This window comes from Drosophila ananassae, unplaced genomic scaffold, assembly GCF_017639315.1.
Source record: "Drosophila ananassae strain 14024-0371.13 unplaced genomic scaffold, ASM1763931v2 tig00000128, whole genome shotgun sequence".
In the NCBI taxonomy this organism is placed as follows: domain Eukaryota; kingdom Metazoa; phylum Arthropoda; class Insecta; order Diptera; family Drosophilidae; genus Drosophila; species Drosophila ananassae.
This window is the reverse complement of record NW_025319124.1, coordinates 1-405026: the sequence shown is the minus strand read 5'-3', so window position 1 is coordinate 405026 and position 405026 is coordinate 1. Positions and strand designations below refer to the sequence as shown.

At 41.6% G+C, this 405026-nt stretch overlaps 3 protein-coding genes and 1 long non-coding RNA gene across 4 annotated transcripts; 2 read left to right on the top strand and 2 right to left on the bottom strand.

The window, feature by feature from the left end:
- Window positions 1-3419: 3419 nt before the first annotated feature.
- LOC123258306 lies at window positions 3420-13629 on the top strand (the record flags this gene model as incomplete). The annotated part of the gene is made up of 3 exons (XM_044718177.1): window positions 3420-8507; window positions 12708-12958; window positions 13567-13629. Coding segments are annotated over 3 exons (5402 nt in total), but the record flags the coding sequence as incomplete, so codon positions are not given.
- Window positions 13630-32357: 18728 nt separating this feature from the next.
- Window positions 32358-34126, top strand: LOC123258305. The gene is made up of 2 exons (XM_044718176.1): window positions 32358-33561; window positions 33654-34126. The coding sequence occupies exons 1-2, from the start codon at window positions 32358-32360 to the stop codon at window positions 34124-34126; spliced, it is 1677 nt and encodes a 558-aa protein (XP_044574111.1).
- A 7998-nt stretch (window positions 34127-42124) lies between these two features.
- Window positions 42125-42720, bottom strand: LOC116655453. The gene is made up of 2 exons (XR_004310526.2): window positions 42597-42720; window positions 42125-42347 (listed from the first exon to the last, which is right to left on the bottom strand). It is a non-coding gene; the product is annotated as an uncharacterized LOC116655453 (long non-coding RNA).
- Window positions 42721-64826: 22106 nt separating this feature from the next.
- Window positions 64827-381392, bottom strand: LOC6503350 (dynein beta chain, ciliary). The gene is made up of 15 exons (XM_044718175.1): window positions 380873-381392; window positions 380707-380819; window positions 380357-380648; window positions 380151-380304; window positions 379262-380089; window positions 378753-379204; window positions 375897-378704; window positions 279896-281568; window positions 247271-247490; window positions 245178-247216; window positions 137014-137152; window positions 107263-107429; window positions 104451-107213; window positions 103927-104121; window positions 64827-64917 (listed from the first exon to the last, which is right to left on the bottom strand). The coding sequence occupies exons 1-15, from the start codon at window positions 381323-381325 to the stop codon at window positions 64827-64829; spliced, it is 12387 nt and encodes a 4128-aa protein (XP_044574110.1). The 5' UTR covers window positions 381326-381392.
- Between the last annotated feature and the right edge of the window lie 23634 nt (window positions 381393-405026).

The window sequence follows — 405026 nt, the reverse complement described above, 5'->3', positions numbered from 1 at the left end:
GAGAAACAAAGAATATGGTACAGCTGATAACGGGCAATTAGTGGACCGCTGCGGCTAGTTACACTGGGAGAATTAAATTGAAATAATTATGTTATTTGATGCTAACACAAGTCGCAACATACATATATATTAGAAAAGAGAAAAAAATGGAAAAATATATATGGTTCAAAATTATATATGAGGGAGAAAATATACATGTACTTACAACAATAGGGAAATGGAAGGGGAACGACCCTAGCATCACCCGAAGAAGGGGGAAGTGGATAAGGGTATCCACACACAAATTATGCACACACAAGGGGCAGAAAAAAAAACCAACAAAACAAAAACAAACATGAAGCTGGAACCACGAAGCTTCTGTCGTTTCCGAAGAAGGGGGGAAGTGTGAGGAGATTAGATCTCCCACACGCCGAGACAGGTAGCAAGAGGGGCAGCAGCGGGGGGAACAAGCAAGTCAGCACTGCAGCGTCGGATGGGCCGGCGCGGCTGTGTTTATAAATACGGAAGAAGAGACGGCATGCGGCGGCAGCAGCGGGGGCGGGAGAGCTGGCACGGCGGCGCGCACAGAAGAATGCGAAAGAGGAATCACCGTGGAACATAACGGTACCGGCCGGGCCTCCGCGGCCGCGCTCGAAGGTCATAGGAAACAGCGGGGACGGCGGGGAACGAAGCGGCTATGTTTAGAAAATGCACAAAACACAGAAATGCATTTGGAATGACCAGGGGGGGAAATGACGAAGTCCGTTGACCGGCACAAAAACAATGCGGATCGGAGGCCCAAGCAGGGCAATCTATGGGGGGGGGGGACCAATAAAGAAAGCCCGCCGAAAGAAAGACGGCGGAATTGGAGAAAGTTAACGGAGAGAAACGGAGGACGAAGGATTAACGGCAGGAGGTAGATTTGTGAGGATTAACGGGCGCCTCTGGCACTATATAAGGAGGGCCCCTGGAGCAAATCGGGGCCGAGTCTTCTAAGGAAGCTGGAAGAGTTGAGTGAAAGACACCCAGTGGGTAAGTCTGACATTCGAGTAGGAAAGTTTGGGGTAAGTCCGACAGTCTTAAGTGCAGGCTTTAAAGCGAGTGAGCAAGGATCTTCGATCAATAGCTTAAGGACCCCATGAGGGTAAGTCCGGCGGCGGTACTCGAGTCAAGCAAGGAGCAAGGGGAAAGGATCAAGGATCCGCGGCAAAACTGAGGGCCAAGGGTAAACGGCAACAACGGATCAGCCTGGCGTACGCCTTGCCTGCTCCTGTCCGTTCGAACCAGGTGTGATCCTGTAACGCGAGGTATAGCCAGCTCGGGAACTCAAGCCCAGAAGTAAAACCACGCAGGGACACCCCGGGAAAGTCAGTAGAATCCTGATCCAGGCGCTGGAGCGTATGCACAGCGTTTCACCTGGAGTTAAAGGAGACGCGAGGCCCAAACCTCTGGCCTACCATAGATCCTGCGGAGCGTAGGCACGCAGGTGTTTGGAGGCAAGTGGCGAATCCTGTGCGGTGTACCGAGGGCGTATCCTGTGCGGTAGGTAGGCCCTTCGTGCCCTGATCCGGCGGCTAAGCAGCGAGGTGCATATCCTGCCCGGCGTATGCCTGGGAGGTGAGCCACTCGGTCTGTTAACACGGATTAGGTGCCGGCCACGGCGAAAGGGCAATTACAGCGAGCCAAAGATTCCAAAGGTCCACGGCACCCCGCGGAGGACAGCGGCAACAACACAGGCCCCGCAACTAGAGTCCGTGAGTCCGAACGAAGGGAACCGTGAGCCGTTTCGGTGCCAGGCACCAAGAGCACACGACCTGCCGGGCGCAAGGTTTGGGAGGGCGTGTGTATTGGCACCAACCCGGAGCGGGGATCGGAGATCGACGGAAGGGCGAGCTATAAATTCGGTGGAACGTACCCTCAACCTCTGTGAGCTAGTCGCTGCATTTGCAAAATATAGCAAAAACAGTTCGTTACACTCTGTTAACCATTCGCTTCTTATAAGTAAACTTAGTCGTTTGGGATTCCCAACTGATCTTCTTATCTGGATTTCGAGCTACTTATCTGGGATTACCCAACGTGTCTTCTTTAACGATGTTACCTCTGGGGTGCCCCAAGAAAGCCATCTTGGACCCCTACTTTTTACACTGTTCATTAACCTCTACTGTTTATTAACGACTTGCCTTATGACTTGTACTTATGTACGCTGATGACGTTAAGCTATGCCTTCAGTATAAATTCACTAGCGATTTGGATAAACTTCAAAATTGGTGTTTAGTAAATAATCTAAAGTTTAATGGATCGTAATGTAAACTCAAGTCTTTTAACCGATCTCGTTAGGGTGTCCTATTAGATTTAAGTTTTAAATTTACCGACCATATTTCTACCATGGTTAATAAAGCTATGGGTGTGCTTTGATTTATTTAAAAATGGTCAAAAGGATTTAATGACCCGTACATAACTAAAACGTTATATACATCATTGGTCCGACCGATTCTTGAGTATGGATCGTGTGTCTGGAGTCCAAGACACACGAAGATCACATAGATTTTGTACAAAAAACTTCCTGACTTTGGGATGCAAATCTTTACCTCCCCCCTATCGTAGCTACCATCATTACTTCCCATTACTAACTTACCATCATTAACAAACCGTATAACGACGCTGGGTGTCATGTTTCTATATAATCTTATTTATGGAAATGTAGACAGCCAGCATCTACTAACACGCGTAAATTTTAACGTTCCTAGTAGAAGTACTAAAAACTTTCGTCCTCTACTCCTCAGCCATTCTAGAAAATTGCCAATGGAACATTTGCCAATCTAGAGAAAGCTATAGTCAATCCAGAGAAAGCTATAGTCATTCTCTCTGAAAAGAGTTATTTTTAAACCGAATCGTAACCGCGTGAAACGAATGAATTATTGTTTGTTGAAAAGGATGTTATGAGATAATGAACTTTTTTCGAGTTCAATTTGGTGAAAACCGGACGTTAAGTCAAGGTGTTGATGAACGGTCACTGTAAATCTAAAAACTGCATTCATTAACAATTCAATTTTGGAAACTGGGCACACAATAAGTTTATCTAGAGAAGAAGAAGGCACTAGAAGCGTCGATTGCAAGTTCGGCGTATGAGTTTTGCTTTGCTTTGTTAGACAGATGGCGAAATCAAGCGATTGAGCCAGCTCTTATATTTCAATAAATAAAGTTAATCATCATAAGGAAGTTTGGTGCTTCAGAGCCAGATTCGTTATTGTTAGTAAAGTAAAGCACCATTGCGATGGAACAACTCAAACGGCTAAAGGGAGTGAGGGGCCGTCTCAAATCCAGCCTCACCAAACTGCTACACACAGCAGAAAACTCTTGCGCATCAATCGGCGTTGACGCCGTGGAGGTACTGCTAGTCAGGCTCGACAAGGTTTGGAATGATTTCTAACTTGCCGGAGATGATCTGAGCGTGCTTGACGACGTCGAGGGCTGGGTTGATCCTGCGGATGACTACGACGAGTATGAGGCGAAGTACATAAAAGCCCGTGCGCTTTTGTTTTCCCTCAAGCGCTCACAGGAGCCGACAACAACAACGAGACATGCAGAAGGAGATTCAATAGCTAACAACGACGCTATTTCTCGCTTAGTGCAGCAACAACAAGAGTTTTTCGAACGCCTAGGAGCAACTTCAACACCAACCCAGGCTGACGCCGCGGCGCCAGTAAGGGAGACAGAATTACCGAAGATACACATAAAACCGTTTGGTGGCATTTACAAGGAGTGGCCAGCCTTCAAAGCACTGTACATAAGCACTGTACATAGCAAGCAACATCTGGGTAAGATACAAAAGTACCACTATCTAAAATCGTTCCTCGTGGACGAGGCTGCAAGTTTGGTACGCCATTTGCCGATTTCTGAGACGGCATATGACAACGCTTGGAAGCGCCTCAACGAGAGATACGATCGACCACGGCAAATTATTCACAACCTGTTGGACACCTTTATGGAGCTACCATCGACTAACAATGGAGAGGTATCCATATTGCGTAGCATATCAGATGGTGCAAATGAGGTCATCCGTGCATTGGACTCAATTGGCCATATGGACCGAGACTGCTGGGTTATCCATTTATTGCTGAACAAAATCGATCCAGAGTCACGCCGCAAATGGGTAGATGCAAGCCGTGCTTCAAATTCACCAAAAGTCGAAGAGTTCTTCAAGTTCCTGGACGCACGATGTGAAGAATTTGAGCTGTGTCAAAGCGATCCTGTACCGAGACAGGGTGGTAACAACAAGAAGACAAGCAGAGCCATGGTAACTGCTGCGCTGACAAAATGCGTGAATTGTAATACGGATGGGCATCAACTGTCTAAGTGTCCTCAATTCATTGGTTTGTCTATCGACCAACGCCGTTCTTTTGTAAGGCACAAATCTCTCTGCTTTAACTGTCTCAAACCAGGTCACAGGTCATCAAACTGTAGCTCAAAGTACAACTGTCAGCAGTGTGGCAGCAGACACCACACACTCATACACACGCATGCTATGCAGACCAACGAGGGTCAAATCACATCCACGTCTTTAAGCGATCACAAGGATCCAGACACGACATCGGTGACTGCGAGTCACATGTCACAGGCACTACTCACGCCAACCCTATTGTCACATGGGCAAGTAGGACGAACATGTACTTTGCCAACTGCATTGGTACACATCCGCAACTCTCAAGGCCCATACACAAACTGCCGGGTGCTACTCGACACGGGCTCGGAGTTATCATATGTATCGGAACGCTGTATTAAGGCACTGGGTCTTAGTCGGTTTCCTGGGCGGATTCTCATTTCCGGCATTTCTTCAATCAAGGCCGATACCACGAGGGGATTCAGCATACTCACGATCAAGTCTCGAGTTTCTGATCACTCGCTACAAGTAAAAGCTCATATTCTAGGAAAAATCACATCTACGCTGGCAAGGGAAAACATTGATGCATCTGCCCTTGAGATCTTCAATGGGATTCCGCTTGCAGACACGGAATTCAACTCGGCATCGCCTATGGACGTTCTACTAGGCACCGATTCTGTATGGGCTATTTTAACCGGCAACAGGAAGCTGGATGCGCAAGGCAACATAATAGCTATTTCAACAATCTTTGGATGGGTTATCACATCGATTGCGTATCAAAATCCATCAATCACCACGTCATTTTTGTCTACAGTCGATATCCATGCTACTCTACAAAGGTTTTGGGAAATCGAGGACTCCCAAATCACCACTCACCATGATCCTGAAAATGTTAAGGTTGAAGAGCATTTTCAAACCACGCACTCACGCGACTCCAAGGGAAGATACACCGTAGAGCTTCCATTCAAGGATGCAGATCCACAATTCACTGACACTCTGCAGGGAGCAACCCAACGCTTTGCTTCTGTGGAGCGCCGTCTACATAGAGACGCAGATTTGCACTTACGGTATGTAAAATTCATGCAAGAGTATATTTCTCTAGGCCACATGCGCCAAATGAACCCTGACGAAATTCTCACCAACGATGGAAGGGTATTCTACATGCCACATCACCCGGTACTTGGAAAGAAACTACGAGTAGTTTTTGACGGTTCATTCCAAGATTCTTCTGGTCAATCTTTAAACGACACCCTGAACGTTGGGCCGAGCATTCAACGAAACCTGTTCGATGTATGCGTACGCTTTCGCCTACATAAATACTTTTTTTCTGCGGACATCATCAAGATGTTCAGGCAAATTTGGATCAACAAGCATCACCGCAACTATCAACGTATCGTTTGGAGAGAACATCCTTCAGCTCCACTTCTACATTACCAACTCTGCACTGTAACCTATGGCACTGCGTGTGCACCATTTCTGGCTGTACGGGTTCTTGAGCAACTGGCCAGAGACTACCAACATTTGTATCCAACTGCTGCGCGCATTCTTCTTGAAGATTTCTACGTTGACGACGTTTTAACAGGAGCTGACACCGAGGAAAAGCTTCTACAATATAAACAAGAACTAATTCAACTAATGTCATGTGCTCAACTCGAACTTGGAAAATGGATTTCCAACAGCAACCGCGTTGTCGATCCTGAGACAACAATCACAAACAACACATCATACAGTCCACTCGAAACTACGAACAAGGTTTTGGGAATTCATTGGCAACCGCACACGGACACATTGGCATACAAGGTATCTTTGCCCAGCGAGGGAAAGATTACAAAACGGCAAGTTTTATCAGACGTGTCTCGTATTTTAGACCCACTTGGATTGCTGGCTCCAGTGGTTATTCAATTCAAAATCCTGTTCCAAGAACTTTGGGTTCTCAACTTAGACTGGGACAGCCCGCTACCGCTCAGCCTGGAAGATTGGTATCTCAAATGCAAGAACGATATCAACACGCTCAATGAACTTGAGGTTCCACGCTACATTGGCAACTCTACTGACACAATTGAATTGCACGCCTTCTCGGACGCATCTATAAAAGCCTACGCCGCTGCCGTTTACAGTAGAGTCACTCTCCCTGATGGTAACATACAGGTTACTCTTATTGCTGCAAAGACTCGTGTTGCACCGCTCAAAACACAATCACTTCCACGCCTGGAATTGTGCGGCGCACTGCTACTAAGTCGACTCATCAACTCAGTCAAAGCTGCACTGAAAAACTACAACGTCACTGTTTACGCCTGGTGCGACTCTACCATTGTTTTGGCTTGGCTCTCGCACATACCTGCCAAACTAAAGACTTTCGTCGCAAACCGCACTGCCGAAATCCTCGGCATTATTCCACGAGATCACTGGCAACATGTCAAATCAGATGACAACCCTGCTGACTGCGCTTCAAGGGGCATGCTAGCTGCTGACTTAGTAAACCACAACCTATGGTGGAAGGGCCCACACTGGCTATACTCAACCGAAGCTGAATGGGTAAAAACACCTAGCACTCCTCATTCTAGTTTCATTTCAGATGAACAAGTCCAGGCTGAAGTAAAAGGCTCCGCTTTCACGACAATGAGAACATACAACACTGAAACCTCACTATTGGATGAACTGATCGACCGTGTCTCCTCGTGGCCGAAGCTACTTCGTATTCTCGCCTACGTTCTCAAGTTCATCCGACGCACTCGCAGAAAATCCAACACCGCTACGCTGACACTTGAGGAGATCCATGACGCACGGATCCTGTACCTGCGCCATGCCCAAGACGAATTCCAAGCTGACTACAAGCGACTCCTCAACCAGCAAGATTTGGGAAACAAATCAAAATTGCGCACCCTCTCACGGCAAATCGACAAACATGGACTCCTGCGAGTGGGTGGCCGCTTAGGTAACTCAGAACTGCCAGCGGATGTGCAGCATCCAATATTTATGCCCAAATCTCATCGCATAACGAAACTCATTCTGGAACATGAGCACCGGATTCACTTACATCCTGGAGTATCGGCGTTATTCGTGATCGCACGCCAACGCTACTGGGTGTTTGGCGCATGCAACCTCATTCGAAAGATCACGCATGACTGTCTAAAATGCTTTAGACAACGGCAACACACATCTCACCAATTCATGTCAGATCTGCCGTCTGTCCGGGTTCGGCAGGCATTTCCGTTTGCAAACACTGGCTGCGACTACGCCGGGCCAATCACCCTCAAGGTCCACAAGGGACGAAATCCACGCAAGGAGAAGGGTTACATCTGCCTATTTGTATGCCTAGCCACTTCTGCCTTGCATTTGGAATTGGCGACAGATCTTACAACCGACACATTCTTGGCGGCACTCAGACGATTCATCTCTCGCCGCGGAAAATGCTCGCAAATGTATAGCGACAACGGGAGAAACTTCGTCGGGGCAAAAAGGGTATTAAACGAAATGCAAACTCTTCTGAAATCAGACGAACACAACAACACTGTACTGAAGGCCCTGGCAGACGAAGGAATCAACTGGAATTTCATTCCCCCCCATGCACCACACTGGGGTGGCAAATGGGAATCAGCTGTGCGCTCTGTCAAACTGCATCTTCATAGAGTCATTGGCAAGAATGTCCTCACCTTTGAGAAAATGCACACACTTCTCGCCCAAATAGAAGCTGTGGTCAACTCACGTCCACTATTCTCAACTTCGGACACTGAGGTCATCTATCTTTCGCCAGCACACTTCCTCATTGGTCGTCCCTACACGACAGTACCAGAAGGCGATCTATCAACTGTACCAATCAACCGTTTGGATTATTGGCAAAAGACTCAAGCTATGCTGCAAGGCTTCTGGAAACAATGGCACATGGAATATCTTACATCACTCCAGCATCGGCCAAAGTGGATGAACAAATCGGTCAACATGGCCAAAGATGACATCGTGCTCCTTAAGGATTCTCACACCCCGCCAGCAGCATGGCCTCTCGGAAGAGTCATCGAAACGTATCCAGGGAAGGATGGAATGGTCCGCGCTGTACGACTTAGGACTCCAACTGGAGAAACCACCCGTCCAATTGTCAAGATCGCCCTATTACCAAATTCTGAAACCGTGTTTCAGGGGAGGCCGGGATGTTGATGAACGGTCACTGTAAATCTAAAAACTGCATTAATTAACAATTCAATTTTGGAAACTGGGCACACAATAAGTTTATCTAGAGAAGAAGAAGGCACTAGAAGCGTCGATTGCAAGTTCGGCGTGTGAGTTTTGCTTTGCTTTGTTAGACTGATGGCGAAATCAAGCGATTGAGCCAGCTCTTATATCCGAATATTCCGAATTTGGGAGTGACTTTTTTGGTACTAGCAAATCGGGCTAATATAAGGAGATACAGAGGGTTCCACTATTTTATCGTTTATGAGTTTTTGGACTTGTTTTTGAATTTCGTCTTGTCGACTATGAGGATTTCTATAATTTTATATATATATATTGCGTATTTTTTTGCGTGGTTCCCACTGCATACGTACAGCCCACCTCCCGTCCCGGCTCGAATCGCGGGAATAGATCCGAGATAGTTTAAGCGAAGAGTAGGAGAAAGATATCACGAGGAAGAGTGTTGCACAGCGGTTTAAGATTGTTAGTGGAGCAAAGTGAAGCATTTCTTTATTTGGATGACTTAATAGTCATCGGTTGCTCCGAAAAACACATGCTCAAGAACTTAACTGAGGTTTTCGAGAAATGTAGGCAAAACAACCTAAAGTTACTTTCTGAAAATTTTCATTTTTCATGCATGAAGTTAGTTTCCTCGGCCATAAATGCACAAATAAAGGAATCTTGCCCGACGGCGTCGAATCTGTACAAAAAAACTTCAAGACTTTCGCTCTTAGGGGACTTAATTGGGATGCAAATCTTTATCTCCCCTCTTATCGTAGTAGACTTTTACTAATCAACTTACCATCATTAACAAACCGTAGAACGATGCTGGGTGCCATGTTCCCATTTAATCTTATTTATGGAAATGTAGACAGCCAGCATCTACTAACAAGCGTTAATTTTAACGTTCCTAGTAGAAGTACTAGAAACTTTCGTCCTCTACTCCTCAGCCATTGTAGCTCGACATATGCCCAACACGATCCTTTCAGGGTATTATGTTCGGACTACAATGGTCTCTACCACATCTTGTAACTTTGCTCCACTAACAATCTTAAGTCGCTTATATTAACAGCCTTATCTATGCAACACTCTTCCTCGTGATATCTTTCTCCTATTCTTCGCTTAAACTATCTCGGATTGATTCCTGCGATTCGAGCCTTACGTTACGCGGCAGCGTCCCTTGGTCGGTTGGACGGGAGGTGGACTGTAAGTATGCAGTGGGAACCGCACAAGCTGGAGCTGTAATTCCACTAAATGGGATTTATGGTTTAAAAAAAAAGGACGAAACGCTCTAAAGAACCATTTTGGAAATTTGGCCCAACAATCAGTATATCAAATACAAAATAAAACAAAATGGCAGACGAGGTAGCTGCTCAAAGGGCATATATAAAAGACTTTTCAAATGCCATTCCTGAATTTAACGTCCAAAAAAGACCTCTACAAAGGTTTATCACAGCTCTAAAACATAACAAAAGGACCATACGAAAATATTGCTGTTCAGATAATAAAATCCAAAATAGTTGGATCAACAGTCTAGAAAATTCAGAGTGAAGATAAAATGAAATAGTAAAAAAATTACAACAAAAAAATGTCGGTGAAATATCCAACGTAATGAAAGCTAAAATGGCAAGCACATCCCAGAAAAGAAAGACCGCAGAAAGATTCACTGCGGAAATCGACAATTTTTGAATGCTCCTAGAAGCGGCATATATAGACGAAGGCTTACCTTTCGAACATGCTGATAGGTTAAGTACTAAGGAAGCTATAAACACAATGATTAAAAATTGTGAGCATGGCAAACTTAAAACTATCTTAAAAACAGCCAATTTCAGTAAAATGAATGATGCCGTAAGTAAATGTATATATTGCATCACAGTTACAACTGGAAGTGCTAACATTGTATTTTATTACAATAATACAACTGGCTTTCCCGACCCCGCATTCCGATGTCGTCGACGCTGCTCCTGTCTCCGTTTATGCCCTTCCGCCGTGGCCGGCACCTAATCCGTGTTAGCAGATTAGGATAGGCGCATCTCCCAGGCACACGCTGGGCAGGATACGCTTTTTGGTGCCTGGCGGCCGGATCAGGGCACGATGTACCTAGCTACCCCCTAGGATGTAATGGGGTTTTTTGAAGAAAAATTCTACTCCATAAAATCGACAATTACAACCCAAAGCCAGCTGATGTAGATACTGATTTAATGAAACACTGGAAAGGACAGCAATATATACTTCGTTCACGATAGATCGAGAGATGACAGCGTGTGTGGGTGCAATCTTTCCTTAATGATGTGTATCAATTTCGGATCCCAGATGACTGTTGACACTTTGAGAGCGTTGAGAGTGGTGACCGTTCCGAGCACGGTATCATGCAAGCTGCACAGCTGGTTCGCTGATCCATTAGTTCTGGGATTTACGAAAAGCTCTTGAAATGTGGACTTAATAAACAGCCGTTCATTATGATATCGATTTTTTAGCCGTTGTTAGGCATCCTGGTAACTGCCCTTTCCGCCAATTGATGTTAAGATTAGGTTTTTGGCTTCACCTGTTATATGATTCTCTAGATTCCGGAATTTTACTGCGTTGCTATTGTCTTTATTGTGGATGAATTCCATGAAAATTTCGTTGAATGGAATGAAATTTCGAACAATGAACCCGAATTGCCGGTAATCTCCGTCAAATTTTGGGAGGTCGACTGATGGTATTGCAACCGAAGATGTGCTAGTGGGCTTTTGCGTTGATACTGAGTTTGGTTGGGATTCTTCGGCCAGAAATGAAAAATATTCTGCTCGTACAAACATAAATGTAGCATCAGTGCGTCCATCATTTGGTTCCAGGTTTATGAGGTAATGGTATTCCGTGACGATTTCCATCCACAGCTCTACATTGTAACGGATAACCTAGAGCAGATGCTAGTCCTGACTGAGCGTTGCACGCATTTGTAGTCCTGCTCTGTCTCGTCGTCAAGTGTAGTGGTGTTCGATGAGCTGCAGACTTGGGGTGCTCTTAGAATCTTAAATATTCGAAATATGCGTGAGAAATAAGTTTGCCATTCTGGCCGGAAAAAGAGTGATAAGCTCAACACAGAAAAATGGAGAGGGTTAAGAGACATATGAAGAACCAAAATAACAAATAATCTTACACCCCCAGGTTACATTGGGTCGTTTTTGTGCCACCCTACCATGGCCTATCATATTTGCTAGGCCCCATTTTTATGCAAGCTTCTATGGCGGCTTCTCGATCAGCATGGAGAACAGTGTTTATTATTCATACATTATAAAATATGGTTTATTAATAACACAGGCCAACAGCAAAAAATCTCCATGCATAATTTCACATGCTCTATAACCTTTAAGCTCCCCTGAACCGAAGTCTAGAACAAACATAGGTTCTATCACCCACAATTTCCGCGGTACACCTAAGAGAAGAAATCGATCAAATTTTACCATATATTGAATTATTATATATGAAAGCGCTTAGATGAGGGTTGTAGCTGAAAACTTAGGCATAAGGGAATAGCACAAAAACAAATCTTAAGGTTATCTTGCTTATACAATATGCACTCGCCGTTTACATTATTTTTAGCGGCCTTCATCTACTATTTCTCTTCTACGATATCCGTGAGAAATATTATTTTATTGATCAAAGAAAATTTGTAACTTGTATTGATATCTATTCGAAATTTGTTTCAATTATAGAAACTCATACCACAGATTGGATCCAAAGTAAACAAGCATGACTTAAAATATTTAATATGTTAGGTAAACCAAAAACAATAAAAATGGATCAAGATCCCGGATTAGTGTGAAAATCATTACAAAATTGGTTAAAAATGTTAAAGATAAATGTTTCAAATTCAAAAATACCCGCCAAGTCAGAGGCCGCTTTTAATATCATTAAACGATTGTATCGAATCAAAACAAAAACACATAACCTAAAAGCTGTCGAAGAGAGTAAATAAACAAGAGTTTGATTTTCAAGAAATATCGTTTATTTACTGGCCTAAATAACTAAAGAAGTAAAAGTAATAATAGTTTATGGGCCCAGGAACGTTTTGTTCAGTTTAAAGTAAAAGAAAAAGGTAAATTTCGCTCGATTACGATGGATTTGGCGAAGCACGTCACGAAGCTCTAAGGCGCGACCGATTGGCCGATTTGGAAAAGAAAAATAAGGGACCTGATAGATTATCACGACGGTGCTCTCGACGCGTTGGACGGAAAGATCGTCAAACCGGATCCATTGTCAGAAGGTGCCTCAACAGCAGATGAAAAGAAGCACAAGGAGAAGAGAGACTTTTTTCGTAAGGCCAACAGCTATGCAAAATCCATGATTACCACTGCGGTCACGGACTCGGGGTACCAGAAGATCATGGACAAGGAGACAGCACACGATACGTGGGAAGCCCTGAAAAATCAGTTTGAAGCGAAGGTCCAGGTATTCAGGATATGCAACGAGTTTTTCGCTTTCTCTTGGAATCCAGGTAACGATGTATCAACCCACATAGCAAAATTGCGTAGTCTATGGAACGATTTAAATCAGGCTTTAAAGGTCATAAATGAATCTGAGCTGCCAGATTTAATACTTGTTTGTAAAACGCTACATATTTTGCCAAAAACCTTTGAAACGTTCCGTCAAAGTTGGATGCTCTTGACAAAAGAAGAAGAAAAGACTTTCGACGAATTAACTAATCAAGTTGTCATGTTTGAGAGAAATTTTAGAACAAAAGAAAATGACGAAAAGGAAAGTCAGGAGGCTTTTTCTACCATAGCATAGCATAGCAGGAGCATCTGGTCGGAGATTCGATACCTGCCGCTATTGCAAGAAAAAGGGGCACTGGGTGAGGAACTGCATAAAATGGAAGAAGGATGGACGTCCGAAGCCGAGCTACCAGAATCCTGAACAAGGAAATTGTGCAGAACCAACGGTAACTCTCGTCTCAGTCCACAATGGCGTGTTTGCAGCAGAGGCAAACTCAGAGGTCGACTGGTGGATAGACAACGGTGCAACAAAACACGTTGTCAATTCTCCAACTCTACCACGAGAGATGGGGACATCAGGACAAGAACCACATCAAGGACATGCTCAAAAGAGAAATGGGCATTTAAGACAATCTTGAGAGTAGCTTTTGCGAGCCTTGCATCCTTGGAAAGGCGCATCGATTGCCATTTGGAACGAGGAAACCAGCGACGAAGCCAGAAGAATTGATGTCAGGCGATGTTTGCGGCCCATTTGAGGATTCTTTCCAGAAGAAGAGGTATTTGGTAGTTTTTAAGGATCATTTCACCAGGTTTCGATATGGGTACATCGTCAAGCAAAAATCAGAGGTCAAGTCGTGCTACGACACATGGTTTCTCACGCCCAGCAACAAGCACGCCCAACATTCGAGAATTCATGAGCGACAATTGAGGAGAATTCGACTGTGCAGGAGTGTGAGAAACTCTTCAGGAAGCTGGTATAACTTTTCGACTCACCGCTCCGTATACTCCAGAACAAAACGGTGGTGTCGAGAGAGGGAATCGAACGATAGTCGAAATGGCTAGAACATTCAAGTGCTGGGCCGAGTTGGTCAGCACAGCAGTCTACGTTCTCAATAGGACGGGCAAATCTTCGTTGAAGGGTCTGAGCCCTTACCAACTTTGGCTGGGCAAGAAACCAAAAATCAAACATCTTCGAATCATCCTCCACATTCCATGCCAAAAAAGGAAGAAGATGGACGAAAAAGCTGAAAAGGGGTACCTGGTGGGTTACGACGGCGATGAGAGGTATCGTATTTACTTACCAGAGAAGCACAAAGTAGTCGTGTCGAGGGATGTAAAATTTCAAGAGAAATTCAGCAAATGTGAACCAGGCGGCAACCTACCTTTCCAAGATTTTGGATCCAAGGACGTCGTAGAAGAGCATCTGGATGACTACGTAGCAGCAGCCGAGAATTCCTTCCATAAAGCCATCAACAGCAACGTCGAGTGGAAAAAGGCAATGATTGATTACGACCAAACTTTTAGCTCTGTCGCAAGAATGTAAAAAATCCGCTCAGTGTTGAGCGTTGCAGCCAAAAATGATTTGTTTTTGTTCCTGTTTGACGTCTTGACGGCTTTTCTATACGGTGAATTTGACGACAAGGAAATTTACATGCAACAACCTGAGGGATACGAGCAAGGACAGGGGCTTGTTTGCAGATTGAAGAAGGGTCTCTACGGGCTTAAGCAAGGGCCGAGATGTTGGCAAGAACGCTTCGGAGGTTTCCTGCGGAAACACAATTTCAAAGTCAGCGAGGCAGACCCATGTCTCTACGTCAGGGAAAGAAATGGCAAAAAGATTCTACTCAGCAACAGATACGCAAGATTTGGAAGAATTTTTGGATGAGTTAAAATTAGAGTTCAAAATTGTCTCTATCAAGGCTGAGTGCTTCTTGGGACTCGAAATCAAGAAACAAGAAAATGGACTAAAAATTAGCCAACAAGGATATGCCACAAGGATTTTGGAGCGATTCAGATTCTCGGATTGCAAAGCTGTTTCAACCCCACTTCTCAGGAATTTGGAAATTACGACAGCAGGGAAAGAATCAGAGACGACTGCGTTCCCTTATCGCCAAGCCATCGGAGCTCTCATGTACCTCATGCTTGGAACTAGGCCAGACTTGGCTTTCAGCATCGGATTTCTTTCAAGAACGCTTGAAAATATTTCCGGAACAATCCACGTTGGGATAGTCTATCGGAAACAGAAGAAAGGAATCCTCGAATGCTACAGCGATGCTGACTTTGGTGGCTGCACGAAGACTGGGAGATCTACATCAGGGATCATCATCATGTTTGCCTCAGGAGCAATTTCATGGAAAAGTCAAAGGCAAGCCATGGTGGCCATTTCTACTACAGAGGCTGAGATCGTAAAGCCAATGAAGCTGCAAAAGAAATAATTTGGCTTAAAAGAATGTTTCAGGAAATCGATAGATTGGACCGAGCCCCAATTCTCCAGGTCGTTAATACTGCTGCCATGAGGCTGGCCCAAAACCCCGATTCCATCGCAGGACCAAGCACATAGCCAACAAGCATTTCTTCATCAGGGAAAGAATTGCTAAGGGAGAATTTGGAATCGAACAAATCCCGACTGAAGAACAATTCGCAGATATGATGACAAAGCCGATTCTCAATACTCGTCTCCGGATTCTTTGCAACAAGATTGGACTCTTCTGAAGGAGAAAAACACCATTTATTTTGCTTTATATAAAGTCATAAAAATTTTCAAGTTTGTCAATTGAATTGTTATTTTTAAATTCTCACACAGGAAAGTGTTAAAGATAAATGTTTCAAATTCAAAAATACCCGCCAAGTCAGAGGGCGCTTTTAATCAATCAAAACAATCAATCAAACAAATCAAAACAAAAACACATAACCTAAAAGCTGTCGAAGAGAGTAAATGAACAAGAGTTTGATTTTCAAGAAATATCGTTTATTTACTGGCCTAAATAACTAAAGAAGTAAAAGTAATAATAGTTTATGGGCCCAGGAACGTTTTGTACAGTTTAAAGTAAAAGAAAAAGGTAAATTTCGCTCGATTACGATGGATTTGGCGAAGCACGTCACGAAGCTCTAAGGCGCGACCGATTGGCCGATTTGGAAAAGAAAAATAAGGGACCTGATAGATTATCACGACGGTGCTCTCGACGCGTTGGACGGAAAGATCGTCAAACCTAAAAGCTGTCGAAGAGAGTAAATAAACAAGAGTTTGATTTTCAAGAAATATCACTTATTTACTGGCCTAAATAACTAAAGAAGTAAAAGTTATAATAAAAAAAATAAATTATTGAGATCGAAATTACTAGAAGCATGAATGGTATAGCTGATATAGAAAGAGTTCACAAAACAATTAATGAAAAATTACGAATCATAAATACACTTAATGATGCTAAAGACAAGCTCATGAATATCGAAAAAGCGACATATGTTTATAATCATGACACAAATAACACATGATATTACAGGTAGAACCCCTGCTGAAACATTTATTTTTGGTATGGAACCTAATAAAAATATCAAAAAAATAAAAGAATCAAAAATTGATAAAATTAATGAAAAACGGGAAGATTATGAGGTAGATTTAAATTATGCAAAAGTTGAAAAAGATATGAAACGTAAGCCGAAACTTGTTAATCCATTTAAGAAAACAGGAAAAATTATATAAAAAGATGAGAAACACTGGCAGGAAATAGGGGTCACAAAGTAATAAAACACAAAAGTAAATTTAATAAACTTAAAAAACCATTTTTCTCGTTATTTCAGAAATGTTGAAAGTTCTGACTCTGATATTGAAAGTGATGATAATAGTACCATGGGCAACGTTAACATTAATAACGCCTCAACAAATTAGTATTGTCCCAATTACTTAAAAAAATGTCTATTTACTATTGAATACAGGAACTATAAAAATACATCTTAATTACAAAAACCACATGATAGAAATAAATAAAACAAATATAAAATACATACCAATATTACCAATATTAAATACATACCATTAATTTATAAATTATGAAAATTTATTTAAAATAATTCCTAATATAGCATCGACATTTAAACAAACAAAACATAAAATAAAAGGGATTACCCCATCAAATAGACGGGGATTAATCAATATTGTAGGATCAGCTCAAAAATATTTGTTTGGTACACTAACAGAAGAAGATAAAAAAGAGTTAGCAATAAAAAAAAATATGAAAACAAAATCAGAATTTATGATATGAAATTCAGTTTATTATTTGGAAAATGCCATTACATTTCCTTTAGTAAATGTAATGGATCAAAAATATTTAGTAACTGACAAATGTACTTCAAACATCCTTTCAAATCAATTAGCATTTTGTGAACACACTTATATTTCAGAAAAAGAATTTTTAAAATACATTGAACCAAATATTGTAATAATATACAAATAACCAAATTAACCAAAATTGTGAATTATTTAATGAAACAATTGAAGGAAATATTTCACAATTAAGCCAATGTACACTTGAAATAAGAAATATCAAATTCACTACTTCAAAGAATATAAATGAATATAAAATATTATTGTCAAGTACCAATGTAACTCTACATGAACCAAAACCAATTATAAAACTTAAAGAATCATTAATCAATCAACAAAAACAAGATATTGTCTACAAATGTATTGTATTTATAAGCCTAATACTTATATATATTTTTTGTCTTAAAACCTGCTCGTAAAAGTGACCCTCACAAAGCGTTTAGACAACCACAAGGAAATTGTTGTTGAATTCAACACGGATGTTAAAATTAAAAAAAAATATATTTTTATTTGAGTTTCGGTTTTGATACAGTGTGATTCAGTGAACTACTGCTTAGAATTTTAGAATTTTCGAACTAACTTAACTTTGGGGCTCTTAGTCCTTTTTATAGCTACCATTGCTGAAGCTTTTTGCAGATCAAAGCTCGAAAGAAGCTTTTCTCTCTGAGAGGCTTTGTTTTCTGAAGAGAATTAATTGAGTCGGAACCTCTTACTTGAGGTATCAGTTGACGTGGACGGCTTTTGGGTCTCAATTAATCGAGGTGACAAGAAAATGTGAATTTTCCTGTGAAGTGGGTTCCCATTTAAGAATGGTATGATCTCTTTAGTTTTAATTCACTTAAAAGGAGTGAGAAAGATTTTAGTCGGGATTCTATTTACCAAAATATGGTTTTGGTTTTCAATCTGAAGTGACTCTTAGAAATTGGAAATCTGAAATGAGGCTGTTTTCAGACGAATTGGAATAATTAAAAGTTTGTTTTTTTACAAATATTGGAATGAGGCTATTTGCAGCTGGATTACGAATTTCAATACAAAAGGCTTCAGCTTCGGTTTACAAAATTTACTGATATACACCTAAAGAAATTTTGTTGATATGTTACTATATAAATATATGTACATATATACTCTGCAGATTTTGATAAGTCATGTTATCGATAGTCTGCATACGAATTCTAACTACCTATGGGTGATTCGTAACCACCCTATGGCAATACTAGAGTGGTTGATCTATCCCCCGCTAGATGGCTTATTCACAAATCCCTTCTTTTCAAACCTAGCCGTTACAACACCCCCACTAAAATCTGACTTGGGGGTAAATTCACCAAGGCAGATCCCGCTATAGTTACTGGCGCAAATCATTTGCATGATAGGGTCCGACTAATTTTCCTTGGAGATCTTCTCCGAGTGCTGCTTAAATTTGCGTCCCAGTCTTTTTTTTTTTTTTTTTTTCGCGCGGTTCCCACTGCATACGTACAGCCCACCTCCCGCCCAACCGACCGAGGGGCGCCTGCCGCATAACGTACGGCTCGAATCGCGGGAATAAATTCGAGTTAGTATAATGAGTATAGTATATAAGTTTAAATAGAAGGATTATAAAGAAAACGAGGAAGAATTAGTATGTTCTTGTAGGTAATTTAAAATGCAGGTTTTCAAATTTGACAGGGAAGAAAGAGAAATAATATTATACAGACCATTGTAGTTCGAACATAAAATCCTAAGGGGATCATGCTGTGCATATGTCGATCTACAATGGCTTAAGAATAAAGGACTAAAATTTCTGGTCCTTCTATTCGGAACGTTAAACTGTAAGCGTGTTAGTAAGTGCTGGCTATCTACATCACCATTAATAAGGTTGTGTAGGAAAACGACACCCAGCATTGTTCTACGATTTTTTAAGGAGGGTAAGTTTATTAGTAGGAGTCTACTATTATACGAAGGTAGGTGAAGATTTGCGTCCCAGTTAAGTCCCCTAAGAGCAAATAATAAGAAGTTTTTTTGTACGGATTCTATGCGGTCTTGATGAACACCGTATTGGGGACACCAGACACATGAACCGTACTCCAGTATCGGGCGGACCAAGGATATAAATAAGCTTTTAGTAATGTAAGGGTCGTTAAATTCCTTAGCCCATCTTTTAATAAAACCGACAACACCTTTAGCCTTATTAACCATTGAAGAAATATGGTCGGAAAATTTAAGATTTATATCTAAGAGGACACCAAGATCATTAACCTGAGTTAATTTTTCTAAGGCAATCCCAGAGAGATTGTACGAAGCCTGGTGAGGACTAGTACGATAAAAAGACATAAGTTTGCATTTTGATCCGTTAAGTACTAAGTCATTAGCTAAACACCATTTTTGAAAATTGTCAAGATCCGACTGGAGTCTGTTTTGGGCAGACGGGAACTTATATTGCAGACAAAGCTTAACATCGTCTGCGTACATTAGTACCAGCGCGTTCGTTATGGATGGGGGCAAGTCATTTATAAAAAGAGTGAATAGTAATGGGCCAAGATGGCTTCCTTGAGGGACACCAGATGTGGCACGGACTAAGCGGGAGTATTGATTTTTAAATAAGACTCTCTGTGTTCTTCCATTTAAATAGCTGGAGATCCACGTAATGAGGTCGGTTGAGAATCCCAAATGATTTAGTTTACTCAACAAGAGTGAGTGATTAACTGAATCAAATGCTTTACTAAAGTCATCATAACATCAGTTTTGGAAGCCATCTACAACAAAGGATGTCAACTCCAATTAAATTTTGAGATGCCTCTGTAGTTGGCAGCATCGGATTTTTTCCCCTTTTTGTGCAGAGGAATTATGAAAGATTCCTTCCATTTAAAGGGGAAAATCGAAGACTCCAAAGATAAGTTAAATAGTTTTTGAAGAGGTTTGCACAGAGCCCTAGCACAGTATTTTAGCACACAGGCTGGTACTCCGTCGGGGCCTGGCGAATAAACTGGTTTTACCTTTTGAAGATCCAATAGTATATTGTTTTCAGAAAGAAATGGAACAAATATACTATTAGTTGGTTGAATGTTGTAAGCGTATGGCTGATCTGAAGTGTTAGGAGGTAAATAAGTTGTTTGGAAAAATTTTGCGAATAAATCCGCAATGGCCTGATCCGAAGTCGCTGATAAATTTTGATACGTAAGTAGGGAAGGAAAAGATACATGTTTACGCTTCGTGTTTACTAAGTTATAAAACTGCTTTGGATCCTGAGTGAACTGAATCCGACAGCGGCGAATATAATTTTTATAACATTCAGCGTTATGCACGGTGAAATTTAGCCGAGCTATTAAGTATCTTAAGAAATCTATGCTGCTACAGGTTCTTTTATATTTAAAAGCCTGTCTTTATATGTTTTTAATTTTGTTAGGCACCTTGTAAACCAAGGGGGATTATTTGTAGCGGACGGATATTTCCACGGCACGCTTAAGTCAAAAAATGAATTTAATGTCAAATAAAATTTATCTAGGATGATATTTATATCAGTGCATGCCAGAATATCGGACCAGTCAAAAGTATCAATTAATAAATTAAGTTTACGAAAATCAGCCTTACGAAAACAACGAATCTTCTTTGATACGCAGGAAGGCTTCTGATTGACACCAGAATTGGTTTCAATTGAAACTTCAAGCGTTGGATGGTATGGATCTTCAGGGGTTGAGAGGGGCAACGCTCTGGAAAGTGTGGTACTATCTGGATCCGATACAAATCATAAGTCAAGAAGCCGACCTAACGAATTTCTAACATGGTTGATCTGGCCTAGGGACAGGTCAAAGATGCCCGCCGTGAAATCGTGATGGGTGGAAAGTGATAAGAAAGTTAAATTTTCAGAAATTGACCAATTGAGTTCTGGTAAATTAAAGTCGCCAAGAACTATCAGAAGGTCAATATCTGACATAAGATTGGTAACAGCCTGTATAGCCGACAAGTGATGCCAGTATGTAGGCGGCTCGGAAGATGGTGGAATGTAAGAACATGTAATAAACAACGATTGAGCAGACAATATGACTTTAACGCAAATAAATTCGAAATCACCAAACTCTGGTAACTTTACCTCTTCAGAAACAAAATTGGAGTCAATAGAAATTAAGACTCCTCCTCCTCTTCGCAGAGGTCGGTCACGTCTAAAAGTGGTGTACCTACTTGGAAAAACTTCGGAGCAAAAGATCTCCGGCTTTAACCAAGTTTCAGTAAAGACTATAATATGGGACGCAAAGGAAAGACTATCAGAATAAAGTCTAGGGAGCTTGCTACGTAGGCCCCGACAGTTCTGATAGGTAAGATTGATAGAACGTGTTAGTTTTTTGAAGAGTCGGATTGGACAGATGTTGGGAGCTTGACTCCAGCAGGCTTCGAATTTTTATTCTTTACCTTACTCGGCTGATGCTCTTGTACAAATATGTCCTCTGGCCAGAAGGCAGGCGAACATATTGTCACAAACATCGGCACTGGCACACGTATCATGAAGGATGACATGCGCCTCGAGTAGGAGTATTTAAATTTCCTAATGTCTTCTTGGCTGATATCAACATAATCGGTTAACGATCGGTTAACGAGTTCTGCCGCATTTGCTTGTGGCGAATGGATTGCAGTCAGCTTGTGGGTAATCCTATGTTCCCTCAGAAGCTTTTAAAATTGTTCTGATGTGAACTGTGAACCATTATCAGATACAACTGTTTTTGGAACCCCGCCGAGGTGAAACAACTCTTCTTTTAGATACTTAATCACGACTGCTGCTTCCAATTTCTTAACGGCTTTGACAAATACAAACTTTGAAAAGTGGTCTAAGACTATAAAGATAGCTATATTTCCACTCCTTGAACGAGGCTATGGACCCAGGAAATCAAAATAAATCCGCTGAAAGAATCTTTCAGGAGCCTTACCCATCGGAGGTCTTAAGGGACTGTTGGGTCCCTTACATTCCCCATTCACACCCGCCAATATACGCCTTACCGTCTCCCACCAAGACGGGCCAGTAATAATAGCGTCTTACTCGCTCAAGCGTCTTGTGAACTCCGACGTGAGATGCAAGCGGATGATCATGCGCGTTCTTCAAAACATCACGTACCAGTTGTACGGGTACCCACAGCTTCCAAATGTATACGTCGTGGAGCGTCTCTCCTGTTGCATGTTCTATTGGATTTCGCACTATCAGACTCATATACTCGGGACTTCTAAAATGTTCCGAGGCGGTATCTACTAACAACCCATGAGAGGACTCTATGCTTGCAAATTCGTCCTCATGTACTCTCGAAAGGGCATCCGGAACGACATTCAGCGACCCTTTACAATGCTCAATCGTGAACCTAAACGCCTGTAACTTGAGGACCAATCTCACTAAACGGGAATGCAGATCCGTTTGACTCTTCGACCCCTTGAGAGATGCGTGATCGGTTATGATAGTGAAGTTATGGCCTTCTACAGAGGCCAGTTACAGAGTAATTTCGCTGGGCTCTGTTAAGCTTTTTACACACATAAGCGATTGGGTACTCATCTCATCAGCTGTGTTTAGAAAATGCACAAAACACAGAAATGCATTTGGAATGACCAAGGGGGATCGCGGGGTATCTGGACGAAGTCCGATGACCGGCACAAAAACAATGCGGATCGGAGGCCCAAGCAGGGCAATCGGGGGAGGGACAATAAAGAAAGCCCCCCGATAGAACGACGGCGGGTTTGGAGAAAGCTAACGGAGAAAGTAAATGAGCAGAGGATTAACGGCAGGAAGTAGATTTGCAAGGATTAACGGGCGCCTCTAGCACTATATAAGGAGGGCGCCTGGAGCAAATCGGGACCTAGTCTTCTAGGGAAGCTGGAAGAGTTGAGTGAAAGACCCCCCAAATCCAAAGAAAGAGTGGATAAGTCTGACATTCAAGTAGGAAAGTTTGTTGATATTTTGGTCAACAGCCAGATAAAGTGGTAGTCGGTTATTAAGAATGAAAAGGAATATAAAGTGCAGTTTATTAAATTGTTGATAATATGATCGCGTCCCTTACATTGGACTTTCGTGCTTTACGTTTGAGTTAGAACTGAACTTGAACAAAAGAACTTAAGAACTAATACATATTGGAACAGGGTTGCCAAGTTGCTGCTTTGATACAAATATATGCGTATATTAGAACACGCCCCCTCAAAGTAGCAATTTATAACTTTAATTATTCAACTTAATTAAATACAGTGATGCCCAATGATGATATGCTGTCACGATGTTTGCTGCTGCTTAATCCCTCCGTCAGGACGTCGGCTGGCACCTGCTCCGTCGGCATGTATTCAATTTCGATGTCGCCACTCTTATGTTTTTCCTGGATGAAGTGGTGGCGCACGTCGATATGCTTTGTGCGGGGATGAAAACCAAAGCCTTTAACCAGTTTTTGCGCGCTTTGGTTGTCATGGTAGATGCGTATAGGTCTGCCTTTTCTGCCGATCCTCTCCAGAAGACTCTTTAGGTATAAAGCCTCCTTTACTGCCTCGGACATGGCTAAGTACTCGGACTCAGTACTGGATAGAGCCACAGTCCGCTGTTTTCGCGCCTCCCAGCTTATGGTAGCGCCGGCAAGTATAAACGCTTGCCCCGAATATGAGCGCCGATCTTTCATGTTGGCGCCCCAGTCTGCATCGACCACACCGTATAGGTCTTCTTCATTTTTGCTGTAAAGAAGACCTAGCTCCTTTGATCCGTTTAGGTAGCGCAGTACACGTTTTGCCGCTCTTCAGTGTTCTTCATTGTAGCTAGAGTTGAACTGGCTCAAAAAATTCAATGCATATGCAATATCTGGACGAGTTGTCACTGCAAGAAACATTAAAGTACCAATTAAACTCTGGTAAGGATACCTTTTCATCTCGATCTCGTCGAATGCCTCTGGTCGCTTCAGGTTGCTTTTTGCTTCAATTAATGTCAATGCAGGTTTGCATTCTGTCATACCAAATCTCTTCAATATGGTATCGATGTACTTCGCTTGTGAGATGAATACGCAATGTTTTTGTAGATCTTGTTGGAATTCCATTCCCAAACACATCTTCACTCGGCCGATATCTTTCATCTGGAACTCTGCGCTGAGATGCAATTTGATTGATGCAGCCATTTCGGATTATTTGAAGTTAATAGCAAATCATCCACGTAAATCGTCACCAGTAGAATTTTCTTCTCCTCCTTTTTTATAAACATGCATGGGTCCTGCTCGGTAGGCTCAAGTCCAATTTCCTTAAGTTTTGTAGTCAGCTTCTGATACCAAAGAAAGCCTGATTGTCGCAATCCATAAAAGGCCTTATTGATTAAGCAGACTGGATTTTTCATCCGCTTTACTGCCTGAATCCACTGCTTGGCTGTTTTGACGTATTTCGCTTCTGGATTCTTCTGATTGGAACCAATTGGAACTCTTGATGCCAATTCTGCCATAAATTCGTTGAAACCTTCTGGGATGTTCATGTACACGTCTCCCTCCAGTTCACCTTTTAGGTATGCCGTTACTACGTCCATTTTGTGGATCTCCATATCAGACTGTGCCGCTAAGGCTGCCAATAGTCTAACTGATGTGAATCGTGCAACGGGGGAGTACGATTCATAGAAGTCTTCGCCTGGTTTTTGTGCGTAGCCCTTTGCCACTAGCCTCACCTTCTTCTTACCCTTGGATGTGCCATTGTCTTTGGTTCGGAAAACCATTTTGTTGCCAATTATTTGTCGGTTGGTTCAACGTTCAACAACTTGCCAAGTGTTGTTGAGAACCTGCGCCAAAAATTCGTCTTCAGCTGCCCTTATCCAGCCGATCCCATCTTTTCGCAACGTCGATTGTCGTTGGATCGTCTGCGTCCATCGCAAATGCCACCTCAAACTCCTCGAACGTTTCTTGAGAGGATGAGCCCATGCTATCTTCTTGACTGCTCTCGTTGCCCTCTTTTGCTGCTTGTTGGTATATTTTGCGTGGTCTTCCACGCTGGCCGGTCCTCACTGATCTGGGACGCCCTTTACCAAAACGTTGGGGCTGGGGTTGATCTTCAGATTCTGTATCGCTGGATGACCCACTTTCTTGCTGCTGTTGTAGCTCAATGCCTGCTATTCCTGTTCCTTTTCTTTTGCGCTTAGTTACCTTTTTGCGGTTAGTTTTTCACTTAAGCAAATTTCACATTGTGAGAGTTTTTCTTCGCGATTTAATTTCATACCGTGGACTTTCCCTTTTATGGCCATGCCTTTTAAGTCATTTTCGTTTAAGTGTCCCATACGATAATGCCACAAATCGATTTCTTTAACGTTAGAATTCACCAAATTCGCCTGTTGTTTTTCGGTATTCAAATAATATAAGTTTCCATACCGTTTCGCGCTTAACCACACTTTATTATTTTTCATAATAATTGCCTCATTTTTTAAACTGACAATAAATTTTGGCGCAACTCAGACACATGAATCATATTTCTTTCTTTTGTTGTTTGTTTCTGACTTCAATATTAATGTCGCCAATACCGTTTACCCTAGTTGTATTATTATTTGCCAAATGCAAAGTCTTTTCGACCTTTGTTACACTCTCAAACATATTTTTGTTTGAACTCATATGTGCCGTACAACCGCTATCTAGGCACCACATTTCGTTTTGCATTTCCACTGAATAACCATATTCGCAAATATTTAGCGCTTCTTTCTTATTTTCCGTTTTATTCGCGCGATTCTCGCTATTTTCATTTTTCTGTCTATTCTTGCAGTTTCTTGCTAAGTGTCCCTGCTTATTACACTTATAGCAAGTTCTCGTTTCTTTCTTCTCTACTTTGCCTTTTCGGCGGTTAGGAAATAATGCGTTTTGTTCGTCACAATCACTTTTTGTCTTTCACGCATCTGTCTCTTCTAATATTTTTACGCGTAACACTTCTGGCCCTGGCAAATCGTCTCTTGTTTCCATGGCACACCTAAATGTTTCGTAGGAACCCGGCAGACTATATAAGAGAAGGATAGCAAGCAAATCGTCGCCTATTGCTACGTTGATTTCTTTTAGCTTTTTCACTGCGTCGAAAAATTCGTTGACGACATGTTGCCTTATGTCGTTACCTTCTTGCAATCTCGATAATGCCACATGTTTCAGCAGACTCGCTTTTCGCGCTGGTCCCGTTGATTGAAACGTTTCTTGTAACCGTATCCAGCAATCTCTGGATGTCGCGCAACTTTCGATTATATTTAATTCCGATGTACTAATCGATATATCCGCGCGCGCCTTTTCATCTTGCATTTTCCATGCATCCCGATCTTCAATTTTTTTTTGGACAAATGTTTGTACCATCTACGTACTGCCATAGTTCGCTTTTCACGAGCACTGCACGCATTTTCAATTTCCATGTGTCATAATTCTCCGCGCTTAGCGGTTCAATTTTTATAAAAGCACTCGCCATTTTTCATAGCTTGCCTATTTCACAATTTACCCTTTTTCTCAGAACTCTTCGTTCAGCATTTCATTCTCTTAACTATCGCGATCTGGGCCCATAACCTGTTGATATTTTGGTCAACAGCCAGATAAAGTGGTAGTCGGTTATTAAGAATGAAAAGGAATATAAAGTGCAGTTTATTAAATTGTTGATAATATGATCGCGTCCCTTACATTGGACTTTCGTGCTTTACGTTTGAGTTAGAACTGAACTTGAACAAAAGAACTTAAGAACTAATACATATTGGTACAGGGTTGCCAAGTTACCAAGTTGCTGCTTTGATACAAATATATGCGTATATTACAACAAGGTTTCCTTAGAAGGATTAGGAGTGCAGGCTGAAGGACCCCCCGTGGGTAAGTCCGACAGTCTTAAGTGCGGGCTTTTAAGCGAGTGAGCAAGGATCTTCGATTAATAGCTTAAGGACCCCCTGTGGGTAAGTCCGGCGGCGGTACGCGAGTCAAGCAAGGAGTAAGGGGAAAGGATCAAGGATCCGCGGCAAACTGAGGCCCAAGGGTAAACGAGTCGGGTGGAGTTATTCCCGGACACAACAGGTATCCTGGTGTAGTAGCGGCAACGACGGATCAGCCTGGCGTACGCCTTGCCTGCTCCTGACCGTTCGATCCAGGTGTGATCCTGTAACGCGAGGGATAGCCAGCTCGGGAACTCAAGCCCAACAGTAAAACCACGCAGGGAGTCAAAGGAGACGCGACGCCCAAACCTCTGGCCTACCATAGATCCTGCGGAGCGTAGACACGCAGGTGTTTGGAGGCGAGTGGCGAACTCGACCGGGGGCGTGACTGTGCGGTAGGTAGGCCCTTCGTGCCCTGATCCGGCCGCTAAGCAGCGAGGGGCATATCCTGCCCGGCGTATGCCTGGGAGGTGAGCCACTCGGCCTGTTAACACAGATTAGGTGCCGGCCACGGCGAAAGGGCAAGTGCAGCGAGCCAAAGATTCTGAAGGTCCACGGCACCCATAAAGGAGGAGCAGCAACAGCAGAGGCGACGACGAGGGAGCGACGGCGACAACGAAGAAACAGCAGCATTGACGAGGGAGCATCAGCGTCAGAGGAGCAGCGACGACGAGGGAGCGGCGGAGACGGGAGCAGCGGCAGCAGAAGACCAGCGCAGAAGACGGCAGCGACAACACAGGCCCCGCAACCAGAGTCCGTGAGTCCGAACGAGGACCACACGACCTGCCGGGCGCAAGCTTTGGGAGGGCGTGTGTATTGGCACCAACCCGGAGCGGGGATCGGGGATCGACGGAAGGGCGAGCGGTCGGTCGGCTGAGCCAAACAGCCGGTGAGATCCTCTTATTTTGTAAAGTAAAGACAATAAGGGGGTTTCATTGAAACTCGGGCAATCACGTCGAATCTATAAATTCGGTGGAACGTACCCTCAACCTCTGTGAGCTAGTCGCGGCATTTGTTGCGAACAAAATATAGCAAAAACAGTTCGTTACACTGAACTCTATAAATGAAATTATCAATTTTTATGCCTCCATCGGCACCACTAAAACGCCACTTCCACCCACTCATTACATGGGATACCTTGACAGGTCTTTGTAAAAGGTTAAAGTTGTTCGACGTGGGTGGTAAGTTAAAGTTCATCGGGGTTCGAAATTCATTTGTTGCCCTGCATCTATACATAGCAATTGGTCGAAAGACGGTCTTGCGTTAGCCACTCCTTGCAATGATGCTTTTTGGGTCGTGGCTGCCAAATTTAACTGAATTAAAAGAGTCATTTTTTCTGTCAACAGTGTGAGCAACTCATTTTGCATACCCTTTATGCAAAATGCTTTCTATGTTTTCTTGACCACTCGATTGTTCTCGACTTGTATTCTCCATATACGCCACCCTCTTCTCTACGTTCTCTACCTGTGAACTGGCGAACCTCTGCCTCGTGTGATGTGCGACACTTTCTGTTCTTCCTACTGGTTCCCCTTGGCAGGATGTTTTACAGATCGGGCAATTCTTTTCTTTTGTAAAGTGAAAAGTGAAAGCAAAATTCGGATGAGCCACTGGCCTCCTCATGTATCAGAGTGATCAATACCCATCATACTCCTAATAACTCCTACATATACCTGAGATTGACTAGCTTACTCTATTAGCTCTCTGAAATTCACCTAAGGAAATTTAATATTTAATGTAATCTGTTTCGCAAATTTTACGTTATCCAAAAAACATTTCTTACGAAAATCAAGGTGTTATTTAAAAATTCTCATCGAGGTTGAGTGCAAAATAGTGACTAGTTATTTATGAGATATTCAATATGCCAACATAGCAAAATATATAAGTGTGCGAAAAGATAAGATAATAAAATTGATTTACTCCATGCTTTATCGAAAGCTCACCTTTGAAGCTCTGCTTTTGTAATTTTTAGAGATTGATGATTAAAAGATTCTTGAGAGTGATAGGTGTGTGAAAGAGAATATGAAAAAGAGGAACAAAACTATTGTAGCTTGTGGCCAACCGACCTACTTGACAGTAAATTCTGGTTGTTATCCAAGCAAACCACCCTTCCTTAGTTTTAGCTTTTGTGCAGTTTTTTTTGGATTTCGCCTTTTCCTGAATCGGCCAAATAAATGTCTCTGAAGTTGATATCTGTAATCCTCCTGGGAGAGCGAGTCCTAGGAAGTAGACTTATGTCACCATCCACTAATAATGCGCGGTCAGATACTCTTTCATGAGTTTATATTTTCTGTATATAGTATACAGAAAAGTAGTATGTTGAGGAACGGAAAGCATTTGGGCAACTTTGTATCTATTCATGTTGCTGAGATTTAGGCAACATGAATCTTATTTCCCCTTAAGAATATTGTTAGAAATTCTATATACAAATAACCATGGCAACGCTGATCGACGCGTCGCCATTTTCTTATATACTTAATAATTTCCCTTTCTCACACATAAATCTATGTATGTATACCTAAGGCATCATTGCGCTGCGTCGCATTTAGTTTATTCAGTTATTTCTTAACCGTCAATCAATAATCACCACAGAATTCATATACAGTCCACTGAGAAGCAGTTTCATTTCCGACCATAGTAACGTTTGGTCATTCGACCGGATTGACTGGAGGAATAATTCACCACTACACGGAATATTGCCTTAAATGGAGGAATACAAGTTGCTGGTTGTAGGCCGCCGCAGACTGAAGGGTACGATCACGAGGATCGTGTCCTTAGCTGAGCGTTTACCTGCAACACAAACGAAGGATGGAATCGATGTCTTGTTGGATCGACTGCGAATTCGAGAAGATTGGCGACAAGATATCGCTTCACGATGCGGTCGATGGGTACGTAGATCCAGCCAACGACTACGAGGAGTACGAAGAAAGGAACCTGAGGGCAAGGGAGTTACTTGTCTCAGGAAAGCGCTCACTGGAGCCACAAACCAGCGCTCAAAGCAATAAGTCAATGCCGGGTAATGGAGATGCACTTTTCCGGTTACTACAACAACAACAACAGATGCTAGAACGAATGGCTGTTTCTGAAGCAGCAAGCACACCTATTTCACAAGATGACGCAATGAACGCGGTAGCAACGCATAATGAACTACCGAAAAATCAAATCAAACGTTTTTCGGGAGACTACAAGGAATGGCCGGCATTTTGGGATATCTATAAAAGCACTATCCATAAGAAGCGACAACTATCAGATACACAGAAGTTTCACTATTTGAAATCACTATTGACCGATGAAGCAGCGAATCTATTTGCACATTTGCCAATTACTGACAGCGCATATGAAACAGCAGTGTCGCGTTTAAACGAGAGGTACGACAGACCACGCCATATTGAGTTTTCATTATTAGAACAGTTCACAAAGCTACCGGATACAACAAAGATTGATGTATCAGTGCTAAGGAAAGTGACGGATGGAGCAAACGAAATAGTTCGTGCATTGGACGCAATTGGGGAAAACACACGTGATTGCTGGATCATTTTTCTAATTTTGCAAAAAATGGATGCAGAAACACGTCGCAAATGGATCAAGGAAAGCAGCGATCTAAAATCACCAACAACCAAGAATTTGTTCAAGTTCCTGGATACACGCTGTGAGGAGTTTGAACTCAGTCAACGACAAAGCATCGGGGATGGCAAGATCAAGCAAGTTGAAAAGGCGAGAAAACCTATGCAAATTATGATGGCTGTCGAGAGAAGCAATGGCGTCAAGGGCAACATGAACGGACCCGATCTGGCACAATCTGCGGATTTTCTGGCGCTAAGTTGTGAACAACGAAGAGCAACGGCAAACGAGAAATCGGTATGTTTCAACTGTTTGAAGCCTGGACACTTTACCAGGCAGTGTGAATCCAAATTTAACTGTAGGTTATGCCATGCTCGGCATCATACTTTATTGCATGTACAACCGGTTGCAAACGCGCAAGGCTTTGCAGCAACCACGATCAGTTCGCAGAATACGGCACAGACTGTGTCAACAGGAAGGGAGGACCAGCGTAATCAGGACGCTCCCCACAATACATCGGTGACAGTGAGTCACATCGCCCGAGCATACGGCCCACAATCGGCTGCAGACGCACAAGGCTCTGTAGCAATTCCAAACAATTATGGGCGTCGCCAAAGCACGCTGCCGACTGCATTGGTATATGTCCAAAACGCAAATGGGATATATACAAGCTGCCGGCTACTATTCGACAGTGGATCTGAATTGTCATACATTTCGGAACGTTGCATCAACGCACTTGGGCTAGCACGTTCATCATCACGAATTCTAGTGTCAGGAATTTCTGCCATCAAGGCTGAGGCAACCAGAGGGGTCACTCAGATGCATCTCAAATCTAGAGTTTCGGACAACACGCTTAAGATTACCACACACGTTCTAAGTAAGATCACATCTTCACTGCAGAGACACAATGTCGATCCATCATCGCTCAATGTGTTCAATGGATTCCTGATGGCGGATACCAACTTCGCATCAGTGGCCCCGATAGACATTTTATTGGGGAGCGACTACGTTTGGCCCATCCTAACCGGCCAAAAGATGCACAACATGGGCAATCTTATTGCCATATCTTCAATATTTGGATGGGTCATCACAACGGTTGGAGTTAATCAGTCTCCAACAACTACAACTCTATTCTCCACATGCAACATTGACACTACACTACAACGATTTTGGGAGATAAAAGAAGTAAGCTACGCACACAAGGATCCCGACGAAGACTAGGTGGAAAAACATTTCCTCGAAACTCACAAAAGGGATGACGCTGGAAGTCGAGGTACCTTTTAAAATAGCAAACCCGAAATTTGCAGACAATTTCCAGGGAGCGCAATCCCAGTTCATGGCTGTAGAAAGACAACTACAGCGCAATCAGGATTTACGAGAAAGGTACATCAAGTTTATGCAGGAATACATCATTCTTGGCCATATGCACGAAATCAGAACACCAAGCTTCGATTCACGCAATTTCTTCTATTGCCGCATCATCCTATAGTTGGGCGAAAACTTAGGGTCGTATTCGACGGGTCATTTAAGGACGCCAACGGAGTTGCCCTAAATGACGTATTACACATTGGGCCTAGTATTCAACGCAATCTCTTTTCCGTATGCCTACGCTTCAGAATGTATAGATACGTATTCTCTGCAGATATCGTCAAAATGTTTCGCCAAATTGGGGTAATCCCGGATCATCAAAACTATCAACGTATTGTTTGGCGAGAGCATCCATCAGCGCCTCTTAAGCCCTATCAATTAGGCACTGTAACTTATGGAACCGCTTGTGCACCATACCTGGCTGTACGAGTGTTAGAACAACGGGCCTATGATCACAAGGAGCAATATCCTACTGCATCGAAAATCCTTTTGGAGGACTTCTACGTAGACGATTTACTTACTGGATCGAACAACGAGAATGAGCTAATAGCTATTAGGAAAGAGTTATTAGAACTCATGTCACACGCCAAGATGTACAATTCATTATCAGAATTTGACGAACTAGTCCACCGCGCCTCATCCTGGCAAAGGCTGGTACATACCGTGGGCTATGTTTTACGTTTTATTCAAAGACTGAAAGAGCCACGAAAACGAGTCGAATCCACGATACTGTCTTTTGAAGAAATCAAGGCAGCACAAATAGTATGCCTGCGGAACGCACATGCGTGCTTTGGAGATGACAGAAGGCTTATACAAAAGGATCAACCACTGCGAAACAGGTCGCAGTTATTCAAGCTAACCCCGTGCATTGGACAGGATGGTCTGCTACGAGTTGGAGGCCGTTTGAGGCCATCTCAATTACCAGAAGAAGTCAAACACCCGATATTACTCCCTAAGGCACCCCACATTACGAAGCTAATCCTGGAACACGAGCACTGGGTAAACTTACACCCAGGCACATCTGCACTGTTTGTAATAGTTCGCCAACGATATTGGATAATTGGAGCACGCAACCTGATAAGAAAGGTCACCCACAACTGTATCAGATGCTTTCGTCAAAGACACCATACTACGCATCAACTCATGTCCGACTTGCCAAGTATCAGAATCACACAATCACTTCCCTTTGTCAATTCTGGATGTGATTACGCTGGACCAATTACTCTCAAGGATCGAAAGGGTCGCAACGCTAAGAAGTCAAAGGGATGCATATGCCTCTTCGTGTGCCTCGTCACCTCGGCACTACACCTGGAACTAGTCACTGATCTCAGCACGGAGACATTTCTGGCAGCTCTGAGAAGATTCATGTCGCTCAAATGCAACAACTCCTGGCATCTTCACAGCATAAGGATCGAGTCTCGCAGACATTGGCAGATGAAGGCATTAAATGGGTCTTCATTCCACCGTAAGCACCTCACTGGGGAGGAAAGTGGGAGTCTTCCGTAAGATCAGTCAACCTTCACCTGCGCCGCGTCATTGGCAACACTATCCTAACGTTTGAACAGATGCACACCCTATTAGCACAAATAAGTGCAGTGGTAAACTCAAGACCACTGTACTATACACCGGACACCGACGTCACATATCTGTCTCCAGCACACCTGTTGATAGGCAGATCATTCACAACAATTCCCGAAGGCGACATGAGCCACATACAGGAAAATCGACTGGACTACTGGCAGGAAGTTCAAGCACTATACCAAGGATTCTGGAAGCGCTGGCACCAGGAATACCTAACTACGCTACAGCATCGCCCCAAGTGGGGAACCCCGCAACCCAATGTGGAATTGGGATCAGTTGTTCTCATCAAGGATTCGAATACTCCGCCAGCAGCCTGGCCTCTTGCAAGGGTCATGTCAACTCACACAGGAACAGATGGTAGAGTTCGTGCTGTCAAATTGAAAACTGCTTCCGGAGAAGCAACTCGCGCTATAACCAAGATCGCAGTTCTACCAAATTCAGAAACGATGTTTCAGGGCGGGCCGGGATGTTGAGGAACGGAATGCATTTGGGCAACTTTGTATCTATTCATGTTGCTGAGATTTAGGCAACATGAATCTTATTTCCCCTTAAGAACATTGTTAGGAATTCTATATACAAATAACCAAGGCAACGCTGATCGACGCGTCGCCATTTTCTTATATACTTAATAATTTCCCTTTCTCACACATAAATCTATGTATGCATACTGTTGAGATTAGTTTATATCGTCGCGAAAAAACTTAAGCCTAGCTTATCTAGTGCGGCGAAGCGGGGCGAATTCATGGGAGAGCGCAAGTGAGAGCTTTACTTGCGCTCCCGCTCCGCCCTAAACTAACTTATACTAGACTTCATACATTCCACTTAATTATCTACATTCATGCGCTGCCCACCGCTCGTAGGAGTAGGTGCTTTGCAGACTTCACACCTGCCTCCCATAGTCCGCCCATGTGCGGAGCCCGCGGCGGTATGAACGCAAATACGCATCCTTTTTTTGATGCGTATTGCCGCAGCTCGTCCGCTTCGCTCTCGATCTGGTGCCGCAGTGCCGCGAAGTGGCGACTCGCTCCGACGAAGTTCGTCGCGTTGTCGCAGTGCACGATCTGCGGACATCTTCAGCGCCCAACGAACCTTTGAAAAGCCAATAGAAAGGAATCAGTTGACAAATCGGAAACTACTTCTAAATGCTTTAGACGAAAAACAAACAAACAGGGCAATGTAGGACTTGTATGGTGGCCTACCACGAATTTTCAAGGTCGTCTCAATAGGGCCACAGAAATCCACGCCACATATGGAAAATGGGCGGAGAGCAAGAACTCGACCTAAGGGTAAATCTCCCATGATTTGAGTCATCAGATGAGGCTTGCATTTAAAACAGCGTATGCATGACTGCACTATCTGACTGCAGACTTCCTGAGCGTTTACTATCCAAACGCGCTGTCGCAAGAGACTCACTAGTGCTCGTGGACCCACATGAAAATTCGACTCGTGCAAGTATCGGACGTAGCTCTGAACAAATTGAGAGCGCTTCGTCAACAATACTGGAAACTTGGCATCGTACGAAATAGGAGCATTAGCTAGTCGCCCCCCGACCCGCAACAACGAAAAGGTAAGCCCAGCCTGAGAGGTTTCATGGACAAACGGACTTAGCTTCTGTAGGCTTGGGCTAACAATAAGATTTTTTTTAACATTTTTTATTTCCTCTTGATACTCGTGCTCTTGGACTGTCTGGACAATTTAATAAAAGCGTCTTGATATTCGACAGGTGAAGGTACATTATCAGAAGTAACTACTAATTTTTTACACTTCTTTATAAAGCCGACCATGTAAACGAACACTCGCAGCAGTTTTAAGTGAGAGGAAAATACTTCTATCACTTCCAACAAATATGAGGTAGAGACCATTGCAGTCAGTCCGACCGCACTCTTCTTTGCTTCCATCTGCAAAATCTCTGGTGACGGATCAAACCGAGGGCTCGTTGGCCACTTATCTTCCGGCTCCGTTAAAAACGATGGACCTGTGACCAAATTGATTCTATCGTTTCCTTTACGTCTCCACCTCTTGACACAATATCTGCCGGGTTCTGTTTAGTTGGTACATGCCGCCACGTGCTATCCTCTGACCACTCTTGAATCTCAGCAACTTTATTTGATACGAACGTTGACAACGACGATGGATGGGAACGAATCCAATGAAGACAAACCTCCGAATCTGACCAATATACACTTCGTTCGATCGGTGCTTTGATAAGAGGTTTTATTTTGCGACAGAGGGCCGCGAGAAGGTGAGGGGCACTTAACTCAAGACGGGGGAGCGTCTTTGTCTTGAAATAAGTTTGGTTTTGTTTTGTATTGAAATATGTTTGGAGTTTATTTATTGGAGCAGCAATGGTGCCGCTCCAACGACCGAAAGGTCTCTGCTCTTTTACAATATTCTTTAAGTCTAACTAAGGCTAAGTCTCATAGCTGCGCTGCTCGCAGGCAGCGGCAGAGAGACGGCTACGTATCTATATACTTATGTATATTGCTATGCGCTCTCAAGTGTAAGCGCGAGAGGTATGTATATGCTGTCCGTTCGTTGCAATTATGCCGACGCTAGCATTTACCGTGTGTGGGCTAATCCATAACGATCGGATCATATTTCGGCCACTTAGGAGTTATGACCGGGATTTTGAAATATGTAAACACTGCAACAAAGTGTTACAGTGTGTACCCTTTAAGTATCTTCGGTACAGTGGGTATTCAATATATGTGCATACTACATCTCCCTCCTTTTGAAAAATAACGTAATATAATGAAGTTATTTTTATAATAAAAATTTCTAATTAATACATTCCCTTTTTTTTTTTTTTATTTTATTAGAATTGAAGAAAATGAAATTATTAAAAAAAATATATGTTTATTTATTTATATAGGTGTGTCTTTGTATGGCCATACTAAGTACAATTTATGAAATAAAGATTTTTAACCTATCCTTATGAACTGTTTGTTTCCTATGTTTATTATTTGTTATTATAATGTTGTCTCTATCTCCTATTTCCGTTACTATATACGGACCTGTATATTTAGGATCTAACTTATGACCTGTCTCGTTTTTTAATAAAACTTGGTCACCTACTGATATATCTATATCCCTTACTTTATGATCATATAGAATTTTATTTCTATTCTTATTTGTTTCTAACATAACTCTAGCTCTTTTATAGGCTACTTCTAATCTATACTTACTCTCCTTAGCATAGTCATCTATATTATATAGTGCTTCTATACTATCTATGCTATTAAAATGTTTCGGTAAATTACTTGTTTTACCGAATACTAGCTCATATGGACAATAAGTGTGTGCCATAGATGGGGTCGTGTTGAAACAAAAGACAAAATATTGAAGCCATACGTCCCAATCAGTTTTATCAACCGATATGTAAGATCGTATGTACTCATTGAAAGTTCTATGACTTCTTTCTATTGTTCCAACTGTCTGGTGGTGGTGTGCTGTGGATGTAATATTTTCAATCTTTAAATATTTGCATAAATCGTCTATAATTGAATTCTTATATTCTGTTCCCATGTCCGTAATGAACGTCTTCATTGGACCGTACTTCAGAATAAAAGATTCAAATATTGCTTTAGCGACAGTATTAGCATTTTTATTTGGAACAGGTATTGCAACTAAATACTTAGTTAAATCACATATTAAAGTGACTGCATACTCATTGCCATTTTCTGATTTTGGCAATGGACCAATGGTGTCCACTATCACTCTGTCGAAAGCGTTTATTGGTGTGTCTGTAATTGTTAAAGGAGTCTTTATATGTTTAGTTATTTTGGCTTTCTGGCATTTTTGACATTTTCTTACGTACTCAGTTATATCTTTAGACATGCCTTTCCAGTAATAGTGTCTATTTACTTTGGCCAAAGTTTTTGATATGCTAGTATGACCTCCTTGAATTGGATCATCATGAAATGTAGACAAAATTGCTTCTTTTCTTTTAAATTTGTTATTTTGGTCACCGGGTTGAGTAGCGCTACTCTTAATGTTTTCAAGATTTTATTGCCCATTAATTTAAAATTATCTACTGAAGTATATTCAAAGATATTTTCCCACGGTGCCACTTTGAGTTGGCTGATTTTATGTATACCGGCTTGCATTTCAAGCCTTTGGAAAAATTGATCTAAGTCAATAACTCCATTAGTATATAAATCGCTAACATCATATCTTGCAGTAATTTTTCTGCCTTGTTTAAATAAACATAACGAATTTTTTATCTGCAAGGTCACTACTTTACGTACTTCATCATTGTTTATGACGTCGTATACGTTGGGCTTAGAAGCTTTATTTAAAGATTGCATAGGCAATTCTTGTTTTTGATTTTCCGCGCGGAATTTTTGTCTACTTTGATATCTGGTAGTGACTTTCAATATATTTCTAGTTATATTTTGTAGATCTTTGATGGTTATCCTTGATAAAGCATCAGCTACATAATTATCTTTTCCCTTTAAATATTCGACTGTAAAATCGTATTCTTCTAGTTCGAGCCTCATACGTGTCAGTTTAGAACTGGGATTGATCATTCAGAAGAGGTATATTAAAGGTCTGTGGTCTGTTTTTATTAAGAAATGTTTTCCATATATATATGGTCTGAAATGTAATATCGCCCAATGAATTGCAGCCAATTCCTGCTCAGTAGTACATTTGTTACTTTCACCTTTTGTAAATGCTCTTGATGCGTATGCAATGGGAAGTTGGAGTCCATTATGGTTTTGAGTTAAAACCGCTCCACATGCTTGCTTACTTGCATCTGTTATTATACAGAATTCTTTAGTGAAATCTGGATATTGTAGCAAGGTAGGTTCCATAAGTTTTGTTTTTAAGTATTGAAATGCATTTTCACACTCATCCGTCCATTTAAAAGGAACATTCTTTTTACATAATCTTGTTATGTGCCGTGAATAGTCGGCGAAATTTTTTATAAAACGTCTATAATAGTTACAAAATGCTACGAAACGTCTAGCACTGTCCGCGTCGTGCGGAACTGGGTAGTTCATAATGACATCGTATTTCTTGTCATCTGGAAGTATTCCTTTATCAGTGCATTTATGACCTAGAAAAGTCACTTCATGCATAAAAAATGAACATTTTTCTGGATGTCACTTTAGGTTGTATCTTCTACATTTCTCAAAAACATCTGTTAAGTTCTTAAGCATATGCTTTTCGGAACAGCCAATTACTATTAAGTCATCCATATAAAGGAATGCTTGAGAAGGTTCTAGACCAGAGAACGCAATAGTCATCATTCTTTGAAACGAATTAGGGGCTATTTTTAATCCAAAAGGTAATCGCGTGAAACGATATGAGCCGTTGCTCGTTGAAAAGGACGTTATATCTCTTGAGCCTTTTTCGAGTTCAATTTGATGGAATCCTGACATTAAGTCAAGACATGAAAAGTATTTTGCTCGACCTAGTTGATCTAAAATGTCATCAATTCTAGGTAATGGGAATTTATCAGATAGTAATTTTTTATTTATCTAGCGGTAGTCAATTACTAATCGCCATTTCTTAACATTTGACCCGGGGGATGATTTCTTAGGAACAAGTAACAATGGGCTATTGTATTCAGATACTGACGGTTCGACAATCCCGTCAGAGATTAATTTACCTACTTGCTTTTGAATTTCGTTCACCTGACTATGTGGGCTTCGATAGTTTTTTATATATACGGGTTCATCATCTTTTAATCTCAATTTCTGTTTATAAAAATTATTGGTGGTTATTGATTCGGTTTCCAATCCGAATATATCGCTATACTGGGTGCATAAGCTAGAAAGCTGTGACTTAAACTGTGGAGGGAAGTTTTTTGAAAGTTGTGATAGTACGGATTTTTTCCTATTGTCTGAATTTGTATTGACTACATCGTAGTTCGAAAGTGGTTCATATGTTAGGTTATCAGTACTGACTACTTGGTTGGTATTTGTTGTGTTTAGTAGTCTTATGAAGGCATTATTAGATGTTGCTATGGTATTTGCAATATAAATGCCATGCTGAATTTCCTGATTTGGAATAAATACACTGTCTTCTTTTAAGTTAAGCTCAATTTTCCGAATAACTTGGGATCTTGCTGGCAGAAGTATTGAATTATTGCCAGAACTATGAGTTATTGGTACATTAATTGGAAATTTTAAGTTATTGGGTCTAATTATAAGCCAATCTTCAGATGGCTTGAAGTCTAATTGACAGTTGAATTTTTTTATAAAGTCGATGCCTATTATTCCATCGCATGGAATTGGGAAATGTGAATTTAGAATATGAAAATCGTGTGGAATTATGTATTTAGTTGTCTGTATTTCCAAAGAAACTAAACCTTTGGATTTGGTTATTTCTTGACTTATGCCTTTTATGTCTATGATGTGATCATCTTGGATGTTTTGGAAGGTATCCGAAGTTTCTTTTAAAATGGAAATGTCTGCACCTGTATCTATTAAAAAGATAAGCTCTTTTCCAGTAGCTACATTGAAAAATGAAACGAATATATTTTGACTGAGATTAATGGTGTGAACTCTGACTTCTTTTACTATTGAGTATTTAAAGGGCTTTGGGAGTTTCCCGAAGTGTTTTGGTCAGTATTTTGTGCAATTGGTACGAGTTTCCACCGCCTCTATAGTTTCCTCTATATTGGCCTCGTCCTCCCCTGTTGTTTTGGTTGTTGTAGTTATTGTTGTTATTTTGGTAATTGTTGTTGTAGTTATTGTAATTACCACGAGAATTACCTCTATAATTTCCACGTCCGCGATATGAGCCGCGCTGTGGATAATTCTTGAAATATAGGACAGTATTTGACTGTCCAGTTGCTTCGGTGCAACTATTGACAAATTTGGAAACAGCATCGTTCATAGTACTAAAGGTGCCAGCTTGCATGATAAGTTTCACCTTATCGATTGTGCAATTTTTAGTCATTGCTTTGACCGCATGCTGCGTGGAATAACTTCTGGCTAGCTCTAAAGGTAAACCATCCGTTATAAATGCACCTTCTAATGCTTTCGTCATCTGCTCAATTTCTTGGGTATATTGGTTAGCAGTTTTATTGCGCTGCTGTAGGTTCATCAGTTTCGCCCTTGACGTTGCCTCTTAGTTTAGGAATCACTTCAGTAATTGTTGTCTCATTACCGATTAGATTTCTGGCGACACCTTTTAGCTTTGTTTTTATTATGGAGACAGCTAATTCTTCGTGCTCGCCTTTTATCGATTCTATTATTTGTAAAGCATCAATGAAACTCGTTAAATTTTCAGCCTTACCATCAAAAACTGGTATAAGCTTGGATGCTGTATTAATAAAATCAATATTTGATTGTGCCATTGTTACAAAGTTAATTATTTTGTTTTCTATTACACTAGAGGTATCTGAATCTGCTGAATTGTCCAGATCAGTGTATACCGCTGGAATAGTAAGATTATTCAAATCTTCATCCTCTATTTTGAGGTTTACTTTGGGAATCTCTTCTGACTCTGATTCATTCGCTTCTGTTGATTCTGAGTCAGGTGCAGTGTCAACTGCTATTGGGGTGTTTAGAACGGTTGGTATCGATATTTCTAAACTGTACTTTTGTTTAACAAATATTAAATTAGATCGTAGTCGGATCAAAAGTTTCGATACCTGCGACCAATGATCTTGATTTAACCTTTCCCTGTGTTTATGTATTAGCATTCGTGCTTCATTAAAGCATTCTACTAATATTTCAACATGCTTCCTAACAGTGTTCGTTTGGATAGGTCTATTCTGGGTTAGTGACTTATATGATCTGTCAAAATTAGTTTTAATGTTTGATAATTCTGTGTATAATTTGTTCCATTCCATGCCTTTAGTTTGGCCGTACTTTGTGAGAGGAATATATTGACATATTTTATATTTATTATTTTATTTTATTTTTTTTTTTTTTATTTCATTTTCTTAGATTTTTAGGTGTTAACATTTATGTGTAATCTGTTGTTTGTGCTATATATATATTTTTCCTTATTTTTATTTATTTGCTGCTTATATTTTATCCAGGTCATTTCCCCGGCTCATATACCTTTTTTTCAGACAATTATTATGCAGCTTGTAAATCTTATAAAAAACAGCGGCGCACATAATAACGACAATGATTACTAAAAGTACATGTACCCAATATAGATCAACGTTGGTAGATTCTACCTTGTTGATGACATTGGCAGTGGAATCCACTGTTTTTAGGTCCAACGTCATTTTGGTGGGTTTTGCATATACTTTTATTTGTGTTTCATTAAAATTATAAAGATCTTCTGTTGGAAATTTACTTATCGCATTACTGCGCATTTAAGTTAACAGCTTCCTACCTAGTTTTTTGCGTAGCTTTACAGGCTACACGTCTAATCGAGCAGAAAAGGTTCCGCTCAATTTTACAAAATATTATATTATGAATATAAAAAAAATATGCATCGCAGTGCAATCAAAAAAAATATGCAGCGCAGTGCATGAAAAAAATTTTTTTTCCCAGGCTTGGTGGTCCTTCCTTCCACGTCAGCTGGTCGTCGCCGGTTTGGCTGCGCTGACGCTCCCTCGAGGGCGCAGGTGGCGGTCGTGCCTCCCACGCTTGCTATTTGCTGCTATTGTTTTGGGTTGGTCTTCGCTTTATTCTTCGGCTTCACGCATGTGCAATTGCATGCTGCAGAGTTGAGAGGTCCGGGGCAGTCGGTCGGGCAGACCTGTGGTCGTTTTGGCAGAGGCTTGGAAATATTTTGTGTCGATATTAGTTTTTGGTTTATAACTTTAATTTGATTTTCCGAGCGAGTTGTGCTCTGTGGTACTTTGTTTTGGAGGGTTTCTCTTAAGAATTCAAGCTCGTTGTATAGCTTTTGCGCCGTCGTCCATTCGGGCGGTGTTGATTGAGCAAATAGTAGCCACTTTATGCGGGCTATTCTTTTGTTGATTTTTTTCTTTAGACCTCCACGTACCATTGTGCACACTCTACTCACTCAGACGTTTTTCTCGTATGATGTATTTTTCCTTTTGCATTTTCAATCCTTTGGTTCCTTTTAGCCTTGGTTCCGAATATCTTCCTAAGTCCTCCAGGACTCATGTCACGGTCGCCATGAAACAGGTTTGGTTTTGTTTTGTATTGAAATATGTTTGGAGTTTATTTATTGGAGCAGCAATGGTGCCGCTCCAACGACCGAAAGGTCTCTGCTCTTTTACAATATTCTTTAAGTCTAACTAAGGCTAAGTCTCATAGCTGCGCTGCTCGCAGGCAGCGGCAGAGAGACGGCTACGTATCTATATACTTATGTATATTGCTATGCGCTCTCAAGTGTAAGCGCGAGAGGTATGTATATGCTGTCCGTTCGTTGCAATTATGCCGACGCTAGCATTTACCGTGTGTGGGCTAATCCATAACGATCGGATCATATTTCGGCCACTTAGGAGTTATGAGCGGGATTTTGAAATATGTAAACACTGCAACAAAGTGTTACAGTGTGTACCCTTTAAGTATCTTCGGTACAGTGGGTATTCAATATATGTGCATACTACAGTCTTGAGCGGCGCTACTTTCGACTTTGCAGTCAACAATGAGACTTTACTACCTTCTGCAGACTTGCAACGGATATAGACGCAGGCTTCATAGGCTCTCATCGATGCGTCAGAGAAGGCATGAATTTCAATTGGTGACGTTGGCTCACTCATCACAAATCTCGGTATTGAGATCTCTTCTAACTGTGACAAGGCAAGCTGAATTTTGTTCCACCCGGTTTCCAAGTGCAGTGGAATGGACTCATCCCAATCTAGCTTATAAGGCCAAAGTTCCTTTCAAACAGGATCTTTCCTTTAATAAGGATCAGGCTTAATAAGCCAAGGGGGTCGAAAAGCTTTGATGTCACCGAAAGAATATTCCGCTTAGTCGCCCTTTGACCCAAGACTGACATATCAATTTCGAATTTAAACACGTTATCTTTAGGAACCCAAACCATTCCCATTGTTTTTGTCAGCTCTGAGTCCGAAAGTGTTATTGTCTTAACCGTGCTCTCGGATGCAGTAACTTCAGGCGAGTTTGAAAACCACTTACTCAATTCAAACCCAGCGTTTTGAAGAACCTGAGTTACTTCAGACTTAATTGTCTTTAGCTCCCACGCAACCAGCACCCGTTAACATGTCGTCGACGTAAAAGTCAGACCCAATAACTTTAGCAGCTCGAGGGAATGTATTTTTCGCGGATTCACTCAACCTCTTCAAACACCTTATGGCCAGGAATGGTGCAGTGCCACAAGTAACGGTGTTGAGCTTGCACAATTTCAAGGACTCAGACGGGTCTTTTCTCCACACTATCAACTGGTATTGTCGATCTGCTTCATTTACCATCACTTGACGATACATCTTTTTTATGTCGGCTACCAGAGCGAATTTGTTTAGCCGAAATCTAAGAAGAGTTGAGTAAAGCTCTTCCTGAATTGTTGGACCCACCATCAACAACTCATTTAAACACTTTTGTGTGGATGTCTTGCAGGACGCATCGAAAACGACTCGTAGTTTGGTCGTTGTACTTTGCGGCCGCAAGGCACACTGGTGGGGTATGACGTAGTGTGGAGAAGCAAGAACGTCATTGCTTGCAGGGGACATATGGCCTAGGGATTCGTATTCTTCCATAAATTCCAAATACATTTTCTTTAAGTTCGGATCTCGAGATAATCTTCGGATCTCTCGAGCGACAGGAATCGGCGTTTGGCTATCTCGAATGAATTGCCCAAAACGCTTGGATCCGACTTAAATGGAAGTTTAACTTCAAATCGACCTGAAGGCAGTATTCTTGTAGTCTTCCGATAATGTTCCTCACATAGCTCTTGTTCTGGCGACAACATCTTTTTAGAAGAAGGAACTTCTTCCAACGACCAGAAATTTTTCAAGTTTTTGTCATTGACTCTAATATTTCCTCTTGGCAATTCAGACTAGAGACCGGCTGTGGAGGAGTTGAGGAATTTGCCAGATATTTTCCCGACACTATCCACCCAAGGAGAGTTTTTTGAAGGATGGGATGGTTCGGACCTTGTTTTATTTGGCCAACGGACAACAATTCGAAAAATGACTCAGCTCCAATTAGCATATCTATCCGCTGAGGTTTGTAAAAATATGGGTCTGATAACGGCAAGTTCTTTGGTAGGGTCCAATCTTTCACGTTCACTGACTGGTCAGGGTGATAGCCTGAAATGGTTTTCAAAACCCAAAAGTCGAACGGAAACTCGCTACCATTGACTCTCGACTTCACCACGGTGTGTATCTTTTTCTTGACTTGTGAATTAGTTTGACCAATTTCAAGCAAGTTGATGCACGATTCCTCTCTACGGATCTGTAAGCGTTGAGCAAGATTTCTGTAATAAAATTCATTTGTGACCCTGAGTCAAGTAATGCTCGGGCCAAGATGTGCTCACCATTTTTTGTGCGAACGCTTACGATCGACGTTGCTAACAAAACCTTTTCTGCAGACGACGCATGCAAAGCATGTGAAGTAGAAGGGCCATCATTCGTTAACTCTGGAGGAGGATTTTGTGTGGGTGGTGGTAATGCTAAACTATTTTCGGTCACTGTAAATCGGTGCAGAAGTTTATGGTGCGATCTTGAACAGATTTGGCACCTGGCCGATTTACAATTCGCTACCGTGTGACCTTTCTAACGAACAACGTCTGAGCTGGTGGTCTTGCAATCTGTAAATCCCGCACGCGTTGAAATCCGGCTATATCTCGTCGGCAATTGTCGTGGTGTTATTTGGAGGATTCAGATAACGGGCGCTCATTTGTATCTTTGATAATTAAAATCTATCGCGTGCGAATAGGTAACGAGCCTGAATCGGCCGGAAAAGAGATAGCATAAAAAATCGGACAGGCGGTTAAGAAAATGAAACAGTACTTCTCACTAGACATGCCACGCCCCTAGATGTTAACGGGGTGTTATCAGCCCTCCCTACCATGGCCAATGCTCGTCCGACAAAGCTATGCATTAGGCCCCTTTTAGTATCTTGAACTTACGACGGCTCTTGGGTCAGCATGGAGTTAAAAGTGGGTATTTACTCAGACATTATAATATTTGTTTATTCATAAAATACAGGGAGAGATAGGATATTCATTTTTAGTAATCATAAAATATTCTAATGAAAATAAAAAGTAACAGTAAATCTTTCTAAAAAAGATTGTGGGTTAAAGTATGCAAAAAGATATGTGATATAATTATTTAAAAGTAACTTCGTTATATTCTTCATTCCAACGCAATTCAATTCAATGTTTTTCAAATATATTTTTTTTTTTATTTTTAAGGAAAATTATTTGTTTATACTCATTTATATTCGTTCGTGAAACAAAATTTCGGTAGAAAAGGAATCAAAGTTGGTTTATTGCCAAATAGTAAATAAAGCTCACCTTAACTTCCTCCAATGACGAAAGCGCTTCCATTCGTTGGCGGTGGTGCTGTGAAATTCTAGCAGGCAAACACAATAAAAAAAACTAACAACAACAAAAAAGATTCGGTAAATGCACAATATTTAGTGCATGTCTTTAGCGACCGAAATTTGCATGCACGAAAACTTTAACTTTTTTTTTCAATTCCTCCTTCGCATAATTTTTCTCCAAGATCTTCCTACTGATAAGTGATTTTATATCTTCTTTTGCATATTTTTTTTCTCTTTCCGTAGCCCTATAATTCACTTTTTATATCCACATTTTTTTTTTTTTAACTTTTACATATTTAAACTTTACAAATCCTTACCAATCTTGTTATTCATTATATTTGACTTTAACTTACATTTTTAAACTTTAGAAATTTTAACCTAAGATATTACTTAGTATTACCTATAACGGGGTTTTTTCTCCATATATTACATTTTTGCGCGTAATGCATTTATGCTGTTTGGGCCATTTCTGAATTATTTAAACGAGAAAGGATCTTAGAGGTCCCAAACCGGTAAGAAACACCTTTAGACCTTTTTTGGGGTTTTAGGGGAGTTTTCCCCTCCTCGCCGCACTCGGACTTCTGAACACGCCGAACTGTATAGAAACCGTGCCGAAAATAGACTGAGCTTCTTGAAGCGGGGATCAATTTTGCCCTGCTTGCTGCTTCTGTCTCCGTGACAGAGGTAAACGGCGATTATTCAAAGCCACCGTTCCCTACCCTGAGATAAAAATGTTTGTGTGAGAGCATATTCATTCGCTTTGCTCTGCAGCTCTTCGAACTTACCCTTAGGGGCCTGGGAAAACAATGTTTAATATGACCACAATCTGGCCAGAACGCTTCTACTATCCACTTTACACTTTAAATCCCTGTAGCTAGTAAATCTCGACTTGGATCGGGGCAAGATCGGATTGCGACTTAAGCGGATCCAACTTCTATCTTCCTTCTTGGACAGCCTTGAACAGCTACTTTTTAATCAACCTTTCAGGTCAAGATGCGGTTTGGGAAAGAAAGCATGGTGCGTTTAGCAGTAGCTTCCTGCCGGCGCTAGAGCTGGGATTAGTGGGAGACTTAACGTTAACGCAAATGCAGTCTTGCAGATTGCCGATAAACTATAGATTATAATGTTGCCACTTGCAACGGCTACTGCCCGATAGGTGGCGCTAGTACCCGTTGATCCTGTAGTTCTAAGCTCCGCTACACCTTTTCGCAGACAATTCAAACATAGGGAGGCTGCCTTAACAAACTCAAACCTTTGCATTACAGCAAGTCGAGCGAACGGACTACACTGGGCCAAAAAATGGTTGTTCGCGTTACAATAACTGCAAGCTGGTTTTGCGTTGGTAGAAGAACAAGCCAACGAAGTTCTATTTAGATGCTTGCCGAACCCAGTTCTTTCTTGTTTTGGTTTGCCAGTCTCTTCAGCGGACAGATGCTGGTATCTACGATTTAGTATTTTTTCGAAATCGGACCACAGCGGCAATTCCTCATAATCCAGTGACTCTTCCCATTTTTGCTTGGTCACTGGATCCACTCTACTCAAAACTAAATGAATAATCATTGAGTTTGCAATTTTAGAATCATCTCCTATGGATAATAGTGATCCATAAATTGATGATACAGTGTCGATGAGACCCCTCAACGACGACGCAGACGGCTGGGAAATTTTCGGAAGGCTGAACAGTTGACGTATTTGGTTCGCAAAGATGAGACATTCGTTATCATAAACTCTCTTTAGACTAGCGATAGCTTTGTCGTAATTACTCTCGGTGACCTGGAATGCCTTGACAGCTCCTAAGGCTTCACCAGAGAGGCAAGAAATTAAATGATTAAATTTCTCGATAACTGGAATGTTCACATCTTTGTCAACTAATGTCTCGAAAAGACTTATGAAATTTTGAAATCCGAATAATTTCCACTGAATTTTGGCAATGCCAAACTAGGAAGTCGAGCTCGAGTTGGGGCTGCAGAAATTGCAGTAGCTGAACGGGAGTCTTCAGCTGAATTAAAGGCATTACATAAGGACATGATCCTTGCCTTGGTAGTTATTCCTAATTCTTCCAACTCGGCTCCGAAATCATCCAAATCATCTATTTGCTCGATCTGGTCTTGCAACTCATTTGCTTTAGAAATTGCCTCATCTAAAACCTGAAGCCTGCACTCTAGCTCGGTTTTATTTAGAGGAAGTGATCCATCTTCCAAACGTTCCTCCAACCGGCGAATGCTTTTAACTTTGACATTTAATCTTCTTTTTAAGTCAATAAGAGTCGTGGAATTAAGTTTTTGTTTAGTACTTTCCATTTTAAAAAATTTGTTTTTTCAATACAAAAACGAAAACGATGCAAATTTGAGATTTAATAATTTATTTAAATTTTTTATTAATTTTAAAATATTAAAATTAAAAATTTATTAATAAATAAATTTTTAGAAATTTTTTTAAAATTTTATTGAATTTAATTCAACAACAAGAAAATGCGAAAACGAAAATAATTAATTAATCTTATTTAAATATAATAAATAATTTATTAAATTTAACCAAATCTAAATTGATTAATTAATTGATAGCGAATTATTGATAGTCGAGGCACAGAGTATCCAAAAAATAGTTGGTCGCCAATGACACCGAAACCAATATGCTCGACCAAATTGTAGGGGAGCGCGTCACTTGGCGGACCGGTAAACTATACGCGCCAAAAAGTGCATATACATACATACATACAGCAGCGGATAACGGTGGGAAACGAAAACGAGAATATTATCGCTGCATCTATTTGTATGTATGTAAACCAAATATATATGCACCTTTATTTTATCTGTAATAAAAAAAATAATTTTTGGCTGCACTTTAGTATTTATTTGGAAGATTTGTAAATTCGAGAACTAGGGGTAGGGGGCGACAGTGATTGCAAATAATATAAATATTCTCTTTTTTATTTTATCCACAGGCAGTACATTTAGGTTAGCACATATATTTATAATTAAAATTTTAGAATTTTTATATATGTTGTTATTTATTTTTGCTCTACTATTTTTTCTACGTACGTATGCGCCAAGAATTGAAAGGATGGTGCAATATTGTCTTATCTCAACTTTCAATTTTTTGCACAAATACCTGGCGTTCTGCTTTCGGATCCTTTAATCCTGCGGCCACTTTCCTTTCACAATTGATGCAGGTGCAGGGCATGGGGACGAATCCTTCCAGTAGCAGCTATGTAGTTGATTGGAGACGTTTCGCGACGCGGAGAATTCTTTAATTTGTATTTTGAATTCACTGGCGCAACCGTCGCGAGCAACTCTTTTATTTTGTTTTGAATGTATATATGTTACATATATTGTTTATATATGTTATGTGTCACTGTCAATATTTTTTGTTGCTTTTTTTTTTTATTTAATTATACTACAGTCCACCCGGGGGCGCCAAAATGTTTATTGAGATTATTTTATCTCGTCGCGAAAACAAAAGGAGAAATAGGTGGCTGTAGAAATTAAATTAAATTGCGAAAAAAACGAACGAAAACGAAAATGCGTGCACTCTTCGACGTTATAAATTCGATTATATTCAATCAGCAACAACTTAAGCCTAGCTTATCTAATGCGGCGAAGCGGGGCGAATTCATGGGAGAGCGCAAGTGAGAGTTTCACTTGCGCTCCCGCTCCGCCCTAAATTAACTTATACTAGACTTCATACAATTCCACTTATTATCTACATTAATTATACAGAGTTTAACAAGCGGTTTTCACAGTGCCTCGGCGCAGTACTTCAGAATACAGCCTGGTACTCCATCAGGGCCAGGCGAATACACGGGCTTAACCTTAAGAAGATCCGATAACACAGCACTTTGATCGAAAGATGGGCAAAATATAAGGTTGGTGAATAGGTAGTTTTAAAAAACTGTGCAAAGAGATTTGCCATTGCCTGATCAGTGTTCGCATAAGAGTTCTCAAACGTAAGCAGTGGGGGAAAAGATACATGTTTACGCTTAGTGTTTACAAAGTTATAACACTGCTTCGGATCCTGAGTAAACTGAATCCTGCAGCGGCGAATATAACTCCTATAACATTTTGCGTTATGCACGGTGAAATTGGACCGAGCTACTAAGTATCTTGAATAACTAACTGTACAGCCAGATAATCTATGTTTGTTTAAAAGTCTACTCATAATTTTCTTTAAATTTATAAGGTGCCTTGTATACCAAGGCGGATTCGTTGAAGCGGACGGATATTTCCACGGCACGCAAGCGTCGAAAAATATGTTCAAAGTGTAATAAAATTTTTGTAATGCGATGTTTGTATCCTCGCATGCCAGTAAATCAGACCAATCAAATTCCAAAATTAACTTATTTAATTTCATAAAGTCAGCCTTACGAAAGAAACGAACTTTCTGAGATTTAACTGTAGACTTAAGGTCTATAAAGTAATTATTTTCGATTGAAACCTCAAGAGTGGGATGATATGGATCCTCAGGGTTAGAAAGGGGCAAAGTTCTGGAAAGAGTAATTCCATCAGGATCAGAAACGAAACATAAGTCTAACAGCCGACCTAAAGAATTTCTAACGTGGTTAATTTGCCCGAGTGACATGTCGAACATGCCCTCAGGGAAGTCAAGGTGGGAGTTAAGCTGTAAAGACGGTGAATTATCAACATTTGACCACATAAGTTCTGGGATATTAAAGTCACCCAGAGCTATCAGCTGGTCACCATCAGACAGACGATCGAAAACCAAACGAATAGCGGACAAATGTTGCCAGCATGTTGGCGGTTCGGACGAAGGTGGTATGTACGAACAGGTAACATACAAAGATTGATCGGACAAAGTGATTTTGATGCAAAAAAATTCAATGTCACCAAACTCTTGTGGTTTTACCTCTTCAGAAGCGAATTTGGAGTCTACAGAAATTAGCACTCCTCCTCCCCTTCGCAAAGTTCTATCACATCTAAAAGTGGTGTACCTACTAGGAAAAACTTCGGAGCTTAAGATCTCCGGCTTTAACCAAGTTTCTGTAAATACAATAATGTGGGATGCAAAAAAAGAACTATCAGAATACAGTTTGGGAATTTTACTACGTAACCCTCTTATATTATATCATAATAGTGTAACTGTTAATGAAGCGTAAGTGTTAATGAAGACATTAGTTTTTTGAAATTGAGGAAGATGAGGTGGAAGGTTGATTAGTGGCCATGTGGGAGTTTTACACCCACAGGTTTGTTTATCTTTTTTTTCACCGTACTTGGCTGATGTTCTTGGACGAAAATGTTCTCTGGCCAAAAGCTGGCGGAACAGATTGTCTTGAACATCTGCAAGGGCACACGTATTTTGAAAGATGACGTGTGCCTGGTGTAAGAATATTTGAATTTTGTAATATCCACCACCTTTATGTCGGCTTTTGCTTTGGCTTTGATGTACGCCGAGATATCAATCTCCGAAGTATCCCCTGATACTTGCCCCTGCAAGCCGGGAAACAAAAATGTGTTTCGATAGTGGGATCACCTGCAAGGGTTTTGGTGCCGCCGTAACTAACACTGCGGCATCAGTGCGTACCGGGGGTCCGGACGGTTTTTTACCCTGTTTGGTGACTGTTACAGGAGTTTGAATTATTGGGTCTGGGATCACTTGAAGCGATGCCACAGAGGACATATCGGACAATTGAAGCCGAATTTTTCTCAGGTCCGGCCCTTGGTGTGGCCTGAGATATAAGCGGCTGCATAGTTGTCGGCTGAGCAGGCTGAAGATTATTCGACCCGAGCACATCACTAAAAGCGGATTTCTTACGCTTTGGAGACTCATTTAGTATTTGAAGACTACTATTGGTTTTGTTAATAAATAAGTAATACAATTAAGTATTAACCAGAAACCCTCAATGCATAAATAAAACACACAATAAAGATTTTATAAACCACACGCTCTCGATGCCAGAAACGAAGTGAAGTAAAATGTCAAGAGGACAAGATATCAACAAATAGGCGAGAAACAAGGGACACATTTTTAGTGTGTATACACTTGCTACATCCTTACATTCAAGTGAATATATAGCATAACTGTCTATGTTACTTTTGCATATTTGAATACGAAAATTTCAATACGCCGCCTCAAAAGTTACATTGATTATCACTACGATTCTTGACATGAGTTTGTGCTTTAATTTTAATTAGTATCTTCATTTCTTTCAAATCTTCATATTTTCATTTAATTCTGGGGATACATTAGGTCCAGCATTTGCTGCAAGAGTTGGGGAAACCCAGTAAAAACCCAACTAGACCAAAAAAAAATATTAACATAAGCAACATAATTTTAGATAACAAAATTCCAAACAGTTCCATAAGTTCGGAACTAATAACAAAAAAAAAACTTTAAAACTAATTAATTCGCCGACAGCGGCGAATATAATTTTTATAACATTCGGCGTTATGCACGGTGAAATTTAGCCGAGCTATTAAGTATCTTGAGAAATCTATGCTGCTACAGGTTCTTTTATATTTATTTAAAAGCCTGTCTTTATATGTTTTTAATTTTGTTAGGCACCTTGTAAACCAAGGAGGATTATTTGTAGCGGACGGATATTTCCACGGCACACTTAAGTGTAAAAATGAATTTAATGTCAAATAAAATTTATCTAGGATGATATTTATATCAGTGCATGCCAGAATATCGGACCAGTCAAAAGTATCAATTAATAAATTAAGTTTACGAAAATCAGCCTTACGAAAACAACGAATCTTCTTTGATACGCAGAAAGGCTTCTAATTGACACCAGAATTGGTTTCAATTGAAACTTCAAGCGTAGGGTGGTATGGATCTTCAGGGGTTGAGAGGGGCAATGCTCTGGAACGTGTGGTACTATCTGGATCAGATACAAAACATAAGTCAAGAAGCCGACCTAACGAATTTCTAAAATGGTTGATCTGGCCTAGGTACAAGTCAAAGATGCCCGCCGTGAAATCATGATGGGTGGAAAGTGATAAGAAAGTTAAGTTTTCAGTAATTGACCAATTGAATTCTGGTAAATTAAAGTCGCCAAGAACTACCAGGAGCTTGCTACGTAGGCCCCGACAGTTCTGATAGGTAAGATTGATAGAACATGTTAGTTTTTTGAAGAGTCGGATTGGACAGATGTTGGAAGCTTGACTCCAGCAGGCTTCGAATTTTTTTTCTTTACCTTACTCGGCTGATGCTCTTGTACAAATATGTCCTCTGGCCAGAAGCCAGGCGAACATATTGTCACAAACATCGGCACTGGCACACGTATCATGAAGGATGACATGCGCCTCGAGTAGGAGTATTTAAATTTCCTAATGTCTTCCACTCTAATAACGGCCTTGGTTTTGGCTTTGATATAAGCCGAGATATCAATCTCCGAGGTATCGGGGGCTAGCCGTGAGACAAATATTTGTCTAACAGGTGGTATTACCTGTAATGGTTTTGGTGCCACGGTCGGTAATACCGCGGCATCAGTCCGTTCCGGGGGTCCGGGCGGCGGGTTACCATTTCTAGTGGAAGCTATGGGGGTTAATTCAAGGGTATTCCTGGGAATCACTTGGAGTGATGCCATGGAGCACAAAGCAGACAAATTATGCTCTGCTACGGTAAATTCGGGTGCTGACTTTTCATTTAGCATCCGAGAGAGATGCAGTAAGGCCAGCACATTTGGCATGTAAGACACTTTCGCACAGCCAACAATAGATGTTGGCCTGGGACGAAGATATCGGCTTATTGCACGATTTTAATGAGCAGACAACATTGTATTCCATTTTTAAAAAATTACATATTAGCAAAAATGAATTTATAATTTTTAAAATTTTTTATTATTATTTTTTTTTTTTTAATTTTTATTTTTTTTTTATTTTAAGCAAATAAGCCTTCAACCACTGTTCCATCTAAGGTTAATAAAATGTAGGTAGAGGAGGGAGTTAGTGAAGAGAGCTACGGGAGAGCGCAAGTGTAAAGAAATGCGCGCAAAAAAGATAAGAGCAGAATTAACTGCAAAAATTAAAAAGGCAGAGAGTAAAAAAGAAGCAGAGCTATATTTGGATTGCGACTTTTTAATTTTATTAAATGCTCACCCAAATATGGTACTGCACAAGCGCGTAGCGATACGGGTATAACTTTAATATTAAGACACAATATTAGTAATGAAAACCAAGTGTTTAAATTAAGGTTTCAAACCCGCGTTTGGCAAAAATAGAATTTATCGCAAGCGCAAAAAATAATCATGACCGTTCGCTATGAAGTGAAGGAAGAGAGTGCAATTGAAAATGAGATCTAAGTTCATCCTGTATAGCATTTTCCCAGAAAGATCTATCCTCACGAAACTTAATCTCATCAAAGGTATTAGGAATATCATCTAAGCATGTTTGAGTATTCATAAGACATCTTTCTAAAAATCGATTCACCATTCAACTCTGGAGTATGAGGAACCGTTAAATGATAGCTGATGCCTTTTTCAACACAGAAATCACGCATTTTACCAGAAAGATATTCCCTTCCATTATCGATATACAAATTCACAATTTTTAAATTGAAGTGAGCCTCGCTCTTCGCTACAAAGTCCTTGAAACAGAACAGCACATCCGACTTATAAGTTATTAAATAGGTTACACAGTAATGTGTATACTGATCAATAAAAACTACATAGTAGTTCTTATTATCAATGGTAGTTGGTGTTATTGGGCCACAAACATCGGAATGGACAACAAACAAAGGTCGTGTAATATTTTCCTTATTTTTAAATTTTTGAAACTTTAATCTAGATTGCTTGCCATTTATACAAGCCTTGCATAATTCATGACTTAAATCAATATTGCTTAAAATATTAGTATCTTCAAAAAGACTATTTCGCTTTATTTCTAAACGTTTTTGCAAGGTGATTTGGTTTCCGCAGCTGGTAATATTGACAACTCCTTTGGCTGTAGCGTAGATAAACTCTCCGCGTTTGGCAATCTCGATGGGCACATTTGATTGCAAATCGTCATATTTGGAGAACAATGCTGTGTCATTTATTAGGTGGTCTGATGCTCCTGAGTCTAGTATAAACTCAGCCTCGTTTGTATTTGAATTGGAAGTTGCATTTCTCAACATGAAGGCAAAACTACGCTCTGGTTGGGTTGCTGCTGCTGTTGCCATCTGAGCCTGCCCTTCCTTTCTTTTGTTTACGTTAGAATTCTGATTTGGCTGTCTTTTCAAAATGAAACAATCCTTCTTTAAATGTAGTGGCTTACCACAATGAATACATTTTAGTTTCGGTTTGAAACTTGGCTTGAACAATTTTTTCTTAAACTTTTGCATTGGATTATTGTTAAATTTTGCATCTTTGATCTCCTTGTTACCTAATGCTTGCAAGACTTTAATACTCGTATCCTTACTAATATTCCGAAGCTTTATTTCTTGGTCAAGAAGTCGTGTTTTTACAAAAGCCAATGTCAAGTTATCTTCTGAAATAGTCTCTATTGCCATTATAACACCATCATAACTGGGTGGAAGAGTTAGAAGAAAAAGGGAAATTTTATCCATATCATCTAATTTTGCTCCTGATGCGATAAGTTCGGTAATGAGGTCATCAAATGAATTAAAATGATTCAGGAGTGAATGGTCGACTTTTAACTCCATGGCTAAAAGTTTTTTTCGCAGAGATAGTTGTGATGACAAGCTTCTTCTCTCGTAAATTGCATCTAAATTTGCAAAAATCTGCTTAGCAGTGTTAGTGAAAGATAGAAATCCATCACTTAGGTATTCAATTAAAAGTTGCTCTTCCAGCAACGCTCTCATTCTAAACTTCCATATTGAATATTTCTCACCGTCAAACGGTTTGATATTTCTTTTACCTTTATCCATTGTAAGATTCTATCACACAAATTTCACAGCCACAATTTCCAGCAACTTCTTACAGCAATAACGTTTCTCAACAGTAGCACTATCTTGTAACACCGTCCTGCCGCTACGTGGTGATTTGCGGCTAATTTGTCAAAGCGTTTCCAGAAAAAAAACTCGCGAATTGATTAAATGTATATATGTATGCTTTACTTATTCACTGTAGCTGTAGTTTTGTTAATAAATAAGTAATACAATAAAGTATTAACCAGAAACTCTCAATGAATAAATAAAACACACAATAAAGATTTTATAATCCACACGCTCTCGATGCCAGAAACGAAGTGAAGTAAAATGTCAAGAGGACAAGATATCAACAAATAGGCGAGAAACAAGGAACACATTTTTAGTGTGTATACACTTGCTACATCCTTACATTCAAGTGAATATATAGCATAACTGTCTATGTTACTTTTGCATATTTGAATACGCAAATTTCAATAACTACTAAACTGTGTATCGAGCGCACAGAGTTGGTCATTGATTTTTCGAAAACCACTAATCAACTCCTTGAAACCGCTTTTAGTCTGCCTCATGAACGACCTCATTTCGTCCTGAACAGCACGACAACCGTTACAGCAAAAGTGGAGACCAGACCTACGTGAGATTGCATCCGAAACTGAGGCCGTGAACCCGGCACACTTAGCGTGTAAAACGTTTTCACAGAGCCAGCAATGGATGGTAGGCTGGGAAGACGAGATTGTCTTATTACAAGACTTCAACGCACAGACCAATTTAAAATCCATAATTATTAAAAATTTAAATAATTAATATTAAAAAATTAATTAAAAAATTAATAATTAATTTAATAATATTATTTGATTTTATTAATGAGGAACCTTTTACTAGTATTTTTGGCATCGATTTGAGCGGCTGCGTTTCTAGGAATTAATTGAAACCCGAATAAAAAATTGAAAATCTGAACTCAAACTCGTCTTTTTATTTGGCTGCTTTTAAAAACCTTTAATAGCGAAATATTTTGGTGATTCCGACAAGATTTCATTCCAGTTGATTATTGTAATCAGCATTAAAGGTGCTACGAATCAGGCCCGGCAGGAGTAGTGGGTTGAGTGGGTAGCTAGTGGGTAGCTAGACCCACTCGAGAAATCCCGAGTAGTAAAATTACCCACTCGAAATAATCGAACGAATAACGAAGTCGTTAGTACGATCTCAGCCAAAGCTTCTGGGTTTTACGATTACATAGAGTCTTTTGAGTGCGTATTTTATTTGACAATGATGATTGAAATTTTCGATCGCATTGAAGTATTGAACATAGAACTGCAGAAGCCGAGCCTTGTGTTATTGAATCGCATGAAAAAGTAAAAGCAGTTGCTGATGTGTTAAAAGCGTCTTGTGAATCAAAATTTGAACAAATTTGGGAAAAAAGCGTTAAAGCTGTAATTGATTTTGAACTCAGAGAACCTCAAATTCCTCGTCAGCGTAAAATTCCCAAACGTTTTGATCAAGGTAGAAGTATTATTTTAGACAATCTTACTGTGAAGTTTGACCAGTTGATTGGATCGTTGAAAAGTCAATTCGATACAAAGGCAGCGAAATCGAGTTTCTGGAGCGATTCGCTATCGGTCAGACCGCTGATGTTGACAAGATAGTCGATTTCCAAAAAGACGATTTTGACAAAGCGAGGTTGTTGAGCGACCGTGACATATTTTTGCAGCTTTTACGCAGGCAAAATGAGCAATAATTTGGGGAGGTTGTAAATTTATTGAAAAAATTCGAATAGGCTAGAGGGCTCATCCTAGATTTGGTTCGTTTTGTTCATCTGTTGATAACAATTCCAGTGTCATCCTGTTCAAATGAGAGAAGTTTTTCGTACATATTTAAGGTCGACAATGTGACAAAATCGGCTGAATAACGTCGCTCATCTATTTATTTATTTAAATATGACCGACGAGCTCGATCTGGAAAAACTCGTAAATGAGTTTATTCCGCGTAATTCAAAGCGTACTAGTGTTTTTGCTTTGCGCAAATAATTTTGTTTTGGGAAAATGACACGATTTTCATGTTTTTTCCCCCTTGGCCAACGAACAACAATTCGAAAAATCTATCCGCTGAGGCTTGTAAAAATATGGGTCTGCTAACGGCAAGTTCTTTGGTAGGGTCCAATCTTTTACGTTCACTGACTGGTCAGGGTGATAGCCTGAAATGGTTTTCAAAACACAAAAGTCGAAAGGAAACTCACTACCATTGACTCTCGACTTCACCACGGTGTGTATCTTTTTCTTAACTTGTGAATTAGTTTGACCAATTCCAAGCAAGTTGATGCACGATTCCTCCCTACGGATCTGTAACCGTTGAGCAAGATCTTCTTCACAAAATTCATTTGTGACCCTGAGTCAAGTAGAGGAGGATTCTGTGCGGGTGGTGGTAATGCTAAGTTATTTTCGGTCACTCTAAATCGGTGCAGAAGTTTATGGTGCGATCTTGAACAGATTTGACACCTGGTCGATTTACAATTCGCTACCGTGTGACCTTTTCGCAAACAATTGAAACATAGGGAGAGGCTGACTTAACAAACTCAAACCTTTGCATTACAGCAAGGCGAGCGAACGGACTGCACTGGGCCAAAAATGGTTGTTAGCGTTACAATAACTGCAAGCTGGTTTGGCGTTGGTAGAAGAACAAGCCAACGAAGTTCTATTCAGTTGCTTGCTGAACCCAGTTCTTTCTTGTTTTGGTTTTCCAGTCTCTTCAGCGGACAGATGCTGGTATCTACGATTTAGTATTTTTTCGAAATCGGACCACAGCGGCAATTCCTCATAATCCAGTGACTCTTCTCATTTTTGCTTGGTCACTGGATCCACTCTACTCAAAACTAAATGAATAATCATTGAGTTTGCAATTTTAGTATCATCTCCTATGAATAATAGTGATCCATATATTGATGACACAGTGTCGATGAGACCCCTTAACGACGACGCAGACGGCTGAGAATTAAAGGCATTACATAAGGACATGATCCTTGCCTTGGTAGTTCTTCCTAATTCTAGGACTCTAGCTCGGTTTTGTTTAGAGGGAGTGATCCATCTTCCAAACGTTCCTCCAACCGGCGAATGCTTTTAACTTAGACATTTAATCTTTTTTTAGTCAATAAGAGTCGAGGAATTAAGTTTTTGTTTAGTACTTTCCATTATAAAAAATTTGTTTTTTCAATACAAAAACGAAAACAATGCAAATTTAAGATTTAATAATTTATTTAAATTTTTTGTTAAAGAAATTTTATTAATTTATTTAAATTTTAAATTAATTTTAAAATATTAATATTAAAAATTTATTAAAAAATAAATAAATTTTAGAAATTTATTTAAAAATTTATTGAATTTAATTCAACAACAAGAAAATGCGAAAACGAAAATAATTAATTAATCTTATTTAAATATAATATATAATTTATTAAATTTAACCAAAAAAAAATCTAAATTGATTAATTAATTGATAACGAATTATTGATAGTCGAGGCACAGAGTATCCAAAAAAAATAGTTGGTCGCCAATGACACCGAAACCAATATGCACGACCAAATTGTAGGGAAGCGCGTCACTTGGCGGACCGTTAAACTATAGGCGCCAAAAAGTGCGTATACATACATACAGCAGCGGATAACGGTGGAAAACGAAAACGAGAATATTATCGCTGCATATATATGTATGTATACCAAATATATATGCCCCTTTATTTATCTGTAATAAATAAATAATTTTTGGCTGCACTTTAGTATTTATTTGGAAGATTTGTAATTTCGAGAACGAGGGGTAGGGGGCGACAGTGATTGCAAATAACATAAATATTTTCTTTTTTATTTTATCCACAGGCAGTACATTTAGGTTAGCACATATATTTATAATTAAATTTTTAGAACTAATTATTTATTTTTGCTCTACTATTTTTTCTACGTACGTATGCGTGGAGGAGGGTGCAATATTCCAGCACAAGACGGATTTTGATTTGTCTTATCTCAACTTTCAATTATTTGCACAAATACCTATGGTTCTGCTTTTGGATCCTTTAATCCTGCGGCCACTTTCCTTTGACAATCGATGCAGGTGCAGGGCATGGGGACGACAAATCCTTCCAGTAGCAGCTCGATTGGAGAAGTTTGTTTCGCGACGCGGAGAATTCTTTAATTTTTATACCCTTGCAGAGGGTATTATAATTTTGGTCAAAAGTGTGCAACGCAGTGAAGGAGACCTCTCCGACCCTATAAAGTATATATATTCTTGATCAGGATCACCTCCTGAGTCGATATGAGCATGTCCGTCTGTCCGTCTGTCCATCTGTCAGTTTCTACGCAAACTAGCCTCTCAGTTTTAAAGCTATCGAGTTGAAACTTTGCACACACCCTTCTTTCCTTTGCAGGCAGTATATAAGTCGGAACGGCCGGGATCGGTCGACTATATCCTATAGCTGCCATATAACTGATTGATCGAAAATGCCATAACTTTGGTGTTTTTTAAGTTAGAGGGTTGGGAGTTTCTACACATGTTAAGTTAGCTTTTTGATATGGGGGGGGGGGGGGATATGACTCAGAATAATATCCTGTTTTTTTATAAGTTTTATTTTACACTGCGATAATAATCCGCAATCTGCGATAATAATAATAATAATGCTGTACTGCACAGTCATCGCGTAAAAATGTGTTTCTTTTTAAATTTTGAGATTATATCATCTTATAATTCTCAGACCCAAGGGGGGGATTGATCCCCCCCTATCTACGCTACTGAGTTCACTAAGTTTAATTGCCCCAGAACCGAAAAAAAATGCGTGATACTAAAAACAGCAAAAAAAAAACATTTCTTGGTTTTCGATTTGCATTACTCGCGCTGGAAATTTACGATGTCTGGTCTGGATGTGAAACCATTGGATCTGCTGCCACAAGCCGGGACAGGATGCTGCAGAGAAGAGCAGGGGTGACCTGTAAGGAGATGGAGGCGCTGCCTCAGAAGGTGAAGGCTGCAGCGCGGAATGAGGAGGCACCATTGTGGCGCTGCAGAGCGCTTCAAGAAGAGTTGGAGGAGCTTAATTTCAGCGAGATCGAGAGTGAGCTGTATTGGAGATTCTCGCAGTTGGCGACTGATGTGGAAGTGGATATTCGACTATATCCTATAGCTGCCATATAACTGATTGATCGAAAATGCCATAACTTTGGTGTTTTTTAAGTTAGAGGGTTGGGAGTTTCTACACATGTTATATTTGACCAAAATATCTTATGTACAAAATTTCGTAAGGATCGGCCAACTATATCCTATAGCTGTCATAGAACGATCGAAATTGGCATAACTTTGGTGTTTTTTAAGTTAGAAAGATGGGATTTGGTAGAGATTCTATTTTGGGAAAAACAATCTGATTTGTCGAATTTCATAAGGATCGGCCAACTATATCCTATAGCTGCCATATAACTGATTGATCGGAAATGCTATAACTTCGTTGTTTTTCAAGTTAGAAGGATGGGACTTTCTGTGCATTCTAATTTGGCCAACTTATATTTGGCCAACTTATATGATCTGCTAAATGTCATCAGGATCGGCCGTCTATATCCTATAGCTGTCATATAACTGATTGATCGGAAATGCTATAACTTCGTTGTTTTTCAAGTTAGAAGGATGGGAGTTTCAATGGATTCCTCTTTTGGCAAAATAATTCGATTTGCCAAGTTTCATAAGGATCGGCCAACTATATACGATCCGCTATATATCTAATAATATAAGATGCGTGGCGCCACCTAGCGGACTGCGACTCAACTGCAAGGGTATATAAACTTCGGCTCCGACCGAAGTTAGCTTTCCTTTCTTGTTTTTTAATATATATATGTTATATATACATTGTTTATATATGTATTGTGTCACTGACACCATTTTTTGTTGCTTTTTTATTTAATTATATTCAATACAGTCCACCCGGGGGCGCCAAGTTTTAAATTGAGATTATTTTATCTCGTTGCGAAAAAAAAACGAAAGGAAAAAAGGTGGCTGTAAAATTAAATTCAATTATTGCAACGACGAAAACGAAAATGCGTGCACTCTTTTCAACGTTATAAATTCGAATCTCTATTCATATCAACAAAAACTTAAGCCTAGCTTATCTAGTGCGGCGAAGCGGGGCGAATTCATGGGAGAGCGCAAGTGAGAGCTTTACTTGCGCTCCCGCTCCGCCCTAAACTACTTTATACTAGACTTCATACATTCCACTTAATTATCTACATTCATTATACATATACCTAAGGCATCATTGCGCTGCATTTAGTTTATTCAGTTATTTCCTAACCGTCAATCAATAAAAACCACAGAATTCAAATACAGTCCACTAAGAAGCAGTTTCATTTCTGACCATAGTATATATATTATATACTACAGTAAATTCTGGTTGTTATCCAAGCAAACCACCCTTCATTAGTTTTAGCTTTTGTGTAGTTTTTTTCGGGTTTCGCCTTTTCCTGAATCGGGCAGATAAATGTCTCTGAAGCTGATATTTGTAATCCTCCTGGGAGAGCGAGTCCTAGGAAGTAGACTTATGTCACCATCCACTAATAATGCGCGGTCAGATACATCCACTAATAATGCGCGGTCAGATTGCGCGTAATTAGCTCTCAATAGATTATAAATCGGAATTGAAATTTTTTTATTCGGCTCAGTCGTGCCGCGCCCGAAGTTCAATCAGTGGCGTAGATAGCTTTTTGATATGGGGGGGGGGGATATGACTCAGAATAATATCCTGTTTTTTTATAAGTTTTATTTTACACTGCGATAATAATCCGCAATCTGCGATAATAATAATAATAATGCTGTACTGCACAGTCATCGCGTAAAAATGTGTTTCTTTTTAAATTTTGAGATTATATCATCTTATAATTCTCAGACCCAAGGGGGGGATTGATCCCCCCCTATCTACGCTACTGAGTTCAATAAGTTTAATTGCCCCAGAACCGAAAAAAAATGCGTGATACTAAAAACAGCAAAAAAAAAACATTTCTTGGTTTTCGATTTGCATTACTCGCGCTGGAAATTTACGATGTCTGGTCTGGATGTGAAACCATTGGATCTGCTGCCACAAGCCGGGACAGGATGCTGCAGAGAAGAGCAGGGGTGACCTGTAAGGAGATGGAGGCGCTGCCTCAGAAGGTGAAGGCTGCAGCGCGGAATGAGGAGGCACCATTGTGGCGCTGCAGAGCGCTTCAAGAAGAGTTGGAGGAGCTTAATTTCAGCGAGATCGAGAGTGAGCTGTATTGGAAATTCTCGCAGTTGGCGACTGATGTGGAAGTGGATATTCAGGTGGAGGTTGCCAAGCGCTCCATGAGAATCGCTGCCCACTCCACACTTTTCGACGGTGCCGGTGTCTCACCCATGCCGTACAAGCCAGCCCCCTCCTTGCCACCGGTGCCGATGCCAACATTCAGTGGCGACTATGTCGACTGCCCGGATTTCTGCGCCCTTTTTAAGGCCACGATTGACAGCCATTCTCACCTAACAAAAATGGAAAAGCTCCGGTGGCTCATTTCATGCCTGCGGAAGTCAGCCTTGGATACGGTGAGAGCGTTAAAAATTACTGACGCGAACTACGATGTGGCCCTTAACCTATTGCGCCAACGTTTTAGTAATCGGCGCTTAATTTTCCAGTCTCCCATCAATGAGATCCTGCAGCTTCGTGTGGTCGACCCAGGGTCTATTGCTACTTTACAGGAGCTCTATCGGATTGGTTCAATGGGCATATGCGGGCTCTCAGGAGTTCCGGATTACCTTTCGAGATCCAAGGATGCTTGCTCATCCAGATTGTCCTTCAGAAGTTGGATCCTGCCACAAAAGCCAAGTGGGAATAAACTCTCACCGAAAACAATGACAGCCTTCCATCTTGGGAGTTCATGGCACGATTCTTGGAGCAAAGGTGCCGGACCCTTGAATGCGTCGACTTTTCTTTGGCTGCATATCCACCAGCTAACCACGTGGGCCGAGGCAGATCTTCCAATAACCGATCTTCGTGCATGGTTATTAACGCCCGTCCATGCGCCCATGCGCAGCTGTCCAGCCCTAATAATTCCCCACCAGTGCGAGGCTTGGTTTCCAACGCTGGTGTTGCCGTTGCTATCCAACCTTCCCAGTCAATCAACACCCTATTGACTCAGGGTCGCCAAAATGAAGTGCTTCTGCCAACCAACATCCTCATCCGTGGTCGATCATGCGCCTTCCTGCCTTGCAGAGTGTTATTGGACTCTGTTTCACAAGTTTACCCTATTTCATTCATACCCCTTCAGCTTCGTCGCACCAAATGCTGTGAAGCGGTCTCCGGTCTCGGCGGCACTGAGATTGCTAAGGATGGATCCTCCGTTAATGTGTGAAGTCTCGACTAACCACATATTGTGCGAACCTAGAGGCGCTTATAGTGTCTCATATTGCGGACAGTCAGCTCACCCTTAAAATTGATATTTCGAAATGGAAGATTCCTCACGACGTAGCTCTGGCTGATCCCAACTTCCACAGACCGCAGGGTGTGGACCTGCTAAGTGGAGCCAGCCTGTTCTGCAACCTTTTTTCAGTTGTCCAAATCCAATTAGGTCATTGCCCTCCAATCGCCCATTATGTTGTAGTTATAAATCGATGCAGTTACGATGCTGCCTGTCCCGACAGATTTACTTTGAAAGTTATTTTAAAGATTGGGAAAAAATGAGTAGCGGGTATCATATAGTCGTGATACTCGACTAGAATCGTCCTCTATTGTTATATTTGATATTAGTTTGTAAATGCAATAACACAAATGAATATAAATGAAAATGATAAAAATCATCATTTACAAGCTGAAGTTGCAATTGCACTAAATGGGATTTATTAATTACAAAAAAAAAAAAAACGAATCGCACTAAAGAAGCAAATAATATTTGGAAATAAGTCCGCCCAGCTTGACATTTATGTTTTCAATAATCGGCCACTCCGACTAACGTCCATTTACTAGCTTTTTCCTTTCTCTTTAAAACCAATTTCCAAACAAAAGTAGGTCCTCGAAGTCTTTAAGAAAAGAAATCAATTTTTTATTAATATTTAATATTGAAAAGAATAGTTAAAAGATTCACGGGATACTGACAAACACGGGAGATTTCGAATAGGTAAGTCACACTGGCGATCCGTTTCACAGGAGCAACACACGACGTAGAGTAAGTATAAGTACCACAAGATGGTATGGAGATTACGAGAAATTTCGTATAAGTGCTCCTGGCGGTCCGTTTCACGGCAGCATCACCCTAAGTAGGTTAGATTTAAGTACCATGAGATGATTCTGAGTAACGAACCGATTTACTCTGTATTCGAAACTGTCTAGGACCAGATGATCTTTTATACGATCAGAGAATTACATATTTTGTGGCTTAACTATGGTTAGCCGGTCAATATTAATGTAAGTGCGTACACTAAGGTCAATGTTAAAGAATGTATGTGCTATAATGTTAATGTTAAAGAATGTAAGTGTTAGGTACTAGTTCTGGGTCTGCCGACTCAGATCGCTTGGTATTGGGTTTTTGCCCAGCTCGCTGGTTTGGTTTACTCCGGTCAGTCGGTCATTCTTAGCGCCGATATTGCAGATTTCTGTTTCTGGCGCAGTCTACTAGAGCTGGGTTATTAGGTCTTGGCACTAGGTGTCAACATTTTTATATATATTTATTGGATTTTATATAGTTGGGCGATTTCTATGAGAATTTCACCATCAAATCAAGTTTTTAAAATAATGTTTAAAACAACATAAAAATGTTGCAAGGTTGTGCCATTTCTGATCGTTCAGTTAAATGGCAGCTATAGGATGTAGTGGGCCGATCCTCATGAAATTTTATATTAGTTTGTAACACAAATTAATATAAATGAAAATGCTTAAAATTATCATTTACAAGCTAGAGCTGTAATTGGACTAAATGGGATTTATTAATTAAAACAAAAAACGAAAAGCACTAAAGAAGCATTTTAGAAATAAATCCGACCAGCTTGACATTTATGTTTGCAATAATAAGCACACTCCGGCTAACGTCCATTTACTAGCTTTTTCTTTGCTCTTTAAATTAAATGTCCAAACAAAAGTAGGTCCTCGAAGTCTGTAAGAAAAGAAAACAATTTTTTATTAAAATTAAATATTGAAATATTTAATAATAAATGTTTTAAAATAAATTCATTCTAACAAAGAATATTTTCTTTCTCTCAATGTAAGAATTTGCAAACGCTTCATTATAACGGCTACAATAAATGCTGATAGCAATCGCAACCAATATTATGATTATTTTTAAATGGTACTGCATACGTACAGCCCACCTCCCGTCCATCCGACCGAGGGACGCTGACGTACGGTCGAATCGCCGGAATAGATCCGATATAGTTAAGCGGAAAGTAGGAGAAAGATATCACGAGGAAGAGTGTTGCACAGATAAGCTGGTTAATATAAGAGTTTTAAGATTGTTAGTAGGGCAAAGTGGCAAGGTGTGGTAGAGACCATTGTAGTCCGAACATAATACCCTGAACGGATCGTGTTGGGCATATGTCGAACTACAATGGCTGAGGAGTAGAGGACGAAAGTTTCTGGTCCTTCTACTAGGAACGTTAAAATTTAAGTGTGTTAGTAAATGCTGGCTGTCTATATTTCCATAAATAAGATTATATAGAAACATGACACCCACCATCGTTCTACGGTTTGTTAATGATGGTAAGTTGATTAGTAAAAGATACACAACGATAAGATTGGAGGTAAAGATTTGCATCCCAATTAAGTCCCCTAAGAGCAAAAGTAAAGAAATTTTTTTGTACAGATTTAATGTGATCTTGGTGTACTCCATATTGTGGACTCCAAAAATACGAACACTCAAGAATCGGACGGACCAGTGATGTATATAACGTTTTAGTGATGTACGGGTCATTGAATTCTTTTGATCATCTTTTAAAAAAACCAAGCACACTTATAGCTTTATTAACCATGGTAGATATATGGTCGGTAAATTTATGTCTCAAATCTAATAGAACACCTAGATCAATAACCTGAGTTAATCGTTCTAAGGCGTTCCCATAGAGAAAGAACATAGCCTGGTGAGGACTAGATCGGTAAAAAGACATGAGCTTACATTTCGATCCATTAAGCTTTAGGTAATTTGCTAAACATACATTTTGAATTTTTTCCAAATCGGTTTAAAGTCTAGACTGGGCGCTAGTGAATTTATACTGAAGTTTAACGTCATCAGCGTACATAAGTGCAAGTGAATTCGTTAATAAGCAGTGTAAAAAGTAGGGGTCCATGATGGCTTCCTTGGGGCACCCCAGATGTGGCGCGGGTTCTCCCAGATAATTAGCTCAAAATCCAGATAAGATCAGTTGGGAATCCCAAAAGACTGAGTTTACTTATAAGAAGCGAATGGTTAATAGAGTCAAATGCTTACAGAAGTCAGTGTATATGACGTCTGTTTGTAAGCCATTCTGGAAGCCACCCGTGATAAAAGTAGTGGTGGAGCGGAGCTTCATGAAGCCATGCTCGGAGTATGGCTCGCAGGCACGGAGTTATTATTGAACTACATAGGTGTTGCAAATGTGGAGTGAAAAGTTTTTCAAAAAGCTTTGGATTTGCTGACAATTTAGAGATGTCACTAATTTGCCACGTCGGATTTTTTTCCTCTTTTATGCAACGGAATAACGAAGGATTCCTTCCACAGAAGGGGAAAAATCGAAGTTTCCAGCGATAGATTAAAGAGTTTAAGAAGCGGTTTGCACAGAGCCTCGGCGCAGTTCTTCAGAACACAGCCTGGTACTCCATCAGGGCCTGGCGAATACACGGGCTTGACCTTAAGAAAATCCGATAACACACCACTTTGATCGAAAGATGGGCGAAATATAAGATTGGCTGTTTGGATATTATAAGTGTAAAACTGAGCTGTACTACTGCTAGGTGAATACGTAGTTTGAAAAAACTACGTTAAACGTAAGCAGTATGGGAAATATGTTAAAAATAAGCAGATATATGTTTACGCATAGTGTTTACAAAGTTATAAAACTGCTGTATAATTAATGTAGATAATTAAGTGGAATTTTATGAAGTCTAGTATAAGTTAGTTTAGGGCGGAGCGGGAGCGCAAGTAAAGCTCTCACTTGCGCTCTCCCATGAATTCGCCCCGCTTCGCCGCACTAGATAAGCTAGGCTTAAGTTTTTGTTGATATGAATAGAGATTCGAATTTATAACGTTGAAAAGAGTGCACGCATTTTCGTTTTCGTCGTTTGAAATAATTTAATTTAATTTTACAGCCACCTTTTTTCCTTTCGTATTTTTTCGCGACGAGATAAAATAATCTCAATTAACAACTGCTTCGGATCCTGAGTAAACTAAATCCTGCAACGGCGAATATAACTCCTATATCATTCTGCGTTATGCACAGTGAAATTGGACCGAGCTACTAAGTATCTTGAATAACTATCTGTACAGCAGGGTAATCTATGTTTATTCAAAAGTCTACTCATACTATTCTTTAAATTTAAAGGTGCTTTGTATACCAAGGAAGATTCTTTGAAGCGGACAAGCATCGAAAAATGAGTTTAAAGAGTGAGTGAAATAAAATTTTTGTAATACGATGTTTATATCCTCACATGCCTGTAAATCCAACCAATCAAATTCCGAGATGAACTTATTTATTTTCATAAAATCAGCCTTACGGAAGAAAGAACATTATGAGATTTAAGTGTAGACTTAAGGTCAATTAAGGAGGTGTTTTTGATTGAAAGCTCAAAAGTGGGATGATATGGATCCTCATGGTCAGAAAGGGGCAAAGTTCTTGAAAGAGTAATTCCATCAGGATCAGAACGAAACATAAGTCCAACAGCAGACCTAAAGAATTTCTAACGTGGTTAATTTGCCAGAGTGACATGTCAAATATGCCCGCAGGGAAGTCGTGGTGGGAGTTAAGCTGTAAAGACGGTGAATTTTCAACATTTTACCACATAAGTTGTGGGATGTTAAAGTCACCCAGAGCTATGAGCTGGTCACCATCAGACAGACGATCGAAAACCAAACGAAAAGCGGAAAAATTTAACCAGTATGTTGGCGGTTCGGACGAAGGTGGTACGTAAGAACAGGTAACTTACAAAGATTGATCGGACAAAGTGATTTTAATGCAAAGGAATTCAATGTCACCAAACTCTTGTGATTTTACCTCTTCAGAAGCGAGTTTGGAGTCTACAGAGATTTGTAATATGCACATATATGCACTATTAATATTATATATATATATCGACCACCCACTGTACCAAGAGTACTTAAAGGGTACACACTGTAACACTTTGTCGCAGTGTTTATGTTGTCCAAGGTCTCGGTCATAAACCTAAGTGCACCGAAATATGAATCGCCCGCTGTGCCTTTGCTGCACGCCGAAAAGTGCATATGTCCGCATATACGTAACACGAGTGGACCTTATGCATGTCCACATACCTCCGCCTAAGCGAACATAACATAAATATATATTCATATATAAATATTTAAGAAATACATAAACGTCTCTCCGCTGCCGCTTTGGGCAGCGCAGCTACGAGACTTTAGACTTCCTTTAACTCATAAGTATAATTGTAAATCCAGAAACTCCCATGAGCTCGGAGCGGCAACAACGGCTGCTCCGAATAACTAGAAGACATTGAATAAAGTTATACTAAACAACCTAAACCCAACTGATGTAGTTAATACTTACGACAACACAACAAAAAATCTGGGGAGCCTTTCGATGGAATACAACATGGCGACCGTGACAGGACTCTAAAGGACATCAAAGGATCCCCAACCGTTATTTCTCAACTGGACATCAAATCAACACAACTCGGATCAACAACTGGAAAAAAAACATCAACGAAAAAAAAACATCAACACACACAGCAGCAGCCACTCTTAAATGGAATTCCTACGAAAAAAAAAAACAGAATATCGCAGTAAGTAGAGTGTGATGTGTGCTAAACGTGGTGGCGTGGTTAAACGTTTGAAAGCCAGAAAGGCTGAATTACTGAAGCTACTAAATAGCGGAAGTAGATTAGAGTGCAACAACTCGGTGAAAATACACGCCGAAGTTGAACACATAAAAAACCTATTAACGCAAAGAAATACTAAAACCACAGCCACTCACACATCCACCTACACTGCAATAACGAATATATGCAAAGACAAGATAATACTTAGTCCACCACCGAAACAGGAATTACCGAAATTAAAGAGAAAATGCCCCAATGACTGCAGAGGACCCCTGGAATCACCGTTCTGCGAGCAAACCTGTGCCAGCACCGGTGCCCCAACAACCAACTAAGAAGGAAAGCCTGTGCAGCCAGCACCGGCCCCGCTTAGCGCTCCAAGCTAAGCCCGGATCAGTGAACCGACAGCGCTACCAAGAGCGCAATATTTTTTTTCCCATGCACTGCGTTGCATATTTTTTTGTATTGCACTGCGATGCATATTTTTTTTTAGTATAAAGAATCATTTGTAAAATTGAGCGACATTAAAGTTGCCCGATTAGCGTGTGGCCTGAAAACCATACAAAAAATAGGCAGGTTTTTATGTAAAAAAAAAAAAAAAATAATGAACAACCAAGAAAAACAACTAATATATATATAAAAAAATTATAGGCAGGTTTTATAAAAAAAAAAAAAATATAAATAAACGCAATATGCATATAGCCAAATAAGACAAGTCTTTAAATGAGCCAAATTGAATGGCAAATAAATAATAAATTAAATCATACAATTTACAAAAAAAATTTATATACCAATTCAAGAGAAAATACCCAAAATGGGTTTAGTAGATGTAAAACAAGTGGACTCCACAGCAAATGTAATAAATAAAATTGAGTCCAGCACTACTAACACCGAATTGACAAATATCCTTTTATCAATTATTGTATTTATTTTGATTGCATTCATTTTGTATAAAGCATACATTTTTCACAATAAATGTATAGCAAAAAGAGCGATTAATAAAAGCCAGGCTACCGATCTGGACAAAATATAAAAAAAAAAATAACGAAAAATAAAAATTAATTTTTATACAATTAAAAAAAAAAAAAATAATAAAAACGCTCCATGCCAAATGCTGATATATTAAGAATGCACCTATGATATATACAAAAAAAAAAAAAGATTTCATATGTTCATGAATAATCCTATCTTTACGTACAATGAAAATAAAAAAAAAATAAATAAAATAAAGAAAGTTTAAAAAGAAAATAATTCAAGTATGAGTACTCAGAGAGCCATAGAAAAAACATATGAAAAGGACCCCTATTTCAAAGAAAGGATCAGGCAGTTAGTATCGACAAACCCAGTTAGTGTGTATGAGCTAGAAATACTTTATATAGAAACATTTAACTGCCATGTTTCACCATTGTTTCACTGCACGGCAACCCAAAAAGGAATAGTATTAACAACAGTTCCGGGTGTGCTAGTGAAATCAAGAACAGACGAGCATCTACTTTTAGGTAGAACAATTGTGATGATGGTTTCAAAAAGATAATCCACACCCATAATATAATGGAATGGAATAAATTATCAAAGGAACTATCAACCATTAAAGCAGAATTTGACAAATCTCATAAGTCACTAACCCAAAATAGACCGATACAAAAAACAACGGTCAATAAACACGTAGAAATATTAGTTAAATGCTTTAATGAAGCTCGAATATTAATATATGAACACAGAGAAAAGTTAAATCCGGATCACTGGTCTCGAGTATCAAAGTTTTTGATCAGACTAAGATCTAATCTAACTTCTGTTAAAGAAAGGTTCAAGCTCGATATTTCAATACCTACTATTCTAAATACTTCAATAACAATTGAAGCTGGTGACGAACCAGAATCAAAAGAAGTTATTGACCAACAAGAAATAGAAGAAAGCGATATTAACAACCTTACGGTTCCGGCAGTCCTTATTCAATCTGAATTATCAGACCAGGACTTGTCCGACTCTGAATTTAACGACAGCATTGTAGAATTAAAACCAACCACAATGGCTGACGAGAGCATTGCCCAAAGGGCATACATTAGAGAAATATCGAATGCCATCCCTGAATTTAACGGGCAAAGATTACACCTTCAAAGATTTATAACAGCTTTGAGGTTAGTTAACCTAACGAAAGGCACATTCGAGAATTTGGCTGTAGAAGTAATTAAATCCAAAATAATTGGATCAACTTTATACAGAGTCCAAAATGAAACAACAATAGAAGCAATAATCAGAAAACAACAAGACACCATAGTCGGAGAAACCTCTGACATATTTAAGGGGGCAGGATGGTTTGAGACTTCAAAAAAAATTTTTTTTCAGAAATTTTTTATATAATAGAACATTATCTTAGGAATATCCTGTGAAAGTTTCATGTCGATCGGACTAAAACTTGCTGAGATACCGATTTTCTAGTTTCTTTCTCTCCATATACTTTCCATTGCTTTTAAAACTTTAGACACGTTTTTCTCAAAACAGCATTTTCCAAGTCGGTGCGTAACATAACTCAAAAAGTAATGCTCGGATCTTAATAAAATTTTGTACACATCTTTAATACAATAAATACTTGCGGATGAACGAACGCTTTTTTTTTAAAAAAAATTTTTTTACTTTTTTTAGGGGCAAAAATGGGCGGATTTTTATGTAAAAATGACACTTTTGACTTTGAAACCGCGCCAAAAATCCAAAATTGCATATTTTTCAAAATGGTTTCGTTCATCCGCACAAGAAACAAATATTTTAAGTAAATCAATTCAATTTTTTGATTTTAGATAACACTGTAAGGCCAGACTTTACGCACCGCAAGAGACCAATTTTTTGAAGCGACTCCGGCCGACTGCCGTCACGGAATAAATAATAATTATTTCTTAATAAAAAATATTCTTAAATACTCTACAAATATAGCCATTTATCGTGTAAAAAAATTGGATCATTTCATTCACTCAGAAATGAGAAAAAAAATCGCAAAAATGTGCTTTTTTTCAGCCCCTGAAACCATCCTGCCCCCTTAAAGCCAAAATGGCGAAAACAACCCAGAAAGGCAAAACTGCAGAAAAATTCACGACGGAAATAGACAACCTAAGAAAGCTCCTAGAAGCTTCGTACATTGACGAAGGCCTATCGGCCGAACACGCTGACAAATTCAGTACCAAGGAGGCCATAACCACAATGGTTAAAAACTGTGAGCATGGCCGCAAACAATATTGGAAGCAGGCACTTTCATAACTATGAATGAAGCCGTCACAAAGTACATACAATGCAGTACTGAAATGACAGGTAATGCCAATTCAATATTATACACCCAACGAGGAAATAATTATCGCGGTAATAATTTCAGAAACAATTATCGCGGTAGAGGTAATAATCGAGGTTATTATAATAATACCAGATATTACCAGAATAACGGTTATAATCAAAACAATGGCTACTACAGAAATAACGGTAACCAGAATAACAGTTATTACACAAACAACAACCGCGGCGGAAATATCCGTGGTGGAAACAACCGCGGCGGAAATAGCCGTGGGGGAAACAACAATAATAATAATAATAATAATAACAACCAAAATAACAATATGAGGATAGCCCAAACGAATTCGGAAAACTCCCAAACACCTTTAGATACACGTCAGTAAAAAATAAAAAGATTCACACTATAAATCTCAGTCAAAGTACATTCGTTAGTTTCATAAACGCAGCAACAGGAAAAGAATTAATTTTTCTACTAGATACAGGTGCGGAAAATTCTGATAATTTTCAAAACATTCAAGATGATCATATCATAAACATACAGGGTATAAGCCAAGAGGTTACAAAATCAAAAGGCATAACCTTTATTGAAATTCAGACTTCTAAATACATCATCCCACATGATTTCCATATAGTAAATGTGCAATTCGCTATTCCTTGTGATGGGATACTGGGAATAGATTTTATCAAAAGGTACAATTGTCAATTGGACTTCAAGCCTTCTGAAGACTGGCTTATAATTAGACCAAATAATCTCAAATATCCAATTTATGTTCCGATAACATACAGTTCTGGTAACAACTCCCTAATTCTGCCAGCAAGATCCCAAGTCATCCGAAAAATTAAGATAAACTCCGAAGAAAATAGTGTACTGATTCCGAATCAAGAGATTCATAAAGGTATCTATATAGCAAATACCATAGCAACAGTCCAGAATGCATATGTAAGACTACTAAATACCACAAATATAGATCAGGTAGTCGATATTAAAAATATTCATCATGAACCACTTTCAAATCAAACCACTTACGATGTAGTAAAAACAGACCCCGAAAACCGTAAAAAAACTGTATTATCCCAACTTACAAAAACTTTCCACCTCAATTCAATGATCAACTTACAAAATTGTGCACCCAGTATAGTGATGTATTCGGACTAGAAACCGAAGCGATCACTACAAATAATTTCTACAAAGTGAGATTAAGTGATGATGAACCAGTATATACAAAAAATTACAGAAACCCTCATAGTCAACAAGACGAAATTCAAAGACAAGTTCAAAAACTCATTAATGATAAAATAGTAGAACCCTCTGTATCACCTTATAATAGCCCACTTTTGCTAGTACCCAAAAAGTCACTCCCAAATTCAGAAAATAAAAAATGGCGATTAGTAATAGATTATCGTCAAATTAATAAAAAACTCTTATCTGATAAATTTCCACTCCCTAGAATTGATGACATTTTAGATCAACTAGGTAGAGTCTCGACTTAATGTCCGGTTTTCACCAAATTGAACTCGAAAAAAATTCACGAGATATAACATCCTTTTCAACGAACAATGGTTCATATCGTTTCACGCGATTACCATTCGGTTTAAAAATAGCACCAAACTCCTTTCAAAGAATGATGACTATAGCTTTCTCTGGATTGGAGCCTTCCCAAGCATTTCTTTACATGGATGACTTAATAGTCATAGGTTGTTCCGAAAACCACATGCTCAAGAACCTAACTGATGTTTTCGAGAAATGTAGGAAACACAACCTAAAGTTACATCCCGAAAAATGTTCATTTTTCATGCATGAAGTCACCTTCCTAGGACATAAATGCACAAATAAAGGAATCTTGCCCAATGACAAAAAATACGACGTCATTCAAAATTACCCAGTCCCACATGATGTGGACAGCGCTAGAAGATTCGTTGCATTTTGCAATTATTACAGACGTTTCATAAAGAATTTTGCAGAATACTCCCGTCACATAACAAGGTTATGTAAGAAAAATGTAAAATTCGAATGGACAACAGAATGTCAAAACGCTTTCGAACATCTTAAATCAGCATTAATAAACCCAACTCTATTGCAATACCCAGATTTTAGCAAAGAATTTTGCATAATTACAGATGCTAGCAAATACGCTTGTGGAGCAGTACTAACTCAAAATAAAAATGGATTACAGCTTCCAGTTGCATACGCATCAAGATCCTTTACTAAAGGTGAAAGCAACAAGAGTACTACAGAACAAGAATTAGCAGCTATTAATTGGGCAATAACATACTTCAGACCATATATTTATGGTAGACATTTCACTGTCAAAACAGACCACAGAGCACTTACCTATTTATTTTCAATGATAAATCCCAGTTCCAAACTAACACGAATGAGACTTGAATTAGAGGAATATAATTTTACAGTAGAGTATCTAAAGGGTAAAGATAATTATGTAGCCGATGCGCTGTCTAAAATAACAATCACAGACTTGAAAAACATACATTTAAATATTAAAATTCTGAAAGTCACTACCAGAAACCAAAGTAGACAAAAATCCTGCGCAGGAAAAGAAAAAATAGAATTGCATAAGCAATCCATAGAAAAAGCTTCAAAGCCCAACGTATATGAAGTCATTAATAATGATGAAGTACGTAAAGTAGTGACCTTGCATGTAAATGACAATATGTGTTTATTTAAGCACGGAAGGAAAATTACAGCAAGATATAATGTTAGCGATTTGTATACTAATGGAACCCTTGACTTAGGTCAATTCTTTCAAAGGCTTGAAAAGCAAGCCGGTATGCACAAAATCTGCCAACTTAAGGTGGCACCGTGGGAAAATATCTTTGAACATGTTTCAATTGATAATTTTAAAAATATGGGCAATTATACATTGAAATCATTAAGAGTAGCGCTACTCAACCCGGTGACCGTAATAAAAAATAATAAAGAAAAAGAAGCTATATTGTCTACATTTCACGATGATCCAATACAAGGTGGTCATACAGGCATTACTAAAACCTTGGCCAAGGTCCAGAGGCACTATTACTGAAAAAATATGTCCAAATACATAAAAGAGTACATAAAGAAATGTCTTAAATGCCAAAAGTCAAAAACAACTAAACACACTAAGACCCCATTAACTATAACTGAAACTCCACAAAGAGCTTTCGATAGAGTAATTGTGGATACGGTTGGTCCACTACCAAAGTCAAACAATGGAAACGAGTATGCAGTAACACTCATATGCGATTTAACCAAATACCTGGTAGCGATACCAATACCAAATAAAAGTGCAAATACTGTAGCAAAAGCTATATTTGAAGATTTTATTCTAAAGTACGGTCCAATGAAGACGTTCATTACGGACATGGGAACGGAATATAAAAATTCAATTATTGAAGGTCTATGTAAAAATTTAAATATTGAAAACATAACTTCTACTGCACATCATCACCAAACTGTAGGTACCGTGGAGCGAAGCCACAGAACACTCAATGAGTACATTCGTTCATACATCTCAGTTGACAAAACAGATTGGGATGTATGGCTACAATACTTCGTCTATTGCTTTAATACGACCCCCTCGATGGCACATGACTATTGTCCATACGAGCTAGTTTTTGGTAAAACTTCAAATTTACCTAAGCATTTTAATAGCATAGAAAACATAAAACCTCTTTATAATATAGAAGATTATGCTAAGGAATCAAAATTCAGATTAGAACAGGCATTTAAGAGAGCCAGACTAATGCTAGAAGCTCATAAAATAAAACAAAAAATTATTTACGACAAAACTAGTTTAGATTTTGAGTTAAAAATAGGAGATAAAGTCTTATTAAAAAATGAAACTGGACATAAGCTAGATTTTAAATATACAGGCCCCTATAAGGTAGAGCAAATAGGAGATAGGGATAATATAACTATATTAGACAACAAAAATAAAAAACAAATAGTACATAAAGATAGATTAAAACTTTTTATTTCATAATCAATCAACATTCTATAAATATATCACGTATGGCCATACATAAAAAAAAAAATAAAATAAAATAAAACAAATAAAAACAAAAAAAAAAAAAAGAGAAAAATAAGCATACCAAATATAACACCAAAAAAATATTATTGTTAACATCATTTCTTAAAGTTTGTACAATCTATGTTAGAAAATAACTTCATTATAATACGTTATTTTTCAAAAGGAGGGAGATGTAATATGCACATATATGCACTATTAATATTATATATATATATCGACCACCCACTGTACCAAGAGTAGTTAAAGGGTACACACTGTAACATTTTGTCGCAGTGTTTATGTTGTCCAAGGTCTCGGTCATAAACCTAAGTGCACCGAAATATGAATCGCCCGCTGTGCCTTTGCTGCACGCCGAAAAGTGCATATGTCCGCATATACGTAACACGAGTGGACCTTATGCATGTCCACATACCTCCGCCTAAGCGAACATAACATAAATATATATTCATATATAAATATTTAAGAAATACATAAACGTCTCTCCGCTGCCGCTTTGGGCAGCGCAGCTACGAGACTTTAGACTTCCTTTAACTCATAAGTATAATTGTAAATCCAGAAACTCCCATGAGCTCGGAGCGGCAACAACGGCTGCTCCGAATAACTAGAAGACATTGAATAAAGTTATACTAAACAACCTAAACCCAACTGATGTAGTTAATACTTACGACAACACAACAACAAATCTGGGGAGTCTTTCGATGGAATACAATACTCCTCCTCCCCTTCGCAGAGTTCTTTCACATCCAAAAGTGGTGTACCTACTTGGAAAAACTTCGGAGCTTAAGATCTCCGGCGTTAACCAAGTTTCTGTAAATACAATAATGTGAGATGCAAAGAATGAACTATCAGAATACAGTTTGGGAAGTTTACTACGTAACCCTCTTGTATTCTGATAAGTAATACTTGACTGTATTAGAGGAAGATGAGGTGGAAGGTTGGTCAATGGCCGTAACATGTGGGAGTTTTACACCCACAGGTTTGGTTATTTTTTTTTTCACCTGCATCATATTCTCTGGCCAAAAACTGGTGAAACAAATCGTCTTGGACATCTGCAAGAGCACACGTATTTTGAAAGTTATAAAAGTAGAAACGGACAGACGGACAGACCGACATGCTCATATCGACTCAGGAGGTGATCCTGATCAAGAATATATATACTTTATAGGGTCGGAGATGTCTCCTTCACTGCGTTGCACACTTTTGACCAAAATTATAATACCCTCTGCAAGGGTATAAAAAAGATATCTAGCATTTACCATATCTGTTTATGAAAACGCAGTGCGCACAAAAAAACACACTACAATAATACAACTGGCTTGCCTGCCTCCGCTGCTGCCCCCTCTTGCGGGAGATTTATTTTTCTCAGGAACTGGGATATCAGACATTCAAGCAGAAAAGTTTTCTTGGATGTATTAATTTTATTGTATAATTCAAACTAAATATTAAAAATTTTACCTAAAGCTAAATATATTAATTTTTATCAAAAATATGATATTCTTTTATGAAGCTTTTTCCTTCTATTAATTAAAAAAAAAAAAAGTACATACAGGGTTGCCCATATTGCCCAAAGAAAAAAATAAAAATTTGGCGGTTGGCAATCTAAATCATTTAATTTGTTCCAAGTAGATTTGTTTAAATCAATTTTTGAATATGATATCTTTCAAATGGCCGCCTCTGGCGTTGATGGCGTATTGTACCCTTTTTGCAGCATTTTCCATCGTTTTCGCCAACATTTCGGCCGGAATAGCGGCTATTTCTTCACGAATGTTGTCCTTGAGCTCTTCTAGGGTCCTTGGCTTGTTAACGTAAACCTTTGACTTCAAATATCCCCACAAGAAGAAGTCAGGCGGCGTCAAATCGGGCGAACGCGGTGGCCAGTCCAAATCACCACTTTTCGACATCAAACGGCCCGGAAACAATTTCTTCAGAAAATCGATTGTTATGCGACTTGCGGTGGAGCGCCGTCTTGTTGAAACCAGAACTGCCTCATACGCTTTCGACGAATAATTGGCATCACAAAATTGGCCATCATGTCGCGATAACGCTCCTGGTTGATGGTAACAGCATGGCCATTTTCATTTTGGAAGAAAAACGGCCCAATGACCGTTTTCTAACTAACGCCGCACCAAACTGTGACTTTTTCGTCGTGAAGAGGCACTTCTTGAATCTTCTCAGGATTTTCAGTGGCGTAAATACGGCAATTTTGCTTATTTACGGTCCCATTAAATGTGAAATGGGCTTCATCGGACATGATAATTTTGTTCCAAAATTGATCGTCATCTTCGGCCATTTCGATGACTCTTTGGGCCCATTCCAATCGACGAGGCTTGTCCGTAAGCAACAATCTTTGCGTCAATTGAATTTTGTACTGGAACAAATGCAAATCCGTTGTAAAGTGGACCGAGCCATGCCCAACTGCTGAGAACGGCGTTTTTGGGATGTTCTTGGGGACCTCTCAGCACTGGCTCGTACGGCAGCGATATTCTCGTCCGATCGCCTTGGTCGACTTTTATTTGGCCTCTTCGGATTAGAAAGAGCCTCACCAGTCGTAAATTTTTCGTATAAACGCTTAATGGTGTTCTTAGAAGGCGCACTTTTCACACTTTTTAATTTTTTAAAAGCACGTTGAGTTTTCACAATTGACTTGTTCTGTTGAATGTAAATTTGAACTATTTCAGAGCGCTCGCGTGGCGTGTATTGTTCCATGGTAAAAATCTGTTTGGACTGACGCTTCAAACACGGTATGTCATTAAGCGATCTGCCATCTCTGTCAAAAGTTATGGCGTCGTCAGATGGGTCCGTCGAATATGGGCAACCCTGTATTTTATATACAAGACAACAATGAGTAGCTGTCAAACAATGTATCACGTACCGGCGCCTTCTATTATTGTAGTCTCCATTTTATTTAGAAAACGTTTGTATGGGAAATAGAAAAATGCTGTTTGAGTTTTTTTCCGGCAATTATTCGATTTTTTCACACATTTTAAGCCTTCCCTAGACCTCCACCAATAATTCAAGATCAAGATAAGATAAATCCGTTCAGCCGTTCTTGAGTTTTAGCGAGACTAAGGAACAGCAATTCATTTTTATATATATAGAAGAATAATTATAAATTTCATTACTTTCATAGAATTTACTTATCCTTTTTTGAAAATTTATATGCGATACAATTTTTGTTTCCTTTTTTAAAATTTTTTGCTTAAAAATAAAAGGAAAAATTGTTTTTTTTTATTTTGATTGTGGACGGTATTATAATTTTGGTCAAAAGTGTGCAGCGCAGTGAAGTAGACATCTCCAACCCTATAGACTATATTGATTCTTGATCAGGATAACCTCCTGAGTCGGTATGAGCATATCCGTCTGTTCGCCTGTCTGTCTGTTTGTCTGTTTCTAAGCAAACTTGTCTCTCACTTTTAAAGCTATCAAGTTGAAACTTTGCACACACCCTTCTTTCCTTTTCAAGCAGTAAATAAGTCGGAACGGCCGGGATCGGTCGACTATATTCTACAGCTGTCGTATAACTGATTGATCGGAAATGCCATAACTTGGTTGTTTTTCAAAACAGAAGGATGGGACTTTCTATTTGGGCAAACTTATCCGATCTGCCAAATTTCATTAGGATCGGCCGTCTATATCCTATAGCTACCATATAACTGATTGATCGGAAATGCCAAAACTTGGTTGTTTTCAAGTTAGAAGGATGGGAGTATCAATGGGTTCCTCTTTGGGCAAAATAATTCGATACGCCAAATTTCATAAGGATCGGCTGACTATATGCGATCCGCTATATATCTAATAATATAAGATCATATAAAAAACCTCTTATCGAGGTAAAGTAACGATGACGAACCTTCATGCGAAATCCATGCATGGAGATTAATAAAGCTATGGGTGTGCTTGGTTTTATTAAAAGATGGTCAAAAGAATTTAATGACCCGTACATAACTAAAACGTTATATACATCACTGGTCCGTTTCACGGTAGCAACACTCGAAGTAGGTTGGGTAACGCAGGGTCTACATGAGGTCCGTTTCACGTGAGCAACACTCGAAGTAGACTTTTATGCCGCGGGTTCTACTTTTTGTCCGTTTCACGGTAGCAACACTCGAAGTAGAGTAGATAACGAAGCCTTACTTATGGTCTGTTTACACTGGAGCGAAGTAGATAGCTTTAAGACAGTCCTACTTGTGAACCGTTTTACACAGGTTGCCCGTTCATTCGAAGTAGGTTCATTTTAAGTGCCGTAGTTCAGACACTGAGTAACGAGACGATTCACTCTGATTTCGCAACTATGTTTATTTCAGAAGAACAATTTGTATATAAGATGCTAAATTATACATAATTAAATTTAACCCTCTAGTGCCCAAATTTTTTTTTCCAAGAAAAAAATTATTTTTGGATTCAGTATGTATCAAAATTAAATGTTTGTTTTAAAAAAAAATTTATTTTTGCTCGGATCGAGTTTTATATGACTATATCCTTGGACCGCCTAGAGGCGGCTTTGGGATGATAGGCCAACAAAAAATTAGGTAATCAATTCTTTTGTTGCACACATTTGTTCGTCCACAGATAAGCGTTGGCGCAGCGGAACTTATTGATACTTGTCATTGAAATGAGTCGCGAGCGGTCGTATTTTGTATAAAGGATCGTGGTCGGCAGAATCCTTGGAGGGCAACTTACTGTTGTCATTAAAATGCAAATTTCTAAATTTTTTGTGGAAAACGAAGTATTGGATCCTTTTGGACAGCATACAAATTTGTTTGCTAAGTGATATGTTCAATAATAGTATAATAAAACAAGAAAGGAAAGCTAACTTCGGGCGGAGCCGAAGTTGATATACCCTTGCAGTTGAGTCGCAGTCCGCTAGGTGGCGCCACGCATCTTATATTATTAGATATATAGCGGATCGTATATAGTCGGCCGATCCTTATGAAATTTGGCATATCGAATTATTTTGCCCAAAGAGGAACCCCCATTGAAACTCCCATCCTTTTAACTTGAAAAACAACGAAGTTATAGCATTTCCGATCAATCAGTTATATGGCAGCTATAGGATATAGTCGGCCGATCCTTATGAAATTCGACAAATCAGATTGTTTTTACCCTCTAACTTAAAAAACACCAAAGTTATGGCATTTCCGATCAATCAGTTATATGGCAGCTATAGGATATAGTCGACCGATCCCGGCCGTTCCGACTTATATACTGCCTGCAAAGGAAAGAAGGGTGTGTGCAAAGTTTCAACTCGATAGCTTTAAAACTGAAAGACTAGTTTACGTAGAAACAGACAGACGGACAGACGGGCCGACGGACAGACGGACAGACAGACATGCTCATATCGACTCAGGAGGTGATCCTGATCAAGAATATATATACTTTATAGGGTCGGAGATGTCTCCTTTACTGCGTTGCACACTTTTGACCAAAATTATAATACCCTCTGCAAGGGGATACAAATTGAAAACACTTGAATGGCGTATACAGATTTTAAAGTTCTTCGAGGTCAGGCTCATTAAAGGATATTGCAGATATATCCATGAATAGGTTCATTTGGTACCACAACATCTTTTTGAAAAGCGGTGCTTTTGGATCCATAGTCCAAACAGATCCACATTCAGCTATTGTGCTTTCTTTAACATGAGCAGTATTATGATCAGCAGGCGCTTTACGTTTGCGTTTCTATGCTTGAGGTGAATTGGACGCAATCGAACTTGAGGGTGACAACCATTTTGCAAAAGGAGTAGGACTTCCGCTTGAAGTTACACAAATCTCTCCACCCAACATAGACCAATGTCATGGTATCAATGCCAAAATCAATAGAATTTAATAATTTTTTAATCTCCACGTCGGAAAGAGCTGATAACTTATTAACATTATTCAATTAATTCATTATTCAAGCAGTTATTCGTACTTAAATATGTCATAAGTTACTTCCCTTTCTAAATCACTTTATAAATTTTTGTTCTCGAATTGTCCCAAGACCGCATCTAGACTGGATATTTTATAAATGCAATAAAAAGCTAACGAAAGCTTATTTTTAGTGTGGGTTTCGAATTTTGCGTCCTTGAGACTATCAACAACACGGTACAATTTTTTATTCCACCGGCAAACTATTTATAATATTTAAAAAAAATTTTTACATTTTGCACTTTTTACAAAATAATTACTTCATTCGATTTTCACAAATTTTCTGCTTCAAATGAATACAGCAGCTTGCGCAAGCTCTAGTATGTATTCCAAAGGCAACAAACTTAATTTTTGGACTTTCCCAAATTAGAAACAATTCAAAACCGAGTCAAAAGGATTGAAAAGAATAAAATAACGGTATTTTTAACATTACACGTCTAGAGGCGGTCTTGGGCACTAGAGGGTTAAGAAAGGTCAATGTTATGGACGTGCTAAAACTAATGTTAATACCAGGGTCTTTTTAATGATTCCATTTATTTATCATTTTGTACTTTATATACTGTTGATCCTTGAATTTTTTATTTTTGTTGGGCCAAGCAGCCAAAAAAAAATGAATTTAAAATAATCATAAAAGGCTTAGCTGCAGCTGTTGTTATCAGCATGTATTCTTCTCTGTTTTGTCTCCAAGTTTCGCATGCGCTCTATTGTTATTTATAGCACTTTGGGAGCTTTGGTGGAGCTTCTGCGCAAGCTCTTAGGTTTTAGGCACTTGTTTTTCGGCATTGTTTTGACCCATAATAAATTGAATATTAAAATTGAACCTCGTCTTGTTAATTCGGCCGCTATCAAAACGCTGATAGCTCAACATTTGGTGACCCCGACCTTATTTCATCCCGGTTGATTATTGTGATCCGCATTAAAAGAGCCAAGAAAATGCCTGTTGAGCTATCAGCGTTTTGATAGCGGCCGAATTAATAGCCCAGGTTCAATTTTACAAATCAATTTATTATGGGTCAATTTAACCCCAAAACAAATTCCGCGGCCGGTCCAAAACAATGCCGAATTACAAGTCATAAAACCTAAGAGCTTGCGCAGAAGCTCCACCAAAGCTCCCAAAGTGCATGCGCTACAAAAGTACAACAAAGCGCATGCGAATCTGGGAGAAACAAAGAATATAGTACAGCTGATAACGGGCAATTAGAGGACCGCTGCGGCTAGTTACACTGGGAGAATTAAATTGCAATAATTATGTTGTTTGATGCTGGCACAAGTCCCAACATCCTCCCCCCGTTGAATTCCATCTTTCAACAAAAAATCCTTAGGGGCATGGGACAGCTTCATCACATAATATTTCTGATCAAGGTCCATAATTCTCAGTTGCAGGCTGCCGTGTCCATCCAGATCCAGAGAACGCTCGAACCAGGATCAATCGCAGACAACTGCCAGATGCGACGTTGAAATAGCGACCACGGGGGGAGCGGTGGATAGCAGGGGCACTGATGAGACGAAATGGCCCACGTCCTGGCTATCGTGATCGTTGTTCAAGGTTTGTTCCACCTTCAAATCCCGAGAACCCGATTGGATGTCGCGGTCCAGCGGGTAATCCTGACTGCATGAGCGACGATTTTCCAACGGACCATCCTGCACCTTCACCACCGCTATGGTTGGTTCTGCTATGGACGAAGCAGGACCATTGGTGCCGTCGAGACGAGTGGAGTGTGCAGGTACCCTCATGGAGTGCTTTGCCATTCCCACCTGAATGTCAAAGCGCACATCGGCGGCAAGCTGGGAGAACTTCCAGCATAATTCACTCCCAATTTCAACTGAGCTCAATCGCTCTAACTCATCCTGGAGTGCGGTGAATTTCTTGCGCAACGCAATTTCCAACGGCTCCAGTACCATGATGGTCAAATCTCCCTTCTGCACTGCAGCCTTGACCTTATTATGCAGGGCTTCCATCTCCTGGCAGGTCACTTCTGCCCTTCGCCGCAATATCCTTTCCCTGCTTGCAGGAACCGAGGCACTAAATAAGTCTCCAGACTCCATTATGTAATTTGTTTTTGTGCAAGGTGCAATGTAATGGAAACAATAGCAACAAGTTTTCCTTTACAAGGTTTCCCTTATGCACTTTAATGATCACAAATCAAACCGGACGCGATAACGTCGGGGTCACCAATGTTGAGCTATCAGCGTTTTGATAGCGGCCGAATTAATAGACCAGGTTCAATTTTACAAATCAATTTATTATGGGTCAATTTAACCCCAAAACAAATTAGTGGATTAGTGGACCGCTGCGGCTAGTTACACTGGGAGAATTAAATTGCAATAATTATGTTGTTTGATGCTGGCACAAGTCCCAACAATGCCCTTGTTGTTGTTGTTACAAGTTGCAAGACCACGAATGACAGCCATCCTCACCTAACGAAAATGGAAAAGCTCCGGTGGCTCATTTCATGCCTGCGCGAGTCATCCTTGGTTACGGGGAGAGCTTTGGAAATTAATGATGCGAACTACGATGTGGCCCTTGACCTATTGAACAATCGTTTTAGTAATCGGCGTTTAATATTTCAGTCTCACATTAATGAGATCCTTCAGCTTCGTGTGGTCGAGCCAGGGTCTGTTGCTACTTTGAGGGAGCTATTGGATCGGTTCAATGGGCATATGTGTGCTTTTATTACCTCCGGTACTGCTGCCGAGATCCAAGTATGCTTGCTTATCCAGATTATCCTGCAGAAGTTGGATCCTGCCATAAATGCCAAAAGGGAAGACACTCTCGCCGGAAACAACGGCAGCCTTCCGTCTCGGGAGTCCATGGCACGATTCTTGGAGCAATCTTTGCTGGACTCTTGAATGCGTCGAGTTTTCTTTGGCGGCGTCTCCACCAGCTAACCAAGTGGGCCGAGGTAGATCTTCGAATAACCGATCTTCGTGCATGGTTATTAACGCCCGTCCTGCTCTATGCGCCCTGTGTGGTATTTCGGTGCACGAGCTTCCTTCTTGTTAGAAGTTTAGTGCTTTGCCAATTGAGGAGTGGTACGACAAAGTGCGGCGTCTGGCTCGCTGTTTTGTTTGTCTGGAGGATGACCATTCGGCTCGCGGATGCTCAGCTTCCCGCTGCTCGACGTGCAATCACCGTCATCATATTTTGTTGCACCCTCGCGGGCAGATTTCTTTCGTCCCATAGGTTCTGTTGCTGTTGCGAACCCATCCCGCTCAATCAACCCTGTTATGAACCAGGATCCCAATGCTGAGCTAGTGCTCCTGCCAACAGCCAGTGTACTCGTTCGTGGTCGATCTGGAGCCTTCTTGCCTTGCTGAGTTTTATTGGATTCCGGCATTGGATTTGGCTGGGTGTTTTCTGGACGCGGTGAACTGTCACGGGATGACAAGACAACCCACGGAAAAACCAATGCAATGATGTGACTGCTGCCCCTTCCAAAAGTGTTATTGAAGGCCCACCCTTCAATGGGGGAAGGATGTTGGGCCAAGCAGCCACCAAAAAATGAATTTAAAATAATACAAATGCTTAGCTGCAGCTGTTGTTATCAGCATGTATTCTTCTCTGTTTTGTCTCTTTTGTCTGATATGCCAAATTTCATAAGGATCATCCGCCTATATTCGATCCGCTATATATCTAATAATAAAAGATGCGTGGCGCCACCTAGCGGACTGTGACTCAACTGCAAGGATATATTAACTTCGTCTCCGCCCGAAGTTAGCTTTCCTTTCTTGTTTCTATTTCTATTCTATCAGAATCTGAATGTTTTGCCTCTACTGGTAGTTCTTGCGAACCTAATTCTTCCCCAAGTTCTACTGTTAAAGAGTATTCAAATAGTTGGCACTGATTTATCATATCTATTTAGTCATATCTATCTTTTATGTTTATTAAGTTCGTTCGCAATCTGTTAAGGAACTTTGACACTTGTGACCAATGGTTTTTATCTAATTGATCTCCATTTCATTTTTATTATTAATATGGAGAATTATTTTCTGAATTCTACCATAATCAGGGTTCTGCCTAATGTTTTATGTTCTTCTACTAGGGATTTTACTTGGACACCAGGAATTGTGCTTAATACAATCGCCTTTTTTATTTTTGAGCAACGAGGATGAGGAAGTCCGAAGATCGCGGCATTCCGGCAATGCGGCAAATCGATGACAAAGCTCACGAACTGCGACAATACTCACCAAAAAGGGATACGTATTTGCGTTCAGGTGGCACAGACCGCAGAGGACCGCAGGTGTGACCGCAGAGGAGCTGCAGACCGTTTAATTTGATATTTTTCTGAGTCGTCGTTTACTAAATGAAAATGATGAAAGGGGATTATAAATTTTATCTGATTGTGTTTCTACCAAAGTTAAACCTTATGTTGAAGAGTACCTTCTCCTATCCCAGACATTGTTAAGGTTTTTATTTAATCTATTTCATCAACTTGATCTTTTTTGTTTTTAATATTAATGTCTGACCGTGTATTTATAAAATGTGTAAAAGGGGTTTTTTTCTGAGATAATATTTAATATTTACATAAAAGAAAACATTAAGAGTTTTTTTATAACCATTATTTTCACCGCGGTTATTAGCTCTACAATTTCCACGACCTCTATAGTTAAATGGGTGGTTATTATTATAGTTCTGGTTGTTTTTTGCGCGGTTGCCACTGCAAACGTAGAGCCCACCTCCCGTCCAACCGAACGAAGGACGCGGCCGCGTAACGTACGGATCGAATCGCTGGAATAGATCCGAGATAGTTTAAGCGAGGAGTAGGTGTTGCACAGAGGCGTTTAATATAAGCGATTTAAGATTGTTAGTGGAGCAAAGTGACAAGATGTGGTAGAGTACCATTGAAGTCCGAACATAATACCCTGAACGGATAGTATTGTGCATATGTCCAACTACAATGACTAAGGAGTAGAGGACGAAAGTTTCTAGTCCTTCTACTGGAAACGTTAAACTTTTGCGCGTGTTAGTAAATGCTGGCTGTCAACATTTCCTTAAATAAGATTATATAGAAACATGACACCCAGCATCGTTCTACGGTTTGTTAATGATGGTAAGTTGATCTTAGTTTTGGTAAGTTGATAATAGTTATGTGATCTTAGTGTACTCCGTATTGAGGACTCCAGACACACGATCCATACTCAAGAATCGGACGGACCAATGATGTATGTAACGTTTTAGTTATGTACGGGTCATTAAATTCTTTTGACCATCTTTTAATAAAACCAAGCACACCCATAGCTTTATTAACCATTAAGCTTTAGGTTATTTGCTAAACACCAATTTTGGTCGAAAAATTTAAGTCTCTAATCTAATAGGACACCTAGATCGTTAACCTGAGTTAATCGTTCTAAGGCGTTCCCATAGAGAAAGTACAAAGCAGCCTGGTGAGGACTAGATCGCTAAAAAGACATGAGTTTACATTTCGATCCATTAAGCTTTAGGTTATTTGTTAATCTCCAATTTTGAAGTTTATCCAAATCGGATTGAAGTCTAGACTGGGCGCTAGTGAATTTATACTGACGGCATAGCTTAACGTCATCAGCGTACATAAATACATGAGAATTTATTAAGGCAAGGGGCAAGCCCTAATAAAAAGTGTACAAAGTAAGGGTCCAAGATGGCTTCCTTGGGGCACCCCAGATGTGGCGCGTACTAACCGCGTGGTAACATCTTTAAAGAAGACACGTTGGGTTCTCCCATATAAGTAGCTCGAAATCCAGATAAGATCAGTTGGGAATCCAAAAAGATTTAGTTTACTTATAAGAAGCGAATGGTTAACAGAGTCAAATGCTTTACTGAAGTCAGTGTAAATGACGTCTCTTTGTAAGCCATTCCGGAACCGATCCGTGATAAAAGATGTTAGCTCCAATAAGTTGGTAGTAGTGGAGCGGCGCTTCATGAAGCCATGCTGGCACGGAGTTATTATTGAACTACAAAAGTGTTGCAAGTGTGGAGAGATAGATTAAGCTTAAATCTTTATGAGATTTAAGTGTAGACTTAAGGTGAATTAGTAATTGTTTTCGATTGAAACCTCAAGAGTGGGACGATGATGGGGCAAAATTCTGGAAAGAGTAATTCCATCAGGCTCAGATACAAAACATAAGTCCAACAGCCGACCTAAAGAATTTCTAACGTGGTTAATTTACCCGAGTGACATGTCGAACATGCCCGCGGGTAAGTCGTGGTGGGAGTTATACTGTAAAGACGGTGAATTTTCAACATTTGACCACATAAGTTCTGGGAAATAAAAGTCAGACAGAAAAGTCAGTAACATATAAAGATTGATCGGAGAAAGTGATTTTTATGCAAAGGAATTCAATGTCACCAAACTCTTGTGATTTTACCTCTTCAGAAGGATTTTGAAGTCTACAGAAATTAACACTCCAGTTAATATAGAAAATATTTATGATTTAATAATGCACTCTACATTTGGGGACTGGTCTTTACCAAAGTGTGTTAAAAGTAACTGCAGTGAAAAAGTGAACAAAAAAGCATTAGAGTTTCGGGAAAAAGTTGAAGTAGGCCTTTCAGCTAAAAGTCGTGGTTAGAGGAAGACGTGGTGAAGGCCGAGTTCTGATTAATTTTTATCACGAAAAACTCTTTGCGCCATTGCAGGGCTTCAAAAAAGCCACAAATTTGAGCAGTTGAGATTCTGTTGACAAGAGAAAGAAAGCCAGAGAGTATGAAGCGAACAAGGAGATCAGAAAGAGATCGTGAGAGAGATCGAAATGCCGCTTAGCTTAGAAAGCGTCGAAGATATTGTTGTAAATAAACCCTATGGACACTCCGTTCTAATTCCTACACATTCAAAGTGGCATTCAAAGTGCTTCAGTTGCAATTATGATGGATGTACTCGCATAGCTGTCCTTGCAGAGTGGGAGCTATGCAACAAAAACATACAATATAAATGGTGGGTTATGCATAAGCATAAAAAGCTTATTATTGGAAAATTATTAGTACTAATAGCTTAAATTACACAGGCCAACAGCAAAAATCTCATCGCATAATTTCACCTGCTCCATAACCTTAAAGCTCCCCCGAACCAAAGTCCAGAACAAACAAAGGTTCTATCACCCACAGTTTCCGCGGTAAACCTAAGAAAATAAATTGATCGAATTTTACCATATATTGAATTATGTAGGCCGTGTAATGGCGATGACCATCATTGTTTCTAGTACATATTATTTTTGACATATATGTGTACCAACTAAAATTAAAAAATGGTATCTAGCAGTTACCATGTCTTTGGAATACTCATCCAAAGTTAAAATCTCAGATTTTCTACATTAATTTTTGGTCTTCTATGATTTTTCCCAAAACATTTTTCTATGGAATATTTTTTATTTTCTTATTGAAATCAGTAGATCATAGTTTTCAATCAGTAGTTTTAATTTTGGATTTAAGGGAAAACTCGAAATAATTTTATTCAATTTATTATAGGTGGTTTAACAAGATTTTCGTCAATTTATGTGGAGTTTTTAATCTCATATTTTCAAAAATGGTCATGGCTATCTAAAACTTCTGTAAAGCTTTACTAAGCAAGCTGAACCTGCAATGGATACGTTTAGAACATAGAAACCGAGAAAATCTCCAACACTTCCAATAACGGGACAATTCCTGATCTACGTTTGCTTCTGTCTCTCCGCGCTCCCGCATGCGTATGCCAGAAAGAGAGCGTACCATGTGCCAGAGCGGGACGATTATATTGCCCTTTTCGTCTTTACGCTCTGCACCCTACATTTCGGATTCGGCATTTCCGATTATTCTTCGTAAAAGCTGATAAAAAATAATTTCTTGGTTCTCTACCGTTTCGACCCCCATAAACATTAGACCTTTTAGCCAGTCTCTATCAAATGCTTGTATCTAAAGCATGTGATATCCACTTCGCAGAGTTCTATCACATCTAAATGTGGTGTACCTACTAGGAAAAACTTCGGAGCTTAAGGTTTCCGGCTTTAACCATGTTTCTGTAAATACAATAATGTGAGATGCAAAGAAAGAACTATAAGAATACAATTTAGGAAGTTTCCTACTTACCCTCTTGTATTCTGATAGGTAAGTGTTAGAGAAGACATTAGTTTTTTAAAACTGAGGAAGATGATGTGGAAGGTTAATCAGTAGCCGTAACATGTGGGAGTTTTACACCCACAGGTTGGGAAAATATTCTCTGGCCAAAAACTGGCGGAACAAATCGTCTTGAACATCTGCAAGGGCACATGTAATTTTGAAAGATGACGTGTGCCTGGTGTATGAATATTTAAATTTTGATATAATATGTGTTGGAGAGGAGGTAATTAAGTCTCTCGTTAGACATTAGACTTTAAGGTGTGATGAGGACTTAGTTTGCGAACTAAGGCCGTGTGTGGCTTCGTTGTGTTGCTAGATCTGGTCCTCCTTTTCTTTCTCATCTCTGCTTCGTATTGAGCTAGACGTGTGGACTTTACTGCTAACATTATTTGACAAAAGATGAGCAACAAAGGCAACGAGGACTCGCTGCATCAGCCAGAATATGGCATAGAACACCACCAGGGGAACGAACAAAGAAATCCCGAGACCCCGCGAGGAGAAGGCTTAACTTATCCGACATCAGAAGTGGGATACGGCCCTAACCAAACTACTTCTAGAGACGTATTCTCTCTGTTAGAACAACAAAATTGGAACTTTGTGGAACTGGTTAAGAGGCTACAGATGCCGGCGAGTGAGTTGCAACCGACTAGCGAGATTTGCCTGCCGAAATATAATCCGGACGTTGCTGGTGTGGATGCCACGCAGGGGTGCGCTACGGTCGACATCATCTTACGAGAAAAATCAATAAGTGACAGCGCTCTTATATTTGCGTTAAGTAAAGCTTTGGAAGGCACAGCGGCGCAATGGTTATCTTAATTATGTTACCCGGGAATAACTTGGCAACAGTTCCGGCAATTGATTGAGCAGCGATACAAGACTTCAGAGACGCCGGCCGCCGTCATTTTAAATCTTCTTAATAGCCGTCCAGGCAAGGGCGAAAGCCTGCCTGTTTTTGCAAGTCGCTGTGTGACGTCACTGTGCACAAAACTTCGCAATTTGAGTTCAGAACAAATTCCCATCGCGTTGGTTCTTGGGCTCATGGCTAATTTCGACCGGCGTTTGCAGCGAATGATACACACAACGCATGTTAGCAATCGACGAGAACTTCAAGCGGTGTTGCAAGTATTCTCAGCGCTAAGAGAGCGCCCTAATGCAACGAACTGGGAACCAGAGACGAAGCGAGCTAAAACTGCGGAAATCAAATGTTACCAGTGTGGAAAACTAGGCCACAAAAAGCAAGACTGTATATCCGGATCCCAGGTTTCGACAACTGGAAAGGAGTGGCGGTCAGCGCAGCCCCGTCATGGAAGCACTATCGTAACGTGCTACAGATGTCAGGAGCCGGGACACATAGTCACTAGGATTGGGAGTCAGAACAGAAAAAAGAGTGGAGCTATGCGCTATAGTGGAGCCTCAATCGAGTATGCTAGTCAATGGTGAGAGATTTCCAATTACATTTGATTCGGGAGCTGAGTGCTCATTAATTAAGAAAAGCGTTTCTAATAAGTTAGCTGGTAAGAGAATTCATAACGTTATTTCTTTAAAGGGGATAGTAATGCCAATACCTATAGTACCTCACAAGTTGAATCAAACACCATGACCAGACGAACGTATGAAAAATAATATTGTAATTGGCAGAGAAATATTGGCTCAAGGGTTTACAGTAGAAGTCTCCTATGATAATTTTAAAATTGTTCAATCTAAAGTTGTAGACATTTGTGAAACCATTCAACCTACTAATTTTGATAATATTGAAATGGAAATGGTCGAAAATGAAAAAGAAATTTTAATGTCATTGCTAAAGCAACATTCCCTATCTTTTATTAAAGGCACTCGGCAGTATTGCTCATTCGTTTGTAATTGTTTATATGGATGACATATTAATTGTTTCAGAAACGAAGGAAGAAGCGTATGAACGTTTGAAACTTGTATTAGACGTTTTAGTGAAGGCAGGATTCACTTTTAACATTTCAAAGTGCTTTTTCTTGAGAACTTCAGTGCGCTACCTGGGCTATGAGATAGGGTTTTCTCAACTGATGAAGCCTTTATATTTTCTCACATCTGAAAAAATTACATTTGATTTGCAAACTCAACATGAACAAATTCGCAGTAAAATCATAAGTGTGTTAACAAATAAGCCTGTTTTGATTATTTTTGAGCCCCAATTTCTCATAAAACGGCATACCGACACCAGCTTTATCGGGTATGGTGCCATCCTTTTGCACCGCATAAACTCTAAACCCCATGTGGTTGAATACTTTAGCAGAGGAACAAGCTCCTGCGAGTCCAGATATACATCATATTAATTGGAAACGTTGGCCGTTGTGAATGCAGTAAAACATTTTCGTCACTATCTACATGGGAGAAAATTCGTAATTTTTACTGACTGCAACTCAATCAAATCTTCTTAAAATGAAGTCGAGTTGTCACCTAGGATTTATCGTTGGTGGGAGTTCCTACTAACATTTGAATTCGAAATTGAATACAGGGACGGTAAACGTATGGCACACGTTGACTTTTTATCTAGGAACCCGGTGTGTCAAAAAAAAAAAAAATAAGTCAGTACCAAATAAAGTAGAAGAAAAAGGAATTGACTTAATAGAAATATCGGAGAACTGGATACTGGTGGAATAACAAAAGGATCCAGAAATATCAGAAATCTTAACTTAGTTGAAGAATGACGATTTACCATTAGCATTAGTTGCCACTATGGGAAATTAGATCAAATTTTTTGTATAGAAAGATTCAAAGGAATTCAAGAACTCGTTGTTTACCTGTAGTTCCTCGTACTTTTCGCTGGTCAGTTATAAATCAGGTGCTTGAGTCTATCATGCATTTAGGTTGGGAGAAAACACTTGTTAAAGTGTATGATCATTACTGGTTTCCAGGTATGGCAAAATATGTTCGAAGATTCGTGGAAAACTGCATTACGTTAGTACGTCAGGAAAACCTCAAATGGAATTACACCCAATTCAAAAAATAAGCATTTCTTGGTACACTATTCACAAAGATATATCGGGTAAATTGAGCGGAAAAAGCGATCGTAAGGAATATATTATTGTACAAATCGACGCTTTTACAAAATACGTATCTATATCACTCCTTTTCCTTGGATGCTAATACTTGTATAAACGCAATGAAATCTTTGATTGCCATTTTTGGCGTACCAACACGTTTAATTGCCGATCAGGGGCGCAGTTTCATGGGCACAAAGTTTGTGCAATTTTGTTCTAGCCAAAAAATACAATTACATCTAATTGAAACGGGCGCAAGTCGAGCCAACGGTCAAGTTGAAAGGATCATGAGTACACTGAACAATCTTTTGACGGCTGTTGAGACAAGCTCTAGATCGTGGGAGGATGCTTTAGGGGATGTACAGTTAGCTCTTAACTGTACAGTTAATCGTAGCACAAAGTGTAGTCCTTTAGAACTTTTGATTGGTAAAGTTGGGCGACCACTAGGGTTGATACCTATTAGTGATACCGAAGATGAAATTGACAAGATTAAATCAAGGGAGTTGGCCACTAAGAACATGGAGGACGCCGCTAGATATGAGAAGATAAAATTTGATAAAAATAAGGCTTAAGTAACAAGGTTCTGTGTGGAGAACTTTGTGCTGCTTAAAAACAGCGAGAGACAGCAAACTAAATTAGATCCTAAGTTCAGAGGACCCTTTTTGGTGGTCGAGGTATTGGACGGAGACCGATACGTTTTAAAGTCTACACAGAACATTAGGCGTAACAAGTATTTACACGAAAGTTTGCGAAAGTTACCGGTAGTGCAAATTCCAGAAGAGCTTGATGTAAATTACAAAGAACAATATCAGTTGGAAAAGTCTGTTGAAAAAGAAAGTGTTCGTGAAGCCATGTGATTGGCGATGGCCGAGAGTTGCTTTAGAAATGTGTTTGATGAATTCGTGAAGCCATGTGATTGGTGATGGACGAGAGTTGCTTTAGAAATATGTTTGATGAATTCGTGAAGCCATGTGATTGGTGATGGACGAGAGTTGCATTAGAAATATGTTTGATGAATTCGTGAAGCCAACTGTTGGGCGATGGACGAGAAATGAGATTGATGAATTCATGAAGCCAACTGTTGGGCGATGGACGAGAAATGAGATTGATGAATTCATGAAGCCAACTGTTGGGCGATGGACGAGTAATGAGATTAATGAATTTGTGAAGCCGTGTTCTTGGGCGATGGAAAATTTAATTTGTTTGAAAATGTGTGAAGCCAATGTGTTTGGCGAAGAATTTAAAAATCGGCTTTTAAAAGTTTAGTTATGTATTTTGGATTACGAAGTAACCATTATAACTGATTAATGTAGTGTTTGGAAACGATTTATTGATCTTTTGTATGGAAATGGTTTATTAGAGAACATAAGAGATATGTTAAAAATAGAAGTTTAGTTATGTTATTAGTAACATTATATGAAGTTAAGATTATGTGATTAAGTTCTTTGAAAGCATTTAATAAAATTATAAAGTGGAATGAAATTCAGATGTTGATTATAGACACGAGGGCGTGTATATGTCAGGATGGCCGTGTCGGAGAGGAGGTAATTAAGTCTCTCGTTAGACATTAGACTAACTAAGGTGTGACCATTGGTCGTGCCGGAATATATCAGTCCTGGTATGATGAGGACTTAGTTTGCGAACTAAGGCGGTGTGTGGCTTCGTTGTGTTGCTAGATCTGGTCCTTCTTTTCTTTTTCATCTCTGCTTCGTATTGAGCTAGACGTGTGGACTGTGTGCATCCGAAACTGAGGCCGTGAACCCGGCACACTTAGCGTGAAAAACGTTTACACAAAGCCAGCAGTGGATGGCAGGCTGGGAAGACCAGATTGTCTTATTACAAGACTTCAACGCACAGACCAATTTAAATTCCATAATTATTAAAAATTTAAATAATTAATTTATCAACAATTATTAAAAATTCAATAATTAATTTAGTAAAAGGCAAAGAATAGAGATAAGAATCTCTATTGAGCGAGAAATAGGAGCAATATTATAGAAGCAACACCGTAAGAGATGAAGAAGCAGAGCAGGGCTATGTTTGGAAGAAAAATTAATAAAATTATTAATTTACCTCCAAATATATCACTGCACGCGATGCGATACGGATCTATGAATTGCAATTTGTTTATTATTTCTATTTTTTTATGTGAATAGAAATAAACACCGACTGTTTAAGTAAAGCTAATAAGGAAATTTTATAAAAACGCAGTGCTGATGGGGGAGTTGAAGAGATGGGAATAATTGAACATTTAAGTAAAAAGTGAGTGAAACAGAGATAAAAGAAAAAAATTTTGTGTTGTGAATTTTTTTTTGTTTTGGAAAACCAATTTTTATATATCTAAACCAGTGGTTCCCAAAGTGGTCCAGGTGGACCCCTAGGGGTCTACGGGAGACTCGACGGGGGTCTACGTTGGGTGTAACAAAAAATGGGGGTCTACACTTTGTAAGCGGGGGTGCATGAAAATTAATTTGGTTTCGATAGTGAAGAACTAAGATATTGGCTTGACTTCTCCTATCAATATAGGCAGATAATATTTTGAGAAGCTCAGCAACTGTTAATTGTAAAACCCTGTAAAATTGTAAAAATTTGTTCCATATTCAGTACAACGCGTCGAGACTTGTCGTCGACGCGCCGCTGCCGGCAACCGTCCTGTCCGCAATAATTGTTCAAACGTGCAAATGAATTCATAATCAATTTTAAAGCAGACGTCGCCTATTTGACAGATTTGTTTAAAAAATTTAATGACCTCAACTTACAATTACAAGGGGACAGCCTTAATTTAATAAAAACAAAGAGTGTAATTTCAGCTTTTATTGGTAAATTGAAGTTTATGAAGGGAAATATTGGTCGGCGCGAATTTTCACAGTTTTCAAACTTATCGCAGGTAGAATGCCTTGATGAAGATATTCAGACATACATTCAACATATGATTGCCCTGCATGGTGATTTTTAAACTAGATTTGAAGACATTCTGTCGATGGAAATACCACCATAGATCATAAATCCATTTGATGAAACAGAAGTTGTTAAGAGGAGCCCCTTAAATAATGGTGTTACTCCAATGAGTTCCGTTTAAAAACTGTTTTTATTTCTTACAATTCTCTTACAAGAAACATACAAGAAACATGAAAATCTTAAATCTATTTAAAACTACTTATCAACGGACTGCTCGCTGACATGCTATGTGACCCTTTCTTAAGTGCTTCAAGTGCACCACATAAATATTTGGTTAGACAGCAGGAGATCGTCTTTCAAACCATGCTGTTAATCACTTATTCACATGGGTCCGATCTCCTACATTCTATGTTTGGAATTCTTATCGTGTTCAATGCTTGAACAGAAGTGGAGAATGTGATATTACAAGAGGAGCTACTCGAGCTCAGCACTAATGAGGAGCTGAAAGTGACATTTAAAAAAAGGTATCAGAAATTTTGGTTGCAGGCAGAAATACCTAAAAAATTTCCTGGACTGTGGGCAATCACGCAAAAGCTTCTCATAGCGTTTCCCTCATCATATCTCGTCGAAAAAAGTTTTAGTGCCGTTACAAACTTATTAACAAAACAAGTTTATATACCCTTGCAGTTCAGTCCGCTAGGTGGCGCCACCCATCTTATTTTATTAGATATATAGCGGATCGTTTATAGTCGGCCGATATAGAATCTGTACCAAAGTCCCATCTTTCTAACTTAAAAAACCCCAAAGTTATGCCAATTCCGATCGTTGTATGACAGCTATAGGATATAGTCGGCCGATCCTTATGAAATTTTGTACTTAAGATATGTTGGTCAAATATAACATGTGTGGAAAGTCCCAACCCTCTATCTTAAAAAACACCAAAGTTATGACATTTCCGATCAATCAGTTATATGGCAGCTATAGGATATAGTCGACCGATCCCGGCCGTTCCGACTTATATACTGCCTGCAAAGGAAAGAAGGGTGTGTGCAAAGTTTAAACTCGATAGCTTAAAAACTGAGAGATTAGTTTGCGTAGAAACGGACAGACGGACAGACGGACATGCTCATATCGACTCAGGAGGTGATCCTGATCAAGAATATATATACTTTATAGGGTCGGAGATGTCTCCTTCACTGCGTTGCACACTTTTGACCAAAATTATAATACCCTCTGCAAGGGTATAAATAAGGAGCAGATTGAATATCACAGAACGGGGAGATTTGCGGTTATTTCTTACAAAACTCAAGCCAAATATTGATAATTTGCTAACCATACATCAAGCACATCCATCTCATTAAAATTATATATATTTTTCTTAATTACCATTGTAGAAGTTACATTACGTTATAAGTGTTCAATTTTGATAACATTACGACTGTTATAACAATAATAATTATTAGTGTAATAATTTTAATATTTGAATAAATATCTACAACACAAGGATATACCTACTTCTTTTTGCAACTTAGTTTTGACGTTTTTCAATTAAAATTTGTAAAAATTGATTGGTACTTGTGCTATGAGCTACTTTTTCGATTGGCCAACTCTTCTTTTTTGACATGCGTTCGCAGCACAATCAATTAAAATTTAAAATTTTTTCAGTCGACTTTATTATCAAATGATTAAAACCCTATCAAGCAATAAATTTTAAGCTTTTTTTCCAAAACTGTTGATTTGTCGTTGATTACGAAAATTGATAGTTATTTAGCTGCAGGGGGTCCACCGGATTCAGCAAAGTTTTGAAAGTGGTCTATGAGAGAAAAGAGTTTGGGAGACACTGATCTAAACCATTCTTATTCCACATGTAATTTTTCCTTATTACTTAATTTTGCTCAAAATCCAAGATGTAAAGAAACAAACAAAACCGAGAAAATTTTAAAATTTCCATTTTAGTATTAATAAACTATTTTATAATGTTTGCGTAAAATTCTAATTTTCTGATTTCCTAAGCCCGCCTCAGTAGCGCTTGCCAACAAAGGGATCGTGGAAATTTTTTAGTTAACTCGGAAAAACCATGATCAAGGAAGGGTGGGCATCGTTAGCTCATAGAACAACAAGGAGTGGTATATTGACCGATCCTACGAATTTGGATCGGTCTTCTTCTTTTCTATCCATTTTTGTTGTAATTTGCACAGTTGTCAGTCATAGCTCATCCGGTGGCTTATTTCGTCATTTTTGTTCGCACGTTTATTAAAATTAAATATCAATAAGTCCTGATAAGGCACCCGTGATTGGCCAAACCCCCTAACACCACGCCACCGACGAGCCAGAGCCGGAACGTGCGAGCCATAGCGGGAGTTCACCATCCAGCCTGCTTATTCCTTTCCTATTACATCACCCAGTAATTTTTCCAGGAGCCATCCGATAACGCGAAGAATAATCCATAGCTTTCATGAGCACAATCTGAAAGCGATCGTTATTGTCGATTATACGTTCTCAGTATTGGCAGATTGGTGGGAGAAAAACTGTTCTCTCATTTGTTTCACGACAAAGGTCGTCCATTTAGAGCTGGTGAGGGATCTGTCCACCGCCGCCTTTCTGCATGCACTGTGGACGTTTATTTCTATCAGCAAGAAGCCTCGAAAGATCTGGTCCGACAGCGCCACCAATTTCTTTGGAGCCAAAAATCAGTTGACCGAATTAAAGAGACTATTTTTAAGCGACGAGCACCCGAGAGCAGTCTTGGATTTTTGCCTTCCAGAGTTCATTGAATGGAAGTTAATCCCTCCCTCTTCTCCCCACTTTGGCGGCTTATGGGAAGCTGCTGTTAAGACCGACAAGTATCATTTTTACAGGGTCATGGGCTCGGCTTTACTAAAGGCCAACGATTTGCAGACGCTGGTGTACAATATTGCTGCTGTGATTAATTCGAGGCCATTAGTCCGTCTCTCTGAAAACCCCGCTGATCTGGATGCCCTCATTTTCTGCACGGAGAGCCTCCTTCTAGTTTCAGTGAACTAGACCTAAAAAAACTCAACTTAAATCGGCTAGCGGCTTCGATCTAAGGGTAAATCTCGCATGATTTGAGCCATGGAAATTCGCCACTGAACATTCGAGCTCTGAACAAATTGAGAGCGCTTCGTCAACAATATTGGAAACTTTGCATCGTACTATATAGGAGCCTTAGCTAGTCGCCCCCCGACCCGCAACAACGAAAAGGCAAGCCCAGCCTGAGAAGCTTCATGGACAAATGGATTTAGCTTCGGTAGACTTGGACTAACAACAAGTTTTTTTTCGAATATTTTTAATTTCTTCTTGACCCTCGTGCTCTTTTACTATCTGGACAATTTTATTAAAATCTTCTTGATATTCGACAGCTAAAGGTACACTAACAAAAGGAACTACTTATTTTGACACTTCTTTATAAAGCGGAACATGTATACCAACACTCTCAGCAGTTTTAAATGAGAGGAAAATCCTTCTATCACTTACAATAAATATGAAGTAGAGATCATTTCGGTTAATCCGACCGCATTCTTTTTTACTTCCATCTGCAAATGCTCTGGTTACGGATCAAGCCGGGGACTCATTGGCCACTTATCTTCCGGCTCCGTTAAAAACGATGGACCTGTAACCAGATCGATTCCACCGTCTCCTTTACGTCTCCACCTCTTGACACGATATCTGCCGGGTTCTGTTTAGTTGGTACATGCCCCAACGTGGTATTCTCTGACCACTTTTCAATCTCAGCAACTCTATATAGTCGGCCGATCCTTATGAAATTTGGCATATCGAATTAATTTGCCAAAGACTAATCCATTGAAACTCCCATCCTTCTAACTTGAAAAACAACCAAGTTATAGAATTTCCGATCAATCAGTTATATGTTAGCTATAGGATATAGACGGCCGATCCTTATGAAATTTGGCAGATCGGATAAGTTTGCCTAAATTAAAATGCATGGCTAAGTAAATTCCATTTTACCAAAGAGGAATCCATTGAAACTTCCATCCTTCTAATTTGAAAAACAAAGAAGTTATGGAATTTTCGATCCATCAGTTATATGGCAGCTATAGGATATTGTCGACCGATCCCGGCCGTTCCGACTTATATACTGCCTGAAAAGGAAAGAAGGGTGTGTGCAAAGTTTCAACTCGATGCATACTTTTGACCAAAATCATGATACCCTCTGCAAGGGTATAAAAACATATTATGTAGGAGAAATCATATACGTGGAAAAAATTGAGAAAGAAATAAACTAAAACAAAGATTCAAAAAACAAGTAGTTACAGAATACCAAAAAAATAAAGTTATAATAAATAACAGGAATATAATAATTCACAAAGATAATAAGTTTTAAAATCTTTTTTAACTTACAGGTAACAATGCTTTTTGCACTACAACTATTTCTGATCATAGTATCAACAACATCAGAAATAATAAATTATTAAAATCTCGACTTCTTCCTTTAGAAAGATAGTAAAGATGTTCTGACCTTTGACTCTTATCCTGAAATATTTCATGTCACAAACATTAGTTTTTATAAAGAAATTATTTATAAAGAATAGAGCCATTTAGAGAATACTAACAATGATAAATTATATTATGAAATCTCTTACAAATTAAAAACTATTAAATTAATTTTATCACAATTACTTCCAAAAAGAACTAGAAGAGGTAGTAATGAATTAGGAACTGTTTTAAAATGGTTAGCTGCCACCCCATCATCAAGATGATGTAGTAACAATAGAACACAAATTTAACGATCTAATTGAAAATAATGATGCAGTTCTGTTCAGTTCTGTTCAGTATTCGGGAGCTTTATTTTTGTGTTCTAAATATGGCTTTAATAAAAACAGGCAATTTTTTTTGGGTTTCTACAAATGATATATGTACATATGTGACTGCGAAGCTTTGAAGACTGAATTAGAATAATGACGCGGGAGCTCGGCTCAACGCTTGATGCTAGGGAGCGACCGGTCCCTAGCACCGGTCTCAATTTGTTCAGAGCTCGAATGTTCAGAGGCGAATTTCCATGACTCAAATCATGGGAGATTTACCCTTAGATCGAATCGGTGCCCTCCGCCCATTCTCCATATGTTGCGTGGATTTCTGTGGCCCTATTGAGACGATATTGAAAATTCGTGGTAGGCCACCCTACAAGTCCTACATTGCCTTTTTTGGTTTGTTTTGCGTCCAAGGAAGTTCATTTAGAAGTAGTGTCTGATTTATCAACTGATTCCTTTTTATTGGCATTTCAAAGGATCGTTGGGCGCCGAACTTTGTCGGAGCGAGTCGCCAATTCGAGACTGCAAGTTGGTTGAAGTCGGATGGAATTCTCAAGAGTCGCTCTCTTGAGAATTTGCAACGCTTCGCCGCAATAGATAAGCTTTTTGTTGTTTTCGAAAGTTTTTTTACGCAGCCACCTTTTTTTGTTAATTATTTCGTTGAGATAAAATAGTTTCATTTAACAGGCAGCTGTTCTTTTATGTGTTGTTATACGACGGTTTCTTCATCACATATGACCGTTCACTGCAGTGGATCCCATATCTGTACGATTGATTAACAATTAAGTAGTCTTTATCTTTTTATCAGTTAAGTAGTCTTTATCTGGAATATGAGTCTTCAAAGCATAAGAAGCACTATTGTGCTATTAATAGTTTTTAATAGCAGCCGAATAAACACGCGTTTCAAATCAGTGTTTCAATATATTTATTTTGGGTTTAATTTAACACTAATCTATGCGGCTCCAATCAACTCCAAATCACAACAAACGCAAAACCAAGAGCTTACGCAGAAGCTCAACCAAAGCTCCCCAAAGCCCATACGCTACAAATAACAATAAAGCGCATGCGAAACTGGGAGACAAAACAGAGACGAATGCATGCTGATAACAACATCAGCCTGCTCAGCCGGAAAATTCAGCCTCTGACCGGATAACAATTGACGGTCGTATTGTAAGTTTATGTATTTATTAAATTTAATAAAGAAAACTATTAATAAGACAAAATGTTTTTCAGCCACTGATTTAAAAATGTACACACATATTGTAACGCTGTTAGCTTTTTGATAGCGGCAGAATTAAAAAAATACAATTTCGATTTCAATATTTAATAGGGATCAATTATAATTATAATAATTTTTAAGTATGATTTGGCACGGCGAACATGATTTACCCCTGTTCTCTCAAAACCATACTCTTAGTTGTGGAATGTATATATATGAATGTACATGCGCGGCGAATCCACTTTCTAAGTAGCGAACCGGATATAAATTGACGGTCGCATTGTCGCTACATATATCAATAAAGAAAACAATTTATAATGTAGATTCATATGTTTTAACACTGCGCAAAACTGAACTAAATATATTCCCACTGGTATTATGGGTCAATTTAACCCCAAAACAAACGCAGCGGCCTGTCCAATCAATGCCGAATATACAAGTGCATAACTAAGAGCTTACGCAGAAGCTCTACCAAAGCTCCCAAAGTGCATGCGCTTCAAAATAAGAACCAGGCGGATACGAATCTGGGAGAATCAAAGAATAAGGAACTGCTGATAACGGGCAATCGCTATGGCTAGTTGCACTGAGAGAACTAAATGAATGTATTTGAAATGGAGAGAGATAAAGTAAACCGAATTTATGATGAGTATGCACTGATATAAGAGGCGGAAATGAGAGCCCACCTTAGAACTTAAACACACAGCGAAGACTCGCTAGCATAATGCAAAAGATAAAGCCCGATGGGCGGCCGAGAAGAGTCTGGTTGCAACCAACAATAGAGTTAGGATAAAAAAAAGACAATCATAAATAAATTCATTATAAAGTAAAACTCAAATAAAATAGACCAGGAATTAAACATACCGTATTTTATAAACTGGGCATTCATAAATATTTTTTACGTCTTGTTTGTCCTGAGTGACTGCCTTAATAAATACCACTGGCATGGCGGGAAACAGTTCCTTATTAAAAGCATCTGCAATAGTTCCCATTTTTATATCCCATCGTGCTCCTTCCATAAAAAGGCCGTTAATATAGGCTCCTTCACGGGGTGCAGAGCTATATAATAATGTAAAAAATTAATTGTAATTATACCTTAAACAAGAAATGAAAGCTAACTTCGGCGGAGCCAGAGTTGTTAAGTATCAGCTTATATTATTATATATATATCGTATTGTATATATTTGGCCAATCCTTTAATTTAATTTTGTCGTAAAAATGTTGGCAACAGCCCAAATTTTTTAGTTACATGTTATAGCTGTAGGGTACAGTTGGCCGAACCTTCGGCAGATCGAACAAGTTTTACCAAAATAAAATTTCTATAAATTCACATTCTTATCACTTACTTCTTAAACACCAATGTTATAATCGAATATTTTTTCACTTACGTAAATTCTTCCTTCCACTTTTTCGTTACGTCGCAGTTTAAACACATCCTATCTAAAGGCCACTCATTTTTACGGGCTGTCTGCTGCATAATGGCTGTGAGTAAAGATTGTGGGTTAAAAAATCCTGCTAACCAAATAGAAGAAGGCATGCGAAAATCGGCTACCCAGCCCTCTAGTTCCCGCAATCTGAGCATCAAATCGGAAAACCATGATTGCAGGCCTAACATACTGGGATACGCTAATTTGGTCCACTGTTCGGGAACTTGATCCATATACAAGCAAAGCATTAGATCCTCCATAATGGACGAGATTGTCAATTCGCCCTTGAGGCCAAGATCCAATTCATTTAAAGATCGCCGCAACTCGGCCATAAGCATATTCATTCGTTCGCATTCCTGAAAAGCTACGATTATGTATGGATTACGGTCTTCGACACGACCCATAAGTTCCAGAATATTGAAGGGCGTTGGAATTTTATCAAGAAGATCTTCTATAATACCCTTTATAATATCCTCTTGGGAAACAGATTCACCTCCGCCACTTGATCCACCAGCCATTCGTGGCTGAAGTTCAAAAACAATTCGAAAAAGCCGCTCCGAAACAGTCGTCAGAAACCCTATTTCTGCATTAGAGTGCAGACCATAAAGTGCTGGGCTCTCAGACGGCAGGTTATCGTCAATATATTGATGATACCCAGCGTATTTAAGAATTCCTGGAGCTGGGAAACCTTGGCAGTACTCTAGTTCACCATCAATCAATTCTGGTTGCATAAACTCTTCTAAATAGGTACGACATAAGCGCCGATCCCAATCATCTGTAATATGACCCCCGTACATTATCTCTCCAAAAAGGTACCGTAAGTCTTCCCATGGAACACGCGTATTGGCTTCTAAATAGTTGTACAATACATAAACAGATATTGTAAGATCCCCCACATTGAATGGGTAGCCTCGGTTCCAACCTTGAGGACCAAATTTACGGCGCTCAGCAACAACAGCATGAAAATAACACAAGGAAAATAGTATAGCTTTGAATTCAGTTTCTTTTGAGCACATTTCGAGCGTTTCGTCGCTAAAGTTATCTAGGGCTTTATGTATGTTTGCCATCATTCCAGTGGGTGGTTCATTGGTGATTTTTATTGCCGACTCTAAAATGCCCTGTGGTAAGATATGAGCTGATGGATCTCCAGCAGGTTCTGCGCTAAGGAAAAGCCTATAGTTTGAATTTGCGTTACTTAAAGATGACTCCATCTTTTTTTCTAAGCTTGGTAGCCAGCGAGCGACCAAATGAATATTTTGAAGGATGACCCAATGACCTTGCTGAGATGCAACTTCAATAGCACTTTCTGCCACAATTTCTTGACCTTGACCAAGTGATACACTATGAAAATTTTCATGATCGAAACTGAATCCCAATACTTTACCCAGCTTTTCCACATCTTTAAGTGGGTCAACTCCAGGAGATAATACAAAAAATAAATGTGTTTCGGGACTTGATTCCTCAAAAGTTCTAGCGAATTCCATTGAACGGGCATCAATATATTTTGAACCAAGTTTTTCCTCTATAAACGACCTCATAGCATAAGACATTCGATCTGGTCGAATGCACCGCATTATGCAGAGTCTCTGTATTGGCGATTTTCCCTTCCACTCTCCAGGAAATTTCTCATTTTCCGGGCTTTCGGAATCTACAAACTTTTTCCAGCGTTTATGGGATCCTTCTATATCCTTTTCCAGACCTTTAAATGCCACCTGGTTATTAAGAGCTCTTATGCCACCCCATCCGACATGAGTAAGCCAGGAAAAATTGGACGTTTGATTGGGCATATAGGGAAAACGCAACAAAAAATCTAATTCGCTGGGCTCCACCTCTCCTGCATTAACAAGAATCTGAATGCACATTTGGGTCAGAAATATAAGCTTGTCTTGCTCAAATAAGCCGCGTGACGTATACACAAAGCTGCAAAACGTTATAGAATCAATTAAGTTTTCCACCCGGTCTTTTAGTTTTTCAGCTGGAGTAGCTTTTAGCATGGCATTGTTGAATACTACTGTAAAAGCTTTTAGAGAAAATTGATAAATGGGATTTATTTTAAATAAGTCATTAAGAATAAAATATATAATAGAAGCACGTTCTGCTGCAGGTCGATAGGCTTCTCGGGCTGAGTCTATTTGAACACCTGTTATTTTTGCCTCAGCAACCTTTACTTCAATTTCGTCTGCGGTTTTTTTTGTCTTTTCTAAGTTCATTACAAGAGTTACATCTTCTAAAACATTGTCTCCCGCAGATGACAAACGAGCTAGGAGATCATCTTCCAAAAACTTCAAAGTAATTTTAAAATGATTCTGTTGCTGAGTAAGTCGCGTCCGCATGGCCTCCAGGTCGGGCCGTTCTACTTTCACAACCTCAGCTAAAAGTTGGTCTTCAAGTCCATCCCGAGTTACTGTAAAATTTATTAATGTGGTCTGAGCTTGCATTTCAGGTTTGTAATGTGGATTTGCCAGCTTAGTATGCAGTATTAGTCTAAACTTTGCATTGAAATCAATCTCGCGGTCTCCTATTTTCAAAATGGTGCCCTTTTTAATTAACTGTCGGCCGAGTAGGGGATTAAGCACCGGATCAACGTTTTCTCCAATATTCTCGATAAGCAAAACATTGCCGTTGCTGACAGCACGTTCTACTTGATCAAGGTAATTACGTTGGGAAAGACGTAAAACAACAAGACCAGATCCATACTTTGTCTTCACCCATTTTATACCTTGGCTGCAAAAAAAATTGTCATTTTTTCTATTTAGAAAATAAAAACACTTACAGTTGTGGATCGATCATGAGAGGGTACCGTTCTGACTGCACCAATATAGCAGCATTCTCAGCTGACATTCGATCACTTGGTAGCCCTTGATTATTCCATTCGGCTATCTGAGCATCGTCACAAATCATGTCAAAGGGATCGACTCCATCAGTCGAAGGAATAGGAGGCTTATAAAAGGAATCAAAAAAGGGATATTATTTTTAAATTTATTTATATATTATATATATATTATATATATAAAAGAACATCGTGTTTTATGTTACACCACTTATAAATCAAGAACGGAAGAACAGATTTGAGTGAAAATTGGTAGGGAGGTAGCTTGGAGCCAGGAGAAGGACATAGGATACTTTTTGTCCCGTTCGACAGCGTTCCTCCCTGGCCCATACTTTTTTATTTAGGCAGACAGCTAAGAAGAAAATGTCAAATGTCAAAATGTCAGTTACAAACGAAGTCAAATTCATAGTCAGGCTCTCAAATTTAACAACGAACCAAAAAGATTGTGTTGCGCTGAAATCAATATTAAAACTATTTCTATTAAATAAATAATTAACAAGTGGATTGAAGTGAAGTGAAGTTTAATTAATAATGCCGCGACCAAGACGGTCGAATCTTTCCCGACAAAGCCGTAATGCAAGAAGAATACATCACAAATGAAGATGAAGCCACCAACTATCCAATTGAATTTTTAAACTCTTTGGACGTGCCTGGCTTACCACCGCACAATTTACGCCTAAAGGTTGGCTCCGTAGTAATCATGCTTCGAAACATAAACCAACCAAAACTGTGCAACGGTACGCGTTTGGTGGTTAGTAAATTGATGAACAATGTAATTTACGCTACGATAATGATAGGAAAATTCAAAGGTGAGGAAGTTCTCATTCCGAGGATCCCGATGATCCCAACCGATATGCCGTTTGAATTTAAAAGACTTCAATTTCCGATACGTCTTGCATTTGCCATGACAATCAACAAATCACAAGGCCAATCCTTAAAAGTTTGTGGTTTAAATCTAGAACATTCATGTTTTTCCCATGGTCAATTATACGTGGCATGTTCACGGGTCGGAAGACCATCTGCGTTGTTTGTTTTTGCGCCTGATAATAAAACAAAAAATGTCGTGTATCACAAGGTGCTTAAGTGAAGAGCAACCTATGTACTAAAATACAGAAATAATAATGAATGATTAAGGAGGAGAAACAAAGAATATTGTATACCCACAAGTATTACAGAATTTAATTAATTTGAAAATTATTCTTTTTTGTTTGACTTATTTTTTATGCGTGCAACAACAATATGCCACAGCGAAACGTGGCAGGGTACTGCTAGTATATTATATATTAGATATATAAAGAATCGAATTTACATTTCATATATAGTTTTCTAATATGGTTATTTTCTAGGGTGGTACGGTTCAACGTTGGTTGGTTAAACGCATGCTAATGCAAAAATATATGATGAATGAATACATTTTTAACAACTTTGGATTTATAGATATTCTCCAGAAACGAGCTGAAAAATACGAGGTTTACTTATTGCATCTTATGGCACCTTAAAACAATGAATATTATCTTTGATAGTCATGCATTGGGCTACAATGGCTACAAGGCCACATAAGTATAAGAAAAAAGATAATGTTTAATTAATGAATTTAATCGACTCTTTCTCTTTATAATGAACAAAGGGGATCGCTGTGAAGGAAGGAGACGCCTTAATCTATCGTGGTGACTTTAATCTTCCGAAACTCGCTTGGTAAAGTAGTGAAAGCTGACCAAGCTTGCCTGATTTTTCATGATTTTACTGCGGACGTGAATAGGTCCGTCTTTAGGTCAAATTAACCACGTTCGGTATTCTTTTTGATCGTCTACTTACCTTATATTTTGTATCTGATCCTAATTTTGTATCTCCCATTTCAGAGCTTTCCAGAGTAGAGAATAATTTCATTTGTCGACCATATCTATAAATGTGAGGAAAATAAAATTGCCTTGCTCAAATAAGCAAGAAGGGTTTCCATAAATCACTTAACTTCCTCCCTCCGCTTAAATTTTAGCTAATTTGCATTGATATTCGAGGATTGAATCGAGGCTTTTCTTCTTTTTATACCCTTGCAGAGGGTATTATAATTTTGGTCAAAAGTGTGCAACGCAGTGAAGGAGACATCTCCGACCCTATAAAGTATATTATTCTTGATCAGGATCACCTCCTGAGTCGATATGAGCATGTCCGTCTGTCCGTCTGTCTGTCGGTTTCTACGCAAACTAGTCTCTCAGTTTTAGAGCTATCGAGTTGAAACTTTGCACACATCCTTCTTTTCCTTGCAGGTAGTGCATAAGTCGGAACGGCCGGGATCGGTCGACTATATCCTATAGCTGCCATATAGCTGCCACTGATTGATCGGAAATGCCATAACTTCGTTGTTTTTTAAGATAGAGGGTTGGGACTTTCCACACATGTTATATTTGACCAACATATCTTAAGTACAAAATTTCATAAGGATCGGCCGACTATATCCTATAGCTGTCATACAACGATCGGAATTGGCATAACTTTGGTGTTTTTTAAGTTAGAAAGATGGGACTTTGTACAGATTCTATTTTGGACAAAATAATCTGATTTGCCAAATTTCATAAGGATCGGCCGACTATATACGATCTTCTATATATCTAATAATATAAGATGCGTGGCGCCACCTAGCGGACTGCGACTGAACTGCAAGGGTATATTAACTTCGGCTCCGCCCGAAGTTAGCTTTCCTTTCTTGTTTTGAATATTTCTTTATATAATTTTCTGCAATTATCTATTTGCACTTATCTTTTAAAGTTTGTGCTCTTCTGTACGTCACTCGCTTTCTGCGCTGGATTCTCAATTTAATAGACTTCAGCTTTTGAGTCTCCTAAGCATAGAAAATCCGTAATTATATCAAAGCCAAATCAAAGGCAGTTATAAGAGTAAGAGATATTCAAAAATTTCAAAATTCTTACTCGAGGCTCACGTCATCCTTCAAGATGTGAGTGCCAGTGCCGATGTTTGAGTCGATTTTTTCGTCTCTGATAAACAATTTTTAGGCAGCGGAGCCGCGAGCATCGAATGGATGACAGACCTGAAGAAATATGCAAACAAATAAAGACCATAAAGGTTTTTCCATCGCCCTAAAACACAATTCCAAAGACATTATTATATTCGAATTAAAACCAACTAAATAACGACTAACGTAATTATTACATACAATTCCAAAGACATTATTATATTCGAATTAAAACCAACTAAATAACGACTAACGTAATTATTACATAGTTATTTGCAGTCTTCGGATAGGTGGGAAATAAATTTCTGTTGATGGAGATCCGCAGTGAAAAAAAAATATATAATGGAAGTTGTGAAAAAAACAACATTAATGTATAATAAAAACAAAAACCTTACTCAACAACTGCACTTTAAAGAAAAGTATGTGTAAAGAAAAGTTAAAGTACAAAAAAAAACCTGTTGGGCCCAGCAGCCACCAAAGAGTGCATATAAAATAATAATAATATGCTAAGCTGCAGCTATTGTTATCAGCATGTTTCGTCTCTGTTTTGTCCCCAGTTTCGCATGCGCTTTGTTGTTATTTGTAGCGTATGGGCTTTGGGGAGCTTTGGTTGAGCTTCTGCGCAAGCTCTTGGTTTGGCGTTTGTTGTGATTTGGAGTTGATTGGAGCCGCATATATTAGGGTTAAATTGAACCCAAAATAAATATATTGAAAATATAATTTGAAACGTGAAGTTATTCGGCTGCTATTAAAAACTATTAATAGCTCAACATTTGGTGACCCCGACGTGATTTCATCCTGGTTGATTATTGTGATCAACATTAAAAGTGCCAAGAAAACGCCCTTGTTGTTGTTACAAGTTGCATTTTAATCGAATAATGGAGTCTGGAGTTGAGACTATTGGAGCTGCTGCCGCAAACAGGGAAAGGATGCTGCGAAGAAGAGCAGACGTGACCTGCCAGGAGGTGGAGGCGCTGCATCATAAAGTGAAGGCTGCGGCGCGGACTGAGGATTGTACAATTATGGCGCTGGAGTCAGTGGAGAAGCGCTTCAAGAAGAATTGGAGGAGCGAGAATAATTTTAGCGAGATCGGGAGTGATCTGTATTGGAGATTCTCGCAGCTGGCGACTGATGTGCAAGTGGAAATTCAGGTGGAGGTTGCCAAGCGCTCCATGAGAATCGCTGCCCACTCCAAACTTCTCGATGGTGCCAGTGTATCGCCAATGACATACAAGGCAGCCCCCTCCTTGCCACCGTTGCCGATGCCAACATTCAGCGGCGGCTATGCCGAGTGGCCGGATTTCTGCGCCCTATTTAGGACAACCATCGACAGTCACCCGCATTTGACCAAGATGGAGAAGCTCAGGTGGCTCATTTCCTGCCTGCGGGACTCAGCCCTGGAGACTGTGAGGGCGCTTGAGATTACCGACGCTAACTATGATGTTGCCCTTGACCTTTTGCGCAACCGATTCAGCAACCGTCGGTTAATCTTCCAGGCTCACATCAACGAGATCCTGCAGCTAAGGGTGGTTGAGCCGGGATCCGTTGCTACTCTTCGGGAGTTATCCGACCGATTCAATGGACATATGCGGGCCCTTATGAGTTGCGGGACGTCGGCCGTCCCGGAATTTCAAGGGTGCCTCCTCATCCAGATCATCTTCCAAAAGCTGGACCCTGCTACAAAGGCCAAATGGGAAGACTCTCTAGCAGGAAGCACTGATGACAGCCTTCCATCTTGGGAGTCTATGGCACGATTCTTAGAGCAAAGGTGCCGGACTCTCGAAAGCGTTGACTTTTCTTTGGCGTATTCACCAGTTAACCAAGTAGGCCGAGGTAGATCGTCCAATAACCGATCCTCGTGCATGGTTATTAACGCCCGTCCTGCTCTATGCGCCCTGTGTGGAGTTTCGGCGCACGAGCTTGCTGCTTGTCCAAAGTTCAGTGCTATGCCAATTGAGAAAAGGTACGATAAAGTGCGGCGTCTGGCTCGCTGTTTTGTTTGTCTGGAGGATGGCCATCTCGCTCGCGGATGCTCAGCTTCCCGCTGCTCGACGTGCAATCACCGTCATCATATTCTGTTGCACCCTCGCGGGCAGGTTTCACCCGCACGAGTCTAACGTCCCATCGGTGCAGTTGCTGGTGCGAACCCATCCCGCTCAATTAACACTGTTGTGACCCAGGATCGCAATGCTGAGCTAGTGCTCCTGCCAACAGCCAATGTACTCGTTTGTGGTCGATCTGGAGACTTCCTGCCTTGCCGAGTTTTTTTGGATTCCGGTTCACAAGTGCATCTTATCTAATCGCGGCTGGCGAATGAACTTCAGCTTGGCCACTCCAAATGCTCCACAACGGTGGCCGGTTTCGGCGGCGCTGGATTTGAAACAGATGGAGCATCCGTTAATGTGTGCTTGAAGTCCCGCCTTAGCACATATTCAGTGGAAATTGACGCTGTTGTAGCTTCACATATAACGGACTATCAACCTAGCCAGGACATAGATGTTTCGGGCTGGAAGATTCCTGGCAATATGGATCTAGCTGACCCCAACTTCCACATAACGCAGCGAGTGGACCTGCTGATTGGAGCCGGCTTATTGTTTGACCTGTTGTCGGATGGCCAAATCCAGTTAGGTCACGGGCTGCCAATTGCTCAGAACCCTCGATTTGGCTGGGTGTTTTCTGGCCACGGTGGACTATCACGGGATGTGTCGGCGCTCTGTGGTAGGGAGGACAACCCATGGAATAACCTCTGCAATAATAACCTCTTTGGTTGAGCTTCTGCGCAAGCTATTGGTTTGGCGTTTGTTGTGATTTGGAGTTGATTGGAGCCGCATATATTAGGGTTAAATTGAACCCAAAATAAATGTATTGAAAATTTAATTTGAAACGTGTAGTTATTCGGCTGCTAACAAAAACTATTAATAGCTCAACAAAACCTTCAATTTTTTTTTCTTCAATTTTATTTATACATCATTAATTCTTATGCAATAGTTTTTTCTTTTTAATAGGAAAATGAACTGTTGCTTAATGAACAGATTTTCCTAAGTTGGCGTAAAATACAGAATTTTAAAAAAATTCCCCAACATGGGTTTGATGAAGACGAAAACGGCGACCTTTATAAACAAAATAGAATAAGAAAAAATAGATATGGAAACAGATACCATATTATTAATAATAATAATCGTTGTATTAGCAAATTTTTTATAAAATTATAGAGCTTCATAACAAATTCCTGCATTAAACTTGGTTCCAAAATCAAGCCAACGACTTGAACAAAATCGAAACACTTAAAAAAAAATTTGTTCGCATTATTGCGGTAAAGATACTATTATCGGTGAAACATCTGGTGTATTTAAAGCAAAAATGTTTAAAACTAGCCAGAAGGGCAAAACGGCTTAAAAATTCACAACCGAATCCGAATCCGGATTTTCTGCAGCAACGGTAGGCCAGCAGTGAGCTGGATTTGCCCAACACACAGCAGAGAAAACTATGCTGGAGGTATGTGATGTTAGCGACGACAGCGTTGATAAGGGCCGAGTATTTGGAGGAATAAAACATGTGGGTAACGTAACGTAAATATATAAAATTTTCAATCTTTGTGGTCTAAGTGATTTACTTGTTAACTTGAGGTTTTAAAAAACGAGTTCAAGCTGATATTTTAGTAACGTGACAAGCCATACCAAAAATAAATTTTCCTAAAAAAAAATTTAATGGGAAAATAGTTCAACAGCCTTCCCGAGAATAGTTTCGATGTAATTGGAAATGGTTCAAATATCCATTCATCCAATTTTTTTAAAAAATACACAGGGCAACAAATACCAGATGAGAAATCCTCAACTACATCGGGATTTAAAATTTATAAAATCGAATTTTAATTGAATTGCCGAAATAATATCTTCATAAATAAAAAAACTATTAATAATAATCAAACAAATAATAATCAAGCTTTTATTAGATATTTTGATTTTAATAATCATATCTTTTTTTTTTAGTATCCTTTGCATGTATTTAGCATATTTTGCATATATTTTGCATATTCTGCATATATTTTGCATTTTTTTTGCATATGCATTTTATGCAAATATGCACAAAAAACAAATATATGCCGATCATTTTTAACTATCTATTCATTGAAATGAATTTTGATTTTTTCAGAATTCAAATAACTTAAACCGTTAAAAACATGCAAATTCCGAGGTCTAATATAACGTATATTTATGAACAATAGTGAAAAGATAAATAAAGACAATAAAAGTTACTTATATACTTATTATATTTTAGTAATCTAATCTATGCCGTGGCTGCTGCCTGACACGACAAAATGGTTTTTAAGAAAAAATTGGGAAAAGTAAGAGAAGTTTTCACGTTCAAAAAAACAGATATATATTAAGCCAAAATATGCAATAAAACCATTTATTCGAGTACGTGTAATAATAAATAATTTGTAATCAATATATATAGAAATTAATAATTAATATTTAGTAGCTACAACAGCATAAGATAGACAGAGAAAAGCTTAAAAGCTTATTGTTGTGCTATTAATAGTTATTAATAGCAGCCAAATGAATTAAAATTCCAGAGTTCAATTTCAATCCAACTTCAGGCTTTATTTTCGAGTGTTCAACTCTAACCCAACTTGCAGTCGCTCAAATCAATAACAAAATTACAAGTGGCAAAGCTTAGCAATATGAATTTAGCAATATGAACGCACACAAATGCAAGATTTGCTAGTGTGCAGCAGCTTTACAAAAAAGCTCCCCAAAGCGCATGCGCTACAAATACCAGCAAAGCGCATGCGCTACAAATACCAGCAAAGCGCATGCGAACGGGGGAGAAGTAAACAAAACCAGAACTGCCGATAACCCGCCCCCGCTACGCAGATTTATAATATATGTAACTTATTTTACGCAGCTTCGCCCTTTTCTGCTTTGCTCAACATCCTCCTCCCGTTGAAGGCTCGCCAAGGAACCTGCTCCAGTATCCTGGCCAGAGGCCACCTCATTGGGGGTAGATTTTCATCCTTCACCAGGACTATGTCTCCAACAGCAATTACAGGGTCAGGGGTGCGACATTTGGAACGCTGCTGCAACAGCGTGAGGTACTCCTCTTTCCAACGAGCCCAGAAAACTTGTTGTAAGCAGGAGACTCTCTGTCACCCATCAACGCGATTGAAGTTAAGGGCAGTAAAGTCCGGTTCGATGAACGTTGAAGGCGGCCCGCCATTTAGAAAATGAGCCGGAGTTAGCACATCTAGATCCACAGGATTTTCTGAAATCGACACAAGGGGTCTAGAATTAATGATTGAGGCTATGCGGCACAACAAAGTCCTCAATTCCTCAAAGCCAAGAACTGCCAGACTAACTGTACGATAAAGGTGGTGCTATGCCGTCTTTACTGCTGCTTCCCACAGACCGCCAAAATGGGGGAGCGTGGAGGAATAAACCGCCACTCGATAGACTCCGACAGACAAAAATCGTGAAGAGAAGCCTGGTGATCCTGGCTGAGGAATCTTCGCTTTAACTCGATAAGCTCATTCTTCGCACCCACAAAATTGGTGGCATCCGACCATATCTGCCTGGGTTTACGTCGCGTACCAATAAACCGTTGGAGGGCGCTCAGGAATGAAGCGGTGGAAAGGTCCTTAACTAACTTCAAATCCTCCTGTTTTAAAAACCCTTACCCAGGCATCGCGGATGTTCGCCCGCGTGGACCGTCCCTTCTCCGCATATCGTAGGACCACAAATGGGAAAAATTACGCAGAACATAAACGAAGAGTCAATTACGAGTGAGTCTGGTCGAATCGAAAACGGTGCAGATGGCGAGCGAGCCCACCGTGTGGGCCCCGCCCCAAACTAGCGGTGACTATCTGTAACTAATTCAGTGACCATAAAGGTATATAAATCGGACTCGAACGAAACAAGCCACAACTCAGGAGGAACTAACCTCAAATATCCAGGACGGCTACAGCGAATCATATCATAGATGAAGATATCTCTGACGATAAAGAGGCGGAGATCACAATGGTGGAGGGTGAATTGTCCTTACGGATTCTGCAGATAAACCTCCACCTTTGTAAGGCCACAAGCTACCCTGCTGCTCTATCTAACTGAGGATGAAGCCGATAGTCCTAGTCGGGGAACCATGGATAGCAGGAGGTAGGGTTTCTGGACTAGTGACCAAGGAGTACAAGCTAATAGTAACTAACACTAAAGGTAAAATTAGAGCCTGCATTTTAGCTAAAAATCACCTTAACATATTTTTTCTCCATAATTACAGCATCAAAGACAACGCGGCAGCAACCGTGAAATCACAAACGACTCCAATCCGGCTACTGTCGTCCTACATGGCCGCTCTCATAAGTTCCGGATCAGCTGCCGAGATCCAAGGATGCTTGTTTATCCAGATTATCCTCCAGAAAATGGGTGCTGCCACAAAAGCCAAGTGGGAAGACACTCTCGCCGAAAACAAAGGCAGCTTTTCATTTTGGGAATCCATGGCACGATTCTTATAGTAAAGATGCCGGACTCTCGAAAGCGTTGACTTTTCTTTGGCTGCGTTTTTATCAGCTAACCAAGATACAGTAGAACTCCAATTATCCGAATTAAAGGGGACCGGGACCCATTCGGATAATCAAATATTCGGATAATGGGATTTTCGTTTTCTTTTCGAAGCCATGGTATATAAACAATACAGTATTGTACACGCACAAGCAAAAGTAAGCCATAGCGAAAGAGTAGCGTCCTCGAGCAAGTGAATATCACACTTTTTAATCAAAACAAACAATCGCGGGGGGAAGTCAGTGTAGGCACAACGGCAAGTTAAGGCAAGTCAAGTCAAGACTTGTGATTCGGATAATCGGCGATTCGGATAGTCGGAGTTCGGATAATTGGAGTTCTACTGTAGTCCAAAAATCGATCTTCGTGCATGATGGACGCCCTGCTCTATCCGTCCTGTGTGGTGTTTCGGCGCACGAGCTTCCTTTTTATCCAAAGTTCAGTGTTTTGCCAATTGAGAAACGGGACGACAAAGTGCGGCGCCTGACTCGCTATTTTTTTTGCCTAGGGGATGGGCTTTTCGCTCGGTTTTATGGTTTTGAAAAAAACTCTGGTTCTGTGATACTGAAGTTAAGGGATGTTTCTATGTACCTGTGTGTGGTCGGAGAAAGAGTGTTTCTCCACTACTTTCCAAAGGGTTACATGGCTAAGTGTCTGTTTCGATAGAATCCATAGTTTCCCCGCGATTTGCAATAATGAAGGTGTTGTTATCTCCCTTGTTGCAGAGAAAAAGGTTTGACCTAAGAATAAAGTGGAAAAGAGCCTAACCGCGGTCGTTTATTTTTGAGCTCGCTCATTGTGGGTGTTGATCTCTCCGCGCGGCCTTCATCATTGGTCGCAAAATCTATTTAAAGCTGCAATTACAATTGTAATAAAATATATATAAACAAAAAACTGAATTATTCTCTAATCTACTGTTGCCTGAGTCGTGGTAGTGCCATGTTGTAACTGTCTGGCAGTCTAATCTCGTCATCCTTCCATAGCAGCTCAGTCTGGTATCGTTGGCCTAACCGTTTAGTCGTCCATTTTTGAAGCCGTACAGCAACGCAGCGCCAAGGATCCTTATTGGACTGGATCACGCGCACCTAGGAATACCTCTGCAGACCAGAAGCTTCGGTACTGGAGGACCATACGCAGCAGCTACCAAACTAGGATGGGTAGTATATGGACCAGTGAGGCATCAAGCGACCCCACTGATGGAGAGATCGTGCCTTCTAGCCGTTACTCAGGATGACGCTCTGGAGAAGATAGTCAGCGATTATTTCGAAGTAGAGAACTTTGGAGTGAGGTCAGCGCCACCGGTCACAGCCAGCGACGATGAACGGGCACTGGGCATCAAGGAGACAGGATTCTCGGTCTGGGGGCGTCGGACTTCAGGCTGTACACAGCCGATATAACAGGTAAAAAGCGAGCATGCATACTCGCAAAGAAAAGCCTTAATACCTTCTTGCTACCAAATTTCAGCAATGAAGATCACGTAGCCGCATCGATAGAGGGCCCAGACGGCCATCTAAGAATATGCTCGGCATATATGGGTCACGACCACCTAGGACCTCCACCCCATTGGCTACTCAGGCGGCTTGTGGAAGACAGCGAAAGGAAGGACATCGGCCTAATAATAGGATGCGATGCCAACGCTCATCACAATCAGTGGGGAAGCACTGACACAAACGAGAGGGGTGAATCAATCTTCGATTTTATCCTCAGCTCTAAGCTTCTAGTGGGTAACAGAGGTTCAGAACCCACCTTCTTGGGTTCTTCTTGGGTAACAGAGGTTCTTGATGTCACATTATTCTCGCACTCCCTGGCTGATGCAATCACCAGCTGGAGAGTCCTTGACAAACACTCATTTTCAGACCATCGCTATATTGAGATAGTAGTAAATTTTGAAAACTTCACCAAGCAAGCAGTACGAAATCCTAGAAAGGCAAACTGGGAGCTCTATAAAAATATACTAGATAGATCCTTAGGCGAACCGCCTTCAGAGACCATCGAGACCTATGAGGGGCTCAACGCCATGGTAGACAAGCTTATTGCGACTAGTGCAAAAGCTTACCACAAGGCCTGCCCCAAGAAAAGAATAGGTAGCAACAGATCGAAGAAGCCTCCGTGGTGGACCTCGTCTTTAGCCCCCTACAAAAAAAATGCACGTAGGGCCTTCAACCACGCGCACCGTACCAACACAGACGAGGCGTGGGAAACCTATAAAGCTGAACTTAGGCAATATAACAAAGAACTGCGCAAGGCACAGAGGGTTGCCTGGGCCAATTTCTGCACCAACATTCAGGAGACATCAGAGGCCGCCCGCCTAAGAAAGATTCTCTCTACTACAGCCCCCATCGCAGGTTACATTAAGAACACGGAGGGGTGCTGGACAACCTCAAGCCTGGAAACCCTGGATACCCTTATCAACGGACACTTCCCGGGTTGCTCATCGGAAGGAACAGCCCAGGTGATGCGTAGCCAGGGTCACCAGGGCTCGCTCAACTACCTACTTAGTGACAGAAACCTTAAATGGGCAATAGACAGTTTTAAACCCTTCAAATCTCCGGGACCGGACGGTATTCTACCAGCTCAGTTATCCAGAGCCGGTATTAACCTAAGGAAATGTATTAAGAAAATCTTCAGCACTGTCTTCACTACTGGTATGATACCAAAGGCATGGCTGTGCACGAAGGTTGTATTCATACCCGAGGCGGGGAAACCATCCCACTGCACCCCCAAGGACTTCAGACCTATAAGACTGTCTTCCTTTCTCCTTAAGACTATGGAAAGACTCTTAAGTCTCCATCTACAACTTAACATTAACCCAAATGACATCTCATGCTCTCAGCATGCTTACAAAAGGGGCCGATTAACTGAAACAGCCCTGCACGATATCACTATGATCGCCGAACGAGCGATTAATTTCAAGGAATATGCACTTGCGGCTTTTCTAGATATAGAAGGCGCCTTCAACAACATCTGGCCGTGCTCAATAATTGATGCACTGACGGGACTTGGAATAGACGACCGATCAATTCACCTAATAAGGCAGATCCTGGTCAACAGGAGTTTCGAGGCTATTCTTGGAGGTTCGACTATTCGTCAAGAGGGGCACCCCGTAAGGAGGGTCCTCTTGACCTCTAAGGATACTACGATCCTTAGAGGGTGGCGGCTGTAAGATCATTGCGTACGCGGACGATGTTGCTATTGCCTTCGTAGGGAAATTCCCACAAACGCTATGCGACCTAATGATAGGGAAGCTTGAAGTTCTGTCGGCCTGGGCGCAAAGGAAAGGGCTGGGAGTCAATCCGTCCAAGACAGAGCTCGTGCTGTTCACCTGGAAGTACAAGATACCTAACCAAAGACTTCCGAAGCTCCTAGGAGAAACACTAGTTCTTAGTGATAGTGCGAAGTACCTAGGTATCACTCTAGACAGGAAACTGGACTGGAAGCTGAACACCGCTGATAGGACTAAGAAAGCGGCAATAGCACTCTATACCTGCCGCAAGGCGGTAAGCCTGAAATGGGGAATGTCTCCGAAGATGGTCAGATGGTTATACACAGCGATCATCAGACCAATTCTATTCTATGGTGTCGTTGTCTGGTGGCCCGCCCTGGACAACTCCACATGCAGGGAAAAGTTCTGGAAGACGCAGCGCATGGCGGAAGTCTGTATAACAGGCAGTCTACGCACTACGCCTAGTGATGCCCTTGACACTATACTTGACCTACTACCAGTTGAACTGATGAGGGTAAAGACAGCCACTCTGGCCGCAATAAGACTGCGGGAGGCAAATCTATGGAGCAAAAATAGTTTCGGTCATACCAGACTGGACCTACATCACTTCATGCCTGAGGGGGGTACGGATTACTGTGTGCCCGTCGACCAACCCACCACTAACTACAAAGTCTTAATCCCCTCGAGGGAGGAATGGTATGCCCGGATACCGCGATCGGAGGGCTCCATTCATATCTACACAGATGGATCAAAACATAACGGCCAGGTGGGAGGCGGTTACTTTTGTGAGCCTAAAGGAGTCCTTCAGACTCCCCGACCACTGCAGTGTTTTCCAGGCTGAAGTAGTAGCCATTAAGGAAGCACTGGAATCCCCAGCTCTAAGGGGCAATCGGGTTACAATATGTATCTTCTCAGATAGTCAAGCAGCGCTCAAGGCACTTGACGGATTCTCATCCAACTCCAGGACAGTCAATGACTGTCGCAGATCTCTCAACGAGATGGCTGAACAGCATGACATCTACCTCATCTGGGTTCCCGGTCACAGGGACCACGAGGGAAACTGTGCTGCAGATGAACTAGCTAGGGCAGGGACTACCAACACTCTCCTACCGGAGAAAGAACTTGTAGGCATACCCTTGGCTACTTGCAGGCTAAAGTGCAGGGAGTTTTTCGACCTGGCAGCCAATAGGAAATAGAGTAATCTCCAGACCTGTAGGACATCACGTCTGATCTGGCCGACACGCTCTCAGAAAAGATCGGCGAGACTTATTGCTCTGACTAGACCGGAATGCAGCCTAGCGATTGGGGCAATCACTGGGCACTGGCTGATAGGCGAACACGCGGCCAGGCTTGCCGGCACCTCGGTGAAACCCTTGCTCCAGCGGCAGCACAAGGAGCCCTAGCGGCTCAAGTGGAAGCGAGGGGGTATTCTATGTCCCCCTTGCATCACCGCCCTAACCTAACCTAACATATCTCCCTCGTTGCAGAGGAAAAGGTTTGACCTAAGAATAAAGTGGAAAAGAGCCTCACCGCGGTCGTTTATTTTTGGGCTCGCTCATTGTGGGTGTTGAGCGTTGGATTCGCATCCCATATCTGTGGCATCCTTTTCTGACCAAAGGATCTATTAAACTGACGGACCTCGGCGATTTCACAGAGATCTCTCCGCGCGGCCTTCATCATTGGTCGCGTTGTCACTTTAGATTTTAGATGGCAGTCCAAGCGGTCCGCAAAATCTATTTAAAGCTGCAATTACAATTGTAATAAAATATATAAAAAAAAAATGAATTATTCCCTACTGTTGTCGCGTAGGAATATTCTTTCACCGACTTCGAAGACTCGGTTCTGTCTGGAGGGATTAACTCTGTCCAGATTAGATTGTTAAGCTTTGTCAGTTTTGGCTTTAATTGCCAGTTTGATCTCGGCGTTGCTGGAGTGGATAACCTACACTGGCCTAAATTCTGTGCCCGAATGTAGCGACCTATTGTATTCTACAGAAGACCGCAATGATAGTTCCACAGTATCCACAGACAGTACATACATTATTATTCATAATTATATTATTAGTATTATTCATAATTATTAGCAGACCTCGGAATTTGCATGTTTTCTCATTTTTTATTCATTTGATGCCAAATTTTGTATTTAGACATTACATTTCTCAAATATTAGAATTTTAAATATATATTTAAAGCATGCTAAATATCACTGTGGACGGAAGTCTACGAGGTGACGACCTGCATGCCTAGGCGTGCACGAGGAAACTCTATATATAGCCGAATAATTAAAAATTTTCTGTAGGCAACCGATCTAAATGAATGATATACCAATCAAAAGGTTATTGTAAGTGCAATAAATATGCAAAAATTATTCAAAAAATATGCAAAAAATTATATTATATTCTAATATTTTTTCAAATATTAGAATTTTAAATACATTTTAAAAGTATGCTATTTATGCTATTTATTCAAATAATATGAAACGTAAATATATAAAATTAGCGGTTTAAGTGATTTACGTGTTCACTTGTGGTTTAAAAAAAACGAGTTCAAGCTTATATTTAAGTAACGTATCGAGTCATGCCAAAAATAAATATTCATATGGAATTACCCCCTGAACCCATAATAACCAGATGGGTTGCGTGGTTAAACACGCCATCATATTATGCAAATAACATGCAGAGGTTCTTAATATACTAAACACAGAAGACGCTGAATCCATAGAGCAGGCAAAAGATCTCATGAAAAATCCTCAACTACATCGGGATTTTATATTCATATTAATAGAATTGCCGAAATAATAACTTCCTTGGAAGCGAGGGGCCTTCCATTGTCAAGAGCAATGGAACTGTTTGAAAATGAAATTTGGGAAACCAGATTATTTTGCCCAAAATAGAAACTGTACAAAGTGCCATCTTTCTAACTTAAAAAACACAGTTATACAAATTCTGATCGTTCTATGACAGCTATAGGATTTAGTTGGCCGATCCTTATGAAATTTTGTACACAAGATATTTTGGTCAAATATAACCCTCTAAAAAGTTTTAACCCTCTAAATTAAAAACACCAAAGTTATGGCATTCCCGATCAATCAGTTATATGGCAGCTATAGGATATAGCCAACCGATCTCGGCCGTTCCGACTTAAGTACTACCTGCAAGGAAAAGAAGGATGTGTGCAAAGTTTCAACTCGATAGAAACCGACAGACAGACGGACAGACTCAGACTATATCGACTCAGGAAGTGATCCTGATCAAGAATATATACACTTTATAGGGTCGGAGATGTCACCTTCACTGCGTTACACACTTTTGACCAAAATTATAATACCCTCTGCAAGGGTATAGTAACTATCAATAATAATCAATCAAATATTAATCTATTGCGTCTCTATGAATAGCTTTTAATAAATATTTTTATTTCAATAATCATATATTTTTTTATATCCTTTGCATGTATTTAGCATATTTTGCATATTTTTCATATGATTTGCATATTTTGCATACATTTTGCATATTTTTTGCATATGCATTTTATGCAAATATGCACAAAAAAAATATGACGATCATTTTTAACTATATATTCAATGAAATGAATTTTAATGTTTTCAGAATTCAAATAACTTAAACCGTTAAAAATATGCAAATATGCAAATTCCGAGGTCTAATTATTCCGAGGCAATACTAAATAACAAATACATAAATACACAAAAAAAATATATATATATTATATATAATATATTAGCGATATATATAGAAAAAATTGTATTGTATTATTCGAACTAAATATAAAACATTTAACTTAAAACTAAATATAATGAATTTAAAAAAAATATGAATATTATTATTTTTCTTTTCCTCTTTATGCAAAAAAAAATTGAAAGTCTGTACAGACTGTCCTCAGACTGTACATATTTAGTGCAAGCGTCCGCATTTCCATCCATTCATTTACATTTCCTTATGCATATACTTTCCCGATTACACATACATACATACATGCCCGGCTTCATGGGCAGCGCAGCTACTAGACTCTAATAAAATATAGAATAAGAGTGTTGGTACCTAGTGCCAAGACCTACTATTCTATATTCACACTTAGTAATTTGATCCAATCAATATGCATCAGCATGTCGCAATATACAAACCCACAAATAATTAGCAATAATCATAAACAATATCCAACCTAATAACCCAGCACTAGTAGACGGCGCCAGAAGCTGAAATCAGCATTATCAGCTGGAAGAATGACCGAAGCAAACAAAACCAAGTCAAAACAAGCAATCAAGCAATACAACATAAGTTTTAGCACGTCCATAACATTGACCTTTCTTAGATTTAATTATGTATAATTTAGCATCTTATATAAGAATTGTTCTTCCGAAATAAAGATATTTGCGAAAACATAGTAAATAAGTTCGTTACTCAGTGTCAAGGTACGGCACTTAAAACCAACCTACTTCGAGTGATCCTGTAAAAAACAGACCATAAGTAGAACTTTCATCATCGAACCTACTTCGAGTGGATCCTGTGCAAACGGACCACAAGTAGAGCTTCGTTATCTAATCTACTTCGGGTGTTGCTCCCGAGAAACGGACCACAAGTACAACCCGCGGTACCCAACCTACTTCGAGTGTTGCTACCGTGAAACGGACCACAAGTAGGACCGGCCGATAAGGAATCAGCCGATCCACCATACCATCTGTACTTGAGGAGAACCAGCCCAGGACTTCAAGTATCCCACATCATCTCCAGCCTGATCACAGCAAGCGCCTGAGCAGCCCCATCAGTACCTTGCAGAATCTTGCGGTACCTTTAGTCAGACCCTTTATACGTTCATTTGACTACGACTACGGGATCTACGGTTGTGCCCGCGAGTTCGAATTCGACGTAGTGGGCGCACAACGCTCTACGGACGAACAAAGAGATTTTTTATGAAAAACGCTGATGAGCAACCACTCATGCGGGAGCGCGGAGAGACAGATGCAAACGAGATCAGGAATTGTCCCGTTATTGGAAGTTTTGGAGATTTTCAATGTTGCATAGCAACGAAGTTAGCTTATTGTCAGGTCGTTCATTTTAGTTTGCGATAGGAAGAGCACCAGACGTAAAATAACTGACCTGCTTAAATTGAACGACGGCAGCAACCACGTGCTAAAGCAGCTTGGGAATTTAAAAAATTTCCAACATCTCTAAAATCAGTATTGGGAACATCTCTTGCATCAGTTGGGAATACTAAGATTGCTGAAATATAGTGGATAGATAGTGAACAGCTCAGTGAGAAAAATTTGTGTTACAGTGAGAAAGCAACCTGTAGTGGGATCTCCACCGGCCAATTAGCCTCGCCCACGTCGCATAGCGTGTTCGCGCTTTTCACCAATGTGGCACATTGCCACTGGCAGAAACAAAGGCAACCGGTTGGAAAGTGGAAAGAGATCGAGGTAAGAGGCCGAGTACACGTGGCAACCTAACCTCGAACTGATGACGTAACAGAGCCATAAGCAGAGTCGGCTAAAGCAGCAGTTTACCAAGCAGCCAAACTTGGGACTCACTTATCCTTGCACCAGTGCGGTATGAACTCGTAATCCACTTGATCTCGCAGATTCACCGATCCTATTTTTCCACTCCGCCTCCCCCGCAGCGACTCGAATTCAGCAAAAGACCAAAGATTGCAAAGAGAAAAGCTTTGGTTATTTAGGGTAATTTCTAATTTTATTTAGTTTAAAGGTAACTGCACATGCACCACACAACTGCGACTTGCCTACACTTGCAATGGTAGAAACAAAATTTTTACAAGAATCTGCATCTTTGATTGGCCCAACGAACCGGCATCGCCCATAACGAGCGTAAGTCAGTAAGAAGAAAATATTTATCTATATATATATAAATGTAATATAATATTGAATGCGATGACAATTGGTACATATGACAGATGGGATAAAGTAAAGTAAGATGAATTAGTTTTATCTGGGTCTGGGGCTTATGGTGATGCAGTTTTCACATTACTCTAAGGATACCAAATAGATACACATCGAGGTATCAAAGAAGGGAGGGTAGAGACCAGGGGAGCGTACAACATCTCAGCCACCCTGATCAACGGAAAGTTTTCCTGATCCTCAATACAACCCGTATCCGTCCGTTTCCTACAGGTCTCAATTCAAATATTTTCCCGATCATTGACGAACAGTGAAGTGCACTTAAATAATTATTAGAGTAGAGTGGTGTTATGTAGGAAGCTAGGAAGAACCCACACCGTTCCGACGAGCTTAGAACCGAGCAACGCGAGAAGTGCACGCCCTCGAAATCTCCTAGGCACCGTGGGTAAAGAAGACCCGCCGATTCCAGGGTGAATACCGATAGTAAACCCCTTCGTAACAAGGTTTTCCTTAACGATGTGGTAAAGCGAAAAGGAACAGCAGCGTACGACTACAAAGTGTATAGTCCAGGTTTCCCCTAATATGATAAAAGCTTTATAAACACATAGCTTGTAAGAGTTTCTTATTTATGTAATTTAGATATATTAATAGTTATTTAACAAGATAAAGAGGTCTAAGGTTTTTTCTCAGAAGGCATAGAGGCATCCTACAGTTCATTATCAAAAGTACCCATAGACGCAGAACCACTGTCACCGGAAAAATTGTCTACACTATCCCAAGCCGACTGTCGGATCTGACGTTACTCGGCGAGATGATTGGTACTGGACAACAAACTTTTCACGGGTCCTCCATACCAATGGAAGCAGGCGTCCCGTAACGAGGCAAGATGCGACACAATACGAAAAATAGACGTCCGAAGAGTTTGATTCAGACATATGTTTAACAGGTAGGTAGCAGCCCAAACGGCATACATTAAAGAAATACCAGATACCAGGATGACTGGCAACGACTAAAGAATCGATACCAAAATGAACAGCTGCTCAGCTTACATACCATGCTCCGAACGGTCGCCACTCTCAACACACTTAAAGTGTCAAGAGTAACTGGGAGCCAATCTTAATACACATCATTGAGAAAAGATTGTATTCACACACGCTGTTATCTCTAGAACTAGCCTTCACCGATTCAACCAATCGACAATCTCTGAAGGACATGTTAGAAAACCTTAAGCGTCAGGCAACTAGTCAAGTAACAATGCAGAAAAATACGTCGACCGCTCCACTTTGATCCAGTTCATCACGAGTGGTGTGTTCAGCCACAGCCACAGTCACATGTTGTATTAATAACGTTGTTGGGACTTGTGTCAGCATCGAATAGCGTAATTATTACTAATTAATTGTCTCAGTGTAACTAGGAGAAGCGGTCCACCAATTTACCGTTATCAGCTGTTCCATATTCTTCTCCATAATCTCAGATGCAATCTCTGAAGGAGATGTTAGAAAACCTTCAGCGTCAGGCAACCAGTCAAGTAACAATGCAGAAAAATACGTCGACCGCTGCACTTCGATCCAGTTCATCACGAGTGGTGTGTTCAACCGTAGCCCTGCTTACAGATAAGCCCACCGTTCTGTTACCAATCGCCCAAGTGGCAATACATGGACCAGCCGGACCCTCTTAGCAATGCCCTAGATTCTGGATCACAGTTTAACATATTCGCCAGAAGGATGGCTGACACAATTGAACTACAATTAGCCAATAATATCCATGTAATAGCCATGAATATCGCTGCACTGGGAGGAACAACTAAAAGATCACGAAAAAGGGCTGTGGTGACCCTATCAATATTAACCACTGACATCGAAGATCAAATCAACGTCCTTGTACTACCGGAAATAATGCCCAATCAACCATCCCACCCTATTCAAGCGCCAAGAAATATCTTACCCCAGTTGCGCTTAGCCGATTCTGAATTTACGCAGCCCTAGAATATTGAGCTGTTATTGGGCGCCAAAATCGTGTCCCAGCTTATGAGACCACAACAGGCATATTTGGCAGGACAGCCACTACTGAAAAATACCGTGCTTGGATGGATTGTGATGGAGCCAGTGCGACCGAAATCAGCTCCTGATGTCAAGGCAGAACCAGACGTATTTAATACGGCGGCTTGGGCACCGGGAGCTAATCTATATTCACACTTCATTAATCTGATCAAACCAATGTTCATCAATATGTCTCAATAAGCAATGATCAGATTCACTAACCTATTGGCACACCTAGTAATAATTAACAATAAGCATGAAACCCCTAATAACCCAGCACTAGTAGACGGCGTCAGAAGCAGAAATCAGCAATATCAGCGGGAAGAATGACCGACTGACCGAAGCAAGCAAAGCCAGCTAGCTAAGCCGAAATGCATGAACAAGCAATCTGAGTCAGCAGACTCAGAGGTGGGTGACATTGGAAATTCGACGGTGGCGCACAACTCTCTACGGACGAACAGCCACCAACTACCAGTTGCATATAAAGATCATTTTCAAAGGGTGAATAATTATTAAGAAAATTGAAAAGAAATTTATTGGGCAATAACCTATTTCAGACCGTTTATTTATTCTGTAGTATGCACATATATTGAATACCCACAGTACCGAAAATACTTAAAGGGTACACACTGTAACACTTTGTTGCAGTGTTTACATATTTCAAAATCCCGGTCATAGCTCCTAAGTGGCCGAAATATGATCCGATCCGGCTTAGCCCACACACGGGAAATGCTAGCGTCGGCATAATTGCAACGAACGGACAGCATATGCATACCCCTCGCGCCTACACTTGAGAGCGCATAGACATATACATAAGCATATAGATACGTAGCCGTCTCTCTGACGCTGCCTGCGAGCAGCGCAGCTATGAGACTAAGCCTTAGTTAGACTTAAAGAATATTGTAAAAATCAGAGACCTTTCGGTCGTTGGAGCGGCACCATTGCTGCTCCAGTAAAATATACTCCAAACATATTTCAATACAAAATAAAACCAAACATATATCAAATCAAAATAAACCCAAACGTATTTCATGGCGACCGTGACATGAGTCCTGGAGGACTTAGGAAGATATTCGGAACCAAGGCTAAAAGGAACCAAAGGATGGAAAAATTCAAAAGGATTTAAAGGAAAAATACATCATACGAGAAAAACGTCTAAAGAAAAAAATCAACAAAAGAATAGCCCGCATAAAGTGGCTACTATTTGCTCAATCAACACCGCCCGCATGGACGACGACGGTAGCAGCAAATAGCAAGCGTGGGAGGCACGACCGCCACCTGCGCACTCGAGGGAGCGTCAGCATAGCCAAACCGGCGACGACCTGCTGACGTGGAAGGAAGGAAGAAGTAAACCAAGCCTGGGAGCAAAAATTTTTTTTTTTTCTCCATGCACTGCGCTGCATATTTTTTTTGATTGCACTGCGATGCATATTTTTTTTATATCCATAATATAATATTTTATAAAATTGAGCGGAACCTTTTCTGCTCGATTAGACGTGTAGCCTGTAAAGCTAAGCAAAAAACTAGGTAGGAAGCTTGTTAACTTAAATGCGCAGTAATGCGATAAGTAAATTTTCAACAGAAGATCTTTATAATTTTAATGAAACACAAATAAAAGTATATGCAAAACCCACCAAAATGACGTTGGACATAAAAACAGTGGATTCCACTGCCAATGTCATCAACAAGGTAGAATCTACCAACGTTGATCTATATTGGATACATGTACTTTTAGTAATCATTGTCGTTATTATGTGCGCCGCTGTTTTTTATAAGATTTACAAGCTGCATAATAATTGTCTGAAAAAAAGGTATATGAGCCGGGGAAATGACCTGGATAAAATATAAGCAGCAAAATAAAAAAAAATAAAAAAAATATATATAGCACAAACAACAGATTACACATAAATGTTAACACCTAAAAATCTAAGAAAATGAAATAAAAAAAAAAAATAAAATAAAATAATAAATATAAAATATGTCAATATATTCCTCTCACAAAGTACGGCCAAACTAAAGGCATGGAATGGAACAAATTATACACAGAATTATCAAACATTAAAACTAATTTTGACAGATCATATAAGTCACTAACCCAGAATAGACCTATCCAAACGAACACGGTTAGGAAGCATGTTGAAATATTAGTAGAATGCTTTAATGAGGCACGAATGCTAATACATAAACACAGGTTAAGGTTAAATCAAGATCATTGGTCACAAGTATCGAAACTTTTGATTCGTCTACGATCTAATTTAATATTTGTTAAACAAAAGTACAGTTTAGAAATATCGGTACCAACCGTTCTAAACACCACAATAGCAGAACGAAGCGAACGAATCAGAGTCAGAAGAGATTCCCAAAGTAAACCTCAAAATAGAGGATGAAGATTTGAATAATCTTACTATTCCAGCGGTATACACTGATCTGGACAATTTAACAGATTCAGATACCTCCAGTGTAATAGAAAACAAAATAATTAACTTTGTAACAATGGCACAATCAAATATTGATTGAAAAGGCGAGCACGAAGAATTATCTGTCTCCATAATAAAAACAAAGCTAAAAGGTGTCGCCAGAAATCTAATCGGTAATGAGACAACGATTACTGAAGTGATTTCTAAACTAAGAGGCAATGTCAAGGGCGAAACTGTAGCAGAGTTATCAGCGAAGCTGGTGAACCTGCAGCATCGCAATAAAACTGCTAACCAATATACACAAGAAATTGAGCAGATGACGAAAGCCTTAGAAGGTGCATATATAACGGATGGTTTACCTTTAGAGCTAGCCAGGAGTTATTCCACGCAGCATGCAGTCAAAGCAATGACTAAAATTTGCACAATCGATAAGGTAAAACTTATCATGCAAGCTGGCAACTTTAGTACTATGAACGATGCTGTTTCCAAATTTGTCAATAGTTGCACCGAAGCAACTGGACAGTCAAATAATGTCCTATATTTCAAGAATTATCCACAGCGCGGCTCAAATCGCGGACGTGGAAATTATAGAGGTAATTCTCGTGGTAATTACAATAACTACAACAACAATTACCAAAATAACAACAAAAATTACAACAACCAAAATAACAGGGGAGGACGAGGCCAATATAGAGGAAACTATAGAGGCGGTGGAACCTGGTACCAAGGCCCCAATGGCAATAATCAAAGCAATGTCAGAATTGCACAAAATACTAACCAAAACACTTCGGGAAACTCCCAAAGCCCTTTAAATACTCAATAATAAAAGAAGTCAGAGTTCACACCATTAATTTCAGTCAAAATATATTCGTTTCATTTTTCAATGTAGCTACTGGAAAAGAGCTTATCTTTTTAATAGATACAGGTGCAGACATTTCCATTTTAAAAGAAACTTCGGATAACTTCCAACACATCCAAGATGATCACATCATAGACATAAAAGGCATAAGTAAAGAAATAACCAAATCCAAAGGTTTAGTTTCTTTGGAGATACAGACAACTAAATACATAATTCCACACGATTTTCATATCCTAAATTCACATTTCCCAATTCCATGCGATGGAATAATAGGCATCGACTTTATAAAAAAATTCAACTGTCAATTAGACTTCAAGCCATCTGAAGATTGGCTTATAATTAGACCCAATAATTTAAAATTTCCAACTAATGTACCAATAACTCATAGTTCTGGCAATAATTCAATACTTCTGCCAGCAAGATCCCAAGTTATTCGGAAAATTGAGCTTAACTCAAAAGAAGACAGTGTATTTATTCCAAATCAGGAAATTCAGCATGGCATTTATATTGCAAATACCATAGCAACATCTAATAACGACCAAGTAGTCAGTACTGATAACCTAACATATGAATCACTTTTGAACTACGATGTAGTCAACACAAATTCAGACAATAGGAAAAAATCCGTACTATCACAACTTTCAAAAAACTTCCCTCCACAGTTCAAGTCACAGCTTTCTAGATTATGCACCCAGTATAGCGATATATTCGGATTGGAAACCTAATCAATAACCACAAATAATTTTTATAAACAGAAACTGAGATTAAAAGATGTAGCACCCGTATATATAAAGAACTATCGAAGTCAGGTGAACGAAATACAAAAGCAAGTAGGTAAATTAATCTCTGACGGAATTGTCGAACCGTCAGTAACTGAATACAATAGCCCATTGTTACTTGTTTCTAAGAAATCATCCCCAGGGTCAAATGTAAAGAAATGGCGATTAGTAATTGACCATCGCCAGATTAATAAAAAATTAGTATCTGATAAATTCCCATTACCTAGAATTGATGATATTTTAGATCAACTAGGTCGAGCAAAATACTTTTCATGTCTTGACTTAAAATCAGGATTCCATTAAATTGAACTCGAAAAAGGCTCAAGAGATATAACGTCCTTTTCAACGCGATTACCCTTTGAATTAAAAATACCCCCTAATTCGTTTCAGAGAATGATGACTTTCCTTTATATGGATGACTTAATAGTAATTGGCTGTTCCGAAAAGCATATGCTTAAGAACTTAACAGATGTTTTTGAGAAATGTAGGAAATACAACCTAAAGTTACATCCAAAAAAATGTTCATTTTTTATGCATGAAGTGACTTTTCTAGGTCATAAATGCACTGATAAACGAATACTTCCAGATGACAAGAAATACGATGTCATTATGAACTACCCAGTTCCGCACGACGCTGACAGGGCTAGACGTTTCGTAGCATTTTGTAACTATTATAGACGTTTTATAAAAAATTTCGCCGACTATTCACGGCACATAACAAGATTATGTAAAAAGAATGTTCCTCTTTTAAATGGACGGATGAGTGTGAAAATGCATTTCAATACTTAAAAACAAAACTTATGGAACCTACCTTGCTACAATATCCAGATTTCACTAAAGAATTCTGTATAATAACAGATGCAAGAAAGCAAGTATGTGGAGCGGTTTTAACTCAAAACCATAATGGTCTCCAACTTCCCATTGCATATGCATCAAGAGCATTTACAAAAGGTGAAAGTAAAAAATGTACTACTGAGCAGGAATTAGCTGCAATTCATTGGGCGATATTACATTTCAGACCATATATATGGAAAACATTTCTTAATAAAAACAGACCACAGACCTTTAATATACCTCTTCTCAATGATCAATCCCAGTTCTAAACTGACTCGTATGAGGCTCGAACTAGAAGAACTAGAAGAATACGATTTTACAGTCGAATATTTAAAGGAAAAAGATAATAATGTAGCTGATGCTTTATCAAGGATAACCATCAAAGATCTACAAAATATAACTAGAAATATATTGAAAGTCACTACCAGATATCAAAGTAGACAAAAATTCCGCGCGGAAAATCAAAAACAAGAATTGCCTATGCAATCTTTAAATAAAGCTTCTAAGCCCAACGTATACGACGTCATAAACAATGATGAAGTACGTAAAGTAGTGATCTTGCAGATAAAAAATTCGTTATGTTTATTTAAACAAGGCAGAAAAATTACTGCAAGATATGATTTTAGCGATTTATATACTAATGAAGTTATTGACTTAGATCAATTTTTCCAAAGGCCATAAAATCAGCCAACTCAAAGTGGCACCGTGGGAAAATATCTTTGAACATACTTCAATAAATAATTTTAAACTAATGGGCAATAAAATCTTGAAAACATTAAGAGTAGCGCTACTCAACCCGGTGACGCTAATAACAAATTTAAAAGAAAAAGAAGCAATTTTGTCTACATTTCATGATGATCCAATTCAAGGAGGTCATACTGGCATATCAAAAACTTTGGCCAAAGTAAAAAGACACTATTACTGGAAAGGCATGTCTAAAGATATAACTGAGTACGTAAGAAAATGTCAAAAATGCCAGAAAGCCAAAATAACTAAACACATAAAGACTCCTTTAACAATTACAGACACACCAATAAACGCTTTCGACAGATTGATAGTGGACACCATTGGTCCATTGCCAAAATCAGAAAATGGCAATGAGTCACTTTAATATGTGATTTAACTAAGTATTTAGTTGCAATACCTGTTCCAAATAAAAATGCTAATTTTTACTACTATCGTTAAATACTATCGTTAAAGCAATATTTGAATCTTTTATCCTGAAGTACGGTCCAATTAAGACGTTCATTACGGACATGGGAACAGAATATAAGAATTCAATTATAGACGATTTATGCAAATATTTAAAGATTGAAAATATTACATCCACAGCACACCACCACCAGACAGTTGGAACAATAGAAAGAAGTCATAGAACTTTCAATGAGTACATACGATCTTACATATCGGTTGATAAAACTGATTGGGACGTATGGCTTCAATATTTTGTCTTTTGTTTCAACACGACCCCCTCTATGGCACACACTTATTGTCCATATGAGCTAGTATTTGGTAAAACAAGTAATTTACCGAAACATTTTAATAGCATAGATAGTATAGAAGCACTATATAATATAGATGACTATGCTAAGGAGAGTAAGTATAGATTAGAAGTAGCCTATAAAAGAGCTAGAGTTATGTTAGAAGCAAATAAGAATAAAAATAAAATACTATATGATCATAAAGTAAGGGATATAGATATATCAGTAGGTGACCAAGTTTTATTAAAAAACGAGATAGGTCATAAGTTAGATCCTAAATATACAGGTCCGTATATAGTAACGGAAATAGGAGATAGGGACAACTTTATAATAACAAATAATAAACATAGGAAACAAACAGTTCATAAGGATAGATTAAAAATCTTTATTTCATAAATTGTACTTAGTATGGCCATACAAAGACACACATATATAAATAAATAAATAAACATATTTTTTTTAATAATTTCATTTTCTTTAACTCTGATAAGATAAAAAAAAAAAAAAAGAATGTATTAATTAGAAATTTTTATTATAAAAATAACTTCATTATGTAACGTTATTTTTCAAAAGGAGGGAGATGTAGTATGCACATATATTGAATACCCACTGTACCGAAAATACTTAAAGGGTACACACTGTAACACTTTGTTGCAGTGTTTACATATTTCAAAATCCAGGTCATAACTCCCAAGTGGCCGAAATATGATCCGATCGTTATGGCTTAGCCCACACACGGGAAATGCTAGCGTCGGCATAATTGCAACGAACGGACAGCATATGCATACCCCTCGCGCCTACACTTGAGAGCGCATAGCAATATACATAAGTATATAGATACGTAGCCGTCTCTCTACCGCTTCCTGCGAGCAGCGCAGCTATGAGGACTTACGTCCTCCAGTTACGGGGCCTGTGCTGTCGCTATTGTTGTCGTCGCTGCTCTACTGTCGCCGCCCCTGTTGCTGCTCCCGTTGTCGCCGCTTCATCTGATGCTGATCCTGTCGCTGCTCCTGTTGCTGATCCTGTCGCGGCTTCTCCTTTGCGGGCGCCGTGGACATTCGGTATCATTGGCTCACTGGCAACGCCCTTTCGCCGTGACCGGCACCTAATCCGTATTAGCAGACCGATAGGCTCACCTCCCAGTTATACGCCAGGCAGGATGTGCTTCTCGGTGCCTGGCGGCCGGATCAGGGCCCGAAGGGCCTACCTACCCCACAGGACACACGTTCCACGGTGATACCTCTTTCTCCTTCTTCCGTGCGCGCAGCCGTGCTAGCTTGCCTGTCCCCCCGCTGTTGCCCCACTTGCCACCTGCCTTGGCGTGGGGGAGATCTAATCTCCTCACAATGAAAAAGTCTTTGAATGAATAAGGACCATAAAGTTTTATACTTGTATCTTACTTGCATCTATTACACCAAAAAAGTGCAAGGATAAACCACACCAAAATACTTGTATCTATTACTTCAATAGAAACCTGCAAGGATAAACGACCTTCAGACCGATTTTACATTGGATGTCAGCTCGTGGAAGATTCCGGCCAATGTAAAGCTAGCGCATCCTCATTTTACCAGACTCGGCGAGTTGATTTGCTGATTGGAACTAGATTATTTTACGAGGTGCTTTGTCTGGGGCAAATTCATTTATCTCCTGATTTGCGCTCAATCCAGAAAACTCCGCTTATATAGGCTGTTTGTGGAAGCGGAAGCCGTTATAATGGTGTCCTTATGACAGCTGAGCGGTCGCGACTGGTCACACCCAAAAGCCCTATAGATGAGGGCTCCATCCATAACGTGGAAAATTGCATAGATCCGATTGTGAAGGAGTCAAAGGAAGAGCTGGATTGCGAGAATAATTTTGCTAAGAATTTCGTGCAGAATTTCTATAAAGTCAGGTTGCCAATTAAACATAGTTGCGGTGCACTGGGAGTAGTTGGAATGGAAACTGTCTCATCAGCCCGAAAGGCGGCCTTTATAAAGGAGTATTTTAACCTAGGTCATATGTCACTGCACATTTGTTCTGCCTCATATGAGCTTGAACATTTGTTCTGCCTTATCACAGTGTGCTGAAGAAGACAGCATCACAACGAAATTCAGGGTGGCGTTTGATGATCCGCTGTTACCACCTCAGGTTGTTTCACATCCTGCTCAGGTTTCGTTTGCATCCGTTGTGTGAGAATGACTTCGAGATAAGGGAAAATTTCAGCGCTTCTGCTCAAGGGCGTATTTCAGCGTGAGAAGGTGTGCTCCTTGGTGCTTGGCTGGCGTGCCTGAAGAGGACCGGAAGTCTTATCTAACTTTTGATCTTATCGAACCCTTTCGGAAACTTAACGGAAACGTTAGGATTGGCTTGGGATCTAGCGAGAATGAAGGCAGAGGTTCTCAGTGTAAGCGCTTACATAGGGAAGTATTTTTGTTGGTGCGACTCGTCATCCTGAATTCGAGATAAGCCGGAAAGGTTTAACGTTTTCGTCGCCTAGGAGGTGTGCCAATTGGCGGACCACGGCGAAATGGCAAGAATCAGATAAAATTGCAACGATAAGAGACCCGCAAGACGATACGCAATCGGACACTCGATCACCATTATTTGGTCCAAAAATAGAGGGAATATACAGAGTCGGGATTTGTTTACGGTGAAATGGTTCCCAATAAACAATATTTTGATTATTAATATATTACCTGGCTATTTTTAAATGCAGGCATCCACATTTTATCTTGAAGTTCCTGGCGATATGCACGCGTGAAACATCCAACATAAGAAATAAAGCACGAAATCATAAGAATATCTCCTGGAAGTTGTTGTATGCCCGATGTTAAGCTGAAAGTTAGGAAGATAATAGGGATTTATAAATAAATTTATAAAAAAAGGTTTAAAACAACTTTATTTTTTAAATTATTAATTTAATTATTTAAGTCTGAGAAAAAACCCTGCCCAAGATTATAAGATGAAACCTATTAACATACCAACAATATCAAAGAGAAGCGGGGGGTCCAAAATCTTAGATATTTTTATGTTGATATAAAATTAAATAAATAAAACCTCCTAACGAGGTGACGAACTCGCATCTTTACATTCTCTGATTGATTGTCTGATATGAAAATGCAACTAATTTTTTTTTTATTTTATTTAATCTACGCAATATTGATAATATTTATTACATTTATTTATAAAATACTTTTTCTAGTGACATCAATGTTCACAATATCACCTATTTCAAAAATTTTAAAATATGAAATTTTATTCACTCATATTGCTCCCAAACTAAACGTATAGCACTCAGATTTGACTTTTACAGAAAATGTTAATTCTTTGGCTGTATATATTTTCTCCTTGCGTAAGCTGAGGCGTAATCTTTCCCCCTTAACAAATCGTAGATTTGTGCCGTTTCCCTACATAGCCTCATTAATGGTAAAGTAGGCTGCTACATATTAAAAACAGCCTTACATTTTACGCTCCTAATAGAAGAAATTTAAATATTACATTTTACGCTCTTGATAGAATAAATATAAATGGTAGTCCTCTGTTCCTTAGCGGCCATTTCTCATTTAATTAAAGGGAATGGGCGCGTTTTTTTTGTAAGCACTGCGTTTTTATTAATTTTCAATATATTTTATTTATATAACTCAAGTATTCGTATCGCTCGTGTGTGCAGTGGTATATTTGGAGGTAAAACAAATTTATTAATTTTCTTTCATGCATAGCTCTGCTCTGCTTCTTTATCTTTTCATGTGATGCTCTATTGTCGTTCAGTAGAGATTCTTATTTATATTTTATATTACTTATATGTTGAAATAAAAAAATGTTGTATAAATTAATAATAAACAAGGAAAGATAACTTTGGGCGGAGCCGAAGTTAATATTGGAAAATAGGATTACCTTGCCAAAAATGGAATCTGTATAAAATCCCATCATTCTAGCTTAAAAAACACCAAAGTTATGCCAATTCCGGTGGTTCAGTTATATGGCAGCTATAGGAATAGTCCTTATAAAATTTTGTACGTCAAATATTTTGGCCAAATATACCAGTCTCAGCTTAAAAAACAAAAAGTTATGTCATCAGTTATATCCGATCAAACAGTTATATGGCAGCTATAGGATACAGGTGACCGATCCCGGTCGACTTATATACTGCCTGCAAACAAAAGAAGGATGTGTGCAAATTTAGATAGATTTAAAACTGACACACTAGTTTGCGTAGAACCAGTCGGAGGTGATCCTAATCAAGATATATATTCTTTATAGGATCGGAGATGTCTCCTTCACTGTGTTGCAACTTTTTGACTAAAATTATAATACCCTTTGCTAGAGTATAAAAAAGTGGAAATAATTTTAAAACCAATTTCAGCCATAACGGGTTAGGTTCACAACTCTACCCCTCTGCAAAGGTATAAAAACCATTAAATTTAAACTTGTCTGTGCGACTCTGGTCTGGTCTTTACTTTTTGAGTGACGGTTGCCGTGCTGTTCAAGACGAATTTAGATCGTTATGATGCGTTCATTGTTGCTCAATACAGATTCTTATCTCTATTTTTTCAGTTGTAGTTTAACTTAACCAAACCAAAGAGACCTATTCTTTAATCTCACTTTTTCGTTTCTCTGATACAGTGGTGGATATTACAAAATTTAAATATTCATACACCAGGCAAACGTCTTCTTTCAAAATACGTGGCCCGTGCAGATGTTCAAGATGATTTGTTTCGCCAGCTTTTGGCCAGAGAACATTAGCCAAGTACGGTGAAAAAAAAAATTACCAAACTTGTGGGTGTAAAACTCCCACATGTTACGGCCTCTGATCAACCTTCCACCTCATCTTCCTCAATTTCAAAAAACTAATGTCTTCACTAACACTTACCTATCAGAATACTATGGGGTTACGTAAACTTCCCAAACTGCATTTTGATAGTTCTTACTTTGCACATCATCAGTTCTTACTTTGCACATTACTTGGTACACCACTTTTAGATGTGATAGAACTCTGCGAAGATGAGGAGGGGTGTTAATCTCTGTAGACTCCAAACTCGCTTCTGAAGAGGTAAAATCAGAAGAGTTTGGTGACATTGAATTCCTTTGCATCAAAATCACTTTGTCCGAACGATGTTACCTGTTCTTATATACCACCTTCGTCCGAACCGCCAATATACTGGCAACATTTGTCCGCTATTCGTTTGGTTTTCGATCGTCTGTCGGATGGTGACCAGCTGATAGCTCTGGGTGACTTTAATATCCCAGAACTTATATGGTCAAATGTTGAAAATTCACCGTCTTTACAGCTTAACTCCCAACACGACTTCCCTGTGGGCATGTTTGACATGTCACTCGGGAAAATTAACCACGTTAGAAATTCTTTATGTCGGCTGCTGGTCTTATGTTTCTTTTCTGATGCTGATGGAATTACTCTTTCCAGAACTTTGCCCCTTTTTAACCCCGAGGATCCATATCAGATCCATTCAGAAAGTTCGTTTCTTTCGTAAGGCTGATTTTATGAAATTAAATAAGGTAATTTCGGAATTTGATTCCACTAAAAGTGGATTTAAAGAGCTGGTTAGCGGTTTTCGTAAAATCAACGACCAACTCTGTGCGCTAGATACACAGTTTAGTAGTCTTCAACTACTAAATGAGTCTCCAAAGCGTAAGAAATCTGCTTTTAGTGATGTGCCCGTGGCGAAAAGTCTTCAGCCTATTCAGCCGACAACTATGCAGCCGCTCATATCTCTGGCCACCCCAAGGGCCGGACCTGGGAAAAATTCGGTTTCCGAATATCTCAGCATAAACGAGCAATTTTCCGATATGTCCTCTGTGGCATCGCTTCAAGTGATACCACCAGACCCAATAATTGAAACCCCCTTAAAAGTCACCGAACAGGGCAATCAAGCTTCCGGACCCCCGGTACGAACTGATGCTGCCATACTCGTTACGGCGGCACCAAAACCCTTGCAGGTGATCCCACCATCGAAACACATATTTGTTTCCCGGCTTGCCCCTGATACTTCTGAGATTGATCTCTCTCACATCAAAGCCAAATCAAAAGCCAACATAAAGGTGGCAGATATAACTAAATTTAAATATAACTACACCAGGCATACGTCATCTTTCAAAATACGTGTGCCCGCGCAGATGTTCAAGACGATTTGTTCCGCCAGTTTCTGGCCAGAGAACATTTTCGTCCAAGAACATCAGCCAAGTACGGTGAAGAAAAAAATGACCAAACCTGTGGGAGTGAAACTCCCACATGTTAGAGCCACTGACCAACCTTCCACGTCAGCTTCAAAAAACTAATGCCTTCACTAACACTTACCTATCAGAATACTAGAGGGTTACGAAGTAAGCTTCCCAAACTGTATTCTGATAGTTCTTTCTTTGCATCTCACATTATAGTCTTTACAGAAACTTGGTTAAAGCCGGAGATCTTAAGCTCCGAAGTTTTTCCAAGTAAGTACACCACTTTTAGACGTGATAGAACTCTGCGAAGGGGAGGAGGAGTGTTAATTTCTGTAGACTCCAATTTCGCTTCTGAAGAGATTAAATCACAAGAGTTTGGTGACATAGAATTTCTTTGCATTAAAATCATATTGTCCGATAAATCATTATACGTTACGTGCTCCTACGTACCCCCTTCGTCCGAACCGCCCACATACTGGCAACATTTAGACGCTATTAGGTTTGTTTTTGATCGTCTGTCTGATGGTGACCAGCTAGTAGCTCTGGGTGACTTCAATATCCCAGAACTCAGGTGGTCCAATGTTAAAAATTCACCGTCTTTATTGCTGAATTCGCACCATGACTTCCCGGCGGGCATGTTCGACATGTCACTCGGGCAAATTAACCACGTTAGAAATTCTTTAGGTCGGCTGCTGGACTTGTGTTTCGTTTCTGATCCTGATGGAATTACTCTTTCCAGAACTTTGCCCCTTTCTAACCCTGAGGATCCATATCCATAGAACTCTACGAAAGGGAGGAGGTGTTAATTTCTGTAGACTCCAAATTCGCTTCTGAAGAGGTAAAATGGTTTTTGGTCGTCTGTTTGATGGTGACCAGCTGATAGCTCATCACTTTAATATCCCAGAACTCATGTAGTCAAATGTTGAAAATTCACCGTCTTTACAGCTTAACTACCACTACGACTTCCCTGCGGGCATGTTCGACATGTCACTCGGGAAAATTAACTCCCGCTGCATAAAAAAGGAAAAAATCCGACGCTGCAATTATAGAAGCATCTCTAATTTGTTAGCAATTCCAAAGCTTATTGAACACTTATCACTCCACACCTATGTAGTTCAAAAATATCTCCGTGCCAGCATGGCTTCACGAAATGGCGCTCCACCTCTACAAACTTGGTAGTTAACATCTATTGTCACGGATGCGTGGAATGGATTACAAACAGACGTCATTTACACTAACGTTATCATTTATTATCAATTATTAGTGATAATTACAATTATTGATGCTGGCAGAAGTCCCAACAAATTTCGACCATTGTTGAGTGAATTTTTGCGGGCCGTTCTGAACCTATTACATGGGCAGAACAGAGCTTGCGCAGAAGCTCCACCAAAGCCCCAAAGTTCACATAAGAACAACAAAGCGCTTGCGAGCATCTGGGAGCATCAAAGAATATGGAAATGCTGATAACGGGCAATTAGTGGAACGCTGCGGCTAAATACACTGAGAGAATTAATTAGTAAAAATTACGATATTTGATGCTGGTGAAAATTCAACTTTAAACAAAAATCAAGCTTCATCACATAATATTGCTGATGATCTTAAGGTTTATCATTTTCGGTTGCACGCTGGCATCCAGACCCAGAGAGCGCTCGAGCCAGGCGCTGGTGTATTGGGGACCGAAGACGGTTCAAGATATATCGGCCAAAATACTCAGATTTGTCAAATTAAAGCGGAAGATCGATGGCCTGTCAAAAGCTGAATGATTTGTAGTCGATAGTTAACAAAGTTTACCTAGCTAGTCGATTGCTAACGTTTACGTGAGTGTTGGTAAGCGTGGGTGCAAGATCAGCTAATCAATTGCAAAATTTTCTCGTTCGCCGGCACACATTTTTTTGGGTTCCGGATGTCCAAATTCTTTTCAAATTGGAACAAGGGACCAGAAGGACGTGGATATTAAGTGGAGTCATACTCAGAGGACAGTGGCGTAGATAGCTTTTTGATATGGGGGGGGATTTGACTCAGAATAATATCCTGTTTTTTTGTAAGTTTTATTTTACACTGCGATAATAATCCGCAATCTGCGATAATAATAATAATAATGCTGTACTGCACAGTCATCGCGTAAAAATGTGTTTCTTTTTCAATTTTGAGATTATATCATCTTATAATTCTCAGACCCAAGGGGGGGATTGATCCCCCCCTCCTATCTACGCTACTGTCAGAGGACATAACCTCAACCACGGGAACAAATTACACAAATTTGGCAAGTCCGTGCTGTTGCAGTTTTCGTGTAAGTGAACTAAATCTTTGCTAAGTGGCGAAAGGAATATTGTGTTTTATTTAGATTGAGGAAGCCAAGTCTGCGAGGTGTAACTGCGAGGTGAACACCTGAGAGGTGTTCAGGTGCATAACCCAACAAATCTCCATTGGCGAATTTCTGGTGGGGAAAACTAAAAGTGAGAGAAAAGTTGCGAGCAACAAAAGGGAAGGCGCTAAGGGGGCAACAACCCACACCAACACATCCACACATATTCCTGCGCGGGAAATAAATCGGATTTAACCCAATTTTTGTGCGTCTCTCAGCTCACAGCTGACGTTTTTTTTTGAGCCGAGGGGAGTTTGTTGGGACTTGTGCCAGCATCGAATATCATAATTATTTCTATTTAAGTCTCTCAGTGTAACTAGCCGCAGCGGTCCACTAATTGCCCGTTATCAGCTGTTCCATATTCTTTGTTTCCCAGATTCGCATGCGATTTGTTGTTCTTTTGTAGCGCATGCACTTTGGGAGCTTTGGTGGAGCTTCTGCGCAAGCTCTTAGGGTTTATGCACTTGTAATTCGGCATTGTTTTGGTTCGGCCGCGGAATTTGTTTTGGGGTTAAATTGACCCACAATAAATTTAATTATAAAATTGAACCTTGTCTATTAATTCGGCCGCTATCAAAACGCTGATAGCTCAACATTTGGTGACCCCGACATGATCGCGCCCGGTTTGATTTGTGATCATTAAAGTGCATAAAGGAAACCTTGTAAAGGAAAATTTGTTGCTGTTGTTTCCATTACATTGCACCTTGCACAAAATCTTACATAATGGAGTCTGGAGACTTATTTAGTGCCTCGGTTCCTGCAAGCAGGGAAAGGCTATTGCGGCGAAGAGCAGAAGTGACCTACCAGGAGATGGAAGCCCTGCATAATAAGGTCAAGGCTGCAGTGCAGAAGGGAGATTTGACCATCATGGTACTGGAGCCGTTGGAAATTGCGTTGCGGAAGAAATTCACCACACTCCAGGATGAGTTAGAGCGATTGAGCTATAGTGAAATTGGGAGCGAATTATTCTGGAAGTTCTCCCAGCTTGCCGCTGATGTGCGCGTTGATATTCAGGTGGGAATGGCAAGGTACTCCATGAGGGCCTGAACCCTCCACTCGTCTCGACGGCACCACTGGTCCCATTGCTCCGTCGTTGAGAAAACCAACCATCGAGGCTACGAAAGTGTATGGTGGTCTGTTAGAAAATCGTCGCTCTTGCAGTCAGGATTCTTCGCTGGACCGCGACATCCAATCGGGTTTTCAGGATTTGAACTCGGAGCGAAACCTGAGCAAAGATCATGATAGCCAGGACGGGTCCAATTGCATCTCATCAATGCCCCTGCTATCCACCGCTCCCCCCGTGGTAGCTATTTCCACATCGCATCTGGCAGTTGTCTGCGATGGATTTTCTAAAGCTGCTGTTCCTAATCCCTCATGTGGCCCGGGATTTGGTTTATTGTCACCGTTGCCGATTAAGTCAGCGCCCAAGTCTGACATCATTCTGGACTCTAGCTTGCACCCTTCCAATGGGGGGATGTCGTCAGCATCGCTGCTGCTGCCGTCTGCAGCTGCCAAGGTGGCTTCTGCTCCAGCTGTGAAGGCTCCCGATCCTGCAATCGAAAGGTGCGCCTACGCGAAATTTCTGAAAGAAGTTTCCTTCCCCTCTCGTCACTCTATTGACGCCTGGTTCGAGCGCTCTCTGGATCTGGATGGACACGGCAGCCTGCAACTGAGAATTATGGACCTTGAGATGATCAGCAATATTGTGTGATGAAGCTGTCCCATGCCCTTAAGGATGTTTTTTTGAAAGATGGAATTCAACGGGGGGAGGATGTTGGGACTTGTGCCAGCATCAAATATCATAATAATTTCTATTTAAGTCTCTCAGTGTAACTAGCGGTCCACTAATTGCCCGTAATCAGCTGTTCCATATTCTTTGTTTCTCCCAGATTCGCATGCGCTTTGTTGTTTTTTTGTAGCGCATGCACTTCTGCGCAAGCTCTTAGGGTTTATGCACTTGTAATTTGGAATTGTTTTGGTTCGGCTGCGGAATTTGTTTTGGGGTTAAATTGACACACAATAAATTGAAATATAAAATTGAACCTTGTCTATTAATTCGGCCGCTATCAAAACGCTGATAGCTCAACAGAGTTCTTTTATCAAATAAATGCAAAACTGCCAAGAATAGAAAGAAAAAGAGTTACTAGTAGCTTAAGTCGATATCTAAATTCATACATTACAATACACAATATATAATCCTAACATAGAAATAACTGTGGATTTCATGCATTTCATGTTAACGAACTGGAAAAAAATCATGAATAGCTAAAATCTCTTCCGGTTTTCTTAGTTTGTCGCAAGCACGCTCAATTCTAGCTTTAGTAACAATAATGTATCAATATTAGAGTCTGGCAAAAGCAAAACCACCACCTTCAAAGCCGACGATTTCGAAATTCACACATTACATTATTAAATACATTTTTATATTGTACTTAATTAAACAATTCATACATCTAATTACATTGCATAGTTAACTATTATTAATGTTGGGCCAAGCAGCCACCAAAAAGTGCATTTAAAATAATCATAAAATGCTTAGCTGCTGCTGTTCTTGTCAGCACGTATTCCTCTCTGTTTTGTCTCCCAGTTTCGCATGCGCTTTATTGGTATTTGTAGCGTATGCGCTTTGGGAAGCTTTGGTAGAGCTTCTGCGCAAGCTCTTGGGGTTGCGTTTGTTGTGTTTTGGAGTTGATTGGAGCCGCATAGATTAGGGTTAAATTGAACCCAAAATAAATATATTGAACCCTGATTTGAAACGCGTGTATTTATTCGGCTGCTATTAAAAAGTATTAATAGCACAACAATTAATTAAACTAAATTCCTAACATCATGAGTAGAAATAACTGCGCCTCAAACTCATGCATCTCATATTAACAAACTGGAATAAAATCATGAATAGCTAAAATTTTCTTCGTTGACTGAACTCAGCTGGTGTTGGCCCAAATGTAAGGTGTATTAGGGATCACAAGAGCGATGCTATAGCGCATATGATCGGAGGTAGGGTGGGCAATTCGCAAGCGCAGCAACATCAGTGTCTTGCTAAACAAGTAGAAGTCCCTCTGTCTGTCATTTCTCTTCTGAATTATTCTTTCTTTGTTTGTCACAAACACGCTCAATTAAAGCTTTAGTAATAATAATGTGTATCAATAATAGAGTTTTGCAAAAGCAAGATCACCACCCCCAAAGTCGACGAGCACAGCCGGATCCTATAGCGTGGCCCGCTAGGTCAGACTCTTCGATTATTGTGAACATTTCCAATCGTTAAACATTACAGTGGGGAGAGTGGAGGAAACTTCTTTCAGAGATTTCGGGAGCCTTAACGGCAACCACCTTGGCAGCTGCAGATGGCAGCAGCAGCGATGCGGACGCTCTCTATTGGAAGGGTGAAGGTTAGAGTCCAGAATGGAGTAAGACCTGGGCGCAGACTTAATCGGCAGCGGTATATAGTAATATATAATATACCAAATCACGGTCCCGATAAGGGATTAGGAACAGCAGCTTCAGAAAATCTATGGCAGACAACTGCCTGCGATTGCTGTTCAGGTTTCGTTCCAATTTCAAATCACGAGAACCCGATTGGATGTCGCAGTCCAGCGAGGAATCCTGACTGCATGAGTGACGATTTTTTAATAGACCACCTTGCACCTTCCTAGCAAGATGACCCTTGGATCACCGTGGCTTAGGGCACCAGCTGGGTAAGGAAGTAGGTCCCGGTTTTCCAGTTGACTCTCGTGTTGTCCTCCATGACTTTTATCGAGCCTGTTGAACAGGAAGAGGTGCTACAACATCCCAGAGGTTTTGGAAAGGGTACCCGAAGTAATAGGGAGTCATACTTAAAATGTGACGATGGCAGTCCATTCTCAAAGACTCTTGGAGTAGCATGCGATCCTTCTGCTGATTTACTGCAGTTTTCCTTTGAAGCTCTTTAGCCCTCCACCAAACCAACCAACCAAACCAACCTTCCGTCGCTCGGTTTTATGACCCAATGGGCTAGGTAGGTACTGTCGTCACAAGGGCAACGATCTTATTGCATTAATCCCTTGTCTCCGAGTGGTTGCAATTCCGTTCCAGTTTAGACCAAACTCAGCGAATTAAGTTTCCTCTTTTAGTCATTCCCTGCCAGGAAAGGTTGGAGGCCCACGGATTCTGCAACGCTAGCTTGGATGCTTGTGAAGCTTGCATATATGTATGTATTAAATTAATCACTTCCTCACTTTTTCTTAAAGCGAACGGACGTGTTTTTTTTGTGCGTACTGCGTTTTGAAAAATTTTTATTTATTATAATAATTATAAAGAATCCGGTGTTTATTTTTATTTATTTACATAAACCCGATTCTTTTCATCCCAAACATCCGATTCGCTTCGCGTGTGCAGTGATATATTTGGGGGTAAAATAATAAATTTATTAATATTCTTCCAAAAATAGCACTGCTCTGCTTCTTCATCCTTTACGGTGTTGCTTCTTTTGTCTCACACTAGATTCTTATCTATATTCTTTGATCTTATACTAACTCTCACTAATCGCCCTCTTTATTCTCCCTTTTTCGACTCTTTGGCACAGTGGTTCACGGTACGTCAATAATAAAAATAATATATTCATAATGGAATTTAAACTTGTCTGTGGTTTGAAGTCTTGTAATAAGACAATCTCTTCATCCCAGCCTACCATCCACTGCTGGCTATGTGAAAACGTTTTACACGCTAAGTGTGCCGGGTTCACGGCCTCAGTTTCGGATGCCATCTCACGTAGGTCTGGTCTCCACTTTTGCTGTGACGGTTGTCGTGCTGTTCAGGACGAAATGAGATCGTTCATGAGACAGACTAAAAGTGGATTTAAAGAGCTGGTTAGCGGTTTTCGTAAAATCAACGACCAACTCTGTGCGCTAGATACACAGTTTAGTAGTCTTCAACTACTAAATGAGTCTCCAAAGCGTAAGAAATCTGCTTTTAGTGATGTGCCCGTGGCGAAAAGTCTTCAGCCTATTCAGCCGACAACTATGCAGCCGCTCATATCTCTGGCCACCCCAAGGGCCTGACCTGGGAAAAATTCGGTTTCCGAATATCTCAGCATAAACGAGCAATTTTCCGATATGTCCTCTGTGGCATCGCTTCAAGTGATACCACCAGACCCAATAATTGAAACCCCCTTAAAAGTCACCGAACAGGGCAATCAAGCTTCCGGACCCCCGGTACGAACTGATGCTGCCATACTCGTTACGGCGGCACCAAAACCCTTGCAGGTGATCCCACCATCGAAACACATATTTGTTTCCCGGCTTGCCCCTGATACTTCTGAGATTGATCTCTCTCACATCAAAGCCAAATCAAAAGCCGACATAAAGGTGGCAGATATAACTAAATTTAAATATAACTACACCAGGCATACGTCATCTTTCAAAATACGTGTGCCCGCGCAGATGTTCAAGACGATTTGTTCCGCCAGTTTCTGGCCAGAGAACATTTTCGTCCAAGAACATCAGCCAAGTACGGTGAAGAAAAAAATGACCAAACCTGTGGGAGTGAAACTCCCACATGTTAGAGCCACTGACCAACCTTCCACGTCAGCTTCAAAAAACTAATGCCTTCACTAACACTTACCTATCAGAATACTAGAGGGTTACGAAGTAAGCTTCCCAAACTGTATTCTGATAGTTCTTTCTTTGCATCTCACATTATAGTCTTTACAGAAACTTGGTTAAAGCCGGAGATCTTAAGCTCCGAAGTTTTTCCAAGTAAGTACACCACTTTTAGACGTGATAGAACTCTGCGAAGGGGAGGAGGAGTGTTAATTTCTGTAGACTCCAATTTCGCTTCTGAAGAGATTAAATCACAAGAGTTTGGTGACATAGAATTTCTTTGCATTAAAATCATATTGTCCGATAAATCATTATACGTTACGTGCTCCTACGTACCCCCTTCGTCCGAACCGCCCACATACTGGCAACATTTAGACGCTATTAGGTTTGTTTTTGATCGTCTGTCTGATGGTGACCAGCTAGTAGCTCTGGGTGACTTCAATATCCCAGAACTCAGGTGGTCCAATGTTAAAAATTCACCGTCTTTATTGCTGAATTCGCACCATGACTTCCCGGCGGGCATGTTCGACATGTCACTCGGGCAAATTAACCACGTTAGAAATTCTTTAGGTCGGCTGCTGGACTTGTGTTTCGTTTCTGATCCTGATGGAATTACTCTTTCCAGAACTTTACCACTTTCCAACCCAGAGGATCCATATCATCCCACTCTTGAGGTTTTAATAGAAAACAATAACGTAATTGGCCTTAAGCCTACACTTAAATCTCATAAAGTTCGTTTCTTTCGTAAGGCTGACTTTATGAAATTAAATAAGTTAATTTTGGAATTTGATTGGTCCAATCTACTGGCATGTGAAGATGTAAACATTGCCTTAATTAAATTTTATTATACTTTGAATAAATTTTTCGACGTTTGCGTGCCATGGAAATATCCGTCCGTTTCAATTAATCCGCCTTGGTATACAAGGCACCTAGGAAATTTAAAGATCGTTATGAATAGACTTTTAAATAAACATAAAATATCTGGCTGTACAGTTAGTTATTCAAGATACTTAGTAGCTCGGTCCAATTTCACCGTGCATAACGCTGAATGTTATAGGAGTTATATACGCCGCTGCCGGATTCAGTTTACTCAGGATCCGAAGCAGTTTTATAACTTTGTAAACACTAAGCGCAAACATGTATCTTCTCCTCCTATGCTTATGTTTGAGAACTCATATGCGAACACTGATCAGGCAATGGCCGATCTCTTTGCACAGTTTTTTCAAACAACATACTCACCTAGCACCAGTACAGGTCAGCCTTACACTTATAATATCCAATCAGCCAACCTTATATTTTGCCCTTCTTTTGATCAAAGTGGTGTGTTATTGGGTCTTCTTAAAGTCAAGCCCGTGTATTCGCCAGGCCCCGATGGAGTACCAGGCTGTGTTCTGAAGAACTGCGCCGAGGCTCTGTGCAAACCGCTCCTTAAACTCTTTAATCTTTCGCTGGAGACTTCGATCTTTCCCCTTATGTGGAAGGAATCTTACATTATTCCTCTTCATAAAAAAGGGAAAAAATCCGACGCTGCCAATTATAGGGGCATTTCTAAATTGTCAGCAATTCCGAAGCTTTTTGAAAAACTTATCACTCCACATTTGCAACACCTATGTAGTTCAATAATATCTCCATGCCAGCATGGCTTCATGAAGCGCCGCTCCACCACTACCAACTTACTGGAGCTAACATCTTTTATCACGGATGGGTTCCGGAATGGCTTACAAACAGATGTCATTTACACTGACTTCAGTAAAGCATTTGACTCTGTCGACCATTCGCTTCTTATAAGTAAACTCAGTCTTTTGGGATTCCCAACTGACCTCCTTATCTGGATTTCGAGCTACTTATCTGGAAGAACCCAACGTGTCTTCTTTAAAGATGTTACCTCGCGTCTAGTCCGCGTCACATCTGGGGTGCCTCAAGGAAGCCATCTTGGACCCTTACTTTTTACACTTTTTATTAATGACTTGCCCCTTGCCTTAACTGATTCACTCGTACTTATGTACGCTGATGACGTTAAGCTTTGTCTTCAGTATAAATTCACTAGTGCCCAATCTAGACTTCAATCCGATTTGGATAAATTTCAAAATTGGTGTTTTGCAAATAACCTAAAGCTTAATGGATCGAAATGTAAACTCATGTCCTTTTATCGAACTAGTCCTCACCAGGCTATGTACTTTCTCTATGGGAACGCTTTAGAACGATTAACTCAGGTTAACGATCTGGGAGTCCTTTTAGATTTGAAACTTAAATTTACCGACCATATATCTACCATGGTTAATAAAGCTATGGGTGTGCTTGGCTTTATTAAAAGATGGTCAAAAGAATTTAATGACCCGTACATAACAAAAACGTTATATACATCATTGGTTCGTCCGATTCTTGAGTATGGATCGTGTGTCTGGAGTCCTCAATATGGAGTACACCGAGATCACATAGAATCTGTACAAAAAAACTTCCTGATTTTCGCCCTTAGGGGACTTAATTGGGATGCAAATCTTCACCTTCCCACTTATCATAGTAGACTTTTATTAATCAACTTACCATCATTAACAAATCGTAGAACGATGCTGGGTGTTATGTTTCTATATAATCTTATATATGGTAATGTAGACAGTCAGCATTTACTAACACGCTTAAATTTTAACGTTCCTAGTAGAAGGACTAGAAACTTCCGTCCTCTACTCCTTAGCCATTGTAATTCGACATATGCCCAACACGATCCGTTCAGGGTATTATGTTCGGACTACAATGGTCTCTACCACACCTTGCCACTTTGCTCCACTAACAATCTTAAATCCTTTATACTAAACGCCTTATCTATGCAACACTCTTCCTCGTAATATCTTACCCCTACTCTTCTCCTAAACGTTCTCGGATCTATCCCCGCGATTCGAGCCGTACGTTATGCGGCAGCGTCCCTCGGTCGGTTGGACGGGAGGTGGGCTGTACGTATGCAGTGGGAACCGCGCGAAAAAAAAAAAAAAAAAAATAGGGTCTGATTGTCTGCTGTTGTGCTCAAAGAGTCGAGTGCCACCCATAAAGACTCAGACAATACCGAAGCTGGAACTATCTGGATCTGAGATACCAGCAAGACTAATGGCTGAAGGTTATGATCGTGGAACATATAAGAAAGATTATTATTGTTGGTTTAACTCCTCGATTGCCCTATCCTGGATTCAAGACGAACCTGCTCGATTTAACGTTTGCTTGTTTGTTTTAATCGCGTCTCTACCATACAGGACCAAGGCAATGAAATGGCGTTATGTTCCTACTGCCTTCAACCCTGCCGATCTACTATCAAGAGGTTCTCTTCCCACTGAGCTATTGAATTCCCAGCTTTGATCCCAGGGCTTTCCATTTCTTCGTAGTTTCAAAGATGATTGGCTCATCGCTATAGGCAACCATCGAACTTCGCGCCGGGACCTTATTTGCTACGGCTCCACCCAGGGATGTCGTCGTATTGTCAAAGTTTGCCAACTCGTTGCCAAGCTTACTACGACCCTCAAGCCCGCTTGCCTCGCTTGCTCCCTTTGGGGATGATGCTGGTTTGCCTCGTGTTGACGGGCGATTGCGGAACTCTGCGCTGGATTTTGATGAACGTCATCCGATCATTCTTCCCAGAATCCATCCCGTAACTTCGGCTATAGTGACTCATTTTCACGAGAAGAATCTACACTCTGGCCCTCGTGCACTAATTGCGAAAATCCGTTCTCAATACTGGCCCATTGGGGGAGGTAGACTTTTTCAAGGGTTTTGAACAAAGGCATTCGCGGTTTTCGCGCATAGCCTCGTCTATTGGATCATGTCATGGCTGACCTTCCGACTGAGAGAGTTAAAGGATTCCAAAGTTTTTATGTAACAGGTGTGGAATTTTGAGGACCGTTTTTCTACAAGGCAGAGACTCGGAGCTGATGGAGTTGAAGCAAAGATTCCTCAGCAGTAAAGGCGGCGAAACACTACCTATATCGGGCAGTTGGTCTTGGCTTCGAGGAATTAAGGATTTTATTGTGCCGCATAGCCTCATTCATTAATTATTGACCCCTTGTGTCGATTTCAGAAAATCCTGCGTATCTAGATGTGCTAACTCCGGCTCATCTTTTAAATGCTCTTAAATGCTGCTCTCAACGTTCATCCAAGCGGACCTTACTGCCCTAGAGAGTCTCCTTCATGCAGCAAGTTTTCTGTGCACGTTGGAAGGAGGAGTATCTCACGCTGTTGCAGTAGCGTTCCAAATGACGCACCCCTGTCCCTGTAATTTCTGTTGGTGACAAAGTCCAAGTAAAAGATGAGAATCTACCCCCAATAAGGTGGCCTCTGGCCAGGATACTGTAGCTAGTTCCTGGGCGTGACGGAGTGAACCGTTTAGCCGTTCTCAAAACAGCGGTTGGAATGACCGGTGTCCCGGTTGTGTCTGCTGCCTGTCAAGGATTCGGTTGAAGATCCAGCCTTCAACGGGGGGAGGATGTTGAGCCAAGCAGAAAAGGGCGAAGCTGCGTAAAATAAGTTACATATATTATAAATCTGAGTAGCGGCGGCGGTTTATCGGCAGTTCTGGTTTGTTTACTTCTCCCCCGTTCGCATGCGCTTTGCTGGTATTTGTAGCGCATGCGCTTTGGTGGGCTTTTTTGTAGAGCTGCTGCACACTAGGAAATTTTGCATTTGTGTGCGTTAATATTGCTAAATTCATAATGCTAAGCTTTGCCACTTGTAATTTTGTTATTGATTTGAGCAACTGCAAGTTGGGTTAGAGTTGAACCCTCGAAAATAAAGCCTGAAGTTGGATTGAAATTGAACTCTGGAATTTTAATTCATTTGGCCGCTATTAAAAACTATTAATAGCACAACAATAAGCTTTTAAGCTTTTCTCTGTCTATCTTATGCTGTTGTAGCTACTAAATATTAATTATTAATTTATATATAAATTTATTACAAATTATTTATTATTACACATACTCGATTAAATGGTTTTATTGCATATTTTGGCTTAATATATATCTGGTTTTACCGTTTAGCCGTTCTCAAAAAAGCGGTTGGAACGACTACGCTTGAGGTGTCAATGTTGTGTCTGCTGCCAGCGATTTTCCCAATCGCTGTGGGAAAAGATCGGCGAGACTTATCGCATTAAAGCTAATTACTGGGCCCTGGCTGTTAGGCACACACGCAGCAAGTCTGTCCGTACCCCACAACGACTACTGAAGGAACTGCAAGGACGAAGAGGAAATAGTTACCCGCCTTGAAACGTGTTTAGGAATTTGAATTTTGAACTAGGAACTCTGTTGAGCCAAGCTGCCAAAGGTGAAGCTATTTGAAATAATTTATAAATTAATAAACGGAGGAGCAGCGCCTGGTTTATCGGCAGTTCTGTTTTTGTTTATTTCTCCCCCGTTCGCATGCGCTTTACTGGTATTTGCTCTTTTGGGAGCTTTTTGTATAGCTGCTGCACACTAGCTCATCTTGCATTTGTGTGCCCCCGCCTCGCCTCTTGCCAACGAAATGATAAACAAATGCAATGAAAGTTATGGTTGTTATCCAAACAAACCACCCTTGATTGGGCTTAGATTTTATTTAGTTTCTATCGGATTTCGTTACTTTCTTGTTTGGCTAAATAAATGCATCTGGAGCATAATATCTGTAGACCAAATGGGAGATCGACTGCTTGGAACTAGACTTACGACTCCATCCATTAATAATCCGTGATCAGATACTAGAGCTGGGGAAAAATCGATGTCAACATCAATTCTTTTTTTTAGGCTGGATGACGCGCCTCTCTCAAACCAAAAGCGGTTGATAAGCTAATTTTTGCAAGCAAAAACCAATGGCTAACAGAAATTTAAATGCTTTACTTATTTTGAAAACCATTATTTTTACTTTTCTTCTTTTTAGTTCATAGTTCAGTTTATTTTTCATAATTTATAAGATTTGATTTCACTGAAATAAAAATTTGTTTTTTTCGATTTATTCGATTTAATCGATGTTTTTTTTTTTAATCGAAAAGAATCGATACAACGAGGATCGATTTTTCCCCAGCTCTATCAGATACGCTTTTATTGAGTATTATTAAATTATAAATATTAAGATTTTATTATAATTTTTTTTTTTTTTTTTTATTTCTATTACTCCGCTTGGGAGCTTAGGGCATCCACATGTGTATTCCACCGGACCCTCTGTTCTCTTTGCCAAGTCCCCAGGTGATGTATTATTGTCTGCGAGTTCGCGTATTGTAGATCGGCGCCAGGTTAGCTTTGGGGCGTCCCACTCTTCTTTTTCCTTGCGGGTTCCACTCCAGGGTTCCAATCCTAACTATGCCCATCTCCTTATTCAAACTGCGCAATTCTGGATGGCTCCATTAGGGTCCTCACATTCCATTGTCCAATTCGTGTCCGTTGCGAAAAGCGGCGGGTCGTCATCGGGCTGGGGGTGTGGGTGTTTTTTTCTAATCATGTGTTTGTTTCTGTAATCGTTATTGTTCAGTCGATCCGGTGATTAGCCGAGTGCAACCTATCTCAGAAGTGGGCTTGCCACCTAACGACATCTGGGAATGCCGGTTTTTCGGGTCTCATGCACATAATTATAAATAGCGAGAATCCAACGAGAGCTTTTCGCTACTTACATCATATGCGCGAGAGCCGAAAAACTTGCAGAGCCATGCACTTGACACGAGTGGGGCTCGAACCCACGACCTCACGCTTAGCGAGCTAGTACACTAACCACTAGGCTATGAGGCCCCTTTATTATAATTAAGATCACAGAATCAAGCACAATCAACAGTTTTAGGTACGACTCCGGGACATGCCGTTACTTCCGCGACTCCAAGTTCGACAGTAGTGGCCGTGGATATATATTTGTATTAGGGTAGGTCGATTAAAAAAGTTAATAATTATCTTTAGATTTGTTATGTTTGTCACTTAAATGGTTATTTTTAAATGGAGATGGTTATTTGTTCGAGTATGATTTACTTATATCGCGTTGAATAAAAAAACATTTTCACTACAAGGCTCAAAAGGACGGTTTGTCTGATATACACGTTTGAATGTGTCTTTGCTTGAATTCACTAATACTATACAAAAGTGGAGATTATAATTCTTCACATAAATCACTTTTATGTGAAGATAGGATATAGTCTATAGGAAATAGTCGGTTACTTTGCACAAAATGGAATTATAACGTGTATCGATTGGAAAGTGTTAAAAACAATTGGAGAGTGTATCCTAGCGGGGCACGCTATAGGGTCCGGCTGGAGCTCGCCGGCTTTGGGCGTGGTGGTCTTGCTTTGCCAGACTCTATTACAATTACACATTATTATTACTAAATATAGAAATTGAGCGAGCTTAATAGATGACTGGACCGGAAGAAATCGGAAAAATAAATTCGGAAAAAGAAATGACAGAGAGACAGAGAAACTACTACTTATTTGCCGTAGCAAATAAGGTCCCGGCGCGAAGTTCGATGGTTGCCTATAGCGATGAGCCAATCATCTTTGAAACTACGAAGAAATGGAAAGCCCTGGAATCAAAGCTGGGAATTCAATAGCTCAGTCGGAAGAGAACCTCTTGATAGTAGATCGGCAGGGTTGAAGGCAGTAGGAACATAACGCCATTTCATTGCCTTGGTCCTGTATGGTAGAGACGCGATTAAAACAAACAAGCAAACGTTAAATCGAGCAGGTTCGTCTTGAATCCAGGATAGGGCAATCGAGGAGTTACACCAACAATAATAATCTTTCTTATATGTTCCACGATCATAACCTTCAGCCATTAGTCTTGCTGGTATCTCAGATCCAGATAGTTCCAGCTTCGGTATTGTCTGAGTCTTTATGGGTGGCACTCGACTCTTTGAGCACAACAGCACACAATCAGACCCTATTAATACATATATGCAAGCTTCATAAGCATCCAAGCTAGCGTTGCAGAATCCGTGGGCCTCCAACCTTTCCTGGCAGGGAATGACTAAAAGAGGAAACTTAATTCGCTGAGTTTGGTCTAAACTGGAACGGAATTGCAACCACTCGGAGACAAGGGATTAATGCAATAAGATCGTTGCCCTTGTGACGACAGTACCTACCTAGCCCATTGGGTCATAAAACCGAGCGACGGAAGGTTGGTTTGGTTGGTTGGTTTGGTGGAGGGCTAAAGAGCTTCAAAGGAAAACTGCAGTAAATCAGCAGAAGGATCGCATGCTACTCCAAGAGTCTTTGAGAATGGACTGCCATCGTCACATTTTAAGTATGACTCCCTATTACTTCGGGTACCCTTTCCAAAACCTCTGGGATGTTGTAGCACCTCTTCCTGTTCAACAGGCTCGATAAAAGTCATGGAGGACAACACGAGAGTCAACTGGAAAACCGGGACCTACTTCCTTACCCAGCTGGTGCCCTAAGCCACGGTGATCCAAGGGTCATCTTGCTAGGAAGGTGCAAGGTGGTCTATTAAAAAATCGTCACTCATGCAGTCAGGATTCCTCGCTGGACTGCGACATCCAATCGGGTTCTCGTGATTTGAAATTGGAACGAAACCTGAACAGCAATCGCAGGCAGTTGTCTGCCATAGATTTTCTGAAGCTGCTGTTCCTAATCCCTTATCGGGACCGTGATTTGGTATATTATATATTACTATATACCGCTGCCGATTAAGTCTGCGCCCAAGTCTTACTCCATTCTGGACTCTAACCTTCACCCTTCCAATAGAGAGCGTCCGCATCGCTGCTGCTGCCATCTGCAGCTGCCAAGGTGGTTGCCGTTAAGGCTCCCGAAATCTCTGAAAGAAGTTTCCTCCACTCTCCCCACTGTAATGTTTAACGATTGGAAATGTTCACAATAATCGAAGAGTCTGACCTAGCGGGCCACGCTATAGGATCCGGCTGTGCTCGTCGACTTTGGGGGTGGTGATCTTGCTTTTGCAAAACTCTATTATTGATACACATTATTATTACTAAAGCTTTAATTGAGCGTGTTTGTGACAAACAAAGAAAGAATAATTCAGAAGAGAAATGACAGACAGAGGGACTTCTACTTGTTTAGCAAGACACTGATGTTGCTGCGCTTGCGAATTGCCCACCCTACCTCCGATCATATGCGCTATAGCATCGCTCTTGTGATCCCTAATACACCTTACATTTGGGCCAACACCAGCTGAGTTCAGTCAACGAAGAAAATTTTAGCTATTCATGATTTTATTCCAGTTCGTTAATATGAGATGCATGAGTTTGAGGCGCAGTTATTTCTACTCATGATGTTAGGAATTTAGTTTAATTAATTGTTGTGCTATTAATACTTTTTAATAGCACCCGAATAAATACACGCGTTTCAAATCAGGGTTCAATATATTTATTTTGGGTTCAATTTAACCCTAATCTATGCGGCTCCAATCAACTCCAAAACACAACAAACGCAACCCCAAGAGCTTGCGCAGAAGCTCTACCAAAGCTTCCCAAAGCGCATACGCTACAAATACCAATAGCGGCGGCGGTTTATCGGCAGTTCTGGTTTGTTTACTTCTCCCCCGTTCGCATGCGCTTTGCTGGTATTTGTAGCGCATGCGCTTTGGTGGGCTTTTTTGTAGAGCTGCTGCACACTAGGAAATTTTGCATTTGTGTGCGTTAATATTGCTAAATTCATAATGCTAAGCTTTGCCACTTGTAATTTTGTTATTGATTTGAGCAACTGCAAGTTGGGTTAGAGTTGAACCCTCGAAAATAAAGCCTGAAGTTGGATTGAAATTGAACTCTGGAATTTTAATTCATTTGGCCGCTATTAAAAACTATTAATAGCACAACAATAAGCTTTTAAGCTTTTCTCTGTCTATCTTATGCTGTTGTAGCTACTAAATATTAATTATTAATTTATATATAAATTTATTACAAATTATTTATTATTACACATACTCGATTAAATGGTTTTATTGCATATTTTGGCTTAATATATATCTGGTTTTACCGTTTAGCCGTTCTCAAAAAAGCGGTTGGAACGACTACGCTTGAGGTGTCAATGTTGTGTCTGCTGCCAGCGATTTTCCCAATCGCTGTGGGAAAAGATCGGCGAGACTTATCGCATTAAAGCTAATTACTGGGCCCTGGCTGTTAGGCACACACGCAGCAAGTCTGTCCGTACCCCACAACGACTACTGAAGGAACTGCAAGGACGAAGAGGAAATAGTTACCCGCCTTGAAACGTGTTTAGGAATTTGAATTTTGAACTAGGAACTCTGTTGAGCCAAGCTGCCAAAGGTGAAGCTATTTGAAATAATTTATAAATTAAAAAACGGAGGAGCAGCGCCTGGTTTATCGGCAGTTCTGTTTTTGTTTATTTCTCCCCCGTTCGCATGCGCTTTACTGGTATTTGCTCTTTTGGGAGCTTTTTGTATAGCTGCTGCACACTAGCTCATCTTGCATTTGTGTGCCCCCGCCTCGCCTCTTGCCAACGAAATGATAAACAAATGCAATGAAAGTTATGGTTGTTATCCAAACAAACCACCCTTGATTGGGCTTAGATTTTATTTAGTTTCTATCGGATTTCGTTACTTTCTTGTTTGGCTAAATAAATGCATCTGGAGCATAATATCTGTAGACCAAATGGGAGATCGACTGCTTGGAACTAGACTTACGACTCCATCCATTAATAATCCGTGATCAGATACTAGAGCTGGGGAAAAATCGATGTCAACATCAATTCTTTTTTTTAGGCTGGATGACGCGCCTCTCTCAAACCAAAAGCGGTTGATAAGCTAATTTTTGCAAGCAAAAACCAATGGCTAACAGAAATTTAAATGCTTTACTTATTTTGAAAACCATTATTTTTACTTTTCTTCTTTTTAGTTCATAGTTCAGTTTATTTTTCATAATTTATAAGATTTGATTTCACTGAAATAAAAATTTGTTTTTTTCGATTTATTCGATTTAATCGATGTTTTTTTTTTTAATCGAAAAGAATCGATACAACGAGGATCGATTTTTCCCCAGCTCTATCAGATACGCTTTTATTGAGTATTATTAAATTATAAATATTAAGATTTTATTATAATTTTTTTTTTTTTTTTTTATTTCTATTACTCCGCTTGGGAGCTTAGGGCATCCACATGTGTATTCCACCGGACCCTCTGTTCTCTTTGCCAAGTCCCCAGGTGATGTATTATTGTCTGCGAGTTCGCGTATTGTAGATCGGCGCCAGGTTAGCTTTGGGGCGTCCCACTCTTCTTCTTCCTTGCGGGTTCCACTCCAGGGTTCCAATCCTAACTATGCCCATCTCCTTATTCAAACTGCGCAATTCTGGATGGCTCCATTAGGGTCCTCACATTCCATTGTCCAATTCGTGTCCGTTGCGAAAAGCGGCGGGTCGTCATCGGGCTGGGGGTGTGGGTGTTTTTTTCTAATCATGTGTTTGTTTCTGTAATCGTTATTGTTCAGTCGATCCGGTGATTAGCCGAGTGCAACCTATCTCAGAAGTGGGCTTGCCACCTAACGACATCTGGGAATGCCGGTTTATCGGGTCTCATGCACATAATTATAAATAGCGAGAATCCAACGAGAGCTTTTCGCTACTTACATCATATGCGCGAGAGCCGAAAAACTTGCAGAGCCATGCACTTGACACGAGTGGGGCTCGAACCCACGACCTCACGCTTAGCGAGCTAGTACACTAACCATTTTAGTGTACTAGCTCGCTAATTATAATTAAGATCACAGAATCAAGCACAATCAACAGTTTTAGGTACGACTCCGGGACATGCCGTTACTTCCGCGAGTCCAAGTTCGACAGTAGTGGCCGTGGATATATATTTGTATTAGGGTAGGTCGATTAAAAAAGTTAATAATTATCTTTAGATTTGTTATGTTTGTCACTTAAATGGTTATTTTTAAATGGAGATGGTTATTTGTTCGAGTATGATTTACTTATATCGCGTTGAATAAAAAAACATTTTCACTACAAGGCTCAAAAGGACGGTTTGTCTGATATACACGTTTGAATGTGTCTTTGCTTGAATTCACTAATACTATACAAAAGTGGAGATTATAATTCTTCACATAAATCACTTTTATGTGAAGATAGGATATAGTCTATAGGAAATAGTCGGTTACTTTGCACAAAATGGAATTATAACGTGTATCGATTGGAAAGTGTTAAAAACAATTGGAGAGTGTATCCTAGCGGGGCACGCTATAGGGTCCGGCTGGAGCTCGCCGGCTTTGGGCGTGGTGGTCTTGCTTTGCCAGACTCTATTACAATTACACATTATTATTACTAAATATAGAAATTGAGCGAGCTTAATAGATGACTGGACCGGAAGAAATCGGAAAAATAAATTCGGAAAAAGAAATGACAGAGAGACAGAGAAACTACTACTTATTTGCCGTAGCAAATAAGGTCCCGGCGCGAAGTTCGATGGTTGCCTATAGCGATGAGCCAATCATCTTTGAAACTACGAAGAAATGGAAAGCCCTGGAATCAAAGCTGGGAATTCAATAGCTCAGTCGGAAGAGAACCTCTTGATAGTAGATCGGCAGGGTTGAAGGCAGTAGGAACATAACGCCATTTCATTGCCTTGGTCCTGTATGGTAGAGACGCGATTAAAACAAACAAGCAAACGTTAAATCGAGCAGGTTCGTCTTGAATCCAGGATAGGGCAATCGAGGAGTTACACCAACAATAATAATCTTTCTTATATGTTCCACGATCATAACCTTCAGCCATTAGTCTTGCTGGTATCTCAGATCCAGATAGTTCCAGCTTCGGTATTGTCTGAGTCTTTATGGGTGGCACTCGACTCTTTGAGCACAACAGCACACAATCAGACCCTATTAATACATATATGCAAGCTTCATAAGCATCCAAGCTAGCGTTGCAGAATCCGTGGGCCTCTAACCTTTCCTGGCAGGGAATGACTAAAAGAGGAAACTTAATTCGCTGAGTTTGGTCTAAACTGGGACGGAATTGCAACCACTCGGAGACAAGGGATTAATGCAATAAGATCGTTGCCCTTGTGACGACAGTACCTACCTAGCCCATTGGGTCATAAAACCGAGCGACGGAAGGTTGGTTTGGTTGGTTGGTTTGGTGGAGGGCTAAAGAGCTTCAAAGGAAAACTGCAGTAAATCAGCAGAAGGATCGCATGCTACTCCAAGAGTCTTTGAGAATGGACTGCCATCGTCACATTTTAAGTATGACTCCCTATTACTTCGGGTACCCTTTCCAAAACCTCTGGGATGTTGTAGCACCTCTTCCTGTTCAACAGGCTCGATAAAAGTCATGGAGGACAACACGAGAGTCAACTGGAAAACCGGGACCTACTTCCTTACCCAGCTGGTGCCCTAAGCCACGGTGATCCAAGGGTCATCTTGCTAGGAAGGTGCAAGGTGGTCTATTAAAAAATCGTCACTCATGCAGTCAGGATTCCTCGCTGGACTGCGACATCCAATCGGGTTCTCGTGATTTGAAATTGGAACGAAACCTGAACAGCAATCGCAGGCAGTTGTCTGCCATAGATTTTCTGAAGCTGCTGTTCCTAATCCCTTATCGGGACCGTGATTTGGTATATTATATATTACTATATACCGCTGCCGATTAAGTCTGCGCCCAAGTCTTACTCCATTCTGGACTCTAACCTTCACCCTTCCAATAGAGAGCGTCCGCATCGCTGCTGCTGCCATCTGCAGCTGCCAAGGTGGTTGCCGTTAAGGCTCCCGAAATCTCTGAAAGAAGTTTCCTCCACTCTCCCCACTGTAATGTTTAACGATTGGAAATGTTCACAATAATCGAAGAGTCTGACCTAGCGGGCCACGCTATAGGATCCGGCTGTGCTCGTCGACTTTGGGGGTGGTGATCTTGCTTTTGCAAAACTCTATTATTGATACACATTATTATTACTAAAGCTTTAATTGAGCGTGTTTGTGACAAACAAAGAAAGAATAATTCAGAAGAGAAATGACAGACAGAGGGACTTCTACTTGTTTAGCAAGACACTGATGTTGCTGCGCTTGCGAATTGCCCACCCTACCTCCGATCATATGCGCTATAGCATCGCTCTTGTGATCCCTAATACACCTTACATTTGGGCCAACACCAGCTGAGTTCAGTCAACGAAGAAAATTTTAGCTATTCATGATTTTATTCCAGTTCGTTAATATGAGATGCATGAGTTTGAGGCGCAGTTATTTCTACTCATGATGTTAGGAATTTAGTTTAATTAATTGTTGTGCTATTAATACTTTTTAATAGCAGCCGAATAAATACACGCGTTTCAAATCAGGGTTCAATATATTTATTTTGGGTTCAATTTAACCCTAATCTATGCGGCTCCAATCAACTCCAAAACACAACAAACGCAACCCCAAGAGCTTGCGCAGAAGCTCTACCAAAGCTTCCCAAAGCGCATACGCTACAAATACCAATAAAGCGCATGCGAAACTGGGAGACAAAACAGAGAAGAATACGTGCTGACAAGAACAGCAGCAGCTAAGCATTTTATGATTATTTTAAATGCACTTTTTGGTGGCTGCTTGGCCCAACATTAATAATAGTTAACTATGCAATGTAATTAGATGTATGAATTGTTTAATTAAGTACAATATAAAAATGTACTTAATAATGTAATGTGTGAATTTCGAAATCGTCGGCTTTGAAGGAGGTGGTTTTGCTTTTGCCAGACTCTAATATTGATACATTATTGTTACTAAAGCTAGAATTGAGCGTGCTTGCGACAAACTAAGAAAACCGGAAGAGATTTTAGCTATTCATGATTTTTTTCCAGTTCGTTAACATGAAATGCATGAAATCCACAGTTATTTCTATGTTAGGATTATATATTGTGTATTGTAATGTATGAATTTAGATATCGACTTAAGCTACTAGTAACTCTTTTTCTTTCTATTCTTGGCAGTTTTGCATTTATTTGATAAAAGAACTCTGTTGAGCTATCAGCGTTTTGATAGCGGCCGAATTAATAGACAAGGTTCAATTTTATATTTCAATTTATTGTGTGTCAATTTAACCCCAAAACAATGTTTAACGATTGGAAATGTTCACAATAATCGGAGAGTCTGACCTAGCGGGCCACGCTATAGGCTGTGCTCGTCGACTTTGGGGGTGGTGATCTTGCTTTTGCAAAACTCTATTATTGATACACATTATTATTACTAAAGCTTTAATTGAGCGTGTTTGTGACAAACAAAGAAAGAATAATTCAGAAGAGAAATGACAGACAGAGGGACTTCTACTTGTTAAGCAAGACAATGATATTGTCGTCCTTGCGAGATGCCCACCCTACCTATGATCACCGGCCGCTAGAGCATTGCTCTGTTGATCCCTTTTACACCCTCCATCCGAGCCAACATCAGCTGAGTTCAGTCAACAGAAATTTTCAGTTATTCATCATTTTATTCCTTTTGTTACCAGAGGTTTTGGAAGGTTTACCCGGATGGCAGTCCGTTCACAAAGACCCTTGAATTGCTGACCTTATGCTGTTTTCCTTTAAAGCTCTTCAGCCCACCGCCAAACCAACCAGGAGATCTATACTATATTCCGTCGCCCGGTTTTATGACCCGATGGGCTTGGTAGGTTCTTGGTAGCAAAGATTCTATTGCAGAAACTGTGCCGTAAAAATTTGTCATGGGATGAAAGCCTTCCTCAATCCCTTTTCTCCGAGTGTTTGCAATTCTGTACCAGTTTTGACCAAACTCAGCGAATTAAGTTTCCTCGTTTAGTCATTCCATGCCAAGAAATGTTGGAGGTCCACGGATTCTGCGACACTAGCAATACCGAAGTTGGAACTATCTGGAGCTGAGTTACTAGCAAGACTGATGGCTGAAGTTGCTGGTTGGTGTGACTCCTCGGTTGATCTCTCCTGGATTCAAGATGAACCTGCTCGACAAGGCAAGCTCTACAAGGCAATGAAATGGCGTTATGTTCCTACTGCTTTTAACCCAGAAGATCTACTGTCAAGTGGTCCTCTTCCCACTGAGCTATAGAACTTCCAGCTTTGGTCCCATGGCCCTCCATTTCTTCGTGGTTCCAAAGATGATGGGCCCATCGCTATTGTAGCCAAAAGGACAACCATCGAACTTCGCGCCAGGACTTTATTGACTACGGCTCCGCCCAGGGATATCGCCGCATTGTCAAAGTTTGCCAACTCGTTGCCAAGCTTACTACGACCCTCAAACCCTCTGGCCTCGCTTGCTCCCTTTGTGGATGATAATGGTTTGCTTCGTGTTGACGGGCGATTGCAGAACTCTGCGTTGAATTTTGACGGACGTCATCCGATCATTCTTCCCAGAGGCCATCCCGTCACTTCCCATCACTTTCATGAGCAGAGCCATCACTCTGGCCCTCGGGCACTAATTGCGAAAATCCGTTCACAATACTGGCCCATTGGGGTAGGAAGACAGTTTCAAGGGGTTTGAACAAATGCATACGCTGTTTTCGCGCAAAGCCTCGTCTACTGGAGCATTTCATGGCTGATCTTCCGACCGAGAGAGTTGAAGGATTCCAAAGTTTTGAAGCGGACGGATATTTCCGGATATATCGATTAACTCCCAGGCATAGGCCGGGCAGGATATGCTTCTCTTTATCTTTTTATTTTTATTTTTATACCCTTGCAGAGGGTATTATATCGGGATCGGCTAACTATATCCTATAGCTGTCATAGAACGATCGAAATTGGCATAACTTTGGTGTTTTTTAAGTTAGAAAGATGGGATTTGGTAGAGATTCTATTTTGGGAAAAACAATCTGATTTGTCGAATTTCATAAGGATCGGCCAACTATATCCTATAGCTGCCATATAACTGATTGATCGGAAATGCTATAACTTCGTTGTTTTTCAAGTTAGAAGGATGGGACTTTCTGTGCATTCTAATTTGGCCAACTTATATTTGGCCAACTTATATGATCTGCTAAATGTCATCAGGATCGGCCGTCTATATCCTATAGCTGTCATATAACTGATTGATCGGAAATGCTATAACTTCGTTGTTTTTCAAGTTAGAAGGATAGGAGTTTCAATGGATTCATCTTTTGGCAAAATAATTCGATTTGCCAAGTTTCATAAGGATCGGCCAACTATATACGATCCGCTATATATCTAATAATATAAGATGCGTGGCGCCACCTAGCGGACTGCGACTCAACTGCAAGGGTATATAAACTTCGGCTCCGCCCGAAGTTAGCTTTCCTTTCTTGTTTTTTAATATTTTTTTTTTTATTTTTCTTTTTTTCTTTTCATTTTTATATATTTTTCCTCTATTATATATTTTTTTCATTTTTATATTTTTTCCATATATTTTTTTTTATTTGTGTTTCTGTGGTTTATGCTTGCACCGACTCCTGTGCTTGGGCTTTCAGCTCACTCAGATGGGTCCTCTTTTCCTTCCTTGTGCCAACGTGACGTAGCACAGCAATCACTGGCGACACAAAGTTCTCCACTGTGTACGGCCAGTCGTATCTCGGCGCTAGTTTCGACGCGAAACCTTCGACTGCTTTAGACAAATGGTGCTCCTTTGCCCACACCGTGTCGCCGATCTTCGGGCTCCACTCCCGCCTCCTCAGATTGTAATGCCGAGCTTGTTCCTGGGCCGCGCGCTCCATATTCCTTCGCACCAGCTCGAACACTTCCTGTAATTTTGTTGCATTTTCTGAGGGTGTGGCTTGTGCTTCTCCTGTCCCCAATGCCCCTTTGTCGAATATCGTTTTCGGCATTCTTGGCTCTCTGCTTTGGGTTACAAAACATGGTTAGTATCCCGTGGACTCTGACACGCTCGAGTTCACCGCCAGCATCAATTCTGGCCAGTGTTCGTCCCATGTCCTTTGGTCCGTGCCTGCGAACTGGGCAATCATCCTCTTAACCGTCCTGTTTGCCCTTTCCTTAGGGTTTTCCTACGGCGTGTATTGTGCGGTTAACTGATGAGGAACTCCGAGCTCCGAGCTGAGTACCTAGCGACGATCTTTTCGCGGTTTGCTTTTTGCAGTGTCTCCGTTGTGGCTTTCCGCATTGGGACCATTTCTGTCCATTTTGAAAAGCGATCGATCATCACTAATAGCATGGTGTTTTCATGCTTGGACCTCGGCAAAGGTCCCACGACGTCCGCACATACCGTCACTCACGGCTTCTCTGGGACCTGTGTCAGCATTTTCCCTGCAGCCTGCATCTGGCTCGGTTTATACCGCATGCATGTCTTGCATTTCCAGACATAGTTCCTTACGTCCCTTTGCATCTCTGGCCAGAAGTACCTTGCTGCTACTTTCGCAATCGTTTTCCTTCCGCCTAGATGTCCCGCTGTTGGTGCGTCGTTCTCCTTCAGCACCTGTTGCCTCATGTCCATCGGCACACATAGCATAAATCAGGCCTGCCTCCTCAACGTACTCCAGATATTTCTGTGGGTTTTCCTTCATCTTCTTTTTCAGTGAACCTATCCGAATGCATTCTGCGTCTTCGCTTGCTGTGGCACTCCTCAGCTTCCTCGCGACTACATTCAGCCCCTGATGACGTAATCGTACTGTTGCAACTCGAAGACCCATCTCGCGATCCTTCGAAGTGGGCTCTCTATATTGTTCAACCACTTCAGCGCCATGTGATCCGTAATAAAGTCGAACTGGTACCCCTTCAGGAATGGCCTCATCTGCCGAATTGCCCTTATTATGGCTAGGCACCCCTTGCCGAGTAATTCTTCTCCGCGCCTATTAGCGTTCGGCTGGCGAAAGCGACCACTCGCTCGCCCTCATCCGTGTCCTGCGTCAGTACTGCACCCACGCCGTAGTCGCTGGCATCTGTTTGCAGCACAAACTTCTTCTTGAAATCGGGGCATGCTAGCACTGGATCCTCTGCTAAACGCGACTTTAACTTTTCAAACGCCTCTTGGTGTCTTGCCGTCCACTCCCACTTTGTTTCTTTTCGTAGGTGATCGTTTAAAGGCCTTGCGATCCCAGCGAAATCAGGGACGAATCGCTGATACCACGACGCCATCCCGATGAACTGCCGTACCCCTTTCACGTTTGTCGGGGGTTCCAATTCCGTAATCGCTGCAACTTTTCCGGGATCCATACCAACCCCTTCACTTGTTATCCGGTGGCCCAGATACAATAGCTCTTCCCTGAAGAAATGGCACTTGTCTGTGTTTATTCTTAAGTTTGCTGCCATCAGTCTTCGGAACACTTACTTCAAATTTGCCATATGTTCCTCCTACGTGCGTCCGATCACGATAATGTCATCCTGATACGCAAATGCGTGCGGAGCCATGTCCGGGCCGATGATCTGGTCTAAAGCCCTTTGAAATGTTGCCGAGGCCGAGTGTAACCCGAACGGCATCACCTTCCATTGATACAGACGGCTTCTGGTGCCGTTCTTCGTTTGCCCACCCTCTGTCTGCCTTGGCGGCTTGCCTGTTAAAAACCTCTTTTTCCAAAGCTCCTCGAATTCCTCGGCCAGACCCATCACCTCCTTGAGCGATGCGCATGCGTATGGCTTCATGAACATTTTCATGCGCGGTATTCAGTTCTCCACTAGCCTTTCAATGACCTCCTTCGTGGACTTTCCTAAAGGCTTCATTAGCGTCTGAAGGTCCATGTATTCTTTAAACGGTTCTCCTCGTTGCTGTTTCCGCTGCCGAACCTGGTCTGCCAGTTTTTCAAAGTACCCTTTCGGCAGGAAAAAGGCTCGAAGCTCCTTTTGTACTCCTTCCATGTGGGCCACTCCTCATCGTTCATTAAGAACCACCTTTGTGCTCTGCCCTGGAGTAGTTCTGGCGTCGCCCGCGGGATTGTGCTTATCTCAATCCCGTACGTTTTGGCAGACCATGCTGAGAGGATCTCCTGTTCCGTCGAATCGAAACGACCATTCTCGGACTTGTTTCGCCACCTTCGCATAGTCAATCTGTACCGGGACTGGCTTCCGCATTTGTGGCTCCATGCTCCTTATGCTGTTCATTTTTGGCACTGCCAGACTTTGGATGAGCTTTTGCGACTCGCTCACCCATTCCTCCGCCTCGGCGTGGACCTCTGCGCGTATTTCTCCTCAAATCCACGGGTGACCGCCATCACTTCGTCGTATTTTGTCTCGTCGACCCACCTTGCAACAAGTGCCCTCATGATCTCAACGGTTCCATCCGCTGGGAGAACGAGGTCTCTGCACACTACGCACAACTCCTCTTTGCGAAGCACGTAAATCCCATTCTTCTTCCCCATCTTGAAGCTATGTTACTCCTAGGCTCTAAAGCAATCACGTAGTTTGGGCGCCAGGTGTAACGAACTGTTTTTGCTAATGTTTTGTTCGCAACAAATGCCGCGACTAGCCCACAGAGTTTAGGGGTACGTTCCACTGAATTGATAGATTCGACGTGAATGCCCGAGCCTAGAAATAACACGGTATGCTTCGTTTAATACAATCCAGTTTTATTACGTTAAATTTACAAAAAGGGTGAATTTCACCGGCCGTTAGGCTCAGCCGACCGACCGCTCGTCCTCCCGTCGATCCCCGATCCCCGCTCCGGGTTGGTGCCAATACACACGCCCTCCCAAAGCTTGCGCTCGGCAGTTCGTGTGGTCTTGGTGACCGGCGCCGAAACGGCTCACAGTTCCCTTCGTTCGGACTCGCGGACTCTTACGGGGCCTGTGTTGTTGCGCCGCTCCCTCATTGCCGCTGCTCCTCGGACGCTGCTGCTCCCTCGTCGTCGCTGCTTCAGGGCACGAAGGGCCTACCTACCCCGCAGGACTCACCCCTGGTCGCGTTCGTCTTGGTTTTACTGTTGGGCTTGAGTTCCCGAGCTGGCTATCCCTTGCTTCACAGGATAACAACTGGACTTATTGATCAGGAGCCGACAAGGCGTACGCCAGGCCGATCCGTCGCTATCGCCAGGATAACCTAACCCGACTCTTTTTACCCTTGGGCTTCAGTTCCGCCGCGGATCATTGATCCTGTTCCCACTTGCTCCTGACTTCTAATGTTTGAAGCTACTGATCGCAGATCCTTGCGCACTCGCTTTAAATCCTGCACTTGAGACTGTCGGACTTACCCACGGGGGTCCTTCAGCCTATATTCCTAATTCCTCCAAGGAAACTTTCCCGCTTGAATGTCAGACTTACCCACGGGGGTCTTTCACTCAACTCTTCCCTTCCCTAGAAGACTCGGTATCGATTTGCTCCAGGGGCCCTCCTTATATAGTGCCAGAAGCGCCCGTTAATCCTTGCAATTCTCGCTTCCTGCCGTTAATCCTTCGCTCCTCTACTCTCTCCGTTAACTTTCTCCAATTCCCGCCGCATTTCTATCGGCAGGCTTTCTTTACGTTCCACGGTGATTCCTCTTTCTCCTTCTTCCGTGCGCGACGCCGCGCTGGTTCCTCTGCCCTTATGGAACAGAGCTTATGTCCAGGGGCGAGAAGATCAAATAGGAAAGCCCACCGTTTTTGTGGCCGGTTTTGGATCGTGGCGATCGTGAGTTTATGCTTACGAGGTTATTCGTCAATCAAAGTGGACGCCAAGGTACGTACTTTGTTAGCTTGAGGGATCTGCATACCATTTAGTGAAAGCGGAGGGCGTGTTTGTCTATTAAGAGTAAGTTTATTTTAATGCGCCAATCGGACAGCCACCTTTCCACTACTATTAGATGATTAGCCAGTTGGATTGTTGCTTGCGTAGTCTGGAGCGACTAAGGATAGCGGTATCATAGGCGAACGTTGATGTTGTTAATTGTGCGTTTATGGGAAAATCCGCAGTAAGCAAAAAATATAGACACGGGATTTCTTCTACTTTTTTGGGAAATAGCCAAGATTAATGATACCATTAAATAGTTTTCAGATGACCTCTATATGTCCTTCGGCCGGAATGAAGGAGCAGTTGGCTGAGGGGTAGCCTCTGGCTGAATGACTGGCAGGAGGAATGAATTTGAAGCAAGGTTTGGCTGGAAGACACTTTGGAGATGTGTAGCGAATGTTTCAGCTCGGCCTTCTTCGTTGCGAGCCCAGCATCCCGATGAGTTTCTTATCGGGGTGGTATCTTCAATTGGTGCGCTAAGATTTGGGTGGGCCCTCCACAGAGGATAGTTTTTGCTTATTGGTGAAAGTTTCTGGATATACCTCAGCTGTGCATTTCTGTGAGTGTGGCTCGAGTGATCGTGTGGCTTCTTTAAGGCGTTGCTTTGAAGCTGGTGATCTGCTGTTTTGTCAATCACGACGCGTGCGCCTCTTTTCTCGTACGAGTTGTTCGATTGGCTGATTAGATTGGTATTTGTTTCGGTCTACTTCCTTCCCTTGAGGAGTAGAGATTTTAGCAGCCGCAACGAGTACTTTTTCCAGAGCGCTCGTAGTGTAATCGATATCCGATTCCATGTTAAACTCCGGGGAAAGTTCTATGTGGGCACTCACGTACTTTTTGTATTTAAGCCAGTTCGTCTTTGGCGATGTCAGGCTGAGGGGGTGTTCGGTTATTTCTGGGCTTTGAAGAAGCGTTAAAAGCACAGGCGAGTGGTCTGATTATAAGTCGAAGACTGCTTTGGCACTTATTAGGTTGCAGGGTATGTTTTTTGTTACCGCAAAATCAATAAGGTCTGGGAGCTTACGTGGGTCGGTTGGCCAGTAGGTGGGACTTCCACGGGAAACATAGTCCAGTTTATTTCTCACTATTATAATTGCATTGTACAATTGCCTCCCTCTGGGAGTCACTTGACGTGATCCCCAGTGTTTGGCGTAGTCTCCTGCGGCTATAAAACGATCCCCAAGTGAATTGTTGAGTTTTTTGTAAGTTAGGCTGATTTGGATTTTCCATTCCAGATCGTAAAGCATCATCGTAGAGCATCACCGTTGGTGGTGTTTAGGGGACCGAATGAGGACCTCGCAGCTTTGAAGAAAAAGACGTCCGGCGTAGCTTTTGATGTACACATGTACACATGTACACAATGTACACATTCTGTGGATTTTGGTTGCGCGTTGCGGTCGCTTGACGGATGCGACTCTTCAACTCCTTGTACACCATGCATCCTCTATAGTTTGCTGTATGGTTGCCTCCGCAGTTTCCATATTTCTTCGCGGAACTGCCCTTCTTTGTAGCGCAGTAAGTGGAGTTGTGGGTGTCCCCGCAGACTACACAGACAGCCCGAAGTGTGCAGTATGACCTAATGTGTCCATACTCTTGGCAGTTAGTGCATTGCACCGGACCGTTGCGTTTATGTGGCTCTTCAACTGTGATTCTCCGATGAAAAAGATATTGCAGCTTGTAGATTGGGTGGACTTCGTTCTTCTTCAGCGACCTGCTTTCTGGCTCGAGCTCGACCTTGAAGAGGGGTTGTGGCTTTTTATCTTAATATATAATGATGATAACGATCTCGGGGGCGAAGCACTTTTCTTTAAGTGCGGTTTTTTTCCGCGGTGGTGACATCATTTTCAGCTGATACGTGTAGTAGTTTTTCAGGCCTTTGTCCAGATATTTGGAAGTGCTCTTCAGTCTTGGTCTGCACCTTTGTTTCGTGGATGTTCCCTTTGATAAGCGGGACAACATGAAAGTTGTCACTAGGCACTCGAGTTTTTCTCCCTGATATAGATGGGAGGGGGCATGGGTTTTTTTGCGGTGTCTGGAGGAGGATTTTTACCCCAGATTTTTTTATTGCAACTGCAACATAATGCAGTTTTCCCGGCAAAGCACGTCCGCTCAGTTTTGTAGTTCGAGTGACTTTTTTCAAGGCACACTTGGCGTGTAAAAGTGGATGGTAGGCTGGGAAGAGTCCAGACAAGTAAGTAAGTAGACTTTAACGCACGCCGTAAGCGAGGCCGAAGATGCGCTTTTGTTGCCGCCTCTATAAAGGATCTTAGCACTTTCCTTTTTCCTACACTACAATTCCTATCCAACTGCCTTCCCCAAACACTATCTCACACCGGGCTAGGGTGTACCTCGATGCCATGCCGAGAGTCAGCCTGTCTGGGTGTCCGGTATACAAACTCTGCTCAGTCTCAAACGGAGCGCTCAGGGTACCTGGCGACACTCTGTTCTAAGAAGCCTTACCCGGGCATCGGGGATCTTTGCCGGGGTGGACAGACCTTTCTAAGCAATTCGTGGGACCAAAACATCGAAAATTTTAAGATAGAAAATACAAAAAAAATCATGGAGTCATGATCTCCCAAAAAACCCACAACTCAAGGAATGACGAGTGAGTCTGGCCAAAAATCGAAGACGGCGCAGATGGCTACTGAGCCCACCCATCCGGCCAAGCAAACCAGGCAGGGTCCAGGCGGGCCAACGGCAAACTACCCACTACCTTGTTGAAATGTCCCTGCCCAAGTGCCTTGATGCCTACTGTAAGTGCGGGAATAAGGAGCGAACCGGAAGCTGCTGGGAAACTTGGCCGAAATAAACATTCATACGCCGTAAAGAGAAGTGCATGCATGGCCGATATTTCGCAGCCACGGAAGAGCCAAATCAAAGAAAACCTTCGCAAAGTGGCTCAAGAAGGTTGAATGGGCCAAAGGAGCCCTTCCACTATAAGGCATGATGCCGAGACCCCCAGCTCCGAAGCAGGAGCCAAAAGCACAGCCCTTCGGCTGTGGGAAAGGAAAGATCCCAGTATATGCCGGGAGGACCAATGGCAATGCGCCTGCGCACACAGCGAAAGCGGTCCTTCGCAGAGATTGCTAGAAGGCTAACAAAATGCTTCGAGCTCCTAGCCAAGGAACCAGGCCCCCCTCCTGTCTGGCTTGTTGCGCTAAGCTGGCGAAACGTCCAAAAGAGATCCAGAGCCTCAAGTTAGAGGCCTCAGATATCGAGGACAGCACTGTTGCGTTGCTGCTGCGCAGGATGGCTGCGAGTTCATCCCACGGCAGATTGATGTATTGTAATGCCGAGGTAGGTGACCAAATCCAAAGCACTTACGGCATAAATCCAGTGCACAAACATCGCCTTAAGGATCATTTGAAAAACTAAAGAACCTTGAGGAGTATATTATGTGGAAATGGTCATCATGGATCATGCATGCCGACGAGCTTGTAATCATAAATTCAGAATTACCTAGATCAAAGGGTCTACGTCGCCTTACCAGGGTTTTGTCCATATTGTGTCGTCGGCAAATCCATGCTCTCCAAATTCCGGAATCTGTGCTCGAGAAAACTGGCGATGGACTCCCATGTTGGAATGGAATCCAAGAAATCGGAGTCATCCTGCATTTCCTTCCACTTAGACTGCGTGGCATCATCAACCTCCTGCTACAGCACTTGGATTATGATGCAGCTAGCAATCTTCGTTGCTTGCCAGGGCTCGCGTATCGGAATTAATTCACATGAGCTTGAAAAATTTGCATGCGATTTCTAAAGCTTTTGCTGAGCAGCTTCCAGGAGCAGCTCCAATGTGACGTCATAATATTTGTCCGTGAGCTCCAATGATCGAACAGTCTCCAAGGCAGATTTTTTAGGCAGGACCGTAATCGTTGAAGCTTCTCCACCTCACTTATGAATGGGTTTGTGTCCACTATGGTCGAGAATAGTGGCCGCAGGGAAAACTTAGTGGCGGCAAAACTTACTAAGTTCTGCCGAACGACGCATCAAAATTGGTGGCAGAAGTAGCGTTGATCAGTGTCGAACTAGTCGGTAATAAACTGGAGCGCCGCATAATCTCCTGGTCCAGGATGAATCGTGCCTCCCTCGCCGCATCGTTGAAGATGACGCGCAGATCGCTCCTGAGTTCTGAAACATCCATCACGGACAGCTCCTTGTATGTGCTCTTGAAATCCCCGACTATGCCTTCCAATTCACTAAGCCGGCTTATTTATCATCGCCTCCGGAAATTTCTCCACTGCTTTCAAGGACGACAGCAATACTTGAAGGTCCACAAAAAGGACAACTGCACTTTGGCTCAGGAATGTTTTCCTTCCAGGAGAGGAACTGTAACGAACCGTTTTTGCTAATATTTGTTCGCAACAAATGCCGCGGCTAGCTCACAGAGCTTGGGGGATCGTTCCTCCAAATTTATATATTCGACATGATTGACCGAGCCCAGAAATAACACAGGGTGTTTCGTTTAATAAATATCCCCTTTATTTTCGATAAAATTACAAAAGGGTGAATCTCACCGGCTGTTTCGCTCAGCCAACCGACTGCTCGTCCTCCCGTCGATCCCCCATCACCGCACCGGGTTGGTGCCAATACACACGCCCTCCCAAAGCTTGCGCCCAGCAGGATGTGTGGTGTTTGTGCCTGGCGCCGAAACGGCTCACGGTTTCCTCCGTTTGGACTCACGTGCTCTAGCTGCGGGGCCTGAACTGTCGCTGTTGTTGTCGTCGCTGCTCTTCTTTCGTCGCTGCTCCCTCGACGTCGCTGCTCTTCGGTCGTCGCTGCACCCTCGTTGTCGCCGCTCCTGTTGCTGCTTCCTTTGCTGATCCTGTCGCTACTTCTCCTTTGCGGGTGCCGTGGACCTTCGGTATCCTTGGCTCACAGGGAATGCCCATTCGCCGTGGCCGGCACCTAATTTGTGTTAGCAGACCGATAGGCTCCAGGCATACGCCGGGCAGGATGCGCTTCTCGGTGCCTGGCGGGCGGATCAGGGCACGAAGGGCCTACCTCAAAACCTCCAAACACCTGCGTGCGTACGCTCCGCAAGATCTATGGCAGGCCAGAGGTTTTGGCGTCGCATCTCCTTTAACTCCAGGTGATACGCTGTGCATACGCCCCAGCGTCAGGATCAGGATTCTATTGACTTTCCCGGGGTGTCCCTGCTTGGCTTCACTGTTGGGCTTGAGTTCCCGAGCTGGCTATCCCTTGCTTTACAGGATCACACCTTAATCGTCAGGAACCGGCAAGGCGTACGCCAGGCCGATCCGTCGCTATCGCCAGGATACCTGTCGTGTGCGGGAAGAACCTAAACCGACTCGTTTTACCCTTGGGCTTCAGCCGGACTTACACACAGGGGTCCTTAGGCTACTGATCGCAGATCCTTCGCACTCGCTTTAAATCCCGCACTTGAGACTGTCGGACTTAGCCACGGGTGTCCTTCAGCCCACTCTTAATTCCTCCAAGGAAACTTTCCCGCTTTAATGTCAGACTTACCCACGGGGGGTCTTTCTTTACTGCCCCCCTGTTTGCCCCGCTTGGGCCTCCGATCCGCATTGTTATTGTGCCGGTCATCGGACTTTGTCCAGATACCCCCGCACCCTTTTATGGTCATTCCCAATGCATTTCTGTGTTTTCTGCATTCTTCTAAACACAGCTGCCCAGTCGCGGGCCGTTCCGTTCCCCGCCTTCCCCGCTCTCTCCTATCACCTTCGAGCGCGGCCGTGGAGGCCCGCCCGGGACCGTTACGTTCCACGGACGCCGTGCTGGTTCCTCTGCCCCCGCTGCTGCCCCCGCATGCCGTCCGTGCTCGACGCATTTCTCCTTTTCCGTTCTTTCTAAACACAGCAGCGCTTGGCCCATCCGACGCTGCCGTGCTAGCTTGCTTTTTTTTCCATTTTTTCCATTATTTTTTCCATAATTTATTTTTTTCCCCATATTTTTTTTCTTTTTATTTTAATTTTTATACCCTTGCAGAGGGTATTATAATATTGGTCAAAAGTGTGCAACGCAGTGAAGGAGACATCTCCGACCCTATTCTTGATCAGGATCACCTCCTGAGTCGATATGAGCATGTCCGTCTGTCCGTCTGTCCGTCTGTCCGTCTGTCTGTCGGTTTCTACGCAAACTAGTCTCTCAGTTTTAGAGCTATCGAGTTGAAACTTTGCACACATCCTTCTTTTCCTTGCAGGTAGTACATAAGTCGGAACGGCCGGGATCTGTCGACTATATCCTATAGCTGCCATATAACTGATTGATCGGAAATGCCATAACTTCGTTGGGTTGGGATTTTCCACACATGTTATATTTGACCAACATATCTTACGTACAAAATTTCATAAGGATCGGCCGACTATATCCTATAGCTGTCATACAACGATCGGAATTAGCATAACTTTGGTGTTTTTTAAGTTAGAAAGGGACTTGGTACAGATTCTATTTTGGACAAAATAATCTGATTTGCCTTTCATTTTTATATATTTTTCCTTTATTATATATTTTCTTCATTTTTATATTTTTTCCATGTATTTTTTTTTTATTTGTGTTTCTGTGGGTTCTGCCTGCACCGACTCCGTGCTTGGGCTTTCAGCTCACTCAGGTGGGCCCTCTTTTCCTTCCTTGTGCCAACGTGACGTAGCACATCAATCTCTGGCGACACAAAGTTCACCACTGTGTACGGCCAGTCGTATCTCGGAGCTAGTTTCGCCGCGAAACCTTCGACTGCTTTAGAGAAATGGTGCTCCTCGCCGATCTTCGGGCTCCACTCCCGCCTCCTCAGATTGTAATGCCGAGCTTGTTCCTGGGCCGCGCGATCCATATTCCTTCGCACCAGTTCGAACACTTTCTATAATTTTGTTGCATTTTCTGAGGGAATGGCTTGTGCTTCTCCTGTCCCCAATGCCCCTTTGTCGAATATCGCTTTCGGCATTCTTGGCTCTCTGCCTTGGGTTACGAGTCTGACACGCTCGAGTTCACCGCCAGCATCAATTCTGTCCAGTGTTCGTCCCATGTCCTTTGGTCCGTGCCTGCGAACTGGGCAATCATCCTCTTAACCGTCCTGTTTGCCCTTTCCTTAGGGTTTTCCTACGTCGTGTATTGTGCGGTAAACTGATGACGAACTCCGAGCTCCTCAAGAAATTTTGTGAGGCTCCTACTGGTGTACTGGACACCATTCTGTCACCATTCTGTCTGTCACCATCAACTTTGGCACCCCGTATCTAGCGATGATCTTTTCGCGGATTACCTTCGGCAGCGTCTCAGTTGTGGCTTTCCGCATTGGGACAATTTCCGTCCATTTTGAAAACCGATCGATCATCACTAATAGCATGGTGTTTCCATGCTTGGACCTCGGCAAAGGTCCCACGACGTCCGCACATACCGTCACTCACGGCTTCTCTGGGACCTGTGTCAGCATTTTCCCTGCAGCCTGCATCTGGCTCGGTTTATACCGCATGCATGTCGGTAAACCAGGCCAGCCTCTTCTACGTACTCTGGCCATTTCTGTGGGTTTTCTCGTATTTTTCTTTTTAGTGCGCTTATCCAAACGCCCTCCACGTCTTCGCTTGCTGTGGCACTCCTCAACTTTTCTACTAACGACTGGCGGGAAAGTGCATCTGCAACTACATTCAGCTTGCCTTTCCTGTAGCTGATAACATAAACATATTGTTGCAACTCGAAGACACAGCTCGCGATCCTTCCAAGTGGGCTCTCTATATTGTTCAGCCACTTCAGCGCCATATAAATTTTCGAGTGCCATAACTCGGTTGCCGAGTAAATTTTCTCTGCGCCTATCAGAGTTCGACTGGCGTATGCGACCACTCGCTCGCCCTCATCAGTATCCTGCGTCAGAACTGCACCCACGCCGTAGTCGCTGGCGTCTGTTTGCAGCACAAATTTCTTCGAGAAATCCGGGCATGCCAGCACTGGATCCTCTGCTAACCTCGACTTTAGATTTTCAACCGCCTCTTGGTGTCTCGCCGTCCATTCCCACTTTTTTCCCTTTCTAAGAAGATCGTTTAATAGTTTTGCGACCCCTGCAAAGTCTGGGACGAATCGCCGATACCACAACGCCATCCCAATAAACTGCCGTCCACCCTTCACGTTTGTATGGGGTTCCGATTCCGTAATCGCTACAACCTTTCCGGAATCCATGACAATTCCCTGACTCGTTATCAGGTGGCCCAGGTACAATAGCTCTTCCCTGAAGAAATGGCACTTGTCCGCGTTTATTTTTAAGTTCACCACCTTCAGTCTACGGAATACTTCCTCCAAATTTGCCATGTGCTCCTCCTTCGTGCGTCCGATCACGATGATGTCATCCTGATATGCAAATGCGTGCGGAGCCATGTCCGGGCCGATGACCTGGTCTAAGGCCCTTTGAAATGTCGCCGATGCCGAGTCCAATCCGAACGGCATCACCTTCCACTGGTACAAACCTTTCCCTCGTACCGTAAAGGCCGTGTATTTCCTGCTCTCTTCCTCCAGTGGGATTTGCCAGTAGCCATCCTTAAGGTCGAGGCTGCTGAAAAATTTTGCCTCCCTCAATTGTTCCAATATGAAGTTTATCCCTTTTTAATGACCTCCTTCGTGGACTTTCCTAAAGGCATCTTTATCGTCTGAAGGTCAATGTATTCTTTAAACGGTTCTCCTCGTTGCTGTTACCGCTGCCGAACCTGGTCTGCCAGTGCTTTTGGCAGGAAAAAGGCCTCGAAGCTCCTTCTGAACTCCTTACATGTGGGCCACTCCTTATCGTTCATTAAGAACCACCTTTGTGCTCTGCCCTGGAGTAGTTCTGGCATCGCCTGCGTTATTGTGTTTATTTCCATCCCGTATGTATGTCGCGTCTCCTTTAACTCCAGGTGATACGCTGTGCATACGCCCCAGCGCCTGGATCAGGATTCTTCTGACTTTCCCGGGGTGTCCCTGCTACTTTTACTGTTGGGCTTGAGTTCCCGAGCTGGCTATCCTTTGCTTCACAGGATCACACCTGGACTTATTGATCAGGAGCCGACAAGGCGTACGCCATTACTCGGGACCACCCAAGTGGAAGACCAAGGTCCTACCGAAGCACGACACAAATGCCTCGCAGTCTTCAGTATTCTCAGGAACTGGCAGATAAACTCGAGGTTCAATCAGCACCATCCGACATTACCATAAGGGACGTAGGAGGCACAAAACAAGCGACTCCCGAACAGTATTAAATATGTTCTCATTAACCACCAACATCAAAACACAAGTTGTGGCTTATGTACTACCAGAACTCATGACGAATCAACCATCTGAGGCAATTCTGCGCCCGAAAAATATTCCACCAGAACTGCGTTTGGCAGATCTCAATTTCAATCTGCCACAAGGGATCAATTTGCTGCTCGGATGTCTCCCATAACTCATCCAACCGCTACATATAAACATAGGACAAGGACAACCATTACTTCAACGGACCCCGTTAGGATGGATTATATGCGACACAGCAACAACCAGTTCTGTGGTACGAACAAATCCACCCGTAAGCATCGCCCTATCAACCATTGAAGAACCAAGAATCGATAGACTGCTCGAACAGTTTTGGAAGAAACTTTCTTCATCCTTGAAGAAATCCAAAGGGCCCTTACCACGGAGTAGAAGTTATGCGAACAGCATTTCATAGAAAATATAAAAAGGGGGCAGACAAAATATTAAGTGAAAGGCTACCATTTAAAGAAGATCCACAAACATTGGGAAATTCCCTTCCAATGGCATTTCGACGTTTTTACGCATTGGAAAAGAGACTTCAACGGGATCCTGATCTCCAGAAACAATATGTGCAATTTATGGATCAATACGAGGAATTAGGACATATGACTAGATTGACAACCAATCAATTAACATCAAACCATTATGTCATTCCACATCATTGTGTATTAAAACCTGATAGTAGTACTACCAAACTTCGGGTTGTATTTGACGCCTCAGCAACGACGACAAGTCGAAAAAGCTTAAATAATCTATTACGGATTGGACCAACAGTCCAATTGATATCCATTCTATTACGCTTCCGATCGTACCAATATGTGTTACCAACATCAGAGGTAGAGAAAGTGTACCGACAGATTATGATACACCCAGATCCGCAAGTTTCAAATCCGGGTTGTTTGGTCCAGCTGTAACAACAGCAAAGATAAGAATGCAACGATTATGGGAGCTGAAGATCGACTCGGACGCGGAACTGGGCTCAGAACTCACCCTTCAATAGTAAGCATTCCGACATGACGATGAGATCCTGGCAACAATAAGAATTCCAAGATGTGCACTCTCAGCAGATATAGCCGGAGGCTTTCAACTACATGTGTGTGTAGACGCATCAGAAGCAGCATAAGGGGCAGTGGCATATTCACGAGCAAATAAAAAGGCAGGCAATATTGTCACACGATTGCTATGTTCAAAAGCACGGGTAGCCCACCACGCTTAGAGCTCTGTGCAGTGGTATTAGCAGCTCAGGTCACAAAAAGAGTAAAACCGATCTTAACGTAAACCTAGACGCAATATATTTATGGTATGGCTCTGGGATTGCATTGAAGTGAATCAACGGCACTGCAATATATTTATGGTATGGCTCTGGGATTGCATTGAAGTGAATCAACGGCACTGCTTCCTCTTTCCAAACGTTTGTGGCGAACCGGTCGCCCAGATTCAAGAACTGACAGACCCAGAGTGGCTGAGACATGTGGCATCAATGGATAATCCTGCAGATATTCTCTCCAGAGGGTGCACGGCAGAAAAATTAAAAGATTCAAAATTTTGGTACCGCAGACCACCGTTTCTGGTGGAAGATCCAGAGTCCTGGCCAAGGTTCCAATCAGCGGGAAAAAAAATGTAGACGAAGATCAAGAAAGAAAGAAGGAGGCGGTCTGCAAACTAGCCATTAATTTAGAAGAATGGATGGAAAAAATCAACCACCATGGATACGATGTTGCAAATAATAGGAAGAACGCGGCGATTTATTTTTAGTTGTCGCAAGCCAGAGAAGCAAAAGGACTGGACCATTGTTACCAGTAGAATTGAATGAGGCATTAGGAGTGGTAATTCCGGAAATACACTCTCGCTTATCCCATTTTGCAACTCAAGAAGACGAAAACTGTCGGGCCGAACGATCCATTACGAGCACTAGATCCGTTCATAGACACTGACAGAATAATTCGAGTAGGAAATGAACTGACGTTAAGTTAATGCCGTGAGATCCCTTGGGCTGGAAGAGACAGATGTTAACGGCCGTGAATTTAGAATGGGTTCTATGTCGATCACTATGGTTACCAAAACGCCGCATTATCGTATGATGCCACACATCCAATGGCATTAACTCCAAAACACAAATTGACAATACTCTTATTTAACTGACACATTGCGGACCACAGGCATTATTATGCAACATTAGACAACGATTCTGGTCAATAAGAGGAAAGGAGCTGGATCAAAAAACTGTTAGCCATTGTATCAGAGTTTGCCGAGTTCGATCAAAATTGTTGAACCAAATAATTAGTCCACTACCGGCAGATCGAGTTCAACAACATAGACCATTAAAAAATTGCGGAGTGTCACTATAAAATCTGAGGAAAACTATCTAGCAGTGTTTTGTGGGTTTTAACCAAGGCAGTACACCTTGTGGTAGTAACAGATTTGACTACCCAAGCCTTCCTGGCAGCATTAAAGAGATTTTGCGGACAACAAGGACTACCATCGAAAATGTATAGTGACAACGCGACAATACACAAGACCTGCGCGAATCTTTTTTTTTTTTTTTTTAACTTTTCTTTTATTTATTATAACATTAACATTTAACTAACAGTAGACTAAGGCTGCATTCTGGTTGCACGTTCCTCAAGACGCTCGCTGGGTGGGTATGTCATTGCGACGAAGTCGTGATTGGTTGCTCAACCTTGTTACATCTCTCGCCAGGTGGTTAGGGTGCGACAATAGCTTGCTAAAGTACTTTTCCTTCTGTTCTGCGATCACATCTTTGACTGGAAGAATGTTTAAGTCGCGATGTATGTTTTCGTTGCGAACGTACCACGGTGCCCCGGTGATTGTTCTCAAGATCTTCGACTGAGCTCGCTGGACTATGTCAATATTGCTATTGCTGGCATTCCCCCATAACTGGGAGCCGTACATCCATATAGGTTTAAGTACCGAGTTATACAGCAGGACTTTATATTCAAGGCAAAGGGGAGACCGAGCGTTTATAAGCCAATGAAGGCTGCTGGCTTTTAGCTTTAGGTGGGTTCTTTTAGCTTCTATGTGCCGACGCCATGTGAGTCTTCTATCGAGGTGTACTCCTAGATATGTTACCTCGTTTGCTTGCGGGAGTAGGGTGTTGTTTAGCGTAAGGGGCGGGCAGTTTTGCACATTCAAGGTGAACGTAACTTGCTTGCATTTTTGTTCGTTTACTTTAATTCGCCAGTCTGATAGCCATTTTTCAACATCCACCAGATGAAGAGCTAGCTGCGCAGTTGCTTGCATCGGGCATTTTGAGCGGCTAAGAATAGCTGTATCATCAGCAAACGTAGATGTTGTTAGTCGTGTGCTTGTCGGGATGTCTGTTGTGTAGAGAACATATAATGTGGTCCGAGTACACTTCCTTGAGGAACTCCAGCTCCAACAGTGAATTCGTCAGATATATTAGTGTTGCACCTCACAGCAAATTTCCTGTCGTAAAGGTAAGACTCTAAAAGCTTGTGGGTATTACAAGGGAGCATTGTCTTAATCTTGTACATTAGACCTTCTAGCCAGACTCTATCAAATGCTTGAGAGACATCTAGAAATATTGCGGTACAGTACTCGCGTTTTTCGAATGCATTCCGAATTTCTGCTGTTATCCGGTTGACCTGCTCAATTGTTCTGTGCTTCTCACGAAACCCAAACTGATGTGACGGGATTCCTTCCTGGATCCTTAGGTATGTGTTTATTCGAGTCAGAATCCATTTCTCAAAGAGTTTATATAAGCATGGAAGTTGGCTTCTAGGTCTATACGACGTGGGAATTGTGTGGTCTTTTCCCGGCTTTGCTATCATTATTATAATTGACTTTTTCCATCTCGCTGGAAAGTGGCCAAGTTTTGCGATGGCAGACGAGTGCAGACGGCGCAATATGGAAGCTCAATGATCATTTTGGGAGTTATGAGGTCGCAGCCTGGTGATTTTTTCGGATTTAGTTGGTTTTTGATGATATTAGCGATTTCGTTTGGGCGAAACTCGATTGGTTCATGTTGAAGCTGAGGCTCATATGGTAAAGTCGGCAAAGTAAAGGCACTAGTGGCCGGATTTGGTTGGAAGATATTTTTAAGGTGATTGGCAAACGTGCTGGCTCTGTCTGCGTCGCTGCGCTCAGCCGCCTGTGGGATTTCTAATAGGCATCACGGTTTCGTTCGGTGAGCTTAGAGTTGGGTGAGCTCTCCATAGTGAGTGTTTTGTACTAGAAGTTGACAATTGCTCTATACAGCGGCGGTGGATATAAGCTTCTTTTTGCTGTAGGGCTTTAGTAAGCTGACGTGAGGCATGTCTTAAGCTTTGCTTAGCAGATGGCGATCTGTGGAATTGCCACTCGCGACGTAAACGCCGCTTTTCGAGGACGAGCTGTTCGATTTGTAGATTTGTCTTTTTATTGCTTTGTGTATTTATAGTTTGCGATGTTGAGGCTCGAGCTGCAGAGACGAGTACCGACTCAAGTGAATTAACAAAGCTGTCTACGTTGGCTTCATCGTGGAGATGAGGACTTAGCTCAATGTGTGAGCTGATATATTTTCTGTACTTAACCCAATTGGTTTTCTGTGAGGTCAATTTTAATGGTTATTCCAATGTTCCTGGATGTCGCAGTAGAATAACCAGGACAGGCGAGTGATCAGATGAAAGATCCGATAGGCAATTGGCGCTTATCAGATTTTTAGGGATGTTTTTGGTAATCGCAAAGTCTATTAAATCTGGTAGTTTCCTTGGGTCTGCCGGCCAGTATGTTGGTAAGCCAGAAGAAACATAGTAGAGCTTGTTCTTGGCTTTGATAATTGCATTATAGAGCTGCTTCCCTTTTGGAGTCACGAGACGGGATCCCCAGTGTGTGTGCTTGGCATTGTAGTCTCATGCTGCTATGAAGTGGTCTCCAAGTGTGTTGAAAAACTGCATAAACTCATCTTCAGCTATATTGAAGCGAGGGGCTAGTGTAAGTTGGTTGCCAGTATTTAGTTGCATATTTATAGATGTGGCCTGTAGGTAGTTTTTAGCAAATTTGTTTTGATAATGGTGCTTTATGCGGCTTCTGATTAGAATTCCAGTCCCACCATGTGCTTTACCATCTGGATGATTTGTTCCGTAGAATGAATATCCTCGTAGTTGAAAATTGTATTTGTTTGTAAGGTGTGTTTCCGAAAGCAGCATTACATCGATATGATTGTCGAGTAGGAATTGAGCTAACTCAAGTTTATGTTGCGAAACGCCGTTAGCGTTCCACGTAGATATCCGTAGGAAAGCCATTTGGATTGTTGTGAAACCAGCATTTGAATCAATAGATTTTGGTTTCGCATTAAATCTTGCATAGTTGTGCGCATAAACGACATAAATTCCGTCAGGCTTTGTTGTAGGATGCATATCATAGCTTCAAAGTTGCTTTTTGGCTGCTCTGTTGGTTGATGTTGCTGAGCCGTGTTCGGTTCTTGGTATGCTGATTGCAGAAATGAGCTTCTTGAGGCAGGTGTCGCCAGTCCTGATTTTAAGGCGCTTGCGTATGTCACATTTTTGTCAGAGTTAATGGGCCCTAGTGAGGATCTGGCTGCAGTCGAGAAGAAGACTTCAGGGTTTGATCTGGACTCCGTGAACTGTCCATTTTGGGTGCGGGCAGCTATTCCTTTCTGGTGGATGCGACTTTTCAGCTCCTTATAGACTGGGCATCCTCTATAATTAGCAGTGATTGCCACCGCAGTTGCCGCACTTTTTCGAGTTGCTGTCATCTTTGCTCGCTGGGCAGTGTGCGGAGTCATGAAGCTCTCCGCAAACTACACACACCGGGCGCAGTTTACAGTACGACCTTGTATGGCCACATTCCTGGTAGTTCGCACATTGTACCGGGCCATTGCGTTTGTGCGGTTCCTCAACTGTAATTCTGCGGTGCAGCAGGTACTGAAGATTGTATATTGGGTGCACTTCGTATTTCTTCAGGAGCTTGGTTTCTGGTTCGAGCTCAACCTTAAAGAGTGGCTGCGGCTTTCTATCCCTGTTAAGGATATTAAAGACTGTCTTGGCGCTAAAACCTTTCTCCTGTAGCGCCTTTTTTATCTCTGCAGGCGTTACTTCGGGCTCTATGCTCTATGTCAGCAGACTCAGAGGTGGGTGAGCATTGGGTGGGCATTAACATTAGTTTAGCACGTCCAGAACCTTGACCTTTCTTAAGATTTAATTATGTAGAATTTAGCATCTTATATAAGAATTGTTCTTCTGAAATAAAGATAGTTGCGAAATCAGAGTCAATCGTCTCGTTACTCAGTGTCTGAACCACGGCACTTAAAATCAACCTACTTCGAGTGATCCTGTGTAAAACGGTTCACAAGTAGGACTCTCTAAACTTATCTACTTCGCGTGGCTCCAGTGTAAACGGACCACAAGTAGAATCCGCGGCATACCAGTCTACTTCAAGTGTTGCTCCCGTGAAACGGACCACAAGTAGACCCCGCATTACCTAACCACTTCCAGTGTTGCTCCCGTGAAACGGACCACGAGGAGATCCCGTGGCATACCAGTCTATTTCGAGTGTTGCTCCCGTGAAACGGACCACCAGCAGACCCCGCGTTACCTAACCTACTTCGAGTGTTGCTCCCGCGAAACGGACCGCCAGTAGGACCGGCCGATAAATAATCAGCCAACCCATCACACCACCGGTGCTCGAGGAAAACCACCCCAGGACTTCAAGCACATCAACTCCAGCCTGATCACAGCAAGTGCAGTCCCTTGCATAATCCAGGTAAATTTAGTCAGATTATTTACGTTCTTTGACTACGACTCCGGGAACTACAGTTTCTCCCGCATACAGTTCAAGTTTGACGTAGTGGCCGCATCACGCTCAACGGACGAATAACTACATTTGGAATGTAATAATTAAAATAGGAATTAGAAAAATAGCAAAAGCATGCGAGTCCCCGCCTTGAGTTCATGTGCGAGACTTAGAAGGCGGTTCTCAGGCCCTGACAACCTGGAAACTATGTAGACATATGCTCCGGAGCACCATTTCCGCAGCTGAAATTCGACCTTGGACAAAAGCGCTGTAATCTGCCCAAAAAATCCAACAACCTCCTCCTTGGATCTGCCACCACAAATAAGATCCCACTGGAAAGTCTTCCACTTCGTCCATAACCAATTGGTGCATCGCTCGCACAGATAGGACGCAGGCTTTGTTCCATAAGTAAGAGTGTCCAATTTATATGTTTGTAGCTCCTCCAGAGCTGTCAAATGACGCAATCCTCAAACAACGGTACATCTTACAAATGTCGCCAGTCAGCGAAATGCAGAAAGACCGCTTGAAGCAGAAAGACCGCTTGATGCAGAAAGACCGCTTGATGCAGAAAGACCTAGACCTTGGGAGAGAAGTGTTGGCCTTGAGCTGGCGAATTTCCACCAAAATGCAGCAAACTATGATGCCCGCGTCCACAAGCACGGCAGCTTGACGAATAGCAATGCCGAGATAGGTGCCCAGCTCCAAGGCACTTCCGGCATAAATCCAATCGCCTAACTTCGCCTAAACGATCCTTTGGCGACAAGCTTAAAAACGTTGGGCAGGAGTTTATTATGTGAGAATGGCCATCACAAATCATGCATGCGGAAGAGTTGGTAATCACAAATGCAGAGTTACCTGGATGAAAACGCCGACGCCGTCCTACCGCAAGGTTTGGTGATGGTGATCCACTCCCACGTTGGAATGGAGTCCAAGGAATCCGAGTCAACTTGCATTTCCTTCCACTTAGACTGCGTGGCATTATCAACCTTCTGCAGCAGCACTTGGATTATGATGCAGCTAGCAATCTGCTTCGTTGTGCCCATGCTTGCATCCAGGGCTCCAGGGCTCGCATATGGCTCCAGGGCTCCAGGGCTCGAATTAAATTTGCCCGAAAGCTCGCGAAGCCTCATATTCATTATCTCATTAACATGAGCTTGAATAATAAGCCTGCGGTTACTAAACCTTTTGTTTAGCAGATCCAATGCGACGTCATAATTTTTGTCCGTGAGCTCCAACGATCGAACAGTCTCCAAGGCAGATTCACGATGGCAGGACCGCAACCGTTAAAGCTTCTCGACTTGACTGATGAAACTGTACAGTTTCTCCCGCGTACAGTTCAAGTTTGACGTAGTGGCCGCATCACGCTCAACGGACGAATAACTACATTTGGAATGAAATAATTAAATTAGGAATTAGAAAAATAGCAAAAGCATGCGAGTCCCCGCCTTGAGTTCATGTGCGAGACTTAGAAGGCGGTTCTCAGGCCCTGACAACCTGGAAACTATGTAGACATATGCTCCGGAGCACCATTTCCGCAGCTGAAATTCGACCTTTGACAAAAGCGCTGTAATCTGCCCAAAAAATCCAACAACCTCCTCCTTGGATCTGCCACCACAAATAAGATTCTCGACGTAAAAATCTCGAAGGAAGATTTCGGATCCCACTGGAAAGTCTTCCACTTCGTCCATAACCAATTGGTGCATCGCTCGCACAGATAGGACGCAGGCTTTGTTCCATAAGTAAGAGTGTCCAATTTATATGTTTGTAGCTCCTCCAGAGCTGTCAAATGACGCAATCCTCAAACAACGGTACATCTTACAAATGTCGCCAGTCAGCGAAATGCAGAAAGACCGCTTGATGCAGAAAGACCGCTTGATGCAGAAAGACCGCTTGATGCAGAAAGACCTAGACCTTGGGAGAGAAGTGTTGGCCTTGATCTGGCGAATTTCCACCAAAATGCAGCAAACTATGATGCCCGCGTCCACAAGCACGGCAGCTTGACGAATAGCAATGCCGAGATAGGTGCCCAGCTCCAAGGCACTTCCGGCATAAATCCAATCGCCTAACTTCGCCTAAACGATCCTTTGGCGACAAGCTTAAAAACGTTGGGCAGGAGTTTATTATGTGAGAATGGCCATCACAAATCATGCATGCGGAAGAGTTGGTAATCACAAATGCAGAGTTACCTGGATGAAAACGCCGACGCCGTCCTACCGCAAGGTTTGGTGATGGTGATCCACTCCCACGTTGGAATGGAGTCCAAGGAATCCGAGTCAACTTGCATTTCCTTCCACTTAGACTGCGTGGCATTATCAACCTTCTGCAGCAGCACTTGGATTATGATGCAGCTAGCAATCTGCTTCGTTGTGCCCATGCTTGCATCCAGGGCTCCAGGGCTCGCATATGCGAATTAAATTTGCCCGAAAGCTCGCGAAGCCTCATATTCATTATCTCATTAACATGAGCTTGAATAATAAGCCTGCGGTTACTAAACCTTTTGTTTAGCAGCTCCAATGCGACGTCATAATTTTTGTCCGTGAGCTCCAACGATCGAACAGTCTCCAAGGCAGATTCACGATGGCAGGACCGCAACCGTTAAAGCTTCTCGACTTGACTGATGAATGGGCTTGTGTCCTCCATAGTCGAGAACAGTGACCGAAATTCCAGCCACTCCGCATAACCTCCTCCCTCCTGAAAGCCTGAAAAGTTCTGCCAAACGACACATCGAAATTGGTGGCAGAAAGATGCACATGTCGCCGGAAGCAAAAGATGCCCTCTGGGCAATATGGAGGCAACTGGGAGCAGACGCAGATGAGAATATTGCAAATAAATCTCAACCATTGCGAAGTAGCGCATAGTCTGCTCTAGCAATACGCGAAAGTGAAAAGGGGTAGATGTAGCCCTCATAAGCACGCCTTTCGTAAAAACATTTTGAACTCCATGAAAGGCGGGCAAAGCTCCAGGTCCAGATGGAATTCCGGACATCGCCGCAAAGCTGGCCATGGAACGTGCCCGGTTGCTTTTGCCAAAGTCTTCACAAATTGCATAAAAGAGGGCGTCTTCCCCAGAAAGTGGAAGGTCCAAAGCCTCGTGCTCCTCGCTAAGCCAGGCAAGCCTCCAGAGGAACCGTCATCCTATAGGCCGATACACCTCATCGACTATGTGGATAAATCCCTGGAGCGCTGCGTCCTCCGTAGTCTCCAGGACGCCATAACCCTCGGGAGGCCTCTCCATGCGGCAATTTTCTTTTCAGGGAGGGGAGATCTACGATCGACGCCATCTTTATGGTCAAGCGGATCGCAGCTAAGGCTATCGAAGGAACCAGGTGGGCTGGCGGAGGCAAAGAATACTGCCTCATAGCAATGCTGGATATTAAGAATGGCTTCAACACGGCACGGTGCGAGGCTTTAGTCGCTGCCCTGCACAACCTCAATATACCCTCGAGCTTGGTGGGAGTCATCAAATCGTAACTCAGCGACTGAATCCTCAGGTACAACACTACCACTGGCACCCAAGAGCATGTGATCACCTGTGAAGTCCCGCAAGGCTCTGTCCTAGGCCCAGCGTATTGAAACGTCATGTACGACGGGGTGCTAAGGTTGGAGCTGCCAGAACGGACGGAAATCATAGGGTGGGTGGTGCCTCCAGGTTGGTGGGCACGGGGTAAAATCTTCCAAGGCAATCAGGTATCTGGGAGTAATTATCGACACGAGGCTAAAACGGTTCACAAGTAGGACTCTCTAAACTTATCTACTTCGCGTGGCTCCAGTGTAAACGGACCACAAGTAGAATCCGCGGCATACCAGTCTACTTCAAGTGTTGCTCCCGTGAAACGGACCACAAGTAGACCCCGCATTACCTAACCACTTCCAGTGTTGCTCCCGTGAAACGGACCACGAGGAGATCCCGTGGCATACCAGTCTATTTCGAGTGTTGCTCCCGTGAAACGGACCACCAGCAGACCCCGCGTTACCTAACCTACTTCGAGTGTTGCTCCCGCGAAACGGACCGCCAGTAGGACCGGCCGATAAATAATCAGCCAACCCATCACACCACCGGTGCTCGAGGAAAACCACCCCAGGACTTCAAGCACATCAACTCCAGCCTGATCACAGCAAGTGCAGTCCCTTGCATAATCCAGGTAAATTTAGTCAGATTATTTACGTTCTTTGACTACGACTCCGGGAACTACAGTTTCTCCCGCATACAGTTCAAGTTTGACGTAGTGGCCGCATCACGCTCAACGGACGAATAACTACATTTGGAATGTAATAATTAAAATAGGAATTAGAAAAATAGCAAAAGCATGCGAGTCCCCGCCTTGAGTTCATGTGCGAGACTTAGAAGGCGGTTCTCAGGCCCTGACAACCTGGAAACTATGTAGACATATGCTCCGGAGCACCATTTCCGCAGCTGAAATTCGACCTTGGACAAAAGCGCTGTAATCTGCCCAAAAAATCCAACAACCTCCTCCTTGGATCTGCCACCACAAATAAGATCCCACTGGAAAGTCTTCCACTTCGTCCATAACCAATTGGTGCATCGCTCGCACAGATAGGACGCAGGCTTTGTTCCATAAGTAAGAGTGTCCAATTTATATGTTTGTAGCTCCTCCAGAGCTGTCAAATGACGCAATCCTCAAACAACGGTACATCTTACAAATGTCGCCAGTCAGCGAAATGCAGAAAGACCGCTTGAAGCAGAAAGACCGCTTGATGCAGAAAGACCGCTTGATGCAGAAAGACCTAGACCTTGGGAGAGAAGTGTTGGCCTTGAGCTGGCGAATTTCCACCAAAATGCAGCAAACTATGATGCCCGCGTCCACAAGCACGGCAGCTTGACGAATAGCAATGCCGAGATAGGTGCCCAGCTCCAAGGCACTTCCGGCATAAATCCAATCGCCTAACTTCGCCTAAACGATCCTTTGGCGACAAGCTTAAAAACGTTGGGCAGGAGTTTATTATGTGAGAATGGCCATCACAAATCATGCATGCGGAAGAGTTGGTAATCACAAATGCAGAGTTACCTGGATGAAAACGCCGACGCCGTCCTACCGCAAGGTTTGGTGATGGTGATCCACTCCCACGTTGGAATGGAGTCCAAGGAATCCGAGTCAACTTGCATTTCCTTCCACTTAGACTGCGTGGCATTATCAACCTTCTGCAGCAGCACTTGGATTATGATGCAGCTAGCAATCTGCTTCGTTGTGCCCATGCTTGCATCCAGGGCTCCAGGGCTCGCATATGGCTCCAGGGCTCCAGGGCTCGAATTAAATTTGCCCGAAAGCTCGCGAAGCCTCATATTCATTATCTCATTAACATGAGCTTGAATAATAAGCCTGCGGTTACTAAACCTTTTGTTTAGCAGATCCAATGCGACGTCATAATTTTTGTCCGTGAGCTCCAACGATCGAACAGTCTCCAAGGCAGATTCACGATGGCAGGACCGCAACCGTTAAAGCTTCTCGACTTGACTGATGAAACTGTACAGTTTCTCCCGCGTACAGTTCAAGTTTGACGTAGTGGCCGCATCACGCTCAACGGACGAATAACTACATTTGGAATGAAATAATTAAATTAGGAATTAGAAAAATAGCAAAAGCATGCGAGTCCCCGCCTTGAGTTCATGTGCGAGACTTAGAAGGCGGTTCTCAGGCCCTGACAACCTGGAAACTATGTAGACATATGCTCCGGAGCACCATTTCCGCAGCTGAAATTCGACCTTTGACAAAAGCGCTGTAATCTGCCCAAAAAATCCAACAACCTCCTCCTTGGATCTGCCACCACAAATAAGATTCTCGACGTAAAAATCTCGAAGGAAGATTTCGGATCCCACTGGAAAGTCTTCCACTTCGTCCATAACCAATTGGTGCATCGCTCGCACAGATAGGACGCAGGCTTTGTTCCATAAGTAAGAGTGTCCAATTTATATGTTTGTAGCTCCTCCAGAGCTGTCAAATGACGCAATCCTCAAACAACGGTACATCTTACAAATGTCGCCAGTCAGCGAAATGCAGAAAGACCGCTTGATGCAGAAAGACCGCTTGATGCAGAAAGACCGCTTGATGCAGAAAGACCTAGACCTTGGGAGAGAAGTGTTGGCCTTGATCTGGCGAATTTCCACCAAAATGCAGCAAACTATGATGCCCGCGTCCACAAGCACGGCAGCTTGACGAATAGCAATGCCGAGATAGGTGCCCAGCTCCAAGGCACTTCCGGCATAAATCCAATCGCCTAACTTCGCCTAAACGATCCTTTGGCGACAAGCTTAAAAACGTTGGGCAGGAGTTTATTATGTGAGAATGGCCATCACAAATCATGCATGCGGAAGAGTTGGTAATCACAAATGCAGAGTTACCTGGATGAAAACGCCGACGCCGTCCTACCGCAAGGTTTGGTGATGGTGATCCACTCCCACGTTGGAATGGAGTCCAAGGAATCCGAGTCAACTTGCATTTCCTTCCACTTAGACTGCGTGGCATTATCAACCTTCTGCAGCAGCACTTGGATTATGATGCAGCTAGCAATCTGCTTCGTTGTGCCCATGCTTGCATCCAGGGCTCCAGGGCTCGCATATGCGAATTAAATTTGCCCGAAAGCTCGCGAAGCCTCATATTCATTATCTCATTAACATGAGCTTGAATAATAAGCCTGCGGTTACTAAACCTTTTGTTTAGCAGCTCCAATGCGACGTCATAATTTTTGTCCGTGAGCTCCAACGATCGAACAGTCTCCAAGGCAGATTCACGATGGCAGGACCGCAACCGTTAAAGCTTCTCGACTTGACTGATGAATGGGCTTGTGTCCTCCATAGTCGAGAACAGTGACCGAAATTCCAGCCACTCCGCATAACCTCCTCCCTCCTGAAAGCCTGAAAAGTTCTGCCAAACGACACATCGAAATTGGTGGCAGAAAGATGCACATGTCGCCGGAAGCAAAAGATGCCCTCTGGGCAATATGGAGGCAACTGGGAGCAGACGCAGATGAGAATATTGCAAATAAATCTCAACCATTGCGAAGTAGCGCATAGTCTGCTCTAGCAATACGCGAAAGTGAAAAGGGGTAGATGTAGCCCTCATAAGCACGCCTTTCGTAAAAACATTTTGAACTCCATGAAAGGCGGGCAAAGCTCCAGGTCCAGATGGAATTCCGGACATCGCCGCAAAGCTGGCCATGGAACGTGCCCGGTTGCTTTTGCCAAAGTCTTCACAAATTGCATAAAAGAGGGCGTCTTCCCCAGAAAGTGGAAGGTCCAAAGCCTCGTGCTCCTCGCTAAGCCAGGCAAGCCTCCAGAGGAACCGTCATCCTATAGGCCGATACACCTCATCGACTATGTGGATAAATCCCTGGAGCGCTGCGTCCTCCGTAGTCTCCAGGACGCCATAACCCTCGGGAGGCCTCTCCATGCGGCAATTTTCTTTTCAGGGAGGGGAGATCTACGATCGACGCCATCTTTATGGTCAAGCGGATCGCAGCTAAGGCTATCGAAGGAACCAGGTGGGCTGGCGGAGGCAAAGAATACTGCCTCATAGCAATGCTGGATATTAAGAATGGCTTCAACACGGCACGGTGCGAGGCTTTAGTCGCTGCCCTGCACAACCTCAATATACCCTCGAGCTTGGTGGGAGTCATCAAATCGTAACTCAGCGACTGAATCCTCAGGTACAACACTACCACTGGCACCCAAGAGCATGTGATCACCTGTGAAGTCCCGCAAGGCTCTGTCCTAGGCCCAGCGTATTGAAACGTCATGTACGACGGGGTGCTAAGGTTGGAGCTGCCAGAACGGACGGAAATCATAGGGTGGGTGGTGCCTCCAGGTTGGTGGGCACGGGGTAAAATCTTCCAAGGCAATCAGGTATCTGGGAGTAATTATCGACACGAGGCTATGCTTCAGGGAGCATCAATAAGGCGGTTTACGTCGCAAGAGCCCTACCGCGGATGATGATGAATTTCTGAGGCCCAAAGCAAAAATGCAGGCTCATCCTACGACTTTTGCCGATTTTTAGACTCTCAATTAGCACTTATTGAAAATGTTTTCCCAAACATTAGTGAGAATTATGAGAATTATGCTTGGTTGAGTCAACGAGCAATTCTTGCCGCAAAGAATAATGATGTACACGCACTGAATTTCACCATTCAAGCAAAAATTGCTGACAAACAAATCCGTTGATTCCATAACAACTCTCTGGACTTACAACGATTTCCACCACATAACTTGCAACTCAAAGTTGGTACAGTTATTATGATATTGGTAAAAAGACTTATGCCGAATTTGATTGAGGCAACCATTATCAATGGAAAGTTCGCAGGCAAATGTAAATGTATTGCAATTTACAGTTCGCCGTGCGTTCGCAATGACAATTAACAAGTCGAAAGAAGTTCAACTAAATAACACTTGTAGTTGGAATGAATTTATTATTGTTGTGAAATAAAACAAAATTTTTCCTTTTCAAATAAAAAACAAAACAAATTTCTTCATCTTTTAATCACCAAAACAAATAAATCCATCTAGTGGCGAAACGTAGTTCGCCGGTTTTGCAAGTATTTATTTAAAAGTCTATTCATGACGTTCCGTTAATTTAATAGGTGCTTTGTATATCAAGGCGGATTAGTTCAAGCGGACGGATATTTCCACGGAGCGCAAGGGTCGAAAAATGTATTCAAAGTGTAATAAAATTTGTGTAAGGTAATGTTTATATCTTCACGCTAGTAAATCGGTCCAATCAAGTTCCAAAATTAACTTATTTACTTCCATGAACTCAGCCTTCGGAAAAATTGAACTTTATGACATCTGTGGAGACTTAAGGTCAAATAAGAAATTGTTTTCGATTAAAACCTCAAGAGTGGGATGACATGGATCCTCATGTTTCTGTAAAGACTATTATAAAAGCGATTATACAGACTGTAAAGCGATTATACAGAGGACATATCGAACAATTAATCATTTATTCTAAGATATTCGGAAGCCGAATTTTTCTCAGGTCCGGCCCTTGGGGTGCCCAGAGATATACTCGGCTGCATAGTTGTCGGCTGGGCAGGCTGAAGATTATTCACCACAAGCACACCACTAAAAGAGGATTTCTTACGCTTTGTTGACTCATTTAGTAGTTTAAGACTACTAAACAGTGCAAAAGTTGAGACCAGACCTACGCGAAATGATATACGAAACTGAGGCCGTGAACCCGGCACACTTAGAGTGTAAAAATTGTTCATGCTGGAAACAATGGATGGTAGGCTGTCTTGTCTTACTACAACACTTCAAGGCCGTGAACCCGGCACACTCAGCGGCAGGGGATGGTAGGCTGAGATGAAGAGATTACAACACGTACAGAAAAGTAAATAAAAAAATTACTAATAATATATTCAAATTGAAATCAAAATATTTAATAAAAGCTATTCATGGAGACTTAATAGATTAATATTTGATTGATTATTATTAATAGTTATTTTTATTTAAAGTAATTTGTGTTCCAGTAGACTATCATAATTTTTTCTAGACCTGTAAAGCTTTGGCGTTTATCACCACAATTTCATTGCTCTTGACAATGGAAGGCCCCTCGCTTCCAAGGAAGTTATTTAATAGAATTGCCGAAATAAATAACCAATATATAAACCCGATGTAGTTAAGGGTTTTTCATCTGGTATTTGTTGCCCTGTGTATTTGATGCTTTTGACCTGTTATGAAAAATTAGAATGATACCAAACTTTAAGACTAAATATCACCTTTTTTCACATATTTTACAAATTACACCATTTCCAATTACTTCAAAGCACTTCTCGGGCATCGGGCAATATTTATTTTTGGCCTGGCTTGTTACGTTACTTAAATATCAGCTTGAACCCATTTTTTTAAAACCACAAGTGAACTCGTTAATCACTTAGACCACAAAGATGGAAAGTTTTATATATTTACGTTACACATGTTTTATTCCTGGTTTATAAATATTGTTGGGCCAAGCCGCCACCAAAGAATGCATATAAAATAATTTGACGATTAACTTTATTTATTGAAATATAAGAGCTGGCTCAATCTCTTGATTTCGCCATCTGTCTAACAAAGCAAAGCAAAAACTCACACGCCGAACTTGCAATCGACGCTTCTAGTCCCTTCTTCTTCTCTACATAAACTTATTGTGTGCCCAGTTTCCAAATCGAATTGTTAATTAATGCAGTTTTTAGTTTTACAGTGACCGTTCATCAACATCCCGGCCTCCCCTGAAACACTGTTTCAGAATTTGGTAATAGGGCGATCTTGACAATTGGACGGGTGGTTTCTTCAGTTGGAGTCCTAAGTCGTACAGCGCGGACCATTCCATCCTTCCCTGGATACGTTTCGATGACTCTTCCGAGAGGCCATGCTGCTGGCGGGGTGTGAGAATCCTTAAGGAGCACGATGTCATCTTTGGCCATGTTGACCGATTTGTTCATCCACTTTGGCCGATGCTGGAGTGATGTAAGATATTCCATGTGCCATTGTTTCCAGAAGCCTTGCAGCATAGCTTGAGTCTGTTGCCAATAATCCAAACGGTTGATTGGTACAGTTGATAGATCGCCTTCTGGTACTGTCGTGCAGGGACGACCAATGAGGAAGTGTGCTGGCGACAGATAGTTGACCTCAGTGTCCGAAGTTGAGAATAGTGGACGTGAGTTGACCACAATAAGCTCAATAATTTTGTTGACAAGAGCATTAGAACTTTTTTCGCGTATATAGATAGGCGGAGGTTTTGGCTTCCTTTTCTCAACTTCAGTGGATTCGCCCGCCTCAACCTCCTCGGCGTCTGCCAAGATTTTAAATCGGTTTGAGTTAATGGGCGTTTCTTTTGCTGCTAGACTAGCATTGCCACGGGTTATTTTGCGTTTGGAATTGAGGGGGCTCAGCTTCCTTTTGATTTGGATGTAGCGATCCATGCCAGTCTGCACAGCCGGCTTAATATAGTCATTGTTTTTGTTTTGGTTTTCGGGCAGCGCGGACGTATTACTATTTGCGCTGCTAGCTGATGACGTCGTTAAACGCGCTGTAGATACAGTTGCGGTTGTTGTTGTTGTTACTGTTGACGTTGTCAAAGAAATTGAGGTGCTAGTTACTGCACTCTTTGGCTGCAGAGACATCGATGGTATCGAGGGGGAGCAGGAACGCGCTCTCTCGCTCTCTACGTTTAAGAATTCGGTCAAGTTGGGGGTAATTGACCGCGCTTGATCAGAGCTTGCATGGTTTTCGGTTGCTTTAAAAGAGAAGTACGCATTGTTTCTTTGTACTGAGAGCCGTCTCTCGTCTTGCTCACGTTGACGTTGTGTGCGAACGTCGTTTAAGCTCATTGCAGTCGAGGTTGATTTAGTTTGAGTTTTGAGAGTTGTGTTTTATATTAATTAATTAATTAATTAATCAATATAAACATTAGCGATTTCATCGCAAAAAGCGTCTTTTCGATTTATTGTAGATTTCTTAGACCAGTCACTGCACTTTTATGATTTTATTGAATATTTTTTCCCGGAGCACAATAAAAAACACGTCTGCATGCGACGACAGTCGGCCGAATGAAGCCGTGACTTTTTGAAAATATGAGATTAAAAACTCCAATTTAATTGACGAAAATATTGTTTAACCACCTATAATAAATTCAATAAAATTATTTCAAGGTTTTCCTTAAACCCATAAATTTAGTTGGTACCCATACATTTCAAAATTGATATTTACTAGAAACAATGATGGTCATCTTCATTAAACGACCTACATAATTCAATATATCGTAAAATTTGATCAAGTTCTTCTCTTAGGTTTGTTCTGGACTTTGGTTCTGGGAAGCCTAAAGGTTATGGAGCAGGTAAAATTATGCGTAGAGATTTTTTGCTGTTGGCCTGTGTAATTAGCAATAAACACAAAACAACATTCAACCTTATAACGCAGCACTAGTACACGTCGCCAAAAGCAGAAATCAACATTATCAGCAGGAAGAATGACCGACTGACCGAAGCAAGCAAAAACCAACCACAAACAAGCAATGCATGAACAAGCAATCTGAGTCAGCAGAATCAGAGGTGGGGGACCCTGGCATTAATATTAGTTTTAGCACGTCCATAAGATAGACCTTCCTTAGATTTAATTATGTATAATTTAGCATCTTATATAAGAATTGTCTTCTGAAATAAAGATAGTTGCGAAATCAGAGTGAATCGTCTCGTTATTAACCTACTTCGAGTGATCCTGTGTAAAACGGTTCACAAGTTAGAACTCTCTTTATAAAGCTATCTACTTCTCGTGGCTCCAGTGTAAATGGACCACCAGTAGAACTTTCATCATCGAACCTACTTCTTCCATAATAGCCCTGCTCTGCTTCTTCATCTTTTACGGAGTTGCTTCTATTCTTGCTTAATTGAGATCCTTATCTCTATTCTTTCTCTAATCGCTCTCTTTAATCTTCTTTTTCCGTTTCCCTGGTAAAGTGGTTCAAAGTACGTCAATAATATTATATAGAATACAATAATATATATTACAATTATAATTATATACAAAAATATTAATAATTATATTAATAATGTAAATTGATTAGATTAGATTAGTAGCATAATTAAAAGTCGACAAAAAATTGAAGTCTAGTATAAGTTAGCAAAGGGCGGAGCGGGAGCGAAATAAAAGCTCAGTTGGGCTCTCAGGCGAATTCGCCCCGCTTCGCCGCAATAGATAAGCTAGGCTTAAGTTCTTTTGGATGAATATAGCAAATTATAACGTTGAGTCGAACGCTTGGTTTTTCTTTTCGTCGTTGTTAAAAATTATAGTAAACAGCCACTTTTAGTTTTTTTCGAAAGTGTGAGGTAAATTAATCTCAGTAAACATTTTGCCGCCCCCGGGTGGACTTGGTTTACTATAATTTATAAATAAAGCAACAAGTGACAGTGACACAAAAAATACATTGAAAACAAAAATAAAAAGTTTCTCGCGACGGTAGTGTTGTGAACATTTAAAAACAATAAACAAAAAAACAATTTAAAGTTCGCGTCGCGAAACAACATTTTTTTCATCTGGAGTCCTCGTCATCCCCATGTTCCCCCCTACATCGACTGTGCTAGGGAAGTAGTCGCAGGATTAAAGGATCCAAAATCAGAACTGCAGGTATTTGTGCAAAAAATTGAAAGTCGAGAAAAGACAAAATAATATTCGTCTTATGCTGGAATATTGCATTCTTCTTTCAATTCTTGGCGCATAAGTACTTTAAAAATAGTAGAGCTAAAGTGAATAAAGTGAATGAAGAGAAAATATTGCCAATACATATGAACAATTGTCTGTGGACAAAATAAAGACGCATAAATTTTTCCAAAATCACTGTCGCCCCCTACCCCTCGTTCTCGATTTTGTAAATATTTGCCAATACAATAGACAAAAGTGCAGCCAAAAAATTATTTTATATATTTGTGCATAAACAATTGGTACATACAAATTGATGCAGCGGTGAACTTATCGTTTTCGCCTCCCTCCATTATCCGCTGCTGTATGTATGCACGTATATGCAATTTTGGCGCCTTTTGTTCAACGGAACGCCAAGTGACGCGATACCCTACAATTTGGTTCGGTATATTGTGTTTGGTATCACTGGTGAACAAACATTTAAATACTCCGTGCCTCGACTATATTTTATTCGACTATTAATTAAATAATTAATTATTTTTTTTCGTTGGTTAGAAATTAATAATTTACTTTTATACCCTTGCAGAGGGTATTATAATTTTGGTCAAAAGTGTGCAACGCCGTGAAGGAGATATCTCCGACCCTATAAAGTATATATTTTATTCACCTCCTGAGTCGATATGAGCATGTCCGGCTATCAGTCTGTCTGTCGGTTTCTACGCAAACTAGTCTCTCAGTTTTGGAGCTATCGAGTTCAAAGTCGAAACGGCCGGGATCGGTCGACTATATCCTATAGCTGCCATATAACTGATTGATCGGAAATGCCATAACTTTGGTGTTTTTAAGTTAGAGGGTTGGGACTTTTCACACATGTTATATTTGACCAAAATATCTTATGTACAAAATTCCATAAGGATCGGCCGACTATATACTGTAGCTGTCATAGAACCATCGGAATTGGCATAACTTTGGTGTTTTTTAAGTTCGAAAGATGGGACTTGGTAAAGATTACTCTTTGGGCAAAACAATTCAATATGCCAAAATTCATAAGGATCGGCCGACTATATACGATCCTCTATATATCTAATAATATAAGATTGGACTGCAACTCAACTGCAAGGGTATATCAACTTCGGCTCCTCCCGAAGTTAGCTTTCCTTTCTTGTTTATTATAAAAAATAAATTACAATCCACAGAATTACTTTAAAATAAACATTTTAAATAAAAGTACTTTAGTAAATTAATTAATTATTATTGTTTTCGTTGTTTGTACCGAAATTTAAATAAAAATTTATTATATTTTATACACATATTAAAATTTTATTTATTTATTAAATTAAATAATTTTTAAATATTTAAATTGCATTGAATTCGCTTCTTTTTAGAAAATAAATAATTGTAGAATGGAAAGTAATAAACCCAAAATTAATTCCACGACCCTTCATGATTTAAAAAGAAGATTAAATGTTAAAATAAAAAGCATTCGCCGGTTAGAGGAACGTTAGGAAGCTGGATCACTTCCTCTAGAAAAGACCGAGCTAGAATGTAGGCTTCAGGTTTTAGATGAGACAATTTCTAAAGCAAAAGAGTTGCAAGACCAGATCGAGCAGTTAGACGAAATGGATGAATTTGGAGCCGAGTTGGAAGAATTAACAATCACAACCAAGGAAAGGATTATGTCCTTTGTAATGCCTTCAATGCAGCTGAGGACTCCCGCCCAGGACTCCCGCCCGCAAGATGTGAACATTCCTGATATTGAGAAATTTAATGATTTCATTTCTTGCCACTCTGGTAAAGCCTTAGGAACTATCAAGGCATTCCAAGTCACCGAGAGTAATAATGACAAAGCTATCGCTAGTCTAAAAAGAGTCTATGATAACAAATGTCTCATCTTTGCGAACCAAATAAGTCAATTGTTCAGTCTTCCGAAAATTTCCCAGCCTGCGTCGCCGTTGAGGGGTCTCATCGCCACTGTAATCGATTTATGGATCATTATTATCCATAGGAGATGACACTAAAATTGGAAACTCTATATGATTATATATTTAGTTTTGAGTAGAGTAGATCCAGTGACCAGGCAAAAATGGGAAGAGTCACTGGATTATGAGGAATTGCTGCTGTGGTCCGATTTCGAAAAGGTATTAAATCGTAGGTATCAGCATCTATCCGCTGAAGAGACTGGCAAAACAAAACAGGAGAAAACTGGGTTTAGCAAGCAACTAAATAGAAGTTCGTTGGCTTGCTCCTCTGCTAACGCCAACCAGCTTGCAGTTATTGCAACGCTCAAGACCATTTTGTGGCCGTTGCGCCTTGCTGTAATGCAAAGGTTTGAGTTTGTCAAGTCAGCATCTCTCTGTCTAAATTGTCTGCGAAAAGGTCACACCGCACAGTGGGCGATTTGGTCCTGCTAGCGGCATTTAATTAATAACTTCTAAACTAAAATAGATGTTTTCAGTTTGTTTTTTTTTCACTGATCTGAAAACATAGAATTTTTTAAGTAAAAAAATTTTTTTTTTAATCTAAAAAATTTTTTTTTTTAATTTAAAATTTTGTTTTACTTTTATTTTATTTAAACTTAAATTAAGATGTTTCATAAATAAACTTAAAAAGGCCAGAATCTTATTCGGAGTCATCGGAATCATCAGAGAGATGCATATCCAGATGTTTTATTAGCAGCAAACTCTTAACATCATCATCCAAAATAATGTTTTTTGTGGAGAAAATTGCAGACCCATTTGACAATGACGTTATCAAGGGGTCGGAAGAAACTAATAAAGCATTTAACACATCTTCCATGGTATTTTTCCTGCAATTTTTCCTTGTACTGCTCTCCCGTACATTTCGGAAATCCTTGTTCCTGGCTTCAAGAGCTTCCTCGGACATCATACCAATTGGAAGACAAAAATGGCTTATAATATCTGCTCCATGAATTAAAATTCTGTGAACAGAAGATGGCATATAAAACCAGGGATATGATTTTACGAACAATTCGGCAGTTTTCAATGCGTAAGACCTGAATGCATCCGAATTTATTTCGTGGCAGCATGCTAGTGTTCGTAAGACTACACTGAATCGTTATATTAAATTATAGCTTACTCCTGTTATACGAGCAGCCAAATTTGGTTGTTCGAAAAACCTCCTTGCAGTGTTTCCGTTATTGGTACTACCAGAATTAGCAATTGGTATATCTACCAGCAAATGCATCTCTTCCCTCAGCTTCTGCTGAATAATTCTTTTATTTTCTTCGACAACATCTTTGTCAACACCACGAGCTTGCCACTTTTGAATCGGAATTCTATATGCAATGTGCAAAACACACTCGAAAAACCTAATCCACGCGTGAAGACTTGATAACCCATATTCAAAGAGGTTTTCATTAATAGACAAGCTCTTCACCAAATTCAGATCGTTCATATTCTTAGGAGTTGCCTTACATATTCCGCATATTTGCGAAGAAGATTCCGATATGACACTGAACGTTTTGCCATCAAGCATAGTCATATGGAATTTGTGATCAATTCTAAAGCCACCCAATAATGTTGGTAAAATATTTGAAATTTGGCTTTTAATATCTTCACTTTCTCTACGAATTAACTCTGCCGATTCTTTCTCGCAAAGTATCTTAATGGGTCGACAATATCGAGTAGATGAAGGTCTATTGTTTTTCCATAAAACTTTCAGTTCTTTCTGCACTGTCAATGGCACTATACAAATTGAAAATAAATATTGATCTATTATGTTTCCATCAAAGTCATCAAATTGTTGTCTGTACGTTGAATGGCCGCTGCTGCCATCACAGCCCCATTTGTATGTAGCAGTTAATTGGATGTCTTTATTGTTTTCAATATGGGTTGGGAAACTTTCTGGGTGTGCTTCAATAATCCTAGCAATCGTATGGTCCACTAAGCTTTGTAGTGCTACTTCAGCAAAATGACCAGTGACCGTGATGTCACTGGGATAGCATTTTTTTTTCGCACAACGCAGTTTATCATAACATGGATATATATCAGCGTTTTGTCCTTTGGCAGCCCTTTTTTCGACAAATTCCATGTGTACTTGGTATGTCCAACATCTACAAATAGGGCCAGTGCTTTTTCATCGGAGAATTTTGTCGGTAGACGCTGTGGGGTAGTCAAGGTTTTCATTATATTTCCGGTAAGCTCTTCGTCGGCGTTTACCATTGATACCAACTTTGAAGCACTGCGTCTTCCAGCTTTATAGAAGCTGCTACTTGCAGCTACCAACAATGCATCTGATGGGATATTGTCAGTAAGTTCTGACAATTTGTTGACTTGCGTTGTTTTGGAACAATCTGCCAAATCTTTATGTGGACGACCAACATTTTTTAAATTTGAAATTTCCATTAATACCAGCGGCGTATCTAGCCATTCCTGGTTTTTAGTTTCGAAGAAATCCTTATTTCTTCCACAATCTTTCCACTTTACTACTTGCCTACTGATAAAATTTCGCAATTTTTTACCAATCTCGGTTTGCTCTTCCAGAGTAAATGTAATGTTTTTCAAAACAGTACCAAATACAAAGTTTTCCATGGCAGCCAACTTCTTCGTTGGAATGACTTCTGAGTGCCATACCATAAAAAACACCCTTTTGCTACTGACATTGTTCCTAAAAAGTACCATAGTTTGAAGGCTAGAGGTAATAGCAGTTGATATTACACATTTTGGACGGCACTGATTCACACATTCGGCTAATAAAAGAGTTAGACTGAATCCACTTGAATCCGGTAAGTTCTACTCCACGAAAGACAGGTGCACGCTAATTCGGGATAGTTGTTACTACACTGAATTCCGAGGAACTCAAATTCAACGCGCGCAAAAAGAAAAAATTGTGTAAAGCTCTTTGCAAAATCATATGGTGTGTTTGACCGCTCACAGCTGATGATCAGCTGATCGTAGAGCTTTTAAAAAGCTTTTAAAAATCTAATCAAAGTATTTGCTATTGATATGTGAAAAAATATTAAATGTTTTTTAAGTTTGAAAATTTGAATTAAATGCCGCTAGCGGGACCAAATCGCCCACTGTGCACCGCTGCGAAGATCAAATCAACTCGATCAATCTGGGCAAGATCACACCATAAACTTCAGCACCGATTTACAGTGACTGAAAATAACTTAGCGTTACCACCACCAACAGAAAATCCTCCTTCAGCGTTAACGAATGATGGCCCTTCTATTTCACATGCTTTGCATGCGTCGGCTCTAGAAAGGGTATTGTTAGCGACGTCGATCGTAAGCATTGTGGCGAGCACATATTGGCCCGAGCATTACTTGACTCAGGGTCACAAATGAACTTCATTACTGAAGATCTTGCTCAACGCTTACAGTTCCGCAGGGAGGAATCGTGCATCAACTTGCTTCGAATTGGTCAATCTAATTCACAGGTAAAGAAAAAGATCCACACCGTGGTGAAGTCGAGAATCAATGGTAGCGAGTTTCCGTTCGACTTTTGGATTTTAAAAACTATTTCAGGCTATCAACCTGACCAGTCAGTGAATTTGGTGACACCGACGTGATCCCTTTCTTTAGGTTCACACCCTAAACAAAAGCCACCCGGCAGAATCAGACCCCGTAACCCAAATGCTCATTGATGAGCAGCTAATAAGAAACTTCACTAAGGATTCCGAAGAGCGAAAGCTCATGGAAGGATACTTCGAGGGGAGACTGAGCACTAAGTTCGGAAAATGAGTATTTCACAAAGACCAAAGCGCTAGAACTTGTGAAAAAAAATATTAAGCCATATTTTCCGATGGAATCCCATCAGGGTCAGGCCCTTCACACAGGCCCCGGAAACCAGGAAAAAATCTTGAGCCAAAGGCACAATCACGAGGAAGAAGACCCCCAATAAACATCATTAAAACGAAGACATGAAGGAGTTAGACGATAAGGAAGACTTTCTGTGCAAGCGCACCGAAATACGGGAATTGTTCACACACATCAGACAATACATGAAGGAGCTAAGGAAGGAAATCGTCGCCGAATACCATGATCTCATCGACCTGGAACCCACCTGAAAAATTATGGACATACCGATGACAGATTTCAGGTTGTACGAGCAGAATATTTTTCGTTTTGGAGCGAAGACTCACAATAAACTTCAGCATCAACACAAAAACCCGCGGTAGCATCTCCATTTGTAATACCACTTAATTATCTGAAGGTTCTACGGCATCTTCACGGAATTGGTCCACAATCAAGGTGGTAAAATTCCGGTATTTGGAGAACCATGTGGTTGAAGAGGCCAAGAATTTAATTTCCAGAACATTTGGAGGACATGACAGCTATCAAGATACCTGGCTGCGACTAAAGTCACGGTATCAAAATGAACGAAACCTCATCAAATCGACACTTGCTTCCTTGTTTGCACATTCAAGCTTACATGATGCGGTGCATAGAAAAATCACCGCCCTTCACGCTCTGAATGTACCAACATTAGGTTGAGATCCTATACTGATACACATTCTTGAAGATAAATTACATTCCCATACCCTATCATGTGTAGAAGTCGCCATCACAAACCCAACCATCCGACAATCATTAAAACAAATGCTTGACCACACAGAGCGGCCCACCTAGAGCAGCAACCAGCAAAGTTACGCTACAAAAGACAACGGCCAATAATGGCTTTCGCTCATCAACTCAAGCACCGGTTGAAAAATGTGGTATATGCATCCATGCCAATCATCGACTTCAATCCTGCCCAAAATTTTGGGACATGACTCCAAGTGAAAGGACGTAAAGAATAACAAGGATGAACGCCTGCACAAACTGTTTATCGGTATACCATACCATGTGTGCAAAAGGAATCATCACACAATGCTGCATCATACATCTACGCGAACAAGGGCATCCACAACCAGCCATCTTACAACACCTTATGTATTACTCGGGACCGCCCAAGTGGTAGACCAAGGTCCTACCGAAGCACGACACAAATGCCTCGCAGTATTCAGTATTCTCAGGAACTGGCAGATAAACTCGGAGTTCAATCAGCACCAACCGACATTACCATAAAGGGCATACGAGGCACAAAACGACCGAACTCCCGAGCAGTATTAAAAATGTTTGCATTAACTACTAATTTCAAAACACAAGTAGTGGCGTATATACTACCAGAAGTCATGACCAATCAACCATCTGAGACAATTCTGCGCCGGAAAATCATTCCACCAAGAAAATCATTCTTGGCCAAGATTCCACTCAACAGGCACAAACAATGCAAACGAAGATCAAAAAAGAAAGAAGGAGACGGTCTGCAAACTAGCCAATAAATCAGAAGAATGGATGAAACAAATCAACCACCATGGATAATTCGATACGAAGTTGCAAATAATAGGAAGAATGCACCGATTCATTTGTAATTGCCGCAAGCCAGAGAAGAAGAGGACTGGACCATTGTCACCAGTAGAATTGAGTGGCGTTAGGAGTGATAATTCGGAAAATACAGTCTCGCTTATCCCATTTTGCAACTCAAGAAGACGAAAACTGTCGGGCCAAACGATCCATTACGAGCACTAGATTCGTTCATAGACACTGACAGAATAATTCGAGTAGGAAATGAACTGACGTTAAGTTAATGCCGTGAGATCCCTTGGGCTGGAAGAGACAGATGTTAACGGCCGTGAATTTAGAATGGGTTCTATGTCGATCACTATGGTTACCAAAACGCCGCATTATCGTATGATGTCACACATCCAATGGCATTAACTCCAAAACACAAATTGACAATACTCTTATTTTAATAGAAACACATTGCGGACCACAGGCATTATTATGCAACATTAGACAACGATTCTGGTCATTAAGAGGAAAGGAGCTGGATAGCCATTGTATCAGAGTTTGCCGAGTTCGATCAAAATTGTTGAACCAAATAATTAGTCCACTACCGGCAGATCGAGTTCAACAACATAGACCATTAAAAAATTGCGGAGTGTCACTATAAAATCTGAGGAAAACTATCTAGCAGTGTTTTGTGGGTTTTTAACCAAGGCAGTACACCTTGTGGTAGTAACAGATTTGACTACCCAAGCCTTTCTGGCAGCATTAAAGAGATTTTGCGGACAACAAGGACTACCATCGAAAATGTATAGTGACATCGCGACCAATTTTGTTAATTGCGAGGAATTATCAAGCGACAATACACAAGACCGGATCTTTATTGGATCTTTTCTTAATTTTGAGACTAACAATAAGTTTTTAAATCTTAACATTAACATTTAACTAACAGTAGACTAAGACTGCATTCTGGTTGCACGTTCCTCAAGACGCTCGCTGGGTGGGTATGTCATTGCGACGAAGTCGTGATTGGTTGCTCAACCTTGTTAGACCTCTCGCAAGGTGGTTAGGGTGCGACAATAGCTTGCTAAAGTACTTTTCCTTCTGTTCTGCGATCACATCTTTGACTGGAAGAATGTTTAAGTGGCGATGTATGTTTTCGTTGCGAACGTACCACGGTGCCCCGGTGATTGTTCTCAAGATCTTCGACTGAGCTCGATGGACTATGTCAATATTGCTATTGCTGGAGCCGTACATCCATATAGGTTTAAGTACCGAGTTATACAGCAGGACTTTATATTCAAGGCAAAGGGGAGACCGAGCGTTTATAATCCAATGAAGGCTGCTGGCTTTTAGCTTTAGGTGGGTTCTTTTAGCTTCTATGTGCCGACGCCATGTGAGTCTTCTATCGAGGTGTACTCCTAGATATGTTACCTCGTTTGCTTGCGGGAGTAGGGTGTTGTTTAGCGTAAGGGGCGGGCAGTTTTGCCCATTCAAGGTGAACGTAACGTGCTTGCATTTTTGTTCGTTTACTTTAATTCGCCAGTCTGATAGCCATTTTTCAACATCCACCAGATGAAGAGCTAGCTGCGCAGTTGCTTGCATCGGGCATTTTGAGCGGCTAAGAATAGCTGTATCATCAGCAAACGTAGATGTTGTTAGTCGTGTGCTTGTCGGGATGTCTGCTGTGTAGAGAACATATAATGTTGGTCCGAGTACACTTCCTTGAGGAACTCCAGCTCCAACAGTGAATTCGTCAGATATATCAGTGTTGCACCTCACAGCAAATTTCCTGTCGTAAAGGTAAGACTCTAAAAGCTTGTGGGTATTACAAGGGAGCATTGTCTTGATCTTGTACATTAGACCTTCTAGCCAGACTCTATCAAATGCTTCAGAGACATCTAGAAATATTGCGGTACAGTACTCGCGTTTTTCGAATGCATTCCGAATTTCTGCTGTTATCCGGTTGACCTGCTCAATTGTGAGCTGGGTGATAGTGCAGACGCCGCAATATGGAAGCTCAATGATCATTTTGGGAGTTATGAGGTCGCAGCCTGGTGATTTTTTCGGATTTAGTTGGTTTTTGATGATATTAGCGATTTTGTTTGGGCGAAACTCGATTGGTTCATGTTGAAGCTGAGGCTCATATGGTAAAGTCGGCAAAGTAAAGGCACTAGTGGCCGAATTTGGTTGGAAGATATTTTTAATTGGCAAACGTGCTGGCTCTGTCTGCGTCGCTGCGCTCAGCCGCCTGTGGGATTTCTAATAGGCATCACGGTTTAGTTCGGTGAGCTTAGAGTTGGGTGAGCTCTCCATAGTGAGTGTTTTGTACTAGAAGTTGACAATTGCTCTATATAGCGGCGGTGGATATAAGCTTCTTTTTGCTGTAGGGCTTTAGTAAGCTGACGGGAGGCATGTCTTAAGCTTTGCTTAGCAGATGGCGATCTGTGGAATTGCCACTCGCGACGTAAACGCCGCTTTTCGAGGACGAGCTGTTCGATTTGTAGATTTGTCTTTTTATTGCTTTGTGTATTTATAGTTTGCGATGTTGAGGCTCGAGCTGCAGAGACGAGTACCGACTCAAGTGAATTAACAAAGCTGTCTACGTTGCCATCCATTTTGCAACTCAAGAAGACGAAAACTGTTGGGCCAAACGACGTCCATTACATCCATCCATTACGAGCACTAGATCCGTTCATAAACACGCACGGAATAATTCGAGTAGGGGGATTACTACAAAATGCCGCATTGTCGTATGATGCCACACATCCATTGTTATTATCTCATCAACATCAGCAACTGGCGCATTGCGCTCCGCAGGCATCAATATGCAACATTAGACAACGATTTTGGTCATCAAAAGGAAAGGAGCTGGCTCGAAAAACAGTTGGCCGTTATATATGATGTTGCCGAATGCGACCAATATTGTTGAATCAAATAATGAGTCCACTACCGGCAGATCGAGTTCAACAACACAGACCATTCAAGAATTGCGGAGTGGAGGCACAAGCAATGATACACAAGACCTGCGCAAATCTGAGCATAGAAATAAAATTTATACCACCTCGGGCACCCCATTTCGGAGGCCTGTGGGAAGCCGCAGTAAAATCAGCAAAGCATTTATTGAAACGAACGTTATATACCGCCATACTAACTCATGAAGACCTCGAAACCATAGTCATCGATATTGAAGCCATTCTAAATTCTCGCCCGTTGACATCTGTCTCTTCCAGCCCAAGGGATCTTACGGCATTAACGCCAGGGCATTTCCTGATTGGGGAACCTCTAACGGCATCACCCGATAATCACCAATCAAGGCGACGCACAGGTGGAAGCGTCTCGAACAATTACGAAAAGAATTCTGGACACGCTGGAGCCACTAGTACCTACATGAGTTACAGAATCGATCAAACTGGACCAGAAGTTGTAAGACGGTAAAGATTGGTGATCTGGTTATAACAAAGGAAGACAACATCGCTCCGTTGAAATGGCCCCTCGGACGCATCGTAGAAGTCCATCCTGGTAAAGACGGCGAGATCCGAGTTGCAGACATACATCGACTGGCGGTGCTACCAATTAATAATACAAAGGAGAAAACTAATCAAACAAAAAAAAAAAAAAATGATTGTCCTAAAAATGAATTGGTTTCTGAATTGGTCGTCGTAGCAAGCCACATTCGTCGACTCCAGGATGATGTATTGAATGTGCTAATCGGGGCACACGAAGGAAAATAAAGCCCTGCATTGGTGTCGGTGAAACAAGTAAAACAGGTGATCACAAAAATACAAACACACCTTCCACCGGGACTACCCATCACTAGTGAAACTAGGCGACCAATCGGCGACCACTCGGGTACAAGGAACCGAGGACTTATTGATGTCGAAGAAGACGAATTCACGGTGTATCGGATGGAGCCAATTCCACAAATAACGAGAGAAGGCCTGGTGATAACCAAGACGGAAACAAGATATCGAGCAATAGATGACCATCGGAAGCACCACTTCGCGATCAATCAAGAACACCTTATTCAGTGTATCAGCGGGACGAAAGGAAATAAGGTATGCGAGTTTAAGCAGACGCTCTTTAGCCCGGACGCTCATTATCAATTCCCGTGTACAATGGCAGCACAATCAAGACATCGGGCAAGGGAATGTAAGCCAGAGCAAAACAAGGGGACCAGTTATTGGGTTCAATTTTTTTTTTTTTTTCATACTTTTATCTTTTATTTGTTGGATCTTCTCTTATTAAGAGACTAACAACAATTTTAAAAATCTTAATCTAATACATAATTAGTTTATCTTTGTAAACATCTTTACTATGGGGACTCCGATGTCAACGGGCTGAAAGGTCATTTCTTCTTAATCGGGATTGTTGACTAACTTGGTTTAGCGATCTGGCTAGAGGATTTTGGTACGTGGAGAGTTTCCTTTTGTATTTTTCCTGGAGTTGAGAAATTTCGACTTTGACGAGAGTTATACCTAGGTCTCTATGGATATCTTCATTGCGAATATACTATGGAGCTCCTGTGTGGGTTCTGTGACTTTAGACTGTGCCCTTTGGATAACATCTATATTGCTACTGCTTGCATTGCCCCAAAGTTATTACTTTACATTCCAGTCGAAGTGGGGAACGAGGATTGATAAGCCAGTGCCGTCCTCTGGATTTATGTCTTAATTGGTCCCGTTTCGCTTCAATATGTTTTTTTCCACGTAAGACGCCCGTCCAGGTGGACGCCGAGATATGTGACCTCATTCACAGAGGGGACTATGGTATTGTTTAGAGTTGGAGCGGGGCAGTTTCGTCTGTTGAGAGTAAAGGTAATGTGTTTAGCACCGTTTATCTTTATACGCCAGTCCGCCATCCACTTTTCTATTAGTGCAAGGTGAGAGGAGAGGCTTCTGGATGCTTCTAGCGGGCATTTAAATCTTTTTAGTATGGCTGTATCATCGGTAAATGTTGACATAGTTAGACGCTGGTCTGTTGGGATATCTGCTGTATATAGAAGATATAGGGTGGGGCCGAGGACGCTTCCTTGGGGTACGCCCGCCTTGATTTCGAACTGTTGTAAAGCTCTTTTCTTTTATAGTGAAAACTCTATTAAGCAGGTATGTTTTGAGCAGCTCATGACAGTTTTGTGGGAGTAATGGTTTTATTTTATACGGTCAAATGCCTGGGATATGTCCAGAAATATAGCAGAACATTATTCTCTCTGTTCATAGGCGGTTCGAATTTCATATGTGATACGATTCACCTTCTCTATAGTGCCATGCTTTTCTCGAAAGCCAAATTGATGTTCAGGGATTATATTATTCGAAGTCATATGATGCGTGATACGGAGCAGTAGCAGTTTGTCAAAAAGCTTTGATAAGCATGAAAGTAGACTAATTGGTCTATATGAAGAGGCCAAATCTTTGTCTTACCCTGGTTTCGGTATCCTTATTATAATGGATTTTTTTCATTGTTGGGGGTAGTGGCCAAGCTTTGTAATAGAGTTAAATATAATTTTTATATAATTGATGGCGCATGCAGGGAGCTCCATAATCATTTTCGGCGCAATGAAGGCGCACGCAAGGTGCAGTACGACTTTGAGTGTCCAAATTCTTGGCAGTTTAACACTTTAGAGGTTGGTTGCGCTTATGAGGTTCCTCTACCGTGAGTCTTCTATGCAGAAGATACTGTAGTTTGTATATGGGATGAAATCATATTTTTAGGAGTTGAAGCCCTTCCTTCTCTTCAATTGGTAGGTGTAATATTTTTTCTGGTTGTTGTATAGGTATTTCGTGGCTAAGCGATAATTTTCCTCCGTGTAGACTTGGAGCTTGGTCTCCCTTGGTCAGTGGCATTATATGAAGATTGTTATTTCCAATTAGCTTAGCGAGACAGTTTACCATATCGCTGCAGTTTTGATCACGTATGTAAATAGGTGGGGGCTTTTGCTTGGCTTTGGGAACTTCTGTATTCTCTTCATTATTACTGTCTTTGCTTAATATAGGAAATCTGTTTTCAGACAGAGAATTAATCGGGTCGTCTTGATTGTTGACTTTTTTTTCGGCTGGGGACTGAGCTTTCGTTTTTCTTGGATATATCGGTTAATGCCCGTTTGGATTGTTGCTCGGGGGGGCTGAGAGACGGCTACCGATGTTGCTGTTGTGCTGGTAATCGATGTAGTAGTGCTCGTTGTAGGCAAATATAACGGAGTTGGTAGACCAGAGGGTGATAGTGCTGGGGAGGTGCACTGCGCACTCCAGCCCTGCAGTACCAAAAAATCACTAAGGAAAATATTCCTCAACGATAGAGGGGGACACACTGAGAAAAGAGTGAGATGCAACGTCTTTAAAAACAATAGAAAATGCAAAGACAGTCGATGAGAGAAAAAAATTCTCTCAGCAAAGTAAGTGAGCGGAGAGGGAGAGTATGATCACATATTCTTGGGTTTCTAAATATTTTTCGCGTGAAACTTTAACCCAATGGTTCAATGGTTAAGATGTCTGCCTGTTAATCCTAGATCGTTGGTTCGATTCCCACCGGAAGACTATGAATATTATGAGTTTTCTTTATGTTTACTTTTATTTATTTTTTAATATCGCAACCTCAATATAAAATTTTACATTTATTCTTTTTTTTAAATGGGGATTTAAAAAATAATTGAGATTGATTGATATATACACCTTTGTAGAATCATATTATTGTCAATCGCAGTCTATTTAACAAAACAAAATTTATTATTTATTCTATTTATTAAACAAAAGCACGGAGGTTCGAATCCCAGTCCAGGCGAAAGTAAGTAAAAATAATACAATGTAGTTTATGATATTTGTAAAATGTTTCTTAACATTTAAACTCGTTTACATTTGCGAAAACAAATTAATACATAAAAACATTGGTGTGGTGGGTTTCTAAAAATAGATAATGATTTTTTTCAAAATGTCTTCCCAGGGATTTTTTTGCAAAAAATGACCAAGGAGTTCTTTGATGAGTTCTTTGCAAAGAATACCAAATACCTTCCCTAGGATTTCTTTGCAGGAATTCCAGGGGAAATTCCCTAACCAGTTAGGGAGAAAATTCCCCAGGTCACCGATGCATAGGACATCCCATACAAAAATTCCTTAACGAATTTCATATACCAGCACTGGGGAATTCCTCATGCATGGTGAGCAGGTAATGGAGAGTTCCACAAGGAACTCCTCAACACTGGAACTGTAGGCATTGGAAGACCGTCTAATCTCTGTTTCTGGGACAGAGAGCTTACTTTCGTTCATTTTGTTGTTGTTTGTGGTAGGTACTGGAGGCGGCCCCCCTGCTCTTATTTCTTTAAATGAATGTGCACAAGCTGTTGGTTTAGTTTCACTGCGTTGCACACTTTTGACCAAAATTATAATACGCTCTGCAAGGGTATAAAAACATTACAATTAATTCATATTTTTGTGTAAAAATACCAGTTTACTGCTGAGCATTCTTGTTCTGTGCTCGCACAGAACCATGCCAGACGTAGCCGAGCTAATTGGTATATTTAAAATTTGCTTTGCTAGTTTTTGAAGACACTTAAGGTTATTAGTATTTCCCTAAAGCTTTCGCTCATCAACTCATGCCATTATTGTTGTTCTTCTGAAATAAAGTTAGTTGCGAAATCAGAGTCAATCGTCTCTTTACTAAGTGTTGAAACCACGGCACTTAAAATTGAACTACTTCACGTGATCCTGTTTAAAACGATTCACAAGGTAGGACTCTCTATAACTATCTACTTCGCGTGGCTCCAGTGTAAACAGATCACAAGTAGAATCCGCGGCATACCCGTCTAGTTCAAGTGTTGCTCCCGTGAAACGGACCACAAGTAGACCCCGCGTCACCTAACCTACTTCGCCGTTTTGCTCCCCTGAAACGGACCACGAGGAGACCCCGCGGCATAGCAGTCTAGTTCGAGTGTTGTTCCTGTGAAACGGATCGCTAGTAGGACCGGCCGATAAGGAATCAGCCGAACCACCATACCACCGGTACTTGAGGAAAACCATCCCAGGACTTCGAGCATCCCACCTCAACTCCAGCCTGATCACAGCAAGCGCCTGGTCAAGCAGAGCAGTCCCTTGCAGAATCCAGGCAAATTTAGTCAGACTATTTACGTTCTTTGACTACGACTCCGGGACCTACCGCTACTCCCGAGAGTTCAAGTTTGACGTAGTTGCCGCATAACGCTCTACGGAATTTGTTGAGCCGTTATTAATGGTAACGTTGTCCATGGTATTACTATTATCACTTTCAATATCAGAGTCAGAATTTTCAACATTTCTGGAATAACGAGAATAATTGCGTTTAAGTTTTTTAAATTTACTTTTGTGTTTTACTTTTGGGTCACAAATTACTGCCAGTGTTTCTCAGCTTTTTGTATAATTTTTCCTGTTTTCTTAAATGGATTAACAAGTTTCGGGTTACGTTTCTTTTCTTTTTCAACTTTTGCATAATTTAAATCTACCTCATATTCTTCCCGTTTTTCATTAATTTCATCAATTTTTGTTTCTTATATTTTTTGGACATTTTTATTAGGTTCCATAACGAAAATAAATATTTCACCGGGGGTTCACCTATAGTGTCAAGTGTTATTTCATGATTATAAACATGTAGCATTTTCGATATTCATGAGCTTGTCTTCAGCATCATTAAGTGTATTTATGATTCATAATTTTTCATTAATTGTTGTGTGAACTCTTTCTATATCAGCTATACCATTCTTGTTACTAGTAATTTCGATCTCAATATTTTCTTTTTCTTACCAATTTTCTTGATCCATTTTTATTGTTTTTGGTTTACCTAACATATTAAATATTTTAAATAATGCTTTTTTACTTTCAATCCAATCTTTGGTATGAGTTTCTTTAATTGAAACAAATTTTGAATAGATCAATAAACGGATATTTTTACTTTCAGGGGTTTTTTCAAATGTTAATGCTACTTTTCTATGTTCTGCCTTGCATATGTTAAATTACAAAATTACAAATATCGCATTTATTTATTATATTTTGGATTAATTTTTGTGCATCTGGAAAATAGTATTTAGCTTTAAATCGTCATATTTTTTTTTTACGTTGATGAATAGTTTTCTCATGAATATTGATTACTTTCTCACGAAAATCTGCGTAGGTAGATATATTAGGAAGTATTACTGCTGTTTTCATTAATTTTGTTCTCAAATTTGGTTTAATTAATTCCATGAAAGCCCTTTGAAATATTGCAAAATCCTCGTCATTATTTATGTACATTACAAAATTGTGTTCACATACAAATCTTCATTTCCCATTTCAAATATTAATTGGTGACTGAAAACATTATTACAGTTGTTATTGTCTTCTTGGGCGCTATGTATGTAAATTAATTAAATTAAGGAGGGGATGGTTATTTATTCTCCGCTGTAGAGGGTGTCTTCAGTGATGAGGATATCTCCAGTGTAGAATGGTTTGGTATCCCTGGCGGTTGCCGAGGGTTCTTCCTTCTGATGAGAGTTTACGTAGGGAGTTACTAACTCCGTTATTACTGCCTTGAGGCTGAGTAACCAAGCAAGAGCAAATGAATCCGAATATTACGGATTGTGCCGGAGTTAAGTAAAAGAGTTCTTTATTCTGAGAGACTCGAGTACAAACTGAAACTTAAAGCTAACAAAAAGTATTTCATAGCGGCCACGCAAATATGCAGTGTTCGCCGGCTATGCACGAGCATCCGGCCAGACGCTGTGTCAGCAGTTTGGCCAGAGCGAGTTCTTAAGCAACCGGACATTGCCGTCGCGCGGTTAACTTCAGTTAACTACTCCCCCTTCAAGAATGAGGCCGCCCTCGGCCGACCCTATTTGGGCGATCATCTCTTTTAGTTGGGCCGCGGTTCTTCGGGCCTGAGTGACCCGCCGATAGGCCAAGCCGATGCAAATCAAAGCGCAGCATATTGTTCCCGCTATGAACACTATCTGATATACTTGATGGTGGTTGATCTTCTCCCCGAACTCCCTGATGTGTTCCAAATTACGTTCACTCAGCCGGTGAAGGTAAGGAAGACTGAGAACGTGGCGTTCCATAGTGACGTTTAGGGAAGGTGAGCTGGCCACTCCTGGAGCCCTCTTCTGGGCTGTGTTATGGTTGACCAATCGGGTTTCGTTAATGGTGGCACCTTCTTCAAAGGTGACAAGGTATGTACCCCTTAATTGGGCACAGGTGCCATTATCCACACACACTCGAGCCGGGCTATCGTTTATGATTACGATCCCCTCATCAACATAGGTGATGGGGTGTAAATCGCTTTGCTGGATCTCGCAATGCGCCGTGCCTCCAGCGTGGAGCTCTTGAGCGCATGATCTTCTTCGCGCCAACCGACAAAATGTAGCCCCTGCTGTCAAAAAGCAGTTTTCTACAGTGTGGATATTGCCGTCGCATTCAGCAATAATATTGTCCTCCAGCCTGAGTATGGTGTCGTGATGTGACACCGGGAAAACGGTGATCTTGTTGCAGGCCGACTTGATCTTTGGAAACTTAATAATAAAGTGTAAGATGTTATTGGATTGTAATATCTTAACGGACGATACGGACAAAACATCCCTAATCGCGGTCTCGGTGGGCTCTTCCATCCACACACCTTCCAGGTCTGCATGATCTAAGATGCTAGGGCTAACGACGTTAACTTTGGCAAGAGCTACTGCCAGTATTAAACCCTGCAGTTCCATTGTTATCATCCTATTTCGAGTTAAAAGCATCTCGAATAGGTGCCCTGTATCAATTTGGGACTTTTTAGCCGACCCCAGAAGATGGTTGACGGTAGCGGAAATTTTATTAATTTGCATTTGTACTTTGTTGTTGATATTGACCTGCCTATTGTTTGCATTTATTAATTCGAATTCTTTAAATTTAATTTTTTCGAAATCTTCCGCGTCCGGCGTTCCCGCCACTACCTTCAACGCGGTCCCTAGGAAGTCTAAGCTTCTTGCTACCCTATGATGGATGCTCAAAGAGTCGAGCAGGTCGCGCAGATGGGCGACATCAACAATCAAGAGTTTCTGCATATGAGACTGAGGGAACATGCTGGACATCCCGCTAGTTTCTTCTATGACGCGCCTATATTCCGAGAGATTTGCAGAATGTTTCACAAACGCAAATTCCTCCCAAACTAGAATTTGGCCATCAACGATGGGAATGTATTTAGTTTTAGAATAGTCCGTGACGCGTGCCGATGTTGTGGTCAAAAGGAAAATCAGGGCTATAGTTGTGAACCTGTAATTTGGAAGTGCTGTAAGTTTGTTGAAATTTGGGAAGCCCACCACCAAAGCGTGATTAAAATAATAAATGCAAAACTTATGCCAAGTGGCTACAAAAAAGGTATGATAAGAAATTTAAAAATTATCAGGCGAGGGATAAAATAGTCACGCTCGGCCTACCTAAGGTTGTCTTTGTGGACCACCCTCCCCTTAATGAGGACTGTGGTCCCCATGTCCGCTTCAACGGTCTTTTCTTCACACAAAGGTGAGAGTTTGTTGCCCAGGCGTTTGTTAGACTTCACTAAGACTTTTTCGCCAACCTCGAACACTCTATTTTGTCGGGAAGCGTTTTCCCTGTTTCGGAGCTTGTCCTGGGCTATTTTAATCTTATCCTGTATTTCGTAATGTGGCCCATTTGATTGAGTCTGAACCACGTCAGCCGGCCTCTTGTCGATGACCGAATGGATAGATTTGTTATATTTGGTTGTAGCCAGTAGGATCAGCTCTACGGTATCGCTAATGCCTTTGTCGATTTTAAGGCATCTAGCAAGCTCTACCAGAGTGCTGTGGAAGCGTTCCACCTGTCCGTTTGAGACACTGTGGAGGGGCGGTGCATTTGAAATGCTAACGCTGAAATGGTTTTCCAGCATGGCCACGATGGTGTGCGAGTTCAACGATGGTTCGTTGTCGCAATATATGACCTTTGCCTTAGGGAAAATGTTCATCAGCTGTAGTAGCGCTGGTTTGAGGTCCTCTATGGATCTAGAGGGGACCGGTTGGACGACAGCAAATTTCGAGAATTTGTCGATGCACGTAAGGAAATACTTTTTATCCGTGGAGAAGATGTCTATGTGTAGCATTTCTCCTACATGAGATGGGATCGGTGTTTCGCCAAGCTCCTGTTTCTTTGGATGTCTGTCGTATTTAGCCTTGGCGCAAGTCCTGCAGGAATCGACTATTTCGTTCGCCATTTTGGTCATTTTTGGGAAATAGTACTCGGAGAGTACCTGCTTCACGTTTTCTTGGGCAGACCTGTGAGCTCTGTTGTGCTCGACAGTGAGAATCTCCCGCCTCTCGCCCATTGCGAAAATATCCGTCACTCGGTTTTTGCAGTGCCAAAATTTGGTGGCAGGGAATTGCCGAACCAATTTGTCCTGTACCATTGCTAGCGTGTGCAAATCGAAATGGATGGCGTTTACGCCTTTAGGAACTATCACGTCCGCGAGCTCCTCCAGCAATGACTCCTCGCAAGTGAAGTCAATGTTATGCCGTCTCTTGTTTCCAAAGAGAACAAAGCTGCGTTTAGACGAAAAGCGAGCCTCTTCCAGAGTTATCTGGTTCTGGAAGCAATTGAGAGGCTTATCCGTGGATGGGATGGTGTGAGTTAGCGACAGCTCACTGTGGATTGTGGCCGCGCTTGAAAATGCCTCTTCCTCTTCTACAACGTTGAGTTGTTGCCTCGAGAGGGCATCTGCGACGAGGTTGTCTTTGCCAGGCATGTAATGAACCTTGGCACCACACTCGTCGATGCGTTCTTTCCATCTTTTAATTTTCGTGTTTGGATTAGAATCCGAAACCGCGTAGGTTAGTGGTTGGTGGTCAGTGTAGACATTTATGTCTTTGACCCCATATAGGTAGTGACGAAGCTTTTCTAGAGCCCAAACTATGGCTAACAGCTCCCTTTCGTTGGTAGCGTAATTAACCTCTCTGTCCTTTAAGGTTCTAGAGATCATAGAAATGGGTCGTCCCTTTTGGGAAAGCACAGCGCCAATGCCGTACGCTGAGGCATCTGTCGTTAGATCAAATGCCAATTTATAATCGGGGTATCTGAGGATGACGTCCTCAGAGGCCAGGATGTTCCGAAGCTTTTCGAAGGCCAGCCGTTGTGGCTCGGTAAACTGTACCTGGATGTTTCTGGATCTGTATCTGCTGACATTTCCATGTTCCCCTTTTAGGATACTCGAAATGGGCTTAGCTATTGATGCAAAATCTTTAATAAAGCACCTATAGTAGCCAGCCAAGCCCATGAATGACCTTACTTCAAATACGTTTTTAGGCTCCGGGAATTCCTTGATGGCCCGGACCTTTTCTGGGTCTGTTCTAGTCCCTTCACTGGTGACTATAAACCCCAAAAAATTAACGCTTTCTTTGAAGAAGACCGATTTCTGCGCCGACACTCTCATGTTGGCGTCGTGCAGGCTCTTTAGTACCCAGTCTACGTGCCGTATGTGGGCGTTTTCGTCCTCTGAGAAGACGATAACATCATCGACATAGACATAGCAAAATTTGCCAATCTGCTCTCGCAGTATGTCGTCGATGGTTCTTTGGAAGATGCTGGCAGCATTCCTCAACCCGAATGGCAGTCGGCAGAACTCGTATTTTCCCCCGTTTACGGAAAAGGAAGTTTTTTCACGGTCACGTTCCGCCAGTGTAATCTGGTGGTAGCCAGACTTCAAATCGAGCGTTGTAAAGTACTTAGCCTTGCCCAAATTGCCTAGTATCATGGAGATAATTGGCATGGGGTAGCGATCCGGTATTGTCCTCTCGTTTAACTTTCGAAAGTCTAATACCAGCCGCATTTTACGGCTGCCAGACTCGTCGGTGCCCTTTTTGTCTACTACCCATATTGGGTTATTGTAGGGGGATCTCGACTTCTGGATTATGCCGTTTTTTAGGAGGTCTTGAATTTCGCCATTTACGAAATCGGCTGCCCCCATCGGGTATGGGTAGGGTCTGGCATAAATGGGCTCCTCATCAACTGTTCTAATGGTCGCAACCACTGAAGTGTTGTAAGGTAACGCCTCATTTGGGTTAGCGAAGGCATTTTTTCTGTCGCTTAGCATTTTTGAAAATGCTTTTCTGACTGAAGGTGGTGCACTGGAGCAGTCAACTTCAGTAAAATTTACGTTGGGGCATGCTTGGAATTCTAGCTTTTCTATTTCGGAACCCCATTTGAGGTGTCCGGAGGCTAGGCAAAGCGATGCCCCTGCCTGTTTTAACAGGTCAAGGCCGATGATGGCATTAAAGGAGGACAAATCTGGTAAAATGAAGAACGTGGCCTTCAAGTTGAATAGGGATATGAAGCATTTCTTTGTGATCGTGGTAACGCCATGGATAGAATGTATCGAAAATGGTGAATCCACTGGGCGAACGCCTTTCAATCCCTCGTATGGACGGATGAAATTTTTTGACGCGCCCGTGTCTATTAGAAGCTTCATTTCTAGCCCCGCTACTCTTCGTCTGATGACGGGTAGCAGGGACTTTCCCCTAAAAAATTAATGACGTCAGAGTCGTAATCCCTAATGGCGTCGTCGTCAATCTCTTGAGTCGCGTCTGAAGCTGTAGCGGAATATTTCCCCTCGGATTCACTTGTGGCCTGCGCGACATGGTTGACCCTCTGCCTTTTGTGTGGGCCCGATCGATCGGACTCTACCGGCTTCCTGTTTTGGTATGCCGGGGCTAGGGACGGCTTGAGCATCCTGGAAAGCGATGGGTCAATGTCCATGGGTTCAGGTGTGCTTCCGCTGTGTGGGGCAGAGTGCACTTGTGCTTTGTGCTGCTCCTTTTTGTAGTAAGGATTTTTGCCAGTATTTGTCTGGGCATTCGCCGGCGGAGGAGCCTGACGGTGGTCTTGTGTTTTTGGATAGTGTTTTTTATCCTTGTCCTCCTGGCTTCTGGCAAACGAAGCCGCAAAGGAGTACCTCTCGTGGTTAGCTTCTATTTCCTGTGCCAAAGCGAGGGCTGAAGGCATATCTTTTGGCTTTGCCGAAAAGAGGACATCCGTAAGACTACGCTTAAGTCCCGAGATAAATACTCGGAGTGCGTCGTCCCGGAATTTGTCGCATAAAACCTTTGCCGCCGAGGTTTCGTACGACATGGTGGCTTTGTTGGTGAGTAAGGTCAGTTTTTTCTCGACCTCGTCGTAGTACTGCAGTAGGGTCATATTTCCCTGCCTGAGAGTACCCATTTCTTGCTCGATAACGTGAATCTGGCGTTTATCACTGTACGTGAAGTCGACTCGATTTATAATCGCGTCGAAATTCAGCACAGTGCCAAACGAGGATAGCACGGCATCGGCAGGGCCTCTTATTTTACTCCTAATAATTATAACTGCCTGGTAATGCCGAGAGCTATTTACATAGTTCCTAAAAATATAATATGCGGCTACCGCCGCTTGCCGCCAGGAAACGTATGCTTCCTGCGTTCCCGTAAATTCGGGCAGGCACTTGACGGCATCTAGGGGCTCGTCACATTTTACGTTGTCTCTAATTTGTATGGGTTCATATACTTTGATTACGGGGGCTTCCGCTTGCGCGGGAGTGACTTGTACTGCGTTGACTTGTTCGGTCAGCCGCTGTATAGCCAGACGAAGTTCATTTTCCCTACGCTGGCTCTCAATATTGGCTTCTTGGACGGCATGTTGAACGGCTGCCTGTCCAAAATTTTGTCCAAAATAGAATCTGTACCAAGTCCCATCTTTCTAACTTAAAAAACACCAAAGTTATGCTAATTCCGATCGTTGTATGACAGCAATAGGATAGGATAGTCGGGCGATCCTTATGAAAGTTTGTACATAAGATATGTTGGTCAACCCTCTATCTTAAAAAACAACGAAGTTATGGCATTTCCGATCAATCAGTTATATGGCAGCTATATGGAGTATAGTCGACCGATCCCGGCCGTGAACAAAATTATAATACCCTCTGCAAGGGTAAAAAAAAAAAAAAATCAGCATCAGCCGTGACATAAGCAGAAGAAACATCAGTCACAGCAGCAGTGAACACCCCAAGCAGAAGCAACATCCGAGCGACAACATCCGGAGCAAAGTCAGCCGAAGCAACAGTGACCCACACAGAAGCAACATCCGCAGCGACACCAACATCAGGAGCAACATCAGCCGAGATGTGCAGCATCAACAGCGCAGCGGCAAGAAAATCATTAAAACAACAGCACCAAAATGTCGACAAAAGAAAAAATTGCGATTATAGAAGACCAGGTGCGTCTCACCCTGCAAGTAGATGCACGCAAAAAATGCTTACTTAGAAGAGGATTACTTAAGATGGTCCCAATCTTTGGAGTCTCCAAAGAAACTGGGAACCTCAATTTTTGGTAGGGTAGGTAGTTCGTCCATTTTAGGGCTACTACCTTCTACCTTTTCTAATCGACTTACTTCGATTTTATTATTCATGAGCTCAATATGTATTTCAATATCTTCTCTGAGCTCTATTATTTTTGGCATATATTTATTGTTAAGCCCTTCAATATTTATTAAATCGGATACTGTTTCTACTCTGCTGAGAAACATTTTTAATTTTTTAATTCTTATCGGAAAGGTTTCAGCTTTCCTTTCCTTAATTTCTGTGTAAGTTTCTGGGGAATTTCTGGGTAATCCTCGAGATTCCTTATAGCACCCTCAAGCCTAGAAAAGAGCTCATCCTGGCCTATAATTTTTAATTTTTTCCTTGGCGGACTTAAATTTTGAAAGCATGCTATCGAAATGATTTTTTGTAAAGTATTCGTGCTTTACAGCACCAAGTTGAACCAAATGAGCTCTTATTTTAAGTCACTTAAAATATTGAGCTTATTTGCTCATTTGGTTCAACTTGGTGCTGTAAAGCACGAATACTTTACAAAAAATCATTTCGAGTTATGAGTTATTCAAGGAGCTTGTGCATTCAAGAATGGATTTAAGTCCATCCTTGAAGCTAAGCTACCTTAAAAGTGCTCTAAACGGGGAAGCACGAAATGTGGTCTCCCATTTATTGCTGGCTCAGGCAATAATTATGATGCAGCCTGGGTGTTGCTCATAAAAAGGTATGAAAATAATAGAAAAATATTTTCAGATCAATTGAATCGCCTGATTGATCTTCCAAAAATAAATTTGGACTCATACAGGCATTTAAAAAATACAATTAATTCTATAAATGAATCAATTTATATGATGCGTCTCAAAGCAAATCTGACCAAAGAATCAGATAATATTGCGCATATTATTATTTTAATATTGAGGCTCTGCAACAATATGAGGGCCAAATGAAAAAGTCAAATGACATCCAAAATTTAAAAGATGTCATAGAATTTTTAGATCAACAGTTTGATGTTTGTTGACATCAGTTGGAAATGAGTTACAAACTATGTAGGACAATAACACAAAAAATCACAAAAATAACATGCCCGATGTGAAAAATTTAAAGCCTTAAGTCCATAAGAAAAATCAAATATAGTTATAAAAATTGAATGTGTGTTACAGATGTTTAAAGCACAGTTCAAACGCAAAATGTACAAGCGAGCTAGTATGCTCGTATTATCAAAAATTACACCATAGCATGTTGCATTTTAAAAAAGAGAATGTAAATACATGTGTTATGTCCATAAGGTAGAGGTCTGTGCGTTCATTCTGAAGTGTGGCTGCGAACTGCCTTTATTAAAGTGTGTATATCTATTTTCGAATTTACAGAGATGCCCATAATGTTGGTGATTACATTGTCTAATTAAAACTATGTTAGTGGTTTGGTTTCCTAAAATCCTTTGGCTGGAAACGATCGACGGCTTGGCGATTTCGAGTGTTTGGCGAACAGGTATTCCCGAAAAGCGTCGTGCTGGTTGAATTTGCCTTGGTTGTTGAATTACCTCTCCTGGCGTATCAGGAACAGGTTGAATAGATGCAGAAATCTCGGCTGACGGTTCGCCTCGGCTCTGAGTGTGAAGACTGACGGCAAGATTCGGAATTTCAGGTACAAACCAGAATTCTTTGGATTTATCATCGTTTATCATCGCAATGGTTAGCTGAGGACCTGGATTTAAGCTGATTTACATGGCGCTTGACATAGCCATTTTTGGTACGAACTACGTACAGCATCTTCCCTATTTTCCGATCAACTATTCCTTCGATCCACTTTTCTCCTCTCGAAAAATTTTGCGTGAAGCCAGTCTTCGGTTTGGTATCTGGCCAGATTAACGGAGTATTTGGGATCTGCTTCTTTATTTATTGCAGGCTTCTCAAATAGTTGACTCAATATGGTTCGTACTGATCGACTGTGTATCAATTCGGCTGGAGTTTTTTCTTGTGCATTAGGAGTAAACCTATACGATGCAAGGTATTTAGTGACTGCCTCACGAACTGATAACCCATCCGATATATTTTTCTTCTATTTGACGCTGGATGAAACGGTGCTGTAGTAATGTGCTGTATTCCCTGTTACTTGCAAAATACTGCGAAGCCGTCGGCAGTAAATTGGGGCCCATTGTCACTAACCATTGTCTTTGGATATCCTTCAATTGCGAAAATTGATGACAGTCCAGCAAATGTATTGCTGGTTGTTGTAGACGACATTTGAACAGCAAATAGAAATTGAGAAAAGGCGTCTACGCAGATAAGCCACATGGCGTGAATACGCTTCCAAGCTGATGTTGCTACAGGCCAACTGTGGTACTCTTTCAGCGGTGCTGGATTATTGCATTTGCAGTTAAAGCAAGAGTTTACAAGATTTTTTATATCTTGATCAATGGTAGGCTACCAAACATGTTGCCTGGCTAATTGTTTCATGCGGACGATGCCCCAATGTGCCTTTCATGTAGGAGTTTCAGAATATGGCCGCGAAGTTCAGATGGAATTATTACACGATTCGAATCTGGGTGTAAGCAAAGAAGTTGTTGGTTAGTGGTAGTCGCAAACCATCGATTGAAAAATGGTAATAAAGCTTCCTGGCTCGGTTGAAGTTTTTCAGGCCATTCTATTGTAACGAAATGAATGACTTGTCTGAGAATTTCGTCGGTGACTAGGTGCTTGCGAATTGTGTCAGCATTAATAGGCGGTGTCCATTCCAGTATAGTGTTGCAGGCTTCTTCTTCTTTGTCAAAACCTGGATCCATACCTACTGGAAGACGTGATAGAGCATCGGCGTTGCCATGCGCTGCTGTGGAACGATACCTTATGTCGAAGATGTAGGCCATGAGAATGATGGCCCAGCGTTGCAGTCTGTTTGATGTCATCAGAGGAAGATGCTTGCCTGGATTGAAAATTGTTACCAGCGGTTTGTGATCTGTAATCAAAATAAATCTTCTTCCATATAGATATTGGTGAAATCGTTTCACTCCGAATATTAAGGAAAATCCTTCTTTTTCGATCTGGCTGTATTTTACTTGGTGCTTATCTAAAGTTTTTGAAGCGAAAACTATTGGTCTTTCGGTTCCATCGTTCTGAAGATGAGAAAGCACTACTTCAATACCAAAGGATGAAGCATCAGTAGCTAGTATCAGTGGTAATTTTTCATCGAAATGAGCTAGTTCAGTTGCGTTTATAATGTGATACTTTAAGTCTGTGAATGCTTGATGCTGTTGCGGCCCAAATATGTATGCTACATTTTCTACGAAGTTGGTTCAAGGGTGCTGCGGCAGCACTGCTGCCAACTGCGAATAATTTGGAATAAAATTGCAATAATAGTTTACTTTACCCATAAACGCTTCCAATTGTTGCAAATTCTAGTCCTGAAGTATCTGGAAGAACACCGTTTGCGGATATTCTTCTTTCCAAATATTCAATTTCATCCTTGAGAAAAAAGCATTTCTCAATTTGGCATCTAATACCATTGTCCTGAAGAATACTAAGAACTTGATCGTGTCTTTCCAAATGTTCTGCCCTAGTCGGTGCTGAGATAATGATGTCATCAAGATGGTTTCCGCAACCTTCTATTCCTTTCAGGAGTTGTTCTAGGTATCTTTGAAAGATCACCGGAGCGCTGGCTATTCCATATGGAAGGCGTTGATATTGAAAAAGGCCCAGCGGTGTTTAATACCGCTCTGTTTCTGTTTCTGTTGGATAATCTGTTTGGACGCTTCATTCAATTTCATTTATAGATAGGCCTCTTTAAGATCTATTTTGCTGAACTGCTCACCATGACGGATGTGGAATAGAGCCTCTTTTGTGGGCAACGGGTACTGCTCGATGTCAATTTGTGCGTTGACTGCTTGCTTAAAGTCACCACAAATTCGAATTGTTCTACCTGGCTTAGGTACGAGAACAATTGGGGATGCCCAGTTGCTAAATTTCACCGGTTTCCAAATCCCTGCTTGGACTAATCTGTCTGCCTCTGCCTTAAATTTTTCTATTTGTGAAAAAGGAATTTGGCGGCTTTTATAAAACTTTGGTGTTGCTGTCGATTTTAAAATCACACTGGCTTTGAAGTCTTTTGTCTCTCCCATTGCGGGCTCAAAAACGTTTTTATATTTGTTGTGTACATTGACACTGTGCACCTCGTTAATGTTCGATACTGGCATTATATCAAAACCGAATGTTTTGAATAAATCCAAACAAAAAGATTGTTCGAATTTTCCACGTTTGCGTGCAAAACTCGTGAGCACTTGTATAATAGTGGTTTACTTAGGAGCGCTTATTGTGTTTGAGTTTATTACGGATGCGATTGCTCCTGGAGTCCTTTTGAAATGAAACCCCTTTTTTTAAGATTTCCAGATCAATGACTTTTTTGTTCCTTACATTTTTCAAATTGATACTTCCCAGCTTTGTACATCTTTGTGAAATATGTGAAACGGAGGGCATATAGATTCACCCGCGCGTAACGAATCACTCACGATTGCTGCGGCATTTTTGCTTAGTATATCTTGTATCCAGTTCCGTTGCTGCTTCAATATAGTTGTCGTAAATTCCTGCTGTTGAGCCAGGATTGCTTGAAATAAGCTAGTATCTGTCGGCATCTTGATGAAAATCAACGATTATGTGATACGCTTTCCCTTTATCCTCGTCGCCAAAATGTTATGTCCATAAGGTAAAGGTCTGTGCGTTCATTCTGAAGTGTGGCTGCGAACTGCCTTTATTAAAGTGTGTATATCTATTTTCGAATTTACAGAGATGCCCATAATGTTGGGGATTACAATGTCTGGTAACGTTAGTATAAGAGGAGAGAGTGTAGGTTTTATTGTAAGTATACATATATGACAGATCGAATGTATCGTGAATGGCGATTCTACTGGGCGGACACATTTCAACCCCTCGTATGGACGGATGAAATTTTTTTCCGCGCCCGTATCTATTAAAAGTCTCATATCTACCCCAGCTACTCTTCGTCTGATGACAGGTAGCAGGGATTTTCCCCTAAAAAATTAATTGCGTCCGAAACATATTCATGGATAGCATCGTCACTGACTTCTTGTGCCGCGCTTAAAGCTGCGGCGGTGTAATCTTCTGGTCCGTTGGAAAATCGTCGCTCATGCAGTCAGGATTACCCGCTGGACCGCGACATCCAATCGGGTTCTCGGGATTTGAAGGTGGAACAAACCTTGAACAACGATCACGATAGCCAGAACGTGGGCCATTTCGTCTCATCAGTGCCCCTGCTATCCACCGCTCCCTCCGTGGTCGCTATTTCAACGTCGCATCTGGCAGTTGTCTGCGATGGATTTTCTGAAGCTGCTATACTTAATCCCTCATCTGGCCCGGGATTTGGATTATTGTCACCGTTGCCGATTAAGTCAAGTCAGCGCCCAGGTCTGACTCCATTATGGACTCTAGCCTGCACCCTTCCAAATCGCTGCTGCCGCCGTCTGCAGCTGCCAAGGTGGCTGCTGCACCAGCCGTGAAGGCTCCCGATCCTGCAATCGAAAGGTGCGCCTACGCGCAATTTCGGAAAGAAGTTTCCTTCCACTTTCGCCACCCTATTGACGCCTGGTTCGAGCGTTCTCTGGATCTGGATGGACACGGCAGCCTGCAACTGAGAATTATGGACCTTGATCAGCAATATTATGTGATGAAGCTGTCCCATGCCCCTAAGGATTTTTTGTTGAAAGATGGAATTCAAAGGGGGGAGGATGTTGGGACTTGTGTCAGCATCAAATAACATAATTATTTCAATTTAATTCTCCCAGTGTAACTAGCCGCAGCGGTCCACTAATTGCCCGTTATCAGCTGTACCATATTCTTTGTTTCTCCCAGATTCGCATGCGCTTTGTTGTTCTTTTGTAGCGCATGCACTTTGGGAGCTTTGGCGGAGCTTCTGCGCAAGCTCTTAGGTTTATGGACTTGTATATTCGGTTTTGTTGGGATCGGCCGCTGCCGTTGTTTTGGGGTTAAATTGACCCAATAAAATTATTGAAATTGAATTGTGAAGTCTTTATTAATTCGGTAGCTATCAAAACGCTGATAGCTCAACATTTGGTGACCCCGACGTGATCGCGCTCTAATTGATTTGTGATCATTAAAGTGCTTTAAGGAAACCTTGTAAAGGAAAACGTGTTGCTATTGTTTCCATTACATTGTACCTTGCACAAAAACAAATTGCATAATGGAGTCTGGAGACGTAGCTAGTGCCTCGGTTCCTGCAAGCAGGAAAAGGCTGTTGCGGCGAAGAGCAGAAGTGACCTACCAGGAGATGGAAGACCTGCATAATAAGGTCAAGGCTGCAGTGCAGAAGGGAGATTTGACCATCATGGTACTGGAGCCGTTGGAAATTGCGTTGCGGAAGAAATTCACCACACTCCAGGATGAGTTAGAGCGATTGAGCTCTAGCGAAATTGGGAGCGAATTATTCTGGAAGTTCTCCCAGCTTGCCGCTGATGTGTGCGTTAATATTCAGGTGGGAATGGCAAGGTACTCCATGAGGGTGCCTGAACCCTCCACTCGTCTCGACGGCACCACTGGTCCCATAGCTCCCATAGAAAGTGCATGGTGGTCTCTTGGTAAATCGTCGCTCATGCAGTCAGGATTCTTCGCTGGACCGCGACATCCAATCGGGTTTTCAGGATTTGAACTTGGAGCGAAACCTGAGCAACGATCATGATAGCCAGGACGGGTCCAATTGCGTCTCATCAGTGCCCCTGCTATCCACCGCTCCCCCCGTGGTCGCTATTTCCACATCGCATCTGGCAGTTGTCTGCGATGGATTTTCTAAAGCTGCTGTTCTTAATCCCGCATCTGGCCCGGGATTTGGTTTATTACCACCGTTGCCGATTAAGTCAGCGCCCAGGTCTGACTCCATTCTGGACTCTAGCCTGCACCCTTCCAATGGGGGGAGGTCGTCCGCATCGCTGCTGCCGCCGTCTGCAGCTGCCAAGGTGGCTGCTGCTCCAGCCGTGAAGGCTCCCGATCCTGCAATCGAAAGGTGCGCCGACGCGCAATTTCGGAAAGAAGTTTCCTTCCACTCTTGCCACTCTATTGACGCCTGGCTCGAGCGCTCTCTGGATCTGGATAGACACGGCAGCCTGCAACTGAGAATTTTGGACCTTGAGATCATCAGCAACATTATGTGATGAAGCTGTCCCATGCCCCTAAGGATTTTTTGTTGAAAGATGAAATTCAACGGGGGGATGTTGGGACTTGTGTCAGCATCAAATAACATAATTATTTCAATTTATGTCTCCCAGTGTAACTAGCCGCAGCGGTCCACTAATTGCCCGTTATCAGCTGTACCATATTCTTTGTTTCTCCCAGATTCGCATGCGCTTTGTTGTTCTTTTGTAGCGCATGCACTTTGGGAGCTTTGGTGGAGCTTCTACGCAAGCTCTTAGGTTTATGGACTTGTATATTCGGTTTTGTTGGGATCGGCCGCTGCCGTTGATTTGGGGTTAAATTGACCCAATAAAATTATTGAAATTGAATTGTGAAGTCTTTATTAATTCGGTAGCTATCAAAACGCTGATAGCTCAACAGTCTGGTAACGTTAGTATAAGAGAAGAGATTGTAGGTTTTATTTTAAGTATACATATATGACAACATGCATGACCTCTGAACCAGCGTTGTTGGCCACGGATATATTCAGATTAAAGGTCAAGATGGTAAATTCGGGAGGTAAATTTAGAGCATTGATTGACAATGGGTCACAAAGCACTCTAATTTCTGAACAAGCGGCACAAAAACTTAAGTTGTCAAATAAAAGCGCACACTGAAATAAGTGGAGTATCAGCAACAGGTGCCTGTGTTTCAAATCACAAATTAAAATAGACAATCAAGAATAATATTAAATATTCAAAAGAAGTGAGCACAAACGCAATCGTTTTGCCAAAATTAGAAAAAAAAAGTAGTTGGTTATTTAAAGTTGAGGCAAACACTAAGTTGAGGCTCCAATGTGGCCACTCCAAAATCCAGATCATTGATTTGCCGGAGCAAGGCATATTAACAATCAGTTCAGAATGCACAGCTTGGACCGATGATAAAATTCTAATTGCTCAGCATATTATTAAAACGGAAAGTCAAGAAGCATTAGCTTCGGCTTATATAGGAGAAATAACGAGATTCCGAGAATTGCTTGGGACCCTCTAAAGCCTCCTGTTATGAATCATACAGCAGAAATAGCTCACCTGGCCAAACAAAGAGAAGATTTGAAAGCACAAAATTTAAATTTGAAAAATATCGACTATTTTATATGTTTATTGTATAATGTTATGGTTTTATACATAACAGTAAAAATAAAATATAACACAAAAAAGAACAGCTATACCTAAAAAAAAAACAAAAAGTTTTCAAGATGTCCCCTAAAAACAAAAAAAAAATATATATATATTACAGTCCACTAAAAAATCGAATGAAAATAATAATTAATTTAAAATTTAAACACAAGTCAAGCACTTTTGTGGTCCCTTGCAGGATGTTCAAACATTAAGTTGAACATGGGAGCTAATAAAATAACTTAAACAATGTTAAAATATTTAAAAATATGAAATAGAATTATATAATTAGCAACATATTGTTATCAAACAATTATAATAATAATAATTTTCTAATATTGAAGAAAAGAAATTTATGAAAACAAAAGTACACATATACATATACAGTCCGCTATCAAGTGTTATCAAACGACAATATAATGAATTTAAAATATATATAAAATGTAGACCTTTTTTGTGGCCCTTTGCAGAATGTTCAAGCATTGAACATGATAAGAATTCCAAACATAGAATGTAAGAGATCGGATCCATGGGAATAAATGATTAACAGCATGGTTTGAAAAACGATCTCCTGCAGTCTAACCAAATATTTATTTGGTGCACTTGTGGGGCACATAGCATGTCAGCGTGCTGTCCGTTGATAAGTAGTTTTAAATAGATTTAAGATTTTCATGTATGTTTCTTGTAAGAGAAGTGTAAGAAATAAAAACAGTTTTTAAACGGAACTCATTGGAGTAACACCATTATTTAAAGGGCTCCTCTTAACAATATTTTTCTCTTTAATTGGATATTTTAGAAAATTTTCATTTATTAAACTTATACTGGAACCTGTGTCAATAAGGCAAATGCATGGTCTATTATCAATTTTTATTTTTATTGCTGTTGTGTTTCGGTCTATTCTGTTGATCTGATAGTTTTTGAGGATCATTAACAGATCGATTTTAGTTTGGAGAATTTTGACCTGAAGGATTTTGAGAGTATCTATAATTATTATTATAGTTTGAATTAAAATTTCTATTTGAATCAAAAGTATTTTGTCTTTGTTGATAATTATATGTACCACGGTTATTATAATTTTGACTCCTGTTGATTCCTACATTCTGATTGGAATTTTGGTTTCTGTCCCTTTGATTATTATTAGAATTATTAGCATTAGTGCCATATATTATATCGATTTTCAACACTTCGGAATTAATTATATCATCATCATCATAAAGACCTACAGCTTGAGCAGCTTGTTTTAATTTAGTTGGAGTTGATATATCGTATTTGCATATAGATATGTACACTCGTAATGGAAATTTTCACGAATTACATCTGCTATATGATCACCTAATACTCTCGAAAGTATAAAAGTGTTTGCTGCATTATTATCCAGACTTAACTTATTAAAAATGTTGCTTGTTTGTTTATCTAATTCATCAATAAACTTACGTAAACTATTTTGATATTTAATTTTATGTAAATCCATGATCATGAGATGTGGGGGTTTTGATGAGTAACGTTCTTAATTCATTCCTGTCCTGAGTTGAATTCCTAGGAAGAATTGTACGTGCAGGTCCAATGATGAGGTTCAGGATAGCTCCTTGAATATTTCATTCTGAGTAGACGATGTTGTTTTTTATTGGGTAATCAAGTTATCAACACTTTATATAAATAGTGCTAAATACATTGTTTGGATATTTTTTCATTCTGAGTTATTTCATTCTGAGTAGACGATGTTGTTTTTTATTGGGTAATCAAGTTATCAACACTTTATATAAATAGTGCTAAATACATTGTGTCACCATCAAATTTATCAATTTGTTTTAGTTGCATGAAGAAATGAATCATATTGCTGTCAGACAGTATGTGCCTTGCAGCAGCTGATGTGGATGCTTGTTCAAATTCCATTTTAAAGTTTTTATTAATTCGATTAATCGATTGTATTAATAATTGTATTTTATTTGTTTCTTTCAAATAGACATTAGAAATCCACATTCGTGATTTCACTAATGTTGGGAAATGTTTATAGATTCGTTTTACGGATACAATAAATTCGCGGTGCATTTAGTTCGATACTTTTACCACGCGAGGATAATTGTATTCTACCGATTGCGCCAATTATATGTTTTAATTTCCGATTTTAAATACAAATAAATTTTATTTTAAATATCAAGAGTGAGTTATTAAGATATCCTATTAAATTGATCGTTGAATACAAACTGATTTTACAAATTCAATTTTCTTATAACTATAGCTTTTATCGGTGACAGCGACGCTAGCAGCATAGATGGACTTTGGTTGAATAGTTTTGATTGGTCAGAGTTTCATGCTGACATGTAGGTTCCCAGGATGGGCACTTGTTTATGAATTTGGAGCAAATGGGGTTTGATGTTTACGTCTACTGCCGTCGATAAAGGCGTGTGAATGGTTCACCAGGATCACCTCCTGAGTCTATATGTCTGTCGGTTTCTACGCAAGCTAGTCTCTCAGTTTTAAAGCTATCGAGTTGAAACTTGGCACACATCCTTATTTTTCTTGCAGGTAGTATAAAAGTCGGAACGGCCGGGATCGGTCGACTGTATCCTATAGCTTCCATATAACTGATTGATCGGAAATGCCATAACTTCGATGACTGCGACTCAACTGCAAGGGTGTATCAACTTTGCCTCCGCCCAAAGTTAGCTTTCCTTTCTTGATATATATCTATTTTTTTTCTTGTTTTTTTTTTTAAATTTAATTTTGTTTTTTTTCTTCTTTTATTTTTATTATTATTTTTTTTTTTTGCAGCCTCCTAAAACCTACATTTCCCTACTATACGTATATATATATATTTTTTGTTTCACCACCGTGTACGGCCCGTCGTACATGGGCGTCGTACAAATGATGTTCCTTTGCCCACACTGTGTCTCCCATCTTCGGGCTCCACTCCCGCTTCCTCAGGTTGTAGTGCCGAGCTTGCGCGGCATTTTCTGAGGGAGTGGCTTGTGCCTCTCCTGTCCCCAATGCCCCTTTGTCGAATATTGCCTTTGGCATTCTTGGCTCTCTGCCTTGGGTTACGAATCATGGCGAGTATCCCGTGGAGTCTGACACGCTTGAGTTCACTGCCAGCATTAATTCTGGCCAGTGTTCGTCCCATGTCCTTTGGTAATTGCCTGCAAACTGCGCGATCATCGTCTTAACCGTCTTATTTGCCCCTTCTGTAGGGTTTTCCGGTGGCGTGTATGGTGCGGTAAACTGATGACAAACTCCGAGCTCCTCGAGAAATTTTTTGAAGCTCCTACAGGTTAACACCATTGTCTGTCACCATCGCCTTTGGCACCCCGTATCTCGCAATAATCCTTTCGTGAATTGCCTTCTGCAGCGTCTCCGTTGTGGCTTTCCGCATTGGGACCATTTCTATTAATTTGGAAAACCGGTCGATCATTTCTGACACTTTCTGACATACTTCCTTATGTTCCTTTGCATCCCTGGGCAGAAGTACCCTGCGACTATTTTCGCATTTGTACTAAATGTACTATTTTCCTTCCGCCTAGATGTCCCGCTGTCGGTTAGTCGTGGTTCTCCTTTAGCACCTGCTGGCTCATATCCATCGGCACACACAGCTTCCATGATGCTACTTCTAAAACCAGGCCTGCCTCTCCTACGTACTCTAGAAATTTCTGTGGATTTTTTCGTATTTTCCTTTTTAGTGCGATTATCCAAACGCACTCCACGACTTTGCTTGCTGTGGCACTCCTCAACATTTCTACTAACGGCTGTCGGGAAACTGTATCTGCAACTTCATTCAGCTTGCCTTTTCTTTAGCTGATAACATAATCATATTGTTGCAACTCGAAGACCCATCTTGCGATCCTTCCAAGTGGGCTCGTTATGTTATTTACCCTTTTCAGCGCCATATCATCCGTGATCACGTCGAATTGGTACCCTTCCAGGTATGGTCTCATCTGCCGAATTGCCTATATTATTGCTAGGTACTCCTTCTCGGTTGCCGAGTAATTCTTCTCCGCGCCTATCAACGTTCGACTGGCATAGGCGGCCAAGGTACAATAGCTCTTCACTGAAGAATTGGCACTTGTCCGTGTTTATCCTCAAATTTGCCGCCTTCAGTCTACGGAATACTTCCTTTAAATTCGCCATATGCTCCTCCCTCGTGCGTCCGATCACGATGATGTCATCCTGATACGCCTGGTTTCCCTGGTACCATAAAGGCCGTGTATTTCCTGCTCCCTTCCTCCAGTGGGATTTGCTAATAGCCGTCTTTAAGGTCGAGGCTGCTGAAAAATTTTGCCTCCATCAATTGTTCCAGTATATAGTTTATCCGTGGCATTGGGTACGCACTAGACATCTGCATGAGTGGCATAAAACCCACATTCAAATGCACAATGCTAAAAATGAATTGAGTGAATTTGAGAGCACAGTCATTTGCACAATCATTTGGTAGAAGGAAACGAATTGAGTGAATTGAGAACGTTGAAAACAGAGACGTTTCATTCAAATGATTCGAGTTGTAAATGTAAATAAAAGGAAATAAAAAAACAAATTAAATGCAGCGAATTTATATCTAATTTAAATTGGAATGCAAAAACATTAATTTGGCAATATTTTCAGAGTTAGTGGCTATTTGACAACGCTTCTGTTATCAAATTTCTTGCGTTTGAAAAGGTCCGTTCCGAAGCCGCGCTTCTCGCTGGAATGCAAAATATTTTGCAGCTTGTTTTGTGCAGTAGCGGAAAAAATTGCTTATTTAAATGCCACCAAGCTAAAGCATTAAAATCAAGAGTGCATGCAACCTTAATATTGGAATATCCAGAAATTTCTTGTTCCACCTTGTCTTGTATTGTCTCAAATTTGGGGACATCGAAATAATAACCTAAAAACCAAACTTTAAAAAACTAGGTCTACATATATATGCATACAGGCTCGTCGGCTTCTTTTATAAATTGGTTGTCCATATTTCCGTCTTTTTTTTGCACCTCTTGTTTTTTTTTAATATTAAGTTAAAAACAATTTTTAAATAATTTTAAAAAAATTTGTAGACAAATTTGTAGCAGCTCTCAGAATGATAAGAAACAACTGGAAGGATTCGGGTATACATGATATTGACATATTTCTCAATTCACTTTTCGTTTCGTTTAGTCCCTGTCATTTCGTTTGAAGTCTCAAATTACGAGAGGAACCTAAGCTTACATTCATACAATTTCATTTCATTTCCAACATTCCACTCACTCCATTCTATTCGATTCGAATGTACTCTATTAGACGTATGTTATGAATGTAATCATGCAGATGTCTAGTACGCACCCTTTATTGACTTTGCGTTTATTTGTCGGAAGTCCACGCACATTCTCCATTGACCCGTCTTTTTCTTTACCATGACGATGGGTGAGCTGTAAGCGCTATTTGAAGGCTCGCCCTGTTGATCTCCTCCTGTATTTTGGGGTTCTTTGGATAATATCTTTGCTTTATTGGGATGCCGTCCTTCATCGTGATCCTATGCTGTGTTATTTTCTCTCCCATTCCTCCGATGGTCCAGTTATGGCTATGAACAGCCTATCTTCCAGGCATCTTTCTCTTCTCGGAATCGTGACTTGCTGGCCTGCGCAGTTTATTGTTGTTCCGAATTCTGCGAGAAAATCCCATCCAAGCACCGCGCTGTCTCCCATGCCTGGCAACACAACATATTCAAATTTTTTTCCTTGTTTTTTCCAAAGCTTACTGTTGTCTGGAGTACCACTTGAGTCTCTGTGTGGCTCCCGTTGGCCAACTATGGCCAACGTATGGCCTCATGAACATTTTCATGCACAGCATGCAGTTCCCCACCAGCCTTTCAATGACCTCCTTCGTGGACTTTCCAAGTGGCTTCATTAGCGTCTGTAGGTCCATCGTTGCTGTTTCCGCTGCCGAACCTGGTCTGCCAATTTTTCAAAAAAACTTCTAAACTCCTTCCATGTAGGCCACTCCTCATCGTTCATTATGAACCGTCTTTGCGCTCTGCCCTGGAGTAATTCTGGCATCGCCATCCGGATTGTGTTTATTTCCAACCCGTAAGTTTTAGCGGACCATGCTATTCGGTCCACGAACTCGAGAGGATCTCCTGTTCCGTCGAATCGGAACGACCACTCCCTACTCAACCTACACCGGGACTGGCTTCTGCCCTTGTGGCTCCATGATCCTTATGCTTTTCAATTCTGGTACTGCCAGACTTTGAATGAGCTTCTTCGCGTGTACCTCTGCGTGTATTTCTCCTCAAATCCGAGAGTGACCGCTATCACTTCATCGTCCATCGTCTCGTCGAGCCACCTTGCAACAAGTGCCCTCATGTTCTCTACTGTTCCTTCTGCTGGGAGACCGAGCTCTCTGAACACTTCGCACAACTCCTCCTTGCGAAGGGCGTAAATCCAATTCTTTTTCCCCATCTTGAAGCTGCGTTACTTCTAGACTCTTAAGCAATCACGTAGTTTGGGCGCCAGATGTAACGAACTGTTTTTTGCAACCTTTCGGATAGCTCCCAGAGCGTCTTATGGCAGACCAGAGGTTTTGGCGTCGCGTCTCCTGTGACGACGTGTGAACATCGGCCGCCGCACAAGACATATAAGCTAGCAACACGAGTATTCACAAAAAGACAAAACATAATAAGAGAAAACGGCCGATTGAGACAACGCGGGAGGACACGAAGATCATTGGCATCATACAATCGTAATTCCAATATGATCCCAGTGATAATGAAAACTTAGATATTACACCAATGGCGACTATATGCCGATATTGTTATGCGTTAAAGTTTAAAGTTAGTGAAAAAGTCAAGCTAGATCCATTACATATACCACATTACATATACCGAGCATAGAGCATAGAGGAGCATGCATTTAGGCGCACCCGAGAAGGACCCTTCGAGAGAGTGGCGGACAAGGTGTACAAGGTCACGGATCGGACTGAATGCCAACCCCACGGCCGCTGCGGTACACCCTGGCGACCGAGCAGGGGCGGTATATCCCCATCGACGCCGCTTCGAAGGATGTCCCACTTCTCCTTGGTCCCTCTACCCCGCCTAAAATCCACGCTGCGTCTGTCTTACACTGGGCGGACTAACTGGAATAACTTCCCTCCAGTAGAGGCGCACTCAAAAAACGGTTTCACTTACGCAACAAAAAATGTATTTTAGTTCGTTTATTTGTCCATTGTAGCCATTGTAGCACTCTGCAAACAGCGTATGTATGTATGTCAACAGATGTTAATATTGCGCGCACAAATCACAAACCGAATTATGTTTTTTAATGTTTTAATTTGTTTATTTGTTTATGTTTATATATTCTAAACCGAGCAGCTAAATTTATCAATGGAAAAAAATTCAACAATTTATTTTCCTAAGCATAATCACGTCAGGGTTCACCAATGTTTAGTTACCGAGAGTTTTCGGGAGATTTATTTAATGTTCCAAATCTTGGCATTAATAAAAAACAAGTACTTTTCGGTTTCCATGTATGAATACAATTTATTCAATTGATTTGGTTTATTAGGCGAAATTAGGCGATTGGATTTATGCCTAAGTGCCTTGGATTTAGGCACCTATCTCGGCATTGCAATGCGTCAAGCTGCCGTACATGTGGATGCAGGTATCATAGTCTGCTGCATTTTGGTGGCAATTCGCCAGCTCTAGGCCAACATTCCTTTCCCGAGGCTTCCGTATCTAGCGACGCTGCTTTTCGTTCAGCGTCTTCCGCCGTAAATTCTCTCGTCGCTAAGGATCGTTTTGGTGATGGGGTGCTGCTAGACACTACCTCTATTCTGGTCGGGAACCGCTTCGGAGTTCTACTGCCCTACCGAACGCTGCTCGATTCTGGCTCGCAGGTGCATCTAGTCATTTCAAGGCTGGCGGACCAACTGCAGCTGCGGAAGATAAGGTCTCCGGACACTGTATCCGGTATAGGAGGCGCAGAGTTCTCTACAGATGTGGTTTCTGTACAAGTCAGCTTGCAATCCCAATGCTCTGACTACTCTGCGCAATTAACTGCGATCGTAGCCTCAACATCACTGACCTTCAGACCAATTTTGCATTGGACGTCAGCTCTTGGAAAATAGACAACAGGTTATGCACCGGACGATATATCCTTACACAAAGGTACCTTTTACAGACGTCAGTCAGCGCTACTGAATGCGAACGTATCCTGAGCAGGATGTGAATAAGCTTTGGCCCAGCCAAGAATCTAGGAATAACCTGCGCGGACCCATCAAACACCACCGTATGTTTCGTCACGGTGCTGACCATTATTAGCACATAGTGATGTTGGCAGAAAATATTTGCAATACCGATGCAACTGTGGCGGAACCAGGACTTAGGTTAACTTCCTTATAATGGCCAAATACTGCGCTCAGCAGCTCGGGTTGATGAGACAGCTTCCTCTCCAGTCTCTAGCCTGTACGTACGAATCTTCCATTGCATTGTAGTTGTGTTGAATTGGCGACCTGACTGAATAGCAACCAACTTCTTTCTCTTGCGGCTTCTGCGAAAACGAGGTATTACAACAATCTTATAGCTCTATCTCTGATTAAGTCTGATAGCCTCTGAGATCCACATAGATAGATTCGGATTGACCGTCAAGGGATCATTGTGTCGGTTCTTGATTCTAATTAAGAATATATGCAATTATAATATATGCAATACAATGCAATTATAAATGTGAGAAATAAACTGGACTGTGATTTCCCTGGAAGTCCCACATACTGGCCAACCGACCCACGCAAGCTCCTAGACCTTATTGATTTTACGGTAACAAAAAACATACCTTCCAATCTAATAAGTGCCAAATCAGTCTCTGACTTATAATTAGACCACTCGCCTGTGCTTTTAATGCTTCTTCAAATCCCAGAAATAACCGAACACCCCCTCAGCCTGACATCGCCATAAACGATCTGGCTTAAATACAAAAAGTACGTGAGGGCCCACATAGAACTCTCCGCGGAGTTTAACATGGAATCGGACATCGATTACACTACGAGGGCCCTGGAAGAAGTATTCGTTGCGGCACCTAAAATTCTCAAGGGAAAGAAGTAGACCGAAACAAATACCACAAATCGAATCAGCAAATCGAACAGCTCGTGCGCGAAGAGAGGCGCACGCGTCGTAATTGGCAAAACCGCGGATCACCAGAAAATGCCCAGCTGAGGTACATCCAGAATCTTTTACCAACAAGCACAAAGTATCCTATGTGGAGGGCCCACCCAAATCTTAGCGCCCCAATCAAAACGACCACCCCGATAAGAAACTCTTCGGGAAGCTGGGATCGCAGCGTCGAAGACCGAAACATTCGCTACACATCTCGAAAGTGTCTTCCAGCCAAACCCTACCTCCAATTCATTCCCTTTGCCAGTCATTCAGCCAGAGGCTACCCCCAGTCAACTGCACCTTCATTCCGGCCGAACGAAAAAGTCATAACAGGGCTAAAACCAAAAAAAACTTTCGGTGGTGATCTACTGACGCCAAAGATGCTGATCGAACTTCCAGAGGGACTTATAGAGGTCGTCTGCTAACTATTTAATGGTATCATTAATCTTGGCTATTTCCCAAAAAAGTGGAAGAAATCTATCATTAAAATGATCATAATGAACATAATGATCATATTGATCATAATGAATAATGACTCCATCCGAAATACGCTCAGCATTCAAACAGCGAGAATTCTGTGTCGCTATTTTTTAGACGTTTAGATTTGTAGCTTTCGACCAGGTTTGGCTTAATGAACTCATGCACAAAATTAAAACGTATTTGTCAACATACGCCCACAAGCTACTGGAATCATACCTCTATAATAGGGTATTTTCCGTGAGATGCAACGCAGCTACTTCGGGCGACTACAACATCGTAGCTGGAGTTCCACAAGGAAGAGCACTCGGCCCGTATTTATCTGTTTTGTATACTGCGAATATTCACACAAACGCACAACTAACAACGTCAACGTTCGCCGCTATCCTTAGTCGCTCCAGATTTCCAACGCAAGCTACAAACCAACTGGATAATCATCTAATAGTAGTGGAAAGATGGCTGCCTGATTGGCGCATTAAAATAAACGAACAAAAGTGTAAACATGTAACGTTTACTCTTAATAGACAAACATGCCCTCCGCTTTCACTAACGGTATGCAGATCACTCAAGCTAACGAAGTAACGTATCTTAGACGACTAACCTGGCGTAAGCACATCGAATTCAAGAAGGTGCACCTATAAAACTGAAAGCCACCAGCTACTACTTTACAATTCAGTCCTAAAGCCAATCTGGACGTATGGCTCCCAGCTGTGGGGGAACGCAAGCAGCAACATAGACATCATACAGCGCCCACAATCAAAAGTCTTGAGATCTCTCACTGGGGCACCTTGGTATGTTCGCAACGAAAACATCCACCGGGATCTGGGCATCCTCGCAGTAAATGACGAAGTTCAGAAGCAAAAATAGTCCTACAAAGAAAAACTGTCTTAGCACCCAAATCCCCTCGCTCAGGGATTGACTCTGGTTTCTAGCAAATCCCGCCTGCGACGCAACGACCTTCCAACCCAGCAATCGATTTTTAGGGCCGCTTACTCTTTATCAGTCAACATGACGGTTAGGTTAGTTACAAATTTAAGATTTGATACACCTCTTGTTAGTCTCTCAAAGAGAAGATTCAATAAAAAAAACAAAAAAAATAAAGAATGGATATACTTTATGCGGTTGGAGTTGATTCCTTCTCCCCGTTAAATATACGACTACAACATATCCTTCAGTTCAAAAAATAAATATATATTAAAATAAAAAAAATAATATATCATATGTAAATGAGTGATTTTGTCCACCAAAATCGAAATATACAAGGAATTCTAAGAATATCTTACGAAGATAGTAGGGATCTTAAATTTCCGATAAGGGTAAAGTTTTTAGGCAGCAGTATTTTTATTGTTCCAAAAATAATAACACCAATAATGTTTTCACAAGTTCGATAAATACTTCGGCAAAAATTGTTATTAAATTAGTTTGTTAACCAAATAAAAATGAATCTGTTTGCTTAAATATTTATCAAAAACAAAGGTACCTTTTACAGACGTCAGTCAGCGCTACTGATTGCGAACGTATCCTGAGCAGGATGTGAATAAGCTTTGGCCCAGCCAAGAATCTAGGAATAACCTGCGCGGACCCATCAAACACCACCGTATGTTTCGTCACGGTGCTGACCATTATTAGCACATAGTGATGTTGGCAGAAAATATTTGCAATACCGATGCAACTGTGGCGGAACCAGGACTTAGGTTAACTTCCTTATAATGGCCAAATACTGCGCTCAGCAGCTCGGGTTGATGAGACAGCTTCCTCTCCAGTCTCTAGCCTGTACGTACGAATCTTCCATTGCATTGTAGTTGTGTTGAATTGGCGACCTGACTGAATAGCACCCACTTCTTTCTCTTGCGGCTTCTGCGAAAACGAGGTATTACAACAATCTTATAGCTCTATCTCTGATTAAGTCTGATAGCCTCTGAGATCCACATAGATAGATTCGGATTGACCGTCAAGAGATCATTGTGTCGGTTCTTGATTCTAATTAAGAATATATGCAATTATAATATATGCAATACAATGCAATTATAAATGTGAGAAATAAACTGGACTGTGATTTCCCTGGAAGTCCCACATACTGGCCAACCGACCCACGCAAGCTCCTAGACCTTATTGATTTTACGGTAACAAAAAACATACCTTCCAATCTAATAAGTGCCAAATCAGTCTCTGACTTATAATTAGACCACTCGCCTGTGCTTTTAATGCTTCTTCAAATCCCAGAAATAACCGAACACCCCCTCAGCCTGACATCGCCATAAACGATCTGGCTTAAATACAAAAAGTACGTGAGGGCCCACATAGAACTCTCCGCGGAGTTTAACATGGAATCGGACATCGATTACACTACGAGGGCCCTGGAAGAAGTATTCGTTGCGGCACCTAAAATTCTCAAGGGAAAGAAGTAGACCGAAACAAATACCACAAATCGAATCAGCAAATCGAACAGCTCGTGCGCGAAGAGAGGCGCACGCGTCGTAATTGGCAAAACCGCGGATCACCAGAAAAGTCCCAGCTGAGGTACATCCAGAATCTTTTACCAACAAGCACAAAGTATCCTATGTGGAGGGCCCACCCAAATCTTAGCGCCCCAATCAAAACGACCACCCCGATAAGAAACTCTTCGGGAAGCTGGGATCGCAGCGTCGAAGACCGAAACATTCGCTACACATCTCGAAAGTGTCTTCCAGCCAAACCCTACCTCCAATTCATTCCCTTTGCCAGTCATTCAGCCAGAGGCTACCCCCAGTCAACTGCACCTTCATTCCGGCCGAACGAAAAAGTCATAACAGGGCTAAAACCAAAAAAAACTTTCGGTGGTGATCTACTGACGCCAAAGATGCTGATCGAACTTCCAGAGGGACTTATAGAGGTCGTCTGCTAACTATTTAATGGTATCATTAATCTTGGCTATTTCCCAAAAAAGTGGAAGAAATCTATCATTAAAATGATCATAATGAACATAATGATCATATTGATCATAATGAATAATGACTCCATCCGAAATACGCTCAGCATTCAAACAGCGAGAATTCTGTGTCGCTATTTTTTAGACGTTTAGATTTGTAGCTTTCGACCAGGTTTGGCTTAATGAACTCATGCACAAAATTAAAACGTATTTGTCAACATACGCCCACAAGCTACTGGAATCATACCTCTATAATAGGGTATTTTCCGTGAGATGCAACGCAGCTACTTCGGGCGACTACAACATCGTAGCTGGAGTTCCACAAGGAAGAGCACTCGGCCCGTATCTATATGTTTTGTATACTGCGAATATTCACACAAACGCACAACTAACAACGTCAACGTTCGCCGCTATCCTTAGTCGCTCCAGATTTCCAACGCAAGCTACAAACCAACTGGATAATCATCTAATAGTAGTGGAAAGATGGCTGCCTGATTGGCGCATTAAAATAAACGAACAAAAGTGTAAACATGTAACGTTTACTCTTAATAGACAAACATGCCCTCCGCTTTCACTAACGGTATGCAGATCACTCAAGCTAACGAAGTAACGTATCTTAGACGACTAACCTGGCGTAAGCACATCGAATTCAAGAAGGTGCACCTATAAAACTGAAAGCCACCAGCTACTACTTTACAATTCAGTCCTAAAGCCAATCTGGACGTATGGCTCCCAGCTGTGGGGGAACGCAAGCAGCAACATAGACATCATACAGCGCCCACAATCAAAAGTCTTGAGATCTCTCACTGGGGCACCTTGGTATGTTCGCAACGAAAACATCCACCGGGATCTGGGCATCCTCGCAGTAAATGACGAAGTTCAGAAGCAAAAATAGTCCTACAAAGAAAAACTGTCTTAGCACCCAAATCCCCTCGCTCAGGGATTGACTCTGGTTTCTAGCAAATCCCGCCTGCGACGCAACGACCTACCAACCCAGCAATCGATTTTTAGGGCCGCTTACTCTTTATCAGTCAACATGACGGTTAGGTTAGTTACAAATTTAAGATTTGATACACCTCTTGTTAGTCTCTCAAAGAGAAGATTCAATAAAAAAAACAAAAAAAATAAAGAATGGATATACTTTATGCGGTTGGAGTTGATTCCTTCTCCCCGTTAAATATACGACTACAACATATCCTTCAGTTCAAAAAATAAATATATATTAAAATAAAAAAAATAATATATCATATGTAAATGAGTGATTTTGTCCACCAAAATCGAAATATACAAGGAATTCTAAGAATATCTTACGAAGATAGTAGGGATCTTAAATTTCCGATAAGGGTAAAGTTTTTAGGCAGCAGTATTTTTATTGTTCCAAAAATAATAACACCAATAATGTTTTCACAAGTTCGATAAATACTTCGGCAAAAATTGTTATTAAATTAGTTTGTTAACCAAATAAAAATGAATCTGTTTGCTTAAATATTTATCAAAATTTTGCAAAAGATTACTCGTAAATCTAAATTTTTATTAATACCACGAAAACAAAAAATATTGCTTTTTAAAAACTTCCCACCGCCTTCTCGGCGGGGAATAAGAATTCATTTTAGCCGTTTAGCCTTTTTTTCGTTATTTGATATTTCGAAATTTTCTTAGAATACCTTATTGTTAATTCTGATTTTAATAGACGCTTATACCGATTGAAAAATTAAAAAATTTTGCTTTATTTACCTTTTTACCGATTCCATCCAACGAATTTTTTCATTTGCCAGTCCACCGATTAGTCGGTTGGCTATGTCGATAGTGAATGCTGTTTTATCAGCTTCGTCCTGGCATTTCTGTTTCTTTGCGAGAGCTTCATCATATTCCATCTGCAAAGCATTTAATTGCTCCTCTAACTCCGTAAGTCGTTGATTGAGAGCTGTCAGTTTGTCACGGGCATCTTTAAGTTCCTTTTCTGACTCCATAAGTGCGCGTTCTTTCGGTTCAACTATAAGATAAACATCATAAAACCTATTGATGTTAATGACCCAAGAGCATAACCCTGCTGCAGCCGAGGATTTAGCTAAAATTTTTTCGGGACTAAACTCAGGATCCAATATATATGGTTGAAGTGCTTTAATTATATCTGGATGAATATGCTTCTTATCATAATTTATGAGATTATCAAGAAATTTATCTACGTTACCCATAAGGACCCTACAAGCTTTCCAACTTCGATCCTTTGGAATTTTTCCCTTACTAGCAAAGAGAACCAAAACAGCACCACATACACTAACTACTGCATCCGGGGGCGAGCCGAATGATTTTAGTTCAGTTAAGTTATTTTTATTTAAAGTATTGAGCGCCTCTTGCGCAGCTATTAAGGCAGGTTGGGCTTTAAGAAAATCTTCTTCACAAAGTTTGGCTTTTGCAGTTACATCTTCCTCAATTTGACGGACATTTTTTTCCTCCTTTGAAGCAAATGCTCTTTCTTTAGAAACTTTCTCATTTTCTGTACCAACAACTACAATTAAATTATCTGCTTCCTGGTTTTTAACTTTTAGCTCAACTTCCTGAACTTTAAGTACGTCTTGCAAAGCATCTACCTCTTTTGTACAACTTGCCAACTTTATAAGTCCGTTTTCTAAGCGCAAACGGCGATCTAAATTAGCCTTCACTTTTTCGTGCAACAATTTTGAATATAGCGCAATCAACTCGAGAAACGACTTTGGAGTTGTGTAGTTGTAACGCTTGGCATTAGCTAAGTAGAGCTTCGATATATCGTTTACAGTTTTGTGGACGAATGCCATAAAATTGGATACTGGAAATGCTAATTCCTTGGGCAAAACAGTTATTTCGGATAGAAACCTTAGAGATACTGACTCAAGTGCCTGCTGGGGCCACTCGTGAAACCAATCAATGGTGGTGCAATTTACCAGAGCCGGAAATTTACGGGAACGTATACGAAGAGTCGCTCCAACTGGAGAAAAACACAAAACCACCTTTAGAAGGCTTCGCACCTTCTCAATAAAATATTTCCAACAATTTTCACGATTATCCATAATTCCAAGCTGCTTGACCTCATTTCGCACTGCATTAACAATATTTTCTACTTCATCATCGGGAAAGAGCTCGTGAATATCACCTGAGGCCAGGAGGTCATTTACCAATACAAGAAACTGTTCTCGAGCTACTTCTGAATCGGTCATAAGAAAGCAACATGCACTTGTTTTAACTCCAGCCTTCATATATAACGTTGCAATATTGGTCTTTAGGTCATTCACACTGTAATCCTTGGTAAGTTGAATCTGAAATACATCCAGTGATGAGATAAAAGATGCTAATCGAGTCAATGACTGTTTCCCAGAGCCTCCTACGCCAATAAGCAACGCATATCCCCTAGAGGACTCAAGAATGCGACTGATTCGGCATACATGTGACATAGCGTCATCAAATAATACTAGATTAATGGCGCCCACATAATCATTATAGCGATCTTGAGCCTCATCTAAAAGAGATTTTAATCTATCCCATCCAGAGACTGGCATGTATTTTATGTCCGTTAGTCCCTTTGCGAAATGGCAGTAAATGTTAGGTTGAGCATAAATTATATCTTCACTCAAACCTTCAATTCCCTTTCGTACCACATCCGTAACTATTTTCTTAAAGCTGTTTATGTCGGTATAGTCCACAAGCTTATCACCATATACCCGAAAGCATTCGTGAATCCACAGTCGTATCATTTGATTAGCATTGGGGCAGGTTTCGTTGTTTGCATATAAAACACCCTTAATTAATTTAGCGTAATGATTGTTAAATTTTAAAAATTATGTCTTACTTACCGTAAATATGTTAGCTATGTCTCGAAGATTAAAATTATAATGAAACTTTATTGCAGTAGGTAGAAATGAAGCTGCAACTTTCATATGTAATGCAATAGCCGTAGTAACCATACTTTCGCATAGCTTTATAACATTTTTATCGAACTTCTGAGAAGGGTTTTGCAAGTGCTGGGAAAGTATAGAGTTAAGGATATGGAACAACGCATCCTGGCTAGGGGGACTGTAAAAAATATTAGTCATTACAATTTTATAATTATTCAAAATGTTAATTGAGATTAGTTTATCTCGTCGCGAAAAAGCCGAAAGACAAAAGGGTGGCTGTAGAAGTAAATTATTGCAAAAAAGACGAACGAAAACGAAAAATGCGTGCACTCTTTTCAAAGTTATAAATTCGATTATTATTCATATCAACAAAACTTAAGCCTAGCTTATCTAGTGCGGCGAAGCGGGGCGAATTCATGGGAGAGCGCAAGTGAGAGCTTTACTTGCGCTCCCGCTCCGCCCTAAACTAACTTATACTAGACTTCATACATTCCACTTAATTATCTACATTCATTATACACCTTGCCAGCTTGTGGACTGCTCTCCTGAACACTGCTCCTCTACTCGTCCTGACGTCGGCGACCCTGACCCTTCCGTCCGCGCCGGCGTGAGTCTCGACGACCCTGGCGGTGATCTACTGCTGGGGCGGCTGGTTGTCCTCGGCGACCAGGACCAGATCGCCCTTCCTGGCGTCCTCCTGCTCCCGCTGCAACTTCGACCGCGCCTGTAGGCCCAAGACGTACTCCCGGGACCAACGCTGCCAAAACGTTTGCTTGATTGACGAGACAAGCCGCCATCGCCGCAAGCACGTTAGACCCTGCTGGTCCGAGGTCCGCGGTGCGGGTGGGGCGATGAGCGGCCTGCCTGTCAACAGGTGCCCGGGAGTCAACGCCTCGCCGTCGCTTGGGTCCTGACTGAGGGCGCCTAGGGGCCTCGAGTTCAGGACGGCCTCGACTCCAACGAGGACGGTCTGCAGCTCCTCTTCGCGCTGCCCACCGCTCGTAGGAGAAGGTGCTTTGCAGACTTCACACCTTAGTCCGCCCATAGTCCGCCCATGTGCGCAGCCCGCGGCGGTATGAACGCAAATACGCATCCTTTTTTTGATGCGTATTGCCGCAGCTCGTCCGCTTCGCTCTTGATCTGGTGCCGCAGTGCCGCGAAGTGGCGACTCGCTCCGACGAAGTTCGTCGCGTTGTCGCAGTGCACGATTTGCGGACATCCTCGGCGCCCAACGAAAAAGCCAATAGAAAGGAATCAGTTGACAAATCGGAAACTACTTCTAAATGTACTGCTTTAGACGAAAAACAAACAAACAGGGCAATGTAGGACTTGTATGGTGGCCTACTTCGAATTTTCAAGGTCGTCTCAATAGGGCCACAGAAATCCACGCCACATATGGAAAATGGGCGGAGAGCACGAACTCGATCTAAGGGTAAATCTCCCATGATTTGAGTCATCAGATGAGGCTTGCATTTAAAACAGCATATGCATGACCGCACTATCTGACTGTAGACTTCCTGCGCGTTTACTATCCAAACGCGCTGTCGCAAGAGACTCACCAGTGCTCGTGGACCCACATGAAAATTCGACTCGTGCAAGTATCGGACGTAGCTCTGAACAAATTGAGAGCGCTCGTCAACAATACTGGAAACTTGGCATCATACGAAATAGGAGCATCAGCTAGTCGCCCCCCGACCCGCAACAACGAAACGGTAAGTCCAGCCTGAGATGTTTCATGGACAAACGGACTTAGCGTCTGTAGGCTTGGGCTAACAACAAGATTTTTTCTAACATTTTTAATTTCCTCTTGATACTTCAGACTAGAGACCGGCTGTGGAGGAGTTGAGGAATTTGCCAGATATTTTCCCGATACTATCCACCCAAGGAGAGTTTTTTGAAGGATGGGATGGTTCGGACCTTGTTTTATTTGACCAACGGACAACAGTTCGAAAAATGACTCAGCTCCAATTAGCATTTCTATCCGCTAAGGTTTGTAAAAATATGGGTCTGCTAACGACAAGTTCTTTGGTAGGGTCCAATCTTTTACGTTCACTGACTGGGCAGGGTGATAGCCTGAAATGGTTTTCAAAACCCAAAAGTCGAACGGAAACTCGGTACCATTGATTCTCGACTTCACCACGGTGTGTATCTTTTTCTTAACTTGTGAATTAGTTTGACCAATTCCAAGCAAGTTGATGCACGATTCCTCCCTACGGATCTGTAAGCGTTGAGCAAGATCTTCTGTAATAAAATTCATTTGTGACCCTGAGTCAAGTAATGCTCGGGCCAAGATGTGCTCACCATTTTTTGTGCGAACGCTTACGATCGACGTTGCTAACAAAACCCTTTCTACAGACGACGCATGCAAAGCATGTGAAGTAGAAGGGCCATCATTCATTAACTCTGGAGGAGGATTTTGTGTGGGTGGTGGTAATGCTAAGTTATTTTCGGTCACTGTAAATCGGTGCAGAAGTTTATGGTGCGATCTTGAATAGATTTGACACCTGGTCGATTTACAATTCGCTACCGTGTGACCTTTTCGCAAACAATTGAAACATAGGGAGAGGCTGACTTAACAAACTCAAACCTTTGCATTACAGCAAGGCGAGCGAACGGACTGCACTGGGCCAAAAATGGTTGTTAGCGTTACAATAACTGCAAGCTGGTTTGGCGTTGGTAGAAGAACAAGCCAACGAAGTTCTATTCAGTTGCTTGCTGAACCCAGTTCTTTCTTGTTTTGGTTTGCCAGTCTCTTCAGCAGACAGATGATGGTATCTACGATTTAGTATTTTTTCGAAATCGGACCACAGCGGCAATTCCTCATAATCCAGTGACTCTTCCCATTTTTGCTTGGTCACTGGATCCACTCTACTCAAAACTAAATGAATAATAATTGAGTTTGCAATTTTAGTATCATCTCCTATGGATAATAGTGATCCACACAGTGTCGATGAGACCCCTCAACGACGACGCAGACGGCTGGGAAATTTTCGGAAGGCTGAACAGTTGACGTATTTGGTTCGCAAAGATGAGACATTCGTTATCATAAACTCTTTTTAGACTAGCGATAGCTTTGTCATTATTACTCTCGGTGACTTGGAATGCCTTGATAGTTCCTAAGGCTTTACCAGAGTGGCACGAAATTAAATTATTAAATTTCTCAATATCAGGAATGTTCACATCTTGCGGGCGGGAGTCCTCAGCTGCATTGAAGGCATTACATAAGGACATAATCCTTGTTAATTCTTCCAACTCGGCTCCAAATTCATCCATTTCGTCTGGTCTTGCAACTCTTTTGCTTTAGAAATTGTCTCATCTAAAACCTGAAGCCTACATTCTAGCTCGGTCTTTTCTAGAGGAAGTGATCCAGCTTCCTAACGTTCCTCTAACCGGCGAATGCTTTTTACTTTAACATTTAATCTTCTTTTTAAATCATGAAGGGTCGTGGAATTAATTTTGGGCTTATTACTTTCCATTCTACAATTATTTATTTTCTAAAAAGAAGCGAATTCAATGCAATTTAAATATTTAAAAATTATTTAATTTAATAAATAAATAAAATTTTAATATGTGTATAAAATATAATAAATTTTTATTTAAATTTCGGTACAAACAACGAAAACAATAATAATTAATTAATTTACTAAAGTACTTTTATTTAAAATGTTTATTTTAAAGTAATTCTGTGGATTGTAATTTTTTATTTTTTATAATAAACAAGAAAGGAAAGCTAACTTCGGGAGGAGCCGAAGTTGATATACCCTTGCAGTTGAGTTGCAGTCCAATCTTATATTATTAGATATATAGAGGATCGTATATAGTCGGCCGATCCTTATGAATTTTGGCATATTGAATTGTTTTGCCCAAAGAGTAATCTTTACCAAGTCCCATCTTTCGAACTTAAAAAACACCAAAGTTATGCCAATTCCGATGGTTCTATGACAGCTACAGTATATAGTCGGCCGATCCTTATGGAATTTTGTACATAAGATATTTTGGTCAAATATAACATGTGTGAAAAGTCCCAACCCTCTAACTTAAAAACACCAAAGTTATGGCATTTCCGATCAATCAGTTATATGGCAGCTATAGGATATAGTCGACCGATCCCGGCCGTTTCGACTTTGAACTCGATAGCTCCAAAACTGAGAGACTAGTTTGCGTAGAAACCGACAGACAGACTGATAGCCGGACATGCTCATATCGACTCAGGAGGTGAATAAAATATATACTTTATAGGGTCGGAGATATCTCCTTCACGGCGTTGCACACTTTTGACCAAAATTATAATACCCTCTGCAAGGGTATAAAAGTAAATTATTAATTTCTAACCAACGAAAAAAAATAATTAATTATTTAATTAATAGTCGAATAAAATATAGTCGAGGCACGGAGTATTTAAATGTTTGTTCACCAGTGATACCAAACACAATATACCGAACCAAATTGTAGGGTATCGCGTCACTTGGCGTTCCGTTGAACAAAAGGCGCCAAAATTGCATATACGTGCATACATACAGCAGCGGATAACGGAGGGAGGCGAAAACGATAAGTTCACCGCTGCATCTATTTGTATGTACCAATTGTTTATGCACAAATATATAAAATAATTTTTTGGCTGCACTTTTGTCTATTGTATTGGCAAATATTTACAAAATCGAGAACGAGGGGTAGGGGGCGACAGTGATTTTGGAAAAATTTATGCGTCTTTATTTTGTCCACAGACAATTGTTCATATGTATTGGCAATATTTTCTCTTCATTCACTTTATTCACTTTAGCTCTACTATTTTTAAAGTACTTATGCGCCAAGAATTGAAAGAAGAATGCAATATTCCAGCATAAGACGAATAATATTTTGTCTTTTCTCGACTTTCAATTTTTTGCACAAATACCTGCAGTTCTGATTTTGGATCCTTTAATCCTGCGACTACTTCCCTAACACAGTCGATGTAGGTGCAGAACATGGGGATGACGAGGACTCCAGATGAAAAAAATGTTGTTTCGCGACGCGAACTTTAAATGGTTTTTTTGTTTATTGTTTTTAAATGTTCACAACACTACCGTCGCGAGAAACTTTTTATTTTTGTTTTCAATGTATGTTTTGTGTTGATGCTGAAGTTTATTGTGAGTCTTCGCTCAAAAACGAAAAATAATTCTGCTCGTCCAACCTGAAATCTGTCATCGGTATGTCCATAATTTTTCAGGTGGGTTTCAGGTCGATGAGATCATGGTATCCGGCGACGATTTCCTTCCATAGCTCCTTCATGAATTGTCTGATGTGTGTGAACAATTCCCGTCCTTCGGTGCGCTTGCACAGAAAGTCTTCCTTATCGTCTAACTCCTTCATGTCTTCGTTTTAATGATGTTTATTGGGGGTCTTCTTCCTTTAAGATTTTTTCCTGGTTTCCGGGGCCTTTGTGAAGGGCCTGACCCTGATGGGATTCCAACGGAAAATATGGCTTAATATTTTTTTTCACAAGTTCTAGCGCTTTGGTCTTTGTGAAATACTCATTTTCCGAACTTAGTTCTCAGTCTCCCCTCGAAGTATCCTTCCATCAGCTTTCGCTCTTCGGAATCCTTAGTGAAGTTTCTTATTAGCCATTGGATGGCTACGTTGCTTTCAATTTGCTCATCAATGAGCATTTGGGTTACGGGGTCTGATTCTGCCGGGTGGCTTTTGTTTAGGGTGTGAACCTAAAGAAAGGGATCACGTCGGTGTCACCAAATTCACTGACTGGTCAGGTTGATAGCCTAAAATGGTTTTTAAAATCCAAAAGTCGAACGGAAACTCGCTACCATTGATTCTCGACTTCACCACGGTGTGGATCTTTTTCTTTACCTGTGAGTTAGATTGACCAATTCGAAGCAAGTTGATGCACGATTCCTCCCTGCGGATCTGTAAGCGTTGAGCAAGATCTTCAGTAATGAAGTTCATTTGTGACCCTGAGTCAAGTAATGCTCGGGCCAATATGTGCTCGCCACAATGCTTACGATCGACGTCGCTAACAATACCCTTTCTAGAGCCGACGCATGCAAAGCATGTGAAATAGAAGGGCCATCATTCGTTAACGCTGAAGGAGGATTTTCTGTTGGTGGTGGTAACGCTAAGTTATTTTCAGTCACTGTAAATCGGTGCAGAAGTTTATGGTGTGATCTTGCCCAGATTGATCGAGTTGATTTGATCTTCGCAGCGGTGCACAGTGGGCGATTTGGTCCCGCTAGCGGCATTTAATTCAAATTTTCAAACTTAAAAAACATTTAATATTTTTTCACATATCAATAGCAAATACTTTGATTAGATTTTTAAAAGCTTTTTAAAAGCTCTACGATTAGCTGATCATCAGCTGTGAGCGGTCAAACACACCATATGATTTTGCAAAGAGCTTTACACAATTTTTTCTTTTTGCGCGCGTTGAATTTGAGTTCCTCGGAAATTTACAATTTTTAGTGAATTTGTAAAAAGTTTTGCTTTTTATTATCTTCAAGGTATGTATTAAAACGTAGCTCATAAAACGTAGTGGTAATTCAGTGTATTAACAACTATCCCGGATTAGCGTGCACCTGTCTTTCGTGGAGTAGAACTTACCGGATTCAAGTGGATTCAGTCTAACTCTTTTATTAGCCGAAAGTGTGAATCAGTGCCGTCCAAAATGTGTAATATCAACTGCTATTACCTGCTAGCCTTCAAACTATGGTACTTTTTAGGAACAATGTCAGTAGCAAAAAGGGTGCTTTTTATGGTATGGCACTCAGAAGTCATTCCAACGAAGAAGTTGGCTGCCATGGAAAACTTTGTATTTGGTACTGTTTTGAAAAACATTACATTTACTCTGGAAGAGCAAACCGAGATTGGTAAAAAATTGCGAAATTTTATCAGTAGGCTAGTAGTAAAGTGGAAAGATTGTGGAAGAAATAAGGATTTCTTCGAAACTACAAACCAGGAATGGCTAGATACGCCGCTGGTATTAATGGAAATTTCAAATTTAAAAAATGTTGGTCGTCCACATAAAGATTTGGCAGATTGTTCCAAAAAAACGCAAGTCAACAAATTGTCAGACCTTACTGACGATATCCCATCAGATGCATTGTTGGTAGCTGCAAGTAGCAGCTTGTATAAAGCTGGAAGACGCAGAGCTTCAAAGTTGGTATCAATGGTACATAAACGCCGACGAAGAGCTTACCGGAAATAAAATGAAAACCTTGACTACCCCACAGCGTCTACCGACAAAATTCTCCGATGAAAAAGCACTGGCCCTATTTGTAGATGTTGGACATACCAAGTACACATGGAATTTGTCAAAAAGAGCTGCCAAAGGACAAAACGCTGATATATATCCATGTTATGATAAACTGCGTTGTGCGAAAAAAAAATGCTATCCCAGTGTCATCACGGTCACTGATCATTTCGCTGAAGTAGCACTACAAAGCTTAGTGGACCATACGATTGCTAGGATTATTGAAGCACACCCAGAAAGTTTCCCAACCCATATTGAAAACAATAAAGACATCCAATTAACTGCTACATACAAATGGGGCTGTGATGGCAGCAGCGGCCATTCAACGTACAGACAACAATTTGATGACTTTGATGGAAACATGATAGATCAATATTTATTTTCAATTTGTATAGTGCCATTGACAGTGCAGAAAGAACTGAAAGTTTTATGGAAAAACAATAGACCTTCATCTACTCGATATTGTCGACCCATTAAGATACTTTGCGAGAAAGAATCGGCAGAGTTAATTCGTAGAGAAAGTGAAGATATTAAAAGCCAAATTTCAAATATTTTACCAACATTATTGGGTGGCTTTAGAATTGATCACAAATTCCATATGACTATGCTTGATGGCAAAACGTTCTGTGTCATGTCGGAATCTTCTTCGCAAATATGCGGAATATGTAAGGCAACTCTTAAGAATATGAACGATCTGAATTTGGTGAAGAGCTTGTCTATTAATGAAAACCTCTTTGAATATGGGTTATCAAGTCTTCACGCGTGGATTAGGTTTTTCGAGTGTGTTTTGCACATTGCATATAGAATTCCGATTGAAAAGTGGCAAGCTCGTGGTGTTGACAAACATGTTGTCGAAGAAAATAAAAGAATTATTCAGTAGAAGCTGAGGGAAGAGATGCATTTGCTGGTAGATATACCAATTGCTAATTCTGGTAGTATCAATAACGGAAACACTGCAAGGAGGTTTTTCGAACAACCAAATTTGGCTGCTCGTATAACAGGAGTAAGCTATAATTTAATACAACGATTCAGTGTAGTCTTACGAACACTAGCATGCTGCCACGAAATAAATTCGGATGCATTCAGGTCTTACGCATTGAAAACTGCCGAATTGTTCGTAAAATCATATCCCTGGTTTTATATGCCATCTTCTGTTCACAGAATTTTAATTCATGGAGCAGATATTATAAGCCATTTTTGTCTTCCAATTGGTATGATGTCCGAGGAAGCTCTTGAAGCCAGGAACAAGGATTTCCGAAATGTACGGGAGAGCAATACAAGGAAAAATTGCAGGAAAAATACCATGGAAGATGTGTTAAATGCTTTATTAGTTTCTTCCGACCCCTTTATAACGTCATTGTCGAATGGGTCTGCAATTTTCTCCACAAAAAAAATTATTTTGGATGATGATGTTAAGAGTTTGCTGCTAATAAAACATCTGGATATGCATCTCTCTGATGATTCCGATGACTCCGAATGTTCATGCTGGATTCATAATACTATACTAATAATAATCACATATGTACATATTCATAGTATAAGTTAACACTTCTGAGGGGTAACAAACAGTCGGTAGAAATCTTGGGTGATTCTTGGATCACCCTAGTCTTTATAATGTCGACTCAGCATACCCGCCTTTGGGGGCCGTGCCTGGATCCCACTGGTTTCCGGTATCTTGCGATCGTCAGCATTTCCCACTGTCACGCGGTCGGCCTGCCGACTAAGCTCCCTACTGCTAAGTTCCTCAGTTCTGTTTTATAATCATTGGAATAAAGAGCACTTAGCTCCATAAACTTAACTCCGGCCATCGCCGTTTTATTATTTGCATTCGCCCACTGAGCTTAAGGCCAGGGGTATAGGGGGGCAGTCACCCTCTCAACATAAACCTTATTTTACACTTCATCAACCACCATATCGGTGGCACCCCATCAGTGGCCACCTGGGACCAGCAGCCCTGCCGCCAATTCGTGCCAACCGCTACTACTCATCAAGCACCCTACTGGTGCCACCTCATCACCGGCGGATCTGGAGCAGCCTTACCATCGAGAAACGTTCAACTAGATAACTGGCGCCTATCGAGCAAAAAACTAGCGACCCAAAAATTTTCAAACATGTAAGTGGGCTAATTAATTAATACGGCTTCAAAAAACATATACCATATACAATAAAAGTACACCTTATAATTGGCAAAATCAAATATAAGTTGCACACGTAAAAAAAAAAAAAAAAAAAAAAAAAAAAAAAAATTATTATACATATATAATAATAAAGCTGCATTTGTGACCTGCAGCTCATATAAGATTTTTTATTTCTTTTTGGTGAAAATATATTTTAATAAATTAAATATATTAAATATATTAAATATATATATATATATAATAAAACAATTATTATACGTATATAATAATAAAGCTGCATTTGTGAACTGCAGCTCATATAAGATTTTTTATTTCTTTTTGGTGAAAATATATTTTAATAAATTGAATAAATATAAAATATATTAAAGTCTTATGCCAGCCGGACAGAATATTCGGCCATATGTATTGAACCTCGTATAAATTAGGTGGCATAAGTTCAAGTTTTTAATGAACTTTCCAGGTCCGTATAGAGAAATTAAAAAAGAAGTCGTGAGTGATAGTGAAGAAGAAGAGATCCGGGGTTTTAGACCGGGGCAGGCTCAAATCGTAGAGAAAGAAAAAATAATGAACGCGAACGAATTGCAAAGTATTATCCAGGGCGCCTTAGCGCAACAGGAAGCTAGGCTCCGAGCTGAATTTGAAGCTCAAATCAATTCCGTTAACGTGCACTTACAAAACATGCGCGTAGAGACCCCACAGGTGGAGGCCTACCAAAGAGTGTCAGTACAGCCAGGAGCGCCCCCATGCGACATACCGCTCCACATAATTAAGTCAGTACCAGATTTTAACGGTGAGCAAGACGGGTACGTAGCGTGGAGGCAGTCCGCCACGGACGCATACGAACTCTTTAAACCTTACCAGGGCAGCTGTGCCCATTATCAAGCCGTTACCATAATCAGGAATAAAATTAGGGGCCCAGCGCGAGCGTTGTTGGTATCACACAACACTGTGCTTAATTTCGATGCCATTCGACGAGGTTGAGCGTAAGCTAACCCTCGTCACGAACAAAATTGTCATGTCCCACGACATTGAAAGAGCCACACTGCTCAACAATGAGGTAAGGGCGGACGCACTACATGTGTTTATCTCAGGCCTAAAAAAAAACCTGAGAGCAGTCGTTTTCCCGGCACAGCCAAAAGACCTTCCTTCGGCATTGGCATTAGCTAGGGAGGCTGAAGCCAGCATCGAAAGAAGCCAGTTTGCGGCAACGTATGCTAGGGCAATGGAACAGAAGACACAGAATTCTGATTTTCGTAGGACTCAGTTCCGCACTCCTGATAAACAAGGAAACGAAAAGAACCCTCATTATTTTAAAAGACCAGATAAAAACCAACAAAATGGTTCTGGGCGTAAGCCAGAGGACTGGGCCGACCGTGGAGATCCACGTCAGGCAGCAGAGCCCATGGACTGGAACCCATCGTCTTCTAAGTCCAAGCAACAGCATTTTAAACAAAACCAATATGTATCACAACCGCAAAATATGCAGGCAAAAAATTCAAAAAGACCCAACTCCTCTGATAGGATAACGGATCAAAGGCGTCAGCGGCTTAACAACATCGAGCAGACCGCTAGTGCCAACGATCAAGAGTATGAGAATGCTGCGGTAGCCGCGATGAGCGCAATCGAAGACGACAGCGACTCGATCGACTCCCATGACCTCCTCAATTTTTTAGAGAGCGGTCCCGGCTGCCGTTCATCGAACGACAGTTGGCTGGGAGGACTTTAAAAATTCTTATTGATACAGGGTCAGCGAAAAGTTATATAAAGCCCGTAAAGGAGCTTAAAAACATAACGCCAGTAGCCTCACCGTTTCGCGTGAATACAATTCACGGATCCAATAGCATAAATAAAAAGTGCCAAATAAATGTCTTGGGAACAACTTCCCCATTCTTCATATTAGATTCCCTAACAACATTTGACGGGATCATAGGCTTCGACTTGCTAACGCAAGTGGGAGCCACCCTCAATATGCAAACTAAAAAAATATTGTATGGTTCCGTGTCTGAGGACCTGCAGTTTCTTGATTGCAACGATGTAAACTTTACCAACATAAAGGACATAGTCGTTCCAGAATCAGTAAAAAAGGAGTTTATCGATATGATGAAAAAAAGATCTAAGGTCTTCTCCGTCGCAAATCAAACGTTGCCGTACAACACAAATGTTGTGGCTACTATTCGCACTGAGGATAACAACCCAGTGTACTCTAAAGCGTACCCGCACCCAATGGGTGTCGCAGACTTCGTTAATAAAGAAATAAAAGACCTACTGAAGTCTAAGATTATAACCCCGTCGAGATCACCGTATAATAATCCAACTTGGGTGGTCGATAAAAAAGGGTCAGATGAGACAGGTGGTAGGAAAAAGCGTTTGGTAATCGACTTCAGGAAACTGAACGAAAAAACCATTCCTGATAAATACCCCTTGCCAAGTATCGAGTTAATACTTGCAAACCTTGGCAAAGCCAAATATTTTACAACTCTAGACTTAAAATCTGGTTATCACCAAATTTTCCTCGCGGAACAAGATCGCGAAAAAACCTCATTTTCAGTCAACGGAGGCAAATATGAATTCTGCCGTTTGCCTTTTGGATTAAAAAATGCTGGTAGCATTTTTCAGAGGGCAATCGATGACGTATTGAGAGAGCAGATAGGGAAGTCGTGCTACGTCTATGTTGACGATGTCATAATCTTTTCGGAAAACGAAAAAGAGCATGTCAGTCACATTGACTGGGTCCTGAAAAAATTAGGCCAAGCCAATATGACCATCTCGAAAGAGAAAACCCATTTTTTTAAAGAAAGTGTCCAATACCTCGGCTTCGTGGTAACCCGAAATGGGGCTACAACTGACCCAGAAAAGGTAGCAGTCATTAAGGAATACACAGAACCGACAAGCTTATTCTCACTAAGATCATTCTTAGGACTAGCCAGCTATTATAGGTGTTTTATAAAAGATTTCGCTACAATAGCCAGGCCACTAACCGACCTCCTTAAGGGAGAAAACGGTTCCGTAAGTAAACACATGTCTAGGAAAATACCCATTAAATTTAACGATCAGCAAAGAGACGCGTTCGATAGACTTCGAAACATTTTGGCATCAGAAGATGTCACCCTTAAATACCCAGATTTTAAGAAACCGTTCGATCTGACAACCGATGCGTCAGCTTACGGCATCGGGGCAGTACTGTCGCAGGACAAAAAACCCATAACAATGATATCCAGAACCCTTAAAGACTGCGAGACCCGTTACGCAACTAACGAAAGAGAGTTACTCGCTATATTCTGGGCTCTAGGAAAATTAAGGCAGTATCTGTATGGCACTCGTGACATAAGAGTCTACACAGATCATAAGCCGCTAACGTTCGCTGTCTCCGACAAGAACCCAAATGACAAATTAAAACGTTGGAAATCATTTATAGATGACTACGGCGCAAAAGTCATATACACTCCAGGCAAAGAAAATTTTGTTGCCGACGCACTTTCGCGACAAAACATCAACGCCCTTCAAAACGAACCCGAATCTGATTGTGCAACAGTTCACAGTGAAGAATCTAGCACATATACGATAGAAACAACGGAAAAACCTCTAAATTGTTTCAAAAATCAGATAGTCCTAGAAGAGGCAAAGTATTCCTTAAAGCGATACTTTATATTTTTCGGAAATAAATGCCGGCACATTATACATTTCACGGAAAAATCAACCCTGTTCGAAACATTAAGACCAATCATTAACCCAAAAGTTGTCAACGCTATTCATTGTAACTTGCCAACATTGGCAAGTATCCAACATGCATTAGTATCAAATTTTCCAGCTACGAAATTTTGGCACTGCAAGAACTTTGTGTCAGATATTTCTAATAAAAGTGAGCAGATTGAAATAATCACCGCAGAGCACAATCGTGCACACAGAGCTGCCCAGGAAAATATCAAACAAGTCCTCCGCGACTATTATTTTCCAAAAATGTCAAAGTTAGCTACTGAAATAGTGACAAATTGCAAAATTTGCACTACAGCAAAGTATGACAGACACCCCAAGAAACAAGAACTTGGGGTAACTCCAATTCCGTCAAACGTCGGCGAAATGCTACATATTGATATTTTTTCCACCGATAAAAAACTATTTTTAACGGCCATCGACAAGTTCTCCAAATTTGCGGTAGTACAACCAATAGTGTCTAGGGCAATAGTAGACGTGAAAATCCCTATCCTCCAATTAATAAACTTGTTCCCAAATATTAAGACAATATACTGTGATAACGAAGCGTCTTTCAGCTCTGAAACGATCACATCGTTACTCAAAAATCAGTATGGCATAGATGTTGTAAATTCACCCCCCCTGCACAGTAGTTCAAACGGGCAAGTCGAACGCCTCCACAGCACCCTAACAGAAATAGCGAGGTGCATCAAAATGGATAAGCAAATTAATGATACAGTGGAGCTAGTTATGCGGGCGACCGTTGAATATAATTAAACATTACATTCGGTCATTAACCAAAAACCCATTGATGTAATCCACTCTGCTTCCGAAAAAGTTAAGGAAGCAATAAAAATTAATATTGAAAAAGCGCAGAGAGATAATCTTGACAGGTGTAACCCATCAAGACAAAATAGAATATTTGAGGTAGGAGAAAGAGTCTACTTAAAGAACAATAAAAGACTTGGCAATAAGTTAACTCCGTTATATACGGAAAAACACGTAGAAGCGGACCTGGGGAGAGCGGTCCTCATTGGAGGGAGGGTGGTCCACAAGGACAACCTTAAGTAACCCTTTTCTCCAATTAACACACCCAACACAAACACAAACTTGGAAATTAGCCAATAGATTTAACTTGTCATTTTCTTACAGGATCGCGGGAATCATATTAACAATATTAGCAGTAGTTAACGCTAGAGTGACAGACTACACTCACGCCCGGTACATCCCCATAACCGACGGAACTGCTTTGGCGTGGGAACATAGGAATTACTTTAGGCATTCGAGCAATTTGACGGAGTTTTCAATTATGATAGACGAAACAGCTAAATTGTCCGCTTTCTTCCCACAATCGCACATGCGAAAATTGTTAGATGTTGATACTGATCATATTAGAAATATATTATCCGTACTAAAGGTACACCACCGCATTGCTAGAAGCCTAGACTTTTTAGGCACAGCGTTAAAAGTGGTAGCGGGCACACCTGATGCCGCTGACCTCGAAATGTTAAAAATGTCCGAGTCCCGGTTAATCGAATCAAACAATAGACAAGTAGTTATTAACACCGAAACGCAAAAGCAGATTAACAAGCTAACCGATGCTGTCAACAAAATCATTAAGGCCAAAAAGAATAACCTGGTTGACACACCCCATTTATACGAAGTTCTTTTGGCCAGAAATAGAATGCTAATTACAGAGATACAGAATCTGATGCTCACGGTCACACTTGCAAAATCAAATATCATAAACCCTGCCATTGTTAACCATGAAGATTTGAAGTCCGTTTTAGTTGATCATCCCACAGAGGTCCCCGTTATCAGCCTAATAGAGGCATCTAATATTAAAGTCCTTCAGTCCGACAATATTATTCACGTGCTCATTGCATACCCTAAGATTAAATTTAATTGTAAAAAGGTTACCGTCTTCCCCGTTTCTCACCAACACACCGTTCTCCAATTACGGGACAACGTGGTAGCTGAGTGCAACCAAGGAGTCTTAGCGATCACTGATTGCGTGTCGACGATGTACGGAGCATTCTGCAAACTGGCAACCCAGGACACTTGCGCCCGAGGTCTACACGCAGGGGTCACGGCGCATTGCGAAACGCAGGCCAGCCACCTAAGCCCCATAACGCTGGTAGACGATGGTATAATGATAGTCAATGAGTGTCCGGCAGTAGTCAGCACGGATGACGGCCCCAATATAGAAACAAATGGCACGCATCTAATAACATTTGAGCGACTAGCCTTTATAAACGGCACAAAATACCTGAACCTGCGCGAAAGCATAAGAAAGACTGCGGGCGTGGCGGCCTCCCCCCTGCTAAACACTATCGGGCATAATCACGCCCTTAGTATGCCAATGCTTCAGAGGATGAACAGCCAAAACCTGGAAACGATCCAAACCCTCAAAAACGAAATAAAGTCGGCTGGATCAACGGACATCTGGATCGCTGTCGGCGTGGGAGTAAGCTTTTTGATCAGCACTTTCATCCTGCTCCACCTCGTGTGGAGGAGGAGACGAGATGCATGGGAAATGCAACAGGTTGCCGAAACATTCAAGACGACCGAGGACGGTCTTACTCCTAAGGGGGGAGTAGTTAACACTTCTGAGGGGTAACAAACAGTCGGTAGAAATCTTGGGTGATTCTTGGATCACCCTAGTCTTTATAATGTCGACTCAGCATACCCGCCTTTGGGGGCCGTGCCTGGATCCCACTGGTTTCCGGTATCTTGCGATCGTCAGCATTTCCCACTGTCACGCGGCCGGCCTGCCGACTAAGCTCCCTACTGCTAAGTTCCTCAGTTCTGTTTTATAATCATTGGAATAAAGAGCACTTAGCTCCATAAACTTAACTCCGGCCATCGCCGTTTTATTATTTGCATTCGCCCACTGAGCTTAAGGCCAGGGGTATAGGGGGGCAGTCACCCTCTCAACATAAACCTTATTTTACACTTCATCAACCACCATATCGGTGGCACCCCATCAGTGGCCACCTGGGACCAGCAGCCCTGCCGCCAATTCGTGCCAACCGCTACTACTCATCAAGCACCCTACTGGTGCCACCTCATCACCGGCGGATCTGGAGCAGCCTTACCATCGAGAAACGTTCAACTAGATAACTTATATACTAACATATCATACATATGTATATCGATAACCACCGACTGTGCCATCTCGAGAGAGTTTTACCATCTCTGGAATGATTTTAAATTTTTTGGAGTTCTTTTTGCCGCTAAAAAATTCGTTTTGATAATAAAGAGAAGAAAGTGAATTAAACCCGCCACAAGTGTCTTTGGAATCATCCTCAAATCTTCTTTTCCTACGGTTCGCCTCATTCCTGGCAAAACATTGGTCCTTCGAGCCGGATATCACCGACACAAAACGGCAAGTTCACTATTCAGGTGGCTAAATTATTTTTGGTTGAGACATATAACAACCGAAACATATTTACCCACATTTATTCATTCCTACTATCATCTTCAAAAAATATATGTATATAAAAATATCATCATCTTCTATCACCTCAACTTCTGCATATATACATACATACAAATTGTTGCCGAGGGCTGCTAGAAAAGTATTCCTATATATTATTCCTATATATCCTATATATTACTACTCCATTTAACGCGTTAAGAGAAAGGAAGTAAATCATCTTCTGCATATATACATACATACAAATTGTTGCCGAGGGCTGCTAGAAAAGTTCTCCTATATATTATTCCTATTATTCCTATATATTATTCCTATATATCCTATATATTACTACTCCATTTAACGCGTTGAGAGAATTAAAATAAATCAACTTCTGCATATATACATACATACAAATTGTTGCCGAGGGCTGCTAGAAAAGTTCTCCTATATATTATTCCTATATATTATTCCTATATATCCTATATATTACTACTCCATTTAACGCGTTGAGAGAAAGAAAATAAAAAAAAAAAAATAACCCGAAACCTTTGTACGTATAAAAAAAAAAAAAAATTTAATAAATTAAATTATTTGGTTAAAATTCCTATTAAATTCCATTAATTCCTATCGCGTTTGCAGGGGGGTCGTATCCTCTGAACTTATCCAAGGCTCCCATATTATGTCCTCTGGACGAGAGTCAAAACCAAAAGGTTTTGCACCCGTCAAAATTATAAGAAGGAGTACATCCTCATCTCCAGTTCCTCCTTCGCATCCGTTAGCAAGATCTGCGAATACCAGATCCAAGAGCGAGTCCCTGACGCCAACGCTACCAAAACCGCAGAGCATCTCACGAACCCCAATAGGAACCCGATCCGTCACTCGGAAGACAGTTTCTGCAACCACAATGGCTCTTGCGACGTTCATTTCCGTGTGCGATAAACTAAGCCATTTCGAGGCCAAGATCAATGAACCATCGACTTCTGAGTCCACTCAATACGCCCTTGGGGTCCGCCGTGACCACGTAAAGAAACTTTGGGAGACGATTGAGAGCGAGTACGACAAATGTTCCCAAGTTCTCCAGCAGGAAGCCTCCAGCAGTGGTGAGTGGCAGGCAATAGAAGCCAAGTATGACTACTGCTATTCCGTTTATGAACGCTGTGTAGCCCAGCTAACAGAGGTTATCGAAAGAATGTCCGTTCCAACTCTTACAAGGGCATCAAGTACTGCCCAACTGTCCATGTCTAGCGGATGCCGACTTCCGCCCTGTGACACTGAAGTTTTCAGGGGGGATTACTTACGGTGGCCAACGTTCCGCGACCTTTTCACTGCTATCTATGTCAACAATCCGAGGTTGACGCCGGTGGAAAAGTTATTCCATTTAAATGCCAAAACAGAGGGAGAAGCGAAGGCTATAGTAACAAAATCTCCACTCACGCATGACGGTTTTGAATCGGCTTAGACCGCGCTTTGTGACCGTTTTGAAAACAAGCGTCTTCTTGTCAACAGCCAATTAAAAATCCTGTTCAATCTTCCCGTAGTGGTTGTTGAGTCCGGTGCAGCTTTAAAGGAGCTGCAAAGTACCATCCAAGGCTGTCTCACGGCGTTAGAACACTCCAAAATTTCAATCGATAATTGGGATTGTCTTCTCGTATTTCTCTGCTCCTCCAAGCTTCCGAAATTGACCCTTTCTTTGTGGGAACAATCCTTGTCCAATAAGTGCGAGATACCCGCATGGGATGAAATGAACTTGTTTCTCAGCGAACGATATCGCACCCTGGAAGCCATAGAGGATGTTAAACCCAGCTCCAGCATTAAGATGGTTAACTCCCAACCGCCTTCAAAAAACACAGGCTCAAAAAGGATCAACTCCTTTGAGACCAACGTGACGCAAGGACCCAAAAACTGTGACCTTTGCGCAAAAGAGAATCACCCAGTGCGGGTATGTCCTCGGTTTCTCCAAATGCCCGTCAGTGAACGATCCGCATATATAAGGAGAAAGAAATTGTGTTTAAACTGTTTCGCTGGGGGCACCAACTTAAAGAGTGTACCAGTAAGCACAATTGTTTCACGTGTAAAGGGCGCCACAATACGCTCCTGCACAGAGCTGACCTTCCTCAGTTGGCTACAATTCAATCCAATAATAATCCTACTACTTCAACTATACAGTCCACTACGCCTACCAATGTGCAAAGTTATCTAGCGGCAGCCACACAAGGTGTGCTGTTAAGTACGGCAATGATAAATGTCTGTCACTTAGGAGTGACATATACTGCAAGGGCCTTACTCGACTCCGGGTCTGAGGCTACTTTTATCTCGGAGCGTCTCTTTAGGATTTTGAAGCTTCCGTACCAATCCGTACAAGCTAGAGTTTCCGGCTTAAATCAAGCAGTAGCCGCCCAATCAACTAAGATGTGCCATTTTTAAATTGGGTCGCCAATAAAACCTAGACTACACATCGAGGCAGAAGCATTTGTCGTGCCACTTCTATCCGGAAAGTTGCCTTCAACCTCCATACCAAAGGAGCAGTTAAAGGACCTTCCCAGTTTTACATGGGCTGATCCTTCGTTTTTCGAGAGCTCACAAATTGATTTGCTGATTGGGGCGGATATTCTTCCGTCTATTCTTCTGAGTGGCTCGAGGACAAAGATTTGTGGCACTCTGTTAGGTCAGGAAACAGTATTTAGCTGGATCCTGAGTGGGCCAGTCTCCAAGGCCGTGCCAAAATCTATTTCGAACTTTTCCACAAAGGTCTCGATAAGCTCTGAAGCTAAACTCGAGAAACTTCTCACAAAGTTTTGGGAGGTGGAGGATCTTCCAGGGAAGCCGGTAAAAGAGTCTTGGCTAGTAGAGGCGTGGCTCCACAGGATCTCGTCTCAAGTAACTTGTGGTGGAATGGCCCACAATGGCTACAGCTTCCTAAGGAGCAATGGCCTACTCCAATAGAATCCGTACCTGAGACAGAACTTGAGCAGCGTCCTATCAAATGCAACTTGGCTAAGTTGCCACCATCGGAGGATTACATAGATCGTTTTTCAGACCTAAGTCGTGCCCTCCGGGTGACCGTTTATGTCCTGCGGTTCCTAAGGCGTTGCAAGGTACCATCTACGGTCTTGCCAACTGAAATCAGTACCACCGAAATCCGAGAGGCACAGGAGTGTCTTCATGTTCTGACCCAACGGCAAGGGTATCCAAAAGAATACAGTTGCTTGTTAAAAAAGCAACAGATCCCATCATCCAGCCCTCTCAAGAACCTGAATCCCTTCTTAGACCACAGAGGGGTACTGCGAGCATCGGGCAGGCTTGTTGCGTCTCACACGCTTTCCTACGATGAGATACATCCGATTATAATACCATATTCCAGTCCATGGGCCCGTCTACTGGTTCGATTTACTCACCGCATATCCTTGCATGGTGAGAGTCAGCTCCTAATGCGACTCATTCGATCCAAGTATTGGATTCCAAAGCTTAAAACTTTGCTAAAAGCTACTATTAGTGCATGCAAGGTGTGCTTGATCTACCGAAAGCGGTTGCAGACCCAACTCATGGGGGAGCTGCCCGCGGAACGGGCCACTTTCTCACGTCCGTTTACACACACTGGCGTAGATTTTGCCGGTCCCTTTGAAATTATAAATTATACAGGCCGTGCGTGCCTTATCACAAAGGGCTACGTGTGTGTATTTGTCTGCTTCAGCACAAAGGCAATCCACCTTGAAGCTACGTCAGACTTGACGAGTGAGAACTTCCTGGCGGCCTTTGCGCGCTTGGCTGGTAGAAGAGGCTGCCCACAGAAATTGTGGGTGCCTCAGCCATTATCACGCGGGAGTTCCTACAAGCAACGAGAGAGATGGTCACTGCACACTACAGCCACCAAAACCTATCCTGGTACTTCAATCCGCCAAGTGCGCCACATATGGGAGGACTGTGGGAAGCAGGAGTGAAGAGCTTTAAGGCGCATTTCTACAAGTCTGCTTCCTCAGTCAAATATACGTTTGAAGAACTTTCGACATTATTAATAAAAATCGAGGCGTGTCTCAATTCACGGCCCATTTCTCCAATGTCAGAGGATCCTACTGACTTATTAGCCTTGACTCCCGGGCATTTTTTGATCGGTGGCCCACTGCTAGCTCTGGCCGAACCAGAAATTAAAGCTAACGCAGTATCCATCATCAACCGTTGGCAACGTTTAAAGGGCCTTCATCAACAATTTTGTGTCCGATGGAAGGAAGAATACCTAAAGGAGCTCCACAAACGGAGTAAGTGGCATTCACCAACTACGAATCTCCAGGTCGATGACATGGTTGTCATAAAAGAAGACAACCTGCCCACGAACGAATGGCGCCTCGGCCGAATTCAGAAGGTTTGCCCAGGTGCAGACGACAAGGTCCGAGTGGTGGATGTTCTTACGTCAAGAGGCGTAATACGTCGGCCGATCGCGAAATTAATACTTCTTCCACTCCTAAAGTAACTCCTACGCTATGCTTCTTCAATGTTCGTTTGTCCATGTTCACGCCTAGTCATATGTTTTTGGATACCACTAATTCTACTTCTCTTTCCTTATCATACAGAGAAAATGGCACCGCGTCCGAAGGCCCAGAAGCCAAACTATCCACCGCAAGGAACCGCTTCCTATCGATGCCGAGTGTCCAGAGGAGTTCATGCACTGCGGAAGTGCCAGCAATTCCTCAAGCTGACGGCCGAGAAACGCCTGCGAGCAGTACTTATCAATAAGTACTGCAGCAATTGCTTAGCCCATGAGCATTCCGGGCGCTCTTGCCGCAGTGCGGGAAAGTGTCGACTTTGCCAAAGGGACCACCACACGCTTCTGCATCTGCACAATGAAGGGGGCCGTCGAAGACGCTCACTTCAACGTTCTCGCTCCTCCCGTAGGCGGTCACCATCCAGATCCCCTCACCGCCGTCCGCTGGGGCGGTCGGATTCAGTCCTAGGGGTTGAGCCGTTGAGCTCCGCCAGGCCTAGTTCTCCTGCTGCGCTTCAGGAGGATCAGCGTGGCGCCTATACCACCACGCTGTCTACCCTCCTGCAACATAAGGCCACGAGTGTCTTGCCTACGGCTGAGGTGGTTATCAACACCGGAGTCAAGAAGTTCGAATTGAAGGCCTTGATCGACCCTTGCTGTCCTACCACTCGGATCAGTGCATCCTTGGCAAGGTCCTTGGGCCTCTCCGTCACAAGCGTCGGGACCGATGGTGTGTGCACAGCGAGGCTCCAGTCGATCAGGGGGCCGTTGGACGAGGAAGTCATCTTCCACGTCGATTCCCAGCTACAGCAGAGATCGCCTGCACGGGAAATCGATCCGACGGCATACGAAGCCTTCGCAAACCTCGCCCTGGCGGATGAACGCTGGTTCAGGCCGAGTACCATATTCTTGGTATTAGGGGCCGAAGTGTATCCTCACATCATCCGTTCGGGATTCATTGCTGGTCAACGAGGATCCCCTGTCGCCCAAAATTCCGCCTTTGGATGGATTTTGTCGGGCCCGTGCGGCCATTGACAAAAGGCCCAAATTTGCAACTGCGTTGCAAGGGGGCCGGGATGTTCATGCTGAATTCATAATACTATACTAATAATAATCACATATGTACATATTCATAGTATATACTAACATATCATACATATGTATATCGATAACCACCGACTGTGCCATCTCGAGAGATTTTTACCATCTCTGGAATGATTTTAAGTTTTTTGGAGTTCTTTTTGCCGCTAAAAAATTCGTTTTGATAATAAAGAGAAGAAAGTGAATTAAACCCGCCACAAGTGTCTTTGGAATCATCCTCAAATCTTCTTTTCCTACGGTTCGCCTCATTCCTGGCAAAACACCGAATAAGATTCTGGCCTTTTTAAGATAAAATTTATTTATGAAATATCTTAAATTAAGTTTAAATAAAATAAAAGTAAAACAAAATTTTAAATTAAAAAAAAAATTTTTTTTTAAATTAAAAAAAATTTAAAAAAAATATTAAAAAAAAATTTTTTTTACTTAAAAAATTCTATGATTTATTTCAGATCAGTGAAAAAAAACCAACTGAAACATCTATTTTAGTTTAGAAGTTATTAATTAAATGGCGCTAGCAGGACCAAATCGCCCACTCTGCGGTGTGACCTTTTCGCAGACAATTTAGACAGAGAGATGCTGACTTGACAAACTCAAACCTTTGCATTACAGCAAGGCGAGCGAACGGCCACAAAATGGTCTTGAGCGTTGCAATAACTGCAAGCTGGTTGGCGTTAGCAGAGGAGCAAGCCAACGAACTTCTATTTAGTTGCTTGCTAAACCCAGTTTTCTCCTGTTTTGTTTTGCCAGTCTCTTCAGCGGATAGATGCTGATACCTACGATTTAATACCTTTTCGAAATCGGACCACAGCAGCAATTCCTCATAATCCAGTGACTCTTCCCATTTTTGCCTGGTCACTGGATCTACTCTACTCAAAACTAAATATATAATCATAGAGTTTCCAATTTTAGTGTCATCTCCTATGGATAATAATGATCCATAAATCGATTACAGTGGCGATGAGACCCCTCAACGACGACGCAGGCTGGAAAATTTTCCGAAGACTGAACAATTGACTTATTTGGTTCGCAAAGATGAGACATTTGTTATCATAGACTCTTTTTAGACTAGCGATAGCTTTGTCATTATTACTCTCGGTGACCTGGAATGCCTTGACAGTTCCTAAGGCTGCACCAGAGAGGCAAGAAATGAAATCATTAAATTTCTCGATAACTGGAATATTCACATCTTTGTCAACTAATGTCTCGAAAAGAATTATACAATTTTTTAAATCCGAATAATTTCCACTGAATTTTGGCAATGCCAAACTAGGAAGTCGAGCTCGAGTTGGGGCTGCAGAACTTGCAGTAGCTGAACGGGAGTCTTCAGCTGAATTCAAGGCATTACATAAGGACATAATCCTTGCCTTGGTAGTTATTCCTAATTCTTCCAACTCGGCTCTGAAATCATCCATTTCATCTATTTGCTCGATCTGGTCTTGCAACTCAATTGCTTTAGAAATTTCCTCATCTAAAACCTGAAGCCTGCATTCTAGCTCGGTTTTGTTTAGAGGAAGTGATCTATCTTCCAAACGTTCCTCCAACCGGCGAATACTTTTAGCTTTGACATTCAATCTTTTTTTTAAGTCAATAAGAGTCGTTTTTGTTTGGTACTTTCCATTATAAACAATTTATTTTTTCAATACAAAAACGAAAACAATGCAAATTTAAGATTTAATAATTTATTTAAATTTTTTTTTTTTGTTAAAGAAATTTTATTAATTTATTTAAATTTTAAATTAATTTTAAAATATTAGTATTAAAAATTTACTAAAATAAAATACTTTTAGAAATTTATTTAAAAATTTATTGAATTTAATTCAACAACAAGAAAATGCGAAAACGAAAATAATTAATTAATCTTATTTAAATGTAATAAATAATTTATTAAATTTAACCAACAAAAAAATCTAAATTGATTAATTAATTGATAACGAATTATTGATAGTCGAGGCACAGAGTATCCAAAAAAATAGTTGGTCGCCACGCAAAGAAAACCATACTTTTTTATGATACAGTAAACCGTCCGTCTAGTGTGCGTAGAAACCGACAGACAGATGGACATGCTCATATCGACTCAGGAGGTGAACCTGGGTCGGAGATATAGTGATAGGGGTCGATGATATAAGGTCGGAGATGTCTCCACAGCGTTACTCCTTTTTGCCCAAATTATAACACTATCTGCAAGGGTATAAAGATACATATTGTGGTGAAGTCGAGAAATATTGTTAAGGCGTTTTTGTTCGGAAACGGAGAGTTAGGACTTTCCACACATGTTATATTATATTTCAAAACAGCGTTTTGAAGTGTGGAAAGACCTCTTTTAATATACCATTATAGCACAATGCATTCATTAGTACTTGTAACAAATTTAAGCTGACAGGTGCCATCATAGGAAATTAATATCATATAGCTATATCATATAGCTGTCATGTAACTGATCGATCAAAAATGACACAACCTTGGTATTTCTAGAGACTTGGGGCTGTTTCAAAATTAGTTTTAAAAATGGCATGGTCAGGTTTGGCGTCGCGTCTCTTTTAATTCCAGGTGATACGCGCTGCTTACGCCCCAGCTCCTGGATCAGGAGTCTCTTGGCTTGACCGGGGTCTCCCTGTTTGGATTTATTGTTGGGCTTGAGTTCCCGAGCTGGCTACCCCTCGCTTTACAAGATCACACCTGGTTGTAATGGTCAGGACTCGATAAGGCGTACGCTAGACCGATCCGTCGCTATTGATGTGACACCAGGATACCTATCGTGTCCGGGAATAACCCAACCCGACTCGATTTACCCTTTCGTTTCACCAATTCCCGTCGCATTTCTCCGATTCATATTGTTATTATGTAGGCCACCGGACATCGTTTGGGCAATCCAAATGAATTTCTGCGTTTCTGCATTTTCTAAACACAGCTGCGCTGTCGTGGGCCGCTATATCATATAGCTGTCATGTAACTGATCGGTCAAAAATGACACAACCTTGGTATTTCTAGAGACTTGGGGCTGTTTCAAAATTAGTTTTAAAAATGGCATGGTCAGGTTTGGCGTCGCGTCTCTTTTAATTTCAGGTGATACGCGCTGCTTACGCCCCAGCTCCTGGATCAGGAGTCTCTTGGCTTGACCGGGGTCTCCCTGTTTGGATTTATTGTTGGGCTTGAGTTCCCGAGCTGGCTACCCCTCGCTTTACAAGACCTGGTTGTAATGGTCAGGACTCGATAAGGCGTACGCTAGACCGATCCGTCGCTATTGCTGTGACGCCAGGATACCTATCGTGTCCGGGAATAACCCAACCCGACTCGATTTACCCTTTCGTTTCACCAATTCCCGTCGCATTTCTCCGATTCATATTGTTATTATGTAGGCCACCGGACTTCGTCCAGATACCCCGCGCTCCCCCGTTTAGGCAATCCAAATGAATTTCTGCGTTTCTGCATTTTCTAAACACAGCTGCGCTGTCGTGGGACGCTTCGTTCCCTGACGTCCCCGCTCTCTCATATGACATTCGAGCGCGTTCAATTCATCTTTCTTTTTCTTCCATGCGCGCAGCCGTGCCAGCTTGCCAAGGCTTGTCGTGTGTAAGGTTTGTCGTATCATGGCGCTAATTTCGCCGCGAAACCTTCGGCTGCTTTGGACGAATTTTACTCTTTCTCCCATACTATGTCGCCAATTTTTGGGCTCCACTCCCGCCTCCTCAGGTTGTAGTGCCGAGCTTGCTTCTGCGCCGTTCTCTCCATGTTCCTTCGCACCAGCTCAATCACTTCTTGGAGCTTCGTTTCGTTCTCTGAGGGCGCGGCCTGTGATGCTCCAGTCCCCAATGTCTTTTTGTCATTTAATGCCTACCACATTCTCGGCTTTCTGCCTTGGGTTTCGAAACATGGAGAGTATCACGTGGAGTCGGACACGCATGAGTTCTCGTCCTTTTTCCTACTGGGCGATCATTGTCTTGACCGTCCTGTTGACCCTTTCCATAGGACTTCCCTGCATGTATGGTGCTGTAAATTGATGCCGTACTCCGAGCTTCTTGAGGAACTTTTTGAAGCTTCTACTAATGGAGCGATAATTGTTTCGCAAATTGCCTTCTGCATCGTCTCGGTTTTTGCTTTCCGCATTGGAACCATCTCCATCCACTTTATAAATCAATCAATCATTGCCATCAGCATGGTGTTTCTTGGACCTCGGCAAAGACTCTACGAAATCCGCTCATACCGTCGCCCATGGCTCCTCTGGGATCTGTGTCAGCATTTTCCCTGCGGCGTGCATCTGACTTGGTTTGTACCGAATGTTTTGCACTGTCTGTGCAGAAGAACCTTGCTACTATCCTTGCAATTGTTTTTTGTCCGCCTAGATAACTCGCTGTTGATGTGTCATGGTTCTCCTTCAGCACCTGCTGTCTCATGTCCAACGGTACACACAGCTTCCATGATGCCACTACTTCGCTTCAGGGTCTATGTGGAACATATTAGTAAACCAGACTCGCTTCTATTATGGACTCTGGATATTTCTATGGGTTTTATCGTATTTTCTGAATTAATGCGCTTATCCATATGCATTCAACATCTTCGCTTGCTGTGGCACTTCTTAATTTTCTTCTTAATAAACTTCTGTAAAGCTTTACTAAATTAGCTGAACCTGCAATAGATACGTTTTGAACAAAGAAACAGTTTTAGATAGCCATGACTTTTTGAAAATATGAGATTAAAAACTCCAAATTAATTGAAGAAAGTATTGTTTAACCACCTATAAAAAATTCAATAAAAATATTTCGAGTTTTTCCTTAAATCCAAAATTAATACATGGTATGATCTACTGATTGCAATAAGAAAATAAAATCTTCCATATAAAAATGTTTGGGGAAAAATCATAGAAGACCAAAAATTAATGTAGAAAATCTGAGATTTCAACTTTGGATGAGTATTCCAAAGATATGGTAACTGCTAGATACCATTTTTTAACTTTAGTTGGTACACATACATTTCAAAAATGATATGTACTAGAAACAATGATTGTCAATGCAATTACATGGGCTACATAATTCAATATATGGTAAAATTTGATCAATTTCTTGTCTTAGGTGTACCGCGGAAACTGTGGGTGATAGAACCTATGTTTGTTCTGGACTTTGGTTTAAAGGTAATGGAGCAGGTGATGTTATGCATGGAGATTTTTTGCTGTTGGCCTGTGTTATCGGCTGACGGGAAAGGGCATCAGTAACCACATTTAGCTCCTGTAGCCGATTACATAGTCGTATTGTTACAGCTTAAAGACCAATTTCGCAATCCTTCCCAGTGGGCTCTCTAAATTCTTCAACCATTTCAGTGGCATATGGTCCGTGATCTCGTCGAACTGGTACAGGTACCTGTGGTCGCCGAGTAATTTTTCTCTGCGAGTATCAGCATTCGACTGGCGTAAGCGACTACCCGCTTGCCCTCATCAGTGTCCTGCGGCAGAACTGCATCCACGCAGTAGTCGCGTCTGTTTGCAGTACGCATCTCTTTGAGAAATTCGGGCATGCCAGCATTGGATCCTCTGCCAATCCCGACTTCAGATTTTCAAACGCCTCTTGGTGTCTGGCCGTACATTCCTACTTTGTCCCTTTTCGTCGGAGATCGTTTAATAGCATTGCGACACCGGGGAAGTCTGGGACGTATCGCCGATACAACGACGCCATCTGAATGAACTGACATACAGGAACCGCCGTTAACTTTCCGGGATCCATGTCAAGTCCCTCACTCGTTATCCGGCGACCCAGATACAGTAGCTCTTCTCTAAAGAAATGGCACTTGTCCGTGTTTATCCTTAATTTTTCCGCCTTTAGTGTCCGCAATACTTTTTTCAAGTTCGCCATATGCTCCTTGTCCTCCCTTGTCCGATCACAATTATATTATCTTGATATCTAAACGCGTGCGGAGCCATATCCGGGCCTATGATCTGGTCCAAAGCCCTTTGGATCTTTGGCGAGGCTGAATGCAAACCGAACGGCATCACTTTCCACTGGAACAGACCTTTCCCTGGTACCGTAAAGCCCATGTACTTCCTGCTCCCCTCCTCCAGTGGAATTTGCAAATATCCGTCTTTTAGGTCGTTGCTCCAGTATGAAAGTAATTCTCGGCATCGGGTACGCATCCTTTATTAATTTTCCTTCTCCAGCAGCTCTTTCACCTTTGCATTCTTCGGTTCTTCCTTGGGATGGCGTCCTTCGTAATCCTGAGCTGCGTTTCGTTTGAACAACCTTTCTGTGAGGAAACCTGCGAGGAAATCATATCCTAAAACTTCGCTGTCTTAGATGCCTCGCAACACCAGCATTTTGACTTTGTTTTCCATGTTGCCAAAGCTTACTGTCGTCAGGAGTACCATTCGAGTTTCCGTGTGGCTCCCATTGGCCAACTTCAACCAATCTTCTCGTTGCTGTTCATTTTCCGCTAACTTTTCCGAAATCTATCCAGCCGTTGCCTTCTTCTCTACGGCTGAGATCGCTGCGCATTTAGCGCCCGTTGGCAGCACTCTGTGCTCCTTACCCCTGTTGGGGGTACATTCCGCACATTCTACAGAACAATATTCTGAGGTTCCTACACCCACTCGCCCAATGGTCCATGCCTCCGCACCTGTTGCATGCCTGCACTGGGTTTTCTATAAGTCCTTGCCTAGGAGTTGCTGCCAATTCCTGATTCGGCTTTCACTGTCTTGGGCTTGCAGCCCATTGGAGAATTGCCTGCTGTTGCCTGGGGCCCACCGCCCAATGTTAATTTGGCTGTTGCTGCCTTGGATTTGTGACCCATTGCTGATTCGGCTGTTGGTGCCTCAGATGGCTTCGTCCCTCTGGCTGCCTTCTCTGCATCCATTCTTGTCCTGGGGGGCTCTGTTGTTCTGGCGGGTTCTGGAGCGGTTATACTTTCTGCCACCTCCTGTCTACCACCTGACTGTGATCCCAGCGAGGATCTGCGGAGGCTTGACTTTTGAACGCCTCTTCTTATAGAGTCACCTCCTCGAACTCCTCGGCTTAGGAGGTGGCTAACCTCTTCTAGCGACGCACATGCATATGGCTTGTTGGCACCTAGTGCCAAGACCTACTACCCAATCAAGATGCATCAGCAGGTCACAAGATACAAGCATCAGACCCACTAATGTTGGCACCTAGTACCAAGACCTACTACTCAATCAAGATGCATCAGCAGAAGAAAATTTAGATTCCCATACCCTATCATGTGTACCATCATGTACTATCATGGTAGAACTCTCATCGATTTCAAACCTGCCAAAGGTTTTGGGATATGACTCTGAGTGAAAGAACACAAAGAATAACATATTGACCATACAGTCAACTCATGCAAATCCAGGTTCTCATGTCATGTGTGCAAAAGGAATCATCACACATTGAACCATCGAAAATCTATAGTGACAACGCGACTAATTTTGTTGGAGCCTACAACAAACTATTAGAAGTAAAGGAAGCAATCTTCGCCGAGGAGGCACAAGCAATGATACACAAGACCTCCGCAAATCTGAGCATAGAATTCAAATTTATACCACCTCGGGCACCCCATTTCGGAGGCCAGTGGGAAGCCGCAGTAAAATCAGCAAAGAATTTATTGAAACGAACGTTATATACCGCCTCACTAACTCATGCAAATCCAGGTTCTCATGTCATGTGTGCAAAAGGAATCATCACACATTGAACCATCGAAAATCTATAGTGACAACGCGACTAATTTTGTTGGAGCCTACAACAAACTATTAGAAGTAAAGGAAGCAATCTTCGCCGAGGAGGCACAAGCAATGATACACAAGACCTCCGCAAATCTGAGCATAGAATTCAAATTTATACCACCTCGGGCACCCCATTTCGGAGGCCAGTGGGAAGCCGCAGTAAAATCAGCAAAGAATTTATTGAAACGAACGTTATATACCGCCTCACTAACTCATGAAGAACTTGAAACCATAGTCATCGATATTGAAGCCATTCTAAATTCTCGCCCGTTGACATCTGTCTCTTCCAGCCCAAGGGATCTTACGGCATTAACGCCAGGGCATTTCCTGATTGGGGAACCTCTAACGGCATCACCCGATAATCACCAATCAAGGCGACGCACAGGTGGAAGCGTCTCGAACAATTACGAAAAGAATTCTGGACACGCTGGAGCCACGAGTACCTACATGAGTTACAGAATCGATCAAACTGGACCAGAAGTTTTAAGACGGTAAAGATTGGTGATCTGGTTATAACAAAGGAAGACAACATCGCTCCGTTGAAATGGCCCCTCGGACGCATCGTAGAAGTCCATCCTGGTAAAGACGGCGAGATCCGAGTTGCAGACATACATCGACTGGCGGTGCTACCAATTTATAATAGAAGCCATTCTAAATTCTCGCCCGTTGACATCTGTCTCTTCCGGCCCAACGGATCTTACGGCATTAACGCCAGGGCATTTCCTGATTGGGGAACCTCTATAACGGCACCACCCGATATTCACTCAAGGCAATCAAGGCAACGCACAGGTTTACTCACTTGGTGGAAGCGTCTCGTACAATTACGAAAATAATTCAGGACACGCTGGAGCCACGAGTACCTACATGATTTACAGAATCGATCAAAGTGGACAAGAAGTTGTAAGACGGTAAAGATTGGTGATCTGGTTATAATAAAGGAAGGCAACATCGCTCCGTTGAACTGGCCCCTCGGAAGCATCGTAGAAAGTCCATCCTGGTAAAGACGGCGAGATCCAAGTTGCAGACATATGAACAACATCCGGCAATATAACACGGGCCATACATCTACTGGCGGTGCTACCAATTAATAATACGAAGGAGGAAACCAATAAAAAAAAAAAAAAAACAAACAAACAAACAAAAAAAAAAAATGCTTGTCCCAACAATGATACTCATTTTGGTGATTACACCACCAAAAAGGAAGGCTAGTAACCCGGTTGTCAGCACTCCAATCAACAACGTGACCGGGACCATCATAGAAGCCACCGATAGGATATTAATCAAATCTGCCGAATGGACACTCATCACATTTTTTGACCTCAGTCAATTGGCACAAGAGATCGAGACAGTCAAACAAGGTATACAATCTATAAAACCCATGCCCAACGGCATACAAGGTCTGCCCCACGATCACACAAACGTTGCAACAGGAAGTGGCGGAAATCCAAGATGCCGATCAGTTAATGCATCATCAACGACAAAAGCGCGGAGCACTGAACATAGTTGGAAATATCGCGAATGGTCTGTTCGGAGTACTCGACGATCAATATGCCAAACGGATGGAAGAGATTAGTGGAAGACTAAGAGCCCAAGAAACCATCACACATAAAATCGTGGAGAACCAGACGTCGATTCTGGATACCAACATCAACATTATAAGGAGGACGACGATCGAAACTCAGAAGAGGATGCAGGACCTACAAGTCAGTCTAGCCAGAATCAAGGTGAAAAGTCATGCGGCTGATCGGTATCTTCCGCATGCAATCTCAGAATTGTTCGTCAGAATTGGCAAGCTACATTCGTCGAGTCCAGGATGCTGTATTGAATGTGCTAATCGGGGTCACAAAGGAAAATGAAGCCCTGCATTGGTGTCGATGGAACCAGCAAAACAGGTGATCCTTCCCACCGGGAAGACGATTACCCATCACCAGTGAAACAGCACGAGGCTTATATCGATTGGCCAACACTTGGGTACAAGAAACCGAGGACTTATTGATATTCCATACAAGCATTCCATTAGTCGAAGAGGACGAATTCACAGTGTATCGGATGGAGCCAATTCCACAAATAACGAGAGAAGGCCTGGTGATAACCAAGACGGAAACAATATACTTAGCAATGGATGATCATCGAAAACACCAGTCGCGATCAATCAAGAACACCTTAGGCAGTGTATCAGCGGCAAGAACGGAAAAAACGTATGCGAGTTTAAGCAGACGCTCTTTGGCCCGGACGCCCATCAACTCCCGTGTACAATGGCAGCATTATCAAGACATCGGGCAAGGGAATGTAAGCCAGAGCCAATAAAAGGGACCAGTTAATGGGTTCAATCGACAGAGCAGAATGCATGGATCTTTGGGACCACGAAGCCAATAACAATGACATATGTATGCTCGGCCGAAAAGGATCAATTCATCATCGATGGCGTAGGCAAACTGACAATCAGGCAAGATTGTGTGGTCCAAAGCCCGACCATCACATTATTGGGACGAGCGCAATTTAACTCATCAGGAACAATTAAGATGTCAGGAATTAAACGTGCCCGCGAGGGAGTATCAACCAGCTTTGAGATCGGCAAAGGGCGAGCCCAACAGGATCATTTCACCAGCAGGAGTGACAAGCGCGACGGTGCGTTTGCGGCGTTTTTAAGGAGCAGCTGGAGGTTTTGGTTGGTTTCGTTGTCATTTACTGGATTTTAGAGAATATATGATTACAATGACTTCAATGAATTTTTAGGGCACTAAAAATCATTGGTGTTATTCAATAAATATATAATATTAAAAAGTATATTAGTAGAGTTAGTATATTTAGAAAACTTACTTAACAGCAAATGAACAAAAATGCCGCTGAAGTCGTGGATCTATTGTGAATGAACCAGCGGATGGATTCATGCATGCCACGAAGTTGCATTTATGAATATCTCTTAGTGTCATTTTCTGACGATCATACCAATGGTGGTAGTCCATGAACTGCCTAATTAATGTATGCGGTTGTACTGTAAAATATTTATCAACCTCTGGCATATTCATATCATCAACAAAATATATCATGCGTTTGTTTCCAATTGGGCCGTAATTACGACCTGCCTTTTTTTCGAGTGGTTTCTCTAAAATGCGCTGCAGCATCTCAGAAGTTGTATAAAAATTAAACGGTACATTTGTAACTGCATATTTATCGGTGGGAAGGGCATTCAGTTTTGCGTTCATAAGAATGGTTTTTCCAGATCCAGAAGGTCCGATTAACATAAGTGGATGATCTGCTTCAATTAGCGTATCCATGAAAAAGCGCAAGCGAGTCGTCTCTGCTGTATTTACCAAATTCGACTGCAGGGGCAAGTCCATGTCTAATTCAAAATCGGGAACCAAATTGGTCCAGGGTAAAAATTTTTTTGTTTCGTTGTCAATGTAAAAAGAAAATATTGTTCCAGTAGCTGGAAACTTAACAGTTTTGTATTCATTAAGAAACCATTTACTAAACTCGTTTCGCCAATCAATAATCTGATCTTGGAAAAGCGAGGATCCAAATCCCCATACAATACAAAAAACAAAATAGATCTCATACCAGTCTTTTGGACAGTCGTTTGGAACATTTTGCGGTGTTAACATACTATCCAATAGGAAACAAGTCATTTGCAAGCGAGCAATGTCTGATATAGGAGTTATTGACTTTAACCGATTTCTGAATATTTCTAAGAGGGGTGGAACATATTTATCAAATAAAACATTAAGCAAAGACACCTCACTAGAATTTGAACGAGTTCCCAACCATGACTGTATAAATGGGGTCCACCCCAAGTCCTGGGGGTTAATATAAAGAATCCCCGCTCTAGAAACCGTTGCCGGTGTAGCCGTCCGCAAAGAAGCGATTTCAAAAAGCAATCGCATTTCCTTTGTAAGAGCAATTCTTTCATTGCTAGCTAGGGTTAAAACTTTATTATCATCCATCACTGTGTTAAGACTTTCAATCCACATGGGGTCAATATCTCCATCAAGTACAATCCATTTAGGTCCAGTACCACCTAGGTTGGCTTGGTCCCGCATTAAAATGGAAAAAAGTCCATCTTTCCACTCTCGAGTGGCTGGGTTTACGATTCCAAATAATTCATCATTGGTAACAGCTTTCGGATTCAGATCATTATAATGAGGTTTTCTCTTCTGATTGTGATACGTTTTGTTCAAAGTTCTCCAAACTTCTGATTTTCCAGTACCAGCAAATCCAATTATGAATACTGAATGGCGCACAGCAAAGAGCTCTTCCAACTGTACTATTTTGAGTATAAAACCATCCTCAGGTTGAAGTTTTAAATCTATTGCAGATCTTTTAATTACCGCCTCGAACTCTGGGTTCCTCTTGCGAGGAACATCAAGCGCTGGGAATAAATCTCCAATCAAACCCATGAATACAGGTACATCATCAGTAACAATCTTAGGAATATTAAAGTCTCGCAAAGCTCGCATTAATACTTGATCTTCAGGCCTCTGTCTGTCATCCCGCTGTTGGGGTAAAAAAAAATGGATAAGTAAAGATATATATAAATATATATATATATATGCCTAAATCCACACCACATACACATCCACATGTTTCCCATAATAATTCGAGGATCATTCGATCTTATTGTCATCTGAGATACCCCTAGAAACAATCAGACTTAGCAATAAGAATCAGAAGTCGTAGACTATAAAAAATGAAACATGAAATTCCTGACTGTAGGTGGAAAAAACATCGATGTAACATCGATGTTGACAAAAATATTTTAAACATCGATGGTTTTCTGGAAACATCGATTATCGTCACTTGCAACCGAGAAACAGAAAGCGTGGTAAGCAGATAACAAATTTTAACAAATTTTCAAATGTAAGCAGATAAACAAATGCCCAGATTCCATGGAAGCTTTAAAAAGCATTGCAAAGCAATACTTTTGCGTTTCAGCATCTTCCACGGCGTCCGAGAGGATCTTTAGCAAAGCTGGCCAAGTCATTAGTGAGCGCAGGAGCTCTCTTAAACCAAAAATTGTTAACATGTTGTTATTTTTGAACAAAAACAGCTTCCTTTATAATCTAATTTTTTTTTTTTTTATTAAACTTTGCTTTTATTTCTTCTCTTAATTTTGAGACTAACAATAAGTTTTCAAATCTTAACATTAACATTTAACTAACAGTAGACTAAGACTGCATTCTGGTTGCACGTTCCTCAAGACAGTCGCTGGGTGGGTAGGTCATTGCGACGAAGTCGTGATTGGTTGCTCAACCTTGTTAGACCTCTCGCCAGGTGGTTAGGGTGCGACAATAGCTTGCTAAGGTACTTTTCCTTCTGTTCTGCGATCACATCTTTGACTGGAAGAATGTTTATGTCGCAATGTATGTTTTCGTTGCGAACGTACCACGGTGCCCCGGTGATTGTTCTCAAGATCTTCGACTGAGCTCGCTGGACTATGTCAATATTGCTATTGCTGGCATTCCCCCATAACTGGGAGCCGTACGTCCATATGGGTTTAAGTACCGAGTTATACAGCAGGACTTTATATTCAAGGCAAAGGGGAGACCGAGCGTTGATAAGCCAATGAAGGCTGCTGGCTTTTAGGTTTAGGTGGGTTCTTTTAGCTTCTATGTGCCGACGCCATGTGAGTCTTCTATCGAGGTGTACTCCTAGATATGTTACCTCGTTTGCTTGCGGGAGTAGGGTGTTGTTTAGCGTAAGCGTTCAAGGTGAACGTAACGTGCTTGCATTTTTGTTCGTTTACTTTAATTCGCCAGTCTGATAGCCATTTTTCAACATCCACCAGATGAAGAGCTAGCTGCGCAGTTGCTTGAATCGGGCATTTTGAGCGGCTAAGAATAGCTGTATCATCAGCAAACGTAGATGTTGTTAGTCGTGTGCTTGACGGGATGTCTGCTGTGTAGGGAACATATAATGTTGGTCCGAGTACACTTCCTTGAGGAACTCCGGCTCCAACAGTGAATTCGTCAGATATATCTGTGTTGCACCTCACAGCAAATTTTCTGTCGTAAAGGTAAGACTCTAAAAGCTTGTGGGTATTACAAGGGAGCATTGTCTTGATCTTGTACATTAGACCTTCTAGCCAGACTCTATCAAATGCTTGAGAGACATTTAGAAATAATGCGGTACAGTACTCGCGTTTTTCGAATGCATTCCGAATTTCTGCTGTTATCCGGTTGACCTGCTCAATTGTTCCGTGCTTTTCACGAAACCCAAACTGATGTGACGGGATTCCTTCCTGGATCCTTAGGTATGTGTTTATTCGAGTCAGAATGCATTTCTCAAAGAGTTTAGATAAGCATGACAGTAGGCTTATAGGTCTATACGACGTGGGAATTGTGTGGTCTTTTCCCGGCTTTGCTATCATTATTATAATTGACTTTTTCCATCTCGCTGGAAAGTGGCAAAGTTTTGCGATGGCATTGAAGATCTGGGTGATAGTGCAGACGGCGCAATATGGAAGCTCAATGATCATTTTGGGAGTTATGAGGTCGCAGCCTGGTGATTTTTTCGGATTTAGTTGGTTTTTGATGATATTAGCGATTTTGTTTGGGCGAAACTCGATTGGTTCATGTTGAAGCTGAGGCTCATATGGTAAAGTCGGCAAAGTAAAGGCACTAGTGGCCGGATTTGGTTGGAAGATTTTTTTAAGGTGATTGGCAAACGTGCTGGCTCTGTCTGCGTCGCTGCGCTCAGCCGCCTGTGGGATTTCTAATAGGCATCACAGTTTCGATCGGTGAGCTTAGAGTTGGGTGAGCTCTCCATAGTGAGTGTTTTGTACTAGAAGTTGACAATTGCTCTATATAGCGGCGGTGGACATAATCTTTTTCTTGCTGTAGGGCTTTAGTAAGTTGACGTGAGGCATGTCTAAAGCTTTGCTTAGCAGATGGCGATCTGTGGAATTGCCACTCGCGACGTAAACGCCGCTTTTCGAGGACGAGCTGATCGATTTGTAGATTTGTCTTTTTATTGCTTTGTGTATTTATAGTTTGCGATGTTGAGGCTCGAGCTGCAGAGACGAGTACAGACTCAAGTGAATTAACAAAGCTGTCTACGTTGGCTTCATCGTGGAGATGAGGACTTAGCTCAATGTGTGAGCTGATATATTTTCTGTACTTAACCCAATTGGTTTTCTGTGAGGTCAATTTTAATGGTTGTTCCAATGTTCCTGGATGTCGCAGTAGAATAAACAGGACAGGCGAGTGATCAGATGAGAGATCCGATAGGCAATTGGCGCTTATCAGATTTTTTGGGATGTTTTTAGTAATCGCAAAGTCTATTAAATCTGGTAGTTTCCTTGGGTCTGCCGGCCAGTATGTTGGTGTGCCAGAAGAAACATAGTCGAGCTTGTTCTTGGCTTTGATAATTGCATTATAGAGCTGCTTCCCTTTTGGAGTCACGAGACGGGATCCCCAGTGTGTGTGCTTGGCATTGTAGTCTCCTGCTGCTATGAAGTGGTCTCCAAGTGTGTTGAAAAACTGCATAAACTCATCTTCAGCTATATTGAAGCGAGGGGGCAGTATACGGCGGCTAGTGTAAGTTGGTTGCCAGTATTTAGTTGTATATTTATAGATGTGGCCTGTAGGTAGTTTTTAGCAAATTTGTTTTGATAATGGTGCTTTATGCGGCTTCTGATTAGAATTCCGGTCCCACCATGTGCTTTACCATCTGGATGATTTGTTCTGTAGAATGAATATCCTCGTAGTTGAAAATTGTATTTGTTTGTAAGGTGTGTTTCCGAAAGCAGCATTACATCGATATGATTGTCGAGTAAAAATTCAGCTAACTCAAGTTTATGTTGCGAAACGCCGTTAGCGTTTCACGTAGATATCCGTAGGAAAGCCATTATTTGGATTATTGTGAAACCAGCATTTGAATCAATAGATTTTGGTTTCGCATTAAATCTTGCATAGTTGTGCGCATAAACGACATAAATTCCGTCAGGCTTTGTTGTAGGCTGCATATCATAGCTTCAAAGTTGCTTTTTGGCTGCTCTGTTGGTTGATGTTGCTGAGCCGTGTACGGTTCTGGATATGCTGATTGCAGAAATGAGCTTCTTGAGGCAGGTGTCGCCGGTCCTGATTTTAAGGCACTTGCATATGTCACGTTTTTGTCAGAGTTAATGGGTCCTAGTGAGGATCTGGCTGCAGTCGAGAAGAAGACTTCAGGGTTTGATCTGGACGCCGTGAACTGTCCATTTTGGGTGCGGGCAGCTATTCCTTTCTGGTGGATGCGACTTTTCAGCTCCTTATAGACTGGGCATCCTCTATAATTAGCAGTGTGGTTGCCACCGCAGTTGCCGCACTTTTTCGAGTTGCTGTCATCTTTGCTCGCTGGGCAGTGTGCGGAGTCATGAAGCTCTCCGCAAACTACACACACCGGGCGCAGTTTACAGTATGACCTTGTGTGGCCATATTCCTGGCAGTTCGCACATTGTACCGGGCCATTGCGTTTGTGCGGTTCCTCAACTGTAATTCTGCGGTGCAGGTACTGAAGATTGTATATTGGGTGCACTTCGTATTTCTTCAGGAGCATGGTTTCTGGTTCGAGCTCAACCTTAAAGAGTGGCTGCGGCTTTCTATCCCTGTTAAGGATATTAAAGACTGTCTTGGCGCTAAAACCCTTCTCCTGTAGCGCCTTTTTTATCTCTGCAGGCGTTACTTCGTCTCTATGCCCTTAAGTACGACTTGCAGGCCCTTGCTGCTTTTTAGCTGATATGTGTAAAAGTTCTTTTTATTCTCGGTAAGATATTTTGATAATACTCTATAGTTATCTTCAGACTTCATTTGAACTTTTGTTTCTTGACTGTTTGCCTTTACAAGGGGTATTATGTGGAAGTTATCCTTACCAATAAGCTCAATAATTTTGTTGACAAGAACATTGGAACTTTTTTCGCGTATATAGATAGGCGGAGGTTTTGGCGTCCTTTTCTCAACTTCAGTGGATTCGACCGCCTCAACCTCATCGGCGTCTCCCAAGATTTTAAATCGGTTTGAGTTAGTGGGCGTTTCTTTTGCTGCTAGGCTAGCATTGCCACGGGTTATTTTGCGTTTGGAATTCAGGGGGCTCAGCTTCCTTTTGATTTGGATGTAGCGATCCATGCCAGTCTGCACAGCCGGCTTAATATAGTCATTGTTTTTGTTTTGGTTTTCGGGCAGCGCGGACGTATTACTATTTGCGCTGCTAGCTGATGACGTCGTTAAACGCGCTGTCGATACAGTTGCGGTTGTTGTTGTTGTTACTGTTGACGTTGTCAAAGAAATTGAGGTGCTAGTTACTGCACTCTTTGGCTGCAGAGATATCGATGGTATCGAGGGGGAGCAGGAACGCGCTCACTCGCTCTCTACGTTTAAGAATTCGGTCAAGTTGGGGGTAATTGACCGCGCTTGATCAGAGCTTGCATGGTTTTCGGTTGCTTTAAAAGCCGTCTCTCGTCTTGCTCACGTTGACGTTGTGTGCGAACGTCGTTTAAGCTCATTGCAGCCGAGGTTGATTTAGTTTGAGTTTTAAGAGTTGTGTTTTATATTAATTAGTTAATTAATTAATCAATATAAACATTAGCGATTTCATCGCAAAAAGCGTCTTTTCGCGTTAATGTAGATTTCTTAGACCAGTCACTGCACTATTATGATTATATTGAATATTTTTTCCCGGAGCACAATAAAAAACACGTCTGCATGCGACGACAGTCGAACAAACGGTGACAATCTGAATTAAATAAGTTAAATTTAAACGACAAAAAATATTCGTTTTTTTTCGATAATCGATTATAATCGATGTTTTCATTCCAAAACATCGACAACATCGATTGTGGCCAACATCAATGTTTTTCCAGCTCTAACTCAGGAGGTGATATATACTATTGAAAAACACTAACTTTATATAAGCAAAAGATTGTTAACAAAACACAAGCTGGTAACACAAAGAACTTATTACAACTTATACTTTATAGGGTCGGAGATGTCTCCTTCACTGCGTTGCACACTTTCGACCAAAAAATCTTATATTCTTATACCATCTGTCAAATTTTATATTGATCGGGATCAATGTTCGTTTGGGATGTTATATTTCGGACTGCAGTCGCGGGCAGCCTAACAAAGAAACATCTTATTTAAATAAAATGAATAAAATGCATTATTGTAATAATTTTTTATGTGCGCAAGCTGCAAAATGCCAATCGGCCACCGGATATTTTTGTGTAATGCCATTGCTTCACAGCTAGCACCATATTAAGGGCTATCTCAACAAACTTTAAGAACAGGATCGTTAGATAGATTTTTTTTCTTACGATTTAGACAATTAATTTAGAAACATTTAAATGTGTGCATTATAAATTTTTCAACGAATGCCGAAAATACAAGTTCATAACAAAAAGCTTAGGCGCAGAAGCTCTTCCAAAGCTACCAAAAGATCATGCGCTACAAATAAAAACAAAGTGCATGCGAAACTGGGTGAGAGACAGAAAAGACATTCAATTGGCTTATCTGGTGGCTGCTTAGACCAAAAAACATTAAACAGAAAAACTAAAAGTTCGCATCTATGGATTATATGAGACTATTCCTGGTGAACATTATTTCACTAACAAGGGAAATAATATTCAGAATCAAAAAGATAGTCCATCCGTGGTGATGAATGCTGTAAATTTTCGGCATTCAGGTGCGTGAGGCAATCCAGTGAGGTAAAATACTTAAATCGGGTCGCCTCTTGAAGACGCTCTTCGATATCCGGGATCGGAAAATTCTCCTTCTTTAAGAACTTGTTCAGACGGCCGTAATCAACACATAGTCGGTCACAACCGTTCAGTTTTTTCGAAACTTTTACAGGGAAACTTTGAAAACACCAAACGACATAGCAGGAATGCTAGAGAAAGGAAAGGGGAAGGCTCCAATTCCTGTAAGATCATCCCCACAATCCACAATGGAAACAAAGAAGAATGGAAATGGTTACTTAACCACCACTTAAACCGGGAGTCCAAACACGCGCGCCAAAGCATAACTTGTCTGCTTTGTCCTCCATGGCATCACTCCAAGTGATTCCCAGGAATACCCTAGAATTAACCCCCATAGCTTCCACTAGAAATGGTAACCCGCCGCCCGGACCCCCGGAACGGACTGATGCCGCGGTATTACCGACCATGGCACCAAAACCATTACAGGTAATCCCACCTGTTAGACAAATATTTGTCTCACGGCTAGCGGAGATTGATATCTCGGCTTATATCAAAGCCAAAACCAAGGCCGTTATTAGAGTGGAAGACATTAGAAAATTTAAATACTCCTACTCGATGCGCATGTCATCCTTCATGATACGTGAGCCAGTGCCGATGTTTGTGGCGCTATTCGCCTGGCTTCTGGCCAGAGGACATATTTGTAAAAGAGCATCAGCCGAGTAAGGTAAAGAAAAACAAGAAAGGAAAGCTAACTTCGGGCGGAGTCGAAGTTGATATACCCTTGCAGTTCAGTCGCAGTCCGCTAGGTGGCGCCACGCATCTTATATTATTAGATATATAGCGGATCGTATATAGTCGGCCGATCCTTATGAAATTTGGCATATTGAATTATTTTGCCCAAAGAGTAATCTGTACCAAGTCCCATCTTTCTAACTTAAAAAACACCAAAGTTATGCCAATTCCGATCGTTCTATGACAGCTATAGGATATAGTCGGCCGATCCTTATGAAATTTTGTACATAAGATATGTTGATCAAATATAACATGTGTGGAAAGTCCCGACCCTCTATCTTAAAAAACAACGAAGTTATGGCATTTCCGATCAATCAGTTATATGGCAGCTATAGGATATAGTCGACCGATCCCGGCAGTTCCGACTTATATACTGCCTGCAAAGGAAAGAAGGGTGTGTGCAAAGTTTCAACTCGATAGCTTTAAAACTGAGAGACTAGTTTGCGTAGAAACAGACAGACAGACAGACAGACGGACATGCTCATATCGACTCAGGAGGTGATCCTGATCAAGAATATATATACTTTATAGGGTCGGAGATGTCTCCTTCACTGCGTTGCACACTTTTGACCAAAATTATAATACCCTCTGCAAGGGTATAAAAATTCGAAGCCTGCTGGAGTCAAGCTCCCAACATCTGTCCAATCCGACTCTTAAAAAAACAAACATCTTCTATCAATCGTATCTATCAGAATTGTCGGGGAAAAGATCCGATGCTGCCAACTACAGAGGCATCTCAAAATTGTCAGCGATTCCAAAGTTATCCGAAAAATTAATAACATTTGCAACACCTATAGCTTAGGTTATGGCGGTGATGCTAGGGGGTCATAGAAGACCCCCCCGTTTCCACTTGAGCCGCTAGGGCTCCTTGTGTTACCGCTGGGGCAATGGTTTTACCTAAGCGCTAGTGAAGTGATGTAGGTCCAGTCTGGTATGACCAAAACTATTCTTGCTCCATAGATTCGCCTCTCGCAGTCTTATTGCCGCCAGAGTGGCTATCTTTACCCCCATCAGTTCAGTAGGTCAAGGATGATATCTAGGGCGTCGCTAGGCGTTGTACGTAGACTGCCTGTTATACAGACCTCCGCCATGCGCCATGTCAAACACTCGTCTTCCCATTCTTCACCGGTCACCATTCTGGGTTGGTGCCCATATACACACCTCCAACCAATTGGTCGCCAATTCACATACCTCCAGGGCATACGCCGGGCACTAAATGCTTCCTTGGAGCCTTGGAGCTTTGGTCTCAGGTCACACCCTCTGTTTCGTTCGCTACTCTTCGCCAATCACCGGCATGCAGAGCGTATGCTGGATTTGTGGCTGAAAGGATTTGTGCCCCCCTGAAGGTTGGGCGTCGCGCCTTCACTTTACTTCAAGGGATCACTATGCGTACGCCCTAGCGAGACTGGATCAGAAGTCTTCTGCCAGAGCAGTTTATCTCCATGGCTCGCGTCAGGATACTAAGACATACATAATTAGCATTAGTAGCATAATAAGATAAAAATACTGAAGTCTAAAACAAATTGATGTCTAGTATAAGTTCGCATGGGGCGGAGCGGGAGCAAAATAAAAGCTTAGTTGCACTCTCTTGCGAATTCGCCGCAACAGATAGCTAGCAATAGCTAGCTAGGCTTAAGATTATTGTTGAATATATATTGAATTATAACGAGAGCACGTATTTTCCTTTTTCATCGTTCTCGAAACTTTATAACAAACAGACACCTTTCATTTTACATTTTTTGAGACAAAATAATCTTATTTAACAATTAGAAGACACCTTTCTCTTTCTCTTTCTCTTTCACAGGAAAAATTTGTTCAATATAATAAAAAAAATAAACAAAATGAATATTTTTCCTGAAAAACAAAAAAAGTTATAATAATATCAACATTGTAAAATTCTAGATTTTAAATTATAAAACACACATTTTACATACAATACTAATAATAAAAAAACCTCGGATATCAATTTTAGTGTCAGAAAAATATGATATATACATAGGTGTACAAAATTGCATATAAAAAATATTCTTATTCGTCAAATTTTTTTTTTTTATTTTTCTGGCATGGTTGATTTGTCAACTGATTTCTTTTTACGAGCATTTCAAAGGTTTGTTGGGGTCCGAGGATGTCCGCAGATCGTTCACTGCGACAACGCGACGTACTTCGTCGGAGCGAGTCGCCACTTCGCGGAGCAAATCGAGGGCGAAGCGGGCGAACTGCGACACTACGGATCAAAGAAAGGATGCGTATTTGCGTTCAAAACCCCGCGGGCTCCCATGGTCCCAACCTGATTTTTTTATGAAGGCAACCAGTGCACGTGCAGAAATCGTTAAGGTCCGAGAGTTCAGCGGACCCGAAGAAGTGTTTGAGTCTGCTGCGACCGGGTGCCGGGCAGTGGCATAGGAGGTGCGTGACCGATTCTACCTCCTCTTCATCCCTACAGCTCCTGCAATAATCATTGTGGGGGACTGCAAGCTTGGCCACGTGTTCGCCTATCAGCCAGTGTCCAGTAATTGCCCCAACCGCTAGGCTGCCGTCTGGTCTGGTGGAAGCAATAAGTCTCCCCGATCTTTTCTGAGAGTGTGTCGGCCAGATCAGACGTGAGGTTCTACAGGTCTGGAGATTACTCCATTTCCTATTGGTTGCCAGGTCAAAAAACTCCCTGCATTTTCGCCTGCAAGGAGCCAAGGGAATGCCTAGAAGTTCTTTCTACGGTAGGAGAGGGTTGGTAGTCCCTGCCTTAGATAGTTCATCTGCGGCGCAGTTTCCCTCGTGATCCCTTTGACCGGGAACCCAAATGAGGTAGATGTCATGCTGTTCAGCCATCTCGTTGAGAGATCTGCGACAATCATTGACTGTCCTGGAGTTGGACGAGAATCCGTCAAGTGCCTTGAGCGCTGCCTGACTATCTGAGAAGATGCATATTGTATCCCGATTGCCCCTTAGTGCTGGGGATTCCAGCCCTAATGGCTACTACTGCATCCTGGAAAACACTGCAGTGGTCAGGGAGTCTGAAGGACTCCTTTAGGCTCAAATGCTCACAAAAGTAACCGCCTCCCACCTGGCCGTTGAGTTTTGATCCCTCTGTCTGGATATGAAGGGAGCCCTCCGGTCCCGGTGACCGGGCATCACATTCCTCCCTCAAAGGGGATTGTTGGCACCTAGTGCCAAGACCTACTACCCTATATGCACACTTAGTAATTTGATCCAATCAATATGCATCAGCATGTCGCAATATACAAACCCACTAACCGATTTTCTCACCTATAAACAATTAGTAATAAGCATAAAACTATATCCAACCTATTAACCCGGCACTAGTAGACGGCGCCAAAAGCAGAAGCAGCATATCAGCGGGAAGAATGACCGACTGACCGATGCAAGTAAAAACCAGCCAGCTAAGCCGAAATGCGCAAGCAGTACATGAACAAACAATCTGAGTCAGCAGACTCAGAGGTGGGTGACCCTGGCATTAACCTTAGTTTAGCACGTCCAGAACTTTGACCTTTCTTAGATTTAATGATGTATAATTTAGCATTTTATATAAGAGTTATTCTTCTGAAATAAAGACAGTTCCGAAATCAGAGTCAATCGTCTCGTTACTCAGTGTCTGAACCACGGCACTTAAAATCAACCTACTTCTAGTGATCCTGTGTAAAACGGTTCACAAGTAGAATCCGCGGCATACCAGTCTACTTCTAGTGTTGGTCCCGTGAAACGGACCACAAGTAGACCCCGCGTCACCTCCTTACTTCTCGTGTTGCTCCCGTGAAACGGACCACCAGCAGACCCCGCGCTATCTAACCTACTTAGAGTGTTGCTCCCGTGAAACGGACCGCCAGTAGGACCGGCCGATAAGGAATCAGCCGAACCACCATACCACCGGTACTTGAGGAAAACCAACCCAGAACATTTGGTGACCCCGACGTGATCCTTTAGGATCACAACTTGAACACAAACCTCAACAAAAAAAAAAAAAAAAAAAAAAGGAGAGAGGAGAGATACATTGCAACAATGGGATCAGAATCAGACCCCGTAATCCAAATGCTCATTGATGAGCAAATTTAAAGCAACATAGTCATCCAAAGGCTAATAAGAAACTTCACTAAGGACTCTGCAGAGCGTAAACTCAAGGGAGGATACTTCAAAGAGAAACTCAGACAGCTCACTCACTCATGGACCCAGTTTAAAAAAAATGATGCCAAGCTCAAGGAGCTAGCACTAAGTCCTGAGAATGAGTATTTCACAAAGGCAAAAGCGCTAGAAGAGCTTGTGAAAAAATATGAAGCAATATTTTCGGATGGAATCACATCAGTGTCAGGCCCGTCGCAAAGGCCCCGGAAAACAGGCGAAAATCTCGAGCCAAAGGCACAATCATCACGAGGAAACGAAGGAGAAGACCTTCGATTAACATCATTAAAACGAAGACATGAAGGACGATTAGACGATATGGAAGACTTGCTGTGCAACCGCACCGAAGGACGGGAAGTGTCCACACACGTCAGACAACACATGAAGGAGCTATGGAAGGAAATCGTCACGGGATACCATGATCTCATCGACCTGGAACCAGCCATAAAAAATGATGCACACACCGATGACAGATTTCAGGTTGTACGAGCAGAATATTTTTCGTTTTTGAGCGAAGAATCGAAATCAACTTCAGCATCAACACAAAAACTCGCGATTGCACCTCCGTTTGTAATACCACCAGTAGAAATTCCAAAGTTTGACGGAGACTACCGGCATTGGCTACGATTCTACGAAATTTTTACGGAATGCATCCACGATCAAGACTACAGTGATGCAGTAAAATACCGTCATTTGGAGAATCATGTAACAGGTGTGTTTATCTGAAATGTTTGAATAGAAGCAAAGGGTACATAAACCGATTGCTGGGTTGTTGCCGCAACTTGCACTTGAACAAATTGGACGTGGAGAAATTACTGAGTTCAGAGTAGTTTTCTCTGATTTTATTATAAAGGTTCAATATTTATAGCTAATTCGATACATAGATATTGCTTAAGTGGTAAATTAATGGAAATATAGCAAAAATATAAAAATGATAAATTAACAATTTAAAGTGTAATATTCTGCAATATTTTGTCGGTTGCATGAACTTGTAATGTCAGCAGTTCTTGCTGCTTTTCAGTTTGTTGTTTCTGTAGTGTTTGGTTTTTTAACGTTTGTAGTAATATTTTTTATTATATATTTATTGTACTTGGTCTATTGTTATGTGCTTGTGACCTAATATTAAATGCTTATGACTTAACATTCTCCCGGCCGTTGAACAGGTGTTCAACCGTCGTCCAGCTCTATAGTAAATTGTCTTGGGTAGGTTCGGGAATTGAACTTCTTGTAGTCCCTCTAAGCTTTGGCGTCCAAATCGACCGTCTGTGTCGCATGATGAGGATGCTCAGTATCAGTATGATGACGGAAATGGCCAATGCTGTGTATGACATAGTTGTCTGGTGGTCCAGTTGGTACGGTGCATCTTTTCTTTGTAGATCGGCTAACCGATGTTGTAGGATCTCTAATTCTGTGTCGTCTATACTTGGTGATTGGGTGGGAGCCCTTAACCCGAATTCTGATGGTTCCTCTAGTGGGCTTTAGGGGCTCGGAGATATTTCCAGACTGAACGAAGTTTGTACTTCAGTGGTCATAGTGCCGAATGTGGTCAAACTTATATTGAAATTGCGTGCTGTGCAACCAATGGACAATTCCAGTATACCAGTCGCCTTTATGTTGACTGTTGATGAAACTCCACTGCATACTGCCTGAAGTTCCATGGGGTCCTTGGTCGCGAAGATCCATTGGTTAGATTGGTGAGTTTTTTAACTATATTGTACGGTTATTATATGGCATTATATGGTTAAAAACTGTACTGTAAAAAAGGTGTACAGGATTTCTGTGACATTCTGTTCCAGTCTTGTTATTAATTCATTATATGGTTAAAAACTGTACTGTAAAAAAGGTGCACAGGATTTCTGTGACATTCTGTTCCAGTCTTGTTATTAAATAACTGGAATTCGCATCTACTGTCAACATTGTATGCCGTTAAGTGATTGAAACAAATATGCTGCCAATAAAGCGATCTCTATGGGTATTGACAGCTATAATTCTGATGACACCAAGGGTATTGTGATTCGAAAAATGGCGTGAGTATCAGTCGTACTGCCTTGCGCATACATTTGTATAGCTGAACAACATCAGTTATGGCTACTGGCAAGATCTGGTCGGGTGGTAAATAATCCCGAATTTGGTCGAGTTGGTCTCGTAGCTGTGTAGGTGATATTAAAATTGCACTGATTGTTTTGTGGCGAGCATCAGTTAATACATTAGTTATCTCACTCTGCATTCGCTGTAAACCATTTGCAAGTAGATTCAATTGTGTCGTGAGGATCATAAACGCTTGCTCTAAATGTGCGCCTTGGTACTGTCCTCGTTGCTTATTTATGAGGGTCATCTGTTGTTCCAACGATCTTAAGCGGTTGTTGGTAGCCAACCTTCCTTTTCGCACCAAATTGATGGTGGAGTCAACAAGGGATGTCTGGATTCGAAGCAGTTGTAGGAGGAAGTCCTCAATATCCTTAACCTTAGTGATAGTTTTGACCATATCTTTTGCGTACGTGAAGTCGAGTACACCGAATAATGAATTGGCTATGATTCTAACAATGTTGCCGAGAGATGCATTAGGTCGTTTCCTGCCTTAAGCTCTGCAAACAGATGTTTAAAATGGTCTAGAATGGAACTGCATACTGCTATGTTCGTCAACTCCTGCCCTTCGGCACTTGTGAGAGAGCTCCGTTAATCCAACTGAAAGTACCTTCATTGCATTCCAGTATGCATCCAAGTCGTAATATACCGAATATTGATAATATACCATTCTCAAAACTACCATTCTCGTGGTTCCCAAATGTTCGTAGAATATTCCTGGCTTGTTACTGAATTCCGTCACTTTAATTGGCGTAGCCATCGCTAGTGGATATATCAACATAAGCGCTAGAATTACAGGCATTACTGGTCGACCTTGGGTTTCGTCTAGTGGGCGCTTGTTGTTGACATCTTTTGGGAACAGTGGAGCTAGCCGAGTCACTGGCCTCTTGAATACTCCAGATGACGTTTTGATATTCACTACCCGAACGAGGTTGTCTGGTCCAGGATACGTTTTGAGAACTCTTCCCATAGACCAGCTCATTACAGTCACATTCTTCCCTTTTAAGGACTGGCAATCCCTCTTCAAAATTCGGAGATGCATGCTTTCACTCGTGCCGATTCTGAAGTTCATGCAGGTACTCACATGACCATTGTTTCTAAAAGGCGTGCTTCAGTCGTGATACCAGTTCCCATCTTTTTTTTAACGGTTTACCGCCCGGAATGATGTTGAAATCAAGAGGAGCAATCAGTGGTTCTCCAATCAAGAAGTGTCCTGGCGTTGAAGCTGATTAGTAAGTGGGGTCTGATGACGTGGAAGTAATAGCACGGGAATTGAGAATCGTCTCGACTTGAGTTCTTCAAACGTCAAAGACGCCGTGGCTGTAATTGATACTAGCAGCCGTTTTGCGGATTTCACCGCAGCTTCCCATAGGCCACCGAAGGATGGTGCTCGTGGGGGAATGAATTTGAAGTTTATTTCTCTTTTGTTGCAATGCTGAACTATGGAGTCCTGCGCATTGGTTGAGAAAATGCTGGTTTGTAGTTCTTTTAATTTATTGTTGGCTCCAATAAAATTTGTTGCATTATCGCAATGGATCGTCTGGCACTTTGACGTCCAAGAAACCGGCGGAGAGCGGCCAAAAAGGCGTTTGTTGTGAGGTTACTTACCAACTCCAAATGAATTGCTTTCATGGCAAAGCAACAGAACATTGCGATATAGGCCTTGTCAGGACGTTTTCCATCGAATCTTGTGATGAATCCATATGGGGCCGCAGTAATCTACTCCAGAGTTAAAGAACGACCGAGCCTGCATGACTCGTTTAGTTGGTAGATTTCCCATAATTTGACTCATTAATTTGGGCTTCACTCTGGTCCGTACGCAGTTATGTACAATGCTTCTTGCAATTGTTTTGTCATTGATGATCCAGTATTGTTGCCTAGCAATGGCACGCAAGCCACTGCAATGCATGTTGGTCTCATGTAGTTCTCTTAGGATCATTTTTACAATTGTGTCATTGTATGGGAGCAAAACTGGATGCTTTGCGTCTTCGGATAGGTTTGAATGTTCGAGTCTGCCTCCTACTCGAATTAACCCATCAGATCCAACAATGGGAGCCAATGATACAAGAGAACTCTTTTTGTCCACTGTTTTGTACCGTTTGAGCTGGTTACACTCTGCGTTAAATTCGATTTGCTGAATCGTGCGCAGGATAATAGTGCGTGCCTGGCTTAGCTCCTCCAGACATAGCGCCTTCGTTGGCGCTCTATTAGACTTATAACAGAACCGCAGCATGTACGCAACAATTCGTTGTAATTTGTAGAAGGAGTTACTGTGCCTACAGTTGTATATCTCCCCTCTGAATATGTCTTTAGCGGCCGCCATGCTGACGAAATTTCGTTATTTTGTTCTAAGTTCGTTGAAATAATGGCTGGCATCTTTGTCCAGCTTTCCTTTGATCCATATAGGAACAGGGGTCCATAAAACCACATACTGTTGCTCGAGAGTTTGCTAGCTGTTGATCCTCTGGACAAGACGTCGGCTGCATTGTTGGCGGATGATACGTGACGCCATTGACACTGCTCCGTCACTTCTTGAATTTTAGCTATCCGATTTGCCACAAACGTGTGGTAAGTGGAAGCTGTTGCATTGATCCACCCTAAAACGACGGATGTCAGTCCAAAAGAACCCGGCAACTGTGTTTAACGACAAGCGTAAATCTTGTCTGACTCTGTGCGTTAGTTCTGCGCCTAGGACTGCTGCGCACAGCTCTAGTCTGGGCAAGGATTGCTTTGCTGTGGGTGCTACTCTGGACTTGGAACATAGCAGTCTCACCGAGGTTGGCTTATTTTTATACGTTGCTCGTACGTATATTGCTGCGCCATAGGCCTTTTCTTAGGCGTGTAGCTCACAAAATGTGTAGTGCTTGCGTGACTGGAACCTTTCCGTCAAATATCTGTCTTGGAATTTGCAATTTATTCAGACTTTGCAGGTCAGAACGATTGTTTTCCAAGTCTGACTGAAGTTCTAAGGCAATTCATCATCCCAAGCCATTTTCGATTCCCAGAGGTATTGCATGAATATCTTTGCCTTTACGACCACTGGCGCAAACAAACCTAATGGGTCAAAGATTTGTGACAACTTAGAGCAAACCACTCGCTTTGTGATGACCAGAGCTTCGCTTTGCTGCGTTCGTCCGCAAAGTTCGTCCTCATTAGGCATCCATATGAGACCGAGGGTTTTCACACTGTATTGGTCCAAGGTTTCACCCAACTTAACATCGCTCACAGTATCCCCTTTGATATTCCTTGCAATAGTTCTGCATTATTCGAGCACCACTTTCGTAATTTGAAACCATGTGGTAGAATAAATTCACTTTGGATTTGAACTGCTTCTGCCACTGAGTCAGCACCTGTCAAGCAATCGTCTACGTCAAAGTCATTTTCAAGCGCCGCAAATCCCAATGGGTAGTTGTCCCGTGACTGGATTGCTAAATGATTTAGGCATTTCGTGGCTAAAAATGGAGCTGTTTTGGTTCCATACGTGACGGTTTTAAGTCTATAGTACTTAAGATCCTCGGATGGATCATTTCTCCAGACTATAAGCTGATGGAACTGATTATCTGGATTGATCCATACTTGACGGTACATTTTTTCTATGTCTGCCGTGAACACATACTTGTTTATTCTGAAGCGTAGTAGTATGGCCATTAGCTCGCTCTGAACAGTGGATCCTGTATGTAGCATATGTCGTTTAAAGATTTCCCACTTGATGTTTTGCATGAAGCATCGAACACCACTCGTAGCTTTGTGCTGCTGCTGTCAGGCTTCAGAACACAGTGATGTGGTATGAAGTAGTGATTTTTGGTACATGTGTTGTTGGGACAAACTTCATATGTTCCAAGGCTTCATATTTTTTCATGAACTCAGAATAACCTTTCCGAACATCACCGGTTAATCGTCGCTCTAGTGCTAAAAACCTTTTGATCGCAATTTCTTTCGACTCCCCCAGGGCTGAAGGGTGCTCGGCGAACGGCAATTTCACAATAAATCGTCCGTCTTCTGCTCTCTTCAGAGTTTCTATAAAGTGTTTCTCACAATGTGCCTCTGACGGAGATCGATGTTTCGTCTGGTTTTCCAAATTATCTAGCTTCCAAAACCTTTCAATCAGTGCGTCAGTTTCTTCACCGACACCGACACCACAGGCTATGGCTGATTGAGTTTTAGATTTAACTCTGCCTGCTACAATCCATCCGAGTTTCGTGTTTTGTAGCATGGCACCATCTCTGCCGACCTTCTGCTGATTTGGAAGGAGAAGCGAGTAATAGTGCTCGGTGCCGATTAGTAGATCTATCCTTCCAGGTTTATCAAACTGGGGATCCGCTAATGGACACTCATTGGGTATCTTTAACGCACAATGTGTTAGTGGTTGAGCTGGTTGGTCAGCAATGATGTGGGGAAGTACAAACGCTTCTATGCGCTGGCTGAAATCCCCGTGAAGAGAGCTAACGAGAATAGTTACTCTTGCTCTGCTCATTCTTGGTTGTCCTCCAATGCCTTCGATCCGGAGCTTTGTATCGTGGCGCTTTAGTGACAACATTGATGCTAATCGTTCAGTGATCAAATTAATCTGGGATCCTGAATCTAGCAGGGCACGAAATTTCGCTACTTGCCCGTTCTCTGTCTGGACCGCTACCTTTGCTGTTGCAAGAAGATTGTAATTCTTGTAAGCCGCGGCACCGACAGTTGGGGAATGAAGGTTTGTGACTTCCAGGTGCAACAGGGTGTGGTGTTTTTTGTCGCACTTGAAACAACTTCTTCCTTTACATTCCTTTGATTTGTGGTCGGTTTTGAAACAGTTGACACACATTTTTTGTTTTTGTACCCAATTCAATCTTTCGGATGCTGTTTTTGCGCGGAACTCCTCACATTTATATAACGCGTGATTTGGAGCCTTGCAATAGTAGCATAATGACTGTTTATCTGACGTGCTGGACGCACACGCTAGATTTTTCGGCTCTCTTTTAAATGCTGCCGTTGGCTTTCCTGAGCTCAAGACTCTGATTCTTTGCTCTAAGAATTCCAGCATTACTTGTAGCGGCTGGATCTCTACTGAATTACCAACTGTCTGCTCAAATAGACTTCTATTAGTCATGTCAAGCTTGTCGGTCAGCAACACCACCAAAAATGCATCCCATGTGGATACATTGATGCCTAGTCCCTTTAATGACGCAAGGGTTTCCAGAGTTGTTATGTACAGCTCCTGTATTGATTTGGCACTGTCAGAGACCGGGCTCTGATGAAGTAGCCGACGAATAACTGTATTCGCGATGAGCCGAGGATTGTCATATGACCCAACTATTATGCGCCATGCATGTAAGTAGTTGTCCTCATTTAGCTCGATGTGGCGTATTAATCTCTCCGCATTTCCCGAGAGAGCGGATTTTAGGTACCACATTTTCTTCACTGATGGCATGTTAGTATCATGAACCATACAGGAAAATAAATCATGGAATTGTTTCCATTTCATTGCATCCCCATCAAATTTTGGAATGTTTATCCGGGGCATTTGCACATCAATGCTATTTGTAGTAGGTATAACCTTTGCCATAAGTGCATTCTGCACCTCTGCTTGCAGTTGTAGGTATGCCTGCTTGTTATATCCACTGTCTATCGGGTTTTCGAATTCCTCGTAGACTGTCAAGTGGATCTCTTGGACCTGAGCCCATAAAGTTTTTAGTAAGTCTCCTGGGCCTCCCCCGGATGCCTTAAACTCTCGTAAGGCACCGCTTACGGACTCTAAAAGTTCTCCTTGGCGTCGACATAATCCGGCTAATCGTTTATCCATGGGAACTACGAGTGGAGATTGCTCTTGAACTTGATTTTCTACTTGTTCTTGAGCCTCTTCCTTTCGACTTGTGCCTTGCATCAGCTTGTCACGGCTGCTTTCGAAAGTTGCCGCATATTTCATGCAACTGGTCCGGAGGTCCTCAGCATACTTGATGTAGCTTTCGGTCCTGGCCGTTCCTTGAATTTTTTCATCATTTTCGCCGAACCTTTCCCAAGCCTCTTCGAGAATGTATAGCTTTGTTTGGAAATATGATGCCTTTTGTTTTCGATTCGGCCCATCCTTTTTATAATTCCGGATGCATCTTGCGATCTCCTGCCCAATTTCTTGCTGGGCATCTAGGAGGCCTTGAGCGCTCGCCTCATCAACGGCTGGCTCTATAATAATTTTGGGGGCAATATTTTCCCTGTCCATATTTTCGTTCTTCGTTTCTGACCGTTGGGAGTGATTTATTTGCTATTAGTAGCTGGATGCGCTCCAACTCGCAACCGAGAGTGGTCGAAGAAACTGAACCCTTTTTTATGAACTGAGGGAGGTGTGGGGCCCTTAATCTACCGATTAAAGGGACAGCGTCACACTGCTGTGAAGATCCTGTTGCTCTCTTAGCAGGAGTCTTCCTGATATCTTTATTGTGGAACGATAGAAATCACTATTCGTTCCTTTTTGACTTTTGTTCGAAACGTGATCCTGGGCTTGCAGGATCACGTCGGGGTCACCAAAATGTTTATCTGAAATGTTTGAATAGAAGCAAAGGGTACATAAACCGATTGCTGGGTTGTTGCCGCAACTTGCACTTGAACAAATTGGACGTGGAGAAATTACTGAGTTCAGAGTAGATTTGTCTGAGACTGATTTTATTCATATAAAGGTTCAATATTTATAGCTAATTCGATACATAGATATTGCTTAAGTGGTAAATTAATGGAAATATAGCAAAAATATAAAAATGATAAATTAACAATTTTAAAAGTGTAATTCTGCAATATTTTGTCGGTTGCATGAACTTGTAATGTCAGCAGTTCTTGCTGCTTTTCAGTTTGTTGTTTCTGTAGTGTTTGGTCTTTTTTAATGTTCATCGTTTTATGTAGGTTAATATTTTCTTTATTATATATTTATTGTACTTGTGTCTTTGTTATGTGTAAATCGTGTTCTTGTGACCTAAATATTAAATGCTTATGACTTAACAAGGTGAAGCACAAAACCTAATCGCAACGTCGATTGGCGGACAGACCAGTTACCAGGATGCATGGCAACGACTAAAGAATCGATACCACAATGAACGGCTGTTGATTAAATCCGCGATTCAAGAGCTTTTCGGACACCCCAGAACAAATGGATCAGCGGACCAGCTGCGCAGCTTACATGATACCGTGCTCCGAACGGTCGCCACTCTCGACGCACTCAAAGTGTCAACAGACAACTGGGACCCAATCTTGATACACATCATTGAGGAAAGATTGGATCCACACACGCTGTCAGCTCTAGAACTAGCCGTCACCGATCCAACCAATCGACAATCTCTGAAGCAGATGTTAGAAAACCTTGAGCGTCAGGCAACCAGTCAAGTAACAATGCAGAAAAATACGTCGGCCGCTCCACTTCGATCCAGTTCATCACGATGGGTGTGTTCAGCCACAGCCCTGCTTACAGATAAGCCCACCGTTCTTTTACCAACCGCCCAAGTGGCAATACATGGCCCAGCCGGAACCCATCAGCAATTCCGCACACTCCTAGATTCTGGATCACAGATTAACATAATCACCAGAAGGATGGCTGACACACTTGGACTACAATTGGAGCCATCAACCCTGAACATCGCTGCACTGGGAGGAACAACAACAAGATTAGGAAAAAAGGCTGTGGTGACCCTATCATCATTAACCACTGACTTCGAAGATCAAATCAACGTCGTTGTACTACCAATCAACCATCCCACCCTATTCAAGCGCCAAGAAATATCTCACCTCAGTTGCGCTTAGCCGATCCTGAATTTACGCAGCCCCAGAATATTGATCTGTTGTTGGGCGCCGAAATCATCTCCCAGCTTATGAGGCCACAACAGACATATTTGGGAGAAGGACAACCACTACTAAAAAATACCGCGCTTGGATGGATTGTGATGGGGCCAGTGCGACCGGCATCAGCTCCTAATAGCAAGGCAGAACAAGTCGTCGGTAATACGACAGCTTGGACACCGGAAGCTAACGAGCCACGACAAAGTTTGATTGCATGCATCGGCAAGGAGCAAATAGTAAAATCCGGAAGAGTACATAGTTAGCTAACGAGCCACGACAAGATCAACAAGGAGAGCCGCAGACGGACCCCAATCCACAAGCCCAAGGTTGTCAACTCACAACTGAAGAGCACAGAGTGAAAGGGCCAGTAACCAAGGAAATTCAACGAGTAGAAGTCACCTCCTATCTGGCATGGGTAACATGCATCTCCGAAAGGGAGCAAGAAGCAAGGTCAAGAGAGGACCAAGAGTCCTGTATGCGCACTGACCAACCAGAAAAAAGGTGTAGTACTTCATGGGATGCCCAAGGAGAATGGTTACGAGGGCGCGCAACAAGGCGAAGGAGACAACAGGTCGGATAAAATTATCGTTGGTAGAGATCTCACCCACATGATTCAAAAATTTTTTTAGTAATTAGTTTTAAGATACACAATATTTTCTAGCGCAAGGGTACACATCGGTTCACTAAGACGGTCCAACAACAACGCACAGCCCCTATTATTGAGTACCTCAATGGGGGGGGAGAATGTTGGCACCTAGTGCCAAGACCTACTACCCTATATGCACACTTAGTAATTTGATCCAATGAATATGCATCAGCATGTCGCAATATACAAACCCACTAACCGATTTTCTCACCTATAAACAATTAGTAATAAGCATAAAACTATATCCAACCTATTAACCCGGCACTAGTAGACGGCGCCAAAAGCAGAAGCAGCATATCAGCGGGAAGAATGACCGACTGACCGATGCAAGTAAAAACCAGCCAGCTAAGCCGAAATACGCAAGCAGTACATGAACAAACAATCTGAGTCAGCAGACTCAGAGGTGGGTGACCCTGGCATTAACCTTAGTTTAGCACGTCCAGAACTTTGACCTTTCTTAGATTTAATGATGTATAATTTAGCATCTTATATAAGAGTTATTCTTCTGAAATAAAGACAGTTCCGAAATCAGAGTCAATCGTCTCGTTACTCAGTGTCTGAACCACGGCACTTAAAATCAACCTACTTCTAGTGATCCTGTGTAAAACGGTTCACAAGTAGAATCCGCGGCATACCAGTCTACTTCTAGTGTTGGTCCCGTGAAACGGACCACAAGTAGACCCCGCGTCACCTCCTTACTTCTCGTGTTGCTCCCGTGAAACGGACCACCAGCAGACCCCGCGCTATCTAACCTACTTAGAGTGTTGCTCCCGTGAAACGGACCGCCAGTAGGACCGGCCGATAAGGAATCAGCCGAACCACCATACCACCGGTACTTGAGGAAAACCACCCCAGGACTTCAAACACATCAACTCATGCCTGATCACAGCAAGCGTCTGGCCAACCCGAGCAGTCCCTTGCAGAATCCAGGTAAATTTAGTCAGGACTATTTACGGTTTTGACTACGACTCCGGGACCTACCGTTACTCCCGTGAGTTCAAGTTTGACGTAGCTGCCGCATAACGCTCTACGGACGAACAGGGATGATGATTTTGTAATTAGTGGTGGGTTGGTCGACGGGCACACACAGTAATCCGTACCCCCCTCAGGCACGAAGTGATGCAGGTCCAGTCTGGTATGACCAAAACTATTCTTGCTCCATAGATTCGCCACTCGCAGTCTTATTGCCGCCAGAGTGGCTATCTTTACCCCCATCAGTTCTACCGGTAGTAAGTCAAGGATGAGATCTAGGGCATCGCTAGGCGTAGTGCGTAGACTGCCTGTTATACAGACTTCCGCCATGCGCTGTGTCTTCCTGAACCTTTCCCTGCATAAGGAGTTGTCCAGGCCAGGCCACCAGACCACAACTCCATAGAATAAGATTGGTCTGATGATCGCTGCGTATAACCATCTGACTATCTTGGGGGACATTCCCCATTTCAGGCCTACCGCCTTGCGGCAGGTAAAGAGTGCTATTGCCGCTTTCTTAGTCGTATCTATCCAGAGTAGTGGTGAGAGTACATCTCCATGCGGGTTGCCCCTCTTGACGTATCTTCGAATATTCGAACCTCCAAGAGTAGCCTCTTCTTGTTGTGAGGCTGTGAATTGATAGGTCGTCTATTGATAAGTCCCGTCAGTGCATCAATTATTGAGCACGGCAAGATGTTGAAGGCCCCTTCTATGTCTAGAAAAGCATCAAGTGCGTATTCCTTAAAGTTAATCGCTCGCTCGGCGATCATAGTGATATCGTGGAGGGCTGTTTCTTTTGATCGGCCCCTTTTGTAAGCATGCTGAGAGCATGAGATGTTACTTGGGTTAATGTGTAGTTGTAGATGTAGACTTAAGAGTCTTTGGTACCATACCAGTAGTGAAGACTGTACTGAAGATTTTCTTGATCCATTTCCTTAGGTTAATACCGGCCCTGGATAACTGAGCCGGTATAATACCGTCTGGGCCCGGAGATTTGAAGGGTTTAAAGCTTTCTATTGCCCATTTAAGATTTCCGCCACTAAGTAGGTAGTTGAGTAAGCCCTGATGGCCCTGGCTACGCATCACCTGGGTTGTTTCTTCCGATGAGCAACCCAGGAAGTGTGCGTTGACAAGGGTCTCCAGGGATTCTTGGCTTGAGGTTGTCCACCGCCCATCCGTGTTCTTAATATAACCTACGATTGGGGCTGTAGTAGAGAGAATCTTTCGCAACCTATCAGTAGGTTGATTTTCCTCCTCTCACTGTCTTCCACAAGCCGCCTGAGTAGCAAGTGCGGTGGGGGTCCTATTTGGTCATGACCCATATACGCCGAGCATATTCTTAGATGGCCGCCTGGGCCTTCTATCGATGCGGCTACATGATCTTCATTGCTGAAATTTGATCGGTTGTGTACAGCCTGAAATCCGACGGTACCACCCTGCGTCTTCGCAGTCCGGTGGAGGTCCTCCGCTCTTGAGCATCTCCTACATGAAGCGCCCATTGGGGATCAGGCCAACTTTGGTCCAGCAGTCGCCGGACCGGGGTGCCTTGGCATCTCCCCCTACACCGGCGCATTCGCCTCCGGACGTGGTCCCTCAGTGGGGAGCTTCGCCATCCCAGCATCTCTTTCGCTTCTATCTGCCTTGGATATTGAGGGATCCATGATCCCATTTCCAGACTTTCTTGGGGAGTTCCGTTCTCCACTATTCGGTTTCTGTTTATGTTTTTATTCAAATTCATATTTGGACCCACGAGTAGGCGGGAAGGTGTTCGTCCATCATGACATAGCCCGCTTATCATGATAAGCCTGATTGAAACTGGCCGGTCGGCCGGTCCCCCAGAGTCCGCATATTAAAGTCCGTGCACCCCCGGACATGCATCCCTCGGCATATGCTGTTCCACCTTGGATTAGGGTGATTTGAGGAAGGGAGTGTTCTTCTCCCCGCCCGACTACGAATCGCCAGCGTCCTCGGCAGAGACATGACCTTACCGGGACCTGTTACCAGACCAGCCGCCCTCACGTGGAGAGTATAGTCGCACTTCCAGTGGTGTACACAGTTACGGCACATGAAATCATGCGTTTGGTTGACGGCCTGCAACACCTATGCTCATCAATAATTTCTCCATGTCAGCATGGTTTCATTAATCGTCGCTCAACCACCACTAATTTATTGGAGTTGACATCCTTTGTTTTAGATGGTGTAGTATGCATGGGTCATTATAGGAAGCATCCACTGTAGCAATACAACATGGTGCTACAGTGTTGTTATATAAACATAATGCCCCGGCCAAATAGCCAGTTATATACATATGCCTTAAAGCCTCACTCCTGGGAAGTGCATTGGTCAGCAAATTCCCATGAGTTGACAACGCATACAAATGAGCCATGCATAATTACACCCTTACGCTCGGGCCGCTACCAGCCTTATATACGAGCTTAGAAATATATATGTATATGAATATAGCCGCGACTGATCGCTGCCGAGCTTTTGGATTTGACTTTTAAAGAATAAAGTTTACATGGCAAAAATCCAAAAACACAAAGATTTTATGTTGAACTAAAGTTACAAAAGATTATATGTTGAACTAAAGTTACAAAAGATTATATGTTGAATTAAAGTTACATGGCCGTGACATGGATCTGGAAAAGTCTGAGTGAGTAGAGTGCGAATATGGGACGCGGAGGTCGGAAAAACAAAATAAACAAAAGAATAGCACACATTAAGTGGCTATTATATAAAAATAATCCACCTCCATGGGCGACAGCAGTAAAATTAACTGCTGAGCTCGAATTACTAAAAGAAAGTCTCCAGAAGAAAGAAAACCCAGCCGCAACTCACTCAGAACGAATTAAAACCTTAAATACACATACTATACCACCATCTCCCAAGCCATTACCAAGATACTACGAAGAGTGCCCGAACGACTGCCCCGGACCGCTGGAAACCCCAGTATGCAAGTGCAAGTGCACTTGCATAAAGCAGCATAGGAGAGGAAAGCCCGGCACCGCCCACGCTTAGGACAAAGGACATCAGCCGCAGACTCCTGGAGAATATTGTGACCTGTGCAGCTAGCACCGGCCCCGTTTAGCGCTTCAAGCTAGACCCGGAAAAGTGAACCGACAGCGCTAGAAAGAGCGCACAACAAACAAGAAATATTTTTTTTTAATGCACTGCGTTGCATTATTAGTTACATTATAGTTACAAACGACTTTATGTAAAATTGAGCGGAACCTTTTCTGCCCAATTAGAAGTGTAGCCCGTAAAACTATACAGAATAATAGGTAGAAAAACCTGTAAAATTAGATGCAAAGTAATGCAATAAGTAAATATTCTAAAGAAACAGGCAGAAATTATATTCCAAATACAATTATTTCAAAAATGACAATAGTTGACGTTAAGTCGGTGGACTCCACTGCCAACGTTATTAATAAAGTAGAGCCAAACAATATTAACTAATATTAACTATTAATTATTACACACATTATTAATAATAATTGTTGTCATAATGTGTGCAAATTGTTTTTATAAATTATATAAATTACATAATAAATGTTTGAAAAAAAAATATATGAGCCAAGCAAACGACTTGGACAAAATCTAAAAAAAAAAAAAAGGAAAAGAGAACAAAGCACACAAACAAAAATATTAATGATGCAAAATAAATAAAAACAAAAAATACTTCATTTAAAATAAAGATGACCACCATAGAAGCCATTAGAAAGGTTCGCGAAAGGGATGCTTATTTTAAAGAACATGTTCAACAAATAGTCCCAACGACTCCAATAAGCATAAATCAATTAGAATACCTTCTAATTGAAACATTTAATTTCGAAGATTCACCATTAATACATTGCTCAAAAACACAAAAAGCGATTGTATTAAGCACCATTCCAGGTGTCCAAATAAAATCAGTACTGGAAGAACATGAAACATTAGGCTACTGAATACATGGTAGTATTCAGAAAATAATTCTCCGTATTAACAAAAATGCAATGGAATGAATTATACACCGAATTTAATAAATTAAAAACCGATTTTGACAAATCATATAAATCTGTAACTCAAAATCGTACAATTCAACAGAATACCATACACAAACACGCCGAAATATTAGTAGCCCGTTTCAATAAAGCGCGGATATTAATATATGACCAGACAGATCGATTAGATAAAAATCGATGATCACAAGTTTCAAAGTTCCTAACAAGATTGTGATCTAACCTAATAAATGTAAAAGAAAGATATGACTTGGATATTTCAGTGCCAAGTATCTTAAACACACCCTTAACAGTAGAACCTGGGGACGAATTAGAAACGCGAGAACTACCAACCACAGACCAAGTAGAGTTGGAAGATTTAGACTCTGATAGATTAGAAATAGAAGAAAAAGACCTAAACAATCTGAATTATCAGACCAAGACGAAGAGGATATATTCCAACAACATACTAGACCAAAAACCAATTATAATGGCAGACGAAACAATTGCCCAACGGGCATACATAAAAGATATTTCAAATGCCATCCCAGAGTTCAATGGCCAAAAACTAAATCTTTAAAGATTTATCACAGACTTGAATTTGGTGAATTTAACAAAAGGCACATTCAAATCAAATCAAAAATTGTAGGATCAACCCTATATAAAGTCCAAAATGAAACCACTATAAATGGAATAATTATAAAACTCAATGACAGTATAATCGGAGAAACATCAGATGTCATCAAAGCAAAAATGTCAAAAACGCTTGAAATCGATAACTTGCGAAAGCTTCTTGAAGCATCGTATATCGATGAGGGGTTGCCAGCCGAACATGCTGATAAATTCAGCACTAAAGAGGCAATGACTAAAAATTGTGAACATGGACGCCTTAAAACAGTACTAGAAGCAGGCAACTTTTCAACAATGAACGAAGCCATCGCTAAGTACATACAATGTAGTACTGACATGACAGGCAATCCAAGTACAATCCTATATAACCGAAGAGGACAACCCTACCACAATAACAACTTCAGAGGAAATTACCGCGGAAGAGGTTACGGAAGAGGTTATTATAACAATAATTACCACCAAAACAACGGTTATAACCAAAATATGGGTATAACCCAAACTATAATAACCACACCAATAATTATAGAGGTCGTGGAAATTCTAGAGGTAACAACCGTGGTGGAAATAACGGCTACAATAACAGTAACACCGGTGGAAATACCAATTCCCAAGTTCGAACTGTTGAATCCCAGCCGGAAAACTAAAGACTTCCCTTAATAAAAAGCCACAAAACTTACAACTTTATAAAATAAACCTCAGCCTCAATATTTATGTAACCATTAAAAATTACGTTACAAAAACATCCCTAACTCTGTTAATAGATACAGGCTCAGACATTAGCATTTTAAAAATAAATTCAGATCAATATAATGAAGTAGATTCAACAAAAACCATAACAATGTCTGGTATAGGAGAAGTACTATTCAATCTCAAGGTTTAACTTTTGTAGAAATTCAAACAGGAAAATTCATAATTCCATTTCATTTTCATTTAGTAAACAATGACTTCCCAATACCATGTGATGGCATATTGGGAATGGATTTCATAAAGAGGTTCAATTGTCAACTAGATTTTCAAATAGATCAAGATTGGTTAATAGCAAGACCATCAATATTCCAATTACGCATTCAAATAATAAAAACCTATTTATCCCAGCACGATCCGAAGTCGTGAGACAAATTAATAAAATAACCACCTACAAAGAAGTCCCTATTAAAAATCAGTGTATAGATGAAGGCATCATTATAGCCAGCACTATAACTGATTCAAGCAACACATTTGTCCGAATATTAAATACGACCGATAAAAATAAAATTATAAACATTTCCAAAATAAAGAACGAACCATTGGAAAATTATCAAATTGTCCAAAGCAACGAAACTAAAACAAGAAAAGAAGATGTCCTTTCAAAATTAACGAAAAATTTTCCTACAATGTATAAAAGCACCCTAACCAAACTATGTACCGAATTTACAGATATATTCGGATTAGAAACCGGGCCAATTTCAGCAAATAACTTCTATAAACAGAAGCTGAGATTAAAAGATTTTACACCAGTCTACATTAAAAACTATTGAACACCACACAGTAGAACAAGTAGAAAAGCTAATAAAAGATGATATAGTAGAACCATCAGTATCAGAATACAACAACCCATTGCTGTTAGTACCCAAAAAGTCACTTCCTAGCTCAGAACAAAAACGTTGGACACTATTTATTGACTATCGTCAAATAAACAAAAAGCTCCCAGCTGATAAATTCCCACTACCAAAAATTGAAGATATCTTAGATCAACTTGGTAGAGAAAAATTTTTTTCCTGTCTAGATGTAATGTCTGGATTTCACCAAATTACCCTAAAAAAGGAATCAAGAGATATTACCTCTTTCTCTACAAGCACTGGGTCATTCAGATTTAAAAGACTACCTTATGGAGTAAAAATAGCACCAAATTCATTCCAAAGAATGATGACATTAGCATTTCCGGGATTAGAACCATCCCAAGCTTTCCTTTATATGGACGACTTAGTAGTTATAGGTTGTTCAGAAAATCATATGATAAAAAATTTAACTAATGTAACATATTCAATCTATGTAGAAAACACAACCTTAAGTTACACCCTGAAAAATGCTCTTCCTTTATGCACGAAGTAACATTTTTGGGACACAAATGCACAAACAAAGGAATTTTACCCGATGATAAAAAATTTAACATAATAACATTAGACTTTTTCTTAAAGCGAACGGACGTGTTTTTTTTTTGTGCGCACTGCGTTTTGAAAAATCTTTATTTATTATAATAATTATAAACAATCCGGTGTTTATTTTTATTTATTTACATAAACCCGATTCTTTTCATCCCAAACATCCGATTCGCTTCGCGTGTGCAGTGATATATTTGGAGGTAAAATAATAAATTTATTAATATTCTTCCAAACATAGCACTGCTCTGCTTCTTCATCCTTTACGGTGTTGCTTCTTTTGTCTCACACTAGATTCTTATCTATATTCTTTGCTCTTATACTAACTCTCACTAATCGCCCTCTTTATTCTCCCTTTTTCGACTCTTTGGCACAGTGGTTCACGGTACGTCAATAATAAAAATAATATATTCATAATGGAATTTAAACTTGTCTGTGGTTTGAAGTCTTGTAATAAGACAATCTCTTCATCCCAGCCTACCATCCACTGCTGGCTATGTGAAAACGTTTTACACGCTAAGTGTGCCGGGTTCACGGCCTCAGTTTCGGATGCCATCTCACGTAGGTCTGGTCTCCACTTTTGCTGTGACGGTTGTCGTGCTGTTCAGGACGAAATGAGATCGTTCATGAGACAGACTAAAAGTGGATTTAAAGAGCTGGTTAGCGGTTTTTGTAAAATCAACGACCAACTCTGTGCGCTAGATACACAGTTTAGTAGTCTTCAACTACTAAATGAGTCTCCAAAGCGTAAGAAATCTGCTTTTAGTGATGTGCCCGTGGCGAAAAGTCTTCAGCCTATTCAGCCGACAACTATGCAGCCGCTCATATCTCTGGCCACCCCAAGGGCCGGACCTGGGAAAAATTCGGTTTCCGAATATCTCAGCATAAACGAGCAATTTTCCGATATGTCCTCTGTGGCATCGCTTCAAGTGATACCACCAGACCCAATAATTGAAACCCCCTTAAAAGTCACCGAACAGGGCAATCAAGCTTCCGGACCCCCGGTACGAACTGATGCTGCCATACTCGTTACGGCGGCACCAAAACCCTTGCAGGTGATCCCACCATCGAAACACATATTTGTTTCCCGGCTTGCCCCTGATACTTCTGAGATTGATCTCTCGGCTTACATCAAAGCCAAATCAAAAGCCGACATAAAGGTGGCAGATATAACTAAATTTAAATATAACTACACCAGGCATACGTCATCTTTCAAAATACGTGTGCCCGCGCAGATGTTCAATACGATTTGTTCCGCCAGTTTCTGGCCAGAGAACATTTTCGTCCAAGAACATCAGCCAAGTACGGTGAAGAAAAAAATGACCAAACCTGTGGGAGTGAAACTCCCACATGTTAGAGCCACTGACCAACCTTCCACGTCAGCTTCAAAAAACTAATGCCTTCACTAACACTTACCTATCAGAATACTAGAGGGTTACGAAGTAAGCTTCCCAAACTGTATTCTGATAGTTCTTTCTTTGCATCTCACATTATAGTCTTTACAGAAACTTGGTTAAAGCCGGAGATCTTATGCTCCGAAGTTTTTCCAAGTAAGTACACACCTTTTAGACGTGATAGAACTCTGCGAAGGGGAGGAGGAGTGTTAATTTCTGTAGACTCCAATTTCGCTTCTGAAGAGATTAAATCACAAGAGTTTGGTGACATAGAATTTCTTTGCATTAAAATCATATTGTCCGATAAATCATTATACGTTACGTGCTCCTACGTACCCCCTTCGTCCGAACCGCCCACATACTGGCAACATTTAGACGCTATTAGGTTTGTTTTTGATCGTCTGTCTGATGGTGACCAGCTAGTAGCTCTGGGTGACTTCAATATCCCAGAACTCAGGTGGTCCAATGTTAAAAATTCACCGTCTTTATTGCTGAATTCGCACCATGACTTCCCGGCGGGCATGTTCGACATGTCACTCGGGCAAATTAACCACGTTAGAAATTCTTTAGGTCGGCTGCTGGACTTGTGTTTCGTTTCTGATCCTGATGGAATTACTCTTTCCAGAACTTTACCACTTTCCAACCCAGAGGATCCATATCATCCCACTCTTGAGGTTTTAATAGAAAACAATAACGTAATTGGCCTTAAGCCTTCACTTAAATCTCATAAAGTTCGTTTCTTTCGTAAGGCTGACTTTATGAAATTAAATAAGTTAATTTTGGAATTTGATTGGTCCAATCTACTGGCATGTGAAGATGTAAACATTGCCTTAATTAAATTTTATTATACTTTGAATAAATTTTTCGACGTTTGCGTGCCATGGAAATATCCGTCCGTTTCAATTAATCCGCCTTGGTATACAAGGCACCTAGGAAATTTAAAGATCGTTATGAATAGACTTTTAAATAAACATAAAATATCTGGCTGTACAGTTAGTTATTCTAGATACTTAGTAGCTCGGTCCAATTTCACCGTGCATAACGCTGAATGTTATAGGAGTTATATACGCCGCTGCCGGATTCAGTTTACTCAGGATCCGAAGCAGTTTTATAACTTTGTAAACACTAAGCGCAAACATGTATCTTCTCCTCCTATGCTTATGTTTGAGAACTCATATGTGAACACTGATCAGGCAATGGCCGATCTCTTTGCACAGTTTTTTCAAACAACATACTCACCTAGCACCAGTACAGGTCAGCCTTACACTTATAATATCCAATCAGCCAACCTTATATTTTGCCCCTCTTTTGATCAAAGTGGTGTGTTATTGGGTCTTCTTAAAGTCAAGCCCGTGTATTCGCCAGGCCCCGATGGAGTACCAGGCTGTGTTCTGAAGAACTGCGCCGAGGCTCTGTGCAAACCGCTCCTTAAACTCTTTAATCTTTCGCTGGAGACTTCGATCTTTCCCCTTATGTGGAAGGAATCTTACATTATTCCTCTTCATAAAAAAGGGAAAAAATCCGACGCTGCCAATTATAGGGGCATTTCTAAATTGTCAGCAATTCCGAAGCTTTTTGAAAAACTTATCACTCCACATTTGCAACACCTATGTAGTTCAATAATATCTCCATGCCAGCATGGCTTCATGAAGCGCCGCTCCACCACTACCAACTTACTGGAGCTAACATCTTTTATCACGGATGGGTTCCGGAATGGCTTACAAACAGATGTCATTTACACTGACTTCAGTAAAGCATTTGACTCTGTCGACCATTCGCTTCTTATAAGTAAACTCAGTCTTTTGGGATTCCCAACTGACCTCCTTATCTGGATTTCGAGCTACTTATCTGGAAGAACCCAACGAGTCTTCTTTAAAGATTTTACCTCGCGTCTAGTCCGCGTCACATCTCGGGTGCCTCAAGGAAGCCATAACTAATGTAACATATTCAATCTATGTAGAAAACACAACCTTAAGTTACACCCTGAAAAATGCTCTTCCTTTATGCACGAAGTAACATTTTTGGGACACAAATGCACAAACAAAGGAATTTTACCCGATGATAAAAAATTTAACATAATAACATTAGACTTTTTCTTAAAGCGAACGGACGTGTTTTTTTTTGTGCGCACTGCGTTTTGAAAAATCTTTATTTATTATAATAATTATAAACAATCCGGTGTTTATTTTTATTTATTTACATAAACCCGATTCTTTTCATCCCAAACATCCGATTCGCTTCGCGTGTGCAGTGATATATTTGGAGGTAAAATAATAAATTTATTAATATTCTTCCAAACATAGCACTGCTCTGCTTCTTCATCCTTTACGGTGTTGCTTCTTTTGTCTCACACTAGATTCTTATCTATATTCTTTGCTCTTATACTAACTCTCACTAATCGCCCTCTTTATTCTCCCTTTTTCGACTCTTTGGCACAGTGGTTCACGGTACGTCAATAATAAAAATAATATATTCATAATGGAATTTAAACTTGTCTGTGGTTTGAAGTCTTGTAATAAGACAATCTCTTCATCCCAGCCTACCATCCACTGCTGGCTATGTGAAAACGTTTTACACGCTAAGTGTGCCGGGTTCACGGCCTCAGTTTCGGATGCCATCTCACGTAGGTCTGGTCTCCACTTTTGCTGTGACGGTTGTCGTGCTGTTCAGGACGAAATGAGATCGTTCATGAGACAGACTAAAAGTGGATTTAAAGAGCTGGTTAGCGGTTTTTGTAAAATCAACGACCAACTCTGTGCGCTAGATACACAGTTTAGTAGTCTTCAACTACTAAATGAGTCTCCAAAGCGTAAGAAATCTGCTTTTAGTGATGTGCCCGTGGCGAAAAGTCTTCAGCCTATTCAGCCGACAACTATGCAGCCGCTCATATCTCTGGCCACCCCAAGGGCCGGACCTGGGAAAAATTCGGTTTCCGAATATCTCAGCATAAACGAGCAATTTTCCGATATGTCCTCTGTGGCATCGCTTCAAGTGATACCACCAGACCCAATAATTGAAACCCCCTTAAAAGTCACCGAACAGGGCAATCAAGCTTCCGGACCCCCGGTACGAACTGATGCTGCCATACTCGTTACGGCGGCACCAAAACCCTTGCAGGTGATCCCACCATCGAAACACATATTTGTTTCCCGGCTTGCCCCTGATACTTCTGAGATTGATCTCTCGGCTTACATCAAAGCCAAATCAAAAGCCGACATAAAGGTGGCAGATATAACTAAATTTAAATATAACTACACCAGGCATACGTCATCTTTCAAAATACGTGTGCCCGCGCAGATGTTCAATACGATTTGTTCCGCCAGTTTCTGGCCAGAGAACATTTTCGTCCAAGAACATCAGCCAAGTACGGTGAAGAAAAAAATGACCAAACCTGTGGGAGTGAAACTCCCACATGTTAGAGCCACTGACCAACCTTCCACGTCAGCTTCAAAAAACTAATGCCTTCACTAACACTTACCTATCAGAATACTAGAGGGTTACGAAGTAAGCTTCCCAAACTGTATTCTGATAGTTCTTTCTTTGCATCTCACATTATAGTCTTTACAGAAACTTGGTTAAAGCCGGAGATCTTATGCTCCGAAGTTTTTCCAAGTAAGTACACACCTTTTAGACGTGATAGAACTCTGCGAAGGGGAGGAGGAGTGTTAATTTCTGTAGACTCCAATTTCGCTTCTGAAGAGATTAAATCACAAGAGTTTGGTGACATAGAATTTCTTTGCATTAAAATCATATTGTCCGATAAATCATTATACGTTACGTGCTCCTACGTACCCCCTTCGTCCGAACCGCCCACATACTGGCAACATTTAGACGCTATTAGGTTTGTTTTTGATCGTCTGTCTGATGGTGACCAGCTAGTAGCTCTGGGTGACTTCAATATCCCAGAACTCAGGTGGTCCAATGTTAAAAATTCACCGTCTTTATTGCTGAATTCGCACCATGACTTCCCGGCGGGCATGTTCGACATGTCACTCGGGCAAATTAACCACGTTAGAAATTCTTTAGGTCGGCTGCTGGACTTGTGTTTCGTTTCTGATCCTGATGGAATTACTCTTTCCAGAACTTTACCACTTTCCAACCCAGAGGATCCATATCATCCCACTCTTGAGGTTTTAATAGAAAACAATAACGTAATTGGCCTTAAGCCTTCACTTAAATCTCATAAAGTTCGTTTCTTTCGTAAGGCTGACTTTATGAAATTAAATAAGTTAATTTTGGAATTTGATTGGTCCAATCTACTGGCATGTGAAGATGTAAACATTGCCTTAATTAAATTTTATTATACTTTGAATAAATTTTTCGACGTTTGCGTGCCATGGAAATATCCGTCCGTTTCAATTAATCCGCCTTGGTATACAAGGCACCTAGGAAATTTAAAGATCGTTATGAATAGACTTTTAAATAAACATAAAATATCTGGCTGTACAGTTAGTTATTCAAGATACTTAGTAGCTCGGTCCAATTTCACCGTGCATAACGCTGAATGTTATAGGAGTTATATACGCCGCTGCCGGATTCAGTTTACTCAGGATCCGAAGCAGTTTTATAACTTTGTAAACACTAAGCGCAAACATGTATCTTCTCCTCCTATGCTTATGTTTGAGAACTCATATGTGAACACTGATCAGGCAATGGCCGATCTCTTTGCACAGTTTTTTCAAACAACATACTCACCTAGCACCAGTACAGGTCAGCCTTACGCTTATAATATCCAATCAGCCAACCTTATATTTTGCCCCTCTTTTGATCAAAGTGGTGTGTTATTGGGTCTTCTTAAAGTCAAGCCCGTGTATTCGCCAGGCCCCGATGGAGTACCAGGCTGTGTTCTGAAGAACTGCGCCGAGGCTCTGTGCAAACCGCTCCTTAAACTCTTTAATCTTTCGCTGGAGACTTCGATCTTTCCCCTTATGTGGAAGGAATCTTACATTATTCCTCTTCATAAAAAAGGGAAAAAATCCGACGCTGCCAATTATAGGGGCATTTCTAAATTGTCAGCAATTCCGAAGCTTTTTGAAAAACTTATCACTCCACATTTGCAACACCTATGTAGTTCAATAATATCTCCATGCCAGCATGGCTTCATGAAGCGCCGCTCCACCACTACCAACTTACTGGAGCTAATATCTTTTATCACGGATGGGTTCCGGAATGGCTTACAAACAGATGTCATTTACACTGACTTCAGTAAAGCATTTGACTCTGTCGACCATTCGCTTCTTATAAGTAAACTCAGTCTTTTGGGATTCCCAACTGACCTCCTTATCTGGATTTCGAGCTACTTATCTGGAAGAACCCAACGTGTCTTCTTTAAAGATTTTACCTCGCGTCTAGTCCGCGTCACATCTGGGGTGCCTCAAGGAAGCCATCTTGGACCCTTACTTTTTACACTTTTTATTAATGACTTGCCCCTTGCCTTAACTGATTCACTCGTACTTATGTACGCTGATGACGTTAAGCTTTGTCTTCAGTATAAATTCACTAGTGCCCAATCTAGACTTCAATCCGATTTGGAAAAATTTCAAAATTGGTGTTTTGCAAATAACCTAAAGCTTAATGGATCGAAATGTAAACTCATGTCCTTTTATCGAACTAGTCCTCACCAGGCTATGTACTTTCTCTATGGGAACGCTTTAGAACGATTAACTCAGGTTAACGATCTGGGAGTCCTTTTAGATTTGAAACTTAAATTTACCGACCATATATCTACCATGGTTAATAAAGCTATGGGTTTGCTTGGCTTTATTAAAAGATGGTCAAAAGAATTTAATGACCCGTACATAACAAAAACGTTATATACATCATTGGTTCGTCCGATTCTTGAGTATGGATCGTGTGTCTGGAGTCCTCAATATGGAGTACACCGAGATCACATTGAATCTGTACAAAAAAAACTTCCTGATTTTCGCCCTTAGGGGACTTAATTGGGATGCAAATCTTCACCTTCCCACTTATCATAGTAGACTTTTATTAATCAACTTACCATCATTAACAAATCGTAGAACGATGCTGGGTGTTATGTTTCTATATAATCTTATATATGGTAATGTAGACAGTCAGCATTTACTAACACGCTTAAATTTTAACGTTCCTAGTAGAAGGACTAGAAACTTCCGTCCTCTACTCCTTAGCCATTGTAATTCGACATATGCCCAACACGATCCGTTCAGGGTATTATGTTCGGACTACAATGGTCTCTACCACACCTTGCCACTTTGCTCCACTAACAATCTTAAATCCTTTATACTAAACGCCTTATCTATGCAACACTCTTCCTCGTAATATCTTACCCCTACTCTTCTCCTAAACGTTCTCGGATCTATCCCCGCGATTCGAGCCGTACGTTATGCGGCAGCGTCCCTCGGTCGGTTGGACGGGAGGTGGGCTGTACGTATGCAGTGGGAACCGCGCGAAATAACAAATTATCCTGTTCCGTCCGATGCAGATGAATCTAGAAGATTCGTAGCCTTTTGCAATTACTACAGACATTTCATACCAAATTTCTCGTTTGTTACCCATTTGTGCAAGAAAAACATAAAATTCAACTGGACTACTGAGTGTCAAGAAGCTTTTGAATATCTTAAAAACGCACTACTCCAACCCACACTATTAAAATACCCAGATTTTAATAAAGAATTTTGTATAACAACAGATGCTAGTAAGCAGGCATGCGGTGCAGTTCTAACCCAATCATATGATGGGATAGACCATACGCCTCAAGAACATTTACAAAAGGCGAAAGTAATAAGTCCACAACTGAACAGGAATTGACAGCTATACATTGGGCAGTTAACTATTTTAGACCATATATATATGGAAAATATTTCACTATAAAAACAGACCACAAACCATTAACATATCTATTTTCAATGAGAAACCCAACTTCCAAGTTAACAAGAATTAGGTTAGACTTGGAAGAATATCAATTTACCGCAGTATACCTTAAGGAAAAAAACAATTATGTGGGAGATGCCTTATCAAGAATAAGCATCGATAAACTAAAAGAAATGAACAGACAAATACTAAAAGTCACTACTAGATCCCAAAGAAAGAACAATAGAAAGAAGCCACAGAACATTAAAAGAATACGTTAGATCATACGTTTTGTCAGACAAAACAGACTGGGATGTTTGGCTTACATACTTTACATATTGTTTCAATACAACACCCTCTGTTGTACGTGGATACTGTCCATATGAACTAGTGTTTAGTAAAACCCCAACCTTAAACATTAAATTCAATAGCAGTAAATATATTACACCACTGTATGACGTAGAAAACTTTGCAAAAGAATCAAAATTCAGACTCGAAAACGCTTATAAAAGAGCGAGAATGATGATTGAACAAAATAAGCAAAAACAAACAGAAACCTATGATAAAAGATCAAATGATTTAAAATTAGAAATAGGAGATAAAGTTTTATTAAAAAACGAAGTAGGGCATAAATTAGACTTTAAGTATACAGGACCCTATAAGGTAGAAAGTATAGGAGAACGAGATAACATAACAATCTCAAACGTAAATTTTAATCATAAAATATAAATTAATCATATATTACTAAAATTTATTTAAAACATATTAAGAAAATCTTTAAACTCTACACTAAATATATATAATCAATAGATAATAATTTAATTCAAAATAACAGCATTTTTCTATTTCCCATACAAACGTTTTCTAAATAAAATGGAGACTACAATAATAGTAGGCGCCGGTACGTGATACATTGTTTGACAGCTACTCATTGTTGTCTTGTATATATAATACAGGGTTGCCCATATTCGACGGACCCATCTGACGACGCCATAACTTTTGACAGAGATGGCAGATCGCTTAATGACATACCGCGTTTGAAGCGTCAGTCCAAACAGATTTTTACCATGGAACAATACACGCCACGCGAGCGCTCTGAAATAGTTCAAATTTACATTCAACAGAACAAGTCAATTGTGAAAACTCAATGTGCTTTTAAAAAATTAAAAAGTGTGAAAAGTGCGCCTTCTAAGAACACCATTAAGCGTTTATACGAAAAATTTACGACTGGTGAGGCTCTTTCTAATCCGAAGAGGCCAAATAAAAGTCGACCAAGGCGATCGGACGAGAATATCGCTGCCGTACGAGCCAGTGCTGAGAGGTCCCCAAGAACATCCCAAAAACGCCGTTCTCAGCAGTTGGGCATGGCTCGGTCCACTTTACAACGGATTTGCATTTGTTCCAGTACAAAATTCAATTGACGCAAAGATTGTTGCTTACGGACAAGCCTCGTCGATTGGAATGGGCCCAAAGAGTCATCGAAATGGCCGAAGATGACGATCAATTTTGGAACAAAATTATCATGTCCGATGAAGCCCATTTCACATTTAATGGGACCGTAAATAAGCAAAATTGCCGTATTTACGCCACTGAAAATCCTGAGAAGATTCAAGAAGTGCCTCTTCACGACGAAAAAGTCACAGTTTGGTGCGGCGTTAGTAAGAAAACGGTCATTGGGCCGTTTTTCTTCCAAAATGAAAATGGCCATGCTGTTACCATCAACCAGGAGCGTTATCGCGACATGATGGCCAATTTTGTGATGCCAATTATTCGTCGAAAGCGTATGAGGCAGTTCTGGTTTCAACAAGACGGCGCTCCACCGCAAGTCGCATAACAATCGATTTTCTTAAGAAATTGTTTCCGGGCCGTTTGATGTCGAAAAGTGGTGATTTGGACTGGCCACCGCGTTCGCCCGATTTGACGCCGCCTGACTTCTTCTTGTGGGGATATTTGAAGTCAAAGGTTTACGTTAACAAGCCAAGGACCCTAAAAGAGCTCAAGGACAACATTCGTGAAGAAATAGCCGCTATTCCGGCCGAAATGTTGGCGAAAACGATGGAAAATGCTGCAAAAAGGGTACAATACGCCATCAACGCCAGAGGCGGCCATTTGAAAGATATCATATTCAAAAATTGATTTAAACAAATCTACTTGGAACAAATTAAATGATTTAGATTGCCAACCGCCTACTTTGTACTTTTTTTTGTTTAATTAATAGAAGGAAAAAGCTTCATAAAAGAATATCATATTTTTGATAAAAATTAATATATTTAGCTTTAGGTAAAATTTTTAATATTTAGTTTGAATTATACAATAAAATTAATACATCCAAGAAAACTTTCCTGCTTGAATGTCTGATATCCCAGATATTAATATCTGATAATAATAAACAGATATGGTAAATGCTAGATACCATTTTTATACCCTTGCAGAGGGTATTATAATTTTGGTCAAAAGTGTGCAACGCAGTGAAGGAGACATCTCCGACCCTATAAAGTATATATATTCTTGATCAGGATCACCTCCTGAGTCGATATGAGCATGTCCGTCTGTCCGTCTGTCTGTTTCTACGCAAACTAGTCTCTCAGTTTTAGAGCTATCGAGTTGAAACTTTGCACACATCCTTCTTTTCTTTGCAGGCAGTGTATATGTCGGAACGGCCGGGATCGGTCGACTATATCCTATAGCTGCCATATAACGTTTTTTAAGTTAGAAAGTTGGGACTTTCCACACATGTTATGTTTGACCAAAATATCTTATGTACAAAATTTCATAAGGATCGGCCGACTATGTATATCCTATAGCTGTCATAGAACGATCGAAATTGGCATAACTCTGGTGTTTTATTTTGGGAAAAACAATCTGATCTACCAATTTTCATAAGGATCGGCCGACTATATACGATCAGCTATATATCTAATAATATAAGATGCGTGGCGCCACCTAGCGGACTGCGACTGAACTGCAAGGGTATATCAACGTCGGCTCCGCCCGAAGTTAGCTTTCCTTTCTTGTTATAAATGACTTGCCCCCATCCATAACGAACGCGCTGGTACTAATGTACGCAGACGATGTTAAGCCTTGTCTGCAATATAAGTTCCCGTCTGCCCAAAACAGACTCCAGTCGGATCTCGATAATTTTCAAAAATGGTGTTTAGCTAATGACTTAATACTTAATGGACCAAAATGCAAACTAATGTTTTTTTATCGTACTAGTCCTCACCAGGCTTCGTACTATCTCTCTGGGATTGCCTTAAAAAAATTAACTCAGGTTAATGATCTTGGTGCCCTTTTAGACATAAAACTTAAATTTTCCGACCATATTTCTTCAATGGTTAATAAGGCCAAAGGTGTTGTCGGTTTTATTAAAAAATGGTGTAAAGAATTTAACGACCCTTATATTACTAAAAGCTAATTTATACCCTTGGTCCGTCCGATACTGGAGTACGGTTCATGTGTCTGGTGTCCCCAATACTGTGTTCATCAAGACCGCATAGAATCCGTACAAAAGAACTTCTTATTATTTGCTCTTAGAGGACTTAACTGGGACGCAAATCTTCACCTACCTTTGTATGATAGTAGACTCCTAATAAACTTACCCTCCTTAACTAATCGTAGAACAATGCTGGGTGTCGTTTTCCTACACAACCTTATTAATGGTGATGTAGATAGCCAGCACTTACTTACACGCTTACAGTTTAACGTTCTGAATAGAAGGACCAGAAATTTTAGTCCTTTATTCCTAAGCCATTGTAGATCGACATAAGCACAGCATGATCCCCTTAGGATTTTATGTTGGATCTATAATGGTCTGTATCATATTATCAAAAGCACACTAATTCTTCCTCGTTTTCTTTATAATCCTTCTATTTATACTTATATTTGCCGCCAAATTTCTACCGCCGGCTAACTGTGATTCCAGCCGTAGTTGATTCCTCCACCGGATCGTCGCAGACGATTTTCCAAAATTTTATGGGGATGCAATGAAACGGAAACAATTCCACGATATATTTTCCTGCATTTCCCATGATAAGAGTCCATGAATTTGGCACCTTAAATCCGCCCTTTCTGGAAAAGCGGTGAGATTTATATGCAATTGAGCTAAATGAGGGCAACTATTTATGTATATGCGTGGCGCATAATAGTAAGATCATATGATAATCCTCGGCTCATTGCGAATCGTCGGCTACTTCATAAGAGCCCAGTCTCAAAATCAATACATGCGCTTCATATAACCACCCTAGAATCCCTTGCCCCATTAAAGGGACTAGGCATCAATGTGTCCACATGGGATGCGTTTCTGGTGGTCTTGCTTACTGATAAGCTGACATGACGAATAGGGGTGTATTCGTGCAAACAACTGGCAGCTCAGTAGAGATACAAACAATGCTGGAGTTCCTGGAAGAGAATCATAGTCTTAAGCTCAGGAAAAACAACGGCATCATTTGTTTCATGAACGACCACAAAGCAAAGGACTGTAAATGGAGAAGTATTTCAAGTGCGATAAAAAGCATAACATCTTGTTGCACCTGGAATCCACAAGCCTTCATTCTCTAGCTATCGGTGCAGCTTTTATCAAAAATTACAATCTAATTGCGACAGCAAAGGTAGCGGTCCAGGCAGATAATGGACAACTACCTAAATTTCGAGCCCTGCTAGACACAGGATCACAAATCAAATGAATCACTGAGCAACTAGCATCGATGTCGTCACTTTACCGTCACGATACAAAGCTTCGGATCGAAGGCATTGGAGGACAACCAAGTCGGTAACTCTCTTTATTGGCATAGCTTAGCCCAAAAGTGGCGAATTGGATAGCCAAGATTCAAGAAGAGACAGGACATTCTCAAGGGCGTCATGTATAATCCGCCAACAATGCAGCCGACGTCATGTCCAGAGAAACAACAACGAGCCAACTCTCAATTAACAGTATGTGGTTCTATGTGGGTCAAGGGAGAACTGGACAAAGTCTCCATCCATTATACCGACGAATTTAAAACAAAAAACAAAATTTGTCAGCATTGCGGCCGCTAAGGACACATTCGGAGGGGAGATATTCAGCTGTAGTCACAGTAGCTCCTTTTACAAATTACAACGGATTATCGCTTACATGCTAAGATTCTGTTATAAGGCTAACAGAGAGCCAACGAAGGCGCTATTTCTAGGTGAACTAAGCCAGGCACGCACCATTATCCAGCGCACAATCCTGGGTACAAATCAAATTCAAAAAGCCCAAACGTTAGAAAACAGTGGTCAAAAAGAGTTCCCTGATATCGTTATCAGGGGTTTTCTTTGGATTTGATGGGTTAATTCGGAACAGTCTCAATGGCGTCACGTATCATCCGCCAATAATGCAACTGACGACTTGTCCAGAGGAACGAAAGCTGGCAAGCGCTCGAGAAACAGTATGTGATTTTATGGACCCCTGTTCTGAAATGGATCAAGGGAGTACTGGACAAAGGGGCCAGCCATAATTTCAACCATAATTTCAATTTAGAACAAAATACAATATGTATGGTGGCCGCTAAGGAATCATTTGGAGCAAAGATATACTACTAAAGTCAAAGAAATTCCTTTTACAAATTTCAAAGGATTATTGCGTACTTGCTGCGGTTCTGTTATAGGTCCATTTTATTGGAAGAACACAACTTGTCTCTAAAAAAAGTTTTTTAAGAGTTTTTGAGAGGTGGGTAGGTTAGGTTCCACTTAGACCATATTCGGTCCCTTTCCCATAACGGCTTATGGTCTAGCGATTCCCCCACCCTGAGGCATTGGTGAAGTTATTGAGCAACCTGTCACTTGTATTGGCATATAAGATGGTCGTCAGTTTCTTCCTCTTCTTCGTCCCTGCAGATGCGGCAGTAGTCGTTGTAGGGTGAATTCTTTCGCCTGGCATGTGTTTCCACTAGACAGTGCCCCGTGATGACTCTTATAGCCTTGCTGATGCGGGTTCTTTCCATTGTAAGTAGTTGTGATATTCTTTTTTTCAGATATTTTGAGACAGAATTGGCGCACTAGCCGACAGTTGTTGAGGGCGATATCCAAGCTGAGCCGCTTTTCTTTCTCGTTGGCTTTTCTAAGTGGGAGGTTCTCCCTGTAGCGGTGTGGTGCTGCCTATGCATGCCAATTCGTCTGCTATGCAGTTGCCTGTGATATCCACATGACCTGGGATACCGTTACTTACGTTTTTTTCCAACTAGTCCTGGATTTGGTATGCTGAGTATGGCATTTAGGGCTTCGTTTGGGGTGGATCGAAGGCTGATAGGGTATTTTTCTTAAGGTATTTTTTTTTAGTGCTGGTCCCACGGTTATTATAATTTTGATTCCTATTGTTTGTTTCAATTTGGTTGGGATTTTGGTTTCTGTTACTTTGATTAATATTAGAATTATTGGTTTTAAAAGCATTCGATGTGGTGACTATTGATTGGTTATATCGGTTTTCAAAGCTTTTTGTTTTTATTTAGTTGTGGTTGGTATATCGTATCTGCATATAGATATGCGCTTGGTGAATGATATTTTTCAATGACGTTTTATCCAAATAATAAGACGTAATTATTTATTGTTAGAACTTTATAATGTTGTTTATTTATGGGCAAGACAACATGAAAAAGAGTGAGACAAAAGCTCCAATTTATGATGCGTCTGCACTGAAATAAAGTGAGCCCGCCTTAGAATATAGGCTGAGCGAAAGCTCGCTAGCTTTATGCTACATATGAACCCCGTTAAGAGTCGGGCCAACATTAGTAAAAAAATAGCAGCTGCCTGATCCGAAATTCTCCCCCCATTTGAGGCCTGTCCTTCAACTTCATCCTTAAGGGCCAATAGGCAAAGCTTAGCCACTGCGACACGCGAGAAACTCCATCTCGACCTGGGAATATATACAAATTTCTCGCCAACAGTCAGAGCTATCAGTTGTATGATAGCTATAGGATATAGGCGAGCGATCCTGGCCGTTCCGACTTATATACTGCAAATAAAATAATTAAAGACGAAAAAAATAAAAGGTGTATTCAAAGATTCATGTCGATAGCTCTAAAACTGAGAGAGTAGTTTGCGTAGATAGGCAGACGGAAATATGTATTATGCCGATATGTGTAGTGTATTTGCAGATATGTCACTCGCCACTCCTTTTGAAATTTCAATATCCTTGTTGTTGGGACTTAAGCGAGCATCAAATATCGTAATTATTACTATTTAGTTCTGTCAGTGTAACTAGCCGCATGGGTCCACTAATTGCCCGTTATCATCAGTTCAATATTCTTTGATTCTCCCAGATTCGCATGCGCTTTGTTGTTCTTTTATAGCGCATGCACTTTAGGAGATTTAGTGGAGCTTCTGCGCAAGCTCTGAGTATTATGCCCTTGTATATTCGGCATTGTTTGGATCGGCCGCTGCATTAGTTTTGGGGTTAAATTGACCCATAATAAATATTGGCATATAAAATGAGCCTCGACTATTTGTTTCGGGCGCTATCAAAACGCTGATAGCGTAACACTTGCTAAATTCAACAATTTCCTTGTGGTTGGCTAGACGCTTATAAGTAAATATTATTTAAATTGATATGCTTATAACTATAAATATTAGGCTTATAAATACAATCCATTTGTAGACATCTTGGTTTTTTGATTGATTAATGATGTGCTAAGTTTTAAAATTGGTTTTGGTTCATATAAACTGTAGAATGGGAAAGGATGTGTCTTACTCAGTTCAGTGTCTTTATTTGAAAGGATTATTGTTTTCTTACACTAAGGCTTGCTAGCTGTCGGCGCAACGGCAGCGCTGCCGTTTTATATATTTCATATATAAGTAAAGTTATAGTATGTAAAAACGGGCAGAGTTACATATGTATATACATACAGATGTAAGTGGTCAGCGTGGGAACCATGGTGACTCGGCTCTAAATGGTGAATTCAATTGCATATCACATTACATATGCACTTGAAATGGATTTGGGCACTTGACACGCTGTTGCTGAGTACATTATTTTTATAAATTTTATTTTTAGTTATCAAGAATGAGTTATGAAGATATCCTATTGGATTGATCGTTGATTTTAAACTGATTTTACAAATTTAATTTTCTTATAACTATGGCTTTTATTGGTGACAGCTGCGCTGGCAGCATAGATGGACTTTGGTTTAACAGTTTTGATTGGTCAGAGTTTTATGCTGACATTTAGGTTCTCAGGATGGGCACTTTTGGTTTGATGTTTACGTCTACTGTCGTCGACAAAGGCGTGTGAATGGTTTATGTCTATGTTTATGTCTGGATGCCAATGATAATGCCATGGGAAAGGGTTTGTGTCTAGCCTATTTGAATTATTCCAACAGTAGGCTCTGGAATGTTGTTTATATATGATTTGATAGGTATGGCAGGGTATACTGGTTTTATGGAGGATTCGTTATCTAGAGTATAATTTTTGTTTCAATGTATTTTATGAATTGGTTTTCTGAAAAAAATGTGTGCTGACAAATTGCTAATGGATTTGTTAGGATCTTTGAAATATATTGGTCAGTTACTATATATTTTTGGTGCATTACTTTCACTAAAGGATTTGCAGAATTTTCCAAATAATAAACACTTTAATTATAATTCATAAAATATTCAAATTTATGATTTATGTCAATTTGGCGGCCTAAATTATTAGGATATTTAATTATTCTGTAGTTTTGAGTTTCTTTAAAAGATGTTGGTATATGGGCTAAATTAAAAGTATTGTTGGTTTGGCAGCAAATCCAAGCTGAAGCCCTAATTGATAAAAGTTTTTCTTAATTAATGTCATCTAACTCTTCATGTTTTAATATTTTTGGATTAAATATTCCAATTCTTGTCAACTGAATGGATCGATTTTGGCCCCATTTGCAAATCTTCATTGCATTCTATAAAAATTTGTAAGGAATATCTTGTAGTGTTAATTTATTTATGTCTTCTGTATGTTTATTTATTATACCTTTGATTGTATTAAATTCTTTATTTTCTATCATATTTTCTTTATCATATTTTCTTTATTCAATTTTATTTCTAACACTTTTTAAACTTTTTCTGTTAGTGTACCAAACAAATATTTGTGAGCTGATCCTACAATCTTTATTAATCCCAATTTTTGTCTATTTGATGGGATAATACCTGTTATTTATTGTTTTAATTGATTATGTGCCAGTGGAATCTGGAATCGTTTCGGTATGTAATAAATATTTTTTTTTATTTATTTCTATCATATGGTGTTTGACCCCACTCCCGAGGTTTCCGCATCTAGCGACGCTGTTTCTCGTTTAGCGTTCGCCCTTTTTAATTCTCCTGAAGGATCGTTTTGGTTGTGGTGCTGCTAGCCGCTGGCAATATTTTGGTTAGGAACCGCTCCGGAGTTCTACTGCCCTGCCAAGCGCTGCTCGATTTTGGCCCGCAGGTGCATCTAGTCACCTCAAGGCTGGCGGACCAGCTGGTATAGGTGATCCGGTATAGGTGACCCAGGGTTCTCTTCAGATGGGTTTTCTGTGCAAGTCAGCATGCAATCCAAATGCTCTGACTACTCGGCGCAAGTTACTGCGATCATAGCCTCCAACATCACTGACCTTCAGCCCAATTTTGCATTGGACGTCAGCTCTTGGAAAATTTCTGCTAATGTAAAGCTATCAGATATTATTTTCACCAGCCAGTTGGTTTGCTAATTGGAGCTGGATTATTTTACGAGCTGCTCCGTCAATCCAAAAAACTCGGCTCGGTTAGGTTGTTTGTGGAGGCGGAGGTCCTGACAACGGCAAGGTTCTCATGGCAGCTGCGCGGTCGGAACTTGTAACCACAATTATAATACCCTCTGCAAGGGTATAACAATAACATTAAAATTGATACAAAAACATGATACCAATAATAAAAATACCAATAATAAAAATTCCAAATACCAAGACAGAATTATGTATTTAAACCGTTATAACAATGTTTCCCCATTCGATGAAATGCAGAAAAATACAGATAATATATGAGAGGCGAAAGTGAGAGCCTGCATTAGAAAATATGCTGAGCTAAAGACTGGGCACATCGAAACCGAATCACGAGTTAGCGTACTTGGAACCAGCTGTACCTTTAATGTACGGAGATTGGATAAGCATAACCCTTGCCATTAGCTCCACTGTGGGTCTTTTAGATAAAACGGCTGCCATGGGCTCACAGGTTATCATAAATAAACTGCTTAGGAAAGGCCCATCTTTTGATCTAAGTGGTGTGTTATCGGATCTTCCTAAGGTCGAGCCTGTATATTCGCCAGGCCTTGATGGAGTATCAGGCTGTGTTCTGAAGAACACAAGAGGCATTTTTAAATTATCAGAAATTGCAGAGGTTTTTGAAAAACTTATCACTCTATGTACTACCAATGTAGTTCAATTATATCTTCGTGCCAGCATGGCTTCATGAAGCCACATCTGGGGTGCCCCAAGGAAGCCATCTTGGAGCCTTACTTTTTACACTGTTTATTAACGACTTTCCCCTTGCCTTAACTGATTCACTTGAACTTATGTATTCTGATGGTGGTAGACTTCAATTCTATTTGGATAAATTTCAAAATTGGTGTTTAATAACCTAAAGCTAAATGGATCGAAATGTTGGTTGGTCCATGTATTTCCACTTGGGCGGTTGGTAACAGAGCTGTGGCTGTGGCGCACCACTTGTGATAAACTGGATTGAAGTGGAGCGGACGTAAGTTTCCGCTGCGCTTACATATCATGTAAGCTGCGCAGCTAGTCTGCTGATATATTTGTTCTGGGGTGTACGAAATGTATCACTCTGGTATCACGGACTTAATCAACCCGTCGCTGCCAGGTTTCCTGGTAACTGGTCTGTCTGCCAATTGATGTTGAAATTATGTTTTTTGCTTCACCTGTTACATGATTCTCAAAATGCAGGAATTTTACTTCATCGCTGTAGTCTTGATTATGGATGAATTCTGCAAAAATTGGAAATTGGTAAAATTTTGGAATTTCGACCTGCGGAATCACGAACGTCGAGGAGGAAGACGGCCTGTGTGTGGCTTCCTGTCCTTCTTGGTGTTCCTTGCTTAGAAAATAAAATATTCTGCTTGTACGACCTGAAATCGATCGCTAGTATGTCCATCTGCAGTTGTTTTAGCATCCAAATCAATAATGTCGTGATGGCCGTCCACAATCTCTTTTATATGATGCCTGGTGTAAAACGATAATTCCTTTCCTTCAATGCGATCACATGGGAAGTCCTCGAGATCGTCGTGCCGTCCTTTTTGCCTTCGTTTTTCTGAGTCCTCCGTAAGAACTTTTCCGCTAGTCCTAGGCGGTGCCATGCTGGCACGGAGTTATTATTGAACTACAAAGGTGTTGCAAATGTGGAGTGATAAGTTTTTCAAAAAGCTTTGGAATTGCTGACAATTTAGAGATGCCTCTATAATTAGCAGCGTCGGATTTTTTCCCTATTTTATGCAGCGGAATAATGAAGGATTCCTTCCACATAAGGGGAAAGATCGAAGTTTCCAGCGATAGATTAAAAAGTTTCTTTATTGAGATTATTTTATCTCGTCGCGAAAACGAAAGGAGAAATAGGTGGCTGTAGAAATTAAATTAAATTGCGAAAAAAACGAACGAAAACGAAAATGCGTGCACTCTTCGACGTTATAAATTCGATTATATTCAATCAGCAACAACTTAAGCCTAGCTTATCTAATGCGGCGAAGCAGGGCGAATTCATGGGAGAGCGCAAGTGAGAGTTTCACTCCGCCCTAAACTAACTTATACTAGACTTCATACAATTCCACTGCTTGGGATCCTGAGTAAACTGAATCCTGCAGCGACGAATATTACTCCTATAATATTCTGCGTTATGAACGGTGAAATTGGGCCGAGCTACTAAGTATCTTGAATAACTAACTGTACAGCCAGATAACCTAGGTTTATTTAAAAGTCTACTCATACTGTTCTTTAAATTTATAAGGTGCCTTATATACCAAGGCGGATTCGTTGAATCGGATGATAATTTCCATAACAAAATGTGTTATAAAATTTTTATAATGCGATGTTTATATCCTCGCATGCCAGAAAACCAGACCAATCAAATTCCGAAATTAACTTATTTAATTTCATAAAGTCAGCCTTACGGAAGAAACGTACTTTTTGAGATTTAAGTTTTCGATTGAAGCCACAAAATTATAAGGTTGTCTGATTGGATATTATAAGTAGAAGGCTGAGCTGAACTGCTGCTAGGTGAATATGTAGTTTGAAAAAACTGTGCATTAACTCCCGTGGAAGCTGACTTAACGTAAATTCTGTCGGATTTAATTGTCTTGGATGCGAAGCTTTGACATGGTTCGTCGCATCCCCTCTCATTCTAAGAGAAAGTACATAGCAGCCTGGTGAGGACTAGATCAGTAAAAAGACATGAGCTTACATTTCGATCCATTAAGGTTTAGGTTATTTGCTAAACACCAATTTTGAAGTTTATCCAAATCGGATTGAAGTCTAGACTGGGCGCTAGTGAATTTATACTGAAGGCATAGCTTAACGTCATCAGCGTACATAAGTACAAGTGAATTAGTTAAGGAAAGGGGCAAGTCGTTAATAAACAGAGTAAAAAGTAGGGGTCCAAGATGGCTTCCTTGGGGCACCCCCGATGTGGCGCGGACTAAACGCGAGGTAACATCTTTAAAGAAAACACGTTGGGTTCTCCCTGATAAGTAGCTCGAAATCCACATAAGAAGATCAGTTGGGAATCCCAAAAGACTGAGTTTACTTATAAGAAGCGAATGGTTAACAGAGTCAAATGCTTTACTGAAGTCAGTGTATATGACCTCTGTTTGTAAGCCATTCTGGAAGCCATCCAATAAGTTGGTAGTGGTGGAGCGGCGCTTCATGAAGCCATTCTGGCACGGAGTTATTATTGAACTACATAGGTGTTGCAAATGTGGAGTGATAAGTTTTTCAAAAAGCTTTGGAATTGCTGACAATTTAGAGATGCCTCTATAATTTGCAGCGTCAGATTTTTTCCTGTTTTTATGCAGCGGAATAATAAAAGATTCCTTTCACATAAGGGGAAAGATCAAAGTTTCCAGCGATAGATTAAAGATTTTAACGAGCGCTTTGCACAGAGCCTCGGCTCAGTTCTATAGAACACAGCCTGGCACTGCATCAGGACCTGGCGAATACATGGGCTTGACTTTAAGAAGTTCCGATAACTCACCACTTTGATCGAAAGATAAGCAAAATATAAGGTTGGCTGATTTTATATTATAAGTGTAAGGCTGAGCTGAATTGATGCTAGGTGAATACGTAGTTTGAAAAAACTGTGCAAAGAGATCGGCCATTGCCTGATCAGTGTTCTCATAAGAGTTCTCAAACGTAAGCAGTGGGAAAAAAGATACATCTTTACTGCTGCTAGGTGAATATGTAGTTTGAAAAAACTGTGCAAAGTAGGAGAGCATAAGAGTTCTCAAACGTAAGCAGTGGGGGAAAAGATACATGTTTACGCTTAGTGTTTACAAAGTTATAAAACTGCTTCGGATCCTTAGTAATCTGAATCCTGCAGCGGCGAATATAACTCCTATAACATTCTGCGTTGTGCACGGTGAAAATGGACCGAGCTACTAAGTATCTCGAATAACTAACTTTTCAGCCAGATAATCTATGTATATTTAAAAGTCTACTCAGGCGTACTACTACATTTAAAAGTATATCAAGGCGGATTCGATAAAGCGGACAGATATTTCTATTAAAGTGATATTTATTAAAGTGTAATAAAATTTTTGAAATGCAATGTTTATATCTTCGCATGCCAGTAAGTCAAACCAATCAAATTCCGTAATTAACTTATTTAATTTCATAAAGTCAGCCATACAAAAGAAATGAACTTTCTGAGATTTAACTGTAGACTTACGGTCAATTAAGCAATTGATTTCGATTGAAACCATTGTGGGTGGGATGATAGTGGATGGTGATAGTGGATAGTGATAGAGGTGTGAGTGGGATGATATGGATCCTAAGGGATAGAAAGGGGAAAAGTTCTGGATAGAGTAATTCCATCAGGATCAGAAACAAAACATAACACATAAACACAGCCGACCTAAAGAATTTCTAACGTGGTTAATTTGCCCGAGTGACATGTCGAAAATGCCCGCAGGGAAGTCGTGGTGGGAGTTAAGCTGTAAAGACGGTGAATTATCAACATTTGACCCCATAAGTTTTGGGATATTAAAGTCACCCAGAGCTATCAGGTGGTCACCATCAGACAGACGATCGAAAACCACTAAGCTATTTACTTTCTCTATGGGAAATACTCATTCTCAGGACTCTTAGTGCTACCTCTTGGAGCTTGGCCTTGTTTTTTTTAAATTCCTAAAATCTAAAATCTCTTCCCGAAGTACTTAGTATCCATTTGGATTACGGGGTCTGATTCCCATGGTTTAAGAAAGTCTTACGGTTGCACAGAAAGTCTTGCAGTCGTCTAATCGTCCTTCATACCTTCATTTTTATGATCCTCGGTTCCTCGTGATTGTGCCTTTTGCTCGAGGTTTTCGCCAGTTTTTCGGGGCCGCTGTTTCGAGGCCTGACCCTGATGGTATTCCATCCGAAAATTTTTTTTTTTTTTGTTAATTAAACTTTGCTTTTATTTATTGGATCTTCTCTTAATTTTGAGACTAACAATAAGTTTTCAAATCTTAACATTAACATTTAACTAACAGTAGACTAAGACTGCATTCTGGTTGCGCGTTCCTCAAGACGGTCGCTGGGTGGGTAGGTCATTGCGACGAAGTCGTGATTGGTTGCTCAACCTTGTTAGACCTCTCGCCAGGTGGTTAGGGTGCGACAATAGCTTGCTAAAGTACTTTTCCTTCTGTTCTGCGATCACATCTTTGACTGGAAGAATGTTTAAGTCGCGATGTATGTTTTCGTTGCGAACGTACCACGGTGCCCCGGTGATTGTTCTCAAGATCTTCGACTGAGCTCGCTGGACTATGTCAATATTGCTATTGCTGGCATTCCCCCATAACTGGGAGCCGTACATCCATATAGGTTTAAGTACCGAGTTATACAGCAGGACTTTATATTCAAGGCAAAGGGGAGACCGAGCGTTGATAAGCCAATGAAGGCTGCTGGCTTTTAGCTTTAGGTGGGTTCTTTTACCTTCTATGTGCCGACGCCATGTGAGTCTTCTATCGAGGTGTACTCCTAGATATGTTACCTCGTTTGCTTGCGGGAGTAGGGTGTTGTTTAGCGTAAGCGTTCAAGGTGAACGTAACGTGCTTGCATTTTTGTTCGTTTACTTTAATTCGCCAGTCTGATAGCCATTTTTCAACATCCACCAGATGAAGAGCTAGCTGCGCAGTTGCTTGAATCGGGCATTTTGAGCGGCTAAGAATAGCTGTATCATCAGCAAACGTAGATGTTGTTAGTCGTGTGCTTGACGGGATGTCTGCTGTGTAGGGAACATATAATGTTGGTCCGAGTACACTTCCTTGAGGAACTCCGGCTCCAACAGTGAATTCGTCAGATATATCTGTGTTGCACCTCACAGCAAATTTTCTGTCGTAAAGGTAAGACTCTAAAAGCTTGTGGGTATTACAAGGGAGCATTGTCTTGATCTTGTACATTAGACCTTCTAGCCAGACTCTATCAAATGCTTGAGAGACATTTAGAAATAATGCGGTACAGTACTCGCGTTTTTCGAATGCATTCCGAATTTCTGCTGTTATCCGGTTGACCTGCTCAATTGTTCCGTGCTTTTCACGAAACCCAAACTGATGTGACGGGATTCCTTCCTGGATCCTTAGGTATGTGTTTATTCGAGTCAGAATGCATTTCTCAAAGAGTTTAGATAAGCATGACAGTAGGCTTATAGGTCTATACGACGTGGGAATTGTGTGGTCTTTTCCCGGCTTTGCTATCATTATTATAATTGACTTTTTCCATCTCGCTGGAAAGTGGCAAAGTTTTGCGATGGCATTGAAGAGCTGGGTGATAGTGCAGACGGCGCAATATGGAAGCTCAATGATCATTTTGGGAGTTATGAGGTCGCAGCCTGGTGATTTTTTCGGATTTAGTTGGTTTTTGATGATATTAGCGATTTTGTTTGGGCGAAACTCGATTGGTTCATGTTGAAGCTGAGGCTCATATGGTAAAGTCGGCAAAGTAAAGGCACTAGTGGCCGGATTTGGTTGGAAGATTTTTTTAAGGTGATTGGCAAACGTGCTGGCTCTGTCTGCGTCGCTGCGCTCAGCCGCCTGTGGGATTTCTAATAGGCATCACAGTTTCGATCGGTGAGCTTAGAGTTGGGTGAGCTCTCCATAGTGAGTGTTTTGTACTAGAAGTTGACAATTGCTCTATATAGCGGCGGTGGACATAATCTTCTTCTTGCTGTAGGGCTTTAGTAAGTTGACGTGAGGCATGTCTAAAGCTTTGCTTAGCAGATGGCGATCTGTGGAATTGCCACTCGCGACGTAAACGCCGCTTTTCGAGGACGAGCTGATCGATTTGTAGATTTGTCTTTTTATTGCTTTGTGTATTTATAGTTTGCGATGTTGAGGCTCGAGCTGCAGAGACGAGTACAGACTCAAGTGAATTAACAAAGCTGTCTACGTTGGCTTCATCGTGGAGATGAGGACTTAGCTCAATGTGTGAGCTGATATATTTTCTGTACTTAACCCAATTGGTTTTCTGTGAGGTCAATTTTAATGGTTGTTCCAATGTTCCTGGATGTCGCAGTAGAATAAACAGGACAGGCGAGTGATCAGATGAGAGATCCGATAGGCAATTGGCGCTTATCAGATTTTTTGGGATGTTTTTAGTAATCGCAAAGTCTATTAAATCTGGTAGTTTCCTTGGGTCTGCCGGCCAGTATGTTGGTGTGCCAGAAGAAACATAGTCGAGCTTGTTCTTGGCTTTGATAATTGCATTATAGAGCTGCTTCCCTTTTGGAGTCACGAGACGGGATCCCCAGTGTGTGTGCTTGGCATTGTAGTCTCCTGCTGCTATGAAGTGGTCTCCAAATGTGTTGAAAAACTGCATAAACTCATCTTCAGCTATATTGAAGCGAGGGGGCAGTATACGGCGGCTAGTGTAAGTTGGTTGCCAGTATTTAGTTGTATATTTATAGATGTGGCCTGTAGGTAGTTTTTAGCAAATTTGTTTTGATAATGGTGCTTTATGCGGCTTCTGATTAGAATTCCGGTCCCACCATGTGCTTTACCATCTGGATGATTTGTTCCGTAGAATGAATATCCTCGTAGTTGAAAATTGTATTTGTTTGTAAGGTGTGTTTCCGAAAGCAGCATTACATCGATATGATTGTCGAGTAGAAATTCAGCTAACTCAAGTTTATGTTGCGAAACGCCGTTAGCGTTTCACGTAGATATCCGTAGGAAAGCCATTATTTGGATTATTGTGAAACCAGCATTTGAATCAATAGATTTTGGTTTCGCATTAAATCTTGCATAGTTGTGCGCATAAACGACATAAATTCCGTCAGGCTATGTTGTAGGCTGCATATCATAGCTTCAAAGAGCTTTTTGGCTGCTCTGTTGGTTGATGTTGCTGAGCCGTCTACGGTTCTTGATATGCTGATTGCAGAAATGAGCTTCTTGAGGCAGGTGTCGCCGGTCCTGATTTTAAGGCACTTGCATATGTCACGTTTTTGTCAGAGTTAATGGGTCCTAGTGAGGATCTGGCTGCAGTCGAGAAGAAGACTTCAGGGTTTGATCTGGACGCCGTGAACTGTCCATTTTGGGTGCGGGCAGCTATTCCTTTCTGGTGGATGCGACTTTTCAGCTCCTTATAGACTGGGCATCCTCTATAATTAGCAGTGTGGTTGCCACCGCAGTTGCCGCACTTTTTCGAGTTGCTGTCATCTTTGCTCGCTGGGCAGTGTGCGGAGTCATGAAGCTCTCCGCAAACTACACACACCGGGCGCAGTTTACAGTATGACCTTGTGTGGCCATATTCCTGGCAGTTCGCACATTGTACCGGGCCATTGCGTTTGTGCGGTTCCTCAACTGTAATTCTGCGGTGCAGCAGGTACTGAAGATTGTATATTGGGTGCACTTCGTATTTCTTCAGGAGCATGGTTTCTGGTTCGAGCTCAACCTTAAAGAGTGGCTGCGGCTTTCTATCCCTGTTAAGGATATTAAAGACTGTCTTGGCGCTAAAACCCTTCTCCTGTAGCGCCTTTTTTATCTCTGCAGGCGTTACTTCGTCTCTATGCCCTTAAGTACGACTTGCAGGCCCTTGCTGCTTTTTAGCTGATATGTGTAAAAGTTCTTTTTATTCTCGGTTAGATATTTTGATAATACTCTGTAGTTATCTTCAGACTTCATTTGAACTTTTGTTTCTTGAATGTTGCCCTTTACAAGGGGTATTATGTGGAAGTTATCCTTACCAATAAGCTCAATAATTTTGTTGACAAGAACATTGGAACTTTTTTCGCGTATATAGATAGGCGGAGGTTTTGTCTTCCTTTTCTCAACTTCAGTGGATTCGCCCGCCTCAACCTCATCGGCGTCTGCCAAGATTTTAAATCGGTTTGAGTTAATGGGCGTTTCTTTTGCTGCTAGGCTAGCATTGCCACGGGTTATTTTGCGTTTGGAATTGAGGGGGCTCAGCTTCCTTTTGATTTGGATGTAGCGATCCATGCCAGTCTGCACAGTCGGCTTAATATAGTCATTGATTTTGTTTTGGTTTTCGGGCAGCGCGGACGTATTACTATTTGCGCTGCTAGCTGATGACGTCGTTAAACGCGCTGTCGATACAGTTGCGGTTGTTGTTGTTGTTACTGTTGACGTTGTCAAAGAAATTGAGGTGCTAGCTACTGCTCTTTGGCTGCAGAGACATCGATGGTATCGAGGGGGAGCAGGAACGCGCTCTCTCGCTCACTACGTTTAAGAATTCGGTCAATTTGGGGGTAATTGACCGCGCTTGATCAGAGCTTGCATGGTTTTCGGTTGCTTTAAAAGAGAAGTACGCGTTGTTTCTTTGTACTGAGAGCCGTCTCTCGTCTTGCTCACGTTGACGTTGTGTGCAAACGTCGTTTAAGCTCATTGCAGTCGAGATTGATTTAGTTTGAGTTTTGAGAGTTGTGTTTTATATTAATTAATTAATTAATTAATCAATATAAACATTAGCGATTTCATCGCAAAAAGCGTGTTTTCGCGTTATTGTAGATTTCTTAGACCAGTCACTGCACTTTTATGATTTTATTGAATATTTTTTCCCGGAGCACAATAAAAAACACGTCTGCATGCGACGACAGTCGGCCGAAAAAATCATCCGAAAATATGGACTCATATTTTTTGACAAGGCCTTTGGCCTTTGAAAAATATTCATTATCTGGACTCAGTGCTAATTCCTGGAGTTTGCTTTAGTTGTTGAAATTGGAGGTGGGTGAGCTGCAACACGTGGGTGAGCTGCTTTAGTTGCTCAGCCCTTCTTTGAGTCGTCGCTCTGCTGAATCCTTTGTAAAGTTTCTTATCAGCTTTTGAATAGCTCTATTGCCTTCAATCTGCTCTTCATGAGTATCTGTATTACGGGGTCTGATACGGATCTCATGGTTGAGTGTGTCTTTTTTGACGGGTTTTTTTTTTGATGAGTTGAATGGCCTTTTGGCTTATGTTCAGTGTTTAGTTACTGAGCGTTTTCGGTAACTTTATTTTTGTGTTCTAAATATTGCCTTTAATAAAAACAAGCACAGTTCGATTTATAGATATTGATACAATTTATTTAATTGTTTTGGCGTTAATGACTTTCCTACGGATATCTACGTGAGACGCTAGCGGCGCTTCACAGCATAAACTTGAGTTAGCTCAATTCCTACTCGATAATCATATCGATCGTTTCTGCTTTCAAAAACATACCTTACATACAAACATAATTTTCAACAACGAGGCTATACATTCTACGGAACAAATTATCCAAATTATTAAAGCACACGGCAAAATTTACCTGAGAATTACCTGAGATCGGCTCGGGTTGAACAGGCGCTTGCTGTGATCAGGCAGAGGTTGACGTGAGATACATGAAGTCCTGGTTGGTTTTCCTCAAATACAGGGTGCTGGTGGTGGTAAGGGGTCTCGGCTGATTCCGTATTGGAAGGTGCTACGCTACGTACGAAGCAGGTTAGGAGGGGAGTGTCCTACTTGTGGTACCACGTACTACTTGGCGTTTTTTCTGGTTGGTCAGTGCGCATACAGGACTCTTGGTTCTTTCATGGCCTTGCTTCTTGGTCCCTTTTATATTTTAAACACATATTTTAAAATTGGAGGTGACTTCAACTTCTTGAATTCCTTTGTTTCTTGGCCCATGCATTCTGTGCTCCTCAGTAGTGAGTAGTCAAACGTGTGCTTGTGGTTCAGGGTCCGTCTGCGGCTCTCCTTGTTGATCCGCCATGTGCGGGGAATTCTGAATCTTCTAGCTTTTACTATTTACTCCTTACACTAGGAACGGCCTAGCTCAGGGAAGAGGCAAGGGGGTCGGTTACTTCCTAATCAGCATCACCGCCACACAATAAAAATTTTTAGACAGAGTTAGGAAAGGGGCTACAGTCATCTGGAAGGATACGAAGTCGAGAGAGGAAACCTTTCTGTTGGAAGAACTAAGGTGGTGAGGTTCTTCTGCTTTGCCCGCCCTGCCTGTAAAGAATCAACAACGAATTGCTGCCCATTTATATTGAAATCAATCAGCTCAGGAGCCCATAAAAATTATATATTTACTTCATTTCAAAATCAAACTTCTATACAAAAACATAATTGCTTCTTCTTCAGACTCATGCTTAACCTAAACCCTTACTCCTAATTGGTCCTAATTCTACAAAATGAGTTTAATATAGCTTAATTAACAAATTGGAATGTAATGTAAAATGTGTAGATAAAGAATTATATGTATGTAGGTAAGGTAGGAGTTAAGGTAGAACGTCTACCCAATCATTTGGATATGGACTGACTATTCATACGTTTTTTTATAGAGGCACTGTTACATGATCAAGTCACAATGTTTACTCACGCAACCATCCCTCGAAGTCCGCAGGCCTGTAGACGAGAACGCTGGATGTTTTGGGGTGATTAAAGTATGGAGTTTTGATGTGCATGTTGCCAAAATCTTATCAATGCTCTACAGGAAAAGAAGATGAGTCTAGGTACGATCCAAAATGATTTACCAAAAAAAAATAATAAAAATTAAATTCTACTTAATAATACTACTAATCCTGGCACAGCTTGTCGCGCTTCTCTCCTGGTTGTTGATGTAATCGTTGAATCGTCACTATGGACGAGATGTCTGCCTCAGCGATCGTCGGCTAGCCCATCAGGTTAAATGCGGTCGGCTCAAACGAACATGCGGTTCTGCTCCGGAAAGTGAGGTTATGTCCTCCACGCTCCTGGGTTGGCCAGGTTCCAACTCCGTTCCTGATCTTCTGCGGCTCCAATCACGCACATGGCGCCGGTCACAGACCTCGCCTATCGTGGTTCGAGTCTGGACCGGGTTCGCGCACGTTTAGGGGCTGATCGAGGAAAGCTTTTCCTGGATCCCTGGCCGATGATCCACGCGGTGTCTCCGTCGTAGACCTCTGGGTCGAAACTCGATCGGTTGCTTGACGTAGGCTTTTGGTGAGCGCTACGTAAACGATCGGGGGGGGGGGGGGGGGGGGGGGGGGGGGTTTGCTAACACTTCCTAGAACACTTTTATTATTACTCTACTTAGCGACATATTAGTCGGCTCACCTGGAGTCTTTTTCGCCACAACCACAACGCACGTGCAGCGGCGAACGGCTGGCCTCATCCACAGCCAACGTTTGGCTGCTATTCTCAGTCTCACTGGTGTACCGTGTTCGGTACTATCTTAATTTCCACGTTGGTGATATTCACTATTTATTATGCGTTCTATACGACTTTCCACTTTTGCGTTTTGATCGCAAAAGAACAAGCCAATCAAGCGGAAATTCGGTTGTCAAAATTGCCAGATAGACGGGGTTGCCAGATTGTTTGCCTTAACAGCTTTAAAGGGCTATAACAGCGATCTGTTATCGACTTATTTTTATTCGACTACTAACTATCGTCTACTAACTGTTTGTTTACCTTTAGAGTTTATCTTTTCTGTTTATTTTCCATAAAAAATTCATATTCGTACCCTCACATGGTTGGTTTGTGTATTGCCACTTGGGCGTTGGTAATAGAGCTGTGGCTGTGGCGCACCACTTGTGATGAACTGGATTGAAGTGAAGCGGTCGACGTATGTTTCCGCATTGTTACTTTGACTGGTTGCCTGACGCTCAAGATGTTCAAACTGCTTCAGAGATTGTCGATTGGTTATGTCTGTAGAATTAATGTAGAAGATTATGTTTTGAATTGAAGTCTAGTATAAGTTAGCATAGGGTGGAGCGGGACCGCAAGAAAAGCTCACTTGCGCTCTCCCGTGAATTCGCCCTGCTTCGCCGCAATAGATAAGCTAGGCTTAATTTCTTTTGGTAAAATTATAGCGAATTATATCGTTGAGTCGAACGCTTATGTTTTATTTTTCGTCGTTGTTAAAAATTATAGTAAACAGCCACCTTTCGTTTCTTTGAAAGTGTGAGGTAAACTAATCTCAGTAAACATTTTGGCGCCCCTGGGTGGTGGACTTGGTTTACTATAATTTATAAATAAAGCAACAAGTGACAGTGATGCAAAGAATACATTTAAAAAAAACAAAAACAAAAATAAAAAGTTGCTCGCGACGGTAGTGTTGTGAACATTTAAAAACAATAAACAAAAAAACAATTTAAAGTTCGCGTCGCGAAACAACATTTTTATCAACTGGAGTCATCGTCATACCCATGTCCTGCACCTCCATCGACTGTCCTAGAGAAGTAACCGCAGGATTAAAGGATCCAAAATCAGAACTGCAGGTATTTGTGCAAAAAATTGAAAGTCGAGAAAAGACAAAATTCTTGGCGCATAAGTACTTTAAAAATAGTAGAGCTAAAGTGAATAAAGTAAATGAAAAAAAAATATTGCCAATACATATGAACAATTGCCTTTGGACAAAATAAAGACGCATAAATTATTCCAAAATCACTGTCGCCCCCTACCCCTCGTTCTCGATTTTTGTAAATATTTGCCAATACAATAAAGTGCAGCCAAAAAATTATTTTATATATTTGTGCTTAAACTATTGGTACATACAAATAGATGCAGCGGTGAACTTATCGTTTTCGCCTCCCTCCGTTATCCGCTGCTGTATGTATGCACATATATGCAATTTTGGCGCCTTTTGTTCAAAGGAAAGCCAAGTGACGAGATACCCTACAATTTGGTTCGGAATATTGTTTTCGGTATCACTGGCGATCAAATATTTAAGTTCTCAGTGGCGCGACTATATTTTATTCGACTATCAATTAATTAATTAATTATTGTTTTCGTTAGTTGAAAATTAATTATTTATTTCTTAAAAAATAAAAAATTACAATCCACAGATTTACTTTAAAAAAAAAAACATGTTAAATAAAAGTATTTTATTAAATTAATTAATTATTGTTATTTTCGTTGTTTGTACCAAAATTAAAATTTATTTGTAATAGTAAATTAATTTGGGAGAGTAATTAACACAAAATTAATTCCACGACCCTTCATGATTTAAAAAGAAGATTAAATGTTAAAGTTATAAGCATTCGCCGGTTGGAGGATAGTTTGGAAGATGGATCACTTCCTCTAAACAAAACCGAGCTAGAGTGCAGGCTTCAGGTTTTAGATGAGGCAATTTCAAAAGCAAATGAGTTGCAAGACCAGATCGAGATGAATAGAAAAATTGGATGATTTCGGAGCCGAGTTGGAAGAATTAGGAATAACTACCAAGGCAAGGATTATGTCCTTATGTAATGCCTTTAATTCAGTTGAAGACTCCGTGCCAGCTACTGCAATTTCTGCAGCCCCAACTCGAGCTCGACTTCCTAGTTTGGCATTCCCAAAATTCAGTGAGAATTATTCGGATTTCAACAATTTCATAAGTCTTTTCGAGACATTAGTTGGCAAAGATGTGAACATTCCAGTTATCGAGAAATTTATTCATTTAATTTCTTGCCTCTCTGGTGAAGCCTTAGGATAGAACTGTCAAGGCATTCCAGGTCACCGAGAGTAATTACGAGAAAGCTATCGCTAGTCTAAAAAGAGTTTATAATAACGAATGTCTCATCTTTGCGAACCAAATACGTCAATTGTTCAGCCTTCCGAAAATTTCCCAGCCGTCTGCGTCGTCGTTGAGGGGTCTCATCGACACTGTGTCATCAATTTATGGATCACTATTATCCATAGGAGATGATACTAAAATTGCAAACTCAATTATTATTCATTTAGTTTTGAGTAGAGTGGATCCAGTGACCAAGCAAAAATGGGAAGAGTCACTGGATTATGAGGAATTGCCGCTGTGGTCCGATTTCGAAAAAATACTAAATCGTAGATACCATCATCTGTCTGCTGAAGAGACTGGCAAACCAAAACAAGAAAGAACTGGGTTCAGCAAGCAACTGAATAGAACTTCGTTGGCTTGTTCTTCTACTAACGCCAAACCAGCTTGCAGTTATTGTAACGCTAACAACCATTTTTTGGCCCAGTGCAGTCCGTTCGCTCGCCTTGCAGTAATGCAAAGGTTTGAGTTTGTCAAGTCAGCCTCCCTATGTTTGAATTGTCTGCGAAAAGGTCACACGGTAGCGAATTGTAAATCGACCAGGTGTCAAATCTGTTCAAGATCGCACCATAAACTTCTGCACCGATTTACAGTGACCGAAAATAACTTAGCATTACCACCACCCACACAAAATCCTCCTCCAGAGTTAATGAATGATGGCCCTTCTACTTCACATGCTTAGCATGCGTCGTCTGTAGAAAGGGTTTTGTTAGCAACGTAGCAACGATCGTAAGCGTTCGCACAAAAAATGGTGAGCACATCTTGGCCCGAGCATTACTTGACTCAGGGTCACAAATGAATTTTATTACAGAAGATCTTGCTCAACGCTTACAGATCCGTAGGGAGGAATCGTGCATCAACTTGCTTGGAATTGGTCAAACTAATTCAAAAGTTAAGAAAAAGATACACACCGTGGTGAAGTCGAGAGTCAATGGTAGCGAGTTTCCGTTCGACTTTTGGGTTTTGAAAACCATTTCAGGCTATCACCCTGACCAGTCAGTGAACGTAAAAGATTGGACCCTACCAAAGAACTTGCCGTTAGCAGACCCATATTTTTACAAACCTCAGCGGATAGAAATGCTAATTGGAGCTGAGTCATTTTTCGAACTGTTGTCCGTTGGTCAAATAAAACAAGGTCCGAACCATCCCATCCTTCAAAAAACTCTCCTTGGGTGGATAGTATCGGGAAAATATCTGGCAAATTCCTCAACTCCTCCACAGCCGGTCTCTAGTCTGAAGTATCAAGAGGAAATTAAAAATGTTAGAAAAAATCTTGTTGTTAGCCCAAGCCTACAGACGCTAAGTCCGTTTGTCCATGAAACATCTCAGGCTGGACTTACCGTTTCGTTGTTGCGGGTCGGGGGGCGACTAGCTGATGCTCCTATTTCGTACGATGCCAAGTTTCCAGTATTGTTGACAAAGCGCTCTCAATTTGTTCAGAGCTACGTCCGATACTTGCACGAGTCGAATTTTCATGTGGGTCCACGAGCACTGGTGAGTCTCTTGCGACAGCGCGTTTGGATAGTAAACGCGCAGGAAGTCTGCAGTCAGATAGTGCGGTCATGCATATGCTGTTTTAAATGCAAGCCTCATCTGATGACTCAAATCATGGGAGATTTACCCTTAGATCGAGTTCGTGCTCTCCGCCCATTTTCCATATGTGGCGTGGATTTCTGTGGCCCTATTGAGACGACCTTGAAAATTCGTAGTAGGCCACCATACAAGTCCTACATTGCCCTGTTTGTTTGTTTTTCGTCTAAAGCAGTACATTTAGAAGTAGTTTCCGATTTGTCAACTGATTCCTTTCTTTTGGCTTTTCAAAGGTTCGTTGGGCGCCGAGGATGTCCGCAAATCGTGCACTGCGACAACGCGACGAACTTCGTCGGAGCGAGTCGCCACTTCGCGGCACTGCGGCACCAGATCAAGAGCGAAGCTGACGAGCTGCGGCAATACGCATAAAAAAAAGGATGCGTATTTGCGTTCATACCGCCGCGGGCTGCGCACATGGGCGGACTAAGGTGTGAAGTCTGCAAAGCCCCTTCTCCTACGAGCGGTGGGCAGCGCGAAGAGGAGCTGCAGACCGTCCTCGTTGGAGTCGAGGCCGTCCTGAACTCGAGGCCCCTAGGCGCCCTCAGTCAGGACCCAAGCGACGGCGAGGCGTTGACTCCCGGGCACCTGTTGACAGGCAGGCCGCTCATCGCCCCACCCGCACCGCGGACCTCGGACCAGCAGGGTCTAACGTGCTTGCGGCGATGGCGGCTTGTCTCGTCAATCAAGCAAACGTTTTGGCAGCGTTGGTCCCGGGAGTACGTCTTGGGCCTACAGGCGCGGTCGAAGTTGCAGCGGGAGCAGGAGGACGCCAGGAAGGGCGATCTGGTCCTGGTCGCCGAGGACAACCAGCCGCCCCAGCAGTAGATCACCGCCAGGGTCGTCGAGACTCACGCCGGCGCGGACGGAAGGGTCAGGGTCGCCGACGTCAGGACGAGTAGAGGAGCAGTGTTCAGGAGAGTAGTCCACAAGCTGGCAAGGTTGCCAGTAGTTGAAGCCTAAGGAAGGCCTTCAACGGGGCCGGTGTATAATGACTGTAGATAATTAAGTGGAATGTATGAAGTCTAGTATAAGTTAGTTTAGGGCGGAGCGGGAGCGCAAGTAAAGCTCTCACTTGCGCTGTCCCATGAATTCGCCCCGCTTCGCCGCACTAGATAAGCTAGGCTTAAGTTTTGTTGATATGAATAATAATCGAATTTATAACTTTGAAAAGAGTGCACGCATTTTTCGTTTTCGTTCGTCTTTTTTGCAATAATTTAATTCTACAGCCACCCTTTTGTCTTTCGGTTTTTTCGCGACGAGATAAACTAATCTCAATTAACATTTTGAATAATTATAAAATTGTAATTACTAATATTTTTTACAGTCCCCCTAGCCAGGATGCGTTGTTCCATATCCTTAACTCTATACTTTCCCAGCACTTGCAAAACCCTTCTCAGAAGTTCGATAAAAATGTTATAAAGCGATGCGAAAGTATGGTTACTACGGCTATTGCATTACATATGAAAGTTGCAGCTTCATTTCTACCTACTGCAATAAAGTTTCATTATAATTTTAATCTTCGAGACATAGCTAACATATTTACGGTAAGTAAAACATAATTTTTAAAATTTAACAATCATTACGCTACATTAATTAAGGGTGTTTTATATGCAAACAACGAAACCTGTCCCAATGCTAATCAAATGATACGACTGTGGATTCACGAATGCTTTCGGGTATATGGTGATAAGCTTGTGGACTATACCGACATAAACAGCTTTAAGAAAATAGTTACGGATGTGGTACGAAAGGGAATTGAAGGTTTGAGTGAAGATATAATTTATGCTCAACCTAACATTTACTGCCATTTCGCAAAGGGACTAACGGACATAAAATACATGCCAGTCTCTGGATGGGATAGATTAAAATCTCTTTTAGATGAGGCTCAAGATCGCTATAATGATTATGTGGGCGCCATTAATCTAGTATTATTTGATGACGCTATGTCACATGTATGCCGAATCAGTCGCATTCTTGAGTCCTCTAGGGGATATGCGTTGCTTATTGGCATAGGAGGCTCTGGGAAACAATGTATTTCAGATTCAACTTACCAAGGATTACAGTGTGAATGACCTAAAGACCAATATTGCAACGTTATATATGAAGGCTGGATCACTATTATCCATAGGAGATGATATTAAAATTGCAAACTCAATTATTATTCATTTAGTTTTGAGTAGAGTGGATCCAGTGACCAAGCAAAAATGGGAGGAGTCACTGGATTATGAGGAATTGCCGCTGTGGTCCGATTTCGAAAAAAAACCAGCATCTGTCCTCTGAAGAGACTGGCAACCCAAAACAAGAAAAAACTGGGTTCAGCAAGTAGTTATAGAACTTCGTTGGCTTGTTCTTCTACCAACGGCATCCATTTTTTGGCCCAATGCAGTCCGTTCGCTCGCCTTGCTGTAATGCATAGGTTTGAGTTTGTTAAGTCAGCCTCCCTATGTTTGAATTGTCTCGACAGTCAGCGACAGGTAGCGAGTTTCCGTTCGACTTTTGGGTTTTGAAAACAATTTCAGGCTATCACCCTGACCAGTCAGTGAACGTGAAAGATTGGACCCTACCAAAGAACTTGCCATTAGCAGACCCATATTTTTACAAACCACAGCGGATAGACATGTTTATTGGATCTGATTCATTTTTCGAACTGTTGTCTGTTGGCCAAATAAAGCCCATCCCATCCTTCAAAAAACTCTCCTTTGGTGGATAGTATCGGGAAAATATCTGGCAAATTCCTCAACTCCTCAACAGCCGGTCTCTGGCCTGAGTTGCCAAGAAGAAATATTGGAGTCAATAGACAAAAACTTGAACAAATTCTGGTCGTTGGAAGAAGTTTCTCAAGCTCAACACCGTAACTTATGGCACTGCATCAGCCCCATTCCTGGCCATAAGGTGTTTGATGAGGTTGAGTGAATCCGCGAAAAATGCATTCCGTCGAGCTGCTAAAGTTATTGGGTCTGACTTTTAGGTCGACGACATGTTAACGGGTGCTGGTTGCGTGGAGGAGCTAAAGACAAGTAAATATGAAGTAACTCAGGTTCTTCAAAACGCTGGGTTTGAATTGAGTAAGTGGTTTTCAAACTCGCCTGAAGTTACTGCATCCGAGAGCACGGTTAAGCCAATAACACTTTCGGTCCCCATGCCCTGCACCTGCATCGACTGTCAAAGGAAAGTGGCCGCAGGATTAAAGGATCCGAAAGCAGAACCCCAGGTATTTGTGCAAAAAATTGAAAGTTGAGATAAGACATATTAAAATCCGTCTTGTGCTGGAATATTGCACCCTCCTTTCAATTCTTGGCGCATACGTACGTAGAAAAAATAGTAGAGCAAAAATAAATAACTACATATATAAAAGTTCTAAAAATTTCATTCATATTCTAACCTAAATGTACTGCCTGTGGATAAAATAAAAAAGAAAATATTTATATTATTTGCCCCCTATTATATATATATAGTCGCCCCCTACCCCTCGTTCTCGAATTTACAAATCTTCCAAATAAATAAAGTGCAGCCAAAAATTATTTTATTTATTACAGATAAAATAAAGGTGCATATATATTTGGTATACATACATACAAATAGATGCAGCTATAATATTCTCGTTTTCGTTTCCCACCGTTATCCGCTGCTGAGTCAATAGACAAAAACTTGAAAAAATTCTGGTCGTTGGAAGAAGTTCCATCTTTTAAAAAGATGTTGTCGCCAGAACAAGAGCTATCTGAGGAACATTATCGGAAGACTACAAGAATACTGCCTTCAGGTCGATTTGAAGTTAAACTTCCATTTAAGTCGGATCCAAGCGTTTTGGGCAATTCATTCAAGATTGCCAAACGCCGATTTCTGTAGCTCGAGAGAAGATTATCTCGAGATCCGGACTTAAAGAAAATGTATTTGGAATTTATGGAAGAATACGAATCCCTAGGCCATATGTCCCCTGCAAGCAATGACGTTCTTGCTTCTTCACACTACGTCATACTCCACCAGTGTGTCTTGCGGCCGCAAAGTACAACGACCAAACTTCGAGTCGTTTTCGATGCGTCCTGCAAGACATCCAAACAGAAGTGTTTAAATGAGTTGTTGATGGTGGGTCCAACAATTCAGGAAGAGCTTTTCTCAACTCTTCATAGATTTCGGCTAAACAAATTCGCTCCGGTAGCCGACATAAAAAAGATGTATCGTCAAGTGATGGTAAATGAAGCAGATCGACGATACCAGTTGATAGTGTGGTGAAAAGACCCGTCTGAGTCCTTGAAATTGTGCAAGCTCAACACCGTTACTTATGGCACTGCACCAGCCCCATTCCTGGCCATAAGGTGTTTGAAGAGGTTGAGTGAATCCGCGAAAAATACATTCCCTCGAGCTGCTAAAGTTATTGGGTCTGACTTTTACGCCGACGACATATTAACGGGTGCTGGTTGCGAGGAGGAGCTAAAGACAATTATGTCTGAAGTAACTCAGGTTCTTCAAAACGCTGGGTTTAAATTGAGCAAGTGGTTTTCAAACTCACCTGAAGTTACTGCATCCGAGAGCACGGTTAAGCCAATAATACTTTCGGACTCAGAGCTGACAAAAACATTAGGAATCGTTTGGGTTCCTAAAGATGACGTGTTTAAATTTGAAATTGATCTGTCAGTCATGGGTCAAAGGTCGACTAAGCGGAATATTCGCCGCAATAGATAAGCTAGGCTTAAGTTCTTTTGGTAAAAATATAGCGAATTATAACGTTGAGTCGAACGCTTATGTATTATTTTTACTCGTTGTTAAAAATTATAGTAAACCTTTAGTTTCTTCGAAAGTGTGAGGTAAACTAATCTCAGTAAACAATGTCGGTGATGAATAGTTCTAGAGATGACAGCGTATGTGGGTCCAATCCTTCCACATTGATGTGTATCAAGATTGGGTCCCAGTTGTCTGTTAACACTTAGAATGCGTTGAGAGTGAGAGCGACCGTTCGGAGCACGGTATTATGTAAGCAGCGCAGCTAGTCTGCTGATCCATTTTTTCTAAAGTGTAAGAAAAGCTCTTGTATCACGGATTTAATCAACAGCCGTTCATTTTGGTATCGATTCTTTAATCGTTGTGATTGTTTTTTTGCTTCAAAATACCGGAATTTTACTGCATTGCTGCAGTCTTGATTGTGGATGAATGTCGTAAAAACTTCGTAGAATCGTAGCCAATGTCAGTAATCTACGTAAAACTTTGGCCTTTTGACCTGCGGAATCGCGAACGTCGAGGCGAAAGACGGCCTGTGTGAGGCTCTCTGTCCTTCTTGGTGTTCCTCGCTTAGAAAAGTAAAATATTCCGAACGTATTACCTGCAATCGATCTCTAGTATGTCCATCTGTAGTAATTTTAGGATCCAAATCAATAAGGTCTTGATGTACGTCCATAATCTCTTTCGATAACTCTTTCATATGTTGCCTGGTGTAAAACGTCCTCGAGATCGTCGAGCCGTCCTTGTTGCCTTCGTTTTTGTGAGGTAATCTTTGAGTCCTCTGTAAGAACTTTCCGCTGGTCTTAGGCGGTGCCTTAGGCGGGAGGTTTCGTCCAGTTTTTTGGGGCCGTTGTGCCGGGACCCTGGCTTCATAATAATGGCCTTTAAAAAATTTTCATTATCTGGACTAATGAAGCTAAGTCCTGTAGCTTGGCGTGGTTGTTTTTAAAATTGAGGGTGGGTGAGCTGCCACACGTGGTTGAGCTGCTTTAGTTGCTCAGCCCTTCTTTGAGTCGCCGCCCTGCTAAATCCCGTGTGAAGTTTCCTATCAGCTTTTGGATAGCTGCATTGTCTTCAATCTGCTCATCAATGAGCATCTATATTAAGGGGTCTGATTCGGATCCCATGGTTGAGTGTGTCTTTTTTGACGGATTTTTTTTGATGAGTTGAATGGCCTTTAGGCTTGTGTTCAGGTTGTGAACCTATACTAAAGGATCACGTCGGGATCACCAATTTGAGCTCGCGGGCGTAAAGGTAGGTCTCGGAGTCGTAGTCAAGGAAAATATTAAAGTTGTAACTAAATTACCTGGGTTCTTCAAGGGTGTGCTCGGGTTAAACACAGGCGCTTGCTGTGATCAGGCAGAGGTTGAGTAAAGATACTTGAAATCCTGATTGCTTGTCCTCAAGTACAGGTGGTGGTGGTAGTAAGGGGTTTCGGCTGATTCCGTATCGGCAGGACTTTCTGGCGGTCCGTTTCACGGTAGCAACACTAGATGCGGGTAAGGAGGGTCCTACGTTTCATGGTGGTACGTTTCATGGTAGCAACACTCGAAGTAGGTTGGTTTTAATGAAGTAAAACGATGGCATGGTTAGCTGGTAAGGTCAATATTAAAGAACGTACGTCCTATGTACTCGTTTTGGGTCTGCTGACTCAGATCGGATGGTGCTCGGCTTATGTCGGAAGTAGCTCAGTTGAAAGCCTACGATGGGAAGTATTTCTGTAGGTGCGATTGTCCTGTGGCGCTGTCCAGGAATCAGAAGGAGCCCGCTCGATTAAATTTTTTCGTCGCCAATGGGGTTTGGACAATCCAGGAGTTGACCAGCGCGATGGAATGGTGATATGTTTCTACGTCGTTGAACCCGGCAGATATCCTGTCGCGTGGTGCTCTTTTTTCCACGAGGTTCCCGTGTTGGGCTTATGTCGTTCAGGGTATTCCAGGGTGGGGCTGATTCGTTCAGGGTATTCTAACACATCTTGTCACTTTGTTCCACTAACAATCTTAAATCCCTTATATTAAACGCCTTATCTGTTAAACAGTCTTCCTCGTGATATCTCTAGATGTGTTAGAATACCCTGAAGGTCGTCTTTTATTAAAACCAAGCACACCCATAGCTTTATTTGCCGTAGTGGATATTTGGTCGGTATGTTTAAGTTTCAAGTCAAATAGGACACCAAGATCGTTTACCTTATTTAATTATTCTAAGGCGTTACCATAGAGATAGTACAATGCCTGGTAAGGACTAGATCGATAAAATGACATGAGTTTACATTCCGATCCACTAAGCTTAAGGTTATTTGCTTCATCCAATTAACAATGGACTCATTGACGTCTTCGAATTCTCAAATGAAACGGAGCATAGGAAAATGTTTGAAAAAAAATCATAAAAGCACAAAAATAAATCTAGAAAAACTCTAGATGAGGGTGATGGAACCCATGTTAGTTCTAGAATTTGTTTTCAGAGACCCTAAAGTATATGGTGCAGGTCTGTGTAATTATCTCTTTTTGGATATGAAAGCCCTTGATCAGAAGTTTTCTCAACTATGACATACCGCTCTCCAAGGCTGACAGAGGCCAAAGAGATGCTGGGATGGCGAAGCTCCCCACTGAGGGACAACGTCCGGAGGCGAGCTGCGCCGGGGTAGGGGGGATGTCAAGGCACCAACCCCCAAAACGGGGCCCACTATGGGACCACCGAACGGTGTGGGGGGCAAGATCCCAGGGTCGAGCTCCTCTCGCATCGGCGGTATCCCCAAGGAAGGCCCCGGTCCGGCGACTGCTGGCCCCTTGTGACTAGAGAAGGAAGGGCTCCTATAAGGATAGGAGGAGAGCGGCCTTCATTCTGATGAGGGCGGACCCATCGGCGGAATCCAACCCCGACCAGGCAGAGATAATAAAGAGGGCGAGGGAAATCCTGCCTGACTTTCAGCCAGCAAAAGCGGGAGTGAGATTGGAACCGAAGAGGCCGACAGAAATAGGCGACTCTGCCAAAGATGGCCCACAAAGTGCGAAGAGGCAGAGGTCGACCGACGGTGGAGCGCCCCTAGCGAAGAAGAAAAAGGTGCAGACGCAACAAAGCAACAGATCCTTCGCCGAGGTCACAAAGGGTAGGACCATCATTGGGATTGTTGACAACGGCTCCAAAGATGGCCTGATCCCCAAGGAGCTTTGGCGGAGGGTGGTGAATGAGCTGCATGGGCGCTTCATGAAGTAGACGCTCAAGAGCGGAGGACCTCCACCGGACTGCGAAGATGCAGGGTGGTACCAGGGTAGCATCAAGGTGATAGCGTGCCAAGATGCGAGGTCTGGAGAGGCAAGACGCTTGGAGAGGTTTGCCCTGGAGCCAGTCTGGAGGTGGTGGACTGGGACAAGATCCCCAGCAAACCGAGGGCCCGCGTATGGCTGACAGAGAAGACGGCGGACCCTGCAACCATACTGGCCATGCTTAAAATGTGCAATCCCACACTCCCTACGGCGGACTGGAGAGTCGCCAAGGTGGAGGAAGCAGTGGGACTAAGAAGGCAGGTTTTCCTCACTTTAAATGAGGAGACTGCAAGGATCCTGGAGGGTGCTGGTATCCGTATTAAGTACGGGTACGAGCACATTGCAGTGAGGATCTACAAGTCGGATGCGAAGAGTAAGCCAGGAGGCATCGACTTGGAGATAGACGCACAAGAGCTAGACATGGGGGAACCGGCCGAAGAGGTCCGCCCAGAAGGAGGAATGTCAGATGTGGGGGAGGACATTCTGGAAGGGTACACCTCAGAGGAGAGTGACTTGGCAAGGGCTCTTGGAGGCGTCGCCCTGACATTCCTGCAGATAAATCTCCATCACAGTAAGGTAGCATCCGCCGCCCTCCTGCTCCATCTCGCAGGGAGTAGAGCTGACGTGGCCCTCATCCAAGAACCCTGGATTCATGGAGACAGGCTTCTCGGTTTGGGGGCGTCGGATTTCAGGCTGTACACAACCGATGTAACAGGTAAAAAGCGAGCATGCATACGCGCAAAAAAGAGCCTTAACATTTTCTTGCTATCAAATTTCAGCAATCAAGATCATGTAGCCGCATCGATAGAAGGTCCAGGCGGCGTATATGGGTCATGACCAAATAGGACCCCCACCGCACTTGCTACTCAGGAGGCTTGTGGAAGACAGCGAGAGGAGGAAAATCGACCTACTAATAGGATGCGATGCCAACGCTCATCACAATCAGTGGGGAAGCACTGACAAAAAACGAGAGGGGTGAATCAATCTTCGATTTTATCCTCAGCTCTAAGCTTCTAGTGGGTAACAGAGGTTCAGAACCCACCTTCTTGGGTTCTTCTTGGGTAACAGAGGTTCTTGATGTCACATTATTCTCGCACTCCCTGGCTGATGCAATCACCAGCTGGAGAGTCCTTGACAAACACTCATTTTCAGACCATCGCTATATTGAGATAGTAGTAAATTTTGAAAACTTCACCAAGCAAGCAGTACGAAATCCTAGAAAGGCAAACTGGGAGCTCTATAAAAATATACTAGATAGATCCTTAGGCGAACCGCCTTCAGAGACCATCGAGACCTATGAGGGGCTCAACGCCATGGTAGACAAGCTTATTGCGACTAGTGCAAAAGCGTACCACAAGGCCTGCCCCAAGAAAAGAATAGGTAGCAACAGATCGAAGAAGCCTCCGTGGTGGACCTCGTCTTTAGCCCCCTACAAAAAAAATGCACGTAGGGCCTTCAACCACGCGCACCGTACCAACACAGACGAGGAGTGGGAAACCTATAAAGCTGAACTTAGGCAATATAACAAAGAACTGCGCAAGGCCCAGAGGGTTGCCTGGGCCAATTTCTGCAATAACATTCAGGAGACATCAGAGGCCGCCCGCCTAAGAAAGATTCTCTCTACTACAGCCCCCATCGCAGGTTACATTAAGAACACGGAGGGGTGCTGGACAACCTCAAGCCTGGAAACCCTGGATACCCTTATCAACGGACACTTCCCGGGTTGCTCATCGGAAGGAACAGCCCAGGTGATGCGTAGCCAGGGTCACCAGGGCTCGCTCAACTACCTACTTAGTGACAGAAACCTTAAATGGGCAATAGACAGTTTTAAACCCTTCAAATCTCCGGGAGCGGACGGTATTCTACCAGCTCAGTTATCCAGAGCCGGTATTAACCTAAGGAAATGGATTAAGAAAATCTTCAGCACTGTCTTCACTACTGGTATGATACCAAAGGCATGGCTGTGCACGAAGGTTGTATTCATACCCAAGGCCATCCCACTGCACCCCCAAGGACTTCAGACCTATAAGACTGTCTTCCTTTCTCCTTAAGACTATGGAAAGACTCTTAAGTCTCCATCTACAACTTAACATTAACCCATCTCATGCTCTCAGCATGCTTACAAAAGGGGCCGATCAACTGAAACAGCCCTGCACGATATCACTATGATCGCCGAACGAGCGATTAATTTCAAGGAATATGCACTTGCGGCTTTTCTAGATATAGAAGGCGCCTTCAACAACATCTGGCCGTGCTCAATAATTGATGCACTGACGGGACTTGGAATAGACGACCGATCAATTCACCTAATAAGGCAGATCCTGGTCAACAGGAGTTTCGAGGCTATTCTTGGAGGTTCGACTATTCGTCAAGAGGGGCACCCCGTAAGGAGGGTCCTCTTGACCTCTAAGGATACTATGATCCTTAGAGGGTGGCGGCTGTAAGATCATTGCGTACGCGGACGATGTTGCTATTGCCTTCGTAGGGAAATTCCCACAAACGCTATGCGACCTAATGATAGGGAAGCTTGAAGTTCTGTCGGCCTGGGCGCAAAGGAAAGGGCTGGGAGTCAATCCGTCCAAGACAGAGCTCGTGCTGTTCACCTGGAAGTACAAGATACCTAACCAAAGACTTCCGAAGCTCCTGGGAGAAACACTAGTTCTTAGTGATAGTGCGAAGTACCTAGGTATCACTCTAGACAGGAAACTGGACTGGAAGCTGAACACCGCTGATAGGACTAAGAAAGCGGCAATAGCACTCTATACCTGCCGCAAGGCGGTAAGCCTGAAATGGGGAATGACTCCGAAGATGGTCAGATGGTTATACACAGCGATCATCAGACCAATTCTATTCTATGGTGTCGTTGTCTGGTGGCCCGCCCTGGACAACTCCACATGCAGGGACGAACTGCGACAATATGCATAAAAAAAAGGATGCGTATTTGCCTTCATACCGCCGCGAGCTCCGCACATGGGCGGACTATGGGATGCAGGTGTGAAGTCTGCAAAGCACCTACTCCTACGAGCTGTGGGCAGTGAGAAGTTGACCGCAGAGGAGCTGCAGACCGTCCTCGTTGGAGTCGAGGCCGTCCTGAACTCGAGGCCCCTGGGCGCCCTCAGTCAGTACCCAAGCGACGGCGAGGCGTTGACTCCCGGGCACCTGTTGACAGGCGGGCCGCTCATCGCCAGCACCGCGGACCTCGGACCAGCAGGGTCTAACGTGCTTGCGGCGATGGCGGCTTGTCTCGTCAATCATGCAAACGTTTTGGCAGCGATGGTCCCGGGAGTACGTCTTGGGCCTACAGGCGCGGTCGAGGTGGCAGCGGGAGCCGGAGGACGCCAGTGGTCGCCGAGGACAACCAGCCGCCGCAACAGTGGATCACCGCCAGGGTCGTCGAGACTCACGCCCCCGCGGACGGAAGGTTCAGAGTCGCCGACCTCAGGACTAGTGAAGGGTCTTCAGGAGAGCAGTCCCCAAGCTGGCGAGGTTGCTAGTGGTTGAAGATTAATGAAGAAGATTAAGTTTTAAATTTTATTGAAGTCTAGTATAAGTTAGCGTAGGGCGGAGCGGGAGCGCAAGAAAAGCTCACTTGTGCTCTCCCGTGAATTCGCCCCGCTTCGCCGCAATAGATAAGCTAGGCTTAAGTTCTTTTGGTAAAAATATAGCGAATTATAACGTTGAGTCGAACGCTTATGTATTATTTTTCGTCGTTGTTAAAAATTATAGTTAACCTTTAGTTTCTTCGAAAATGTGAGGTAAACTAATCTCAGCAAACAATGTCGGTGATGAATAGTTCTAGAGATGACAGCGTATGTGGGTCCAATCCTTCCACATTGATGTGTATCAAGATTGGGTCCCAGTTGTCTGTTAACACTTAGAATGCGTTGAGAGTGGCGACCGTTCGGAGCACGGTATTATGTAAGCAGCGCAGCTAGTCTGCTGATCCATTTTTTCTAGAGTGTAAGAAAAGCTCTTGTATCACGGATTTAATCAAAAGCCGTTCATTTTGGTATCGATTCTTTAATCGTTGTGATTGTTTTTTTGCTTCAAAATACCGGAATTTTACTGCATTGCTGCAGTCTTGATTGTGGATGAATGTCGTAAAAACTTCGTAGAATCGTAGCCAATGTCAGTAATCTCCGTTAAACTTTGGCCTTTTGACCTGCGGAATTGCGAACGTCGAGGCGAAAGACGGCCTGTGTGAGGCTCTCTGTCCTTCTTGGTGTTCCTCGCTTAGAAAAGTAAAATATTCCGAACGTATTACCTGCAATCGATCGCTAGTATGTCCATCTGTAGTAATTTTAGGATCCAAATCAATAAGGTCTTGATGTACGTCCATAATCTCTTTCGATAACTCTTTCATATGTTGCCTGGTGTAAAACGTCCTCGAGATCGTCGAGCCGTCCTTGTTGCCTTCGTTTTTGTGAGGTAATCTTTGAGTCCTCTGTAAGAACTTTCCGCTGGTCTTAGGCGGTGCCTTAGGCGCGAGGTTTCGTCCAGTTTTTTGGGGCCGCTGTGCCGGGACCCTGGCTTCATAATAATGGCCTTTAAAAAATTTTCATTATCTGGACTAATGAAGCTAAGTCCTGTAGCTTGGCGTGGTTGTTTTTAAAATTGAGGGTGGGTGAGCTGCCACACGTGGTTGAGCTGCTTTAGTTGCTCATCCCTTCTTTGAGTCGCCGCCCTGCTAAATCCCGTGTGAAGTTTCCTATCAGCTTTTGGATAGCTGCATTGTCTTCAATCTGCTCATCAATGAGCATCTATATTAAGGGGTCTGATTCGGATCCCATGGTTGAGTGTGTCTTTTTTGACGGATTTTTTTTGATGAGTTGAATGGCCTTTAGGCTTGTGTTCAGGTTGTGAACCTATACAAAAGGATCACGTCGGGGTCACCAATTTGAGCTCGCGGGCGTAAAGGTAGGTCTCGGAGTCGTAGTCAAGGAAAATATTAAAGTTGTAACTAAATTACCTGGGTTCTTCAAGGGTGTGCTCGGGTTAAACACAGGCGCTTGCTGTGATCAGGCAGAGGTTGAGTAAAGATACTTGAAGTCCTGATTGCTTGTCCTCAAGTACAGGTGGTGGTGGTAGTAAGGGGTTTCGGCTGATTCCGTATCGGCAGGACTTTCTGGCGGTCCGTTTCACGGTAGCAACACTAGATGCGGGTAAGGAGGGTCCTACGTTTCATGGTGGTACGTTTCATGGTAGCAACACTCGAAGTAGGTTGGTTTTAATGAAGTAAAACGATGGCATGGTTAGCTGGTAAGGTCAATATAAAAGAATGTACGTCCTATGTACTCGTTTTGGGTCTGCTGACTCAGATCGGATGGTGCTCGGCTTATGTCGGAAGTAGCTCAGTTGAAAGCCTACGATGGGAAGTATTTCTGTAGGTGCGATTGTCCTGTGGCGCTGTCCAGGAATTAGAAGGAGCCCGCTCGATTCGATTTTTTCGTCGCCAATGGGTTTGGACAATCCAGGAGTTGACCAGAACGATGGAATGGTGATATGTTTCTACGTCTTTGAACCCGGCAGATATCCTGTCGCGTGGTGCTCTTTTTTCCACGAGGTTCCCGTGTTGGGCTTATGTCGTTCAGGGTATTCCAGGGTGGGGCTGATTCGTTCAGTGTATTCTAACACATCTTGTCACTTTGTTCCACTAACAATCTTAAATCCCTTATATTAAACGCCTTATCTGTTAAACAGTCTTCCTCGTGATATCTCTAGATGTGTTAGAATACCCTGAAGGTCGTCTTTTATTAAAACCAAGCACACCCATAGCTTTATTTGCAGTAGTGGATAGTCGGTATGTTTAATGTTTATGTTTAATATAGTCGGTATGTTTAAGTTTCAAGTCAAATAGGACACCAAGATCGTTTACCTTATTTAATCATTCTAAGGCGTTACCATAGAGAAAGTACAATGCCTGGTAAGGACTAGATCGATAAAATGACATGAGTTTACATTCCGATCCACTAAGCTTAAGGTTATTTGCTTCATCCACTTAACAATGGGCTCATTGACGTCTTCGAATTCTCAAATGAAACGGAGCATAGGAAAATGTTTGAAAAAAAATCATAAAAGCACAAAAATAAATCTAGAAAAACTCTAGATGAGGGTGATGAAACCCATGTTAGTTCTAGAATTTATTGTTAGAGTTCCTAAAGTATATGGAGCAGGTCTGTGTAATTATTTCTTTTTGGATATGAAAGCCCTTGATCAGAAGTTTTCTCAACTATGACATACCGCTCTCCAAGGCTGACAGAGGCCAAAGTGATGCTGGGATGGCGAAGCTCCCCACTGAGGGACAACGTCCGGAGGCGAGCTGCGCCGGGGTAGGGGGGGACGTCAAGGCACCAACCCCCAAAACGGGGCCCACTATGGGACCACCGAACGGTGTGGGGGGCAAGATCCCAGGGTCGAGCTCCTCTCGCATCGGCGGTATCCCCAAGGAAGGCCCCGGTCCGGCGACTGCTGGCCCCTTGTGACTAGAGAAGGAAGGGCTCCTATAAGGATAGGAGGAGAGCGGCCTTCATTCTGATGAGGGCGGACCCATCGGCGGAATCCAACCCCGACCAGGCAGAGATAATAAAGAGGGCGAGGGAAATCCTGCCTGACTTTCAGCCAGCAAAAGCGGGAGTGAGATTGGAACCGAAGAGGCCGACAGAAATAGGTGACTCTGCCAAAGATGGCACACAAAGTGCGAAGAGGCAGAGGTCGACCGACGGTGGAGCGCCCCTAGCGAAGAAGAAAAAGGTGCAGACGCAACAGAGCAACAGATCCTTCGCAGAGGTCACAAAGGGTAGGACCATCATTGGGATTGTTGACAACGGCTCCAAAGATGGCCTGATCCCCAAGGAGCTTTGGCGGAGGGTGGTGAATGAGCTGCATGGGCGCCTCATGGAGGAGATGCTCAAGAGCGGAGGATCTCCACCGGACTGCGAAGACGCAGGGTGGTACCAGGGTAGCATCAAGGTGATAGCGTGCCAAGATGCGAGGTCTGGAGAGGCAAGACGCTTGGAGAGGTTTGCCCTGGAGCCAGTCTGGAGGTGGTGGACTGGGACAAGATCCCCAGCAAACCGAGGGCCCGCGTATGGCTGACAGAGAAGACGGCGGACCCTGCAACCATACTGGCCATGCTTAAAATGTGCAATCCCACACTCCCTACTCACTTTAAATGAGGAGACTGCAAGGATCCTGGAGGGTGCTGGTATCCGTATTAAGTACGGGTACGGGCACAAGAGCTAGACATGGGGGAACCGGCCGAAGAGGTCCGCCCAGAAGGAGGAATGTCAGATGTGGGGGAGGACATTCTGGAAGGGTACACCTCAGAGGAGAGTGACTTGGCAAGGGCTCTTGGAGGCGTCGCCCTGACATTCCTGCAGATAAATCTCCATCACAGTAAGGTAGCATCCGCCGCCCTCCTGCTCCATCTCGCAGGGAGTAGAGCTGACGTGGCCCTCATCCAAGAACCCTGGATTCATGGAGACAGGCTTCTCGGTTTGGGGGCGTCGGATTTCAGGCTGTACACAACCGATGTAACAGGTAAAAAGCGAGCATGCATACGCGCAAAAAAGAGCCTTAACATTTTCTTGCTATCAAATTTCAGCAATCAAGATCATGTAGCCGCATCGATAGAAGGTCCAGGCGGCGTATATGGGTCATGACCAAATAGGACCCCCACCGCACTTGCTACTCAGGAGGCTTGTGGAAGACAGCGAGAGGAGGAAAATCGACCTACTAATAGGATGCGATGCCAACGCTCATCACAATCAGTGGGGAAGCACTGACAAAAAACGAGAGGGGTGAATCAATCTTCGATTTTATCCTCAGCTCTAAGCTTCTAGTGGGTAACAGAGGTTCAGAACCCACCTTCTTGGGTTCTTCTTGGGTAACAGAGGTTCTTGACATTACATTATTCTCGCACTCCCTGGCTGATGCAATCACCAGCTGGAGAGTCCTAGACAAACACTCCTTTTCAGACCACCGCTACATTGAGATAATTAATAATTTTGAAAACTTCACCAGGCAAGCAGTTCGAAATCCTAGAAAGGCAAACTGGGAGCTCTATAAAAAGATACTAGATAGATCCTTAGGCGAACCGCCTTCAGAGACTATCGAGACCTATAAGGGGCTCAACGCCATGGTAGATAAGCTTACTGCGACTAGCGCAAAAGCTTACCACAAGGCCTGCCCCAAGAAAAGAATAGGTAGCAACAGATCGAAGAAGTCTCCGTGGTGGACCTCGTCGTTAGCCCCCTACAAAAAAATTGCACGTAGGGCCTTCAACCACGCGCACCGTACCAACACAGACGAGGCGTGGGAAGCCTATAATGCTGAACTTAGGCAATATAACAAAGAATTGCGCAAGGCAAAGAGGGTTGCCTGGGCCAATTTCTGCACAAACATCCAGGAGACATCAGAGGCCGCCTGCCTAAGAAAAATTCTCTACTACAGCCCTAATCGCAGGCTACATTAAGAACACGGAGGGGCGCTGGACAACCTCAAGCCAGGAATCCCTGGAGACCCTTATCAACGCACACTTCCCGGGTTGCTCATCGGAAGGAACAACCCAGGTGATGCGTAGCCAGGGTCACCAGGGGCCACTCAACTACCTAGTTAGTGACAGAAATCTTAAATGGGCAATAGACAGTTTTAAACCCTTCAAATCTCCGGGACCGGACGGTATTCTACCGGCTCAGTTATCCAGAGCCGGTATTAACCTAAGGAAATGGATTAAGAATATCTTCAGTACAGTCTTCACTACTGGTATGGTTCCAAAGGCGTGGCTGTGCACGAAGGTTGTATTCATACCCAAGGCGGGCAAACCATCCCACTGCACCCCTAAGGACTTCAGACCTAAAAGTCTTTCAACCTTCCTCCTTAAGACTATGGAAGGACTTTTAAGTCTCCACCTCCAACTAAACATTAACATAAGTGACATCTCATGCTCCCAACATGCTTACAAAAGGGGCCGATCAACAGAAACAGCCCTCCACGATATCACTATGATTGCCGAGCGAGCGATCAACTACGCACTTGTCGCTTTTCTAGATATAGAAGGCGCCTTCAACAACATCTGGCCGTGCTCAATAATTGATGCACTGACGGGACTTGGTATAGACGACCGATCAATTCACCTAATAAGGCAGATCCTGGTCAACAGGAGTTTCGAGGCTATTCTTGGAGGTTCGACTATTCGAAGATACGTCAAGAGGGGCACCCCGTAAAGAGGGTCCTCTTGACCTCTAAGGATACTACGATCCTTAGAGGGTGGCGGCTGTAAGATCATTGCGTACGCGGACGATGTTGCTATTGCCTTCGTAGGGAAATTCCCACAAACGCTATGCGACCTAATGACAGGGAAGCTTGAAGTTCTGTCGGCCTGGGCGCAAAGGAAAGGGCTGGGAGTCAATCCGTACAAGACAGAGCTCGTGCTGTTTACCAGAAAGTACAAAAAACCAAATCTAAGGCTTCCGAAGCTTCTAGGAAGGAAGTTGTTAGTGATAGTGCGAAGTACCTAGGTATCACACTAGACAGGAAACTGAACTGGTAGCTGAACACCGCAGATAGGACTAAGAAAGCGGCAATAGCACTCTATACCTGCCTCAAGGTAGTCAGGTAGTCAGATGGTTATACACAGCGATCATCAGACCAATCTTATTCTATGGAGTTGTGGTCTGGTGGCCTGCCCTAAACAACTCTCTATGCAGGGAAAGGTTCAGGAAGACACAGCGCATGGCGGAAGTCTGTATAACAGGCAGTCTACGCACTACGCCTAGCGATGCCCTAGATCTCATCCTTGACTTACTACCGGTAGAACTGATGGGGGTAAAGATAGCCACTCTGGCGGCAATAAGACTGCGAGTGGCGAATCTATGGAGCAAGAATAGTTTTGGTCATACCAGACTGGACCTGCACCACTTCGTGCCTGAGGGGGGTACGGATTACTGTGTGTGCCCGTCGACCAACCCACCACTAATTATAAAATCATCATCCCCTTTGAGGGAGGAATGTGATGCCCGGTCACCGGGACCGGAGGGCTCCCTTCATATCCAGACAGAGGGATCAAAACTCAACGGCCAGGTGGGAGGCGGTTACTTTTGTGAGCATTTGAGCCTAAAGGAGTCCTTCAGACTCCCTGACCACTGCAGTGTTTTCCAGGATGCAGTAGTAGCCATTAGGGCTGGAATCCCCAGCACTAAGGGGCAATCGGGATACAATATGCATCTTCTCAGATAGTCAGGCAGCGCTCAAGGCACTTGACGGATTCTCGTCCAACTCCAGGACAGACAATGATTGTCGCAGATCTCTCAACGAGATGGCTGAACAGCATGACATCTACCTCATTTGGGTTCCCGGTCAAAGGGATCACGAGGGAAACTGCGCCGCAGATGAACTATCTAAGGCAGGGACTACCAACCCTCTCCTACCGTAGAAAGAACTTCTAGGCATTCCCTTGGCTCCTTGCAGGCGAAAATGCAGGGAGTTTTTTGACCTGGCAACCAATAGGAAATGGAGTAATCTCCAGACCTGTAGAACATCACGTTTGATCTGGCCGACACGCTCTCAGAAAAGATCGGCGATACTTATTGCTCTGACTAGACCGGAATGCAGCCTAGCGATTGGGGCTATCACTGGGCACTGGCTGATAGGCGAACACGCGGCCAGGCTTGCCCCCCCCCACAATGATTTCTGCAGGAGCTGCAGGGATGAAGAGGAGGTAGAATCGGTCACGCACCTCCTATGCCACTGCCCGGCACCCGGTCGCAGCAGACTCAAACACTTCTTCGGGTCCGCTGAACTCTCGGACCTTAACGATTTCTGCACGTGCACTGGTTGCCTTCATAAAAAAAGCAGGTTGGGACCATGGGAGCCCGCGGCGTTTTGAACGCAAATACGCATCCTTTCTTTGATCCGTAGTGTCGCAGTTCGCCCGCTTCGCCCTCGATTTGCTCCGCGAAGTGGCGACTCGCTCCGACGAAGTACGTCGCGTTGTCGCAGTGAACGATCTGCGGACATCCTCGGACCCCAACAAACCTTTGAAATGCTCGTAAAAAGAAATCAGTTGACAAATCAACCATGCCAGAAAAAAAAAAAAAAAAAATTTGACGAATAAGAATATTTTTTATATGCAATTTTGTACACCTATGTATATATCATATTTTTCTGACACTAAAATTGATATCCGAGGTTTTTTTATTATTAGAATTGTATGTAAAATGTGTGTTTTATAATTTAAAATCTAGAATTTTAGAATGTTGATATTATTATAACTTTTTTTGTTTTTCAGGAAAAATATTCATTTCGTTTATTTTTTTTATTATATTGAACAAATTTTTCCTGTGAATGAGAAAGGTGTCTTCTAATTGTTAAATAAGATTATTTTGTCTCAAAAAATGTAAAATGAAAGGTGTCTGTTTGTTATAAAGTTTCGAGAACGATGAAAAAGGAAAATACGTGCTCTCGTTTTAATTCAATATATATTCAACAATAATCTTAAGCCTAGCTAGCTATTGCTAGCTATCTGTTGCGGCGAATTCGCAAGAGAGTGCAACTAAGCTTTTATTTTGCTCCCGCTCCGCCCCATGCGAACTTATACTAGACATCAATTTGTTTTAGACTTCAGTATTTTTATCTAATTATGCTACTAATGCTAATTATGTATGTCTTAGTATCCTGACGCGAGCCATGGAGATAAACTGCTCTGGCAGAAGACTCCTGATCCAGTCTCGCTAGGGCGTACGCATAGTGATCCCTTGAAGTAAAGTGAAGGCGCGACGCCCAACCTTCAGGGGGCACAAATCCTTTCAGCCACAAATCCAGCATACGCTCTGCATGCCGGTGATTGGCGAAGAGTAGCGAACGAAAGAGGGGGTGTGACCTGAGGCCAAAGCTCCAAGGCTCCAAGGAAGCATTTAGTGCCCGGCGTATGCCTTGGAGGTATGTGAATTGGCGACCAATTGGTTGGAGGTGTGTATATGGGCACCAACCCAGAATGGTGACCGGTGAAGAATGGGAAGACGAGTGTTTGACATGGCGCATGGCGGAGGTCTGTATAACAGGCAGTCTACGTACTACGCCTAGCGACGCCCTAGATATCATCCTTGACCTACTGAACTGATGGGGGTAAAGATAGCCACTCTGGCGGCAATAAGACTGCGAGAGGCGAATCTATGGAGCAAGAATAGTTTTGGTCATACCAGACTGGACCTACATCACTTCACTAGCGCTTAGGTAAAACCATTGCCCCAGCGGTAACACAAGGAGCCCTAGCGGCTCAAGTGGAAACGGGGGGGTCTTCTATGACCCCCTAGCATCACCGCCATAACCTCACCTATAGGTGTTGCAAATGTTATTTATTTTTCGGATAACTTTGGAATCGCTGACAATTTTGAGATGCCTCTGTAGTTGGCAGCATCGGATCTTTTCCCCGACAATTCTGATAGATACGATAGATAGAAGATGTTTGTTTTTTTAAAGAGTCGGATTGGACAGATGTTGGGAGCTTGACTCCAGCAGGCTTCGAATTTTTTTTCTTTACCTTACTCAGCTGATGCTCTTGTACAAATATGTCCTCTGGCCAGAAGCCAGGCGAATAGCGCCACAAACATCGGCACTGGCTCACGTATCATGAAGGATGACATTGTAACGTCCTGGTTCTGATCGGGAGCACGCACTGTCTATTGCCGGCCTAGCTCAGGGCCAGAGGGAGGGTTCTTGTGCTTCCCCAAATCAGGGTTACCAAATAAAAGAAGTCTTCGACAGTGCTAAATAAAGGGGGTGCCCAAAGTTGTGGGGAAATAGGGAATGAGAATACCAGCTTGGAGAACTACGGTGTAATAGATCTCCTCTTTACCCGCCCTTCCTTGTTGCACCATTATCATTGGGCAACCCATGTTGCATTAGCTTGTCTCTGGAAACCCCACTGAAATATTTAGACGCGATTCATTATATCTTTATTACTTCAATATATTCAACATGGGCATTTCAGCGTTTTGTTCATTATTCCTAATATAATAACATTCTAATCCTAACTCAATATTATTAGTTCAAAGCAAAAATCTTACAGCGATCAATTTAAGAATTTACGTTGTTTTGAATTTACAAAATTAAGAAATTTAATCTACTTTATGATTTTTAATTGAACTGACTTTACTCCATCCTTTATATTCATATACATATATCTTGTTTATATTTCACTCTAAGACATATTCTTCAAATTGTTGCGGCTATGCCGTACTTACAGCTTGTCCCTCGAGGTCAGCAGGCCTGTCGACTTCCGATGCAGCTATATATATATTCTAAATCAAAGTCTTACTACATAATAAGGTATATATATATGTAAATGTTAAGGGATGTGGTACATGATTAAATTACGAAGGCAAAATTTTGGAAAACTTATAAGTAATAGAAATTAACAATAATGATTCAAAATGCTATGCCATTTTACATTTTCTACAGTGGCAGAGCTAGTTTGGCAAACAAAACTATGTGCTTCACAAGTTAGCGATTTTCGTTATTGATTCTTATCTTGGGGAAATAACGGATCTATGGCCGCAGCATGGTAGAGAGCAGACTCCAATCCTCGAGAGTGTTAACGTTTAGGCGGGAGAAAAGAGGGGGTTGATTCCAAGCCTCATGGAAACCTCGTGTTCCTTATGTAATATCAGAGACGTGCAGGGGGGGTGAGTTTTATATAACCTCCGTTACATTTTCTCCAAATCGATCCTCTGCAGCATTATTTTCTTCTATCGGCTTCTTATTTTCTTTCTTCGCTAATATACGTTTGTATAAGCTCGGCCAAATTCCGGCCAAATTCCAATAATTCACTGGTGATTTAAATATATTTATTGGGGAGCACGTGTAATGACGTAATACCACGTGATTAGCGTAAAGTCTAGTAAAAATCGTTGGTCTTAATAAACCATCCGCGAAAGTCCAAGTGTGGTTCGAAAGTGAAGCGGGGCTTATCTTTGAAACCTAACCCAAGCCTACTTGAATATGCATCTTCCAGGGAGCTTTAACGGGTTCAATTAATTGCATGGGAATGAAAGGGATGACAAGCATGCATTTTTGGAGACCACTGGAATCTGGACAATGGGACGGACTGCAACCAGCTCAAAAAAAAGTCACCCTCACCCTCAACGAAAAATCTATTTTTCGGCTCAAAGCTGAAACAAGGGTGAACTTTACCAAATATCCTTAGCGTGAAAGGTTCCCAATTCTTTCCCAGACAAGTCTTCTAGTAAATACAGTGATTGTCCGCACTTTTTCTTTACACGGACTTTTACTCCAACTGGTGCTAGCTTAGTATTGAAATTATCTGCCGCATTGCTAAGCTTAAAGTTTCGTTTCGTCACTATCTGTCCAATTTCAAATGTCCTGTGATGGCTTCGCAGATCATAGGTACGTTTGTTGGTCTGATAGGCTTTCTGCATATGTTTTTGAATGTCGCCTCGAATATTAGAAAACTGGTCTATCCGATTAAGGGTAGTGGATCCCTCCTTCATTAATCCCAATTTCTCTAAAAGGTCGTAATCTTTACCATGAGTAATCATGTTTTGTCCAAAAACTGCTAAATATGGGGGCATTCCAATGGACTGATGTAGATTATTACGCAAGGCGCTATTAATGCTACTTAAGTACTTATCCCATTCCCTCTGATCGGACCGAATGTAAGATCTTAACGCCGCGTTAATAGATCTGTTAACTCGTTCTGCCGCGTTGGACTGAGGAGCGTATGCTGCCGTGCATACATGTTGAACTCCGTAGCGATTCAAAAATGCTGAGAAATCGTTTCCCTTAAATTGTCTACCATTGTCAGTAACAACAACCTGTGGAACTCCAAAACAATCAAAAATATCCTCTTTAAGGATTTTAACAACTATCTCAGATGTAAATTTCTTTACAGCCTTTAAGAAGGTGAATTTTGTGAAGTGATCTAGAATTATGAGTATTCCTATATGTCCTTTTTTAGTTCTAGGAAAAGGACCAATAAAATCGAGATATAGTCTCTGAAAAGGTCTCTCGCTTTTAGTTTGATGTCCCATTGGAATTTTCATTTTCTGGGTGGGGTGTTTGCACGTTTGACATACCTCACATTGGCGAATGTAGTCGCGAACATTTATAACCATTCCTTATTCGCAGAAAGTTCTGCGAATTCTCTCTAAGCACTTTGCCATGCCACAATGCGAAGAGGATGGTTGATCATGAGCGGCTTTAATAACTTGTGTCCTCAATTCTCTTGGGACTACTAATTTCCAGCTCTGATCGTCTTTATCCAGATCGCCTCTTGAAAAGTTACAACGATGATACAGCAAGTTGTCAACTACCTGATAATCGGGCATGTTATTTGCAACTATTTTGTCGATAAGTTCTTTATATTCCGAAGACTGGAACGCATCGGAAGAAAGATCTATCTCGGGCCATACTTCGATGTCTATATTGGCAACGTTAACTTCTCCTTCGAAAGATCGAGAAATGGCATCGGCTACAACATTTTCACTTCCCTTTCGGTGCTCTATGGTCAACTGGTAGCCTTGCAGTTTCATGGCCCATCTTTCTAGTCTACCTCTCAAGTCGTTCTTTTTCATTAACCAACTTAAACTAGCATGATCGGTGATCACCTTGAAGGGGTGTCCTTCGATGTACATCCTGAATCTATCAATGGCTAAAACTACCGCTAAACACTCTAATTCGGTTACCGAATAATTTCGTTGAGCCTTGTTAAGCTTTTTGGACATGTAACTGATTGGTCGTTCGTATCCGTTTTCATCACATTGTGCCAATAAGCCTCCTACTCCATAGATGGATGCATCGCACTGAATAATGAAAGGTTTATCGTAATTGGGACTAATTAATACTGGGGATGAGCATAATTTGTCTTTAATGGCTTGGAAAGAGTTTTGTGCTTCTTCATTCCATGTTAAAGTTTTTCCTTTCAATAATTCTGTGAGTGGAAAAACAATTGTCGAATACTGTGATATGAACCTCTGATACCAACCGGTCATGCCCAAGAATCGGCGTAATTGTTTCTGCGTTGAAGGGACTGGATAGTCTGATATTGCACGGATTTTGTCGTTGTTCGGTTGAAGAGTGCCCTCTCCTACTACATATCCTAAATATTCCACTCTAGATAAGCCGAATTGGCTTTTAACTATATTGATGGTCAACCCTGCCTTGCGTAAATGGGAAGCAACTGCGGTTAAGTGAGTCAGGTGTTCATCAAACGTAGAAGACAACACCAATAAGTCGTCTAGGTACACCATCACGTGAGACTTTAATTGATATGGTATAACCTGATCCATTAATCTGCACATCGTTTGAGGTGCATTGCACAACCCAAAAGGCATGCGCTTAAACTGATATAGCGGTCGATTTGGGACAACAAAAGCGGTTTTTGGTCGAGATTTTTCTTCCAAGGCAATTTGCCAAAACGCATCTTTTAAATCGATCTTTGACACACATTGAACTGCGGGCAGTCTACTCAATAGACCTTCTAAGTGTGGCATAGGATACGTATCCTTTGCGGTAACACTATTCAATTTTCTTGAATCCAGACAAAACCTTATCTTTCCTGGTTTTACTAATAGGACAATCGGTGAAGACCATTCCGATGGAGGTGCTTCTTCTATAATGTCTAATTCTAAGATTCTGTCAATTTCACTACACAAGAGTTTCTCTTTGGCTGGCGATATAGGATAATATCGCTGCTTGATAGGACGCGTATCCTTTGTGTCGATTACGTGTTCTACCAGCTTTGTTAAACCTAATCCGTCACATTCAGATGTAGGAAATAGCTTAATGACAGTCTGTAACTTGCGGTGGTCTGTGGCTGATAAAGATAGTTTGTCGTTACTCGTTTCTATCGCTTGCACCTCGGGAAGATTGGGTTCATAGTTGATAGAAATTCCGAATTGATCCCAAAAGTCAACTCCACATATTAGGTCTAGTGAAATAGAAGGAACAATTAAAAACTCAAAATTGTTTTGAAAGTTGTTGTATACCAATGGTATTACTATTGAACCATAAATTTCTTGACGTTTCCCGTCTGCTGTACATACTCTTCCTCTTCGTTTTATATATTGCTTTGAATCTACGATTGTTTTTGCTAATTCTCCGCCTATGATGCTTTTGTTTGCCCCACTATCTAATAAAGCATAGTAAGATTGATCAAAAATGTGAAGCTTAACAAATGGACGATTATCTTGACCATTTCGTGTAAGGCTCGAGACTTTATACATTGTGGACTTCTTCAAACTGTTCCAAAATTCGCGCATTCGCCTGGCTGAGCGTGAATTACGGTATTTCATTGAAAATAATTCAGATCTTCTTAACTCATATTCTTTAAGTCTAATGTGATACGGCTTTATAATTTTAGGATTAATTTCTACGTCTAACAGTTCTGGTTGAACTGGATTTAAAAGTAGGGTTTTATTTTCGTTTGAATCTATTTGCGGACATCCCTCTGGTGTGAATTGCGGATGTCCTGTGGACCGTTTCCCGAATGCGGATTACATTTAATACATTTTGGTCGATAGGTATCTAAAGCTCCACATCCGTAGCAAAACACACGCCGAGGTTTAAGACAATCTAAATACCTGTGACCTGGATCATCACAATTGCAGCACTTCATGGACGTTGTCTTTATTGCAAACACCTTTTGGCTGTCTGTCTCTAAGTCCGAAACTTCATCTTGTTGGTCCTCTATAGAGACGGCATTAATTGTACGTCTAAAATTATTTTGTGAATTCCCTTGCTTGTACTTATTGTTGCCAAAGAAGGCCTCATGTTTGTGACACTCTCTTCTCAACGCTGACAATGATGGGGTATCCACATGCAAAAGCTCATGATATAACTCTGGTCTTAGATTGTTTCTAACTTCTGCTACGATCTCTTCATCAGACAATGGTTCTCGTAAGGCATCAGTAATTGCAACCATGGCATCTAAGAATTCATCGAAACTCTCGTTTCGGCCCTGTTTCCGTCTACGTAAGGTATCTTTAATGTCTCTTTCTGTACGTTGATCTTTGTACCTCTCTCTTAATCTAGTGCATAAATCGAACCATGTGGTTTCCTCATTAGATCTATGACAACGCCAATAAAAATTCAATGCTGGTCCAGCAAAAAGCAAATGTCCAAATTTGTAAAGCAATACAAAATTTCCATTTAAACTTTGAGATGTTAAGCAGTTAACTCTATAAATAAAGTCTTCTACCGATATATCGCTAAGCAGCCCTGTAAATTTGATATGCCAATTCGAAATTACATTAGCAGTTTTATCTGAGAAATCTCTAACAGGTTCTCTAACAGGCGAGTTATTATTACGTCTGTTACAATGATTGGATCGTGCTCCACTGTCTAAACTTATACGAGGATGGTTTAAGGGTGCAGGAAAATCCCATTCAAGTTGCGGTTCTTCTGGGTTTTCTCGCGGAATACCGTTTAACGACAAGCTATTAAAAGCTGTACGAACTTCTTCGGACAAGGTTGCTGCCATATTTATACGAAACGACTCCATAGAACTTGCTATCAAATGTTGGATTCTTTCTTCGCTAATACCATTAGCATCGGCATTAGCCTGAGGATTTGTTACATCCTGACGCGATGTAGCTCCTAGACTCGTTCGAGGGTTTACATTTGCATTCGGCCTTTGGTGAGATCGGGTATTAGGTCTGTTTCTAGGAATTGTTCCGGTAGTTGTGTTATTGTTTCCAACAGCTCTAGTTGTCCTAGAGGGGGGAACGTTCACTTCTGCATTTGTCGGATTCTGACTTTCAATCTGAGCTCGCTGACAAGCACTTCGACAGATCGGACAAGTTTCATTATTATCTAACCACGATAATATGCATTGGCGATGGAATCTGTGTTTACATGCAGTCTCCACATATTCTCCTTGAATATTGGTATCATTGCATATAGTGCAGCTTATTGTAGTATCTCTCTCACTGGACATTCTTGCTACCAAGTTTTCTAAACTGCGTCTGACTGCCATTATAAAAATGTTTTGTTAGTAATTTATTTATTTGTTTTTCATTGTTGTTGGGGTTTTACTCCGAGACAAGCTAACTTCACTTTTCAGCTAAGGTATCTCTCATTCAAATAATTTTAGGAATTACATTCAGTTGGTGTCGAATCGATATAAATTCAGAATGAAAAATCCAAAACTGATATTGTAAAGCCTAATGATATACAAGAAATAGATATATTTAATAAACGTGAGTCTTGGTCACTCGATTAGCTATCACCAAACGGTGTCATCCAAAGATCTCTTGATTTAATTTGTGAACTTTTGGCCATAAGGATTTTTGGGAACGGGTGAAATTGTGAGGGATTGTATCTACATATCGTGCTTCACGCATGGTCATCTTGTACTATATACCTTGTAACCACGTGTTCCACGTTTGCTTACGTTGGCTCCACGGTTGGCTCCAACGTCGGCCCCACGTTGGGCGCCATTTTATCTGTAACGTCCTGGTTCTGATCGGGAGAACGCACTGTCTATTGCCGGCCTAGCTCAGGGCCAGAGGGAGGGTTCTTGTGCTTCCCCAAATCAGGGTTACCAAATAAAAGAAGTCTTCGACAGTGCTAAATAAAGGGGGTGGCCAAAGTTGTGGGGAAATAGGGAATGAGAATACCAGCTTGGAGAACTCCGGTGTAATAGATCTCCTCTTTACCCGCCCTTCCTTGTTGCACCATTATCATTGGGCAACCCATGTTGCATTAGCTTGTCTCTGGAAACCCCACTGAAATATTTAGACGCGATTCATTATATCTTCATTACTTCAATATATTCAACATGGGCATTTCAGCGTTTTGTTCATTATTCCTAATATAATAACATTCTAATCCTAACTCAATATTATTAGTTCAAAGCAAAAACCTTACAGCGATCAATTTAAGAATTTACGTTGTTTTGAATTTACAAAATTAAGAAATTTAATCTACTTTATGATTTTTAATTGAACTGACTTTACTCCATCCTTAATATTCATATACATATATCTTGTTTATATTTCACTCTAAGACATATTCTTCAAATTATTGCGGCTATGCCGTACTTACAGCTTGTCCCTCGAGGTCAGCAGGCCTGTCGACTTCCGATGCAGCTATATATATATAAGGTATATATTATATATATTCCTTATTATATTATTATATATACCTTATTATATATATACTACATAATAAGGTATATATATATGTAAATGTTAAGGGATGTGGTACATGATTAAATTACGAAGGCAAAATTTTGGAAAACTTATAAGTAATAGAAATTAATAATAATGATTCAAAATGCTATGCCATTTTACATTTTCTACAGTGGCAGAGCTAGTTTGGCAAACAAAACTATGTGCTTCACAAGTTAGCGATTTTCGTTATTGATTCTTATCTTGGGGAAATAACGGATCTATGGCCGCAGCATGGTAGAGAGCAGACTCCAATCCTCGAGAGTGTTAACGTTTAGGCGGGAGAAAAGGGAGGGGGTTGATTCCAAGCCTCATGGAAACCTCGTGTTCCTTATGTAATATCAGAGACGTGCAGGGGGGGTGAGTTTTATATAACCTCCGTTACATTTTCTCCAAATCGATCCTCTGCAGCATTATTTTCTTCTACCGGCTTCTTATTTTCTTTCTTCGCTAATATACGTTTGTATAAGCTCGGCCAAATACCAGGCCACCATGGCTCTGTGAAATACACGGTTGTAAGAACCGACACAAGAATTGCAATTTTCTTTCTCACCTGATTTGGCCGAGCCAATTTGAAGAATTTAATCTGCAACTCTCAATTGCACTTGAAACTGGTTTGGACTGATTTTGGTCTAAGAGGCAATAATTCACTGGTGATTTAAATATATTTATTGGGGAGCACGTGTAATGACGTAATACCACGTGATTAGCGTAAAGTCTAGTAAAAATCGTGGGTCTTAATAAACCATCCGCGAAAGTCCAAGTGTGGTTCGAAAGTGAAGCGGGGCTTATCTTTGAAACCTAACCCAAGCCTACTTGAATATGCATCTTCCAGGGAGCTTTAACGGGTTCAATTAATTGCATGGGAATGAAAGGGATGACAAGCATGCATTTTTGGAGACCACTGGAATCTGGACAATGGGACGGACTGCAATTTTTTTTGTCTTTTTGTCTCACAACATGCGCATCGATTAGGAGTATTTAAATTTTCTAATGTCTTCCACTCTAATAACGGCCTTGGTTTTGGCCTTGATATAAGCCGAGATATCAATCTCCGCTAGCCGTGAGAAAAATATTTGTCTAACAGGTGGGATTACCTGTAATGGTTTTGGTGCCATGTTCGGTAATACCGCGGCATCAGTCCGTTCCGGGGGTCCGGGCGGCGGGTTACCATTTCTAGTGGAAGCTATGAGGGTTAATTTTAGGGTATTCCTGGGAATCACTTGGAGTGATGCCATGGAGGACAAAGCAGACAAGTTATGCTTTGGCGCGCGTGTTTGGACTCCCGGTTTAAGTGGTGGTTAAGTAACCATTTCCATTCTTCTTTGTTTCCATTGTGGATTGTGGGGATGATCTTACAGGAATTGGAGCCTTCCCCTTTCCTTTCTCTAGCATTCCTGCTATGTCGTTTGGTGTTTTCAAAGTTTCCCTGTAAAAGTTTCGAAAAAACTGAACGGTAGTGACCGACTATGTGTTGATTACGGCCGTCTGAACAAGTTCTTAAAGAAGGAGAATTTTCCGATCCCGGATATCGAAGAGCGTCTTCAAGAGGCGACCCGATTTAAGTATTTTACCTCACTGGATTGCCTCACGCACCTGAATGCCGAAAATTTACAGCATTCATCACCACGGATGGACTATCTTTTTGATTCTGAATATTATTTCCCTTGTTAGTGAAATAATGTTCACCAGGAATAGTCTCATATAATCCATAGATGCGAACTTTTAGTTTTTCTGTTTAATGTTTTTTGGGCTAAGCAGCCACCAGGTAAGCCAATTGAATGTCTTTTCTGTCTCTCACCCAGTTTCGCATGCACTTTGTTTTTATTTGTAGCGCATGATCTTTTGGTAGCTTTGGAAGAGCTTCTGCGCCTAAGCTTTTTGTTATGAACTTGTATTTTCGGCATTCGTTGAAAAATTTATAACGCACACATTTAAATGTTTCTAAATTAATTGTCTAAATCGTAAGAAAAAAAATCTATCTAACGATCCTGTTCTTAAAGTTTGTTGAGATAGGCCTTAATATGGTGCTAGCTGTGAAGCAATGGCATTACACAAAAATATCCGGTGGCAGATTGGCATTTTGCAGCTTGCGCACATAAAAAATTATTACAATAATGCATTTTATTCATTTTATTTAAATAAGATGTTTCTTTGTTAGGCTGCCCGCGACTGCAGTCCGAAATATAACATCCCAAACGAACATTGATCCCGATCAATATAAAATTTGACAGATGGTATAAGAATATAAGATTTTTTGGTCGAAAGTGTGCAACGCAGTGAAGGAGACATCTCCGACCCTATAAAGTATAAGTTGTAATAAGTTCTTTGTGTTACCAGCTTGTGTTTTGTTAACAATCTTTTGCTTATATAAAGTTAGTGTTTTTCAATAGTATATATCACCTCCTGAGTCTCAGGAGGTGATCCTGATCAAGAATATATATACTTTATAGGGTCGGAGATGTCTCCTTCACTGCGTTGCACCCTTTTGACCAAAATTATAATACCCTCTGCAAGGGTATGCAAAATAAATAGAAAACATAAAAAAACACAAAAAAAAGGCAAAAGACATTGTAAGAAAGTCCACAGCTTAAAAAAAATTATATAACTAAAAAGCGACTAAATTTTTTTGCTTTTGCCTTTTTCGGAAATTTTGTTTTTAAATCCGAAAGAAGAAAGCTTCCATGAGAACAAATAGGCGCATATTTTACTTGAATCGCATGGTAATTAACAAACCCACAAATATACCGCAAGACTTTCTTGACAACTTTATATAGCTCAATTTAAACATTATTTAAGGTACCACCCCAACTACATTCCCGCTAAAAATGTTAAGTTTTTATTTTTTGAGATATGCTTACCCGAAGAGCACCAGCTACAACTAACACTGACTTAATGGCACGGAGACCCCAATCATAGTGATCCTGTTTAGAAAGAAGTTCTTTGCATAAGGTGTAAAGTGTAATAAATTTACGAGCTAGCAATCGGGCTTCTTGAAATCCTTCTGCGACTAACATAATTTCACTTATTAGGGCAAAATCTGGTACAACCATAGCACAAGGCCGATATAGCGCCTTTAGATTTTCCGGTAATTCTGCTCGTCCTGCATAGCCGGGATTCATTGTTATAAAAACACCCACGGTGTTTCGCAAAGCAATATGCTCGCCAAGAAAGCTGAATGTCACTTTTTTTCCTTTAATGGCATCTTGTATACATTTAACCTGTACTGCCACAACTGATAGTACCTCGACTGAAATTCGATTAAATTCATCAAAACAACCCCAAGCTCCAGTCTGCGCTAAACCCTTATGTATGTTGCCTATAGACTTATAATCCATTTGTTCTGAACAATTAAACACATAAACCATCATTCCTAATGCTCGCCCTAGGTCCTTAGTTGTTTCCGTTTTTCCTGTACCTGCGGGACCAGCTGGCGCTCCCCCCATTACCAAATGGAGGGACTGCGTTAGTGTAATGTAGCAGCGATCCGTTAATGGAGTTATTACGAGACGTGGAGTATTGCCCAAATATTCGTAATCATAACGAAACTGTGCGTCGCATATATTTGCAAAACAATCTTCAATTTTTGGGTCCCAACGGTGTCGCAATTGGCTTTGCCATTGGAAGGCGGTTTGCACTTCAACTTTTTTAGCAATAATTGTGGCTACAACATCTCGGCTATGAACATCGATTGTACAAACAGTCATTATCTTTTGCCTTTCAGCTGCAGTAAGGTCACCAAGTAGAAGAATAATTAAATTGTTTAATTGAGTCACTTGTTTTTTATTGTAGTCCTTAAGAGCATTCTCATAACGCTGTTGAACCTTGGCGAAAGCGTCATTTGTCTCTGTTGTCCACATTATTTGGGTACCAACCAGAGCTGGCTGAGCCGGCCACTCAAAAATCCAAACATGTCGAGGCTTGTGGTCATAAAAAGTTAGAGATCTCTTTAATTGGTCCCTAAGCGTATCGCGCATTTTGTCTGTAATACGGTTTAACCACACCTCCACTTTGCCGCTACAATCGCATATTTCTAGGAAAGGAACGTATTCTTCCAGCTCTTTTGCTACCATACCCGCAGCATTCTTCGTACCTGATATAAGATTTAATTTCCCCATAGAATCATAAAGTTTTGTAAGATGACGAGCGACAAGTGAAGGATTATTACCATTGGAAAGAATATCAAGAAGATCTGCTGATGATACAAAATAGAATCGAGGATAAGCCAATCTTTTAGTTTCAAGATAATCATTTAGAGCCTTTTCACAGAGCAAAAGCATTTTCAAAAGCATTTCAAGGTGCTCATAAAGTTTGCTGCCAGAACGGTTTGTTGATCGCACTACATTACGATCTGCATTCATTTGAGCTAAAAGAGCTTTAAACTCTTTGTCGATATAATCAAACCGCTTTGAGTCTTCAGGAAGCTGCGATCTTATATCCTCTGAGCCAATAAAAATACTTTCTAAATATTGCCATTTTCGTTGCACTTCAAACCAAGACCCAATTATCTGATCCGCATTTGAGAGCCTATTTTGCCATAGTCGTACTTCATGCTCAAAAAATGCTATATATTTAGACGATGCCATATTTTGTAATTGACCCTGATGGTCTTCAAGGGTTTCGATCATCTCCTCTGATGCCTTTAACAGCTTGATACTGGTGCGCTCATGAATTTCCGTGCCAAATTCCATAGTAGCCCAAGCAGCTGCAATATCCCGTAACTGTTTTTCCATTGCCATTTCTTTCACTGATTTATCTACTATATTCTTTACCTCTTCTTCATATTCGTGAAGATTTAAGTCAATCAAGTCTTTTAAGGTGGTGGAATCATCCATGCTAAACTTAACTTGTGTAGTTTGCATGAGTTCGACCCAATGTCGATCACGTATGGCAGGATTTTGTAATTCCGTTACAGCCCGCAATGATGTCATTAGATTTTTTAGAGATGCCTCTATAAATATAAACGGTTCCCAAGTGCGCATGGCTTTGTCAAGTCCCCGCAATTCTCGACCGAATTTTTTGCATTCTTGATCCATGCTTTCAATATCAATTTTTTTCCACGGAGTCTTTTTCCAGTCATTAATGGTTGATTGAATTGTGATGCCAAAATCCCACATTATTTTTACTAATTTAAGGTCAAATCGACAAAGGTCAATCTTTGTGGGATCTGGACCTTGTAATTCAAAAAGGATTGCTGATTCAGCTAGGCTCTTTTGTCTCTCTTCCAAAGCTACGATTTCTATATCAGATTCATCAATAAGCTCGTAACAATTTGGACATGGAACGAAAAAAAATTTTTTCGCTATAAACTTTTTACGGTAAGTATTGGCCATATTGTCACAAAGTAAAATTCGTTTTTCAATTAAATCAACTTGATAACTTTGTATAGGAGCTATAAGTTGCTTCGTTGTAGCTGCAAGACGCTTAACTTTCATCCAAGCATCTGGTAGCTCATTTATTTGAGCTAATTCTGTGTCTTTGAATTCATAATTATATAATCTTAGCAAGTCAATGATTTCCTTTAGTGGCTCAAACATAGAATCATAAATGTATTGCTTTTCATTAATTTGATTGAGAACGGATAAAATTTTAACAAGTCCTTCAAAATCATCTTTTTGAAGTTCTATTTTAAGTACTATATTGGCTTCATTGACAAAATCTTGAAGTTCCTACAAGAAATGAAGTCAAATATTAAGCAATATTCAACAAATTCTTACCTTTAGCGAGTTTTTGACACGGTTTATTAGATCCATTTTAAACAAGCTTATCCATTGACCGACTTGGTTAAGTACTGACGCTTTAAAACCTGTCATATTTAAGCGTAAAAATACAAAGAAATCTTCGTGGGTATCCCAAGTTCTGATTTGATCTTGAAGCTCAATGAATTTATCTAATTGTTCCTTGTATACTGAGAGTGGTGGGTACTCCAATCCAAGGGGCTTGACACCTGAACTACCCTCTTGGTCCGCCTCTGCATCTCTTTCGTCAAGCGTCAAATTGCGCCCGAATTTCTTAACTTCGGACAAGTAAACATTTTTGTCCCATATCCATAGGCTCGAATACTCCATATAACCTTTTCCATGAACACGAATAGCTTGCAGTGCAAGCTTTATTTTATTCATTATTTCAAGGCGTTGTTTTTCTAATTCTGTTTTATCCTGTAACTCATCTGAGAAGAATGATTAAATTTATTATTTATAAATTTAAAACTTTTCACTTGGCTTACCCATGAAGTTAATCGGAGCTTGCCCTGTAACTTCAGTAGGATCTTGCGCAACACGATTTAATAAGCTCATCATATCATTCATATCATCCAAAAGAGTTTCTATAAAAAACGCAAATCCTGACTTTGAGGACGTATCTAAATTCAAAAAATACACTACATTTGGTTCCTGAAGCTCCATAAATATCTCAAAGATGGGTGTGTTGTTTTCATAACGATTGTCGACTTCCATTCTTAGGTAAGTACTGCTAGTAATAACTGCATCCAATAGATTTTCCGCAATGTTTTCATCTACATATTTCTCGTATTCTCGAAAAAGGTTACGCTCTTCTTCACTAACACCTTTTAGAAGCTCAAAACGGTGAAATGGCGTTATGATTTCTTCTTCACTCTCCGATTGCTCTTCTTCAAATTCTTCCAGATCATCTTCTTCATCTCCTTCTCGTTTCTTTTTAAATTTAACGCTCGTCATGACAGATAGGCTTATAATGGGCGGCCAAATACCATCACCCTCCTCATCTTCTTCACCGTGCTCTCCTGGAGGTAAGCTGTATCTCCGGGGTATATCAAAAAAAAGTTTCAAATTAACGTACATTAGAAGATCAATAAGACGCTGTGTGTCAGCTGCACGTAATGCGCGGTCGCTCAAAATAGGCTCACGTGGGTCTGTATGAAGTAAGAGTTGTGAATTTAAATCTTTTCTCTGAAAAAGTGGTATTTTGCCCCACGAGCGGATGCTTTCTTTAATGGCATCCAAATTTTCCTGCGCAGCTACAAGACGATCGTGTAAGTATTTTACCATTTTAAAAATCATTACTATAAATCTTTGACCTGATAAATTGAAATAAGTTAGACATCATTTTAATAATTTATTAATAAATATGACGCTTACTAAACACACTCCATTTAATAGATTCTATCAGTGGATGCATTTGCTCTTCAATCATTGCCATCTCAGCAGCAATCAATCCTTTTTCACTGGGATGTGCACGAGCATTGGTATCGTTATACCACTCAGCAATACGCATAAGTTTAATTCTTGCTTGCTGCAAAAATAATATTTTATGCCAAAATAATCACTATATTTTATACCCATACCCATAGCTCTTCTTCCCTACTAAAAAACTTCTTCAAATTTGAAGAAATTTCACATCCTAAAAGGCGAATGACTTTAATATCTTTTAAGGCTATTTTGAGACGATCAGAAAAGTTAACTCTCAGTTCGTTTATTTCATTTTTCTCCAGCAGAGTTAATACTATATCCTGTTGTATGCCTTGCCAGCATTCAATCATCCACTTATCTAATATAATTTTTGTAAAATCATCTATTTCTTGTAACATTAAGCTGTATATCTCCAACACATTAGCACCTCGTTCATTATCAAACAGCCTATAATTAAATTAAAAAAGCTTCAATTTAGTATACAAATCTATGAATATTTACATACGGATATTCGTATAGCTCATGCTCCTTATGAAGTGCGGTTATGCGATGTCTTAGTTTCTTAAGAAAAGATACTGCTCCTGAAACTTTTGGAAAACAATCATCCGTTGGAAGTTCCTATAAAGTTAGGTATAAACGTAATAATTTAAGTTTTTAATCTTAAAACTTACATTTAACCCTAATGTGTTAAAAATGTTTTTAAATTCATTAAAATCTTCCTTTACATGTATAATCTCCAATTCAAAGTCGTCAACTATTACATGCATGAAAGGCTCTATGTGCTCCCTTATGATAGGTCGAAGAAGGAGCGAACCAGCCAGCAAAAGATCATGAGTATCTTCAAGAGCCTTTTCAAATTGAAAAGATACCATGCGCTCCATAATATCTGTTTTAGCTTTAAAGCTTAGGCGATCTTGCTCAAAATGAGAGTGTTCTGCATCTGGATCTAATGGATTATACTGAATATTTGTCCAATCACGATAAATGCTATTGTATTCCTCAAGAATTTTTTCTAGGGCTGCAGTTATTTGGCGACCTTTAAGTCCACCCATTACGATTTTTTCTAACTTTTGGAAATCGCGGCCAGTGTTAAACAATTCTTTTAGTTCATCCATCCGAACCATAAATTTATCTAAACGGCCAAATATTTCTTCTGCGTGCCATGTCCAGTCTTGGGAATTAAATGTGGTACCAATTTTAAATTTTTTTAGAGAGTTTCGGCATTCTTTATAAATGGATCTGTTGATTGAAATAAACATTTATAGTTTTATAAATAAAATGGTTGGTGTTCAGTTACCGAGCGTTTTCGGGAGCTATGTATATTAAATGTTCTAAATATTGGTTTTAGTAAAAACAAGCACAGTTCAATTTCAAACAATTTATTTAGAATGTTTTGACTTTATACAAAGTGATATATGGATAGATGCGACTGCGAGGGGGTGAAGACCGAATTAGAAAACGAGACGCGGGAGCGCGTCAACGCTAGATGCTGTGTAGCGATCGAGAGCGCTAGATGCTGTGTAGCGAGAGAGAGTGGCCGATTGAATGCATAAGAGAGCGGGCGACGCGAACATAAATATAAAAAAAAGTGACGAACTCAATAAATTATTGCCGGACTAACTTCTTTCCGGCGTCTGCTTGACCCGACATACTCCCCCCGTTGGAAGATTGGCTTTCAACAGCATCATGAAGGGGCAGCAGACACAATTTGTTGACTGCCCGTCTCGTAGCTCCGGACGCCTCCGGACGTCTTCAGCAACGCCACCCGACACACTCCGTCATCTCCGACGACCATTTCCGTCACCCTCGCCAGGGACCACTTCATTGGAGGCAAGTTTTCGTCCTTCACCAGCACGATGTCATTTACAGCTATGCCTTGACCAGGCATGCGCCATTTGGCCCGTTGCTGCAACAGGGTTAAAACTCTTCCTTCCATCTGGACTAGAAACACTGCTGAAGAAAGACGACGCGTTGCCAAGCATCCAGCTGATTTATGTTGAGTTTCGTCAGGTCTGGCTCACTGAAACTAGAAGGAGGCCCTCCGTGCAGAAAATGATTAGGAGTCAGGACATCCAGATCAGCAGGATTTTCAGAGAGAGGGTCTAATGGCCTCGAATTAATCACTGCAGCAATATTGTACACCAGCGTCTGCAAATCGTCGGCCTTTAGTACAGCCGAGCCGACGTCCCTATAAAAATGATACTTAGCGGTCTTAACAGCAGCTTCCCACAAGCCGACAAAGAAAACGGGGAGGGATAAACTTCCACTCAATGGATTCTGGAAGGAAAAAATCCAAGACACCTCTCTGGTGATCGTCGCTAAGAAATGGTCTCGCTCAACTGATTTTGGCTCCAACAAAATTGGTGGCGTTGTCGGATTAGATCTGTCGAGGCTTCTTCCTGATAGAAATAAATCTCCTCAGTGCATGCAGAAAGGCGGCGGTGGACAGATCCCTCACTAGCTCTAAATGGACGGCCTTTGTCGTGAAACAAATCAATACGCAAACCTCCGACATATAGAAGAAACGACCGCAAAAGTCGATACCGGTTACATCGAAGACTTGATAACCTCACATTCGGAAGATCGCCCATTACATGCTCCAACAAACGAGGTTTCATCCGAAAGAATGTCACACATTTATTTGTCGCCTTGAGCACAGTTTTTCTCCCCCCCAATACTGTTCAGTTACTGTATAGTGACGACCATCGAAAACTGCTTCAAAAAAGGGGATAACGAAGTCAACGTGTTGGAGGAGGCAACCAATCCCTTTGTCCCAACGTCCTTTTTTCATCACAAAAATGAGCGCGATGAACAGCCCACTAAATCATGCTAGGCCCTGCCTTGAGATTATGAACGGTAATTTCTATATGACGGACCCGTCTGCCAAACTTATAGACGTAAGCAAAGACTCGCTGAAGAGCTGGAAAGGAGTTAACATACTTGCATGACGCCACGATGTCTGTATATGGCGACTTCACCAATAAAAGTGAAGGGCGAAGCTCTAACTCTGGCTTCTCGACTACTTCCATCACAGGGTAGTGCTCCTGTGTCTTTAACCGATAGGGCGGACCCTGACTCTATAAGGGCTCCACGAGACAAGATATCTGCTGGATTTTCCAACGTAGGCATATATCGCCACTCCATGGAACGCGTCAGATTTTGGATGGTTGACACGCGGTTAGCGACAAAAAACCTTTAACCTGGCAGGCTCATCTCGAATCCTCGATAACACGGTTGAAGAGTCGCACCAACAAAAATACTTTCCTCTGTAAGCGCCTAGACTATGAACCAGCCAGCTCCAACTTCGGAACAGTTAACGTCTTAAGAGGCGATACTCGCGATTTCACACATAAAAGGCGGCTCTCAGCCCCTGGCGACCTGGAAACTATGTAGACACATGCTCCGTAGGCTTCAATGCTGGCGTCACAAAATCCATGAATCTCACCAAGTGCTCCAGACGTAAGGGCCAGCCGAGGAAATTCTGCACGTTGGGTGTGACTGAAGCTCCGGCAGATCTCTTGCCACTCGGTGTAAGAACCCTGAGGTAAGCTTTCATCCCAAGAAAGATGCTCTCGGCACAGCTTCTGCAAGAATATTTGCTTTAGTAACAACTGGACCAACAAGGCCCAGCGGATCGTATAACCGCGCTATTGATGACAGGGCAGAGACGGCTTCGAAGTGGACTGAAGAGATGAACACGAAAGCAGCAGCTGATCTGTGGAAGGATCCCAAGCCAATCCTAACGTTTTCCTTAAGTAGCTGCGTCATCAAAAGTTAGATAAGACTCCCGATCCTCTTTAGGCACGCCGTACAACACGCTAGGGATATTGAAGCACCATTTCCGCAGCTGAAATTCGCCCTTGGACAAAAGCGCTGAAATACCCCCTAAAATGGGTACCTCCTCCATGGAGCTGCCACCAGAAATGAGATCGTCAACGTAAAAATCTCGAAGCAAGATTTCGGATCCCACTGGAAAGTCTTCTACCTCGTCCTTAGCCAATTGGTTCATCGCTCGCACGGATAGATAGGACGCAGGCTTTGTTCCATATGTAACAGTGTCCAATTTATATGTTTGTAGCTCCTCCAGAGCTGTCAAATGACGCAATCCTCGAACAACGGTACATCTTACAAATGTCGCCAGTCAGCGAAATGCAGAAAGACCGCTTGATGCAGAAAGACCGCTTGATGCAGAAAGACCGCTTGATGCAGAAAGACCTAGACCTTGGGAGAGAAGTGTTGGCCTTGAGCTGGCGAATTTCCACCAAAATGCAGCAAACTATGATGCCCGCGTCCACAAGCACGGCAGCTTGACGAATAGCAATGCCGAGATAGGTGCCCAGCTCCAAGGCACTTACGGCATAAATCCAATCACCTAACTTCGCCTAAACGATCCTCAGGCGACAAGCTTAAAAACCTTGGGCAGGAGTTTATTATGTGAGAATGGCTATCAAAAATCATGCATGCGGATGAGTTGGTAATTACAAATGCAGAGTTACCTGGATGAAAGGGTCTACGCCGGCCTACCGCAAGTTTTGGTGCATACTATGTCGTCGGCCAATCCATGCTCTCTTAAGTCCGGCATCTCTGCTCTAGAAAACTGGCGATGGACTCCCACGTTGTAATGGAATCCAAGGAATCCGAGTCAGCTTGCATTTCCTTCCACTTAGACTGCGTGGCATCATCAACCTTCTGCAACAACACTTGGATAATGATGCAGCTAGCAATCTGCTTCGTCGTTCCCATGCTTCCCAGGGCTCGCATATTCAAATTAAATTTATCCGATAGCTCGCGAAGCCTCGTCGCCATTGCGGACTCTACGGCCCTCAGATTCATTATCTCATTAACATGAGGTTGAAAATGAGCCTGCGATTACTAAACCTTTTGTTTAGCAGCTCCAATGCGACGTCATAACTTTTGTCCGTGAGCTCCAAAAATCGAACAGTCTCCAAGGCAGATTCACGAAGGCAGGCCGCAACCGTTGAAGCTTCTTGACCCGACTGATGAATGGGTTTGTGTCCACCGTGGTCGAGAACAGTGACCGAAATTCAAGCCACTCCGCATAACCTCCACTAAAAGTGAACAGTGGCGGCAAAGCCTGAAAGGTTCTGCCAAACGATGGATCGAAACTGGTGGCAGAAGATACGTTGATCAGCGTCGAACTCGCCGGCAACAAACTGGAGCGCCTCATAATCTCCTGATCCAGGATGATGCGTGCCGCCCTCGCCGCATCATTCTGCAACATCCATCTCGGACACCTCGGACAGAAAAACGGATTCATTTTCGCACCAAAAAATGTATTTTATTTTGTTTATTTATTGTCAGCTCACGACCCACTGTGCCTCTTCTACATAACCGGGTAATTTATGTATGATCGATTGTACCACTCTGCAAACAGCGTATGTATGTATGTCAACAGATGCTAATATTTCGCGCACAAATCACAAACCGAATAATGTTTTTTAATTTGTTTATGTTTAAATGTTTTAAGCCGCGCAGCTCAAATTTTCAACGGAAAATAATTTAACAACTTATTTTCCTATGCACAATCTCGTTGGGGTTCACGAAATGTTCAGTTACCAAGTTTTTCGGGAGCTATGTATATTTAATGTTCTAAATATTGGTTTTAGTAAAAACAAGCACAGTTCAATTTCATACAATTTATTTAGAATGTTTTGGCTTTATACAAAGTGATATATGGATAGATGCGATTGCGAGGGGGTGAAAACCACGGTTGCCATTTTTGGTACAAATGTACCAAAACTGGTACATTTTTTATGCGTTGGTACATTGGATCACTTTTTTTCATTTTGGTACATTTTCAATATGCCTGGTCTAGTTTTTTTTTCAAAAAATTTTATTTTCACACATATTATTTTAACAAATGGCTCTGTTCCACCAAGCACAAATTTTGTATCTGTTAGAAATGGAACCATTACTAACACTGAAAAATATCGCATGCAGTCGATTTGCGATGTTCCGTCTCATTTGAGAAAATTGAGAAAATATGTATGCGCCAACGTAGGGTCCATCACTACGTAAATAGTTATAAATTGTGAAATACATAAAATCTTTCGAGAACTTGAATTTGAAAAATATATTGGTTACTTCACTATGTTTGGTCTCCAAAAGACTGTTCATTTTTAAAAATGAACTAAGTTTAAATTTAATTTATTATTGTTTAAGGAAAGTTCTGTTTTTTTTTTATACGCTAAATACTATACTACTACTATAATTTGAAGTAAAAAATGAAACGTGAAATAATAAAAGATCATTTTAAAAAAACGTTAGGAAATTTTAGTTTTAAAAAATACCGAGAAAAATTTGTGGTACATTTTTGCTCAAATTGGTACATTTTTTCAAAATATTGGTACAAATAATTTTTTTGGAATGGCAACCGTGGAGAAAACTGAATTACCGAACCGAGGGGGTGAAAACCGATCGTTGCGGAGCGATCGAGAGATCCCGGGATAGAGCGAGATAAACGCTAGTGCATGACGGCAGATGCAGGTGGCCGACCTAATGCGCAAGAGAGCGGGCGACGCGAACATAAATATAAAATTTATGTTTATTTATGAGAAAAAAAAAACAAGCGCGGTTTGCGCGGTCGACATTTCGAGATTATAGTCGCATGCAAAAACTACAATGAAATAAAGGTCAACAACGATGGCGACAGCCGCCTGTAAATCCACCCTGGACACCACTGCCCATTTAGGCATTAATATTTTTTTAAAAGATTGGAAGTAAAATTCACCTGGCTTCTTTTGAACTTTCGATCAAATGCTTCTTTCGAACTTTGATCTGCAAAAGGCTTCAGCAAGAGCTACTTAGAGCCCCACATTAGAGCCCCAAGTTAGTTCCGAAATTCTAAAATTCTAAGCAGTTTTAAAGAATCACACTGTACCAAAAACGGAACGGATTTGTATCCCACTTTTTGCAGTGCGACTACCATCAAAAATATACAAAGCACAAAAACTTAAAAAAATTATTAGTCCGCTTTCATACTGTGACCGCTACCGAAATAAATAAGAAATACAAACATTAAGTTCCCAATTTTAATGGAAGCTCCAGGGAATTAAGTGCGTTCATCATACGGATCGAATACATTTTAAATTTTTATCCATCAACTGATCCGCGTCAAAGAACTGAATTCTTCAGTGCAATTGAGATGCAATTATCAGGAGATGCCCAGCGAGTGTCCCAGCTATCAGCAGCAACCAATTGGCCCGATCTAAGGATTGCTCTCTTCGATGAGTACAAAACCCAAACCCCATGCGAGGAATTACTAAGTCGACTCTACAACATCCCTTTCAATGGAAGCAGCAAAATAACTATTGACAACCAAACAATGTTAATCAACAATTTTAACAGGAATTGCAGCAAAACTTTAATCAAGGTAGAGCTCAGAATTCTATGAATTACACAGACCAACAGCAAAAAATCTCCACATATAATTTCATCATCCACATACTTATCATCAATATCATCATAAAGTTATTTCATTTAGACTTCGATAGTCTGTTACTATTCGAAATTTATTTTTCCCTGATGCGTCCTCATTCTTTGGGACTATCCATATTGGAGAACAATAAGGGGATTTCGATTTTCGTATTATTCCCTGATTTATCACTTCTTTAATTTGGACTTCGACTTCTTGATCATAAGCTTGGGGGTATTTATATATTTTTTAATAGGATCTTCATGTTTGGTTTGGATTGGATGCTTTATAGCACTGGTAAAGGTCAAATTTTCACCTTCGTTAATCACTAAATTCAAATAAAATGTTATTTAATTTTGTTCTTTTTTCTTTATTAAGATGATTTATTCGAAATTTATTATTTTCTTCCAAGTCATTATAAATTGCAAGATTAAAAGATGTATCCTCAGATGAAAGTGGACTGAGATAATCTTCCAATGTAGTATCAATTATATGTATATTGTGGAATTACATTATGTATATATCATGGAAAAAAGTGACTGTTTCCTGTTTATAATTAATTATTGCTTCTAAATACTCTCTTCCTATCAATATATCATATTTTTAGGAAAAATTGTGAACCCAACCAAAATGGTTGGTCGATCGGACAAAGTTTACTTGATTTGAAATTTACGGACTTATTTAATTTAATTTTACCATTAATTGTGTGCACTTTTGACGTTTTTAATTTTTTTGGGAAATTAAATTTAATTATGTATAATTTAGCATCTTATATACAAATTGTTCTTCTGAAATAAACTTAGTTGCGAAATCAGAGTGAATCGTCTCGTTACTCAGTGTCTGAACTACGGCACTTAAAATGAACCTACTTCGAATGAACGGGCAACCTGTGTAAAACGGTTCACAAGTAGGACTGTCTTAAAGCTATCTACTTCGCTCCAGTGTAAACTCCAGTGTAAGTAAGGCTTCGTTATCTACTCTACTTCGAGTGTTGCTACCGTGAAACGGACAAAAAGTAGAACCCGCGGCATAAAAGTCTACTTCGAGTGTTGCTCACGTGAAACGGACCTCATGTAGACCCTGCGTTACCCAACCTACTTCGAGTGTTGCTACCGTGAAACGGACCAGTGATGTATATAACGTTTTAGTTATGTACGGGTCATTAAATTCTTTTGACCATCTTTTAATAAAACCAAGCACACCCATAGCTTTATTAACCTCCATGCATGGATTTCGCATGCAGGTTCGTCATCGTTACTTTACCTCGATAAGAGGTTTTTTTATATGATCTTATATTATTAGATATATAGCGGATCGCATATAGTCAGCCGATCCTTATGAAATTTGGCGTATCGAATTATTTTGCCCAAAGAGGAACCCATTGATACTCCCATCCTTCTAACTTGAAAACAACCAAGTTTTGGCATTTCCGATCAATCAGTTATATGGTAGCTATAGGATATAGACGGCCGATCCTAATGAAATTTGGCAGATCGGATAAGTTTGCCCAAATAGAAAGTCCCATCCTTCTGTTTTGAAAAACAACCAAGTTATGGCATTTCCGATCAATCAGTTATACGACAGCTGTAGAATATAGTCGTATACTGGATATACTGTATTATTTATGGATACATACTGAATCCAAAAATAATTTTTTTCTTGGAAAAGAAAATTTGGGCACTAGAGGGTTATAATAATTTTCTTGTATTAGGTTGAGTGAACTTCCTGTATCTATTACACATTTAAATGGGCGATTGCGAATAGTTATTCTGATGTAATAGTTATTTGATCGCTTGAATATTCGCGCTGTCTTTTCACTGGTTTGTTAGAATTAGTACCTTGTAAAGAAGATGTTGGCTGTTGATAATACAGGCCGACAATTTCCAACTTTTTTTTTCCTCCACGCATAATTTTATCTGCTTCATAACCTTTAGGCTCTCCTGAACCAAAGTCCAGAACAAACATAGGTTCCATCACCCACAGTTTCCGTGGTACACCTAAGAGAAAAAATTGATAAAAATTTACTATATATTGAATTATGTAGCTCATGTAAATGTCAAATCATTTTTCAAATGTATGTGTACCAACTAAAATTAATTAATGGCATCTAGCAGTGATCTAGCATCTTTGGAATACTCGTCCAAAGTTGAAATCTCAGATTTTCTACATTAGTTTTTGGGCTTCTATGATTTTTCCCCAAACATTTTCCTATGGAAGATTTTTGTTTTCTTATTAAAATCAGTAGATTATAACAAGTTTTAATTTTGGATTTAGGGGAAAACTCGAAATAATTTTATTGAATTTATTATAACGGGTTAAACAATATTTTCGTTAATTAAATTGAAGTTTTTAATCTCATATTTTCAAAAAAGTCATGGCTATCTAAAACTGTTTCTATGTTTAAATTTTAAACTTTAAAACGTATCTATTGCAGGTTCAGCTGGTTTAGTAAAGTTTTACAAAAATTTTAGATAGCCATGACTTTTTGAAAATATGAGATAAAAAACTCAAAGTTAATTGACGAAAATATTGTTTAACCACCTAGAATAAATTCAATAAAATTATTTCGAGTTTTCCAAAAAAATCCAAAATTAAAACATGTTATCATCTACTGATTTCAATAAGAAAATAAAAATCTTCCATAGGAAAATGTTTGGGGAAAAATCAGAGAAGACCACAAACTTGTGTAGAAAATCTGAGATTTCAACTTTGGGTGAGTATTCCAAAGATATGGTAACTGCTAGATGCCATTATTTAATTTTAGTTGGTACACATACATTTCAAAAATGATATGCACTAATAACAATGATGGTCAACGCATTTACATGAGCTACATAATAAAAATATAGGGTAAGTTTTGATCAATTTCTTCTCTTAGGTGTACCGCGGAAATTGTGGATGATGGAACCTATGTTAGTTCTGGACTTTGGTTCAGGGGAGCCCAAAGGTTATGGAGCAGATGAAATTATATGTGGAGATTTTTTGCTGTTGGTGTGTGTAATTCATAGAATTCTGAGCTCTACCTTGATTTAAGTTTTGCTGCAATTCCTGTTAAAATTGTTGTTGATTAACATTGTTATGGATTAAATACTTGACAATCTTGGAAAGTGTCAATATTTTACAACAATTGACCTTGCCAAGGGTTTTCATTAAATTCAAATGGATGAAATTTCTTTTTCAAAAACAGCTTTTTCAACTAAAAATGGTTATTACACGCTCTCCCCATTTTGGCGGTCTGTGGGAAGCAGCAGTAAAGACGAGGAAACACAACCTTTATCGGGCAGTTGGTCCCGAAGTTCTTGGCTTCGAGGAATTGAGGACTTTGTTGTGCCGCATAACCTCTATCATTAATTCTAGACCCCTTGTGTCGATTTCAGAAAATCCTGCGGGCCTAGATGTGCTAACTCCTGCTCATTTTCTAAATGGCGGGCCACCTTCTACGTTCATCGAACCGGACCTTACTGCCCTAAACTTTAATCGTCTGGATGGGTGGCAGAGAGTCTCCTTCTTGCAGCAAGTTTTCTGGGCCCCTTGGAAGGAGGAATATCTCACTCTGTTGCAGCAGCGTTTCAAATGGCGCACCCCTGGCTCTGTAATTTCTGTTGGGGACATAGGAGTGAAGCCAGGATTGCTGGTATTTGTAGCGCATGCGCTTTGAGGAGCTTTTTTGTAGTTTTTTTTACTGCTAATTTGGTTAGATTGAACCCTCGAAAAAAAACATTGAACTTTGATTATATTGAATTGTGGAAACGTTTATTTATTTGGCCGCTTTTAAAAAACATCAATAGCTCAACAATTTATGTGTGGATGTCTTACAGGATGCATCAAAAACGACTCGTAGCTTGGTCGTTGTACTTTGAGGCCGTAAGACACACTGGTGGGGTATTATGTAGTGTGGAGAAGCAAGAACATCATTGCTTGCAGGGGACATATGACCTAGGGATTCGCATTCTTCCATATATTCAACCATTAAACTCCCATAAATCTTCATTCGAGCTACAGAATACGGCGTTTGGCTCTCTCATTTGATTTGCACAAAACTCTTGGAACTGACTTATATGGGGGTCTGACTTCAAATCGACCTGAAGACAGTATTCTAGTATTCTTTCGATATTGTTCCTCACACAACTCCTGTTTTGACGACAACATCATACTGGCCTGGTCAGGGTGATAGCCTGAAATTGTTTTTAAAATCCAAAAGTCGAACGGAATCTCAATATCACTGATTCTCGACTTCACCACGGTGTGTATCTTTTTCTTTACTTGTGAATTGGATTGACGAATTCCAAGGAAGGAGATGCACGATTCATCCCTACAGATCTGTAAGCGTAGAGCAAGATCTTCATTAATGAAGTTCATTTGTGACCCTGAGTCAAGTAATGCACGGGCCGAATATGTGCTCACCATTTTTGGTTCGAACGCTTACGATCGACGTAGCTAACAAAACCCTTTCTACAGATGACGCATGCAAAGCATGTGAAGTAGAAGAGCCATCATTCGTTAACGCTGGAGGAGGATTTTGTGTGGGTGGTGGTAACGCTAAGTTATTTTCAGTCACTGTAAATCGGTGCAGAAGTTTATGGTGCCATCTTGCACAGATTTGGCACCTGGTCGATTTACAATTCGCTACCGTGTGACCTTTTCGCAGACAATTCAAACATAGGGAGGCTGACTTAACAAACTCAAACCTTTGCATTACAGCAAGGCGAGCGAACGGACTGCACTGGTCCAAAAAATGGTTGTTAGCGTTACAATAACTGCAAGTAGGTTTGCCGTTGGTAGAAGAACAAGCCAACGAAGTTCTATTCAACTACTTGCTGGACCCAGTTTTTTCTTGTTTTGGGTTGCCAGTCTCTTCAGCGGACAGATGCTGGTATATACGATTTAGTATTTTTTCGAAATCGGACCACAGCGGCAATTCCTCATAATCCAGTGACTCTTCCCATTTTTGCTTGGTCACTGGATCCACTCTACTCAAAACTAAATGGATAATCATTGAGTTTGCAATTTTAGTATCATCTCCTATGGAAAATAGTGATCCATAAATTGATGACACAGTGTCGATGAGACCCCTCAACGACGATGCATATGACTGGGAAAATTTTCGGAAGGCTGAACAGTTGACGTATTTGGTTCGCAAAGATGAGACATTCGTTATCATAAACTCTTTGCGCCGAGGCTCTGTGCAAACCGCTCGTTAAACTCTTTAATCTCGCTGCAAAATATTAAGGCATCTCTAAATTGTCAGCAATTCCAAAGCTTTTTGAAAAACTTATCACTCCACATTTGCAACACCTATGTAGTTCAATAATAATTCCGTGCCAGCATGGCTTCATGATGCGCCGCTCCACCACTATCAACTTATTGGAGCTAACATCTTTTATCACGGATGGGTTCCGGAATGGCTTTACTGACTACAGTAGAGCATTTGACTCTGTCAACCATTCGCTTCTTATAAGTAAACTCAGTCTTTTGGGATTCCCAACTGATCTTATCTGGATTTCGAGCTTTGGCATGCGAGGATATAAACATCGCATTATAAAAATTTAATAACACATTTTTTTATGGAAATTATCATCCGATTCAACGAATCCGCCTTGGTATATAAGGCACCTTATAAATTTAAAGAACAGTATGAGTAGACTTTTAAATAAACCTAGGTTATCTGGCTGTACAGTTAGTTATTCAAGATACTTAGTAGCTCGGCCCAATTTCACCGTTCATAACGCAGAATATTATAGGAGTAATATTCGCCGCTGCAGGATTCAGTTTACTCAGGATCCCAAGCAGTTTTATAACTTTGTAAATACTAAGAGTAAACATGTATCTTTTCCCCCACTGCCTACGTTTGAGAACTCTTATGCACCACCTTGCATAAGAGGTTGAAAAAACATCAGCTTTGCAAAGTTTTTTCAAATAACATATTCACCTAGCAGCAGTTTAGCTCAGCCTTACACTTATAATATCCAATCAGCCAACCTTATATTTTGCCCATCTTTCGATCAAAGTGGTGTGTTATCGGATCTTCTTAAGGTCAAGCCCGTGTATTCGCCAGGCCCTGATGGAGTACCAGGCTGTGTTCTGAAGTACTGCGCCGAGGCACTGGGCAAACTGCTCGTTAAACTCTTTAATCTATCGCTGGAAACTTCGATCTTTTCCCTTATATGGAAGGAATCCTTCATTATTTCGCTGCATAAAAAGGGGAAAAAATCCGACGCTGCGAATTATAGAAGCATCTCTAAATTGTCAGCAATTCCAAAGCTTTGTGAAAAACTTATCACTCCACATTTGCAACACCTATGTAGATCAATAATAACTCCGTGCCAGCATGGCTTCATGAAGCGCCGCTCCACTACTACCAACTTATTGGAGCTAACATCTTTTATCACGGATGGTTTCCGGAATGGCTTACAAACATACGTCATTTACACTGACTTCAGTAAAGCATTTGACTCTGTTAACCATTTGTTTCTTAGAAGTAAGCTCAGTCTTTTGGGTTTCCCAACTGATCTTCTTATCTGGATTTTGAGCTACTTATATGGGAGAACCCTTTAGTGATGTAATAATGATACCTCGCCTAATAGAAGCCATCTTGGGCCCCTACTTTTTACACTGTTTTTTAACGACGTGCCCCTTGCCATAACTAATTCACTAGCGCCCAGTCTAGACTTCAATCCGATTTGGATAAATTTCATAATTGGTGTTTAGCAAATAACCTGTAAACTCATATCATTTGATTGATCTAGTCCTCACCAAGTTATGTATATTCTCTATGGGAACTCCTTATAACGATTAACTCTAGTTTTTGAGCGATCAGCGTTTTGATTGCGACCGAAATTAAAGACGAGATTTTATTGTTTATATTCAATTTATTGAACTAATTCCGCACAGTAAAACAAATAGCGGCCCGTCAATAACAACTCCCAAAATACAACAAGAAGAAGAACCGCATTGGCGCAGATGCCCATTGAACCGATCCGACAGCTCCCGCAACGTAGCAACAGAACCTGGCTCGCCCACACGAAGCTGCAGGATCTCATTGATGTGAGACTGGAAAATTAATCGCCGATTACTAAACCGATTGCGCAATAGGTCAAGAGCCACATCGTAGTTCGCGTCAGTAATTTCCAGTGCTCTCACCGTCTCCAAGGCTGACTTGCGCAGGCATGAAATGAGCCACCGGAGCTTTTCCATTTTTGTTAGGTGAGGATGGCTGTCAATCGTGGTCTTAAAAAGGTCGAAGAAATCCGGCCAGTCAACATAGCCGCCGCTAAATGTTGGCATCGGCAACGGTGGTAAGGAGGTGGCTGGCTTGTATGGCATGGGTGAGACACCGGCACCGTCGAGAAGTGTGGAATGGGCATCGATTATCATGGAGTGCTTTGCAACCTCCAACTGAATGTCCACCTGCACATCAGTCGCCAGCTGCGAGAATCTCCAATAAAGCTCACTCCCGATCTCGCTGAAGTTAAGCTCCTCCAACTCTTCTTGAAGCGCGGTGAACCGCTCACGCAAACGCTTCTGACTCCTGACGCACTGACTCCAGCGCCATAATGGTGCCATCCTCATTCCGCGCTGCACCTTCACCTTATGATGCAGCGCCTCCATCTCCTGGCAGGTCAACTCTGCTCTTCTCCGCAGCATCCTTTTCCGGCTTGCGCCAGCAGATCCAATAGTTCCACATCCAGACTCCATCCCGCAAATCTCCAGCGCGAGTGATGCAAATCGAAAACCAAGAGATGTTTTTTTTTTTTTTGTTTATGAGTTTATCGTACCGCAGTTTTTTCAGTTTCTCGGGCAATTAAACTGATTGAACTTCGGTCGCGATCACGTCGGGGTCACCAATGAGCGATCAGCGTTTTGATAGCGACCGAATTAAAGACGAGATTCAATTGTTTATATTCAATTTATTGAACTAATTCCGCACAGTAAAACAAATAGCGGCCCGTCAATAACAACTCCCAAAATACAACAAGAAGAAGAACCGCTTTGGCGCAGAAGCTCTTCGAAAGCTCCCAAAAGCGCATGCGCTACAAAATGACAACAAAGTGCATGCGAATCTGGGAAACAAAAGAGAAGATTAAATGCCGCTGCAGATAAACAAATTACCAATATTCTAATTAGCCTATCCAGTGGCTGCTTAGCCCAACACTAGTAGTCTATCTAACTTAACCTATTAGATTCGAGACTAGGTTTAAGAATAATAAAAAAAAATAATATTAATTAATTAATTATTTAATTTTAATAAACTTTAAAAATTAATTATGGAATTTGAACTTGTCTGTGCTTCAAGTCTTGTAATAAGACAGTCTCCTCTTCCCTGTGATTTCTCCACGTGGACTGGTTGCCTTCATACAAAAAGCAGGTTGGGACCATGGGCCGCCACAGGAAGTCTAGGCATATATGCACCCTGGTAGATAGGAAGGGGGGGAGCACTTCGGTGAAACCTTTGCCCTACATGGAGCCCTAGCGGCTCAAGTGGAAGCGGGGGATCTTCTATGTCGCCCAAGCATCACCGCCCTAACCTAACCTAACCTACATCAGCTCAAATAGATTTTGGAAAGAATATTGTTAAACTAAATAATTACGAATTTCCAATGATCAATATAATAAAGGAGCTTAACAAAAATTATACAAACATGTTAGAAGATGAAGAACACATTTACGCATTGGAAACGGAATTAAAAACTTTAATAATAAAAAAACGCATTGGAAACGGAAAAGGAGATTAGATCTCCCACACGCCAAGACAGGTGGCAAGAGGGGCAGCAGCGGGGAGAGAACAAGCAAATCAGCACTGCAGCGTCGGATGGGCCAGCGCCGTGTTTAGAAATACGGAAGAAGAGAAAGGCATCAAGGGCAGACGGCATGCGGGGGCAGCAGCGGGGGCGGGGGAGCCGGCACGGCGGCGCGCACGGAAGGAGGCGAAAGAGGAATCACCGTGGAACGTAACGGTCCCGGCCGGGCCTCCGCGGCCGCGCTTGAAGGTCATAGTAAACAGCGGGGACAGCGGGCAACGAAGCGGCCGGCGACTGCGCAGCTGTGTTTAGAAAATGCACAAAACACAGAAATGCATTTGGAATGACCAGGGTGGGATCGCGGGGTATCTGGACGACCGATGACCGGCACAAAAACAATGCGGATCGAAGCCTCAAGCAGGGCAATCGGGGGAGGAACAATAAAGAAAGCCCGCCGATAGAAAGACGGCGGTATTTGAGAAAGCTAACGGTGAAAGTAAATGAGCGGAGGATTAACGGCAGGAAGTAGATTTGCAAGGATTAACGGTCGCCTCTGGCACTATATAAGGAGGGCCCCTGGAGCAAATCGGGACCGAGTCTTCTAGGGAAGCTGGAAGAGTTGAGTGAAAGACCCCCGTGGGTAAGTCTGAGATTCAAGTAGAAAAGTTTCCTTAGAGGAATTAGCAGTACAGGCTGAAGGACCCACCTGTGGGTAAGTCCGGCGGCGGTACGCGAGTCGAGCAAGGAGCAAGGGGAAAGGATCAAGGATTCGCGGCAAAGCTGAGGCCCAAGGGTAAACGATCCGGGTTGAGTTATTCCCGGACACGACAGGTATCCTGGTGTAGTAGCGGCAACGACGGATCAGCCTGGCGTACGCCTTGACTGCTCCTGACCGTAAAGACCAGGTGTGATCCTGTAAAGCGAGGGGTAGCCAGCTCGAGAACTCAAGCCCATCAGTGAAACCAAGCAGGGACACCCCGGGAAAGTAAAGAGAATCCTGATCCAGGCGCTGGGGCAAACGCAACCGTGGGCGTATCCTGGGGAGTAGGTAGGCCCTTCGGGCCCTGATCCGGCCGCTAAGCAGCGAGAAGCACATCCTGCCCGGTATATGCGTGGGAGGTGAGCCAATTGGTCTGTTAACACGGATTAGGTGCCGGCCACGGCGAAAGGGCATACCCAGTGAGCCAAAGCATCGCGGCTGCTCCCTCGTCGTCACTGCTACTCCCTCGTCGTCGCTGCTTTTGTTGCTGCTCTTCCGTTGCGGGTGCCGTGGACCTTTGGTATCCAGGTGTGATCCTGTAACGCGAGGGATAGCCAGCTCGGGAACTCAAGCCCAACAATAAAACCACGCAGGGACACCCCGGGAAAGTCAAGAGAATCCTGATCCAGGCGCTGGAGCGTATGCACAGTGTATCACCTGGAGTCAAAGGAGACGCGACTCCCAAACCTCTGGCCGACTATAGATCCTACGGGCGTAGGCACGCAGGTGTTTGGAGGCGAGTGGCGAACGCGACCGGGGGCGTGTCCTGTGCGATAGGAAGGCCCTTCGTGCCCTGATCCGGCCGCTAAGCAGCGAGGAGCATATCCTGCCCGGCGTATGCCTGGGAGGTGAGCCACTCGGCCTGTTAACAGGGATTAGGTGCCGGCCACGGCGAAAGGGCAAGTGCAGCGAGCCAAAGATTCCGAAGGTCCACGGCACCCATAAAGGAGGAGCAGCAAAAGCAAAAGCGACGACGGGGAGCGACGGCGACAACGAGGAAGCAGCAGCAACAGCAAAGGCGACCACGAGGGAGCAACGGAGCAGCGACGACGAGGGAGCGGCGGCGACGGACGAGCAGCGGCAGCAGAAGACCAGCGCAGAAGACGGCAGCGACAACATAGGCCCCGCAACCAGAGTCCGTGAGTCCGAACGAAGGGAACCGTGAGCCGTTTCGGCGCCAGGCACCAAGACCACACGACCTGCCGGGCGCAAGCTTTGGGAGGGCGTGTGTATTGGCACCAACCCGAAGCGGGAATCGGGGATCGACGGAAGGGCGAGCGGTCGGTCGGCTGAGCCTAACAGCCGGTGAGATTCTCTTGTTTTTGTAAAGTAAAGACAATAAAAGGGATTTGATTGTCGAATCTATAAATTCGGTGGAACGTACCCTCAACCTCTGTGAGCTAGTCGCGGCATTTGTTGCGAACAAAATATAGCAAAAACAGTTCGTTCCACCTGGCGCCCAAATTACGTGATTGCTTTAGAGTCTAGGAGTAACACAGCTTCAAGATGGGGAGGAAAAATTGGTCTCGCAGCGGATGGAACAGTGGAGATCATGAGGGCACTGGTGGCAAGGTGGGTCGACGAAACAAAGGACGATGAAGTGATGGTGGTCGCGCGTGAATTTGAGGAGAAGTTCCGAAGAAGAGAAGTGCGCAGAGGTCCACGCCGAGGCAGAGAGCGGTAAGCGAATCGGAAAAGCTCATTCAAAGTCTGGCAGTGCCAGAAATGAAGAGCATGAGGAGCATGGAGCCACAAGTGCGGAAGCCAGTCCCGGTACAGGTGGACTATGCGAAAGTGGCGAGACAAGTCCGAGAGTGGTCGTTCCGATTCGACGGAACAGGGGATCCTCTCGAGTTCGTGGACCGAGTAGCATGGTCTGCCAAAACATACGGGATGGATATAAACACAATCCCGCGGGCGACGCCAGAACTACTCCAGGACAGAGCGCAAAAATGGTTCTTAATGAACGACGAGGAGTGGCCCACATGGAAGGAGTTCAGAAGGAGCTTCGAGGCCTTTTTCCTGCCAAAAGGATACTTCGAGAAACTGCCAGACCAGGTAAGGCATGGGTCTAGCCGAGGAATTCGAGGAGCTGGCTTTGGAAGAGGAGGTCTTCAATAGACAAACCTCCGCGGTAGACAGAAGATGGCCAAAAGAGGAACCGCACCATAAACCACCGGAGCAACAGAGCCATCCAGGACAGGGGTGGGGGCATAGATGGCAGCCGGAGGAACATCGCCAAATGCCACAGCAACAGCAGCCGAGCCAGCTATGGACAGCAAACCAAAGTAGCCACGCGAACATGCAGTGGGCAGCGACGCCTAGACAGGGACATGTAGAAAACCCAGCACAGGCATGCAACAGATGCGGAGGCATGGGCCATTAGGCCAGCGGGTGCAGGAACCCCAGAATTTTGTTCTGTCAAAGAGCGGGAAACGTGCAGCGATCTCAGCCGTAGAGAGGAAGGGGGAGATCGCGAGGTGCTGCCTCTCAGAACTAGTTGGAGGATTAACCGGAGACGATCAGCAATTAGCGTCAGTCATCAAGGTCGGAGGAGCAGAAGTGAGGGCCATGGTGGACACCTGGGCAACGCTAGCTTCATCTCAGAAGAGCTAGCAAAGAACCCGGGAATCGCCGGAGAACGGAAAGCAACAAGGAGACTAGTAAAGTTGGTCAACGGGAGCCACATAGAGACTCAAATGGTACTCCTAACAACTGTAAGCTTTGGCAACAAGAAAAAGGATTTCAACTGCGCAGGGCACCAAGTCACGATCCCGAGAAGAGAAAGATGGAGCGGATGCCTGGAGGATAGGCTGTCCGTAGCCATAGCTGGACCCTCGGAGGAATGGGAGCGCGAGCGGGACAAAAAGTTCATCGAAGAAGAGCTGGCGGCGTTCACAAATCAGAAGGGTTGTTCAAACATAACCCAGCATAAAATCACGATGAAGGACGACATCCCAATTAAACAAAGATATTACCCAAAGAACCCAAAATACAGGGGGAAATCAATGAAAAAGTGGAAGAGCTGCTGAAGAAGGGATGCATCGAGCCGTCCAATAGCGCCTACAGCTCACCCATTGTCATGGTGAAGAAAAAGACGGGTCAGTGGAGAATGTGCGGGGATTTCCGACAAATAAACGCAAAGTCAGTGAAAGATGCGTACCCTATGCCAAGAATAAACTGCATTTTTGAGCAACTGAGGGAGGCAAAATTTTAAAAAGGATGGCTATTGGCAAATCCCCCATGAGGAAGAGAGCAGGAAATACACTGCCTTTACTGTACCAGGGAAAGGTCTGTACCAGTGGAAGGTAATGCCGTTCGGACTACACTCGGCCTCGGCAACATTTCAAAGGGCCTTAGACCAGGTCATAGGCCCGGACATGGCTCCCCACGCATTCGCGTACCAGGATGACATCATAGTGATCGGACGCACGAGGGAAGAGCACATGGCAAATTTGAAGGAAGTGTTCCGAAGACTGAAGGATAAACACAGATAAGTGCCACTTCTTCAGGGAACAGCTGTTGTACCTGGGCCACCGGATAACAAGTCAGGGAATTGGTATGGATCCTGGAAAGGTTGCAGCGATCACGGAATTGGAACCACCGACAAACCGTATCGGCTATTAGTACCTGATTTCGCTGGGATCGCAAGGCCGTTAAACGATCTCCTACGAAAGGAAACAAAGTGAGAGTGGACGGCAAGACACTAAGAGGCGTTTGAGACGTTAAAGTCACGTTTAGCAGAGGATCCAGTGCTAGCATGCTCCGATTTCACGAAGAAGTTTGAGCTGCAAACAGACGCCAGCGTCTACGGCGTGGGTGCAGTACTGACGCTTACCCCAGCCGAACGCTAATAGGCGCAGAGAAGAATTACTCGGCGACGGAGAAAGAATGCCTGGCAATAATATGGGCCATTCGGCAGATGAGACCATACCTGGAGGGGTACCAGTTCGACGTGATCATTGATCACATGGCGCTTAAGTGGTTGAACAACATTCATAGAGAGCCCAATCGGAAGGATCGCGAGATGGGTCTTCGAATTGCAATAGTACGATTACGTTATCAGCTAGGCAAGCTGAACGTAGTCGCGGATGCACTTTCCCGCCAGCCGATCGTGGAGAAGCTGAAGAGTGCCACAGCAAGCGAAGACGCGGAATGCATTTGGATAGGCTCACTAAAGAAGAAAATAAAGGAAAACCCACAGAAGTATCCGGAATACGTCGAGGAGGCAGGCCTGATTTACCGACATGTTCCACACAGAGCCAGGAGCGAGGAAATGTCATCGTGGAAATTATGTGTGCCGATGGACATGAGGCAACAAGTTCTGAAGGAGAACCACGACGCACCAACAGCGGGACATCTAGGCGGAAGGGAAACGATTGCGAAAGTAGCAGCAAGGTACTTCTGGCCAGGGATGCAGAGGGACGTGAGGAAATATGTCAGGAAATGCGAGACATGCATGCGGTATAAACCAAGCAAGATGCAGGCCGCAGGGAAAATGTTAACACAGGTCCCAGAGGAGCCGTGGGCGACGGTATGTGCAGATTTCGTGGAACCGTTGCCGAGGTCCAAGCATGGGAACACCATGCTACTAGTCATGATCGATCGATTTTCCAAATGGACAGAAATGGTCCCAATGCGGAAAGCCAGAACGGAGACGCTGCAAAAGGCAATCTGCGAAAGGATCATCGCAAGATATGGTGTGCCAAAGGTGATGGTGACTGACAATGGTGTCCAGTTCACCAGTAGGAGCTCATCAGTTCACCGCACCATACACGCCGCAGGAAAACCCGACGGTAAGGGCAAACAGGACGGTGAAGACGATGATAGCCCAGTTTGCAGGAAAGGACCAAAGGACGTGGGACGAGCACTGGCCAGAATTGATGCTGGCGGTGAACTCGAGCGTGTCGGACTCCACGGGGTACTCCACGTCACCCAAGGCAGAGAGCCAAGAATGCCGAAAGCAATACTCGACCAAGGGGCATTGGGGACAGGAGAAGCATAAGCCACTCCCTCAGAAAATGCAGAAAAATTGCAGGAAGTGTTCGAACTGGTGCGGAGAAACATGGAGCGCGCGGCGCAGGAGCAAGCCCGGCACTACAATCTGAGGACGCGGGAGTGGAGCCCGAAGATCGGCGACACAGTGTGGGCAAAAGAGCACCATTTGTCCAAGGCGGCCGAAGGATTCGCGGCAAAGTTAGCACCAAAGTACGATGGGCCGTACACGGTGGTGAACTTTGTGTCGCCAGTGATTGCTGTACTACGGCACGCTGGCACAAGGAAGGAAAAGAGGGCCCACCTGAGTGAGCTGAAAGCCCAAGCTCAGGAGTTGGTGCCACATAAACCACAGAAACACAAATAGAAAAAAATATATGGAAAAAATAAAAAAATGAAAAAAAATATATAATAGAGGAAAAATATATAAAAATGAAAAGAAAAAAAGGAAAAAAAAAATATTTAAAAAAAATAAAAAGAAAAAGAAAAAAATATAGGAAAAAAAATAAATTATGGAAAAAATAATGGAAAAAATGGAAAAAAAGCCAGCTAGCACGGCAGCGTCGGATGGGTCAAGCACTGCTGTGTTCAGAAAGAACGGAAAAAGAGAAATGCGTCGAGCACGGACGGCATGCGGGGGCAGCAGCGGGGTCAGAGGAACCAGCACGGTGTCCTTGGAACGTAACGGTCCCGGGCGGGCCTCCACGGCCGCGCTCGAAGGTGATAGGAGAGAGCGGGGAAGGCGGGGAACGGAACGGCCCGAGACTGGGCAGCTGTGTTTAGAAGAATGCAGAAAACACAGAAATGCATTGGGAATGACCAAAAAAGGGCGCGGGAGTATCTGGACAAACTCCGATGACCGGCACAATAACAATGCGGATCGGAGGCCCAAGCGGGGCAAACAGGGGGGCAGTAAAGAAAGCCCGCCGATAGAATGAAAGCTGAAAGCCCAAGCGCAGGAATCGGCGCAGGCATAAACCACAGAAACACGAAAAAAAAACAAAAAAAACATAGATATGTTAAAAAATATATATATATTAAAAATATATAAAATAAGAAAAAATATTAGAAAACAAGAAAGGAAAGCTAACTTCGGGCGGAGCCGAAGTTGATATACCCTTGCAGTTCAGTCGCAATCCGCTAGGTGGCGCTACGCATCTCATATTATTAAATATATAGCGGATCGTATATAGTCGGCCGATCCTTATAAAATTTGGCATATTGTATTATTTTGCTCAAAGAGTAATCTCTACCAAGCCCCATCTTTCTAACTTAAAAAACACCAAAGTTATGCCAATTCCGATCGTTCTATGACAGCTATAGGATATAGTCGGCCGATCCTTATGAAATTTTGTACATAAGATATTTTGGTCAAATATAACATGTGTGGAAAGTCCCTCTAACTTAAAAAACACCAAAAAAACAAAAGGAAAAAAAACAACAAAACCTGGAACCACGAAGCTTCTGTCGTTCCCGAAGAAGGGGGGAAGTGTGAGGAGATTAGATCTCCCACACGCCAAGACAGGTGGCAAGAGGGGCAGCAGCGGGGAGAGAACAAGCAAATCAGCACTGCAGCGTCGGATGGGCCAGCGCCGTGTTTAGAAATACGGAAGAAGAGAAAGGCATCAAGGGCAGACGGCATGCGGGGGCAGCAGCGGGGGCGGGGGAGCCGGCACGGCGGCGCGCACGGAAGAAGGCGAAAGAGGAATCACCGTGGAACGTAACGGTCCCGGCCGGGCCTCCGCGGCCGCGCTCGAAGGTCATAGGAAACAGCGGGGACGGCGGGGAACGAAGCGGCCGGCGATTGCGCGGCTGTGTTTACAAAATGCACAAAACACCCCAGTCGGACTTTTCGGTGCTAGCAGCGTTTCGGTGCATTCCGGCAGGCATCTTTCGTACCTTGTTCTCACCCACCCCGAGTTGAGAGAGGGAATTTGTTCTCTCAACATAGATTTCGCTCTCAAAAAACTGGACTTAGAAAATTTTCGTCTCGCTTGGGACTTAGAAAAATTTATGCGTGGGACTTTTAACTTAGAAAAAATTATTTCATGAACAATTCAACGTATATTATTTAAGTTTACCAATTTATGTTCTATAATAATTTTATTGAAGTGCAAAATTTAAACATAGCTCAATATTTAATGAAAAATATTATTCATATAAGGAATTTATTTTTTACATTAACTGAGGGCAGCAAAAAAATAATCCCGCGTAATTAGTGTGCGTTTTGTGCAGCGTTTTTATGCTAAATCAAGCCAAATCGAAACGGTCACATAGGGTTGTTCCTAGTGAGTCGCATTGGTTTATTATTGTGAAATGGTAAGTTTACTGCTCTGTTCATTCAATTAATCCTATTTTATTGTGTTGATAATAATGAATAAACGTATTTCATTAAACAAATATTTTCAGTTCTGGCTGTACTAGAAATTTGGACGTCTCAATATCTTTATTTGTAAGAATCTTATTTGTTTTTATTATTTATTTATTTTTAGCTTTTTTTTATTTCTTTTTTTTATCTTTTCAGTTTTATGTATTAAGATTAATAAATAATAAATATAATTAATAATAAATAAATATGACAAACAACTCACTTCGAATTTAGTAAAAATCAATGGGCATGGTTGGGGAAAAACAAAAACAAAAACCAAAAGCAAAGCAAAAAGCAAGGGAAATTTTTTTCAACCAGAAAATCCCTGGGTGAGATTTCGCGCCGATCTCCCCTAGCCGGTAAGCTTGCGGGTAGGGGAGAACCGCCTTCTTTTTCCGATCGCCAAGCATATTGATACTCGCTCCGCTGGGTGAGAAAAGCGGCCACGCCAATGTAAATCGGAATGATGGTTTTCCGCAGATGGGAGTGCGCCGCGCACTCCTATTTCCTACCGCGGGATGCGCGTTTG

Bases quoted from the DNA above. Each gene is read 5' to 3' on its own strand.
- LOC123258305 (XM_044718176.1), top strand. From the start codon at position 32,358: ATGTTTCGCCAAATTGGGGTAATCCCGGATCATCAAAACTATCAACGT. The intron at 33,562-33,653 runs GTGGGAGTCTTC...ACACCCTATTAG, and splicing joins GCACCTCACTGGGGAGGAAA to CACAAATAAGTGCAGTGGTA.
- LOC6503350 (XM_044718175.1), bottom strand. From the start codon at position 381,325: ATGGTTCGGATGGATGAACTAAAAGAATTGTTTAACACTGGCCGCGAT. The intron at 281,569-375,896 runs GTAAGCATATCT...TTACCCCAACAG, and splicing joins TTGTAGCTGGTGCTCTTCGG to CGGGATGACAGACAGAGGCC. The intron at 107,214-107,262 runs GTAAGTGTTTTT...TTTTTTTTGCAG, and splicing joins CTCATGATCGATCCACAACT to CCAAGGTATAAAATGGGTGA.